Source organism: Nomascus leucogenys, chromosome 16 (assembly GCF_006542625.1).
Source record: "Nomascus leucogenys isolate Asia chromosome 16, Asia_NLE_v1, whole genome shotgun sequence".
In the NCBI taxonomy this organism is placed as follows: Eukaryota; Metazoa; Chordata; class Mammalia; order Primates; family Hylobatidae; genus Nomascus; species Nomascus leucogenys.
The window spans coordinates 84,097,174-84,640,788 of record NC_044396.1 but is presented as its reverse complement, the minus strand read 5'-3'; the positions used below and the strand labels follow the sequence as shown (position 1 = coordinate 84,640,788).

The following is a 543,615-nucleotide window of genomic DNA, read 5'->3' as shown; positions in this document are numbered from 1 at the left end:
GTGGCCATCATAGCCATACGAATTCTGCTTGGCTCTCTTGGGACGCTTGCTCTGGGTGAATCCAGCCACCATGTAAGAAGTTCAACCACTCTGGGACTGCCATGCTGGAAATGCCACACAGGGGCGTTCCAATCACAGCCTCAGCAGTGTTCCTGGCTACCGCATCAACTTCCAGACAGACAAGTCGGCCATCTTTGATATCCAGTCCAGTCAAGCCTTTAGATTACTGCAGTTCTAGCCAACATCTGGCTGCAGCGGCAGGAGAGACCCCAAGTGAAAACTGTCCTGCTGAGCTTTCCCAAAATTGAACCCACAAAATTGTGGGCAAAATACAATGGTTTTAATTTACTAAATTTTAGGGATAATTTTTCTTTTGGTAGCAATAGCAATCAGAACATATTTGGCACCTGGAGATGGGGCTTTACCAAAACAAAAACCTAACACATATGGTTATTGCTGGGGGCCAGGGAGCAGTCAAGCTGGAAGGACCCTGAGGAGGCTGATGCATTTGGATGCTCCAGGAAACAGACACCAAGAAGAAGTTAGAACTGCAAGAGATTTACTGGGGGATAATGCCTAAGGAAGAAGGAGAAAAGGGGGAGCAGAAGTGCAAATGGAAAGCCTGAAGACTTTCAAGCTTAGATGTGACTTCGACACCTGTAAAATGAGGCAGAAGGAAGAGGAAGGAGGATTGGCTAGAAGGATCGTCTTAACTGCAGCTCTGAGAAAATCTCAGCCAATGGGTAGCTCCAGCACAGATTGTCACAGAAGATGGGCATGCTGGGCAGAAATGGCCAAGCCTGGATGCCCATGCCATGTTGAGTTATTGACTGGAAGCTGCCTTGAAGACTGTGGGGGCCTCTGCCCGAATGCTGCAGTGGACCTGGGAGGCACTTGCCGCTGAGGTTTTTGGCTCTTCGCACTCCTTGTGGTAGGTTCTGTCTGGAAGAGATCTGAGCAGTGCATCTCTGTGGCTACACAAGACTATTAAGGAAACTTGATAGGCCCCAGGAGGCTGTCAGTGAGGACGTATAGGAAACTAAGGAACATGCTCTTCCCTGATGGAGGAAAGGAGGTCCTTGTTATGTAATAGAAAAAAGTTTAGTAACTGTTGCCTATGGTAACATGAAAAAAAATTTTAATGTACCTGCTGACTTGATGCATTTAATGAAAGAGATTTCCAAATAGAACACTGAAAGTGTTCACTAGGGTCTTGCAGCTACAAATCACAGGGTACAAATAGTGATAAGCTAAAGAGGACATGTAAAGGAGCTAACCTGGCTAGGTTCAAAACTAAAACTTTCTCATCCCAGTCTCTTTCAGCAGAGTGAAACTGGCCTCACCGTAACTGTGGGCCACTGTGTTGTTTGGTGTCTCCATGGGTAGTGTTTCCTAAAGTTGGGGGTACACAGGCTGGTACGTGACTCATGCCTGAGAAACTTCTAAATGACAGTGGGCTGGGGTCTGATTCTGCAGGCGGAATCAGTCCAGACGGCCAGAGAAGGGCCGTGCTGGGGCAACAGGAGAATGTGGCCCTCTCCTAAAGCTGGCTGAGGTTCCCGGAGCAAAGGATGGCCTGGGTTCATCTAGGGCACTGTTCTTTTGCACTACTGGAGGGGTGAGGAGCCTGAGAGAAGAGGCTGGAGTGTGCCGCAGGATGCCAGCGACTGAGGATGGAATCTCAAAGGAGTGGAAAGAACAAAGGATGTAGGAGAGGGGGGCAAACAGAGAACCTCTGAAGAAGCCAGGAAAGAGTCTCAAGAGGGAGAGAAACTGTCTCCAATTCTCCCCCAACCCCGCAGAGCAGGAAGTCTTACCAAGCCCCTAAGGACAGTCAAGGTCTTGTTTTTCCTAGCCTTTGACTTGAATGACTAAGGGAGGGGGTGGTCACCAGGACCCAGAGAGACAATTGAGTCCAGTAGGCAACTGACAGGAACTGAGACCCCCTTCCAGGGGCAGCCCACCCAGTACCAGCCACAGGGAGACAGCTGGGGGAATAGACATCTTGACCTGACTCCCTTCTTCCCTCCCATCTCTTGCTAAAGCTTCCCAGTGACCAAAACCCACTGGAAGCCAGAGGCGAGGGAGCCTGTTGATGGGGTCCTTCGAGGTCATCTTCCTGGGCACATAGCATGGTGAAGGGCAGGGGAAGGAGCCAGCATTCTCCCTTTTATCTTCCTTCATCCCCCACTCCACCTCTTCCACACTGGAGGAGGCGGCTAGAGATCCAGAGTCCAGTAGACCATGATGTGAGCAGGATGAGAGAAGGGAGAGGAAGAACCACATTGCCGCCACCTTTTCTGTTGCGTTTCTAACCTCAGCATCCTGAGAAGGGGATAGAAGAGAGAGAGGAGACAGAGGATGCAATGCCAGGGTTTTGACCATTATAGGGACAATCTCATCTCTGAATAGAGATGAAGAATATGAGTCCAATGGCTGAAGGGCCAAGAAGAAATGCCACAGGATCTGCCTAAATCTTCATCCAGGGGCAGGGAAGGGCCACCCCAACTGAAGAAAGATGAAGGCATAGTGGAAGACAAATCTGTTGTGTTTGGATCACACTGACAAGGTTAACATTCATGCTTAAAAGTTCATGGATAATAAGAAGTTATTCCAGAAACTGGCTCTCCAGCTGCTCCTTCCAAAGTCCCTCATGCCACCTTCTCATGCTCTGCCACTGATCCTTTTTTACTTCCAGGGGCCTGGTTTGCTTATGGCTCCCAGGTGAGCACCGCCAGTGGCAGGAGAGGCCTTCAGTTCTACTCCCAGTCCTCACGAGGAAGAAACTCCTCAGGTGTGATGCCCAACGCCCTGCATGCCATGCATTTTCATTCTGATTTTATTCTCAGGCTTTTCTTGAGCAGCGTGAACCGGCCCTGTGGTATCAATGCCCATCCTGGTCACCATCCCCCACACAGCTGTTTGTGTCTGCATTCTCCTCCTGGCTGCCATGATGAGCCTGGCAGCTGCATGCCCCTGCATGTGAGTGGCCTGCAAATGTCCAGGGGAGACCACTGACAGTGACCACTGAGGAGATATGAGTCTGGCTCAAGCCCCCCAGGCCTGAGTGGCAGTGTCCTCCTTCCTCGCTCATGGGAAGGCTGCCCTCCAGGTGACAGCTGATTTGCAGCATGTGGTGTGTGTCTGTCACACTTTGCAGCCTGTCACAGCTTTCCTGATGCATTTGGATGGAAAGTGCTACCCCATCTGCAACTGACGCATGTCAGGCCAATGTATCTACCACTCTGTGGCAGACCCAAGCTAAATTAGCGGTTCTCTCCTACATCTGCTCCCTAATTATTGCTCTTGGCATTTGATCTGGTGTTTTCCTTGTATTGGAGATCAGCTGCAGCTTGTCCAGCTGCTAGGGCTCTCCATTCAGCACACATTTACCAAGCACCTAGGAGGCACGAGGAACCATATCAGGTGCCAGGGAAGATTCGCTTCAAAGGTCCCGTGATTCCAGTTCTAATGTTCCTTCCACTGAGGACTCTGCTCCCTCCAGCCATCACATGAAGGCTGGTCACTGAGGGTCGCCTCTCCCCTCCACCCTCTACTCCATGTGCACCTGCTCCCAGGGCCCAGTCTCATGGCTTCTGCCACCAGCCCTGGGTGGATGCCTTTGAAATCTCTATTTTAGGCCTTGAGTTTGTGCCTAAACTTCCTCTCTCTTCTCCTGGATGTCTTATACGTGGTTCCATATAAAGTTCAGTGTCTTCCTCCTCATTTTTTCTGCCACTTCATCTTATTCTGCCTCTTCTGGCTTTTGTTTTATGGATTCATTTTCCAGTCACTCAGATTAGAAAACACTGTCACTGCTTCCTATATTCAGCATTCAATTGGAAACTAACTCCTGTACACTCCACCTCAAAGAAAGCATCTCCAGTCCTCTCCAAACCTTGTCTGCATTTAATCCCCATCATCTGCTGTGCCAACGTGGCCCCAACCTCAGCCCTCCTTGATATAAATGCCCCCTTTGAGTGTTACCCAAGGGCAAGGCTGAACACATTAGATCTGGGCCCCAACCTGCTATGTGCCACACCTCCCTCTACCTCTCCCACGGCACTCACCCTGTCCACAGCACCAAGGTTGTCACCATCCCTGACAGCCAGTGTGACATATCCACTGACCCCCTGCAGGTGGTGTGCCTGGACTGAGGCTGGTGGTGTGCTGGATCTGAGGGGCCCAGGAGAGCTCCTCTCAGGCTTGGCCAGGAGTGAGGAGTGCTGCCAGGGCTCAGGGACAGAGTGAAGGTCCTGCTGGTGGAGGGGAAGGCAAGACAAAGTGCACAAGGCATCTCTTCCTTGACAAGAACATCCGTTGTTGGAGTCATTATAAACCAGTGGAGCCTTTGTGAGAAGGAAATGAAGTATGATATAACGAGCTATCATCTTGCTTCAGCTTCACTGGGTAAGTGAGCCAGTCCTCATGCTATCAAGGTGAGAAATCATGGGCCACCGTGAGCCAGGAGCTTCCTGCAGCAGGACCCGGGGTTACAGAGAACCATATTATTTACTCTGCTCACCTCCAATGACAAAGGAAAAACAATGCTGTCTGGTTACTGTTGCTACCTAACAAACCATTCTGTATTTAGTGACATAAATCAACAATTTTATTGTGCTCAGGGTCTCTGTAGGTCCGAAATGCCAACAGGCACAATGAGGACACCCTGTCTTTTCTCTTATGCCTCAGCTTGGAAGACCCACAAATCAGGGGTGCCTTGGAATCTGGAGGCTGGAATCATCTAGAGATGTCTTTACTTGTGCATTTGGCAGCTGATGCTTTTGACTAGCCTTCAAGTGGTCTGACAGCCAGAATGGCCACACATGTCCATGACAGCTAGTCCAGGCTTCTTCAGGGCAGGGCAGAGTGGTTGGGTTCCAAGAGTGAGCACCCCAAGAGAACAATGAAGGGATGCATGGCTTTCTTTATTTCTTTCTCTTTTACTTTTTTTGTTTGTTTGTTTGACAGTCTTACTGTGTCACCAGGCTGGAGTGCAGTAGCATGATCTTGACTCCCTGCAACCTCCCTCTCTCCAGTTCAAGCAATTCTCCTGCCTCAGCCTCCCGAATAGCTGGAACTACAGGCACGCACCACCAAGCCCAGCTAATTTTTCTATTTTTAGTGGAGACAGGGTTTCATCATGTTGGTCAGGATGGTCTTGATCTCTTGACCTCGTGATCCACCCGTCTCAGCCTACCAAAGTGCTGGGATTACAGGCGTGAGCTATCACATCCGGCCGGATGCATGGCATTTTTAAAACCTAGCCTTGGAAGTTGCATAGTTCATTTCTGCCTAACGATCAGGGATATTACAGAGGCCTGCCCAGGTTCAAAGGGAGAAGAGTCTCCTCCTCTTGCTGGGGAGAGTACAAGGTTCTCAAAGAGCATGTGGGAAAAGAGATATTATTGGGAGATCTTTGGAAAATACAGTCCACCATAACGCCCTTCCTCCTCCATGAAGCTCAAGTTCTCTTAGGTGACATTGCAATGTTCCCTGTGTCAAGAAGAGGAGGTGGTTCCTCACCTGTTGTTGTATAAATAAAAGATGTGCGTGATGGGGGGGTGGGGGAAGATACAGGTTTAATTTTACCCCAAGGCCATTTTTAGAACCTACACCACTGCCTGCCTCTCCTTCCTTTGGAGGGTTCTAGAGATAAAAATATTTACAAATCAATGCAAGGCCAAATAAAGATCCTCAGAGGCAGTTTAGAAGAGTGGTTCAGAATTATGAATTAGATCCTCTTTAGTGTTTCTTAGGTTATGCAGATAAAAATAGAAAAATTTTAATTTCCTCTGGCTGTATTTCTCTGAGAGCCACGCTGAACTGTAATATTGTACTTACCTATTCATTAATTATTTTTCTGGTAGTATCTTTGAATTCTATCTAATATATCTCAAATTTTCCAAGGTGTCAGTATGTGAGTTTATCTGGGATCATTGTCATTGCCTTTATTCAAATTTCCCTGGCTCTAGCCCCATCCGCTGATGAAGGACCTCCAGCTTGTGTGCCCATGTATTCCTGGGGAACCTTTCACAGTGTCAATATTCCTCTACCCAGTTGGACAGCACCTTCTGGGGACATCCTCCTCTCCAGCCTCCAGTCTCTGCTGCTGTTCTTTGGACCGCTACACATGCCCCTGGGCTCTGGCCATGCCAACATGTCCAACAATTGCAGGCAATCCTTTACTATTAATAGAAGAGTTCCCAGTGCACTTCTTTGAGGGCTCTCAGACTTTAGAGAAGAGACTACATTTGCATGAATTGAAAATGTTTTCCCTGCTCTTTGTTCTGTGTGCAAGTGGGGGGTGTTGGGGTAGAAGTGAGAATACTTTCTCCCTCTCCTCTGTCTTCAGCTGTGGTTGGTCAGTGGCCATCACCTAGCCAGTGGTGCATAATGAGAGTCCTGATAGTGGGGATCCCTTGTCATTGTTCTCACCTGTCCTCAATGTAAAAACAGATACTGGATCTCCAAGAAAGCTTTGGGTATTCTTTCCAAAAAGCTCCGATAATTGACCCAACTTTGTACACCACTGGTGAAATAACTGCCGGCCCCTTCACTGTCATTCCAGAAGGAAAACCTCACACTCTAGGACTTGAGTTGATGTCCCAACTGATACTCTTTCCATAATCCATGCCTCCATTCCTCTCTCTTCTCGAGCCCTGTCTTCTTAATCCTCTTCCCCCAACAGGACCCCAGCTGTCCCATTTTCTTGGAAGTACCAGACCTCTCTATAAAAGTGATCAAAACAAAGCCTTCTGCTGTGTCTTAAAAACTTTGTCAATTGCATCATTCTGGAAGCCCCAGAGAGAAAGGCAGGATCTTGTTTTGCTGCAGGCTGACCTTGTGAGGTTTTGGTTTAGGTGGGGCCGTCTGGAATAGTAAGCTCTACCCCTTAGAACAGGGCAGGAGGAGGGGCAGACTCTTCCATTCTGAGATACAAATAAAACCCACCTCATACCATGAACATTATTTTCCAAAAAACCCTGATTTGGACTCCATATGGCAGTCATATATATTCTTTCTGGTAACATAACTTTGCTTGGCCTCATTTCTTGTGAACAGTCGTGGTCTTATTTTGTTTAGAGATTGTTCATGCAATTGCTGCCTTGGGTAACCAACAGAGCTGCAGGACGTTGTCAGACAATGACGCATTCTGTGCCCAATCTCTTCTCCTGAATTCCCAGGATGCTCCACTAAGTTAGGAAGGCAGTGGTATTTTTATTTAAGTAGCTACTCTATGCAAAGCCATATCTCTCCTTAGGACTCAGCCAATTTCCCCAGGTTCTGCTAAAGGCATATTTTGGAATTGTCACCACATTATCCTCTGAACTGCCACTCTTCTTGGGAGGTTAAAGTCTGTTCCTGGGACAGCTCTTGAAGCCAACCCCTACTCTCATCAGGTTGAGTTCTCCCCCAAAAATGAGTTAACAGAGCAGGTCTGAGGCTGCTATCCTTAGAAAGACCTGCAGGCATGGCCGTCATCTGGGAACTTGGACTTGGGGAGGGTGTCCACCATCACCAGAATTGATAAGGGTGGCTCACAGTACCTAAACAGACAATGTGGTATATGTTGAACTCCTGCTTTCCTTTCTGGGAGTCTGGAATTTTGGTATGTGCCCGGTAGAGGCAGACAATAAAAGCCTTGGGCCCTGAGTCTCTAAGAAGTATTCCTGATAGACAGCATTTAACACATGGCACAACTTGTTGCTGGAATAATTGAACATATGCCGTGTGACCCCCATGGGGAAAGGACTCTCGGGAGCTTTCCTCTGGTTTCCTCTGGGCTTTTCCCCATGCACACTCCTTTTGCTGATTCTGCTTTACATTCTTTTGTTGTAATAAATTATTGCCATGAGTATGACTATAGGCTATGTCCTGTGAGTCCTCCGAGAAAATTACCAAACCTGGTGATGGTCTTGGGGGTCTCTAAATACTCCTTCATCCCAGTTTGTTCTCCCACCACTGTGAGTCTTTCCTCAATCACCCTACCATTCCCTGGAGACACCCAGATACACCTGGTGATAGGGTTTGGCTGTGTCCCCACCCAAATCTCATCTGGAATTGTAGCTCCCATAATCCCCACGTGTCATGGGAGGGGCCTGGTGAGAGGTAATTGAATCGTGGGGGAGGGTTTTTCCCATGATGTTCTCATGATAGATAATAAGTCTCACGAAAATCTAGTGGTTTTATAGTTCCACGCACATGCTCTCTTGCCAGCCACCATGTAAGAAGACCCTTTGTTCTTCCTTCATCTTCTGCCATGATTGTGAGGCCTCACCAGCCATGTGAAACTGTGAGTCCATTAAATCTCTTTCCTTTATAAATTATCAGTCTTGGGTATGTCTTTATTAGCATCATGGGAACGAACTAATGCACCTGGACAGCAGTAATGCATCCAGCCGAGGTGGACCCAGCCTGTATGCACACTGAAATCTGCTTTATATTACATTTTCCAATGACCTAATTTTTAATTCACATTTTTCTATATCATTACACTTCATATGCCATTATAATATACCTTGAAATTTTGTGGAATGGAATGATATAAATATATAAATGAAGCCTATTCGATTATATACAATAAAATTAGGAATCAATAAAAGGATAGCTAAAACAATATTTTTGAATCTAAAAAACAGACTACACAGTGATAATTGGGTTAAAAAGAAATAAATGAGTTTAAATGACAATGAAAAGATGATTTGTCAAAATGTGAAAGATGAAGCTCACTGCTTAGAAGAAAACTTAGAGCTTTTGTTAAAAGACACTTTTTTGGATAAAGTTATAACTCTTCTATAAATATAGAATAAATAAATGTGAGAGATTGTATTTAGCTCACTAATGAGTGAACCTGTAGGGTATTACAACCGCTTCAAAGGAGAATTCAAGAGTCATTAGCATATAGCATGCAGGATGCTAAAATGAATTTACAAATAAATACAAAATCAGTGTATCCACAGGGCAATGACCAAATGCAATCTCCTTGACACATTTTTGTCTTATTATCAATTGTCTACAAATTACATGGTTGTTGAAATAGACAATGAAATCTGGAGACAACAAAGAAAAGTGGGCCAGAGAGGTGACCTAGTAATTTAGTTTTGCCCTTTTAAAAGTCCTTCACAACTTTTCTTGAACTTAGAGTATGTTTATTAAAAAATATCAAAGACAAAAACAAACTTAGAATTCAACTCAGGAAGCTAGAAAACAAGCAAACATACATAACTCAAAGATAGAAGAGAAAAACCAATTATGAAGATAAGGCAGAAATCAATGAATTAGAGGACAACAACAAAAAAATAAAGAAACTTGTTTATTTGAAAATACTAATCAGATAAACTCTGGTAAGATGTTTGAAAGAAAGAGGGAGGTAATGCAAATGATGAAATAGAAAGATGATTAACAAAACATAGGATGAAAGCATGAACATGTCTACCTATGTAAAATAAATTTAAATTTCTTAATAAAATATTAAATAAACTATACACCAATACATTTGAAATTTGAGGAAAATTATCTCATGACAAAATTGGCATTAAAAATAGAAAACTTAAATTGACCAATAACTTTTAAAACTTTACAATGTTAAGAAACAAACTTTGATCTACAACCTCCTTCCCCCATCACCAAATTCCTGAGTCCTTGAAAGTTTTATGAGAATTCGAGAAAATGTTCAAAATATAAAATAGTCTATATCATTTAAGGTGGTCTGAAAAAGGAAAAGAGATGAAAAAGCTGCTTAAATATTTATATGATGCTTAAAATGATTTTAATATCTAACTAGATTTTCAAGAAGTATATGGAGCAATTTCATGTATGGACATGAATATAAACTCTTAAATACAATACTAATTGCCCAGGTGCAGTGGCTCATGCCTATAATCCCAGCACTTTGGGAGGCTGAGGCAGGTGGATCACCTGAGGTCAGGAGTTCGAGACCAGCTTGAACAACATGGTGAAACCCCATCCCTACTAAAAATACAAAATCAGCTGGGCATGGTGGCGCATGTCTGTAATCCCAGCTACTTGGGATGCTGAGGCAGGAGAATTGCTTGAACCCGGGAAGCGGCGGTTGCAGTGAGCCAAGATTGCACCACTGCCCTCCAGCCTGGGCAACAAGAGTGAAACTTCATCTCAAAATATATATATATAGAAAGTAACTAATTTAATACCATTGCATTAAAAATCACACATCACTAGCGAGTAACCTTTATCTCAGGAATGCAGAAGTGGTTTAACGTTACAAATTCAATCAATTTAATTTACATTAATCTATAGGAAATGAGAAGCATTGCATCATCATGTCAATGGGTCAGAAGTTTAATAGTTATGATTTTAAGAGGAAAAAATGAACTGTTAGAACAATGGATATTTTTTAAAAAGAACTTTAACTTGGTAAGAATTTTTACTAAAAACATACAGCACACAAAATCCTTAAAGAAGATCAGTTATTTACATGCATTTTATTATGGTCTGCACAAGAAAAGGATGTTTTCTCTGCCTGTTACTGCTCCACGTGCTACTGCAGATTCTGACCCTCCAAAGAGACAAGTACAAAAATAAGAGGTATTAGGATATCCTTACTAGCAGATAATGGGATTATTTTCATAGAAAGCCTATGAGGAAAAAGACAAGTTGTTAGAACAAGTAAGCTTGATAAATTTTCCAGATATGAGATCAGCAGACAAAGTCTCATAGTGTCCCTCTACATCAGTAATCTTGAATTAAAAGTGTAGTAGAATATAAGCTGCCATTTACAAACAAAAATTTGCCATTCAGAAACAAAATTCATAAAGTACCTAAGGATTAACCAAAGACTGCAAAAATATTGAGAAAAATTGATATTCTATTACAGGACATGAAGAAGTCCTTCTAAATGGCTGTACATGCCATTGTGCATGGATAGGGTGATTAAATATTAAAACCTTGTCAAATCTTTAATAATTAATATATAAATTCAATTCATTTCCAATAAAAAACAATAGCATTTGGGAGCTCAGCAAATAGCTAAGACAAATTTTAAAATGAAAACGAAAATGAACTGCAGATTCACTTTACTACATACAAAGGCATTCCCTTAGTCCATTACCATAAATGCATACTAAATAATACAAATGAAGGTTTTGTGATAATGACAAAATAATAAATAAAAAAGGACAGAGATTAAAAATAGACCTGTGGAAATTGTATGATAGATGATAGAAATATCATCATTAGTAAACGGCTGAAAGGTGAATTACTTAGTAAATCATGTTGGGAAAGAGAAAAAATAAGAATCCCTACTTCCCAACTAAGCAAACATAAAGTTCAAATGGATTAAAAATGTAAATTTAAAAGACATGTTTATGAAGCTAATAGAAAAAAAAAAACATATGAATATGTTAAGATCTTGGGGGAAGATATTTTCAGCAAGGCCCCTCATATCAAAACTTATGTGCAAATGTCTAAAACAAGAGGTAAGTGTCAAAAACACCTGAGAGATTCACAGAGATCAGAAAAAGAAGAAAAAAAAAGAGTAGGAAATTGACAAAAGGCAAAATCTAATTGGCTAATTTGTATATTTCACTAGCAATCAGAAAAGACAAAGATAGTCAAACTTATCGTCATTAAGTACTGAGAAGATGTGGACAGACAGGAACACTCATCCTGCTCTCAGAAACTGCAGGTCTTGGTGACCTTAGGTAAGTGCAGGGAGAGTGATGGTCAAAGCACTTAATAATTAGTATCCCATGCAACAACCAATCAGAACAGATGCCTGGCCAATCACAGAGAAGTCACCCTGTAATGCATATGCCAGCACAACTCACACCTAGTTCCAGAAAGCAAGGTGGGTCTGGGTTTTACAACAGTGTTGTCTGTGATAGCAGAGTTAGGGGACACCCATGTCCAGCATTCAGGGAAATGCATGAAGAAAATGACATTTATGCTTCAAATGCCATTCTTTTTGGCGTCAGACATCATGAGTTAGATGTACATACAGAAACATGGCTAGATCTTGAAAAGTAGTAACCAGAAAAAAGACTAAGAAATTAAGTGAAAATTAAAGCACGAATCGATCTTGGTAAATTTTAAAAATCACGTACCCCATGAAACACATGTTTTTAAAGGACATATATATATACCACGATGAATGTATGAAAGATAATTTGAAGGACAGAAACGAAATAAAATGAATTGGATGTCTATGGAAGAGTGGAATGGGTGTGGGGACGTGGGATGACAGAGAAAATAATTAAAATGCATATATCCTTGCATTCATAAATACATAAATAAACCAGGGAGAGGCTCCACATGAAGTAATAAGGGTGATACGTAATGAATGAAAAAATACAATGAACTCTTTTCAGTAAAGCTTAGATCCTAAGCAGGAAGTGAGGGGATAGGAAATCAGTACATTAATATTGCTTTCTAATTTTTTTATTTTATTTATTTATTTTTTTTTTGAGATGGAGTCTCGTTCTGTCGCCCAGGCTGAAGTGCAGTGGCCCAATCTCGGCTCACTGCAAGCTCCGTCTCCCAGGTTCACGCCATTCTCTGCCTCAGCCTCGCGAGTAGCTGGGACTACAGGCGCCCGCCACCACACCCAGCTAATTTTTTGTATTTTTAGTACAGATGGGATTTCACCATGTTAGCCAGGATGGTCTCGATCTCCTGACCTTGTGATCCGTCCGCCTCGGCCTCCCAAAGGCTTTCTTATTTTTATACTGCTCTTAGGGAATGAGAAATAATTCACCTAACAAGAAATAGAGAAGCTCACATTAGTGGTCACTCAAAAAATTTTTAAACAAATTTGAGTGCTTACTATGCAAAAGCATTGTCTAACCCCCCTGGGCTACACAGATAACCAATAAAAATTTGCTTCCTAGGAAAGTTCATGTTTCTGGAAGGAGGAAATAGTAGAATGTCTGAAAAAGACCTGTTGTCCTCCATAGGAGTGTTCCAGGTCTGGCCTTACTAATGAAGAGAGCACCAAGAGGCAGGATAGTCCGTGTCTCCCATTGAAGGACAAGGACAAGGCTGTTGAGATTAGTGTACCTTTGTACCTAATTTTCACAACATTTGAAATGGTGGTCGAAGGAAGGAAACTGAGGAAGAGGAAAGAGGCAGGCAAGGTGTGTGACCTCAGAATGTCTGAGAAGATGCCAGACATCCCAAACTGCATGTGGGGTGCATGACCTGCCAGGGTATTTCCTGCCTTATGAACTCATTTAAAGGGAAAGACATACAATGTACCATCATTAGATCATCACTTCATTTAGTTACACATTTAATAAATTGTCTTTACCCAAAAAACAAAGGATATATGGAACCAAGTAGCAAAGACCACACCAAGGGTGAATACATATGTGATCACATATACATACATATCACATGTATCACACATACATATTAATTTTTTATAAACATATATTTGAAAGTTTATATAAATAAACTTTTTCTCAGACTGTTTTGTGGTCATGATACTGATATTTTCTCCCCAGAGCTTGGGACAGACGGGGCGCCCGCTGCATTTAGCCACTTGAGAGGTCACAGTGATGAGTCCTTTGGGACTCTCTCTGAAGATGAGAGTGAGTACCAATAAGCCACAGGCCAAATCTTCCCACTGACTGGTTTTGTACGGCCTGTGAACTAAGGACTGGTTTTACATTTTTAAATAGTTGGAAAAAATCAAAAGAAGAATCATATTTTATGATAAGTGAAAATTAGAGAAATTCAAATTTCATCGTCCACAAAGTTGAGTTGGAACTCAGTCCCACTGGTGTGCGTTTTGTCCATGGCTGCTTTCTCACTGCAGGAACAGAGTTGAGTAGCTGCAACAGATTTCCCACGGCCCACAAAGACTGAAATATTTACTCTCTGGCCCTTCACAGTTAAGTGGACTGTGGAGAAAAATTTCCCTTTGAGAATTGTTCAAAGAAATGCTGTGAAAACCTGTCATTTCTTTATTGGTTAATGGGTTATAAAAATCACTTCTCAGGTCACCTTGAGAAATCCCTGCCTCAAAGGGCAGCTGTCAGTGTCAACTCCATCCCCAAACCAAAGCCCCAGACACCCTCCAGCCTCTGCGAGTGCAGACATTCATGGCAATATTTTCACAGCACTCAATTTATACTCACTCCACTTTAAAACAATACCTTTAATCACTTGTCATCTCACATGAGGTGCTGCACGCTTTTGCCTTTGTAGGAAACCAGACATTTGTCTGTTTCTTCTTTCTCTTTTCCTTCCCATATCCTCCTTCTAATTTATGTTTGACTTGTTTGCTGAGGAGGCAGGAGATAGAGACTGCTGTGAGCGCAAAGGAATGGGAAGTTTATCCTTCAAGTCCGGCCCACTCATCACTGCGTCTCACCTTCCCCTGACCAGGTTTACAAGTAGGTTCTTGCCTGCTTTCCCTTTGGACCCCACAAGCCCCTGTAATGAGTGTGCATGACTCGGACAGCTGTGTACTCAGGGGTCCTTGGCTACAGCTGCCATGTAAAATATCCCATCCAGTTCTCTTCATAAATTGTTAAAATAACCACATTTCTTAGATTCCAGCACCCAAATCATGTCTTTCAGACTGCTCCTTACACCCAGAAGTGGCACAATAATTCCTGGGAGTATTATTTTTTTTTTCTCTTTTTTTTTTTTTTGAGACGGAGTCTCGCTCTGTCTCCCAAGCTGGAGTTCAGTGGCATGATCTCAGCTCACTGCCAACTTTGCCTCTCAGGTTCAGGTGATTCTTGTGCCTGAGCCTCCAGAGTAGCTGGGATTACAGGCACATGCCACCACATGTGGCTACTTTTTGTATTTTTAGTAGAGACGTGGTTTTACCATGTTGGCCAGGCTGCTCTTGAACTCCTGACCTCAAGTGATCCACCCGCCTCAGCCTCCCAGCAAGCTAGGATTACAGCTTGAGCCACTGTGGCCAGCCTGTTTTTCTATATTTTATTTTGAAAAGTAGGATACCTATAGACTTAACCCTAATAGCCTCAGTATGCGATAATTGCTCTATTCGTCTGTATTACCCTTGATTATATGTCACTTGAAGGCAGGGGCTGGATTGGTCACTTCAGCAGCCCCGACACCTGGCACAGTTGTTGGTTCAGAGGGAACACGTGGGAAAGCTTTGTTGATTGAATTGGAAAAAAAAAAAAAAAAAAACGTTGATCAGACACCCATTTGTCTTGATCTTTCACCTCCCCTCAAAAGCGCATGAGATTTTGCATATCCTGAAGCTGCTGAAGATAGCAACACTGCACTCTGCTCAGCTGTGGATTTAATTTGAGTTCTGTTTTCTGCACTTTTCATGCCCCTGTTTTTTGTCAGTGGACGTTTGCTGAGCACCTTCTCTTTGCCAGAGACTTGGGCAAAAAGGGCAGAGTGATGCAAGAGGCCCTGCAGCCCTTCCACAAGGCCGTCTCCCACCCTGCCCCAGCCCATGCTCACCCCTCTGCCCTCCCGCCTCAGTCCTGGCTGCCTCTGAGTCTGCCTCCCACACCAGATTGACAGCTGCTTGAGAGCAGCGTGGGGTCAAGTTCCTGCATCTGTGACCTCAGTACCTGACACTCATTTAGTCATCTCAATAACTACCTGTCACTTACACCATGTAGCCCTCACTAGAGAGGCCTAGTGGAAACAGGGCTGGGAATGAAGCCAGGTTCTGTGGCCCCAAAGGCCATCCCTTTTTACTCCTGACTACCTGCACATCAATCGTGTAGTCTGGTCTCCGGTCAGGTGGCCTTTGCTCTGGGCTGTGGTTATTTTAGAAGCTAAATATAACTTCATTAACCATGAGAGGTGTCAGGAAAAATATAACTGGCACTCACCACAGGCATTCCTCCCCATCAGGGTAGAGAAAATCAAAGCCCTTGAAATCAGCAAATGAGGCCAAGAGCCTCTGAGCACTAAACCACATGGCAGACCCTGGGCCCACAAAGACATTAAACCCCAGGCCCTGTCCTTGGCTGCTCACGGTTTGAGGAGTCCTCCAGTTGCAACTCATTGTGTGACTACTCATCCCAACTACATGAAGCATTAAGATGGGACCACAGAGGGAAGCAATTAAGTCTGATTAGAAGCACTGAGAAGGAAGGTGGGATTATATGAGGAGAGAGGAAAAGAGGGGAGAAAGCTAAACAGGTGGAAAATGTGTGGGTTTCTCTCCAGATTCAGATTAAGCAATGTTGTACTCATGGACCCGGCACCTGTTAGGATGCAAAACCATGCTAGGTGCTTCCACACTCAGCATCTGCTTGTTCTTCATAACAGCACTAATGAGGTAGAAGTATTTATGTGATCTCTGCTTTACAGAGAATGAGCTGGGGCTCAGAGAGGCCAGGATCCCAGCACAGAGCCACACAGCTCATGTGAGCATGACCAGCAGTTGTATTTAGACTGGACTCCAAGCCCAGGGCACTTTCTTGTGTCCCACAATTGCCTGTCCTTGAGAATGTGAAGACACCCCTGGTCCTCACAGCAGACCTTGCCCTTGGCCCACTCTCCAACTATCCCAGACCAGAGGTATAAGTGTGTGGCCCACTACCCCAGGCTAAGCTTCTAAACCAGTAGCACCAACAGGTGCATCAGTTATTTCAGTTAGGATTTATAAGTTAGGATTAATTTCACTGCATCTAACAGAAAATTAAATACATGGATAAAATAAGAGAAACATTTATTTTTCCCTCATCAAACAACAGTCCAAAGGCAGAAAATATAGGGTGAGTGATATGGTTTGGCTGTGTCCCCATCCAAAGTCTCATCTTGAATTGAATTTTATTCCGCATAATTCCCACGTGTCAAGGGCAGGACCAGGTGGAGGTAATTGAATCACCGGGGCAGCTTCTTCCATGCTGTTCTGGTGATAATGAGTCTCACGAAATCTGACGGTTTAATAAGCAGCCAGCATTTCCCCTGCTTGCACTCACTTTGTCCTGCTGCCCTGTGAAGAAGGTACCTGCTTCTCCTTTGCCTTTTGCTATTATTGTAAGTTTCGTGAGGCCTCCCAAGCCATGCAGAACTGTGAGTCAATTAAACCTCTTCTTTTATAAATTACCCACTCTCAGGTATTTCTTCATGGCAGTGACAGAATGGACTAATACAGTGAGTATGAAGGTTACATGGTGTCATTAGAGAGCAGCCTTCTAACTGCTCCTTCATTCAAGCACACCGTTTCTCTATTGAATGTCACCTCAGGGCCTGATATAGTTGCTGAAGTGCCAACCATCACAGTCATGGTCCAGCCAGACAAAGGAGAAAAGGACATGTTCACAGATGGCTTTAAGGAAATTCCTTGTAGTTCCCACACACTTCTACTTACTTCTCATTGGCCAGGACTTAGATATATGGTGACTCTGTGCTCCAGGATGGGGTGGGAAATGGAGAGTGTGTTTTTGTTCTGCATGACAACTTGCCCAGCTTGGTTTTCCTGTCATAAAACCAAGGCTAGTGATCTCTACCGAATCTGGTAAGTAGTGTGAGTGCATATGAAACCTAATGAACCCAAGACAGGAGAGATTTCTTTAGTTTTTGTTGTTGTTGTTGTTGTTTGAGATAGAGTCTTGCTCTGTCGCCCAGGCTGGAGTGCAGTGGCGTGATCTCGGCTCACTGCAACTCTGCCTCCCTGGTTCAAGCAATTCTCCTGCCTCAGCCTCCAGAGTAGCTGGGATTACAGTTGCCCACCACCACGCCCGGCTAATTTTTGTATTTTTAGTAGAGACAAGGTTTCACCACATTGGCCAGGCTGGTCTCAAACTCCTGACCTCAGGTGACCTACCCTCCTCAGCCTCCCAAAGTGCTAGGATTACACGCATGGGCCACTGTGCCCAGTGGTGGGAGAGATTTTTACACTGCCATGTTCCAGCAGGGTGATGTCAGGCCTGTTACTAACTTCTCTGAACCTTGGTTCCATTGTTTATAGAAAAAGGATAACCATATCTTTTCACACTGGTGTTGTGAGGATAAAATAAGTTAATACCCATAGCAAAGGATCATTCCTTAGACAGCCACATTCTTAGGCAGGGCTACCACATCAGGTTGTACAGGTGTGGTGTGCCCAGCTCCAGGGGTTGACTTTGCATGGACTAGGATGTGGATTTTTTCCCCCTGCTAGGTAGAGTTTATGGCTTCATTTTACAGAGAAGGAAACTGAGTCCTGGGGCTATTAATCAATTTACTCCAGTACGCTGCAGTAAGCAGCAGAGCTGAGACAGAATCATTGTCTTTCTTGTTCTGTCTTATCCCACGCTGCTTCCCTCAAAGACTTGCATCTGCTCGTAGGCTTTACTCCTCCGGGATTCCAGGAAGTTTCAAAGATTCTGTTTTCCTAGTCAGATCATTTTTCAGACTTTGTGTTCTAACCTGTGACTATAACAATTGTTACTGCCTCTATCTCTCCAAGCAGAACACTTGGTCCCCAAGTACAGCCACTCAGTTTTTCAACTCTGCCCCTGTCAGACCCCTGTGTCAGTTAATGGCTTATTATCCTTTCTTTCTCTCTTTCTTTCTTTCTTTCTTTCTTTCTTTCTTTCTTTCTTTCTTTCTTTCTTTCTTTCTTTCTTTCTCTTTTTCTTTCTTCAGAGTCTCACACTGTCGCCTGGGCTGGAGTGCAGCGGTGCGATCCCGGCTCACTGCAACCTCTGCCTCCTGGGTTCAAGCTATTCTCCTGCCTCAGCCTCCCAAGTAGCTGGGACTACAGGCATGTGCCACCATACCCAGCTAATTTTTGTAGTTTTAGTAGAGACAGGGTTTCACAGTGTTGGCCAGGATGGTCTTGATATCTTGACCTTGTGATCCACCCACCTCGGCCTCCCAAACTGCTGGGATTACAGGCGTGAGCCACCTGTGCCTGGCCCTTATTACCTTTTCTTAATCATGTCCTATAAGTTAGACAGCAAAAGTCCATGCCTTCCTTTAGTGTAATGTTAAATTTCAAAATAACACCAATTGGGAATACATTTGGCTGCAAGTGATAGAAAATCCAACACACGATGGTCTAATATATAAGACGTCTAGGTAGTCTAGGGTTGAGCAATCCAGGGCCAGACTACTAATTCAGAAACACTGGCTCTGTCAATCTTCTTATCCCACCATCCTTAGCATACACCTTTCCTCTTCATGGTACAAACTGGCTGCTGCACCTTCAAGCAACGCATCAACATTCTGGACAAGAAGTAGAAGAGCAAGAAACTCCAGAAAAGGGTGAAAGTAAGAGGGGGTACATTTATCACACACAAAGACCTACATTGTGGCTCCCACTGTCTCACTGGCTGCCACTTGCTGCAAGGGAGGCTGGAGCTACAGTATTTTTAACTGGGCACTGTTTTGCACCCAAGAAAAGCTGGGCTGTATTAGAGAGGAAGAAGGACAGAATGTATACTGCATAGACAACCAGAAGAGTCAGCTACAAAAATAAACTGAGCAATGCATCCTAAAATTAATCAAAAACAGTAATAATTTTGGGAAATAAAATTCCATTTTGGCCTTTGAAAAACAGATATTTTTACCTGATCACAAGACAGTGTAGTGATCCTTGAAGCCAATTGCATGCCTTACACAATGTATCATGTTGAACATCAATTAAGATGCAACATTTTATTTTCAAATTACTATCAAGCTTCTTGTTGGAGGGAACATATGTTGCCTACTCCTGATGTTCCTTTCCATGTGGATGAGCATCCATTAAAACCCCCTTGCTTCTTTCTCATTGACTCTGAACTCAGGCAGTAAAAACAGGGGTGTTACTTATGACACTCCCACATATCTTAACACCAAAACTTTTGATAATAGTTCATATCCTCTTTTCATTAAGACTTTCTGGTCTAGGTCTTTACTTCTGTAACATTTACTTGAGGAAATAACCTCTGAATTATTCTGATTCTTTCTCTCCCCAACTTTTCTGAGAACAGGGCATGTATTAACCATGAGTGTTTCCAAGCCTGGCCCCCTAGTAGGCAGTATGTGTGATTTTGCACACTTACCTCATAGTTTCTGTCGTTCATGTCACTGCCCTACTCAAAAACCTTCAAAGGCTGAGCATTCTGGAATCAAAGGCCTGACTTCCTGTGGAATAGCTTTGCTGCCCCTGTACTGAGTGTAGAACACACAAGTGAGCCTGCACTGGGTGGCATCCCTTCAGCTAAACCCAGGAACCCCCTCCACACCAATTTGGCCAATTTTACATACAGGAATACAATGAGGAGGTTTTATGACCAAAGAACTATTGGTGCACAGAATCTACTCCAAGAATGATTTGCAATGTCTGTAAAGTTCTTATATTGGACTCTCATGTATAAAGCATGTTTAAGGAGCCTATTGTGGTCCAACACGATGCTAAGCACATCATATACAGCCACCTCCAATCTCCAAAATGACCCTGCCATGTTGGGAATATTATCCCCATTTTACAGGTGAGACAGTTGGGTTTCATTGAGGTTAAATGAGTGATGTTTCGTTGTTTTAGTAAGAAAAGCCTGGATTAAACTCAGATCTATCTTATTTCAAACCCATATGCTTCCCACTGTATATGTTTCTTTTATACTATACTGATTTATAACAAAAAGCATGAAATTCCATATATGTGCATCAACAAGAGTATAGATTTACTTTCATTGACATATATAGAATCACAAACTCCCTTTTTTCATCAAAATATTTGCAGTTGACTCTTTCGTTTTTATTTCAATGTCTCTTTAAATAAATCCTTTACTCCTTTCTTTTAATTAATTAACCAGGTTGCTAAGCTGGCACAGTGAAGTGTTGTTGAAGTGTCCCCAAATTAATAGTGCCTCGTCAGCACTGGCTGGGCATTAAATTGCCATCTGAAGTGTTACCTGAATCCAGTTAGCACCCCCTGGACTGCTGACTTCAGACAACAATGGGCACTCAGCAGAAATATCAGCAGGTTTGTAGTAGCCATCAGCAGAATCCCAGGGTCAGAGAAGGCAAAGTCCTCCTTACCCGCCAGTCACTGTGTTCTCCTGGGTTACACTATCCCCTGCATCTGCAGCCCCCAAAACTCAGGGTCTAAGTCTTCCAGAGCCTGCTGTTCTGGGCTGGAACTGTTCTGTCCCTGGCTTGCACTTTTACACAGAGCACACGGCATCTCCAAGCACCTAGATAGATCAGCTATGAGGGGTGCCAGTGGGACAAGGGCAAGGCCACTTACTGGCCCTATGGAAACACAACCGCTGTCTTCAATGCTGGGTCTTACCTGCCAGAGACCCCTATGCCAACAAGAAAGGAGCCAGTGGTGTGGCAGGGAAAAGGGGAGCATCCAGGAGGAACTTCCTTCAAGTCAGGCTTCAGACAGCCCAACCTGTGGTTGGCATTGACTGGATTGTGAATTTCCTCCCCAGCATAAACTTCAGTGATGCCCAAAATAGCCAACCTCAGATGTTTAAATATTTCACCAGAGTTAATAACCCCATTGAGGTGAAATTTGCTCACCCAGTTGTTTACCAAATAGAGCAAACCCAAGCCAGCATCTGTCTGTCCCATGGCCTGGAAATCTCCTTCTCTCTATCAAAGATGGGGCACATATTTGATGGGAGGATTATAGCTGAGTGAGACACTAGGATACAGTAGAAAGCCCTGGTGGACTGGGCTCTCACAAACCTGGGCCAGAACCTTGTGTAGCCACTTGCTAGCTACATGATCTTGGGAATGCTACCTACCACCATTGAGCCTCAGTTTTCTCTTCTTCAAAATGAAGTTATAATAATATCAATCTCAGAAGGTTGATGTGAAGACTAAGTGCACATATAACTACTGGCATATAGTAAGCACTCAGTAACTATTAGCTCTCAAGAGGATAATGATAACGATATGATGATGATGATGATGGTGGTGGTGATGGTGGTGGTGGTGGTGATTGTGATGGTGACTACTACTCAGTTATTGTAAAGATAGTGAAGAAAAATGCATGATATATAAAGTAATTTAAACAGTGTGATGTAGGAACTGAATAAAGTTCAGAAACAGAATGACCCAATATGTACACTCAATCTGTAATAAACAAGAGACTAGAAAGCAGTAGGGAAATGATACTTTTTTGGTTTTCATTTTCAGTAGATGGTGCTGAGTCAAGCACATAACTGAATGGGGAAAAATAAAACTTGACTCCTACTGATCCAAAAACCTACACCTAAAAGTTGGCACATAGATCTTAATGTGACAGATCCAATGAGAAACCCCCTAAAACAGTGTCACCTTGCTTGCACCTTACCAAGTGGTTAATCCAATCTGCCTGAGCAAGTCATTCATTGAGATACATTTTAATGGTGAACAAGATAACTATGTCTTAAAAGCATGAATAAGGGTGGCTGCTTCCTCTTTTATTTCACTCAAGCCATGAAGTAAAATTTCCTGCTCTTCTTATTCCCATATGGTAAGTCATCCTGAGCAAAATCTGGGGTGGTTCTGGGTCTGTGCAGCAGACCTAGAGTTGGGTCCACGCATCTGGGTCGGTGAACAGTTCCATCGTCTGTTCTTCACGCCCACTTGTATCCCTCAAGGAACTATCAATATCCATGCCCCAGAGTTTGTTCTTCACGCCCACTTCTATCCCTCAAGGGACTATCAATATCCATGTCCCAAAGTTTAGATTCAGGGCACAGTCCTTTCCCAGATGGGCCTGCTCTGGGAGACAGAGGATTTGCAGAGATAAATGGAGCCCTTTCTTACTTCCCACGGGATAGTGATCATTAGACATGTCTCCACTGGTCAGAACCATGGCAGAGCAAGGACAAGTATGGCATTGAGGTGGCCCAAGTGCCTGTGACCCCCTCTGAGAGGGAAAAGTGACCAATGACCTGAGGGCCAGCTGTGCACTAGGCATAGAGCCAGCAGTATTCAGACCTCACCTTTAACCTGTGAGAAATTCCAAGAGGTCTCAAAGTTCCTCTTTTACAGATAAACAAATTGGGCAGAGAAGTTGAGTCACTGATGTTGGACCACTCACAGCAAATAGGCAGAGGAAGCAGGGTTTAAACTTGGCCCACACACCCGCATAGTGCACAGGCCTCAGCATGCCATCAACTAAAGAGGAGCTCAGCTGCCACAGCAGGTAGGAAGAGTCCCAGGTCCTGCCTGTACCTAAGGAAAGAAATTACACTTCTTAGAAGAGTGAGTGAGCAGGACTCACTTGGCCTGTCATCGCCAGTCTCCCATCCCATCACAGGATTTTGCTAGGAAGACGAGAGAGGAGAGAGGCATAGCTGGGGCTTACTGGTGTCTGCAGAGACACCTTTGTTTTTTCATTCAACCTGATGAAGGACATTCCATGAGCTTTGGGTGTTAAATAAGCAAGAAGGGTCATTTTAATCTATTTACTTTTAAGGGAAGCATTATTTTAAAAAATACGATTTAAAATTTAAAATTTTCACCAACAGTAATTTAATTCAAAATAAATCAGAAAGTTGAGCTCACCAGCACATCCTTTTCATGAAATATGTGGTTCAGTGAGGCTAATGAATACTGTAAAACTCATAATAACTATTACTTATTGAACATCTACAATATACCTTTTGTATTGTTCAAGCAAATATTGATACAGCACTTGCTATGTTCCAGGCTGAGAAAATAGCAATAAACAATAAAGGACAAAGGTCTCTGTTCTTATAGAGTCTACATTCTTTTTTTTTTTTTTTTTTTGAGATAGAATCTTGCTTTGTCACCATGCTGGAGTGCAGTGGCGCAATCTTGGCTCACTGCAGCCTCCGCCTCCTGGGTTCAAGTGATTCTCCGGCCTCAGCCTCCTGAGTAGCTGGGACTACAGGCACGTGCCACCACGCCCTGCTAATTTTTGTATTTTTAGTAGAGACAGGGTTTCACCATGTTGGCCAGGATGGTCTTGACCTCGTGATCTGCCTGCCTTGGCCTCCCAAAGTGCTGTGATTACAGGCATGAGCCACCGCGCCTGGCCATGGAGTCTACATTGTACTCAGGAGATAGGTAGTAAACAAATAAGCAAGCCAACCACATGGGGTATGAGGTATAAAGAAACAACAAGTGAGAGAGAGACAGGGAGTCTCATGAGGGCTGCAATGATAAATGTTGTGGTTAGGGAGGGCTTCTTATAGAAGGAGGCATTTGAGCAGAGCCCTCAGTGAGTTGTCAGAGCCAGAATGGGCTTCTTGGGGAAGGGGATTCCAAGTAGCTTAAGGAATAAGAGCAAAGGCCCTGTGGTGGGCATGAGCCAAGCTCCTCAGAAGTGTAACCAGGTGGCCACATGGCTGGAGATGGGAGGCAAGTTAATTAGGAAGATGTGGTCAGAAAGTTGGTGGAGCCAAATTGTATGGCCTGGCAGAGCATGATCAGCACTTTGCTTTTATTCCCAGTGGAGGTCTATGGGGGAGAACATTGATGCACTAAAGGGTTGGGAGCAATGTGGAAGACTTTGTTTCCAAGGGTCCGCTCTAGCTGCTCTATCAGGGCAAGGGAAAAAGTCAGGGACCTGTTAGAAGCAGTGGCAGCAATCCAGACATGCTGCTGGCTTGGATTGAGGGGTGGCAGAGAAAGTTGGGAGAAGTGATTGGATTCTGGGTACATTTTGAAGAGAGACACATTAGGATTTGCAGATTTGTGATTTTTTTGAGTGAGAGGAAGGAATCAAGGGTGACACTGAAGTGCTTGAGAAACTGCAAGGTGAATCAATGTTTGCAGAGATCTGGAATTGTTGTCTGGGGCAGTAGGAGGTGGGGAGTTCAGTCTTGGGCATGCTAAGTTTTAGTTTCCAAGGAAAGATGTTGTGTAGGCAGACAGAGCCTGGTATTCAGGGCAGAGGATTGGGCAGAAGATACTCTTTCTAATATTTCAGCACACTTAGAGGCAAGTGTTATTAACCTCATTGTACAGTGAGGGAAACTCAGTTACAGAGGTGAAGTTCCATATTCAAGACCATCCAGCTAACAAGTCAGGATTTGAAGCTGGTTTAGAAATCATCTCTGAGTGCTAAATGCATTCCAATTCTATTGCAGAAGGTTTTAGATGTAAAAAGAAAATCCCCAAGTGAATCTCCCATTTAAAAAAAAAATTGTAGTTCAGTTCAAACTTTCCTCTGTCTAAGCTCAGATCTACAGCCAACTGGCTCCCACTCACTTGAAAAAAAGTGCGTAAAATCCCATTTTTAGACAGCCTTTCGTTGGCTTAAAAAGCAGTCACGCTTCACAGTCCACCCAACAGAGAATTGCTTTTGGCAGAGACACCAGGAGATTATGTCATTCTCTGTGGACAGGGAAAACCCCATGTGCCTTTGATTTCCCCTTCAAGATCTATCATATCTGAGCTTCTCAGAACTATTACTGTGATGTAAATGGAACATTTTTGGAAAGAACATTTTTAAGGTATAGCAAGAATTTTAAATATGTTTGTGTTCTATGACCTCAAAGTTCTGAGTCTGATCATACAACCTCAGGAAATAATCAGAATCATGTAAAAATGTCTTTTGCTCAAAGATGTTCATCATATCAAGAGAAACTTCTTTCTTGTCTTTTTTTTTTTTTTGAGACAGAGTCTTGCTCTGTTGCCCAGGCTCAAGTGCAGTGGCGCAATCTTGGCTCACTGCTACCTCTGCCTCCCAAGTTCAAATGACTCTCCTACCTCAGCCTCCTGAGTAGCTGGGATTATAGGTGAACACGACCACATCTAGCTAATTTTTGTATTTTTAGTAGAGACAGGATTTCACCATGTTGGCCAGGCTGGTCTTGAACTCCTGGCCTCAAGTGACCTTCCTGCCTCTGCCTTCCAAAGTATCGAGATTATAGGCGTGAACCACCATGCCCAGCCAGAAACTTATTTCTTAAGGGGGATTCTGCTTGGCCACATTTCCCGGCCTATCCCTGTACTACTGTAGAAAAAACAACCACTAAGGTGGATTCTGTGGTAGGGAAATTGCCAAGCAGAGAGGGGCCTGCTTGAACCCAAGATTCCCAGGACAGACATAAGATAGGTCCTGCATGTACTTGTTTACCTAAAAACTGATCTCAGGGGTCAAGGAGAAGAGGTATAGATTCCACTTCTTAATGGGAGGGCTGTCAAAGGATTTGTGGTCATCTTTACCTCACTCCATCTTCTTATAATAAATTATTTCTTCACATGCAAAATGCAGCCATCCCTTCCCAAGACCCCCAAGATTCCATGCTATTGTAGTTCTAGCTTGAAGTTCAGGATCTCATCATCTAAATTAGTTCTGGGTACAGATGAGATTCATTAGACTCATTGGGTTTGCTTTTTTTTTTTTTTTTTTTTTTTTTTTGTAACAGAGTTTTGCTCTTGCTGCTCAGGCTGGAGTACAGTGGTGTGATCTCAACTCACTACAACCTCCGCCTCCCAGGTTCAAGTGATTCTCCTGCCTCAGCCTCCTGAGTAGCTGGGATTACAGGCATGCACCACCATGCCTGGCTAATTTTGTATTTTTAGTACAGATGGGGTTTCTCCATGTTGGTCATGCTGGTCTTGAACTCCCAATCTCAGGTGATCTGCCTGGCTCGGCCTCCCGAAGTTCTGGGATAACAGGTGTGAGCCACTATGCCCAGCTGGATTTGCTTTTTTAAATATGGTTCTTCTCAAACTGAAAACCCATGAGCAAATTAACTCCCTTCCAACCCCAAGCATACAATGGTGAGATAAGCATACAATGGTGAGATAAGCATAAAATAACTTTAATAGACACTTCAATTCAAAAAGGGCTTTGGGGATGTCAACTGAGTAACCTGGTGGTTCCCCAAGATTTCCCTGGCTGGTTGGAAGTCCTATGTCCCCAGCGTTGTGTGGCCTCCAGAATCTCCAGCTCACAGCTTCTCTGCCATGCTCAGTAGGGTCTCATTCTTTGCATGCACAGATTAGTATTTGTTCAAAGATTTAAGTGGACTGTATGCATATCTCTGGAGATCTTTAGCTGCGTAGCTCCCTCCTATCTCTCTGACATGCTGACCCACAAATTCCAGCCTCTTCAGCACCTCCAAGCTCTGATCTCTGTCTCTTCAGCTCACCAGAACCACTCTGCTCTGTTTGGGCTTCATCTTCCTCTTCCATATTGTAGAAAGTTACCCTAGGTGGAAAAATGGAACAATCATAGGTCTCATCTCATATAATCCCTCTGTATCAGGGAGTATAGTCAAGCAACGCCTATTATTCACTTTGCCTAGTTTTTAAAATACAGTGTAAGTAAATCAATAAAAAAAAAACCAAGCCCACAAGGAGACAAGCTGATATAAATGGAAAACAGAACAGGTAATGGAAGTAGACTCATAGATGATGTGAATAATACAGTTATCAAACTTCAGACTTTAAAATAAATGTACATTATATATTCTGGAAGATAAAAGAAAGGATTGGGAATTTTGGCAGTGAATTCAAAATATCAAAAAATTAAAATTTTAGAGCTCAAAATGAAGTAACTGAAATTTAAAACTCAGTGGATTACTTTAACAGCAGATTAAACCAAGCTGAGAGGAGAATTTTGGAGTTGAAAAATATCTAGAATGAGTTGGGAACAGAGAAAATACAGGTAACAATAGCAGAGAGGGTAATGGAGCCCTATAAAAACAGAAGGTCAATAATAGGGCAGAAGCTATACTTAATGAGATGGTGGTTGGAAATTTTCTAAATCTGACTAAAGACATCAAGCTAAAGATGCAGAAATCTCTACAAATCCTAAACTGAATAAATAAAAAGAAAATTACATTTAAGCAGATCATAATACAACTGCCAAAAACCAACGGGGAAAAAAATCCCTCTTACAAAAAGAGAGAAAGCAACGGAGAGGAAAGAGATTTACTCTGTTGGAGAAAGGGAATCAGGGAAGAATTTGACTTCATCTAGGAGGTGATATTTAAGTTAGATCTTGAAAGATGGGTATGAATTTCCTTGGGAGAAAAGGAGTGAAAGGGCCTTCAAGGTGGACGAAATGACAGATGAAGGCTCAGAGAGTTGAAAGTTCAGGATACATGTTCCCTATGAACATGAACAGAGAACAATTGATCCTAGAGAGATAGCCTGGTGACAGATTGTGAGTGACCTTGAATGCCTTCCCAGGAGTTTGAACTTTCTGCTGAAGGTAGTGGATGAAGAATCATTGACAATTTTGAATCAGGGCATTTACTAATGAAGCCATGTCTTTTTCAAAGCAAGAGTCAGGCATTGGGGAAAAGAAAGCCAGGTCTCGTATACAAAATTTACACAGAGAATGTGAAATTGTTCTCTATTCTGACCTCAAAAAAACAGTATAGAGCTTGACATGGGAAGAGAGACATGAACAATCATTTACTCAGTGCCTACTGTGTTGCCATATAATAATAAAGATGAATGTTTATGAATACACCAGGGTGTTGGCCTTCATCATAATCTCTATGATCTCATATTCATTCGGTCTATCTCTTCTGTCCTTGAAAGCGTTTTTTCTACCTGTATACCTTTCTCGTGGTCTTTGGTCTGAAGCAACCCACTTCCACTTTTTTGGCCTGGCTAACATGTACTCATCCTTCAAGTATCAGTTCAAATGTAAATGTTTCCATAAGTCTTTCCAGGCAAGTTCAGGATTTTTTTTCCCATACACCTACATTATTTTGAAAATATTTCCAATATAGTAATATTTAATTTTATCAGAGTAACCTATGCACCAGCACTAGTAATGTGCTAACATTAATGCCAGTAATTCTGTGCTAGGCCGCGAGCACTTCTGGCTGGAACCATTCTTACCTATCTGTACCCCTAGCACCTAGCAGAACAATCCAGGCAGCGACCACAGTCTCAAACATCATTGGTCATTCTGATGGGAGAAAAAGAAAGTGATGCAAATTTCACCCTGGCTCTTAAAGCTGTAGCCCAGAAATGACATACCTGTTCTGTTTTCTTGGCCAAAGCAAGTCTCATGGCTGCGCCTAAATTCACAGGGACAGGAAGCTATAACATTATTATGTGTCAAGAGAACTGGGACTGTTGGATGAACAATACCAATGACTGGCATAACACACAAGCCTTGAAACAAACTAAGGGGATAATGTCATAAATTGTGAGGATTAAATAATGTATGTGCAAAATGCTTTGAAAACTGAAATGTTACACAGTATTATTTCTAAGTTATCATAGAATTATAATGTTATGGATGTTCAGATAAGAAAAATGCTAAATTCAACATGAGAGATTGGAGGAAGACTTTATGGAGTCAACGGCAATTCTATAATGAGTAGAAGTTGGACATGTGGAAATGAGGGAGCAGGCATTCCAGGTGGAGGGAACTGCAAAGAACTGGAGACTGTACAGTAAAGGACACATTTGAGGAATGGCACGTCTAGCATACCTTGAGAAGAAGGCATCTGCCACAAATATAATCCCCACAGAGAGGAGCTTCCAATGACCAACTGGAAAAGAAAATGCCAGCTGTTCCATTTTTAGAAGCAAAGATGCCCCATATGTAATAACTCAGATGCCATGGATACACAGAAGGAGCCTGACCCCAAGACCACAGTCGTGTTAGCAATCCAATGCACCATCATCTTCTCAAAAGCTCATTATGCAGTCTGGCATATGAGATGTTTCTGCTACTCATGCCTACCCAGACAAAGCTACAGAGATGAGATCATCATCATCTTTTTAAAAAATTACCATTTAAATAGCAGAAATGCTTAGCCTCATGCTGTCAGGAAAGCTGTCACCATGGAAAAGAAAAATAGAAAGTCCCCAAAATTAGTGTTGAATCTCTTCCAAAAACTGTCAATATTTTTGGAAGCCCCTAGAGAACAAATGCTTTCTTCAGCCTGGCAAGATCCGCAGTGTTGAAAAGAGATTGAGTCTAAGCTGATTGACGGTGGCCAGTCAGTGCCATATTCAGTGGGTGACATTGAAGACAGGCAATCAGTTACTTGGAATGAAGAATAAATTGCATCATGTATGAGCTGATGAGAAAACACACACAAAAATCTTCTGGAAAAATCAGAGTGAAATATATATTCCAGACTTGTGCTTTTATATTGGTAATTTACTGGCTTTTGCACTTACCTGACACATGAAGCAGAATCTTAAAATATGCCTCCCCCAAATCATGTATTTATGGGTGTCTCCATAGGTGTATCAGTCTTGGTGGTTATGGTATCAATCAGAGTGAAGGCACTCTCAAATTAAGAAAATGCCCTTTGCCCACCTTTTGATGGCGTTGTTTGTTTTTTTCTTGTAAATTTGTTTGAGATCATTGTAGATCCTGGATATTAGCCCTTTGTCAGATGAGTAGGTTGCAAAAATTTTCTCCCATTCTGTAGGTTGCCTGATCACTCTGATGGTAGTTTCTTTTGCTGTGCAGAAGCTCTTTAGTTTAATTAGATCCCATTTGTCAATTTTGGCTTTTGTTGCCATTGCTTTTGGTGTTTTAGACATGAAGTCCTTGCCCACGCCTATGTCCTGAATGGTATTGCCTAGGTTTTCTTGTAGGATTTTAATGGTTTTAGGTCTAACATTTAAGTCTTTAATCCATCTTGAATTAATTTTTGTATAAGGTGTAAGGAAGGGATCCTTGTAGATCCATGTAGAAAGTTTCTGCTTTCTACATATGGCTAGCCAGTTTTCCCAGCACCATTTATTAAATAGGGAATCCTTTCCCCATTTCTTGTTTTTGTCAGGTTTGTCAAAGATCAGATAGTTGTAGATATGTGGCATTATTTCTGAGGGCTCTGTTCTGTTCCATTGATCTATATCTCTGTTGTGGTACCAGTACCATGCTGTTTTGGTTACTGTAGCCTTGTAGTATAGTTTGAAGTCAGGTAGCGTGATGCCTCCAGCTTTGTTCTTTTGGCTTAGGATTGACTTGGTGATGCGGGCTCTTTTTTGGTTCCATATGAACTTTAAAGTAGTTTTTTCCAATTCTGTGAAGAAAGTCATTGGTAGCTTGATGGGGATGGCATTGAATCTATAAATTACCTTGGGCAGTATGGCCATTTTTACAATATTGATTCTTCCAACCCATGAGCATGGAATGTTCTTCCATTTGTTTGTATCCTCTTTTATTTCATTGAGCAGTGGTTTGTAGTTCTCCTTGAAGAGGTCCTTCACATCCCTTGTAAGTTGGATTCCTAGGTATTTTATTCTCTTTGAAGCAATTGTGAATGGGAGTTCACTCATGATTTGGCTCTCTGTTTGTCTGTGATTGGTGTACAAGAATGCTTGTGATTTTTGTACATTGATTTTGTATCCTGAGACTTTGCTGAAGTTGCTAATCAGCTTAAGGAGATTTTGGGCTGAGACAATGGGATTTTCTAGATATACAATCATGTCATCTGCAAACAGGGACGGTTTGACTTCCTCTTTTCCTAATTGAATACCCTTTATGTCCTTCTCCTGCCTGATTGCTCTGGCCAGAACTTCCAGCACAACCCCATCAAAAGGTGGGCAAAGGACATGAACAGACACTTCTCAAAAGAAGACATTTATGCAGCCAAAAAACACATGAAGAAATGCTCATCATCACTGGCCATCAGAGAAATGCAAATCAAAACCACAGTGAGATACCATCTCACACCAGTTAGAATGGCCATCATTAAAAAAACAGGAAACAACAGGTGCTGGAGAGGATGTGGAGAAATAGGAACACTTTTACACTGTAAACTAGTTCAACCGTTGTGGAAGTCAGTGTGGCAATTCCTCAGGGATCTAGAACTAGAAATACCATTTGACCCAGCCATCCCATTACTGGGTATATACCCAAAGGACTATAAATCATGCTGCTATAAAGACACATGCACACGTATGTTTATTGCGGCACTATTCACAATAGCAAAGAGTTGGAACCAACCCAAATGTCCAACAACGATAGACTGGATTAAGAAAATGTGGCACATATACACCATGGAATACTATGCAGCCATAAAAAATGATGAGTTCGTGTCCTTTGTAGGGACATGGATGAAACTGGAAAACATCATTCTCAGTAAACTATCGCAAGGACAAAAAACCAAACACCGCACGTTCTCACTCATAGGTGGGAATTGAACAATGAGAACTCATGGACACAGGAAGGGGAACATCACATTCCAGGGACTGTTGTGGGGTGGGGGGAGGGGGAGGGACAGCATTAGGAGATATACCTAATGCTAAATGACGAGTTAATGGGTGCAGGAAATCAACATGGCACATGGATACATATGTAACAAACCTGCACATTGTGCACATGTACCCTAAAACCTAAAGTATAATAAAAAAAAAAAGGAAAATGCAATGAGGGTTTAATAAGAGGGACTACTTGCTAAGACAAACAACAAGCAGTAGTAAGGGAGACTAGTAAGGGTGAGATTATTCCCATCCCACTCAATCACTAGCTGCCCTAGGAAAAGCTTCAACCTGAGTGAAGCAACAGAGTCAAACCCTGAAGGAGCACACTACTAGAGGCTGTAGTGTATGCTGACTACACTTACTGCAGCTGGCAGAAAGTTCTTCCTAGGAAGAGGATCTGGGAAGCACACTTACATATATGCCACAGCCCACCCCTTGCTCTACTTGGATCTTCTTCTCCAAATACGTTGGAAGATTCTGCTTTCCATGATTCTGGTGGGCTTCTCTTCCTAAGGGAAACTTAGAAGAGGGAAGTTAGTGTGAAAAACTTCTCATCTTCAGCTACCACTTTGGTGATCATTCATTCTTGATTTCTTCTGCTCATATAATCTGAGTATTACCCATGTTCCCTCTATGTGCTTTGCCTCAAAGGATGCCATATTCTATGAACCATCTCCATAATCCTCTGTTTGTCGGGCCCTCTTGCCTGACAGTTGTGGTAGTTGCAACTTCCAGGTTCTGGCAGTTCAGTACTGCCACCTGACCTTCATTGCTTTAAGATTCTATCATCCCCATTGCTATCTGCAAGCCAAACACTTTAAGAGCCTCTTCTACATCATCCCTGGCCTACCGAGGAGATTCACCAGTTTTTGTGATGCTGGTGCCCTCTCAGCAGAGTATTCCTTATGTTTTTGGTAAAAGAGTTGTCCTCTGACCCTTCCCATGAGTCATCTGATGGGTCTTCCTCAATATGAACATGGTAAGTCAATTCTGGCATGTTCATTTCCATGAGACTTTTCATTCCTTCCTCCATCATCTACCCTAGGAATGCTAGCATTTCAACTTTGCTCAGCATAAGGCTTTGTTTTATCCACACTTCCAGGATTACAAATTCACACCATCTCCTGGAGACCTTGGCAAGATGGTAAAATCTGTATCTCAGAGGAATACATCTGAGTCAATAAACCCTACCTTTCTCCCCACTTGACCAAGCATCTTTACAGTCCTTTCTCCTGTATAATCCCCAAACTTAATAAGGCAATGACAGCTAAGTTTATATTATGTCTTTTTGTCATAAATAAATCATTTGTACCTCATTCAGTTCCCCTAGTTTATTATAGTTAGCCTATTAAAAACACTATAGATATTATTGCTGCTACTAAAATAAATACAATATGGATGAGGCAATATTTTTGTGAACCTTGGAGATTTCTCTCTTCTAAGAGGCAAAGAAGGTCCAAGGGACCCTTATCTAAAGGCATGATCCCAGCAGGGTGATTCAGTGAAGTACCCACAGGACTGAGAAAGAGATAGGGATTGAACCAGGAGAAACTGGAGAAAGGTAGCTCCATGGAGGAGGTGGCCAGTCCCATCAGATAGTCATGTAGATGAGAACTGGACAAGGCTCCGGATGTAATAAGTAGGAGGTTGGTGGATCTGAGCAAGAGCAGGTAGAAGAGCCAGGACAGTAGCAGCAGCCTGAGGCCTTTCTATTTGTTAACCTCTGCCTTTTTCCTGCTGGTTCTATGGAACCAAGGCACAGAGAGGATTAAGTGCAAAGCAGTTCAAAGAAGATTGAGTACAACCGGATGACCCACATGGAAGCAATTGATCTCCTTCTCTGAATTATCATTTTCCATTTTTGTACCTTTCTCAATATGAGATGACTGATATTTGTGTGCAGGTCTTAATCTCTATCCTTCCTTAAATTGTAAATTTTACGAAAGTAAAATCTTTTATTTACTCGTGCATTACTTTAAGGGCCCAGCACAGAGTCTCGTACATATTAGGTGTTCAGTAAACACTTGTGCGATGAATAAATGAAGTGGAGTAAATAAGTGAATGAGAGGTCAATGATGACCCTGTATATGGCAGACTTTTTATTAAATATAACTTACTGAATATATACATTACATCAATGTAAATATTTATGTGGTGAAGAGAAAATTAGTTATTAAATATTAAGGAGAATTATCTTTGAAAAAGATTTTTAAAGGTGTTTTGGAAAAGAAAGCGTAGAAAATGGAAACTTTTTCCACCTGCTATTTCTCATTTATCTATTAATTACCCCAAATTTCTATTTAAATGTTGTTAATGTGTCTACTAAAATTATCTGTTGATTGACATAATAAGGTAACATCTCAGACCTCATGCTTCAAAACCAGCAAGCTAGCTTCTTCCATACTTAACAACTAATTTCAGAGGTGAGACTAAGTATCCAGGTCTGTGAATATTTGGGACTTTAAAAATTATCCCAGATTCTCAGGCAGCACCCACACTGTAGTTTACGTGGAATACACATAATGGTGCAGGCTTGGGTGGAACATCTTGTTTCCATGTTTTGTGTCTTGGTCTGCACAAGCCCTGATGAAATATGAATTTCCCGATGAGACTTTCAGTTGCAGGGGTTAAATCCTTGGCTCAAGGTCATTAACTCTTAGAGATAGAGTCTGAACCTAGTTCTTTCTGATTGCAGAGTGTGTTCCTAACCCTGCCATGACAAGGGTGGGGTGGGAAACTCGGAAGGCATGTTTCCTTAGAGCAGCCCTTCCACTGCTATGGCAAATATCTATGAAATGCTATGGTGTGTAAAGCACTATTTTAGCACCAGGACACACCAAAGATTGCAAGAGAAAGAAATATTATCTGTCTGTCCTCAGGGAGCTTTAAGTGTGGCAAGGTGGAGAGTAGAGACAGATAATAAAGAATATAAGTAATAGGCCAGGTGTGGTGGCTCATGGCTTACACCTGTAATCCCAGCACTTTGGAAAGCCGAGGTAGGCAGATTATTTGACGTCAGGAGTTTGCGACAAGCCTGGCCAACTTGGTGAATCCCTGTCTCTACTAAAAATACAAAAATTAGCTGGGCGTGGTGGTGTATGCCACCATCTAGCTACACAGGAGGCTGAGGCAGGAGAATCGCTTGAACCCCAGAGGCGGAGGTTGCAGTGAGCTGAGATTGCACCACTGCATTCCAACCTGGGCAACAGAGTGAGACTGTCTTAAAAAAAAAAAAAGAATGTAAGACGTAAGTAAACTATGGTATAAATGGAAATGATATAAATGGATATAAATGAAAGCAGAGAAGCAGAAAGTAACAGGAAATTTGCATCTAGATAGGGTTCCCAGAGAAGGCCTTACTAAGAAGATGAGACTGGTAATGACCTGGACGAAGATGTCTGATAAAAAAAAAAAAAAAAGCATGCCAGGTAGAGAGAACGGTGGCGCAGAAACCCTGGGCCAGGAATGCTTGGTATGAAGCGTAGCTGGCCCATACCAATGCTTGGTATGAATGCATGTATGAAGCGTAGCTGGAAGTTCAGGGTGACAGAAGCCAGGTGAGCATGAGGAGGTAGGAAGTGAGGTCAGGAAGGGGGTGGGGTGGGGAGGAGGACTAGGTTGCATAGGAGCGTAGAGGTCTTCATGAAGTTTTGGCTTCTACTCTGAGTTCAATGGGAGACCTATGGAGGGTTAGGCAGAGAAGGGACATGATTTGGCTTACGTTTTATCAGTATCCCTCTGGCTGCTCTGTTGGGAGTAGACTTGTAGGGAGCAGGAGTGGAAGCAGGGAGGCCAGGGAAGAGTGACTACTGTAATCCAGGTGAGAGATGGCCACGTCTTGGATGAGGGGAATAGCAATGGAGGTGTAGGAAGACGTCAGTTATGATTTACTGATAGATCAAATATGGGGTTTGAGAGAGAGGAGCCAAGAATGAGTTCAACAATTTTGGCCTATGGATATAGGGAATAGAACTGCTATTTATTGCAAGGGAGAGACTGTGGGGGGAGTTTGAGTTCAGTTTCAGATATATTAGGTGTGAGATGGGCATTCGTGGAAACGTGACACAGGCAGTTAAATATATGAGTCTGGAGTTTATCAGAGCATTAAGGACTGGAGATATGAACTTGGAATCATCCACACATACATTGTAATTAAAGAAATAAGATGGGCCAAGTCGCTAAAGAGCAAGGGTAGACAGGAAGGAGAACGGGTTGCACCATTCTGACTTTTAGAGGAGCTGTGAAATGGGTTATGTGCACAGGAATAAGAGTTTGAAATTGTGCAGAGATGAAATAGGAGTGAAAAGGAGTTGGAAAGAAGAAGAACAATCCTTGAAAGTTGCCAGGAAAATTTTCTAGCAATTTACCCCTTCAGTCATTATTTCATCATTCAATAAATATTTATTAAAGATCCATTCTAGGCCAGGCACTCCAGGATACAAGGGTAGATATAACGAGGTAGACCCCCACCCACAGGACCCTTACATTCTGCTTCGGTTCAGGTCAGTAAACAGATAAGTGCGTTGGCATTGTATGCAGTGCATATATAATTGATACTAGAAAAAGACAGGTTAGAACTGTGTGGGTCCCTATTTATACAGAATTTCTTCCACCTCTGCCATCTCCCTGAGACAGAGAGACCAATCCTTCCTCTTTCTCATCCTTCTCAGCCTACTCAATGTGAAGATGACAAGGAGGAAGACCTTTATGATGATCCACTTCCACTTAACAAATAGTAAGTATATTTTTCTTCCTTATGATTTTCTTAATAACATTTTCTTTCTTTAGCTTACTTTATTGCAAGAATACAGCATATAATACATATAAGATACAAAAAATATGTTAATTGATTTTATATTATCAGTAATGCTTCAGGCAACAGAAGGCAATCAGTAATTAATTGTGGGGGAGTCCAAAGCTATATGTGAATTTCTTACTGTGTGGTGGGGTGAGGGTTTGGCACCCCTACCCCCTGTATTGTTTAAGGGTCAAATATAGGCTAGAAAACAGAAACAGCTGTAACTATTACAAGAGAATTCAGGTTAGTTACACCAGTGATGAAAGGAATGAGAGGCCCAACAGGGGATTATCACCAGCAGAAAGCACCCAGCACTCCCCAGACAGAGGGAGACAAAAGGAGGGTATGTTATGGAAACTAAGAGCTAGTGTCACACACGGAAAGCTGGAATTAGAGAAGGCCATCATGAGGAGAGAGACACAGGATTGTTGGAGAGGCTGCCTGAGGTGGGAGTGGAAGGAAATAAGAGGGAAGACAGAAATGCCTCGGTTTCTTCCTTCCTCTCACCCTCCAGGCTTCTAGCTGACAAACAGCCTGCAGGGGTCAGCCCTCCTGCCACTTAGAGACTAGCAGAGGAAGAACTGGGAGTGGGTCTGGGAACAAAGAGGCCTGGGACCATTGAAAAACAATCCAGCAGTTGCTCTAAAGGTTAACCATGGCCTTATCATACAACCCAGAATTTCTACTCCTATGTATATATTCAAGAAAATTGAAAACATATGTCCACACAAAAATTTGTACATGAATGTCCAAATACCATTATGCATAAATAGCAAAAAGTGGAAGCAAATCAAATGTCCAACCAACTGATAATAAATAAAAGATGGTATTTCCATGCAATGGTTATTCAGTAATAAAAAAAGAATGAGGTACTGATACCTATTAGAACATGGGCCAACCTTGGAGCCATTACGTTAAGTGAAATAAGTCAGTCATCAAAGACCACATATATTGTGTGATTTCATTTATATAAAATGTCCACAATAGACGAATCTATAAAGACAGAAGGTCAATTAGTGGTTGCTTAGAGTTGACAGTGGGGAGGCGAGTGATTGCTAATGGGTGTGGAATTTTTGGGGGGCGGGAATAATGAAAATGCTTTAAAATTGATCACGGTAATGGTTGCACAACCCTGTGAATATGCTAAAAACTATTGAATTGTGCATTTTAAACAAGTGCATTTCAATGGTATATGAACGATATCTCAATAAAGCTGTTCTATTTTTAAAAGTGGTGGGGAAGCTGGCTCTCACACCTGCAGAGATGCCCCCAGAGCAAGGGCCTCTTAGAGAAAGAATAGCTATGAAGGGTCCACCTCTGGGGGAGGGCAGAACTAGGGACAACCCAGGCTATTTCAAGAGCCCACATTTGGAGCCATAATGCTATATTGCCTCCCAGGAGGTGGCATTTGCAGGTAAATAGGAGTAACCAGGTAAAGGCTGGGGGAAGCATACCTGTTCAGACGCATGTATGAAGGCCCAGCATTAGATCTGGAGAAATAATGGAAGTTCAGAAGCCTGGAGCAGAGAGCTCATGGTAAAATAATGAGCATAAAATGGGCCTGCAGAAGAAATCAGGCCAGTGCTGGCCACGGTAAGAAGCTGAACTTGAAGAGCAGGGAAGGACTGTTAATGAGTTTTCTCAAAGGTGAGGTAGCTGATGATACAGAGCAGGGGCACCTCTTAAGGGCCTGCATGGTCCCCCAGGCATGGAGAAAAAAGAAAATCTTGAGTTCCTTCAAGGGAAATTTCAGGCACCCAGCTAGCCTTGAGAAGTAAATTAGCAACCTAATAAGCAGGAAGCAATAGTAGCTTACAACTACAGCTAAAGATATTAGAGCCACAAAATGCTTGGTTTCCTATAGAAACTGAAGATAAAATCTTAACATACATCCCTGAGTTACTTTTCAGAAACCCAGATCCCTACTAAATGGAAAATATCATCCACTGGCAGGTAGACCTCAGATAAGGGGAAATGGAGAATTGAACGTTGACTAAATTTTTTGTTGTAAATTTCAGTCTTTGTTCTAAATATCTTCCTGGGGGCGTGGAGGAAGTCATACCCAAAGGAATGGGTGAAAGAGACATTCCTTTCTGCTGATCCTAAGTTTTTAGACGAAGTTTAACTAAACACAAATCAAAATCTTTTAATCCACCCATAACCTGCAGGCCCCATCCCCTTTGAGATGTCCCACCTTTTTAGGTAAAAGTAATGGATAGCCTCCATGTATTAATTTATGACTTTGCCTCCCTGCCTTTAAAAACCCTGGCTGGGCGTGGTGGCTCACGCCTGTAATCCAGCACTTTGGGAGGCCAAGGCGGGTGGATCACCTGAGGTCAGGAGTTTGAGACCAGCTCAGCTAATATGGTAAAACCCCGTCTCTACTAAAAATACAAAAATTAGCTGGGTGTGGTGGCATGCACACGTAATTCCAGCTACTTGGGAGGCTGAGGTAGGAGAATCACTTGAACCCGGGAGGTGGAGGTTGCAGGGAGCCGAAATCATGCCACCGCACTCCAGCCTGGGCAATAGAGTGAGACTCCAACTAGAAAAATAAAAAAAATAAAAAAAAAAAATAGAAAAACCCCTTACATGTAAGCCATTGGGTAGTTTGGGTCTTAAGCATGAACTCCCTGATTCTCCTTGCTTGGTGCCCTGCAATAAATGCCTCACTTTCTCTTGCTGCGAATCCCAGTGCCAGCATTTGGCTCTGCTGTACTGGTTGGATGGATGCATGTCCAGTTTGGTGATGCTGGGAGGATAGGACCAGCACAGGCAGGCAATTTACATTCTCTCACGTCAGTTTTCAGCTGACATTCAAGGTAGTTTTGGCCAAACTTATGGAAGTAGAATGTGTGTTCTGTTTAAGCATTTTCTGGGTAGTCAGTGTGCTCATATGTAAGGCTGAAGCCTCCTCCTCTTATTCTCAGAATGAACTTCCTAACTTCTTCTCTGCCCATGGCTTTTTTGCCTCACCAGTGGCCTACTTTGCATGTCCCCCAGGCATTCAGTCTTATTAGGTACATTTTGGCAAACTCTCCACTTGATAGATCAAGCCTTAGGTATGTTTTAAGAAGCAAAACACTGATGTTATTAGAAGTTGTTCTTGAAATTAATGCTTCTTTGAGGGTTTCCTTTCCTTTAAATGCAAATCTCTCTAGGAGAATAAATACTGCAAAGATAAATAAACAGAGCCTCTGTCATCACAGAGATAATAGGGTGGTTGGGGAGGCAAATAAGTAAACTTATCATTCCAGGGAAATGAATAAATTTTATGTAGGTGCTTAGAAATCTAATGAGACTTGAGCATAAACTCCATGCACCTCCTTCTGACCATGAAACACACACACATACACACATATACACACACACAAACACACACACCCCACAAGTGGATGTCTTCTGGTCTTTTCTGAGCCCATATTGAGAGGCTGATTTCTCTCTCTGTCTTTCTCTCTCTCTCCCTAGGGGTCCTTTACGTGATTCTGTCCTCCCCTACTCCACATGCCCCTTGTCTCTCTAAGGCATGCGTGACCACCCCCTTTCATACACACATACATAATGCCACCCCTAGTACTTAATTCTTGTTTAGCCAGGTGTACTTCCCTGCGCCAGAAAGGAGTGTTTCGTAGTGTTTCCAGGAGACAATAAAGGGAGACATCTGTCCCCTCTCCATCAGTGTGCAATTTTACTGACCACAGCATTGTCCTTTGGGACATACCCTGTGCTTCCTGCCATGTCCTAGGACAGGGTCAGGTGACTGGGGGTTGCATTGTGACTTTGCTACCACTTGGCTATGAGACCTTGGGGAAGTCATTTGGCCTTTCTGTGCTCCAAGTGTTTTATCTAAGTTGGAGATAACAGTACCTGCCTTGTGGGGCTTTGGCAAAAGAAATAATAGACAGAAAAGTGCTTTGGAAATATCTAGGCACTGATTCTTATTGGCCACTTATCACCGGGTGAGCCTGGCAGGCTGCTCTGGGTGTCAGTGTCCTCCTGTGTCTAATGAAGGAAACGACATCGGGTCTGTAGAGAGACTCAAGGACAATGTGGCAGACACAGGATAAGCAAGGCAGGTGGCTAGAGTGTAGGGGGCAAAAATGTAGATTCCTGAGGCAGATTGCCAGGGATACATGGACCAAGGGGGCCACTAGGAAATTACTTAATCTTGCTGCACTTCAGCTTCTTCTCCACCCCTTGGAAGCTCTGCTTCTTCATCTGCACCACAGAGAATGATGACACCACCTTCTAGATTTGCTATGAGGAAGAAAGGAAAGATCTCCTGTAAATAATAGGATTGTGCCTGGCAAATAGGCAGCACTTTGTAAATGTCGGCTATGACTGGTTTTGCTTCTGATTCTCTCAATGACCTTGGACTATCTTATACTCACTTTACTGACATGTAAGCAGAGGCTAAGGAGGTCAACTGATTTATCTATGGTCACTGAGTTAGTTGGCAGGGGCTTAGAATTAAACCCTGGTATTATAAGATGCAAGCTCAAGCTCTGTCTACCCTGTCAGGCCACCCTATAAGAGGATGTGAGGATGAAATGTCAAAGATGGGTCTGCACAGCTTGGTGCCTCATTCTTGGAGGAGCTCATTTCTTGAAAACAGGTTCCCAATCCTACCACCCAAATAAAGGGTTTTCATAACAACCCCATGTAACACTCTCCTCTCTCCTGGGGGAAATGACCATAGAACATAGAAGCTGCATAACTTCAAAGGGATGCAAGGGATCATTTGGTCTGTAGTATCCTCCTAGAGAAAACAATCAGATACAGTCACCAGAGATCCGGTTCTTCGTGGTGCTGGAGGAGGGTTGGAAGTGGGGACAAGTGTGTCTCTCTGTCCACTAGCTTAAGAGGGATGGAGTGCTTTGTTAGTGCCCAGCACCAAATGCCATAAAACGGGATTGTTGTTACACCATTGAAGCCTGTATTTTCCACTTAACTTCCCTATCATGAGACATTTCTTCAAGTGTCCTCATCCTGCTCCCGAGACAATGTCTTGGTCTCACACATTCACAGAGGTGCAGAGCTCCATTGTGGGGGGTTGGAGCTTCTTTGTCTTTTTTTTTTCTTTCTTATATTTTGAAACTAGGTTTATGACTTGAAAGTGTGACATTTTCTACTTTTTTAAGAGTGATGTTTTTATAGGCAACTGAGTGTAATATCTCAGTGGAACCTGCCATCTCAGTGATCCTGGTATTTCCAGGGAAGCCAGGGCGATCCCCACAGAGCCTCTTCCACAAGCCACACTCTGAGTTGAGGAGTCTGCAGGAAAACATCATGGACATGGCTGAATTCTGGAGCTGGTGCTTTTAGTGGAGGACGTGGGGATGGCAAAGAAGTCCAAATGCCTCTGTGTGAGACAGGGAGAGAGAAAGAGAGAGAGAGAGAGAGAGAGAGAGAATGAGAATCTGAGGGAGAACATGACTCCTGGAGACTATTCAGAAACAGACTGGGGACAGAGGTGCCTGCCTGGGGGTTCAGTCACATGAGTTACCTGATTTTGTATAAATTGTCTAGCTTCTCTGGGCCTGTAACACAGCCTAGTTATGAGCTCAGGTCTCCAAATCCTTTGATATCTAGATTTGTTGAATAGAGCATAAGCTAAGATGCTCTGAGAAAGAGATAAACAAACTCAGAAACTTTTTTTAAAAGTTAATTTCTCCCTTTCTTACACGCAAAATGCACCGAGGAAGATGGATAGCAGGGGATGAATGGGCAGAGAAGAATGCTCTGCCACGATGGGGAGGAACCCAAACCCTTCTGTTTCGATCCTCCAGCATTCTCCAGGTTGTTGCTTTTGTCCCCCTGGTCGAAGCGACTCACCTACACCAGTTACATTTTGCAGCCTGTGGGACAGAAGCAAAAAGAGTTAATGAAGGCAATGAGCTTCCATCTTAAAGACTTGACTGGAAACTTATGCAGATTTCTTGTGCTTCTATCCCCTTGGCCAGACCAAGGCTTATGGACACATTTAGATTCATGGGAGGATTGAAAATATAACCTCTAGCTGGTTAGCCATGGGTCCAATAAACTCAGGGGAGATGCTAAAAAGAGGCAGAAGACAATAAAGTGTCGGAAGATTAGCAGCAGGATCTCCTCCCATAAGATTGGTTTGATACCCACCCCCATCACAATCACATGGTCCATGGAAATCAGAAACCCGTGCAATAGTTTGAATAGTTTAAATTCTCTTGTTACTGTGATCACTGGGATCCTTACTCTGTCTTGTTCTATACCATGCTGTGTTGATCCTGGGGTGAAACTCAGCCACCTACAAACCCCTCATTCAAAGCTTCAGGGAGTTACAAAGAGGGAGGAAGCATCACTTACTGCATTGCATGGCACCTTAAAACCACGTATTAGCCCTGGGCTAATACACCTGTGTGGTGGCTCATGCCTGTAATCCCAGCACTGAGAGGGAGTGTGGGAGGATAGCTTGAGTCCAGGAGTTCGGGACCAGCCTGACCAACATAGGGAGACCCCATCTCTACAAATAATAAATAAATAAATAAATAAATAAATAAATAAATAAATTAGCTGGGCATAGTGGTGTACATCTGCTGTTCCAGCTACTCAGGGTGCCACTGCAGGAGGATCGCTTGAGCCATGGAGGTCGAGGCTTCGGTGAGTTGTGATCACACCACTGCATTCCAGCCTGGGTGACAGAGCGAGACCCTGTCTCTAAACAAAACAACAAAACCAACCAACCAACCAAACAAAGTGTATTAGGTGTGAAAAGTCTAGCAAAGAACCCATAGATACAGACCATCAAAAATGTACCTGAATCTATCAAAGTTGGCCTTATTAACTTGCTGCAGCAAGGGAAACCACACACCAGAGAAACCTGGGGGCACTTCTTTAGGCTGGAGTGGGAAGTTCTTTTTCTTAGGGTTTGGGCTTGCACTGAAGGATTGTAAGGAGGAATAGAGAGGGATGAAGAAGAAGCAAGGATTGGCTCTGGACTGGGGGCTGCCATTAAACTGGAGCAGTTTGGTAGCTGAGTTTCTCTTTGTTTAGGAGTGAGAGAAATAGAGAGGGCTGGGGAAGTCACTTGCAACAAACTAGCAATCACTCAAAAGAAACGGTTGTTAGTAATTTTGAGCCGCAGTTGACTTTGGGGAAAACATAGTTCTGTGCTGGCTTTGTCCCTGGCTTTATCTGTGTCGCCAGGCACCTTAGCGAGTGTGACATTTTACGAAATTTCTAGAGTCCTTTTGGTCATCCCATCACTGGGGATTACTCTGGTAATGCCACCCTATGCTGTTCCCTATCCTTCACCACTTGCTTGACTCATTCCCCATTCTTCCGTTATTTCTCTTCTCCTTCTCGTGAATAAGTAAGTGCATTTGGCTTACTTTCTATGCAAAATGACTTTATCTCTGTTCTTTGGACATCCAAGTCTTTAGATAACCTTACTAAGGAATATTTCTTCCATTTGAAAAATTCTGGAGAAGCTAGTTAAGATGATATTATTTTTGTCCCATTCAAATAACATGAGGAAAATGATGTCCGCTTGCAGAATGGTTGTGAATACGGAAGGTACTCAAAAAACGTTAGTTCTCTTCTGTCTTTAAAACTGGAAAATTTCTACAGCAGACTTTTTGGTGCTCCACACAGATCCCCTGAGATCCCCTGTCCTGCTTCTATGAGCCCCTACCTGATTTCTGGGTGTGTTGTGCTTTTGCTGCCTTCAGCCAGTACCTGAAGTTCTCTGCCCTAGGCTACTGAAGCCAGCTGCAGTGAGCAGGAAGTACCTCTGAGTTTGATCTCCCTGGGGTGGTCCTAAGCCAAGGACTGACTGATGCAGGAATACAAAAGCCCAGCTTTCTCGCTTGAGTTGGTACAAACTCCAGAGTTTCCTACAGGATTTGGCTGGAGACCTGGCCTGAAATTGCACCCCTACTTGACTGCTTTCCAAGCAGAGCTTCCCCTGCTCCCTTCCCAGGGTTACAATGAGGATTAATGGCATCATTCTCCTCAGTTGCCTACCATAGCACTTTGTATACAGCACATGCTCAGTATATGTTGCTGTTCACACATCCACTGACTCTAGGGCTTCTTTTCATACGCTGACAGTATCAGAAAGGCAGAAGTAATGTTCCACATTGTGTTTATTTACACTGACTCTGACCTAAGTCCATGGTAGATTCTCTGAATTGCAGGACACCAGAATCTCTAGCACACAAACTCGGCCAAATTCACATTTAGAGAAACCTGAGTTCATCCCCCTTGTTTCCCTCTTTGTCTGCTGTACAAGACTATCTCAAACTCCTCCCTGGGAGTCCACCAAGCCTCTGGTTTCCATGTATCCCTTTCATATATGGCTCTTCTCACTATGTTGTGAACAGGAGAAGGGGTCCTGTCAACAAACAACGGGAAGCTTCAGTCTCAACAGGACCCTCCACTTCACATGGGCCAACCCCAAGTCTATTCATGAAAATCATGTGTATTGAGCATTAATGATGTGCCTCCACTCTTGTGGTCACAAGATGATCCCTGCCTTCTGATATTCCTCCGAAGTATCTTAGCAACCTGTTCATAGTACCTGGAACACATTGACTTAGTATATTTCAATTCCAAATCAAATACACTGATTCAAAAATAAGCTAACTCTTCTGATTAGTATTACCGAACATACTACTTAACAAATGCTAACTCTTGTTCTTGTTGTTGTTGCTATTATTGTCATTAAGAGCCCAGACACATTGGGAGAATCAGAATTTAGATTGCCTTAATAATTGTTTAGAAAGATAAAACAATCAAGGTGATGAGAATTCACATTTATTAAGCATCAACAATGTATCAGGCATTGTGCTAAATAGGTAACAGGATGTAGCTTTTAATTCTCAAAATTATTGTGTGAGGTAGTTACTATTGTACTAGTCATGTAGATGAAGAAACTTCAGTTAAACCGCTTGCTTGAGGAATATCAGTCAATGGTATAGGCAAGATTTGAACCCATGAGGCTCTGACTCCAAAGAATGTACTCTTTTTAGTTTTTCTGAAAGAGGCACTAGAGTACAGTACAAAGGAGGAAGCTGGAGCCCAGCAAGGAGATAGTTCATCCAGAAGCCCAGAACTTGTCATGGAAAGGCTGAGCTGAGAACTCCACTGTCCTAACTCACAGGTTCATGCTTATGACCCTGTACAGACATGGAAATCCCAAAGCTGACTGAGACTCAGGAATTATAGGTTTATATGACATGGTTATGATGAAGAATTTATTAACCCAGTAGACAAAGGAGGCTAGAGGTAGGTACAAGAAAATCCTTGGATTAATAACACAACGTAGGAAAACATCTGTCTAAACACCACCATACTCAAAAGAAATCTATTTCTGAGAACCTCCACGTGCAAGCTCCAGATGTTCTTATTCATGTTCTTGCTCGTATGATTCCATTTATATGAGATATCTCACACACACACACACACACACACACACACACACACACACACACACTCAGGAGTGGCTCCCGGTTTCTATCTTACCTTTTTTTTTTTTAGTAATGAAACAAATGACTTTTCAGCTGGCACATGGCTGCACAGAAAAAGACATTTCCCAGCCTGCCTTGCACTAGGTGACTAAATGCTGGTCAATGAGATGTAAGCCGAGAAATTGTATGCTCATCCTTAAAGAAAGAGGAAATGTCCTTTTTCACCCTTCTTTTTCTGTTGGAAGATAGACATAATGGCCAGAGTTTGGGCAGCCATTTTGGACCATGAGGCAGCATACAAAGAATGGTGAGGCAGCAAGACAAAAGAAGTGTGGCTCCCTGGTTATGGATTTGCCACACCAGGCCTGGACAGCTCACCACTGAGCAACTGACTTCCGGACCTCATTTAAATGAGAGAGAATAAACTTTAATCTTGTTTGTTCAGCTATCTTGTCTATCACATGCAGCCAAATACAGCCCTAATTAATTTAATGTGTGCATATTTGTTGCTGTTGGTGTGTGTGTTTTATGAGCATATGCATGAAGAAAATAAGCAGACAGGTATCTTCAGTGGATTTGTAGAGATTTTCAGGTTATATTTTAAAGTGAAAAAAATGAAGTTGCAGAGTAATGGGTATATGATTCTAATTTGCTAAAAAATAAAGACAAAACCTGATTGTATATGCTTTTATATACTTGTGTGAATTATGATAAAGATGTGCTAATAACATTGGTTACTTCAGGGAGATAGGATGAAAATGAGAAACACGGAAGATGATTATCTTTGCCTTTATAAATCTTTGTAATCTATTGTTTCATTTGTTGCAGTGAGTGTATGCACACACACACACACTTCATAATTTAAAAAATACATTTACAAAACTTTTAAAATAAATGATCAGGTGATGAAGACAAGCATAATGATTTAAGTCTTAAATTCTAGTTTAATTAAGTTGCTCTTCACATAACATGACTTTGCTGATTAAATATGGGTTTGGTAAAATATTGGGTGGCTGGATGAAACGAGGGAAAGTTCAGAGAATAGACTACCCTCAGGAAAAGCACATCTAAATAAAATTTGCCCATGGGGTTTTGTAAAGAGACCCTGAAGCAATAAAGAAAAGAAGGTCCACAAAGAGGAAGTCACATGTCACTGCTTTCACTTTATTTTATTTTATTTTATTTTTTTAGAAAAGGCTGAGCCATTTTCCCCATTTTTCTTTATTTACAGAGAAATTTGTGTGGTCATTTTTTTAGGCCAGATTGAAAATTGTGACATTGTCACAATGAGTTTCACTCCTCTTTCACTTTCCCTAACATGTCTGCTGAGATGAATAGCTCCCTGACCTAGACATTGAAATCCTTGAGGAGATGGGCAATGCCTTATTTAGTTTTGCATCTTCAATGATTACGCAATACCTGATAATTAGAAATTTTGAGTCGATAAATGTGTGTTGAATGGTTGAATAATTGGATGAATGAATGAATGAATAGACAATGAAATTCATTATCCCCAAGAAAATTACACAGGGAGAGAGAATCCTTGGAGATAAAGTTAGGAGAATAAAGGCAAGCAGGGCATGGCTTTTGGAACTGCAGTCTGTACTTTATGTGAGAACAATGCTGAGGCAGATGATTTGTTTACCAGGGCTTCAAATACTGCATAAAAAATTAAATTTGCATTGCATATTCATTCTATGGTATGTTTTGCATCCAAGACAACGCTGGCAATATCTTGAAAATTATTATCAACATTAAACTAGAATTTCAGCATATTCTAGCTGGAAAGCAATGGGTCTCTGGGAGATGTTACAAATAATTTCAGAAGGCACTTTTACCAAAGTGAATAACTTCAGAGTTGAAGAAAATTTAAAGACCTTCTGTTCCTTCTTCCTATGTGAAAAAATGAGGAAACTGAGGTCACAAAGGGTCAAGGTCCATGTAATATCATTTAAGTGCTGTCTGACTCAGTTTTGAGACCCTGGCTAAGAGCCTGTCAGTTCCCCTTCCTAAGTTGCTAATTAAGCCAACTCCCCCAATCATCTCCCTCATCGGCCTCTCACAGTGCAGCCACTATACACCCACCCTAATCACCCCGGGGCTAGGTACCAGACAACCAGGGAAAACCTGATGGCCTTAACCCTGCTGAAATTATTCAAATTTTCCAATTCTAAACTGGCTTACCCTGCCTCACCCATTTCCTACCCCCAGAAACCAAATAAAGGTGCTTCCCCACAGTTGCCTCTCTCCCTCTGCATCGTGCCCAACACTGACTTCTCTAGTGGCCCTGTGTGGCATCCTGTGTCTTCCCCAAGGAGCTGTGAGTATAACAAAACTGTGAAACTCTTTTCCATTTTTCTCTTTGGATTTGCATCTGGCCTTGCCATATCTCACCAAAGGTGACATGGTTCAGTCTCATGGCAAACTGAGGCCAAAACTCAAACTCTGATGTAGATTAACTGAACCAGGACATAGATCACCTGTCTTGTGACCCAAGGATGTTTCCACCACCTTAAGATGCAAGTTATATAATTTCTTCCTTAAATATACTCTTTAAAAATCGGCTTCATTGAGCTTATTCTTCTTTCTCTAGGTGCCATTTGACCTCCTAGGTAAGAAGGTAAACATATTCTCTAAAACAAGTTGCACAAAAATGAGGATGAATGCCAATGCCCATATTTTGGAAGGGACTTTAGTCTATCCAGCGAGAGCTGGATTTTCAAATTTGACAACACTTGCTTTCAGAAAGTCCTACTTAGGGGCCAATTTGAATAGCTTCTGATGCAGGATTGAACTGCTCCCTGTTTCATTCAGCTCCTGAGTAGAGTTGAAGAATGACCAACCACCTGTCTCCATAAGGATTTTATTTTCTCTTCCTGAAGACTGCCTGACATGATGCATGATTCACCTTAGTTGACATCTAAAGTTCAGGGCCATGTGACACTTGAGTGGCCTATGCAAATGGATTTTTAAGAAAAAGGTCTTAAATAAATATCAGTGACAGATACGTGGACAACTGAATTACTAAATACAATTTCCTCTTTCTTAATGGGCATGACCCTTATATAATTTGTTAAATAATGCATCTCTTAGTGACAAACTAAATCGCACACACAAATCTTATTGTTGCTAATAGCTTGTTTATGTCTCTTTGTTTTGTGAAATAATGTTATGTTAAAGGTGAATGCTTAGAATCTAAGAACTGGTCTACAAGTATCTTAGCCTGTATGAGCTTCTAACAAAATACTGTATACTGGGTGGCTTATAAATCATAGACATGTATTTCTCACAGCTCTAGGGGGTGGAAAGTCCAAAATCCAGGCAATGGCACATTTTGTGTCTGCTGACTGCCTGTTTTCTGGTTCATAAATGATGTCTCCTCACTGTATCCACACTTGGCAGAAAGGCAAGGCACCTCTCTGGGGCCTCTTTTTTTTAAATTTATTTTTATTTTTTTATTTTTGGAGACGCAGTCTCGCTCTGTTGACCAGGCTGGAGTGCAGTGGCACAAACTCTGCTCACTGCAAGCTCTACCTCCTGGGTTCATGCCATTCTCCTGTATCAGCCTCCCCAGTAGCTGGGAATACAGATGCCCGCCACCACGCCTGGCTAATTTTTGTATTTTTGGTAGAAACGGGGTTTCGCCGTGTTAGCCAGGGTGTTCTCGATCTCCTGACCTTGAGATCCACCCCCCTCGGCCTCCCAAAGTGCTGGGATTATAGGCGTGAGCCACCGCGTCTGGGGCCTCTTTTATAAGGGCACTAAACCTATTCTTGAGGACCCCACACTCACCACCTTATCACCTCCCAAAGGCCCTGCCTCTTAGCACCATCACCTTAGGGGTGAGTTTTCAACATATAAATTTGAGGCGGGACATAAACATTCAAACCACAGCAGGGAAGAATGTAAATGTCATCTGATTTCTCCCACCTTGTGTGAATGAGACTATTTCAAGAATGAGAAGTCACCTTTCAGGGTCAGAAAATTTCACAAATTCCTGCATAACGTTAGTTTGATTTTGAGTATTCATTGATTGAGACATTATGCTACTACAAACTCAGTAATCGTTTTAAGTGAAATTTTATCTTATGAATCACAACAGCATTTATAGTACATTTAACAATATGTATTTGTAAGAAAGGTGGAGGAGGATGAAGTCCATGGATTCAGAGACTCTGCAATTACTCTAACAACACTTCCTTTCTGTTGACACTCCACCTCCAGACTCACACACCCCATGTTGGTGTTCTAAAACATTTCTGCCAGTTCTGATTTCTGCTTGTATACTCCCTGTGTTGGGCAGCTCACTAGTTCATACAGCAGCCCATTATATCTTTGAGTTCTTTTTCCTAATATTGAAATTTCTCCCTATATTGAGCTGGACTCTGTCTCTCTGGAATCTCTAGGTTTTCATCTTATGGGCCCACTGAAGGCAATTATAATCATCTTTCACATGTCAGCCCCTCATAAGGTGGCTCTCATGCTTTCCACCCCCGTTTAAGACCAGAATATAGTGGGCACAGAAGGGGCTTATATGAGAGAAAAAATGAGAGCATAAAAGCACTAGGGGTTGAACAATAGAGGATTTTGCTGTGGATCCATCTTTGGAAGTATCAGACAATTGCTATCACGGGAATGAAGGAACAGAAGCCAGGAGCCCAAGGTAACCATTAAGAAGCAGAAATATGACAACCCCAAAGCTGACCGGGCCCTAGAAATTGCAGGCTGATATGAGATTATTGTAATGAAGAATTTGTTAACCTAGGGGCAAAAGGTGGCTTAAGACAGGTTCAAGTAAATCTCTGAACTATTAGGTGAACATAATGGAAAAAGCAATAACATAAAAATCACCAGGCCTAAAAGAAATCTATTATTGAGGACCTCCTTATGAAATCTCAAAATGTTCTTATTCATATTTTCACTAATGTAATCCCATTTATATAAAATTACACATACGCAGGTGTGGCTAGTACGTGGCTCCCTTAGCTATGAGTGGAAGATCAAAGGGAAGATACTAGCCTGGAAATTTTTGTTTCCTTCCTTCCACTCTTCCTCTGACCTTTTTGTAGCTTCCCCTTTTTGCAGGTCCGTGAAAGTTTTCAGACCACTCAGTAACAGGGTGCTAGAAACAACCTATTATGGGATTCAGATATTTGTTGCAGACTTGGGGGTGGGTCTAAAGAAGCAGAGATTTTCTCTAGGTTGGCTGCTCTCAGAAAGTGGGGTAATTATATTATTGAATGTCTCAGTAAACCTTGTCTATAGGAAGGGCAGACTGGAAAGAATAAAGATGTGACTGATTGATTGATTAAGAAGTAGCAGTCATTCATTTTAGGCAAGAGAGAAGACATGATATTTTGTGGTTGGCAGAGCTACCTTGTTTTTGTCTGTGCTCAGACAAAATTATGAAGTGTTCTTGTTTTGTCTCACTTTCTCATGGTCTCAGAGTAACCTTGTCTGATTCTGGTATTCAGTGAGATTGTTTATGTCCAACAGGGAATGACATGCCTAAATGTGAGTGCCCAGTTGACTTCTAGATGGCAGGGGCTGCTTATTTTTCCTAATACTAGACAATGGAGATTTAACAATAAGTCCTTGCATGAAAGGAGCTCACAGCCTGCAGGGAAGCAAACATTTACAATACCAGGTGAGGATCACAGTAATGGAGATGCTACATCTAGAGAGAGGAGGGCTTATTAGGAGCAGAGGGGAGCATCAGATAAAGCTTCACCAAAAAAGAGTGTATTTGATCTGGGAGAATGATGAGCATGTGAGTGTGTGTGTGTGTGAAAGGAAATCCTTTATGTGCGTGGCAATGTATATGTTCCAAATTAGAAATTCAATTCAAGCCCAAGCAACTTCGCAACTATAGACATTTTCTTCCTTTTCTTTCCTGGAAGAAAATTAGTCTTTCTATTTTCATCATTGAAATCGCCATTTGTCATTCTCAAGGTGCCTCGGTGCCTTTGTCTCTGCTGTCAGCTGGCAGCAACGATGCTAAAAATAGCTGGCAGAGGGAACCGCTACACGCTGAACATTAAAAATAGAAAGGGAAGCACTGGTGTGAATAATGCATGGGAGAGAATCCCGTTCACGTTGGCCTTCATGTCCTCTGGGGGCCTGGCTGCTGGGCACAGCCCTGCAGGACGAGGGAGGATTAAGGCATTTTTGTTACTCACACTGCAATGAAAGGGCAGCCCACAAATTACAGCTTCCCCCTCGGCTTGCAGTGGCCAGGGAGGGATAGGAGGAAATGGAGGCTGGACTAGCGTTCTGCAAGACAAATCAAGAGTCTAATTTGGAGATACAAACTCAAATGTGTTGTCATTGGGAGCCAAGAAAAAGGAGAAAGCAGGCCTGTGACACATCAGGGAGGGCACAGCCTCTCTAAAAGCACTTGGATTCCCTGTCTTTTGTAGTTCACACTCTAGGCAAGCAGAGCTACTCTGCAAGGAGGACTTTACTCATAAATCATCAGAGTATAATCTCTGTAAAATCCAGAGCTGCTCAAAGTTGAGACCCATATTACACTAGCTGGAGCAGAACTCTCCCCACAGCCGTAAACACTGTAGGCTCTTCTTCACTATTGCTGAATAACTGAATTTCCCTTTACATTGATTTATTCCTCATGACCAGATGTGTTATTCCTGCAAGTCCTAGATTGTCAGAGCCGAAGCAACTCAGAGATTGATAGGTAAATTAAAAGGTGCTGAGGTCCAGGGAGGGGAAGGAAATTGTCTGAGTTCGCACAGCACTCCAGCCTCAGAGGCAGGGTTGACTGCCTTGACTTTGCCTTCCCCAGCAGTCTGCTGCTGAGTCACCTCTCCAAATCCTTGGTGGAATAGGGATCTTGTTCCCAAATGCAGACTCCGTCTGCACATCCATGCCTTGAGGCAGGTTGAATTCATCATGTCTGAAATGGGGCACACTTCTGGCTTGGTGTGCAGTCCCTTCTTCACCATGAAGTGTGAAGCCCAAACAGGCCATGGGCTCCTGACACTGCCCCTGGAGTAATGGGTAGGTCTCCACTGCACCTACCTAGGGATGGAGGGTTTGATTTTATCCTAGTACTGCTTCTAGTATCAAATTAAGTGTTCCTAGCTCTCCTGAGAGAAAAATAACTCTGATACTGAAGAAATTGTCCTTTTTCCTCAAGGAAGGTAGGGGTCTCATCCTGAACCCGAGCCTGGCACCTTTGCCTAATGGATGAGAACACAACTTTGAAATCAAGCTTGGCTCAAATCCGGTTCTGTCGTTTACCATCTTTTCAACTTTGGGCAGTATACCTGATATCTCCAGGCTCGTTTCTTGCTTCTAAAGCTGGGCCAATAATACTGATCCACCGGGGCTGCTATAAATATGACACCACTAATAAGAAATGCTGACCACAGTGACCACACACAATGGAAACTCAAAAAACGTGAGTCCCTTCCCCTTTCCAGAAGACCCTTTCTTTCTGTCTGCATGCTCCGGATTTCTCTACTTGGTCTGAATCCCAGGTCTGTTAACACACTTTCTCTGTAGCCTTTAGGAAGCTGAGAACCTCAGGGCATCCACTCGTTTGCCTGCACACGAAGATTATCAAACCTCCCATGCTGGCCGCCTGGAAGGTTAGTGAGATAATGTAGGCATATTCAAGATTAGACAATTATTAAATAAAAATTTCCCCAAACTCACTCTCTGCTGATGAATTTATCATATATTCTATGTGAAAAAAAGCAAGTGCTCAGTTTCAGTCCTACTTTCTCCTTGACTATATAAGCACTCAATCTTCCTCCTGATAATTAAAGCAAGGAAAAAAATGAAGCCGAGGAATGAGCAACATTTTAAATATCTTGAACATGGTTATGATTATAGAACAAAATATGGATTTGCTCACTCAGTAAGATTTTCCTTGCTTGGTAGGCAAGAGGGCACCCCCTTGAAGGTTGAAAGGGGGGAATTTGGAAGGAATACAGACAGTCCTACTGTTTCCGTTAGGATTGTGTTAAGGTGTTAAGCCATGAGTAATAGCTAATCCTACCATAGTGACTTATGCAAAAAGTCCAGCAGTAGGTACAACAACTCAAAGATGTCATCAAGAGACCAGGTTCCTTCCCTCTAGCTGTTCTGCTCTATTTAATATTTACTTAAATATTTAATTTATGTTTTCTTTCTTGTTATCTAGTGTATTATAGACCATTGGCATATCTCACGCTTTAAGGAGCCAGCCCAGCTTTGGTAAAAAGAACAATTTCTATCCAATCCAATGCCCAAAAGATGTTCCTGTCCAGATCCCAGAAGGCTGTGAATATATTAGATTATATGACAAAAAGACCTTGAAGATTTGATTAGGTCAATAATCTTGAGATAAGGATATTATTCTGGATTGCCTAGATGGACCCAATGTAGTCACCAGGTCCTTATAAGAGGATGCCAGGTGGGTCAGAGTCAGAGAGAAGATGTCACAAAGGAAAGAGAGATTGGAGTGAGGTGGGGCCAACAAGCCAAGTAAGGGGGACAGCCTCTAAGAGCTGAAAAAGGCAAAGAAATTGATTTTCACCTTATTTGTTTCTTATGACTTTCGTAACAAAGTATCACAAAGTGCACCGGGTGCCGTGGCTCATGCCTGTAATCCCAGCACTTTGGGAGGTCAAGGCAGGTCAAGAGTTTGAGACCAGCCTGGCCAACATGGGGAGACCCCATCCTACCAAAAATATAAAAATTAGCCACATGTGATGGTGGGCACCCGTAGTCCCAGCTACTCGGGAGGCTGAGGTGAGATAATTGCTTGAACCCAGGAGGCAAAGGCTGCAGTGAACCAAGACCACACCACTGCACTCCAGCCTGGGTGACAGAGCGAGACTCCATCTCAGAAACAAAAACAACAACAACAACAACAAAGTGGTTTAACACTAATTTATTCTCTTCCAATCTGGGAGCCTGGAAGCCCAAAATCAAGGATGTCATTGGGGCAGTGCTCCCTTCAAAGGGTCTGAAGAAGGGTACTTCCTTGCCTCTTCCTAGCTTCTAGTGCTTGGTGGAAATCCCTGGCACTCCTGGGCTTGCAGCTGCATCAGTCCAGTTTCTACCTCCATCTTCTCATAACTATCTTCTCTGTCTGTGTCTCTGTATCTGTTCTCCTTTTATAAGGACATCAGTCATTGGATTTAGGTCCCACTCCAACCCAATATGACTCAATATGACCTCATCTTAATTTAATTGATTATATCTGCAAAGAACTTGTTCCCATATAAGGCCATATATTTTGGCTCTGGACGGACATGCATTTTTTCCCAGGCGGGGGAATGCTACTCAGTCTAGTGCACTCCCCCAGAGCCTCCAGAAGAAATGCAGCCCTGTAGTTTTGGACTTCTGACTTCCAGAACTGTGAGATAATAAATTTGTGTTGTTTTAAGCAACTAAATGTGTAGTAATTTGTTACAGCAGCAAGAGGAAACTGACAACCCAGCCAACTAATAAGAATAGCTGGAGGAGTTCTTGCCAAAACATGGAGTTGATGAATTTGCAAGTGCTTCTACATCAGTGACTGGAGAAAACTGTCAAAGCCCAAGAGTACCTCTTTAAAGGCTTGGAATATGTGCCCTAACCAGGTGGAGCAAGCCACAAAATAGCAGAGAGAGAGAAAACTTCAGATATATTAGTAAAAACGAGCTAGCAACTCAGTGAATCTTTCCACAGTGTGTGTGTTTATGTGTATGGGTGGGTGTGTAGAGGTGTGTATACGCATATGTGCATACATGTGCATCTCAGCTGTTCTCTCCAGTTTTGAAAAATGGAAGACAACTTAACATCCTTTCCTCACTCATACTGTACCTGAAAGGGAAGGTTAACTGGAGTCATATACAGTGAGAGAAGGATCAATAAATCAGCCCCAAGGTATCAGAGCAAATAGAACATCTGCACAGAACTGTTCAGGCAGGAGACAGATGGAAAGAAATGGCACAATGACTAAGCAAATATAGTACAGAAGAAATAAATACACTGGAAAAATGAACACAGCATGCAGAAGTAAGATCCCAACGTATAAGAAAGCATTAGACATAGAGGAAAAGGAAATGTGTCAAAATTGCTAGGATACCTAAACAGGAATATTATTTTAAAATAAAAAAGCCAAACAAGAATTCATAAAACAACAGAATGAGACGAACAAGCAAAATGTAGGTTTAGTGTCCCAGTTGAAACTAGAAAGCACTCAGCTAGGATTTTGAAGAAAATTTAAGGAAGAGTCCATTTACAGAGGCCAGCTGTGGGTGAAGGGTACCACTGAAAGATGTCGAAGAACCCAGTACCATTGACAGTAAGCCTGGTGGTAACCCTTCACCTGTAAGGGCATGAAGAGGAACCAGTGTTAGTGGAATCATGGGGGAAGTGATTTCCAACAGGGACTTAGTCACAGAAGGATGAAACCACTGCTAGAATCACAGCATCAGTCAGGGAGGGAGTGGGAGAAACAATTATTGAACACTCTTTACTCTATTTTCTGATCTCTTCCTAGCGTCTCCCATTGGTTGAATCCAACCAGAAGAGACAGGGAAAAGCAGACAGGGTAAGGCCGTCCTTAGGGCCAGCCTCTAAAGGTACAGACCAGAGTAAAAAAAGGAAATGCATAAATGTGGAAGGGGCAAATGGAAAACAGCTAGCACACAGGTATACTGGCCCTGTTTATGCAACACTTGAGGCCCCCTGGGTCTCTCCAGGAGGCTCCTTGCTCATGGCATCCTTGGTTGTAAATCCCCTGTGGCCACAGTCTCATGTCATAACACTGCCTTCTATCAACTTAGTTTTAACCAGGCCTATCATAGAGGAAACTAAAGCTTCTCCACCACCCTGGCCCAAGCCAACCAGACCCATCCTGATTATGGCTTCCCTAGTGGATGCCTGTGGAAGTCAATAAAAACTAAATGCTTAAGTGTTTTAATACCCCATGGGATGAATTTTGACCAGAAACATGAGATGAGAAGAAGTGAGAGATAAGATGAGAAGAAGTCCGCAAATATATATATATCACTTGTTCTTCTCCCGCTTGATGCAGTAATTCCATACAACCTCCCCAGAGAAATTCCCTCATGACCAAGTCACCAACTGTGTTTTCTTGAGAAGCTAAAGTCAGCTTGCATTTACTTTCTTTTCTTTCCTGCCTCTCTCTTGCTCTCCTCAAATTACACCCATTCAATTAAGCTTGGCCTCAGTCTTTACTTTTAAGGGAACTCATGCTACGATAATTGGTTTAAGAAGCGATATAAGAAAACAGACCTTCCAGATAAAGTATTGGAGGTAAATCTCCCATGAGTCTGAGGGCATGACAAACTCTATTGCTTATGGTAAGTGCAGTAATAACCTTTCACCATAATTACCATTACTAAAGTTTCACTTACATTTAATTGGAATGAAGTGCCAGTGGAATGCAAAACTTGAGAGATCAAATGGCAGCTGCATTTGACCAGTGATATAGTTTGGCTGCATCCTTGCCCAAATCTCATCTTGAATTGTAACTTCCATAACTCCTATGTATTGTGGGATGAACCTAGTGGGAGTATGGAGGTGGTTTCCCCCATACTATTCTCATGGTAGTGAATAAGTCTCATGTGATCCGATGATTTTATAAGGGGGTTCCCCTTTCCCTTGGCTCTCATTCAGTCTTGCCTGCTGCCATGTAAGACATCCCTTTGCTCTTCCTTCATCTTCTGCCATGACTGTGAGACCTCCCTAGTCATGTGGAACTGTAAGTCCATTAAATCTCTTTATAAATTACTCAGTCTTTGGTCCATCTTTATTAGCAGCATGAGAACAGACTAATACAGTAAATTGGTACCAGTAGAGTGGGGTGCTCCTGTAAAGATACCCAAAAATGTGGAAGTGACTTTGGAACTGGGTAACAGGCAGAGATTGGAACAGTTCAGAGGGTTAAGAAGACAGGAAGATGTGGGAAAGTTTGGAACTTCCCAGAAACTTGTTGAATGGCTTTGATCAAAATGCTGATAATGATATGGACAATGAAATCCAGGCTGAGGTGGTCTCAGATGGAGATGAGGAACTTGTTGAGAACTGGAGTAAAGGTGACTCTTGCTATGTTTTAGCAAAGAGACCGGAGGCATTTTGCCCCTGCCCTAGAGATTTGTGGAACTTTGAACTTGAGGGAGATGATTTGGAATATCTGGCAGAAGAAATTTCTAAGCAGCAAAGCATTCAAGAGGTGACTTGGGTGCTATTAAAAGTATTCAGTTTCAAAAGGGAAACAGAGCATAGAAGTTAGGAAAATTTGCAGCATTATGATGCAATAGAAAAGAAAAACCCATTTTCTGAGGGAAATTCAAGCCAGCTGCAGAAATTTGCATAAGTAATGAAGAGCCAAATGTTAGTCACCAAGACAATGGGGAAAATGTCTCCAGGGCACCTCAGAGAACTTTGCTGAAGCTCCTACCATTACATCCCTGGAAGCCTAGGAGGAAAAAGTGGTTTCATTGGCCAGGTCCAGGCCCCCCTTCTGTGTGCAGCCTAGGGACATGGCACCCTGTGTTCCAGCTGTTCTAGCCATGGCTAAAAGGGGCCAAGGAACAACTCTGGCCATGGCTTCAGAGGGTACAAGCCCCAAGCCTTGGCAACTTTCATGTGATATTTAGCATGCAAGTGCACAGAAGTCAAGAATTGAGGTTTGGCAACCTCCACCTAGATTTCAGAGAATGTATGGAAATGCCTGGAAGTCCAGGCAGAGGTCTGCTGCAGGGGCAGAGCCCTCACGGAGAACCTCTGCTAGGGCAGTGCAGAAGGGAAATGTGGGGTTGGAGCCCCCACACAGAGTCCCCACTGGTGCACTGTCTAGTGGAGCTGTGAGAAGAGGGCCACAGTCCTCCAGACCCCAGAATTGTAAATCCACCAACAGCTTGCACCTTGCACCTAGAAAAGCCACAGACACTCAATGCCAGTCTGTGGAAGCAGCCAAGAGGGAGGCTATACCCTGCAATGCCACAGGGGTGGAGCTGCCCAAGACCATGGGAACCCACCTCTTGCATCAGCATGACCTGGATGTGAGACATGGAGTAAAAGGAGATCATTTCGGAGCTTTAAGATTGTACTGCCCTACTAGATTTCGAACTTGCATAGGGCCTGTAGTCCTTTCATTTTTGGCCAATTTCTCCCCTTTGGAATGAGTGTATTTACCCAATGCCTGTACCCCTATTGTATCTAGGAAGTAACCAATTCACTTTTCATTTTACAGGCTCATAGGTGGAAAGGACTTACCTTGTCTTAGATGAGACTTTGGACTATGGACTTTTGAGTTAATGCTGAAATTAGTTAAGACTTTCAGGGAATGTTGGAAAGACATGATTGGTTTTGAAATGTGAGGACATGAGATTTGGGAGGGAATGAGGCTGGAATGATATGGTTTGACTGTGTCCCCACCCAAATCTCATCTTGGATTGTAGCTCCCATAATTCCCACATGTTGTGAGAGGGACCCAGTGGGAGATAATTGAATCTTGGGGGTGGTTTTTCCCATACTGTTCTCATGGTAGTGAATAAGTCTCATGAAATCTGATGATTTTATGAAGGGTTTCCCCTTTTACTTGGTTCTCATTCTCTCTTGCCTGCTGCCATGTAAGATGTGTCTTTTGCCTTCCACTATGATTGTGAGGCCTCCCTAGCCACGTGGTACTGTGAGTCCATTAAATCTCTTTTTCTTCACAAATTACCCAGTCTCAGGTATGTCTTTATCAGCAGCACAAAAATGGACTAATACAACCAGTTTGTTAGTAATGATAATTATGAAGAGTGTGGTATGGAGTGACCACTTTTGATGGCACTTAAGGCTTTAGAAATGAAAAAAAAAGATCAGAGGTGTTAATTGCCAACGTAAAGTTTCTATGAAAGTCAGATTGGTCTCTGATAGTTTGGTTATTTGACGCTCCAAATCTCATGTTGAAATTTGGCACCCAATGTTGGAGGTGGGGCCTGTTGGGAGGTGTTTGAATCATGGGGATGTATCCCTCATGAATGACTTGGTGCCATTCTCCCAGGAGTGAGTGGGTTCTCACTGACTCTTAGTTGTTGCATGAACTGGTGCAGCCTAGCACCTCATCCTCTCTCTTGCCTCTTTGTTATCATGTGATCTCTGTATGGTGGCTCCCCTTCCCCTTCCACCATGAGTAGAAGCAGTATGAAGCCTTCACCAGAAGCTATGCAGATGCTGACACTATGCTTCTTGTACAGCCTGCAGAACCATGAGCCAAATAAGCCTCTTTTCTGTATAAATGACCTAGCCTTAAGTATTTCTTTTTAGCAACATAAATGGACTAAGTCTCCCTAGCAGTTTTAAAGGATAATTTCTTCTCCTGCTGTCACAGGGCAGACTTTGCTGAAAACAAAGCCCAGGAACTGATTGTTTAAAAAGACATAGTTTCAAAGGAAACTATATATAATCTTGACAGGTCTCTTATATTAAAGTCTGGGCCATGATAGGTAAAGAGTGAGACTATGAGACCTAGGATAGGGATATTTGGATAGATGAGCTTGAGAATCTTAAAATCTCAAATTCTCTAAACCCCTCCGGCTGACAAAGAGGCCTCTTTTCCCTTAAAAGAGAAACAGTCTCCTCTTATAAGGACATAGTATTAATATAAAGAAGACCTTACTTGAAGCTCTTGCAAGGGTGCCTCCCAAGATGAGAGTTTTTCTCAAAGTCGGCCTCCTTCATTACCTTCCAGCTAATAAGCAGGGTCAGTGTGATGGTTAACGCTGAGTGTCAACTTGATTGGATTGAAGGATGCAAACTATTATTCCTGGGGTGTCTGTGAGGGTGGTGCCAAAGTAGATTAACGTTTGAGTCAGTGGACTGGGAAAGGCAGACCCACCCTCAATCTGGGTGGGCACAATCTAATCAGCTGCCAGCGCGGCCAGAATAAATGCAGGCCGACTTACACGGAAAGACGAGACTGGCTTGTTCTTCCAGCCTACACCTTTCTTCCAGGCTGGATGCTTCCTGCCCATGAACATCAGACTCCAAGTTCTTCCACTTTGGGATTCTTGGCCTTCTACCACAGACTGAAGGCTGCACCGTCGGCTTCCCTACTTTTGAGGTTTTTGGACTCAGATTGGCTTTGTTGCTCCTCAGCTTGAGGACAGCCTATTGTGGGACCTTGCCTTGTTATCGTGTGAGTCAATACTCCTTAATAAACTCCCCTTTATATATACATCTATCCTATTCTGTCTCTCTAGAGAACCTTGACTAATACAGTCAGTTTTTACCTCGGCCCAAACCAGGAAGTGCAAGCCTTGCTTTGGAAATAAAGAGACTTTGTACTAAAGGAACTGAAGATTTTCCTTGTGTCACGATGAGTCAGGTCTGTCATTAACTTTCCCTGGTTCACTGGTCACCCATTTCTTGCCAACAAAGTTTTCCAGCACTTTTAAGTGAGAGGATACATTATGAACACCCACTCATATTTTGTTTTGGCTTAATTGTAAAGATATGTTAATCCTTTATGACTCAATTTTTAAAATAGGAAACTGAAAGAGTTGTAGTTATAGGAGGCAAACTAGGAAGTTTCATTTTTTTTTTTTTTTTTGGTTGAGATGGAATCTCGCTCTGCCACCCAGGCTGAAGTGTAGTGGCATGATCTCGGCTCACTGCAAGCTCCGCATCCCAGGTTCACGCCCTTCTCCTGCCTCAGCCTCCCAAGTAACTGGGACTACAGGCGCCTGCCACCACACCTAATTTATTTATTTTTTTATATTTTTAGTAGAGATGGGATTTCACCGTTTTAGCCAGGATGGTCTCGATCTCCTTACCTTGTGGTCTGCCCGCCTCAGCCTCCCAAAATGCTGGGATTTGGAAGCTTCATTTTTAAAGCTAGTTAGCAGGAAGGTTTATCTAATTTTCACCAATTAGTCAGTTATACATACACACATTTCTTTATTCAAACAGACAATTGATCATAAATTAGAAGTAAATCAACTATACATAACACCTACAGCAGGAAAACCCCATATAACACTATTTTAAACAGGATAGCTCATTTCTCTCATACATAAAAGATGTCAGGAGGAGGCAATCTGGGCTATAATGGAAGCGTCACACTTTCTTCGGGGAGCCAACTGCTTATCTGATCTGCCATCATCAGTGCATGATTTCCATCCTCAAGATGGGTCATAATAGAAGAAGTCTGTGGAAGTTCAGCATCAAGTCCCCATTTTGAGCAGGCTGCCAAAGCATCTGTAAAAGACAAAGCGGTGCTCCTCCTCACTGGGTCGGCTCCTTGAAACAGCTTTCCCTGTAACCCTTTTACCTACATCTCATTGGCCCAGTGTTAGTCTCCTGGTTTCATCTAGCTCCATGGGAAGCTGAGAAGTGTTGCTTGTTAGCTGGGTGCATTGCCACAGTGAATAAAATTGAGGTTCTGTAGCTGAGAAAAAGGGAAGATGTGCATATTGGGGGGTGATGAACAGTCTCTGCCCCAAGTAAGACAGTCTTAACTCATTCAACAAATGCCAACTACTCTGTAAAGGGTGAGGTAAAAGGTGTTTAGAAAATGAAGACAAGGTCAGGTGCAGTGGCTCATGCCTGTAATCCCAGCACTTTGGGAGGCTGAGGCAGGCAGATCACCTGAGGGCGGGAGTTTAAGACCAGCCTGACCAACATGGAGAAACCCCGTCTCAACTAAAAATACAAAATTAGCCGGGCATGGTGGCACATGCCTGTAATCCCAGCTACTCAGGAGGCTGAGGCAGAAGAATCTCTTGGACCTGGGAGGCAGAGGTTGTGGTGAGTAGAGATCATGCCATTGCACTCCAGCCTGGGCAACAAGAACAAAACTCTCTCAAAAATTTAAAAAAAAAAAAAAAAAAAAGGAAAATGAAGACAAGCAAGACACAGATATTCAGGGACTCACAGTGTGATGGGAGAGCTGGCTATGAAATAAATGAGTTTATGAGAGAATAACTGCTGCCCTCATGACAGTGTTGACAGTGTATGTCAAAGAGGCCCTTGTCAGCTGGGCCCAGGGTTTGGTGGAGACAGGTTTTCCTCAGGCAAACTGGAAAGGTAGTGCAAATGAAAACAGAAGACAAGAGGTGGCACCCATCTCTGCACACTTCTGTTCCTGCAACTCCTGGAGTTTTTGTTCCATGAACCCAGAAATTCCCCTTTTTGCTTAAGCCAGTTGAGGTAGTTTCTGCAATTGCAATAAGAGTTTTGAATGATATAGTCATCATGCAGAACAGTCCTCGTAAAAAAAATAAAAACAATCTATGCATCAGGTAACATCATTAGCAAAAAAAAAGGTAGGGTGATCAACTCTTCTGGTTTGCCCAACTGTCCCATTTTAGCACTGGAAGTCCCTTATCCTAAGAATTCCCTCCATCCCTTGAAAATCCAGATAGTTGGTCACTGGAAAGTAAAGTGTTGTTCATATTTTGTGTGGAAAAGAGAAGACTTGGGGAGAAATAGGGAGTATTTTCAAATAGGTGAAAGTTTCTCAGATGTAAGAAAAAAATAGATGCTCTGTGCAGTTCCAAGGGTTACATAATAACTTAGTAGATGCTGAAGAGGTGAAAGTATTAAAAGGCAGACTGTCTTTATTATAAGGACAATTTTGGAAATATCAGAGCTTCCCAAGGGTGGAATTGGCTTGCCTTGGAAGGGGAATTGTTCAGAGGAGTCATGTGGTCAGAGCTGAACTGGAACCCTGGCTCTAACCCTCGCCAGCTGTGTGGTCTTGGGCAAGTCAGTTAATCTCTCTAAACCTCAGTTTGCCCATCTGTGAAATGGCAATGATAATTACCGGCTTGTGAGGATGAAACGAGGTGAAGCCAAGTAAATCCTCAGTACTTTCTAGTTATAAACAGAGAAAAGTAATGAGCTTTCTTTTCAGTAGTAAAGGCGGAATGACCCCTCGTATGGATGCTTCAGAGGACGTCAAGGATGGATGCCTGCAAATGAGAAGGACTTGGAAGACTTGAAATTTCCTTTCTAGGCAAAGATTCCATTTTGATTTGATTTTGTATAAAAGATGTTGCTGATAGGGCTATTTTAGAGATGGATGCTTGCGATGATTTTTGACAGACTTTCCTTATAAAGCTTTTTAGGGCTTCTTTAAAATACATTTTGCTGAGCTTTAAAATGAGGAGCATCTGTCTGCTTCCAGCTGTCTAGACCTGGGTTATTTCTGCCCTCAGCCACTTTAATGAGGTTGTTAGAGTGACAGGGTGTGCTACTGGCCACAGCTTCGGAGACTCGGGTCAGGGAGACTGTTTTCAGCAGCAGCCCTGTGAGGAAGGGACCAGAGGGGCCATCAGTCTCCCTCACATTCCACTGCACCCAGCTCCAGGGCTTCAAAGTGCTGGCGACAGTTTAGTTACAGCAATGTGACACCATCACTAAGAAGATAAAGCACCATCTTTTGCTGAGAGGATAACACCATTGCTGAAAGGATTAAGTATCATCCATTATTTTTTTTTCAAGTTTGATTTTTAAAAAAATCAAGGTATGACTTTCATAGAGAAAAGTGAACATAGCTTAAGTGTACAACCTGGTAATGTTTTTTGTAGATGTATGGCCCCGTGTGACCACTGCCAAGTCCAAGATGTAGAATATTTTCATCCCTTCAGAAGCTTCCCTGGGGCTCTTTCCCAGTCATCAAACCCACCCACCCACCCAGCAGAGGTAACCACTGTTTGGATCTCCAAGACCATACATTGGTTTTACCCATTTTTGGTTCTCATATAAGTAGAATTATACAGCATGTATTTTTGGTGTGTGTTTAGCTTCTTTTAATCAACATAAGATCTGTGTATTTGTCAAATATACATCTAAATCATAATTTTCCTAAGTTAAAAAGTTGACTCTTATGCAAATATAAATTGACCATGTATCAAAGATTTTATTCAATAGATTCATTAATAAAGGAATCAGTAGAACACTGAAAACAGGTTTCAATAAGAATGTATTTGAATTACTGAGATTTTATTCTCTACCAGACAGAATTTGTTTGCTTTGCTGTGGACAGGATTCCTTTTCATTGCTATGAACAGGAAACATTTGTACTGCTATCAGTTTTCTGTAACTTAAAGTTATTTAGGCAATAGAAAGAAAAGCATACACTCTCTGCACTCAGATAATCTTGAGAGTCCTCTAGACAGTACCTAGTATTGCCAGACAATAAGAGGACATCCAGGGATCTCTGGCCCTTTTCTAAAACCTAGCAATTATTTCTTGATGATACAAACACACCTCAATTTATTTATCCATTTGCTTGTTGATGAGAATTTGGGTTAGTTGCAGTTTGGAGTTATGAATAAAGCTTCCATGAGCATGTTTGTTTACGTCTTTTTGTGGACATGTGCAATCACTTCTCTTCAGTATGTACCTAGGAGTGTACCTAGTTCATAAAAATAATATATTTATTAATAATAATAAATTATTAATATATTACACTTTAGTAGATACTTCTGAACAGTTTTCCAAAGTCATTATATCATTTTAAACTGCCAGATATGTATAATAATTTCAGTTGTCCTACTTCCTTGTCAACATTTGGTGATATCAGTCTTTTTAATTTTAGCCATTTAGTTATTATCACCTACGTTAAAAATTTTAACATTTTAACATGCATACGAATTAGCTGGAATGTTCCGTCTGAAGTTTCGACTTCATCATTCTGAATGGAACTCAGAAGTCTACATTATGAACAAGTACTTTTTTTATTAGGGAATTATTCTGAGAGATGCTGGCTTAAATGCATCTTTACTGTGTAATCTATGAGTTGTTGTGGTCGTCTTCCTTCAAAGTGCATCCTGCCATGAAAGACGGTGAGAACTTCGGTTAGCTCACAGATTTCTGAAAGTAAAATAACAGCAACAACCAACTCTTATCTCAATATTCAGAACAATCCTCCAAACTGATACTTGGTTTTTCCATTTTGTGACTGGGGAAATGAAGGCTCTGAGAGGTAAGGAAATTTGCACAAGAACTCACAGTGTGAGAGCAGGACTTAGGTCCAAGGATTTTTGAAATCCTCTTATCAATCAGGAATTTTTCTAATATGCCAGTGGTTTTGACACTTTTTTTGTTTCTTAGTTCTACTAGCAGAAGCCCTGTTTCTGTCCAAGATGTAGTCTTAAGAAGAATCCAGTATATGAAACGAATCATAATTAAGCTGCTAAGGTGGAATGGAGGTCCATGAGGACATTGGCTTGCTTGTCTGTGTGAACTCTTTGAGCCCCAGCATCCTCCTATTGTCACCTGCTGCAGGCCTAAGACCCTCCCCTGGACTTGCAAACCATGGAGGCACTAGGACCATCCTCATAGGCCCCAAGTACAGATGCATAATTTGTAGCAACACTCTTTTTTATTTATTTAAGAAAATATCCATATCTAAAATTTGGAGACTCTTACTTAAACTCAAATATAACCCAAGAGCAAAATATAGCCTAGGGAGCATAGATAGTGTGCCGCTTAGAAAGGCAGTAGCTTTGTGAGAAAACTGGATGACCCTATGGGCCCCTGTCTCTCTGTGGTGCTTTGAATTGGGAGTCCCAGTGGCAGTGGAATCTCCTGGAGCTTCATTGCTAAAATGCAGGTAGTAAAGGAAAGACATATTTTTCATAAGGAGACTTTCCCCAAAGCTCAAATAAATCAATTGTGCACACTGGTATTCTCTCATCCTCAGATGGCAAGCTGGTCTGATTGAAGTCAGAGATCTCTTAACACTCCTTGCCATCTGGATCTTTGGAAGAGATTTGAGATACCTCTTAACATTCCTCGATTTCACCCTAGAAGCTTAATTATGACCCTTGGAATGTTAGGAGATCACTAACTTCATTCAGACCAGCTTACCATCTAAGAATGAGCATCCCCTCATTGTCCAGCTATGTGACCTTGGACCAGTTATTCCATATCTTTCAGCTTCAGTTGTGTCTGTGCAATTGTGTCAGTGACCACACAGAGGGGAGAAGTGAGGCTTATGTGAGATGCATAGTGCCCATGAGAGTTCCAGGCTGTGGGAGGTGCTCAGTAAAAATGCGTTTTCTCCCCTGGCTCTTCTGTTGAGCAAAACATACATCCTGCAGATCCACCAGCCATTTCAGAAATGTGTCATGGTGACAGTGGTGTGACTTTGCTTTCTGCTTTCCTTCTGGTACTGAGATAAGCCATTCCATGCCTCAGCACAAGGCCAAGGGAGGGAGAGCAAGGATGACATTGGTAGGAGGGACTGAAGAGAAACATATTTGTGCCGTGAATTCTATAAACATGAGAGGATGAGATCATTGCACCAGCTATTCCAGGAGTAGAATCAGCACCCCAGCTAGAAAAGGGGACAGGTCTCTGAAAAGTTGCAATTTTAGCTTACTTGTAATAGCAATAATCCCTAACATTTATTGAGAGCTCTTTATGTGTGCCAAACATTGTGCTAAGCAATTTACATGCATTATCTCATTTATCTTCATATCAATTCTGCTACATAGATGTCATCCTATCTCATCTTAAAGATGAGGGGATTGGCCAGGCGTGGGGGCTCATGCCTGTAATCCAAGCACTTTGGGAGGCCGAGGCTTGTGGATCACCTGAGATCAGGAGTTCAAGACCAGCCTGACCAACATGATGAAACCCCATCTCTACTAAAAATACAAAAATTAGCTGAGCATCGTGGCTGGCGCCTGTAATTCCAAATACTCCAGAGGCTGAGGCAGGAGAATCGCTTGCACCCGGGAGGGGGAAGTTGAAGTGAGCCGAGATCATGCCATTGTACTCCAGCCTGGGTGACAAGAGCAAAGCTCCATCTCAAAAAAAAAACAAAAAAGATGAGGGGATTGAGGCACTGGAATCTTATGTACCTTTCCCAAGTTCACTCAGCCAGCAAGTAGGCAATTACATTCACCTAGGCTCTCACAATAGTACTAGCTGGAGTATCAGTTTGGTGGCTGTAACTAAGGTTCAAATATAGTGGCTTAAACAAATCGGAAGTTACTTGTTTCTCATGTGTCAATCTTGATGTCAACTGTCAGGAACCAGGCTCCTTTGATCTTCTCACTCAGCTGCCATCTCCAGCATGTTCCCCCCTCTGCATGGTCCCTGAAGATTCACCTTCACATCCTCATCCCAGGTGGCAAGAAGGAAAGAAGGGAAAGGAGAGGCTGTTTGCCTCCATTGGCTCTGCCTACATACCATCAGCCAGAACTGGGATTGTGGTCATACCTAGCAGCAAGAGAAGCTTGTGAATCACTCTTTTGAGTTAAAATGTATTATTTTTGTTACTAACATAGTAGTGAAACAGAAATGATTAGTGGACAACAAACACTCTGTGCTGTAACCACTATGCTACCTTATTTGTGTTGAGAGATATTGGGCAGAGTATGACTGGAACTTTGTCATCCAACACAAAACATAATTTTCAGCATAAACAAACATTTTGTAGACACCTGCCACCTACAGAAAAATGAGAAGTCATGCTATAAGATACAGCCGGGCATGGTGGTGGGCGCCTGTGGTCCCAGATACTTGGGAGGCTGAGGCACGAGAGTGCCGCGAACCCAGGAGGCGGAGTTTGCAATGAGCGGAGATCGCGCCACCGCACTCCAGCCTGGGCAACAGAACTAGATTCCGTCTCAAAAAAAAAAAAAAAAAAAAGATACAGCCCTGCAGATGAGGAGATAGCATGAGTTGAGTACCTGCTATGTACATGGAGCTGGCTTAGAGACTTCCCATACAGCATATCATACCATTGTCTCAACAAAACCATTCAGAGATGAAGACGCTAGGGACTCAAGGAGGTGAAATAATTCACCTAAGTTCATGTGTTTAGTAAACGGTCAGGTCAAGATTCAAAATCCCAGAAGTGTGACCCTGGGTAGGTTGCTTAACCTTTCTGTGCCTATGACCTCCTCAGCTCTAAAATGGAGCTAACTACAGGATTGCTGTGGGCTGTGGATGCTTTAATGCAGTTAAAGCCCTGGGGAGCAGCACTTTGGGAGGCCAAGGTGGGTGGATCACAAGGTGAAGAGATCGAGACCATCCTGGCCAACATGGTGAAACCCTGTTTCTACTAAAAATACAAAAATTAGCTGAGTATGGTGGCACGTGACTGTAGTTCCAGCTACTCGGGAGACTGAGGCAGGAGAATCGTTTGAATCCTGAGGCAGAGGTTGCAGTGAGCCGAGATCACACCACTGCACTCCAGTCTGGTGACAGAGAGAAACACCATCAAAAAAAAAAAAAAAAAAAAAAAAAAGCTCTTAGAACAGGACCTGACATGTAGCAAGCACTCAGTGAATGATTAGACCTTGTTAATTATTACTGTTATTGTGCTTATTGTTAATAATAGTACTGATATTATCTTCCACTCTACGCAGCCTGCACTTCATCCTAAGCCTAGTGTGATAAATGTTATATTGGGAATGAAGAAGGCTAGGAATGTCCAGAGAGAAGATAGATTCCTTTTGACTCTAAAACATAAAAAAGCATCGTAAAGAAGCAGCATTGTGTTGGACTTCGAAAGAGGGGTAGGATTTTAATAGGCAGAGGTGGGAGTGAAACTGGACAAAGAAGTTATTCCAGGGAAAGGGATCAGCTTGAAAATAAGCATCTAGAAAGGGAATGGCAAGTGTGTCGTGGGATGGGAAACCGTGTAGGTGAGGACAGTGTGTGGGAGTTAAGGCAGGGAACGGGGTGGGCCAATGCCTGGAGATAATTTAAGGAGGTTGGGCTGTTACCTGAAGGCAGTGGGGAGCCCTGGAAGGTTTTGATCAGCACTGTGCCAGGGGGAGATTGCCATGGCAACAGCTCTGGGGGAGGACAGGAGGGTGGAGAGGCCAGCTCACTAACTAGTGCCACGGGTTAGGTAATAGGTAATGAGGATCCAAATTAGAGCTACAGCTTTGGGAGAGGCTAGGAGGAAACAGAATAAGGACAACGCGTGGAGGGAGAATTAAAGGACCACAGTGGCTCTGTGTGCAGAGGGCGAGGCAGATAGAGTCGTGAAGCTGCAATGCCTAAACCCACTGTCTGAAGCACAGGCTCCAAATAATTTCAGCCTTATAGGATATGATGCTATCTGCCTGTTGTGACAAATGACTCATTTATTTTTTCTAGCTGGTTCTGGTTAGACCTTGGACTGTTTACTCACTCATTCATTTCATTAGCCATGTGTTCAGTGTCTATGTTAAACAAGCTCCATCAGTAAAAAGATCATCTCTGCTTGAGACACCATTTGTATGAGCAAGGTACAGGGTAGGCTGCTTTAAGAAACAGGCCCCAAATGCATTGGTTTAAATCAACTGTCCATTAATTCTTCTTTCTCATGTAAGTTTAGACACAGTTCAGGGATGGTGTGAAGGTTTGATGATGAAGGGAAATTAATCTACTTTTAGTCTGTTCTGCCACTCTCAACTTGTAGCTTCTCTCTCATGATCCAAAAGGGCTGCTCCCGCTCCCACTGTCACAGGTATATTCAGATCAGCAGAAAACGGGAAAAGAAAAGGAAAAAGGAAGGGCTCCCTTCCCCTTTAAGATCAAGACCTAGAAGTTGCACATATCACTTCCACTCACATCCCATTAGCTTGAACTTGTTCATATGGCCACAAAATTGCAAGAGGGGTGCCAAAGGTAACCTTTAATTGGGTGTCAATGTACCCAGATTTAAAAATCTACCACCATGGAATAAAGGGAACTGGACAAACAAGTGCAGTCTCTGCTATCCTACTACGCAGTCTCTGCTGTCTACTCTGCGTGCTACAATGCAGGGAACTTAGTGGCCACTTAAGGAATTTTTATCAAATAAATGAATGGCAGCATCATCATAGGTACTGGGGATACCAAGATGAAATAACATATTTCTTGTTTTCAAGGAGATTTTAGCCTATAAGGGGCAGGGGCTAAGCAAGTAAAGAAGTAAATGCAAAGAAATTTTCCACTGGGTAGGATAGCAGCCTGTGTGGAGCCCTATATAATCAGTTACAAAGGACAAAAGCAGCAAAGGTCATAAAAGGTCTTCATGGAAGAGATGATGATCGGCTGAGTCCGGAAAGATGAGTAGGTGTTTTCCTGGTGAGCCAGGTGAGGAGAGCTGATCAAGGACGAAAGGAGAGGATCATCAAAGACCAGAAGGTTTAGAAACAGCCGGGCATATTTAAGAGCGAACAGGCATGGACCAGGAGGGGAGGGAGGGGAATAGCAAGGGAAACTGGAAGAGGTGCGTGGGGTCAGGTCAGGGGACGTCAATCTTTATTTCATAGAAAATGGTACCCATTGAGCCATTTACAGTGCAGATGTCTCAGGTGGCAGGTGTGTGTGTGTGTGTGTGTGACAGAATGACATTTTCATTTTTAGAAAATTGCTTTGGGTCCAGGCATGGTGGCTCATGCCTGTAATCCCAGCACTTTGGGAGGCTGAGGCGGGTGGATCACAAGGTCAGGAGTTCAAGACCAGCCTGGCCAAGATGGTGAAACCCCATCTCTACTAAAAATACAAAAATTAGCTGGGCATGGTGGCGGGCACCTATAATCCCAGCTACTCGGGAGGCTGAGGCAGAGAATTGCTTGAACCTGGGAATCGGAGGTTACAGTGAGCTGAGGTCACACCACTGCCCTCCAGCCTGGGTGACAAAGTGATACTCCATCTCAAAAAAAAAGAAAAAAAGAAAAAAGAAAAGAAAAGAAAGAAAGAAAAATGAAAAAAGAAAAGAAAATTGCTTTGGGCACACTTTACAGAGAATGGACTAGCAGTGGGGACATGACTAGAAGTGAGAGGCAAAACTTTTGCAGAAGCCTAAGGTTTTCTTCACAGACACTAATATTTTCTGTAAGCATGACTTTCAATGATCTAATGTATCTCATAAAGATAGAAATATTTTATTTGAAATCAGTTAAAGTCATAGTTGATATTTTTAAAGATAAAGGCTAATTGATTTTATTTTTCTGTCATCAGTTTTTCTTCTAGTGGTCATTTTCACTTCCTCTGTTTGCTTCTGCTTCTTCTGCTGAAGTCTATAAACTGCTATTTACAGAACCATTGTGTGCCCTTGGGAAGGTCTTCTGCCTTCTGCACATAAGCCGAATTATGAGTGGGCTGGGAGAGAGGAACTCCACTGCTCTTTGCAGCTGAAAAACTCCCTGCTATAAGGAAGAGCCAATGGCATCCAAACCATGCAAACTCTGAAAAACAAGGAATTATCAACTGTCTCATTTAACCGTGAAAAAGCCGAGCCAAGAGACGTTCAATGGTGTCTCCAAGGTCACCCAGCCAAGCAACAGCAACAAAACCAGGGCCTAGGACACAGGTCCTTCTCAGTTCAGGTCTTTTCCCACTAATAGGATCAAATGTCACAGCTTAAACGAGGAACTCTTCAGCCTTTTAGTCTTCACTGATTTTTTCTTTTGCTCAACTATAGCATGCATTTTGAAACGATGACCTTGAGATTTCTTGCAGTTTTACATTTTCATGATTTATAGAGTTTAACATGAGCGTATTTTGTAGATATTTCTCTACTAACATGAATACACCATGCAGTAAGCACTTACCCAGCCATTTGTTTATTTAATGAGAATTTTCCAGTCTCATTATCATCTTAGTAAGCAGCACTTTGAAGGATGGCCAGCTCCCTGTCATATGGAAGATCTGGGATTGACTGCACCGCTCTCATAAGGCTGGACCCTGTGGTAGCTTCCAGTTTTTGACTTACAAATATGGTAAGGCAATGAAGAACCTCTGAATCTTGGTGAGCACTTCTGACTGTCTCCTTAGGCTGGATTCTAGATGGAGAATACTTCATTAGTCTAATACTCATCTCACGATGCACAAAGTCAAGAAAAAAATCTTAACTGCCCCACCCCTGGCGGCCCATATCACACATACATACACAGCACACTACACTCATTGACACACGACACTACACATACACACACTACTGCACACATACCCCATACTACACACACACACACACAACTCACACACACCACTGCACACACACACCCCACACACATACTACCATACTTCCACACACACTGCACATACACATCCCACTCTACATACAGTGTACACACACAGTTCACTATAAACACACTCCCACACTACACACACACCTCACTGCACACACATCTAATACTGCACACATGCAAAACACATGCGACCAAACTACACAAAAAAATACACACAACACACACACAACACATACACACCACTGCACACACATACCCCACACACATACTACCATACCCCCACACACACTGCACATACACATCCCACACTACACACAGGCCACACACACTACTATACCACAAACACACACACTGCACACACACATCCCACACTACACACACACTTCACTATAAACACACTCCCACACTACACACACACCACACAACACACCACTGCATACACACCTCACACTACATACACACCACACACACTATGCACACACACTGCTACACACACACATCCCACACTATACACATACACACTACACACACATCTCACTGCACACACATCTACTACTACACACACACAAAACACACACAACCAAACTACACACAAAAAAATACACACAACACACACTACACACACCACTGCACACACATATCCCACACTACATACACACCTCACTGCACACACACCCAATACTACGCACACAAAAAACACACATACAACCACACTACACACACATAAAAACACAATACACAGAACACACACAATACACATACAGACCACTGCACACACACACACCAAACTACATACACGTACACCAACACACACACACACACGCAGACTTTCTGCTTCTTCCTTAGTCTTGACTCATATCAGTAAATGACATTATATCATGCCAGGTTACTCAAACCAAAAACCTATGAGTTAACCTCGATTTCCTTCTCTTACTCACCCTCTTGTTCAGCCCATCAGCATGTCTGGTCAATTCTTCCTTCCATGTAAGAACACGTCTGAAAGCTGCAAATTTCTCTTTGTCTCCAGGACCATCACCTTGGTCCAAGCCATCACCCTCTCTCCTAACTCACATCCTGTCCAATCTTGACTTCTTCTATTCCATTTTCTCTACAGCAGCCAGAATAACATAAAAATGTCATTTAGTTCATGTCATACCTTCTCATAAAAGTCTACACTGTTTATCTTATTTTGGAAAAAAAAATCCAAACTGTTTATCCTGGCTTACAAAGGACTCCTGCCACCCTTCTGACTCAATGTCCTACCCCTTCCCGGTGGATTCATTTGTTCCATTATGAAAAGGGTATGGTTACAGGCACTTGTGATGCATCAGTGAAAAAAACAAAGATCCCTGCCCTAATGCAATTTACATTCTAGCAGGGTGAGAGGATAAACAAATAAGTCTAAAGCTTATGTAGAGTATGTTAGAGGTTTTAAGTGCTATTTGAAAAAGAAAAATAGAACAGAATGGCAAGCCAGCGATTATAGAGAGGGTTCTAGGATGCAATTTTAAGTAGAATGGCTAGACAATGTATTTAGTGCTTTTTTGTAAAGGGTGAAAGAGTTGGCCACAAAATATCTGAAGGGAAGGGCTTTCTAGACAGGACGAGTTCATTTTCTATACAATAGCCTGAATAATAGACTATATATATCTTATATTCTAGTTTGGTGAGTTCAGATAATAAGCAAGTAAACAAACAAACAAACAAGCTAGGAAAAGCTCAGATAGTGAGAAGCTGCTTGCACAGACCTCAACAGGATGATGAGAAGTGATTGACCGGGAGCTGCTTTAGATTACTTGTCTCATCTCATCCTTAAACCAGCCTTATAAGGCAGGTCTTATCAGCCGTGTTATACAAATAAGGACAGTAAACACAGAGAGATGCTAAATAATTTTCCCAAATTCACTCAACTAACTTCTCTTTCCATGTGGTTCCATTGTCCCATGTGTATTCACCGCCACCATATTTCTCAAACTGCACATTCATGATTGGGTGTTTGGCCACTTTCCTTTCCTGATTCAAGTGGATAAACTGCATCTATCTCAGTGTGGAACCTCCAGCACCTGGTGCAGTGATAGACTCACCATCAACACACAATGATGCTTGCTAAATAAGAGCACATGCCTGACCCACTGTTAAACTCTTGGTGTGGTTGACTCTAAATATGAAGCCCTTCCCCACGATAATGGGAATTGACCCTAAAGTCATGTGCCAGTTTTAAAATTGACTCACAAATAATTTGAAACTTTTCCATTGAGTCTGTTTTCCATCTTCCTGAATCTCAGTGAGCTTTGACTCCTTTGACCAATGGCATGCATTGTAAGTGACAGGAGGTGACTTTTGAGGCTAGTTCCTCAAAGGCTGTACAGCTTCTGCCTAAATCATTGGATACTTGGCCTCTACATAAGAAGTCCCACTATCTTGACATGACCATAGTGGGGAGGCTACATCATGTAGGCTTTCTGGCTGGCAGTCCCAGCTGGGCCCAGTATCCAACCATTCCCAGTGAAGAAGCTGTGTCGTGTTGGAAGTGGATCCTCTCACCCCTCCTGATCCAGCCCCATCCATTGGAGTCAGTGGCAGTCTTCCCAGCTAAGGCCCAAACATCAAACAGCAGAGACAGATCATTCCTCAGTGCCCTGTCGGAATTGCTAACCCACAGAAGGCTGTTTTACTTTGCACGAGTAAGATTGGGGAGGTTGGTTACATGGCTATAAGTAACTGGAACATCAAGTAAAATCTTTTTTTTTTTTTTTGGCAGAGTCTCACTCTGTCACCCAGGGTGGAGTGAACTGGTGCAATCCTAGCTGCTCACTGCAACCTCCGCCTTCTGGGTTCAAGCAATTCTCCTGCCTCAGCCCCCTGAGTAGCTGGGATTACAGGCATGCATCACCGTACCTGGCTAATTTTTGTATTTTTAGTTGAGACGGGGTTTTGCCATGTAGGCCAGGCTGGTCTCGAACTCCTGACCTCAGGTGATCCACTCGCCTCAGCCTCCCAAAGTGCTGAGATTACAGGTGTGAGCCACCATGCCTGGCCCAAGTAAAATCTTAACCCTATATTTACTTCTCTGTTGTGCTTATTGTTCATCTTCCTTACTTAAATATAAGCTTTCTTTTCTCCCTCTCTCTCTCTTTTTTTGGGGGGTCCTGCTCGGTCACCCAGGGTGGAGTACAGCAGCGCAGTCTTAGCTCAGTGCAGCCTCAAACTCCTGGGCTCAAGTGGTCTTTCCCTCTCGGCCTCCCAAAGTGCTAGGATTACAGGTATTGGCTACTGAGCTCAGCCCTGATTGTAAGCTTTCTAAGTGCAATACTGTTGGCCTATTTTGTTTATTGCTGTATTTCTGGCACCTGGTAGAGTGCCTGGTATATAGCAGTTGTGCAATAACTATTAAATGAATGAATGAATAATAAGAGTTTTAAAACATATATATATATATATGGAAATAGGAAGGCAGGGAATATCAGCCCTTAGCCTTCTGGCCAAAACAAAGAGAAAAAACATGAAGCTCACAAGATTCCCAATGACTACAAGATAAAACATACTGGATGCTTTGGAAAGGCCTAGATGTTTCTGGAATGATTGACTGCTATCACTTTTACTCTCTTCTTATCCTCCGCCCATCATCTTCCTAGATGGTAAGAGATTTTCCATGGTTTAAGTTATGTCTTACCTCATTCCTTGCCAAGCCTGGAAGATCCTAGAAACTACTATGTGCTCCAAAAATATTTAGTGAATGAGATCTCCATGCATCCAAAACCACAGAGCCAAGTTTTACATCCGTGCAAGTAATACAAAACTGAGCTCTTAATTTGGAAAGGAAAGGATCAGCTAATTAATATGCAATGTCAGCAGCCTCATATATTTTATGGTACAAAACAGAACTGCATGTCCCTCAGCCCAGTCAATTTCCTGTTTGTTATCACATTAGACCTATTCCAGGGCAGATGGAAAATTTGAAGGACATTTCCAGCCATTAAGATGGATATAAGTCTTTCAGAATTGCATATAAATACATAATACCCCTCATCAACATTTTTAGAAATTAGGGTTCACACAATTTTTGATTAAGCAGGAGCTCTTTTATCATGTAATTCTGCTTCCTTCAGTTGAGAATTGGACTCCCCAACTCTATAGGCTGTTGATGTTAGTCTGGCTTTTAAGGCAGTTTCTGTTCAAAATTTCATGCAAAGATCCTTGTTGTTCCTCTCTCTGACCTTAACTCTGCCTGACTTTTAAAAAATCATTAATTAATGATTAAAAACAATGGATTTAGTACCTCCATTGTGGCCCCTGTGTTCAGCAGTCCTGGATATTGCCCTGTGGATATTTTCAGACCGGTACTAAGAGGTAGCACTCCTATCTCTGTTTTACATAGAACAGAATGAAGGCACAGGCGCCTTCTAACCTGCTCAAAGTCACAGCTAGAAAGTAGTAGAGCCTTAAACTTTGTGCTGGTTTGACTCTGAAGCAGGAATTCTTCTGACACTGCTGAAAGGGATGGAAGGCAAGCTGGCATTTATAGCACTCCTGCTATGCGCCAGGTACCATATTGGCCACTATACATTTCTTTTGTCATTTTACGGCCACATTATAAAGTACACATTTTTATCCCCATAGTATATATCATAAAACTGAGGTTTGGAGATATTCAGCAATTTGCCCAAGGTTAAACAGTTACTAATTCGTGACGCCAAGATGCAAGTTCGGTCTGTGAGACTCCACACACCGATCTTTTCCTTAAGCATGAGCTCATGTAAGGTTTTCATCTGTGCAGCCTGAGGCCCATTTGCTGTGCAGTACAGTGATGAAGTAACGTGGGAGGCAGAGGTATTCTGGGGCTTGGAGAAAATCTGAAGCCTCTCTAACTCTTGGCATTTCCATCTGTAAAATGGGTTCATAATATTCGCCCTCCCTACTCCACGAGACTTTTAAAACTGAAAAAAGAAACTCTGTGTCCCAAAACCTCACTTCACAGATAAGGACATTGAAGGCTTCTCTAAGTTGCTCAGTCAATGATGACTGAGATTAGTCTAGAATCCTCATATGTTAGCCTCTGCTTCGTAACAAATGCTAACATTTATTTTATAAGTTAAAAACGTACCTCTCATGTGTATGTAAAATGAATACATGTTAAAGATTTTTATCCAACTCATCAAGTAATGAGCAAAGCAGTAGTATGCTAAGACCAATTCAAAGGAGATCTTTGTAGAACAGAAAGGCACATAGACAACTAGCAATGCTGAAATAAATTTGCTAAAAGATACAAAATGGATTAACATTCAAAAGGCTATAACATGTAACATTTGGAGTTATCTTTTCTGCATGGCACAAATCAGTTGCATCTTGACTGGACAAAACTCATTGGCATTGCTATCAGTTTTCTACAAGATAACCTTTATCCTCACAGAGTTGTAAATAGATTCAATAGGAAGACAGTCAAAAGTTCAGATTCCTGTAGAATCAATGATTCGCAGAGGGATCTTGGCCCTTCCCTGAAAGAACTCCAAATAATCTCTTTTGCCAATTTCTGATTTTTCCTTATACAAAAAAAAAACCACAAAAAAATGGTGAAAATTTCAATAGCTTTCCACTATAGGCACTGATTCTGCTCACAGGTCTGTGGGACAGTGAGGTGGCTCTGCTCCCCCTGTCTCATTCTGGGGTCCAGGCTGGAGGGGGCAGCAGTTCTCTGGGGCCTGTTCTTCTCCTAGTGGAGGTCAGGCCTCCCAGAGAAGCAGCATGAGCAGGTGATGCCTCTGAATGCCTGTGATTGGAGGTGGCACATTTTTGCTTCTGTCCGTATTCCACCAGCAAGAGCAAGTTATGGGAACCAGCCATGTCAGTGGGAAGCGTAATCTTCCCATGGTTGCAGGAGAGTGCATATTTGCTGAAGGGTAATCATTCTCCTGATTTTCAGACCACATCAGGTTGTGCTAAGAGATGCAAAAACAAACATACACACACACGCACACACAAAAAAACACATCTGGGCACGGAGGCACCGTGTAAACACACAGGAACAACCTCTGCATACCGATATCCTGTTGGGTCCTTTTACCCCTTTTCTAAAAGTGAAAGAAAATATGGCTGGCCATCCAAAAGTTACATTTGGAAATGAACTCATGTTGATGCTTGGTTTTCTGACATAATCTACCAATAGCATGAAGGTTTTCATGGAGATATTTGACTCTTACCTGCTGTCTTTAATGAGTGTTGGCTACTAAAAGTTGGTGGTGATACATGTTTCTTAAATAGGGCACATCTAGCCCTTTGGGTTTTCAAAACTATGTTTTGGGAGAATAGAAAATGACAGAATATTTATCCTGAGCATTTATTTACTCAAAGAACTTGAGGAAAAAGATGACAGCTGTAGTTTGCACATGCAGAAAATAAATGATAGTGATATTTTAATGGATTGTTTTAATTTATTGTTTTATTTTTACTTTTGCCAAAATTATTCATAGCAAAAACACTTTATGGAATGAGGATTTCCAGTTTAGGTTGAAAACCACTTGAGGTATTGCCCATAAATTTTGAGACCAGGATGAAAAGTCCAAAATCATAGCACAAGGATCTTGGCCTAGAACAGGGGTCTAGATTAAGGGGAACAGTCTGAGGGAGCACTGATTCTCCAGAATTAGGGCCTAAGAGCATCTTCCTCTTTCTCTTAATTCTTTTTGTTCTTCCTCTTCCTCTTTTTCATCATCATGGCAATTATACGTGCTGTTACCATTTATGAATTACTCCCTCTTGTGGTAGATTCTGCACATAGTCCTTTACATAAGTGTGATGACTTAAGTTTCCTGCCTGGTGCCTGCAGACAGGAGGTTTGTAAACTGTGGCTGGGACTTGCATTCATAAAGCCTGTTTGGGGTGGTCTCAGAAAATTTAAAAATTAAAACCTGTTTAAAAGGGAGCCTTAACTGAATATCAAAGAGACTTATCTGTTCTTCCTCTGAGGAAGAAAAGGTATTTTTTTCATTGTTTTTTCTTGATCAATTTGGAGCATCAAAAGAAAAGTCGAGACAATTCTAAATAATGCAATGTCACACATTGATTAAATTATCTCATCTTTCAATAATCTTCTGAGAAAGTCATTATTATGTGGATAATATATAATACAAGGATAATCATCATAATAGGAAATGAAGTTCAGAGAGATTAATAATTGGTTAGGCAGCAATGAGAATATAGCCCAAGGAACCAGCTGGGATGCAGCAATAACCTCAGTAGACTGAGACAGAGACAGAGATTGAGATAGAGACAGGTTGAGATAGAGACCTTTGGGTCTCTACAGTGAGCTTTGAAACTCACCATGAGCACAAGAGGTAGATGTTACTTGTTCCTTCTCCATTTCCAGAGAAGGAAACCAAGTACAAGAAAACTGACATCACTTCCCCAATGCCACTTAGAAAGTGCTTAGGTTGGAATGGAATCCTAGGTCTTCAAATACCAAACCTTTCTGGAATCACAGGCCTCCTATGAAACACCTGAATTTTATCATCTTTTTGATATTCACATTACTTTGGGAAACTTTCATCTCAACATGAAGGACTTTCCAATAATGCAGACATCATCTTTTGGGCTTTGGAGAAAAATCTGAGTTTGAATCTCTGCTCACATATTCTTCTCTGACTCTGAGCAATCCACACACATTTTTTTTTTTTTTTTTTTTTTTTTTTTTTTTTTTTTTTTTTGGAGACAGAGTCTCGCTTTGTCGCCCAGACTGGAGTGCAATGGTGCGATCTTGGCTCACTGCAACTTCCGCCTCCTAGGTTCAAGTGATTCTCCTGCCTCAGCCTCCCAAGAGGCTGGGATTACAGGCAGCCTCTCTCAGCTGGGATTACAGATACATGCCACCATGCCTGGCTAATTTTTTGTATTTTAGTAGAGACGGGCTTTCACCGTGTTTCCCAGGCTGGTCTCGAACTCCTGAGCTCAGGCAATCCACCTGCCTCAGCCTCCCAAAGTGCTGGGATCACAGGTGTGAGCCACTGCACCCGGCCACACATATTCTTGAATGTATACTTGTGTAACACCAACTTCGATGGGCAGTTGTGACAACTAAATGAGGTAAAGAAGATGCTTAGCATGGGTCTGGCCATAGAACATACACTCAGCAATTGGTGAGTATATTGGTTATTCAACAATGGGATTTCTTGGGAGGCAATGAGCCCCCATATAATAGAGATATTCAGGCAGAAACCAAATAGCTTGGCTGAAGATTGAACTGGATTAACATTTTATAGGCCAGATTCATGACCCTCAGTAAAATGTGAAGTCACTGTAATGTGTTCATGTGACGGGCTGATTTCATGTGACGGGCCTCCCAACATTCACACATTGAAGCCCTAACACCCAGGAACTCAGAATGTGGCCATATTTGTAGATAGGGCCTTTACAGAGGCAACAGAGTTAAAATGAGGTCATTAGGGTAGGAACTAATCCCATCTGACTGGTGTCCTCATAAGAAGACATTTGGACACACGAGGAGACACCAGGGGGCATGCACACAGAGGAAACACCGTGTGAGGACGCAGCATGAAGTCGGCCATCTGCAAGCCAAGGAGAGGGGACTCAGGGGAAACCAATCCTACCTGCACCTTGATCTCAGACTTCCAGCCTCCAGAGCCCTGAGAAAGTAAAGTCCTATTGCTTCGGCCACCTGGTCTGTGGGATTTTGTTATGGCAGTGCTGTCAAACAATTATAGCTTGCAGTCAGCATTTTATAACATATAGAATAGAAAATATCATTGCAGTTAGTTCTATGTGTATTCTATCATGTGGACTGGGTTGTGATACAAAATGTGGATCACTGTCACAGAACCTAGAGCAACCTTGGGCTTCATACCTGAAAGTTCTCTTCTCATTTGGATGAAATAGTAAGAATGAATATGGTACCATTCATATTATATCAATGAATATGAAATGAATGCCTCTTCATGCTAAAGTTTGACGGATGTTAACTCCCTTAATCCTGACACATATTTTCAAGGTGATTATTGTTATTCCTGCTTTTCAGGTGAGACTAAGGCTGGTTATCAAACCTGTGCAGGGTCAAACACTTAGCATTTTTCAGGGACAGGATTCCTACCCAGGGGAGGCAGTCTCAAAAGCCTGAACTCTCCCTATTCAGCATCATCTCCTGGCCAGTGGCTTAGCACACAAACATCAGCTTCCCCTCTGCAAAGAATTCTGAGCTAGAGATTAAGAAGGCCTTGGCTTGGCCGGGCGCGGTGGCTCACGCTTGTAATCCCAGCACTTTGGGAGGCCGAGGCGGGCGGATCACGAGGTCAGGAGATCGAGACCACGGTGAAACCCCGTCTCTACTAAAAAATACAAAAAATTAGCCGGGCGTGATGGCGGACGCCTGTAGTCCCAGCTACTCGGAGAGGCTGAGGCAGGAGAATGGCGTGAACCCGGAAGGTGGAGCTTGCAGTGAGCCGAGATTGCGCCACTGCACTCCAGCCTGGGTGACAGAGCGAGACTCCGTCTCAAAAAAAAAAAAAAAAAAAAAAAAAGAAGGCCTTGGCTTTAATAGGATCTGTGCCTGTGCCTCAGGGCACAATGGGCCCTTTATGATTGCAGGAGGAACACAGAGTGCTGCTCCAGTTGGCATGGTGCTTTTCTTCTTGTAACCAAGGTACACTGAGCATCGTGGTGTCTGTGGGGTGGGGTAATGAGGCATAAAGTTCTGCCGTCTAGAGAGTCAGTCCAGCCCTAATAGAGGGAGGTAAGAAAAACGGCCCCAGCCCTTTTTGTCTGAAGGCACTATGAATAGCGTCTGTGCCTGCTGCCTTCAGTCCCTTTGAGCAAGTGGACTCTGGGTCAGACGCTCTTAAACGCAGGCACACGGGCTCATTAGTGGGAAAATGGCAATGGATAATTGGGATATGTAAATGACATGGGCAAACTGGGTGTTTTAACAATCAGGACCCAAAGAGAAGGAGTGTCATTTGGTGAAGAGAAAGGAACAGACTGCCCAGGGAGCCAATTACTGGAGCCAGAAGAGGATGCTCAGCCTAGCAGGGAGCCCACAGTCAGGATGGCAAGAGGCTGCGATGTTGTGGGGAGATTGTTTCTGCCTCTAAAATGCAAAGTGACCCATGACCCAGCCCTGTCTTTTTAGGTAGCAATTCTTGGCAATATTCTTTTCTAAATACCTCTGGCAGCCAGCCCCTCCTCTCCAAGATCGGACTCAACACCTCTCAGCTGGGCTCTGCCTTGTACTTGCTCTGATTGAACTGATTTTTCTCACTTCCAACCTCTCCTCCACAGAGTTGTCAGAAAGCCCTTTGTGGAACCACCTGGGATTAGGTCAGTTTATGCTTAAAGTAACTCATGACCCCAAAGTCCATAAGCCTGGTATATATATGAAAGCCTTCCCCATGTGGCCTCTGCTCCATCCACGCTTGCCTCCAACCATCACAACCACTTTCTCTGGAAACTCCACTCTCTGTCTTGCCTCCAAGCCTTTGCCTACACTGTACCTGCCACCTGGAATAGCGTTCTCAGGAAATAATATATTGTAGTAGTTAAATGTATAGGTTCCAGAGTTAGATCACCTGAGCTTGAATCCTGGGGCTGTCATTTCTTAGTCATGTAAACTTGGGTGCAGTATTTAACCTAAGTATAATTTTCATCATGGTTGATATGAAAAGCAATGGCCATAATGCCTATTTCATAACTTTGTTGTGAGGATTAAATGAGATAATCTATGTATAGCACTCGGCCCAGTGCCAAGTGTAGAGTGAGCACACGATAAATGTTATTATGATAATAAGCATCTATCATGAGCCAGGTCATTGACAGCAACGACCGTAGAAAGATGAGTAAATTGTTTTGCATTTTATTAGCTCATCTTTGCAACTCAATATAGAATTAACTTTTTTCTTCTGTTTCTCATTGATGGAGAGCAACACATAAAACAGGCAATCGGTGAATGCTCACTGGAAGGATGAATGAATGAATTCGTTAAGTAGATAAATTGGATATTTTACCCAACATAATTATTTAAAAGAAAAAGACAAAAGTGACATTAAGAAACATGCAAAATTAATTTAAAGGTTAATGTAAAAATTGCAAATGTGAGGCAGGAAAAGAAACACTTTTCCAACTGAGAACAATCTAAGTTAAGCCCCTTAATCATTGCCATCTGGAGAGAAGGTGCGTGCCATTTGGCTTGGAGCTTATTCATTCCCCATCATGCCTGACTTGAGTGCCTTCCACGATGCTATGTCAGATGCCTTCCAGTAATGTAGTCAATGCGCACAGTACATCACGGGCTGCAAAACCCTACCTCAACGTGGATCCTGGGAGGAATGATACTCAGACCAAGTCTGAGGCAGGGAGGATAAGAAACATTGTCCCATTGAACAGCTGAGGAAGCACGCTAGAAATAAGTCTGGCAACTTGTTTGAGGTCACTAAGTGCAAAGCCACAGAGCCAGGATGATCTAAATGCTGAAATCTATTCTGCCCTCCTCTGCTGAGTGACATGTACAAGGGTGTTCCTTAGCTTCTTCTCGTTCCTTCCCAGGAAAGCTTCTCACCTGTAAGGGAACAAGAGTTCCTCTGTCCTAGTGTACAGTGACATGAAGTCTAGGAAAGGGGAAGGCAAAAAGAAGACCTGGAGGAAGAGAAGAGGGCAGCAAATTTGAGGATTTGCTGAGATTGGGTTTTCAAGAATAAAAAATGCATATAGGGTAGTGATGGGATCCATTGTTCCCAAACATATTTCCTTTTGGCCCGGGTTGTTCCTAGATCCAGAATTAGAGCTGGTCCTGTCTCCTCCAAACAAGCAAAGAGTGCTCTTTTTGGCTACAAAGGCCTGTCTCACTGGCTCCTCTGAGAGGTAGATTTATACCCAGGTCCAGAGTAAGCATTTAGGGGACAAATTATTTCATCAGAAGTAGTTTCATGTGGAATTCTTTGACGGTGAATGAGGCATTACTAAGTGCACGGATGGTGTTGTTGGCAGAATCACTGAGGACTGGAGAGTCAATTCTGTACCCAGGATATGTGTCTATTCCAGTAATGGCACATATCCACCCCCGCCCATGTTTGGAAGGTCCAGTGTAACAACTTGCCACCAGGTGGCTGACTGGTCCCCTAGGGAAGGTGCCCCACTGGGGGCTGAGCATCTCCATTGCTTGCAGGTCAGGCATGCTTCAGTCCTGTTGGCAGTAGTCACGATCAGAATATTCACAGAGGTATTTCTGGGTAACAAGATGATCACTGTTGCCTTCTGGCTGGTTTACATTTCATAATATCCTAACAACTACTTTGCATTTCTTGTGTAACAAATAATAAAAGTAAATTTAAAATTGGCCTAAAGCAATTATTTAATGTGTTTAGGGAACAGAGTGAGAGGGGCAGGCAGGACCACCATTTGCATATGCCTGTGAACCTGAGACTCTGTCCTACTCATTCAATGACAGTCATAATAACCATCACTGGAATATCACCTCATGATGAGATGCTTACAACCCTGGATTTACAGAGGCAGAAATGTAGGCTCAGAGAAAGCCCTTCTGTCTCTCTCTTTACTCATTCCCAGGAAGTGCCTTACCTGCAAGGGAGAGAGGGTTTACCTGGACATCTCGCCTATACATTGAGTTGAAGACCAGCTAAAGAGAAAAGCAAAAATGAAAGCTAAGGCATGGAGGAGGGGAAGCAGGCGGGTGGGTTTTCAATGTTACACTTTGAGCTGGGGCTCAAAGCCAGTAGAGGAATGCCTCATTGTTGTCCTTGTTGATAGTGTGTCGCTAACTCTTTGTTTTGGTGCCATGTTCATCTGGAACCTGAGGCTTTCAGGGACTTTAGGCCTCTGAGAAGTTTCCTTCCAGTGGGATATAGGATGTTTGATTTTCTTTAGCTGAAACCTGTGCTGTGGAGTGCTGTGATTACACAGTTCCTCCAATGACACTCAGTGCACACCCTGCTTTTCATGACATTTCCAAAGCCCCTATTAGAAACCTAAACACTGCTCGCCATTGGATTATAAAACCATCGAAGCAACTCCATTTCCTAGACTCAACTACCTGGCAGTTTCCCTATCATTGAGTTTAGTTGGCTCAGTTATGAATTTGTTATTGACTTAACCTCATCTTTTGTGGGAGGCATGAAAATAGCCCCTGCACCTTATCTTAAATTGTAATACTTGACAGTCTGAAGCTCCCATCAAAATAGGAGTCTCTTCATGTACCTGAGGATCCAAACTGTCATTCTGGGAATCTGAACTTTTGATTAATTGCACAATAATAAATTCTCACATCTTCTTTCCACATTCCTTGACTCGTCTTCTTTTTATATTTATCTAGTGAGCCTTTTTATTTTAAATACTGTCAAAATGTTTTTATCATGCTTCTTAAGTCGCAAGGAGCATAAAGGAGCAGCAAGACTTCCTAAGTATGAAGACTTTCACAATGGTAAAACGAAACCAAACAAAAATCTCACCCACAAACATATATGGAATGCTTGTGTGCCAGGCATCGTGCTGAGAGCTTTACACTCTTCATTCACTTATTCATCATGTATTCATGCTGTCAACACAGATTGAGAGCCTGTGATATGACAGACACACTTCCAGGATTCAAAACTAGGATGCTTAGTCCCTGCTCTTGTTTAGTAAGATAACAGTAAACAAGTAAACAGAATGTAAATGCGATCATTTTTGGCAGTGATAAATGTAATGAATGAACAAAACAGGAAGAGACTGAAGGAGAACAGCAACTTTGGAAAAGGTGCTCAGAGATAAAGGGGAAGATTGTTTCCTGGTTAGTTGGGATGGGAGTAGGACAGGAAGAATACACGTGAGTTTGGTGTGTTGGGCATGGCAGGGTTAACAGGTGGGCAGGAGGAGGCTTTGCAGTGCCCAGCTCCCATTTGGAGATGTTCTAATCCAAGCAATTCCCTTTCCTTGGGCTTTTTCTTCTTTCCAGAGCCTGCTGGACTGGTTACTTACTCCAACTCACTGCTGAGCATTAATCTATTCATAGACGTACAGGGGTCCTACTGTGCACTGTCACGTTTCCATGTGCTATTTCCTATAATCCTCACAAAACCCATCAACCAGTGAGCAGCCTTTTCCCCTGGGGTTCTTGTCATGACTCTTCCCGTTTAATATTAAGTTCCCATACCAGAGTCTGTTTCTGGACAAACAATTCTGTTGCACTGAGAATCTATTTTTGTACCGATCCCACGCTGTTTTAATGATTTCAGTCTTACAGTTTAACTTCCTCTGGAAACTCCTCCCTTCTTGATTTGGAGACCTCTTTTGAGGTTCTCCCCTTTGACAGTCATTCTGTAGGGTGGTGGTTCTCTGACCCTTCCCCTGCCCCAGCCCATACATTCCTACTCCATTCCCTTCCTTCTTCCCTTCTCTGTCTCCTATGCTCTCCTTGACCAATTTCTCCAGGCAAATCCAGAGCTGGTGTTCTTGCAGGTCTGATTCCTCTTTTCTTATACACTAGGGATAGATCCTTGGCCTTGTTCACAGGGTCTCCCTTCACCCCGTGTCTCTCACCCCAGCTGACAGACATGAGGTGAGACAGTGGGAAGGAAAGGAGGCCACAGGTGCCACGGGGCAGCAGGAATGAAGGCTTCTCCGATGGCGGTGGTCATGGAAGAAGTGCGGGATGCTCCTGTCCTTTGTCAGTGTCTTACAAGATCTAGCCTTTGCCTGTGGCCTCACTTTCCTCTACTCTCATTAAGCTCAAGCCACCCTTCCCCTCCACACCTGCTGTTCTGCTGTTTGGAGGGCTCTCTGGACATTTACATAGTTGCTCCCAGCTTGTCATTAGGGTCTCACCTCGAAGCATCACCTCCACAATAAGGCCTTCCACGACCAGCCAGTTTAGAGAGACTCCCCCAGTCACTATAGCGCAGCACTCTACTTTGTTACCACATACTATTTACCAATATTGGAAATTCTGCTGTTAAAATTTGTTTTTTCATTGTCTTCCACCGGCTAGGACGGAGGTCTTAGGAGTGCAGAGACCTCATATCTTCAGGACAGAGATCACTACCCTTCGCCAGGGAAGCTCATGAGGGGTTACAGACTGGTTGATTGAATTGAAATTTGGACCAGAGAGGGAATGACTTGGGTGCAAGTCGGGAGCAAAGCAGGAATCAAAGATTCTGACTGCATTTCTTCAGTCCTTTGCCCACCCAGACAGGTGAAGGTGCTATTCAAAGACTGGGGGAGGAGAGGGCCGCGGCATCCACCATGAACCACGAACTAGAGGGAAGAGGGAAGAAGGAGTCACGAGCTTCCTACCACAGAGCGGGTGCGTTCGCGGTGCGCCCGGCCTTGACCAACCCAACAACTTGGATTTTACCTCTGAAGCCGAGGAGCAGGGGTCGGGGGTGAGGGAAATTCATAAAGCTGCAATCACGGAGCCAATGTTTGGTGGGCGACAACCCCCCAGTCTCTCCTCCCCTCCTCTTCTTCCCCCAACTGCCCCCCGTCACGCCCCATCCAGGGGAAGCCTCAACGCCCACAGGAGCTCCAGGAGCCGGGCTCTGCAGCCGCCTAACGCAGTGCCTGGTTGCAACGGGGGCGGCGGTAGCCCAGGCGATCCGGGATCCCCAGACAATCAGCGGTGGGGGTCGGCGGGAAGAGGCGGGGAGCCGCCGCCCAGGCCTCCCGCCGCGACGGGGCGGGACAATGGGGCCCCACCCCGGTGAAGGAGGGAGGGAGGGACGCGGCGTGCGCTCGGCCCGCGGCGCGCTCGCTGCTGCTGCTGCTGCCAGGCTGAGGCTGGAGCGGGCGGGGAGGGGCGCGGGTGGGAGCGCAGAGGAGGGAGGAGGCGGCGGCGGCGGCGCGTGTGGCTGGCGGGCGGGAGGGCGGCTGGCGCCGGGCTTGTAAATAAACTGCGATGCTCTCTCGGGCTCGCCGGCCTGGGTGCCGCCGCCGCCGCCGCCGCCCCGGAGCGCCGGTTCCAGGCTCCCGCCGCCGCGCGCCCTAGCGCCTCCGCGCCAGCCTCGCGCGCCCTCCCAGCTTCTCCGCAGCCCCCGGCCCGCGACCCTCGGGGTCCTGCGGCTGACCCGCGCGGGATGTGACCCCTTGACCCCTGCCCGGCCTCCCCTGCCCCCCAGGGGGCCCGCCTTTGCCTGCTTTTGGGGGGGGTGGGTGGGGAGGGGCGCGCGGATCATGGCATTGGAGTTCCCGAGCTTGCAGCCGCCGCCGCCGCCTCATTCACGCACCCCGAGCGCCCCTTCTTCCCAGAGCAGCAGCGGAGAAGGCGAAGCGGCCGGCGGGGGCGAGGCAGATGGGGCTCAAGGCGCGCAGGGCGGCGGGGGCGGCTGGCAGCGGCGGCGACGGGGGCGGCGGAGGCGGCGGGGCCGCTAACCCAGCCGGGGGGGACGCGGCGGCGGCCGGCGACGAGGAGCGGAAAGTGGGACTGGCGCCCGGCGACGTGGAGCAAGTCACCTTGGCGCTCGGGGCCGGAGCCGACAAAGACGGGACCCTGCTGCTGGAGGGCGGCGGCCGCGACGAGGGGCAGCGGAGGACCCCGCAGGGCATCGGGCTCCTGGCCAAGACCCCGCTGAGCCGCCCAGTCAAGAGGAACAACGCCAAGTACCGGCGCATCCAAACTTTGATCTACGACGCCCTGGAGAGACCGCGGGGCTGGGCGCTGCTTTACCACGCGCTGGTGTGAGTACCCGGCCGCTCGGGGCGCCCTCGGCGGCGGCGCGCGTGGGGGCTTGGGGTCGGGGCTGGAGCTGAGAAGTCTCTGGGGCTTTAAGACCCATGGATGCTTTCCCGCTGAACGGGAGACCAGCCCGTCCTCAGCGCGCCTTTCTGTGTGTGTGTGTGTGCGTGTGTGTGTGTGTGTGTGTGTGTGTGTGTGTGTGTGCTGCTCTCCGGGTGTTCCACACCGGGGGCTTAAAAAACGAAGCGTGGTTCCCCTGCTGATTTGGGCGGATGTGTGCGCGCGCGGGTGCGCATTTATGACATCTCGGGGTGTTGGTTTGGAAGCTTAAAGGAATTATGTGGGTTTTTCCAATTAATGTGAGAGTTGAAGAGGATAAAGCGGGTCCTCCCATGAGCGCTGTGTTTCTGTTTCGGGTGGATCCCTTGTGTTGGGATCACCACTGAGTTTAGTTGGGGATGGAAGGGGTGCGCACCACCCATAGTGGGGAATGTGTGTGTGTGTGTGTGTGTGTCTGTCTGTCTGTTGCTTGCTTGTGCCACCCTTCTGATCGCTGGGTACTGGTACAGAGAAGAACCTGGTGCTGCTCTGACTGGGAGCTGGGACTGGCCAAAATGCAAGTCCTAGGATTCCTTTTAGGGAAGTGAATGGGAATGTGTGTGTCTAAGCCTACACTGAGGGGCTGGGGCTTCACAGAGCCAGGAGGTGAGGGGGCCGGGGACTCCTTCGGCTGAAACATCTCCTTGATTTAGGATCCGATATTCCCTCAGCCTCAGTCGCTGCCGCTTCTCCTGCTTTGGCTGGGCTAGGGCACCCGGAATGTAAGGGGCTTGGCCTGGAGGTTTGCGCCCAGGCACTGTTCTCCTAGAAAGAATCTCCTTGCTAGTGCGGATGTAAATGCATGGCCAGAAGGAAGAAGGAACTCCCTCTGCACCTGCCACTGGGGATGGAAAATCCACCCGTATTTGGGAGGGGGAGAGAGGATGGTGGGGGTGCTCCTCATTCAAGATTGGAAATCTGTGCTGTCAGCACCCATCTCGGAGCTGGCAGGGCACGTCCAGCCATCAAGCTCTGCCTCCTGGCTCCGGTTTAGTCATCCTGATGGCTGCTTCTAGGAAGCTGTACTGTACCAGGGTTTTGGCAGGGAATTGCCTATGACCTTGGCAACACCCCCCTCCCCCCTCCATCCCCCAAGCGTTTAGCAGTGGATTTTCCTCTCTATTCTCCTCCAATTCGCCCATGACTGATGTGGTCGGAAGGGCTCAGGAGCTTTGGAGTTAGTTACACTACCTGCCAGTTTTCCTTGGTTGGAAACGTTTTTCCAGGTTCGGCCACCAGGTGGGGGCGTCCACACAGGACCTCAGACTTAGCAACAGGTTTCTTCAAGGAGGTTACCAAGCCGGGAGAGGGTGCCTTCCCGGAAACTAAGGAATCAGCAGGAAGGGTGGGGTGGGAGTGGGGCATTTTCCCAGAAACGTGGATGTTGGTATCTGTATGAGTATGTGTGTGTGTGTGTGTGTGTGTGTGTGTGTGTGTGTCTATTTGCAGGTGTTGGTCGGAGTCTGGCTGGAGAGACGGCTTAACAATTGTTGTTCTTTCATTTGCTCTTTTTAGGTGGCAAAAAAAAGCACTAAAATACATTCATCTCTCTGTCTCTAGCAATATGTTTAGTTAAATTGAAGTGAATACTGAAATATGTGATAGTTAAAAAAGGCACAAGAAGTTCATTGAGTGCACACAGTCATACAAGGATTCACGTGTCCTTTCACATGTACATCGCATTCAGCACATACTGACTGAAAAACCTGGGGGTCCTATGGAAGCATGTGGGCTCCCTCTTTCTTCTCTTCCCACCTTTCCCAGCAAGCAAGCACCTCCAGCCCTGCCTTGCCCAGTCTGGGGAAGGGAATAGCTAAAGCCGTTACTGACTGAGCCTCAATTTTATTTTTTTCTAGAATTATTCCATCACCTGGAAGCAGATTTGATAATGCCAAAACCTGGGCCTGTTTCCCAAAAAGGATCCAGGAAAATTTAAGATTTTGTGAGAGGAAAGTCAGTTACCTAGCTAGGAACTATATATGCCAATGCATATATATGCAAATATGCAAATGTACTAATTTTATTTAATTCTCACACAGTACTATTAGATGGAAATTATTATCTCCATTATATAGAGACATGAAAACCTCAAGAGAGAAAATCGCTTGTCCGTGATCACACAGCTAAGGTTCCTGGAGCTCACATTTGAATGCAGTGGGTTCACTCTGTTTCTGAGCCAAGATTCCAGTTGTGATCCTCTGCCAACAATTGTGGGACCCTGGGTATTTTGCTGAGCGTCACTGGGTGCCCCTTTACCCATTGTTAATGCAGGGCTGTGAGTAATTCCTCGGCCTCCCCTTGCTAGCTTTCAGTTGGCAAATTGCTAGAAATGAGAGTGTAGAATCAAGTTGGGGGCTGGTCAGAACTCAGGAAGCCACGGTGTTAGGAAAATTGAGGATGAACTGGGGTGGTGGTGGGATTGCGGATTCTGATAAATTGGGAGCTACACAGGAAAACCTGTGTTGAATTCCCATTGAAGTCCTAATATTGAAGCATACTTACTTAGTACATGCACAGTACATCCTCCCTGCAGCTTAGGAGACAGTCCAGTCAAGTGAACGTAATTGAACCTTTCCTTGATGATTCAGGATTTTGCATTGAAATTTATGTTTTCAAGCATCCATTATTTTGTTCTGGGCTATGGCTAATGGCACAACGGGCCCAGGAAATTGGGCTTACCGTGGGCCTACAATCTAGTGGATGCTTTTTTTTTTTAAATTAAAATGAACCAGGTCCATGAGATGAGATTTTTTTTTTCTCTTTCCTAAAGGTAGAATACAGGAAATAATGGAAATCAATCAAACCCCTACCTTGCTTCTTTTGCCTCAAATGCTGTATTAGTCTGTTTTCACAGTGCTATAAAGAAATACCTGAGACTGGGTAATATATAAAGGAAAGAAGTTTAATTGATTCACAGTTCTGCGTGGCTGGCAGAGGTGGGAGGGGGTGGTCTCCGGAAACTTACAATCATGGAGGAAGGCAAAGGGGAAGAGGAAGCCAGGCACATCTTACATGGTGGCAGGAGAAAGAGAACAAAGAGGAAGAGCCACACACTTTTCAAACAACCAGATCTCCTGAAACTTCTATCAGGAGAAGAGCAAGGGGAAAATATGCCCACATGATTCAGTCACCTCCCACCAGGCCACTCCCACAACATGTGGGTATTACAATTTGAGATGAGAGTTGGGTGGGGACACAGAGCGAAAACATATCATTCTGCCCCTGCTTCCTCCCAAATCTCATGTCCTTTTCATATTTCAAAACCAATCATGCCTTCCCAACAGTGCCCCAAGGTCTTAACTCATTCCAGCATTAACTCAAAAGTCCAAGTCCAAAGTCTCATCTGAGACAAGCAATTTGCTTCCGCCAATGAACCTGTAAAATAAAAAAAAAAACAAGTTAGTTACTTCAAGATACAATGGGAGTATAGGCATTGGGTAAATGTTCCCATTGCAAATGGGAGAAATTGGTCAAAACAAATGGGCCACAGGCCCCATGCAAGTCTGTAACCCAGCAGGGCATTCATTAAAAAAGCTCCAAAATAGTGTCCTTTGATTCCATGTCTCACATCCAGGCCACCCTAATGCAAGGCTTGGGCTTCCATGGCCTTGGGCAGCTCCACCCTTGTGGCTCTACAGGGTTCAATGCCTGTGGCTGTTTCCATGGGCTGGCATTGAGTACCTGTGGCTTTTCCAGGCACACAGTGCAAGCTGTCTGTGGATCTACCATTCTGGGGTCTGGAGGACGGTGGCCCTCTTCTCACAGCCCCACTAGGCAATGTCCCCTTGGGGATTCTGTGTGGGGGTTCCAACCTCACATTTCCTCTTGCACTGCCCTCACAGAGGTTCTCTATGAAAGCTCCACTCCTGCAGCAGACTCCTGCCTGGACATCCAGGTGTTTCCATACCTCCTCTGAAATCTAGGTGGAGGTTCCCAAAGCTTAACTCTTGTCTTCTGTGCACCTACAGGCCCAACACCACACAGAAGCCACCAAGGCTCAGTGCTTGCACACTCTGAAGCAATGGGCTGAACTGTACCTTGTTCCCTTTTAGCCGTGGCTGGAACTGGAGCAGCTGGGACGCAAGGCACCAAGTCCAGCAGCTTCACAGAGCAGTGGGGCCCTGGGCCTGGCCCAGGAAACCATTTTTCCCCCCTAGGCCTCTGGGCCTGTGATGGGAGGGGCTGCCACAAAATTCTCTGACATGCCCTGGAGACATTTTCCCTGTTGTCTTGGCTATTACCATTCAACTCCTCATTACTTATGCATATTTCTGCAGCTGGCTTGAATTCCTCCGCAGAAAATGGGTTTTTCTTTTCTAACACATGGTCAGGCTACAAGTTTTCTAAATCCTATGCTCCGCTTTCCTTATAAATATCAGTTCCAATTTCAAACCATCCCTTTGTGAATGCACATAACTGAATGTTTTCAGAATAAGCCAGGTTAACTCTTGAATGCTTTGCTGCTTAGAAATTTCTTCCACCAGATACCCTAAATCATCCTCTGAAGTTCAAAGTTTCACAGATCTCTAGGGCAGGAGCAAAATGCTACCAGTCTCTGATGAAGCATACCATGAGTGTCCTTTACCCCAGTTCCCAATAAGTTCCTCATCTCCATCTGAGACCACCTCAGCCTGGACTTCATTGTCCATATCACTGTCAGCATTTTGGTCAAAACCATTCAGTAAGTCACTGGGAAGTTCCAGACCTTTCCACAATTTCTGATCTTCTTCTGAGCCCTCCAGACTGTTCCAACCTCTGCCCATTACCCAATTCCAAAGTCTCTTCCATATTTTCAAGTGTCTTTATAGGAGTGCCCCAAACTCCAGGTATCAATTTCCTGTATTAGTCCATTTTCACACTGCTATAAAGAAATACCTGAGACTGGGTAATCTATAAAGGAAAGAGGTTTAATTGACTCACAGTTCTGCATGGCTGGGGAAGTCTCAGGAAACCTACAATCGTGGCAGAAGGGGAAGCAAGAATGTCTTACGTGGTGCCAGGAGAGAGAGCAAGAGTGAAGGGGAAGAGTCACACACTTATCAAACAACTGGATCTTGTGAGAATTCTATCACGAGAAGAGCAAGGGGGAAATCCACCCCTATGATTCAGTCACCTACCACCAGACCACTCTGGAAACATGTGGGGATTACAATTTGAGATGAGTTCTGGATGGGGACACAGAGACAAACCATATCAAATGCTCATCCCCTACTTTCACTTGGTGACTCCCCTTCACCTTGGCCCAGCTTCCCCAGGCATAGAATTTTGTACCTTGCATTTGATTGATCTCTGCTTGTCTGCCTTGTTGAGCTGAGAGCTACTTGAGAGTGGGAGCTGCTTATTCTCCTGTAACCTTACCACTCCCCAGCAGGCTGCAGAGTGCATGGTAGGTACTAAGTAAGCATTTGCTGAATGGATGCATGCGAGAATTCTCTAAGGGTTCTGGTTAATCAAGACTTTGCTGCAATAGCTTTACTACTGTCACAGTAACAGTAAGTAGTCAAAGCCAGCATTACAGGACTTTAATTATAAGAATAGTTCTTAGAAGTCCAAAAGTGGACTATGGGGAGAGAAAACAAGATTGGAGACCATGCTTTAACTTGAGTGAGGGTGATCACTTCTCTGGTTTTATTAACCTTATGGCTGAAAGAGATTCTGATTTTATGAAAAACATGCTAGACTTGGAGTTCACATCTGGACTGCTTTATGTCTCTGTGAATTTACAGGAATCAAGTTGGGGATGACCTATAAATTGAGGATGATTACACTACCCTATCACAGGGTGGTTTTTAGGCTCAAAGAATAGTGTATATGAATGCAATTAGCCCAACACTAGGCATTCAGTATACATTAGTTATTTCTGAATAGGGATCTCCTCAAAAGTCATACATACCTGATACTGTAACTGTCCTGAGGCTGTCCAGGGATTCCCCTTTCCTTGCCTGTTAGTGAAAAGATGCTGGCTTCATCTTGGCATTCATCTCATTTGGCACTGGATAGGCATCCTGCTGCCCTGACCATCTTGCCACAGCCAGCTGTGATCAATCACTCTCCTGTTGACAAAGCAAGGGAAAATGGTCACAAGAAATACCCACTGATTGCATTCTGAGGTATGCTTGCTCCAGGGACATCTGGCAGGCAAGACTGGGTAGTGAGACACATGGAGCCAGCAGCTGCTCTGGAACATAAAGGGCCTGCCTAGTGGACTTAGTATGTTGACAAGAAGATCTATGGTCTTCATAATGGAGGAGACACTGAATGCCCACTTAATGCTGTCAGTAATGCAGAGTCTTCCCAATTTGGAGGTAAGAGAAATTTGGGCCTCCAAACTTGCTTGCTTCTTATAGCAGGTATGGTCTTGGGCAAGTTGCTGTATCTTTGGGCTTCAGTTTCTTCATCTGACAAGTGTTGTCAGTAAGTTATAGGCTCTTGTGAAGCTAAGAGCACTTTACATGGAAGAAACATTCAGTATTATTTGTGTTGTTAACATTAATCAGTTAATAGATATTTTTAATGCCTTCTCTGTACCAGGAACTCTTCTAGATATTAGGGATACAGAAATAAACAAACAAAACAAAAGGAAACAAAACAATCTCTACCTAATGGAACATATACTCTAATGACAACCTTGTTAATCTTAGCAGAAATCTCAGAATTTGGTCATCTGGTCAACCTCCCAGCCAGAGTAGAATGAATCCCTCCAGCAATATCTTAGCCATGCCTATAAACTGCAATTCATTACTGAAGTAACATCAGTTTTTCTCTAGACAATGCTGATTTCAACTATCTTGGCACTTCCATTTCCCTGACTCTATTTAGCTCATTCTCCTTTTCAGCTCCCATGTATTTTATTCTTTCTCATCTACCACCTGATGTTGGTTTTCTTAACCATTCTCAATCAATCCTCACCTTTTATCATCCCACTAATCTCTCTTTGCCTTTCCTTCCTCAGTATTGCCAATTTCCTTCTCATTTTGAGAAGCAAGGATTTTGATAAGTTGTCATTCTTTATTCAGCAGTAAGAGCATGATCTTTGGAGTCAAACATTGGTTGAATTTAACTCTACTGTTTCTTCTGTGTAACCTGGAATAATTTGCTCAACCTTCCTGAATTTCCATTTCTTTATTTCTAATATTAAGATAATAATGCCTACATCCCAAGGCTGTTGTAAAATTTTTTAAATTGATGGATAATATTTGTACGTATTTATGAGGTACATGTGCTATTTCATTGCATGCGTAGACTGTGTAACAATCAAGTCAAGGTGTTTGGGCATCTGTCACCTGGAGTATTTATCATTTCTATATGTTGGGAACATTTCGAGTCCTCTCTCTTAGCTGTTTTGAATTATACAATACATCGTTGTTAACTATAGTCACCCTTCTCTGATATTAAACATTAGAACTTACTCCCTCTGACTGAATGTTTGTACCCATTAACTAACCTCTCTTTATACCCCTACTCCTGCACACTCATCCTTCCCAGCCTCTGGCATCTATCATTTTTTTCTGGACTCCATGAGATCAACATTTTTAGCTCCCACATATGGGTAAGAACACATGATATTTGTCTTTATGTGTGTGGGTTATTTCATTTAACATAATGACTTCCAGTTCCATCCAAGTTGCTGCAAATGACATGATTTCATTTTCTCATGGCTGACTAGTATTCCATTGTGTACATATACCATATTTTCTTTATCTGTACATCCATTGGTAGATCCTTTGGTTGATTCCTTGCTTTGTTATTGGGAATACTGCTACAATATACATGAGAATGCAGGTATTTCTTCAATACATTGATTTCTTTTCCTCTGGATAAATACCCAGTAGTGGGATTGCTGGATGGTATGATATTTCTGTTTTTAGTTTTTTGAGAAATCTCCATATTGCTTTCTGTAGTGGCTGTACTAATTTACATTCCCACCAACAGTATGTAAGAATTCCGTTTCTCGGAATCCCCATCAGCATCTGTTATTTTTTGCCTTTTTAATAATGACCATTCTAACTGGGGTAAGATGATATCTCATTGTGGTTTTGATTTCCATTTTCCTGATAATTAGTGATATTGAACATCTTTTTATGTATCTTTTGACCATATATATGTATTATTTTAAGAAATATCTATTCATATCCTTTGCCCACTTTGTAATGGGATTATTTGTTTTTTAACTGCTGAGTTTCCTGTATAGTCTAGATATTAGTCTCTTGTCGATGAATAGTTTTCAATTTTTTCTCCCATTTAAGGGGTTGTCTCTTCACTCTGTTGATTGTTTCATTTGCTACATAGAAGCTTTGTGGTTTAAAATAGTCCCATTTGCCTATTTTTTGTTTTGTTGCCTGTGCTTTTGAGGTCACGGGCATAAAATATTTGCCTAGACCAGGTTCCTAAGGTGTTTCTTCTATTCTCTTCAAGGATTTTTATAGTTTCAGATCTTACTTTTAAGTCTTTAATCCATCTTGAGTTGATTTTTGTAGATGGCAAGGCATAGAGGTCGTTTCATTATTCTGCATTGTTGTGAAATTTAATTGAAATGATGGATATAAAACACCTAGACATGTCACTATCAGCATTTAGTAAATGCTTTCTCTCTTTTGCTTCTCTTCTTGATCATATCTAATCTGCTGCCTTCTTGCAACCCTCATGAAATCCATGCACACTCCCCTTGGCAGTCATCTCAGGCCATCCATATTGACTTGGAGGGTAAGCAGTGGCTCTCTTTTACAAATGAATAAGAGAAGTTAGGAGATCTGCCCAGGCTCTTAAAGCTACTGAAGTGGCACAGCTGGGGTCACACCTGAATCCTCACTCATGTCTGGTGCTTCTTTCCCCATGTCGTGGTGTACTCAGTAGAAGAGTAACAAAGGGAAACCAGAATTCTTCCCTCCTGGGTCAGGAACTTGATAGCTAGCTGCATTTCTGACAAATTCCCTGGGGAAACCAACGCTGTTACTCTGCTGACCACATTTTGAGTAGCCGGGCCTCTCAAACCTTGGCATGCATGTGAATCACCCAGACAAAAAGGTACCATAAGAGAGAAATCTGGCAGACTCCCACTGAATAAAAGTTATCAAACTTGTGTATAAATGAGACATACTAACCCATCCTTCTGACGTAACTTAGTGGAAATGTACAACATACCTGCAATGGTGCCTAAAATGATCTAAACCTAATCATAAAGAAATAATAGACAAATTCAAATTGTGGGGCATCCTGCTGGATATCTGTAATGGTCTCTTCCAAAGGCTTCATGTCATGGACAAACAAACAAATAAACAAAAGAAGATGAGGGGAACTGTTTCAGTTAATGGAGGCTAAAGAGACATAACAGCCAAATTCAGTGCTTGATTCTTGATTGGTTCCAGTTGAAAAAAATAAATAACAGGGGACATTATATAAGGATAACTAAGAAAAGTTGAACATGGCCTCCATAGTAGATAACATTATTGTATCAAAATTTAATTTATTGAGTCTGATCATTTCATTGTGGTTATGTAAGTGGATGTTCTATATTTTGAAGAGATGCATGCTGCAATAGTTAGTGGAGACAAGTCATGATGTTTGCAACTTACTTTCAAGTGGTTCAGCACACATACAGACAATATGAGTGCATGTGTGTATGCACACACACAATACACACACCCAGAATGAGAAAGAGAAAAAGAAAATGTGGCAAACATATTAACAATTGGTGAATCCAGGTAAAGAGAATATATATGTATGTTATATTATTCCTTTAACTTAAAAAAATCTTTTAGAAATAAAAAAGTTACAAATAGTTTAAAAAGAAGAAGACTCAACGCACACAAACACACGAAGCATACACATGAGTCCAGATCACAGGCATTGCCCTCAGGTGATTCCAACATGAAGCCAGGCTGAGAACTGTTGGCTGAGCTGAATGGGTTTTCTTGGATTCATGGATTCTGTGTATAGACCCTGTTGCCAAACCTTGTGCCAGGCTGTTGAGGGAGATGAGCCATAGTTCTTTCTGTATGGAGAGAGAGACTGGAAATGACTAAATTTAAAGAGTCTAGCAAATGCAGTAATAGAATGCAAATTAGGAACCTCAGGAGAGCAGGAAAAGGAAACATCACTGACCTTCCTGTGTTGTACAAAGGAGACTTCTTCAAGGGAGGTTTAAGCAGCCAGGGATGAGATGAAGGTCCAAGTGATGCCTGGTATCCCTCTCCTGCTTGGAGAACAGAATGCAAATTTTCTTCAATTTAATGCTAAATTATTCTTGCATTATTTGGAAGCTCCCACTTTCAAGTTTGTATTCATTTCTTAAAATTTCATAAATGTTTAAAAGTTTCATAAATCAAGCGTGATCCTATGGTATTTTCCCACCAATCAGGGTCCCTGCTCTGTTTTTCTCTTTGGTCTAGGTCTGGAGGTCTTCACAGAATGCAAACAAGATTTGTTTCATCTTTTGACAAGTGGGACAGTGTCAAGGGAAGCAAGGAAAAGACCTTCAAATGTGGACTGAATAAAAACCCTTTTTAGATGCCGTGCCCTGTAATTCTGGTTTTGGGTAGCCCAAGACAGCTCTGGGTTTGTCAGAGTGCACAGGGTGAGCTTTCAGGAGAGCAGCATTAACTGTGTGATGTGGACACTTCACCTATCATACAGTCTGCAAAATGGGCATTGCAATACCTGCTGCATATAATTGGTGTAAGAGTCACAATGTGTGAGAGAGCGTGAGTGGCAGCATCTTGAGGTAGCATTTTCCTAAAGCTGTAGAAGGATCAGGTGGGCCCCACAATTAGGACCTTGTCTATATTGGGTTCAAGCATCTTCCCATGCACAGATTTGCCACATTTCTGTTTATGTTGCATCACCTGATCATCACTGCTTACTTTTATTGGGCATCTATTAACCGTATACTTCAGCACCTGTGTCTATAGGGATGTTAGCTTCCCCAAGGTGATCACCCTTTGGAAAGACGAAGAGAGTCATAGGTTCGGAGATAAGAAAATTGAAGTCAATGTGAAGTTTTGAGGCCCCCTCTGATTTTGCAGATGTCACAGGATGCACATCAAATCTCATCCACATTGTAGCCTTGTTGGATGGGACTTTTCATTCTGCCACAGAAGGGATAGAAGAGTTGTTTGAAGTGTTTTCTCTAGGGAACAAATTGGGTTACAGCTCAAGAGCAAGACTGCTTCCTGCATGTAGTGTATGACTAAGTAAGAGTGAGAACTTAAGCAGCTGGCTTATGGGATATCCCATACATGGGCTGTGGCTGGCTTGCCCCCAAGGTGGGCTTCTCTCTATACTGAATTCAGACCTCAGGGCTGGGAACCTCCTCTCCTCTCCATGCGTGCCTTTTTAAGAGTCATGTAAAATTATCTGCACTCTGCAAGAGTGTAACAGTTGGGTTGAGCCCTTTAAAACCAGCATATTAGTAATAACTAATGCTTTTACATCATTTCACAGTTTATAATATCACCTCTTGGGCAACACCGCCATCTGTTCAGTGTCAGGGTAACCTGCTTAAACAGCTACAGCAGGTGCCTGCTTGCAAATCACCAAACCTGGTTCTCCTAAGCTGGTGTCCTACCCAAAGGCAGGCAGGCAGAATATGCATAGAACTTCTTTGTCTTTGACCCCTTAGGTTCTTTGTAAACTCATTACAGCAGTTTAAGTTTATTTCTACCTTGATGGTGTCTTATTGGAGAGATGGAGTGAAATCTTATCCAACAAGACTTGAAAGTCCTGGGCTAGGAGAATATACTCATCTAGCCCAGGCCACGTGTCCTAATGGAAAATCACTTAGCCCAATCGGACTATTCATCTCTCTCCTTCTGCCTATCCCTCCAATCCCAGCTTCCGCTTCGTCTCACTTCATATCAGCTGTCTCATGTATCCGCTATGGATGCTTCTCCGAAGCCCTGGTAGTGCCAGTCTGAAAAATGAAACCAGCACTACTTAATAATCAGCAAGTCTAATCACACTAATCAGCAGTTACTTTGCAGCAATTTATGGGATTTATGGTCCCAGCACAGAGAGAGGCACTTGACAGCTTAGAAAAATCAGAGGCTGTTGGAGCTGGAAGGGAAGTTTGAGAAGAGGAAACCGAGACCCGGGGACATTTGAAACTTGCCTAAGGTGGTGCTGCTAAGCGGAGGACCCAAACCAAGTCTTCATGCGAGGCTGGCATCCATTCAGCCACACTGGCCTCCCCACGTGCCTCCAACAGCAGTGTGCCGTCAGAAGAGTCTGGTTTCCTCTGGGTTCACAGTTGCCTTAGGATCTAAGTCCAATCCTGTCCGAAGTGTAGTTTTGCTTGATGGGGTCTTTCACTTTATCTCAGAAAAGCTAGGGATATTTGTTCAGAATGTTTTCTTTCAAGGGCAAGATGAGTTACCACGCAGGGCCACATTTTCTTATTGATCTATGTGAGGTGAGGTGTTTGTTTATAAATGAACAGAAGGAGGAGTTTAAACGCAGGTTGGGCTGAGGGATCAGGCATCCCTACATGGACTCTTGCCAAGGAGGGCTTCTCTTTCTGCTGAAATCCCAGAGCTAAGATCCACCTTTTTTCTGTCCTTCCCCTGCCTCCCATCTAGTTCTCTACCAAGAGTCCTATAAAATAGTCTCTGGACTCCAGTGAGCTCAGCCTTGAGTTGGGGCATTCAAAACCTCCATGTTAATGACAACTAATGTTTTTATCCACTGGGTGGTTCATAAAGTCACCTGTGGAGTAGCACCATTGTTTGTTCCATTCATGGAGACCTGATTTATTTTTATTATTACAGCCACTTACATTTATTTGTAGTGTTATTTCTCTGTGCCATGGGCTAGGCACTCTAGATAGTTCTAAGGTGTGGCTGAGAGCCCAGGGAACACCCGCCCAGCCACCAGGAAACCAAAGCTCTCACCTTGAGTCTTCTGCTGATTTGCTCTCTAGTCTCTGTAACTCATTTTACTTCTAGTGGCCTCAGTTTGCTCATCTGAAATATGGACCTAATTTTCCCTGCCTTCCAGGTTATTTAAAGAGCTAAGTGAAGCAACGGAGGACCGGACCTTGGCCAACAGAGTTTGGGGATGAGTGCTGGCATTCTGTGTTGGTTTGTGTTTCACCAGAAGCTGACACTGAGGCAGGCGGCTCAGGGCACGTGGTTTATTTACCACACAGTTGCTCTATCTTGTTTTCATTATCTCCCCTTTGAGGAGTCTTTAGAGACTTTTTTCCCCAATTGCCCCCACCTATGAAATGTTAATACTACTGATACACTGTGTATTTCTTTGTAAACTGTGTGTTTATATGGGCTTTCTATATAAAGTGTAAAAAGAGTAAGATTTTTTCACTCTATCCTCCCAGAACCAATTTTGCCCCCTGGAATGCAATAGCATCCCTACTGAGAATGCATGATTTAGGAGGTGATTCCAAGAAAAATTGGAGAATTTAGTAAAATTGGGGAAAGTAAGTGAAATAAGACAGGAAAGAAGTAGATTATAAGGATGTGTCATTAAGCAGGTTACCATGAGGGCAATTGAGGCTCAGTCTTCCTAGGGACCCTGGAATGCGATCTAGAACAGCCAGGAATGGTCCTTGAACTCCAGCCATGACTGTCTAAGGGTTGCTCCCAGGGGCAGAGAAACTTCTTAGCCAAACGTGCCACATTGAGGCTACTTTTGGCAGGGGCTGGGAGTGAGTCCTGAGGAGGTATGGGAAGGGTGCCAATGACAACTGGTAGTCGTCCTCTGGTTCATAAGTAAAGACAATACTGTGACTTAAAGCTCACAATATGTGGCTCTGTTTTCTCAGTGATTCTTAAGTAAAGGAAGTCTTGAAGCCTAAGGTTTGTGATGATTCTCTAGTGTTTTTTCCCCTTCATTAATTTTTCAGTTAGGGTTGTCATTCAGGAAAAAAATGAATTAAAAGTATTTGTAAATATGTAAATGCAATGCCTGGTATCTAATGATAGCTGAACTTTCTAAGCTCTTACTGTGTGCTGGAATTAGAGTGTTCTCAGAAGCACCACAAAGCCTGGTCACTGCCTGCATTATCCTTTGGGGAAAGGAGCTTTCTCCTTGTTAATATTATGGTATGGCCACATATTTGCAATTCTCACCAAATAAAACAGACTAGTTCTTTCCTTTTATTTACTTATGTCATTTATTTGTTTTATTTCATGTATTTATTTATTTTTTAGACAGGGTCTCCCTCTGTCTCCCAGGCTGGAGTCCAGTGGTGCAATCATGGCCCACCACAGCCTCAACCTCCTGGGCTCAAAGCAGTCCTCCTGCCTCAGCCTCCCAAGTAGCTGAGACCACAGGCATGTGCCACTATGCCCACTACTTTTTTGTTTGTTTGTTTTTGAGACGGAGTTTCACTCTGTTGCCCAGGCTGGAGTGCAGTGGCGCGATCTCGGCTCACTGCAAGCTCCGCCTCCTGGGTTCATTCGATTCTCCTGCCTCAGCCTGCCGAGTAGCTGGGACTACAGGCGCCCACCACTACACCTGGCTAATTTTTTTTTTTTTTGGTATTTTTAGTAGAGACGGAGTTTCACCATGTTAGCCAGGATGGTCTCGATCTCCTAACCTTATGATCCTCCCGCCTCCGCCTCCCAAAGTGCTGGGATTATAGGCATGAGCCGCCATACCCGGCCTATGCCCGCTATTTTTTTTAAATTTTTTTTTGTAGAGACGGAGTATCACTATGTTACCCAAGCTGATCTAGAACTCCCAAGAGAGTTATTTTAAATAAGCATGGACAACTTCAATCCTGCTGACATAATTCTGAGTGGCTTTTGTGATACTTTCAAAGAATGAAGAATCTTAACTAATTTATAATGTGAGAAACATTAGCATTTTCAAAACAAGATTAAATTAGATTTTCCAATTGCTCTTACAAACACATCTTTTGTAGAGAAAATGGCAGGATCTTGGTTGTAAACGAGGTGCTGTGACTTCCGCCCTATGCTGGAGTTCTGGTTTCCTGGGGAAGTCATTAACATTCCCCTTCACAGTTCTGGAACACGAAAGGAAATGTTGAGATTTCTTTTTTAAATTCCTCTTTTTGTGCCATGACTTGAACATATCTTGTTTGGCTGGGAAAACATTTCTTGGAAAAAATGTAATCCTTTAGGTTTTGTATACATACACTGATCAAACTCAAGACATGCTGATTGATCACTCAAAGGCCATTGATTTCAGGCCTAGCAGATGCCAGACCTTGGACTAGGAATAGGAGAAAGAGGGGTGAATAAATCAGTTTCTGCTCTTGAGGGACTAGTCGTCAAATAGGCGAATAAATAATTGCACAATGGTGTGACACTCACTCTAATATATGCAGATACTGAGTCCACTTGGGGATAGTTGTAAAGTTGTCAACACTGTTTAAATGAATCAGGGAAGATTTCTATCAAGTAGATTTCATCGTCTGTACAGAATGGAGACCACTTCCTCCTTCGTTTTCTAATGTACAGCCTTGACCATGAAGAATGCAAGGTCCGACTTTTTATCACACCGAAGGAAAGTTGCTGAAAGTGATACAAAGGAAAGTGGAATCATAAAACCTGAGCTGGGTGAACCTTGAACTGTGTAAAGCGAATGAAGACTTGCTTTTTAGTGGCACATTCCATACACGCAAGCATCCATTCTCTGCATTCCAGAGCCTGATACAACACATGACACTCTGGATACAAAGTCTTTTTGCATGAATGGACACAATGCCAGCCTCCAAGGAGTGTGTGGCTTCACTGAAAAGCAGACATGGATATAAGTACTGGCTTTGAAGTCTGGCTGTAACATTGTTTAACCAGTAACCTTGAGTAAAACCACTTAACCAGCCTAGACCTGTTTGCTCGTCTGTAACGTGAACATGTCTGTGCACATGGTAAGGATTAAATGAAGTGGCTGTGATACAGTCTTATGGGCTTATAGTAGGTATCAGATAAATGGCCATTCCATCCTTATTCTTTTCCAATTCTGCTAATATAAAACTGATGTCAAGTGATTCTTCTGCCTCAGCCTCCTGAGTAGCTGGGATTACAGGCGCCCGCCACCACACCTGGCTAATTTTTGTATTTTTAGTAGAAACAGGGTTTCATCTTGTTGGCCAGGCTAGTCTTGAACTCCTGACCTCAGGTGGTCCACCCGCCTCAGCCTCCCAAAGTGCTGGAATTACAGGCATGAATCGCTTGAACCCGGGAGGCGGAGGTTGCGGTGAGCCGAGACTGTGCCATTGCACTCCGGCCTGGGCGTCAGAGGAAAACTCCATCTCAAAGAAAAAAAGAAAAAATGATGTCACTGAATAAAAGTAATGCCGAAGTCAATATGGTATCATAATTCCTACCCTAAGGTTATGCCCTAGAGCATGACAAAGTGTGAGTTCTGATGTGCCATTTTTATAAAAGGGAGGAAATTACATTGAAAATAAAAAAGAAGTGTAGAAGAAAAGATTTGCTGCCTGTCCCAAGTCACCTGAGGAAGCAGGTATGCCATGAAAAACACTCGCCTAGACCACACAACCTCCAGGCAGGCCAGGACTGAGTTTTTGCAATCATATTAGACGTCTAAACCCAACCACACACTCTGCTTACTTGAAGAGTAGGGAAAAAGAGATCTAGAGAGTTTTTGGTTCACTTGAGTGAGAAACTAGCGGATTTCTTTCCTGAGTAAATTATGTTTTCATCTTGTAGAAAACGAATTCTGCAGGATGCTTCTGTTTTGTTTGCTTTGGCTGTCAGGGCTGTGAATACCATTTGTGGCTCAACTAGAGTGACAGCCTTGTAGACTTTATGCCTGGGTTCTTTCTTCCTCTAGGTTTTCCCTCTCCTCTTGTGCTCTTGAACTACGCTTCTTATTCCAAATACTTCTTGTTACTTGATTTTATTTTTCTGTCACAAAAGAGCTCAATAAATATTGTAAATGAAGTTGCCAATTGAAGCCACATAGACTAGTCTTTTTAATCCCACTAAATTAGTCTGGGTTCGTTCATAGATGCGAACATGCTGTGGGCCAAATTGTCGTCTTCCGAAACAGGGCTATTTATGAAGTAGAAATCTGATAAAAGCTAAAGGCTGTTATGTTTTGTGTCTTCCCTGAATGCTAACATTGTGTGTGTATGTGTGTCTTGAGTGAGGCATATACTGTATATGTATACGTGTGTGTGTTTGTGTGTAGAAAAAGAGACAGAAAGAGGGAAGGAGGGAAAGGGAAAATGGTAGATGGGGAGAGGGAGAATACTCTTCCATTTTGGGATATCAATGGTAGTAGTAACAATGGTAATCATTCTTTCTATTCCTTATTGACCTGTGTCCAGGGTATCAGGTTAATCATTAAAAACATTGTTGCATTTGCTCCTTGTGATAACACTGCCAGATGTGTATAATTGGCCCCTGTTTTATCAATGGGGACAAAGAGCCTCAGAAAAAAGTATCTGACTTTTTCAGAGTTTTTCAGGGGCAGGGCTAGGATTGGCTTAAGATATTCTGAATGCAGTAGCTGTGATGCGGTGAAAAGTTCATATTCCAGCACTGCCACTCACTGTTGATTTTCTTGTCATTTGTAAAAAATTGAAATATAATTCATATATCATAAAAACTTACCATTTAAAAGTGTACAATTCACAGCTGAGTGCAGTGGCTCACGCCTGTAATTTCAGCACTTTTGGAGGCCAAGGTGGGTAGATCACTTGAGGTCAAGAGTTCAAGACCAGCCTGGCCAACATGGTGAAACCCTCTCTACTGAAAATACAAAAATTAGCCTGGTGTGGTTGTGGGCGCCTGTAATCCCAGCTACTCAAGTGGCTGAGGCACGAGAATCACCTGAACCCAGGAGGCGGAGATCGCAATGAGCCAAGATAGCGCCACTGCACTCCAGCCTGGGCAACAAAGCAAGACTCTGTCTCAAAAAATAAAATAAAATAAAATAAATAAATAAATAAATGTACAATTCAGTGGTTTTAGTATATTTACAAGGTCCTGTAATAACTCGTTGATTTTTATAGTTTACACTTGCTAGTGTTAGTCAAGACTAAAACGGTGCTATAAAAAGCTGTCATTTTGATCCTTGATTTTTCTCATCTGCAAAAGAGTAGTTGTGAAAGTTTAATGGGTAAAAGAAAAGGTTAAGATAATGAGAAGACAAGCCACTGACTGGGAGAAATATTTGCCACACACCTATCTGATAAAGACCTTGTAGCACACGTACAAAGAACTCTCAAAATTCAACAGTAAGGAAAACAATTCAATTAAAAATAGACAAAATATTTGGACAGACATCTCATTAAAGAAGATATATAGATGGCAGAGAAGCAGATGAAGTGATGCTGAATATAATTTCGTTAGGGAATTGTAAATTAAAACAACAATGAGATATCACTACATACCTATTTGAATGGGGGTGGCTAAAATCCAAAGCAAGGACAATGTCAAATGTTCACAAGGATGTAGGGCAACAGGAACTGTGATTCATTGCTGATGGGAATGGAAAAATGGTACAAGCACCCTGGAAGGCAGTGGGTAGTTTCTTTTCTTTTCTTTTTGAGATGGAGTCTTGCTCTTGTCACCCAGGCTGGAGTGCAATGGCATAATCTTGGCTCACTGCAACCTCCACTTCCTGGGTTCAAGTGATTCTCCTGCCTCAGCCTCCTGAGTAGCTAGGATTACAGGTGCCCACCACCACGCCCAGCTAGTTTTTGTATTTTTTAGTGGAGACAGGGTTTCACCATGTTGGCCAGGCTGGTCTCGAACTCCTGACCTCATGTGATCTGCCTGCCTCGGCCTCCCAAAGTGCTGGGATTACAGGTGTGAGCCACTGCTTACAAACCTAAATACAGTGTTACCGATAGTGTCCTGCAGTTGTGCTCTTATTTACCCAACTCATTTGAAATCTTATATCCACACAAAAACCTTCATGCAAATGTTTCTAATAGCTTTATTCATAATTGCCAAGCACAATACAACCAAGATGAATGGATAAACAAACCATCGTACATCCATACAATAAACTATTGTATTAGGTGGTAAAAAGAAATGAGATATTAAGTCATGAAATACATGAGTGAATCTTAAATGCATATTACTAAATGACAAAAGCTACAGTGCTAAGTGAAAAGACTACATACTGTATGATTTCAATTATATGACATTGTAGAGAAAGCAAAACTTTAGAGACAGGAAAAAGATCAGTAGTTGTCAGGGGCTAGAAGATAGGGAAGGAGGGTGGAATAGATGAAGCGCAGGTGATATTTTAGGGTGGTGAAATTATTCTGTGTGATGCCATAATGGTGGATACATGACTTAGTGCATTTGTCAAAACCCACAGAGCTTCATGGCACAAAAAGTGAGCCTTGTGTTTGTAAATTTAAAAAATTATTTAGGAGGTCACGGAATCCCAGGAAGGGATGCAGATGGTGACAAGAGAATCTAGCTATATTACAAATAAATGAAACAACCTCATTGAAGGTGATGGAGGGAGAAGGTGCTGACCTAAGCAACTTTGGCAGTGAGTGGAGTTTCTAAGACTAAAAACAAAAGGCATAGTACATAAGTGCTGTTGTTTCCCATGGGGTATGGGTCAATGATTCTCATATTATTATACTTGTGTGCTGGAATTTAACGGTTAAGCAAAATATGGCAGTGGTGGGAGCTAGGTTTCTCACCACTGAAGTGAGAGTTTACAGAAAAGTAAATGGAGTCTAGAATATCCATGTAGTATGGATTTGAGTTGGAAATATGCATGTAGACTCATGTTTAACTTAATACAAACACAGATGGTTATGAATTGAAATATTTATAAATATGTGTGTATGCATGGGCTATATACACACACATATATATCCTTGTGCTGTCAGCTCATTGAGCCTAGAAAGTCAAATCCTGGTTGCAGTGAGCACACCCGGCATCCAGACCTTGGTTTCTAAAACCATTCTGCACAAAAAGGATACAGGGATCCCTGAATAAATGGCTGATTCTAAGATGGGGCAGGAAATATATACAAGGTGAGCCAAGGGCATCTTATAGTGCCAGAAAGTAAAAAGGTGTTTAAAAAAATCCCATATTGATGGGAGTATGTCAAAGGGGTACAGAAGCCAACTGAAAGAGCACCCCCTGGCCAATGTGGGACAATTTGAGACACAAAATAAAGTAGTACTAGAGTATAACAAAAGTATAAATATCCACAAGCCCATACTGATATATAACAAATAAATGAGTGAATAAATATGAGAAGAAGAGAGGAATCTCCTGTAAGAAGAATTCCAAGTAATTTATGTAGATATTCCACCCTCAAGGAGAGGGAGCCTAGTGAGGGCTGCATAAGTGACTTCCTTCCAAAGGGTATGGAAAAGGAGTTAAAAAAAAAAAGAGAGAAAAAGAAAACTTCATAATGGAGGAAACTGTAAAACGCGACCTCAAACGATAGCCAGGTGTTATAGTTTGGATATTTGTACCCTCAAACTACATGTTGAAATTTGATGCCCAGTGTTGAAAGTAGGGGCCTAATGGGAAGTGCTTGGGTCATGGGGTTAGACCACCTCATGAATAATTAATCCCCTCCCTGTGTGCTGGGGAATAAGTGAGTTCTCATTCTTATTAGTTCCCATGAGAGCTGGTTGTTAAAAAGAGCCTGACACCTTTCCTCTGCCTTGCTTCCTCTCTTATCCTGTGATCCCTGCACATGCCAGCTCCCCTTCCCTTTCTACCATGAGTGGAAGCAACTGGAGGTCCTCACTGGGTGCAGATGCTGACACCATGCCTGCAGAACCATGAGCCAAATAAATCTCTTGTCTTTATAAATTACCCAGCCTTAGGTATTCCTTTATAGCACACTGAATGGACTAAAACACCAGGTGATCCAGGTTCACATCAACCATGATTAATCATGTTGATAGTATGTACCCTTGACATGATGTGATGAAAATGGCATTTTACTGTGGTCTTCCCCCACAAATCCCATAACCCTAGTTTAATCATGGGTGAAAAATCGTACGAATTGCAAGCAAGGAACATTCCACAAAATACCTGACCAGTACTCTTCAAAATTATCAAGGTCATCTGAAACAAGGAAAGACTGAGAAACTCTCACAGCCAAGAGATGCCTATGGAAATGTGAAACTAAATGAAATATGGGATCCCCTAGATGGGATCCTGGGAGAAAAGAGGGTATTAAGTAAAAACTAAGGGAATCTGAATCAAGTATGGACTTCAGTTAATAAAAATGCATTAGGATTGATTTATTAGTTGTCACAAATGTATCATACTAGTGTAAGATGTTAATAATAGGGGAAACCGGCTGCAGGTTATATGGGAATTCTGTACTATAGTATCAGTATTTCTCTAAATTGAAGACTATTCATGGCCAGGCGCAGTGGCTCATGCCTATACTCCCAGCACGTTGGGAGGCTAAGGTGGGAGGATCACTTGAGATCAGGAGTTCGAGACCAGCTTGGGCAACATGGTGAAACCCTGTCTCTACTAAAAATACAGAAATTAGCTGGGTGTTTTGGTGCATGTCTGTAGTCCCAGCTACTTGGGAGGCTAAGGCAGGAGAATCACTTGAACCTGGGAGGCGGAGGTTGCGATGAGCCGTGATTGTGCCACTGCACTCCAGCCTCGGTGTCAGAGTGAGACTCTGTCTCAAAAAGAAAAAAAAGAAAACTATTCTAAAAAGTAAAGTCTATTTTAAAAAGTTGATTGGCGGGTTTTGTGCATGTAGGCATGGCACATGTAGAAGTCCTACGGTTCTGGAAGCTTGGATGCCTTCATGGGCCTGGCCCACTGTGATGCTAAAGCAGCCTGCTGAGCCAGAAAGATATGATGGGAAGGTATTTATTTTGTCTAACTGAAGCTACTGTAGTGAGCTGTTGTTGGTTGTTGGGAGGTAGGAACCTTAGGGAACTTCTCACTGTGTGGCCCTACTCCTGACTCATCATGTACCTTGAGGGAGGCCGTGTTGGGCCAAGGGTGGCTTATAGGATGAAAAGGACCTAGACCGGGTGGCAAGTCCTGGACCAGGAGTCAGGATGCCTGGACTCTGACATGATTTATGGAGGGTTTGCCATAAGGAAGATGTTGATGGAAGTGGCAGGGCTTCTACCTTCAAAGACCTCATCATCAGGACAGGAGGTGGACATGCTCATGACCACGGAGGGAGGCAGGGTGGCCTTGTTACAACAGTCTGCACTCTGCTGTCAGATGTGGGAGCAAATCCCTGTTTTGCCACCTGTGCCACCTCCGGAAAGTTGCTAACCTTCCTAAGCCTCAAATTCTTTGTTGGTAAAATAGGATAATATGTCTTGCCCCACCAGCCCACTGTGACCATAGGATAGCAGAATGGTTGTTAAGCAGCTGGCATAGTGCTGTTGATGGTAAGGGTAATGCTAATAAACCACTCTAGTACAAAGGCAGATTGGTACACAGGCTGAAAGTCAAAATACAGACAGACTGCTGGGAGGGGTTCTGGGATAGAGCTCTGGCTGGCTTTCTGGAGGAGGCAGCCTTTGATCCAGGCATGGAAGGATGGAATGATGTCAGAGTCTGGGTTAGGGGTGAAGGCAGAAGGGAGACACTGACAAAGGCTTGGAGTTGAGAAAATGCAGCAGGTCACTAAGGTGTGATCATTTCCCAGTGGCTGCATCCAGGGACCCTTTATATGGAAGTGGGAGGGGTGGGGTAGCTGAGTGGTGAGAGGATGAAACAAGAGATGAAGCTGGAGGGGTGTGACCTTTCTTAACCGAGGAATTACTGTGTTACCTTAGGCAAGAAACCTCGGTGTCTCTGTATCTTTCTTCCCTGAAAAACTATATGGACACATTTTAGGATTTCTCGGTGGAGAAGCTATTATGGATGGGACTGTTCCTCATGGGGCAGGAACGTCACACACTCTGCAGGATGTTCAGCATCCTGGGCTCCTGCCCACAGCACTGTTAGAGTTCCCCTATTGTGATAAATCAGATCTACTCTTTCCAAAGGGTCTGATTTGGGTGTTGGCACCCTTGTTTGAGGACCACTCCCTTCTGTGGTCTCTAAAACTTCTTGTTCTAAAGGCCGTGACTGCCTAAGTTCTCTGGCTTCAGATTTCCAGCATTCATACAGTTGGTTGAAGCAAAAATACATATGTAGGAGGCTGCAGAATGGATTGCACTTGTGGGGTTAGTGTGCAGTTCACAGCAGTTTTTTATGACTTTAAGAAAGCTGGCCGGGCGCAGTGGCTCACGCCTGTAATCCCAGCACTTTGGGAGGCTGAGGTGGGCAGATCACTGAGGTCAGGAGTTCGAGGCCAGCTTGAACAACGTGATGAAACCCCGTCTCTACTAAAAATACAAAAAAATTAGCCGGGCATAGTGGCGGGCGCCTGTAGTCCCAGCTACTCGGGAGGCTGAGGCAGGAGAATGGCGTGAACCCAGCAGGTGGAGTTTTGCAGTGAGCTGCCGAGATCACACCACTGCACTCCAGCCTGGGCAACAGAGCGAGACTCCGTCTCAAAAAAAAAAAAAAAAAATAGAAAGCTAACAATTCTTTTTGAATTATAAACAGTTTGGCTCAGGTAAAATACCCACATACATCATTTCAAAAGTTGGGGAAAATAAATTAACTAAACAAACTGCACACACACACACACACGCACCCTCAATCCCCGAGCCCTGGTGTTTGGAACATTAATTAGTGTCACTGTATGAAACATATTAAGCTGGGGACCTTGCTGCTTTCATCTGGAAAAAAAAATAGCAGTGGGAAATGCTGACTTTGGAAATAGCAGAAGCAGTGGGCTTGTTCCAGGAATATTGCAGTGACTCAGACCCCAACCTGGGCTGCACAACTTGTTGCTACAGAAGCCTGGCCACTTTGGTTGGATTGGGGGTGGGCAGAGAGAATGTGGATGAAAATGTGACTTGTGTTTCAAGTGACAGAGGCTTTTTGGAGCTGAGAGTTTATAGCCAGACTATGGGGAGTCTGAATCTCAGCGGTGTGACCTCAGGCAAGGGACTTCACTTCTCTGGATCTCAGTTTCCTCATCTATAAAATGGGAATATTAACAGTATCCACCCGCCGGGCGCAGTGGCTCACACCTGCAATCCCTGCACTTTGGGAGGCCGAGGCGGGTGGATCACGAGGTCAGGAGATCGAGACCATCCTGGCTAACACGGTGAAACCCCGTCTCTACTAAAAATACAAAAAAAAATTAGCCAGGCTCCAGACTTGGTAGTGGGTGCCTGTAGCCCCAGCTACTTGGGAGGCTGAGGCAGGAGAATGGTGTGAACCCAGGAGGCGGAGCTTGCGGTGATCTGAGATCATGCCACTGCACTCCAGCCTGGGCAACAGAGGGAGACTCTGTCTCAAGAAAAAAAAAAGTACCCACCTCTAAGAGTTCCAGTGAGGATTACATGAGTTAGTTAGTGCAGATGGAACACATGGACAAGTGCTGGGCACAGATGAGAGTGTAAGTATCTGCTAGGACAGCAATGACGAGGACAGTGGTGATGAATCCAGGCCTCTGGGATTCTAGCTGTAAATAGAGTAGGTACCAAGCTCAAAAAATGCCAACTGAAGAAACGAATAAATCTAAATGGAGGTACAGGGAGTAATACTGGGGCACCCAAGAAGAAGCATAGGCCTCTTATGTCCATATCAATGTTTTTCAATTGTAGTAAAATATATGTATAACATAAACTTTACCATTTTAATGGCCAGGTGCAGTGGCTTATGCTTGTAATCCCAGCACTTTGGGAGGCCGAGATGGGAGAATCATATGAGGTCAGGAGTTTGAGACTAGCCTGGCCAACATGGTGAAACCCCATCTGTACTAAATATACAAATATTAGACAGATGTGGTGGCACACACCTGTAATTCTGTCTACTCGGGAGGCTGAGGCAGGAGAATCACTTGAACCCGAGGGGTGGAGGTTGCAGTGAACTGAGATCACGCCACTGCATTCCAGCCTGGGCAACAGAGTGAGACTCTGTCTTAAAAAAAATTTACCATTTTAACTATTTTTATGTGTATAGTTCAGTGGCATAGAATGTTTTTTTTCATCTTGTAAACTAAAACTTTGTACTCACTACACAGTAACTCCCTACTTCCCCCTCTCCTCAGGCTCTGGCAACCACATTCTACTTTCTATCTCTGTGATTTTAATACCTTTAAGTACCTCTTATGAATGGAATCATAGAGTATTTGTCGTTTTGTGATTGGCTTAGCATAATGTCCTTAAGCTTCATCCCTATTGCATCATGCGTCAAAATTTCCTTCCTTTTAGTGGCGGTGTAATATTACATTGTATGTGTATATGTCATTTGTTCATGAAGGGACACTTGGGTTTCTTCATTTCCACCTTTTGGCTATTATGAGTAATACTTCCAGGACCATGGGTGTACATCACCATATTAATGCATCTAATTATGTCTGAGTTTCTCTGGCTCCTCAAGCCCATTTCATCTGCTGCTCCATGGTGGTCAGTGGGGAGAAAGGATAGTGGGAGTATCAGGCACTGAGATGACCCCTTCCTAGCTGGATTACTTTGGGCAGTTCTTTCATTCCTCTGGGTCTCCATTTCTTCATCTGTAAAGCGGAGGTACTCGTATTTCCTTCCTTATAAAGAATAAAGGAGAATAAAATAAAAAAGAATATAGGAGAATAAAATGAGTTTATTTATGTAAAGCACTTGGTACAGCGTTGACACATAGCAAACCTTGTAGAAATGAAGCCACTGTTATTAATATAACGCTCCGGGCACACTGGACATAATTTTAACGACTATGACCTGTTGTGGACATGAGAGAGTGGAGGAACAGAGAGGCTGGGTGACTTGCCCGGGGACACACAGCTGTTAGGCTGTGAAGCTGGGATGGAACCCACATGAGCCCGAGGACAGGCCCATGCTTTCTCTCCCAGTCCTTTTCTGGGCCCTTCTCCCTGAGCTCCAGTGGAGCTGCCACTCAGATTCATCTCGCATTATTCTCTGCCTTGGCAGGGTCTGCCATGAGCATCCCAACCAGATCGTGGTTCTCTTGCAAGCAAGAGCCACACATGAAATGTTTTCTTTTAATCGACGGTGCCAGGCATGGTGTTAGGCATGAGGTCCGTGTTTAACAAGCACTGTTGACTAATCCCTTTGGCCTTGCAGTGTCCGAGCTGAGTTCCAAACCAAACTCCAGATGCGAACACTGGCATTGGAAGCTGCTCTCGGAAGCCTGAATGCCACTGGCTTCCGTGGGGACTGCACAGACACGCTCCTGGCAGGCACTTGCTTGGCAGCCTGGGGAGAAGCTTTCGTCCTCTAGTTGGGCCAGGTCAGCCCCACTGCTGTTTCCTCACAACCATCCTTGCCATTTAGGATAATTTAGCAGGAGTCTGTTGCGTGTGGATTCTACTCCAGGTTTTAAGTCGGTCAATGTTTGTGCTCAGAGATGATAAAAAAAACAGATCAATGAGAATTGACTGATCATGATCCAGCTCACAGGAAGGGAGTTGGAGGGTTTGGAGGGGAAGAGGAGGGAGCCAGCTGGCCTCTGAGCCTGCACTCAGGGACACCACCCGCCTAGAAGGAGCCTCTAGGTCAGTGCAGGCCCCTCGGTATTAGGCCCCAGGCTCTACTGTAAGAACAGCCGAGGATACACAGAGTCTGTGCCACTGGCCTTGAGGGGCCCCACATAATAATTCCAGGCAGCCCGACCTCTCAGGCCTCATCTCCTGCAATGTCCTGACTTCTCTTCTGTCTTCTGCTCTTACCCATCCATTCTCCAACCGACAGCCAGAGTTGTCTTTTTCCAGAGTGAGCTAGATGATGCCTTCCGTGGCTCAAAGCCCTTCAGGGGCTGTCTGTTGACCTTAGACTAGTACCTGCTGTCTTCACCAAGGCCAACAGGCCCCAGATGATCCAGCCCTTGCCCACCTCTCTTCCCTTGGGTGGACCAGCCATTCCCCAGCATTCTGCTCTCCAGATCACCATGGCCCTTCCTAGACCATCCAAGGTCCTGCCTCCCCTGGGGGCCTTCGCTCTACCCGAGAGACCGCACCCTTAACTCCCATGAAGTGGCTTCTTTCGGTTCCAGGAGGGGCTTCCCTGACCACCTTCACCCTAAGTCAGTCTTCATTTTTATATCCTTCCAAGCACCCTGTCATGAGCTGTAATTATCATAATCTGTAAGTTACATGTTTATTTACTGATTTGTCTCCCTTCATTAAACTGAGAGCTCTAGGCAGGCAAACATCATGTCAAGTTCACTGTGGTGTCCCCAGCTCCCAGCTTGGGGGGCCAGACTGTGGTGTGTGTTTGTTGACTGACTGAATAACCCAGACAGACTCACTGGAATGTGTCTGGAGGAGGATGAGCAAGGTGGCCCCAAAATGACCTGAATCCTGTATCATGCTTGACAGATTGGAGCATGCCCAGCTTGGAGGCAGAGAGTGAAGAGGGCTGTGAGTCTTACCCTCAGATATCCCTGGTCCTGTCCTGTGGGTGAGGAATGGACTCTTCTGTGGTTCCCCTGGCCAGTGGAAGGAGTAATAACAAGATGCTCAGCTGCTGAACCCAAGAATTTGGTGCCAGTCATACTTGACTGCAGGGGGACAGCAGTCTTGGAAAGCGGGTAGTGTCTCATCTTTGCTGGAAGGTTCCAGTGGAGGTGATAAAACAGCATGTGCATTAAATACTGTTCAGCCTTAAAATGAAAGAATTTCTGACACTTGCTACAACATGGATGAACCCTGAGGACATGAGGCTAAGTGAAATAAGCCAGACACAAAAGGAAAAATACTGCATGGCTCCACTTAAAAGAGGCACCTAGAGGAGTTTAATTCATAGAAACAGAGAGTAGGGCGGTGGTTGCCAGGGGCTGGAGGAAGCAGAGAAGGTGGAGCTATTGCTTGATGGAAACAGTGTTCCATTTTGGGGGGATGAAAATGTTTGGGAGGTGGATAGAGGTGATGGTTGCACAACGATGTGAATGTGATTAATGCCCCTGAATTGCATATTTAAAAATGGTTAAAATGATAAAATCTATGTTGCGTATATTTTAGCACAGTAACAAACAAAAGAAAAACCCAACCCTTGGCTGCAGTGTGAGAAACTACATACCACTGTGGGTGTTTGGACCCAGTGACTTTAAAGGTGCCCTCCAACTCCAGGATGTTTAGTTCTGCAAAAAAAAAGAACTTCATTTGAAAATGTCCCATTTTTCTGTTGACCTGTCCCAGTTGAGCCCCCTTGAAACTACAGGCTGACCAAACATCCAAACATCCAAGCTTGTCCTCTCTGCCCACCTTCCCGCTGCTCCTGCCCTATTTTAAGGCCTGGAGACATCAGATCTCATCTCATCAATTAAATGAAGAAAACGTCGTGGTTGAATATTTGCAACATTTATCCACTGATAGATGTACACTGTGACTCTGCAAAACTCATCCTCTGCTGCTCCAGCGTTGGAGTCCTGTGTGAATAGACGCCTTTCTTCCTTCCTGCACCTACATTTCTGTTTATTGCATGACTAAATCTTCTTCCCTGCACTTTGTACATCTACATCCTTAGCCAATTCATTGAACATTTAGTGAGCATCTACTGATTTCCTATTCTGGAAAATGCAAGCTGTGGGGACAGTCACACAAATAGAATGTGCAGTGTGTCCCAGGCCAGTGGGCATAGAGGAGGGACAGGATAATGTCTGCCCGGGGTGGGCAGTACATTAAGAAAGTCTTCCCAAAGGAGATGCTTCTTGAGCCCGATTGTGTTAGTTTGTTCTCACATTGCTAATAAAGACATAGCTGAGACTGGGTAATTTATAAAGGGAAAAGGTTTAATGGACTCACAGTTCCACATGGCTGGGGAGGCCTCACAATCATGGCAGAAGGCAAAGGAGAAGCAAAGTCACATTTTACATGGCAGCAGGCAAGACAGCATGTGCAGGGGAACTCCCCTTTATAAAATTGTCACATCTCATTGAGGCTTATTCACTATCACAAGAATAGCACAGGATAAACCCACCCCCATGATTCAGTTACCTCCCACCGGGTCCCTCACATGAAACATGGGGATTATTACCATTCAGGGTGAGATTTGGGTGGGGACACAGAGCCAAACCATATTACTGATCTTGAGTGATGAGTAAAAGCTCTTCAGAAAGGCTCAGAACAAAGGGCATCGCAGAGATTATTTCTAGACATTCCATCCTTCTCTGGAAAGAGCTTTCTAATCAACCCATCCTTTGATGCCCTTTTCCAGTTCTGCGTTTCTTTTCTCTCACCCCCTTCTCTTGCCCCAGTCGTCCATTGAAGGGCAGAGAAGGGAGGATGGTGACAATGAGGAAAGGAGGGAAAGCTGGAGTGCTGAGGCTGCCCTAGAAGGAGAACAAGCACGTGAGCTCCTCCTTCCTCTTCAGCTCAGGGGGCATTCGCCTGCATTGGGCCTGACTCTGGTGGGCCTGCCTGTGGGAGATGGTGTGATGCCTGCCCCTCAGTGCCCTGTAGCCCTTCGACTTCATCTCCAGAAACTGTTCCTCACATCCTGCTGTGGAACCTGTGGCTGGAACTGCTGATTGCACAATTGATTTAATCATGAAGCTGTTTTCCTGGGGGAGGGGGAAGGTGTTAGCAATATGGAGGTGAGAGGTGAAGCCAGCTGGACTTCCTGGGTGGAGTGGGGACTTGGAGAACTTTTCTGTCTTACAAGAGGATTGTAAAATGCACCAATCAGCACTCTGTGGCTAGCCAGAGGTTTGTAAAATGTGCCAATCAGTGCCCTGGAAAAATGCACCAATCAGCACTCTGTGGCTAGCTAGAGGTCTGTAAAATAGGCCAATCAACACTCTGTAAAATGGACCAATCAGCACTCTGTAAAATGGACCAAGCAGCACTCTGTAAAATGGACCAATCAGCAGGACATGGGTGGAGACAAATAAGGGAATAAAAGCTGGCCACCCCAGCCAGCAGCGGCAACCCTCTTGGGTGCCCTTCCATGCTGTGGAAGCTTTGTGCTTTTGCTCTTCACAATAAATCTTGCTGCTCACTCTTTGGGTCTGTGCCACCTTTAAGAGCTGTAACACTCCCCGCGGAGGTCCACGGCTTCATTCTTGAATTGAGCGAGACCATGAACCCAGTGGAAGGAACCAACTCTGGACACAGTGGGAAGGGGGCTGGAGTTGGGGGCTGGACCCTGGGTGATGGCCTGGCATGAACTGGGGCTTGCTATGGGCCCATCTTGTACCTTAATTTCTAGGTTTGTAAAACTTTAAGGCCTCAGTGGTTCATAACTGTCCCTTGTTCATCCATGGAAACTGGCCTTGATCCTTGATCCTTGCCTCCCACATGTAGCCCCCAGCTCTCCCACCAACCCCATGATTTTACTTTGGGGACTTAATTCCTTCCTGTTCTTCACTTCATTGTTTGGGATCAGCTGGCCTTACCTGACAAAGATGACAGGTACAGGAGTGAGCACGTGACCCAGGCAGGGCCAATGGCATGGGGCGGGGGTGAATCTGAGGGCTCCAGAGGGAATACCATCAGAGACGTGTTTTCCTGTGGGGGTCTAGAGAGGTGGGAAAAGGGAGTGGCTGAGGTGGAGGACCTGAACTGGAAATCAGAACCATGAGAGGCAGAGTAGGAGCATCCTGCTGGGAGGTTGGAGGGCAGGCAGTTGGAGAGGCCGGTGTGGAAGGGGGATGGGAAATTGACCACTGTACAAGGTTCACAGTAGACCACAGTGGTCTACTGTGAACATTGTAATCTGATCTTGTGGCCATTGGGTTTCACAGTAGGGAGTGGCATGATCAGATTTGTGTTTTGCAAAAGTGACTCTGCCATTGGCTGGAGAAGGCATGGGGAGGCAGGCATACACGTGGTCTTTACAAGACACATTTCAAGATGACACCTAAAATTCACAATGAGGCCATTTACTAAGCTCCTGCCTTGTGCTAGGAGTTACACGTGGGGCTCTAACCCACTGAATGGCTTCAAACACTGTTAAACTGAATTTCATTATCCCTACATTGTAGCTGAAGAACATGCTCAGAGAGGTCCAATATTTTGCTCAGGGTCACACAGCCAGATGCAGCCAGAATAGTCTACACCGAAACCAGTGCTCTTCCTGCTGTACCATGGCAACCTCACCACTCTCTAACCCGTGTTGGCCCTTTTTTCTGTCTCAGGAGCCTTCAGGGCCAGGGCTGACATTTGTGTTCAAGATGATTTCCTTCCTGCTCAAATAAATGCCAAACTGAATGATGGAAGTGATTCAGCAAGAAATAGAATTTGAGGGGGAAAAAAGAGCTGTGTGAAAACATTTACAAATGGATTAAAAATTTGAGTCCATCAGCTCATGCCAACATACTTGGAAGTTTGGGAGGTATTTTTAGACCATGAAATCCAAATGGCACAGATCGTGGGTTGGAAAGATAGAAACGCAAAGAATAGTTTGCTAGCTGTGACCAGAGATTGCTTTGCTTAGTTTTTCCGTAGCTATAAAATAGCAACAATCAAAACGCAGAATTCACTGCAAGCGCATCCTTCCTCCTCCTCCTTTTTACTTTTAATTTTTTCTTCTTCCTCTTTTTTTTTTTTTTTCCATATTTCTCCTTCCCCCTTAGAGCTCAGCTGCTTGTTCTGGGAAACACCTGGAGAGACCTATGCCTACATGACATTTGCTTTTGAACTCCCTTGACACTTTCAGAGGCTGGTAGCAGAAACCCATCTTAAACCAGCTGAGGCGTCCCAGGGATCTTGCTTGCTCATAGACCCCAAAGGAGATCAAGAACTGGCCTGAGTGAGGGGTGTGGCTTTACCATGAAGCAAGGAATTGCCTTCCTAAGTTAGGGACCCACTGACTTAGCTTGGTTCAGGTGCCCGCTGCTGAACGCTTATTCCCCACCTGTGTCTTTGGGTGAAAGGATCATAAGATGGCATGACAGCTGCTACAAAACAGGGGGCATAATAGCTCCCAGGAAAAAGAAGGAGTGCTTGTCAAATTCTTTGACAATAGGAAGGAACGTTTATTGAGCATTTGCATTTTCCAGGCACATTTGTAGCTGCCTACCTGTGCTTTCAATCCTCACAACAGCCCCCACAAAGTAAGTGCAGTTAATGGAAAATGAAAAGGGGGTTTGGTTACGCTGCAGTGTGGTTGGGATGACAAATATGAGCTGGTATTTATAAGTTGCTGAGAGTGATGCCCAGCAGGTAGTACTTACTCTGTGTTAACTTCCGTTTCCATCTCTTAAAAATGTTTTCAATTATTTTTATTTCTATCAGAGGAATACATACATATATTCAAGCCCAAAGTCATATAGAAAGGCAGGTTAAAAATGAAAAGCCACAGCCCATTCTCCGGAGGCAGTCTCTTTCTTTCTGTCCTTAGAACTCCTGGTGGTTCTCCTGCATCTCTAAATCATGCGCTCTTGGCGCTGTCTCTTGATGAATCAACTTTAGGCACTTTTATTGATTTTCTGTTTTATCTTGTCTCCCTTATGGTTTACGTCCTCTTTTCTTCTTCTCTCTCTCCCGTAAGCCAGCTCACCCGCTACTCTGCTCCTTTTTCTTTAATCTCCATTACTTTTCTTTCTCCTGTTTTCTTCAGTCTCTTTCCTCACACACAGCCAATCACTGTGTGGCCCACACACAGGTACCCCTCCATCACCTCTTCCCCACCTTCTTCCTTTTCTTCTTTCTTGCAGTGTCTTCTCCATATCTGTGTCCTAGAAACCTTTACTGTCTGCCTGTGGTTTTCTCTGGTACCTTTATCTTGACCCTTGTCTGCCCATTCTGCCCTGCTTTAGGGTTATTTCTAGCTGTGTTACCACCACTTGTTAAAAATCTTGTTCTTGCATTCATTACCTTATGAAGCCTGCAGAACACACCATGATGTAAGTTTTTGGATTCTCATTTTGGGGATATGAACACAGAGCATCCTAAGATGGACTCAAAGTCCCAGGGGAGAGGGAAAGAGCCACATGCATAGCTTATTTGGGGACCAAGTCTGATGTGACTCACCCTGGGTTCCCAGAAGGGGCTCAGGAAATGTTTGTTGTGGGATTGAACAGGGAGCTACCCTAATGGTAATGAGATGGATTGGGCATTCCTCTCTGACTTCTATCGTTTGATTTTCTGAGGCCATTCACATACACACATATACGCTGTCTCACACACCACTCACATGCTTCTGGCTTTAAATTCATCTCCTCCTACATCTTTTTTATTGCTTTCTATTAAGCCTGATTTCTGTTTGGGAGGCAGCCTGCTTGTAACAAGCCTTTGGTAGTTTTGTCCTCCTGTCGCCTGGGGTAATTTATGGGCTTGGAGAAAGGGAACTTGCCTCCTGTGTTGTCAATATTAAATATACATTGCTTCCCTCACAAAATAGCATTCAGAGTTGTAATAAGTCCTCTGGAAATTACCTGGAGTTAACGATGAGTTGGTGAAGTGCCAGTAATTATGCATTGCCTGGGAATTTTTGCTGACACATAGACTCATCCTGGTTGGCTTGCTTGGCTTTAATTGTACCCCGGAGCTGTAGAGTTTTGGACCTGGAAGAGGTCTTCCCAGTCTAGCTCTGCTTTTCAGCTTAAAGGATGAAGAACCTGAACCCAGGGAAGGAAGGAGTTTGCTTAAGGACACACAGATTCCCAGCAGCCAAGGAGAGCAGAGCCTGGGTCTCCCAAGCTCATGTTTTCAGCCCCTTCGATCTGTCCATTTCCAGGCAGGGTGCTCTCAGGTCAAGCTAATGTGTGGCGTGATGCAGTTTGCCATGCTGTTTTGCACAGTCTTTCCAAAATTAGTTATTAATTGGGCGCTAATCTTGTTGGCCACCACGAAAGCACTGTCTTGAGAGGAGCTTAAGGTTGGTGGATCCAGGCTGAGGCATGTTGTGGAAGCCACTGCAGGGCCGTTAGCAATAAACATGTACCAGGAGGTCATCTGGTGCTTTTTCTGCTTGGAGAGGCAAACAGTAACCCAGCTTATCCCTTCTGGACCCCCATCCCATAAAGACCTCAGTCTTTGAATAGACATAGATGACTAAATACAGTTCAGCTCTGCAAATGCCCATGGAGCACACTGCTCTGTGCCCAGCATTGTGCAAAGTATTCCGGGCATATGGGCATGTAAGATGGACTTCTTGCTTGGAAAATTATGAAGTGTTTAATAGGCAGACAGATAGGGATGTAGAGAAACAGCTGAGTTCTGGCCTCAGAAACAGAGACTTGAGATGAAACCAAGCGTTTACCAACCATATGACCTAGCCCAGTTCTGTAACCTTGGTGAGTCTTGATTTTCTCATCTGTAAAATGGGGTAGTTGTGAGATTTGAATAGGATTCTGTATGGGCAATGCCTGACACATGGTAAGAGCTCGATAAATGATATTAATAATAATGATTTTTTTGTGTGTGTTTTTTTAGGGGGGTGGATGGGCGGGGCTAATCACAGAAGAACTAAGGGCGCCCAAAGGAGGGAAAATTAATTTGATTTGGAGGATTGGGGAAGATGTCTTCATGGCCTTACTACTTATTAGAGCCGTTTTCTTATTTCTTCTTGACTTGATCATAGTGCCTCAGTTGAGTAATATCATTCATTCGTTCACCTGATTTCTCTTAAAAATATTTATGTTGGAGATGGGCCAGGTACATGGGGGAAATAAATGCAAGCTAATGTGTCCCTGCCCACAGTGAACGCAGAGTCTGGAGGAGGGAGGCAGGAAAGCCACGTGGCTGTGCTGCCCTGGGCCATGGAGACCTGCCTTGCCTTTCCTCTGCCTCGCCTTTGCTCACAGCTGCCTCTCCTCCTCCTGATCTGGGGCCTGACCCTCTTCCTTTCTGAAAGGCCAGCTCTTTGCTTCCCCATGAAGTGACAGTGACAGGAATGTGACAATGTAATGCCACAATTAAGAGCATTTGGGACTTGGCTCCAAATGTCACTCCACCCCTTCTCATGACACCAGTTGGTGTTTTTGCCTTTCTGAGCCTTAGGTTTTTGTGTCTATAAAACAGGCGTAGAATTGTGAGAATTACAAGGTGATATTGATCGGGTGCAGAGCATGTTACCTGGAAACACCCTGAAGGCTTTAGCCCATATTACTACCCTGAAATCCAACTTTCCTTATACTTTCTCATCAACTAATTTTGTTCTAAGAATAAAGCTCAATGTTTCTAGGTTACTTTGTAATTTACAAAGCACTCTGCTTTGTCGAATCCTCATAATCAGGTGAAGTGAGCAGGAGTTATTATTCTCTTTATTTTATATAAAAGGAACAGGCTTGGAGATGCTGAGTGATGTGACAGAGTCCCATGCCTGATTCAGTCAAAGTCCAGTGCCACCAACTCCCATGCTCTCTGCAATCTGCCATCCTGCAGATCAGCCTGCGGAGCAGCACTGACCTGTGGTCAGCTGTGTCGCACTGTGCATTTGTCTCATACCACATTCCCCGTAGCATTCTGTACAGCTATGCTTATTTTAACATGCTCAGTTTTCACAACTCTATGAAGTAGGCTTGATTATTTATTCCTTTATTTTTACAGGAAGGAAGTGGAAGCATGGAAAAGTTACATGATTTTCCTAAGTTCAGTCCCAGCTGCTGGGCTGCAAAGCACCAGCTCCTGTCCTCCATATCATGCTGCCTTTTTATTACAAGTTTGTGCCTCACTATTTGGAATAAAATCCATGATTCTACCATATTCAGCGTAGACCCTTCACACGGGGCAGGACACATGACCCCAGTTGTAGCACGAAGGCACAGATTCAGAACTCAAAGTGCAGAAACAGAGCTTAATGCCAGGAACCAGTTGGTGGCTGGGTGAGGAGGGCAGGAGGGAGCACACAGGAGACAGGTGCAAAAGTATCAGAGGGGCATGAGCTAAATCACATGGAGATAAATGGGCTCAGCACCCCACCCACATCCTCTGAGCACTCACACCCCCTGGGAAATAGGGGTTGATGGAGTGGTAGCATGCTTTCTGTGTATTGCCAGAGGTGGACCCTGGAGCCAGACTGCTGGGTTCAAATACAAGCTCCATAACTTGCCAGCTGTGTCACTGTGGACAAGTTTCTGAACCTCTCGGTACCTCTTGGGTTTCTGATAAGAAGAAAAGGGGACGATGAACTGTGCTTATCCAAGGGGCTTGGTAAGATGATTAAATCACTTATTATTTGTAAAGTGCTGAGAACAATGCTTGGCCCTTAGCTGTGTGAAAGTAGTTGTTGAGTAAATAAGACAAATAGGTGGGGGAAAGAGTGTCAGAGGGCTGGGTGACCTCACCAGGGTCATAGCGGGTACAGGAATGGGACCTGAACTCAGGGCTCCTGGAACCCACCCCATAGAAATCTATACTGTTTGCCTTATATTTCACTACTGGCTGCAAAATTAAGAAAATGAAAGAAAATGCACCGAAAAACATCTTCCCCAGTAGTTCTCAGTGGTTTGGAGATGAGATGATGCTTTTCGAAATAAGCATCCAAATCAGGCTTGTGTATCTGTGCTGGGGAGGGGTGTGTTTGGAGGAGTGAGGTAGGAGTGTGGGTAGTGGGGGATGATGGATTTTTAACAAAGCCCTTTTCTCCATGTATCTTTTGAGAACTCTGGCTCTCACTCGTCTCTGACACGTGGACATCTCCATCCAGGCCCCTTTTTAAAACCTTTTGATTCTCGTTAATGCTGGTTTTCAATTAAATTATTCTTAGCCCTAGAAACTACCCAATTAAAGAAGCAATTTTCTGTACTTTCCCTGGAAGTGATTGCTTACCTGGTTTGGTGGTGCCTTTGGCGGGGAACAAAGCCAGAGTGAATACTCCTGGGTCACCGGCTCTAATTGGTAGTGCTGGGGGTGGAAGGGATGGGGACGGGGGTGATTCCCATAGGTGGGGGTGGATTTCTACAAAAGCTAACCTGACAAAGAAATTGGCTAGTCAAATGCCAGTCCTCCCCGATCCCCTCCCTACCTTTATTTCCAACGGTTATGCTCAAGCGGGGCCTTAGCAATAGCTCTAATTTGTAATTCTAATTTCCTTGGAAATAGGGCTAAATAGAGCATTTGCCATTTCTTTCCATGTGGATTACCAGCCGCAGATGAGGATTTATGGCCTGAGCTGCTTCAGCCTCAGGAGCCTGTCTCTGGGGCTGAGATAGGGTGTCTGAGCACAGATTCGGGGAGAGGGTGTTGCACAGGGAGAAGGGGTTGGGTGTTCTCAGTTAAAAATATCTCAAACATTTTTTTCTCTAAATCTAGAAGAGAGAAAAAAACATGTATCCTGTTAAAGCTTCAGGTTGCCTGGTTATGAATCAAATAAGAAACAGGAAAATATTCAAAGGGAAATGCTTTCAGCACTGTGGGAGTGGTTTTTCTGCCCTGGATATTTCTTCTGGGAAAGAGAATGCTTTGACTTCATAGGTCGGTTGAAGACCAAGGCGCGGGTAGGAGCTCATGCGGCTCCCCCAGGTAGCTTGTATGGGGAATTAGGAGAAAATCTGGCCCACCTTTTTGGAAGCTAGAGTTTGAGAAATTTGCCATTGGCATTTAGAGTCCATCTTTGCAGCCGTCGGTGCATTCTGAAAATACATTTTAGCCCTTAGTCGTTGCCGGGCTCTGTGCTAGGCACCAGGGAAACCAGTGCGGAACCCACACCAAATGGTTCTGCGGCTCCACGGAGTTTGTAGCCTGGTGGGGGAGACAGACATTGACCAAGGAATTACAAAAATAAATGTCAAATTACCCCTTGCTAAGTTCTCCAGAGGAGAGGTGCCTAATGTATAAAGGGATTTAGCCTCCTGGGGACAGCTCAGAGTGGGCTTCACAGATGCTGAAACTGAGATACATATGGAGGAAGAATCTGGTTTACTTTCTTTTTTTAAACTTTCATTTTAAGTTCAGGGATACAAGCACAAGTTTGTTACCTAGGTAAGCTTGTGTCATGGGGGTTTGTTGTACAGATTATTTCATCAAGCAGATATTAAGCCTAGTACCCATTCCTTATTTTTCCTGATTCTCTCCCTCCTCCCGACCTCCACCCTCTGAAAGACCACAGTGTATGCTGTTCGCCTCTGTGTGTCCATGTGTTCTCAGTCATTTAGCTCTCACTTACAAGTGAGAACATGCAGTATTTGTTTTTCTGTTCCTGTGTTAGTTTGCTGAGGATAATGGCCTCGAGCTCCATCCGTGTCCCTGAAAAGGACATGATCTCATTCTTTTTTATGGCTCCATAGTATTCCATGGTGTATATGCACCACATTTTCTTTATTCAGTCTATCATTGATGGGCATTTAGGTTGATTCCAGAATGACTATTACTAAAAAGTCAAAAAACGACAGATGCTGATGAGATTGCAGAGAAAAAGGAATGCTTATACACTGCTGGTGTGAGTTTAAGTTAGTTTAGCCATTGTGGAAGGCAGGATGGCAATTCCTCAAAGACCTAAAGACAGAAATGCCATTCAACCCAGCAATCCCATTACTGGGTATATACCCAAAGGAAAAAAAAAATATATATATATATATATTTTGTTTGTTTGTTTGTTTGTTTTGTTTTGTTTTGTTTTTTGTTTTTTTGGAGACAGAGTCTTGCTCTGTTGCCCAGGCTGGAGTGCAGTGATGCGATCTCCACTCACTGCAAGCTCTGCCTCCTGGGTTCATGCCATTCTCCTGCCTCAGCCTCTCAAGTAGCTGGGACTACAGGCGCCCGCCACCACACTCAGCTAATTTTTTATATTTTTAGTAGAGTTGGGGTTTCACCATGTTAGCCAGGATGGTCTTGATCTCCTGACCTTGTGATCTGCCCGCCCCAGCCTCCCAAAGCGCTGGGATTACAGGCATGAGCCACCGCACCTGGCCTACCCAAAGGAATATTAATCATTCTATTGTAAAGACACATGCACACATATGTTCATTGCAACACTATTCACAATAGCAGAGACATGGCATCAACCTACTTTTGAGGTCTTCAAGTGTTGGGGGTGGGAAAGAGGGCGCTGGGCCCCACCATTGCTGCCAGTCTTGACTGTGGCATGTGGGGCAGGTAAGTTACTTCTCCTCTTGGAGCCCCAGTTGTCTGGTCTGTAAAATAGGACTAATCAAATCCACTCCACAGTTACTGTGATAAGAATAGAGAGGTAAGTGCAGGTTGGATATCTGGCAGGCCCTAAACCTTAACAGGTGAGAAGCAGAGTTCTAATTTCTTGATGGCAATGCCATACCCCTTTGAGCAGAAGGTCACTCATGATCCCTGATAAATACAGTGTCACCTTTGAATAGGACTTGATAGGGCTAGGCTATATATTTTACAGGGTTTGGCCCACTTTAACATTCTGTGAGTGTGGCAGAGTGGCATCTGTCTGTGTTGCAGGAAGAAGCTGATTTCAAGGGGTTAGTAACCCTCCTCCTGTGTGTGCACAGTTGGTAAGGGGCAGAGGTGGAGTTCGAATCCAGATTGAGGCTGTCCAAAGTTAGTGTACTTTCTCCTCCTGCTTCCTTGTCTTCCTGGCATGGGGAAAGGGTCATGTAACCCCTCCAAGCCTCAGTTTCCCATGACTGACATGGAGAACTGCGCTGCACAATGGGGCGGTGACGAACACATTCATGTGTTCACTCTTCAGGGCACATTACCCTGTGCGGGGCCAGGCTCTGGGCTTGGACACAGAGGGGAGGAAGGACTCAAGGCCGCCTCTCAGGGCTGCATTCTAGTGTGGGAAGACAAACACATGCCTAGAAATGAGGGGACGCCTGATACCGCAGGACCTGGTCAGCACCATGAAGGACAGCAGGGAAAACGATGGAAAGACTGTGCAGGTGCAGGGCAGCACTTCACCTGTGCTGCTGGCAGCTTCTCTCTGTTAACATGACTTTGAGCAGAGACTGGAATGAGTAAAGGAGAGAGCCACAGAGATGACTGTTGCATCCAAGAGTTCAAACCAATGGCAGATGGAAAACATTCAGAAAAATAAAAACGAACAATACAGCAATAAACATGATACAAATTGAAAAGAATTCAGTATAATGACTACTGACATAGCATTTGCATTGTATCAGGTATTATAGTAATCTAGAGATGATTTAAAGTATACGGAAGGATGTTTGCAGGTTCTATGCAAATAGTACACCACTTTGTATTAAGGATTGAGCATCTGGGATTGTGATATCCTCAGGAGGTCCCAGAACCAATCCCCTATGGATACTGAAGGATGACTGTAGTTTCCTACTTCTGTGTAACAAATTACCACAAATTTAGCAGCTTAAAGCAGTGTAAATTTATTATTTTACAGGCCTGAAGGTCAGAAGTCCAAAATAGGTCTCACTGGGGTAAAACAGGGTGTCAGCAGGCTGTGTCCCTTCCGGACTCTGGAGAGAACCTGTTACCCTGCTTTTTCCAGCGTTTCAGGCTACCTGCATTCCTCAGCTCATGGCTCCTTCCACCATCATGAAAGCCAGCAGCACAATCTCTCTCTCACTCTGACTCCTCTCTGCCCCATTCTCTGCTGGAAAATAAACTCGTGACTATGTCGGGCCCACCTAGGTAATCTGGAATCATCTCTTTAGGGTCAGCTGATTACCATAGTTTGTTCCTTCAGCAACCATGACTTCCCTTTGCCATGTAACATAGCATAGCACAGATTCTTGGGGTTAAGACATGAATATCCTTGGCTTTAATGGAGGCACCTTCTTTCTCAGTGAGAAGTCCTGCTGGGGAGTCGGGGGCTTGCCATCAAGTCCCGGTCCTGCTGCCTAACTGCTGGGAGACTTTGTCTCTTCATCTCTCTGAGCCTTCCATCTTTAAAATGGGCACAGAAAGTTAGATTTATAATTGTGCAGTAGACTTCAAAAAGGTTTGCTGGGATGAATTGAATTTCCGGAGTCTAGTTTATCCTGATGAGTTTGCCACTCAGTCCAGAAGTCATGTTACTCAGCAGGGGTAAATCTTGACTTTGCCAGAATGGGTTAGGGATGTGGGAAATCTAAACCCAGATGAAAAAATTGGCTCAGCATAAAGCTTGGTAGGAAGTATGGGGGTATTGGGGAGCTGGCATGAGTGGGACAGGTATTTGCGTCATCCAAGGTTATAGGATTTCTTCATAAAATAAGGTACAAAGAGAAGCTGCTTTTGGCTTCCATCACACTGTGGCTGAAGGCTGCCACTAGATAGCAGAATGTTCAGCCAGGCTGGAAATGGTTAAACAAAATGTTACATCTGGCTGGAATGGATCTCAAGGTCATTTCATAGAAGTCCACATGCAATGTTTGAATCTCTTCTGCAAGAGCCCTGAGAGTTGTAGCCTAGACTGTTCATGAACCTTCTTAGTGATAGGGAACGAGGCAGGGCAGCTATCCTTAGAGAGTCTTACGCTGACCACATTTCCTTTCATTGACTTGAGCTCAGTCTCGCTGTCTCTTTCCCCAGTGTTAGTTTTTCTCCATGAGCGCCACAGAGAATGACCAGACCACCCAAGCCAGGGCTGTCCTAGCAGCTGACCACCATCCATCATCACTCTCAGAGATGCTACTGGTCCATCACCAAGCAGCTGCACCCACACATTGCAAGGGTTCCCTTAGGTAAGGAGCCTGGCCAGGGCCTCTGGGTTCTGAGCACATCTCTTGTTGGTCATCACAGACCACAGAGAAATCTGGCAGGACTCTTCCTCAGGAAAATAATAGAGGGCCCAGTGGAGTCCCTCAGTTCCTCAGATGGAAGAAGGAATGGGCAGGGTGGGATCCGGGCAGAGACCTCAAATCTTGCCACTGTTTTCTACCACATTTGGAAGCAGCCCAGGAGCTCCAAGGATTGAGACAGCTTTGTTCAAATGTCATAAGGAGACTTCAGTGTATCTGAGGACCTGTAAGAGGCAGGAATTCTAGTCTTATATAATACAGACTTGAATAGAAAGCAAATTTTCCTGAATGTATTTCTCATAAGAAGAATCACCTTATAATAGAAAGCAGTTTTTCCTAAATGTATTTCTCACAAGAAGAGTCACCTAATAATTGAGTCCTTACAAAATTTTTATTATGCAGCACCATCTCAGTTGTTTCATTTTGTGACAACAGGTTACAACAGGTTATTTGAGGAAGGGGCACATTTGCCTGTGATATAAACATAGTCAGTTCTAGTTTTAGACACTCGTAGCCGTCACTCAATGGAATTGGCTTCACGCACACACACAAAGCTGCTTAATGGATTAAATCATTTTTCCTGGGGCAGTGTTCTTACAAATGCAAGTTAAACTGCCGTGAACAATTATTTTAAAGATCTATGAAAGAAATACCTCAGTAGAGTTAGTGGTTATAGTGTAAGGATCCTCAAGATGGATGGGTATTTGGGGCCTGGGATAAAGTTTTCAGTGACAGCATCACGGATGGCTTCAAAAGATGTATCTCTCCCAAGCAACCTAGATGTATGAAAATACGGTGCATGAGAATACAGTGTGCTCTGGAAAACTGAGTTGAGGAATTAGAGTGTATAGAGGCATCAGAAACAGTGATATCAAAGAATAAATGGTTTCACGAAATGAGTATGGCAAATCAGAAATATTTCTAAATGAACACATATGCAGAGTATTAAATTTCTATGTGTAAACTAAATACATTAAATGTTAGAAATAGACACTTAGCTTTTCAAAGAACAGGCACATTCAGTATTCCATGTTCATCTGTAAGGGAGGCGGGAGAGGAACCACTGTCCCCATCTTATATGTTGGGAAACTGAGGCACAGAGACCAGCCATGAGTGGATGCCAGAACCAAAACCTAAGGCCTGTCCCCTGCACCACCCCACTCTTAAGAGAAGCAAACTGGCACAAAAGATTAGTCCAACTCCTGAAAAGCCTGTCTTGAAGGACAGCAGGCCAAAGACAAGAGACACCTGGGCTGCCTGGAGTAAGTGGGTGGAAATCTGCGACCCCAAAAGGTCCGTTCCAGCCCTACCTTCTGAGGACCAAGCCCAGGGAGAACTAACCACTACTAAGGGTTTCTGTGTGGCTTCCTGATCCCCCTGGCACAATTTAAAAAATTATTTCAGTTTGGCTATTTTACTTCTTAAGGATTAAAAATGAGTCTTTAAAAGTTTGGAGAAACAAACTCAAAACCTCACGTGAAATACATAACAAAAATGAAATTCCAATAAAATATAAGGACATTGAAACAAAGAAACAAAAATATTTGCCTGGCTTGAAGAAGATTCCTGTACAAATAATCCCCAAACTAGTTAGTGTCTACAGAAGCTATTTTTTCATTCATTGTAAGGTAAGGTATGGTATCATTTGAAGAGAGATTTAAACAAAGTCGAACAACATACTGCTTTCAGTTTTTCTCATAATACACAAGCATTAAAATTCAAAAGAACTTTAGGTATTCCGCATGGATCTAGATACTGCTTAAGAAATATTGAAAATGTTTATTAGTGATGGTGATTTATATGATCAAGTTAAAATATTTTGTAGCATCTTCTGTGATATAACAGGTTATATATGTAACTCTCTTATAGTGTTTCAATGTGGTAATGTGAAAATTAAGGTTCATTTCCAAACCTAAGTGTTTACAATTTTATTGATAATTCCCTTCTCCACATTAAAGTTAATTAAAAACTAAGAAACTACATTAACTCAAAAAAGGTTGTTTTATCTGGCATTATGTCGACAGAGTGCATATTACATGAAAATCTTGATTATAGACCATAATTAATGCTTTTCCTGGAATGAAGGCAAGGAAATTTCATGGAAAAATATATAATCATTATGAGATGTTTTTAAAAAGCCATTTAATAAATTTGGACACTGCCTCTCTTTCAGGGGCCAACCCTGGCAGAGCTGGGGCAGGAGCGTGGAAGCTGGCGGGACAATACAGACTTGGCTGCAATGCTGAATGATGAGGACGAGACTAGGGGGATGAATTAAGGCTGAGAGCCTTCCACCCTGAGGTTCTTGAAAACATGGTGGCTCACACCTGTAATCCCAGCACTTTGGGAGGATTGTTTGAGCTCAGGAGTTTGAGACCAGCCAGGGCAACATAGTGAGACCTCATCTTAATAAAATAAAATAATTAAATAAATATAAATATAAATTTTAATTCGGAAAAGAAGAAAAAAATGGTCTATGCTTGCTGTCTCGCTACTTCCTTGAGCTCCTGTTCACTACTCGGTCTAGGTTTGAATGCAGTTTGATTTTGGGCTAATTACTCTCAACTCCTTTATCAATAAAGCAGAGATAACAAACATATCCCCCAAAGGTGCTTTGAAGATGAAATGCACCAAAGGCAGCCTACAGAGGTCACACAGATGGAGGTTAATATCCTGATTCCCGTGCTTGCTGAGTGATTCCTTAAGCTCTCTGAGCTTTACTTCCTTAGCTGTAAGGAGAGCCCTCCCCGCCTCTGGCTGAACTGGTCAGCTGGCACGGTGGCTCTGAGCTTCAGTTGCTGGAACGACCCCAGACCTGTTCTTATACCATTCCTGTACTCACTGTTATGTTCCACAGAATATTTGAGCATCTATTGTGTCTGTAAATGTGGATACACTGACAAATTAAATAATAAAATAAAATAAAACAAAGAGAATAATGATCAGTGGGAGCATTGGGTCCAGGAGGTCCTGGACATGCTCCTTGAACTTCTCACATCCTTTCTTAACTGTCAGCGTAGGGGCTGCTGTCCCCCACCCAGGCCTGTGGTGGTTCATCTTTGCATGCTCAGCACTGAGGCAGCACCCCGACCTAGGTGGCTGCTCAGTAAATGTGTATAGAATGAATGAATCCTTTCCATGGTAGGCTATAGGCTTAAGAGAGCTGAACTTTGGGGCCAGAAACTGTTCAGACTCAGAAAAATTTACAGAGGTTCAAATTGGTTTCAAGTAATACTGACTCCTACCTAGCCTTTAAGAGGCAACCTCTTCTGGGGTCACCTCCTTTCTGAGGCCTTCTGTTGTTTCCATGGCTCACAAATCCATTTTTCTCTCACCTCTTTAAGCACTTGCCATCCATAGTGGACAACATTTGATACTGACTGCATGATTCTTCCTTGCCCATGTCTAACTATTGCTCTCTAGCGTCCTATAAGCTCCTGGTCTTATCTGAGATGGCTCTGAAGTTTCCTGCATTCACATCATTTTGATTTTGCTTAAAAATTTTGAGTTTGGGGCATCCTCTCCAAAAATAGTTTAACTTCTCTAAGCCTCCATTTTCTCTTTTATATAATGGAGATAAAAATACCTACCTTAGAAGGTTGACCACATGAACTGACTCATTCATTCAGAAAGTATTTTTCCAGCATCTACTACATGCCAGCCCCTGTTCTAGGTGCTTGGAATAGATCTGTGAGCAAAAGAGAAAAAATAACCTCTTCATTCATAGATTGTACATTCTAGTTAGGGGTGGCTGGCAGGTGATAGATTTAAAATGTAAGACAATGTTAATAGTACGTTAAGCAGTGATAAAACCTACAGAGAAAAACAGAGCAGGAGATGGATGATGGAAAGACTGACCACAAATTAGCAACTTAAAAATATCATAGAAATATTCATTTATGGCCGGGCGCGGTGGCTCACGCTTGTAATCCCAGCACTTTGGGAGGCCGAGGCGGGCGGATCACGAGGTCAGGAGATCGAGACCACGGTGAAACCCCGTCTCTACTAAAAATACAAAAAAATTAGCCGGGCGTGGTGGCGGGCGCCTGTAGTCCCAGCTACTTGGAGAGGCTGAGGCAGGAGAATGGCGTGAACCCGGGAGGCGGAGCTTGCAGTGAGCCGAGATCGCGCCACTGCACTCCAGCCTGGGAGACAGAGCAAGACTCCGTCTCAAAAAAAAAAAAAAAAAAAAAGAAATATTCATTTATTATTATTTTTTATTTTATTTATTTACTTAGTTTTGAGACGGAGTCTTGCTCTGTCACTCAGGCTGGAGTGCAGTGGCACGACCTTGGCTCACTGCAACCTCTGCCTCCTGGGTTCAAGTGATTCCCCTGTCTCAGTCTCCTGAGTAGCTGGAATTACAGGCACGCACCACCACATCCAGCTAATTTTGGTACTTTTAATAGAGATGGGTTTTTGCCATGTTGGCCAGGCTGGTCTCGAACTCCTGACTCAGGTGATCCGCCCTCCTTGGCCTCCCAAAATGCTGGGATTACAGGTGTGAGCCACCGTGCCTAGCCTATTAGTTTATTTTTTAAGTCTATACGAACAAAAATAAAGCAATAATCAATTCAGTACACTCTCATAAGCTCCCCTGAACTTCCACAAAGGCAGCGTCCAGCACTCCCACATGTGTTGGCCTTGGCCTTGATTTCTCCATGGCGATTTTCAGAAATGAGAATGCTGTGTCTGCGGTCAGAGATGAACACATTCTTGCTGGATTGAAAAGAAAGCAGATACAAAAGGAAATAGAGAAGCATCTGGCTGTTCCCAGTCCTTCTCTGCTGGGTCAGAACAAACTCACACATCAGTCAGGGGTTGTTTTCCATGAACAGAATGGCTAGTGGTGGATTTTCATTGAATTGGGAACTGGGGGAGGCTAATGATCCAGATGAGTGGGGTTGACTTCTGGTTCATTTCCAATCCAGACACTCACAATAAAGTATGAGATATCATCCTGGAGAATTCAGGAGGCGTCTTCCAATTCTCCTCCAGTACGGTAAGATTCTTTGACCCCAATTTCTTTGGGCATTGAGCAGGTCAATAATTATGATAACTCAGAATGGGGATTCTTCATCTACCATGTAGGAAAGACCATTTGTGATTTTATGTGACCCAGAATTTGGCGTTATGTCATTGTCATATCTGTTTGTGTGTTCTCTTCAAGTGGTGGCAAATTATTCTTAGCATGAACTGGGGCATTTGTTCACCAAATTCTCCTTGAGCTCTTGACCTGTGTCTGGCACAAGAAAGACATCCTACTAATTCTTGCCCTCATGAAGCTTTTAGTCTAGTGAAGAAGACAGGCATTTTTAAGTGAAGGATTGCAATATTGCTTGGTAAGTGCGGTGTGTCCGGAGTGGATGACGGAGATAGGATGTGAGGCGGAAGAAGTAGGCAGGACCTAGATGATTAATGGAGTCCTAAGTCCTGTTAACAGAGTAGGGAATGTTTCAGCAGTGGAGTGAGAGAACTGGCTTTGCACTAGAAGGGTCACTCTGCCTGTAGAGTCGAGTTTGGAATGGAAAGGCCAGCCTCTCAAGGAAGGAGATGAGTTAGGAGGCTAGTGAAGCGATTATACTGGAATACAGAAAATTGTGCATGTCCTTCAACCCAGAGTGTTCAGCTTTAATGTATTTAATACATCTTTGATTGATTTAAACTCTGGACTTGAAAACAATGTCCAATATTTTGACAGATCGTAGTTTTGTTATGTTTCAGGTTTTTGTTTTTTTTTTGCCATATTCATTTTCTGCCTTAGGCCCTAGATGTCTTAGCTGGTCACATCTCTACCACTGGAAAGTTGAGTTGCCATGGATTATTTCCCTGATCCTGATTAATTCGATTCCAATTCACTCTACAAACATGCACTGAGGGCCTGCCAAGTTCCCCATCCCATCCCAGGTGCTGCTGATGTGATGACAAATATGAAGTGGTCCCCTGGGGATGTGAATTTCTGTTTTGGGTCAATGGAGAATTAACAGGAAAACTTTGGACATGGATCAAGTTCAGTTAAATGAAATCAGAAAGTGTTGTACCTGTGGTTCTCAATGATCCCTCATAACAACCTCTGAGGGAGATGTGCTTTAAATTGCTTTGGAGAAGACAATATTGATGCCTAGAGCTATGACGACACTTGCACAAAGCTGCAGTTAGTTTTTATCAGTGAGGTGTGAATCCAGGCCCCTGGACGCAATCAAAGATCATGGATGGAAAGGGCTCAGCAGGTGCCTGGGTGGGGAGCACAGGGCTGGCCTAAGCGTGCTTTCCTCTGGGATCTCCGTGTAAGTTGGGATACTACCCAGGCAGTTGCTTTTCTAGGTCCCAGCAGGAATGATGAAAACAATTTCAATAAGGCCATGACAGTGAAGCATCCCCAGATGTGCCCTGAAAGCACTGTTTATTTCCCTCTTCTCCCAGTCTGGGGGCCCTGGAGCTACCTGGTAAGGACCACACCAACCACAGTTCAACCCATGCATATGTTTATGTGGGGTCCTCTCTCAGGTGAGCCAGGCTCCATGGGTCAGTGAGACAGAAGAGGCTGGCCCTGCCTTTCTGGATAGACTCCCGCTGAGCTCTGAGCTCTGAGAAGAGCTGGCCCAGGAGATGCAGGGACATCACCGACCTCCCTTAGAGACCAGAGCTGGCCAGGGACGCCTGTGTGTCCCCTGACTCTGAGGAGGTGGAATCTGGATGGGCGTTTTACTGAACATTGTAGCAAGAATAAAGCCTGGAACTGAAAGACTCACTCTTACTGTCCCCAGTTCCTCCAGATCCTGTGGGACAATGTGATTGTGAAGTGAGTAGCAGCAGGAGGGAAGGGAGATCCTCTCCCAGGCTAGTGACACATGGGAATGGTCCACATCAGTGACAAGGACAAACTCTTCTAGGGAGAGTAGGGTACATAGGTCCTGATGCCTGGTGTTTGGGGTTTCAAGGGATGCAAGAGGCCTCCAGGAGGCTGGGATGAGCAGGGCTTGGCACTGCTTGGAGAAGGTTCTGGAGCCTAGTGCAATCAAAGGTGGAAGATGAAGAGCTGCTCTCAGGCACAAAGCCAGGAGATTACCAGGAGCTTACCATTGTCCAGCGTATTCTTGGGAGAAGGGGAAATTGGAAGGAGTGAGTGAACCCCCAGATTGGCAGCCAGAGAAGGATATGGACGCTTGAGGAACAGCAATGCTGAGCAGCTCTATTGAGCCCCCTTTTACTGATGTCCCAAAGAGACATCAGGGACAAACATGTTGGAAGGTGTTGAGGAAGGACAAATGGAACCACCACTGAGATGTGTTCATTTATTAGCTTTTGAGAGTTTAAATGGAAATATCTTCCCGTTTCTGTCCTGTAGGGAGAGGTACACTGCGCTGAGCAAACACTTTCTGTTTCCGAAACAGACTCATTGTCTGTCTGCATGGGGAGGAACTCCTGGTGATGACTGATTTCCTCACTGCTGCAGAAGTTCATCTTCAGGAAAGGAGTGGTTTAAAAATGGGTCAGAACTTGCACAGACTCATGGTCTAGGACAGTCGGGAAGGCCCCACTGGTGGATCCATTAGCTCAACACTTGATTTCACACAGGAGAAAATGGAGCCCGGGGGAAGGAAGGGACCTGCTCAACATCATGTGGCAGGTTGGTGGGACACCCAGGGCTGGCAGAGGGACCTTTGGCTCCTTACTCTGTGACCTTTCTCTACCACATTATTGAGACACGACAGAAATGCTTGGTTTGGTGACTCCTGAAGGGCCTGCTTGTGAGAATTGTTTGGGCCCTTTTAAAATTTCTAATGCCCCATTTTTATCTTTTCTTCACCTTAGAGATTATGATTTACTTGGTCTTGGATGGGAATGAGACTAGTCTTTGTTAAACTAACTTCACCTGATGCTTATACAGGAAGATCTGTATCTAAAGCACACACTGAACATAATTTCTGTGAAGAGACAGCTCATGAAAGAACCAAGAGGCCTCTCTGGTTGAGATGGTTTCTGAATGACAGTCAGTTGCTCAGGGAAAGGACAACCCCTAGGCCTCTCTGCCTAGTTCTTGGCCCAGAGTGTGGGAGGGAGTAGGTGTCTGAGAATGAGAAAACACTTGTTGAATGAATGAATGAATGAACTGGAGCACTTGATTCTGGAAATGGTCTAAGGCATGAGCAGAGGAACTCTAGGTAAGGTGATTGGAAAACTGTCATTCTATTTTTTTTTTTTTTTGAGAAGGAGTTTCCCTCTTGTTGCCCAGGCTGGAGTGTAGTGGCACGATCTTGGCTTACTGCAACCTCCGCCTCCTGGGTTCAAGGAATTCTCCTGCCTCAGCCTCCCGAGTAGCTGGGATTACAGCATTTGCCACCATGCCTGGCTAATTTTTTGTATTTTTAGTAGAGACAGGGTTTCACCATGTTGGGCAGGCTGGTCTCAAACTCCTGACCTCAGGTGATCCACCCACCTGTTTCCCTGAATTCCCACTGAATTCCCAAAGTGCTGGGATTACAGGCATGAGCCACTGCACCCAGCCAGAAAACTCTCATTCTTAGGGCTCTTTCTTCTTCTATTTCTTGACATGACAGTGAGGCAAAACTTTCTGATCTAGAAATGCTTAAGAGAATAATGCATGTATTGGATGGACGGAATCTTGGAGTGGATGAATGCTCTTCTGTTTTCAACAGCTTTCCTAATTAGCTAGATGACCGTGGCCGTGGGATTATCTTTTCTGTCTTAGTTTTATCATCTGTCATATAGACCTACTGATGCCTCCAGTTCTGCCTCACCCAGAGATTCATTCAGTGCACATGTTTGGGAGGTCTGCTTGGAACCACCCATGGGCTAGCTGCTGAGCCTGCAATGATAAGGAGACAAGATGCCTGCTCACCCAGAGATGACCAGGTCATCCACTCCTTCATTAGTGGTTGACAAATTTGCATTAGGTGCCTGCAACCTGCCTGGCACTGTGCTTGTGAGGATCAAAACAGATCGATGCTGGGGAAGGTACTTTCAAATAATGTTTTGAAAAATATAAAGCATTAATTCAAAGTTTGGCATTGATGCAAGTGCCAATGTCTTCCCCTGTTTGATGGTCTGGAATGGCTAACCCATCCTTCAGGAACTAAGCTTGGAAGTCATTGTGTCATTCCTGCTTACCTCCCTCAGGTGTCCCTTCTATTACTACCTTTACTATAGTGATGTTCTGTTTGGATGTTCGTTTCCTCCCTCAGTGTTTACATACCTTTAGAGGAAGGATGGTCTCTTTTTTGTATGTCAATATCCCCCAAACAATGGATGTTTAATATCTGCTTACGTAACTGAGTGAATATAATTTTGTGCCAACTGGAAAGGTGCTCTAAACTGCATTTAAGTAGTGCTCCTGGTGAGGCATATGCTAAATAGTTTTATAAAATGTAAATTTACGTATACAGTTTAACATAGGTATAGCTTGCTGTATCTTCTATTTTTAAAACCTAATAAAAGAAATCACAAATTTGGTAGCATTTTAAGTGTTCACCATTTGTAGTGAAGGGTAGAAAGTGCTCTCTCTCTCTGTCTCTCTCTCTCTCTCTCTCTGTGTGTGTGTGTGTATGTGCGTGTGTGTGTGAATTTTCTCCTGGGGTCTGGGGGCAAGGAGAGAATACTGACTAATTTCTATGTGCTGCTTCCAGGGACCAGAGGATGATTGCGGTTTTAAATTGTTTTTGTTAATTATTGTAATAATGTTTTGCAAATAAGTTGCCTTATGCAAAAGTGGTGACAGGGTGTGCTTCCAAGGAATTTTTGTCTGGCTACAGCAGGCATTTCATGTTGGAAAAGACTTCTTTAAGGCAGAAAGAATGAGAATAATGCCTAGACAGCAGGACTTTGTCTAGAGAAAGAGAAAGATCTTAAAGAGGAGGGGGTGGTAGGAGAATGGCACAAAGAGAGAGACAGAGTGTGCCAGATGGAGAAAAAGAGGAGGACAGTTTCAAAGAGGGAGATGGGTATTTAGAGAGCAGAGGTGCAGAGACCAAGAAGTCGAGAGAGAGTTGCAGAGGGACAAGGCCTGAGATGGGGACATATACATAATCAGAATCAGAGACACAGAGACTGATGCACTGGGGAAGACAAGGAGAGACAGCAGGCCTGGGAGCATCTGCAGGCGGAGGCATAAGACTTGGGTATGATTGCTAGATAGATCGTGGCTAGGAAGCATTGCCGATAATTGGTCCATGGGGAATTTTTAATAAAATCTTTAAAGCGATTAAAGACCATTTTATTGAAAAGAGATCTGGGCCTCTTTATGAAGAGACACCAACCTGGGCCATTTTCTCTTCCTGTGCTCAGCTGCTGTTTCAGTTGCTCCTTGGAGAAGAGGTTGTGGCTTTACCCCCTGGTCTTCCTCTTGCCTGTGGCAGAGCTGGGGAGCTCCCCTCACCAGGTAATTCTGGAGAGAGCCCACACAGAGCCCCAGCATAGGCCTTGGTTTCTTTGGTTTTGCTGCCCAGATCCCAGGCCTTGTTGGAACAAAGGCTGTTATTTTTACATCTTAAATTGCTGTTACAGAGAGCAAATGCAGCTTAACAACAATTCCTTTGCTTCTGAGACTTTCTTTGGGGTCAGACCTGGTAGGATTTGAAGTGTTTATCAGGCAGAAAAAAAATACAATTAGCCAAAAGCGTGGTCTGTACGGTTTCTTCTGTCTCCTTCCTGAGGTCAGTGACCCCATCCAGGTCCTTCACCATGATGTGACTCCTTACGTTAAAGGAGACCAGGCAAGAAAGAGGAGGGTAAGATCCCGGAGATCATCAGTTCATTTCTCTCATTTTACAGACAGAGACTGAGGTGCCTAGAAGGAGACTGACTAAAACCCTAGGGCTCTGTGTGCAAGACTGGTACTCTTACTCCCATGGAGGCAGAAGGGCACCTCTGCCATCAGCCTGCTGTCTTGGCCCACACCCCTGCCCATGGCAGACATCACAAATCAATCATAGGCATCACTAATCAATCATGACCTGCTGCTGCTGGACCCTTTTCAAGACAGTGCTTGGGGGGCAGCAACAATCATTTAGATTCTGCATGTGAGATGCATTCTTTTTGCCCTTCCTGCACCAAGCACCACTCTCTCGCTGATGTGTTTGTGTTTCTTATGTAGATAGCTTTATAGTCTTAATCTGTGCCCTACTGTCCACTGGTTAATAATAATAACACATATGATGTTAGAGTTAGAAGGGATCTAGCCTATCCCTTCTTAGGAATGTAAGTGTTGTTTATGCATGAAAGTGAGGAAGTGGGAGGGAATGTATCAACCATCCACTCTCAAGGGTTATTTATCTCCTTGCTTTAATGTTTATTTTGGGGGGCCAGGGAGTACCTGTAGTTAGACCATAGGAATTTGTGTTTTGGTTCTTGGCAAGGAAGTTTTTATTCTTCCTTGGAGAAATTGATAAAACCATTGCTCAGAGAATGGCAAAGTTCATACAGCACACCAGCTGGTGCTTTAATCATTCCACTGGTGAGGGAAGGATTTCACCCTAGGGTTATGGGATATGGGATTGGCTGCACCTATGACACCTGACACTGGACGGGGGAGATCGATAGTTTATTCTTCACATATACTCACAGCCCCAGGGGGAGGACACTGCGTGCCATGCTGGTTCCCATGAGGACTGCATGTGGGATCACAGAGAGCAAACCAGGCTGTGGGAGGCGGGCTTACTGGCGGGGGTGCCCCCTGGTTCCCACAAGAGGATCGGATTGGCTTATTTTAACAACTCTGTTGGAGGGGGAACTGAAATACGCTATTTAGGGATAAGCAGGAACCATGGCTGGTGTCATGATGGGTAGGGTTGTTTGCCTAAGGGCCTTATCTGTGGGAGCGGAGGAGGGAGGGGAACTTTCAGTTAGGCCATATGAAGCCCTGCCAGTTTCACCAGATGTCAAGGCAGCCCGCCATATTGATCCTTAACTTTAGGCCTTACACCACAACTGGGATAGGGAGAGCTGAAATTTGAACCCAGGGCTGTTGGACTCCAAAGCCTGTCATCTTTCCCACCCGCCATGCAGGCTCCTGCCAAAAGCTTGTGGAATCAAATGTGAGCAAATGGTTCTTCTCCGTGTATGTGTGCATTTGTATTTCTTTGCACCTGGGCATTGTTTAACAGTAGAATTCATTTTCTTCAAAATTTCCCTTTGTACTGTCATGTTGTAGTGGTTGGGAGAACCAAAATATTCTAAATTAATTCAGGCTTTGTCTTAGAATCAGAGAATGAGGTAACCAGTCAGTGGGACTGAATACAGCCAAGACTGGAAAACACAGATTCATTGAGCTGACAGGAGTTGTGCCCCACTTAAATAATTAGAACATGACCATGAATACAAATGAGTAGAGTAGATACCTTGGCAGATTCATATTCATGCTGCCGGAGGATCTTAAGCCTTACAGCAGGAGTCCCCCAGGAGTTCCTTGAAACAACAAACTTCCTGCGTGCATGTAAAATAACACTCCAAGTATATAACTACTGTTTACACCCTAAGAAGGTTTTGGGGTCGTGGCTGTTATGAAAGGAGATATAACATTGATTTAAAAAAAACAGATGGTGACACTGAATAAAGAGAGGAGTAATGATGATAATCAGTTCGTACTGTGTGTGTCTGTGTGTACCACTGTGCTAGGCATTTCCCATACATTTTCTTCTTTATCTCACAAGATCCTCTCAATGCAGATAGTATCATTACTCTTTTAAGGTGAGGAAATTGAGGCTTAGAGAATTTACTTGTCCCAAGGCACCCAACTAGTAATTGATGGAGTTTACTTACTACTTACATTGCAGAGTGTCTGTAAGGATGAAAGGCAATGTATATAATGATTTAGCAGCATGCCTGTTACCCACTACGCCTTCTATAAATAGCAGCTCTTCTCTTTATTCAGGCATTCTGTATCCCAGTGACTCTCCTGTGACTATATGTATTGGTGTCCAGTTTGGGGCAGGTCATTGCTGCAGATCCATGAGCTCCACTGTGTGGGCTGATGTAACTTTGACCTGAGGGTCTTTACCCACCATGGTCCTCACAAATTCCTGATTTCCAAAGGCACTGGGAATCCCCAGGAAGAAACTCATTATAGTGGGTTGACTGATGACCAACCAAAACATATTGGTGTCCTAAACACTGGAACCCCTGAATATGAACTTATTTGTTAAAAGGCTCCTTGCAGATATAATTAAGGATAGGAAGATAAGATCATCTTGGATGTACCTGGTGGGCTCTAAATACAGTGACAGTGTCCTTGTCCTTGGTGAGACACATGGAGAGAGGGGGAGAAGCTGATGTGAAGACTGGGCCAGAAATTAGAATTATGTAGCCACAAGCCCAGGAACACTTGAAGTCACCAGAAACTGGAAGAAGCAAGAAAGGGCTCTCCTCTAGAGCCTTCAGAGGGAGTGATACCCTGACGAGTTCTTGATGACAGACTTCTGCCTCCAGAATTGTGACACATAAGTTCCTGCGGTTTGAAGCCACCAAGTCTGTGTTAATTTGTTAAGAGAACCCCAGGAAATGAATACCACCCAAGTGTCCCTAGGACCTTCTCCTGATGAGGCAGGAAGATGACCAGCCTGCGTCCCCAGAGCCCTGGGCTGTTGCCCTGGTCTGCCACCAATGGGCTGTGGGACTTGAGACAATCTATTTTGCCCTCTGGGCCTCAGTTTCCTCATCTGTAAAACGAGAGGGTTGGGGGGATGGGATTACAAAATGGGAACACAGAGTGACCAAAGGTAGAGGTTAGAGTTTTTGGAGCTGTTGAGACTGGAATTGTCAAGTAGTTGTGACATTTGGAGAGCAGTAGGGGCTGGAGGGCAGCGAGACAGAGGGAAGAAGGGGTGGGGTGGGAGGCATGTCAGTTCTGTGGAATGGGCGACAGAGGCAGAACAACTGTATGTCTGCGCCCCTCAGAAGCAGCAGCTGATTCTGTCCCTAGTTCACTTTGCTGTGCTTGGAGAAAGCCAGCTATGTGGGGGGGGTGTGGGCTGCCAGTCGGAACCAGTTCATTCCAGTCAGCCACAGCGATGTGACATGGTGGGGAAGAAGAAGAGTATCAAGCCCTTCATTTGAGATCATTCAGCTGCAAATGATGGGAGAAACATTTAAGATAGTCCTGCAGCTTTTGTTTTTTTTAAATCCCAGAAATAATTTTTTTGACCTAGTTTTGGTTGTGCTCAGGATGTGGTTATACTTAACTGAGCTGAAGTACAATACGCTTTACTCAGTGTCCTGGAACCACCTTCAGAGCTGCTTGTGTGCTGAGGTCTCCATGCTGGATGGTGGGGCTGTCCAGGTGAGGTTCCACTTGAAAGCTGAGCAGGTCGCTGTGGCTCAGAGGTCAGGAGCGTGGGGCTCTGGGATGGGTCTGCACTGGTTCTGCCACTTACAGCTGTGTGACCTCGGCTGAATTACTCACCTCTCTGAACCCCAGTTTACCCAGCTGCACAGTGGGGATAAATGTGCCTTCCTTTGTAGCGATTTGCTCATCGGATCTTCACAACAGCCCTGTGAGATAGAAGCTGTTAGTGACCTCATGCTACAGATGAAGACTTGGCCCCATGGGGAGGTTAAGTAACTGTTTTGTGGCCATCTCTTATGGCCATAGAGTGGCCACACCAGGAGCCTGGCTTGAGTCCATGCTCTTAACCATTGCCCCTTCCTGCCTTTTCAGATGATGGATGTTCAGGAGTAAGTATTGCTATTTTGTGGAGGAAGCTCAACTCTGCCCACTCTGGGGGTCCAGAAGGAAGAGAGGTTGCTAGAATGTAGACCCAACTCAATGCGATTGGGTTAAAGTCCTGGAACACCAATGCCTGTTTGGTGGGCAACTTTATTGTCCTTTCTCAGAAATGGTTCCCTTTGGTCCTTACCGGCAATAGTGACCCGTCCTGGAAGCTGCTGTGTCCTCCAGATGACATACCCACTGTGTTACCCTCCTCTGAACAGGTGGCAGAGGGGTGGTGGGGGGGAGTGGTAATTACATGGTAATACCCATTTTGTCAGACCACATCAAACAATTAATTCTGGCTTCTCCCTGGAGAGGGGATTGGCGTTTTAGCAATGTGTGCATCTTGGGAGGGGGCTCCCAGTCTGGCCATCTGAGGTCTCCTGGTTCCTCTGCCTACATCTCCAACCCCATCTCCTTCCCACCCTCCTTCAGGACCTGCTCCTCTCTGTGTATGCTGTTCCATGGCTGTGCTTTCACTCATGCAATTTCTTGTACCGAAATTCTCTCCCCTCTTTCCCTCCACTGTCTATCCTGAGGATTTCTTCAGGCCTAAGCTTATGGATCCATCATTTCCTCTCCCAGGCAGCTGACTCTCTGGTTGCGGAGGCAGACAGACAAGTAAATGGACAAATAATTATGCATTAGGATTTGGAAATGAAGTGCTCAGTGATATGGAGAGTAGTGGGAGGAGGCGTCCCTGAGATACAGCTGCCGGAAGGGGAGCCAGTCGGGCCCAGTGCTGAGGGCGGGTGCAGCTGGTGGAAGAGAACTTAGTTCTTGGAGGATCACGTGTCCTGAGATCCTGAGGTGGGAAAGCGTGCGTGTTCCAGGAACTAAAGGAAGGCCAGAGGAGCTAGAATGTGATGCACAGTCGGGAGAACAGTAGCAGGTGGGTTTGCAGAGGCACACCTGTAGGATAGAGAGTTTATATTTAAATATAATGCAAAACATGCTTTGAGGCTGTCCCTCTGGCAGCTCTGCTGACTCTTAGTGGGGAACCACATCAGCGATCACTGGAGTGATGCAGTGAGAGGTGGCGGTGACTGGACTTGAGTTCTAGGCATGGAACTGAAGGGAAGACAGAGGTTTCTGGATTTATTCTGGAAGTCAATGTGCAGATAAAGAGAAGGGAAGAGTCAGGGATGGCTCGTGGGTCTCTGATTGGAGCAACTGCATTAGATGGTGGTGTCATTTCCTGAGAAGGGCGATCCTGGAAAGAGCCAGTTTGGAGGTGAAATCCAAGCCAGTTTGGAGGTGAAATCTGGTGTTGGCAGGCAGTCATTGTTGGTGTGGGCTGGTGGAGGCACTGACCAGGCATCTGGGTAGAAAGGCCGTAGCTCTGAGTGGAGGGTATAACCTTTCTCTCTTTCTAACACTGATGGTGCAACCCCAGCACTAGAGGCCTCATGATCCCACCAGAAGAGGAAGGGAGACGGAAAGGCTGTAACATTGGAACTAGTATGAGGATTTGAACCTGGCCCATCCTGGCTCCCTTTGGGAAACGAAGTCTGCGTTTGCCCATCTTCAGGATCCAGACGTCTCTCCCCTTGTCTGTTTTAAAAGATAAATTTCCTGTGTGATTCTGCAGCCAGATCCAGGTGGAGGGTTCATCTAGGCCAGTGTCTCACATCCTGGTAGGATCTTTCATATGTTCCAATTTGTTCCTGCTTACGGAGGTTTGTTCCTCATTTTCCTTTGGAAAATATTGTTTTTGCTGAAGACAGAACCACCGGTTAAGGTTAAAACAAACAAAAAAAGACCATTTTCTCCTGTCATCTGTTACCACCCACCACCTGCCCCAAGTGAATCCCCCATTTTGTTCCCCCCACCCATACACCCTAGATCAGGCAGCATCATTATGGTCATAACCTGTCTTTCCTCTGCTCCTCTGCACTCTTCCTGTAGATTTGAAGAACTTTTAAAAATGTTTCCTGCCTGCACCTTGTGTCTCCTCTTCCTTTTGTCACCTGGTAGTTATCAGGGAGCCTTTCCCATTTCCCAGCGTTGGCTTCTTGAGACTTCTTATCGAACAATTTGTGATGAACTGCTGGAATTTCATTTTCCTAGAGGTTTTCTTGGGCCCAGACTGCTACCGTTTTCCTGAGAGCTTCTATGTGCCCCTCACATGCATGAATATATTTAGTCATCAAATATCTTAAAATATATTATTCATATGTAGAGATAATTGGAACACAAGACTGGGTATTATATCTGCACATACACTTATATCTAATCAGAAAATTTAGAAAACACAGCAAAACCCTCCTAATGTTTACAGGTTGACTGGATGAACCGTTTAAACATTCACCTCTGCCCCACATCCCCTGCTCAAACTCCTCCTGGTGTATGCCAGTCATGCCTTCCTGTTTACCTTTCAAATCATGTTTACTTTGGGGATTAAAATTTAAATGTATTTCATGTCAACCCAAGCAACTTTTTTGTCTTGTTTTGTTTTTTTTTTTTTTGCATTTCTACGTCTCTACTATTTGCTGGTCTGGGAGCTGGAGTGACCCAGGTCAAGGAGAGAAACCCAGGAGCCCTCTGTGCAGTGCTTCCCAGCATCTAGAGCCCCAGTTAGAGACACAGATTCTCCTCACAGACTCCAGGAATGCAAAATACATGGAAAGCACAGAAACATGATGCTTTTGCAACATCGTTTATCAACACATCTCAAGAACACTGGGGTTTGGTACAAATTAGTTATTCACTGAGGCATAAAGCAGTTAAATAAACACTTATGCTTTCCCAGAGGATTCTTCCCTCCATGAGCCTGTTCTGACCACAGTGACCTCCCTTATGTGCAGCCTGGGATCTGGTTCATCTCTATCTTTTGAATAAAGAACACAGCCCACACGCTTCCGGGTGTCAGCCAAGGAGACATCAAGTCCTGGTGCTGGATGTTTCTGGCTCAAGGGAAAAGGGCAAGCTGCAGATGTCGCTGGGCTGATCTTCTGGCTGTGGCAGCCCAGAAGGTGGATGGACCCTCATCATCTGTGTCCATGACACTGCAGCGATGTTTTCTAAGGCACATCAAGACTTACCCACCCAAATATTCATTCCCTTGGGTGGGAAACCTGTTATGGACTGAATGCATCCCTCCAAATTTTATATATTGAAGTCCTAACTCCAAGTGTGATAGTATTAGGAAGTGGGGTTTTGGGGAGGTGATTAGGTCATGGGGGAGAATCTTCATGAATGGGATTAGTGCTGTCTTGTGCAAGAGACCCCAGAGCACTCTCCCACGTTCTGCCCACCATATGAGACCACAAGGAGGTGTCAGTCTGCACCCCAGAAGAGGGCCCTGACTAGAACCCAGCAATGCTGGCACCCTGATCTTGGACTTCCAGTATCCAGAACTGTGAGAAATAAATTTCTGTTGCTTATAAGCTACTCACTCTATGGTAGTTTGTTATAACAGCCCAAACTGACTGAGACAGTACCCATGTATTCCAACGTGGGAGTGCTGTTTGTTTTATCCTTTGAAGAGATGACATGTTGACATGTTTGGAAGAATGCAGGTTTTCTGGTAAGATAGTACTGGGCTCAAATATAGGCCTTTTCAGTTGTTGTTACTGATGCTGTATATCTCTGTTGCCTTGGCAAGTCACTTCGGGATTTTTGAGCCTCAGTTTTCTCATCTCGAAAATCGGCTAATAATATTGACCATCATAGATTTGTTTTGAGGTACAAGACCTGGAATAGCCCCTGTATCTACTGGCTACATGGAAAACAGTCCTCATCTTTCTGATCTACAGAGAGCACTCTCTGAGGACACAGGCAGCTTCAGTGATGGAGATGGGTGTGGCTGTCCATTGCCTTTTCTCTGGCCCCCATAATGGTTTTCTTGGAAAGTATTTTAAGGCTAAGAAAGTCTCTGTCTGGTCTCAGGAATCAGGACTCAGGCACTGGACTTTTTTTGTGTGAATTTTCCATCAGTGTATTAACAATGGTAAGACAGAGGGAGATAATGCTCTTAAAAGCAGTATTAAATGAAAAGTGTTGCATTTATTATTGCATTTTACTAAGGTGGCTCTATCTTCAATGATGCCTGTGACCTGCAAATCCAGAAATCCAGACAAATGGTCTAATAGTTTTCAAGGTTTTTACAGCTGAAAATTGAGAGGATGAGAGGTGCTGTGTTTAAGCCAAGGTGAGAGAACCCTGTTGTTCAGCAGGGAGCCTGGCAGTGGAAGGAATTTCCGCCTTCTTCAAAGAGTGCTGCCATGCCTTAGCTCCCGAAGTATTAGGCTTTTGGACTGGAAGGCATCGTATTGACCTTTTTAGATGGATCCCTTCTCAGTGATGTTGCCTCGCTTTTCTCATGCTTCTCCCATGTGCTGGATATCACTTACATCTTTGTGTATCTTATGGTAGGTGCTGTAATGCCCATTTTACAGATGAGAAAACTGAGGCTTAGAAATTGACTTGCTTGATGTCACATGGCTTTTAAAGATTGAATTAGGACTTGCACGGAAGTCTGACCACAATGCTGCCTGCTGCTTTTCCTCACCTTTCTCTGTGCCCATACCCCAACACCACTTACAACTATCTACTTTTTATTTTTATGTTTTAAAATTTATTTAATTTATTTTTTTGAGATGTAGTCTCTTTCTGTTGCCCAAGCTGGAGTCCAGTGGCATGGTCTCGGCTCACTGCAACCTCTGCTTCTCCGGCTCAAGTGATTCCCTGGCCTCAGCCTCCCAAGTAGCTGGGACTACAGGCATGCACCACTGCACCTGGCTAATTTTTGTATTTTTAGTAGAGGTGATGTTTCATCATGTTGTCCAGGCAGGTCTTGAACTCCTGGTCTCAAGTGATCCACCTGCCTTGGCCTCCCAAAATGCTGGGATTACAGGTGTGAACCACCGTGCCCATCCATCTACTTTTTAAATTTAGCAGTTGAGAAGGGTGAAACCCAAGTGGGGAATAAACGACTTACCTCTAGTCACAGAGCCCGTTAGAGGCAGAGTCGGGTTGAGACCCGGAGCTCCTCCCTCCCTCGCCTGCTTTTTTCTGCTCCTCTGCCAGCCTCCCGTGAGCACGCCTCATTAAAGCCACACAGAGCCGGGGACGTTTCCTCAGCTCTGTCACAGATCCCTTCTTGCTGGCTGCCAGTTAATGCCACTCCTCTTCAGAAAGCCTATGATCTGAGCTTATATTTGTCCTGTCTTCAGGCTTCAAAGTAATTGTTTCCTCCTCGTTTTCGTGTGGGTCACTCAGTGTGGGTAATATGTTCCTATTCAGAAAAAAACCAGCACTGCCTTCTTATTCCCAATCACAGTGCCAGCATGCTAAGTGTCGTGTCCCTGATCCGATCCCGGTGGTCTCAGGAAATCTCCTCTGGAAGAAGAGGCGGGTGTGGCTCGGTAGAGAAATATTCCCCTCAACTAGAGCCAGGAGTGCTTTTGCATCACGGACCTTGGGTGGATTGAAGCCATCCTCACTCTGCTGCCCTCTGGCTGGCTCATGGGTCTCCAGACCTGCATCCTCTCAACTCCAAGGCCAACAGAAAGAGAACATCTCTTTCGTGTTGTTGTCCACAGAGGTTCCAGAACTGGGTTCTGAATGACTGACTTGGCATATATTCTGGGAGTACTCCCGTTGCTTGGACTCCATTAGGAAGGAAGTCTGTTTTGTTCACGGACATATCCTTATTCAGTGCCATGCCTGGAATGAATGAATGAATGGATGGATGGATGGATGGGTTTTGCCCAGGTCTGAGTCAGACGACCATCTTGTTGCTAAGTGGTCGAGTCCCCAGCACATAGAGTGTGTGTGTCACCAGAACAGAGATCATATGCAGATTAGGTTTCCAAAAAAAAAGTAGATGTCTCCCATGGCTGTCCATGTGCTGGGTGTTTTCTGTTTGCCCCTCCAAATCTATTCTCCACCCATGGGAGACTCAACTTGTAAATTTCACCAGTGGCCTCCTTGCCTCTGAGTTCTGATTGGATGCAGACAATAGGAGGAACCAGCAGGAGATGGGTGGGTCAGAGTCAGGAGGAGAGGACTTGGTCCCCTCCCTGTTGGGCTGTTGTGGGCCACAGCTCCTCTAAGAGCCAGCAGTTTTCCTGGTTTCTGACAACTGGTCTCACTCCTGGCCTCCTTAGTTGGAAAGATGGTAACAGTTCTCTGTTATTGCCAGTCCCAGGGGCTTCACTTTCCCTTGTTGATTTCCCTAAACCTTTCCCCACCTTTATAAATAGTCTCTATACGGGATGTTGCCCACTTTCAATGTTTGCATGAGTGTATGGGATCAGACTCGTACAGCCTGTCAGGTTAAACGAGGATTAGATTTGTTCTGCTCAGTTTCTTTGGGCAGAAGGAGGACCCAATAATGGTGGTGGCTACTTGGACATGTTTCTCCCTAGAGAACTGTTAGCTTCTCCACCCTTCAGGCTCCCTCAGACGTGTCCCCTTGCACATGTTAGCCCTTATGTTTAGATTCTCTCTCTATCTGCTCCAACAGGGAACACCTACCCTGCCTTTCAGTTTCAGTTCAGAGGGACTCCCTTCGCAAAGCTTATTGCACTTACCCAGCCTTCCCGTCCGTACCCTGCAGCCTTCCGAGCTCACCTTTTCTCAGAGTGGACCCAGCCCTGGGCACCACCTCCCTCTAGACTGGAAACCTCTTGAGGGCAGGTTTTACATCTAATTCCTCTCTGTGGCTTCAGTGCCCCATGCCTAGTACCTACTCGATGTATACACCTCTTGAGTAAATGTATGATTTTTTTTTTTTTTTTTTTGAGATGGAGTCTCACTCTGTCACCTAGGCTGGAGTGCAGTTGTATGATCTCAGCTCACTGCAGCCTCTGCCTCCCAGGTTCAAATGATTCTCCTGCCTCAGCCTCCTGAGTAGCTGGGATTATGGTTGCCTGCCATCACGCCTGGCTAATTTTTAGTAGAGATGACGTTTCACCATGTTGGCCAGGCTGGTCTCAAACTCCTGAGCTCAGGTGAGCCACCCACCTCAGCCTCCCAAAGTACTAGGATTACAGGTATGAGCCACTGTGCCTGGCTGAATTTATGAATTATTAAGCTCTGGTAAGTTTGGAATTCCAAAGAGAAGATAAGTTTTTGAATTCCAAAGAGGAAGTCCAGTTTGGAATTTTAAAGAGATGGTGTTTAAAGAAATACCATCTTAGCAATGAATATTTATAGAACTTAATTTCATTTTTAGAAAAGGAAAATTATTTTTTGCTTACAAACATCAAAATAAAAAAAACAACAACAAATGTGAGTGCCTCAATACAAACATCTCATTCCCACACATGGAAGGTGTCTTCTGTTAGAACCTCTAGCACCAGGTCTGAGTCCTATTTCAGTGCCACCACTGTGGCCTGGGGTGAGTCATATGACCTCCCTGAACCTCTGGTTATTCTTTGGAGAAATGAAGGCATAGCTGGGAGGTGCCTACCAGTTGGGCTCTCATGCACATGAGTAGTATGGACCAGTGTTTCTCAATATTTTGTTCATGATTATTGCCATGGTGAGCGTTTTTAGACCTTTTCTTCCTAATCCCATGAAATTTTCATGCCACAGATGTACTGCATAAGTACTGTGGCCTGTTGAAGCGCCAAAAATCACTGCAATAGCTAAGATAGCTTTTGCTTCCTAAGTAGCTTTTTTTTTTGGTCCCGTTGAGAATGCACAGTTATGATGATTTATCTCTCTTTGGTGGCCATCAAAAGAACTGTCCAGACCATGGACAGCACCAGAGCCCGGAGCTGCTCTTGAGACATTCGTAGTCAGAGAACAGACAGAAATGGAATCCCATCTGAGCCTGTGGTCTGCAGAGCAGCCTGTGCCCCTGAGCACTGTCACTGCAGAGACATGAGTCACAAGGCTGAATGTCATTGCTGTTTGGTTCAGCAGCTGGGGGCTGGGCCCTGGAAATCCAGAGGTGGGTGACTTGGCTCCTGCAGTCAGAGAGCTCCCAGACTCATGGGGTGGTGGTGGTGGTGACATTCTAAGCACCATGTTAGAGGAATGCCAGGGCAAGAGACACCTCACTGTCCAGCCTGGTGGTGACACTCCTCTGGTGTCATTGCCCTGGAGCTGACTGGAGAAGAGGTTCCTGAATCCATATGCCTGCTACACTCAGGCTGGCAAAGACATCAGGCTGAGGAGCAGACCTGGGAGGAAACGCAGGCTGCGAGAGTGGAAATGAAAGACAAGAGAGAAGTACCCTGGAGTGGAGGTTGAGGCAGTAGGTGGTTCAGAGGGAGGCTGAGAGTCAGCCCAGGAGGCTGCCAGCCATAGTTTTCCACACCTGTGCTAGCTTTGATGGCCTTTAATTTCCCTTGCTTTGGTGAGCTGATGCAATCAGGCCAGAGAACACCTGAGTGACACGATAACTGCCAAGTGTCTCTAACATAGCTGACAGCAGCCCCTCTCCGGGAGGTGGTCTGGGACTTGGAGCCCTAACTCAGCCCACTTTCCATCCCTTACTTCTGCTGGACACACTGTTCCTTGTTCATTATTTATCACTCCTCTGATTTCTTATTTACATATTTCAGTTTTGCTGTTGTGTATTTGATCTTGTAGGTGGCTCCAAATTCCTTGTGAAATGAGGCAGGTCATACGTTTCTAACACACGCAGTGTTTGTTTGCCCCCTCTGTGTATTATTTTGCTATTCTTCCGCTTTTGTTTCTCTTGAAAGGATCATGCCACCTGTCTCTCCACCTTTCCCACTGTCAGTCCCTGGGGTTGAAGATGGATAATTGTATGAAGAGTTAAGCTCCTAAGAGGTCCCCTCATTCCCCTTCCTCCCCAGCTCCCAGCAACTGTTCTAGTATCTATTGTTTAGCCATTGCTGACTGCACATCCATCCTCCAAACTCATGGATTCAGCCATATCAGATGTGACAGGGCTTCTCTGGTAGAATAGCTGCTAGAAATAGCAGCTGCATTTGACATGCCTTGGGCTGGCGAGGGCTCCGAGCAAGTCATCCTGCCTGATCCACATGCTGCTCTGAATGTTAAATCTAGTGGGGGTGAGAGGAGGCCAGGCATCTCTCAGCTCTGCTGGAGGGGATCCCTCCCTGGGCTTCCCTGGGCTTCCCCGCTCCCTCCTGACACTCTGCCCTTCTGCAGGGGCAAGCACATCTTCTGGAGATCAGAGGAATCTGTGGGACCAGAGGCTGGTGACCTTCCCCATCTGTGATGCTGAAAATGGGGATGATGAAACCTCGAGGGGCTGTTGTGAAAATGAAATTAAATAATATAGGTTAAGCTCCCAACAGCGTGTATTGTAGGAAGTCAATACATGGTAGATGTGCCCACTATTATTAACTATTATTTTGTGTCCTGGGGCCTGAGCCCTGCAATTGAGAGGGGTGCTTCTCCAGGCTGCACCCGCTCTGGAAACCTGGGGCGGGCGTCTCCTCAGGATGAATAATTCATCACCAGTCTCCTTTGCTCCCAAAGCAGCTCCTGGCAAACACTGCAGATGAATTCATTTGTCATGGGTGGGCGTGCGGGTGAGAACAGATGGGATTCCCCAGTCACGTGCTCCTGCAGACAGCGTGACACAGACATGCTGAGGAAGCCCTGCTTCTTGGAGAAGACAGGCAGGAACCTCAGCTTCTGAAAATGGATGCGGTGAATCTGCTGCCTGTGCCATATGTGACAAAAGCTTTGCTCTGTTCTGGAAGAAAGGGGGTATTTTCCATCTTGCGGTGTCCTTGACAACGTCTGACAACGTTTTTTAACCATTGCAGCACACAAGTCTCCTGGGAATTATAGGATCCATTTATTTATTCATTTCACAATCATTTCATTCCTCCCGGATTCTGGCCTGTATAGGCATGGGGAATGGAGATAAATGGAGATCTGTATAGAATGGTATGGAAACTCAAAGTGGTGTGTGTGCTACATAGAATAGTATTTAATAACCTTCTGCTGAATTAATAATTAACTGCTGACCGAAAGGTGACTTAACCCAGGCTGAGGCAGTCAGGGAAGGCTTCCTGGAGGAGGTGATGCTTAAACTGAAGTTTGAAGGGTGACTTGAAATAACATAGGTGAAGGAAGATTTTGAGGAACACAAAGAAATAGTGTTTTCAGAAAGCTGCAAATAGATGAAGGAAGTATAGGTAGGAGCTGGGTTGTGGAAGTCCTGACATAGCTGGAGGTTTGCACATGATCCAGTGGGAGCCACTGAAGGTGTTGGGTAGAAGGGGAACTTAAGATCATTTGTGGCGTGGCGAGAACACTTTGGTTGCGTGATATAGATTGGGTTGAAGAAAGGAAACTTGGAAATGGGAGATAAGTTTGTGCATTCATTCATTCACTAATTCATCCATTCATCCTTTGACTTATGCAAGAAATACTTCCTGAGAGCCTAGTGTGTACTCCACTGTGAGGTGTCAGTGGAGAGAGGACGTCACAAAGCCGATGTGCTGGGAGGTGGTGGATGGGACATCGAGGCTGCATCCCCGGTCACTTGCTTTATCACTTAGCTTTAAGTGATCTGGGTCAACAGAACTAAGTGCTAGTTTTGGGACCACAGCAAGATCCTGTTTTGCAGTTGGGGTCCATTCATAGACATTGTATGTGGCCCCAGAAGTGCTGCTGGACAGTGATGACTGTCCCCTTCCTGCTGTCCCAGGGCAGGGGTGGTGGCCGTGCTATCCTGCCTTCATTGCCAGATTCCCCACAGGGCCATCATCACGCCTTTCTCCTGTCTCTGGGAGCTTGCTGGGTTTCTTCCCCGTGACACTACCATTGCTTAGGCTGAGGGCTCATATGTGGGTTGCACAAATATGCACACTTCTTTTTCCTTCAGACAGCTCAGGTGGCCAGTGGCACTTGCAAAAGAATTTCTGTTTCCTGTTTAAAACATTTCCCCCAGAGCCCTGAGGTCCTGGCTGAATCCTGGTTGGAGGTGGCTCAGTATTCCTTTGGAATAGAACAGTACCTTCTGCCTCCTCCCCCTCTAAGAGCCATCCTGAACATCTTTTCCTCAAGAGGTGTGATTTGTGGATCACCTGAGTCAGGATCACCTGGAAGGGGAGATGCAAAGCAGGTTCCTAAGCCCCATAGAGACTTATGAATTAGAATTTCTTGGGGCCAGCGGGTGCGGGGAGCTACAAAGTTTGCATTTTTAATCACTGCCCTTGGTGATTCTCAAGCTCTTTCATGTGGGAGAAGCACCATTTTAAAGCTCAAATCAAATTGTTTTTCCGGAATCGGCAAGGGACTATTGGCTGAGCCCTGCTGCATGCCCTGTGGGGTACCAAGCGCCAGGCAGTGGGCTTGCTTCATTCTCAGTCCTCTCTGGGGGACCATGGAGTGAACCTTCTACATAGCACCATAAGTAAGGGGTGGAGCTAAGGTTCAAATCCCAGTTGCCTAACCCCAGAAAAGGCCAGCTGGTGCTGAATTGGTGCTCAAAAGGGTGGTGGAAGCGGTTCATTGAACAGGAAGGATGCCTGGGGCACCAGCAGCAGCTCCATAGCATCTCCGTGTTGCCCATTTCAACCTATGCTTGGGAGCTGGGCTCCATCCCTCCACGGTCAAAGAAACCTCGGCAGCCCACAGCTTGTCCTTGTGCTTAGAGAATGTACAGTTCCTCAGTTGTCTGAGTCCAGGAATGATCTCACTGTAGGCAGCAACAGGCCCAGACGAGCTTCTAGTTCCTTTGGATGGCAGCATGGAAAAGGAGGGAGGTGGGGACAGGAGGAGGCCTTGTGTGTGTTGTGTGTGTGTGTCCCTGATATGCCAGTTTGTTTTTCTCTAGCCCTAGCAGATACTCAGAGCTGCTGATGCCTCTCATGGGTCTTTCCTGGGTTCCTGGAAGCCTCCCTCACCAATACCTGTCCTGCTTCTGTGTTTCTACCCCTGCAGTGCCTCTCCAGAGCTGCTTCTTAAGCTGCCACACCCAGGGCCACCTCCTTCTTTTTCTTCTGAGAGAGACTTTCCAGCTGGCAGATGCCATATTGCATCTCCAGTCTGACATTCCTACATCCCCGATCCCATGTCGGTGTCCCCTGTAATCAAGCCCACTGCACTACTCGCTGTTGCGACACAGTACACTCTCCAGCTGGTCTCTTAAAGCTCTCCTTACGAGGTCTTAGGCAACAATGCGTGAAGCCCCTCTCACCTCCCTCAGGGGACATTGAATTCACAAGGTGCCAAACAATTTCTCTTAAAATAACAGTCTCATTCTCACCTCCTCAGGTGGAACCTTCATGCATGTTTACAGCTTGGTTCTCACAACGGGTTTTCAACAGCCTGCTCCATGCAGACCTGGTTAGTTGTCCCAGCACCTGCTCCAGGAACTGGCTGCCCCTCTGTGGCAACAGCATCACCTGCAGCTTTATAGAAAGGGGGCTCTTAAGGCCCATCCCAGACTTAACGGTCAGAAAATGCCGGAGCAAGATGCCCAGGTGCTTTGTGTGTACGGCGAGGTCAGAGATGTGCCGGTCTGGCCTCAGGGGACAGGTGGTGGCTGCTGTATGAGGCCCTGGCTGAAACAGAAGCAACAGAGTCCCACTTTACCATCTGTCACACTATCTATAAATTAGCTAAGCGGTCTCCAAAAATCTCTCTCCAGAGTTATCGTGCAATGACTTGACCTTGACATTGGGGGAACTCAGCATATCCCAAATTCCTGTTAGAAAAATATGACTGTTAGTTTCTGCAGAGCTGTAGTGAAAGGTAACGTTAGATGCCCTCCAGTTCTCCTTTTAAAGACCTCTGGGAAAGGGAAAGGTGGCTGCTGCTGCAGCTGCTGCTAACTGGCTGTCACTGGGCGCTTACTGTGTGCCGGGCACTGGGACCCATACTTTGCATGCAATGCATTTTCTCATGGATCTTGCTCATGAGCCACTCATAATTGAGCTCCAAGGACAGGGTTCTCTCCCCAGGTGGACGGGTTTGCTTCTTCCCATCTGGTAGGAACAGAAAAAGTCCAACATCTTTCCCTCTTTGTCCTGGTTTTCAAGGAGCTCAGGGATTATCTTGTTCCAAATTCTTGGCCTATCTTCTTCCTCTTCCCATTAATTTACCTCTCCCTTTAGGAAAATCTTCAGTTTTACTCTCATGTTCTCTAGTTATTTTAGCCTACCTTACATGCTTTACGAATTAGTGGTGTTCTCAAAAAAAATTTTTGAGTCTTCACTTTAAAATAAGGCTCATTATAGTCATTCCTTAAGTAAACAGCAACCCCATCACTTAATTATTTTATCTTTTATTATGTTTTTTGAGACAGGGTCTCACTCTGTCACCCAGGCTACAGTGCAGTGGTGCCATCGCAGCTCACTGCAGCCTCGACCTCCTGGGCTCAAGCGATCCTCTTGCCTCATCCTCCTGAGTAGCTGGGACTACAGGTGCACACCACCGTGCCCGACTAAACCTATCATTTAAAAAATAAGATTTGATGGGCAAAAATTCAATGTATGAGTAATGCTTCTGAAATTGACCTTCCGCATAAGCAAAGGACTCCTATAATCATGACCAAGGATTATTATGCCAAGAAATTTGGTTAATTCTGGGCATCAGGCAAGACCAGTCTTAGAAGGGGGCTGCATATCCAACTGTCTCAGTGTCTCCCGTGATGTATTTGTCCTCCATTTCAATATGCACTGACTCTAAAATAGGGAAATAGGGAGAACCCAGGGCTAGCTGGCAAGGAAATCCAGGGATAAGTTAGGTGAGGTGTTCAGTATTCAACCAGTATTTTCAGAGCATCTTCTACCTGTCAGACATTAGGTTGTGAAGGTAGATGATGAGAGATGTCCCCTGTCCCCAAGGAGGTCACAGTCCAGTGAGATGCACAGACAGTTGAAACGCACAGTGGAACCAAGACATGTTAAGCAGAGTACCATGAAATTTGCTGTGGGAATTCTGAGGACGAACTATTTTTTTTTTTTTTTACAGGAGATCTAGGAAGTTAGGTCAAGGAGGTGGCACTTAGCTGGGTCTTGGGGCATGAGTGGGTAGTGCAAGGTTTGGGAGTGGCATTTTGGTCCAAGGTCAGGGGATCAGTAACTGTATCTGTGTCACCTTGGGTCCTCAGGGTCTAGCACAGTATCAGGCACAGAATAGGAGCTCAACATGAGTTTGTAAATTAAATGAATGCATAGATGGATTAGAGATGAATAGGAAAAACTTTCCGAAGGCAAATTTGGCTCAATTTTGAAAACTACTAAAGCTACGAATTGCTGTAGTCTTGAAAACAATATAGCATAGTAATTACTAACTTGTATTTGTCACCCCTAGGTGTCTATGAGCTTCTTGCGGGAAAGGACTCTTTGAGATTTTACTGCTATGTAGCAAATTACCACAAATTTAGCAAAGTAAAACATGCATTTATTATCTTACAGGTTCTGTAGGTCAGAAGTCCTGACATGGTGTAGCTGTGTTCTCCACTCAGAGTCTCATGTGGCAGAAATCAAGGTGTCAGGCAGGGCTGCATCTCATCTGAGGCTCAGCATCCTCTTCCAAGCTTACTGATTGTTGGCAGAATTCAGTTCCTTGCAGTTGTAGGACCGAGGCCCTGTCATCTTGCTGGCTGTCCTCCTAGCTGCCTAGTGCCCTTTGCTGCCATATAGCCCTCTCGGTTACATGGCAACATGCTCCCCCACGCTTTGACTCTCTGACTTCTTTTATGGCTCACTAGATTTGGTCAGGCCAACTCAGGATAATCTCCTTGATTAACTCAAAGTTGACTGGGAACTTAACTACATTTGCAAAATCCTTTTGGCCACATAAGGTAAAATAGTCGCTGGAATGCCATCCCATCATATTCACAAGTCTTGCTTACTCTCATGGGAGGGCGCTGTACAGGGTATGCACACCAGGGGAGGAGATCTTACAAGTCTGCCTAGTGTAGCAGGGCCCATGTTTAATTCATCCCTGTATCCCCAGGGCACAGCTCCAGGTAGAGTCGAACACTAGCTGGATTGAAGGTCGGGGGGATGCCTAGAAGACCAGAGCGGGCACAGAAGGGACTCTAGTACACCCAGAAGCTCACTCCATGTAGTAGAGGCAGAAGCTTCAAACTCTCCACAGCAGTACTTGGCAAATAGTCTTAAAACATTGCTGGCTTCTTGAAAGTATCTCCAGGGAATATATGCCAAAGCTTTCCAGGGAGAATTTTGGGAAAACGATTCCGTGTTGTACATATAGTCCACAATGATTTTTTTTAAAAAACGATGTTACCCGACATTTATATTCTGCACAATACTTTTTATAGTCATTGGATATGTAGCATAATTAATTAGGTGGTGGGTGGGTGGGTGGCTGACTGAATGAGTCAGTAATAAACTAGTAATAAACTAGATTAATTTATGCACTCACTCATTTCCTGAGCTACCCACCCAACGACTTACCTTCGCCAGTCATCCGGCATCTACTTATTGAAGCCTCCACCCCATCATGTGATGGATGAACCAGACAGAGTCCCTGCCCTCTTCGTTAGCTCAGAGTTCTCCAGGATGTGGTCTGGGGGCTGCTTGAGCGTCAGTGACCTGGAGAGCATGTGAAAGATACAGGCTTCTGCACTCTGCTGCAGACCTGCCGAGCTAGACTCTCGGGAGGCAGCACTAGGAAGATGTATTTTTTACAAACTGTTCAGGTAGTTGAGGACAGTGTACATTTGAGCACCTCTAGCCAAATACTGAAGTGATGGTGAAAGACAAGGGAACAAGCCAACAGCTTCACTCTGTGCCTTGATCGCTGTGAGGGAGGAAGGGTGTCCCAGGGAGAAGGAACAGCACCAAAGGAGGTCAGGGAGGACAGAAAATGGGGACGGCTTGGGACTGAAAATAGTGTGCTGCTTTGATCCTGGGACTGAAGTGAAGCCCGTCTGAAGTACCACCCTGTTCTTAGATGCAGGAAGTGCTACACACATTGATTTGTTCAGAGGCCAGTGTAACCTGGCTAAATCCAGCTTAATCTGGCTGTAAGCCCCTACTTTCCAGGGTGGAGAGAAAAATCAATCGCTTTGTTTTGGGATTCTGCTTTCCTTGTCCACTAGAGATGGTCCCAGAGCCTGAGTTTTTGGAAAGGCCATCTGCTGCCACTGAAAGGCCAAATAAATAAGATCGTGGGTCCATTCGAGGCAGGTGGCTCTGCTGTCTCCACTGGCCTGAAGGAGGGCTCTTTGCTGTGGCTGCTCCTGGGGTGAAACTGGGAAGGGTCCCTGCCCTCTTGCCAAACTCACCACTCTCTCTTTTTCTCTCTCTTCCTCGGCACCACCTGCCTGTCTGTGCAGGGATGTTTTCTGGTAAAGGCATGGGTGCAGAGGCGTTTTCAGTTTGTTTTGACAGCCAGTGTAGGAAGCAAAGGTGCCCAGCCTTGGAGCACAGGGGCTGGCTCGGTTCATAAAAGGGGAAAGAAATGTCACTCCCCCCTCTAATTCTTCACTTTCCCTTTGTCCTTCATATGTCATTAAATGATCTTCCCACCACATGAAATTGTCTTGTCCCCTTTCTCCCATCATACACACCGTTTTAGAACTTTAGGCCCATTAAAGTTGAGAACCCTTGACCTAATTCCTAAAACAGGGTTGACTCTTGAAGTCAGAGTCAATTAAATTGTATATTTAATGTAGTTTCTGCTCTCTCCCTACCACGTCCCCTGACTTATTACTAAACTGATGTTATTTCATATGCTTAATGGTGTCATAGAACTGAGGAAGCATGGTGGTTTAGTATTGCTGCTGTGTGTGTGTGTGTGTTTGTGTCCATGTTTCTCTGTGCATGTGCATCTGTGTGTGAGTGTATGCCTGTGTGTGTGTGTCTGTGTGTGTGCATGTGTGCTGAGTGAGTGGGGCTCAGGAATGGAGTTGTGGAGGAGATGAGACTGACAAAGAAGGCAGAACCAAATCTTCATGTCCATATAAAACTCATCAGCACTTTTCTCCCTGTGGGAGCATTAGGAGCAAGGCTGATATTCAGTAGACAAGTTCAGTGGTTGAAATGTTGAAGTTCTCCACTGTGAGACTGGATGTAGCTGCAGCCCATGCTCCCGAGTCCCCTCCTTCCCACTGTCTAATACTGCTATTCCAAGCCCCGCTCAATCCAGCAAAGAAAGTGTTAACAGTTGGCACTCCCACCACCACCCCACCCAAGCCCAACATCTGTTCTGACTTATCAGTATCCGGGCAATACCTGGGGTTAAATATTTTGAAACGACACCCTTCTTTCTATCAGGTTTAATCCTCACCATGGCCTTATGAAATTGGAAAAGTTGGCATAATTACTCCCAGTTCTCAAAAAAATGAAGCTGTCGCACAGAAAATTTAAGTCACCCACACACACACTGCCACCCACCTGGGACATTTCTGCCTGGTTTGTTGTTCTCTGTGGCTGACTGCTTGGTTCAAGTGTTGCCTTTTCTAACCTGGAGGCTGTTAGGAAGTAGAGTTTTCAGGAGAAGCAGTCACAGTTCAGGACAGGAGCTGTTCATTTCAGGACCACCTCCTCTAGGGTGCCTTTTCAGTCTCCTCCTCCATCTTTGTTGCAATGTCACATTCCTGCTGCATGGTGAAAGCACTCCAACACCAAATCGGCAGTGTTTACTGCATGAAGAAATGTTGATGGAATGAAGAAATGATTGTACTCTACTATAGCACTGATCTTGCCTTGACTCAGTCAGAGTTGTTTTTGAACATAGAGTTAGTCTACACGCTAAGTTATAAACTCCTAGAAGGCGGGGTCCCCCACCATTCACTTTTGCACCCCACCTTTTCCCCAGCACAGCCCCTGATACTGAGTGGGTGCTTTATCAGAGTTCTTTGATGGAGTGGAGTACTCACCCGTCAACCCAGTCTTGAAGTTCACCTTTGAGATATTAAGGAAATGAGCCCTAGCACTTCTCTGACCCTGAAACCAAATACAAGGAGTCTTTTTGGATCAGTCTGTATTGTTCACTGCCACTGGATGGCTGGGTGCTGGAGGAAGAGTGAGCTGAGGACTTTGACTTGGGAAATCCAGGAGCTGTTTTTTGTGGAACAGGCAATTTTATGCCACAGAAAAACTCTGCTTCCCCCATACCCGCCCTTGCAGCACGAGGGCTGATGGCTCATAGTGGGACCTGTCCCCTTCTCAGGCAATCTCATGCATCGTCAAGAGGAGCCAATCTCTCCTCTCTGGCTGCTTCTTGAAATCTTGCCCAGTGGCAGCTCAGTGGCAAACCTTTGAGGAGGAGAAAATGAGCCAAGAGCATGTGTCATCTGCTGCTGTTGTGCTTTCACCCCTTCCTGCACCCTCTCACACTTTGCCCAGACCCTTTGTGCAGGGAAATAAAGGCTTCCTACTCCTGCAAATGTGCACTCAACACAGCAAGACCCTAGCTTTGTCTCTGAATTGTGGTCATAGGTGGGTCACTTGGGAGTCTTCCCTTTCCCTCATCTGAAAAATCAGGACAATGGGGTTATTTTGAAGATTAAGATAAATGCTCATCATATATGAATTGCCTGATCTTTGTATAAAGTGCTTGATGACTATTAAGTCCCCTCCTTGTCTCATCCTCCTGAGTGTCTGCTGGTGGAACTGCAGTGACTACTTAAGAGTTTTAGTTCTTGTATGAGCCAAGGTACCACCAGAGAAGCAGAGCTAGCAGGAGATACATAAAGGGATTTATTGCGAGGAGTTCACTATGTCATTGTGGGGGCTGGCTAGCAAATCTGAAACCCTTAGGGGAAGCTTTCAGGAAGGGAAGACTGGAATTGTCTTCATGGACTGAAGCCACTGTCCAAAGTCAGGATTTCGCCTTTATCAGGGAAGCTTTAGCTTTGCTTTTAGGGCCTTTCAATTGATTGAATTAGACCCACCCTGATTATCTTGGATACTCTCCCATACTTAAAATCATCTGACTAGGGACTTTAATCACCTCTATAAATTAGCCTTACAGGAAATACTTAATGTTTGATTAAGTGACTTGGGGCTGTACCTAGCCTAACTGACATATCAGAAGACCAACCAAGTTCTTAACCCAGGAAAAGAAAGAGGGGTGTCTGAGACATCAGGCAACTTACTCAAATGACAGAAGCCCACCTTCCCTGGAGCTTTTGGTAGGTGACGCTTCTTTCCATCTAGAACCATGACTCTACAGAGCATCCCTTTGTCCCACTTTCTTCTTTCATAATCAAAATGTTTCTGCCCCATTTCTTCCTCCCATTTGCTCTGAGTTTAATGCAAGAGAAGGGGAAGTGGGCAAGTCTGAGACATGTTATTCCAGGCAAGGGCTGGTCTGTGGAGGTGTACAGAACGGGGCTTGGTCCTCAGAAGAGATTCAGGGAGAAGTGATTCAGGATCAGCCCTGGAGAGAGGGCGGTGTTGTGCCCACCCCATGGCTCTGGCCTCTTGGTAAGGCCTTAGTAGCTAAAAACAAGACAGGCTGCAGGAGGTTTCGTGAGGTTTCCCAAGGGTGAATAAAATAAGGTCCCTGTTCTCTGCAGGATCCACCATACTAGCGACGAAGACAGATGGGGAAAGAGTTATCTCCAGTAGGGTGAGCCTGGGTGCCCTGGGAACCCAGCAGGAGCAAACCAGAGGCCTGGGGCTGTGTGTGCCAGAGGAAGCTCCTGGGGAGATGACACTGAACTGAGATTTGAAGGATTCATAGATGATGGCTGGTGGAAGTGGAACTATGATACTTTTCTTCCTTGAAGTTTTCACAGTTCACCATCTTCCCAGTTTGGGGTGTATCACTGGTGTTCCTTATAGGGCGGCATTTCTGAGGCATGGAGAGGAAGCAAGGTTCACACCGGCAACCTGGATCTGCATGCTGTTTAACACCCCGATTGCTAATTAACGAACCCAAAGCCGCTGTTGCTCCTCGAATGTGCCAGACATGGCATTTGGAGTAGCCTGCTCCCTGAAGACTGGGAATGGGCTGCAGGTCTGTGCACAGAAGGCTTGGGCTGCTGAGGGAGTGTCTCTATCCACAGGGGCTGGGGATGGCCCAGAGCAGCCATGGGACCTGCTGGGGTCTTAGGGGCACCCAGGGATCCACAGGAGGTCCCAGAGTCTTGGCTCTCTTTTGAGACAAGTCCTCATTTAGACGTTTTCTTGCCTTGGGATTAAAAAAAATTATTAACAGATTTTTTTGGGTGCATCTTTAGGTTTCCCAGAAAAATTGAGCAGAGAGTACAGAGGGTTTCTGTATGCCTCCTTACCCCCTCCACAGATAATTTCCCTTATTATTAACTTTCTGCATTAGTATGGTACATTTGTTACAATTGATATACCAATATTGATACTTTTTTTTTTTTTTTGAGATGGTGCCTCGCCCTGTTGCCAGGCTGGAGTACAGTGGCGCGATCTTGGCTCACTGAATTTCTGCCTCCTGGGTTCAAGTGATTCCCCTGCCTCAGCTTCCCCAGTAGCTGGGACTGCAGGGGTGCACCACCACACCCCAGCTAATCTTTTGTATTTTAGTAGAGTTGGGGTTTCACCATGTTGGCCAGGACAGCCTCGATCTCCTGACCTCATGACCTGCCCGCCTCGGCCTCTCAAAGTGCCGGGATTACAGGCATGAGCCACCATGCCAGGCCAATACATTATTATATACTAAAGTTCATAGTTTATATTTTAATTCTGTCTTCGCATTGTACAATTCTCTGGGTTTTGCCAAATGAATAATGTCATGTGTCCACCATTATAGTATCCTACAGAATAGTTTTACTGCCTTACAAGTTCCCTGTGCTCCACCTATTAGAAACCATTTAGAAACAGCATGCAAGGCCTTTAAGCGTGCCAAGGAAGGCATTTATAAACAACCTATTTGGTCATTTTAGGCTCTGTCAGGAGATGCACGAAAGACCTTACCCATAATAACAGTTTTTAGTGCTATTCTGAATTAAAATGTGCTGAAGGTTTCTATTTAGCTGCGATTTGTCTTGCATAAGAAAGAGAACTGGGAAAATGAATTAGACTAATTGCTCACCAGAAGCTGAGCAAGTTGTTTGCCACCAGACACAATGCAATGTGGGAAGGGGCTGGGCAGTGGGGGCCAGTTCTCAAGCTGGGCTCCTTCTCATTAAGCCAAGAAGGAAGTTGGCACTCAACAGGCCATAGATAGAGATAAGAGCAAGATGGAAGTGCTGTGGCCCTTCACAGTCCCCACGCACATGGACACGCTCTCTGGGCAAGGGACAGCTCTAGGTAGCATGATATCTCCAGAATTAACATTCCAAAGCCTGTGGCCCCGGACTAATTGTGACACCACAGGCGCATGCACACCCTTGCCCCCAGGCCTGCAAGGAGAAAACCCAGGCACAGCCTCCTTCCCCAGGGATTTGCTTTGGCTCTAGCAACTGCCAGGCCGACTGCACCAGCCCTCTCACTCAGAAGTGTTCAGTGTCCCAATAGTTCTAGACTCTAGCTTCTCCCAGCCCCTTCCTCAGGTTCTATTGGCCAAATCTAGTTAGCCACTGTCCCTCTCCATGTCAGGGCAGTGCTGGTAGAAGCACTGCAGCATTTGGTGTAAACCTCAAGCATTTCGTTTTGCATCAGCACTGACTAGGAGGAGGGTGGGCAGGGCAGAGGTTGGTATGTCAAAGGAGATTCTTTCATAGCTTTTCAGTTGCAGATATATTCTTGCAGTTAAAAGTGTTCTATTTGGCCTAGCGTGGTGGCTCATGCCTGTAATCCCAGCACTTTTGGAGGCTGAGGCAGGTGGATCACGAGGTCAGGAGATCAAGACCATCCTGGCCAACATGGTGAAAACCCGTCTCTACTAAAAATACAAAAATTAGCTGGGCGTGGTGGCACATGCCTGTCATCCCAGCTACTTGGGAGTCTGAGGCAGGAGAATTGCTTGAACCAGGGATTTGGAGGCTGCAGTGAGCCGAGATCGTGCCACTGCACTCCAGCCTGGCGACAGAGCAAGACTCCATCTCAAAAAAAAAAAAAAAAGAAAAGAAAAAGTGTTCTATTCCTCCCAAATATTGGCATTTAGCAGGATCCATATTTGTGGGGATAAAAGGGACATGGGACAGTGGAGTGGAGTGGGTGAAATCCACAGTGGAGTGGATTTCATAAGATTCAACCATCTTATGAAATCAAGCCATCTCTTTGTGTTTTCCTTGAAAGCCTAACAGCTGGGAGGATTCTCCGCTCAGTCTCTATGTGGCTGGCTCCTTGTTCGTGGATGCAGCCCTGGTTTCTAGCAGTTTCTGAGGCAGGGGTTCATATGTAGATTTGCCACCTGGTGGGGATTGCCCAGCTACTGTCCTGAATTTCACCCTAGCCTGGATTTTCCTGCTCTTGTTTTGTGAAACTGAGTGCAGGTTTCCAAACTTGCTTATCCTGAATGTGGGCTATGGCCTCTGCAAAGTCTAGGGGAATTAACAGAATGCTGAGATCATGTCAGGGGCCTGGACAGGCTCCCTCTGGGCAGATGTGCGACCGACAATGCTACCTGCCTTTCAAGGTTGTGGCGAAAGGGCAAGTGAGATAGTGTAAGCAGGAGGGGAGGGGAAGGGATTAGGATTAATGCCATTGTGCCCAGGCATAGCAAGGCCCTGAATATAAACCGCACAGCCCCAGACCACTGGAGGACCTCAGCATTCTCATTCTTTATACGCTGTTTCCCAGTATTCCCTCCCCACTGGGATAAGCCTCTGTGATTGTATTCCTTACAGAAATGACACAGGAGAGAAGATCCTTTCAGAGAGCACATCTGCTGCTTTCCTGTACCCACGTGGGCTTCCTTGGAAGCCCGGCCGGAGCTGGTGCGGGGGTCGTTGTGTGTGTAGGGACCCGCAGTGGCATCACCAGGGCCTGGGAGCTGGCTCCGTGCTCTTGCTGATGAGCCATAGACAAGCCTCGTCCCACAGCTTGGACCACTCACAGCCGTGCTGTTGAGAGTCAGTTATTCAAAGTTGATCAAATATCACTTTCATTTAGGTTATTGTATGAAACGCATACTTGAGCACAAGCATGTGTGAAAAGCCGGCCCTGGGGTTCCACTCAATGCCTGCAAATCAGATCGTGGTTAAATGAGCCATGAACCCAGCTCTGTGTCAGGTAATGTTAGAAGTGGATGGGATTTGAGCTCATTTTTAGCTCAGTCTTCTCATTTCACAAAAGAGGCAGATTCCAGACAAGAGGCACACAGACGCTGAATACATTTGTTAACACATGAATGAAATGGGTGAATAGCACATACGTGTTTGTCTGTTGCCTTGAACATGCAGCTCTTCACCTGACAATTCCAACTCACTGCTCAGATCTGCCTAGGTGTCCTTGTTCCAGGAAGCCTTCCCTGGTGGCCAGGTTGGGTTCTCCTGCACCTACCCCTTCCTTGGCATGGGCACCCGGTAGGTTGTCGTCCAGGATTGGGAGCCAGAAAACCTGATGTAAAGATCATCCAATTAGCTCATTCACAGAGCTGAGTAGACTCAGAAGCCTTTCCTAACTCCTCTGATGCCTGGTCACAGCAGTCCTCCGAGGTACAAGTGCCTAGTGTTTCCATTTTACAGAAGGAGAAACTGAGGCCCAGAGAGTGTTTATCTGAAGCCAAACAGGTGGTAAAGGTGTTGCCACCTGGGACTTTGAGATGGGTAGGATTTCCCTTCTCTTCAAGTATCTCACCATCGAGTAAGAACACAGACATATGTGTGAGCGTGTATTGTGATACTAATTCTAATGGAATTGTTAGAATGATTCATTCTAATGGGAGGTGTCCATGAAGTTCTTCCAATCCAGGAGGAGTGAGTTCTTGGTGCTTGGAATTTTGTACAATGTAAGGAGTTATACAAATCATAGGGTTTATTTTCTTCCAGGGGCGGAGGGCGCTTTTTCCCTCTTCTCCTATCTCTGTGGGCCTCAGATACAGAATGACTCCCAAAGGCCAGGAGGGTCAGGGATGGGATAAGAGGAAGTAGAAGACTGGAAACCAAGAAACACTGGGTGCATGGGAGAAGTGTCTTCCTGAGGGACAGGCAGCTGGTTGCTTGTCGTCTGATATAACTGCTTTCTGTGAGAGCTGCAAAAATGATCGAATGCACTGAAAGGAAAAAATACCCCCAAAAGCTGAGGCTCAGGCTGCTCTCTGGGCTCACAGAGGTGAGAGCTATTTCTGTAACTCATTAAAAGAGTTTTTTATTGCAACATTGTTAATAAGAACCTGCAAAACAAGTTGATTCTACGCCTATGGAGACCTATCTTCTGAATACATTTGTAAATCGTATCTGCATATTCTGTCATTGATGTGCATTCTGGTGTCTCTGTGGATATCTCCCATGGTTGGGATGAAGGTCTGGAGAAGCCTTCCTATTTCATTGGTGGACTTTTACGATGCCTGTCTCAAAGGCACTTGACATATGGCTGCACTGAATTTGTCTTAGGTACATGCAAGCGTGGTGGCTTCACTCGGTCAGAAGTCATGTGATGCCTGGGCTCACCACTGCAGCCTTTAACTTAGGCTGTCTCAGGGAGGCGGTCTGAAGTTCAGCTTCCCTTCCCTTTGGGCAGATGCCAGTATCACCTGGGGTTCTGGGAAAGCCCATTCAATCCATCAACATGCTGCCTAATTTATTTGCTGGCTTCCTTCTCTCCCTTTGCTTCAGGCTCATCTGCCCATTCCCTCTGTTCCTTACTCTCATGCTCCCCTCTCATGTATCCCCCACCTTTGCACTGTAAGCATCATCCAATTTCTGTTTCCAGCCACTTAACCTGTACTGATTTATACTATTTATATATCTCTAGCAAAATTAAAATAGCATTTTAATAGGGGCAAAGGCTTATGCAAGTAACCTTTAATGAAATGTTGAGTTCTTCGGGCACCCCAAATGAGATTTTGACATTTGAGATTTTTATTTGGCAGAAAAAAGTACACAGAGAATTTAGAAAATGTGAATAATAAGCAAATTGTTTAAGAAAATGCCACTTAAAAATAAAAGCCAGTGTAAGTTGGTTTCTTTCTATTCTATGTGATTCTATAAAGCATTTTCAAAAATACGTAAAATATATAAAATGCAAAAGCAAAATCAAGAGGCTCAAAAATTTGAAGAGACTATGTCACACAGAAAAAAGGAAAGTAACAATTAACCACCTAGTTGAAGACAGGGAGAGATCTGAAGCCCATTGCTAATCTTTTGGTTCGGCAGAAACTGCCTGTAGAGAGTGAAGATTAAATTTTAGGAGTTGTGTTTACTTTTGACAAAAAAACAAAAAGGTTTCTCTAAAAACTTGATGATTTAAAAAAATTGCTGTGGATGGAATTTGCTGTTTCTCTAGAGTTGTAATTCTCAGTGTTTGCCTCTGAAACCACTGGTTTCCCTTGCTACCCTTGTGTAACCTCCCGAAGACACAAAGAAACATGTACGCTTTTGCACAGGGAGTTAATATTTTATAAATTAGATATTTTATAGTAGATATACTTTTCCTTAAAACGTTTCCTAGGATTTTATATAGATGGATATACAGACAGATAGATAGATGGATAGATAGTTGGCATTTAGCTGAAGATGAAGAAAACAAATTCCTGAACTTGAATTGAGATAACAACCTTGAATCTTTCTGTGCACTCTTGAACAAGTTCCTTAGCTTCTCTGGGAACTTTTTTTAGTCTTTATTATTATTATTAATGAAGGGAAAAGATTTTTCAAACCAGATAGTCTGTGAGCCACGGAAGTTCCTTAAATCTCCTCTGGTAATCCCTTACTGAGCACAGTCTACTGAAAACCTGTTTAAATTCATAGATGATGGTCTCTGTAAAACATATCCTACTTCCCTGAGGATCACGATCAGAAGAACAGCAATTCATGAGCATCTACTTTGTACCCAGCACTTCCCTATATAAGATTTTACGTGATTCCCATCCCAACCCTATGCAGCGTAGATAGTCTTATTCTGATTCCCTCATCACAGAAGAGGTTCCAGGGAGGCTGAACAACTTGTCTAGGTTACCCTGGCAGGGAGAAGGAGGCCTGAATGGAATCTAGTACTTTGCTCTCATGCCCTGCCATCTTTCCACCCAAATGTAAAGGTAACTATAACCATGTTTCTCAGCTCACTGTAGCTTGAAAGAGGGCACTGAGGCAGGGTCAGATGGGGATGTAGGTCATGTCAGGCAGCAGTCCTCTGGGCACAGTGGGCCTGACTCAGCCACTCAGACTGAGTAATGAAGTTTCCAGTGGTGATTTGGTAAAATGAGATGTTAGCCCATTAAGCCACCACCCAACTAGACCAACTGGATTTGATGTGTGTCTTAAGCAATGGGTGTTTTTTAATGAAAAATGCAGTAATAATAATAAAACACTTGGGGAATAAATGGCACCACCTAGAGAGGCTCTCCCTGACTTTCTTAAATCTCTCTCTCTCTCTCTCTCACACACACACACACACACACACACACACACACACACACACACACACAATTTTTATCCCATCCCCTTTGATTGCTTTTCTTTCAATTCTGGTCACCCCTCTGGCAAGATCCCTCCAACTACTTAGGACCACTTCACTAACTAACACATTTCTCTCTGACTTCTTCTAAGGACATTCTCTGCTCTTAATGAATTCAGGTGATTAGCTCAGGCCCACCCAGATACTCTCTGTATCTGTTGTCAGCTGATTTGGGATCTTAATGACGATAGCAGAATCCCTTCACAGCAGTCCCTGGATTTGTGTTTGATTAACTCACTAGGAGAAAATGGTGTGGGTACGCAGAGGCAGAAATCTTGGGGACTGTCTTATAATCTTACCCGCTACAACTGTCCTCAATTCTGGTATTTTTCCAAGGTTTTGGTATCTAGATTTTTGAACTAACAGGCGGCAAGGCTGGACAAATCTGAGACCAAATTTGAAAGTAAAAGGAAGAAATGTCTTCCTTTTGATAATATAATACATGAAGTTACTGCTGTGTCAGGCTCTGGGTTTTTTTTTTTTTTTCTTTTACCGAGTTCATGGCTCTGAGGAGGTCGGATTTTGTTTTGTTTTTTTCTTTGCAGTATAAGTGGAAGTTTTTCTCTCATGTAAATTCTGCTTCTGCAAAGATCAGTTCTAAGTTGCAGAGTGTCAGTGTACTTAGTGGTTAGAGAATTGATTTCCATGGAAACTGGATGGGAGACCCAAGTGTTTGTTACCTGCTCTGTTCAATGGGGCAAAGAGTGGGCCATTTTGGAGACTAAATGAGAAACATATGTGGAGCATTGAGCCCACTGCCTGGGTCAGAAATGAAGGTTTTGACAAGTGCGTTAAGGGCCTCTCCTGCCCCATCTTTAATCCTCACTACAGTGCTAGGCAGAGAGACTGGCGTTAGCTCCACCTAGTGGATGAGGAAACTGAAATTGGAGTAATAGGTAATAGTAACCCAAATCCTTCCAGATCAGATTGGCAGAGCTGGGACTGAACTCAGGCCTGGCTGTGACCACAGCCTGGGCCTAGCATCTGGAAAACAAGAGTCTCTGCTAAATGCTTTGGGCCAGTTCGTGTTCCCATGGGTTCCGTCCATTCCTCCTCTTTGCTGAGATGCGACATTCCCCTAGGAGATGCCATTGGGTAAGTCCCTTGAGCTCACTGAGCTTCGGCTGCAGCCAAATGGGGATGAGCCCAATGCCTGTAAGGAGGTTTCAAAAGGAATAAATAAGGGAAAACTTAGAAAGCTCCAGGCACATCATTGTAGAAGCTCCAGAATGCTTGGTGAATGAGAAATCTCTTTAGCAGGAGATGCTGGATAAACACAACATGTTGTTACTTTGTGACTGAAAGTCTCATCACTTTCCTAGGGTTTGTTTGTGTTTTGAATTGCTCTGAGCTAAGATGTTTGGTTGAGTTTTAAAAAGGTGATTGTTGGTAGTAACCGGTGTATTAATTCGGGTAGGGTACCACTTTCACTTGAACTGCATTTTGTCAAACCAGACTCTAAGGCATCTCTTTGCTATCGTGTAGGAACTCCTGATACTTCTATTAGAGCATGGTGTGATTGGAGAGTTCTGGGAAAAACAGGAGGAATAAGTTCTAGTGTTCTATACTCCTGTAGGATGACCATAGTTAACAATATGATGTAATTTCAAATTGCTAGAAGGGGGATATTGAATGTTCTCAATACAAAGAAATCATAAATGTTTGAGATGATGCTCATCACCCTGATCTGATTACTATACATTATACGTATCAAACACTATGTACTTCATGAATACATACAATTATTATTTGTCGATTAAAAAAATTAAGTTAAATATTAAATTACATTAAATTTTTAAAAACCAGCAGGGCTGGAAGGGAACAGTAATGAAGCACCTATTAGCACTACACTCCCATCTGGGTGCTCTAAATGCATGAGGCTTGTGCTGACTGATGGAGGCTGGGTTGGTTGTCAGGGAGGCAGGCCCCATTACCAGCAGGCCCAGCTGTTTCCACATCCGATGCAGCTGGAGTTGACCATCGGTCTTGACTTAAGTTGTGTCTCTGGCAGAAGCACAGTTCATCTTCTGAGGATATCCAGGCAGCTCTGGCCAAGGTGCACTCATTGGTCTTTGGCAGCAGACAGAATGCCTACTCAGTGCTGGGTGCTGGTTAAATAAGCAAACGATACAATCTGGGGTCCTGTCTGACTTTAGGCTACTTAACAAACAGGAGCCTAAACATGATCTGGGAAGTCCTTGAACTTCTCCCGTCACTCCCCACCCCATCACACCATTGTCATCATTGATAATAACCAGTGTGTTAAGTAGGGTAGGGTACCACTTTCACTCGTAGATCTCTGAATACCAAAGCTTTCACTCTGAAGTTCTCTCAGGTCCTTCAAGGGTGACCAGGATGATAATATGGCCACACTCTAAGTCCCTACACTGGATCAAGCAATCACTTATTACATGTATATTAGTCCATTTAGTTTTTCAAAAAAAATTTGGGGGGTGGGAGGTCACGCTCTTGTCACTGTTTTCTATGACATGGGGAAACTGAGTCATGTTCCCAGGGTCTGCATAGCTAGTAAGTTCTTGGAATGGGAAGTGGTCCCAGTTCTGATTCCCAGAAACACATGGCTTAACCATGCCCTTTAACTCAGCTTTCCTAAGTCCCAAGGAGGAAATCCCATGCTCTCTCCTCAGAACTCCCCTGACCTTTGCATTTCTGTGGACACCCGTCATTTACTTGCATGGCAAGGAAATACGTTGCATAGTGCTTGGCACATAGAAGGCCCTGAGAGTACTTGCGCTTCTTGCCCTTCCTCCTGAAGGCAGGCCCTGAATCAGAGTCAGGTTTCTAATGCTGGCAGCCTGGTGCCTGGCACGTGGCTGGTATTTGGCTGTTTCCGTAGCTCTGTTGTCTTGTAGAGTCTGAGTCTGACTAGAGCTTTATCACACTGAGCACAGCAAGGGCACACAGTAGGTAGCTGGCAAACCCTGGCTGGCAGATGAGTGAAGGAATCTGTACACAGTGGGTGGTGAAGAATTCTAGTTATCATCTTTAGCATGACTTTGCATTTTCATAGAGCATGCAACAAGACTGGGAGGTACATGTTCTGTAGTGGAATGAGCAGGGGCTGAAAGACCTGAATTTTAATCCTCTCTCATGGTGATAGCCCAGGAAAGTCAGAGACTCCTTTATCCTCTGTCCTTTCACCTCTAAATGAGGAATAACAGTCCTTAGTTTAATAGGTGTTCTATGGATGAAATGACATGATTGGAAGATCACTTGAGCGAGTGCCTGACATGTGGTAAATTGATAAATTTAGTTGTTGAATCATTCAGCCCATTCAGTCAGCTAATATTTATTAAACACTTACTACGCACCAGGCATTTTTCTAGATCAGGAGTTGGCAAACTGTGTCCTATAGGCCAGCTCCGACTCACCACCTGTTTTTGTAAATAAAGTTTTATTTTGGAATCCAGCCATACTCTTTGTTTACATGTTGTCAATGGCAGCTTTTGTGCTCCAAGGGCAGAGCTGAGTAGTTGAAACAAAGACATAAGGGCGTGTGAAGCCAAAAATATTTACTCTCTAGCCTTTTTCTATGAAAGGTTTGCCAACCCCTGTTCTAGATGATTAGGATAGAGCCATGAACACCAACAAAGACAAAACTGTGCTCTGTTTTCATTATATAATGTCAGGTGGTGCTAAGGACTAGGAAGAAAATAAAGTGATGCAGGGGAGTGGGGAGGTAGAGTGGATGGCTATCTAGATAGAGTGGCTTCTCCCTTGAGGTGGCGTTTGAACAGAGCTCTGCCTGTGAAGCCATTGACATCTTCACAACAGAAAGCTTCTGTGGGGGAAGGGTAGGAGAGCAGTAACAATTCAGGAATATTTTTAAAAGTACCTACTGTGTGCTCCATGCTGGGGACCGAGAAGTTGAACAAAACTGGAAAATTGTTAGCATCCTTTGATATTTATTCTAGAGTTTGTGCAAGACCCAGACAATAAATAACTACTGGGAAAAAAAAAAAAGGTTTAAACTTTATCTTAAGATATAAGATGAAAAGTGCTGTGGACTAAAATATGATATGGTAAGAGCTGATAAGGGGGAGAATGTTGCAGTTTTTTGTCTTTTTTTTTTTTTTTTTTGAGACAGGGTCTGCTTTTTCCCCCAGGCTGGAGTGTAGTGGCATAATCATGGCTCACGACAGCCTCTACCCAAGTGATCCTCCCGCCTCAGCCTCCTGAGTAGCTGGGATTACAGATGTGTGCCACCATGCCCGGCTAATTAAAAAAAAATCTGTAGAGGCAGGGTCTTGCTGTGTTGTCCAGGTTAAGAGTGTTGCAGTTTTAAACAGGGAATCAGTGCAGGCATCATGGAAAGGTGATGTTTGAATATAGAGTTGAGAGACATAGAGGAGTGAGCCAGGCAGACATGGGGAATAAGAACATCTAGGTAAGGACCAGTGCAAAGACCCTGGGATGGAAATGGGCATGATCTTTTTGAGGAACAGCAAGGATGCTGGTGTGGCCGGGGAAGACTTAGGAAGAGGGCGCGTGACAGTATTTGAAATCAGAGAGTACTGGGCTGGGGCAGGGCTCGGGATTCTGCATAGCACGTCTGTTTTAAAACACAAATGGTAAATTCTCCTCTGGAAACTTTTAATCCAAGGCAGGAGCAAAAGATGAGTTCCAAAGAGTTTCTATTGGAGAAAAGTCAATAAAATTGACCGCAGAGCTGAAGAACCACTGTCCTCTTTGACAAGAAAGTGACTCAGTGTAGGTCAGAGGAATTACGTCGTAACCAGATATGTTTCTCCAGGGGGGTAGCCGGATGCTGTAGGCATTAAAAGGCACAGACTTGGTACTGCTGGGCAATTGAAGTCCACGATGGCTTATGACAGCAGGATGCGTGCACATATAAATGAGCACACACCCCCACAGGTGTGGCATGCGGACACAGACACCTTGCTTTTCATTTGTCAGTGTCAGAGTGTATATTCGGTGAGGCTTTAGGATGGATTATTATCTTCCCTTCTGTGGCTCAGGAAAACACACCGTGTCCATACCCACCCTCTCCAGTGTAGGAGGCAGTTTCCAAGACAGCAACTGCCCAGGCGCCATGAGCATCTGTATTGCAAGCAGATGCTGCTCCCCATATGGAATGTGGGGCAGAAGGCTGGCTGGCATTTGGTTGAGAATATGTCCTGAGGGGGTTAGAAAGAAGAGAAATGGGGTAGCTATTTTTGAGCGTCCTGCTGTTGGGAGGGAGAAGATGTTTTCTCTCTTCTGATAGCTGTAGACCAATGGAAAAGGATTTTTCCTACTCTCTTTTCCCTCATTGAGCACTGTGTACCCAAGTGTAGCCTTGCAGAGTCGTTTGGTGATGTTTGTTTCAGCTCAACAGGCTCCCAAAATCCAGTTCAGCCTGCAGAATTTGTTTTATCCAGCTACCTGCTCGGTGCAGAGGCATAAAGCATTTGTTAGCTGGACACATATTGTGTGTTAGGAGTTTTTGCATTTCTTGTCTCAGCGTCGCCTCACTAAAACATCTTGAAGAAGTGAGACATCTGTCTTTGTCATCCTCTCCATTTTACAGATGTGAGCATTGAGGCTTTCAGAGGTCATGCCTTGGCCAGAGTCACCCAGCCAGTAAAGGGTGGAATGAATTTTTAAGCTCTGGCCTTTTGATACCATCATCTTCATGGGTAGTTTCTGACCTACCGAACCCATGAGTCTTGGCTCAAAATAGCATTGTGCACATTAGCACTTACAAGGTATGCTCTAGGCACTATCAGCAGAATCAAGAAAAGAAGGACCTGGGCCTTGTCTCTGGAGAATTTACAAAACTAAAAACTAGTGGGGGTATTCCAAGTGGTAGTATCCACTTATTCCGACAGATTTTGAATGTCACTGGACTGTTTTCTGAAACTGCGTTTCTTTCCCAAGCCCAAAGGAGACAGGCTTTCCAGAGCTGAGAGGCATCCTAGTTCACCCTGAGATTGTGGAAACCAAATATTTAATAGTAATAACATTTTGAAAGTGTTTGCTAAATATTTGGAATTGTGTTGACCCCTCCCATCGTCTTATTTAAGAAATGAGATGTATCGCTACTTTATTATTATAAAGATACCAGTCTACTGCTGATTGGGTACTTAAAATGTGCCGGTAAATACTCCAAACCCTTCGTGGTGTTGGCACTTAAATTCTTAGAACCTCATCAGATCAGTACTGTTATTGCACTCATTTAACAGAAGAGGAAATGGAGGCCCAGAGAGAAGTGCTGGAGAGTGCTGGAGACTGGAGAACCTGAGCTTACTCTTATGCAGTGTTCCAAGGCTTCTCAGCCCTGGAGGTACATGAGAATCTCCTTGGGAATGTTTACAAGACACCCATACCACACCCTGCTCTCAAAGATTCTGATTTCACTGGTCTGGAGTGGGGCCCAGGCATTAATGTTTTTGTTGGGTTGCTTTAATATCATTTTTTATGGTGTATTATAACTCAGAAAGCATAACACAATGTACAGCTGAATTACCGTATAGAGAACAACTGTGTCACCACCAGGAGCACGACCATTGCCAGTACTTGGGAGCTGCTGCACTGTCCCTTTCTACTCAAGCCCAGACTCTCCCCCAAAAGCAATCTCTATTCTGACTTTTATGCTCATCACTTTCCTACCTTATTGTATGCTTTCATTCCCTAAGTATTCATTCCTAAATGCTATGCTTTTTCTTTGTTTTTGGTTTTATATAACTGGAACCATATATAGAAGGTGTTACTTTGTGTCTAGCTTTTTCCACTAAGTCTAATGTTTGTGAGTTGTATCCATGTTGTTGCGTGTAGCTCTAGCTCCTTTTCATTGCTGTGTAGAATTCCATTGTATGACCATACTACTAATGGCAGTCGATGGATATTTAGGTAATTTCTTATATTGTATTATTACAAATAATGCTGTTAGGAGTGTTTTTGTATGTGCTTTTTGGAGCATACATGCATGTATGTGCCTAGGTATGCAATTGCTGGTTAAAGGGTACATTAATCTTCAAATACATTACATAATGTCTAGGTGTTTTCCTGAGAGGCTGTAGCATTTTATACTCGTAGCAATAGCATATGAGAGTTCTCTCTACTCCACATCTCAGCCATCTTTCGTGTTGTTAATGGTTTTAATTTTAGCCATTCTGATGGGTATGTGGCAGTGTCCTGTTGTGGCTTTAATTTGCATTTCCCCAGTGGCTTCTGGGGTTGCTCACTTTTCATTTGGTTAAAAGCCATGTGGATATCCTCTTTCATGAAGTGACTACTCTAGTCTCTACATCACTTTCCCATTAGGTTGCCAGTGTTTTCCTTACAGATTCTGGATACGAGCCCTTTGTTAGTTATATGTGCAGCAAATGCTTTTTCTCACTCTGTGGTGTTTCTCTCTATTAATGTTTTTGTTGTTATTGTTTTGTCTTATGAACAAAGGTTTTTGTTTGTTTGTTTGTTTTGAGTCAGAGTCTCGCTCTGTTGGCCAGGATGGAGTGCAATGGTGCAATCTCAGCTCGCTGCAACCTCCTCTCTCGGGCTCAAGTAATTCTCCTGCCTCAGCCTCCCAAGTATCTGGGATTACAGGCATGTGCCACCACGCCCAGCTAATTTTTGTATTTTTAGTAGAGATGGGGTTTCACCATGTTGGCCAGGCTGGCCTCAAACTCCTGACCTCAGATAATCCAACCACCTCAGCCTCCCAAAGTGCTGGGATTACAGGTGTGAACCACCGCACCTGGTCTGAACAAAGTTTCTTAATTTTAATGCAGTGAGATTGATTAGTTATGTCCTTTATGAAAGAATTCATGAAGATTTCTCCATTTTTTTCTTGAAGTTTCATTTTTTTTAAATATTGAAGTCTACTATCAAACTGGAATTGATTTTTGTATATGGTGTGAGGTAGAGGCCAAATGTGTTTGTTTTTTCTTTCCAGTTGATACCAAATTTTTTCAGAATGTTTTTTAAGAATCTGCTTTATCCATGTATGTGTTGGTATTTAAGTTTCCTACTATACTCCAAATTATAGAATGGAATCAGAACCACTGCATGATGATTAAAATCACGATTCATGTAAGACACTTGGGTAGAAGTATAAAATCTCAATGAAAAATGTGAAAACCATTACTAATCCTACCTTCCAGAAATAACTCCATTAATCTATTTTATGAAGAGAAGCATCTTGTCTATTTTATTTGGCAATGCCTGGAACCAGGCCTGATATTTAGTAGATGTTTAATCAATATTTTTGAAATAAATAAGAAATTAATAAATGAATGAAAGTTTAACCCCTCCCATCTTTTTTCTTTTTGTATATATACAAATCTAAGTCATGCTATGCATGCTATTGGCAACATGATTTATTCACTTAAGTATAGCCCTCAACTGTTTTCTAATTTTTTTTTTCTAATTGATGATATTTAATAGTTTTCTTGTATTCCATCAAAGGTAGAAAGTTTTTAATCGGTACCCTATTGTTGAACTTGTACATTATTTTTACTTGGAACTCTCTGTTCTGAAGTTTTCTTGTACTCTTTAATTTAATTCTTCAGAATGTATTCCTAGAAGTGGAGTCAGTTGGTCAAGGTGTGAATATTTATACATATCATTAAACTTATTACCAAATTGCTTTAAAACAAATTTGAGTCCATTTAAAATTTAACAAGCAAACAACAACTATGCCTCTTTTCCAGAATCTTTTGCATGATCATTTTTAAAAATCTGGGCTCATTTGATGGAAAAAAAAGTCATATCACATTTTAATTTTAATTTTTAATTGATTTATTTCCAGTGAATTTGAAAATGTTCCTTGTTTAACACTTTATGTTTCTTCTTCTTCTTCCTCTTCTTCTTCTTCTTCTTCTTCAATTTTAATTTTTAATTGATTTATTTCCAGTGAATTTGAAAATGTTCCTTGTTTAACCCTTTATGTTTCTTCTTCTTCTTCTTCTTCTTCTTCTTCCTCTTCTTCTTCTTCTTCTTCTTCTTCTTCTTCTTCTTCTTCTTCTTCTTCTTCTTCTTCTTCTTCTCCTTCTCCTCCTCCTCCTTCTCCTTCTTCTTCCTCTTCTTCTCCTCCTTCTCCTCCTCCTCGTCCTCCTCCTCCTCCTCCTCCTCCTTCTCCTTCTTCTTCTTCTTCACAGGGTCTTACTCTGTCACCCAGGCTGGAGTGTAGTGAGGAGATCATGGCTCACTGTAGACTCAACCTCCCAGGTTCAAGTGGCTAGTTAAAAAAATTTTTTTTGTATAGATGGGATCTCACTATACTTCCCAGGCTGGTCTCAGACTCCTGGACTCAAGAGATCGTCCTGCCTTGGCCTCCCATAGTGCTGAGTTTGCAGGCCTGATCCACTGTGCCCAGCCTATTTCTTCTTTTATAACTCCCAAGATCTTCTAAGAGGTCTTTATTTACTGAGGACAGTAATCTTTTGATATCAGATATATTGCAAATGGGTTTCCCAAATTGTCACTTTTCTTTGAAGTTCATTGTTTTTTCCTTCTTCAAAAAATTCACATTTTTTATGTATAAAATCTCCTCTATCAGTCATCTATTTTGTGGTTTAGTCTTAGAGTTTCTACTTCTTAAAGCCTTTCCTTTATTGTCTTAGTGAAACTAGCTCTAGGTTTTCACCATTAATTAAGATGTTTCCTATTGGTTTCAAATAATTCTTACCATATTAAGAAAGTATCTTTCTATGCTACTGATTTTTAAAAACTGGGAGCAGACATCAAACTTGATTAATTACCAGTTGGTTATCCATTAAGTTGATTTTATAAATTTTTCCTTTGACTTATTGATGTAATGACTCCCATTGGAAATTTTTCTAATGTTGGGCTATCTTTTTTGTTCCTGGCATAAGCCCTATTTTCAGATGCCTTGAATTATGCTATCCTATTTGGACATGATGATTTTTTTTTTCTTTTAATATGCTCTAAACTCTCCTACCAAGATTTTACTTAGGATTTTGGCTTCTGTGAGTATTTGAGAGAATGTTCTTTCTGGTTTCTCAAATTTTAATTGAGATATAATAATTGTACGTATTTTGTGGGGGAAAGTGTGATGTTTCAATACATATACACATTCTGTAATGATCAAATCAGAGTAACTAGCATATCCATCACCACAAACATTTGTCATTTCTTTGTAGTGAGGATATTCTTTGTTTTTTAAATCATATTTTTGTTAGTTTTCAACATGATGTAATGCTCCCGAAATGGATTTAGAGAATTTCTATTTTTCCTTAGTCAGAGGAATGATTCATAAACCATTCCAGGAAAATAAAAGATAGTGCAACATTAGAAGAGTTTCTAGTAGGAGTCATCACATTAATAAGTGAAAGAAAAAAAATTATATGATCACCTTAATAGAAGACCAGTTGGCAGTTGATCCAGTTTGATATCTGTTTCCAATTTTTTAAATCAATAGCATAGAAATAAACCTCTTTAATATGGTAAGAATTATTTGAAACCAATAGGAAATATCTTACTTAATGGTGATAGTGTAAAAGAATGATTAATTTTGTATGATATCCCTCAAGATTTTTTTTTGAACTCACTTTGGTGATTTATATTTACCTTTAAAACCATCTATTTCACCAACTGCTTCAAGGGTATACACAGAACTAGCTATAATTAATATTTCTGAGATTTAAAAATTGATGTATATCTGTGATTATATATGCTTCCTGAGAAAATTTTATTTGTCTATGTTTAACTGGCTCTGATTTATATTTCAATTTCACTCTTAATTTATATTTTATATTTTTAATTTTATTAAGCTGTTTTTTAAGAGTAAAAAATATTCCATTGAAACCTTACTTTATTCATTTTAATCTAGCCTCCTTTAATATTGACAGCATGCAAGGCTATACATTTTCCTCTAAGGACAGCTTTGGATGCCACCCTTAAATTCTGACATGAAATATCATTTCTTTTCCAATCAGGAGAGTATGCTTTTTTAGGAATGTGTATCAAAATCTCCTAAAGGATTTTTCAAACCACATAAGCAATCCCTGAAATTCTGATCTCTTCCCTGCACCATCGCCCCATCCGAGGGCCCTTTAATTTATTTTTTACGTTTTCTTTGGTACTTTGTTTTAAATGTGTTTCTAGTAGATACAAAATTGTTAAACTTGATTTTTTTTGCCCTGATAGAGTGTTTTAAGAATATTTAAACAAATTTTAACTTATATGCTTGATTATGCATCATCATTACCATCTTGTTTTGTTTTATGCTTCCTATTCATTACACTTCCTTGCTTTTTCCTTGCTCTTATATTTTTTGTTTTTTGCTAGGGGCTCACTGCCACACCTCCTTCTAACTGTAACCTTGTACCCATACACAAATTTGTCCCCATTGCCCCTTCTCCCTCTCCTACGAACTTCTAGCAGCCAAAATTCTGCTCTTCAAGGTGAGGATCTTCTTACTACATCATCCCATGGTGGAAGGAAGAGAGGAAGGGGAAGAGCAGGGGAGGAGAGTGTGAGGGAGCAGAAGGGGCAGAACTCACTTTTATAACAAGCCCACTCTCAAGATGACTAACCCACTCCCTGGATAACATTAGTCCATTCTTGAGGACGCAATCTTCATGACCTAATGGCCTTGTATTGGGCCTCACGTCTCTACACTGCTGCACTGGGGATTGAGTTTCCATCACGTGAACTCTGAGGGACACATTCAGACCACTGCAGTCTCTTTGCTGGCATGTTAGGCTCCCCAGGCAGCACACTGTGAATTGGACAATGGCATGCATGCTATTTGTAAGGAAGTACCTTTAACACTGGCACCTGTAGAAGGGAAGGAAAGGAAGCAGCACTGAGCTGAGGGAAGAGTTGAGCTGTGTTGCAGTCCCTGCAAAGGCCTCAACTGACTTCAGGCAATCTCTGAAGCTGGGATAATCTCTCAGAATTGTTTCAAGGTGGGGCAAGGGGGCTGCCCGATTACTTGTGTGTTGGTGAGTCATTGGCTGTGGACCACATCTGGAAAGAGGCATGATCTTAGGTGAGCAGTTTTATTTCAGCCAACATAGTCCTCTAAGAGCTGGTTGCTGAGGTGTTCTTGTAGAGGACTCTGGCACCCTGGTGAGGGTCATCTTTTGTTCCAGAGGGAAGATCTGTTGGCAGCACAGCATCTACTGCAACCTGCTATGTCCTGGTCACTGGGAAAAGCATTGCATATGGATTATCCTGTTTAATTCTCACAAAATCCTGTGAAATAGGTACTATCAGTGTTTCCGTTTTACAGATGAGAAAGTGGGGCAGCAAGAGATTAAATAACTTAGCACTAGGCATAGAGTAGCAGAATTGATACTGAAATCTAGACTGTCTGACTTTAATATACTGCTTCTATCGATCAGAAAGTTATGAGTCCTGCTCTTACTTTTCCTGGCAGTTACTTTTAAATATTAAAAGATTCCTTGAACCCCTGTTTCTCAAGTGACTATATGCTTATGTCTCCGAGTTGCCATTACACATGAATGACCAGCTGACAGGTGTAGAATTCTTGGGTTGCAACCTTTTCCCATTAAGCCCTTGCTTGGATGTTCAGCTGCCTTCTGAGATTTAATGCACTGTACTGAGAAGTGTTTAGGGCCCTCTGATTCTTTTATCTTCCATTGTACATGACCTCTTTATTTCTGTTTGTGTGCTTGTAGGAGCCTGTCTCTGTCCTGGAATTTGAAAAATCACCATTACATTACTTCAAGATATTTACTTCCTTCCTATCTGCTCTTGTGAAGAAATCACTCATTCATCTTTTGTTTATTCGTCTTTTGAAATATGTTGGTGCTCGGTCCCTACCAGACACAGTACTAGGAGATGTGGACACAGAAATAAGAGCTATAGCATCTCACCGGGACAAGGGAACAGATAAGAGTGCAAAATGCAGTGTTGCGGGGTGGGCATGGCTGGGGAAAGAGACCTAGCAAAGACTCACTGAGTCGGAGGGCATGTCTTAGGGCAGAGAAGCCTTCTTGTAGAAGGTGAACTCTGATTTGGTGTTTGAAGGATGCATAGGAGTTTGTCAGGAAACAAACTGGTGTTCTAACACTGACTCCCATTCTCCTTAGTTAGGCCTGACAAAGTGCATTACAGCAAATTGTAGCTAAGACTTAACTCAGAAACTCTGGATGCTTTTCCTCTATTCACTCATTTAACCCTTATTTTTCAGAGGAGAAACTGAGACCCAGAGAGGTTACCTGCCTTGCCAAAGTTACACAGCCAGGATGTTGTAGAGGCACAGTTTGGTTCCTTGCTCGGCAGTGCTCAGAGGCCGATCTGATCTTTCTTTGGAAACAGGAAAAAAGTCATCTACAGATAGGTTCTTTTTCCATCAGGAAAACCTTCCTACCTCTCGATCCCGATCCGCATCCACGAGGTCTGCATCCTGTGTGTGTGCATGTACCAGGCACTGCTTCAGCTGCTGAGGGCTGTAGAGATGAACAAGCACAGTCTTGTCTGTCCCTCCAGTCTTTAGACCTAGTTGATGTTTTATGGCGCTGGGGCTCAGCCTAGGTCTGTTGAGTATATGAAGGTGGGGACCCCAAACCATCTCAGTGTCAAGTGAATGGACCAGCCTGTAGTTACTGCCTTCTTCTCTTTGCTTCATGGCCCCTTTTGCAGCCTGAGGCTTTCTCTGACCTCTGCTGCCAACCCAGCCTCCCCCGGCCCCAGATCCCTGCAGGCTGGCAGTGCCTCCACCTCCCTGGCTGCCCTGGCCCTGTCACCATGACGATCCTACACTCTGCAAGAAAAACTCACTGCACAAGCCATTTTTCATGAGAAAATGTCTCTGATTTCTCAGGCCCTGCCTGCTGTGTGGCCTCAGGAGCAGCCAGAGGCATTCCTCTGTAACCTGTGCCTTGTGTTCTCCTTATCTTGGGTCTTCATTGGGGTGGGTGAGCACTTGATCTTCAAAGCAAAGTTGCTGGATTCATGGGGGAAGCAGGCAAAGGGATGGTTTGGGTGTGGGGTATTTTCAGCTGTGGACCCTTGGAAGACAAGGGGTTGGAGTTTTTTCTATTTAGAATGAGAGAGTTTTAGGAAGAATTAGGTACTTCTTCTCATGATGATGCTGTGAGCCTGGAGCCAGGTCTGACCCTGTAGAGACTGTCTCACTGAACCCTTCCAACAGCTCCCTGAGGCAGGTACTTGCCTTAGCTCCATTTTACAGATGGAAATGCTGAGGTTCACAGAAGGTCAATAACTTAGCCAAATGAACAGAGTCGAGAAGTGGCAGAACCAGGATCTGGGTGCAGGCTCCTTTGATTCCTTACCTGGATCTTCCATATTATTACCCACCAAGGATGGTATGCCCCTGACACCCTTCTACTATTCCCTTCTCCAATTCACAAGGAGCTCAGAGCCTGAGCCTGCACTGACTCTCTTGAGGCTAAAGGCATCTCTTTCTCCTGGGACCTGGCCTCCTGTCTCCACACTTCACTTCAAAATGCCTGACCCTCCCAGTGAGTTGGTTAAAAATCCTGTAAAATTTTACAATATATGTCTTAGTCTGTTTTGTGTTGCTATAAATGAATACCTAAGACTGGGTAATTGATAAAGACAAGAGGTTTATTTGACTCATGATTCTGCAGGCTGTACAAGCATGGCTCCAGCATCTGCTTGGCTTCTGGCGAAGCCTCAGGAAGCTTTTACTCATGAGGAAGTGGGAGGGGGAACAGGCATGTCACATGGTGAGAGATGGAGCAAGAGAGAAGGAGCAGGACACATGTTATTTTAAACAAGCAGCTCTCACATGAACTGATAGAGTGAGAACTCACTCATTACTATGAAGACAGCACCAAGCCATTCATGAGGGATCTGCCCCCATGACCCAAGTACTTTCTACCAGATCCCACTTCCAACACTGGGGATCACATTTCAACATAAGATTTGGAAGGGAAGGGACCATGTTAGCATGCAAATTATTTTTCAATAAAGGTGTTATTAAAGAAAAAAGAACTGTAAAGACTTAAAACTGTATTATAGTACGCCTTCTGGCCAGGCTGCCCTGGGAGGCAGTCCTGCATTGCTTGCCATTTAATTTGATTTGGACAAGCTCTCTGCCTGGTTAGTTCAGTGGACAGATGCCATGATGAGGCAGGCCTCCAGGCTCCTGGTGAGATGGGATTTGGCTGACCAGCCCAGAAGGGGTCTACCCACATGTTCAAGATGTTTCCTCTTCAATTCTGCCAGGAGGCTCAGTTTGACCTGAGACAAAATCTGCCCAGGCCTTACTGATCCCCTGGTGTACAAGGTTGTGGGAGGGGACTAAGCTAAAGTAAAGGGAAGGTCTCTCTGGGTGCATTTGAGCTGCTGGGCTTTGCAGCTGGGGTTTGAGGGTGTTTTGCTCCTTCTGCATCCATCACTAGAATGTCAGCACCACAAGGTCAGCACTTCTTTTGTTCACTGATTATCTTAAGCACCTAGAACAGTGCCTGGCAATAGTAGGTGCTCAATAAGTATTTGTTGAATAAACGAGCTGTAGCTGTAGGCTGGTAGGAGAGTTACCTTAATGGGGAATTTTTCTCCTGGGAAAGTCTTCTCCTTGTCTTTCCAGCACAACAGTTCTAGAATTCCCGACAGAGGCCCTAGAATTCCCTAGAATCCTAGAAGCCCTAGAATTCCCTACAGCTCTTCTTTGGGAAGGGCTGTCGTTTCTTAGTGGAAATCTCTGCTATTAATGAATCCAAAACCATGAAACTTGGTGAGTGTATGGAGGTGTCTGGCACATTTGTCTGAGTGTGCCATCTCAGCTGTGGAGCTTTCATGAATGCCAAGTCTCACATAGGGAATGAGTATCAGACCAATCTGGGCTTGAATGTTAACACTGCCACTATTCAGCTGTGCAGTCTAAAGCCAGTGGCCTAACCTCTCTGAGATTCAACTTCCCTGTCTAAAATTATGGATAACAGACCAACCTTGTGGTGGATCGAGAATATGTATGCAATGTCCTTAGCACATAGTGACACTCAGTAATTACTTTCAGGTTAATAGATTTCTTGACAGCTCTGACTGCTCATTTTCCCTTTGCTCTATCCTCCCTTCTTTGTTCCTGGAGCCTCTATTCAGATGCACCGTGCCCTTCTCTTCTTCCAAGGTTTTTTTTTTTTTCTGCTTTCATTTCTTTTTCTGCAGACAGAGGGTATTAGTTCCTGCCCAATCTCCCTTGGCCATAGGGTCATGATGAGCTGGGACTTTCTCTGGGGCTGGGAGGTCTGCAGAGCTGTGTTTATCACATCTCTGCATGCACAGTGCCCACCTAATACAAGCAGGCTGTTCCATGAATATTAATTAAATGAACTGATGGTTTTTCTCTGGGCATTTTCTCTCACTCAGCTGTGGGACTGACTCCCTGGGAGGGAGGTAGGGTGGGAAAAAACAGAAGGTAAGTCTGGTGAATGTGGCTCAAATTCCTGCAGCTGCCGGTGTGTGGGTGTGAAGGGTGGGAGATGGGAGATGGAGAGGGAAATCCAGACATGTGCAGGTGGCAACACAGCCCCACCCTTTCTGGAAGTGGGCAGCTTGCGAAGCAGGCAAGGCAGGCTTCTTAGTCTCAGGGGCTGTTTTGCATAAGAATTAGCACCTTCTTCATCTGGCTTCTAATGAATAACTTGATCCAATAAGGTTGGGAAAATCACTTCCTATCTATGCAGGTGACCATATCTATAAAGTAGCCATTGAGATGCTTGCCTTTTTCTCACGTGTAATTAGTGAGGTTGGAAGGGGCTGTGTGCTCTGTGGTAGCCCCACAAGAGCCTACACTTTGGTCTTACACTGGCCTGGGCTCAAAACCCATCTCTTCTGATGCCCATCTGTGTGCCTGATGCAGACAAGTGGTTTCACTTCTGTATCCATCAATTCTCATCAGTAAACATGAGGCTTATAGTCTCTTAAGAAGTTCTTGAACAAAAATGAAGGAATGGGCTAATATTTTCTCATACTCAGGCCAATGCTTAGCACACAATAGGTATTCAATAAAAGCCATTTTTACTGTGTTTCTTCTTTCATTGAATAAAGCGTATGGTTGTATATCTATACATTGTGGTAATTACTATTATCATCACCACTAATAATACAACCCCAGGATTTGTTGGTCTTCATACAATCATAGGTAGGCTAAGCCAAAAAATAAATGTAAATAAAAAAGATGCCAAGATTTCCTCAGGAGCTTCTAGAAGGTAAATCAGGGGTATATATTATAGCCCCAGTAGTAATAGCAACTAGCAGATACTTAATTTGGTGAGATATATTCCATGTCTTTGTCTCCTGAACAATTAGCTAGATGAATAAATAGCTGCCCTCAGAAAGGGAACATAATATGCAATTAAAATTAAGGACGTTCTATTTGAAGGGACCTGTAACATGAAATTACAGCAGAAGGCAATTGGGGAATATTATTGTTTTGCATATTTAGGAATCAGGATAATTAGAAGATGCCAAACACGTAGGACCAACTGGTAAGGGTTTGGGAAAGGAAGAGGTCTACCACAGAGCACACAGCCCCTTCCAACCTCACTAATTACACGTGAGAAAGAGGCAAGCATCTCAATGGCTACTTTATAGATATGGTCACCTGCATAGATAGGAAGTGATTTTCCCAACCTTATTGGATCAAGTTATTCATCAGAAGCCGGATGAAGAAGGTGCTAATTCTTATGCAAAACAGCCCCTGAGACTAAGAAGCCTGCCTTGCCTGCTTCCCTACTGTGGGATGTGGGCATCAGTAGGAGGGTAGCTGTGCATGTTATGTACAGAAAATGGGGTGCTTGGAGCTATTGTAAATGATGAGGGGAGTCCTAAGGGCTGTGGTTGTGGAGAAGAAACTTAGACCCTCAACTGAACAACATGAGTCACATTCCTGCCCCTCCACTTTGTTGTTATATCATTTGCTCTTTCCAAATCTTTGATTTCTTCCTCATCTGAAAAAAAAAAATTAGAGCTAATCATTTTGACTACAGAAATTTGCCACAAGGATTAAAAATGAGACAATCCATGTAATGTGCCTGATAAAGTACTTGCAAATAGAAAGTCTTTCATAGACATTAATTATTATAATTCTGTTCATTGATGTGTAGAGAAGGTAAAAAGTGAACACATAAACCCGGTTATAAATAGTAACTGTATGGTTAGAATGCTTTGGGCTGCAAGTAACCGCCAACCAAAATGCAGGGGACTTCTGTATGAGGGGTGTTTATCATCCTGCAGAATAAGAAGTCTTGGCTTGGTTAACTCAACTGTTCAATAACTTTATGGTTCCCACTGGCTTCTCAGTGATTCTCCTGAAGTCAACTGTGAGTTCCTCTCATATTTAAAAGATGGCTGCTACTCTTCTGAATATCACATCCTTCTGCAATTATGTTTGGAAACAGGAAAAAGTGTTTCTTATTGGAAGTCTCTTTTGCAAACCTAGAAGTGTTTTACTGCCTCCACCTGACTCCCTTGTGTCTTATTGCCCAGAATTGACCACGTGCCTATTCTTCCACTCACAAATCAATCATCAGCAATAAGAATGGAATGAGTGAGACTTCCTCTGGCCTAGTCAAGATCGATATTTTGGGAATAGAAGGGACGTCATTTAAATCACATGGTCCCTCCATTCTGAAAACAAACAAAAATATTCGATTAGTGAACAAACTGGAAGAGAATGGTTTGGAAGTGGCAAGGCAAGAGTATCTGTCTTAGTATATAATATAGTTCCATCATTTAAGGCAATGTATGGAAAAGTGTCCTGGAAAAAAATGACACCAGCATGATAATTGCTATAGCAATATAATTGTTGCCATAGGATTGGAGTATAAATTACATTTACCTCCTTTTTCATGTTTTTAATATTGTCTTTTTTTTTTTTTTTTAAAGACAGAGTCTCGCTCTGTCACCCAGGCTGGAGTGCAGTGGCATGATCTCGGCTCACTGCAACCTCTGCCTCCCAAGTTCAAGTGATTCTCGTGCATCAGCCTTCCAGTAGCTGGGACTACACCCACGCGCACCTTGCTTGGCTAATTTTTGTATTTTTAGTAGAGACGAGGTTTCACCATGTTGGCCAGGCTCATCCCAAACTCCAAACCTCTGATGATCCACCCACCTTGGCCTCCCAAAGTGCTGGGATTTCAGGTGTGAGCCACCATGCCCAGCCATATTGTCTGACTTTTAAAAAATGTGTTTGTATTACTTTTATAATCAGTATCTTCCACTTTTTTTTTGAAAAAAAGTGCCATTTTTCAAATAAAATAATCTGTCCTTGTAGAACCTTCTTCCAAGTCCGTAGAATGTGTTAATTACTCTGTTTCCAAGGATGAGCCCTATTTGTGGCAATGGCATTGGTACTCTATGGGCTGGAGTCTAACGATGCCAGTGTTTCTTGAGTTCCAAATGCTTTTGACAGAGTGAATTCATTTAATTATTGACATAATCTTCTAAGAAAGACCTTGCTATCCCTATTTTATGGATGAGAAAAATGAATCAGAGAGAGAAAAGTTATTGGCCCAATACTACTCTGGCTTCAAGGACTACCATATTTGAAGATAATTCCACTAATATTTATCAAGCACCTACTATTTACCTATCATGTGCTTAGCCCTGGACATGGATGAGAATCATAAACAGGACAGACAAACCATCCCTATAGGTTTTATAGTCTCAGCCAGAGCTTGAAACAAGCAAACCAGCAATTTCAGTAGAGTGTGACAAGTTCTGTGATGGGTTGGGAGGCCTGCAGACTCCCTGACCCAGCCTCATCCTCCTGCCTCTTCCTTACCTCTCGTGTTCCTTTGTTCCTGCTCTTTAACCTTCAGTCCCTGTAGTAGTCAGGGAGAGACAGGACCAAGAAGATATACAGAGATATCTAGAAAGGCATTTATTATGAGGGATTGGCTCATGTGATCCTAGAGGCTGAGAAGTCTCTTGATCTGCTATCTGCAAGCTGGAGACCCAGGGAAGCCAGTGGTTTAGCTCCAGTCCAGCTCTGAAGGCCTGAGAACCAGGAGTGTCCAGAGCCAAAAGCAGAAGAGGGATGCCCTAACCAAAGCAGAGAGAGCAAATTTGCCCTTCCTCTGCCTTTTTGTTCTACTTGGGCCCTCAGTAGATTGGATGGTGCTTACCCATGTTGGTGAGGGATGTCTACTGACTAAAGTGGTAATCTCTTCTGGAAACATCCTCACAGACACACCCAGAAATTATGTTTTACCAGCTTTCTGGGCATCCCTTAGCCCAATCAAGCTGTTGCATGAAATTAACTATTGCAATTCTCTTTTCCTCTCTCTCTCCTTCGCTCTGTCCTTATTTTCATAGCTCAGTCTCTTCCTCATTCTTTCCTTTCACCTGCTCCTTCCAATTATTTGGAGTGGATGGCAGTTGCATGGTAGAGGGAATTAGCACAGGACTAGTGCTCTGCTCTTTGGGGATCCAATTCCTCTTCTGATTTAAGTCAGTGTCACTTATCTCTCTGGGTCTCTAATTTCTTCTCAGTGAAGTGAAGAGAACAATTCCTGCTCCGATTTTCAGATAGGATGGCTGGGTAGATCAAATACGCTAATAGATATCAAAACAACTGGCCAAGTGGCAAAAGATATGCAAATGTAAGTTACAATTTGCAGGTGTCAAAAAACAAAGAGATTGGGATCAACCTCTTAAGTGTCTGGACAGTCATATGCACAAAAGCAATGTATTTTCTAGCTCAAATCGCTTGAGGCTGGATGGCACTTTTCTCTCTCTCTCAGTTCTCAGCATGTAGGCTTCATTGCCTGAAATTCTTCCATTCCTTTCTCCCTGCCAAAAAACTCCCAATTAATGAAACCATTGCTCTGTGTGCCCAGGGCTGGGTGAGTTATTGGGAGAACAATGTGAAGGCTGTACGGAAGCACTTAGTTAAATGCACAATTGTGGATTGCCAGCACCATATTTGGAACAGAGTAATTATACTCGTTATAATGTAAAATGCTGCTGATTGGAAGATAGTCCGTCAATTTAACTACAACTTTTCAAGAAGAGAAATATCAGAAATGTTAAATGTACACATCAATTTAAGACATTCTGATTTTAGAAATATAATAATGTGGGGAGAAAAAAGCATGCCTCCTAGAATTGAAGAATTAGGGTAATGACTGGAAATGGGAATTTGGACAGATGAAGTTAAGTAGAGAGAAAATAAATTTGGCATGCTAGGCAAGTTCAATTAGAGAAAAACATATCCACATGCATGTTCCATGAGGGCCTGACAAGAGATATGCCTGGGCTTCGTGCTATCTCATCACAGTGAATAAGACACGCCCCTGCCCTCAAGGAGCTCAAAGTCAGTAAATGAGACCCACATTTCTAACCTGAATAATTGACTCCAGAGTGGTGAATGCTAGGATGACGAATGACATGTGAAGAGAGCATAAGGTGAGCATAGGTGAGCATTTACCTGGCATGGGGGTGATAGGGGTCAGGGGAGAATTTCTAAGGAAAGCAATACCTGTCGTGAATTTCCAGAGGTGAAAAGGAGTGGGCCAGGAGAAGAGGCTGAGATGGCATTGGAGAGAGAGGGTAACCCGGCAAAGACACATGGGTGCGAATTGTTTCTGTGCATTCTTGCAGGGAGAGCCTAGGAGAGGGAGGCAATGTTCTAGGGAACAGATCAGCAGGGAACAGAACCACTTAAAGCAGCTATTCTTAAAGTGTGGTTTGCCCTTTCTCCATACCCCAAGACCTCTGAGACAGTTTCAGGAAGTCTGAGAAGTCAAACCTATTTTCATAATACTAAGATTTCATGTGCCCTTTTCAGTCGCATTCTCTCAGGGGTGTACAGTGGAGTTTCTCAGCGGCTACAGAATGAGTGAGATCCAGACAGATTGAATGCTGAAGCAGAGATGTGAGCTCAGCTGTCTCCTATTAAACCAGACATTTGAGAGATTTCCCAAAAGGCAAAACAGTGCCATTCTTTTCAGTAGTGATTACCTGTTTTGGAAAATGCAGTGATTTTTTCATAAATATATGTTATTCATGCAAACAGGTAATGGGTTTAATATTTTTATATTTAAATAAATTAAAAATGTGTTTAAAATATCTTAGTTTTAGTTTGTAATGTAGTGAATGTTGGTGAATATGATCCACATAAATGAGAGTTCTTTGGGGTTTCTTATAAAATTTAAGTTTGAAAAAAAACACTCGATTGAAGGTTAGCTTTCTGCTCAAAGAGCCAAAAATGGAACTACCATTTGACCCAGCAATCCCATTACTGGGTATATACCCAGAGGAATAGAAATCATTCTACCACAAAGACACATGCATGTGAATGTTCACTGCAGCCCTATTCACAATGGCAAAGACGTGAGATCAACCTAAATGCCCATCAATGACAGATTAGATAAAGAAAATGTGGTACATATACACGATGGAATACTATGCAGCCATAAAAAGGAATGAGATCATATCTTTTGCAGGAAGATGGATGAAGCTGGAGGCCATCATCCTCAGCAAACTAACCTGGGAACAGAAAACCAGATACCACATTTTCTGAGTTAGAAGTTGGAGCTAAATGATGAGAAAACGTGGATGCACAGAGGGGAACAACAGACACTGGGATCTACTTGAGGGTGGAGGCTGGGAGGAGAGAGAAGAGCAGAAAAAATTAGTATTGGGTACTCAGCTTAGTACCTGGGTGATGAAATAATCTGTACAACAAACTCCCGTAACATGAGTTTACTTATGTAACAAACCTACACATGTACCTATGAACCTGAAATAAAAGATTTTTTTAAAAAGTTAGCTTTCCGGGAGGGGTGTGTGCTGCAAGTGCCAGCAGGCAGCAGTACTGGGCTAAGGCCGCTGCAGCAGGAGGTAGGATAGAAGTGGGTCGGGGAGTGCAGGAGGATAGTGACCTAAGGGGAAGCCTCAGGCAAGACATCCCTCGATGAAGTTTCTCTGCTCTCTGTTCTAGAAGTGAGTCACCATTTCCTGAGGTGCCTGGTGCTGGAGCTGGCATTTGTCCTTTATCTTGTCTTTACAACATCACCATGAGAAAAGGGCTGGTAGGTTTTGCATTTTATAAGGGAGGAAACAGGGTCAGAGAGGTCAAGTGGCTTTCCTGACAACATGGAGCAAGTCGGGTCATGGCCAGTGTTCCAATCCAGGTCTGTCTGACTCCTGGGCCCTTGCAGTTTTCTCCTGTGACAAGTGGCCTCCTTGACAGGAGGGAGTTTAAGGCTCTGGTCCATGAGAGCTGCCTGGGGCTTTCATCCTCCCCACTGGCTGCCCTGTGGGGTGGTCTCTGATGGCACCCAGGAGAACATGCACCCTGGGGGTGGGGGCAGACTCAGACGCTGGTACCCACCTCAGGGAGGGTGGTGGATGCTGATCTGGCAACATGACTCTCCACTGAGGAGGTTGCTGTGGCCTGCAGGGGCTCTGGAAAAAGTGTGCAGGAGTGATGAGCTTATCCTTGGGTGGAACCAACCTGGGGAGCTGGGCAGGGAGGACTCATCTTCAGGGCAGCTGTCTCCTTGTAGTCATTCAGCAGAGCTCACTGGGCACCTGTATCTGTCAAGTGCTAAGCTCTGTCCAGTGGGAGAGAAGAACGAAGACCTGTTAATTTCTTTCAATGCAGTCAGCAAGCAGAGGCAGAATTGACATTGGGTCTTGGGGGCTCTGGACTTCCACTTTGTTCTGACACTGGTTAGCTAGGTTACCTGGGGCATTGAACTTAATCCCTCTGTGCCTCAGTTTCCTCTGAGTCAAATGGAGATAGTATATACAAGTAGCTAAATGTAGGTAGGTGAGAATTAGACAAACAAGTACATGTCAAGCCCTTAGATCTTGGCCTGGCAGAGAGAAAGCACTTGACAAACGTCATTCCTAACATCTTATTATACGATTCTTAGTATGTCATATTAATATCTGTTAGCGTTTTAAGGCTCATCTCCTCATGTAATTTTCACAATGGGTCTGTGTGTTAGGTGTTTTATTATTGCCCAATGATATTAATAAATAAATGGAGTCCCAGAGAGGTTAAGTGACTTACCCCAGGTGTAGGCCTCCAGGGCTGTCTCTCTGGCCTCCCTCTCTGTGTGTTCAGACTGCAGGTGGCTGACTTTTCAATGCCCATGTCTGATGCTGGAGGCCCTAAGTGCTAGTATGACTTGCCTTAAGGGGAGCCCCCCTGGTGAAAAAGGCCTGCATGGGGCCGGGAAAGCGCAGGGAGATGGGATGGGCCTGGTGGTCCATTAGCGAATCAGAATCCCAACCAGGGACTGAGGCCATGGCAATTCTGTGAGATTCTATTATCTCTGGTCATGTTTCTGTTCCTTCTTCGGTTCTTTCCTCTACCTGCTCCTTACTAACCATGCTAACGTTCACAGGGCACTTTCCCCCAGGAGCCGAGCTCTGCAGTTTGCATGCCTTTCTGCCTCTAATATTCACAAGTGGCCCATGAGCTAATGCTAAGGAGAGTGATGGATGCTTACCTGAGGCCTACCCTGCTGGGCTTTGCTCTAAGCGTTTTGTTTTGTTTTGTTTTGTTTTTGAGACAAAATCTCACTCTGTGGCCCAGGCTGAAGTGCAATGGCATAATCTCGGCTCACTGAAACCGCTGCCTCCTGGGTTCAAGCGATTCTCCTGTCTCAGCCTCCTGAGTAGTTGGGATTACAGGTGCATGCCACCACTCCTGGCTAACTTTTTGTATTTTTAGTAGAGATGGGGTTTCACCATGTTGGTCAGCCTGGTCTTGAACTCCTGACCTCAAGTGATCCACCAGCCTCGGCCTCCCAAATTGCTGGGATTACAGGCTTGAGCCATTGCGCCCAGGCTTTAAGCACTTTTATGTCTTCACTCCCATCTCAGAACAGCCGTGGGGGAGTAGTATTAATAAGATGTCCGTTTTACAGATGAGAAGCTAGAGGTTTGGAGAGGTGGAGGAAATTGCCCAAGAACATTTAGCTAGTGAGTATCAGAAGTAAGACAGTGTCAGAGACAGTCTGATTTTGCAGCCACCCATGAAGCTGCAGCCTTGGAAAGAAAAGCCCTTTGGAGCTGACTCGGTGGGGTAAGCAAGAAAGGGAACTCAGAATTTTGGGACAGAACCACTAAGAAATAGAATGGTGATGTTAGAAGCCCAGAGGAAGCCATTAAAGGGCTGCGGATGTTCCCCTGCTGGAGATGGGGCTGCAAGAGGAAGCAAGGAGACAGCACGGGGTAGGATAGGGCTGGGAAAGGAGCTGGCAGCGATGGGCAAGGCCTGAGGCTAAATGGTCCTGAAAGACTGGCTGCTCTTTACTGCAAGGCTTGACCAAGACTTTGTACCTACCCTGTGCAAAACGGTATCTTAAATGGCTACAAATCCCCCCTAGAGTAGCTCTCAAGATTCAATCACAGGCCGCAGCCTAAGGAAGGGTGCTCACCAAAGGGCAGTGGCATAATGTGTTTGCTGTGTGTGGAGGGAGATTGAAGAAACATGAGGCCTCCTCTGCTGATATTTACTTTGGAATTATTGACTGTTCACGTTGGAGCTAGTGCTTGGGAGGATGCAGCCTGTGCTTCTTGAGTCTTAAAGGGATAAAGCTTTACCTTCTTCATGGAGAGTGGTGTTGGTTTTTGCCTGGTTGTCCTAGCTTGGCACAAAGACAAGGACCACCTTCCCTGCCTCTGAAGATACTTGTCCCTACTTATAACAGAGCAAGATCTCAGGGAGGGATTTCTTTCACAAATCCTGCTCTTCTATGGGGACCAGCATATTGAAGGTAGCCATAGGTTATATTTATTTACTTGCCAGTCATTTTCATCTCATCCTTGGTGACTCAGGTCAGACATCTCCTCCTTTGGGAAGTCTTCCCTGACTGCCCATGTATAAAGTTGACAGCTGCAGTAGGCAGACTCTTAGTCCCATTTAGAGCAATTATTAAGTACCTGCTTTCAGTTTCAGTATCATTTCCAGTAGATCATATCGTAATGCCACATGGTGGCTAAAGACTCCAGAGGAGCAAATAGGCCCAGCAAACTACCAGAGCCCCGTGAAACAACCAATCAACAAATGTGCTTAGTAAGTGCCCCATGTCCCACTGAGGGAGAGAAGAAAACCTCAGTTCCTGACCTCAAGGAGAGTCAGATTGAAGATGGAGGAGAGGGTAGATAAGGCAAGGTTGTGAGAAGATTTGTGTCCACACCAATCTTTTTGTGCCTGGGAGTCAACAACGAATGCATCTGGGAGTGATCAGAGAGGGCGTCCAGGAAACGAGGGATGTTCCCAAGGATTTGCAAAATGGGGAGTGCACAGAACCCTAGAGGAGTGGTTTAAGGGCTTAGACTTAGGAGTTCTGGCCCCTGCTTTGCAAATTGCTTGCTCTTGGACAGTGTAACTTTCTTTTTTTTTTTTTTTTTTTTTTGAGACGGAGTCTCGCTCTGTCATCCAGGCTGGAGTGCAGTGGCGCGATCTCGGATCACTGCAAGCTCCGCCTCCCGGGTTCACGCCATTCTTCTGCCTCAGCCTCTCCGAGTAGCTGGGACTACAGGCGCCCGCCACCACGCCTGGCTAATTTTTTGTATTTTTAGTAGAGACGGGGTTTCACCGTGGTCTCGATCTCCTGACCTCGTGATCCGCCCGCCTCGGCCTCCCAAAGTGCTGGGATTACAAGCATGAGCCACTGCGCCCGGCCTGGACAGTGTAACTTTCTATGCCTTAGTTTCCTGATCTGTAAAATGGAGATGACGACTGACTTCACTGGGTACTGGTAAGTAGTAAGCCAGGTTAGGCATGAGAACCACTTTGCACAGAGCCTGGCACATTGTTTAGCATTTGAGAAATACTGCCTCTTGTTATTAACCAATTATTGTTAATATTTTTATTAACAAATTATTATTTCCAATAGTACCAGTAAGAAGGGCATTCCTGGCTATGGGCTCTGCTCTCCAGGGTCTGCTCAGCCTGGAGTGCGTGGTTCCCACCTACACCAACTGTGTAATGAGTTCCCCCATTGCTCTGTAGCTGAATTTGGCTTGAACGTCTTGCTCTCCTCTTCCCGATTGATTGGAGCTGTTTGAGGCCATGAAGAAAATACAGGGCTCTAATGGCACAAACAGAGAGCCTGCCAGAAGGAGCAGGCTGGCAGCTCACAGATGCTGCCCCTCTCCCCACACCAGCTGGCCAGCGGTGCTGAGGACTCACCCGCAGGCAAGCATCAAAGCATCAGGAGGACATGACAGGATACCCTTAATCATACCTGTTCCTGCTATGGGGTCAGCTTTCTGCAAGAAATTTCAATTGCTCATTCATTCATCCATTCATTTAGCAGGCATGCATTGAGCACCTGCTGTTCCTCAAACATTGTGCTGGGCACCAAGGGGATCACAAATGCAAATTCGCTGTTTATTCATGCAAGCATTCAATGGATATTTACTGAGTGCTTCCTGTGTGTGGTCATTGTCTCTGCCCTCTTTAAGCTTGATAAGCTGGAGGTAACAGCCGTTGGAAACCATGAATAGGCAGAGGAAGTGCCTAGATAGAGTGCTGAGAGTCACAGTGGCAGAATCAGCCAGGCTAGGAGACAGCAGAGGTTTCCACCAAGTCTTAAAAGATGAGTGGAATTCCAGCAAGACAGAACAGGTGAAAGGGCATGTGAGCAGAGGGAACACAGCAGCATGGGAAAGACCTGGAGTGAGGAAAGCATGGATAAAGAGCCTCACGTGAGTGGGGAGAGATAGTACTGGTGATAATTTAATAGCAGATATTTATTGCAAGCCTTGTCATACTCCATGTCTTCCTAAACACTCTGAACACATTGTCTCAAGGAGCTTATAATGCCAGGTGTGTGGATGATGCTTATAAGAACTTGTTTCCAGGATCAGAACCTGGCTCTGGTTCTTAAGTCCTGGCTCTACCTCCATTTGCTGAGTGCTCATAGACAAGTTACTGAATCTTGCTGAACCACAGTTCCTCATGATTGGGAACTATTTCTGTTGGCTCCTGTGTCTCTTTGACAACCCCCTATTGTGTGATTGTGTGTGTGTGTTTGGGGGGGTGTTTGAGAACCTCCTTACTTTATAGTACCATGAGATACTCCAGCCTCATTTTTATACTCCCTGACCCAGCCCTAAAATCAGACATTATCCTAAGGAACCCTGGCTTCTTTTATTGGACAATGGGGTGGGTATGCTCATTGCTATTAGGGTATTGTTGCTTCTAGACAAATCTCCAGTGCAGAGGAATTTCTAACAATTTATGGAGAAACTCCCTCTCAAGGAAGAAGAACATAACTCCCCACCCCTTAAGTATGAGCTGCATGTTGTGACTTTCTGCTAGTTAGTACAGTATGTAAAGAAGAAATAATAAAAGCAGCTTTATATAGAGAAACCTAAGAAACAACCTCAGCCAGGTGAACAAAATCAACATCAACAGTGATAGTCACATTAGTAGTATGTACTCTTGATATGATGTAATGAGAATGCCACTTTACCTCCCCAAAACCCATAACCCAGTCTAATCATGAGAAGAAAGAACACTGTACAAACCCAAATTGAGAGACATTCTACAAAATACCTGACTAGTATCTCTCAAAACTGTCAGGGTCATCAAAAACAAGCAAAGTTAAAAAACTGTCGTAGTCTAAAGAAGCCTAATGAACATAACTAAACATCATATGGAATCCTGAATGGGATCCTGGATCAGAAAAAAAGGGCCAGTAAAGGAAAAACTGGTGAAATCTGAAAAAATGTGACTCTAGTTAATATAGCTGTGCAAATGTACCATGGTAATGTAAGATGTCAACAACAGGGAAACTGCTTGTGGATATATGAGCGATCCCTGTACTATCTTCTCAAGCTTTCAGTTACTCTAAAACTAGTGTAAACTAAAACATTTATTGTAAAAAGTAGGTAGTGCTATTTTTTATTTTTTAATATTTCTTTTTAAAATATTTTTCTTTTCTTTTTTTCTTTTTTTGAGACAGGGTCTCTTTCAGTCACTCAGGCTGGAGTGCAGTGGCACAATCACAGCTCAGTGCAGCCTTGACCTCCTGGGCCCAAGTGATCCTCCCACTTCAGCCTCCTGAGTAGCTGGGACTACAAGCATGTGCTACCACACCCAGCTATTTATTTTTATTTTTGTTGAGACAGGGTCTTCCTGTGTTCCCCAGGCTGGTCTCAAACTCCTGAACTCAAGTGATCCTCCTGCCTCAGCTTCCTCAAGTGCTGGGATTACAGAGTGAGCCACTGTGCATGACTATTTATGTTATTAATATCAAATAAGATTGTTGTGAAAAAGACATGAGACATTATGCAGCACACACAGTGTGTATACAGAGGAAGTCCTCAATTCATGTTGATTCTGTCACTCCTATTATAGTAAGTCCTCACTTAACGCCCTCAATAGGTTCTTGGAAAAACAATAGACAGCCGGCCCTCAAAAAATGAATAATGTTGTTTTACTGTGATGTTTATAAGGAAAACGATTTTGTTATACATCATTTCACATAAAGTCTTGGTTTCCAAGAACTGAGAACTTACTGTACTTAGTTCTCACATACCTCCTGTGAAAGGAGGTGCTGTTGCCTTGTGATACCTCCTTGAAGAAGGTGGTATTGTTTCCCTTTCCAGATGGTGCAGTATATTCCTGCACCATGATGGTGCAGGATTTAAGTAGCTGAATGTCAAAATATCTGTCAGTAAGTTTTTAATAATCACCTACTGCGTGCCAAGCCATATTCTCTAATTCTCTGGGAGTTCTGATTCTCAAATATGTCTGGAAGGAGTAGAGATCCTGGGAGCCATGTCATTCTGGATGGGGCACAGTGACTCATGGGCATATCTAATTCTGAGAATTGATCTGGGAGAAAGATATTAGCAGAAAGTACAAGCTGACCCACAGCACTAGGTCTACCAGAAGGACTTGTGAAACTCAGCAAGTGCTGCTGCCTCCAGCTTATGCCAGGAGTGCTTCTTATTGTCTGATTGTATCTTTGAGATTTTGGTGGCCAGCAGTAGAGGTTTAAGAAACATTTGTAGGGAAAACTGCTTTGTATTGAAAAAGCAAAGTCCACCTATTAGCTTAATTTGTCATGCAGATTACAACAGTACTAGTATTATTCTTTTATGCTAGACTCTAAGATCTTGGAAGCAAAGCCCATCTCTTATTTTTCCAGATCTTGCCCTCAGGTTTAAATAATGTTGGAAGAATAAGTGACTGAATGACTTAATGAGTGTGAATGACTTAATTTATTAGTGAGATACCATGGCCTAGCTCTTTATACACCCATGTGCTTCTGGAGTTTAATCCAAGAACTTCTTCTCTGGGATAAACAGAAGGAAAGTCTCATAATCTCGTTGAAGAAGAAAAAAAATACTGATGTGGGAAATCATTGTGGATCAATATGCAAGAGGAAACAATTGTATGCAGCTACCTCCAAGCAGACGTTCGGGGTTGAAGGAGAGGAGAAGGGCTCAGGCCTTGTGTGAAGCAGCCTCAGAATCAGAGTTCTCTGCACATCCTGATGTTTGTTTCTTTCATTTGTGCCCTTAATGTAATGTCTCCGTCTTTTATCCTCCAGCCTCCTCCCCTGGCTAATTCTTGCTCATTTTTTAAGATGTGCAGCTCAGATAGAAAAATAAGAAAAACTTCCAAAGTTTTTTTTATGAAGCAATTATAACATTGATCCCAAAACTCAATGAAGAGGTCCCCAAAATAGAAAACTACAGTCCAATCTCACTTATGAAATTAAGCAAACATTCTAAATAAAATATCAGCAAAGAGAGTCCAGCAATACATTAAAAGAATATTCCATGATCAAATGGAATTTGTTCTGGTATGTAACATTAGGAGATCTATAACATTTTTCACCTCAGTAAATTGATATAAAGAGAACAAGCATATGAGCATCTTGATAGGTGCTGAAAAGGCATTTGGCAAAATTCAGTATATATTTCTTGAAGATTTTCTTAGTTAAATTATAATTGATACTTAATTTTACTTTGTAAAATATATTTACCTTAATTCAAAAGTCAGCATCATGCTTACTGAGAAAACAGTGGAAGAACTCAGAATAAAAAGGAGGGAAATTCAAGTAAAAAAGGAGGTTGAAAGGTAAGAGCATCTACCATCAACACTATTATTTAAAACTGAACTAGAGATACTAGCCAATGTTATTATGCAAGAGAAAGGAATTGGAAGCAAGAAGATTAGGAAAGAAGAGGTAAAATTATTGCTATTTTCAGATAACATAATTAGTGCCTGGAAAACTTAAATCAAGTAAAATGTACTACTAAGAGAGACTTGATAAGGGGGCATGGCAAAAAAGTCATATATAGAAATTGATATACAATTTACCATAGTAATGGTAAAACTGCTTACCATAGTAATATAAAATATAAAATACCTAAGGATAAACTTAACTGAAAATGTGCAAGAGCTATATGAAGAGAACTTAAAAATACTCTGAAGGTAAACAACAAGAGCCCTAAATAAATGGGAGAGACTAACGGGCTCTTAAGAAGCCTCAACAAGATAAAGATGTCAATTCTGTCTGTATTCATCTATATAGTTTATCTCAATATAAATATAGTGGTGCTTTATAGGGTCTGGCTCTGTCGACCAGGCTGGAGTGCAGTGGTGCCATTTTAGCTCACTGCAACCTCCACCTCCTGGGCTCAAACCATCCTCCCTCCTCAGCCTCCTGAGTAGCTGGGACTCACAGGCATGCTCTACCACACCCAGCTAATTTTTGTATTTTTGGTAGAGACAGGGTTTTGCCATGTTGCCTAGGCTAGTCTCAAACTCCTGGCCTCAAGCAATTCTCCTGTCTCAGCCTCCCAAAATGCTAGGATTACAAGTGTGAGCCACTGTGCCCAGCCATAGTGGTACTTTTTAAACTATACAAGTAGAGTCACACATCAAATACTTTGTTCCAGATTCTGTTTACATTTATTATCAGCATTCATTTACTTGACAACAAACTTTGAGGCATGTACAATTATTATCATTACGTCTATTTTACAGCTGAGGAAATGGAGGCACATAGAGGTGAACTAATTTGTCTAAGATTGCACACAGCTGCAAAATGTCAGAGCCAGCCTGAAAACCCAGGGAGTTCACATCCTCAGTCCTCATCCCCTCCAGCCAAGGTGCTACATTGTGAAGCAACTGGAAGCAGATGGTATGATAGAAAAAACATGCATAGGCACCCACACTCATTGTCTTTCCTTATGGGTAAAACGTAGGAAAAATGCCTGGGTTTATTGTAAGACTTAAATTAGTTCACCCACATAAGGCGTCTAACACAACGCCTCTCACACAAGTTGGAGGCATCTAACACAAAGTTGGCACCCAATAAATTTTAGCTCCTTTGCACCTAGCACAGAGCCCAGCATAAAGTATGTTTAACCTTTGTTCATTAATTTGTTCAACATGATTTATTATGCTCTCACTGTGGCTAGTCTTCATGCTTGACTCTGGGTGTAAAAAGGAATGAATAGTAAATGATGTGAAATTGAATAAACAAACAACAGCACAAGCAAAATGTAAAACAAAAACTAGTATCTTGGCTGCTTGAGTGGCCTTTTTCACTTCCCTGTTGCTATTCTATGTCACCAGATGAAGGTGGACAATAGGAGACAACCACCTCCTAGCTCTATGATTCTGATAAAGTTAGCACTCCCTGCTTAGTTTGTCTGTAAAAGGAGAAAGGTAATAATAGTACCTACTTCACAATGTTGTTGAAAGGGTTAAATTATACCCCAAAAATACTTAGGAAATTTATCAATGTTTGTTTTTATATGATTCGTAGTATAAGTAATAGTATTGGCATAAGTACATACTGACTCACCCATCCATCTACCCATCCATCTATCCGTCCATCCATCCATCCATCCATCCATCCATCCATCCATCCATCCATCCGTTTACTAAACCCATTTGTTAAATACTATATAAAATTGCCTACTATATGTTAGGAACTGTCCTAGGTCCTGAGCCTATAATTGTGAGCCAGACACACCTGTATCTTGCCTTCTGGAATGTACAAAAAAGCAGTAGTGACACTCCCTCCAGCCTAGGCTCTCACCATTTTATTTCCTGAACCTTGAGATGATAAACAGAAGTGACCTCCCCTGGCATGATGGGGAACATTTTCTCAGTGAAAGGCAGATTCAATGGAAAAGGCTTAGGCAATTCTGCGTAATGTGGGATCATCAGCCCAGAGCAGTAAGCTATTTGTTATACAGATGTATTGCCAACATTTGGAGCCCTAGATTGGGGTGGTCTCCACTCCCTATCCCCACTGAAAGTAATTCACAGTTTAAATGTTTCAAATTATATCTTCTCCAGTGTTGCCTTTCACAATGCTAACCACATCCTGTGTCCTAATTTGTATTCTATCTGCCCTGAAATATTTTAATTCAATTTTTGCATTATGTTCTATGTGATGAATTAGAGCCAGAAAATCATTGACTAAGTGTCAGGGAAGATGGATTGAGGAGTCGAAACTAATGGCATTTGGGGACAATATTTTCCTGCAAATATCAGGGTCACAAATGAAGAGGTAAATTATGCTGCTGCTAGCCAAGAACAGAACACAAACTTCAATGGTACACATGAACTTTTTTAAAAAAGACAGATAATTGCGTCTGAGTTTAGATTTGTTGAGAGATTGTAGTTTTAAATACAGGGTCAGTTAGGGATACACTAGAACACCTGGCTTGAAATTCGCCAGTTCCTGTCACAAAGCTGACACTCAGAAAGTATGAAAGAGAGAAAGAAAGTAAGACAAGCAGAAGAAGCAGGAGCTGTGGGATGCAGAAGTTCCAATGGAACTTGGTTCATGAAAACAAGAGTGAATGATGTGAGCACGCGGGAGCCACTGTCAGGCTCTAGGCTAAGTCTGTGGGCTAAAAGATGGCATCCAGGGTGGATGGTGACAGCATGCTACAGAATCAGATCACCTCTTGGGCCAGCCAGTGCCTTTGGAGATGTGGACTTGAGGAACACAGGGGCTGCCCGCATGTATGAGCCTTCCCTGATGTGTTTCCTTACAGGTGCTCTTGGATCTTCTTTATGTAAATATATTAATAAATCTGTACGAGACCCACTTTTGACACCCTCTCCCCTTCCCCCTTTACCACACCACCTGGCCCGGTAGCATTTTCCAAAGTGCATTCCAAGGGACCTTAATAAATTATGGAAGTAAGTGTTCAGTGACCAAATAATTTGGGAAACACTTATCCATCTTTTGGATAATTTATTTAACTTATTAGAGGCTCTGAGAAGTACAGCATCATAATCTAGCCTTTTCCAAACTCATTTTCCAAATGACTCCCTTCTGTGTTTTTGCATTTTATCTACCAATATCCTTCTGAACTAGTGTTACATCTTCAGAAATTTGAACTTAGCCATCAGAGATGCTCTACACATCTTGTTAGCTCTCCTGCAAGTGGCTGGTTTGATTGAGTGAACTGCTTGCTTCTGAATCTGGTTTCTTAGCCCCCTTCCCATGACTTTGTCTGTCTTGTTGGTAGTACCCATTGAGTCTACTAGGTGCCAGGCAGGGTCCAGGTTTTGGTAACTCCCCCTTCACTTTTCAAACCTTCACTTGATGGGACTTCCTACCTCTTGTCTCTCCTTCCCTCTAGCCTTAAGAACTCAGATGTATGCTGTGTTGCTCCCTGTTTACAACCCACGCCGCTCCCGCCCCATTACAAGACTTATTCACATGGTCACAAATCCTCTGGCCTCTTGTCATTTCCCAGATCAGTACATCTGCTTTCCTACCAGCTGTGACTCTTCCCTGCCTCTAAAGACCACATGCCCTTCAAGCCTGCTTGTCTTTGCACTCACTTGATTTCTGGTTTCTCATGCTTCCCCCTGTTTGCCTGGTTAATCCTGTGTCCCCTTCATAGCCTGGCTCAAATGTTCCACTTTCTGGTGTCAAAGTACCTTGGTGACTTCCCGTCCAGCAGAGCCTTCTGAGGCTTACTCAGGAGCAAGCACAAAAACCCCTGCTAGAACATTTGTCCCAGCATGTCCTCATTTCTTGTTTGTTTATTTAAGCACCAATTGCCCCCAACTGACCTGAACATCTCAAGGGCACGGTTTTTGTTTATTCCTCTCAGTTTCTGCTGGAACTGGAAGGTTGATGCTCAGTAGATGTTTGCAAATGACTTGGCAATGTGGCACTTTGGCAGGTCCTTAAGGGACGATTTGAATTTGGGTAAATAGTAAGAATTAAAGAATTTCCACAGGTAAAAATGTGACGTTCTTAGAAAATAACGCCCCATGTTTGGAATCTTCTGGTAGATCTAAACTAAGATGTAGAAACGTTACATTTTGAGTGTTTTTTGATTATGTTTATTTTTTCCAGGATGAAATTAATACTGGTCTCTTTTGAAATATTGTAAAATAAATAATAGAAAAAAGATTGCTAAAGAAAATCTTCCAAGCCACATGCAGAATATAAAGCACTATCAACATTTTAGGAGCTCTCTTGCATGTTTTTTTTCTTTGTTCAAGTTACATCCTATAATTCAAAATACTACTCATTTCACAATTACACAAAACATAAGCATTTTACTATTATTATTTAATATTTGCTAACATAATTGTGTTAATGTAATGTTAATGGCTTTATAATATTCTTTCCCCTAGATGTAGATTAAAGAAGTTATTGTCTTCCACTATTACTTCATTATAAATAATACTGAAGGTCTTTGCTTGGCATGTATCTTTGACTTTGTTTTACACATAGGAATGGACAGTTTGAAAGTTAAAAAATATCTTACCTGGATTAATTTCCAAAATACAGTTACTGGCGTATTCTTTCTTAATCAATAATTAAGAATTTTGTTTTTCTGTTCTTTTGATTTTTCTAAATGTATTGGTGAGAAAGGAAGTTTATTTCATTTTCTTTTCTTTGGCTGCTATTAATGTTGACCCTTTTACATATATATTTTGTCAACCGTTTCATTTTATTTTTCTTTTCTTTTTGAGTGTTCTGTTTAGATCCTTTTACGTTATTGGGAAGATTTCTCACAAACAGTAATCTCGCAGCCTGATAAACGAGGTTGCTATTCTAAGGCATAATTAAAACAATGAACCACAAGTCCTCACTCTGAGAAATTCAGATGATAAAAAATATTCTATTAATTTTAAAAGGTCAGTACATAAAGGAACATATTAGACATAAAAGACCTCTGCCTTGGAGCTACCAGGTATGGCCATTGGGGGAGAGTTTTGCTAAGGGAACCTTGGAGTGAGGTGCTGAGGAGGTTCATGCCGCAGAAGCATCGGATGAGTCAGAGTTGTTCTTTGCATGCAGTGTTCTCTGTGCAGCTCCACTTATAAACAAACTACTTGGCTTCAGAGAGGCTGTTGGAAAGTGGTCAGGGGTCTGGACTTTGAAGTCGAGCATACCAGCTTGTTCACTGTTGCCTTAGCTCAGTAACCTCATTGATATGTACCTCAGCCCCCTTATCTGTAAAACAGGCTGGAATTTGGGAAGCTTGCATTGGTTATTAGATGAGAGGATGGAATGGAAACCAGAGAGATAAGAGCACTCAAAAAGTGGCATTCTGGACTGAGGCCATAATCAAGAGCCAAGCAGTAGCCTGGTGGAAGCATGGCCCTGAAGGGCCTGGGCAGTGATGCTGAAGCCAGGTCACAGTCCCTCCCTGTCTTCTTTCCTCCATTTTTATAAATGACTGCTGTGTGCCAAGCACTGTCCTGGACCCCAAGCATCCAAAAGATACCAAGTTTATACCTTCATGACACTTACATTCTGAAGATCAAAACAGACAGGAAAGGAGAAAATCGAGGAATACACAAGGGAGGTATGGACCGTGAACATTACTAAGAAGGAAGTAAATGAGGTGATGTCCAAGGGAGACTGGAGGAAAGAGGAGGGACCAGAGATGTCAGAGGGGCCTGGAGGCACAGCTAGCAGCTCTTGTCGTGAGTCTGAGGTCTCTGCCAGGAGGGGCTTAGATCAAGGGCTGGGCTGGAGGTGGCGCCTCCTTCAAGAGCCTCTGGGAGGTTGAAAGTGCATTCCTTCACTCATTCCACCAGAGGTTCCTGAACCCCTCCTATGTGCCTGGCTCTGTTCCTGTGCTGGGCAATAGCAGGGGAGAAAATGAAGCCTCGGCCCCCATGAGGCTCACATTCTGGTGAGAGGAGATGAGTCATCAACAAACAAGCCAAATCTCTTAGGTCGAGTGCAGATAAGTGCGAGGAAGCAAAATAAAGAGGGATGAGAGATAGGGTGAAGGGGGCATAGAAGAAGGGGCTCTGCAGATATCTAGACAGAGTTGCTTGGCTGACTTCAAGAGCAGCTGAGAAGCCAGCCCAGTGGGACCAACATAAGCAATGGGGAGGACAGACAGGGAGGCCCTGAGGGGCTGGACTGCTAGAGATTTGCAGGCCGTGGCAAGAGTTGTCATTTTGTGGTTGACACCCCAAGCAAGGGAGTTTGGTCATTGACCTAGCTGTGCTGTAGAGTCCTAAAATCTGAGGCCATATTGGATAGTTGTAACTGGGAGAAGCGAGAACCAGAAGTCAAGGGTAGATGGCATCAGGGGAAGTGGGGTGCCCAGGTTCAAGCTTGAGAAACTAAATCTGTATCAGATCCAAGGGGCCCCTTGAGATGCAGATGAAGTCAGAAGCTGAGGAAACACTAGCAGGAAGTAGTGGGTGGGAGCCAGGAGAAAAGTTGGCAGATGTGGCAGTGCATGGGCCTGGGCTTCCTGGGAAAGGGGTCTTATTCACCTGCCAGGCAAGTGCCTTGACCCGGATATGCCTGGAAAACATAATTAATTGAATGAATACAAAGGTGCTTTGTAAACTCCATCAAATTATTTGTTATGCTAATGTCATCATTACTATTTCTGTAATAACCAATGACACAATTAGGAAGCACTAACTGAAGACCTCCTGATATTGCCCATATTTGAATTCCATGTGGATGTCCCCAGCACTTGGTGGGGATCATCCATTCTTTTTGTACAACCCCAGTCATGGTGGCAAGCTTCCTGCCTCCTCACCTTTGGAGAGGTCTAGGATATTATTTTTTTTTCTGAATCACACACATATATTTGTAATGTTCAGCTTCATCAGAGTTTGATGATGATTATAGAATTCTTGAGTTGGAAGGAGCCAAAGTCATGTCTCAGCTAACATTAGCCAATAAGCCTTCTTTGGTAGAATTCTTCCTCTAGATATTCTGTGGCTGAATGGATCTGGGCATTGTTGACTTAAACAGAGACTAAAGGAATTCTCTGTAGAGCCACAGTGACTCCCAGAGCGGGTCTAAGGCATCTCCCAAACCCATTAGGCCTCAGAATATGTTCTTTAGAGGCATCTGGCAGTGCTAGGACTTCTCAGAAAATGCTGCAGGAAACTCTAATTCAGCTCCTCCCCCTTCATTCTAAAGTGGAAGAAGCTGAGGCCTTGAAGGGAGAAGTTTTCTGGAATCATCCGTTCATTTACTCAGCCAACTTTCACTGAATATCTCCTTTATGGATGGCCCTGAAGTTAGATTAGAACTTTATCCCTGACCTTAAAGAAGCTCCTTTTTTGTGAGGACACCAACACTTACACAAATTACAATGCAACTCAGTAAGTATACTCACAAGGGAGCAAATTCCCTGGAAGAAATGTTTCAGCTGGGCTGTCGAGGACGGGATGGAGTTTGATGGATGGGAATGAAACTAAATGGTGTTCCAGACAGAGCTCTTTGCGCCAGAGCACGAAGGCCTTTAGGGGAGGACACGAGTAAGGAATAGCAGGTGACTCATTAGAGTGCAAGGGGAAGGTTCTGATTGGAGGAGGAGCAGCCAAAGTTTGAGATGGACCAGTGGAGTGGGGGGTCCCATGGAGAAGGGTTTTAGACTTGTCTTGTAGTCCTGTGGGTTTTGAGCAAGGTAAACAGTCTTAGGAAGATCACAGAAGCAACAACTCAGAGACTGGCACACAGGGCTGTGACTTTGGAGATCTGGATGACATGGAGTGATGAGTTTAGGACTGCAGCTGCCTGTGGTGCCCATGTCTCCTGCACTCATCCCATATCTCCTTTTGGCTGGGACTGGCTGGGGTAGCTCAGACTTGCAGACTGACCTCAAATGATTGTGTGCAGGCAAACTCATTCCACAAGTGCAATGCAGAGAGCGACCCTGGTGCCAGCACAATCATTGTCTGAGAGGAGACATGGATAAATGTGCCAGTCTTTTGCCTTTCGTGCAGACAATTATGGAAGATTTCTCAGGATCTCATGTGGTCTCAGGAGAATCGAGCCCCTGTTCTCCACCGCACACCCTCACATTGACGCACCTCTCTGCCTGTCTTCCTCTACCGGCTCACTTCTTCACTCTTGCTTCCTTGAATTACCTTCCAAAGGAACCACTCCCAGCCCTTTTCTTGGGTTCTGCTTTTGGGGAAGCCCAAGCTAAGATAGGGGCATTATTTTTGTTTTATGTCAAATGAATCTAATGCCACATGGTCTGACTGGGTGAGTAACGTGGTATTCTCTGGCTCATTTAGAAGGGAATGATCATCTTCAAGATGTTTTTGGTCCTGCCTGGGCAAGTGACTCAACTTCCAGATTTCCAAGGCCTTTAGTTTTTTGTTGTTGTTGTTGTTGTTGATAAAATAGTTTTAGATTTACTATAGTCTCTCCTGAGACACGTGACTGTAAAACCTCAAGTCTGGCACATATTTTAAAAGACATCTAATCCAATTCACAACTCATATTGAAATTGCCTCTGTAGCATTTCTGTCATGTAGTCATCACTCTCTGTTTTTTTATATCTTTGATGGGGATCTCACTACTTTCCAGATAGACCATCCATTCCTGGGCCATCACTCAACAAAATCAACTCAATGAATATTTATTTAGCATCCACTAAGTGCCAGGTGCTGGAGTTTTTGAGAAGGGCATTAATCACAGTCGCTTTCCCTCTGGGTTGTAAAACAATTAAGAAATAGCCCAACAGTTAGATGGGGTCTTGTAGATGCCAGCTTTGTTGCCAATAATTATACATCAGGAAATGGGGCTTCCTTCTGAGCCCAAGAGCTTCCTGATATTCTGTTTCCAAGACTAGAGTGTGTGTCATTCCTGAGGGGAAAGAGGAGTCTGCAGAGTGGACACACATCCAGCCACTCTATGGAGGCTTGAGGTCTACCTGAGAGCTCTCATATCCAGAGGGCCCAGAGCCTCAAAGTGGGAAGATACTTGAATATGTGGTCTTAAAAACATCATTCCTGCTTTGTAGAGTAGTGGGCATCAAAGCTGTCACACTGCTGCCATCTCATCTTTTCAATCAGTCCCTCCTGTCCTGCCCCAGTCCAGCTCTCTTCCCAGCACATTTTTCTTGTAGAAACTTGGCTTCGAATGAACACTTATATTTCTTCTGTGATGGCTGAAGGTGAGCAGCCTGTGAGCAGTGGCGTGTCTTCTGCTACTTTCTGAATAACAAGGAATTCATGGAGCCTCCACTTAGTGCCTGGCTCTGTGCTGAGAGTCTCAGGAGATCCACCAATGGCCCTGCGATTGTCACCATGTTTATAGATGAGAAAACTGAGGCTCAGAGAAGGAGTGTGCTTATCTGATTTATCACCTTCATGAACCGCATCCACACTCAGGTGAGCCTGCCCTCAAAGCCATGTTTGCCTGACTTCTTGGCATCAAGATGATGTTTGCCTTTTGTTATTTGACTCTCCCTGAGTAAAAGGACCATTGGAGAATCCATGCAATCTTTGGAGTTTCTGAAGGCAAATTCAGGATCAGGTAGTTGAGGGACTCTTGTGGGTGAATATATCTCAGAGGTCCAGTAAGCCTAGACTCTGTGGTTGCAAGTGATAAAGTCTGTGTTTTCCCAAGACTAGGCACAAAGGAGACTATATGGGCTCATGTCAGTAGACCATGTGATGGGCAGGTTCAAGAGAAACCAGGGGAACATTCAAATCCCACGAGCATTCCCTTTCTCATCCCTTTTTCTCTTTGCTTGCCAGCTTTATTTTTTCAGACCAGCTTCCCTGAGGGCATGGAAACACGATTGCTACCAGCCTGAAACTCAACTTCTGATTGTTTTGGGCTCTTCTTCTTCAACTCTCATCAATTTCCAGGAAAGGGTCCTGATTGGCAGACTCAGGGTTACATGTCAGTCCCTGGACCAATCACTGTGACAGAGAGTGAACGATTCTGATTGGCTCAGCCTGGGTCAGGGGCCTCTCCCTAGACAGATAACTGGAGGGACAGCTTCTCTTGGACTGGAGAACTCCTTCAGTCATCAGGGTGGCTGTGATGGTGCTGGGGTGGAGGGGAGGCACAGAGGCCCTGGACAGCATCTTAGGGCATCTTAGGCCCTACTGGATGTGTGATCCTTGCTCACCACTGATTAACAAATAGGCTTGAGGTGTTTTTATAGCAGTAATTTATGCACATTGAGCCTACAGCTCTACATTAAGGTAAAGGAAAGCATCCTAAATCCTGATCTCAATCTGGTCTAGAGGTGCTTTGTGACATTTTCATAAATAGATAAGCTCTTAGTCAACTAGCATAAAGAACAAGGAACATTTCTCTCTTTCCCTAGAGGTTTTTTGCGATATGAGGACTGTTATAGAACTGGCCTTGTTGCTGACTGCTTTCTGGGGCTATATCCTTGGGGCAGCCACAGAGACAATGCCAGGGTGATTATCTAGGAAGGCTGCTGGGATGTTGAACCCATGTCCCTCAAACCCATCCCCAGGCCCGGTGGCTGTATACTGAGGACTATAAAGAGCAGAGGCTACCAGGGAGTATTGGGGGTGCCCCACTGACTCCACAAGCCCAGCAGCACAGGAAGTAAGAGACTGGCCAGGAATTCAGCCTCCAGAGGAGGAGATCCAAGATCTATATGGTAGAACGGCTCTCATTCCAGAGCAAGACCAAGCTGTCATCTCACAGAAGGTAGGAACATCTTGGAGGTGATAATTTGCCCATCAGAAGTAGCATTGGCCCACCATGGAAGTATGGATATGGGGAGTCTGAGAAGCAGGCGGGAGGTGTCCTCTGAGCATTGTTCAGGGGAAAGGATGTGCTGACCCCAGAATATGACCTGCCTGGTTTTAATGGCTCTGTATCCTTGAAATGGAGATGGAAATGTCAGGCTGACTAGAAGTTCAGTGCCATGGAACACTCAGATAATATAACTAATGTCCCCTGTTTTGATTCCTTTCTTACCAAGCCAATTTCTAATTACAGGTGATCTGCAGGGATAAACTGGCCAATGGAAGTATTGTCTGATATCGTTGGCCGTTGTTCTCACTATATAGTAATCAGTTAGCATGCTAGTGTATGTATGTATCAGTTTAGTTAATGTGAGTCTACCTGTGGGGGTGGAGACCCTGGAAATAAATGATTCACTGATGGTGAATTCCATCCCATGAGAGCACATGGCAGCCAGCTGCCTCTCCTGCAGATATCTGTCTTAGCTTTTCTTCAAACACATGGGGGTTCTGTGAGTGGTCAGCACAAGGTGGGCACTAGGAGGGAAATCAGACAAGTTCCTACATTTCACAGAAGGTTCACTATTCAAGCTCTCGTTTGGTCAAAGTGCTGAGCCAGGTGCTATATTCCTGCTCTGTGTGTTCCCCACAGTACCTGGCTCAGGGCTTCTTTCCCTTTTTAGTAGACAAGAAGGGAACACACACTGATGACCACAAACAAGGCTCTAGTAACCTTCATCTGCAGCCGTTTTAGAGCTTACAGTGTTCTCTCTTGCCTATGACCTCATCTCGTTGCTACAAAAATCCAAAGTTTTTGTTTGTTTTGAGGCAGAGCCTTGCTCTGTCACCTAGGCTGGAGTGCAGTGGCGTGATCTCGGCTCACTGCAACATCCACCTCACAGGCTCAAGCAATTCTCCTGCCTCAGCATCCCGAGTAGCTGAGATTACAGCTGTGCGCCACCCCGCCCAGCTAATTTTTGTATTTTTAGTAGAGCCAGGGTTTCACTATGTTGGCCAGGCTGGTTTCGAACTCCTGACCTCAGATGGTCCGCCCGCCTCAGCCGCCCAAAGAAAACACCAAAGTTTTTGAAAGTAAGTATTGTTTAATCAAATTACAGATGAGAAAATGAGACCATAAGTGATTAGCAGGTTTGCACAAAGTCCCTCTTCAGTGAAAGAGCCAAAGTTTGAACAGACATTTGTTCAACTTCCCAGTTTTGACCTTTTCCGTGTGCCCAATGGTTGTCCTTAGTTGTCGATCAATATTTTTTTTCTGATGGTCCTTCTGCCTGAAATTCCTCTCCCTTCCCCTTCTTTCCCTTCCTCTCCCTTCTCTTCTTTCCACCCTCTGCCTTCTCCCAGGTCTGCCAGTTAAAATCCTACTTTTTTTGGCAGAGGGCTGTGGGTGGGGGGGTGTGGAGTTTCACTCTTGTTTCCCAGGCTGGAGTACAGTGGCGCGATCTCGGCTCACTGCAACCGCTGCCTCCCAGGTTCGAGCGATTCTCCTGCCTCAGCCTCTGGAGTAGCTAGGATTACAGGCGCCCACCACCATGCCTGGCTCATTTTTTGTATTTTTAGTAGAGACAGTGTTTCACCATGTTGGGCAGGCTGGTCTCAAACTCCTGACCTCATGATCCGCCAGCCTCGACCTCCCAAAGTACTGGGATTAAAATCCTACTTTGTGTGCTTCACTTTCATGCCATCCCTTCCATGAATCCAAACCAGCCTTCCTGGGACATCATGCCTAGTGTGGAACTGGGGTCAGGGCAGCGTGCCGTGAGCACCAACTCCCTTTCCCCATACTGTCCCAAAGACAGAAATAACCCTAACTATAGGAACCACCATCAACTGTCAAAAACTCATGAAATCAGCTATGAAAATCGTGACACGAGTCACTGAGTATTTTTGCCACAACAGTGTTAAAATAGCGTAATCTTCATAAAAAATGAAAAATAAAATCAAAGAAAAAGGATGAGCCCTTTGGCATAACTGTTGTTATCACTTACTTGCGCCACCTTGTGGTCCGATCTGTCACCCCCAGAGCTAAGGAACACCTCCCGGCAAGCATTATGGTGCCAGGGTGCCCACAGGCAACCTCTGACTTAGCCCTCACATGAGCCCCGGGCAGTGAGTTTCCTAAGCGAGTCCTGCTCTGTGTTCCTGAACTCGCCAGAGTTTTCCAGCATTAGCATTGTTGACATTTCTGGCCAGGTGAGTCTTTGTTGTAGGAGTCTTGGTCCTGTGCATTGTAGAATGTTTAGCAGCATCCTTGCCCACTAGACGATCGCAGCACCCCACCCACCTGTGACAACCAAAACTGTTTCCGGGCATTGCTGAATGCTCCTTGGGGGGTCAAGATCATCCCTTTGTCCCCTATTTCTGCTCCTAACACCCTGCGCCTGGTGAGAACCACTGTCTTACAGCACTGCTTGGATGTAAAACCCAGATCAGCTGCTTTCTTCTCTGTAACTTTGGGTAAGTTACATAATCTCTCTGAGCTTCCTCGTCTAAACATGGGTTGAAAACGGTGCCACCCTCACAAATGCATGGGATTTTTTATTAGGATTAATTGAGTTAATTCATAAAACGAGCCCAAACCATGGATTGGCAAATGGTATGTTCTGCACACTTGTGAGCTATAATGCCGACTCTAAGACTACTGACTTCCTTCCGTGCTGAGAGGGGTGCGGTGGGGGTCATTTGAAGTCACCCCAGATGGAACTGAAGAAACTGAGTCTTAGAGAGCAGAAGTGATTTGCCCACTGTCAGCTGGCAGGTCCAGAATTTAAATTCACATCTGTTGGAACCCAAAGTGATTTTCTTATCCCTATAGCCAGTGCCTCTCGGGGAAAGAAGTAAAACTGAGTCAAGGAGCCTGACTCTGGTTCAGTGAGCGGGATGCTTCTCAAGCCACAGCCTAAGGACAGTCACCTGCTTCCAAGTGGTCACAGTGCCACCCATGAGAAGGGCAAAGCTCCCTCACTTGTGCCCTGAGTTGTGCAGCCTGAGCTGTAGCAGATGACCCTCATGGTCATCCATTGGGAGGGCCTACTTCCAGCCCCACAGCCACTATGGAGGAGGGAACACCTACATTTGAAGGATTCTGGGGTCTCTGGTAGTGAGCCCCCTCCATGGGGTTCATTGGGCTCACTAAGGGGTGAGCCCATCAGTCTCTGAGTGAGGTTGACTTTCGTAGAAATTAGAGAGTTGGAGCAGGGGTGGGGGAGATTGCTTTCCATTTGGATTTGTTCACCACAGTATCCCCAGGGATGTAGTTTTTGATTGAGTAAATTTAAGAAACAAAGAAGGAGAATGGTCCTTGGGGTCACACACAAACCAGTTTAGCCCTGGATCTAACACTGGCTAAGCTCTATGATCTCTGGCAATTTATGTCTATGAGTCTCACTTTCCTCATCTGAACAATGGGAATAATCCATCCCAGCCTTGGGGATTGAGGGTTGGACATAAATGGAATCATTTATGTTACTGTAACCTAGAGAATGCTTAGTGCTTGGCAGATATTCAAGTTGTATTAATGGGATCTGTCACTGTGGGGGAAGCAGAAATGTGTGAGAGTGGAGGTGTGGGGAAGGGAAGGGGTGGTGAGGGAGGCCAGGCCCCTAGTTATTAGTGGTGGGGTGTGAGTAGGTCAGGTGGGTGAAGCATCGCTACCTGGAGTCTGAGGCCAACCCCTGAGCTTCCTGTCATTAGCCACACGAATAGATTTGCTTTGTTAAAAAAATTCCTCTCTCTTGAGTTTTCAATTTTAAATTCTAATAAAAAAAATAGGACTTAGAATTCCAGAAGAGAAGGCTGGTAGAATTGCATGGGCACTTGGGGTGAGGGTTTGGTAACATTTCCTCCATGGCCACCTAAACCAATACCAGGTAGTGTTTGTCTAAGACTCACATGCGTGAGGAATGCTGACTGACCACCCTAGATGCCCTAGACTGTTTCTCAGGAAGGGAAGAACAAGGAAAAGGAGATGGAAAACACAGTCCCTTCTTTCCTCTCTGGTGCACTCTGAGGTGCTCCCAGGAAAGAGCCCCACTTGCCTGGTTGGCAGGATCCTTGGTAGGATGTTGTGGTGCCCACCCTTACTGGGATGAGCAGATGCAGTGGCCCCTGCTTTGGAATCAGCGCCATCTGGGTGCTCATTGGCCAGGTGATTACAACAGGTAGCTCGGCCTCAGTGGGCTTCAGGATCTTATCTGTAAACCCATCTGTCCCTGGGATGTTAGGAAGACCAGAACAAAGGGAAGCTGAAACATTTGGCAGGGGCACCAGCTAGGGCGAGTTACAGCAAAGTATAGCAAGCATCGCCAGGGCCGAAGCCCCTGGCCCCTCCCCACCAGGAATTCTGAAACCCTGACATTTTCTCTTGGAAGGAACTTGCTTGCAATGGGGTGATTGGGTCTGTGTGTCAACCTGTGCAGATATTACATGTTCCGAACTCTTCAGTGTCTGTAAGATGTATCCAGACTGCCAACAATGTTTGTATTCACCTCACTAAGTGTGCCATTTGGGAGTTGGGAGGCACCTTACACTTCAGTATCATTTCACAGGTCCGAAGTAATGTTCGCTGCTCCTTTTCACTCTCAAAAGAGGCTCCATTTAAATGATTCATTACATGTTTCCCCATCCATGAAGCATGATCTTGCTTCATGCAGAGTAAGAATTCCAGCTACGCTCTTACTAGTGGTGTAGGCTTCAGCGTGTCATTTCACCTCTGAGTACATCAGTCAGCTGTTGTCACAAAAATGCTGTGTAACAAGCTGTCCCCAGCTGTCAGCAGCTCAAAACAACCTTTTATTCTCCTAGATCTGCAGGTTGGCTTGGGTGGTTCTGCTGATCCTGGCTGGGCTTGCTCACATGCTTTCAGGAAGAATATAACTGCTTAAACAAGGCTGGGCTTGGCTGGATGGTTTTGCTTCCATCTGCAGGTCTGCTCTGCAGGTCTCCTGGGCTGGATCTGTTCCATATGTGGAGTAATTAGGGCATGTTCTTTCAGCGCTTGGTAGAGGTGTAAGAGGGGAAACCCAAATGCGTATGCATATCCCAAGCCCCTGCTTGCATCACATCTGCTAACATCTTATAATATTTTATTAGTCAAAAGCAAGTCACATGACAAGTCCAGATTGAAGGAACAGGGAAGTCCACTTTGTCAGTGATGAGTCACCAAGTACAGCAGACTTCTTTCTCTCTTCTCTTTCTGTTCTTCCCCCCTGTCATCTGTAAAGTAAGGAAAAATACAGTGTATCTCTCATCTATGCTTCTGATTTTGTGGGTTGTTCCATTCCATTTGGAAGTCACTCATTAGATACTAGTTTAATGTAAAGTAAATCTATCTTCACAATCTCCCCATTAAAGTGGAATAGAAACCGGGCAACTTAGCCACATATGCTGCCTGAGTCGCTGACTTGCTGTGTGACCTTGGGTAGGCCACTTCACCTCCCTGAGCATCAGGGACCTGGATGAGTCTCTTCCGGCTCTGACAATCTGCATTACTATGACAAGCTCCCAGGGCGGAAGTGTGGAAGGGCTCTCAGGGACCATCTAGCTCAGCCTCTTGCTTTTACAGGTGAGGAAACCAAGGCTGTTGGAAACAGACTCAGTTCCACTTGGCTTTTCTGAAAGAGTCAGATTATTTTGGTGAATATTAATAGCTTCTCGTAGCTAGTGATAGGTGGGCCCCGAGGGTACAGGTGGGAGACTATCTGTTTCCTTCCCCAGAAACTTGCGTGCACATGGTATGTTACAGTGAAAGCAAGTTTAGGACTAAATTCTGCCAAAATGTGGACATTCACTACCACATATGTGAAAAGCAAGGCAAAGGAATGAACAGTATTGCAAACGATTTAATAGCCTAGAAAGTCAAGAAAGAGCCACTTTCAGGTGAACATGATGATCTTTTGAAGCAGGACTGCCTGGTTAGTGTTCAATCAGATGACAGAGCCCTCTGTGAAGAGGAGAGAAGGTGGATCCGCCAGGCTCTGCACCTATGGAATATGGTAGCCACTAGCCACATGCTGCTGCTTGCATTGAAACTAATTTAAATGGAATACAATTAAAATTTTAGTTTATGCACATTACAAGTGTTCTGCAGCCTGAGGTGGCCAGCGACACCATAGTGGTGCATAGATGTAGCATGCTTCTCCCGTCACAGAAAGTTCTGTTGGACAGTGCCCTACTGGATTTCCCATGCAGCAGAGAAACCCTCAGTTACAAGGCTTGCCAGATTCTAATGTAAATACTGTTTATTTCACCCATGAAAAATTATCTCTAACAGCCCTTATCCAAGTCCAGCAAACCGTCTGTTGCAAATTTACACAGATATTTTAAGGGCTAAGTAACCACCTCTGAAGGTGCTGATTCCAAATTAGGGCGGTTCATATCCTGGCTTACAATCCTGGCAGCATTTTTTTGTTCATTAGCTGCAAATAGTAATTCACTTCTCCTAGGGTGGGACTTAGAGTTAACTTGTAGGAGCAGATCACAGTCTTCATAATGAAGAATTTCGATTATAAATTACAATGTAGGAAATGCAATAGAGACTCAGAGAAGTGTCCAACTCTTCCCTGCCTTGGAGCATCCTCAAGGTCTGTTCCCCTGATCTGGAATAGTGGGTTTTCCTCTTTTTTTTTTTTTAGGTGGAGTCTCGCTCTGTCACCCAGGCTGGAGTGCAGTGGCGTGGTCTCGGCTCACTGCAAGCTCTGCCTCCCAGGTTCACGCCATTCTCCTGCCTCAGCCTCCGGAGTAGCTGGGACTACAGGCGCCCACCACCAAGCCCGGCTAATCGTTTGTATTTTTAGTAGAGACGGGGTTTCACCGTGTTAGCCAGGATGGTCTCGATCTCCTGACCTCGTGATCTGCCCGCCTCGGCCTCCAAAAGTGCTGGGATTACAGGTGTGAGCCACCGCACCTGGCCAGTTTTCCTCTTTTTACCTGGATAACTTTTATCTGATATTTTCTATCTCAGTTTAAAGAGTAGTTATTTAAAACAAGATCTTCTTTGATGAGTTATGTAAGTTAGGTTGCTGCTGCCCTTTGCTCTGAGGGGCCTGTCCTTTCACCTCTTAGCATTTGTCACCATTTGCCATTGTGTATTGCCTTAAGTATTTATATATACCCTTTTTTACTCCCTCCCCCACTAGCAAATAATTCCACAAGGTCAAAGAACACAACCGTGTTTTTCGCTGTTGTATTCCAAGAATAGGAGCATTAGCAAAGAGCAAAGCGAGCAAATGCAGTGTTATAGGCTAATCACCATCATCATCACTGTCACCATCACCATCGCATCATCATGCCTGGAAAGGTAAGAATGGGTACTTTCCAGGCCATTGAAATACTTGATGAGTAAAGATAAGGCCAGGGACTTGGCAGGAATTCTGCTGGCAGAGTCAGGATTAGAATCAATGGCTATTCATTCTTGGGTGGTTTGTTTACCGTAACTTATTTCCGAGAACCACAGACTCCAGGGGCAGAAGGTATCCTTAAAAATATCCAGCCCAGGGGTACAGACTCCGACATCTACAGGGGCCAGGCAGGTATTCCACCTGCGTGAATCAGCCCACACAAGACAATAGAGGGTGATGGCAAAACTACCAGCATCTTCACCTAGAAGGCGTTCCATTCAATGCCGTCAAAACAAGATCAGGGCCCTGGACTGCTGCCCTCCACTTTAGCCTAGTCTGTACCATATTCTCCCTCTCTAGTGTCTCCAGAAGCTTTGCCAGCTTCCCTTCCTCACAAAACAGCCGTTTTGTATTTGGGGCAGCTCTACCATCAGCAAGTCCTCTGAGGAGTGCACACTAGAGGGAACAGCTGTGAGGTGAGACTTCCTGTTCTTCCCTCCCAGACTCTGTCCTGCAGGTTAAACAAGTCTGGTAGGAGACCCTGTGGCTTTGGGGTACCAGTTTACCTTCCAGCCTGGGACTCCTGGGAGATTTGCCCAGGAAAACATGAAGGAGTTTGCTCAGAAGTTCCAGAGTTGAAGCATTAGTTGCAGCTCAAATATAGTAAGCATCTATATTCCCTCATTAGACTTGCAGAAGAGGGCAAAGAAATGGCGAGGCAAGCTTTTAGCTGTGATGGAGAGTGGTGGAGAGGGCTCTAGTATTTACTTGTTCTGACAGCATCACCTCCCTATCACCAGAGGCTTTTCAGAAGACTGCTGAGTCATCCTGACCTTTGGAAATGCTCCCGCCTCCGCCTCTCTAGGCTCCAGCTCACCTCGAAGAGGCTGGCATTTTCTCAGAGTGAAGTGGCACTTTCATGAGCAGAGGCAGAAGAAATGTTGCCAGAGAAAACCAGTGTGGAAATGCCAATCTGCCTTTTTTGGAACCTGACAGCCCAAGCAGGGTACCCACATGTGGCTTCAAGTTCCAGACCCACTTGTAGAGTAGCCCATATGAGGCCTCTGGGAAGAGAAGACAGGGAAAAGTGATGGTCATGCCCTGACATAGCATCACTGCCATCAGCATCCTCAATCACCATCATTGTCACCATACCATTATTATCACCATCGTCATCATCGTCATCTTGTCATCACCATTATGACCATTCCATCATCACCATCACCATCATGATCTTTTCATCATCATCACATCATCATCATTGTCATCATCACCATCCCATCATAATACTCATCACATTATCACCATTCCATCATCATCACCACCACCATCGTCATCATCATGTTATCAGCATTAAGTCATCATCATCATCACCACCATTCCATCCTCCTCACCATCATCACCACTTCATCATTATCATCAACATTATCAGTCATCATCATCATCTCATCATCATTGTTAATGTAGCTGTAGTCTTCTACGTGACATATAAGAACTATTTACTGAGCTCTGTGATAATCATCGTATTCCCCACCACCCTCCAAGATTTGCATTTCAGAGATAGGGGTAATGAGACTGAGAGTGCTTTAAACAATGGGCAGAAAAACATTCCCCAGTTGGAGAGTATCAAGACAGTATTCAAACCAGATGTTGCCTTCCTCCAAAGTATGTGTTCTCACTGTATATGGGATTGTTCTTTCATACTGTTTATTACAACTGTACTCGAGGAATTATTTGTGTGGTGGCTGTCTTCCTGATCTGGTGTTAGTATCATGGTTGAAGCTCATTTTGTTCACTGCATCCCCAGTGCCTCATGCAGGCCTTGCACGGAGTAGGCTCTCACTACCTACTAGTTGCTTGAGTACATTCCTGGACCATCACTCTGCCTCAGTTTTATGTACTCTTTTCAAGGTTCCAAATGTATTTCACCTTCATTGCACTTTTTAAATCCTAAGGCAGATTAAGGAAGGCAGGATGGGTGTGGGTGGTTCCATTTGATAAATGAGAGAAAGTAAGTGATGAATGTAGCTACTCTGTGACTTAACCAGACCACCAATCTTAATTTCTGACCTGTGGATCAATGTTATTCTAAATTTCATCAGGGTCATAAATTCTAGTGTCCTGAGGGCCCCAGAGGAGCAAAGATTCACTTAAAATCCCTCAGCAAGTTAGGGCCACCAATCTGTGCCCCTGGATCAGCCCATTACATGCGAGCATGCTCTAGTGAAACTGTACCATTGATCACATGGACCTGAAAGTTGCTGGCAAGGCTGACCTTGAGAGACTGGTCACTCTATCTCAGCTCTTTGTCCTCTCCTTTGGGTTACTTCACATCCTTTGTCTCTTGACACCTTCTCTCCCCCTTCTCCCAAGCTTCTGGAAACTGCTTGTAAGTTGCCCCACGCAAAGGACCCAGCCCCTTCCTCTCTAGGTAACTCCACCAACTGGTTCCTCTCCAGTCTCTGTTACTCCTTCTGCACTGGCCTCGACCTTACCTGTTGCCTTCATGCAACTGTCCCCACCAGCTTTCTATACCCTGAACCTGTAGCCTATGTTGTGATCTCTCCCAGGAATATAAACAAAGCTACTTGCCATATTTTCTTTGCCTAGGCACTGAAGATACAACTTCTGATTCCACCGTGATGAGTGTGTGACTCTGGCCATATTTCTTTACTCCTCCAGGCCTCAGTTTCCTCATCTGCACAGTGGAGATCATAATTACACCACTTCATAGGTTTTTCTTGAGGAGTCAGAGTTAATACATGGCAAGTGCTCAGAACAGTGCTCAACACTTAGAACAAACTCACTAAATGTCTGTCTTATTCAGGTGTAGTAAGTGGAGGCAAGGGGGAAGGAAGGCATGCAGTTTCCTCAAGTGGCACCTGGTAGATAGCCTCCCAGTAGACACATGCACAGATTTAGATTTGGCAATGTCTTTGAATATGATGCATTTATGAAATTACTGGGAAAGATGTTAAGTGTGTAGTAAATGCAAGGGCTGTTTATACATTTATATTAGTAGAGAATAGGGTACTGACCCTGTAATACTCTGTAAGTTTTGGAGATTTCCTTGCAACCTGGATATAATCAGATGAGATCACAGTGTATTATGGGAGAATCGCTTTTCCTCCTTAGATATCTCCCATAATATGCTTGTGCACTTACTCAGATCATGCCTCCAGAAAAGCCTGGATTTCTCACCAAAGGCACCTGCATGCAAAGGCCAATTATTGCCCAGCAACAAGCTCTATTTAAACAGAAAGAACATGTGCCACTTATCTGAATATCTTTCATCTGTTCAGCCACAGTCTTAAAATTGGAAAAAGGAGTAGTAACTTTGCTTCAAATCTCATTTCATTTCCTGTCTTCTTCATTGAGCAGATTTGGCACAGATAATGCCCTTCATTTCAGGGTGGTAACGAAAATATGGAACTGAAGACTGCACATTATAGAAACTGGGAGAGCCACAAGCAAAGCCACCCAGGACACCAGGTGGAGGTCTGCACAAGCATGCCACCTCCAGCTTGGGAAATCAGGGAGTGAGTATCTCTTGGGTGGTAGGAGTAGCTGGAAAACAAACCTCTCATTGGAAGGTCCCTAAAGAAGCCACCAGCAGCACCTTGATGGTGGCCCTCCTTCTGCCTTGCTGAACTGAACATGATGCCTCAGCCCAGATGGCCTTTGATGAGACAGCTGGAGCCTTGGGGTTGACTCCTGTGAGTTTAGCAAGATTCCATCTTCTCCAGCCTCTGTCAGCTTTGGGTACACACGTCAAACTCAATTTTCATAAGCACTTATGGAGGCTTCCTTGGGTATTTCCCCAGCTTGGTGCTTGGGACACAGAAAGATTAGGCCTGGGCGCTGGTTTCAACCTCTTGTGCAAGATATGAACACAGATAAATATAATACAGGCAGTGCCATGTAGACACCATGGGAAGGGTATAAACAAAGATGTGTCTTCCATGTGCCTGGCACAGGGTCTATAACACAGTGTACTCTCAATAAAACTGTAATAAAGAATGAGTAAGTGACATATTGAGTGCATGGATGAAATGGAGTGAGCAAGCAAATCCATTGAACACTGTGATTCACCATGAGGGTAGCAGATGCTTCAAGAATGAAGAGGTGAGCAGTCCCAGCAGTCCTTACACTGTGTTTGGTGTTAGAGCAGGGTTGGATTGAAGCGCTGTGTGCTGTGGATTCAGTGCACTTGGACAGAGGCTTCAGCTTGCAGGAAAGCTCACAATGCCCAGCACATTAGCCTTGAAGAAGTGGCCCTATACTTTCTTTGACATGCCTGTAAAAACAAAGACCACATGTGTAAGAAAATGTGTTTATAGTGCTGTAGGTGATGGAGGAGAATACAAGCCATATCTCATGATGAAGAACTACACATAATCTATGCCCAATTTATTCGGTGATGTTTAGATGTTTATGACTATACATACTTCAGAACTATAGAAACACATTTATTGTAAAATATTATAAGTTTGAAACTGTAGTCCAGCAGTTACAAACTCAAATGCTTACAGGAATTAGCAAGTATTTCAAATGAAAGGCATGACTAGGGCAGGACAATAGGAAGTAGTGAGGCTTGCAGGAAACTGGCAAACTCTAGTTTCTCTAAAGAGAGCAACCACTGCTTCTGCTAGCTGATGCTGAGTAGGGATGATAATTTATCAGATCTTATTTTTCACAAGCGGGGGAATCTGGATTTTTACGTTAACTTTCTCCGTTTCTATCACACCTTGTCAACCCAACAAAACACATCCATAGGCCAAATTTTGCCCATGGGCTGCCTGTTGGCCACCTTTCCCTTACTTATTGCCCTTTCTACTCTGGCACCGCACCTGAGAAGGCGAGAATTTGGGAAATTTGATGGTGGTTTGGGTAATGGAAATGGGGATGACACTCCTTAAAAAAAAAAAAAAAAGAAATCAATGGATGGGGACAGAGTTGGATTTCAGGGGGAGGGGGAGGTGAAGGCATGGTGCCTTTTAAAGGAGATATGATGGTGAAAGAAAGAGAGAGGGTCATGGTTTGGGTTTGAGCTAGAGGCAATCAAATGAGTTTAGGGAGTGTTAGAGAGACGGTAAGAGATCATCATCCTCCATCCGAATTTACAGAAAACTGACCATGAGCAACAGTGGACATGAGATTGGGAAGGGGACAGGGCAATGATTGAAGGATCAATACCCAGTGGAACTAAGAGGTTACTGCCAAGGACACATGGAGAGAGTTTTGCTCAACAAGCAGAAAGAATGCTACTTCAAGTCTGAAAAGAGGAGGAATAGGAAGAAAGAGCTGTGTGGACAAATGGGGATGTTTCTGTGCATGCAAAATTACCCCCTTTGTTAGAGAAAATACAATGACTCATGAGTTATTTTTGCCGGGTAAAAACTGCATGGATGCCTGAGAGTTTTGTATAGGCAGTTATCAGGTTGATTAGAGGTGGATATGCTCCGAATGTCTCTTTTTTCCACAGGCTTCTAAGATTAGAGAGATAGTAAGCTGGTAGCTGACATAGAACCTTAACCTCTTCAAGTTCACCAGTGATTAGATAGGTTTATGACAGAGAAACCAGGTCTGGATTAAGCCCACAGTGGAGTGGAGAATCGTGCGTGTTTTCATTATTTCTTTGTTTATTCAATTATTCACTTATTTTTCACTGATTCATTCATTCGTTCAGTTATCAAATTGCACTGCTAGGAACCAAGGGACAAGAAGGCACTCACAGATGGAAGGGCCATAAGACCTACATGTATATGATTGTGATGCAAGGTGGAATGTCCATGGGTGTGGCAGGAGTGAGCAAGATGAAGAGTTCAGAAGTGAAGAGAAGGCCCAGAAAGAGGGGACATTTGACTGGAACCTTTTGAGACGGAGAGAACGTGCCTTCAGCTGCATGGATGAAACTGCTTATCTAACTTTAAAGTTGAAACAGATTGAACATGACCGCTCTCTGATAGATACCTCTTCCACTGAGGTTTGTGAATGACTCCTGCCTGCGGGGTAGTCACCCAGTAATGCTGAACTCAAGAGGAGACCTCTTCCTCAGTGTTTGACGCTTTGGCTTCTGGCTGACATAGTTTTCTGTTCCTCTCTTTGCTCCTGTTAAACCAGAACTGTCCAGTAGAACTTTCTTTGATGATGGAAATACTCCATATCTCTACTATCCAATATTGTAGCCACTAACCACATGTGACTATTGAGCGCTTGAAATGTCTTTACTGTGACTGAGGAAGCAAACTTTAAACGTGATTTAGCTGCAATTCATTTGAATTTAGATGAATGATCACATGTAGCTAGTGACAACTATATCAGAGAACTCCTTGAGGGATCCAGCTCAGTTCCTAGCTCTCAGTACGTGCTCAATATAGGTGCAATGAAGGAAACTACTTTTTACTACTTAAAATCTAGGCTGCTCTTTAAGAAGAGTGAATTTCTTTTTTTATTTTATTTTACTTTAAGTTCTGGGATACAGGTGCAGAACCTCCAGGTTTGTTACATAGGTATACATGCGTCTTGGTGGTTTTCTGTACCTATCAACCCGTCATCTAGGTGTTAAGCCCCACTTGCATTAGATATTTGTACTAACACATCCTCCCCTTGCCTCCACCCCCCACAACCCCCCAATAGGCCCTTGTGTGTGATGTTCCCCTCCCTGTGTCCATGTGTTCTCATTGTTCAACTCCCACTTATGAGAGAGAACATGTGGTGTTTGGTTTTCTGTTCTTGTGTTAGTTTGCTGAGAATGATGGCTTCCAGCTTCATCTATGTCCCTGCAAAGGAAATGAACTCATTCTTTTATATGGCTGCATAGTATTCCATGGTGCATATGTGCCACATTTTCTTTATCCATTCTATTATTGATGGGCATTTGGGTTGGTTCCAAGTCTTTGCTATTGTAAATAGTCCTGCAATAAACATATGTGTGCATGCATCCTTATAGTAGAATGATTTATAATCCTTTGGGCATACAACCAGTAATGGGATGGCTGGGTCAAATAGCATTTCTGGTTCTAGATCCTTGAGGAATCGCCACACTGTCTTCCACAATGGTTGAACTAATTTACACTCCTACCAACAGTGTAAAAGCATTCGTATTTCTCAGCAGCCTTGCCAGCATCTGTTGTTTCCTGACTTTTTAATGATTGCCATTCTAACTGGCGTGAGATGGTATCTCATTGTGGTTTTGATTTGCATTTCTGTAATGACCAGTGATGCCTTCAGCTGCATGGATGAAACTCCTTATCTAACTTTTTGATAAGCTTTTTTTGTTTGTTTGTTTGTTGCCCACACTCAGAAGAGTAAATTTCTTTACAGACAAGGCCTTTGTGTTGCTGGATGTCCTCATAGGTTTGGGTTTATATGTCCTCCATCTCTATTCCCAGGGTCTGGGTGTTGCCAGGATTCCAGGCTTTGGGGAACAGGGGAAGCTAATCTTTCTAATACTGTCAGAAAAATGTGGACTTCATAGTGATGGCAAAGCACTGGGAGGCATAAACAGAGTGGAGGCAGGATACAGGGGCTATTTGCTTGTCATATAAGCCCTCTCCAGGCTGGCGTGCAGTGGTGCGATCTCGGCTCACTCCAACCTCTGCCTCCTTGGTTCAAGCAATACTTGTGCCTCAGCTGGGAACAGGCATCTGCCACCATGCCCAGCTAATTTTTAAAATATTTTTAGTAGAGATGGGGTTTCACCCCTGCCCCATCTTAAGGATCCAAACTCATAAAATGTTTAGTGTGAGTGCATTTTTTTTTTTTTTTTAAGAAACCAGTGAAGAAGCTGACCATGGTACCTGGTGGTAAAGAGCAAAACAAAGACTCCGCCCAGAAGGAAGTCTTGGGGATACAGGGGTGTCTGAGCGAACTCATTGCATTCCTAGGCATTTGGAATTGGCAGAGGACAAACTTGTATAATTTAGATTTTTGAAGGGTGAGGGGTCCTCTGGATTGCCCAGTTCGAGTTGGTGGAATGAATGAATAAATGAGTAATGGATTAATGAACAGAAGAAGTTAAAAATGATATACAACATAGATTCTTATTTTTAACAAAACTCATTACTTCTTATCTGGAAGGGCCCTGCTCCTGGCTCTGTTCCAGCCCCCACTTTGTTCAGAGGAGGTGCCTCAGGCCTAGAGAGGGGAATAGACTGACCTGAGGCCACACAGCTGCCTGATTAATGGTAGAACGAGAGCTGGAGCCCAGGACCCTCAATTCCAATTCCCATGCCATCTTATCCCAAGAACTTTTGTAATGCGGGAAGAGGAAGTTTTCAGTATGCATGCAACTTCTTTAATGGTTTTGCCCTGTGATCTCTCTTCATTCTCAACACTGGCTTCTCCTGAGGTTTCATGAGACCAAGCTAGCTAACCACCCTCTCCCCCTGACCCACGTTATACAAGCCCCATTAAGAGAAGGCTCACTGAGGAGGTGATGGAGGTCTTGGAGTTCACATATCCACGAGGTCTCAACATCCCTTCTTTCTGAACCATTGCTTACTGGGAAGACCAGTTTCCTGCCTGACTATTTTCTGCCAGAAGCAGCTCAATTTTTTCTGTGTCAACATTCCCTCAGCAAGAAAGAGCATTTGCTAACAAACAACCGGTGTGTTCCTGAGAGCACAGATGGGAATTCTGGACTGGCGGGCGCCATTTGAGGGTGATGCTACTAACTGTTCTCACACCCTCGGCTTCCCTCTGAATACCACTGTCAAACCACCAGCTTCCAAAGAGCCATGATCAAAACAAGAGTGATGATATTGAAATGAACAGCACATATGTGTCAGGCACTCTTCTAAGTGCTATCATATAGTAATAATTACTTATCCTGTGACCCTCTGAGGTCAGTACCACAATCACCCCCATTTTATTATCCCTCAAAGAGGACATGGAGCTTATCCAAGCTCACACAGGTAGGAAATGGCAAAGCTGGGATTTAAATCCCAATGGTTGGACTCCTGGGTCTGGGATCCCAGCCACTCCCCTGTGCAGGAGGATCACTGGGAAGTCAGACCTGGGTGTTTAATTTCAGTTCTGCCTTTACACACTAATGTGTGACCTTGGGCCATGCCTAAGCCTCCTCATCCCCAGGGTCCTCCTAGGCATGCTAATACTCTCACAGGGTCATTGTGAGAATTAAAATGGGTGATATCTACAGAGTGCTTTCCAGTATACTCTGCCCAGCACACCGAAGGCACTCAATAAATCCGAAAAGAAAGGAAATTATAGAAGCCATTTGTTTCTCCAAACTTTGACCATCTGAGATTTGCCCCTAAATTTTCCCTCTTACCCAGCCCATCCCTATGTATCCCCAAGATGGTTCCTATCTTTGCTATGTTGAATTGATTTGGAAAAATATTTGGATGATAAGAATATCATGTGCATTTATGATGTTCCTCTCTTGGCAAGTGGTTTGCAAAGCTCATTTCTATACTGCCAGACTTCAAAGTTCAGTCTTATGGCACAGAATCAACCCACAAAAGGTTTTTGGGGCAATATGCGTTGAGTATTTATTATATGCCAGGCATGGGCCTAGGTATGTTGATTTTTATCCTCACATTGAGGGAAAATGCATTTTCCTGTAGCAATGGGGTGTGCAAGGTGATTTCCAAACTGCAAGGTCAGCAGATGTGGGGGCTCTGAGTGGTCTTTTATACCTGTGAATGCCATGTCTGTATGAGTCCCAAACAGTTAATCAACGTGTAACCTGTTGCTACCAGTCCTTCATCATTCATATATTCATATGGTGGGTGCTGACTCTAAAGTTTTGTTTGTTTGTTTGTTTGTTTTTGACAGGGTCTTGCTCTGTCGCCCAGGCTGGAGTACAGTGATACGATCACAATCATGGCTTATTGCAACCTCGACCTCCTGGGCTCAAGCAATTCTCCCACCTCAGCCCCCTGAGCAGCTGGGACCACAGGCACACATCACCATGCCTGGCTAACTTTTAAAATTTTTATAGAGAATGGGTTTATTGCTCTCACTTTATTGCTCATGCTGGTATCAAACTTCTGGGCTCAAGCAATGCGATCCTCCTGCCTTGGACTCCCAAAGTGCTGGGATTGCAGGCATGAGCCGCCATGCTCAGCCTTACAGTTCTTGACTTGAGAAACCATTATATCCCAGGATGTTCCATGGACAGGTTTCTGTGGCATCCACTCCTCTGGAATTATATGTAAGTATCATGGCCAACTTTAGGCAATGAGGGACCTTTATACAAATTAGACAAATGTGGCACCCAACACTTTTAGAAGGAAAAAATGCACAAAGGACTTCCTCTCTGGGCAGACCTGTTACCAAAATGGACATCTTCCTCCTGGCTTTCCTCTCTAGGACTCAAGGCTTCTGAATGGAATGTGGGCTGGATTCTAGATTCCTGTAGAGGCCCATTGGCCAGGTACCCTTATGCAGTGCACAACCTGAATAATCCTATAAGAGGGCATGTGAATTATTGCCTGTGCCTATGATCATTTTACAGTGAGGGAGCTGTGTGTTGTGTTGGATGTCTCTGATCCAAAAAGGATTTAATAGGCACTGGGGCATTATAAGATGATGGGTGCCCAACATAGAGAATAATTATGAGGAGGGAGAGGGAGTGAGCACTATAAACTACTGCTGGGAAGAATTATATGACACTGCATGCGGGGGACTTGGCTAGACAGAGAGGAGGTGGTTGGTGCAATGTTTAGACATGTGGATCCCAAAGGCAGGCTTCCTGGCTTCAGATCCCCATTATTCATCTTATGGGCCTTATAACACCGCTGTGCCTTTTTCTGTTTATGGTCACCTACTCTTTGTCTGGAGCTCCATGAATATTATCCTCCAACCCTGCCTCCCCCATCATGCAGGTACTTTCTACAGAAGAGGACACAGAAACCCTAAGAGAGTAGGTCACTACAGTGGGCCTTGTTTTTGGATGTGGGATAGAGCCACCATTTGAAAGTGGATCTCTGACTTGGAAGGTGTTAGGTGGTGTGTGGCCCACTGACCCAGGAGGGTTCCACAGATGTGGAGGTGGAGGCACAGCTGGGGGCCATGCCGATGATGCAGGGGAGGTCCCTGTGACTTGCCTCTGGAAACCCTGTTGGCACTGGTTGGGGTAGGTCCCAAAGTGCCCAGCCCTAGACCCTGCCCTATGAGAATGCACAGTCAGCTGGGAGAGGCAAGAAAACAGGACGGCAGCTCAGGGTGTGGGACTGTGATGGTGAGAACACAGATTACTTTCCCACTGCTGCTGAAGCCAGCTCAGCTCCCTTCTACACTTGAGTTCTGCTGGAGAAGGATCCTCTTCTCTACAAATTAGTCTCTTGGAGCTGCAGAGGGAAGGAAGACAAGGCTCCAGCACAAGGGCCTCCTGGTGTTTATCATGTTAGACATCACAGGGAGGTGCAGGAGTCCTTCAGGTGAGTAAATGGAACCACTAGTGGAGAGGAGGAGAAAGGAACCTACAAAGAAGTGACGCAGAACAAGGAGGAAGTAGATTCTTTTCCCCAACCTTGCTTCTTCCACCCCTTCCCCCGACAGCACACCCCATAGCCTGATACAAGCTTTTCTGAAAATCACTAACTCTTGGATTGTTTCGCAAAACTCTTCGATGGTTTCTCTGATTTTGAATTTGGATTCTCTTTTGAAATTGCCTTTTTTCAGTTGTAAGGAATGAAAGCTTCGAATGAAAATAAAGGAGACCTGACATCCCCAAACTTTGCTGGGCTCTGTCAACCTGTACTGTCACCCTCTAATTCCTCTGTCAGACCAAGAACCCCCAGGGCCAGTAACTAGGAGGTTATCACACTCTTTGGCCTGTCACAAGCACCTAGTGAATACTTATTACAAAGTGAGGGGGTAGAGTTGCAGAGTAGAGAGTGAGACTGGAGAGAAGTTGGGGACCATCATGGAAAGCCTTGGGTGCAAGATAAGGGGCAGTCATTGAAAAATGTCTAAGATGCGCTGGGTGCAGTGGCTCACGCCTGTAATCCCAGCACTTTGGGAGGCTGAGGCAGGCGGATCATGATGACAAGAGATCGAGACCAGCCTGGCCACCATGGTGAAACCCCATCTCTACTAAAAATACAAAAATTAGCTGGGCATGGTGGCATGCACCTGTAGTCCTAGCTACTTGGGAGACTGAGGCAGGAGAATCACTTGAACCCAGGAGGCGGAGGTTGCAGTGAGCTGAGATCACGCCACTGCACTCCAGCCTGGCAACACAGCGAGATGCCATCAAAAAAAGAAGAAAACAGAGAAGAAAAGAAAAGAGAAAAGAAAGGAAGGAAGGATGGAAGGAAGGAAGGAAGGAAGGAAGGAAGGAAGGAAGGAAGGAAAATGTCTAAGATGACTTGGTTTTAGATTTTTGATTTTAGAAAGACCACTTTGGCTGAAAGAGGGGGAATAAAATAAATGGGACAGATAGAAGTCAGAAGTGTGGGGGCTGTTGTATGACCCAAGTCAGAAAGGATGGGGTCTGAAGTCAGGCAGTGGGATTCAAGAGGAGGGGCCATTAAATAGCCTCAGTGTCCAGGGAAGAGGGTCTTGTCTGGGCTGAAGATCAAGGAGGGAAATTTCCCTACAAGAAACGCTCTTGAATGTATCAGTGAGTTTTGGGTGTCACCTGCCTCCTTGCCAGGATCAGTTATCTCTGAGTTATTCTCATCTATAAGCATTATGATATGACCCCCCAGGTGGGGATGGCATGGGAGATAAGCACTCAAATCCCACTGTAGGGAGATCATTTAGGTACAGTCCTTTTAGAAAGCAACTGAAAATAGATATAAAAAGCCATAGAAAGGTTGTCTTCTTTGCCAGTTATTTGTATTTCTGAGGAACTTACTTAAGGAAAGAATTTGAGGTTAGACAAATAAGTTAACTGTGACATTTTTGTTTTTTCTATTTTTGTTTTTTAAGACAGAGTCTTCCTTGGTCCAGGTGATTCTCCTGCCTCAGCCCCCTGAGTAGCTGGGATTACAGGTGTATGCCACCGCACCTAGCTAATTTTTGTATTTTTAGTAGAGACAAGGTTTCACCATGTTGGTCAGGCTGGTCTTGAACTCCTGACCTCAAGTTCTGCCTGCCTCTGCCTCCCAAAGTGCTGAGATTACAGGTGTGAGTCACCACACCTGGCCACAACTTTGACATTTTTCTGATAGTAAGAAAATTGGAAGCAACCTAAATGCCCAACAATATGGGAAGATTTAAATCAACTACACCTGTCTCTGCCACTGTATCATAGAGGCCTTGATGACTTCCAAGGTGGTACATGTCCTGGATGGAATATTATGTAGTCCTGTTAAAACTTGTTTCATGGCTGGGTCTGGTGGCCCACATGCTTTAGGAGGCTGAGGCGGGTGGGTCACTTGAGGTCAAGAGTTCGAGACCAGCCTGGCCAACATGGTGAAACCCTGTCTCTACTAAAGTACAGAAATTAGCTGGGCATGGTGGTGTGCACCTGTAATCCCAGCTAGTCCAAAGCCTGAGGCAGGGGAATCACTTGAACCCGGGAACCAGAGGCTGCAGTGAGCCGAAATCACACCACTGCACTCCCGCCTTGGCGACAGAGCAAGACTCAGTCTCAAAAAAAAAAAAAAAACTTGTTTCATAAAGAGTTCACAGTAACATAAGACAAAGTTTACGTTACTACATTTAGGCAAAAAAAAAAGAAAATCCAGGTGCACAGGAGAATATGTAGTATCATGCAACCACCCCAAATATACAAAATCCATAGGTCAAAAATTTATAAAATACTAAAAATGATTGGTTTTGAGTGATGGGACTTTGAGTAATACATCAATTTTTCTGTCTTCTTTGTATTTCTGTTTTCCACGTTATAGCGAGAAGGTATTATGTTTATAAAGGGAAATCGGCTTGCTTAAAATGCTGACTCCCAGCTTTCCTAAGACCCTTTCCCCTGAGTTTGCATTTATGTGGGACAGCATCTTACTAATGCAATATTTATAAGTCCAGGAAGTATGGAAATGTTTTAAATATTTTAACCTAGACTCATTTTCTCTCTTGTTTTCTCTTCGCTTGCTCTCTCTCTCTCTGAACTTTATTACCACTGAAGTCATGACACTCGTACCTGCAGGACTTAGAGGGGTTGGTAAGGCTTGCTCTGCTTTAGGCCATGATGAATTGTCCAGGCTTTATCTTGAAGGGCACAGAAGCTTCCTTACAAAGTGCACATACCCAGAAGGATGGCACTGAGGATGAATGCCAGTGGAACCCTGTCTACTAAGGAGGATGCCCCTCTCTTCCTTTGTTCATCTTCCATCCATCCATCCATCCATCCATCCATCCATCCATCCATCCAATCCATTCATCCATCCTCTCACTATGAACAAGTGCTGTGGATTCAAAGATGAACCATGGGTCCTTCCCAGCACTGAAGGTGCTCACAGTTACAGGAGCAAACCCACAAACACATCATGATGGCACAGCGATGCAATGAAGAGAGGTGAGTGCAGCAGGAAGGACAAGTTCTGCACCAGGGAGGTGTCCAGCTAGGCTGAGGGGGCAGGCTCCAGAAAGGATTCTTGGAACAGTCGTGGTAAGTTGGGCCAGACAAGAAAGAGGAAGGGAATTCCAGGTGGAGGGCACATCTTGAGCAAAGCTTTGCTAGCCAGAAACAAGACAGCTCAATTGGCTTGACATTATGGGAACATAATTGGGATATTGTGTTGGGTGGAAACACAAGGACAGAGAAGGATTTGAGAACCAGTTAGAAAAGTGTGGCCAGGAGTGAAGAAAACTGAGAATAGGGGAACCCACTGTTAGGTCACCAACTTCCCACACCTGAAAGACTATCATTTGGCAAAGGAATTGATTCATCATCTCTGTGTGTTCCTGGCAGATAGAACTAGTGCTCAGGGGTACAGGTGGCACAGTTTGCATGTCATAACTGTCCTACTGTGCAGTGGGTGCCTTCTGCAGGAGAAGAATGCCTAATGCATTTCTGGCCAGCCTCTGATGGGGCTTATCTGGGTGCCTCTGGCTCAAAGTCTCTTATGTGTTTCTCCCAAGCAATTGCTGGGGCTGTAGTCTCATCTGAGAGCTAGAGTGGGGAGGAATGGTCTGTTTCCAGGATCACTTGTGGTTTTTGGTAGGCTCTGGTCCCTCCCCACAGGCACCTCTCCATGGGCTGCCTCATGACATGGCTGCTGGCTTCCCTGCTGGCTAGTAATCCAAGCAAGAGTGAGAGAGGGCATGCAAGGAGGCCCCCAAGAAGGACATCAAAGTCTTTTTATATCCTAATAAGAAGTGACATCCCATCACTCTGTCCTACTCCATGCATTAGAAGCAAGTCACTAAATCCAGACCACATTCAAGGGGAGGGGATTACACAAGGGTGTGACTATCAGGAGGCAGGCATGATCAGAGCATCTTAGAGACTGCCAACCACTGCCTACCACAGAACTTCTGACCGGCATACCCTGATGACTCAGATCTCTTGAGACTTCTGGAGTGCTTCAGAGTTCTCCAGTCACTCTTCATCTTCAGCCTTTGTGAGACAGCTTCTCAGTGCCATAAACAAAGTAGCCCATCAAGGAAATCTCTTCCTCTCCTGCAGCAGCAATGGGTATAATATTTATTTCATTTTTGCTGTTTACTTATTTATATCCCATTATACTATGCTGTGTCTCCTTACAATGCTAAATTCCCAGTGGACACAGGTCCTTCAGTACAGTGGGTGCTCAATAGATATTTTTTGAGAGAAGAAGGAGCAGGAGGAGGAGGAAGAGGAGAAATCAGAAGAGAAGAGGGGAGGGGACAGGGAGGGGAGGAAGCAGCAGCCACAGCTGCCCAGGCTATGACTTTCCCTAGTCTGTTTGCTACAGTAAGAGGCCAGATGTTAACAACGGGATGCCGTTTCTTCCAAACCAGAGGCCCCACAGGTGGCCATATGAGGGCACCCCTGATTCTCAGCTGGGGCCCCTGCAGGTGAGACTGAGTCACCCCTCAAGGGTGATCCTCCTGGAGGCTGAGACCCTGACTGAGGCTAACTCTGGCTTTCTAAGTTAAGAGCATGAGTTTCGCAAGCAGAGAGCCTGAGGTTGAATCTCAGGGCCTTTACTACGAGCTCTGTGACTTTGGGAAACACTAGACTTTCAAATTCCTCATCTGCAGTGTACAGAGATAGCTGTTACCACAGGGTTGTCCTGAGGTTAGATGGAGTTCTCCTGGTGAAGGGCACAGGACAGTGCCTGGTTCCTAGAAGGTGCTCCATGCTCCATGAGTGTTGGCAATAGTGCTTCTCCTGTTCCTCTGGTGGGCACAGCATCCAGCCACCCAAGGGGACTGGAAGCCAGGAAAAATGAGACAAATGGGAACATTCAGGTTCGTGGCTTATCAGAAGCCACCCCAGTGGACACTGCCTTTGTCATTATGACGTGTTGATCATGGACAAGATGTAGGGCAGGAAAGATGTGTCCATCAGACCCGGCAGCTGCCACTGACTCCCAGGGCTCTCAATTCTGGGACACGGCAACTGACAGACTTCCCAGTGTGGCCTGGGAAAACCACCGGGGCTGAGGTGGCCTGACAGCTGCTGCATCTCCCTCCAGCTGCAAGTGTGTATCACCATCATCTTATATAAGCCTTATAAAGTGTCCACACATGTCTCTGGCTGCAGAAAATCAGGGACTAGGGAACTCTCACTTACTTCCCAGCCCATGATGTTTTGCCTTTGGGGGTCTCAAGATTTTGAAAAAGAACCCCTTGCATTTGGAGGACACGGGTGAGTTTTTGCTGACATGTCCATCTGCCACTTCTGAGACAAGCCCAGGAGTGGAGGGCAAAGTCACAGACTAGAGTCCCCCAAATGGCAAAAGGGGCTGGGTGTCAAGAGGAAGGTGATGTGCCTGAGAGCGCCCAGTGGGAGCACTCAGCACAGCTGCAGGAGGGAGATAGATCCCTGGAGGTTTTCCTCGAGCAAATGGCATTTAAACTAAGACCTGGTGCAGGCATTATTCATTCCCTGAGATGGCCATAACGAAGTACCATAAATCTGGTGTCTGAAAGCAACAGAAATTTATTTTCTCACAGTTCTGGAGGCCAGAAGGCTCAAATCCAGCAGGGTCTTACCCACTCTGGGAGCTCTGTTTGACAATCCATTCCTTCCCTCGTTCGGGTTCTTGTGCCTGTTCCAGCATTCCTGGGCTTGTGGCCAGGTCACTCCAGTCTCCACTCCATCTTCACCTTGCTTTTGCCTCTATGTACCTATGCTCTGGATGTCTCTTACAAGGATGCTTGTCATTGGATTTAGGGCTCACCCAGATAATCCAGATGATCTCTTCATCTGAAGATCCTTAACTTTAATATAGCCGCAAAGACCCTTTTCCAAATAAGATCTCATTCACAGGCTCCAGGGTGTAGACCTATATTTTGGGGGCCACCATTCAGCTAACTACCCAGGTCTGCCATACACAGCTGCACAGTGTGCACTGAACAACTCCAGGGGTCCTAATTCATGAGTTGCGAGGGCACACCTTGCACAACCATGTGGGGTAGTCCTGAGGATGACAGCGGTTCCCTGTCTTCTCAGGCCCAGATAATAAGCTGCTTTGTTTGTCCTCTAGAGTTTGGGGAACACTGTGTCAAAGCTAGAGAGATAACGAGAGCAGATCTGGGAGGGACCGAGTGCCAGCCTCTTGGTAATACAATGCCATGGAAGGTTTTCTCGCAGAGGCTTGGCATGGTTAGAGCTATCTGGGGGTGCCTTGGGATGTGGGAAGGACCAGAGCTACACCGGCCACTGTTGTATGTTGTGGTGGGAGCTGAGAAGGTGTGCATGGCCTCTGAAATCCAGAAAGACATGTGTCACCCTTGATGACAATAAAGGTTTATTTCAAGAGAATCTCAGAATCCAGTATCCTTTTCTACTAGCAGACGTTTTGCTATATATACAGAATTAGAAATCCGTCCAGGACTTGGTTGGAGCTGCAAATTCAGCACTGGAGGATTCTAGGCATTTAAGTGTTTCCTGTTACAGCACCTCATTACCTGGGTTGCAGCCCATGGTGGGGCTGGTGGAGGAGGTGAGTGGGGGCTGAACAGCACATGGGGGTGCCTCAGCCAGGAGGAAGGCGTGCCATTTTCTCATTTACATGGAGACATCTTAGGGCTTGCAAAGGTCCTGCCTGTTGGCCTATTTTCATGCTCTGCAGATCTCCTGGCGTTACCTGCTACTTTCTTGCTTATTTGGGTATTGTCTGCCTCCCTCCCCGAGAAATTCCGTAAAGGCAATGTTCTTGTTTACTGGTGCTCAATCCTCCTTCTCCAGTGTTCAGAGAATGCCTGGGACTTAGTAGGCTCTCAGCGCTTACCTGATACATGCAGCTGCATTAGTTCACTAGGGCTGTCAAAACAAAGTACTACAGACTGGGTGATTTCAACAACGGAAATGTATTTTCCCGCAGTTCTGAAGGCTAGAAGTCCAAGATCAAGGTGTCAACAGGGTGGTTCTTCTGGGACCTCTGTCCTTGCCTTGTAGATGGCTGTCTTCTCCCTGTGTCTTCACATTTTCTTTCCTCTGTTTATGTCTGTGTTCAAATATCTTCTTATAAGGCCACCAGTCATATTAGAGCAGGTCACCCTAATGAACTCATTGTAACTTAATGACGTCTTTAGAAACCCTATCTCCAGATACAGTCACATTCTGAGGTCCTAGGGGTTAGGACTTCAACGTATTAATTTGAGAGAGACACAGTTCAGCCCATGACACCAGCCAGTCATCTCTTTTCTCAGGTGTGGATCAAGGCTCAGAAAATGGAAAGGTGTTGACCAATGCCCCAAGCCTATATTAGACACTGGACAGAACCCAGTTCTCTTGAGCCCCAACACACTTCTCTCTCCTGCATCCCGTGAGTCCAACATTTTATGAAGTCCATCTGCAGCGCTCATGATTAGGTAGTTTTCTTTCCTTTTATTGACTGACTAACTGTCTTTCCCCATCCACACCGCCAGGACCCCAGGACAAGGCTCGAGAAAGCCAGCCTGTCACCATGTGGGCATCAGCTCTGCCCACTCCAGGGCTCCTTCCAAGCTGTGTTGTGTGGCAATCCTAGAAACAGTGGGAATGAGGCCAGGGAACACGCTGCCCTGATTTATTTTTTCTTAAAAAAAAAAAAAAAACTAACTAGGACAGTGAATACAAAATTATTCTGGGTTTTTTCAGGCTGGTGAGCCTCTAACTTTGCTTCACACAAAATTAAATAACAAGTAGAACTCAGTGGAGCTGAGTTGCAGGAAAGCTCAGGAAGGCAGCACATTATGATGGCAACCGCTGGGCTCTGGAGCCAGCAGAGCTGGGTCCTACCTTTGGAGCCATCACTGGCCCACTGGGAGACCCTGGGAGGTCACTATCTGGCCTTATCCTATAAAAATGGGGCTGATCTACTCATTGTCCTTACCCCTCCCCATGCAATGGTTTCAGATAATTATATGTAAATAATTTGGTACATGCTTGGCACATAGTATGTGCTCAACAAATGGTTGCGTAATGGAAAGGGAAATTCTGCTTGGTCATTACCCTTAGTCCTCATATTAAACTGTGTCCACTCCCCTTTTCTTCTAGTTCTTTTTTAGAGACAAGTTACTGGGGTAAAGAAAGGGTGAGAGTGCAGAGAGTTTTCTTAGATGGCAATGTGGGGATAATGACTGTGTCTGCATTCACCCATTTGTTTATTCACACATTTCTTCACTTAATTCAATTAACAAACATCTACTGAGTTTTAGATGTTGTGCTTAGAGATTAGGGATACAGAGGCATATAAATAGGCTCCCTGGTCTCAATAATTCTATAGTTTTGCTGAGAAGAGAGGATCCAAGGAAGGACATTAGAATGAAGTAAAGGCACAAAAACTGAAGCATGTGTAAGCTAAAAGAGGAGAATAGGTGAACTGACCATGCTGATGGGACAGGACATCAGGGAAGGCTTCCTGGGATTGAGTTGACATTTGAACATGGTATTGAATGGCTTGAAGGATATTTCAGATTGAAATTATCCAGAGGGAATTACAGACTGAGGGAACAGCATGAAAAACTAAGATATGGAGGGATGAAACAGTATGATGGCTTCAGAGAAACCATAAGCAGTGTGGAATTTCTGAACCCTACACTGTTGATGTAGAAGTGGCCATGGGAGAGGAGGCTGAAGAGATTGTCAAGGGTCAGACTGGAGGGTCTTGATTGCCAAGGTCAGAACACGTGCTTCCTTTTGTAGGTGATGAAAGCATATTAAGTATCGTAAGGAGGAAATGACAAAATCAGATATGTTTTTTTAAAGACTACTTCTACAGGAGAAGGGCAGTGGAATTGAGGTGTGTGAGGCCAAGACCCACAGTTGTCTTGATGGTTTACCTGAGAATGGGGACAGAACTGAACTCGACAACAGCGGGGGGGTGAAAAAAGGTGACAGATAGTAGAAATACAGATTTCGATACAGAATCAGTTGACACAGTGACTTAATGGAAATGGGAAGTCAGAGAGAGGATGGAAACGAGCAATAAGCCCAATCGTGGTTTTAGCACCTACAGCCATTTTCTAAAACAGGCTAGGAGCAGGTTTTGGGGGAAAGCAATACAATTTGGGACATGTCAAGTCATGTCAAAGGTCAGTAAACTTTTCCTGTAAGTGACCAAAGAATAAGTAAATATTTTGGGCTTTGTGAGCTGCATACAACCTGTATCACAGCTACACAGTGCTGCCGTTGTGGCATGAACTCAGCCACAGAAAATGTGTAAATGAATGGCATGGCCGTCTTCCAGTAAAACTTTACAAATGCAGGTGGCAGGCTGGATTGGTTGGATCTGGCCTGCAAGCCCCTTGGATTGGACCGATGGGGCTAAACTCCTCTATCCTGAGGTCAGGAGATCTCTTCCTCGTCCTCTGCTCATCTTTAAGTGATCATAATCAAGATTTGGCCTTGGAGGAAGAAGACAGAGGACACTGAGCTGTTAATAAAGAGTGTGGGCCTCAGTGCTTAGCATAGAGTCTCCTAAAAATGTGAACTGCCTTCCCTGCTTCCTCGGGGTGGAGGAAGCCTCCCCAATCTGTGATGGGCAGGGAAGCACATCCAGCTGGATCACTGCTGGGAGTACTTTGTATCTTGCAAACATAAGCACTGCTCTCTGAAACAAAAGGCCCAAACTTCTCGACTCGGCACCAATGCAATAACCTTGCAAGTCGTGCACTCGGCACTTTTCTGTGGGCTGCATGGGGAAATGTAATTATTTTGGAGCTCTCTATTCTCAGATGGGTCATCACCAACTGTGTTCAAAGGCCTTCATGACTTGATTGTTTTTCATTGGTTATTTGGAGGCTTAGAAGCCTGTATAGTCTTGAGCCGACATCTGAGGGACAAGGACAAAGCTTTCTGCCCCAAGATTCCCATGCAAACATATTTGAGTTGAGCAAGTGAGTATAGAGGCACGTTTGTCTGCCTGCCTAGTTTTGCCTGTCTGAAAGCCTGGCCTGTGTGGTACTCATGCTCTGGCAGATCAGCCAAGTACCTGTTGGGGTCACTCCATCTTTGAGATTTAAATAAAAGGTAGGGCCTACCTCCCTCTATTCCACATATGCACACATCCTGGGAATACCAGCGGGCTATTTTCAATTCTGCCCATGTCATTACAGCTCAGGAGGTGTGGGGTGGAGAGGATATGGGCTTCTCCATGTCACTGGGCTCTGAGTTTCCTGCCCCAGTAAATTCTGCATCTCAGTTCTGCCTCACCTGCTGTTCCTGTTCATCACTCTGCACTGAGCCAGCAGGGATGTTCTCCAACCCCCTTGCATTGATTTCTTTCCAAATGGCTCTCTCGGGGCATTTGCATATAGAGTCGCCTTTGCTGAGAGTTTAGGGAATTAGCAGAGATGAGAGAAGCAAAGCAAGCACTAAACAGCAAACAATTCAAACTGGTTAATTGGCCTCTCTGTTATTCGGTGAAGACGCCACGAAGAATTGCTAGCTAAAGTCTCTTTGTTAGCACCTTGCCCCCAGTACCCATCATATGACTTAACCTTCTTATCTCTCTCCGCTCCTCTTCTTTCACTTCCCTTCTCAGCCCTCCTTCTCCTGTCACACTTTGTCCTCAGGCCACATCCAAGCCATTGTCAAGAAAATGTGCTTTAAAAAAACACTTATCATGTGGGCATAAAAATAGCACCTCCTCTTCCATTGGGCAGTAGGGAGGACTGAACAGTAATGCTGGAAGAGACTCTGTCCAGGGCCCGGACAGCACAGGTGTGGAAGTGGGCCCTGAGGTGTCAGAGATCTTAAAGAACAAGTCAGATTTCACCAGGTACACTGATGTAGAGGGCATATTTGGTGAAAAGAACAGCCTGGGCCAAAGCACAGGGGTGTGGTAGTGAATGGTGTGTTCTGGAAATGCAACATAGATGAGTTTGGCTAGGGTGTAAATCACATGGAGTAGCCCCAGAAAAATGTGGTTAGGAAACCAGGTGAAAATGTGAAGCGCTTTGCTGAGAAGTTCGCATTTTATCCTCTGTGACTCAGAGTCCAACCAGGAAATGACCCAGTATGCTTGACTACTTCTGAGAAGCATCCTTGTGTGTCTGTGTGGGAAGGGAGAGCACACAGAAACAGGAGGCCCGTGGTGGCACAGGCACGGGGAGTCCAGGACCTCAAGGAGGAAGCAGAGGGAGGAAGTGTGTTTCAGGTATGTATTCTGTGTCAGGTTGGAGGTTGGAGGATAGAATAGTGTTCGTGATAACCAAGGGCTTCTACAATATGGTTGTTCATGGCCTAGTTTTAGCAGGGTGAGATGGCTGTGCCAAGGCTAGGTTTTATGCAGGCAAAATGGAGGGCTTTATCCAGATTTTAGTAGGGTACTAAGAACCTGGCAGGAACTGGGAGGGGGTGAGGGATTGGTTTGGGAAACAACACCCTTATGATTGGGCATCATGAGTTTCTGTGACTGAATCCATCTGAAATGGAATTTCTACAACATGGGATGACTCTATGTTCCAAACCAATCACTACTCAATAACCACAACCTACAGCTGTGGTCTTAGCCTGGGCTGTGCATTCAAATCACCTGGGAGCTTTCAAAAAGCAATGAAGACCAGGTCCTGTCTTAGACCATTTGAATACGAACTCTCTGTGGGTAGTTTTCATGTACCTCTGTGTACTTATGTGTTTTTTAAAGGCATCCAGGTGATTCCAGTGGGCAGCTAGAGCTGAAAATCCCTAAGGACTGTGGGTGAAAAGGAAGTTCTCACTGTTGCACGTGAATAGAGGGCTTCTGCAGGTGTGGACAGAGGTGCTGATAAGTGGCAAGCGTGATCAGGCACCAGCATTCATTTGTTTTCTCTTCTGTTATAAATAACAGCAGCCTTGGTCAAGCCTGCCCTTCCTTCCCTTTTCTGCTTGGTGTTAAATGTAATTTCAGGGGCTCTGGCTCTGAGCAAGTGGGGCTGTCAGTATGTATTAGATTTCCTTCCAGGAGATCAAGTTCCAGCTTCTCCTCTGAGTAGAGTGGGAGCTGTTTATAGCCCTCAGAACTGAATGGGGTAATAGGGTCAGGAAGAATTACCTGAATTACAAAGAATTTGGAAACATTTCAGATTGGAAGTGGCTCTGGATGATGGACTGTGGTGAGCTAGCTGTCCTGGGTTTTGGTGACACTGTGACCTTTGGCAAATAACATAATCCCCCTGAGCTTCAGTTGCTTCATCTGCAAAACAGGCAAGAAAGACCATCTCCATAGAAGGCCAGAATTCAGATAAGGAGGTGAAGATCATGCTGTTTATCTGTGTTAACTCTGTTATTTCTTGTGTCAACCCCATTTCACAGATGGATAAACTGAGGTCTGAGAGTTTAGTAGCTTGTGCAAGGTCACATATCTGGTAAATTATAAGCCTGATATGCTACTCTTCACATTTGGCCTCCAGAGCCCACAGTCTTAATTACCAGTTAAAATACATGAAAATCCTGTAGAAACTGGGAACTGTACAAATCCAACCACATACCAGTTTCCCAAAGAACTACTTTCAAAATTGACAGATGTGTGTACCATTTATTTATTGGAAATGAAATCTATGGGTTTATTGGAATTCATATCTAGCATTTATTCATTTTTTATTTCATTCATTCATTCACCATGTAGTTCAAGAAGGGAGCTAAGTTTGTCCAAGGCTAGCCACCATAGGTGCTGTGGGGATTGGGAGGGGGTTCATCTGGGGAGCTGAGAAGGTTAGATTGAGGTCTGCCATAGTGGACTCTTCATTTTGTTAAAGCTCTTCCATCGTATAGTCCTGAATAGGCTTCAGGCCCCATGTCCCTGTACATGTTGAGATAAATCCACACTGACAGGCCAGACTATTAGAGCGATGGAAAGCCCATTACATCATGCTGCGTCAGTGATCCAAGGATTACAGATGGGCGGGGGAGCATGCAAGAGTCCAGAGGGACTTGTGGCCGCCATCCATCACATCATCTGGCAGTGCTGCTGCTTCGTCGAGGCAGCTCGATGACTCTTTTATTCCCGGGGCCATCAGACCAGGGTCAGCCCAACCTCAGGGTCTGCAGAGTCTTGGGCAGCCTGTCTCAGATAATTGAGAAATCTGCCTTTGGTCTCTGTTCTGATCATAGGCTTGTTCTAAAGGCGCGTGCGTGTTGATTTATTTATTTCACTTCACTTAACAAATAAGTATTGAGCCAGCCAGTGCTGGAAGACAAGAAGAATAAGCCCACAGTCTTTGCCTTCAGAGAGTCCTATAGAGGGTGAAGTGAGCTGTTGACGAACAGGAATCACTGTGGGAATATAAAAAATTAGACAAACCTAGGGTCAAATTCCCATTGGGTCAGATGAGTGATCTGAGCTTAAACAAGCTACTCAATCTCTCTGAGCCTCAGTTTGCCCCCAAAATATTTTATCTGTGCAATTTGATGCACAGAAGTGATTGTTGTTTGCATGTTTCCTAACGCTGGGATCCATGGAGAAATGCGATCACTCCCTTAACATGCCCTCCTTTCCCCCAGACATGCCCTTTCACTCACTTTTCCCAAGCTCTGGATTGCCTTGCTTTATCTCACTTTTTAAATTCTCTGGAGCCCACATTTTTGGGGTCGTAGTTCTACCCTGCTCTAGTCCAGTCTTCCTGAAACTTTCCCCCTTAGTCTTCAGAATTCAGTACTTTTTAAGTCTCCAACCTTTGGCAGCTTCCTGCACTCACATTCCAGTTGGTTTCTAGCCAATTCAAGGTACTTCTCCAAGGTCATGGGATCTAGACATCTTTAGAGATAAAAATTCCTGAGGAAAATGGATTCAGGGTCCACTGATGTTCCCATAGTGCCTAACGCAGTGTTTCCCATAGAGTTGGCACTCAGCAAATTGTTCAGTGAGTGAACACATCACATCCATTCCCTTCCTTTTAGCATTTTGATATGATGATGACTCCTTTTCAGGACCAGCACCCCAAACACACTGAATTACATCCATGAGTGTGCCCCAGAAAATGAGGTACCTCCCAGCATCGCTGGCAAGCAAGCTGCAACACCAAATAGCAAAGACCACACACAAGAAATCCCCTCACCACATGCCAGCTAAAAGAATGAACTAGCAACTGCATGACAAGCCTTTTGCAAACACAGAGCTGGGATGAAGAAGCTGACAAAGACAGGACCAATCCCCATCCCTTTAATCACAAAGTCTTACAAACAGATCCCCTCTGTGAGAGTTTGAATCCCGGCTGTTTCAGAGACAACTCTGAGCTGTGAAATACTAAACTTGGAAGGACCCTAGACATCTTTGAGACTTTCCCAAATGTCAGTTGGTCAGATACCCCATCACCATCTTTGCTTTGTTTAGGCACAACCTGTACTATTAATTACTTTATGTATTAAATCAATTTTCTTTTCCACTTCAATCCAATTATAGCATAAGAGAAGGAGACTTTATATCATGACGTTTAATAGGAAAGCCAGACCCCCTCATATAAACAGGTTACCATACCAATAGATCTACTGGCCCCAGAATGTGACTGAGTTCAAAGCAATTTAATAAATCTCCGTGTACCCCATATTCAAGGGAGGACACTGATCAGCTGAGAGGGAATGAGCCCTGCTTAGATCCCTGGGTGGCTGCTGCTTTACTGGGACTGGCTGTGCAGACTCAGGATGCTTTCACTGCTGTTTCACTGCTTGGTAGCTGCCCGTTGTATTTATTAGCCACTGGTCTGTGTGAATAGCTGTGCAACCTCAGGCCCATCTCCATTTAACATAAAGTTCCCCCAGCTCCCCTTTCCATTGCAGATATCACTCTCTCTGAGCATGAATCTATTGACCATGGCTTCCTAAAGCTCCTCTCACTCCAATCTCCACAAGGAGTGCAGGAGTTCGGGGCACAGCACTTCACGGGGGTCACCAGAGGGAGGACCTGGGAAGGATGACCTACAAGAGGAGAGGTGGGGTGGGCAGCAGAGGAAGAGCCCCATTGCCTGGGCTGGACTTCGACTTCTGTGACTGACCGAGATGATGCTGCCCTCCCTGTAAAATGAGCCATCAAAGAGCACAGATGCTTCTCAACATGGGACTGGGCACAGGTGGCACCACAGGTGACTGGAGGCCTTCACAGCTGAACATCTTAAATATGTTTTAAGTCAAACTTATCACTCTACCCCCTAGAACATTTGGAATCCTAAAAGTAGTATGTGAGCTAGTGGTCTCTGTTTTTAAAAAGAGTTAAAAGTGAATTTGCAAAACTATATCCAAGTAAATTTTGGAATGGATTCCTTGAAAAATTCTACATGGTTTATTAAAGTGATGGCTTTTAGGTATCTTTTAAGAAAAATATAAGTGACCACTGGGAAGTAGCAGAGGTTCACTATAAACAAATGGTGTCAGAGTCACCTTACGACTATTTTTAACACGACAAGCCTGGTAGATTGAAGTGATTTGTTTATTCTGTAAACCTTTATTAAACAGTTACAATGGGTCAGAGAGTTTGCTGGATGCTCCACATAAACCATTTCATATCAATTGCTTTGGTAGGGCATGATAGCAAAAAGATACCACTAAATAATTTGGGAACTGAAAAAAGAGATTGTCCTCTGGTTACTAATTTATTGTAAAAGTAAGCAAACAGAATTGGAGGACAGATGTGTAAATTGTCCTTAAGGAACAGAAAAGTTAACATACTTTCTTTCCAGCAGCCCCCGTCCAGAGTCCTTCTACTTCTCGTTAAAATACCACCAAGGACATGAGAAAAAGCCAAAATTTCCTAGCTCATAAACATGCTGAAAACCAAAAGTGATAAGCCCATTATTGCCAGAATTAGGAAGAAATTTTCACTGACTATATTTGAAGAATTCACATATCTGAAGTGCTTACAACAGTGTCTGGTTCATAGAACTGCCAATTGTTAATTATTATTAACTTAAAGTCAAAGGAACTGAACTGAGGAAAACAACTGGTGACCTCTTCAGAGAGGGGGGATGTTTCGCCCAAATCTGCACAGCTGGTCTGCAGCAGCACTTGATCCTGGGCTCAGTGATCCCTTGCATATGTGCAGATGTGTGCAGAATTTCACAATCACTCTGAGCTAGATGCTGTACTAGTACTTCTCCAGGATCACAAACTGAGCCTCACAGTGGCCAGTGTTAAAGGAACTCCGGTTTTTCCTGCTTCACTAATGAGAAATTAGAACCTTGGGGACCTCAGGATCTTGCCCCAAGTCACAGAACTAAGGAATTGGCAGAGCCAGTGTTCTAACCAGGTCTATCTAGCTTTAGGGACTTTATTCTTCCTAACACCTCACTCTGTGAGGTGGTGAGTAATTTGTGACAGAGTGACTCAGAAGGGGAGAAGACAGGAACTCTTCAGCAGAGAAGAGGCAAGTTGAACATTTAAATGTAATCCTTCAGGACAGAATGATGCCAAGAGAGCTTATGCCACAGTGCACCACTGAGATCTTAGGGTTTGGATAAAAGGGTCCCATTTAATCACGATGGCTTATCTGGGGATAAATGTGGTCTTTTAAAATACCACTAATTCAGGGAAAAAAAATAAGCAAGGAAACAACAGTAACTCACACATTAAAAGCCTACCGCAGATTCCCTTTTCCAGGGTCTTTGTTAGTAAAAATGTTTCTATAAAACTTTCCAAAATTACAGACTTCTCAAAAATATTCATTGCGCTACATTCAGGCTATTTTAAGACAGTTTCCCTACTGCCTCCAAAAGATTGAAAACCATTCCGAAGCATGAATCATAGGGCAATAACTTGTGATACATGAGAGGAACTATGGCTAGTTTATAATTCAATTTCAGCCTGAAATGAAGTTTAATAATACATAGAGTGGCCTCATTTTATTCTTATTAAAGTGAAGGATATGACTTCAGGGATAAGTTAGCTAATTTATTAGAAATATTTCAGACACAAGGAAAATAAAGAATGTGGATTGCCCTTGCAGAAGGAAGAACAAACAGAAACTGAGATGTCACGGGAAATAAGTTATCTTTCAATTTGAAGAAACTACTTATAGAAGAGACCCTATATCTCAACCCAAAAGTTAGGGGGAAGAAAAAAACACTTAAACTTTTCTTTTAAAGTAGTCATTGGAAAAATCAAACCCTGGGAGTATGAGCTTTTATACTCCTCCCTTCCCCAAGCCAAGGTCATAGCTCAGCTCCTTCAGCTACGTGACCCATAAAATGTATCCTAACCATTATCCCTTCTGCTCCCCGAATTCATCTCCAGTAGTGACCCTACTGCCCCCCAGCCAGAAATCAAGACATTCCCCTCCTCTTCACTATCACACTGACCTCTTCTCACAGCTCACCCTCACCTTTTTTCTCACACCCCACTTTTACCAGGTTGCCATTAGTCTACTTCGTTCTACTACCTAAGCAGCTCTCAACTCCATTCTTTCCCCTCGTTTTCCCCACATTCTCCTTGCCCTGTTGCATAATTCCATTATATCAGCCTCCTAAATATATTCAATTTCTCATTTCTCCCACTTCTCTTCCACATTGCCAGCTAACTGATCTTCCTAAAACACTAACCAGAACATGCTACTCATCTGCTTAAAATTATTCAGCGGTTGGTTCTCCATCCCTTGTGAGATAGAATCCAAACTTCATAACTAGGTCCAATTTACCTTTATGGTCTTCTTTCTTGACATTTCCTGTCACACCATCTAACCAATTTCTTGCAAATGTCTGAATATGGTTGTTGTTTTTTTTCTATCACACCATGAGTTGCATATTTTTTTCTGCCTATTGTGAATGTTACCTTGCTAGTTCATCTGATATAATCCTGCTCATATTTTAAGACTTCTCTCAAACATCATAACCTCTATTAGGACTCTTAGTATTTGTTGGTATTTGGATTAGAGAAAATGCTTACTTTTGCTAATTATATTGAAAAACATTTATTGGATCATTCTTATTCCGTCACCCATTAGTGCTGCTACCTTCACCATAAACTAAATTTTATATTCCTAGGACCTATTTCCATGTATTCTATTTTATTGCCTCTACTCAATAATTCCTGTTACATAGATAACAATTTTTGACCTTATTGTTTTTGTTATTAAAGATACTTAATAACTGCCATTTTATTTTAGGGCAAGACCCCTCTTATTACTCTGTTTTTCTGAACTTTTGATATATTCAGTTGTATTTTAGAATCAGTTTCCCCATGTCTCCACCTAAATCTTTGGGTTTTGTTTGGAATTACATGAAGCCTAAAATTAACTGGGACATTCTCAAAATCTTCACAGTGTTTTTTTCTTGAAGCATAGTTTTCCTTTGTCTGTCTTCCTCTAGACCTGACAACTTAATGTCAGGACTTTTATTCCCTCATCATATGGTTGCTGGAATAATTGTTGTTGTTGGTTTGTTAATATAAATTGAATTTTTTAAAATTTTATGTTTCCTAAGTTTTTATATGTAGGAAATGTTTTACATTGGGAGTCTTTATTTTTATATCCAGCCACTTCACAGCCTTGTCTTACTAGTTATAATGCTTGGTTTGGCTTGGTTGAGTTGCTGTTTGTTTTGTTCAATTTTCAGTTGATTTGCTTGGAAGTACCCATTCAGAAATGGATCTTAAAGCCAACGTACCTGACTCTATACTTACTATTGTATTATTCTGAGCAAAATTATCCTCTCTGTTCTTAACTTTCCTTCATTAAATGTTTAATCATAGCACCTATCTCGTAAGGTTACTGTGGAGATTCAGTTGGGAACTTATTAAGTGTTAACCAGTGCATGGGCCTGTTGACGATTCAGTAAATGTTACTTGTGTTACTGGAGGTAGACAGTCATATTATTGAAAACAATGATATATTTTTCTTTGCTTTTGCAAAAGCCAGAACTCTTATTTCTGGTTCTAATTATTCTGACTATATTTTTCAAAAGGATAATATTAAATTACTGTAATGATAATATAGGTCCTTATCTTGTCAATGACATTAATTGGATCCCATCTCATAGCTCACAAGTAAGATATTTCCTCATGTCAACAAAATAACCTTCCATTTTCAGTTTACCAGATTTTTTTCAAGAATAGATAATGACTTTGATCAAATGTCTTATTGATACAAATAATTAAGTGATTTGCTGACTCTAAACCCTTGTAGCATTCCTGAAAAATTTGTGTTTAAGTCATCGTGGGTTAGTCTTCTAAAATATCTTTCCACAATCCATATGTTAACATTAAAAAAAAACTTGCATCCATTTTATAAATGTAGATATTTGCCTTTTATCATACCCAGTTCTCCTTTGCTTGCGAATTGTCTTCATGTAACTCTTTATTTCTGTTCACGGAGACCAGGTTCTCTACCCTGTTGCAAAACAAAAGCCTTTTCTGTTTTTCTAAACTGTTCTTCAGGCTTCTGTAGCACATTCTTTTCATAGGTATTATCTTTAAGACTTCAAAATAATGTTCTGTTCCACTCATACCACAGTATTCTTTATTCTCCTCTTAATTTTTCTGTAAACAGGGAGTGTCTTTCTAGGCCAGCATTTGCCAACAGGCAGGGTTACATGGATTGCTGTTGGCCTTGCTCACTGCCACCTTAATAGACACAGCTTTCTTTCAGATGTCCGGCTGGAAGGTTGGTGTGCACAATGATGAGCTCAGGTCCCAGGGCCTCACAGACAATTGTTTTGTGCAGTTTTGATGAATGGTGGTGGGAGCTTCCATTTCTAAGAAGTCCATTTGTATTAGTCCATTCTCACACTGCTATAAAGAACTGCCTGAGACTAGGTAGTTTACAAAGAAAAGAAGTTTAATTGACTCACAGTTCCACATGGCTGGAGAGACCTCAGGAAACTTACAATCATGGCAGAAGGGGAAGCAGGCACGTCTTACATGGCAGCAGGCGAGAGAGAGCGAGAGTGTGAAGGAGGAACTGTCAAACATTTACAAAACCATCAGATCTCATGAGAACTCACTCACTATCACAAGAACAACATGGGGGAAACTGCCCCATGATCCAATCACCTCCTACCAGGTCTCTCCCTTGACACATGGGAATTATGGGGATTACAATTCTAGATAATACTTGGGTGGGGACACAGAGCCAAATCATATCACCATTCTTCTATTGATCCAGTGGTGGAGCACATGAAAGACCACAACCCCCTGCACATTAAGCCCCCCATATTGTTTCTGTCTTCACCCCCAAGGCAAGGTTCTGCCTGTGGTGGCTGCATCCCCCAGACATAGTCTGTCATTGCTGTTCTCTGTTTTGACTTTTTCCTGGAGCTGAAAAGATTGGAAATGACTGAAAACAGTATCTGCTGATTCATAAAGCAGCACTAAAAAGCAGAAATGTGGCACATTTTACCAGTGAATGCAGACCCTGGTCCTCTGCCAGTGGAGTAGAGGGACAGATACTTCTCCTGAGTCTGCCATAACAAAGCACCACAACCTGAGTGACTTAAAACAACAGAAATTTATTCTCTCACAGCTCTGGAGACAAGAAGTCTGAAATCAAAGTGTCAGCAGAGCCACGCTCCTTCTGAAGGCTCTCGGGAAAAGTCTTCTCCTGACTCTTCCTCGCTGCTGGTGGCTGCCAGCAGTTTTCGACATTCCCTGGTGTGTAGATGCATCACTCCATCTCTGCCCCCATCTTCACATGGACTTCTTCCGGGTTTCTGTGTCTCCTCTCCTCTTCTGTTTATAACGATATCAGTCACTGGCTTTAGTTCCCACCCAACTCCAGTATCGTTCCTCTTTAACTAATTACGTCTAAAAAGACCCTCTTTCCAAATAAGGTCACATTCTGAGGATCTGAGTGGACAAATTTGGGGGACATTATTCAGCTCAACTACATCTGCTCAGCAGCTCTCTGCCTGGTAGGGCCTCTCTTTCATAGGACAGTGTCTGCAAAAGTCACCAATTATTTTCCTCAGTTCAGTTCCTTTGACTTTAAGTTAATAATAATTAACGACTGGCATTTCTATGTGCCAGACACTGCTGTAAGCACTTCACATATGTGAATTCTTCAAATATAGTCAATGAAAATTTCTTCCTAATTCTGGCAATAATTGGCTTATCACTTTTGGTTTTCAGGGGTTTATGAGTTAGGCAATTTTGGCTTCTTCTTGTGTGTGTCCTTGGTGGCATTTTAATGAGAAGTGGGAGGACACGGGATGGGGGCTGCTAAATCATTTTAACCTTTCTATTCCTTAAGGATGGTTTACACATCTGTCCTCCGATTCTGTTTGCTTACTTTTACAATAAATTAGTAAACAGGGGACAATCTCTTTTCTCAGTTTCTAAATGATTTGGTGGTATGTTTTTGCTCTCATGCCCTACCAAAGCAAATGATATGAAATGGCTTATGTGGAGCACCCAACAAACTCTCTGACCTATTGTAGCTGTTCAATAAAGGTTGTCAGAATAAACAAATCACTTTAATCTACCAGGCTTGTCTTGTTAAAAATAGTCATAAGGCGAGGTGGGAGGATCATGAGGTCAGGAGATCGAGACCATCCTGGCCAACATGGTGAAACTCCATCTCTAATAAAAAATTAGCTGGGTGTGGCAGCACTTGCCTATAATCCCAGCTACTGGAGAGGCTGTCACAGGACAGTCGCTTGAACCCAGGAGGCGGAGGTTGCAGTGAGCCGAAATCGTGCCACTAAACTCCAGCCTGGGGACAGAGCTAGACTCCATCTCAAAAAAAAAGAAAAAAAAAAGTTGTAAGGTGACTCTGATACCATTTGTTCATAGTGAACATTTATTGCTTCCCAGTGATCACCTATGTTTTCCCTCAAACCCATCACTTTAATAAACCACGCAGAATTTTTCAAAGAATCCTTTCCAAGATTTATTCGGATATAGTTTGGCAAATTCGCTTTTAACCCTTTTAAAAACAGAGACCACTCAGCTCACATACCACTTTTAGGATTCCAGATGTTCTAGGGGTGGAGTGATGACTTTAACTTAAACATATTTAAGATGTTCAGCTGTGAAGGCCTCCAGTCACCTGTGGTGTCACCTGTGGTGCCCAGTCCCATGTTGAGAAGCACCTGTGCTCTTTGACGGCTCATTTTACAGGGAGGGCGGTATCATCTCAGTCAGTCACAGAAGTGGAAGTGGAAGTCCAGCCCAGGCAGTGGAACTCGTCCTCTGCTGCCCACCCCACCTCTCCTCCTGTAGGTTACCCTTGCCCAGGTCCTCCCGGGGCAGGGGGTGGGGCGCGCTTTGCCCCGCACTCCTGCATTCCTCATGGAGACTGCAGTGAGAGGAGTCTTAAGAAGCCGTGGTCAATAGATTCATGCTCAGAAAGACAGAGAAACCTGCAATGGAAAGAGGACCTGGGGGATCTTTATGTTAAATGGAGATGGACCTGAGGTTGCACAGCTATTCACTCAAACCATTGGCTAATAAATACACCAGGCAGCTACCAAGCAGTAAAACAGCAGTGAAAGCATCCTGGGTCTGCACGACCAGTCTCAGTAAAGCAGCAGCCACCCAGGGATCTGAGCAGGGCTCATTCCCACTCAGCTGGTCAGTGTCCTCCCTTGAATATGCGGTACACGGAGATTTATTAAATTGCTTTGAACTCAGTCACATTCTGAGGCCAGTAGATCTATTCATATGGTAACCTATTTATATGAGAAGGTCTGGCTTTCCTATTAAAGGTCATGATATAAAGTCTCCTTCTCTTACGCTGTAATTGGATTGAAGTGGAAAAGAAAGTTGATTTAAAACAATACCTAAAGAAATTAATAGTATGAGTCATGCCTAAACAAAGCAAAGATGGTGATGGGGTATCTGACCAACTGACATTTGAGAAAGTCTCAAAGATGTCTAGGGTCCTTCCAAGTTTAGTATTTCACAGCTCAGAGTTCTCTGCGAGACAGCTGGGATTCAAACTCTCACAGAGGGGACCAGTTTGTAAGATTGTGTGATTAAAGGGATGGGGATTTGTCCTGTCTTCATCAGCTTCTTCAACCCAGTTCTGTGTTGGTGAAATCCTTGTCATGCAGTTACTAGTTCATTCTTTTAGCTGGCATGTGGTGAGGGGATTTCTTGTGTGTGGTCCTTGCTATTTGGTGTTGCAGCTTGCTTGTCAGCAATGCTGGGAGGTGTCTTATTTTCTGGGGCACACTCATGGATGTAGTCCAGTGTGTTTGAGGTGCTGGTCCTGAAAGAGAGTTGAGCCATTCACTAGCTCACATATATCTTCCAGTGTGCATAATGCTCCATACAGTAGCTGTGCCCCTGGAAATTTGCCTCTAACTCAAATGTCAATAAATCAGCATAATAAGGCACAGAATAGCCCCTGGCATGCAGTAGGTGCTTAATAAATATTTGTGGAATAATGAATTAATGAGCAGCAGGAGACAATAATAGTGTATTACGGTTCTCTAGAGGGACAGAACTAATCGGATAGATGTAAATATAAAGGGGACATTATTAAGGAGTATATATTAAGGAGTATTCACTCACACAAAGCCAGTCCAAGTCCCAAAGCTGAAGAACTTGGCATCTGATGTTCAAGGGCAGGAAGCATCCAGCATGGGAGAACGATACAGGTCAGAAGTCTAAACCAGTCTAGTCTTTCCATGCTCTTCTGCCTGCTTTTATTCTAGCCGAGCTAGCAAATGATTAGATTGTGCCACCCAGATTGAGGGTGGGTCTGCCTTTCCCAGTCCACTGACTCAAATGTTAATCTCCTTTGGCAACACCCTCACAGACACACCCAGGAACAATAATTTTCATCCTTCAATCCAAACAAGCTGACACTCAGTATTAACCATCACAAATAGCAACAATTTAGACTCTGGAGTCAGAATGACCTGGTCTGGAATTCTAGTTCTGCCACTTTCTAGCTGTGGGAGGTCAGGCAGTTTACTTAACCCGTCTGATCCTCAGTATCTCCATTGTTAAAGTGGGGATGATAACATTCTTCTGTCATGGGGTTATTGTGAGAATTACATGAGCAAATAAACCAGGTCAATCACAGTGGCTGCCCCAGTGTCAGCGCTTGACAAATCTTACCCTTTGTGGTATTATTGCTCCCCTTGATGATAATAATAATAATTAGAAAAACAAACGCATGCAGTCATTGAATCACAGTGTCTCATTTCCCTCACGTATGCCCCTCACGTGAAGCATAATAAATAACTTTGAGAACATGGCTTTTCTTTTTGCTGTTCTACTTCCCACTGATATGGCATCTTAGCTCCTCAATGCTTCTATTGCCTCCAGATCCAGGTCCCTTGTCAAGCCTTTCCCCTACAGGCTGAGTTTGTTATCTTCTTCTCTGGGCTCCCCCTGCCGTCCATCCATCCCTCTCTAATGGTACATGTCATTGTAGATTCTGCCTGGCCTCTTTATCTGCTCTCTCTTTCTCACTTGTTCAGGCTTCGGGAGGGCAGGGTTGCAGTTGGAGCTACTGATAGAGAAGAAAGCCAGTGGACTCAGGAGCCCATGGACTCAGGAGCCCATGGAGGAGGAGAGGGACCTAGACTCAAAGTCAGGTGGAACCTCATAGCCCAGCTCTGTTTTTATTCAACCTCAAACCTGGGAAGGCTTCTGCTGTGAGCCCCGTGAGATAGGAGATATTTACTTTTTTGTTCTTTCTCCCTGCCTGCAGCTCCCTGCTGGGCCTGACACTGAAAACTCTCAGAGAAGCCCCAGGAAGCTTTAGTGCCTGTTTCTGAGACAGGAGGCAAGGGTTGCCATCCTCCGGGGACCAGAGGATGAGACAGCTGGCCCAAAAGGAAAAGAAGCTGGTGAACACATTTCTGTCACCAGGGAACATCAAGAGAACCCTATGGAAGTGTGGGGAGCTGTGTGACTCCCCGAGTCATATAACCTTTCTAATCTTCTGATGTGAATGGGATGAACATTTATCATCCATCTTCCATGAACTCAGCACTACTGTGACTCCTTTAGTGACCCATATCCTGGCCCAAATCTGGTTTTTCTTTTGCATTTGCCTCAAGGCTAAGCTTGTTGGGGAGTAGTTCATGCCTGAGATCATTAATCTGATTCAATTAAACAAACACTTATTAGTGAGTACTTTGTGCTGTCCACTGGGCTCTGGGGATACTGCAGTGAACAAAACTTTGTCTCTATTGTTATGGAGCTCATGGTCCTCTGGGAAGTCTTGGATCTAGAAAGGCTCTTTTTAAAGATGAAATGATAAAGCCAAGAGAAATGAAGTGATTCGGCCTAAGTTACAACCCAAGAACCCAGCAAGTTACAGCCCAAGAACTAAGCCCCACATTTCTCAATGTTGTTGTTGTAGCTTACTTCACCTCTACTTTTCCAGCTTATGACTTATCATTGGGGTGACCAGTAGCTCCCTCTTGAATGAGCCACAAACTTAAGGGGCTTATGTAGTGCAAAACAGGAGCCATTCTTGCTTTTAATGCTCCTTTGAAGAAAATTGGAAAGTGTACTTAGTCCACTCTTGTCTCACTGCCACATGGTGTCACTGTTGAACACAGGTCTTGCACAGTTCAGTGGCTGCTTATTTCCCCTGCACTGCAGCTACTTTTGGCCCAGATTCTAACACTTGCTCCCAAGGTACCACAAACTCAGGCTCCAAGTTCTCATCTCTTTGATTTCAGCTTTATATGCTCAGTCATTTATTGGTAAAGAATTCCATGGCTAGGTGGCTGAATCAGCCTCAGCTATAAGTAATGATGGGACCAGCTTTCACCCCCAAACTCTGTGGCCTAGGTATTAAATTAATGTCACTAGCCAAGACTCCCACAACTTCTGAGTCACTTTGTATTCTGTCTTGGTCTGTTCCCATCTAGAATCCCCAAAAACTCCTTACGTGGATTCCTCCACCACCTCTCAACTTAAGATATAAAAAAATGCTGTCAAGAGTCTGCCTTTGTTAAGCTAGGGAATATTCCATTACTTTTCCCCCAGAAATGATTTGTGTGTTTGCATAATTAAGGACTATTACTCAAGAGATTCTCCCCTAAATATTGATCTTTCTAAGTTTCCTGCTGCATCCTTCGAGGAAGATTTTGCTATCCTTTACACTGACTTCCAATTCTTACTGACCCTTGGTAGCTTGCCTGCTTCCTATAGTGTTGTCCCTTTTGTATAAATTTAGATGTGTATATACTGATGCAATTTAGCTGTGCTACACCTATGCACACACTGCTGGGAAGTAGATTTGTGAACTGGATAGGAAGATCAATTTGAGGTTTCCGGGGTGGCACCCCATCCTCCTTAAAAGTCATCATCTGGTCTCTGTGATGCTGGGTTTCAGGACATTGGTATCTTCCAAGGCTAAAGCCAGAGATGGATGATCAGAGATCTGCAAGGACAGCAGATGATTTTTTGGCCAATTTTTTCTTAGAGGGAGTAAAGAAGATACGTTAGTTCCTGAGGGGAAGTTGTAAAAGCTTAATGCAAAGTCAGAATGTTAGCAGGATTGGGAGAGGGAGAAGAAAACAAAAACATAAACACTGAGAACAACCTCCAGGAGCTAACAGAACATTTATTTGAGAGAAGGAGAGAACCACTTTTCCAACACCCACGTTTGAGTTCAGTCCAGAGTAGTAGAAAGCACACAGATATCTGAATTTGAAAGGTCCATGTTGCCACACTAAACATTGATTGACATGGCCTTGGGTGAGTTGCCTAACCTGATGAATTAGGTTTCTGCATCTGTAAATTGGGGTTGAGTGCCTATCATGCATGCGTCTAAGAAGATACCCAGGGAAGGGAGCTTAGCACACTGCTTGACAATAAATAATAAGTTGCACTATCTGTTATTCAGATACTCAATTTGCCTACACATTAGAAAAACAAAACAAAACAAACAAACAAAACAAACAAAAAAACCCCAAAAAACTCCTTAATGAGGGGAAGTTGTGTAGAAAATGGGCAAGGATAAGGGAACAAATGAGGAATATTGAAGCAGCCAGAAGCTAGCAATTTCAAACTCTATTACTGCCCCCAAATTGAAGGGACAAGAGGAGGAAGACATGTTGTTGGAGTTCATAAAAGAGGGGCCCCCAAGCAGGAGCTACAGTTGGGGGTTGGGCAGGTACAGCTACAGCCAGAGTCAGTACTGAAACAGAGTGGAAAGCAATGCCTCGCCCTACTGCCTGCTCTCCTGGCTCATGTGGTTGCCTCCTGTTGAAGCAACCACCACCAGGGAACACTGGTGATCTTACCAAGCTAGATTTATTAAATACGATAAGCAAGGAAGCAAGGAAGAGTAGTCCTGCAATAAAATCTCAAGAATGTCTCAAAAAAGGGGAGTTAGGGAAGGTACTTGTAAGATTGTGGGGCTAAGGTTAGTCATAAGATGGTTTTAATAGGCATTGTCTGGGCAGGGATTGGTCAGAATTTATGAATGAAGCAATTTTCTTGGACAGTCAGTGGTCTTATCTATGGAGCATAAAAGTTCAGAGTTATGGTTACATCAATTTGTAGTATTAGCTGGGAACATGTGGGACTGAATGAGCTGGTATTTAAAAATGTTTTGAGCTAATTTGTGTTACATGTCATGGCTGGATCAGTTTATCCCTTTTGCAGGTCATACTTTATGTTGCAAATTGGTGACTGTTTTATTTCTCACTTCCATTAACCAAACTCTATCAGAAGCCAGCCAGACAGGGAGCTTAGATGAAATGGTCTGCAGAGATCAGCCTCCTAGGCACTGAGCAGAGCAGGAAAGAGAGAAATGGCTCTGGGGAACGTATGCAGAAGAACCAGCACACTTATCAGCCTGCCTGCTTTTCTCCCTTCCTTCCTCCTTTCCTTCAATTACTCCCTCATTGCCTCATTTCCCAATCGATATTAATTCTTCCTTATCTGTGTATCCTTCTTTCCTTCATTCATTTCACACTTTGAGAATTATGATGCTAGGCCTTTACAAATTGTAATTATTATAATTAAAAATAGGTATAATGATGCTATTAAACATTGTTTATATACTAAACAATATGCTAGGTGACTTTTATATCCAAAAGTCTCATCCTCTAAATCAGTACTGTCAAATGGAAGCTTCTGCAATGATGAAAATGTTTTATAAGCTGCACTGTCCAATATGGTCCTACTTGGGACATGTGGCCACTGAACATTTGTACTGTGAATATTGTGAATAAGGAATTGGATCTTAAAATTTTACTTAACTTTAATTAATTTATACTTAAGTAGCCACAAGTGGTTAGGGTTACTCTATTGGACAATGTTCCTCTAAATAACTCCATAGGGCTGCTCTTATTATCTGCATTTCAGACATGAGAAAACTGAGCCCTGGTGAAGTTAAGATGACTGTGGACACCAATTACAATGGTTGTTATTGGTGGAGCCAGAACAAGGACCCGGTTTTCACTGGCCCCAAACGTGCATAGCTTCATTTGTTTTAGGCTATACCACATGTTATTTTATTTCATTTTTAAACATTTCTGTAGATTTGGGGGTACAAGTACAGTTGCATTACATGGATGTATTACATAGTGGTGAATTCTAGACTTTTATGTAACCATCACCCCAATAGTGTACATCGTACCCAATAGGTGATTTCTCATTCTTAATTCCCTTCCACCCTCCCACCTTTTGGAGTCTCCACTCTCTATTATTCCATTCTCTGTGTCCGTGTGTACATGCTTATTTCCCATTTATAAGAGAGAATATGCAGTATTTGACTTTCTGTTTTTAAGTTATTTCACTTAAGATAATGGCCTCCAGTTCCATCCATATTGCTGCAAAAGGCAGTATTTTATTCTTTTTATGGCTGAGTAATATTTTATGGTGTGTGTCTTTATGGCAGCATATTACTCAGCCATAAAAAGAATGTTACATATAATATTATGTAAAATATTATATGTGTGTATATATATACACATATAATATTTTCTGTGTGTACATATGTATATATGTATGTATATCTAAACACATATAATATTTTATGCAATATTTTATGGGAGGCTGATATATACATATATACACATATATATGTGGCATGTACATATATGTCATGTATATATATATGTGTGGTGTGTGTGTATATATATATATATATACACCATAAATATATCTATATATATATAACATTTTCTTTATCTGATCACAAGTGCTCCCTCTGCCTAGACATCCTTCTTCTCAGCCTCTTGGCCAAATTCCTACTCATCCCTCAAAATTCAGCCAAATTCTCCCTTTCTCCATGAAGCCTCCATAATACCCAACCGCAGTTGTGAATGTCATAACATTTGGTAAATATGTAATGGATGCACTTTACACATTGTGTTGTAGTGATTCGTTTAGTTGTATACATTTTTAAATAGATCATGAGGTCTTTGAGGACAGGAACTGAGTCACTGTGGGAGACATAGTAGGTACAAAGAGAAAGGTTTGCAAATGAGTGATTTATCATCGTTTTAATGGGTTCCATAAGCACCTAAATAGTAATGCTGTAGCATGGGCCTGTTGGTGCAAATCTCCTTCATTGCCTTTATAGGTTTAAATTCTATAGATCAGCAAGATCTCTGCTGAGAGAAAATTTGGGCCAGCCTGCCGGCCTCTTGGGCTCCTTCCCTCTCCTGTTCTTGCCTGATCAATAGCTCTGGCTGGGAGTATTTTAAGCCTGCTACCCTTTGACTTGAGTCTTTCTTCTCTCAGCAGTCATGCATTTCCCAGCATGCTCCCCAGGAGGGTGGTGGATCAGAAGTGCCTGAAGATTGTGATACAATTCAATAGGTTCTCCTGAGCAGCTTATAAAACAGCCAGCTGCCTCCTGGACAGATACATACACCTCTAGACATCCAAAGCACCTGTAGGCCAAAGGACCACCATGCTGAGAGGTCTTGGGATGGGTGGATTTCCTAGTAAAATCGGGTAGAGCCATTATGACTCAACACCTAGGATACAGCATTGTTAACAGGGCAGGAAAGAGAGAAAAATCGAGTGTCAGGAAACTGATTTTCAAGACCAGAGAACATAAGATGGCATCGATTCAGGCCTAGCTTGGGGTCAACCCTTTCAGGAGAAGGAACTCAAAAGAAATGACCTTATCCACATGTCTTCATTATGACCATCCTTGCCCTCAGCAGGCCTGTGTTGCCCTTGGAAATAAGTCCAGACTCCTTGGCATTGTCTTCCAGTTCCAGCAGTGGCTCAAACTGCAAATGCCAACAGGGGCAAGGTGAATAATATCAAGAGTAAAGTGTTGTTTTGAGAGTTGTGGCCAATAAGAAAGACCTGACTGTTCAATGGCAGCAGCCACTGCTCTGCCTGACCATTGTCACCATGAAAATGAAAGCTCTGACCCTCCTTTTTCTTTCATAGAAGAAGGAAATCTGGATTTGAGTGTAAAATATCTAGTGTCGTAAACTACTTTGTGTCAGATGTGGTCCAGAGGTCGTTACTGGCAGGTCTTTCATCTGCTCCAGCTTCATTGCCATGGATTCCTTCACGTCCTCTACTCTTCAGCCACTGTGACCCACTTGCCACTTCTGGACTAGCCCATCCTCGTCCCCACTCGGTACATTTGCACATGCTGCTGCTTCATCTGGGCGTGCTCTTTCTACCCATTCACATGTTAAACCTGGACCGGTCTTCCAGCCCCACTCAAGTGCCACCTCCTTTAGAAGCTTCCCAATATCCCCAGGCATTTGTCCTTCCTTTGGGCTCCTTCAGTTGTTTCCACTTTGTAAGATTTACTACTTGCTATTATAATTTCTGGGCTTATTTGTGGGTTTCCTTCAGTAGACAGAGAGCTCTTGAGCTCCAGGACTACAAAGTTCACAGAACCAACTTTCTGTTGGACACCTCTCTCCAAATGCATCACAGCACTCTCAGTCTCAATGTGCTCCGCTTGCGGCTGCCTCACATCCCCATCTCACCAGTCTGATCCCATTTCTGTATCCCCATATCAGTGAGTGGCAGCACCCCACCCAGTTCTCAGGGCAGAATCTGGGGGATCATCTTAGGTTCCTTCATCTTCCTTACCTTCCTGTTCCCATCAGTCACCCAGCAAGACCTTGGTTCAGTATTCCTATTTAGTCACCATCATTCTCAGTTCACCCTTGTCGCCACTTAGTAGATGGTCAGTAAATGCTTCTTTAATTAGTTTTTAAATTATGGACCTGTTATTATTTACAATTTCAGAGTAAAATGCACAGTAAGGACTGCAACAATCAGTTCCATCCATATTGCTGCAAAGGGCAGGATTTTATTCTTTTTATGGCTGAGTAATATTTTATGGTGTGTGTGTTTATGGCAGCATATTACTCAGCCATAAAAAGAATGTTACATTACTCAATCCCATTACCTCATGGAGGTAATGGGATTTTGTGGGACCTTGTTGACTAGGTGGGTGTCTAGGTAAATAAATAACAAAGAAGGTATGACAGGCAGGGAGGGTGGGCATGGTGGCTGGAGTGGACAGGGTTCGTTTCATAGCAACAGGCAAGTGCTGACCTGATAGGAGTGGAATATGATGAGATGGGTGTACAGTCGGATGGGTGAGCCAGAGCGAGGTGTGGAGAATCTGGAAGTGTGGAGAAGTTATTCAGAGTTTATGCATCAGAAATAGAGCACATTCGCTGGTTCTTGAGAAGGAAATCTGTGTTTACCTGCCACAGAACAGAAAATAAAAGGCCTCAGGCAAGCGAAGAGTGATGAATGGTGGGGTATGTTTAAAGAGTGCGTGATGGGCTTGGGATTCAGTGGAAACTAGCCAGCCAGAAGGCACCTGGAAAATGACTAAACTGATGATATTCTTTTTCTTCGTTGGTTGGCTTAATCCCTTGTTATGGCATTAAGTTAATAATAATTATCACTATCTTGATGCTAGTGAACCCTCGTAATTGCTTTCAGCATGACAAACTGCTCATTCATCATCTTCCCTAATTCTCACATCATGCGCAGTGATCGGTGGTACTGATCCACTACAGATGAGCCCACAAGGGGTCATGGAAAGGAATTAACCTGCCAGAGTTGGGGAGGTGGAGTCCCTTTATATGGCCAGGACCTGAGATACAGTTTAAAACATCGTTTATTGGGTTAAAACCCAAAGGTTCTGTTTTAGTGCATGTTGGGTGGGGCTAACTTGCCCAGGTAGTTTTGGAAAACATAGCTGCCATCTCAAAACGCCGAAAGGTTTTTGGGGCACCTCTCAGCAGGTTCTGGTTTTTAAAATGTGCCACATTCTGACAGCCAACGAAAACTGCAATGTACCTTCCTTTAGCAGCCCCTCAGAGTTGAAACAGAAATAGCCCTTCCTACCAGGAATAAAAATAGAAACCATGAAACAAGTTCATGTATTCTCGTCTCTGTGCAGGGCACTCCTGTCATATGGGAGGCCAACACCTCCAACATTCTGCACATGAAACGGCAGCAAAGGGCTTTCCCTAGCAGGAGGGAAAATGCAAAAAAAATGGTGTCACCTCCCATGGCAGAATGATCCATGGTCCATTCTTATCTTGTCTTGTCCTTTCTTTCCCTTAATAGGCACATTCTTTCAATTGACCTGTCATTGCAGTAGGCCTGTTTATTGACTGTGTTTGCTGTGTTGCAGGCATGTTATTGGAGACAAAGATGAATGACACCTAATCCTTGTCCTCTGTCAGGGACTTCCTCTAGTCAGGGAATCAGACACATAAATAGATACTGTCAATCTCCCACCAGAGGTGCTAAAATAGAAAGATGTCCAGGGAGTTCTAAGGGAGCAGAGAAGAGGAGCACATGGCCTCTTTAGAAGCCAACGTGTTTTCTGCCAGCGGGAAACCATTTCTATCATTGCCTGGCATTGAGCACAAGTCTGTGACCTTATAAACAGAATTTAAATTGCTTCATTTTTCAGAAGGGCAGGAAAATACCGCTTGGTTGAGACCTCAGAAAAGTTGCGTATCTGATTATGGAAGAGGCAATGGGATCTACAGGCTGAAGCAGACTGGCACCTCCGTAATTGTGTGATATTTCCCAAAACCAGGGCATGTCATTTAATTTGGGGCAAGATGCCTCCAAAGGATTAAATATTAATCGGGTCCTTCCTTACCCCTTTTCCATTCTTATCACTTTTTGAAATTCATTTTCCCTTCTCTCTCTTTATTTATTTATTCACTTATTCCCTTGGTCTGGTCCATCAGAATTTGCCACGAATGTTGCCAGGCACAGGGGATACACAGATGAAATAGCAAACATCCCCCGTGGGTCTCAGCTCTGGATGTTTGTCAGAATTGCTCAAGGATCCAGCTTTCATATGAATACAAATGCTCTGAAAACACCTCCACATTAGGTTTTTAAGTGAAGAAAGCCAAATGTAGGAGGGTGTGTAATCCAGTAGCATTAGTGTGGGAAACAATTTTTTGGGGGAAAATGTGCATATTTTCTTGTATCTGCTCAGAGTATGTCTGGAAGAATATGTAAGAAACTAAAAACCTTGGTTGTCTATGGGAATGGGAACAGTTATCTAAATAGCAGAATAAGAGACAGACTACTCTAGACCCTGTTAAACTCTGTGTCATATGAATGTATTTCCCCTTGAAAATAATTTTAATTAAATTAAAAGTGAGTAATTTTGTTTGTTTGTTTCTGAGATGGAGTTTCACTCTTGTCACCCAGACTGGAGTGCAATGGCGCCTTCTCGGCTCACTGCAACCTCCACCTCCTGAGTTCAAAGGATACTCCTGCCTCAGCTTTCCGAGTAGCTGGGATTACAGGTGCCCATGACCATGCCCAGCAAATTTTTGTACCTTTTTAGTAGAGATGGGTTTTCACCATGTTGGCCAGGCTGGTCTCAAACTCCTGACCTCAGGTGATCACCTGCCTTGGCCTCCCAAATTGCTGGGATTGCAGGCTGAGCCACTGTGCCCAGCCGAGTACATGTGTAAATCATAAACTTATCTTCCAGACATTCTGAAATCAGTATATTAAGGCTCCCCCACCCCACCTTCAAGTTAAATTCTAGACACCAGGCATAATTAAGCATTCGCAGTTCTCTGAATGAGCCACATTCTCTCTGGCCACCACACATTTGTGTGTGAAGTTCCTTTTGCCTGGTACATACTTCCCCTCCAGCAACCTCCATCCCCACACCCTGATTAAGGACCCCCACCCTACCTTCTCCAGTTAGATGGCCCGTCTCTGTGTTTTCAAAACATCTCTTGCTCCCCATCATAATTCTCTCAAACAGGAGTATAGTGGTCTGTTTATTTGTGTAGGATGCTCATCAAATCTCATAGCCCATGAATACAGAGGGAGTTTGCCCAGGAATTCTACTTCTAACACTCAGAGTCCCACGTTCTGGGAAACTTCTGAGTCCCAGGCAAACTGGGATGGTTGATTTCTTCATGTGTCCCCTACTAGCCAGCATCCCCCTGTAGACAGGAAACATACTGTTTCATCCTCCTCTTCTCTAACACAAAGGCCAGAACACTCTGCACTCTGGGTGCCTGACAAAGCCTCTTAAGGGAACAAAAGCGTCAATATTTGTGATTTTAGAATCTGAACAACCAAAGAAAGATTTCATGGAATTTAAAACACACTTTTAAAAGAAAGTGACACATGCCAAGATAGTGAGTAGCTTGTAGAAGATATCAGTGCTTTTGCCACTTATTTCCTCCCCTTTAAGGTGCACTGTGACTTGCTTTGGCTAATGAATGGGAATGGAACTGATACATGAGTTCTCGTTAGCAGCTTTAGGAGCCTGGGAGTCTGGGTGGCTGCGAAAGGAGAGCTGGCCATGTAGCCTCCTCCAGCAGAGCCCTGCTCAGATCCACAGTGGACTTGTCATGTGAACGAGGCAGAAATGACCTTTCATCACTTGTCATGTGAACAAGGCAGAAATGACCTTTCATCACATTCAGCCACAGAGAGGGTTATGCCTTATTGTAATGTAAACTGTACTATCATTATTGATTCATTCATATTTATATATACATTTAAAATAATTTAGAGTGCATTTATGACACAGAGTTGGTTTTTATTTGTACTGTAGTGGGAAAGGCTCTAAGAAAAGCCACATTAAACCTTCTTGAACAAGGAAAATTATTGATTAGCACACTGTCCATGAAATCAGAGTTGTAGATAGAATAGGTCATGAAATAAAAAGAGGCTTTGGAGTCAGAAAGACCAAAGTTCAAATCCTGGCTTTGCTACCCTCACTTTTTGTCATGCTGGGCAAATGATTTGACATCTCAGCTTTAGTTTCTTCTTCAGTAAAACAGGGTTTACAGGACCTCGTTGAAAAGCCGCCCTACACTATTCACAATAGCAAAGAGTTGGAACCAACCCAAATGTCCAACAACGATAGACTGGATTAAGAAAATGTGGCACATACACACCATGGAATACTATGCAGCCATAAAAAAATGATGAGTTCATGTCCTTTGTAGGGACATGGATGAAACTGGAAAACATCATTCTCAGTAAACTATTGCAAGGACAAACACCAAACACCGCATGTTCTCACTCATAGGTGGGAATTAAACAATGAGAACTCATGGACACAGGAAGGGGAACATCACACTCCGGGGACTGTTGTGGGCTGGGGGGAGGGGGGAGGGACAGCATTAGGAGATATACCTAATGCTAAATGACGAGTTAATGGGTGCAGCAAAACAACATGGCACATGGATACATATGGAACAAACCTGCACATTGTGCACATGTACCCTAAAACCTAAAGTATAATAATAAAAAAGAAAAAAAGAAAAGCCACCCTAAGCCAGCACTGTCCAAGAGAATTTTCTGTGATGATGGAAGTGTTCTGTTCTGCACTGCCCAATATGGTACGCAACGGCCACATGTGGCATTCAAAAATTTAAAATTCACTTCCTCAGATGACTAGCCACATTCCAAGTGCCCAATAACTTTATTATTTTTTAAAATTTAATTTAATTTTATGTTCTGGGATTCATGTGCACAACATGTAGGTTTGATACATAGGTAAATGTGTGCCATGGTGGTTTGCTGCACCTATCATCCCATCACCTAGGTATTAAGCCCCATGTGCATTAGCTATTTATCCTGATGCTCTCCCTTCCCACCCCCCACAACAGGCCCCAGTGTGTGTTGTTCCCCTCCCTGTGTCCATGTGTTTTCACTGTTCAGCTCCCACTTATAAGTGAGAACATGCAGTGTTTGGTTTCTGTTCCTGTGTTAGTTTGCTAAGGATAATGGCTTCCAGCTCCATCCATGTCCCTGCAAAGGACATGATCTCGTTCCTTTTCATGGCTGCATCATATTCCATGGTGTATATGTACCACATTTTCTTTATCCAGTCTGTCATTGCTGGGCATTTGGGGTTATTCCGTGTCTTTGCTATTGTGAATAGTGCTGCAACGAGCATACACATGCATGTATCTTTGTAATAGAATGATTTATATTCCTTTGGGTATATGCCCAGTAATGGGATTGCTGGGTCAAATGGTATTTCTGATTCTAGGTCTTTGAGGAATTGCCACATTGTCTTCCACAGTGGTTGAACTAATTAACATTCCCACCAACATTGTAAAAGCATTTCTATTTCTCCACAGCCTCGCCAGCATCTGTTGTTTCTTGACTTTTTAATCATCACCATTCCGACTGGTGTAATATGGTATCTCACTGTGGTTTGATTTGCATTTCTCTAATGATCAGTGATGTTGAGCATTTTTTCATGTTTCTTGGCCAAATGAATGTCTTCTTTTGGGAAGTGTCTGTTTATGTCCTTTGCCCACTTTTTAATGGGGTTGTTTTATTTTCTCATAAATTTGTGTAAGTTCCTTGTAGATTCCGTATGTTAGACCTTTGTCAGATGGACAGATTGCAAAAATTGTCTCCTATACAGTAGGTTGTCTGTTCACTCTGATGATAGTTTCTTTTGCTGTGCAGAAGCTCTTTAGTTTAGATCCCATTTGTCAATTTTTGCCTTTGTTGCAATTACTTTTGATGTTTTCATCATGAAATCTTTGCCTGTGCCTATGTCCTGAATGGTATTGCCTAGATTTTCTTCTAGGGTTTTTGTAGTTTTGGGTTTTACACTTAAGTCTTTAATCCATCTTGAGTTAATTTTTGTATAAGGTGTAAGGGAGGGGTCCAGTTTCAATGTTCTGCATATGCCAAGTGCCCAATAACTTTTAAGTAGTAGAGAGGATCTCTGTAAAATGCTTGACCTAGGATAGTTGCTCAACATGATAAGTACTCCTTTTTCTAGCAGTTTATCTGATCTGTACTCCTATGGGGTGGACATCACTCTGGGTGAGCAGCTGCCAGTGTGACTAGCTTGATGCAATGTGGTCAGCCTTAAGTCTACACATCTGCAGCTTACAAAATACAGAGTATCTCACCAAACATTCCACAAGAACTTATGAACTTATGAAAGTTGTGTCCCTGGGTGAAGAAAGTAAATCTCAAAATCTCCCAAGTTTAGCCCCAGAATGAGAATTTCCTACTGAAGAGGACCTATAGGACCAAGAAGCCTTGATTCTGTTCTTCCTAACTTTAGCCTCAGATTTTCTTTCTCTCTTTGGTTCTCCTTTTCTCCTTAAGGTGGTCCCAGGGGAAGCCCTACTCCTCATAACAATGTCTGCAACACCCCAAGTCCCCTGCAAGTCCCCTGCCTCTGATTCACTCCAACATCACTGGGGTAAGCACTGTCTTTCAAAAATACCTAGTGGGCCAGGTGAGGTGGCTCACGCCTGTAATCCCAGCACTTTGGGAGGCCAAGGCTGGTGGATCACGAGGTCAAGAGATCAAGACCATCCTGGCTAACAGGGTGAAACCCTATCTCTACTAAAAATACAAAAAAATTAGCCGGGCGTGGTGGTGGGCGCCTGTGGTCCCAGCTACTTGGGAAGCTGAAGCAAGAGAATGGCGTGAACCCGGGAGGCGGAGGTTGCAGTGAGCTGAGATCACACCACTGCACTCTAGCTTGAGTGACAAAGTGAGACTCCATATAAAAAAAAAAACAAAAAAAACACCTTAGTGAACCCTGAGAGAGAACATTAGAGGAGTAATCTCAGAACCTATGAGGAATCTAATTTCAGTAACGTGGTTGATGGAGGACAGTTCTAGTCCTTTTCAGGACTCCCTGGCTCAATCCCAAGATACACGAGCAAGACCCTTGCCTGTGTGATTTGCTTGCTGCCACTTCCAGATAACAACTTATCACCCAGTTTCTGGACACTATTTCACGTGTCATGACTGACTCTTCAGTAATCAAGACCCAAAGAGATACGACACGCCTCCCCACCCAATGCCTTCCCTCTCATCCCCTGCATCTCAATCTGAAGACCTGCCTCCTTTACAGTCTGACAGCACCACATAATAAGAAGCATAGCATGCAGGGACTGATGACTCATTCTCACGTGAAACTGGATTAAAGAACAAGAGTCAGCTTTCAATCATCATTTCTAGTCGTGTAGGGAAAAACTCTCTTAAAGTGTTTCTCCTCTGCTCTGACAGCACAACAATCATTAACACAGCTACTTGGGAAGCTGAAGCAAGAGAATGGCGTGAACCCGGGAGGCGGAGGTTGCAGTGAGCTGAGATCACACCACTGCACTCCAGCCTGGGTGACAAAGTGAGACTCCGTATAAAAACAAACAAACAAACAAAAAAACACCTTAGTGAACCCTGAGAGAGAACATTAGAGGAGTAATCTCAGAACCTATGAGGAATCTAATTTCACTAACGTGGTTGATGGAGGACAGTTCTAGTCCTTTTCAGGACTCCCTGGCTCTGTGACCAAAGGTATGGAGGTTTTTCCCTGTACACCAGGCAGCAGACACCAGCTTGGTGTCCCCCAAATCAATTCTGATACCATCTACCTGGAGATAGTGTCAGGTCCCATAGGTTGGGGGCTCAGTCCTCAAACTGCCTCCCGTCAGACACTAGTCTCAAGTTCAGACCTCTAGAACTTCTGACCAAGCAGTTGCCAGTTGGGGTTCCCATGACCCCCTCTTTGAGTTTGATTAATTTGCTAGAATAGCTCACAGAACTCCGGGAAACACGTTTACAGTTTATTATAAGGATATTACAAAGGATATAGATGAAGAGATGGGTAAGGTGAGGTGTAGGAGAAGGGGTGTGGAGCTTCCATGCCCTCCCTGGATGTACCGCCACCCTCCAGAAATCTTCACATGATCAGCTGTCTGGAAGCTCCCTGAGCACAGTTCTCTTGGGTTTTCTATGGAGGCTTCATTACATAGGCATGATTGACAACCCTGTGGAAATGTGATTGGACCAAAAGCGCATAATCTACACCAGCAAGGCTTGTCTGTTAAACTTTTCTTGGCCTCTCTGTTTAGCATTCCTTCCTCTAGGTATGGGGCAGGACTCTTTCTGGATTAGGGTCTTTTGATCCACAATCAGATTAGAGTCTGGCACTGGGCAGGTGAAAGAAGGACATGAAGAAAGTCAGAGAGAGATTCTGTTTCCTGAGGCCCAAAGTGCCCCAATATTATAACAAGGACTATGGGAGTTAGGAGCCAGGAACCGTGGATGAAAACCAATTATGTATCATAACACCACACGAGTGCCCTTGGAAGTTTGTGTTTTTTACTGAACCTAAGACAGATGAATATCCATGTATCCAACTCTCCATCCACCCATTCATTCCTCTGTTGGTCCATCCTGCTGTCTCTCCATCCATGCATTTATTCAACCATATCTCCACTTATACGCTACTTCCTTCCATATATCCACCCACAAACATTTGTAATGTGCTTAATCTCTGTGGTCAGATTCCATGGGTTTGGATTCTAGCTCTTCAAATTATTACCACGGGACTTCGTCTCTCTGAACCTCTTTTTCCTCATTTGCACAGTGGGGATGAATAATATTTACCTCATACTCCTAAGATTGGATGAGAATTACATAGATGGTGCATATAAATCTTAAGAACACTTCTTGCTGCATAGGTAAGCATTCAACCACTGTTATCAATTATTAATACCCTACTACAGAGAGTGGGGAAATCAAGACACTTGAGGTCCAGCCATCTGCAAGGAGCTCTTCACCCCAGTGAGACTCAAGCTTTTTCTGCCTTTTATATATTTCATTATTTTAGCCTGTATCACTTCAAGTAGTAATAGGTCAGTGAAGCCTATCATTTGGGAATTATAAGTCAATATGTGAAAAAGAGATTCAAACTCTTAAATGTGTGAGCAATGAACAATTTCTGGCATTCAGATAGGATAAGGGTAGGGTGGGCTGTTTTGGAGACAGAAGTTATTAAAAATCTCTTTATGGAGAGCTCCTGCTCTGTGTCAGTCTGCAGGATATTTCCTTTGTTATTTCTCTTCTGTTGTCTGCAACTTATGGAGGCCAAGTAATCTTTTTACATTTTATATTCCAAGACAGGCTTAATGTTGCTGTTTTTAAAGTTATTTTGTCCCATAAGGTTCTCATCTGGTTCCTAATATGCAGTTATAAATGGCATAAATGAATGGATCACCCCAACAATTTGGAGGCCTTGGCTCTGGGGTTTCAAAAGCTTCTCTGCATCTGGTTATATGTGAATAGTAAAAGCCTTTACTTTGTCTAAGTGAAATCTCATGTGGATTTTATCATAAGTAAAATAGATAACATGAATCTTGAGTACAGTAATGGATAAACATTGGGAATATTATTGTCTGAGCTAAGCGTGGTTGCATGTGGTTCAGAAATATGTCCAAAAAGTCTAGCAGAGGCATAAATTAAGCACTTTTAGATATACAATTAATAAATTGTCTTTATGATAATATAGATTTACATGATTTGACATTGGCAATGTCCTGGAGAACAACAACAATAATAAGCAGCCTGGGTATATTTCACATCAGCAGGCTGTATCTTGGTGATAGAAAATCACTTTTATTGGTACTTTTGCAAAGCCATGAAAAGAAACATTTGCGTTCATCTCTGTCAGTATCCAAAAGGGAAAGTCAATTGTTGTTTAAGATGAGGAAGGCAAGGAAATTAACATTTGTTGTTCAGCTACTGGGTGTTACTGTGCTGAGTGCTTTATATGCATTACTGGATGCTGTGAATCCCCAAAACTATTGTCTCAATTTGCTGTCTCCCTTTCCTCCCATTGTAGTCTGGCTTACTGCACAAAAATGATTTTTGCTGAGATCCTCACTTCATGGCATTAAATCCAGTGGACAGTTTCCAGTCGCAATTGTATTTGATACCTCAACAGTATTCAGCACTTCTCAAAATCTCTTCTTCTTTTGGCTTCCATGGCACCGTATCTCCTGGTTTTCTTCCTCTCTAACTGTTGGTCCCCTGTCATCTGAGAGGTGCCTGTCCCTTCCACACTGTGCCTAGGAAATCTCACCCATTTGCAGGACTCCAGTATTCTTCCAGGTACTGATTTCTCCCAGTAGTGTGTCTGCTTCCTGCCTGAATATCCACTTGCCTTATTGTTATTGCTGTTTAAGTAATGACATCTTTCCTCAAAAATCTTATCCTGTTCCAGCGTTTTCTAACTCAGCATGGTGGCACTTCCATCCTTTCCTACCAGAAACTTAAAAACATCCACGAAACCTATTTCTCACCCTCCACATCCGCCAAGCCCTCTTGTCTTTATCTTCAAATATTTCCTGATGTCTTTACTTCTCCATCTCCAATGCCACCCCTTAGTTCAAGCCAACATAATTTTGTGTCAGGATTAGTGCAGTCCCCTCACCAACCATTCTTGCTTCATTCATTTGAAACTCGATGCTGCAACCAAAGTAATCCTTGTGAAAATACAGTTAGGGTCTTGTCTCACCCCTTTCCCTAACCCTCTCTCCAAACCAACGTTCAGTGACTTTCATTGTTCTTGAGATGAAGCACAACATCCTTACCAATACATATAAGCAGCTTCTACCTGGAATGGCCTCCACCTTCTTCTCTTGTCTCATCCCCTCCCATCACCTCCATTGTCTGCTAGATTTTAGTCTTTGGCTAGACCTCAAGGAATATAAGATATGAAGATATTAATTTAACTATTTTAGCTTAGTGACTAATAAAAGTAGTGGGCAGGCTTTCCATGTCAGGAGTATTAATTGTGAATGTTCTGCTCTTTATTAGGATTTCAGATTTGATATGAAAGGACATGAGATAACTTTCATGGATGAGCTTTTGTGTTGGCCTCTACGTTACTGGATATCAGCTAAATGAATTAAAGTCAGCTGTACCCAAAACCATTTTTCTACAGATGTGGAGATTGAAGCTCCTTCTGAAAATGCAGGGAAGAGTCTACAAAAGAGACAGCGAGTAGAATTGTGTCATTAGGACTTAGTTCTATTTGAAGATTTGGGGATTTTTTTCTTCTTGCTACCAAGGATGCAGTCACAGATTGGATAAGAGACTCAGAAGGTCACATTCTGACCTTTGGGAAGTCTGTAATATAAAAAAGAGGCAGAGAAACAATATAAATGCACTATTTATCTTGGAACTTTACAGCAAACTGAGAATATTTTCGTTTATATATTTGTAATAGAATGAATAATCCCCTCTCTTCCCCTCCCTGCCAAACAAAATCCATGTCTTTACCCATGGAACCTGTGAATGATACGCTAGTTAAGGATCTTGAGATGGGAGGATTATCTCAGATTATCCTGGTGGGCTCTAAGTATAATCATATGTATCCTTGTAGGTGAGAGACATTGAGGAATTTGACACACAGATAGAAGAGAAAAAGGCAATGAGAAAACAGTGCAGAGATTGAAATGATACAACCACAAACCAAAGAATGCCAGCAGCTACCAGAAGCTGGAAGAGACAAGGAAGGATGCTCCCCTAGAGCTTCCATAGGGAGCTGGCTCTGCTGGCAACTCTTTTCAGCACAAGGATACTGATTTTAGATCACCAACTTTGGGTAATTTGTTACAGCAGCCATAGGAAACTTCATACTGAAATTATTGATCATATAAATGATGTATGAGAAGTGCTAACCATTAAAATCCATGCATTTTAAATTGGCATGCCATAAAGTGATGCTCAAAGCTTCTTTCTGTCCCTCCAGCCTTTTTGAGGGGTATTCTTTTTGAATGAGGACCCAGCTGTGTACTTTCCACATAACCTTGAATTGAGAACATGTCTTAGTGATGCATTTTTTAATCTACCTCTTATATTCAATGTCTTTGCAGCTCAGTTGACATTTTTGCTTCCAGAATCAGTTTGAAATCCACTTCAATTTCTTGAACACCAACCATAGTTCTGCCACTTGGAACTCCTACCTTTTCACTTGTATCACAAGTAGCATAATCATGTCTCATTGACAAGGCCTTGCCATCTGATAGTATAAATAATATCACTCTTCCTTCACTGTGAATAGCTCTTGAGTATTCAGACCATGTTGCCATGCTGTTGAGATGTCCTGGACGCATCGGTAGATAGATGAGTCCAGTGTAAGAGTGGGTCAGGGACAATGCTAGTAGGGTCAGTTCAGCTTTTAGTTTTGTAAATATTGGTTCTGTATTGAAGGATCTCAAGATCCAGAGAACAAAATAGACACGTAAGAGAAAAAAACACCCATACAATGTGTTGCCCTATGAAAGAGGTAGGGACAAAGGGCTTTGGGAGTAGAGATGTGGAAACAATACGATGCCAGAGAGTCAGAAAGCTATAGAGGAATATGACAGTCTTGGCCTTGATGAATTTGTAGCTCAGAGGAGGGGAAGGAGAAGCATTTTAAACAGCTGGTACAGCATGGGCAAATGTGATGACGGTGACTTACGGAGTTAGTGAAGAACAGGTAGTCCAAAAGCAGCAGAGCATCTCATGTTTATACAGAAGAATTTCCTAAAGGAAGCCAATATTGAGAAATGACTTTTACAAGATCAAAGGCAAAATTATGAGATGCCTCATAGTGTCCTGTACCATACAAACAATTTATAAAGAGTAACATGGGAATGGCTGATGAGAATGAGGTGATTAAGACCTCTCATGTAGTGTTTGTGGGAGGCTACGTTAATCCAATTTTATTAGGGAATCACTTTGCAATATGTATTAAAAACCATAAACATATCCATGTATTTTACACTGAGAATGCTGCCTTCAAGTATCTATCCTAAAGGAATAACACAAAATATGGAAAGATGTCATGCATAAAGATGTTCATTGCAGCCATGTTTATAATGTGGAAAGCAAAAAATAACTTATGTGTACAAGAAGAAGGAAATAGTGAACAAAATCATGGTTTCTAGAGCTCACAAGGTGGCAGCCCACGACCAAAGCCAGAAATATGACTTTGTCAATTTTTTTAAAATGAGGGTTTTTTTAATAACATAAAATTAACCATTTTAAAGTGTACATTTCAGTGGCACTACATGCATAATGTTGTGCAACCATCACCTCTATCTAGTGACAAAATATTTCTGACATCCCAAATAGAAGCCCTGTACCTATTAAGCAGTTATTACCCATATCATTTTTCCCCAATCCCTGGTAATCCCTAATCAACTTTCTGTCTCTATGGATTTATCTATTCCAGATGTTTCACATAGATAAAATCATACATACAAACCAGACATATTTTATGTCTTGCTTGTCACTTAGCATAATGATTTCAAGGTTGATCCACATTGTAGCAAGGAATAAAATATCAGTAGTGCATTCCTTTTCATAGCTGAGTAATATTCCATTATCTGGAGAGACTACATTTTGTATCTCAATTCATCCACTCATGGATATTTGGGTTGTTTTCAACTTTTGGCTATTGCCAATAGTGCTTTCATGAATATTTGTGTACAAACTTTGTTTAAATACCTGTTTTCAATTTGGAGAGTACATATCTATGAGTAAAATTTCTGGATTGTCAAATTTAAAACGAATTGAACTTGAATGTCTTTAGTTGGGCCTCATATTCAGCTTGGCTTCAGTTTTAACCACTCTCTTTGGTTTTATACCCAAACCTTTTATATTCCTACATTTAAATTACACTGCCCCTTGAAGGTGTCTCATTTGTGTATGTGATCACTCTCAGCCAGTCTTTGAACTGCTACATGGCAATGTAAAATAATTCTATAAAATCTTTAATAACATGGTGAAATGTTTCCATTACAAAGTTAGAGGAGAAAGATCAGGTTATTGTATCTAAAGTATTTTTTAATCTAAACATCTGCCTTAGTTGGTTTTTATGCTTCTATAACAGAGTACCTGAGACTGGATAATTTACAAAGAAAAGAGGTTTATTTTGGCTTATAATTCTGGAGTCTGGCAAGTTCAAGATTGGGCTGCTATATCTGACAAGGGCCTAGTGCTACTTCATCAGTTGGTGGAAAAGTGGAAGGATGAGAAAGCTAATGTAAAGTGAGCAAAATGGGAGAGGTAACCTCTCCTCATAACAACCCACTCTCATGCGTGGGATGGGAACTAATCCATTCCTGTGAAAACTAATCCAGTCTTATGAAAAAGACATTAGTCCATCTTAATGACCTAATCACCTCTTAAAAGAATTACCTCCCAACGTTGCCGCAGTGGCAATTAAATTTCAATGTAAGTTTTGACAGTGACAAATTACATCTAAACCATAGCAGTCCTCCCTTGGACCCCCAAAATTCATGTCCTTCTCATGTGCAAAAGTCATCCTTCCCAGTAGCCTCAAAAGTCTTAACTCATTCTACCACCAACTCAAAAGTCTAAAGTCCAAATTCTCATCTGAGACTCAAGGCAAGCTCCTTCCACCTGTGAGCCTGTAAAATTAAAAACAAGTTGTCTACTTCTAAAATACAATGGCAGAACAGGCATAGGGTAAACATTCTCACTCCAAAGGAACAGATAGGGAGGAAGAAATGAGTTACAGCCCAAAGCAAGTCTGAAACACAGAGGGAAGGACATTAAATCTTAAAGGCCTCAAATAATCTTTCACTCTGTGTGTTGCCTCCTGAGCACACTGGAATGGGGCTGGGCTCCCAAGGCCTCAGGTAACTCCTCCCCTACAGCTTTGCTGGGTGCAGTCCATGTGGCTGCTCTCTCTGGGTAGAGTTACATTCTGGTGTCTGTGGCTTTCTTAGGCAGGCATTGCAGGCTGCTAGTGGCTGTATTCTGGGGCCCTGACAGTGGCCCCAACCTTACATTTCCATTGGGTATAACTGGTGGAGGCTCTTTATGGCTCCACCCATGAAGCAAATTTTTGCCTGATTCACAGGATTTCTGTAACATCCCTTGAAATCTAGGTAGAGGAAACCATGCTTCCATAACTCTTACATTCTGCACACCTGCAGAATTAGCACCACATGGGCACTACCAAGGTTTGCAATTTGCATTCCAGAGTGATAGGAAGAGCCACACCTGGGGCCACTGGAACTATGACTGGAGTGACCAAGGGGCCCAGTGCTGGAATTTGAGGAGCAGAGTCCCTAGGTATCCTGGGCAGTCAGCCAGTTGGGAACACCTGGGTCAATCCCAGAAAACCATTCTGCCCTCTTAGGCTTCTGGGCATGTGATGGGAGGGACAACCTTGATCTCTGAAATGCCTTGGGGTCTTTCTCCCATAGTTTTGATGAGTATTACCTAGCTCCCTTCTAACCATGTTAATCTTCTTGGCAAACAGTCTCTGGGCCACACCCTTGATTTCCTCCTGAAGATGCTCTTCATTCTCTACCATGTGGTCAGGCTGTGGATTTTTCAAATCTTTTCACTTTGCTTCTCTGTCTTCTAGCAGCTTGCTGTGAACAGTTATAAGTAACCATACATCAGCCTGAGCACTTTGCTACTTAAAAACTTCTGCCAGATATGCTATTCCATTGCTCCTAAATTTGGCCTTCTACAAAGCCCTAGGGCATGGACACAGTGCATGCAAGTTCTTTATGGCTATACAACAAGTTTCCAGTAAGATATTCCTCATTTTCCATCTGATATCTCATTAAAAATGGCCTTTACTCTCCATATTTCTATCAGCTTTCTAGTCATGACCACTGAACCAACCTCTAAAAAGACCCAGACTTTCTGTAATCTTCTCGTCTTCTGTGCTCTCACCAGAATCACCCTTAATACTCCATTCATGCAACACAGGCTTTTTTCCAGCCTGCTATTCCCAAATTTGTTCAGCCCCAACCCATTACCCAGTTCCAAAGCCACTTCCACATTTTCAGGTGTCATCCCACTCATCGGTACCAACTTTCTGCCTCAGTACATTTTATGTTGCTACCAAAAAATACCTATGACTGAATAATTTATACAGAAACAAGGTTTATTTTGACTCATAGTTCTAGAGGTTGGGAAGACTAAGATGAGGCAGCTGCATCTGGTGAAGCACTTATGCTACTCAATAGTATGGCAGAAAAGTTGAAGAGCAAGCAAGTGCATGCAAAGAGAGCAAAATATGAGAGGCATGCTCACCCTCATGGGACTTAATTCATTTCTGCCAGAACTAATTTAGTCTTATGAGAAAGACATTAATCCATGTTAATGACCTAGTCACCCCTTAACGGCACCAGCTCCTAACATTGTCACACTGGCAATTAAATTTTGACATGAGTTTTGGCGAGGAAAAATCTAAACCACCCTAGGTGTCTAATTTTAAGTGTCTAATCCTAAGGCTAGTAAATATGACCTGAACTTCTTTTCCTTGGAAAGATACTTATAAAATCTCTCTAGAAAATTCTCCATATGCAGGCTGCTGTGTTTCAGACTTGTTTTGGGCTGGTAACCCAAGCAATTGCAGGCTGACCATTGCTCCCCTTTCCTCCTCTCCATGGGACACTCATGTCTAAAGAGTAGGTAAAAAAAAAATCTATGGAGTTTCACAAACAGACAGATCTTAATTTAAATACCACCTTGGCACTTCCTAGCTGTGTTACCTGAGACAGATACTGACACATAGTGGGTTTTAACAAATGGTCATTATTGAATCAAAATTAATCTGGTGTTTTCTTGAGTTTCTTCTTTCTGAGGTATAACTTACAATACAAGGTATATTTACCCCTGGTCACTGGACCAGGAATAACCATTTGCTCCTCTTCATCTGGAATCTGCCTCCTCATGCCCCAGGGTCACTTCCTTAGAAAGACACTCTCAAGCCCTCTTATTTTTTTATTATACTTTAAGTTTTAGGGTACATGTGCACAACGTGCAAGTTAGTTACATATGTATATTATTAACAGCAGAGTGGATCTCCTTGTGGCATCTCGCTTCTTTCCTTCATAGCATGTAACTCAACGTGTACTTCTTTGCTTGCCCTTGTTTGATGTATGGTTCCTCATCTGGCTCTAGACTTCTAAAGACAGGAGTTCCATCTATATACCTAGTGCCAAACACAGAATCTGTCAGACACAAAAGTAGATGCCTGACAAATATTTGTTTGAATTGAATGAATAGAAATAAAAAGATTGAGGTTCCAATCCTGATCTTACTAGGCTTGTAATCCTTGTGACCATGTTTTCTTAGTGCTATCAAGAACCAGTTTATAAAAGATGATGTCAGAAATTCCCAGCTTCTATTTTATAGAACTAAGTGTGTAACAGCAAAAACAATTACCTTCTACATGTGTATACTTCTCCGTATTTTCAGAGCATGTTTGAACCCCACATGATGTGTCATTGATACCTTTTCCCATTGTCTAACTTGGCATAGAGTACCGATGACAAGGGAGATCAGGAATCTACTAAGATGTTCATGGAGGCAGCAGACTGCTGGCCATGCTGACCTCCATTGCTGATGATGCAAATGAGACCAGGAAGAGGACCTTCCACCCAGCACTGGAATCTCTGCCAGCAAAATGCAGAACATATGGAAACAAATACATCACATTTGTTCACTTTAGTATGCTGGTCTTTCCTTTGGGTGTGTTTCCTGTTGAGAGAAATGCAGGAAAATATAATGGTAAAAGGAGAGGATCTGTAGTAATACATGCTGAATCTATTCACGTATTCCTTTTTCATGCAACACTTTGCTGAATAGAGTCTACTTTATGCCCTGATACTGGACTGTATGCTGGAGAACCAAAGATAATTTTTTTTTTTTTTTTGCCTCTCTGAGCCTCCATTTACTCCTTTGGAAAATGGAAACTAATAATAATGCCAGCTCAGGAAAGTCCTGATGAGATATTTAAGACTAATGGAGCAGATACTCAATAAGAATTTCTATAGATATCTTCCACCAAACACACACACACACACACACACACACACACACACACACACACACGGAGAGAGAGAGAGAGATCCTCATGTCCTTTCTGCCTCATTCCCTCTGTATGTTCGTTTCCCATCTGTGATTCCCTCCCAGCCACTATCTTCCTTTCTCCTCTCTGCCCAGGATTCTCTCTGCTCCCTCACTGAGCTCCTTCCTTCACTCTCTCATATCCTGGCTCCCTCCTGCCAGCTTTTTTCTCACCACACTTCGTTGGGACCCTGTGGCCTCTGAGCACCCTAGTGGTCATTGGGCCAGGCTTCTGGCATATAACATGCAGGTTTCCCCATCAGGAGGGCAATCCCGTTAAGTGGAGGTCAGAGCACAATTCTATTTTGGAAGCTTCATGGAAGCAGAGCTCTTGACAACTGGTGCTGAGGAAAAGAGAGGGCTGGTGGCACCTGCCTTGGTGCCTAAGCTGGTCTGGCAGGCATTTTGGGGAGAAGGCAGCTCTATGCCAAGCAGCCCTGGCAAAGCATGAGTCTTAGAAATGGGATCCTTCTCACGGAGGAGCAGGAGATAAAATGCAAACAGAAAAAGATGGTTGCAGGGGGTGGGAGCAGAGCAAGGGGGGATAAGCACTATGGGAAGGAAGAAGAGACAAAGAGGGAGCCTGGGAGATGCCGGAGAGTATATGCGAAAATCAAAATTGTGTTCAGTCCCCCAAAACTTAGCAAAAGGGACAGATGGGACTGGGAACAATATGGTGGCCTACTCTCCCCCTGTGATTCTTTGGCCGAGCAAAGGAAGGTTGGACTGAACTTTCTCACCTGTTAAAATTCAAGAGAAGGACATGGCTCTTTTTAACCTACTTGAGAATAGGATACATGACTAGAAGAGAAACTCTCAGAGGATCATCTCATGCCATACTATTCAGGAAGTCACAGCATAATTCACTTAGGCAGATAGTGTTTTGAACGCTGCTGGAGCCTGGAAGATAAAATCAGTTCTTAATCTCATGATGCTGGTAGAACAGGGATCCCTGTTGAGTCTTACAGGGTGCTTTGGGTATACGATGCTTTGGGGGCATATGTGATGGGTCAGTATGGTTAGCAAAATCATGGTGTAAGTACACTGAAGCCACCACATGAAGGAGGATTTGGAGTGAGATAGATGAAGAATGTGAGGAAGGTGATTTATACAGAGGGAAGAATGTGTGTGAAGACCCATAGAAGAGAGGTCACGTTGAAGTTCCAGAGTTGCAAGACCATCAGTGAGAGCAGTGAGATGAGAGGTAAGAGAGGTGCTCAGGGAGCACCTTGATCTTTGACAGGAGCTGGGGCTCCACCCCATAGGCAGTGGAAAGCCACTGCAGGGTGTTGAGCATCTGAAGGTCAACGTGAACCTCACTTTGTAAAGTTCCTCCAGAATGCAGTAAACATGGTGGCGGCTGGGGTGTGGGGGTGCCAGTGGGCATGCAGTCAGGAGTTGAGTGAATGTGGAGGGGCTAGGTTGGAGGTTGTTATAGTTGTCCATGTGGAAACCTGTACTAGGATGGAGGTGGAGATGGAGATGGAATGAAGTAGGTCCATATTCATTTCACATATATATATATATATATATATATATATATACACACACACACACATATATTCCATATATATGCATATTCCATGTATATATGTATTCCATATATACATACTCTATGTGTATGTGTATTCCAAGTATATATATATAATATATGTGTGTGTGTATTTGTGTGTCTATATAATTTTCTGTGGAGTTCAGTGCTGCCTTCTTGGCGTAAGGTAGCAAAGGAGGAAGGGCAGGTGCTTTTGAGGTGCCAGAGCACCTCTTGGGGAGTGCCACCGCATACCTGAGGTTTGCCTATAAGTTCCCACTTAACCATGTTTTCAGGAGACAGCTTTCCTAAAGGAAGGGCACATGGTATTAGTCGTATAATGCCAAAAAGGTGCTCAGCCTCAATCTCTGTTTCCAAACTCGTCCAAGAGAGTTAATGATATCTTGTCCACAGGGCTGATGCGGACTACTAAATGAAGTCATATCTGCCTGCCACTGAAGACAGGTGGTGCCTAATAAATGAGAGCTCCTCACCCTCAGCTTTCTCTTCCCACCCCAAGCTGAACAATAACCCTGATGATTGTTCTGTTCTGGTCTTCCTGGAATCCAAGCTTTTTCAGAAAATAAAGGAATTGCGTCTCTTCTTTCTCCTGTGTTCAAAACTGTGTGACACTTAACTGTGGAACAAGCCCCAGCATAGCTCTCTATGCTCAGTTCCTACCATGTTCTCTGCCAACTACGTGACAAATGCAACTACATCGCAAACAAAAAGAGGAATGAAATCACATTCGTCCTTGAACATGATTAACTCATTTCCACCTTCTGATTTTTGCACCAGCTGCTCCCTCTGCCTGGAATATGCTTTCTGCATATCTTCTCATGGCTGGCTCCTTTGTCCCTCATCTCTCAGCTTAAATGTCATCTCCACCAAAAGGTCTCCTGTGACCACTGATAGAGTTTGGATGTCCCCTCTAAATCTTCATGCCAAGATGTAATCTTATTGTTGGAGGTGGGGCCTGATGGGAGGTGTTTGGGTCATGGAGGCAGATCCGTCATGGCTTGTTGCTGTTCCCGCTGTAGTGAGTGAGTTCTCAAGAGATCTGATTGTTGTGAAATGAGGCAAATCTCTGCACCCACTCTATCTCTCTCTTTCTCCTGCCATGTGAGATGCCTGCTCCTGCTGCTTCACTTTCTGCCATGAGTAAAAGCTCCCTAAGGCCTCCCCAGAAGCTGAGCAGATGCCAGCACCATGCTTGTACAGCTTGCAGAACCATCAGCTAATTAAACCTCTTTTCTTATAAGTTACCCTACCTTGTATATTTTTTATAGCAGTGCCAGAATGGACTAATATAACCACCCAAGTTAAAGTAGCTGACTCCCCTTCAATCATGGCGGCCTGGAACATCTTCTTTACCGAATTTTTCTCTCTGAAATTATCTTGAGTATTTGCTTATTGTTCATTACATGTCTTTCCCCCCAACAAACTGTAAGTTCCATGGGACCAAATACTTGGTTTTTCTTGTTCACTGCTGTTATCACCAGCACTTGGAAGAGGGTCTGTCATAAGTTGAGTTCTCAGTAAATTATGCTGAATAAACAATTGACTATCCATCAGTACTCATATCCTAATTGCTAATTCTTTGTGGAATTTGTCAAAGCTTCTCAAATCCAGGATCTCCCTTGAGAAGCCCAGAACTATCTCAAATATATACACACACACACACACACACACACGTATATATACACATACACACACATATATGTATGCATATATATGCATATATGTGCACATAAGTACGTGTTGATGTCTGCATATAGATATGCAGATATGATCATAGATGTGTGTTTGTGTTTACATGCATATGTATGTATGCATATATGTAGACATATACAATCACATGTATACATATACACGTGTGTGTGCATGTGTATATGTTGATGTGTATGATCATGTCTTCTAAGAAAAAATATTTACCATTCATAAGTCACCTACTATGTGCCAGGTGCTATGCAGTATGCTTTAACCAGTGATCCTCGACCTGCAAATAGAGTCCACTGCAGAGCTTTAAAAACATTCGAAATCTTGGTCTTTGCGTCCATAGATTCTCACTGAATTCCTGTGAAGTAGGAACCCAGATCTAACTGATCCTAAACTAAGTCTCACCACAGTAGTGTCCACTGACATCTTACCACGTGTTGTTTAGCAGAGCTACACATAACAATGATCCTCCGGCCCAGGGCTTCTCAACCATGCTGCACAGTAAAATCACCTAGGAGACTTTTAGAATCCTGATGCCTAGCTCACACCCCAGATCAAATACTTAATAAATCAGAATCACTGGCAGTTAGGGTCTAAGCATCTGCATTTTTTTTTTTTTTTTTAGATGGAATCTGGCTCTGTCACCCAGGCTGGAGTGCAGTGGCACAATCTTGGCTCACTGCAAACTCTGCCTTCCAGGTTCAAGCAATTCTCCTGCCTCAGCCTCCCGAGTAGCTGGGATTACAGGCATCTGCCACCACGCCCAGCTGATTTTTTTTGTATTTCTAGTAGAGATGGGGATTCACCATGTTGGCCAGCCTGATCTTGAACTCCTGACCTCAAGGGATCTGCCTGCCTCAGCCTCCAAAAGTGCTGGAATTACAGGCGTGAGTCACCGCTCCCAACGGATATGCATTTTTTTTATGAAGCCCCTCTACTGGTACTAATGTGCAGTCAAGGTTAAGGACCAGGGATCTAGCTTTTGGGGAGGCTGGAATTTATATTTTTAGTGAACACCCCAATTCTTAAGGAGGGGCTGATTAGAGCAACTGCCCTAGTGCAGTACTTCTTAAAGATGAATGTGCATAGGAACCTTCTGTTGGTCTCATTAAAATGCAGATTCTCATTCCTAGACCAGGAGGTCTGCAATTCTGCCTGTCTAGCCACACCTCCAGGGATGCTGATGCTTCTGGTCTTCAGGCCACATTTGAGGTAATAAGAAGGTGGATCTTGTGCTTATCACTAACTTAGGTGGGAGCACCCCAGAGTCCTACCTATGGACTTTCAGTCCCATCGAACTGTGTTCGGGAGGTCTGACTCAAGGGTCCCTTTCCACTTACATCAAAAGAAACTGTTGTGGGAAAGTTGAGAGTTGTTCTTACTGCCCAAGGATCACTAGCCCATAGGAAGCTGCCCTTTCAGACAGGAGTACCAGGAAGCATGTGTTGACGCAGCACTGGTAGATGTTTCCTTGAGGACAATACCGATTGTGTGATTAATCTTGTTTCTTTCTTTTCATTTTTCTTCTTTTATTTCCTTTGGCCACAGGAAGCACAGTCCAAATTGCAGCGCAAATTAGAAATGATATTGAGATTTATGCCTCTACTTTTGTATGCTAATTTTGTCTTTGGTGTTACCATCCTATGTGAAACCAATTTACATGACATCTCTGGGTTGTAAATTTCCAGAGTACAAAATGGGGATTCTCTGTTTAGTTAGAGGCAATGTGGTACCGTGGAAATCTCACGGTCCTTGAGGATGGACAGATTTTGGTGTAATTGTGTCCTCCTGACTTGTTTGAATCTGAGCTCTGTAGCCTTGAATTCCTGCCTATCACAGAAGGATGATCCCTTCTGTCCTGTGGGGGTGAAGGTGAGATGCTTGTGGAATGCCAAATGGAATGCAGGGAGAAGCTGAGGAGAGGGAGGTAAGACCAGGAAGCAGAGACAGGGGGATCATTATAAAAAGAAGAAAAAACCTCCAACAACCTGGTTTCTAGAGAGCAAGATTCAGTCTAAGGCCAGAAGCTTGAAGGCTCTCTGAAAGGTATTGAACTCAGCCTGGTGAGGGGCTAGGGCAGGGTGGGGTTTCTGGGCCATCCTTTGGGGACTGCCAGCAGGGACTTTTCCAACTCCAGCATCTGCGAGTCTGCGAACTCATCCATCTGCTCATTTGGGCTTCTTAGCAGGGTGTTCTTGCATGTGTTGACAAAAAAATATCTTTTGACATGTAGAAGGTTAGTAATTTTTAGATTTTGTGAAAAGACGCTCAAAAATCTGTCTCCCCAGCCGGTCTTTCCCATGCCTCCTTGTCTACTGAGGCCTCCTTCAGATTGATTTGGCATCCTCGTAGTTCCTTCTCTAAGGCTTTTTAGGATTTACTCTGCAAACTTGAATGTGTAGCTCCTCCACACTATCTGTGATGCTCAGCATGATCTGTGCCTACTCCAGGGCTGAGCAAACACTGATAATAACCTGGGCTTGGCCAGATGTTAGAGGAAAGAGAAGACTGGGAGTGGAAAGAGGACTGGATTTGGGTCAGGAGTCCTGAGTGTGAATGTGCTACTTAAAAGCTGTGTGACTTTCAGCAGGTTGTTCGACATCTCTGAGTCCCAGTTTTTGTTTTGTTTTGTTTTAATTTGTGAAGTGATGCTGATGGCATCTACCTCGTAGGTTGTAAACTTAGAATAGAAAACACAAAAGTGGTAAGTATATAGTCTAGTACATAATAAGTTTTAATCAAATTTGTTTTTCTTTTTTTTAAAAAAATTATTGTTTATTCTGTTTTTGCCATCTTTAATCCGGTTTTATTGCATGTTTCTTCAATCATAATTTTTGTCACTTTGATGTGGTGGGCTCATTCTGTGCTAAGAAGATGAGAAAGTTGAAGGAGCATTTGTTAATCTGTTTCAGCATTCCATATTCGTTATGACATCTTGGCCTCACAGCATTGCTCTGAAATAGGTGTTATTATTATTGGCATTATCCCATTGTACAGACCAGGACATGACCTCTAAGGGGTCGAATGATTTCCCACAGTTGCCTAGCTCTGGTTGTTGGGGTGGAGACTCAGTTGCTTCTGCCTGGTTCTTCCTGAGGCACATACTCTTCACGGCATTCAGTCTTGGGATGGATGGTGCTGACCATGGAGGATTGTTATGATATTTCAAAACAATGCAGGTGCAGCCGCAGAGCACAGTAGGATAAAAATACATCAGGGAAGTGAGAGGAGACACATTGTGAGTCAACATGAGGAAGTAGTTTTAAATACCCATCGCTGCCTGGAATTAGAATGGGCTGCCTTGTTGGGGGTGGGGGCAGGTAATAAGCTCCCACCACTGAATGTCTAAGCAGAGAGTCTCAGAGCCCATTGCAGGGGCTGGGCAGGGGAAGCCAGCTGACAGCAAGTTCCCTGGTTAGGAACAGAGGCTGCCCTGGATGTTTCTGTGGTTCTGCTGGCAGCTCCCCTGTCACTCATCTTTCTGCAATTCTCCTGCATTACTTACACCTCAGCACCTCCATTTCCTCTTCTGTAAAACCCACAAAGGGTGTCCACCTCCTGGAGTGGGCACGAGCCTTGAGATAAACCACATAAAGTGTCCAGAACCATTTCTAACCTGAGTTGGGGATACAATAAATGTAGCTGCTAGGATTATTTTCATTTTTATAAAAATAAAAATTGAGTTCTTGTACAATTTGGCTCCTTTGCCGAAACAGCAGTCCTAGAATCAAAGGCCTATTCTGTGGTCCCCATCAGTTACTGAGACTATTGTGCAAATCAGATGAGGTGCAAAGACCCAAGGTCCTGGGTGCAAGTGCTTGATGTGTAGCGACCCCTAGTAAGTGGTCAATAAATCATAGTTTGTACTAGGAGTCTTCTAGTTTAATTACTTGGGTTCAGCAGGTGATTCCACAGAGAGCTCCAGGCTGGTAGGAATGAGTGCACATATAGAAGGTTGCACTGGCCAGCACTGTGGCTCATGCCTGTAATCCCAGCACTTTGGGAGGCCGAGGTGGGTGGATCACGAGGTCAGGAGATTGAGACCATCCTGGCTAACGTGGTGAAACCCCGTTTCTACTAAAAATACAAAAAATTAGCCGGGCATGGTGGCAGGTGCCTGTAGTCCCAGCTACTTGGGAGGCCGAGGCAGGAGAATGGTGTGAACCTGGGAGGCGGAGCTTGCAGTGAGCCAAGATCATGCCACTGCACTCCAGCCTGGGCGACAGAGCAAGATTCCGTCTAAAAAAAAAAAAAAAAAAACAGGTTGCACTGGTGCTCATAAAAATCCCATGATCCCATGAGGTGTGTTTTGGGCCTGTAGGGTGGGGCAAATGACCCTCATACTCCTTTCCAGCCTCCAAAGGCTGGGGTTTTGCTGTTGCTAATGATGACTGGATTGTGCTTGGAACCCCTTTCTATGTCATTTTACAGCTTTCTTTTTCTCCTCAAGGGATCATGCAATAAATTCATCGAGTTTGCTTCTATTTGATTTGAAAGGGCATGTAAATAATCTTTAAATAATAGCAATTATTCATTCACATTTATAATGTGTTGTAACTTAGAAAGCATTTTTCCACATTTTTCTATATATCCTTTTTTCTCTTTATTAGTTCCTTCATTTCCTAGATATTTATTGAGTGACTACTATCTGTTGGCCATTGTGCATTCTCTGGGGGGTAAATAAAAGTTAGATACTTACTCTGTCCTCAACAAATGCCATTCCAAAAGGGTCCTATTAAAATGAAAATTATGTCCTGACCTTACTTAAAACCCTCTGGTGACACCTCCCCACGCGCCCCCCCAATTTTTCACTACCAATTAAACCCACCACCTTGCTTTGGTAGATGACCTCCTGCATGGGGTGGGTGACCTCCTGCTCTTCCCTCTCCCCCTTTACCTGAGCTGATTGGACCTCTTTGCTTTCTTTGACCAGTCCTGTGCTCTGTTCTGGGCCTCAGGGCTCCTGTGCAGGAAACCCCTCAGCCTCCCCACACTCCATAAGGTTGGCTCCTTCTCATCCTTCAGATCTCAGCTTGAAGTCACCTCTTAGAGAAATATTAATAGCTGCCCACTTCCCAGCACCCCACTGGGAACTTCGCAATTTTTGCTTATTTATGTGTTGACATATCTCTGCCACTGAAGGTCATGTTCCTTGAAGACAGGTATGTCTAGACCCTAGCCTGGCATGTGTCACATCAGATGCAATCACTGTTTGATGAATGAATGAAATATATCATGGACAAGATAGAAATAAGTTTCAGATATAGTGGAGGCTCAAGGAAGGGAGCACTATATTCTGTAGAAAGGGGTGGCAGGCTAGTTGAACCTTGTTAGAGAGTACATATTCTCATTTAGCATATAAAGAAACTGATATGGTTTGGCCGTGTCCCCACCCAAATCTCATCTTGAATTGTAACTCCCACAATTCCCACATGTCATGTGAGGGACCCAGTGGGAGGTAATTGCATCATGGGGACAGGTCTTTCTCGTGCTGCTCTGTGATAGTGAATAAGTCTCATGAGATCTGAAGGTTTTAAAAAGAGGAGTTCCCCTGCACAAGCTCTCTCTCTTTGCCTGCTGCCATCCATGTAAGATGTGACTTGCTCCTCCTTGCCTTCCACCATGATTGTGAGGCCTCCCCAGCCATGTGGAACTGTAAGTCCATTAAACCTCTTTTTCCTCCTAGTCTCAGATATGTCTTTATTAGCAATGTGAAAATGGGCTAAGACAGTAAATTGATACCAGTAGAGTGGGGTGCTGCTGAAAAGATACCTGAAAATGTGGAAACAACTTTGGAACTGGGTAACAGGAAGAGTTTGGAACAGTTTGGAGGGCTCAGAAGACAGAAAAATGTGGGAAAGTTTGGAACTGCCTAGAGACGTTGAATGGCTTTGACCAAAATGCTGAAAATGATATGGACAATGAAATCCAGGTTGAGGTGGTCTCAGACGGAGATGAGGAATTTGTTGGGAACTGGAGCAAAGGTCATTTTTATTGTTTTAGCAAAGAAACTAGCAGCATTTTACCCCTAGAGATTTGTGGAACTTTAAACTTGAGAGAGATGATTTAGAGTATCTGGCAGAAGAAATTTGTAAGCAGCAAAGCATTCAAAAGGTGAACTGGGTGCTGTTAAAGACACTCAGTTTTATAAGGGAAGCAGAGCATAAAAGTTTGAAAAATTTGCACACTGACAATACATTAGAAAAAAAAATCCCATTTTCTGAGGAGAAATTGAAGCCCACTGTAGAAATTTGCATAAGCAACAAGGAGTCGAATGTTGATCCCCAAGACAATGGGGAAAATGTCTCCAACGCATGTCAGAGGTCTTCACGGCAGCCCCTCCCATCACAGGCCCAGAGGCCTAGGAAGAAAAAACGGTTTCGTGGGCTGGGCCCAGGGTCCCCATGCTGTGTGCAACCTAGGGACTTGGTGCCCTGCATTCCAGCCACTCCAGCCATGACTAAAAGGGGCCAAGGTACAGCTCAGGCCACGGCTTCAGAGGATGCAAGCCCCATGCCTTGGCAGCTTCCACATGATGTTGAGCCTGTGCGTGCACAGAAATCAAGAATTGAGGTTTGTAAATCTCTACTTAGATTTCAGAGGATGTATGGAAATACCTGGATGTCCAGGCAGAAGTTTGCTGCAGGGGTGGGTAACCTCACGGATAACCTCTGCTAGGGCACTCCAGAAGGAAAATATGGGGTCAGAGCCCCCAAACAGAGTTCCTACTAGGGCACCACCTAGTGGAGTTGTGAGAAGAAGGCCACCATCCTCCAGACCCCAGAATGGTAGATCCACCTACAGCTTGTACCGTGGACCTGGAAATTGCTTTTGATTTTACAGGATTATAGGTGGAAGGGACTTGCCTTGCCTCAGATGAGACTTTGGACTGTGGACTTTTGAGTTAATGCTAAAATGAATTAAGACTTTGGGGGACTGTTGGGAAGGCATGATTGGTTTTGAAATGTGAGGACATGAGATTTGGAAGGGGCCGGGGTGGAATATATGGTTTGGCTGTGTCCCCACCCAAATCTCATCTTGAATTTTAACTCCCACAATTCCCACATGTCATGGGAGGGACCCAGTGGAAGGTAATTGAATTATGGGGATGGGTGTTTTTGTGCTGTTCCCTTGATAGTGAATAAGTCTCACGAGATCCGATGGCTTTCAAAAGAGGAGTTCCCCTGCACAAGCTCTCTCTCGTTGCCTGCCCCCATCCATGTAAGATGTGATTTGCTCCTCCTTGCCTTCCACAATGATTGTGAGGCCTCCCCAGCCATGTGGAACTGTAAGTCCATTAAACCTCTTTTTCTTCCCAGTCTCAGGTATGTCTTTATCAGCAGCATGAAAATGGACTAATACAGAAACTGACCTGCCAGAGGGCTCAGTTCCTGGCCTGAACTGAAGCAAAGCCCAGGCATTCCGACTCTTCTAGCTAGACAGTGGCTACAGAAATGGTAGCTTTGTCCATTTGGGCCCATGAACCAATTGTGAGTTAATTGATCACAGCCCAGATTCCAGCCTCACCTCCATAGACAGCCGTGCCCTTGGAGTCCCAGCAGCTCCCAGTGAATACTGCCAATGGCAGGGTAGGGAAGGTCTGAGAACTATCACATTACTGTGAATCCACTTCATCCCAGACACTGCAGTGGGCATTTTGCATGTTATTCTCTCCACTTTACAGGTTTAAAAACTGAGGCTCAGAGAGGTTAAGCATGATGTCCAAAGTAGTTACCCAGACGTAGTAAGAGAGAGGAAGCAAAGTCTACACGTGCAAGGCATGTCTGTAGCCACTTTCTAGGCAGAAGAGTTAAAATGTCTCGGTTCTGCTTCCATTCAGGCCAGGAACTGAGTCCTCTGTCAGGTCAGTTTCTTTAGATACTAAATGAGAAGAACTACCGTCTAACAGGGTACACAAAAGGATCAACCAGGTTAAGATGATAACAAAGACCATGCCCATTCCAATCTCAAGCCTGCTGACAGCAGACATCACAGGGCTGGATTTGCATGTTTTCATCTTTGACTCACTACAGTGCAGTGAATCACTCAGCCTTCTTTCCACATCCAGAAAAGGAAAGGCAATCAGCTTCCTGGGGGTGGAGAGCTATGGAGGTAGAGAGATGGTGGTAGTGTTAATATTTACAGAATACTTTCACTGTCATCACTACAGTACATTTATTATATTCCTTTTCAAGTTTTACTTTCCCAAATAGATTTGAGAAGGCCACAAACTGGTAAAACAACAACATTAATTAGTACAATAATAAAAGGAAGGGTGAAGGGCAGGGAGGTCTCAGTGGACAGTGTAGGTTAAGGGAAGTTACTGTAAGTGAAATGCATGGTAGCTAAGGCTACTATGGAAACAAGGTGGGTTGCAGAGTTCAAGAGGTGTTTTTGAAAATTAAATAAATAAATAAAATATGACAAAGCAGTTCATAGAAGAAGTCCATCTTTTTCTTGGCACTGACCAATGTAATATATGGCAGCTTTCATTTTGGCCTATGGCCATTTAGCCCTCTGGTCAGCCACTTCACAATGATGTGGGTTTCAGGCTGTGGTTAGATAATGTAAGTGACAAAGCCCTTGCCCTTTGCCCTTGCCCACCCTGTGTCAGGCACTGGCCCAAGTCCTGGAGCAATGGCTCTTGCTTGAGGACTTGCGATGCCCAGACTCCCAAGGGGTTCATGGAAATAACATGAGCTCCATGACAGCAGTGGGGTTGTCCAGGTTGTCCCTTCTGTATCTGCAGTGCCTAGAAGAGTTAGCCTTCCACATCATCAAGGCACAATACATGCGTGCTGGAATGTGGAGCCACATCACTCCTCCTTATCTTTTCTTAGTCACTAAGAGGCTCATGAATTGCTGCAACACAATTGACTGGACCGGCACTTCTCAAATGTTAATGTGCAGACTGCAGACAAATCTCCTATGGAACTTCTTAAAGTAAATATCCCTGGGCCCCATCCCAAGTACACAAATTCAGTATAAATGAATAAATTAACGAGTGAACTTTCTTTTAAATTTTTACAATCGAAATGGTGCTGTCCAAGGGTTGGCAAGTTGTTTCTGTAAAGAAATATTCTATAAAAATATTCTTCTGTAACAAAACCATTCTGGCAAATATTTCTGTAAAAATACATATAGTAGATATTTCAGACTTGCTGGGCTTCTCTTGCTACTGCTCAGCTCTGACTTGGTGGAGAACAAAAAACATAGCCATAGATAATACTTAAAGGAATGGGTATGTCTTCCAATAAAATTTTATTTATAAAAGCAAGAAGCACACCAGATTTGGCCCATAGGCTGTAGTTACCAGTCCCTGAATCCAGACTCCTTGTTTTACATATGAAGGTACTGAGGCACAAAGAGGATCAAAGTCCTGTCCAGAGTAAGAGATAAAAGGAGGGAGGTGATGCAAGTTTTGCGTTCTGTTACACACAGCTCTTAGAAGGACAGCCTCAGATGAGCATGTTAGGAAAACAAAAAGTACCCATTTCTGCAATAAAATGCCTGTGACTAGGACTTCCTGCATATGGAGATTCTCTTTCATTTAGTTGGAAACTGGAGAATTCTTAATTTGGTATTTTTAGAAAAACAGCCTTTTCCCCACCACTAGTTTCAATCTGGCGATGTCAATGCCCATTGCCAAAGCTTTAATTGCAGCATCAAGTTAAACTTTTCTTTGATTACTTTGGCAAAGCTGAATAATAAAGTCTGCTTAATTTTTTTTTTTCAGGAAAATCATAAAGCTTAGAAATCCTAGGGAAGCTGCAGGTGTTTAATAAGAAAGCGGGAAGGTTAGAGAAAGCCATTCCCACAGAAAATGGGCCACTTGAAAACTACTCAACAATTAATCACTTTGGAACTGGTGATCAAAATGTAAATTTTCTAGTAATATAGATATGTCTGGATTGGGATCTGCATCCTTTTGCCCTAGCCCCACCCATCTGGCTGTTGGCTGAATGCAAAAAGACAAAAATTGTATTTCAACAAATATTTATGAGCCCCTGTCCTCTACCAGCTCTTGAACAAAGTCTGGTTGTCATAGAAAGAGGGTAGGTCAGGAGGAGGTGAGAAATATATAAGGGCTACTGAGAGACTGGGCCCTTGTCTTTAGAGGCCCACAGTCTAGTGGGGAAGACAAGATTTGTTCCTTAGTTAAGACAGTGCTAGCTGTCGTAGCAGTGGTTTAAACGACACGGTAATTTCTCTCTGATATGAAGTCTAATTGGCAATAGGGGGCTCGGTTGTTTCAATGCTCATGAGTAACAAGAACTTGATATGTAAAAAAACATGTCTTTCGATGTGTGGATCTTTAGACTAAATACACCAAAATCACTGAGAGAGCTAATTAAAAATGCAGATTCTAGAAAAGGCAATACAATGGAGGAAAGATAGTCTTTTCAACAAATGGTGCTGAAACAACCAGAGATTCACATGCAAAAAAAAAAATACATAAATAGAATCTAGACACAGACTTTATGCTCTTCACAAAACTTAACTAAAAATGGATCACAGACCTAAATGTGAAACACAAAACTACAGGAGGAAACATAGGAGAAAATCTAGATGACTTTGGGTATGGTAATGATTTTTTAATGCAACACCAAAGGCATTACCCATGAAAAAGAATTGATAAGCTGGACTTCATTAAAATGAAACATTTCTTCTCTGAGAAAGACACTGTCAAGAGAGAACAAAAAGACAAGCACAGACTGTCTGATTTGCAAAAGACATATTAGATAAAAAGCTGCTGTCCAAATATACAAAGAAAACAAACAATTCATTTAAAAAATGGACCAAACACCTTAATAGACACCACACCAAAGAAGATATACAGGTGTCAAATAAGTATATGAAAAGATGTTCCACATGATAATATATGCATACATTGCATCAGGGAAATCCAAATTAAAACAAAATAAAATGCCACTACACACTTATTAGAATGGCCATAATCCAGAGCACTGACAACGTCAAATGGGCCATGGATGTGGAGCAACAGGAACTCTCATTTCTCACTGGTGGGAATGCAAAATGGTACAGCCACTGTGGAAGACAGTTTGACAGTTTCTTACAAAACGAAACATATTCTTAGCATATGATCCAGCAATTGTGCTCCTTGGTATTTACCCAAGGAAGCTGAATACTGATGTTCACACAAAAACCTGCACATGGATGTTTATAGCAGCTTTATTTATAATAGTTAAAAATTGGAAGCAACCAAGATGTTCTTCAGTAGATGAGGGGATAAATAAACGTTGGCATATTCAGACAATGTACTACTAATTAGCACTAGAAAGAAATGAGCTGGCCGGCGCAGTGGCTCATGCCTGTAATCCCAGCACTTTGGGAGACCGAAGCAAGCAGATTACTTGAGATCAGGAGCTTGAGACCAGCCTGGTCAATATGGTGACACCCCATCTCTACTAAAAATACAAAATCTAGCCGGGTGTGATGACACATGCTCCCAGTTACTCAGGAGGCTGAGGCAGGAGAATCTCTTGAACCTGGGAGGCAGAGGTTGCAGTGAGCCAAGATCGTGCTGCTGGGTGACCAACTGAGTGAGACTCCATCTCAAACAAACAAACAAACAAATAAAAAAGAGCTATCACACCATTAAATGACATGGAGGAAATTTAAATACATATTACTAAGTGAAAGAAGCCAATCTGAAAAAGCTACATACTATATGACTCCAACTATATGACATTCTAGAAGAGATAGAACGTGGAGACACTAAAAAGAGCATCAGTAAGTGGGGAGGGAGCAGGGATGGATGAACAGGCAGAAGACATAGGATTTTTAGATCAATATATCTACTCTAGATGGTACTGTCATGGTGGATCCATGTCATTATGCATTTGCCAAAGCCCGTGGAATGCACAACAGCAGGAGTGAACCCTAATGTGAAGTATAGATTCTGAGTGATAATGATGTGTCACTGTAGGTTCATCAGTTGTAACAACTGTGCCATGCTAGTTGAGGATGTTGAGAATGGGGGAGGCTACGCATGTTTGGGGACAGGGATATATGGAAGATCTCTGTATTTTCTGGTTATTTTTGCTGTTTGTTAAAATGTTCTAGAATATAGTCTATTAAAAATGCAGATTTCTGGGCTATCACCAAATATTTTCCTTTAGGAGATTTGAGTGGTGCCTGGGAATCTGCCTTTCAGCAGCCTTCTAGGGAGTTCTGATATATACGTTAATATTTGTGAGTCACTGATGCAGACTGTAATAAGAGTTTTAAAATTGACAAGTAGTTACGTATGAGATTTTGGAGAGAATTTAAGATCATGCTGAGTAGTTTAGACTTTGCACTGTAGGCCATAAAGAGGCCCTGAGGTTTTGATTAGGAGAGTGACGTGTTCAAAGTGTTGGTTTGAGAAGATTAATCTGCAAGCTGTCAGCAGAAACCATTGCAACACCTCCAGGAAATACATGTTAGGATTAAGTGCCAGGATACGTGCAAAGACCTTAAATAGTGCCTGGCACAGAGGAAGTGGGCAATACCTTTCAGTCACATTGTTTACTCTAGAGTCGAGATAATGGCAATGGGAATCAGGAGGAATAATTATGCCTGAATTCGAATGTTGAAGGTTTAACATAATTAGGGGCCTTGGTTAAATGGGCAATTTTTTTTGCCAGTTTTTCTAGTAATGGATTATAGCCACTTTTTTTATGTTCAGAAATTTGAAAGTGGCACTTGGTATTATGACTGCAGTCAATGGAAATCGTATTGGTGCTTACTGAAGGATTTGAGGTGATGAGGTCTGGATATGAAACCCAGGGTTCCTTCCTTCCCTTCAGAGCCTTTTCTGTAAAGCCACCCATTTTCACATGGAGAAAATGTTTTCTTTAGCCTTCCTTTTCTAGAGTCCTGCTAGCAGTTATAAATAAATAAATCTTGAAATTTCTGATATGTAAGAAAAATTTGTAGATACGAAACTCAGTGGGAGGCTTTACACTGTATGGTGATTCAGGGACCCAGGTACTTTTCATTTTGTGGCTCTGCCATGCCCTAGAACAGAAGTTTTCCAACTGTGCTCCTGGACCAACACCATCACCTAGGAAGCTTGCTAGACAGGAAGATTCTGCAGCTTCACTCCAGACCTGCTGAATCAGAAAGTCTGGAGTGGGTTCCAGAAATCTGGGCTTTCACATGGCCTCCAGAGATTCTGATGCAGCTCCGGTTTGAGAAACCCTACTCTCGGCCTTTGGGACCCTCTGATTTCTGTCTGAAGGGGAAAGAGTGTGGGGAGGTGTGTGTAGCAGGTTTGATGCACTGGATCCAAACAGAACACATTCCCTCTCATCCCTTTGGCCACACCTATGCAAGGCAGGCTGGGATTAGCAGTATGAGTGTCCAAAAAGTATAAAAAAACAGGCTGTGATGAACTTGCTGTCTAGCCTTTTCCCGTTTTCCCGTCTGCAAAACAGAGACTATAATATCTCATTTACAGAGTGACTTGGACATATTACTAGAAAAGATACGCTCTTGGCTTCTAGCTTAGAAGAGATGCTGGTTTTTGTCCCCTACCCACATCTCCCTCAATCCCCTGAGGTGGCCAAGAGACTATTAGTCTTCCATCATTTACGTTGTTTGATAATTTTCTGTTCTGCCTCTGCAAATAACATATCCTGAGAAATCTGTCCACCAATCAAGTCAATCAACAAATGCTTTGACTCTGTAAATAATGATTTTGAGACAGCATTGAATGAGGTCTTACTAACTGAAAGGCGCTTTGCATAAATGGTATCATTCATTCGTAACTACGCTTTCGGAGGTACTACATTTAACTCGCCTTTTACCGGAGAAATCCATGGCTCTGAGAGATGAATTGCCTGGCAGTGGTCCACAGCTGCTATGTGATGGCTGAAGGAGGCTGCCTAAGTCTCTCTGCTCTATCTTGCCTGCCACCAGGGAACTGTAGGAAAGCGAGGGAAGTGAAAGGTGAATTCCCCAAGTTCAAGGAGCTTACCATTTAAATGAAGACAGAGGATGGAGAGAAAAACACACTGACAAATAGCGTGTATATGGGTGTTTCATTCGTCCCTTTGTTCTAGGGAGGAAAAAACGGAGGGGGTATTTAAGACAGATTGACACATGAGGCCATTTAAAACTGGAATGAGCTAAGTTCTATATGAGTGGTAGACACAGGGGCCAGCCTTGGTGTGCTATGACGTCAATTTGAACGATTTACGTGTTTCACTGCTAAAATCTGCCATACTGATGCAGAGTGTGTGACACATAAACCTCTCTGAACAAGAGGTTATTATTGGCTGTCCCTGTGGGAAAACCCCCATCTCCATAGCAACTGTCTCTGTGTCCCAGACATTGTCTAGGGCTTAGGAGGAGCAGCTGGAAACATCAGGAAATAAACCCTGTAGAAGCAGTGGGTTCTGTGAATAATGCCGTGGTTTTTCCTTCCCTTGCAGTTTAGTGTGCTGGGAAAACCAGGAAGTGATGGGTAGACTCTTTGCCAAGGAATTAAAGTTGCACCATTAACACTTCCCGCCTGAAGTTCTAAGCATACTGGTTGATGGTGGATGGCCTTGCCATTACAAGCAAATATGAATTTCCTGTTTGGAAATGCAGAGGACCTATTTCATCTAGGCAAAGAGGATAAATGGTTACTCAAATTTTAAAACCACCAGACCCAGTTGAAATTAGCTAAGCTGCTATTCTAGAATGCCTTAAAAATATTACCTGTGATTTGTTGAGCACCTACTATGTGCTGGGTACTATGCCAGGACCTGTACCTTTATTACCACCAGTCCTTTTAGCAGCCCTGCATGTTAGCTATTCCCATTTTACAGGTGGGACAGTTGTGGCTCAGAGAGGTTAAGTGGCTTGCCCAAAGTCACACAACTCACAGGCCTGTCTAAACCCAAGCCTGGGTTTTTTTTACTATGCCTGCTTTTTCCTTTTGCCATAGTTCTCAACTAACTTATGAAGAATTTTATAGCTAGAGCTAGTAAGTGATTATAACAACTCACCCCCTTACATGCTTACTTAGGGTCAGGTTATTTTCTAAGTTTCTTTAACCCTCACAAAAACCCTGTAAGTTATTATCCTGAAATACAGATGAAGAACCTGAGTACAGATAAGTGAGATAACTTACCCAAGGCTGTTCCGCTAGACAGAGATAGAGCATGAATTTAAAGCCAGACAAATGGGATCTGCTGTCCATTCACTTAAATGCTCTCCTGCCCAGACCTGCATGGCATCTGAATTTCTAGGGTGGGACTCCTGGCACATGTAGTGTTTTATGAAGTCCTACAGAAGATTCTGATATGGATTTCAAGTAGGAACCCCTGCCTGGAGGCCACTGCCTGTCTGAAAGTTCTGTTTCTTCCTGTCGATTCTCCCAATAGGCCCATCTCATGCCTGCCCACTACACTCACTGAACAGGTATTTTCACAACCAGAAATGGCCAGGAGGGTTTGGGGAGTTGACCCCAACACGTGGCCCCTCCAGATAGCTGGGGGCTGGTGAAGTGGGGCTCTGTCTCTATTCTGCACAGCTCAATAGTGAACAATTACCTGGGGCCACTCCAGCCCAGACCTTTGAACAACCTGTGGCCAAGTAACTGTGGGCAGGAACTAAGTGTGTCATGCAGTGGCTGGCCTGGGGGAGATCTGAAGATGGAAATGAAATAGCATGTACTCCCTAATGATCAAAAACATAAGTTTTAGAGGCAGACAAACCTGAATTTGAATCCCAATGTCACCACTTGCTAGCTGGGTCAACTTGAGCAAGTCACTGGACTCAGTGACCAAGGCTGGGATGATTATATTTACCCTGTTGGATCCTAGTGAGGGCTACATTAGCTACTATGAAGGTGCTGGACTTTGTTCTTAACACATTGTAAGCTCTCAGGTTACATAAGGCGAACTGGGTGGAGTAAAGAGGCTGGGATCACAGGGTGAGACAAGAGGTGGCTCAGGGTGACCCGAAGAGCTGGAGATCTTCAGTCAAGTAAGAATGCACTGTGTCCAAGGAGTGAGACAGAGCGAAGGATCAACACTGGGAGCCCAAGATGAAGTCATAGATGTTCCCACAGGCTGGCCAAGCACTGAGGCTGCTGTTCAAACCCGAGCCACTCATGAAGAAGGAGCCTCTACATCCCCACTGCAAAAGTTCTGGGTTGTTTTACTTCTTTTTGATTTTGCTTTCCCCATCATTCTGTGTTTCTGCAGTCACTTATCTCTTTTGACTTTGGTCCACAAGTTTTTCTTTGGACCTTAAGGTGGATTTAAATTTTAGAGTCTGCTTAGGTGGACTTTGGCTTCGTCTGCTTCTGGCTATTTTGAGTAATGGACCAGCTCATCCAGCCCCAGCCTCAGGAGGCAGCCTTAGCTGTAGCCTGATGGACCGGTGTCTTTGGGACAGCACTTGCCCACACTTCAGGGAACTGGACAGTAATGGGGTTGTAGGGTGGAGCCATCAGCATCAGATAAGCCTGTTGAGGGGAATCAGGGCCCCAGGCCCAGAGATGGGATTCAGGCTCCAGGAAGTCAGCCCTTAAGAGGGGGCTCAGAGAAAGCACATAGAGTCTGAGATCACTGCCTAGGAGTGGATAGGTTACCACGCAGGTGCCAGGGACAGAACTATAAGAGCTGGAGCATCCAGGATGAGTGGTCTTCTGCAATCAGACAGGAGGTTACCATCTAAACTACAGTGAGGCCAGCACCAGCCACAGGAAAGAGTGTGTGATGCCAGCTTAATTGCATTCAGTGGGAGACAGTTACAGAGCAGTGGTGGGAGTTTTAGCTACGGGGTCAGATAGACGGAGATTAAATTCCAGATCCACCTCCTAGTAACCATGGAATCTGGGACCGTTGCTCAATTCCTCAGAGCTTCAGGTCCCTTGACTGAAATGAGAACAATGGCTGTACGCACTCACAGACTCATTGATGAGTCAATTCATCTAAAGGATTTAGCAGATCAATGTCACATGGTAAGAACTCAGTAAATGGTGAGTGCTGGTGTTTCAGTTAGACTTAGTTTTCAACATATAAAACAGAAAACCCAACTAACAAAGCAGACAGATGTTTCTTTTTCTCTTATGTCTGTCCAAGACGGGTGTAACAGTGTCATGGTGTCATAGGGGACCCAAAGTGCCTCCTGTTTTTTGATCCCACCATCCTTAGCTCATGTCTCCATCCTCAAGAGTATATCATGGTAAAAAAAAAAAAAAAAAAAAAAAAAAAAAAAGCTGCTGTAAGAAATTCCACCCCTTCACTGTGGCCTACCTCTTCTTGCCTCTTTACCTTTATACACACTATTTCCACTAACTGTGATGCCTTTTCCCTAACCTTGTCATTCTGAACCGCTCAGCTCAGAGGTTTCTTGCTTATTAAAGCCCTCCCTGACACCTTCATCGAGATGTTATTGCATTAAAATATTATTTACCTTGATTGCTGAGATCTTTGGCAGCCCTTTAAATTTGTTTTTTACATCTTTATTGAGATATAATTCACATACCATACAGTTCACGCATTTAAAGTGTACAATTCAATGTTTTTAAAAATTATCTTCACAGAGTTCTTTAACCGTAACTAAAGTCAAATTTAGACATTTTATGACCTCCAAAAGAAACTCCATACCCTTTGGGTATCACTCCTCCATCCCCTGAATTAGTGGCGTCAAAAAGTAACCTCTAATCTACTTTTGGTCTCCGTAGATTTGCCTATCATGGACATTTGCATAGATGCTATCATATCATATGGTACAATATGATGAAATTGTCCATTTTTGTCCCACCTCTTTCACTGACCATAATATTTTCAAGGTTCACCCACATTGTAGCATGTATCAGTACTTTATTCTTTTTAATTGCCAAGTAAGAATTCATCATATGGACATACCACATTTTGTTTATCCATTCATCTGTTTATGGATGTTTGGGTTTTGTCCACTTTGGGGCTGTTATGACTAATGCTGCTATGAGCATTTGTGCACAAGTACCCTCTTAAATTTTGTGCCCAAAATGAGTGTCTCATTTACCTCATTCTAGTTCCAGGCTTGTTACTATACGCAATAATTTTATTCTATAGCCTAGATGCAAACCTGCAGAGAAGCCTCATTCCCAAGCAGGGTGTTGGCATCAGCATCCAGGGTTTGTGCAGGTGAAGGCTGAAAACATGGAGATGCACAGTGTGGGCAGAAAATTCAAAGCCCCCTGTCACAGACTGTCTCTGCTGTTGCTCTTCCTTGTCCTCTCAGTCACGTCTGCTCCTGCCAGCTTGGTCCCCACTGAGCTTGCCACCCACACATTCTGCCACCTGCCTCTTTCCTGCAGCCAGCCGAGGGAAGACTGCATATTGCCTTTCTATTCCAAGCTTCAAAACATTCCCCACCATTTGGGAAGCTCCCCAGAGCTGAGGATGAGGAAGTGAGCTAGTCAGAGAACAAAAGATGCATGAGAGACTCAGGCCACATTGGCACAGTGAGAATGGGACAGCTGAGTGGAATCCTGCAAGCTCATTTAGCAGTGCAGAGCCCCACTGGGTGAGGCAGGCAGCCTTGACTGGGGTAGAGAGGCAGGCACATGTGAAGGCAGCTGCACTAGGAAGCATGACAATGAAAAAACAAAAAGAAGGCAACTCAGTCTTCATAGAGGAAACCAATATATCCAAACAGATCCTGGTTTCAGGATATCCCACACAATGCCCTACGTTTCTCAATGCCAGGTACAGAGCTGAATTGCCTGCATATTCCTAGTCCCAGTTTCTTTTCTTTCTCTGGCCTCCTTAGTAGGGACTTAAATATTAGGGCTGTTGAGCATAGTGAATTTGTATGGGGTTTCTTTCTGCAGTGATGAAAATGCTCTGAAAATACATAGTGGGGATGGTTGCTCAACTTTGTGAACCACTGTATTTTACACTTTAAAAGTGGGAATTTTATTTTATATGAATTATATCTCAATAATAAAAGAATGAGTAAGAGGATGAAATGTGATTGGATGGATGGATGGATGGATGTTTGGATGGATGGTTGGATGGATGTTTGGATGGATGGTTGGATGGATGTTTGGATGGACTGAGGATTGGATGGACTAATAATTAAATGGATGGATAATGGATGGATGGATGGAGTGTTGGATGGATCAAAGCAGAAATTGATAAACAAAAACTGTGGTGGTTCCAAGCAGATAACACTTAATTTTAGCTGCTGTATTCCCAAGGATGGGAGTAGATTGGAGAGCAAGAAAATACCACCATGAACTGCAATTTTCCAGCTAATGCCTACCCCAGCCACCCACTCCCAATGCCTTCACCATCTACCAGACACTCTTCCTCTCTTCCTCTTCTTCTTATCTAGCCTAATTGTTCTCTACAGAACTTATCCCAATATGGCATACTATGTATTTATTATTTTTTTTAATTACCTGTATCCCCACTGGAATGTAAGCTCCTCAAGAAGAAAGATTTATTTTCTACTCTGTTCATGACTGTGTTCCCAGCTTATAGAACAAAGTTTGACACATAGAACCTTGTTTAGTAAATAATTGTTAGGTGAGTGAATACATATTCATATTCCTTGTGGGTAGGAATGACATAGCCCTTCTAGCCCCAAAGCTTAGATAGAAGACAAAATACAGAAAATATTATCATGAATTTTCTACAACCTATTCATTATATTTGAAAGCCATCTGTGTAGTTTGGGCAGAAAACTGAGGATACAAATCGAATTGAAGCCAGTTGATCATGGTTTTCAATTTTTGTAAATTCTACAGCTAGGAATTTGATTATGTTGACTCTATAGATAAATTTGGGAAGTAATTTTATCTTAACAATACTAAATCTTCTAGTCTATGAACACAGGATGTCTTAATATTTATTTAACTTTTTAAAAGTTAATGTCAACAATGTTTTGTAGTTGTCAGGTACAAGCCTTGTACTTCTTTTACTAAATTTATTTCTGTGGGGATGTTTTTGTTACTACTGTACATGTAATTGTATTCTTAATTTAATTTTTTCAGAATGTTTCTTGCTAGCATATAGAGCTATAGTTCATTTTTGAATATTGACCTTGTATCTTGTAACTTTACTAAACTGTTTTATTAGTTCTAATAGTTTTTTAGTAACTTCCTTGAGATTATCTGTATAAAAGATCATGTCAGTTGCAAACAGAAATAGTTTAATTCTTCTTTTGTAGTTCAGATGCCTTTTATTTATTTTTCTTGCCTAATTGTCCTGAGTAGAACTTTCGATTCTAGTCCAAAGTTGAATAGAAATGTGAGAGCAGACATCCTTGCTTTGTTTGTTCTTGATTTTGTGGGGCAAAGCATTCAGTCATTTACCACCAAGTACTGTGTTAGCTGTAGGTTTTTAATAGATATCTTTTATCAGATTGAAGATGTTTCCTTCTATTTCTAATTTGTTGAGTATTTTTCTCATGAAAAGTGGTATGTTTTGTCAGTGCTTTTTCTACTTATTGAAATACTCAAGAGGAGGTTTTATGTTTCTTATTCTATTAACATGTGATGCATTCCATTGACTGATTTCATAGAATCAACTTTGCATTACCGGGATAAATCTCACTTGGTCATGTCGTATAAAGTTTTTTATTTGTTATTGAATTAGTTTGCTAGTATTTTATTAAGGCATTTTGCATCTATATTCATAATGGATATTGTTCTGTAGTTTTATTTTGATATTTTTATCTGATTTTGTTATTAGAGTAATACTAGCCTCATAAAATGTGTTGGGAAATATTCTTTTTCCTGGTGTGGAGAATAATTTTTGAAGTATTAGTATTGATTCTTCTTTTAATGTTTGGTAGAAATCACTAGTGAAGGCATTTGATCATACTCTTTTTCATGGAGCAAGGATGTTTTATTGTCACTAATTCAATAGCTTTATTTGCTAAAGTCTAGTCAAATTTTCTGTTTCTTTTTAACTCAGTTTTAATACTTTGTATCTTCCTAGAAACTTGTCCATTTCATCTAGGTTATCTAAGTTTTTGACATATGATTATTCATACCATCTTCTTATAATTCTCTTTATTTCTTTAAGATCACTAGTAATGTTCTCTATTTCATTCCAAATTTTAGTAACTTGAGTCATCTCCTCTTTTTTCCTTGTCACTCTAGCTAAGGGCTTGTGAATTTTGTTGATATTTTCAAAGAATAAATTTATGGTTTTATTGATTTCTCTGTTGTTTTTCTGTTCTCTATTTCATTTATTTCTGCTCTAGTCATTATTGTTTTCTTTCTTCTGCCTACTTTACAGTTCATTTGCTATTCTTTTTCCAGTTTCTTAAGGTGGAAGTTTGGGTAATTTATTTGAGATACTTCTTCTTTGTGTATATAGACATTTACAACCATAAATTTTTCTCTAAGCGCTTGTTCTGCTGTATCTCATAAATTTTGATATGGTGTGTTTTTGTTTTCATTCATGTCTAAGTATTTTCTAATTTCCCTTGTGGTTTTTATTTCTTGATGATTTAGGAGTGTATTATTATTTTCATATATTTATGAATTGCTCAAATTTCTAATTTTGGTTGCTAATTTTATTACATTGTGATTAGAGAACATATATTGTATTATTTCAATTATTTTAAATTTTTGAAATCTGTTTTATTATCCAACATATGGTATATTCTGGGAAATGTTTCATGTGTACTTGAGAAGAATGTGCATTCTGCTGTTGTTGGGTGTAATGTTCTATAGTTGTCTGTTATGTCTAGTCTAGTCTAACTATACTGTTGTATAAGTCTTTTCTTTCATTATCGATTTCTGCCTAGTAATTCTATTCATTATGAAATATGAGATATTGAAACCTCCAGTGATTCTTTTTAAATTGTGTATTTCTCTCTTGAATTGGATTCTTTTTACTTCGTATATTTTGGGGCTCTGTTATCACTTGCATACATGTTTATAATTGTTATGCCTTTCTAATGGATTGACTCTTACCATTATAAAATGCCCTTTGATGTAACAATTTGTGTATTTAAGTCTATTTTGTTTGATATTATTATGGCCACTCCAGCTCTCTATTGGTTACCATTTGGATGGTACATGTTTTTCTATAGTTTATATTTAGTCTTTTCATGTTTTTAAATCTAAATTGTCTCTCTCTCTGTTTTTTATTTTTTGTTTTTGTTTTTTTTTTGAGACAGAGTCTCACTCTATCGCAAGGCTGGAGGGCAGTGGCATGCTCTCGGCTCACTGCAACCTCCACCTCCCGGGTTCAAGCGATTCTCCTGTCTCAGCCTCCCGAGTAGCTGGGACTACAGGCGCGTGCCACCATACCCAGCTAATTTTTGTATTTTTTTTAGTAGCGACGGGGTTTCACCATGTTGAACAGGATGGTCTCGATCTCCTGACTTCGTGATCTGCCTGCCTCAGCCTCCCAAAGTACTGGGATTACAGACACGAGCCACCGCGCCCAGCTTAAACTGTGTCTCTTATTTTTCTAAATTCTTCTTTTTGATTGGAGTGTTTAATCAATTTAGATTTAATTTAATAACTGATATTATAAAACTGACATCTGTCTTTTTGCTATTTGTTTTCTATATGTCTAATGTCTTTGTTGGTCCTCCATTCTTTCATTACTGTCTAGTTTTGTATTAAATAGATTGTCTAGTGCACTGCTTTAATTCTCCTTTCTTTAAACTACTTTTTGAAGTTATTTTCTGGGGATTAAAATTAATTCTTTTAATTTATCATAATCTAGTTCAGATTAATATCAATTTCATTTTAATGGTTTACAAAAAAATTTTGTTCCTATATAGCTCCATTCCCTCTTCTCTTCTTTGTGCTACTATTATCATAAAAAGTGTATTTTTATACATTGCATGCTCACAAATATTTATAATTATTTCTTCATGGGTTGTCTTTTAAATCAGATAGAAAAAAAAGCTACAAACAAAAAATACATTTCTAATGTCTTGTATCTGTAAACTATGTAGTTACCTTCACGGATGTCATTATTTCCTTATGTGGATTTGATTTACTGTCTAATTTCCTTTCCTTTCATCCTAAAAGACTCCTTTCAATATTTCTTGTAGTGAAGGTCTGCAAGCAGCAATTTTTTTGTTTGTTTGTTTCATTTTTAAATCTGGAAATGCCCTAATTTCTCTTTCAATTTTGAAGAATAGTTTTCCTAAATGCAGAATTCTTGGTTTACAATATTTTTCTTTCAGCACTTTAAATATGTCATCCTACACTCTTCTGGCCTCCTTGGTTTCTGATAAGTAATCAACTGTTAATCTTATTGAGGACCACTTATATATGATTAGTTGTTTCTCTCTTGCTGCTTTCAAAATTCCCAGTTTCTGCCTATTGAGAGTTTTATTATGTGGTATCTAGCTCTGATTGAGTAAGTTTATCTACTTGGATTTAGTTAACATTCTTGGGTGTTTAGATGAATATTTTTCATCAAATTTTGGAAGTTTTCAGCCATATTTCTTCAAATACTTTTGACTCCTCCTCTAACTCCTCTCCCCTCTGGAACTTCCATGTGCATATGTTGCTACACTGATGGTGTCTCTCAGGTCTTTAGGGCTCTATTCATTTTTCTTTATTCTTTTTTCCTTTTTATTCCTCAATTTGAATAATCTCAATTGATTTATCTTCAAGTTGGCTTATTTTTATTCTTCCAGCTCAAGCATAATGTTGACTTCTCATGAATTTTTCATTTCACTTTATTTATTTATTTTTTTACATATAGATTCTATCTTTGTCAATATAACCTATTTGGTAAGACATTGTTTTCATATTTTCTTTAGTTCTTGTATGTGGTTTCCTTTAGTGTTTTGTACATATGTAAGATAGTAGGCATAAAATCTTTGTCTAGAAAGTTCTACATCTGGGCTTCCTCACAGACAATTTTTTTTTGACAATTTTCTATTGACTGTTTTTTTGGTTTGTTTGTTTGTTTTCTTTTTCTTGGGTATAGGTAATACATTTTGTTCTTTGCATGGCTTATTGTTTTTGAAACTGGACATTTTAAATAAAATGTGTCAACTTTAGAAATTAGATCCCCCAGGGTTCGTTGATGTAATTTTTAAATGAATTTTCTGAATTAATACTGTAAGGTCTGTATTCCTTTTCATGTGTGCCCACTTAAGTCTCTGTTCAGTTAGTTTAATGGTCAGCTAATTATTGGACAGGAATTGTCTTAAATTCCTGGGACCAATAAGTCTTTTGGTCATTGATAAAGGTCTCTGTGTGCATGACAGGGCACAACTTTCATGCTCAGGCAGCTAGTTTATAACTCATCTGTGTCTTCACATCTTACTTAGAGTCTTAAAATCACCAAAAGGTGAGAGCTTAGGGCTCTCTCAGGTCTTTATTGGGTATGCACTTATCTCTAGGCATGTGCCCAGCCCTAGATAAGATGTGCACTTGGTCTTCTAGGTTCCCAGGAATATGTAGGAAAATCCCTGTAGCACAGATTTTCCTTTTAAGTTTTTTGCTTAACTTCTTATTTTCCCCAACTCATATTGCTAGCTCAGGCACCTGCAGTGTTTAACAATTGCCACTGCTTGTTTTCAACAAACTTCTCTGAGGGAAAAGGCTACCCTCTTTGGGAAAGTTCTGAGTTAGGTCAAATATCGACAAGTCCTGCAAGTGAAATTTTTTTAGGGAATCACCAGACAGACCAACTGATGACAGCTACCTGGGAAGTGGGCTTTGAAGGAGCTCCATTCTGTCTCCTCCAGAGACTTAGAGGCTGCTTATTTTCACTGTGATTTTTGGAGCCATTGGTTTTTAAGGCTATCATGAGGTTGGTGGGGAGGCGGCATTGGAGGAATAGGATTAAGTAAATTAAAATGCAACAAAGCTCATTGTTCTTACCAATTCAGCCAATTTAAAAAAAAAAACAGCTTGTTCCAAATTGTGGTTAATTTTTAGAGACCTGAAAAAGTTTATTATGCTTTCTGTTGCTATTATGGAAGAGAGGACTTTAGGAAGTCCTTACTTCACCATTGCTGAACCAGTCTTTTTTATTAATTATTATTATTTTGAGACAGTCTCATTGTCACCCAGGCTGGAGCGCAATGGTGCAATCTCTGCCCATTGCAACCTCTGTCTCCACAGTTCAAGTGATTCCCCTGCCTCGGCCTCCTGAATAGCTGAGACTACATGCACATGCCACCATGCCCAGCTAATTTTTGTATTTTTAGTAGAGATGGGGTTTCACTATGTTGGCCAGGCTGGTCTCAAACTCCTGACCTCAAGTGATCCTGCCTTGGCCTCTCAAAGTACCGAGATTACAGGCATGAGCCACCATACATGGCCTCATTCATTATTAAAACATGTATTATCAGCCTTATAGGAATGCAAAGAGAAATAATATACACTCTTTTACCTCAAGGAGATCCATAATCTTGAAGAGACAAACATATATAAACAAAATATCATATGACAAACACATTAATATATCCAATAGTTTCATGATCATGGTAGTAGCATCCTCAGGGTGCAGGTTGATATACTTCAGTTTATGCATTGCCTGTGCTTTTAATTTGTCTGTGCAAGCAGTATTTTTAAATTGTTAATGTTTCTTAAAGTCCCCTGTAATTTCTGTACTATTTACTCACCAATCACTCATTTGTGTAAAGTTGAGCACATCTACTCTCTACCCCCAGTTTATAGGGAGAACATGCACTTTCCTGCTCATTTCACACATCCTCCTACCTCTTCCTAAAGCAGCAGTGCTCACACTTCCATGGGCACATGAGTCAGTTTTAGATGCAGATTCCAAATCAGTTGGTCTAGGGTAAGTCCTGAGAGTCTGAATTTTTAACAAGTTCCCAGGTGATGTTGATCACTGAGTCACACTTAGTAGCAGAGTCCTAAAGATTCAGGTGCTTTGGCCTTCCCAAACCCACTTCCTACATCTTCTTAATAGATAATAGCTCCCATCTGCTTTCTCCACCTGGGCTATTTATGCACTTGAACTTTAGAATGTGGGTAACAAATGAAGCCTATGGGATTTTCCAGGGGCTTTCAGAGTAGAGGAGAAGCTTATCTTCTACAGTAAATTTTTGTGAGGTTCTGTCCCAGGGCCAGGAATAGGTGGAGGAAATTTCCAGGTCACTGTAAAATCGATCATGGTTGGGTTCTCTGAGTGCTATGTGCTATTAGTACTGGTGAAGACGAATCCAAGAGAAAACTGAATGGTTAGAAACATGCAATGTGTCTTTCATAGACCTTTTCTCTAAGCACACTGAGGAGAGGAGAGGGGAAGAGAATCAATGTATAAAGCAGAGGAAAACGAAGCAGAGGGAAAATGCAAACACATGTGCTTGAGGGCCACTGTGTTCCAGGAGCTGCAGGAAAGCAGATTATTTCTGGAGTCACATAGCCTAAGTGCAAATCCTGGAGCTCACATTTATTGGTGTCGTGACTTTGGGCCTGTCTCCTCTGTGCCTTGGTTTCTTCTTTTGTAATATTGGGAAAACATCAGTACCTACCTGCCAGTACTTGGTGCATAGTAGGTGACTAGTAATGTTAGTTTATCTTAACTCAGAGAAGGAATCATTATTACCCTCATTTTATAGACTCAGTCACTGAAGCCAAGAAACTGTGACCTGTCTACAGTTGATAGCTAGACGTAGAGCCAGGAGCAGTGCCCACATCTAATCTCCAAGTCTTTCTGTCCTTGCCTTTTGGAAATGAACCTCATTTTCTGCTGTAAGTCAAACTCCTGGGGAGTAAGTGGGGTTTTTAATCTCCCTTTCACAGTTCCTGACACACAGAAAACCTTCCATAAATATATGCCCATGTTTGAATGGATAGGTAGGTAGATTTTGAAAAGGGATGCAGAAGTGCCTTTGTAAAATCCTCTCTGAAGAAGTGGAAAGGTGCTTTTCCAGAAATGGTGGAAATGTTCTACTGATGAGTGTGGTGAAATGGATTGGCTGACCTCTTAACAGCTAGGGATGAAGGCAAAAGTGAGAAGGAGGGCAGTGTTTTACCCAGAGTAGTGTCACTCTCTGAATGTCTATATGCTATGATGGATAGAGGACTACTACGTCTGAGAGGTGAAGCCAGCTGGACTTCCTGGGTCGAGTGGGGACTTGGAGAATTTTTCTGTCTAGCTAAAGGATTGTAAAGGCACCAGTCAGCGCTCTGTGTCTAGTTAAAGGATTGTAAACACACCAATCAGCACTCTGTAAAAATGCACCAATCAGCACTTTGTCTAGCTAAAGGACTGTAAACACACCAATCAGCACTCTGTAAAAACGCACCAATCAGCACTCTGTGTCTAGCTAAAGGATTGTAAATGGACCAATCAGCACTCTGTAAAATGGACCAATCAGCAGGGTGTGGGTGGGGCCAAATAAGGGAATCAAAGCTGGCCACCTAAGCCAGTAGCGGCAACTGGCTCAGGTCCCCTTCCGCGCTGTGGAAGCTTTGTTCTTTTGCTTTTCACAATAAATCTTGCTGCTGCTCACTCTTTGGGTCCTCAGTACCTTTATGAGCTACAACACTCATTGCAAGGGTCTGCAGCTTCACTCCTGAAGTTAGCGAGACTATGACCCCACTGGGAGGAACAAACAACTCCAGACGTGCCACCTTTCAGAGCTGTAACACTCACTGCAAAGGTCTGTGGCTTCACTCCTGAAGTCAGCGAGACCATGAACCCACTGGAAGGAAGAAACTCTAGACACATCTGAACATCTGAAGGAACAAACTCTGGACACACCATCTTTAAGAACTGTAACACTCACCATGAGGGTTTGCAGCTTCATTCTTGAAGTCAGCAAGACCAAGAACCCACCGGAAGGAACCAATTCCGGACACAGGCCTGTCCAATAAGAGTGTACTAAAGGGCATCCCCAGAGGCTTCATGATGGAAACAGCAGATGATGCCAACTGAGATCATACATAGTGGGCATGATCCTCCCCATCAGGAGAAAAACAAAGGGCAAGTTCACTCTGAGATCCACACCAACACAAAGATTCTACAGAATTCTCTAAGAAAGATCCAGAAGATGAGAAAGGACTAATGGACTTCTTAAGAGAAGGATACTTTCATCTGTCCTTCCCACTTGTATTAGATATAGTGATGATAACCCTTCAAATCATAGTGGGGCATATAAAGGTCCAGATAGAAATAAAATTCTCCAAGAGGGCTGTTTGCTTGTCACTGGCCCACAGGGCCCAGCTGTCTCTCTATAACTATGTTTTTAAGCATTCTCTTACTGAGCTGTTTTATAGGAGGCCCTGTTCCAGAAAGGACTTGAGTAGCCCATAGTGATACATAACATTAATGGTGGGAGCCAAGCCCGAAAGGAAAACTAAAATGGAAACTTAAATGGAGCAGGAGTGAGCCTCCCATGACCGACACACTTTCTCCGCAGGTGGCTCAGACAAGCTCTCTGCCTAAGCTGGCAACACAACAACAGGAACACATCAGAAACACAAAGTATCATGTTTGGAAGAGACCACAAAAACAAAGCATCCCATTGCTCAGTAAAACCATCACCATTCAGAAGTTTTCCCAGGAGTTCTCTTTTAAAATGATATCAGGAGGAGTAGTATCTTCCACAGCATCTTCAAAAGGGTGATCCTCACAGTGAATGGATCTTTTTGCAGCTTTTCCTGATCCAGACCTTCATTGTATGCTGCTCCCCTTCTTGCAGTTCAATGAAGGCAGCTTTTTTGGAGGGCAATACAAAAGCATGCCTTTTTTTTTCTTCAGAGTCTCACTCTGTCATCCAGATTGGAGTGCAGTGGTGCACTCATGGCTCACTGCCCCCTCCACCTCCCAGGCTCAAGTAATCCTCCCATCTCAACCTACTGAGTAGCTGGGACCACATATGCGCACCACTACGCCAGCTAATTTTTTGTATTTTTGGTAGAGACAGGGTTTCGCCATGTTGCCCAGGCTGGTATCAAACTCTTGAGCTCAGATGATCCATCTGCCTGCCCACCTCGACCTCCCAAAGTACTACAGTATTACAGGCATGAGCCATGGTGCCCAGCCACAAATGCATGTCTTTCTAATGATCTTATCTGGTTTAGGAGGTCCATCTTTGACTACCGGGGAGAGTTGATGAACTGCACTTCACAAAATCCTTCCTCAATAAAGTTTCCTTCTGTCAAAATTTTGGTAGATAGTGGGTAGGGGAGAGCTTGAGATCACCCTCTTTGAGTACCTTAAGGGCAGCCATTACGTTTTGCCAGGTTGGAGCCAGCCCATGACAGAGTGCCCAATGAGCTGGGGAAGGAGCCCATGCATCCTGTGAGACACCAATGTCTCAACCCGAGGTCCACCCAATCCACTTGGAAATAGAGAAATGGTCCATAGATGAGCCAAAAGTCTCCTGAGAGATTGTTTTTATAATCTGTTCATCTGCTGTACAACTAGGCCACTGAGCCCCACAAAATTCGACTCTGTATTTTAAGGTAACTTTAGCTTTGTTTTAGCCTGACCCAGAAAATTAAGACTATGAAATATTTTAAATACATTATGCCCCCACAGTATAAAATAATAACCACACACTATTTCCTAGTTCATTAACTTAGGGCTAAATACATGTCCCATTTATAGAAGATATTCCATGGGGTTGGCCTTTCTATTTTTCTTCATTAAAGAATTGCTGAAGACCCTTCCAGCCAGATTGAGTCCAAAGGCTCAAGTGATGTTGTCAGGAATCTGTTTGTCTCCTTGTCCCTTGGCTCTGCTTTTCTCCATGTAGGCTCCATTCTCTGTCAGACTCTCTTCCCCTGGAGGCAAGACTGCTACCAGTGAGAGGTGACAATGTGCTGGTGACCCTCACTCGCTCCTAGTGCCTCCTCGGCCTCGGCGTCCACTCTGACCATGCTTGAGGAACCCTTCAGCCTGCCACTGCACTGTGGGAGCCCCTCTCTGGGCTGGCTGAGGCTGGAGCTGGCTCCCTCTGCTTGCAGGGAGGTGTGGAGGGAGAGGCGTGGGTGGGAACTGGGGCTGTGCACTGCGCTCATGGGCCAGCGCAAGTTCCAGGTGGGCATGGGCTCGGCAGGTCCTGCACTTGGAGTGGCCGGCTGGTGCCACTGGCCCTGGGCAGGGAGGGGCTTAGTACTTAGGAGCTGTAGAGGGTGCACTGGGTCCCCCAGCAGTGCCGGCCCACCAGCGTTATGCTCGAATTCTTGCTGGGCCTCAGCTTCCTCCTCGCGGGGCAGGGCTCAGGACCTGCAGCCCACCATGCCCGAGCCTCCCCCCCAGCTGTGGGCTCCTGCATAGCCCGAGCCTCCCCGACGAGCACCGCCCCCTGCTCTGCGGCACCCAGTCCCATCGACCGCCCAATGGCTGAAGTGTGCAGGTGTACGGTGCGGGACTGGCGGGCAGCTCAGCCTGCAGCCCCAGTGCGGGATCCACTAGGTGAAGCCAGCTGGGCTCCTGAGTCTAGTGGGGACTTGGAGAACCTTTATGTCTAGCTAAGGGATTGTAAATACACCAATCAGCACTCTGTATCTAGCTCAAGGTTTGTCAATGCACCAATCAGCACTCTGTATCTAGCTAATCTAGTGGGGACTTGGAGAAACTTTATGTCTAGCTAAAGGATTGTAAATACACCAATCAGCACTCTGTGTCTAGCTCAAAGTTTGTAAACACACCAATCAGCACCCTGTGTCTAGCTCAAGGTTTGTAAATGCACCAATCAGTGCTCTGTGTCTAGCTAATCTAGTGGGGATTTAGAGAACTTTTGTGTCCAGCTCAGGGATTGTAAACGCACCAATCAGCACCCTGTCAAAATGGACCAATCAGCTCTCTGTAAAATGGACCCATCAGCAGGATGTGGGTGGGGCCAGATAAGGGAATAAAAGCAGGCTGCCCCAGCCAACAGTGGCAACCTGCTTGGGTCCCCTTCCACACTGTGGAAGCTTTGTTCTTTCGCTCTTTGCAACAAATCTTGCTGCTGCCCACTCTTTGGGTCCACACTGCCTTTATGAGCTGTAACACTCACCACGAAGGTCTGCAGCTTCACTCCTGAGGCCAGCGAGACCACAAACCCACTGGAAGGAATGAACAACTCTGGACGGGAGGAACGAACAACTCCAGACGCACTGCCTTAAGAGCTGTAACACTCACCGTGAAGGTCTGAAGCTTCACTCCTGAAGCCAGCAAGACCATGAACCCACCAGAAGGAAGAAACTCCGAACATGTCCGAACATCAGAAGGAACAAACTCTGGACACACCATCTTTCAGAACTGTAACACTCACCGTGAGGGTCCGCGGCTTCATTCTTGAAGTCAGTGAGACCAAGAACCCACCAATTCCGGACACACCAGCACACCTGGGATTATGGCCTAGCCATAAGCCATTCCAGTGAAGACAAATACCTCTTTCCCAACAGTCCCAGCAAACATCTGTCTCTTTATTGCCTCTAAACAAAGTAATTCGGCTGGGTCTTGTTCTTCAGCCAATCACTGTGGCAGGGAGTAGAAGTAATCTGCTGATTGGCTGGGGCGGGGGCCTGTGCCCAATTCTGGTGGGACTGGAAGAGGTGCAGCCCCAGGTGAACCACAGGGACTGAGCATATGGTAGTGGAAAGACAAGTAAAGGATATTGGAATGCTGCTATTAAATGAAATAGCCTAACAAATCTGGTTAGAATTTGAGCTCTCACTTTATTTTGCTCATTGTGTTAAATTGGGAAATTCAGAGTGGGCCAGAGAGAGTCTTGAGCTTTCCCTAGAAGCTAACACAAAGGAGGCAGAGCTCTAGTCACTTTTCATTTTCAATTGGAGATGTGGTGGTGATGAACTAACTTTAATAGGATATTTATATGCTTATTCCTATACTTACTTGGAAAGAGAATACTATCTGATATATATATAGAAACTTATAGACTAAAGAAGGTCCATGGATCAGCTTTTGGAAGCCGCTAATGTGGATTCTGGGTTGTTTTCTGATGAAAAGAAGAAAAGTATCTAATGACTAAAATTTCATCAATACCCTTTCCCAGAATAGTAGCTGTAATTCTCAGAAACCCAAGAGAGAGCTAGGAAGTGTTTCTCTTACATGCAGATACATATTTTTGATATGTACATTTCATGGAGTTGTAATGTTAATGGCAGTTAATAGAACGGGCTGTGGAACCAGACACCTGGGTTTGAATCCTAGCTCTGCCACTTCCTGGCAGTGTAAACTTTGGTAAAGTGTTTAGTGTCTCTGTTTCCACCTCTATACTATAGGGATAATAATAGTGCTCACTCCTGGGGCTTTGATTAGGATTAAATGAGCTAACATTTGTCAAGTGCTTAAAACAGTGCTTGGCACCTGGTAAGTGATACGTAAGTGTTTGTTACTGCTAACCTCATTTCTCCCTTTTCGTTCCGATCAGGCTAAATGAAATATTCTTTTTTTTTTTTTTTTTTTAGAGGGAGTTTTGCACTTATTGCCCAGGCTGGAGTGCAGTGGCACAATCTCAGCTCACTGCATCCTCTGCCTCCCGGGTTCAAGTGATTCTCCTGCCTCAGCCTCCCAAGTAGCTGGGATTACAGGCTCCCGCCGCCACGCCCAGCTATTTTTTTAAATATTTTTAGTAGAGGCGGGGTTTCACCATCTTGGCCAGCTGGCCAGGCTGGTCTCAAACTCCTGACCTCAGGTGATCCACCCACCTCGACCTCTCAAAGTGCTGAGATTACAGGCATGAGCCACTGCACCCGGCCATATTCTCAGTCTTTAATAGGGTTTTCTCTTGCCCTTTTAGCAAACAAGGAGTTAAGATGGCCAGTGTGTTAAGGGATAATAACAAGGTTATTTTGTGGTGTAGAGAGATTCAGTCAGGACTTGGACTTCATCAAACCTGGGGGACCCTGATGAAGTCACTCTGCCTCTTTGAACTTCATTTTCTCTTGCATCTAAAGAAAGTTGAAAAGTTACCCAGCTTAATCTCTAGCTTCATTGTGCAGATAAAATAAAATAGAGAAGAGAAAATGCATAGACATTACTAAAGGTCAGAATTTTGTTGGAGTTCGTGGAGATAGTAGGCTCTCCGGAAGAGCACAGGTAGGGGGGAAATGCAGGTATGTAGATGACAAGAAGGCAATATAATAAAAGTCACAATGAGGCAGTCACTCATTGTGACTTTTATTATATTGGGTATAATAATACCCAATGATGCTGTGGGTATAGAGACAAGAGACCCCAGCTTGTCTTTGATAGAGAGAATATCAGGTGATGAAAAATATAATAACAATTATTATTACTATGACTGTAATTTCTTGGGCAGTGGCTATTGGCAAGTACTTTATAAACATCTAATCTTTACATGAACTTTATGATGGGGCTGCCAGTATTCTCCCTATTTTATGAATTCCAAAAGTGAGACTCAGAGTCTTGTGTAGCTGACAGTCTCACACATGCAGTGCATGGTGCTGATAGCCCATACAATATACTGCTCCATGGTGCTGAGGACTTTCTGGAGGACGTAATGCTGGGCTGAGAGCTGAGAAATCAGTAGAGCTAGTTAGGAAAGACAGAGTTGAAGAGAGAGCACAAATAAAGGCAGGAAGTGCTGTCTCAACCCTGAAATGGAACCCTCCATTAAATAATCTGATGTAACGGTGTGCCATGGTAAATGCACAGACTGTAACAATCTATCAAATATTTCTTCTTGGAGAGAGAGAACAAATGAACAAGGGACATTATCATGGCAGCAATCAGGCTTGTCTAAGCAAATAAATTGCTCCTCTCTTGCTAAATAATTATTTAAAGTGTTGTTTATGTTTCCAACTTCATGACTGCCTCATAAAAGAAAACTCCAGCAATACCCTGAAGATGGGATGCTAAAGCAGCATATTTCTCTGCAAACCTCCTATTTCTGTTAACTTTATAGCTTCTCCATAAATTTGCTGCTTTGGGCATTTTTCCCCTCATGTTCCTTCTCTCATGTAGAGAAATGGTTTATTGGAAATATCTCATTTGGCTATTTCGAAGCAATTATTTATTTATTTCCTAGGTTTATTTAAATCCCCTTTGCCTGTGCCTAAGGGCTCTGGGCACTTGCATAAGAATTGGTAAACGGGACAGGCAGTCTGTTTACTGTAAGCAGCTGTACTCTTCTAAAATAACTGAGGGCCCCTGGCCATGCCCCATGTGGAAAACTAACCATGCACCGAATCTTCAAGGTCAATGTTTTGAGAAGAAAGATCAGGAAAGCCTTCTCGTTTCTGTGTCTAGATTCTGGAGGAGTCCCTTGATTTTCTCCTTATTCATTTAATAAGTTGGCAGATATTTATTCACCAACTACTTATTGGGCATTTTGTGTGTAACAGGCACTCTGCTAAATTAAAGGACTGCTTAGATAAATAAGATGTAGATCCTATCCCCAAAGGACTCACAGTCTAACTAGTGGGTAAGCAAACAAATGAAAATTGCCTAGGAAGGCATGTACAAGGATGTAGCAGCATATATGTTGAGAAGTAGCTAAATAAATTATGACAAGCAGTAGTTAGAAATAGATTATATGTTCTAATATGCTTAGGTTTCTGAGACATATACTGAATGGGACAATGATATGTTGAGTGTGACACAGTTGTGTGAGAGACATTATAAATCTGCGTCAACTTGGTGGTTAACTTGGAAGATGAGTAGTGGAAACAACTAAGTTATTTTCTTAGTGGGTATGGAGAAGGGTGGTTAAAACTTTCAGAAGTTTTAACTTCATCTGTAATTTTTTAACCAATAAATATATGTGTATCACATTTGTGTATTTAGAGTCCGTGTACTGAACACATTAGATGCATGGATAAGCTTCAGGCATAATATAGGAGAGCATTTCAGGAAGAAGGGAAGGTTTCCTGTAAGAGAGCACATCTGAATAGGGCTTTGACAAGTAGATAGGAGTTTTGCAGACTGATGACACCGAACAACAGGCCTACAAATAGGAAGAAACTGCAGGGGATGATGTGCAAAAGGTGTGTACAAGTCAGATCCTTCCAAGTATTTCACATATACCCTCTCTGAGAACCCTTACAACTGCCCGGGGAGCAAGTATGATAGTATTTCTCATGTTTTGCAAATGAAGGAACTGAGGGACAGACAGGAAGGTAATCACAGAGGAAACTCAGTTCTTTCCCAAGGCTTTTGCTATGAACAGGCACAAATTATATCAGGAGATTGGACAAGACCATTCAAGATGCTAAAAAAAGGTATGTATATTGTGGTTGCACTTATGTAAATAAATGCATGAAAGAAATGCTGACTGAAAATATACCAATGAACCAGAGCAGTGGAATCGTGGGTAGCTTTTTCATCTTTTTTTTTTTGGTCAAATGAGGTGCCATGGTTATGTTACTTTTATAATAAGAACTGTGCTTCTATAAATAATGAAAAGACTTCTATCTCAAAGCTCCAAAGCTGCCAATAAATAATTATGGGATGACACAGGCAGAAATGAGAGAAGTATCCCTTAAGCTTCTGTGCTCACTTGGAAAGGGAGCAGAGAGGGCATCAGCTCATTTCTGTGCAGCTGGACTTGAACTGGAGATCCTCAGACCTGACCTCAGTCTCCCATGTACAAATTGTGGGTCTGGTTCTGCATTTTCTGAAACATAGATTTTGTTCATGAGACGTTTTTAGAAAATAAATGGAGAAACAGGACACTGTATAACACTGAATCACACAGTATGAAGATTTTTGCCTTTTCATTCTTTTGATCTTTCTGGTTAAAAACAGAAAGTCTTATTTTAGGGATAGAATACTTTTTAACACCTCTCTATCATCTACTAGTTGCCTGTACTCCCTCCTCCTTTCCATTTTCCTTCCTTCCTTCTTTTCTCTTTCCTTCTCTTCCTCCCTTCCTTTCTCTCTCTGGCTCTCTTTTTCTTTCTCAAAAAAGAGCAAGACCTAGGCTCTTTTTATTCTCTTTTTTTCATTGTACTAATTTTTATAATTTCCTTCTATTTATAGCAAGTGGTATAAAGTTTTCTTTTAAAAAAATACAAAAATATTTTATGTCAAACTATAATTCAAGTTCATGAAACATAGTCATTGTTGGCTCAGTTGGTGAATAAATATGGAGGATAAATCATCATAAAGTTTCAGAACTCTGAACTATCTGGTCTCTGACCCTGACCAGTTCTGAGATTCCAGGGGGTGTAGGAGGACCAGGAGCCTCAGTCCTTCGTCAGTGGTTGAATCTGCACGATGACATCTAGGACACCCAACTTCTGTGCTAAGCACTAGCTTTCCTGAGCACCTGGCATCTGAAGGCTCAGTGAATGCTTGTTGCCATTGATCTTCCTCTGATTTTCGGTAAAGGATGGGCACACATGCACAGTCCAAGAATGATAATACCTAGAGCATGAAGTCAATATATTATTTTAAAAGCTTAGAATCTGTATGCAAGGGTAATTGCTAGGCATTCCTACCCTCATGTCCATCAGTGAAAGGAAGGGATAAAGGGAAATGAACAATTGTTGAGTACTTACTGTGTACATCAAGCCATTAGATACTTTACCTTGCTACAAAACTGAGGTTGAGGAGATTAAGTCATTTATCCAAAGACACACTGCTGTAAAGTTGGGAATCAGGATCTGAGGTCAAGTCTCTAACACCAAAGCCATTGCTCTTTCCATGAGGCATTCTTGTCTTACATGGTGAAGATTCCAATATAATCTTCATACAGGGGTAAGAAAAGGATTAACTTTTAATTTTCTATTTTTTACTCTGCTCCCATCAGACTGAAGCCCCTCTGGGCCCTACATATGCTTCCTTTTTTGACCACAAACCTTGGCAGTTTCTCTGTCTAGAATTCCCTCCTTGTCAAACCTTCTCTGCTTTCCAAACCAGAGTCCGCTGTCACCTCCTCCAGGAAGCACTGGGCATAATTCCACCTCACATTTTCTTTCCCTTTTTGATAGTGTCAGTAGTGAGACTAGAGACTCATCAGATCTCACCTGTGGGAATCCAAATCCTGACTCTGCCACTTCCTAGTTTTGTAAGTTTGGGCAAATTATGGAACCTTTGTAAGCCTCCAGTTCCTCATCTGTAGAATGGGCTCAACATTATTAGAGCTAAATCTCATAGTCACTTACCAGAAATGAGCTGGGATATTAATCAGATAGTTCTCTTTCTCCTATCTACTGTCTTCCCATCCTGAAGCCTTTTGTCCACTGCTGCTAGGGTTCCTTCTGCAATGTGGATTTTATCGTCTTATTCCTCCTCAAAAACATTTGAAGATTGCCACTGTTTCTTTGGGTAAAATATCATGGTAGAACAGAAGTGAACAGAGGTAGCCTCTCTGTCTAAAATTCATTTAACCCAGAGCTACCTCCTTATTCTCTCAGAGATTTATGTGCTTATCTATAAAACTAGGAAAACGAAGTCTACTCCACAGGATTTAGGCAAAGTGCCTGTAAATGAACATAAACATCGTTCTGTTCCTCAGAAATGCAATGTCAGGTATCATGATAAGCTCTGGGGACTCAGATTAAAAAATAATTCAATTCATTCATTCAATAAATGTTCATTTGGTACCTACTATGTGCCTGGCACTGTCCTAGGTACTGGAGATACAGCAGTGAATGAAATAGTAACGAAATTTATATTTTTAGTGTATCTATGAATTTAGGTTCCTATCACTTACATAGTCTGGAAAGAGGATATAGATTATTATAAAACTAAATGATAGAAGTGGTGTAGTACAGATGTTGAACTTAAGCTCCGGAATCAGAGAGCTCTAGGTTCCAATTGCAACTCTGCTGCTTACCAGTTGTGTGACCCTGGACAGGTCCTTTGACACCTGTAAGCATAAATATTGTCAATCTTTTGAAGCTGTTTTAATGATCAGATGAGGCAAGGTATGAAGGTTGCCAGCACATCACAAGTGGTCCATGGATGAGCACCCCTCCAATTCCTACGCAGGGTTGCCTTCTACCCACCCCACCTCCATAATTCCCTGCACAGTGTCCTATGGACAGTAGGTGTTCAATATGTGTCTGTTGATTGAATAGTAAAAAGCTATTAGATACCAGCAAGCAGATGCATTAACCACCTCACAGGTCAGCAACTCTCACTTACCCACATATGAGGTACTTGCCATTCGACATGACTCAAATAGATATTACTTTCCCACTAATGCAACCCAAAAGAATGAGCTGAATTTACTTCCTGCCTGAGAAGAAAATTTCGTGGCTGTTAAGTGGTTGTGCAGAGAGGAATAAGTTCCTAAGCAAATTAAAATATCCTTGATCTACCCAGATGCCCTTGACGGTATAATGCTTGATACAGTCTTCAGTAAGTTAGTCCAATTCCACTTCCAGTTTCACTTCTGAAAAAAATAAGAATAATCCTTTACTATTCTACCACTCAGTGTTTTTGTTTGTTTGTTTGTTTTGTTTTGTTCTTTAATTTAGACAGAGTCTCGCTCTTGTCACCCAGGCTAGAGTGCAGTGGCACCAACTCAGCTCACTGCAACCTCCGTCTCCCCGGTTCAAGCAATTCTCCTGCTTCAGCCTCCTGAGTAGCTGGGATTACAGGTGGTCGCCAGCACGCCCAGCTAATTTTTGTACTTTTAGTGGAGACGGGGTTTCACCATGTTGACTAGGCTGGTGTTGAACTCCTGACCTCAGGTGATCCGCCTGCCTCGGCCTCCCAAAGTGCTGGGATTACAGGCATAAGCCACCGCGCCCAGCCCACTGAATGTTTTCTTAAGGACAAAAGGAGGCAATAGATAATAATAACTGTAGGAGAACCCAGGAGACAGAAGTTACAGTGAGCCAAGATCGCATCATTGCACTCCAGCCTGGGCAACAAGAGTGAAATTCCGTCTCAAAATAAATAATAATAACTATAGCAAAATTATTTTAAATAATTCCATTGAGTAACACCTTTATAAGGTATCAAGAATTTTACATTGTACTCAAAAACCTGAAAACAATGGAAGGAGCTCTGACAATTTTTCAGCTATGTGACCTTGGGCAACTTATTTAACATCTCTAAGACTGTTTTCTCATCTGTAAAATGGTTATAAGAATTGTAGCTAGCTAGCTAGGCTGGGCACGGTGGCTCACACCTGTAATCCCAGCACTTTGGGAGGCCGAGGCGGGCAGATCACCTGGGGTCAGGAGTTTGAGACCAGCCTGGTCAACATGGTGAAACCCCATCTCTACTAAAAATACAAAAATTAGCCAGGCGTGGTGGCGTGTGCCTGTAATCCCAGCTACCCAGGAGGCTGAGGCAGGAGAATCACTGGAACCCGGGAGGCAGAGGCTGCAGTGAGCCGAGTTCAAGCCACTGCACTCCAGCCTGGGTGAGAGAACAAGACTCTGTCTCAAAAAGAAAAAAAAAAAATTGTAGCTAGCTCATTGGGTTGTTGTGAGAATTAAAGGAGTTAACATATATAAAATCCCTAATACAATGCCAGGTGCATAATAGACTCTCATTGACTAGTTCACTTATTCTTTCATTTGTTCAATAAATATTTACTGAGAGCCAACTAGGTGCCAGGCACAAAGTTAGGTGCTTGGGATACAACAGTGAACAAAAGTGACAAATATCTCTCTCCTCATGGGGAGGTGGTGCCAGGTTCACTCTGACTTATCAAAGCCCCACTGGCTTCTTGTGATGTCTTTGGCATCAAGATAGGTATTGGTTGCCTTCCAGGAGTAAATTCTGCTTTATTTTCTAGGATAATTACACAGGGGAGGTGAGCATGGCAGAGGATAGAGGTAGCCGGAATTAAGAATCATGGCATGGGCTGGGCGCGGTGGCTCATGCCTGTAATCCCAGCACTTTGGGAGACCGAGGCAGGGGGTGGATAACCTGAGGTCAGGAGTTCCAGACCACCCTGACCAACATGGAGAAATCCAGTCTCTACTAAAAATACAAAGTTAGCTGGGCATGGTGGCGCATGCCTGTAATCCCAGCTACTCGGGAGGCTGAGGCAGGAGACGCACTTGAACCCTGGAGACAGAGGTTGCAGTGAGCCGAGATCATGCCATTGCACTCCAACCTGGGCAACAAGGGCAAAACTCCATCTCAATAAAAAAAAAAAAGAATCATGGCATGGGCCTATGGATGTGCCATCCTCCCAAGCTGTGTGTCAAAATTTAGTGGCATGAGGAGTTGGTAGTGAAGACAGCATTCCTGCAGTGTTTCCCAACCCATCTGGAAATCATGCATTAGACACACGCTGCAAAGTTTCCTTTAGACCTAGAGCATTTCCAGGGTAATAAAATAGGTAGCAGAATCAATATTTAAATACTGTCTGAGTGCCTCAAAGGCCATGATTGGAAGTGAAATGGAAGATAGCAAAGCTGACATACATTTGATTATCTACTTTGTGTCAAAGGTTGTCATCAGACCTTTAAATATCCACAACTACTCAGGAATTTTTCTCCCAACATAGAAACTGGGGCTCAGAGAGCTGAAATGACTTGTGCAAGATCACTCAACTATCATGGGATAGAGCTAAGAATCAAATCCAGGAATTGCTGTGCTATCTTTAACTGAGGGTTTTCTACAATCTGTCTAAAATTGGTCATATATGGGGTCTGGTTCCATCAAGCAAGTGTGTCTTAAATGTCACATTTCAGTGGATATCATTGCAAGGGTTACACGTAGCGTTAGCAAATTGCAGCATGGGTGTGATCTTCCAGGTTTTGCGGTCTGTTGGTTTCAACGTTAATATACAAGGCTTCCTGGAGTACTAACAATCTTCTTCCCATCTCCTCCCTTCTCAAATTACTTTGAGTTTCATTTTGTCTTCCTCTACATCACCACCTTCCTAAATCAGTGGCTCTCATGAAATGCACTTTAATTCTCCAAGCAATAACCTTAGTGGTACTTACAGAGGTGTTAAATTTCCTCAGTCTCTCACTCAGCTTTTATTTATTCATGTGTTAGAACGTGGTTGACTACATCTTCTTGGATTTAGTAATTTGCCAAAGAGGAGCAGGATGTATTTGCAGGAGGTATCAGCCCATCGAATCAAATTAAACAGGAGGGAGGGCTGGAGTAGGGCATGTGTTGGAATTTGCAGCTTTGGTTCCTCCAGCATTTCCAAAGCCTATCTTCATTTCAGAGTTGGACTTAATTATGGAGGAGTGTCTGATCCTACAAATTGTATGAATTAAGGGGCCCAGGAATTTCTTGGTAATATGTCAATGTCCGAATAAGATTCTGCTAAGACTTTGGGTCCATCAATTATTAAGTAAACCAGCCCATAAAGTATTAAGTAAACCAGCCCATAAAGTATTTCATGACCTTGCCTCTGTCTTTACCTCCAGAGCCTTCTCTTGCTCTATGTCACGGTTGTTTACACTTACAGGGTAGCCTTCTCATTGTCCTTCTATTAAAACTTTTTTCTTCTCTCCTTCATTAATATGGTTGCAGTCTGAGTGTCTAGGTTAGGACCATATGACTACATGTACACAGCATTGGGCTGGGGATGGACTCCTAACCCAAGCTGGGAAAACAGACTCTTTCACTGAGAATTTGCTTTTGAGCCTCAGAGATTCCATCATTCATCATGCTTAGAGTATGACATATTTGGGAAGTTATTGGCAATAATGTTCCCCAAAGAAGCCAGGCGACAAGGAGAGAAGTAGGATAGGGAGAGAGAAAAATAGAAATGAGAGAAGAATGAGAATGTTGCACAGGAAGGAGCAAAAAGAAGAGAGATAGTGTTTTTGTAAGAGTTGAAGAAGGAAGAAAGAAACACAAAAAGCAGATCTACAGTCAAAGACAGGTTTATTTTAAAGAGTAAACCTGAGAGAGGCTTCTGGGCAAGTTAGGTCAAGAACCTGCTCTCTTACAGACTAAGGGTATTTAAGGGTTCTGGGGCTTATGAGGAGGGGATGCCTTACCCTCCTAGGGCCCAATGGTTCAGTTAGGATCAGGTGTGCTATCTGTATAGAGCAGAGTTTTTATCAGCTCTCACCCCATTTCAAGACCACATAGGCCAACTTTTAGTCTTTGTCTCTTTGCCTTGCTTATCTAGGAGGGCGATTTTTTGTGTCTGTCCCCATACATCTTCCTGCAGCTGCAAGCATACCCGCCGCCCCCCCACCCCCCACCCCACCCCCACCCCCCCCACCCCCCCGCCCCCCCGCCACTGAGTCTTTTCCTAGCTTCCCTATCTTAGTGCAATGAGAGGGGGAAGGAATGCACTTATTGGGACCCACTGTTTTGCTGGGGCCCATTGTACAAGTGTGAAGTTTGGTGGTTACCCAAGAGACTTTCCCCCTCCTTCTGTGCCAGAGCTGTCTTATCTGTGTTTTACTGTCTGCTCTTTCTGGCTGCTTGTTGTTAGAAGAGAGGTGATTTCCTTGAAATGTGTGAGGTTAGAAAAGGAGCTGGATCTTCATGTAGTGGTGTTCGTCTGAGATGATGGTGCTCCTGCTCTTTCCATTTAAACCTGGTTCTAGAAATACCTTAGACTCAGCTCAGTAATACCATGAGATGCCCTAGTTTTGTTCTTGTTTTTATTTTAATGACAAATTTCTTTTATATTTTAGGTGATTTTACTTTGAGTTTCTATAATTTGCAATCAAGAAATACTATTAAAGCGCAAATTCCAACAAATCACCCAGCTTTCAATTTCCCACACCTTTCATCCAGCCTTAAGCTTCCTGGCCTCTGTTTACACTGCCACAATATCCTGGACTGCCCTTGTAGGTGCTGCTAGCCTGAGTTTCTTCCTTTTCTGTGAAGCCCTTGCCTGTTGCCAAGCCTGGGCCAGCACCAAGTGGGTGCTGTGCACTGGCTAAGAGCAAAAAACTAAGGCCAGATGGACTCTGAGTTAGAATCTTGGCTATGCTGTAACCTTGGGCCAGTGACATAATTAAGGTGTCTGTTCCTAAATATCTTCAGCTGCAAATAAAGATGAAAATACTAGTTCCTGTCTTGTAAATGTTGGTATGAGAATCAACTGATATACTATATGCACAGCACTGAAAACAATGCCTGGAACACAGAGAGTAGATGTCAGTTGTACCATCATCATCATCATCATGATTATCATCATCATCATAGCTACCATTATCATCATCATTACTCTTATCCAGTCTCCATGTGTCATCAGACTGAATTTACTTTGTAAGGTTATTATGGTTGAATTAGTTTTCCATTGCAATAACTAATTACCATAAACTTAGTGGCTTAAAAGAGATGCATTTGTTAGCTCATGCTCTATAGGTCAAAAATCTGGGGATAACATTGCTAGATTCTCTGTGCAGGGTCCTACAAGTCTGTAATCAAGGTGTTAGCTAGGCTGCGTTCTCACCTCGATCTCGGCATCCTCTTCCAAGTTCATTCAGGTTGTTGGCAGAATTCAGTTCTTTGTGGTTGTAGGACTGAGGTCTCTGTTTCCTTGCTGGCTGTCAGCTAGGGGCCATTCTCAGCTGTTAGAGGCTACCCACATGCCCTGACCGATGGTCCCATTCATCTTCATAGCTAGCAATGGACAGCTTCACTTGTGTCAAATCTTTTATTTTAAATTTCATACTTCTCTGTCTCTGACCTCTACACTCAGATTTAAAGGATTCTTGTGATAAAGTCAGACCCACCCAGTTAATCTTCTTATTCAAAGTCAACTGTGCCATCTAAGGAAACACAGTCACTGGAGTGAAATCCATCATAACCACACTGCTTGGAATTATGCAGGGACAGAGAATCTTGGGGTCCACCTTAGAATTCTGCCTGCCACCATGGGTTTATAAAGAGATAACTTAGGTGAACTTCCAAGCATGAGACTTGGCACATGGCAGACATTCGTTGACAGTGTCCATATATATTTTATTGTTTTAATTATTAGCATTAATCTCAGTCATTCTCAATTAGGCCTCTGTCTTTTCATTGCCAACACTACCTCCTTTGCCTTCTGTTTTAACTTACAAAAGAAGACATTTGAATCCCTGCAAGCTTCAAAGACTTGTTGTTTGCTTTGTGTGTTTGGATAGAATAACCTGATGGAGGTCACGCTTACTGCAATTGTTGGAAAACAGTTGTCCCTAGGAAAGGGTTTTTAAAATGTTCACTCCCTGGAAGATTTAAATATTTTCCAAATGAAAAAGGTTGCCCTTTGCAATTTGGGTCCCATAACTGGGCTCAGAAAACTCTTTCCAGTAGTGGTGGAGTTAACAACAGTGGAATAGATAGCTCTCCACTCTTTCTAGTTTTGCGCAGTCCCACTGCCATGCTGGTATAGGTGACCGTGTAGAGGAGAAGCAGGTTTTTATGACGGATTTATCCAGAAAAGAAGCCCATTCATCAACTGTTTTCCTGCCAGGGCATGTGCTGAGTCTTAGAGACTGAGCTGTGAAGAAGCCCAGCATGGAGCCCCCTCCCGCCAAGAGCACATGACAAGTCATGTGTCAGATGATTTCAGACAGGGTTAAGTGCTAGCAAAAAATGGACTTGGTGATGTTACTGAAAGCCACTTAGAAAGGTGCTAACTTATTCTAATTGGTCAGGGAAGGCCTTTCTAAGAAAATGATATTTTGGCTGAGATTTAAATGATGAAAAGGAGTCAGCCCTACAGAAGTGAGCAGAGTATTTCAGACACAGTGTGGAGTAAAGGCAGACATCCCAACCTGGGAGGTTATATGGTGTGTTCAGGGAATGACTGGCACAGACTGAGAAAAGGAGAGAAAGCTAGTCAAGGAGGCAGGTAACTGGCTTTAGTAAATTTCCTGGATTAATTCTGTAATGTCTGTATTGTTTTTCATGTGTGGCCATGTAAGTCTCTCCAGTTAGCTTGGTGGTCAGCTAGTGGCCGGACAGGAAGTTCCTTTTTTTTTTTTTTTTTTTTGAGACAGTGTCTCACTCTGTCGCCCAGGCTAGAGTGCAGTGGTATGATCTCAGCTCACTGCAAACTCCCTCCCAGGTTCAAGTGATTCTCCTGCCTCAGCCTCCTAAGTAGTTGGGATTACAGGCACCTGCCACCACGCCCAGCTAATTTTTGTATTTTTAGTAGAGACGGGGTTTCACCATGTTGGTCAGGCTGGTCCCGAACTCCTGACCCCAGGTGATCCACCCGCCTTGGCCTCCCAAAGTGCTGGGATTACAAGCGTGAGCCACCGCACCCAGCCAGGAAGTTTCTTAAATTGCTTATGGCTTCCTAGGACACCCAGAAGGCTATGGGTTTCTCCAGATGCACTGTGATGTGAAGACACCAGAGAGGGTTAAGGAGAATAGTGGGATCTGACTCACATTTTAAAAACTTTTATGATTTGTTATTGTGTTGGCTGCCAAGCATCTTTTTATTTTTTACATATAATTCACATACCACAAAATTCACCATTTTAATGTATATAAATCAATGATTTTGAATATATTCACAAGGTTGGGCAACCATCACCACTGAATGTGATTTACACTCTGGACTGTAGGAGGCAAGGCAATGAAGACCCTGCAGCAGCCCAGGGAATATTGGATGGGGGCTGGGCCAGAGCAGCCGTGGTGGTGGAGAGGAGTGCATAGTCCAGAAACTCACAGTTATCCAAGTCAGACAACCTGATATGGTGACATGCGCACAAGCTGTGGGGCTGGACAACTTCCCTTTGTGTCTACCACTTACTAGCTGCCTAACCAGAGTCAAATCACTTAATTGGTCTGAGCCTTAGTTTCTCAATCTGAAAAATGGGACTGTGAATACTTACCTCGTGTGTTTGTTGTGAAAATCAAGTAAGATAGAATACATAGATGTCTACCACAGTGTCCAGTATATAGTGCATGTTTCATAAGCTTTGTTTTTCTTCTGTTTTGAGATTTTTCAGGTTGAATCTTCTTTCCTCTCTGCCCCCTGCCTCCACCCAGCTGCAGAAGGTAGCCCCATCAGAGGACTGGCTCTCCAGAACTCTGTGCAGGCAGGCTTTCCCTAAGCCAATTTCCCAAATTTGGAAAGAATCCTTTGGAAGAACTGCTTGGCCTTTCACCTGCCAAAAAAAAAAATACTTTTCATGGACAGAATATGCACAGTTTTTGGTCTTCCTTACCAAAAGAGGATCTGAACACCCACCTTACAGAGCAAAGACTAAATGAGACCTGATATGAGGCTCCATAAGAAACACAAGGGGCTGTACAAAGGCAGAGGGGCGTTTGTGTGATTTCCTATCTGTAAATACAGAGCAGAGTCATTTCTTCTTTGCACTGTTGAGCTATGTAGGCTCGGTTGGGAAAAAACTACAGACATAACCCTTTATTTACAGGATGGCCACATGTCCCAGTTTGTTCTGGTATGTTCTAGTTTATGCCTACTGCCCCAGCATAATTATTAATAGCTCCTCCTTTCACTGTTCAAAGTGGTCTGGTTTGGACAATAAATTACGTGTTCACTTGATTTATTTACTTTGTCATTTTCCCCACAGGTCAAATTAGACCTTTTCCTTTATTGCTTCAGCTGAAATATCCAAAGAGCTTTGAATATTTTTTTTTTTTTTGCCCGCTTCTCCACCTTCAGAATTTAAAGTTAACATTAAGATGTGATTGATTCCATTATATAAGGTTTCTGTAAAATATTAATGAAAACAAACTTTTTTTCTATGTCCTCTAACTGAAACAAAGTGAAATGAGAGACCCATTTACGCTGATGTCTGTCTTAAGCAGTGAAGAAAATTGATGTATTTGTGTGTGAGATGAATGGAAGAAAGCAGGATGTAGGTCTCTGCTTTTTTTTCTCATCGGCATTGAAAGTCTAAGGAGGAAACCAAACTTCCGTTGATGACTTTAGGGTAGGCTGTCCCGATGATGTATTAGCCATGAGTCAAATGTTAAGGCTGCAGCTCAAAGATAACCCAAAATGCATCCTAAAAGCCCTAGGCTTCCCACACACCCTGGTGGAATATCAAGGTTAAGGTGGCAACTATTAAGTCAACTTGGGATTTAGCATTTTTCATACCAGCACTTGAGTTGAAATAATTTTATGAAATGGACCTATAGAATTTGGATTAGATAGCAAGGGAAAATAAAAACAGAAAAGAAGATTTGCTTCTAACAGAATCTGGATCAAGTCATGGAATATGCTTCTGATTGGTGTTTGGCTGGAATTAATTTTGAAAACATGTTTTTCATGCCTAACATAGTTTTGCTTCCAACTTTTGACTCGACTACTCTTACCTCAGCTGGTGTCATGACAGAAATGTCCTAATTAGGAAGGATTACTATTGGTTAAAATCACTTTGAGCTGCGTGTATAGGTCACCAATAAGATTGGCTAAAGGAAAGTATTTTATTTTTCTCACATAGCAAGATATTTGAAGCAGGCAGCTACTGATATTTGTTCAGCAGCTTAGCAATGCCAGAGACAATATCTAAATGATTATCTTAGCTTTCCTCTCACCTTAGTTGCCTCATGATCACAAAAACACTGCACCTATGTGCATTAATCCATCTGTATACAAGAAAGAAGAAGAAAGATATAGAGAGGAAAAAACAAAAGACTTCCTAGCACATTTCATTGGCCAAAACAAAGTCACACGACCACCCCAATCCACAAGGGAAGCTGGGGAGTGAGTATTTGGGGCTGCTTTTTAATGAAATTGGTCTTCATTAGTAAAGGAGAAAAGGGAGAATGAGTCATAGTGGTTGACTAAGAATATCTATCACAGGACACATCTCAATCTGATTTTGTTATTTGAATGCTCTGTTTTAGATGTTGAGGATGTACAGTCATGTTGACCAGGTGCTTACTATGTGCCCACTGTGTTAGTTGTTCAAATAAAAAATAGTCAAAATAACAGCCAATGCTTTTAAGGAATTTAAAATTAAGTTCTTAATTATTCTTTGTGTCCACATTACTTAGCACAGAGCTAGGAGCATAGTAGATTCTGAATGTGTGTGATAAAGAATTCATCCACATGACAATTAGAAAAGAAAGCATAAAATTATCAACCATTGAGTCCTGTGTGTAAATCCTCACCACTCAAGGAATGGTCCAACAACCTACAGCATCAGCACCACTGGGAGCTTATCAGGCACCTCCCTCTAGACCTACTTAATCGGAGTCCGCCATTTAACAAGACCCCTTGTCATCTATGTGCACATTAAAGATTAAGAAGCTCTGGTGCTACAGTAATGCTTCAAGTACCTTGATCATATTTGCAGAACCAAGACTATAAACTTGGACAAGAGCAAGAGTAGATGCTCCTGTGATATAAGGGAATGAGCATATTCAGAGGAATCATTTGTCTAGGACTTAAATCCAGGTGTCTCCATTTCCTTGGTGGGTGACCAGTTACTTAGTTTCTGATGCTCCGTTAACTCTCCTGGAAATTACTGGGATGGTAGTCGCTATTCCAGTAGGGAGGTATAAGGAACAGAATATCTAAAGTGTTAAGCACAATGCCTGGAATGTTGTGGGGGCTCAATCAATGCACATTTCTAAGAATACTCAAAATTAGAACTGTTGTACAACTATTAGGGTCTGAAGTCACTCTTGCCAAGGGTTCGAGGAAAGACCTAATGAGCATTGTGACTTAAAGCCATCATGCAAAGCATAAATGTGGCTTAGAACATGGCAGAGGATTGGCATGTGTATCAGTTAGTTTTGGCTACCATAACAAAATATCATAGGCTGGGTGGCTTAAACAACAGAAATTGATTTTCTCATAGTCTGGAAATCAAAATACACATTTGATTTTTGATGAGGACTCTCTTCCTGGTTTGTAAATGGCCACCTTCTTGCTATATTCTCATATACCCTTTCTTCTGTGTGTAGAGACAAAGCAATCTCTGGTGTTTCTTTCTCTCTTTTTTTTTTTTTTTTTTTTCAGATGGAGTCTCGCTCTGTTGCCCAGGCTGGAGTGCAGTGGCGCAATCTCGGCTACTGCAAGCTCCACCTCCTGGGTTCACACCATTCTCCTGCCTCAGCCTCTCCGAGTAGCTGGGACTACAGGTGCCCGCCACCACGCCCGGCTAATTTTTTGTGTTTTTAGTAGAGACGGGGTTTCACCGTGGTCTCGATCTCCTGACCTCGTGATCCGCCCACCTCGGCCTCCCAAAGTGCTGGGATTACGTGAGCCACCGTGCCCGGCTTCTTTCTCTTTTTATAAGAATACTAATCTTATTGGATTAGAGGATCACCTTTATGTCTTTATTTAACCCTAATAACTGCCCCCAAATCCCTAAATTTAAATACAGTCACATTGAGGATTCAGGCTTCAATATATAAATTTTTGGGCAAATACAATTCAGTCCTTAACAGAGAAAACATCAGAAATCAAAGGAAAAGCTAGAAAGGCATCTGTGAAGAAACCCACCTGTATGAGTGTATTCTTTTCTCAGGGCTGCTATAACAACTTACCACAAACTGAGTGGCTTAAAACAGCAGACAGTTATTATATCACAGCCCTGGAAGCCAGAAGTCTGAAATCAAGGTATTGACAGGGTCATGCTTTCTCTGACTGTGCTAGGAGAGAATCCTTCCTTGGCCCTTCCCAGTTTCTGCTGTTTTCTGGCGATCCTCAGCATTGCTTGGCTTGTGGATGCATCATTCTGGTCACATGGCCATCTTCTCTGAGTGTCTTCATATAATCTTCCTCTCTGTGCATGTCTGCCTCTGTGTCCAAATGTTCCCTTTTTATAAAGACACCAGTCATATCAGATTTGGGCCCATCATAACCTCATTTTGACTCAATTACTTCTGGTAAGACCCCGTTTCCAAACAAGGTCACATTCTGAGGTACTGTGGATTAGGACTTCAACATATATTTTTTTGAGGGGGACACAATTGAGCCTATAACACTAAGTAAGGGTTGTTGGTAAGAAGTGGATGTAATTCTAGAGGGCAGAAGGGATTGACACTATGGGAGACAACCTAATGTTCTGGAGATGGCCACAGCAAAGTGTTATACACACACACAAAATCAGTTTGGAAACAACCAGTGAAATATAGTGCTTTCTTTTCAAAAACTATTGTGGGCAAGAGTTTCAGGAATTATGTCTTTACATTGCTTAGTTGAGTGAGGTTTGGGATAACACTCTTGTTTTTCTGCTGTCTGTAAAATCTTTCAGAACTATGTCATAGGGACCTTCCTGAGTAAATGACAGGAAGACACATTGCAAGAAAATTTCTGTGACTTAATATGGTAAGAGGTTAAAGGATTTTCTCTCTCTCTCTCCCTCTCTCTCTCTCTCTCTCTCTCTCTCTCTCTCTCTGCCTGTGGTGGCAGCAGCAGCTGTCTCTTTCTCAGCAGTGACAGGCTGGGAAAATGGAAAATGAATGTCGGCTGGGTGTGGGTGTGATTTCTCTTTGCTCTAGTGGGTGGGGGAGGCTTTATCTTGGAAGGTAAAGAGCCTTTTTCATCTTGGCCTAGGAAACTGAAAAAGTGACTGTCAGTTTGCAAATGAGGACTTTGCAGCTTCCAGGGTCACTTCCTACTAGGAGACGTGGAAAGGAGCCAGTTTGGATGCTGATTACATCCAAATTGGAGGCAGCCTTTGAGAGAAGCTGGGAGGGTTGTTTGGTGCTGTCATCTGAAAACTGTTGAGGTAGATCCAACATGGCCCTGAGGCAGAGAAAAACAGTTATTGACAAAGCTGGCTTCCCAGACAGAAGATCCTAAGAGTAGACTTGAAAAAGTGAGTGATCAGACCCCCATCCTGCCCTCCTTCCGAAAGCCAGCAGCTCTTCTGCACCAGAAGTGTGCTGTAAAAGATGCCAATTATGTGAGTAGATATATTTGCCAGCTCCCTTCCACCAAGTCTCCTGATAGGAGATTGTGGCATGTCATTAGAATCCTAATGCATTCAGCCTAGGGCTTCTCTCCACCTGTTATGTTTGACCCTTGGTGGGGATGCTGTAGTTGCTCCCTTGCTTAGTGTATTTATTGACAAGAACATGCCTCTTGGAAGTTGGACACCCCTGGGGTGTCCCATCACCACCCTCTGCTTGTCTCCAGTCCCCTGCTTGGCTTCTGTGGTTTAATTGCCCTGCTTTTGGCTTATGACTCCAAATTTCTAGCCCCAGGTAATAGTCTTTTAGGAGTTCCAGCCTGTGTTTGTTGATTAGACATCACCACCTAGAAGCCTCCCCACAGACACCTTGAACACAAACTTCAAAATGAATTTCATCAACTTTCTTCCAAACCTGCTCATGTACCAAAACTCAGAGAAGGGCACCAGCTAGCCATGCCATCCTCTGACTCTCCCTTCTCCTTACTGGAGTTGTGAAGTCAAGTTGACTTGAAGTCCTCAGTATATTTTGAGTCACCCACAGCCTCTTGCTGTCCATTGCCACTGGCTTGGTTGAGTCATCAACATTCTCCTGGGAAAAACGGCACTGGTAGCACCTTTCATGGCTTTCTTTACCTCATATCCAGAGTTTTTTTTTTTTTTTTTTGAGATGGAGTCTCGCTCTGTCACCAGGCTGGAGTGCAGTGGCACGATCTCACCATCTTAGCTCACTGCAACCTCCGCCTCCTGGGTTCAAGTGATTCTCCTGCCTCAGCCTCTCAAGTAGCTGGGACTCCAAGCACGTGCCACCACACCCAGCTAATTTCTGTATTTTTAGTAAAGACGGGGTTTCACCATGTTGGCCAGGATGGTCTCAATCTCTTGACCTCATGATCTACCTGCCTTGGCCTCCCAAAGTGCTGGGATTACAGGTGTGAGCCACAGCGCCCAGCCTCCAGAAAGATTTTTATGATACACAAATGTGATCCTGATTGTTCCCTCTGTCCCTATGTCAAACCTTTCAATGGTTCCCTCTTATCTGCAAGATAAATGCTCAACTCCTTAACACAATGCATGAAGCTCTTTAAGCTCTGGCCTTCATCTTCCTGGTTCTGTCTCATAGAACTCCTTCTCCTTTTCTTTGCTTGCCTCTTTTTTTTTTTTTTTCAAGAGTCAGCTGAGAGGCTACTGCTGGAGGAAGAGTTTCAGGCATCCCCAGACTGGGATGGAACTTCTTCCCGGCACCCTCCCCCAGGAACATACTGAACCCTTACTACGGGGGACTGAAAACATGTTTTCTTGTCTGATTATATATCAGATAGCAATAAAAATTAAAACTATATTTTTTGAGTGTTCACTATGTTCTGGGCATTTTTCTAAGTATTTCCATGTAGTAATTAATCTAAAACTCTCAAGAATTCTCTGAGGTAGGTACCAAATTTTGAGCTCCTGGGAAGCAGGGACTGTGGATTGTTTCTTTTGCAATTATGTATTGCCAGTGCCTAATTCTAAACCAGACACATAGAAGGGACACACATTCTCTCTCTCTCTTAATAGCTCAGTGAATAGATAGACGGATGGATGAGTCAGTGAGTTATTCGATGTATTACAGTGCCTTTCTGTCCATACTGCTTAATAAAATTATTCATCTGTCTGATGCCTGAATATTTTGGATTCTTGAAAAAAAAGGCCCACTATTTGAGAAATCATATGGACTTAATTCTGTAAATCAAGAAAGTTTACCCAGAGGCAAAACTGTTTGGGTCTTAAATCTATGACAAATTAATATGAGCACCATCTGACTAATTGCAGCAGCTTTTTTTTATTAAGATCATTTTGCATGAGCAAAGGACTTTTCATCAAAAGCAAGTTATTTACTGTTGAAGGAAATAACACAATCATGTTGGATTTATTGTTTTTTTTTAACTTCTGTTTGAACTTAAGTGTGTTTCTTCACTTCTTTGAGCCTGAGCATTATCTGAAAAAATTGGTACAACAGCCCCAACTTCACAGAACTCAGGTATGAAGACATTCTAGCACACAATAGATGCTCTGCATGGAAGACTACCTCTTCCCATTGATCGTGGCTCTAATTGCCATTTGGTTCCTTCTCTGCAATCATACTGAACTTGTATAACTGGTGTGACTACTGGAAGTGCAAGAACAGAACAAATGAGGGTCTGAGATGAACTATGGATTTTTCCTTGGAGCCCCAGGAGAGTGTCGTTTGCCCCTGGCACCGCCAATGTAGTCACCTTCAATCAGGTTTCCACAAAGGGCCAAAGAGGCCCTCTGTATTAGTTTGCTAGGGCTGTCATAACAAAATAACACAAACTGAGTGGCTTAAACTGCAGAAATTTATTTTCCACAATTCTGGGGGCTGGAAGTCCATGATCAGTGTGTCAGCAAGGTGTTGGGTTCCCAGAGGCCTTCCTTTTAGACTTGCTGACATCCGGCTTTTCACTGTGTCTTCATGCCCTTTCCTCTCTGCACACACACCCCAGTGCCTCTTTGTGTCTCCAAATTTCCTCTTATAAAGACACCAGTGGGGCCAGGTGTGGTGGCTCACACCTGTAATCCCAGTACTTTGGGAGGCTGAGGTGGGAAGATGATGAGATCGGGAGATTGAGACAATCCTGGCCAACATGGTGAAACCCCGTCTCTACTAAAAGTACAAAAATTAGCTGGGCGTTGGGGCACATGCCTGTAGTCCCAGCTACTTGGGAGGCTGAGCCAGGAGAATCACTTGAACCAGGGAGTCAGAGGTTGCAGTGAGCCGAGATCGCGCCATAGCACTCCAGCATGGCAACACAGCAAGACTCTCTCTCTAAAAAAAAAGAAAAAATGAATGAGATATGTTTTAAGTACTTAATTATATATTGTCTTGTGTGTACCACTTCCTTCTCTGTGACTATGACAAGTGACTTAAGCTCTCTGAGATCCAGTTTTGCCTTCTGAAAAATGAAGTCAATGATATTTTTCTCCAAAAATGCTGGGATGATGCAACAGGATAGTGGATGTGAAATTTCTAAACCTTTATATGAGTGTCATTTCTTATGTTTATCCCTTAGAGAGTATCGCCAAAATGTGGACACAGTGATATCCTCCCCAGCCAGGCCATGTTCATTGATTTCGTTTTGGCAGGATCCACAAGAAGACCCATTTTCTTCTGCTCAGTCACAGACTTCAGCTCCAGGAGCTCATTGACACTTGATACCCTGCTGTCTTCCTGGGGTATGCCAGCCCCAACCTGCCTTTCTTTATACTTCTGCAAAATAGCATGGTCCTTAATAGCTACAACTCAGGTTTATTTTTTAAGAACACCATGCCTGGTGTGTAATATTATGTCATTCTGGCTCTGTATCTCTTGGAAATTATTACAATTTGGACTTTGGCTACTTGTCAATTTCTTAGTTTATTTTAGATATACCACAAAACCTTGAATCCCTTTACCTGCCTCCATTCCCCTACACACGCGCACATGCACACACACACACACACACACGCATACACATACATATACACCTTTTTCCATCAGCAGGGGATAGAAACATTATACAGTGTGGTATTTAATTCTCATGTGTATGTTATCACCATGAGATGATCTTAAAATCCTCCATAATTTTTTTTGTTGTTGTTTTTGAGATAGTGTCTGGCTCTGTCGCCCAGGCTGGAGTGCAGTGGCGCAATCTCGGCTCACTGCGAGCTCCGCCTTCTGGGTTCACGCCATTCTCCTGCCTCAGCCTTCCGAGTAGCTGGGATTACAGGCATCTGCCACCACGCCCAGCTGATTTTTTTTGTATTTCTAGTAGAGATGGGGTTTCACCGTGTTAGCCAGGATGGTCTCTATCTCCTGACCTCGTGATCCAGCCGCCTCGGCCTCCCAAAGTGCTGGGATTACAGGCTTGAGCCACCACACCTGGCCAAAATCCTCCATTAATATTTTTAGAATAAGAATGCAGAATCTCAAAGTAAGGAGTAGGCTTCAAGCTCATTTGTTCCATGACCCTCTCTGACGCTTGAATCTCCTTGCTTATATCAGTTGAGGAGAAATGCGTTATTTCCAAGGCAACCAGTGCTACCTGGGTACAGATCCAGTTCTAAATTTCTGGTTGCATGCAGGTACTGGAGGCTGTTAGCCTGGACTTTATAAGTAGTGACCTGCTGGTAAACATTGTATAACTTCTCTTAAAGCAAAGTCCTGATTCATAGCATTTGCCACTTTCTGTGGTGTAAATACTCCCATGATAACCCATTTCAAGCTGCCCATGTGAAGTGACTGAAACTGGATTTGGAAGAGGTGCCCACGATTGGCTTTTGCAAGATGGTATTAGCAGGCTGCAGCCCATCACTGTCACCCTCTTGGTAGCATATATAAGTAGTATAAAGATCTTTCATATTGTCCCAATTCTTGGTTCTGAATCCCATGTACTCACCCATCCTGTCTTCTGATGTATCTGAATTTGCATTTGATCCCAGTTGCTTTCTATGAGTTTTTAGAAGAACTTCAAGCTCTATACTGCCTCCCAGCCACAATCTCCTTCCCACTCCCTAAAAATGATTCCAGTGATCTTTCCAGGTGGGCTACCTGATTTTCCCTTGGATACTTTCAACTCTGGCTAAGAACTCAGTGCCCTCTACCTTTGAGCAGGAACTCAACCCTAGCTACTTTTGTACTGGTCTTATCACATCCGTATTAGAATTGTGAAGCTGTTTTTTAAAAGCCGTTTTCATTTGGGCACAATATTCTTTACTGTTGCTTCTGCCAACAGAGTGTAGTTTTTCCTACTGGGACAAGTCCTGCTGGAAATCACTTCCAGATTTCTTCCTGATTTGCAAACAGGGGACAAACTGGTGGGTCTATTTTGTCTCATTCTTTACTATGAATGATTGATTAATGTAGCATCATTCTGTAAATTGTAAGCACAGGGAAGGAAGGGGCTATGTCTGCTCTGTTAATCATTCTACTGGTGCCTAGTATAATGCTTGGGACACAGTATACACTAAGTAACAAGACCCAACCCTTTCCCTGCCTCCTCTCCCATTTTCCCTTCTTCTTCCAATTAGTTGAATAACCATTATGTAGCTGATGCTAGTACAACAGATTCCAATGAGCAGAATGGAAAGTTAGGATAGAGCATTGCTGAGAACTCAAAAAAAATTATCAAAATCAAGGTATTTGAGTTGAATATGGACTAGAAAATTTGGCTTATTTTTCAGCTGCTTAGAAAGAGAATTTTCCTGTTCCCTTTAACTTAATGAGCCATAATCTAGTTTTAAGGCTTTTCAGGAATAGAGAGTATTGCAAAATGTGAAAGCATGCCTTGGGTTTGGTTCTTGAGAGTACGTTATGTTCCTGCTGATGGATAAGCTTGTGAGTCAGATCTCACCAGTGGAGACCCATCAGTAGGGTGACCAGTGAGAATTAGGGAGTAACAAGGAAGAAAGTTCTTAAGGACAGTTCCTTACTTTCAAGTACATATAGACATTCAGTGCCTCCACCACCAAGAGGCACCCATCAGAAGGAACCTGAGTTAATCAATTAATAAAATTAAATTTTAAAAAGCAATTAATCCTGTTTATATTTTTAATTACAGGCTAACTCCATCACTTTCTGGAAGGATGCAAGTATAAATTTTAAATCATAAATTAAATTTATTTGAAAACAAAATATTGACCAGGTGCAGAGGCTCACATCTAGAATTCCCAACACTTTGGGAGGCTGAGGTGGGAGAATCACTTGAGGTCAGGAGTTCAAGAGCAGCCCTGACAATATAGCAACACTCCATCTCTCCAAAAGCAAAAAAAAAAAAAAAAAGTAGCCTGGCATGATGGTGTGTGTCTGTAGTCTCAGCTACTTGAGAGGCTGAGGCAGGAGGATTGCTTGAGGCTATGAGTTTGAGGTTGCAGTGAGCTATGATCACACCACTGCACTATAGCCTGGGCAAAAGAGTGAAATTCTGTCTCAAAAATATGATTCTGGTGGTTAGATTTGTTATTGGATTTTTAATAATTTATTTGTTCATGTTTACCAAACATTTTTTTCAATACTTCCCATATGCCAGGTATTGTGCCCCCAACTAAGGAATCCAAAGTCAATAAGATCCGTGACCTCTCTAATTTAGTCTCTTTATCAGTACCTGTCTACAGCATCAGAATCTCCCAGAGTTTATAAAAATTTCAGATTAATCCAACCATACTCCACGCATACTATATGACCCTGTAAGGGAGTGTCTCAAAATGCATGTTTTTAAGTAAGTGTTACTGATCATCTCATGCAGTTTAATGCCATTCATTGCAGTAAACAATAGTAATAGCTTGCACTCGTGCTTTCCCAATAGTGCCATATTTTAGGATCCATGCACTGTAACTCCTTAAAAATCTTAATTATAACTAATACAAATTGATAGCCCCACCTGGCAAAATGTGCTAAACTCAAATACCAGCACCTCTCCCAAGCTACCCCTGCTCTGACTGGCTCCCACAAGTTTTTGTACTTTGTGCACATTTTTATACCTGCGCCTCCTCTCACATGGGATTACAGTGATTTGCTCAGCTGTCTGCTTCCCTGCTGGACAGCAAGCCCCTTGAGGAGAGGACTGTGCTTCATTCCTGTCTGAGTCCCCAGACCTAGCACATTATTAGATTCTTAGTAGGTCCTTAAAAATCCTCCCTCTCACCCTCTCTTATCTTTTCCATCCTTCCTTCCTTCCTTTCTTCCATCCTTTCTTCCCTCCTTCCTTCCTTTCATGAGAAGTTAGTCATTGTTCTCTGTATTATCTCACTTCATTAGTTTTGCTGAATGTATGAAATTACACATTTGAAAATGAAAGAATAAATAAAAAAGCACTTCCACCCACAGTGTAGCCTTTTCTGGGACAACCAGTAATGATTATGGATACATTATAGCTTTATTTGTTTGTTAATTGTTAATTTCCAGTCATTTGTTTGTTAATTTCCAGTCATTCTTGCTCCCCTGGATTTTGTCACATCCAAGCTGGCATTGATTTAATATTTTTCTCATCAAGTAAGCAATGCTATCTGTGAAGTCATGTATCTGATGTGTGAAGTTATGCTTTCTTCAAATCCACATTAAGCACATAACTATGTAAGCACTACTAAATGTGCCCTTGCATCCCACCCACGTGTGTGTCCCACACTATGAAACTGACTGTCCTTCATCTTCCTGTGACTGACTGCACTAGATGATGGAATGTTCAGTTCTGATTTTAAGCTCCTCTACATCTGGTTCTTGGCTTTCTCTTCCAGCCTGATGTCCTCTTTAGTGTACCCAGAACAAATAGTCACATCTCCCTGCCTCCGAATTGGCTCCTCTTAGAATCTCCATGGAATGTTATCTTTTCCACCAACCCAAAGTCCACTTAGAATACCTTCCCTTGCCTTAGGCCTCCCCTAAACTCACTCTTCTCAGAATCTAACTAAACCTTTCAACTTAGCAAGGAATTATATACCAAGTATTCATTATTTTCTCTGAGAACAGTGGGCTTCTTACTATATATGCACTCACTCAAGGAATATTTATTAACCTACTGTGAATATGTTTTCTAACCACTGTCCTGAATGGTTTTCAGATCAATGGGTGGATGTGAGAAACCAAGTATCATTGTTTGCTCACATGAGTTTGATAAAGAGAAGCTTTTTTTTCATTTGATTTTCTGATTTAGGGACGGATTCACCTCATCATAGAATGAAGATGAGTTCTTTGTAGATTTTGGATATTAGCCTTTTGTCAGATGGATAGATTGCAAAATTTTCTCCAATTCTGTAGGTTGTCTGGTCACTCTGATGATAGTTTCTTTTGCTGTGCAGAAGCTCTTTAGTTTAATTAGATCCCATTTGTCTATTTTGGCTTTTGTTGCCATTGCTTTTGGTGTTTTAGACATGAAGTCCTTGCCCATGCCTGTGTCCTGAATGGTATTGCCTAGGTTTCCTTCTAGGGTTTTTGTGGTTTTAGGTCTAACATTTAAGTCTTTAATTTTTGTATAAGGCATAAGGAAGGGATCCAGTTTCAGCTTTCTACATATGGCTAGCCAGTTTTCCCAGCACCATTTATTAAATAGGGGATCCTTTCCCCATTTCTTGTTTTTGTCAGGTTTGTCAAAGATCAGATGGTTGTAGATGTGTGGTGTTATTTCTGAGGCCTCTGTTCTGTTTCATTGATCTATATATCTGTTTTGGTACCACTACAAGAACTTAAACACTTTTGCAAGAAAAAAACAAACAACCCCACCAAAAAGTGGGTAGAGGATATAAACAGACACTTCTCCAAAGAAGACATTTATGCAGCCAACAGACACATGAAAAAATGCTCATCATCACTGGCCATCAGAGAAATGCAAATCGAAACCACAATGAGATACCATCTCACACCAGTTAGAATGGCGATCATTAAAAAGTCAGGAAACAACAGATGCTGGAGAGGATGTGGAGAAATAGGAACACTTTTACACTGTTGGTGGGACTGTAAACTAGTTCAACCATTGTGGAAGACAGTGTGGCGGTTCCTCAAGGATCTAGAACTAGAAATACCATTTGACCCAATGCTCTCTTTACTGGGTATATACCCAAAGGATTATAAATCATGCTACTATAAAGACACATGCACACGTATGTTTATTGTGGCACTATTCACAATAGAAAGACTTGGAACCAACCAAAATGTCCAACAATGATAGACTTGATTAAGAAAATGTGGCACATAGGCCGGGTGCGGTGGCTCATGCTTGTAATCCCAGCACTTTGGGAGGCCGAGGCGGGCGGATCACGAGGTCAGGAGATCGAGACCACGGTGAAACCCCGTCTCTACTAAAAATACAAAAAAATTAGCCGGGCATGGTGGTGGGCGCCTGTAGTCCCAGATACTCGGAGAGGCTGAGGCAGGAGAATGGCGTGAACCCGGGAGGCGGAGCTTGCAGTGAGCCGAGATTGCACCACTGCACTCCAGCCTGGGTGACAGAGTGAGACTCCGTCTCAAAAAAAAAAAAAAAAAAAAAAAAAAAAAAAAAAAAAAAGTGGCACATATACGCCATGGAATACTATGCAGTCATAAAAAAGGATGAGTTTATGTCCTTTGCAGGGACATGGATGCAGCTGTATACCATCATTCTGAGCAAACTATCACAAGGACAGAAAACCAAACACTGCATGTTCTCACTCATGGGTGGGAATTGAACAATGAGAACACTTAGACACAGGGCGGGAAGCATCACACCCCAGGGCCTATCATGGGGTGGAGAGCAGGGGGAGGGATAGCATTAGGAGAAATACCTAGTGTAAATGATGATTTAATGGGTGCAGCAAACCAACATGGCACATGTATACCTATGTAACAAACCTGCACGTTGTGCACATGTACCCTAGAACTTAAAGTATAATAAAAAAAGTAAAAAAAAAAAAGAGTTTCATGCCATTGATATTTTTATTTTAATTTTTTAATTTTTTATTTGATTTATGTATTTATGTATATATTTATTTATCTTTCTCTGTCACTCAGGCTGGAAAGCAGTCATGCCATCTTGACTCACTGCAACCTCTGCCTCCTTAGCTCAAACAATTCTCCTGCCTCAGCCTCCTGAGTAGCTGGAATTACAGGCATCACCATGCCCAGCTAATTTTTGTATTTTTAGTAGAGATAGGATTTCACTATGTTGGCCAGGCTGGCCTTGAACTCCTGATCTCAGGCGATCCACCTGCCTTGGCCTCCCAAAGTGCTGGGATTACGGACATGAGCTACCACACCTGGCCATATTTTAAAAAAGAATAATTATTTGGGAAAAAGTTCATCAGCTCAAGGCTCAATATACTAATTTTGATCAGCTTCTGCATTCATTTTATCATGTCTGGAGAACCAGCTTAAGTTGGCCATGATGCCTTAATGAGTATTCCTTCAGTTTTGAGAGGGGCAGAGGTGGCTGTGGTCAGTTTTTCTTATTTATCCCTAATTGCCCCCACACGTAGGATCTCATGGCCAAGTAGTCAGTCTAATCTGCTGCAGACTGCTTGTAAGAACTCACCCAGTCTGCATGCCTTTCTTTATTCTTGGAATTGCAGGGGGTAGGTTTGGAGGGGGCATGCAGACATGAGCACTTTGCTGTCTACCAATAAATGAACTCACCTAATGGAACGTAGGGAAGATGTAGATGAAAAAAATAGAAAGAATGTTGTTTATGAGAAGCATGGGGCAATGGAAAGATAACCAGAATTAAAAAAATATATCATCAGAGTTTTTGAGATTCATGCTCACTCCACAGTTATCTTTCTGGGGGACCTCAAGAATGAGGTATGACCTCTCTGGGACTCATTTTCCTCATCTGTAAAATGGAAGAAATGGAGTATATTGATCAGATGGATTCTTACTTTTCTTTAGTAGCAAAATCTTTTATTTTCTTTTAAAGCTTGTGTTGCACCACAATATCCACAGCAGATAAAAACAAACAAACAACATAAGCTCTGCTTAAAGAGGATTTGAGGCAGGACAAGAGGATTAGTGGCTTGTCCTTTCTTGAAGGAGTGTAAGAACTAGAGTGACATCATTACATTTATATTTAAATAGTTCAAAGTGATTATTTTGTGAAAAAAAAAAGATTCAAGAAGGCAGGATTGCAGGTGCAAAGACCATTTTTAGGTATTATTGTTTAAGCTAGACTGAGAGAGAACAGCAGGGAAGTTTGGGGGCCCCAGGGTAAACAGTATGATGTCCCAGGGACAGACAGCGGGTAGAGAAGAAGGTAGCTAGCCAGGGTCCAGTGGGGATAGTGAGGGTCTACCTGGGTTTACCAAGTCACCAGTGTAGTTGGTTAGCTGGACCTTCATCAAAGTAGGAAGAACTGAAAACTGGCTCTACACAAGGAGATGAGTTAAGAGTTGCTTATAGCTCACTGGGCATGAATAAGGCAGCGTGTGCAGGGACTTGCTCATCAAGGGTGGTCTGAGACTCACAGCCTTGGCATCACCCAGGTGCTTGCCAGGCCCCACCCGAGACCGCTGAATCAAAATCTGCACTCATCAAGGTCCCCAAGGATTCCAATGCACGTTGGAGTTCCAGAAAACTGTTAGTGGAAAAACAATTTAGAAACAGATAAACCAGATTCTGAGATGCTCCATTTGCCGGTATTGACCTTAGCCAAATCACTTTCCTTTTCTGAATTTTCTCATCCACACCACAGAGGTCACAGTGTTCACCTTACAGAGAGTTTTCTGGGACAGAGATGCTGTGAGTAGAGTTTAGCTCTGAGCCTAGCCAAAGGTCAGTGTTGTAGAACATAGTGAAAAACAGTAACAAAGCATGCACAGTCATCCCTCCATTCCTCTGTGGCCGAGCAGAGAAGGGAAGTGAGGAAGGGAGGCTGGGCCTCCATGTGTTTCTGCTATGAATTTTTTGTTTTCAATTTTCTATCTTCCACAGTAATAGAAATTTATCATGGCTTTTTTGGAAGCAGAGAAAAGATTTTTCCTTTTAAATTGACTATTTCCAGGAATATTTGCTACCATTACATAGTACCAGGTATGAGCATGGATTTTGAACCCAAACACACCAGATTTTGACCTCCTTCTGCACTTCCTATCTGTGCAAATGTTGAGTGGACTGCTTACTTCTAGTTTTTCTCACCTGTAAAATGGGGATAATAAAACTTTCCAGATATTTGTGAGGGTTAAATGAGATGTGATATAAAAAAAGCCTTATTCTCTTTATAAATCTCCATCTCTCCCTTCTTTTATTCTATGATTGTTTCTGTCTATTGTTATTAGAAGATCCTTTTTGGTCAAAACTGTGGTTAGAATTATAGCGTAGGAGCATTCACTCATTCATTTATTCATTCAACCAAAATGTACTGTGTGCCCACATGTGCCAGATGCCATTCTGGGTGCTTGGGATGTAGCATGACTTTGTCCATTTATGTTTCTGTTTTATGCCCCATCCATCCTGTGGGCTACACCTGTGCTAGGTAGTGTCCCAGGTGCTAGGGGTGCAGCACATGTGGGATTTATTATTTTTCTACTTTATGTCCTCCCCTGTGGGTTGCACCTATGCCAGGGCTACCTGACATGAATGGAGCAGAGCTTTTTTTTCTCCGTAGGGTACAGGCAAGGACCGTGGTCATTTGTATAGAATTCACAGAGCCTCCTTCATTTATGTTTCAGGGATAAAGCTCATTTTGCAAGGTTTTTCCATCCTCTATTAAAAATACGCCCACAACCACACACTTGGCTAAGCAAATTAATAACATAAACAAGACTGAAAATATTTAACCTCCTTAGGAGAACCAACTGTTTTTCAAGGAGCCTGGCAGGGCCATTTGCATGCAAACACTTAATGGGCTGCTTTTAAATGATCCTTATCTATTTGTTGAAGTAGGCCTGGCCAGACCTCTCTTTGGCAGCTGTTTGTTAGCTATTAGTTGGAGCTGCTGCACATGAGCTGGAAAGTCATCAAAATGCACTTATTGAAAGATACTCAATAGTTCAGACTCCCAGTGTTTTTTTTTTTTGTTTTTTTTTTTTGAGACAGAGCCTCACTCTGTCACCGAGGCTGGAGTGCAGTGGCGCAATCTTGGCTCACTGCAAGCTCTGCCTCCCAGGTTCACACCATTCTCCTGCCTCAGCCTCCCAAGTAGCTGGGACTACAGGCACCCGCCACCACGCCTGGCTAATTTTTTTGAATTTTTAGTAGAGACAGGGTTTCAACATGTTAGCCAGGATGGTCTCGATCTCCTGACCTCATGATCCTCCCACCTCGGCCTCCCAAAGTGCTGGGATGACAGGCGTGAGCCACCGCGTCCCGCCAACTCTCAGTGTTTTATATGGGCCTTTACCTCAATGAGGTAGAGATTCCGTGAATCAGCTTTGAAGGCTAGCCATGAAGAAATGGTGACTAAATGTAAATTGCACATAGTAAGTAATGAATAAAATGTTGAATGAATGAGTGAATGAAGTAGTTTGATTTTCTTCCTTTGCCATCTGTTTGGACTCTTCTCCCGTGGTGTGCTGATGAATGTTTAACAATCACCTGTCATGTTTGCCGGCTTCTCTGGTATAAATACTCCCACCGTGGTAAATTTCAACCTGCCAATCTGACCTCACTTACCACAGAGTTGGGCAGAGAGGTGCGCCATTGTATAGTAATTCCAAGATACAGATTCAAAAGATAAAATTTTAAGGTCATAGATAATAATGAAATGAAAAATCATTAGGTGTTGATGAGTTTTGAGCATTTATTGCCTTTGTTTTTAACATAATTTATTTTATTGTAAATATATATAATCTGTTCTTTAATTAACAGTTTACCAGCCTTGCAAAATTCCAGAGACTCTTAAGAGACTCCTTAGGAATTGGCTCCAGCACACCACTTCTTCTTGCCCATTGAACATATGCAAGCTCTGAGTAACATGACTCTAACAGGTGCCCACTCTGCCCTCTCTGTGTTGTCAGAGAGGACTATGAGCTAATAAGTGCTTCCTAACATGCAAATAACTAAATGATAGTGTGTGCAACCTCCCTCTGTGCAGCCCCTCCAACTCTCTGCACCCCTTTTTTGTGGCATTTTTCACTTTTCCTATGCGTGTTAAGAATGATTTGTGTACTTGTCTCCTAGGCTGGAGTCTATGCAATCAAAATTTCGAAACCCAGATGTCAATTGAAGTTCTCTGCCTTTGGGATCCAAGTGGAATTGGTTCCAACGCCACTGGTGGGAGGCCGCGTCCCTCCCATCCATTCTGCCCAAAGACAGGGCTGGGGAGGGATCATGTTTGCCTGCTGTCCCCTGACTATGAAACCCTGCAGGTGACTCCTTCCTATCCTGGAAAGGGGTCATCAGTATGTCCTTGTTAGTGCCTGTGGCATCCAGCCCTGGTGCACAGCACTTTCTCTCTGATGTCCCTCAGAATATCATGCACTCAAAACACTTGCGCATGTAGCACATTTCACTGAGGTTTGGGCTACTTCAGAGTTGTGTTTTGTTGCTGTTGTTGTTGTCATAGTTGCTGTTGCTGTTGTCATCATTGTTGTTTTACATTCCCATGTGGTTTGGCCCTTTATTCTCTGTAAAGCCTTCCATCTTTTCTTTCTCTAGGCCCCTATTCTGCGGCTCTTCCAAGTACTGCATAATACAGCTCCTGATACATTATGAGAGGAGATTATTATGCAGAGAAATGTAGCTCTTTTTACTTTTCTGCATATTCTCAGACTCATTTATATTTACTGATAATCATAGACTCTCAGGTTCAAGTCCCCTTTATCTTAAACGTTGAGTTCCCAAAAACTGGACCATAAGATGAGGTGTCCTGAACAAGAGGGAGCAGAGAAGAGAAGGAGAGAGGCACAGTCAAAGGGACAACTTTAGCAAAGTCCCACCCCATGGAAGGGAGCTTCAGCCTCTGCCCACAGGGGAACTCTGGAATGTGAGTTACCCACCCAGGGCAGGGAAGCCGGGCCTTCACCAGCACCCCCACCTATCAGTCATGGGCTAAGCCCAACCCTCACCTGGCAGGCACATCTGCCCTCTGCTGGTGACCACAGAGAAAGCAGTTCCAGTAACTTACGGGCTACTTCCTTCAACAAACCGCAGCGGGTACAGGCTCCTCAGAGGCAGGAGCCTGGGAAACAGTAAAAGATCCTTGAGAGGAGAAATGGGGCAGAGCATGGACAGCACCTGCTACAGTCTTTCAGGGCAAAACAGAACTGCCCAAGGCTTTCGAACACATTTCTTTCTCTTTTTCTCCTTAATCCTCTTTATGGAGAGAAGAAAACAGACTAGAGATGCATCTTCTACTGTGAATTATGGCACTGCCCTTACATATTATGTTGCTGTTGTCCCTGTGGTTGTTAACTGCAGCATAAATAGCTATAGTTAATTTTGACTTTAAATATTTTTCTCTCTTCCATACACTTAGAATTAACTCCATATTTCTTTCCCATACATAATCTCAGGGAACCCACGCAAACATTGTATGAGATAAATATTGTTATTAATCCCATTTTTGAGGTGATGGAATTAAGGTTCAGAAAGATTAAGTGACTGGCCTAAGGTCCCACAGCTATGGATTGGCTGAATTGAGACTCAGGTGTAGGTGATGGTGCTGCAGTTACAAGCTGCCCGAGTGCATGGCTGCATCTGCCTTCTCCAGCCAGGGGGAAGGACAGGTGCACTCCACTTCATGGAAGCCTGACTGACAATCCAAATTTACAAGGTGACATTTGGAAGTGATCACATGTCCCAGAAAGGAGTCCAGCATCTGTGGATGGGCAGAAGTCAGAGTGTTTGGAGCCCCAACACTGGCAGGAGTTGACTGAGGAAGGTCTAAAACTCTACCATTCATTCAAAAACTATTCCTGGAGCACCTACTGAATCCCAGGCAATGCCCCAGATGCCAAACACAGCAGCGATCAAAACGGATACATCCCACCTCTAATCGGTCTAAGTCTCCTCACCTGTGGCATGGGGTTGATTACCCAGCCTGGCAGATTTGTAGAGGAGAGTTAATGAAGGAATGACATAAACATGCTTTGCCATGTGGCAATGTCATTTTTGCTTTCTCAGGTAGTGTGTTCATCAAGATGAAGACGCTTTGAAAAAGGAATTCTCCTAAATCTGTGCTTTGCAAATGGTACCAATTGTATGTGTGCATATGGAAAAGGGAGAGGAGAGGGGAGGGGAGGGAGGAGAGGATGTCAATGGTGAACAAACAGGCAGGGTTGCCCCTCACCACCGCACCCCATAACGCCACCAACCTTTTTTCTATTATACGACAGTTATTGGACTTGTACCTAAGATTTATTTTGAATAAAGAATTCTGCTCCTAACAGAAGGAAGGAAAGAAGGGAAGGAAGTTGAAAAGGAAGGAAGGAAAGAAAGGAGAGAGAGGGAGAAATATTGGCTTGGTTCATTTAAAATCATCTTCAGTTGCAGGAGGAAATATGTACCTGCTTGTTTTCAGGAGCGCATCTATTGCATAAATTGTGGTCTGTATCTCAAAATCAGAACTAGAAAAGACCTATGGAAATTATTCAGCTACCAGGAGGGAACTGTAGCTCAGAGAGGTAAAGCGTCTTGTCCTACAGCACCGAGGTGATTTGGGGGCACAGCCAGGACTAGAACCCAGGTCTCCTAACCCAAGTCTTAGGTCTTTTTACTGCCTCCTTGCTCTAGAACTTATTTATCTTTATTGTGAAGATGAACATAGGTACCTACAATGCCTTAGCTAGGTACGTTCTGAGTCATTCTGTGTATTTTCCATGGTTTTTTCTTGTCCTCATTTCAAGGAGAAAACTTAGTGTCCACACCTCTACAGAGAGAAAAAAACATCCCATTTGAAATGCTGCACTCATGACAAATTTCTCATGCCGTTTCATAACTTGGCCTTGAGAAGCATTGATTTACTCAGTCCCCATTAGAGCCCCGTGAGATCAAGGGGACCTTGATAAGTGGACTTGGGGTCTTGGTTACTGTGACTGCGATGGTTTTCAAACCAGAGCTTGCAATACCTTACTAAAGTGATGGCTGGCCTTTAGATGGGCCCACTCAGAAAGCTGTCTCTCTCCTCATCTTCTAAGCCTGCGGCCTTTGAGCAAGGGAGGGACAGAACAAGGGTGAGCTCTGCCACCAGCTCAGCGTGAGAGGGGTGACATGCACTCTGCAGTAGCTGAGGGTAACTGGGATTGGATTGGGTCTTGCGTCCTGACCCTGGGAAGTTGTCAGCAGCCACTCTCGGACACAGAAAAATGAAATAGCCTCTCCTACCAAACTGGGAAAGCTCCTTCAAGGAAACCAACTCTGGGGCAGAGGGAGTAGGAAGTCTAAGCCAGAATCCTTTTTGCCCCCAGGCAGTTTGGGAAGTAAAGAAAAGGGAAGCAATTAGAAATTGCAGAAGGAGAGTGGCACCTTGGTCAGTGAAATGGAGCCCCTGGTGCCACTGGTGGGACCATCAAACTGTCAGATGACAAAGCTGGAAGGGACAGTTAAGCTCTGATGGCAGAACTGAGTTTCCAAAATAATTGCAGTGGCTGGCGTTATGGGCTGGGTCTAAGAAGAAGAAATTGAATGAAGATCAATGTGAAGACCTGTGCTTAGGTCCAGGAAGAAGTCCATTAGACACCATTGATACATGATCCATGGTTTCAAAATAATGTTTAAAAAAGAAAAAGGAGTCTTGGTTTTAGTTTTCCATAAGTTCACTTTGAAAAGTCAACAGTGTCATGCAGGTGTCCTGAACTCTAGTGAATACAGAGGCTGCACACGTAGGCTCCTGGTGGGACTGGAAGAAGTGCACCTGCTCTGTGGGTAGTGTCAGGAAGTGCAGCGGCACCTGCCTACAGGTCTGTGTTTGCAGAAGGGCATCGCAGGGATGGCTCAGGCCTGGAGGGAGTCATCCCAAGTAATTAATGCCTATATGGGAAAAGGCCAAAGTCACAGGCTAGGGGGATGGTGACAGCAGTGGAGGTGAAGCAGAGTGAGACGAGGAGGATGTAGTCTGTGGGAGGAAGCACATAGTCGACAGCTGAATGACTGAAGCATGGCGGGGTGCCTGAGTCTTCAGCCAGGATTCCCCTTCTTAAATGAACCTGGCTGAACACATGGATGGGGAAGGCCTTCTACTTGACATGGACCTGATGAGCCTTTGAGTAGATTTAAAGATCACTTATTCAATAAACAGGGAGAGTGGGACATGTCCCGAAGAGAATGATTGGGATGGTAAAGATGCTTGAAAGTTGGTCCTAGAAGACCAGGTTTAAGGAACATGATTCTGAAAAAGAATAGAGAGAAATTAAAGAACTGCCTCCCAATGCTTGAAGAGCTTTTCATGGAAGAAAGGTGGTATTGCATATGTTTCCAGAGGAGAGAAAAGGATAATTGAGGGGAATTTATGGGAAGACAGGCGCCCGCTCCTTTAAGGGAAGGATTTGTAGAGGTTTTTGGTGCTGAAGCCAGTGGTGAGGGCCTTTTGTCTGAAGCCATAGGAATTGCAGGAATTAGGTAAATTCTTGAGTTGAAAAAGTGAGTGTGTGAGCCTATGTTCTGTGTGTGATGAATCAAATATAATCAGGGTCAGCTGAGCAAAGATGCAAATAATGCATCAGTGGGTACCTGCTCTGTGTTTAGCACTACAGCAAGTAGTAAAAAATGTGAATCCTGATGTAGCTAAGCCCAGGGGGTCAGGGTTGAGAGGTGAGAGGTGAAGGCCAGCTCTACTAATTATTAGCCGTGGCTTGGGAAATATACGTAACCTTGTTAAAAGGTTTTTTTGTTTGTTTTGTTTTGAGATGGAGTCTAGCACTGTCTCTCAGGCTGGAGTGCAGTGGCATGATCTCAGCTCATTGCCACCCCTGCCTCTCAGGTTCAAGCAGTTCTCCTGCCTCAGCCTCCCAAGTTGCTGGGATTACAGGTGTCCGCCACCATGCCTGGCTAATTTTTTTGTATTTTTAGTAGAGATGGGGTGTCACTATGTTGGTCAGGCTGGTCTCAAATGCCTGACCTTGTGGTCCACCCGCCTTGGGCTCCCAAAGTGCTGGGATTACAGGCGTGAGCCACCATGCCCGTCCAAAAGATATTTTTTAAATAAAAAAATAGACTTATGACTCTCATATGTATATAAAATGAATGCATATTAAAGATTTTCTTTAACTCATCAGTCAGTGAGGGAACCAGGCAGATCTTATAAAGGACTCAAAAGGTTATCTGAAAAAGCGACACATTTATAGATCAGAGTATTGAACTAAACAGGCAAATGGAGGCAATTCTGATTCTACACAGGAGGAGGGGGGAAGGCCAATTGAAACTTTACTAGACAGGACAGAATTCACACGTCTAAAGGCAAGAATTATTTTTGCATTGCTATCAGTTGTTTATAATTTACAGAGTTGTAAAATAGCTCAAAGATAATAAAAAACTTGAGTCAGGTCACCTGGAAGGGTGTAATCTAACCAATGTCCAGTTTTCTACTGAAGCACAATTTTTTCTCACATGTATTAGAGTCTATTTTTGTCCATCTTGGAAATGGCATTAATTGTATATCAATAGTTTGCTGTGAGGATTACAAAAAATGATGCATGACTTGCATTTTGATCAAATCTTTGATCAAAGCTGGCCACATGGCAAGATTTCAGTGAGGGCCCAGTAGGCTCAAGGAGTACATGGAAGATACACTGTGATAAAAGACAAGGCAGGCCTGTGCAGAGTGCTATGGGGGCCCAGAGGGAGACCCAATGCTCTCTGCTATGGGAAGGTATGCAAAAGTGGCTTCTGTGCAGGACTTTACTAATAACATCCATTGAGTGATTATGTGCCAACCCATTTTAATACACTGTCTTGTTGAATTTTTACAACCACCCCATGATGTAGATACTAACTTTCCAGATGAGAATACTGAGGTGGACAGACTTTAAGGTGGCCTCCATGATCTCTCTTGATATAACATCAAAGTATAGCACCATCTTGCTAGAGTTTTTCTCCCTCCTTTTCTGGCTTTGAAGAAGCAAGCTGCCATGCATCTCTACAGTCATAGGAAGTAAAATGAAATCTGCCAACAACCGAGTGAACTTCGAAGTAGGTTCTTCCCCAGTCAAACCTCTGATGAGAACCCAGTCCTGGCCAACACTCTGTGGCCTTACATGGGAGATCTAGATAAGCTGCGGCAGTCAGTTGACCCATAGATACTGTGAGATGATAACTGTGTGTTGTTTTAACTGCCATGTTTGAGGTAATTTTTTACACAGTGTAAAAATGTCAAGAAAATAGCAAGTATATAGCTATCAAGTAACTTGCCCACCACTCCTCACTCAAAGTATCAGAACCGTGATTCAAACCCCATTCTTTCTGACTGCAGGGACACAGCCTTGCCCATGGCAGGCACTCACTGCAGGCTCATGTGTTTCTTTGACAGGTGACCAGTGAGAGACATGGCTCACATCCACACAGTCAGACTCCAGAGCCCACGATGTGAGCTGGTGATTTCTTCCTTCTGGAGAGTGACTTTTAACCCTGACTGCAGATGACTATCACATGAGGAAGTTTAAAAACCAGACCAGCATGGGCCCCACCCAGAGCTAGTACATTAGAAGATGTGTGGGTTAAAGACAGACATTGGTGTTTGAGTTCTTAAGGTGCACAGGTGATTTTAATTCACAGCTAGCTTTGCAGACCGGGATTCCAGGACATTGTGATGCCCAGGAAATCTAGGTCATCATTACATCCTGGAAGAATATCCTTGTTAAAATAAAATTTTCTAGAAAAGATACAGTCATGACTCTTATACAGATAGAAGACAATTTACACACACACACACATATACACACATGCACACACATACACAGAGGCTCATTTAATTATGACAGGGTGATGTCCCAGTAAACCCATCATAAATTGAAAATATTGTAAGTCGGGGATGCATTTAATACACCTAAACTACTGAACATCATAGCTTAGCCTAGACTACCTTAAACATGCTCAGAACACTTCCATCAGCCTACAGATGGGTAAAATCTGTAGTAATTTATTACTTTGTAATAAAATGGTGAATATTTTATGCAACGTATTGAATACTGTACTGAATGGCTTCTACTGAATGCATATCACTTTCACATAATTATAACGTAAAAAAATTCAAAGTCAAACTATTGTAAGTAGGGGACCATCAGTACGTGTGTGTGTGTATGTGGTGTGAATTACATACATTATACAAAAAAATGGCTTCATGACAATGAACAGGCCTAGAACCTGATAACCCGGAGCAGGCACAATTTTCCATTGAAACACAAACCTTTTTTTCCACATCCAGCTCTTTTTGCCTAAGGAGGGCAAGACACCATTCAGTCTCTGTTTAGCTGGCACCAACCATCTTCCCCAAGTGCTCTGACAAGTCTGCTAGAGAGAAACAAAGGAAAGGCACAGAGGAGGAGCACAGATTTAGAGAATGAGGAGGGCCCCTTTCAGGGAGGGTGGAGACTTACTGATGGAGGAGACAGGCAGAGGCCAATGAATGGGAAGTCTGACCACCCATTATCCTCAGAGAAAATGGGCCCTGTTAGAATTGCTCCCAGTGTGTCTAGAAGCCCAAATACCCACAAGTAACCTGTCTCTCTTCCCATGCAGATAAACAGTCTGTGAGAAAGGGCCTGTCTGCCTCCTGTTCATCACTATTCCCAGATAATTGAACCCCTGGGGCCTGTGCTGAGCCATTCTAGCTTGTCTGCCTCCTTTGCAATAGCCCAAAGGCCAAAATGCTCCCTGCTGCCCCCTCCCAGACCCTGATGCAAATACAAGTTACAAACCTGCTCTAGATCCAGGAGGTGTTTTAGGAGGGAGAGGTATGGAATGAGCCTGAGCTGAAGGCCTCCTATGTGCCAGGTATGGTACTAGAATTTTCTGTGTGTGCGCTTACTTGTTTCTCCCACCCAACATCTTACAATTGCTCTAAGAAGTCTTTTGATTAGACCCATTAGAAGTCTATTGATTAGACCCATTTTGCAGGGGAGAAAATTGAGGCTCAGAGTCAACCTAGTCCAATATCTCCCAGGATGTTGGTGGCAAAAACTTAAAATCATATTTTCTGACCCTGATATTCCTTTCCCTTACTACCCCTCTTTTTCTACATATCAAAACATATGCAGCCTGTCCTTACTTTCTCAGGGCTCTCCTAGATTAATATTGTGCCTCATTTCATAAAGTTTGATGCTGGTCCTAGGAGTTGGGAATAGTAGGGCCAACAAAACTGAAGCAGATGTGGCTTATAACACCAGCAGCTAGTGAATAACCTTTTTGCATTTTTTTCCCCTAAGTTAAGTGACTAGCCTTAACTTAGGGGTCTCAAAGCCACAAAATGCTCTGTGGTTTTTTTTAATTGCAGCCAATAGCTGGTCACCACCAAGAGCTTAGTAGGATACTGTTGACCGCCCTTTGTCCCAGCAGAGTAGCATGTGCCATGCCTACTTTAAGGCTGATTAAAGTAATTAGTGTAATTGATTTCCTTATAAGGCCATGCATATCTTAGGGGCAGAATTGATTCTCAGGTCACCTCCATACCTTGACACAGGGTTTTGTACAGAGTAATTGCTCAGTAAACATGTGTTGAACAAAGGACTGTGTAAGTAAATATAAAATTCAGGAGCATTTAGAGATGAACGCGGAGCCCAGGGAGGGAAAGAAATTGCTACAACAATCAGCCATCATGCCTATTGTCTCTAGAAGCACAGCTGGGCAAGCAGAAGCTGTCTCTGCCATGCTAATGCTGGTGTGATGTACTTTTTTTTTTTAATCTCTCTCATTTTGGAAACTTGAAGCCACTAAATGTTTCCATTCTAATGAGATTTCCAAAAGGAAAAGAAAAATATCTAGAATAATCCATGTTTGTGTCCTGCTGGGGGGAAACATAACAGGACTCAGATCTGACTTTGTGTCTATGTGTTTGGCTCTCAAAAGAAACAGTAGGGCCATTTGTAGAAAGGTGCTAATGGGATAAAAAAAAAAAAAGGCTGAGATGTTTACACTTTTCAGTTTGAGTCTGAGAGGACCAATTTTTATATCCGAGTGAAAAAAGTCTCCAGGGCATGGTAAGAAATGTAAGTAATATGCCAATTACTCATTGGTAATTTCCCCACTGCCTTTGGCCTGGAAGTGGTTGAACAGGCTGGAGTCTGATTTGGCTGCTGTGTAGGTGGAGAAGGTAAATGCCTACTTGAGGTAATTTTGGAGCTGCTGAGAATTCTAGCTTCCATTTTTCCTAGAATCTCTCTTCCTCAGCTGGGGATCTTATAAGAAGTGGCTTAGTCCTTTGGCACAACGCTTTATTCCCTATTAAAATGCAAATTCCAGGTGCCATTTTATACCTATTAAAGTAGCAATACAGCTAGCAAATAGTAATCGCCAGTGCTGGTGAAATTAGGATGAAAATAGGTCCTCATACCTTACCCTAGAGATCGTGTAAAATCATGTCACTCTTTAGTCAAGCCATCTGGCGGAATGGAGAAAAAATCCATACAGATGTTCAAAGCCCAGAAATTCCAAAGACTTACTATAAAGAGCTGGTCTTAAAGAAAAACTGTATGCACAATGGTATTTCTCATAGTATTATTTATAGTAACATACAATTGAAAGACTCTAAACCCAAATATCTAGCAGTAAGACAATGGCTATACATATTTTAGAGCACTGATGTCATAGAATGTTGCTCTTTCATTAAACATGATTGTTTTGAATATTTTATAACTAAGTGGAAGACTGTTTATGCTTCAATAATAAAGAGTCTAAGAATGCATCTTAAAGAATTAGAAAAGCAAGAGCAAACCAAGCCCAAAATTAGTAGAAGAAAAGAAATAATAAGAACAGAGCAGAAATAAATGAAATTGAAATGAAAAAAATAATACAAAAGATCGATGAAAGAAAAAGTTGGTTTTTTGAAAAGTTAAACAAAATGAAAAACCTTAACCAGACTAGGAAAAAGAGAGAGAAGATTCAGATAAATAAAATCAGAAATGAAAAAGAGACATAACAACTGATACTGCAGAAATTCAAAGGATCATTAGTGGTTACTATGAGCAACTATATGCCAATAAATTTAAACTCTAGAAGAAATGGACAAACTTCTAGATATGCTTTAATAATATAAAATGTGGACTACTACACTGTGACAGTGCAATTTTGTAAACCTTGTATATGACTGCGTCCTTGGTCTGGAAAGGGGACAGATGAAAATAGTTGATTTATTAGGTTTTGAGTTCAATATAAAGATTCTTTTATTTTGATTTCCACTGTTTGCTTTAAATTGTCTTTTGTGAATTGAGTCTTTTAAACCCAGAGGACTAGAAATGCACAGGGCCAAGGTGTCTGTCAGTGGACGTGCAACGTGACCAGGAACCAATCAGAAATTGGAACAGTTTGGACTTGCAGTGGGAAACGCTGAAGAAAAGCCTGCCAGGGCAGAATTAGAGGGCTGGGAGGCTGTGGAAATCCAGGTGATATAGGGTGGAAGGACAGGGATGACCCAGAGCAGGTGCTCTAGATCCTAGGCTCTGGACTAGAAGCCCCAAGCCATTTTGAGATATCCTTATGGCTGGAAACACATGGGGCAGGACTGACGAGAAAATGCTGGCATCTACTGTGAGCCTATTATAGATATGTCCTCTTCTTCTGGAAAGTGTGAGAGGTTGAGGGGAGTCATGCAACCTGTTCTCCATTCCTCATACCACCTTCTCACCTTCCACCCTCACATACCAAAGTCTTCTCTCCCTGGGCCCAGGGAAGAGCAGCTGAAGGATTTCTGCCAGAGAGAGAGGTGATGCTCTGCCTTGCACATCTATTAGTACAGCTGCTCTAGATATTTCCTGCCCTGGCCTTCCTAGAAGCAGGTTGCTGTGCCCAATACCTGCAGTCACAGCAAGACTGTCATTGAACCCACCTATTGAATATTTCTGCCTACCAGAGGATCTTCCAGGGACTTTGCATCCTTTATCACCAGTTTCTACTATAGTCTCACAAAGTGGACACTGCTGTCACCAACTTACAAATAAGGAGGCTAGGGCTAAGATAATTTACCTTATTAAATTAAATACCTTAGCCTGAGTCACAAAAGCTTGAGGATAAGAGGCTGGGATCAAAGATAGCATCTGGTTCTGAAGCTCACGCTCTTTCCCCAAGTCTGCACTGCTTTTAGTTTAGTGCCTTGTACACAGACAGTGCTTTATAAATGCCGATAGTAGGTGCTCTTTAAGTGTTTGTTAAATTAAACATCCTCCTGACATTTGGCATCATTTTCATGGCAAAGTGGGTGTCGGTGGAAGGATGAATTCAGACCTCAACAAATACGATCCATAGTGCAGGCAAATAATGTTTTGTTTACAAAGCTGAATGGACTTTGGTTTGAGGTTTATGGATTTTTAATAACACCTTTGTTTCTCCCATCTTAGAAGATCATGCAGATTCCTACAACGAAGAGAAGTAAGCTTCTCTCTTGGTGCTTCTCTCTTCTGATTGTTCAAGGTTTTCCTTCTTATCTTTTTGGAGGGTGAGTACCACACAACCCCATCCAGCTCTTAGATACAATGTGTCCTATGACAAGCTCTTGAAGAAATTAGGAAGAAGTCAATAAAAATGATCCTGATGAGAGTGAGCCAACTGGAAACGAAGCTCAGGCATTTTTGTATATTGTCCAAGCTTCCAGGATCAGCTTTCCTGGATGGGCATTAGAGAAGGGCTGTGCTGTGCATGTAGGATGCTCTGTAGGAGAACATAATCTTATCACCGTGGTGAAAATTAAGGAAGAAAACAGAGAGGGGGTGATCTGCATTTCAAGCATGGAGGATGATGAGAAAGGGTCTGAATTTACCAACTTTTACTGATGCTGGCTTTTCATTTGCACTTGAATAGCAGTGCTCTGGTATGTAAATATCTACAATGTCATTTTATTAACTTCATTTAATAAATAAAGTCTGCAGTTTCCAGAGATGAGGCAATGTGACCAAGTGCACGTGGATAGAAATGTGATTCAGAAGTTAAACCTAGATCTACCTGACTCCTAAGAAGACCCTTCACTTTCTAATAAATCAAGTTGCCCAAATGCCAAGTGGCTCTGTGTGTATGAAGGGTGGAGGATGAGGAGATGGTGGGTTAGGAGAAGAGAGAGGAGACAGGGAGCAGAACAATTGCCCTGATGCCCAGCCAAGGCCACGAGTTAAGCAGAGGATGGGGGACCAGAATGAGGCTGGAGAAAGATGAGTCTTTTCCAGTGTTAGTCACAGAGGCAGAGAGAGCTGGACCAGATGTGAGATGTTATTTCAAAGGAAAAATGGACACCATTTGCTAGTGGATCAGGTGTGCCAGAGGCTAGGCAGGGATAGTGCACAGCTGTGGTGTGGGAAGGGGAAGAATATGAAAAAATAGAAAGGCTTAGGCCAAATAAACCCTGCCTTCATGCACCTGCCATTGCTGGTGTTGGAGACGTAGGATCTGCCTCCAGCACGGCTCACACATACCCAGTGTCACTTCTTAACACTGCCCTGTTTAAAGGGTTTGTCCTCAAGGACTTGATTATAAAGAACATTTACCTACTTCAGTTTCATCAGTTCTAAGCTCCACATTTTTCCCACTTTGATGTCTCTAAAATGAGGATGTGAGACACAATCAATGGCTGTCATAAGGTAATTGTCAGTTTTCCTTTCTTAGTAGTTTGTACAATTATTGTGTGTGTTACAATTGATTGGTATCTGAAAGACAATGAAATATAGTGTCTCTTGGTAGAGGTCCCCAAAGGTATATGTTTGATGAAATCCAAATGTATTGTAATAGTGACAGTTGCTTTCAGTTATTAAGAATTTACAAATTCCCCAGGCACCACATTATGTGATAATAAAAATAACAATCATTAATAATAATAATCCATGAAATCTATCAAGCACTAGACTAAACATTTTATTATCCCTATTTTACAGATGGAGAAATGGAGGCATATTTAGTTCTCACAGCAACTCTTTGAGTTTGAATGATTATCCCCATAATAAACACAAGGGATTGGAGAACCAGAGAGGTTAAGTTACTTACTCAAAGTCACACAGCAATAAATAATGCAGTCAAAATTTAAACTCATTCCCTGTCTGACTCCCAAATTTATGTTTCAAGTGATAAATAATTTGCAAGGGAGCATGCCTTTGTCAGCAAATTGGAGAGGAAGTACTATTTACTGAGTCACTACTGCCTGCCAGTAAAGATTTTATATCCATTATTTTATTGAATCCTCTTATGAGGTAGACCCTTTATTCTCACTTTAGAGTTGAGGAACCAGAAGTCCTGTACTGAGACTGGGTTTGAAACCCTGTTGTGTCCAGTTCAGGGACCCAGGGTCTTCCTTGACAGGAGTTCCTCATGATGCTTGGTCAGGTCACAGGGAAGTTTGCCTCAAAACCTAAAGTAACACACAGTTCATATCATGCTATGGTTTAAATGTGTCTCCTAAAGTGCATGTGATGGAAACTTACTCCCCAATGCAACAGTGTTGAGAAATGGAACCTTCAAGAGGCAGAGCCCTCATGAATGGATTAATGCTCTTATCTCAGGCGGGGTTTATTCTCATGAGAGCGGGTTTGTTATAAAAGTGAGTTTGGCCCTCTCTTGCTCTCTCTCTCTCTCTCCCTCTCACCTTGGGATGGGATGATCCAGCAAAAAGACCCTCACAGGAGGCCAGCACCTTGGTATTGGACTTCCCAGCCTCCAGAACTCTGAGAAACCATTTTTTAAAATAAATTGCCCAGTCTATGGTATTCTGTTATGACAAAACAAAACAAAGACAGAAAATTAGTACTGAGAGGTGGGGCTGTTGCTATAGCAAATACCTGAAAATGTGGAAGCAGCTTTGCAACTAGGTAATGGGCAGAGGCTGCAACAATTTGGAAGAGCAGGCTAGAAAAATCCTGTATCCAGAGAATTGCTTGAACCCGGGAGGCGGAGGTTGCAGTGAGCCGAGATTGTAATACAAGTGGTAAAAGCCATTTGGATGAGGTCTTACATGAAAATGAGGAACAAGGTATTGGCAACTAGAGTAAAGGCAGTCCTTGTTATAAAGCGACAAAGAACTTGGCTAAATTGTGTTCGTGCCCTAGGACTTTAGGGAAGGCAGAACCTAAGAGCCATGAACTAGGATATCTGGCAGAAGAAATAGCTAAGCAGCAAAGCACTGAAGGTGCTGCGTGGCTTCTTTTGGCCTTCTTGCAATAAAATGAGAGAAAAAAGAAATGAGTTAAATTATAAAGGAATTTATAATTAAAAGAGAAGTAGAATTGAAAGATGTGGGAAGCTCCCAGTCTGGCCATGTAAAGAACAAAAAGGCATGTTCAGGAGAGAATACCAAAGGTGTGATCAAGCCACAGTTTGATAAAGATATTAATATAGATAGAAGGAAGCCTAGTTCTATTCATCAAAACCATGGGAAAATGAATTGAAAGACATTTCAGATCTTCAAAATCTAGGACTTTGAGAGCAAAGTTTCAAGAGAGGTGCCTGGGTGCCTCTCTTTTCCAGAGAGGCTTCCAGAGAAGTGCCTCAGCATTTGCTATTCCCTGCCTTAGGTCTCTGCTCCCCAAATTCCAGCACAGCACCCCTCAGCCACCCCAGCCATGACCCAATTGGGTCAACAAGTTGTGGCTGAACCCACTGCTCCAGAATGTGCAAGCCCTGGACCTTGGCAGTATTAATGAAGAAATACATGATAACGTACCATGAAACTAAAACATGGAGCTAATTCTGCAGACATAAAGAATGCAAGAGCTGTGGGGGCATAGGGACCTCCACCTAGATTTCAAAGGATATTGCAAATAGCCTGGGGGCCCAGGCAGAGACTTGTCACAGGTGCAGAGTTACAGAGACCTCGCTGGGGCAGTGCCCAGTGAAGCCACGAGAGTAGGCAGCCCCTGAGACCCCAGGACTATAGGACCACCCGCATGCAACTCTAGCAGGCATGAGGCTCTAACCTGGGAGAGCTGCTGGATGGATTGAGTGCAGCAAAGACATAGGGGCCACGGCCTGGAGGGTCTGTCCTCAACTCCAGTGTGTCCAGGAGGTGGCATATGGAGGGAAGGATTATTCCGGAGTCTTATCTTAATGTTTAATGTCTGTGCTGTTGAGTTTTGGACTTCTTTGAGGCCTTTAATTTTTTTCTTCTTGCCTATTTTTTCTTTTCGGAATGGGAGTATGTATCTTGTGCCTGTCCCCGCATTGCATTTTGGGAACAGATAACTAGTTTGATTCCAGACTCACAGCTGGAGAGGTATATGCCTCAGGATGAATTGTGCTGTGAGTCTCACTCACCCATGTCTGATTTAAATGAGACTCCAGACTTTGGATTTTTGAGTTGATACTGGAAAGAGTTAAAGACTTTGAAGGCTATTGGGATAGAACGAATGTAATTTGCATGTGAAAAGGACATGAATTTGGCAAGTAAAGGGTGGCACAATATGAAGTGAATGTGTCCCCTGAAGTTCTTGTTTTGGAAATGTAATCCCCAATGCAACAGTGTTGAGAAATGTGGGACCTTTATGAGGCGATGAGGTCAGGGCGGCTCTGCCTTCATAAATATGTCAATGCCACTATCTTAGGGGTGTGTGTTTGTTATTGCAAGAGTGGGTTTCTTATAAATGTGAGTTTGGCCCCCTCTTACTGTCTTGCTCACCTGCTCTCTAGCTATGTGATACCTTCTGCCATGTTATGACATGACAAGAAGGCTCTCACCAAATGCTCACACCACACTCATGGGCTTCTTAGATAAAATTCTGTTGTTTATAAAATAATCTCAGTCTCTGATACTCTGTTATAGCAACCGAAAAAGGATTAAGACACACTATCCATAAACATGCACCTGGGGCAGCAACCGTGAGTTCAAACAACGTTGTTGACTTAGTTAAAAACCACTAAGGAGACGATGAGGCGGTCAGGAAGAAACGCATGATAACGTATCATGAAACTTAAATAGATGTTTCCAGAGGCAGATTTATCACAGTACTAAAGAAGCTTAAACTGCAGGCCCTAAGCTAATTTTATTCGTAATTTATATTAATTTCTTTAAAGAGACCTCCATAAAACCTGTGTATTCCCCTATTTTATTCCTCTAATCATTTTAAATGCTCCAGTATCTAACGCAACAGGGGTGTTTTTTTAGATTAGGTCCCCTGTATTTAAGTTTAAAATTTTTTTTTCTGTACAATATTAGACACGTAACATGTCTTCAGGTGGTGCTGAGTGAATTAAATTGCCCTTGGCTCATAGTTTAGATCAGGAGTTGGCAAACTTGTTCTTAATAAGCAAGGTAGTAAATATTACAAGCTTTATAGGCCAGACCATCTCTGTTGCAACTACTCAGGTCTTCTGCTCCATCACAAAAGCAACCATGGACAATAATTAAACAAATGCAGTGGCATAATAAAAATTTATTTACAAAAATGAGCAGAATGCCATAGTTTGCTAACACCTGGGTTAGGTGGTTAAAACCTACCTCTATCTTATACATTTGTGGATTTGTAGATGGATAGGGATATGATATCGATATAAACATATATATATGGATCTAGAAATAGATATAGATTTGTCTGTGTTATTTATAGGTATGATTTTCTTTCCCCATTTCCAGAATATGGAAGTTTTTAAAGACAGTTTATTTTTGTTCCTACATGTATTGAGTCAATTTTGGAGTATTTTCTATGATTATATGATAAGAAGGAACAAGGTAAAAAACTAGCATTTGATAAGTGCCCACAATGTACTATTTTTAGGCACTTTTACACATTTACACTTTTTTTTTTTTTTTGGAGACTGAGTCTTGCTCTGTCACCCAGGCTGGAGTTCAGTGGCACGATCTCGGCTCACTCCAACCTCAGCTTCCCAGGTTCAAGTGATTCTCCTACCTCAGCCTCCCGAGTAGCTGAGATTACAGGTGCCTGCCATCACACCTGGCTAATTTTTGTATTTTTAGTAGAGACAGTGTTTCAGCATGTTGGCCAGGCTGATGTCGAACTCCTGACCTCAGGTCATCAACTCACACAGGCTTCCCAAAGTGCTGGGATTACAGGCATGAGCCACCGCACCTCACCCACATTTACACTTTAAATGATATTCTTTTAATCCATTTGATTATCCCACGAGGTAGATTTAGAGGAAACCTTTTATTCCACAGTTAATAGGAATCAATAAAAACCTACTTAAGAGGAGCCTATTGAAAACGAGAACCAATACTTCATACCAAAGGGGGAAGACAAAAAATTCATATTAGTACTTTGTCTTTAAAAAACTATTAAAACACAAAAATGTGTTTATTGTATCTCACACTTAACAAAAATTTAGGTTATAATTGCAACTGTGCTCTAATTTTTAGAATGAACAACTTACTCAGGTATTAATTGGGGGATATGTTCTTTTTTTTTTTTTTTTTGAGACGGAGTCTCGCTCTGTCGCCCAGGCTGGAGTGCAGTGGCGTGATCTCGGCTCACTGCAAGCTCCGTCTCCTGGGTTCACACCATTCTCCTGCCTCAGCCTCCCAAGTAGCTGGGACTACAGGTGCCCACCATCACGCCCATCTAAGTTTCACTGTGTTAGCCATGGTGAAATGCCCGGGGTTTCACCATGTTAGCCAGGATGGTCTCGATCTCCTGACCTTGTGATCCACCCGCCTCGGCCTCCCAAAGTGCTGGGATTACAGGCATGAGCCACCACGCCTGGCCCAAGGGGATATGTTCTTAATGTCAAATTATTTAATACAATATGACTGTACATTTTATTTTCCCAACGTTTAGGGGTAGGATTGGTTGAAGTTTTTAATCCTTTAAAGTATCAATTAGTTGTTTTTTTTTTTCTTGCAAGATCGTCACTTGTCAATGGCCTTGCTGTATTTAAAACAGCTTTCCATCATCATTTCTATCAACTTTGTGAAATCCTGCATCTTTTGTAAACTTTGCCTTTTTGCTTTGCAAGTGGTTCATATTGTACTACTGAATGGTGTATCTGATGGTGAGGCAGAGACTGACCTGCAAAGCCATGACGTACCCAGGGTATAGGTTGCTGTGATATTGTCAAGGATGTTTGCATGGAGACTTCATTAGGGTAGTGCCTTTGGTTATAAATGTTTTTGCTGTCCTGTGCAATCTCTTAACTAAGAAGACTGAAATAAGGAATATTAAGATAACAGAGATGCCTTAATTCGTTACTCCTGTTTTTCTGGTTTTTGTTTTTTGAGATGAAGTCCAGTTTTGTTGCTCAGGCTGGAGTGCAGTGGCATGATCTTGGCTCACTGCAACCTCTGCCTCCCGGGTTCAAGCTATTCTCCTGCCTCAGCCTCCCAAGTAGCTGGGATTGCAGGCACCCGCCACCATGCCCAGCTAATTTTTGTATTTTTAGTAGAGATGAGGTTTCATTGTGTTGGCCAGGGTGGTCTCGAACTCCTGACCTTGTGATCCACCCACCTCAGCTCCCAAAGTGTTGGGATTACAGGCATGAGCCACTGTACTCGGCTGTTACTCCTGTTTTATAGATAGGAAATTGAACTTTGGAAAAATAAACCTGCCAAAGATCGTCATGTTGCTAAATGGTGAGCTAAGATTCAGATCCTGGCAAACTAGTATTAGTTATCTATTCCTGCATAACAAACTGCCACAAAACTTAGCTAAACACAACACACATTTATTATCTCCCACTTTCTGTGGATCAGGAGTCCAATCATAGCTTACCTGGGTCTTCTGTTCAGGGTCCCTCACAAAGGCTACAATTAGTGTTGGCCAGTGCTGGGGGCTCATCTGAAGGCTCAACTGAGGAAGGATTCTCTTCCAAGCTTTCTTCTGTGGTTGTTGGCCAGGGGCCACATTTGGTTCTATACCACATGGGCTTCTCTAGCACAGCAGCTTCAAAGCCAGCAAGAGAGACAGTCTACTTGTAAGACAGAAGTTGAAATTTTTTGTAACCTAATCACAGAATTGACACCCTTTACTGTAGTCTATTGACTGGAAACAAGGCACACGTCCCAGCCAACTTTAAGCAGAGGGAATTACCTAAGAATGTGATGAGCAGAAGGCAAAGATCACTGAGAGCCATTTTAGGGTGTACTTGCCACAACTGGACTCTGAAATATTTACTCTTTTCCTTTTTGGTACCAGTTTATGAGGGAAACATGGCAGGTACTTGCAACATGAAGATGCTTAAAGTGAAACCTCACATCACTTTGTAGTACCTATTACCCTGGCATGAAACTTTTGGATGTTAAATAAAATGCTTTGTTAGTGATGAGACCTCAGTCCACAAGAGAAGGCAAATACTTCAGTCCCTAGCATGCCTGATACATAGAAAGCATGCCACAAATGACAAATTAAATGTGACCAGATTGACCTTAGCATCCCAGGATATATCAGAGACATGGTTTGTCCTGGAGAAAAAAGGGAAAACATCTGGAGATGGACTCTTTCTCTCTTCTTGCTTGGCTCAGATTCCCACTGTGCCTGCCCACTCAGTGTGGCCAGAGGATCATGTGGACCTGGAAGTTCCTAGCTAATGGCTTGTCTCTAGCCTGCAGGGAGAAAGGAATGTGACTTGCCAGAGCTTGACTAGCATTGCTTTTATATGCAAGTGTCAAAGGAGAACAGGGATAGAGAGAAGGTGTTGGAGGCAGTGTTAATGGGGCTGTTGTATATTTTAGCTGATGACAGTGTTAGTGTGGAGGAGGACATAGGCATGGCACAGAGCTGCTTGGCCTGGTGAAGGCTGAGAAACCTATCCTAGGCAGAAGCCTCCACCACAACCATCACCCACCCAAATATGGCATGCGTAGAGCAGGTTGGATGAATCTGGGAATACTGACAAAAAGGAGGTCTTCAGAAATAGACAAATGGTTACTCAGACTGGAATCGAGGGGGAAAGAGACAGTGTGTGAGGGAACTGGAATATCATCTTGCTAAGGGTTCTACCAATTTTTAGTTGATTTGCTCATTCTAAATAAAGGAATCCCAGGTCTCATAAAATGGCAAAAAAAAAAAAAAAAATTCATGAGCCATGGTGGGACACAGTCACTGGCCTCACCCATCTGAACTAAAATTCACTCTTGCAGTAGTTAAGACATATCAGCCCTGTGTGCTGTGCCAAGCACAGCACTGTGTAGTCTGTGAGCATTTATTTTCACAACATCCCTGAATTAGGAGCTATTTTCATCCCTGTTTACAGATGAGGAAACAATCCCTTAGGTGCTAAGTGGCAAAGCTGAGGTCTGAAATCAAGTCTATTTATCTTTGAAAGCCTTTCCAGACCCTCCCACCAGAGTTATTGGCTGAAAGGATGGACCCATGACAACAGCCCTGACAGGCCTTGGGTACCATCTGCTTTAATTCCTTCATTTAGGCACTGAAATCTGAGGAGAGGAAAGAACTTCCCCAAGCTCCTACAGTGAGTAAATGGCAGAACTGGAAATAGATCTGAGATGTGTAGTTTCTTCAGCCAATCCTTTGGGTTGGGCACTGTGATCCCAAGAGGAAAATTGTAGCATCTCTGCTTCTCCAGATTGGCCTACAAGAGAACACAGAGGCACGGGATGCAAGCACAAAGTGATGTGCTCTGTTCATCATTGAATGCCCAGGGTCTAGAATGGTAAGTGCATGTCAAGGAATGGGTGGATTCTATGAGGAGATAAGAACAAAATCCTACACGAATGCACAAAAGGATTTTTCTAATGTTGACTGGTGAACAAGAGAAGATGAACAATTAGCTCCTAGGGGACAATGGAATGTCTGTTCCTAACTCTTGGCATATAATGAATGATCAGTAAATATTTTATTGAATAAATGAATTAATAGAGGAGGTGACATTTGAGCTGAGCCTTAAAGAGTAGAAAGGAGGAGTCATTTGGATGAGGGAGAGAAAACATGATGGAAAAGAACCGAATTTTGAAAGGCCTGCTACATTTTGATGAAATTGTGAGTTTGATGTGACTGGAGGGAGAAAGAATGAAGAAGTAAGCTTAGGAAAGAAAACTAATATATTTTGGAGATCTATTAGGTATCTGGAGATCTATTAGGTGCATATTAGGTATGCATATGTTTATAATTATAATGTCTTCTTAATGGATTGACCCTTTCATCAACAGATAATGTACTCTTTTGTGTCTTGTAACAATTTTTGTCTTGAAGTCCATTTTAAAGTCTAATATTACTATAGCCACCCCAGCTCTATTTTGGCTCCTGTTTGCGAGGAATAGCATTTTCTATCTTTTCACTGTCAGCCTCTTTGTATCTTTGGATCTAAAGTGAGTCTCTTGTAGACAGCATACAGGTGAGTCATGTTATTTATCCTTTCTTTCATGACGTGATCTGATTTGGGGGAACCTGGTTTACCTTTCTAAAGAGTTGGAACTTTTCCCTGTAATGGATATGAGGAGCCCACAGCTGTTTTTAGACAGGGGTTTGGCATAATCAGTATCCTTGCTTAGAAAAATGGTACTGGAAAGCATGTACCGATGACTACATGGTGAAGGGCACACTCTTCCAGTACCCTCTCCTGTGCTTTCTTCTGCTCACCGACAGCTCTTGCTGCCTCTTTCCAGCTCAGATGGCTGAGTAGCACTGAAGGCCCCCTAAGGGGACATGAGGATATCTGCCATGGCCTGGCTCAACTGCGTCAAGTTGCTGACCCTGAAATGCAGCCTCACAACACAGGGTGTTTATCTGCCTCCCGTGCTCTTCTATTAAATAGTTGGGAGTTTTGCAACTTTTAAGATAGTATTAAGAGATGGAATTATTTTGAATGTTTTCAAAATTATTCCTTGTACTTTTTTATGTGTTTTATAAAAGTCTGACATTTGCCAACATGGTTTATAGTGCCTAACACCTCATCGGTAAGTAAGCACATGGCATATTTGGAGAGAGAAAAAGTATAAATGTTAAATGAAGAAAAACAGTGGTCAACTCTCAAAAGAGAAGATGAATACATCAGTTTTGTTTTAATTCCCTGAATGACCCTGGTATATGGTATTTAGCCTTTTGCCCTGCTGTTGGTGGGGTTCGGCAGAAGTGGACAGGTTGTAATCAGGTAAAAGAATAGCACAAATGTCCATAAAGATTCACTCTTTGATTTACCAGAGATAAAGTAGAAAGTGGCACAGTGGAGGATGCAGCAGGCTGGGAGTTGAGAGACCAGAATCCTCTTTCTAGCTCTGCAGGGAGTTATTTTGTAGCCATAAGCAAATCACTCAGAACTCTGATGTACAAATTTCCTTTCTGTTAGATGAAAGAATAATAGGTCCTTCTTAAGGTTTCCTGAAATTTCCAGCTAATCAAATTTTTGAAAGAGCTTGGCACGAGTCAAATCAGGAAGAGGAAGATTTAGAAAAACGATATTCTGACTTATGTTCTCATGTCTGGGTTCCAAGGGAATGGCAAATGGTTGGTCTTTTCCTGCACCTGTGACAGACATCACGAATCAATAATGGCATTTCCCCCCAGTTAACTTGGCTGCAATCTGGACTCTTTTCAAAACCGCATTCCTGGCAGCCTTAACCAATCCATACTAGTGGGTTTTCAAGATAAAAATGATTTGTCAACCCTGTTCTTAGTAGATGGAACAGTTCTCATTAGGAGATGACTCAAACATCCTTTTTGGGGCTGACTCATAGAAAATAAAGAAACCCCTGGTGCACAGTGAGTGCTTTACATCTGAGGCTTTTCAATTGAGGGTCAGCAGGATCCTCACGCAGTTTGAGGTCTGTCACTGCCTTTTAAGGTTATGTCTCCTTCTTAAGATCGAAGATCAGTAATGGTGGCCAAGGGTTAGGACAGGTGCAGCTAACTATGACGTAGCAATGCCTGTCTTTTAGACGATTCAATTCTGCCTTCACCTAGCTAGGAAAAATGTTTCTGTGCATTGCTATTCAATGGCAGACAGACAAGGATTCTAAGAAAGAGAGTCTAGTGCTACCTTCTAGGACATCTTGAGGGCTACAGATGCTCTGAAAGCTGTCCATTGACAGCTGTAATTAGAGCAGGAGCCAGCAGGGGTATCTGGGAGATATCTGGAATGTTACTGAGATTTTCTCTGCCAAATGTCAGACTCCAGAGGAAGAGAAGGGAAGACATTTACTTCTCCCAGCTGAACTGAGAGCAGCAGGCCAGGCTGCCTTCCCCGCTCGCCCTCTGGCTCTGACCACACCTCATTCTCTGCAGATTCTCTTCCAAGGCCCCAGTGCTCTCAGCACAGTGTCTGACTTCTCACTCCCTTTGTGTCCCTCCTGCCTGAGCTTGGAGGCTGAGTTCCCCATCTGTAAAATGGGGATACAAATAAAATGATAGTCCCCTTCCTTGCAGTGTTGCTCTCAGGAGTAAAAGAGAAAATGATATACGAAAAAATTCCTGCATCAATGTTTTCACCGTGTTTGTCTCACTGTGAATGAAGCCTGTGAGGGGATGTTTGGCTGGAAAACTTGCCTCTTACTTCCAGCAGGCTCAGCTTTGGAGTCTGTAAATGGATGCCATACATGGATGAGAAGAGGCGTCAGGGTTTTCCTGGTACCACTGTGGTCATCCCTCACATCTGCATCTGCAAAAGCCTTCCTTGCCTGCTGCCTGACAGAGGTTAGGTATCCAGTGGGCCTGGACAGCTCACACTGGTTCCTGTCCTGAGGCCCGTGCATCTGACACTTTAGAGCCACGTGCAGCTACAAAGCAGACTTCCTTGTGTCAGTTCCCTTTTGCCCTCCCCAACCTGGGCTTGGATGGAAGATGGCCGAAGGTGAGGAAAGAATACTGAGGGTGGAAGCATGGAGGCGATGGAGACTGATTTAAGGGCATATTCGTGACTGTTGACCTTGACTGGAATTGTTTGCAAAGACAGCCTGGATGCTGCAGACAGAAGGCTGCTATTGGCTCTCCACAAGACTCCTGACCGCAAACCCTCGCTCACTCCTGCGGAGTGTAGAAGAGAGGGAGAAGTGGTGGGCAAGGCACAGAGGAAGGAGGAACAAGAGAGGAGAGGAGCAGTGGAGGAAAGGATGCAGGAGAAGGAGAGGAAAAGGACCCAGGAATGTCAGGGCAGTAAGAGAAGAGCAGAGGAAAGGAAACAGTCAAGACTATGGAGAAAGACCTGGTGCTGTGGCTCACACCTGTAATCCCAGCACCTTCCAAGGCCAAGTCAGGTGGACCACCTGTTGTCAGGAGTTCAAGACCAGCCTGACCAAAATAGTGAAATCTCGTCTTAAAAATACAAAAAATTATCCAGGCATCATGGTGCATGCCTGTAATCCCAGCTCTTTGGGAGACTGAGGCAGAAGAATTGCTTGAACCCGGAAGGCAGAGGTTGCAGTGAGCGGAGATTGCATCACTGCACTCCAGCCTGGGTGACACAGCGAGATTCTGTCTCAAAAACAAAAAAACAAAAAGCAAACAAACAAACAAACAAAAAACACCAGACTATAGAGAAAGACACTGAAGTGACTAAGGACAGAAGAAAAGGAAGAACAGGGATAATTGGTGAGAATGGAGAGAGAGGAAACCAAAACAGGAAGAGAAGCAGAAAACCAGGAAGAAAGCAGCTGGGGGCGGCTCTCACGTCAAGACCCCCAGGAGAATCTCTAGCCCCACGTTCAGCGCCACATCCTTGTCCGTCAGTGGGGCTGATAATGTGGTCTCCGTCTGAAATCAAGTTCATATGTTAAGGGTAAATTGAAATATGCAAGAAACTAAGGAGCATTTCCTCTTCTCAGGTTAAGGAGGGTTTCCTTGATTATTTTAGCTGTATAAATTAATGATTGTTCTCCTGTCTTAGAAAGTGGGTTCCTGCGGTTGCTGGTGAGGCGTGAGAAGCGCGGGGCTACGCCGGGCCTCTGCTGCCCCCTCCTGGCCAAAGCTGGGCTCTGCAGACTCCCTGCGGATGGGAACTCAGCGGAAACTGCATTTTGGTGATTGGTCAAGGCGGAATTATCCCTTCTCCTGGCTCTAAAATCAGACAACGGGAGCTGAAAGAGAGTTAGCTATTCAGCCCCGACCTTTGTCCTAAGGCTTAAATTTAGATTTCAGTCAGCCGGATGGAAATTTCCACTTGGACCAGTACAGCAGGTCCGCAAGTAGCTTCTTATCTTCGCGGTCCTGCTGGCCGCACTGCACAGCTTCTTGATGTCTGCGAACAGCACATTGTCCACTTTCTTCCCACCCCAAGACCCTCCGAGTGCTCCTCTTGCTCGATCTTTATATTCCATTAGTCACAACTCCTGCCAGGACCACACAGGAGGATGCTGTCTCATGGGACCCTTGTCATCTATCCAGCGCACCCTCCTCCTCTCTGGTCAGCTCATGATAACGTCGTCTTGACTGCTGTCCTGGCAGAGACCTGTCTTTGGATAGAGATTACTGATAGAGACAGAGATATGGAGATATACACACACACATACACACACATGCACACACATATCCATCTTTCTATTATATCCATCTATATATCCATCCATATATTTTGTATATATATATATATATATATATATATAGAGAGAGAGAGAGAGAGAGAGAGAGATACATATATATGTATGTGTGTGGGTAGATAGGTAGATAGATCTTCTAGGCTGGGCACAAAAGCTCATGTCTCTGATCTCCATACTTTGAGAGGCTAAAGAAGGAGGATCTTTTGAGTCTAGGCATTCAAGACCAGCCTGGGCAACATAACAAGACCCCATCTCTATAGAAACAAAATTAACCATGGGTGGTGGTGCACACCTGTAGTCCCAGCTACTTGGGAGGCTGAGATGGGAGGATCACTTGAGCCCAGGAGTTAAGAGGTTACAGTGAGCTATGATCACACCACTGCCTTCCCACCCGGGTGACAGAGTGAGACCATGTATCTTAAAAAAAAAAAAAAAAAACTTCTGCAGAATAAAGCTCAAACTCTTCATTTGATCTACAACATCTTTCATACCGTGCTCCCAGCCTGTCTCTCCAAGTTCACCTTATATCCCTTAGCTTTACTTTCAACAACAAGGCCATTGCTAATCGCTGAAATTGTTTGTGTTCATTCTCTAATCATATATTGGTTCTTATTAAGTGCCAGGTTTGAGCTATTCACTGAGATACGGAGAGGAACAAGACATAGTCTCTGCCCTCCAGGAGTAGAGTCTAATAGAGCAAATGCACACATGCAGCCCAGACCTCCCTTGGGTTACCCTGCTCTGTAAAAGTGAGATGCACTCGGTGCAGATTCCCATTCCACATGGTATTAGTTTTCTATTGCTGCATAACAAGTTGCCTCTAACTTAGTGGCTTATGACAACATACAATTTTTTAATCTCAGTTTTCATGAAGAGTCTGAGCATGGCTTAACTGGGTTCTCTGCTGAGCATCTCGCGAAGCAGCAGTCATGGAGTTGGCTGGGATGTGTTCCTCTCTGGACCTTGTGGGAGGACTCCCCAATATCCCGTGATTGTTGATCCTTGCACTTCCAGAACAGGTCCCACTTTCATGCTGGTCATCAGCCAGGGGCTGCTCTCAAGTCCAAGGATCCCACAGTTCCTTGCCACATAGCTCTCACAGGCCTTTCAAAACAGCAGCTCACATCAAGACCAGCAGGAGAATCTCTAGCTCCAGAACGTAATGGCAGAGTCTCATATAATGTAACAATCACAGGCGTGACTATCCAGTTGCCTTTGCTGTATTAAAAAAAAAAAAATACACAGAGTAGTAACATCTTATCTCTTTGGGCATATTCTACTGTTAGAAGCAAGTCACAGGTTCTGCTTGCACTCAGAAAAGACAATTATGCAACTGCCTGACTCATTGGAGATTACCTTAGGGCATGCCCACCGTACACACAACTTGAATCTTTCATATATACATATCCGAAGTACAGGGAGCTGTGTAAAATCTCAGAGTCCAGCTAAGGACTCCTTTTCCTGCCAAATTAGTTCAGCTGTGGGACATCAACCTGTCTCCTTTCCCCATGCACTGATCCAGCCACGGGTTCCAGCACCAGGATCGATGCCAACTAAAAACAAAGTCACTTATGAGGCTGTGGTTGATGACTTGCATTGTTGGACCAAGAACTTAAGATTTTAAATAATCTTGTTCTTAAAAATCCTTCAGCATGTGGCTAGACCATATCCTATTCTCTCTCTCTCTTTTTTTTTTTTTGTCATTTTTAGCCCTCAACACCAATCCCCATCTCTAATTTTTGGATAATTTTTTTTTGAGATGGAATTTTTGCTCTTGTTGCCCAGGTTGGAGTGCAGTGGCATGATCTCGGCTCACCGCAACCTCCGCCTCCCGGGTTCAAGTGATTCTCCTGCCTCAGCCTCCCGAGTAGCTGGGATTACAGGCATGCACCACCATGCCTGGCTAATTTTGTATTTTTTGTAGAGATGGGGTTTCTCCACATTGGTCAGGCTGGTCTTGAACTCCCGACCTCAGGTGATCCGCCTGCTTCAGCCTCCCAAAGTGCTGGGATTACAGGCATGAGCCACTGTGCCCAGCCATTTTTGGTTAATTTTTATTGCTAAGTAGTTTAGCAGTCTCATGTTTTTAGGGTTGCAACTTTTACCTCAATTGGATCAATAAATTATGTCTCCAGGCGAAGGCAGTTCCTTCCCTTAAGGGAGTCCTATTTTCAGGTGTCAGGACATTATGTTTTATTTAGCACATGATGTACGCAAACAATTACAAGATGATAACGGGTTGTGGTCCATGCTGGAGTAGAAGTGAATCAGGGTGCTCTGGGATCCCAGGGACGAGATCACACAAGGGAGCCTGCAGAGAACAGCTGGGATCAGGGAAGGCTCTGGAGGCAAGGCATGACTGGTGCTGCCAAGACATTAGCAGATTAATGATGGGGACGTGACAAAAGTGGGCAGGGAAGAGGACCATCAAGACAGAAGGCACATGGGCTCAGAGAATTTGAGGAAGTTCTGTCATTCCTATGACCAGCCTGGGTGTGGGGAAGCAGCGGGAGATGACAAGGCTGTGAGGAGGGCAAGGCTAGATCATAAAAGGCCTACATCCCTTGTTAAGAAAAATCAAACCTGGTTCTTTGTCCACGAACTTTTGCACCTGCTGCACGTGTACATGTTGTTGATGAGGCCTAGGGGTCCAGACTCCAGGTCAACACATAAAATGGGGAATGTCCTGGATAAACTTGGACATATGGTCAACTGTAGCATAGCTTTGAATTTCCTTCCAACCTCTTGGCTACAGCCCCTTCTGGATGCTCCCAAAGCATGTGAACACTTGGGTCATAACCTCAACCACATTCTCCAGTAATTATTTGTCCTGTTTTCTACATTGAACTAAGGAGTCCTTGCATAATGAGGAATAGGTTTTATTCATGTTTGTATCCTTAAAACCAGTACTATGTCTGGGACAAAAGAGGCACCAATAAATTGATATTAAATTGCAATAAAATTATAGTTAACTCTTACTGAAGGCTAGCTTTTCCAGGCACCTGACATGGATTACATCACTGAATAATGGAGGATATGGACATTTAACTGGATTCATTTTACACAGAAGGAAACCATGATGCAGAAATGTTTTGTATTTTGTCAAAGAACACACAGGTCATAAGAGAGAGAAAATGATTCAAAGCAAAGTCTTCTCTACAGAGCCTATGAATGAATAAAATAAGGTCTTGAGAGAATCATAATGTGGACTTGCAGAATCTTCTGAGAGTGATTAAGTTTCCTGCATGTTGCCAAGGGCTTGACTGGCCAATGATGAGCATGTTTCTATGAGAGCACCATGATCCTCAACAATTGACTCAACAATATCCCTCATCAATTATTTCCTGAAGTCCTCAGAATCATGGTGGTGAGCTCTAGGCAGATTCATTATTCTCATTCCTCAGATGAGATGACCGGGATCTGCCAAGTCAATGAGCTGCTCAAAATCACATAAAAAGCACCAGAGCTTCCTTTTAAGCTTGGACTCCAAGCTTTGTGGTCATTTTACTGACAACATAGTTACCCTGATGGTAGTGATTCTTTTTGATGAATGTCTTCATCTCTAAAATGGGAATGGTCATATCTAACTTTGGAGGTTGTAGTAACAGTTACTGATGTTGTTACCATCATCAGCACCACCACCAGCAACATCATCACCACCACCAGCACCACTATCATCACAACCATCATCACCACCATCACCATCATCACCATCACCACCACCACCATCATCACCATCATCACCATCATCATCACCATCACCACCACCATCACCATCATCACCGTCACCACCACCACCACCATCATCACCATCACCACCACCATCATCACCATCACCACCACCATCACCATCATCACCACCACCACCATCACCATCATCACCATCACCACCACCATCATCATCATCACCACCACCACCACCATCATCACCATCACCACCACCATCACCATCATCACCACCACCACCATCATCATCACCACCACCACCATCACCATCATCATCACCACCACCACCATCATCATCACCATCACCACCACCATCACCAACATCACCACCACCACCATCATCATCACCACCACCACCATCACCATCATCATCACCACCACCACCATCATCACCATTACCACCACCATCACCATCATCACCATCACCACCACCATCATCACCATCACCACCACCATCATCACCATCACCGCCACCACCACCATCACCACCACCTCCACCATCATCAGCACCACCACCAGCAACATCATCACCACCACCACCACCACCACTATCATCACAACCATCATCACCACCATCACCATCATCACCATCACCACCACCACCATCATCACCATCATCACCATCATCACCATCACCACCACCATCACCATCATCACCATCACCACCACCACCACCATCATCACCATCACCACCACCATCATCATCATCACCATCACCACCACCATCATCATCATCACCACCACCGCCATCGTCACCATCACCACCACCATCACCATCATCACCATCACCACCACCATCATCATCATCACCACCACCACCATCATCATCACCACCACCACCATCATCATCATCACCACCACCACCATCATCATCACCACCATCATCATCATCACCACCACCACCACCATCGTCACCATCACCACCACCATCACCATCATCACCATCACCACCACCATCATCATCACCATCACCACCATCATCATCACCACCACCATCACCACCATCATCATCATCACCACCACCACCATCATCACCATCACCACCACCATCATCATCATCACCACCACCACCATCATCACCACCACCACTATCATCATCACCACCACCACCACCACCATCACCACCACCACCACCACCATCATCATCACCATCACCACCACCATCATCACCATCACCACCACCATCATCATCATCACCACCACCACCACCTCCACCATCATCATCATCAACTGAGAAGATATGGGGCTTAGGGGAGGCAGATATCAAACATGGGTCACAGTCAAATTTCACATAAAATGGCCAAACACAAGAAGGAGTTGGGGATCTTGTTTAGGTTCCTGGGCATGATTGGAGACACAAAGATTCAGGTCTGAAGAACAGCAGGTTTATAGATCAGAAAATGTGATCAGGATCACTAAGGGTCAGAGGCAGGACTTTGTCCCAGCCACGGACAGAAGGAGACATTTCCATCCTCCTTACATCATGGTCCTTATGGTCACACCATGAGACAACTTTCTGTTTATCTGGACTGTGAGCTCCTGAGGACAGATCCAGCTTATTCATCTTTGAATTCCAGCTCTGTATGCTCAGCGTCTGCCATTTAAATATTGAATGAATGAATGAGCAAAAGCCAAAAAAGCATGGGTAGAATCTAAGTAGAGTAGAAAACCAGAGTACCTGGAGTAGGAGAGCTTAGAGTATGTACTACCAAGCTTCACCCATAAACCCTAGCTTAGAAATTCCCTCTTGGACACCCAGGGAACCTGGTACTGACAACTAAGCCAAAGAATCTCCACCAAGAGGGAGAACCATTTTCCTTGGTGAAACAATGAAACATGGACTGTCTCTCACTTTCACTCTCTCTCTCTCTCTCTCTCACACACACACACACACACACAAACACACACATGCACCTCACAGTTTATAAAGATAACAATCTTAAAGAATTGTTTGTAGTTCACTCCTGCCTGAGCCTGGTCATGAACCGGGTGACCTCTCCGTGAATTTTAAAGGACCAGCATTCTGAATCCTTCAGTGTGGTAGTTCCTCTTCTTTCTAGCATTTCAAAAACAATTCCAAAGATCCCCGATTGAAAGAGTTTCCATTGACTGTAAAAATGAACAATATTCATACTTGGTAACAGAAGCCTTTGCTGAATTTTTCAATCTTTAGAATAAATTTGTGTTTTCTTCATTCTAAGAAAACATTTTCATATATTTTTAAATCAGTCCTATGTGTGTAGAACACATTATTAATTAATTCATATTTTTATTGACTTGTGAAAAGTTGTCTTGACTTTTGGACTTTCAGCAATGTCCTCGAGGTTGGAACCAGATGATCTAGTTTAAATTCTAACTAGCTGATTCTACTAAGTAGCTGGTTAAGTAAAATTATGCACATTGGTCAACTTCTCTCACATTGTTTTGTTTAACTGGGATGATCGTTTCCGCCTGCCTTGCGGGTTTGTCATGAAGATTGAATGGGATAGCATATAAAGCACATGTCAATGTCCAGCGGAAGTTGCAACCTCATCCTGGAAGACACCTTTCCCCATCTTAGCCTCAAAGCAAGCCATGACTCAAAGGTTCCTTAGTCTATTTCTTTCTTCCCCTCTAGGTTCCTGATTGTCCTGGGGTGCTTGATTCTGGCTGTCCTGACCACATTCAAGGAGTATGAGACTGTCTCGGGAGACTGGCTTCTGTTACTGGTAAGATTGCATTCTGGGGTAAATGCTTCTGGTTGGGCTTCCACAGTGATGAAAAGGAAGTTGCCCTTGGGTACACTCCTCCCTGACTGGTTGCAGCTTCCTGTAGTCTCCAGTCAAGTCCAGGCCCAAGGAAAAGCAAAGCCCCCATTACTTGGTGTGGCCCGCCATGGGCACATGTAGGGTGAAGAATGGCATTCCTGGTAAAGATTTGCTATTCCACATTAGAGAGAAGGGGAAATAAAGTCAAAGCAAAAACCAATGCATGTTATTAAATTATAAAATACAGCTTCCCAATCCTCTAAAAGTTACACAAAGGCATGTTTCATTCTAAAACCTGTCTCTGCTTTTTCTTCCTGGTATCCTACAATCTAAACTCCAGGAATCTCTCATTCTCTCCAAGGCCAGGTACAGAATTCCATTTATACATGAAACCTCTAAATCTCCCCTCCTGGAACCTGCATTTGTTTTCACTCTCTGTCCTCCATCAGGTGGTGTGATGGAAACAGAGCAGGGTTAGAATTCTTGGGCAAGTCAGCTCATGTACCCCTGACTCTGTTTGCTCAAGTCCTTGCCTAAAAAAATGTAAGGACAGGTGAGCAGCAAATGCAGACATGGGCTGGGCCCAGTCTCAGTGCCTGGTTGAGAGGAGGCTGTAGCAAGGGCTTGCTCCTTCTGTAGCCACAGGACAGCAATGGTCAACTGGCCCCTTGAATGACCATACCCTTGCACGATTAGGAGTCAGCCCTGCATCTTCAGGGCAATGCCGACTGCATGGGGTGAGGCCCCATCCTGCACACAGGGCAGTGGTGTGGCCCCCTACTTAGGGGTCTTAAAATAGTGGAGGCTTCTTCTCACACTGGGCAAGCCATCGAGGCACCAGAGTCAGCACTTCCTTCTGAGAGCAGGGGTTTGCAACGGCATGACCCAGAGCTGAGACCTCGGTGTGGAACTCCCTGGAAACCACCCAACTCCAGGAACTAGGCTCAGGGGATTGGGGATTGTCGTGGAGCAGCAATGACTCAGGGGGCCCAGGGAGGTTACAAAAGAGAGAGAGGCAGAGGTGTTGGTGTCTGATCAAGGGAGTTGCAGGAGGAAAGGGGGACCCTGTGTCCTGGAGAGTGCTTAAGCTCCTGGGCTCTGCAGCCTAGTTACTTGAGCCTGAGATCCCTTCTTCTCCACTTCATAGCCTTGAAAAACTTGTTTAACTACTCTGTGCCTTAGTTTCTCAAAATGTAAGACGAGAATAATATTATCAAACCCTTTGAGGGCTGCCTGGCCCAGGAGCCAGGCTTAATAACCATTAGCCACAATTAGCAAAGCCAAGGTACAGGCACTGGGTGGAATTAATAGATTGTGTTTCACTGATATCTCTCTTTTCAACCCTACTGCACTTCTTAGGGGCTTTTCTTTCATTAAAGGGACTTTTAAAGCTGACCTATTGGAAGAAAAACATAGAAAAAAGAACAGGTAATCACTGTGCCAGGTTTAACAGCATTAAGGACAGTTAGCACATCAGAATGAAGACAGGAGGCCTCCAAACTGAATGGCGGTGATGGACCTGTTCTCCCAGTTCCCCTTCCCCGCCCCCACGCCCAGCCATCCCTGCCAACCAGACAACCAGCAACAACACAAAATGGAGTTCTTCAGAACTTCCGAATAGACATCACCAGCTCCCGACAAGTGGGTCTCGGTTAATCAGTGCCTCTCCATATGCTCTTCCATGCAGGAGACATTTGCTATTTTCATCTTTGGAGCCGAGTTTGCTTTGAGGATCTGGGCTGCTGGGTGTTGCTGCCGATACAAAGGCTGGCGGGGCCGACTGAAGTTTGCCAGGAAGCCCTTGTGCATGTTGGGTAAGTCCTGACCCTGAGCCTCCCAGCCTCCTCAGTTCCCTTCTTTTGGGGCATTGTTTCTATGAGAAAAGTTTAAGCAGCTATTCTGGGAAATCACGCGGCACTGTGGAGGCCAGCTCAGCCCCTGATGCTGCCTCGATGAGAAGGGACAGTGTTAACCTTCTGGGTCCTCAAATACCTCCTTCTGTGACTGGTCGTCATAAGGACTGCACAGGGCAGGGATTCTTATTTGGTGGGGGAGGGTGTCACTCTTGGCAATTGGGTTGTGGAGCAGCAAGCAGGTTGCAGGGTATTGAGCATCCCCAGTCCCTGGACTAGTAGCACCCCCAGTCACTGACAATCAAAGTTACCCATACATTTCCAGGCGGGTTTGGACGGAAGCTGTAGGCGTGACACCGTTGCTGGCTGAGAATCTACTTCTACAGCATCACGTTATGTCCATTGTACATAAATAGAAACAGAGGATCACAGATCTGAGTCATTTTTCAGTCATGCAGGAAACAGCGGATTCTGTCCTAACACCCAGGTGTGGTCTTGCTTCTTAGTCCAATGGTTGCTTTGAGAGGTGTCACTGGAATCCTTCCATTTGTGTGCAGGCAGTTTGATAGTAGAGGAGGTGGAAACTCTCACCAACCTGTTGTTCCCATGTGGACTAAAATCCATGGAGTCACAGGACAAAATCTCCTTGAGTGACGGGTAGGAGTCTTGGAGCTTCAAATCCATGGGAAGGTTGGAATTACAGGATCATAGAGTGTCAGGGCTGGAAGGACCTCCAAAGGCATTTAGTCCAACTTACTGTCGTGTCTGATGCTCCAGTCCCCAGCAGCAGCCATTAAGTGGTCACCTGGCTCTGCTTACATGCCCCTAGTCACAAGGTGCTCACCACTCATCCAGGCATTTATCTCATTTTAACTCTTCTGACACTCTTCAAGTATTTGAGTCTAGACATTTTATTCCCCCTCTCCACTCCAGAAAAGTCTTCTTTTACCAAGAAACAACGTTATCAGTGGCTTTGACTTACCTTACATCATGCATTCTCAGCATCATACTCCCTCTCCTCTGAGCATGCTACTCATTCTTCACTTTACTTTTGAAAAGTCATTCCCAGGACTGAACTCAGTCCTTCAGGGATGGACAGCCAGCTCAGAGAAGAGCTGGACCATGTCCTTTGTCCCAGGTGCCAGGCTTCTCTCTGTGCAGCCTGGAGTTGCATTGTCTTGCCCAATCCCAGCTGAAATCTCTGCCCTATTCCCACCTGCTGCTAAGGTTGGACTTCTGAGGTTTTGGGGTTTTTCTAAGAATTTTGAATGTACAGAAGGTATGTGAGTGTGTGACTGTGTGTGTGTGTGTGTGTGCAATATTGGAGGACATTTTTAATGATTTTTTCATATTTCTTTCTTCTCTCTTCCTTTGCCCTCTTTCGGTATCTAATCCCCACTTTTCTTTCTTTCCTCTCTCTTTTTCTTCCTTCCAAGTTTTTTGCAAGTGCAGTACAATTAAGCAGACTCATTTTTCTTCTTTGGCGTGACCTATCCAAGGCTGACCAGAAGTTCTGAGTGTGTGGGTGGTAGCTTTATGATGGATTGTGCCCACATTCAAAGAGACTCCTTCCCAGTTTGAGAACATCCTGACAGATGAAGCCCAGACCCCTGCTGGACAGGTGCATCCCCCATGGGGCAGTATCCACTATTTTAAGATCAGCTGCGGTCACAGAGCTCCAGGTCCCCCTCTACCCTCCCTGGGGAGATGAGGCTGGGCCTCAGCATCACACAGTCCTTACTTAGTGTTGCCGTGTTTTCCACCGTACTCGTATCCAATTCTTCCACAATGTGGCCCTATGGGAAAGAGGATGGTTATCACGCCCATGAACATGATGGCTTTCATATTCAAGGCAGCCTCAGACCCTGCCATTTTGAGTGAAGATGGGTCTGAACTGCCTCATGGAGCATCTTAGACCATAGTGTTTACTACACATCTTGGTGTTCTTTTGTTTTCTCTACAAACGTTATAGATAGATAGGTTTGCACAGATAATCTGAGAAGCCTGGCAAATGATGCAGATGTATCAGTATTCAGAGGTTTGACCCCCAGGTTTTTCCAAAGGCCAGGTACACCTGGAGGACACTTTAATAAGGTAGGAAAGGCATCCGCTTTTTTTTTTTTTTTTTTTTTTTTTTTTTTTTTTTTTTTTTGAGACGGAGTCTCGCTCTGTCGCCCAGGCTGGAGTGCAGTGGCATGATCTCGGCTCACTGCAAGCTCCACTTCCTGGGTTCACGCCATTCTCCTGCCTCAGCCTCCCAAGTAGCTGGGACCACAGGCACCCGCCACCGCGCCCGGCTAATTTTTTTTTTTTTTTTGTATTTTTAGTAGAGACAGGGTTTCACCATGTTATCCAGGATAGTCTCGATCTCCTGACCTCGTGATTCACCTGCCTCGGCCTCCCAAAGTGCTGGGATTACAGGCATGAGACACTGTGCCCGGCCGGCATCAGCTTTTTTGGCAAATGTGCCTTGATATGAGTTGAGGAGGTTATTCCAAGCTGAGAGGCCAGAACACACAAAGATATGGAGATGTGTGCTCAATGAACTACACAGGCTTCTGGCAGATTCCCAGGTGCCAGAACACAGAGGGCTTTGCAGAGCTTGGACTTTTCCCAGTGGACAAATATTTCCTTAAGTGTGTTCCTTGGAACCGTTGGAGCCCTTGCAAACAAACAGTTCTGTGGTCAAAATATTTTGGGAAAGACTATACTTCACTTGTATAATTAAGAACCACAGTGTTTATCTGCAGATTAAAGACTCTGGGAAGCCCTGCAAACCCCATTAATATGTACAATTATTATGTTTCAATAAAAAAATTAGTGACACCAAAAGTAAATAACACTAATAATTTTTAAAACCCATTTAATGGAGTTTTTCCCCAAAGTTACTTGGCCATATGGTCTTTTTTACTTGGTAACTCTCTGCAGGAAAGTGGGGTGATAATTGATATGGAAATTGACTACAACAAGGAAGTAGAAAAGAGATCAGTTCCTCCCCCTTCCATACTAGATGATTTGATGTCAAGAGCCTGCTTAACCGTGTCAGAAGTTTCTCGTCCCCTTGTTCCATCTCTGAAATGTCTGTAGTGGACATTTTCATGACATCTCCTGACACCAGCATCCCACACCATGGGTGGGCCTATCTTCTTTCCACAATCTACCCCAAGGCCTTCTCTCAAGCTTAGGGAGATCACTAGGCCAGTGTAGCTCAGATGTATTGGGGTGTTGACAATGCTACGGATGACCTTCAACCAGCAGGAGGCAAGAAACAGGTGTCCCAGCCTCCCATTTTTCAGATGGATAATCTTCGGAAGTCTGTCTGCAGCTCAAAGGACTCAACAGTGGCCTTGATAACACCCCCTTACATTGTCTTTTTTTTACACTCTCTCTCTCCTTCTGTCATCACTTCTGCTTTCTAAGATCATCTTCCAATAAATTACTTGAACCCAAGTTCCTACCTCAGGTGATGCTTTTAGGAGAAACACATATGAAAACAGTGTCTGAATGTCAGGCTTTACCTCCATAGGCTGAGCAGCTGCATATCTCCTCTGGGCCCCAGAGTGAATCTCAAGGACCATACTGTGGGGGCCTTGGTAAACTGCTGCTCTGGAGCCAGCATTAAAGTGTAGTAGGCCTATGTCCAATCCCAACCCAACTACTTCTGGCCAGGTGGCCTTGGAAAGGCACTCAGGCTCAGAGCTTCAGTTTCCTCATCAGTCATGGGAGAATAATCCCACTTACCATGTGTGGTTGGTGGCAAGATTCAACAGCAATGCTCAGATTGTCTCACTGCCTGGCACATGCTGATCTGCCAGCAAACAGCACCTATGATGATGCCATTGCTTTCGCATGACCTTCCTTTCCCTCTTCCCCCCCACTCTGTCTGTCCTCTCTCCCAGACATCTTTGTGCTGATTGCCTCTGTGCCAGTGGTTGCTGTGGGAAACCAAGGCAATGTTCTGGCCACCTCCCTGCGAAGCCTGCGCTTCCTGCAGATCCTGCGCATGCTGCGGATGGACCGGAGAGGCGGCACCTGGAAGCTTCTGGGCTCGGCCATCTGTGCCCACAGCAAAGTAAGTGTGGTGGAGAAGCTACAAGACCACATGGATTTCCCAGCCACCTGTGCCCTTCCATGACATCCCTTCCTTTACAGTGTCCCCAGAAGGCAGTCGTTCTGCCACCCTTGATGATAACGACAAAGAGGAAGAGGAGGAGGAGGAACAGGAAGTGGCGGGGCTGGGGTGGGGGCAGGAGCAGGTGTGGTGCAGGGAGCAGGAACAGGTGGAACTGAGCTTAGATATTGGCTCCACCATATGCAAATGACTTTGGCCAAGTTGCTCAGCCCTCTTTGGCCCTCAGTTTTCTCACTTTTAAAATAGGAATGATAATGCCTATTCCTTCAGATTTTTGAGAGGATGGAATGAGCTCATTCAAGGCCACATGCAGTGGGAGAAGAAGACTTGGGAGTCACACAGGCTGGTTTGAATCTGAACTCTGCCTCTGTGACATTGGGAATTTTTTGTGTCTTGGTTTCTGCGTTTATAAAATTAGAATAATAATGCACTGACCTCACAGGGTTAGATGAAGATGAAATGAATTGATATGTGAAGAGCACTTAGAAGGTACCCAGCTCATAGAGATTGTTCAGTTGCAATTATTACGTAAAGCCCAAAGCACAGTACCTACGACTTAGTGCTTGACAAGGACTAGCTCACCCCGCGAATCAGGCACTATTGCCACTCCATTACACTGATAAGAAAGAAAACACAGAAAGAGGAAGTACCTGCTCAAGGTCATGCAGTGGGATACAAACCCTAGCATTCCAGTTCTAGGGTCTGTGTCCAGTGGTTTGCTGCTGTCTATGGTGGTGCTCACCTCCCCGAGGTAGATCAGAATCCAGGAGGGGTGGAATTCAGTCCATCCCTTTTCCAGAGTCCCATGTGCCTGAGCAGGTATGGAACCCCAGCAGCCAGAATCCAGTTCATTTGGATTCATGGTACTGCCTGTGTTTCTTTCCTATTCCTAACCCAGGTCTTAGGTAGCACTTTGTTTTAATCTAGCTGCTTTAGCTGGATTCTGGAGGAATGAAGGAAAACCCCTGTGTCTCAGCTCAGGCAGAAAAAAAATCCTGAGAGGAGAAATCAGGAGAAATCCCTGGGATGGATGTTCTTTGGGGGTACAAAGCCAAGCTTACCTTGCTTCCCAAGAGAGTATCTTTTTGCATCCACCCTGGTAGGCATAATAGATGCTGTTGTTGTACCACCTAGGTCTCTTTTAATAGGAACCCTATGACCATTTCCTCAATAATTACATGGAAATATGTCACATACACTGAAATCCCTTTCTCGGATTCTGTTTCTGGGGAGCTGGACCTGAGACAGTGAGCCCTGGGCAATTTGACATTAAGGAGCTTAGAGTTTTCCTTATGCATGTTAACATGACCATGCCACCTGTAGCTGGACAGCTCCAGAATATACCTACACAACCCCTGGTTCTCTATCTCAAGGATGCACCTAGATACGTTGAAGGGGTAGTGGTTTCCTATGAGATTTCATCTCAGAGTAGAATATGAGCTTGAGAGTCAGACAGCAACTTGGCTCAAAATTCAGCTCTGCCACCTTCCAGCCAGAAGGCCTTAAAGATGTCATTCTATTTTAATGAGCCTCCTCAATGGTAAAAATGTGAATCCTCCTGGGTGCTCATGTGAGAAAAGGTGCATTTAAGTGCCTGGTAAGTCATTGGTGCTCATTAATAGTAATGTTTATTATTCTGAATATGCTGTTCCTCACACACCATACACATAAGTATAGACATAAAGTGGAATGAAAGCATAAAATACCTGGGAATCTTTCAGCTTAGAATGCAATTTCTTGCCATCTGTGTTTTGTTTTTTGTCTGTGCTACTTCTGGCTGCAGAATCAGTGAGATCAGCGCATCCTTTACAGGCCCCTTTCTTCCTCCTGACGTTCTATTTTATCTTTTATCAAAGGACACGTTAATAAAACCCCTATGGGTTCAGCCATAACCTGTATCCATGGAGCTGAGTTGATTCACAGTTCTGGTCAACACTGGTGCTAAAAATTGCTAGTTTAGGCCCTTGTCCTGTGTTCCTCTAGATTATAATAGATCCCCAGTGCCTGCTGGCTTTTGCCATGTAATTACCAGAGACCATTGGAAGTTTGTTATATAATTCCTCAGTATATATGGATTTGCACTACAGCAAGACCCCAGTGAGGCAGAGACTGTCTCCCAGGGGTGGGAATAGGCTCTGGAGCAGAGCTCTCTGCACACAGACTTAGATTTACGGGCTCTTGTTAGACTCCAAAGTACATGTTGTGAGTCCTCCTGAAAGCCTGTACTACCAGAGCTGGGAGGAAGCTCTTCCCCAAGGGAATCACAAAGAGTACTGGCAAATGGACATTTATCAATTCATTTCTTCATTCAGTTATTCATTGTACTCCGGGCCGGGTTCTATGGCTAACTCTTCTGGGCACTCAAAGATGAAGTGTGGGAGGCTCTGTTGCACAGGGTTAAACTTTCAAAGTTAATGCTTTCACTAGTTAGGATAGGTCAGGTTCTCCTCCCAAAATAAATGAGCCCTAGAGCTCCCTCCACCCAGCACAAAAACCTAGACATCTTCTGGCTCACACTGTATCTCATGTGTGCTGGGTGGGCCCCTTTCATCTTGAATTATGAGGACTCGAGTCACCAAGGCAGGGGAAAGGAACCTGGAGAATCCTGCAGAATGGATTTAAAGGACAAAGAGGGATTCACTCCCATCACTTTTCCATATTGGCTGGACTCCAGTCCCTTATCCTCAACTCGACTGCAGGGGAGCCTCAGCAGGTAGAGGAGCTACCTCTTGGGGAACAGTGACAGGTTCTGCCACAGAGCTGCTGGCAAAAATTGTATAAAGTCAGAATTATTTGGAATAACTGCAAAGTAAATGACTGCAAAGTACAGAATTAGGACCCATTTTCACTCCTTATTGGTGACTGTTATACTATCTCTTATTAATCCAGAACAGTCAATTTTTATGTGCACACAGAAACAGACAACTATTTCTTTGGTTACATGCCAGATGAAACTTCTGACTTGCATTTGGGGGCCAGAGAGTATGAAAAAACATATAAGCACTAGGACCACACTCCACAGGCAAGAGGCTTACGCTCAGGCAATCACTGGGGAAGGACCAGCCCATGTACCTTTCCGTCCTCAAATTCCCTGCAGCACAGAACCTCACTCACTAAAGGGAATGGCTGGCTGGGTTGCCTGTATTATCTAAGCGAACCCCTCTGCTATAGACCAAACTCACACCAGTACAATGTGTATGTGATGCTGTGGGCAAGGCCACAGCATAATAGCAAATGAGCATAATAAAATGTTGGAGGCTTGGAGAAGTATGTTTAGAAAATGGGGAGGGAATAAAGGAACCACAGCCGAACTCTATCTTTCACTGGGGGAGCAAACATCTAGAAAAACTTCATGGTGGAGGTGACATGAGTCTGAAGATGACTCCGTGCTCTTTGGTTGGTCCCATTGTGGAAGGGCTATTCAGACTGCAGGACCCAAGTGAGCCAAGTCCTGCAGGGAGGCAGGAAGCAGCCCTGTCAGGAAGATTCTATTGGCCCAGAAGGGCCAGCTGACTGGCCACAGATGGTCAGATACAGGAAGGATATCAACGTGAACACCTTTGTTCTCTGAGATGACTCAGCAAGAATGACAGACAGTTTTAAATCTCCAGATTGTGTTCACCAATAACCTTGCCTTTCTTCCTGCCCAACCTACTATGATAAACCTTGAAACTGAAATAGAACGAGAGAAAGAGAGAAAGTTGGAGCTGGAAGCAGCATTAGGTCTTGTCTCCATTAGGGGTTTTGAAACTTCAGTGAAGTTTCCATCCATACCATCCTGACTATTACTTAACATTTTTCATTAAATCACCTTACTCTTGTTTACTTAGTCATATGTCCTAGTCTATTATGTGATAATATCCGTGAAATTACAGGTTTGATGCCTTCTTTTGCATAGGCTCTAAATCAATATTTACTGTAAAGCTGCATTTCACCAGTGGTACACATGACGATTTCCGGAAGACTCTGTCCCTTCATTTAAAAAATGAGGATACTAAGATTTGGGAGAAGAGGAGAATTTGCCCATGGCCACACCATAAACTGGTGTCAAGGCTGGGTCTCTGTCCACAGCCCTGTCCACTATGCAGTGCTGCCTCTGGCTTGCTGCTGCTTTCCTGGTTGTACTGAGCTTTCTCCCTGCTCTACACAGTCCTGCAGCCTTGTATCAGAAAGAGTAGCCACTTCCTCCTGTCTTCTTGCCTTCCTCTGAAGCCTCTTGAGCTGTAATATTGAAGTGGCCCTAAGCTAGAAATCTTCGTTTCCTCCTGGAGCCATACACTTGTTCTGTTAATTAATGATGAAATAACTACCGTGTTAATGATCCCATTTTACAGTTATGGAAGATGAAGATCAGAGAAGGTGAGTGATTTGGCCACAGTCACAGCTGGTAAACTTGGACTCCAACTCCAGTGTGTCTGGCTTCAGCATCCAGTCAATGACTCCCCATTGACCACTTTTCATGTCCACTGCTCATTCTTTCAGGAACTCATCACGGCCTGGTACATCGGTTTCCTGACACTCATCCTTTCTTCATTTCTTGTCTACCTGGTTGAGAAAGATGTCCCAGAGGTGGATGCACAAGGAGAGGAGATGAAAGAGGAGTTTGAGACCTATGCAGATGCCCTGTGGTGGGGCCTGGTGAGTCACTACCTTGGAGAACAACTCTGTGGGATTGACTGTCAAGAGTCAGAGAGAGGGGGAGGGAATCACATGAGCATGCTCAGCCAGGCAGCTGCATTCTGCAGTCAGAGGTAAGAGCTAGACCTCCTTCAGCTCGGAACCTGCTGACAGGAGATGCTCCTTCAGGGTGGGCACTTGGAATTGACTTTTCTCTAGCGTTAAAAAGAAGCTGGGGCTTGGAACAGCCTGGTTGCTTGGTAGTTTATTGACTTAGCCTTATTAGTCATAGGCTATTTTCAGCCAAGCCATGCATGTGCAAACTAACCCAGTGACAGATACACATGTGTGCTCACACAGACCTGTGTGTGCACAACCCTACACCCACAAGGACACACAGTACTAAAGCTGGCATTCACTGAAGGCTTTCTTTGCTCCAGAGCATCTCTCTGGGTGCTTTACTTTCACTAACCTACTTTAAACTCAAATAACTTCTATCATTAGCTCTTTTTCAAAACAGGGAAACTGAAGCATGAAGAAGTTAAATAACTTGAAGATCTTTCAGCCAGTAAGTGGCTAACTTGGGATTTGAAGTCAGACAGTTAGGCTCCAGAGGCCACACTGTCAACTGCTCTGATAATCCTGCCTTTCACATGCAGATACACATGCATAAGTACACGTATACTGATAACATAAACATGTAAACACACACAGGAATATACTGAACACACCAGAACAGACACATGCACAGACATTAGACATGCACACACATATATATACAATACATACAAATATACTCTCAAGCACACATATATTCACAAACATGGCTATAAATAAAATCACAAATTCACAAATATACACACACATGAATGTTCGTGTACATACACATCTGCAATTATTGAAATATTTGTTGACTGATTGACTAAGGTAGGAAACCCTTAACTTATCAACAAGTCTCAAGGCATCCATATAAGTTACTAGGTACTTGGTGTCTTTTCTCCTAAGGGAACCTTGTTATGAATGGGAGCATTGCCCAAGCTGATGGAGAGGCTTACAGGTAGAGCTCAGTTGACATGTTCCTGATATTCTGCTCCATGGGGTACTCCATGTCTGAACTCTTCTCTCTTCAGATCACACTGGCCACCATTGGCTATGGAGACAAGACACCCAAAACATGGGAAGGCCGTCTGATTGCTGCCACCTTTTCCTTAATTGGCGTCTCCTTTTTTGCCCTTCCAGCGGTAAGTACCTTTGATATATGACATCCCCAATGTGATGTGCAGGGCCCCTTACCACCTGGCGCCAGCTCAACTTTCCAGTCTCATCTTCTATCCTCTTATACCCTACCAACTCCCTAGCCATTCCCTTAAGCATGATGATCCTGCCTTTCTGCCACGGGCCCTGCTGCTTTCCTTTGCCAAAGATTTCTTCACACATCAACTCCTCTTTCAATGCTGCCTTCTTTAGGCTGAGTTAGTCGCTCTGGGCATAACTCTGGGAAAAATTCTGTAAAGGAGTTTCTTGCCCTATGCTAGGATTACACATTTCCAGATCTGCCTCCCCCAGAGGACTATGAACTCCTTGAGTTCTGGGATTATATTTTTCATTCATGCATTCCCAGTGCCTTGCACAGAGCAGATCCTTCATTTATGTGAGCTCCCTTCTCTTGTCCTGTTACTTACTGGCTTATGTAAAAAATACATTTCTCTCAAGAATAAGCCTTGACGTATGATAGAGTAACTTCCTCAAAGCCCGGTGTCCAGATATGTAATAATAATAAAAGCAGATTGCATTTGTTGAACTCACTGTGTGCCTGAATCATGCCAAATGCTTTACCCACATCATTTCATTTAATCTTCATGGCAACATTATGGGTTGGGTGCTGTTTTTATCTCAATTTTTCAAATGCGAAACCAGAGAATTAATTGGGTTAGTAAATTTTCTACAGCCACAAGGCTACTGGGTTGTAGAGCCAGGAATCCCAAGTCCACTGGTTCTAAAACCTGGCTCTTAATCATGAAGCTTGAAAAAAACTTTTAAGTAACAATCTCCCTGCCACCCACTTCATCTTCCACTCTTTCATTGGTGATGTTCTTTCTCTATTTGCAGCCCTACCTTGTCTGTTTTTTTCCTAAGCTATTTGACCTTGAGCAAATGACCTTCTTGAATCTCAGTTTTCTCACCGATGAGTCAGGGCCATAGGAATGTTACAAGATCTTCAAGTTCTCTTTCAGCTTGAAAAGTGTGTGTTTCTGGCCACTTAATCCACTGGCAAGTCTGACCTGAAAATCAAAACATATCCCAATTCTGGGAAGTTCTGGCTATAGTCAAAGTATCAAGTGACAGTTCAAGCAGCTAAAATATTTTTAAAACTCAGTTAACATTACTGGGCATCTATTTTGTGCAGTACCCCTTACTGGCAGTTTGTAAAGATTATCTCACTTTTTTCTTAACAAAATCATGCATTAGGTATTATTATCCCACCTCCTTATAGAAAAAACCAAGATGCAACAGGGCTAAGGGGCTTGCCCAGGCCCTCACACCTGGAAAGTGGCAGTGTCAGAATTGGAACCCAGGTCTTCCTGACTTCAAGGCTCATTTCACTTAACCAAGCTCCCTACTCTCTTCAAGAGAAGGAAGGGCTCTTCCCCCCTCCCGTTCTTTGTACAATGTTGTCACTGCAGGGACTTGGAGTGCAATTGAGCCATACAGTCCCCATTACCCTGGCAATGGAGCGGGAATGCTGGGAGAGTCTAGCTGGGGGCTGACTGCCTGCCTGCCTCTCCCTCCAGGGCATCTTGGGGTCCGGGCTGGCCCTCAAGGTGCAGGAGCAACACCGTCAGAAGCACTTTGAGAAAAGGAGGAAGCCAGCTGCTGAGCTCATTCAGGTCTGTCTGCCTGGGAATGAACTGGAATGGGATTAAGATACATGCATATGCACATACGTGTGTGTGTGTGTGTGTGCACATGTGGAGGGGACATACTCATGAACTGGGACAGTACCCAGGATTCCATGTGTGTCTGTGTGTCTTGTGTGTCTGTGTGTGTGTGTGTGTGTGTGTGTATTAATGTGCCCAGGCAGGAGCAGGCCTGCTTGCACAAGCTTACTCGTGGATGGCTATGGGACTTTCCATGGGTATCTATTTCACCTGTTCTTCTGTGTACTGAAGGTGACAATCCTGTCACTCTCTCATTCAGTTTCTAAGCCAAGCAAGAAATAGACACAGAACTCAAGGATCAACCTATCAGCTTTTTTTTGATATGGTGGTTTTCTTAGCTTTTTGAGACTCTCTTGTTCAGGCTGGAGTGTAGTGGTGTGATCATAACTCACTGCAGCCTCCATCTCCCAGGCTCAAGCAATCCTCCCACCTCAGCTTCCTGAGTCATTGGGACTACAGACATGCAACACCACGTGCACTACCATGTACACCACTAGGCCTGGTTAATTTTTTAAATTTATTTTTTGTAGAGATGAGGTCTTACTGTGTTGCCTAGGCTGGTCTCAAACTCCTGTACTCAAGCCATCCTCCTGCTTCGGCCTCCCAGAGTTCTGGGATTATAGGCATGAGTTGTGGCACCTGGCCTCAGCTTTTCTACTGATGGTGTGTTGCAGATGAGAATCTGGCTTGGACCTGGGGCTGTACTAGGCTTTCTTCTCCTTCTACCTCCCCTCAGATTTGACCTCGGGACCCATAGGGAAGAGTCAGCCTAAAGTCCAGGTACTTAGCCAATCAGCTACAAGGAGAACAGTCTCTGTCACATCTGCCAAGCAGAGAGTCCATAAGCCAAGAGAGAAAGAGATGCCTTACATGTGCAAAATATTAAACACTTTTCCCATTTGTGCTGCCCAGTAGACAACCATGGACCAGGGGATGTTGAACATGCACCTGCCAGCCTTCTGTCTCCATCACTAGCTTCACATGGGCTGGGGGTTGCGGGGAGCAGTGAGAGGTGATGACAGAGGCAGAAGTGTTCCCTCTTATATTTCAGAGGGAGCTCCTGCTTTGTTTTAATGCGTTATTGGATGATGAGGGCACAGTGAATAGGAAAGCAGAATGTCCTATCTATAGCTGCTTGGGTGCGAGGGCATGGCCACCCACTAGTGAGCTTTCTCCAGTTGTAGTGAGTGTCTCTGTGGGTCTCTGTGCCTGACTCTAGATGGTGCATGATGTCATCCTGCGTATTGTGGTTCCTAGGCCTGTCCTAGTTTCCAAGAGCCTGTCCCATTAACTCCCCACACCCCAAACCATCAGCGAATCCTAGAGATACTAGGATATTTCAGTCAAAACCTCATCTCCTAGGCTCTCTCTTGCACCCAGAAATGGCACAAAAGACTGTTCTCCTATCTATTTGACTGAGAAGTCTCAGGGAACCTTCTGGAAAGAGTGGTAATTGTTTCTCTTTATTTTTAAATATTTTATTGTTTACTTTTTTTTGAGACAGGGTCTTTTACTCTACACCCCAGGTTGGAGTGCAGTGGTGTGATCACAGCTCACTGCAGCCTCGACCTCCTGGGTTCAATTTATCCTCCCACCTCAGCCTCCCAGGTAACTGGAGCTGCAGGCACGTGCCACCATGCCCAGCTTTGTCCTTTTTTTTTTTTTTTTTTTTGTAGAGATGAAGTTTCATTATGTTGCCCAGGCTAGTCTCCAGCTCTTGGCCTCAAGTGATACTTCCCACCTTGGTCTCCCAAACTGCTGGGATTACAGGCATGAGCCATAGCACTGGCCTTTAGTACTTGTTCCCTTCAGGGATTTTATGCCTACCACTCTCTTCTCTCCCTCCGCTTCAGTTCATCTCTCCATTCCCCCACTCACCACAGCACCAATTATAGCTCCAAGATGGTCAAGTAAGTTTTTCTTCCCAAAGTAGCTTCAAAAAGCCAAGAATCTCAGTTTTTCTGAATGTTGGCTCAATGCACATTCAAATTCTTAGGAGTCCAGGGCTTAAACATTGTTTTGATGGTGTGGGATTCTGTGCGAAAGTTTCAGGTGGTGCCCACTCATTGTTGCCCCTCTTTTCTGCCCCTCAGGCTGCCTGGAGGTATTATGCTACCAACCCCAACAGGATTGACCTGGTGGCGACATGGAGATTTTATGAATCAGTCGTCTCTTTTCCTTTCTTCAGGCAAGTGGGGACTCACCTGAATGCTCAGAGCGTAACCAGCCATCTCTCCTGTGGTCTGTATTCGTGTCTGTGGCCTCATGGGTCCCTGGAGAACACCCTTCAGGGTAATGGTCCCCAGTTTGGACTGCACACTAGAATTACCTGGTAACTTAAACAGTTCTGGCTGGGTGCGGTGGCTCACGCCCATAATCCCAGCACTTTGGGAGGCCGAGGTGGGTGGATCACCTGAGGTCAGGAGTTCGATACCAGCCTGGCCAACATGGTGAAATCCTGTTTCTACTAAAAATGCAAAAATTAGCCGGGCGTGGTGGTGCGTGCCTGTAATCCCAGCTACTCAGGAGGCTGAAGCAGGAGAATTGCTTGAACCCAGGAGATGGAGGTTTCTGTGACCAGAGATTGTGCCACAGCACTCCAGCCTGGGCGACACAGTAAGAGTGAGACCCTTTATCAAAAAAAAAAAAGAAAGAAAGAAAAGAAAAGAAAATCTGATGCCTAGGCCACACCTCAAGCTAATTAAGTCAGAATCCCCAGGGCTGGGGCCCCAGCATCAGTATATTTGATGCTCCCCAGGTGATTCCTCTGTGCAGCCAGGGCTTCCCAGTTAGCCAGCACGGAGTGGCTGATAAGGAAAGCTCTGATCAATGTGTGAGCAGGATCAATGGGTTGAGGAATTGGGCAGTCCACACAATCAGCCACCCTGAAATCTTGGATGCTCCTCCAACCCCGGCATGGCCTACACCCACAGACTACTGTGGACTCCAGGAAAGGAAATGAGGAAGAGGACAGCGGGAAGAGGCCTCTGGCCACCCAGAGATGCTGTTTCGTGTTCTCAGAGGTGGGAGATTGAACTGAAGATCTCAGAGAAAAATAAGAACCTTTTTCCATGGTTATGGAAAAGGGAAGGGGAAATTAATATGCATTGGATGTCCACTATGCTCTAGGCATTCGAGTTCATATTTCATTTAATCCCCACCAGTACCCTATAAGATAAGTCAGAAGATTTGAGGTGCATCAGACTCAATGGAGGTATTGTGCAAAGGTAGATCTGGCCTCCACTTTCAGCAATTCTGATGGAAGTGTGATGGTAAATGCATCCTGAACAGGAGCCCCTGGGGTGGGGCTGAGCCAGTGGCCCAGAGTCCACACCTGGAGCCAGGCTGAATGGTTTGTACTCCCAGGCTACTTTCAGAGAAGCTAGCAGAGTCAGGCTCTGACACTTTGAACCAATGTCAGCTACATCTGGAGGCCTTCGAAGCCCATGGTCTTTTCACTACTTGAGCTTCTAGAACAGACTGCTTTTTTTTGTTTTTGATACCAGGGGCCTGAGCTCAGATTGTTAAGTGTATGGGTAGTGTGCTGAACTCCTAGAACCCTTGACTTGGAAAGAAACATAGATGGACAGTTAGCCTCATAGTTGGGGCTGGAACCTGCCTCAAAGCAAGTTTCTGTCATTGTGTCTGCAGGTTCAGTGGACCCTCATATAACCCAATACTACTAGATAGGGCGCTCCCTCTGTGCCCAGCCACAACTCCTCTGTAAACACACACACACACACACACACACACACACACATTCATTATCCTCAATTTCTCTTTCTACTCCCATCTCCAGATTATGGAAATAGAAGAGAATTGCACTCATTTTCCAGCATAAAACCTTCCAGTCGGTGACCATGACAAAGTAAAGAAAGTCCAAAACCTGACCATGACTTCCAGGACCCTGAAAGATTGGACCCCTGACCACCACCCCTACACACCTCCTATTTTGCTTTCACTCCTCAAAAGGTTCTGGTGGCAGGTGCCACTTTCTGTTCGGGGCACTCAGGGCACTCTGTCCGCTAATATTTTTGATCCCCTTGTATGTGTTAATCACTGGGACAACCATGGAAGGTCACGGGTGACTTGCGGAGGAATCTAACTTTGATCCTGAAGGCAATGAGAAGCTAGATGAGCCAGAGAATGACATCAGCAGATCCACTTTTCAGGAATATGATAGCAAAGAGTGTGGAGGATGGATCTATGGACTCAAGTCAAAGCAAGGAGATCAGCTAGCAAACTTTGCAGGGTTCACAGTAAGAGGAAATGAGGGCCTAGACCAAGGTAGAAGCAGTTAGAAGGGAGAGTAGAAGGAGGACCTGAAAGAGAACAGGCAAAAGGGACCCATGACTGGTGGGAGAGTTAGAGGGGTCAGAGGAAGCAAGTCTTCAATAAAGGAATGGGAAAGTTTGGTTATACTTACTTGTAACTAGACTTTCTTGCTCAGAACTTGACTTACAGGTTTCTATTTGATTCTAAAATGCTATCCCTGTTATAATCATTGAGGATTTGGGATAGCATAAAGCAGAGTCTTCTTAGAATGGGCAGATTACTTCCCCTTAAGAGACCACAGTGACCTTGAACTCAAACAAGAACACTTTGGATGCAGAACCAAGACAATTTCCATTTGGTATGCATCCCAAGGTGTTGGCAATGGGCCCATTCTTTTGGGTTGATGTATTATAAATAAGGCATTGTCCTAGCTGTCAGAGACTTGGAGGAATACATTGTGCTGCAGACAGCTGCTGTGATATGAGAATGGTTTTTAAACTAAGAGAATACATTTCTTTCTTTCTTTTTTCAAGGACGAAAGTATAATGTTCCTAGAGAAATTCATTTAGCAACCATTCTGAAGCAAGGCAGTCCCTTGGGAAAAGAATGTCCTGGAATTCCAACCCACTCTGTTTGTTAATGGCAAAGAAGTAGCTGACAACACACTGGTGTTTTCTTACCTACCTCCTAAAGGTTTTCTTGTCTTTTGTTTATGCTTGTTTTAATAACAACTTTCTTGAGATACATTTCAAAACTCACAAGAGGATTTTACATACCATAAAAGGTACCCTTTTAAAGTGAGCAGTTCAGTGGTTTTGAGTATATTCACAAAGTGTGGTATCAATCACCACTATCTAATTCTAGAACAATTTTATTATCCCAGGAAGAAATTCTGTCCCAATGAGCAGATACTCCTCATTCTCTCTTCTCCTCAGCCCCTGCAATCACTATCTACTTTCTGTCTTTATTTCACCTATCCTGAACATTTCATAGTATAATGAAATCATATAATATATTGTCTTTCTTTTATGCATGGTTTATTTCACTTTGCATGTTTTCACATTTCATTTGTGTTGTAGCGCCGCCTATCAGAACCTTTTTCCTTTTTATAGCCAAATAATATTTGATTATATATACCACATTGTGTTTAATGATTCATCAGGTGTTGGAAATTTGGGTTGTTTCCACTTTTTGGCTTTTGTGAATAATGCTACTATGAACATTCACATACACATTCTGTGGACATATGTTTTCAACTGTCTTGGGTATACGCCTAGGAGTAGGATTGGTAAGTCTATATTTAACTTCCTGAGGAACTGCCAGACTGTTTTCCATAGTGGCTGCACCATTTTAGATTCCTGCCAAAGGTTTGGAAGGATGAAGTTGCGTAGCCCATCTGCAACATGATGCCATATCACAATTTTCAGCTTAGTGTAGTTCTTTGTTAATTTGCAAGTATCTGTGTTTTGGGGGCTAGCAGTGATGGATGACGGTGGTCTGTTCTTATTTTTTTTATTACAAATTATAATTATAAACTAATTGTTTTGGAATTGCAAAGAACTTCAAAGAGTTTCAAGTCCAAACCCAATATTTTATGAGAAAAACCTGAGAGCCCCCAGAAGTTCAGGAACCCCCAAGAGGTTCAGGCCACATACCATGTTGGGCATAACTGAGGGCAAACCCAGGTCTTCCGATCTGCTGACCAGTGGAGACTGAATGGACTTAGTACAAGTTGGTCATAAGAGTCCGAGGGGGTACAGGAAGATGCTGGGTAGGAGTGATGGCAGATTATACATTCTTATATACAAGCAGGGATGAGGGAAGCTGTTAAAAAATCAGACATTGCTTTTTATCAACAGAGCATGTGCATTGTTTTATTCCCGGTAGGGAGAGTGGAATTATGTCTGACTTTTCATTTTCTATAGCTGCACCGTTCAATATGGTAGCCACTAGCCTCGTGTGGCTAGTGAGAATTTGACTGTTTGCAGTGCAATTGAGGAACAGATTTTTTAATTTTAAAGTAAATAACATTCTGTGACTAGTGACTACTCTATTGGACAGCACAGCTCTGGAATTGTTAGCTATGAGAACTGAAATGGAGATGAGAAGACTTCTTCGCCCACGATGTAGAAAATACTTGACCAAGAACAGGTAGTTCATTGTGTAACAAGGACTTGTTCCTTTTATGACCAGGGTCAAGATTATTGGAGTGCTTAGAAATGGAGAAAGGGGACTATATGCACTAGTCATTTCCTATGGCCAAATAACATTGGATCTGCTTTCATACATACTATCTTATTTAAGCTTTAGGATGTCCTGGAAGGTAAGTAGAAGGGATCACTCCATTTTTCATAACCCCATTTTTATAGGTAAAGAATAAGAGAGTCAATGAGATTAATTAGCTTGCTTAATATCACTCAGCTGATAAATGATGGAACAAAGATTGGAACCCAGGTCTTGTGCCAAAACCTATGTTTTTATTTTGCATTGTATCTCTGGGAAGAAAACATTATTTAGGGAGAAAGCTGGCTAAAAGTAAGATGACACAAGGGTCGTTTGGATAATAAGACCCATTTTTGAAGATTGTTGTTTGGATGGTCAAACTGAGTAAAATGTGTGAGAGTAGTTGTCTTAGTCCCTAGCTCATAGCAAGTGTTCAGTCTGGGCTGACTGAATCTGGGCTGCAAGGGAGTATTGATGCTGAAGGGGAAAAGAAGCCCCCAAATTACTGCCCTGGGAAACCACTGTTAGCAACCATGATCTAGAACACTCTGGAATGTTGTTAAAACCTTTTTATTCATTTAGTCCATTCATTTAGCATATATTTATTGATCATCCCTTATGTGCACTCTATTTGGTATTGGGGATCTAACAGTTAACTGGACAGGTCAACTGCACTGGTCCTATCCTATCATAAGGGTAGTGAAGATAAGATAGGGATGTGCTCATGGGATGTTGTGACTTGGAGTTTGCTGGGGCTTTGGCTGGAGCAATCTCAGTGGAGCACTGGACACAGAAGCCAGATGACATGAACTAAAGGGTGATGAGGAAATGAGCAAGTGGGTTCAGTAAGTGTAGGTGACAGCTGGAGTGGATGTGAGGCCAAGAATTTTTTTCTTTGATGGAAAGGGTCTAGTAGAGAAGGATAAGTGTGCATATGGGAGAAGGGGAAAGACTAGAGGAGAGAGAAGCAGAGATGGCCTGGTCTGTAGAGTATGGGCCTTCATTAAGAGCATGGGCCCTTCATCCATTGGCACAAAACAGAAGTCCAGTGGGTGGAGCCAGATGGTGAGACCATGGGTAGATCTCAGTGAGAGGGGAGTCGAGGTCATCAGCTGGGAGGAAGGTGGAGAAGTGAGAGAAGTCTGATGGTAGAGGAGGAAGCATGAAATACTCATCGTGGAGAGTGAAAAAGGAATGGACAGTGCTAATCCTTTAAACTTTCTCCCTACCATGCCTTCTCTTCCAATATGCCCTTCAGCTGCCCCCTTGCCCTTTCCTTCCCCTTACTACCTTTCCTACTTCTCCTGGCCTCAGAGACCCAGAAAACATCCTAGAGAGTCACAGCTTTCTGTGTCCACCTGCTTTGTGATCAACTAACTCATCGCTTTATTATGCTCGTGGGGAAATGGGCCCAGAGAATGTATGGCCAGCCCAAGACCACACTGTAACTAAATGCTGAGCTGACCCTCAAAGCATAAATTCCTAACTCTTTTACTTCTCTGCCATGATTCCCTTGTTCTGTCTCCATCCCTCCCACCCATGGATCCCCATGTTAGGCCAGTCATTCTTTCAACATTTAGTGAGCACTCTCATGTGCTGGGTGCCAGAGTGCTCATATTTTAGACAAGGAAAAAAAAAACCAGACTACATGTAATTCTACTACGATGTGATCCACGTGATAATGACAGAGTACCATTCCACTTTTGAGGGGATTTGCTCAGTCTAGACCTTGGGCAATTGAATAAGAACCCCTAGGAGGGCCCCTCCAGGTGGACATAAAGGATGAGTAGGACTGTTCCAGGCAGGGAAAAGAAGAAGGGAGTTCCAGGCAGAAGGAGAGCCTGAGAAAAGGCTTGGAGTCCTGAATATGAGTAAAGCACGGCTGGTGCACCTCCCAGTTAGGAGTGAGGGCTCCAGAGCCAGATGACCTGGGTTTGAATTCTAACTTTGCTGCCTCCTAACTGTGAGCCCTTGAGCAATTCATTTAATCCCTCTGTGCCTCAATTTCTCCTCAGGGAAATGGGATGATAATAGTAATTCATAGGGTTGTTATGAGGATTAATTGAGTTAAGACAATGTTCGCTATGATGGCAATGGTAGTGACAAAGTTATGGGGGTATGTGACTGCTACATTATGACATTCCTGGTTTCCTGGTCTGTCTCCACCACCAAATAAATTTCCCGAGCTCAACATGAGAGCTGGGGCAGAGTAAGTGCTCGGCAACCATTTTCTGGATGAATAAATGAATGAATGAGTGGCTGAAAAGAGCCCTGAAAACCTCAGAGCCGATGGGAGTAGCATGGGCTGGGGTCTGGCTGCATAAACCCACCTCCTTTGTTGGTTCCCTCCACACTGACCATCCTGTCCTAGAGCTCAATTCTGTGCCATCATCTTCAGAGGGAAGCTTTGCAGCAATCTTTCGAGGAAGAATACAGCTGTTTCACATAATTTATGCCTCATTTTTTTCTCCCTCTTCTCTTTCTAGGAAAGAACAGCTAGAGGCAGCATCCAGGTAAGTTTCTGATTATGAATTCCCTTCTTCCCATATCTGTGTCAAGACAGAGCATCCTGCTCTGTATGGTGTAGGGCCCCATGGGTGGTCATGCTGGTCCCAAGATAGAGTCTTTGGGGTCACATTGTTGCTGACCACCGTAGTCCTCTGCCTGGCTTCCTTTTGGTTGATCTGAAGGCAACTTAATAGGAATCATGGCAGCAACCTCTTATTGAGGGTCTGGGTTCTGTGTCAGGAGTTCTGCACATGTTATCTCATTTGGTCTTCATAACCACAGTGTAAGATAGGCCCTAATATCGTCCTTTGTGGATGAGGAGATTGTGGCTCAGAGAGGATGGGTTGAGATTGAGAGGCAAGACCAAAATTCAAAGTCAGGTCCGAATATTAAGACCATGTCATTTTCATGATATATCACTTCGTCTGCTTCTTGGGCTCACAGATGGTAAGTTGAATCAAGACTTTAATTCATTATCCTCATGACTGTGGAGGTTTCCCAGTAAACCACATTTATCTATATACCTATATGACATGTAGAAACCATTTTTAAACTATTATTATTGACAAATCACTTGTGAGTCCTCACAATCAATCTCCTGGACACTAAGTCCAAATGCTCTCCTTCTAGTGCTGACAGAATTTGGGCAGAGGAGGTGAGAGGACCCTGGACTACCTTATAGGGGAGCCACTTGAAAACAATGGCCTTTGGGAAGCCAAGTCAAATCCTCCCAAGTGTTTGCATGAAACCCCATCCACACAAAATCCCACTTGGAAGAGACAATTACTGACAGTGTCAGTTCTGTTTCCTTTGGGTGTGTTTTCAAATGGACCACGTGGTTCTTGCCTGGACCCACTTTGGACTGTAAGGGCCTTTGAGGAGATTGTAAAGGAGGGTTAGGTGAATGAAAGTAATGGTGTCGGGACATTCACTAAAGAATCTGCAGCAGCTCATGGCTCCCAGAGGCAGAGTGAAAGGACATCACAGAGATCTCTCCAGATATTTCTATGGAAACCAAGGTCCCTGGAGAGGACAGGCTCATCTCACATCACACACCCCATAAGCACCAAGAGTAGATGATCAAGGTCTCAAGACTCCCAACAGGGTGCTCTTTGCTCGTCTTCTTTCATGACCAACAGGGTTTTAAATCGTGCAGATTTTGACACTGCAAGTGAATTATTAAATCTACCTTTAGAGACTTTTCTATGTAGACATGAACAAAATTCATTGAAATATGCATTCAAATATCACTGTGCCCTGGATTCAGCACTTCCGGTTTAATTAGGGCTCAGATAGATGCATTTTGAGGCTTTCCTGGGGATGCCTCTCTAGAAAAGGGGCTTCTGATATCTTGTCATCAACTTGCTCATGTCCCTTTCAAGAACCCCCCACTCTGCCAAGAGCACAGAGGGAAAATCTATCCCATTATTTCTCAGGGTCAGAGTTGCTGGGTGTTTTGTGGCTCACCCTCCTCAGAGAAGAAGAGCAAAATCATTATGTAAGTCACTCAGTCTCTTTCATCCCGGGTTGGGACAGAGTCAGATTGGCTGATGCATTAGCAGGTGAGATGCCAGGTGTGATTATAGCTGCACAGCCTAGAGGTGGAAATGAGATCTGGAGATGGGATGCAAGAATTGTCAACAGTGGAATCAATTCCTTTACACAGGAGGCAGGGAACCAGGTGACTACAGAATGTCAGGAATGTACATGTGCATTAGAGTCACACTTGCTGGTATGCATTTTCCACCTTACAATAGCTTCTTCAACAAGCTGACAGCCACCTGGTGTTCCAGCCTTCCTTTATTCATATTTCTTTTTTTTTCTCTTGAGGTGAAGTCTTTTAGTAGAGACAGGGTTTCACCATGTTGGCCAAGCTAGTCTCAAACTCCTGACCTCAGGTGATCCGCCCATCTTGGCCTCCCATAGTGCTGGGATTACAGGCATGAGCCACTGGGCCCAGCCCGTTTATTCATATTTCTAAATAGAGTCAGATTTGGAGTTTATCTTATCACCTCCTTCCAGCATAGGTAGCCCATACACTTGTTTATTTGTCAGCCTGATGGAAGAATTGTATTCTCTGTAACTTAACATGCTGGTGCTATACTGGGGATAAGTAAAATGACTTTCCAGTCAGGTTATTGGAAAGAGCTCAAGTCCATATTTAGTTATAAAGCTATGGCTTTATAAGGGCTGTCTTGAATGTTTTGATTTACGTGGACTTGTTTGTGGAACATAAGCCCAGCTGAATTCTTACAATGACTGGGAGGTTGGCTTTGATAATTTTATGCAAAGCATTTTACATATGTCATCTTATTTGATTCTCATGAAAGTGAAGACAGCTGACACCCTCCCATCCCTTCTCACCTAGTTTAGATGCCCAACTCATGGTGCCCTGAGGTGGGACTCAGAACTTCCCTAATAAAGCATATATGCTTCATAACGCTCGGCCCCTAGTAAGCCCACAGTAGAAGTTGGCTCTCTTCTGATTAACCTTAGAATCAGAGATCCTGAGAAGGAAGCATAAATTATCAAAGCCAACCTTCCACTCATTGTAAGAATTCAACTGAGCTTTTATTCCTCAAACAAATCCTCATAAATCAAAACAGTCAAGACAGCCCTCATAAGCAACAGCTTTATAACCAACTATGGGCTTGAGTTCTTTTCAATAAACTGATTTAAATGTTATTATATATCTATACAAATATAATAAAGTTCTTGTTTATATACCACATAAATATGATACATATTTATATATATACCTGTTAAATCATCTCTTCCTCTGTAGACCATGAGCTCCACAAGGCTAATACTCTGCCTGAAATGTAAGATGTACCCCACATGTATTTGCTGAGTGACTATAAAAAATGACCTAATTCAAGGATGAGTTGTACCTCTGTTTTACTTATGAGGAAATTGATCTCAAGCATTTACATAACTTACACCCAAGTCAAACACTGAAGATGGGCCTTGCAGATGCATAGGGAGTCCATGAGCCTTCCTCCGCATCAACTGGCCTCTGCCTGCAGCACAGGTGGCTGTCATGCCCTTGTTATCCATGTGTGCAGGATGAGCTCGGCTAATACAATGGATGCATGATCTCAGCCCTTGTCTTCCCTCACCCAGAAGGTCTTATCTCACATCTTATATAGCCCTCTCCTTCACTTCATTTGGGAGCCTGCCTAACGTCACCTCCGAAGAGAGATTTTTCCTGACCCTCTGCCCATGCCCCTGTCTCTGTCCCCATGATCCTATGATGATATATATATATATATATTAAGTCAGTTGCCTCCAAGGGGCTAAGCTGTCTGTTTTATTCACTGCATTATCTCCTACACCTGACACAGTGCCTGGAACAGAGCCTGACACATGGTTGGCTTTCAGTAGATATTAACTTTGCGAGACAGTGGATGAATGAATGGATAGATGGATGGATGGATGAATGGATGGATGGATGGATGGATGGACTCATTATTCTACAAGTGTCATAGTGTTCCACCCAACTTAAACTGAGGGAGGTGTACTGGTTCACATAGCCACTCATCAGAGAGGGTGGGAACCCCTAAGAAACATGGAATGGGACCCCAGGATTTTCTCTCTTTATCTCTTATCTCTGTTTCTCTTTTTGTGATAATTTTACTCTCTTAGCCAACTTTCTCCATATCAGTGAAGCAGTAGATACTAACAGCTCCAAAATCACATATATTTCCTCTGTCTTCTGTCCATCTACACTTCACCCAACACCAGTTTTTAAAATCCCAGAGAAGCACTCAGATTGACCCAGTTTGGGTCACATATTCACACCCTGGACAATCTCTACCCCTTGAAGAGTAAAAGCTGCTACTGTCTAAGCTCTGGACCAGATTTCCACCTGTTAGAGTGGGTGGGTGCAGTGTAAGAGACTATGCTTGGCAGCCCCCATTAGAGTCACATGATCGAAGTGGGATACTCACTTCTTGAAAAGAATAGGGCGCTTTTTTCCTCAAAGAATGAGGGATGAAACATCAAGTAGACAAAACACGATAATTGTTCATTATAGGCATAAATTTTACCTGTAAGTTTTCAAATTCCTAATAATAGTATTGCATTAAAGAACGTGAACAGTTAACCATATTAAGACTGGCATTTTGTGTTAGGTCCATCATTTTGAACAGCAATAATAACTATTCACTAGACATGCACAGTGCTGATAATTATGGACATCTTTTTGATAGAAACTAGCATTTTTTAAATTCTCAAAATAGATAACTGTGTTGACAGGAGTTGCTTGCCTGAGCCCAGTGGTTCATTCTGTATTTTCTACCAATTCAATCTGAACAGCAGCCTTCAGGAATCTTCTCCTCTGTATTCATATTTGGAGAGGGAAAAAAATCTGTCCCAGGTACCATCTTTATCTCCTATGTGATGATTATGTCTTTCCCATTACAGAGTGGTCAAATTTAGTAGAGAATCATTCTTTGGATCAAAGAATCCAACAGTAACTTACAAAGAATGCTGACTGCTTCCCTGGCATAGTTGTAAGCACATCTCATCTTCATAACCACCCTAAGAGATAGGTACTATTTTTAATCACCATTTTATAGATGAGAAATTGAGGTCAGATAGATAAGTGACTTGCAGAAGGTCACAAAGCTAGAAAGTAGCAAGAGCAAGACTTGGATCCAGTTTGTCTAGCTCTGTAGTTCATGGTTCCTACCATTATGCTCCTCCTTCCAGCTGTTGGTAACAGTTACCTAGTCAGTCACGGCAGGTGTCCCTTTTGCTCGTTTTGTTTTCTTCTACCCTTTCTTGGCCCACCTAGCTGAAGTCCCTGCTATAGGGACAGGAGGAGGCTATAGAGGCAAGAAAAGGCACAGAGCCAAGGTCGTCTGTGGTGTGAAAGAACATTTGGTCAGACGCTATAATTCACACTTTGCCTTCTCCCTGTGACATCAGCCACATGAAATTTATCTCACAGAGTCATGAACAATGTTGGCAATCAAACACCTTCCATGCTTCAGAATCAATGACTGCTAAAGGTAAACATGAATTTAGAGCTCAATCAATCCAATCCCCTAATTTTACTGATGAGGAAATTGTTAACCAGAGCAAAACAAAAGGCTTCAACACAACCCCGTAGCTATTAGTATTTTCTCCTGCTATCCAGACCCTGCAACATTATCCAGGCTGCAGAGTAACCGAGATGCAGAGGTGATATTTGGACCGATTTTATTTAACCTCAGAGGGACGCCAGATATGTCCTGAAGGCTTAGTCTCAGTATTCCTCTTGGGATAATGCGGTGTGGGGGGCTATGTATAATACCCCTTCCCCTCTGAATTATGAACCCATTAAGAAATATACCTAGAAGTCAAAGGATTAAAACACAGGTTGTCAAACACTGCATGTTCTCACTCATAAGTTGGAGTTGAACAATGAGAAAACATGGACACAGGGAGGGGAACATCACACACCGGGGCCTGTCAGTGGATGGGGGGCAAGAGGCAGGAGAGCATTAGGACAAATATTTAATGCATGTGGGGCTTAAAACATAGATGATGGGTTGATAGGTGCAGCAGACTACCGTGGCACATGTATACCTATGGAACAAACCTGCACGTTCTGCACATGTATCCCAGAACTTAAAGTGAAATAAATAAAAATAAAAATAAAATAAAACACAGGTTACAATTTCTGGATAAAGCAAGGTTGGCTCTGGGGGCAACAATTCTCACCAAGTGTGTCCTTGGAAACAGCACAGGGACAGAGCAAACACTCTCCCAGTCAGCCACTGAGCACTGAGAGCTAGAGAGAGAAAGACCGTATCTGAACACTGACATTTAATACAGAACTCTCCCAATCAAAGAACATGGGTGAATGGCTATTGCACACACCATAACCCAGTTGGATAATTCACCTCCTTCCATCGAGAGAAGCTAGTAGAGCTATCAGCTTCTTCCCAATTCTTCTTAACGTATAGACATTGCATTTTTTATGACTTCAAAAATAGGGAAAAGATGGTCCTCCGTATGGTTCATGTGGCCTCTTTCTACCTGTGAGCATGGTATCCCTTAGCACACAATAATGTATCTCGGCTCCCTGACTTGGCTTCATCAGTCTGAAAACAGAACTTTTCACTGAGTACATTCACCAAGCCCTCATTTGCTATTAGATTTCTACAACAGCCATAACAAATTGCCACAAAATTGGTTAACTTAGAACAACAGAAATTTATTCTCTCACAGTTCTGGAAGCTAGAAGTCTGGAATCAAAATGTTGCCTGCCCATGCTCCCTCCAAAGGCTCTAGACCAGAGTCCTTTCTTGCCTCTTCCTAGCTTCAGGTAGTTCATGCTGATCCTTGGGCTTTTCGACTCATTCCTCCAATCTCTGCTTCCCACTTTACATGGCTTTCTTCCCTCTCAGTGTGTCTGTGTCCCAAATCTCCCTCTCATTTCTCTTATAAAGGCAACAGTCATTGGATTAAAGACCCACCCTAATTCAGGATGCCCTCATCTTTACTTGATTCCATCAGAAAAGACCCTATTTCCAAATAAAGTCACGTTCCCAAGTATTGGGTTAGCGATACTACATGTTTGTGTGGGGCAACACAATTTAACCCTCTATGTTTGCCAAAAACAAGTGTGGTAGGTTGCATATGGTGGGAACCTGTCTCAGCAGATCCAGGATACATGACTTTGAGATAGAAATTTATGAAAGATTTAGATTTTATTATCCCCCTACACCAATGGGGACACTAGGGATTAGCAAGGTGAAACAACTAACACAGGGGCTGGGATTTGAACCTGTGTCTGCCTGGATCCCTCCAGATCTGTGGTCATTTCTTCTCTTTAACCAGGGAATAAAAATAACTAGGTAGTATAGAATTAGGAGGTAGTCATAGCCATAGGGACTGAGGACAGAGTCCACAGTCAGACTACTAGACTTCAAAACCTGGCTTCCCTTGTAATTAGCTGTGTGCTCTTGGCAACTTATGCAACCTTTTTGTGTCTCCATGTTCTTGTCTGTGGAAATCACAATAATGCTGACCACAGGGGCTGGCTGGAATCATACCTATTGTGCCTTGAAGAGAGCTCAGCCTGTAGTAAATGCTCACTAGAGATCAGTGCTGATCAACTGGTGTATTATTCAGACAAGAAACTTGGGTAAATGGAGAAAACATTTCTTACGAGGCCAGAAGAAAATAATATGTTGCTCTCCACATTCACATCAGTGTCATTGGAGTATCCGCTGCAAATGTCCTGGAATCATCCTCATAGATCCTCAGACTCACTGGATTAGAGGGAACCAAACAGGCCTTTGAGTTCAGCAGAACTAATTTTGCAAACCTGTTCAACTGAGAGAACCCAATTAACACATCAGAGTTATTTCAAAATAATGATGCTGTTCCTTCCAATCCAGTGGTCAGTCCAATCACAATCCTGCTTCCTCCTTTCTTTATCTGTCCTTCCCCTTCCCCAGAATAGCCAGCCCTTTGGGAATCACCTGCCACCTGGGCCCAAGGTCCCTTATCTCTAGAAGGCAGAGATTGAGCTAGGTGATTTCCAAGCCACTTCAGGTCCTTTGTGCTACAAGTTTCCTGCCACAATAGTAGGCTGAGGCACTAGAATCGCTTGAACCTGGGAGGCAGAGGTTGCAGTGAGCCAAGAGCCAGCCTGGGTGACACAGCAAGACTCTGTCTCCAAAAAAAAAAAAAAAAAAAAAAAAAAATTACCATCATCTTCTTCAATGTTTATACCATTTAAGGAAGGCCCGTCAAGTTCCAGGCCCCTTTTCTTTTGGCCACTTCACATTCATTGTCATGTCATCTCCAGTGAGCATTTCTCATTTTATTTTAAAGAATAAAATATCTTAAGAAATAAGTACAGACAGCAACTTTCATTTATAGTCTTTTCTTAGAGAGAAAAATAGGACACCAAAGCCTCAAAAGTTTGGCATGTGGAAGGTGACAGGTGTTTATTACCTGTCTGCTTTCTCTGTCTCTCTCAGGGTAGACCATGGTGCTAGGAAGCCTTCTAAAAGTGCTCTTAAAGGGGACTGCAGATCTTTTGTTAGTCCCCACCCTTTCCACATGAAAAGATGAAAGGATGAAAGAATAAAGGAGAGAAGGCCTTGACTCCTATAAGTGGGATTGGCTGTTCTGTGCTGGGCACTCGGTCTGCACCATTGTACTGAGCACTCATATCAAAATGGCACAAGACAGATTAACCCTTTCTTTGAAATACTCTCTTTTTTGGCTCTAGTGACACTGCTTCCATTCATCCATCATCCATATATCCATCATCCATCCATCTATCATCCATGCACCCATCTTCATCCATCCATTCATCTCTCTATCATCCATTCACTTATCCATCCATTCATCCACCATTCAATGAATATTTATTAAGACACTCCTGTGTACCAGAAACCATTATGGAGTCTGGGAATATAGCAATGAATAAAAAAGACACAGTCCCCAACTTCTTACTCGACACGATGCCTCTCAGTCTTCGTAAAAGTAACATATCCCAAACTCCACTTTTGATTTTTTCTCCACACTTGCTTGTTCCAAGTCTTGCCCAACTCCAAAAATAATAGCTTATAATGATGGTTATAATAAGGGTATCTATGTGATTGCACAACTTATCTGTGCAATGAGAAACGAGGGGTGGTTATTTATCAGTCTTCTTCCTCACAGCCCATCTAGAACCCATCAGGGAATATTGGTGTACTGGTCGAAAATCGATGTCAAAGTTCTAGTCTTCTTACTCTACCCACTGCAATCACCCTGCTCACGGCAGTAGCATCTTTTGCCTGGATATCTTCAGCAGCTTCCTTTTCAGTCTCTCTTTTTTGTTTTTGTTTGCCATGGATCCATTCTCCACCAAAAAGCCCACTGTGTTCTTTTTAAAATGTTTTTAAATTGTAGTCAGATACACATAACATAAAATGTTGCTATCTTAACCATTTTTAAGAGTACAGATCTCGGCCAGGGACAGCAGCTCACGCCTCTAATCCCAGCACTTTGGGAGGCTGAGGCGACGTATCACCTGAGCTCAAGAGTTCAAAACTAATCTGGCCAACGTGGCAAAACCCTGTTTCTACTAAAAATACAAAAATTAACCAGGCGTGTTTGAAACTAATCTGGCCAACATGGCAAAACGCTGTTTCTACTAAAAATACAAAAATTAGCCAGGCATGGTGGCGAGCACCTGCAATTCCAGTAACTCGGGAGGCTGAGGCAGGAGAATCACTTGAACCCAGGAGGCAGAGGTTGCAGTGGGCCAAGATGACACCATTGCATTCCAGCCTGGATGACAGAGTGTAGACCCTGTTTAAAAAAAACAAAGTACAGGTCTATAGTATTTGGTCTATTCACATTGTTATGAAACCAATCTTCAGAACATTTTACTTTGCAGAACTAAAACTTCATTTCTATTAAACAATGCTCCCCTGTTCCATGCCCCCAGGCCCTGGAAACCACCATTCTACTTTCTGTTTGTATGAGCTTGACCACACTTGATATCGCATATAAGTGGAATCATATAGTATTTGTCTTTTTATGAAGGGTTTATTTCACTTAGCATAATGTCCTCAAGGTTTATTCATGTTGCAACATGTATCAGGATTTCTTTCCATTTTAATACCAAATGGTATCTCGCTGTATGTCCATTCATTTTTTTAATCTACTTATCCACTGATGGACAACATTTGGGTTGCTTCCACCTTTTGGCTGTTGTGAATAATGCTGCAATGAACAGGTATGTGTTTTTTAAAATGCAAACTTCAAATACTTTCTCCTCAAAAATCTTTGTGGGCCCCAGGTACACTTAGAATACAATTGAAACTCCTATTTTCTATTTCTGTTTAAATAGTATTTCGTTTCTAAAGTCTCTGACTTATCTGGACTCTGACCTCATCTGGTGCCACTCTGCCTCTCACTTAGAATGTTTTGGCCACATGCCCTCCCTTTGGTGCCACAGTCCAGTCCTCATGCCCCTTGCACCCACATGCAGTTCTTCTGCCTGGAGAGCTCTTGCCTCCTTTCTTTGAAATCCAGCTTGTCGCCCTTCAGATCTCAGCTTCTGTCTCTGGACCACCATCATCTTAATCCTTGATTACTGAAATTGGTTTCCTAATTCATCTTCCCATCCACTCAAGATGCCTTCCCAAGCCACCCTACCTGTCAACCTCCTGTTGTTCTTCATTACTGCATTCTCTTGGTCTCCTTGTCAGATTTCTAGCAATGAATGTGTCTGTTTACTTATTATATGTCTTCCTGACTTTATCATAAGCTCACTAGAGACAGGAAACCACATTGATTTTAATCACCAATGTATGTTCAACAAGTTACCTTGAGCCTGGGATTTACAAGGTGTGGAACACATTTTTGTTGAATGAATAAATATTAGCTTCGTTTTACAGATGAAATTGAATCTGTTAATGACTTTCCTAAGTGAAATATAAACTACAGAGCAGAGATTTGAACTCAATTCTCTTACTTCAAAGTCCACACTCTTTCCACTATACAGCAGTCCCTCTCTCAGCTGAGGTTAGATGCATTTTGTTAATCAGAAGATTGAATGTTTTATTACTTCCTTCCTTCTTTCAACATTGTAATAATACTTTTAGTGCTTGCAACATTGCAGACACCGTGCTAGATCCTGCATATACAAGTTGAACATGGTAGTTTCGGGCCCAAAAGCTTACCACTCAGTTTTTCAACCTCAGCACTATTGATATTTGTGACAGATAATTCTTTGTTGGGAATTTCCTGTGCATTGCAGGATGTTTAACAGCATCTCTGGCTTCTCCCCACTAGATGGCAATAGTGCTCCCCATTATTATATCAGCAGTAGTTGTGACAACCAAATGTCTCCAGGCATGGCCAAATGTCCCCTGGCTGGGGGGTCAAAATCACCCCCAGTTGAGAACCACTGATTTAGTAAGGGAGTCCCTATTAAGTCAAATATTTCCCTGTAGTGGCCGAGTGCCATGGATGAGAAAAGCCTGAAGTGGACAAGGGGCACAGAGAATGGATGTCTAATGGATCTCAGTAGCCACTACATTGAACGTCCAGATGTGGGGCTGATGCTTGGACCGTGTTTTAGACAAAAGAAAGAGTCACTTACATGAAAAAAAGGGATGAAGGTTTTCCCAGGTCGAGTTCACAGCACATGCAAAACACTGAATGTGAAGAAACTACACGGAATTGAACATGGCTGAAGTTCCCCGTGCTGATAACTGAAGGAGGAGACCATGACAAGAGCCGCATTTTCCAGGATAGAACAACCTTGATTTTACTTTTCCATGCCCAGTCCACCTATTTGCAGTTTTTACAATTCATATTTGGAAGTTGTTTGCCTGCACTTAACATGCCAACAGCCCTAGCTTTCGAAGAAAATCTGACGTCAGCTCTGGGGAAGGCTTTTCTTGCAAGATCTGCAGTGCCCCCCAGAACAACACCTTAATTGTGCACTGGAAATCCATACAGCGTGGAACAGAGTTGGGTTTTGAGTTTCAGCAGTGAACTTTGCCTTGCATTTGATTATCCTTTGGGGTCTTGGATTTCAGGCAACACAATTAAGAAGTAAGCTGATCATCCACTTCACTGGAGGAAGAATTCCATAAGCCTCTTAGGTGCAATGGCTGTGAGCGATTCTGAGCCGAGACTTCTGACTTTGTTCTATGCATCTGGATTCCTAACACCATCTAAACTGCCATCTGTGACCAATGGGGTTTTAGGTTAACATGGCCAAAGCAATCCAGACTGTTTGAGGTTGCAGTGAAGCATTTAAATGCCTAACAAGCAAATCCTAAATCCCAGCACAGATAGAACCTAGAGAGTCCTCTCACTATCTTCCTTATATTCAACAATTCTACTGAAACTTCAATTCAGGAAAAAGTGGCTGCTATTAATTTTGTCTTGCTTAGTTTATCTGGAATTAAGTTCCTCATATACTTATCTCCTACGGAAGTGGAATGCAATGACAATGTTGAACTTTTTAGACTAGCATTAAGAAGTACTGTAAAATAATATATAAATCTCTCAAACTCATCTCAGTTCATTTAAACAACAACAACCAAAGAAAAAAAAAAAACCTTTATTTGTGGCCCAGGGAATTGTATCCATCCTTTTCACACACATCGTCAGCCTTCTACTGCTTCTGTGGGAAAAGGATTACTTACTGAGTTAATAATGATAGCCAGCATCTATTGAGCGCTTCCTGAATCTCAGCTGGCTGAGCACAGGACATGCATTACCTCATTTAACCCTTAAACATCTATGAAAAGCATGGGCTTATGGTCAGCATTCTGCCCATGAGGAAACTGGAGACCAGAAAGCATAAATGATGTGTCTTAGGTCACATGGTTTGTCAGGATGCCTCCACCAGGCTGGTTTTGCCCATGATCTTAGTTGCTGTACCGAACATTCAGATGTTCTGGGCAGGGAAATGTGCTGTGTTCAAAGATAGCCAGGCAGAGTCTTTGCCTCACTAGCGCTACCTAGTCCAGTGGGGCGGGCAGGCATGGAAATGTACTGTCTCCATGCAGCACAGTGCCAGAAAGACTTCAATGTGCGTTCAGCTCAGTTCCTGCTTCATTCGCTATTTTTGGCCCATGGGCTCTGATATATTCTCTGTCCTATTAGTCATTTATCTAGTAGCAGCCAGGAAAGCAATTCCAAAAATGTTGACTTCAGTTCAAGGAAGATGGAGCTGGCTGAGCACTGGCGTTTTTCTAAATTTATCCTGGGCTGGTTATTAATGGAGTTCCTCAATCAAACTGCTGGAACAGTGCTGGGTGAGAGAGAACAGATCCAGAGGAAGTCAGAAATAACAACTGCTCACTGCTCATTCATATACTCATTCATTCATTCACTCGTTTGTTTTTTCAAAGGTTTCTTAATGCCTTCTGTATGCTGGACTGTAGGCAAGAAATGTTACAGAAATTATCACGTGTAATACTCCCGAACCCTCTATGAAGCAGATGTTGTTAGGCCGCCATGACAGACGAAGACCTGGTGTTCAGAAAGCACGGGGTGACTGTGTGGCTGGAGGGGTGTTCACTCCTCTTCCAGCAGCCACAGCACCGTGACCTCCACACTGCACCCAGCTTCAAAGGTAGCAGCAGCTTCTGGCAGGGGCACATGACTAGCCTAACCAGACATGCTCTTCAGAAAACAAAATTATCGCAAACCCATGCAGGGCTGATTTGATCACCCATATTCATTCACTGTCTCATTTATTTCACAAGTGCATAAGTGAGTGCCTCCTGTGTGCCAAGCTCTGTGTGGGGTAAGGGAGCAGAAGCTGCTGCATTGAGTATACCACTGGGCGAAAACATGCAATGTGGTGCTCTCTGGAAAGTACCACAGAAAAGGACTTTATCCTTTGTGCTCACTAGGGTAAGGGGGCAAAAGCCAAGAAATGGAAGGAATTAACATGTATAGAGCACCTGCTGTGTGTCACGCTCTATGCCAAATCCTGGACAAACATCATCTCATAGCAACCAGATAAAGCAGGGAATGCTTATCCCTACTTTACAGACAAGGTAACTGAGGCTCAAAAACATCATAGATTTGCCCAAGGTCAGCCAGATGGGAAGAGCGGACTTGGGCTTAAGTCAAGGTGCAACTGGCTTTTTGCACCAGGGCAACTTTATATTGGCATTATTAACCATTTTCTTTGTACCAAGAACTCTTCTAGAAGTATCGTGAAGCCCATGGACCCCTTCTTAGAATAATTTTGAATCTATAAACAAAATACAGTATATAAAAGAAGCTGATTATATGGAAACAGCATTATCAAAGTCTTTAAAATTTTGAGATGTAGTCATATATGTGCATTTTTGTGATGAACCTCGTGGCAGATTGAATACCACCATAATTTTGAAGCCATCATGAGCATAAACAATACCTTGAAATAACAGTATATAAAATTATCTGTGATTTCTGTTGTGGCAAGTCACAGGCATTTAGGATATTACTGGAGTTTGTTGCCCACATTCATAATGGAAAGAGATGCTAAATTTTAGTTAGAAGTTAGTAAATTAAAAATGTATTTTTCCCCATCTAAACTCACAGACTGCCAAATTGTATCCATGAGGGTCTGTTTGTGGACACCAAATAAGAGTGCTGCTTTATGTCATTTGTGTTGTCAGGTCCTTTTCAAGGAGGAATCCTTTGATAAGGATTTGTCTGTGTAAATCACTATCTGGGCACCATGGGATGATACACAGGAAAGGCAGGAAGTTATTGATGCAGGAAATGGGCATGGGGAAAGACGAATCTCTGCAGCATACTAGGATGAGCTAGGCAATTTATAGCGGGCATCTCATGTAAGCGGCATTTAAGGGAATGAGAAAATTGACATTCAGAGAAGTTAAAAAAAAAAACTTGCCCAGGATGTAAGAGCTAGCAAGCTGTGGAGCTAGGATTTGAACCACGCCCTGTCCGATTCCAAGCTGCTGAGTCAGATTCAGCACTGTGAAATTCACGGTCCCCATTCCTCCTTGGAGGAGCGTGTGTGAGTCTTTATGGAGGGATGGGAAATTTGAAGAGCCTGCACTGAAGGAGGAAAATTGTTCACTTTTGCTTATTTTGTAGCCAAAAGCTGGGTCTCTTGGATCGGGTTCGCCTTTCTAATCCTCGTGGTAGCAATACTAAAGGAAAGCTATTTACCCCTCTGAATGTAGATGCCATAGAAGAAAGTCCTTCTAAAGAACCAAAGCCTGTTGGCTTAAACAATAAAGAGCGTTTCCGCACGGCCTTCCGCATGAAAGCCTACGCTTTCTGGCAGAGTTCTGAAGGTAATGCCTTTTTATCTCCCTCCCTGGCTCCTCCACTTCTTCCTACCCCAAGCCCACTTCCTTCCTCACCTCTCCCTCTCCCCACTTAAGAGCCTTTGAGTCCACAAGGTGACTCTCTCACTTCCCTCACCAAGCCAACTTCTTGCTTCCCTAACTCCTCCTGTCCCTTGGGCTGAGGCATTGTGATGTATTCCCAGGAGTCTACAGCTGCAGGCTCCCAAGTTGGGAGGCTGGAAACCTGTCACCTTGGTTTCTAAGGGTCCCTCCCACCCCCCGCCCCGTGATTGAATTGTTATGGAGGTCAACTTGAAGGATGGGGCGGTGCCAGGTGCAAAGCGATGTGGAGACCAGGGCATGGGAAGAGTGGCAGAAAAGCGCCCTCTGGAGGCTGTAGGAGCCATGGCCTCCTGTGCCTCTTTTATGCAAAGGGAGGACATGCAGAAAGGCCTGTGTCCTCAGTGTCTGAGCCCACCCAGGCCGTCAATCCTCATTGTATCATTCAGTTCTCTCCAAGACCTCTGAGGTGTGTGCGGCTCAGAAAGTGACCTCCCCAAGGTCACCAGGATAGAGACTGACAGAGCCAAGTCCCAGCTGAGGCCTGTCTGGCTCCAAGGCCTGCACAGTGTGTGTTGTTTGCTGGCTTCTGTGTCCTTTGCTGGCTTCTGGCTCTGGGGGCCACTCTGGAACTGCGGAGCTCACTTCTCCTCCCTGCTAGCCTTTTCCCCCACTACCAGTCATGGGCTGCGCACACTTTTGACTTGGACTTCTGGATAATAGAATGAGGGTGCCAAGAAAGGCTGAACAGCATCACAACTTGAGAATACTGTGTGGTCTTGCAACGTGGAAATAAAGACTGGGGATTGACACATGCAGAGGCGTGGAAGGCTTTGACTGAACAGTGGGATCCCCAAGCCTTTTCCAGGGTTGTGGCCTGCCATTGACATGCGTGTCTCCCTCCCAGATGCCGGGACAGGCGACCCCATGGCGGAAGACAGGGGCTATGGGAATGACTTCCCGGTCGAAGACATGATCCCCACCCTGAAGGCCGCCATCCGAGCCGTCAGGTAATGCCCCCGCGGTCCCACCTGTGCCTGTGTGCCTCCCCAGCTCCAGCTCAACTCCCACAGGAAGGGGCTTATAAAATTCTCTTGCACTTTTGGAAGGGGGTAGAGAAGCCCCTCCACTAACCCTGAGTTAGGTCCCAGGAGTATATAGATACTGTATGCTGCCGCAGGAAAAGTGATCCAGACATTAGCAAGTCATGATGGGTGACTCTTAGGTGCCTGCCTTGTTATAAACATGCCCCACAGCCCTCCTGACAGTATTTCCACCTGCTCTGTTCTACTCTGGCTGTAACCACCATGTATTTTAAAGGGCGTCAGAGTGGACGGTTTTCTTCCTGTAGAGGCTTCTTGCTCAAAATGGTTTTCCTTCTGCCTAACTTCATCCATATAGTTCGTTTTAATTAGTTCCCATTTTTAACAAGATAATAAATTATAGTTTTTTTTGTCTGTATCAGCAGAGACCATAATCCATTCTAGCTATTTCTGTTTTGCTTTAGAGTTCTGCAAGAAAATGAAAAAAGTATGCTACTACTTAAACTTTATCAGCATGTAAGCACTTCATAAAGGTAGCAGTGAATTCTAGAAACTAAGGTGAATTCTCCAACCGATCATGGTATTTTCAGCAAGATTCCCAGTCCAATAGATAGGGAAGCACAGTAGTGTTACAATGTGTAGACCTCAGCAAAGCCTTGGACGTGGATTTTCCTGACACCTTTATGTAGGATATGACAGAAATGTGGTTGTATGAAAACACAGCTATCTGGATTCCTCACTGGCTGAAAGCCCTTATTCAGAGAAAATCAATTAATGAACCTGTGTTGACCTGGAGGGCGATCTCTGCTGGGACACTGCATAGTCTAGTCTCTGCCCTCTTCTTCTCTTCTTTTAGCATTTTCGTTGATGTCTTAATTCAGAGGTCATCGAACTTTTCTGGAAAGGGTCGGGTAGTAAATGTTTTAGACTTCGTGGTCCATAGGTCTCTGCTACAAGTGTTCAGCTCTGTCATTGTAGCATAAAATCAACCATAGACAGTGCCTAAAGGAATGGGTGTGGCTGAGTTCCAGTCAAACCTTACTATCAAAATCAGGCAGTGAGCCAGAGTTGGCCTGTGAGCCTTAGTTTATATATTCTCACCTGTATGGAACTATGTAAAGAGAAGACTTATAAAATGGCACAAAGATGGGAAGGATGGCAAGCAGATTAGGTAGTACCATAATCAATATACCAAAAATAATGTTTAGAGGCTGAAGCCACGAGCAGTGACAAACAAAATGAACTTTGAATGCGCTATTAAAATGACTTACACAAGTACCAGATGGCAGGGCCTGGGAAGGGCTGTGACCTCCTGACACTGACCTGTGATTAGGGGTTTGAATAAACTCTGTGCTCAACAGAAGTTAACTTTATGATGAGGCTCCCAAGGAACACTACCCATCAGGGGTGACTTGGTTGATTTCCAGGGAGGAACCAATGAAGGATGGAGGTGAGGCTTCGATTTCATCTACCAGTTCTGGGTGCCCCACTTTATAAGGAACCTGAGAAAACTCAGGGAACAGAAACCAGTTTTTCTTTTCAAGGAGCTCCCAAGCAAAATAATTAAAGAGGCTCTTGAGGATGAGATATATCAGCTGTCCTCAAATAGAAAGCAGTGTGACAGTGATTAAGAGCACCAGCCTTGTCAGCACCCCATCTGGGTTTGAGGACCAGCTCAACCCTTATTAGCTATATGGCCCTGGGATGATGCTGAAGGTCTGAATCACAATCACATCATCTATAAATGGAACTGTTATCAGGATTGTTCATAAAGCATTAAGCTAATGGTCTGGCATACAGTGAATGCTCAATACATGTTAGCTCTTATTAATACTATGATTTGCTTATTATTCAAATGATTGAAGGGAGTAATCCTGATAGAGATGTACTAACTCTATGTGTCAAGGAGTAAAACCAGAACCAAACGTTGGAAGTTCTTCTAGCAAGCTCTTTTATCTTTGGTTCTTTTCTCTCCCTGCCCCGGAGTTTGCTAGCCTTCTGTTATAGCTCCCTGCACTCTCCACCCGTGATGCACAGATGCCTCTACTTTGCCTTGCAGAATTCTACAATTCCGTCTCTATAAAAAAAAATTCAAGGAGACTTTGAGGCCTTACGACGTGAAGGATGTGATTGAGCAGTATTCTGCCGGGCATCTCGACATGCTTTCCAGGATAAAGTACCTTCAGACAAGGTAAGACAGTCACATCTGGAGGGACTGCGCTCCCCTCAAAGCCATATGACCGTTAGAGTTTAAGGTGAGAGGTATTCAGAAACAATTCAAAATGCAGGGAGAGATTTTAAGAAGAAAAATATCCACGAAGCCTTGTGGATGTCTAGGCCAACAAAGCACCAGGTCAGACAGACTGTGAAAAAGCTGTACGACATTGCCATGGCCAAGGTCAGCACCCTGATCAGGCCCGTCAGAGAGGAGAACGCACGTGTTTAAACGGCTTCTGACTGTGATGCTTTCGATGTTGCCAACAAAACAGGATCATCTAAACCGAATCCAGCTGCCTAATTCTAAATACAATTCTTTACCATATTTAAAAGTGTTCATCAGGTATTACTTATAATAGTGAAAGATATGGAAATAGCATCAATGCCCAACTAATAATTGCCATCATTTTTATTGAACTCCCGAGTACTCCACCTACAAGTTTATACTCCCTTATGAAATCACAAGACATTGCTTTAGAGTGCCATTTCTCCAATGAAGAAACTGAAGCTGAAAGGACAGAGGACCTAACCCAGCTAGCAGGGAGCAGAGCTGGGAATCAAACCAGCTCCAACTGGTTAGAAAGTCTCTATTCTCTCTAACACACCATATTTCCTTAATTATAAAACAATGGGTAAGGAAAGAATGGTACCTGCTCTCACTAAAATGTTATGCAGTCATTGGTTGGGCACGGTGGCTCATGCCTATAACCCCAGCACTTTGGGAGGCCGACGCAGGCGGATCAGTTGAGGTTAGGAGTTCCAGACCAGCCTGACCAACATGCGGAAACCCCCTCTCTACTAAAATTACAAAAAAAAATCCGGGCATGGTGGCACACGCCTGTAATCTCAGCTACTTGGGAGGCTGAGACAGAAGAATCACTTGAACCTGGGAGGCAGCGGTTGCAGTGAGCCAAGATTGCACCACTGCACTTCAGCCTGGGCGACAGAGTGAGACTGCATCTCAAAAAAAAAAAAAGTTCTGCAGCCATAAAATAATATTTAGAAAAAGTATATAATGAGATTTTTTTAATTATATGATTTGTGGATATATATGCATGATATAATTACCAATAATACATGCGGACATGTGTGTACACATATATATGCATATGTACATATCTATAGCTGCATATGTATGTTTATATGTCATATATAATATGTCACAGAATAAATATACTCTGCCTAGACCTTGTGATAATGTTAACTAATATATAGGTATGATATGATTCTAAATACTTGCACACATATGCTTATTCAGAAATACACAGGACATGCACACACTTTCCCGTATCAGGGCCTGGAGAAAAGGAGGAGAACTTCCCCTGAGAGACAGCAGTGGCTGTACTGAGATGATGACCTCATATGTGACTTTTTTTTTTTCTACTTTTAAAATGTATCAAATCTTTAATAAGCTGTGAAAATGCCCTTTTGAAAAGCATTTTTTAAAAACGGGCAGTTATGATGTCAATAGTTATGGAATAACAGTCAGGAAACCAAAATCGTATTGCAGTTCACTCTCTGACATGTGTGAGATTTCCAACAGACACGCGTCCTCTCTGGGCCTCAGCTTCCCTGTCTGAGTGATGTTGTCCCACTGGAGTGTCCTGCTAGAGAACAGGAACATCACACTGACTGGGTTGGAAGTTAATGATGCTGGCTGTCAGGTCAGAGGTGTAATTCTCCATGGCCTTTCTTTTTCTTTTCTTTTTTTTTTTTTAATTGAGATGGAGTCTCACTCTGTCACCCAGGCTGGAGTGCAGTGGTGTGATCTCGGCTCACTGCAACCTCTGCCTCCCAGGTTCAAGTGATTCTCCTGCCTCAGCTTCTCAAGTAGCTGGGACTAGAAGCATGTGCCACCATACCCGGCTAATTTTTTATTTTTAGTAGAGATGGGGTTTCACCGTGCTGGCCAGGCTGGTCTCGATCTCCTGCCCTCAGGTGATTCAGCCTCCCAAAGTGCTGGTATTACAGGCCTGAGCCACTGCACCTAGCAGGCCTTTCTTGATCTCTAACTGGAATACCAACTTTGACTTCCTAGTATAGTGGCAGGCACAGAGTCAGTGCTCACTGCCTGCCGAATGAATAGACGTGTGAACAAGTTTTGAGCCTAACATGCTGTTATTTATGCAAGTATGGCTCTCTGAGAGACAAGGATGAAGCATGATGTCTAAGGCATGCCGGACTCCAAAAATACCAGCCAATTTTAATAAGTATAGAGTGGACTATGACGGTGTCATAGTTTTTGCTACTTATTAAGCAAATGTGTTTCTAGCATTTGTGGCTGGAGGGTGAACATCTGGACCTCTGATTGCATATCCTCAGCCATGCTGACCTTGCGGGACAAGAGAGAAAGGAAGTGCTGCCAGTGGAGGAGCAGCTGGGTTTCCAGGGAGGAGATGGAAGGAGTTATGGCTATTTCAGGGTGCATAGTCTTAATGGTCCTGGACCTGTGATAAGCCTTCAAGCCTGCTTTCCCTCCCACCCCTGTCCCAACCTACAGCATGATAGGCAACATTTATTTCCTATTGGTCCAGGCATAGAGCAGGAACCGATGACTCACAGAATAGTATGCAGCCATCAAAAAGAACAAGATCATGTCTTTTGCGGGAACATGGTTGGAGCTGGAAGCTATTATCCTTAGCAAACTAACGAAGGAAGAGAAAACCATATACCGCGTGTTCTCACTTACAGGTGGTAGCTAAATGATAAGAATGTATGAACACAAAGAAGGAAACAACAGATTCTGGGGTCTTCTTGAGGGGGTAGGGTGGTAGGAGGGAGAGTAGCAGAAAAGATAACCCCCATGACACGTTTACCTATGTAACAAACCTTCACCTGTATCCTCAAACCTAAAATAAAAGTTATTTAAAAAGGAGCTGGTGCCTCATGCAGAAATAGAAGCAGGAATGGAAGTTGGTGTCGGACCTATCTTTCTACTGGCCAGAGATGGCCACAGAGCAGCAGCGATGTGTGCAGCTGAGTATGTAGCCTAGGATTTGTCTGTAAAACTCCGTAACTAGATGTTTTTGGAAGGGATAAAAGAACTGGAAGACAAGACAGGTTTGCAGTCCACCTATGACATTTCCTATTAAAAAAAAATAACAAGATGCAGCCCTCACCTCTCTCAGTGGTTTGTCTGCCTCCCTCTCCCCTGGGATAGAAAGTTACTTTTAGTATCACCAGATCAAAAACAAGCAGAAGAATATACCGAGGTTATAGGTTCTCTCTGGCTTTTTCTTTCTCTCTGTAGCTAGTATGCACTCTCTCTTTCCTCTCCTCTCCTCTCCTCTCCTCTCCTCTCCTCTCCTCTCCTCTCCTCTTATATAGTCCAAAGCCATATCTCATTCCAGAGAGAATAGAATGATTTGTTTTCCTGTCAAAACAAAGCTCTATGTAATTTAATCCCTGCTCTGTTTATTTCTTTCAGAATAGATATGATTTTCACCCCTGGACCTCCCTCCACGCCAAAACACAAGAAGTCTCAGAAAGGGTCAGCATTCACCTTCCCATCCCAGCAATCTCCCAGGTGGGGCCAGTGGACATGGACTGATGGGCCAGGGGTGCAAAGTTTGTAGAGCATCCCCACCCCCAAACCTCAGCTGGGGTCCTTTATGTGGGTGAAGTTGTCACTCTCCTAAGTAAAATGAAGAAAGCGTTTGAAGCTTGTTTCAGTTGGTGGCCATTTGAAAGGTTTCTGTACAAAAATCTTCTCACTCCTCTTCCCAGACCATGTGAATGATATTTCTTCCTATAACTTTTGAAAATGAAAATAGCCCCACCTGTTTCCCTGTTACAAAACAAGAGGAGACTTATGAGCTTTATTGAAACAGGAAGAAAACTTCACATCAGCAGAACCCAGAGCATTCTCCATCCCGCATAATTACCTTTGAGTTGATTGATACTCCTCCCAGGACAAAGCCAGAGAAGACACTCAGATATCAGCCCCCTGACAACATTGTAACACAGAGAGCTTTGTCCCTTAACAGAGCAGCTCTCCTCCTTCCAAAGCTTCAAAATTTTGAATAAGATGTTCTTTAGAAAATCCACTGCCTAAATTTACATCTGTTTATTCCCAAATGTCTTCAAGGCAGGTAACACAATGAGTGAGGGAGTTAGGCTTAAGAAATATTATGAACCTTCCACTTATAAAAGAATCAAGAGGCCGGGCATGGTGGCTTATGCCTGTAATCCCAGCACTTCAGGAGGCCGAGGTGGGTGGATCACGAGGTCAGGAGCTCAAGACCAGCCTGGCCAATATAGTGAAACCCCGTCTCTACTAAAAATACAAAAATTAGCTGGGCATGGTGGTGCGTGCCTGTAATCCCAGCTACTTGGGAGGCTGAGGCAGGAGAATCGCTTGAACCAGGGAGTCAGAGGTTGCAGTGAGCCGAGATCATGCCACTGCATTCCAGCCTGGGTGACACAGTGAGACTCTGTCTCAAAAATAATAAAAATAAAATAAAAAGAATCAAGAGCATTAACATGATGATAGAAAGCAATTTAATATTTTAATATTTAACCTCAGCCCTAGGGATAGAATAGGGAGTGATGGGACCGTGGGCACCTGGAGAACACATGCCCCATCTAAAAGAGGTAGGAATCAAGGCCCTACCTTCTTTTAGGAATGAGGGCCCTACCTTCTTTTAGGAATGAAGGCCCTACCTTCTTTTAGGAATGAGGGCCCTACCTTCTTTTAGGGATGTGGATCCTCTATTTCCAGAAAACAGAATATCCAGCTTTTACATGAAATCCTCAATTTTTGAGATGGCTTATATGTTTTAAAACCCCGTGCAGGCCAAAGAAAACACTAACTGGCTGGATTTAGCACATGGGCCACCAGTTTTTGACATCTTTTTAAAAGTTAAGGCTTCTCAGCCAAAGACTATCCTACTAAGCAGGATTCAGTAGCCTATGAGAGAGAAATCAACCGTTGAGAAAGTGCCCAGCATGAAAGGTTTCTAGCAAATAGCTAGATTCCCTGCAAGTTCTGATCTGCAAAAAACAAAAATGTTGAAACTAACCAGAATTAAGCATATATTAACTGTGGATAACCAAAAATCAAATTGAGCCCACATTTCAATTCCATTCCTCACCAGTGTCATCTTTGGCATCATGTTCAAGATTTGGGATTCTTCATTCTTATTAAAATTGGCCAGATGAAATATTTATACCCACTGTAAGTAATTTCAGACATTAGATGACTCCTTCTCCACCGGCACACACACGCTCAGAGTAAAAGTCTCAGATCTCAAATCTAAGAGTGAAAGGCTAAGGAATTTAATTTAAAGGAACTAGATACTCTAGGTACTGTTAGGTGCTTTATAATATTTAACACAAAGCAAAGCCTCCTTAATAGCAGCTTGATATTTGGCTTCAAATTTTCCTACAGTGGAGGTAAACATGAGATACCAGTGTTGAATGCAGAAAAGCTCTGACTTTTCCTGACTCACATATGCCTCCAGAGTTGAATGGTGCTCTTTTATGCCACACAAGTGTGAGGGTGAGAACGATGGCTCTGTTGGCCATGGCTTGCCTAGCTGAAATTACCTTGCATAGCAAAAATAGATATAATGATCTTATGGAAGTGTTCGCTTCTCCTTAGGAATGAACCATATGTAGCCAGACCATCCACATCAGAAATCGAAGACCAAAGCATGATGGGGAAGTTTGTAAAAGTTGAAAGACAGGTAAGTCTTTTCTTCCTCTCACCAAAAACCAGATCTATAAAATTTATTTTCAAATGCCATTTCTTTTTTTCTTTTTCTTTCTTTCTTTTTTTTTTTTTTTTTTTTTTTTAAAGACGAAGTTTCACTCTGTTGCCCGGGCTGGAGTGCAATAGCGCGATCTCAACTCACTGCAACCTCCGCCTCCTGGGTTCAAGTGATTCTCCTGCCTCAGCCTCCTGAGGAGCTGAGATTACAGGTGCCTGCCACCATGCCCAGCTAATTTTTGTATTTTTAGTAGAGATGGGGTTTCACCATGTTGGCCAGGCTGGTGTTGAACTCCTGACCTCAGGTGATCTGCCCAACTTGGCCTACCAAAGTGCTGGGATTACAGGCATGAGCCACTGTGCCTGGTCCCCACCATTGTTTTTCAAAGGGAGATAAGATACTCGAGTACTACTACCTACCATTCAAAAAAGATATGGAAATCAAATCACTGATTCAGCATTTACTGAGTGATCACATGCAAGTTAATTAATTGTTCTGAGCCTCAGTTTTCCTCATCTGTAGTATGGGGATTATAATACCCTATTAGGTTGCTGTGAGGACTGAGTTGATACATGAAAATTACCCATAATATCAGTGGGCACACAGTGAACACTTGATAGTAGCTACAATTATCATGCATTTCATGTTGACCCCTTAGGAAATGTTAGTGACCTGCCACTGCATGTTGTGTGTCCTCCTTTTCTCAATGTCCAGGGAGTGGGTGGCCTGTGTGAAGAGGCTGGGAGGAGGGCAGGCTGCAGGTGAGATCCATTCAAGGTGGAAGGAGAAACCCGCTCACTCACAGCACCATGCAGCCCACTCTTGCTTTCATAACAAAGAGCTCATAATCTAGCATCATCTGTCTAACTCTACATTAGGCAGATAATGGTAGTTTCTCTACCTTTATCTACCTTTAACTCTAGATACCTTTAACTCTAGATAAATGGTACTGCCAGTTTTTCAAGGATCATATTAATCCTTTCGTTTTATTTAAAACCCTAAATGGGACCCGTGCAGGAGAGGTAGAAGCAAATCTGAATTATTCCTGTTTGTTATATCAAGAATTTTGTTTTCATTTTAAATTTTAATTTATAATTTCCACTCTTTATTTCTCAGTGTCTGTTCTCTTGCCTGTGAAATAGAGATAATAATGGTATCCATCTTGGGGGATTGTTGTAAAATTCACATAAGTCAATAAAGTGCCTAAGACAGAGTCAGATTGTAACTTTTCTAAAAGGGTCAGTTATTATTGAGGCTCAGATGCCATCCTGGCATCTGCTGATCATGGTGCTCATATCCTCACCTGTAAATGGGATGATACACCTGACGACAGTGTTTCCTGGTGAGTCGTGAATTGTCAAAGCGAGAACATCACATCCGTCTGCACACACACTCGTGTATATTCATTCACAAAGGTTCAGGTAAGGTACCAATTTAGGCAGGCAAGAGCAAGCTGCTAGGTAGGGTCTTCAGTTCTGAGAAGCTCAGTTCTTGCCAACCACTGCCCTTGTATTTTTAGGGCTTAAATCACCATGTAGAAGAAACTTAAACTAACAGTCCACGTGCTTCTGTCTAAGGAAATGTTCCTAAATTGAGAACTCTTGCTCCTTGACCCAGACAACATTAGCAAGGCCACTTCCTCCTCTAGGGGACACAGCAGGCCTGTAACACTTCAAAGCATCTCTCTGCTTTCCACCTTTGCTTCCTAGAAGACCTTGCCTAGGTTTTCTCTAGATTAACACTACTACCTGGTGTGCAAGGCTTGCAAGTAGGAGGCACAAAATAAATTATTAGCAGTGGATCACGAGGGCAGTTCAAGACCAGCCTGGCCAAGATGGTGAAACCCCGTCTCTACTAATAGTACAAACATTAGCCTGGCATGGTGGCAGGTGCCTGTAATCCCAGCTACTTGGGAGGCTGAGGCAGAGAACTGCTTGAACCCGGGAGGCGGAAGTTGCAGTGAGCCCAGATTGCGCTACTGCACTCCAGCCTGGGCGACAGACTGAGACACTCCATCTCAAAAAAAAAAAAAAAAAAAAAAAACAATATTTCCTCCCAACCAATAGCAATGATCCCCACTCTCAGAGAAAGTGGTAATTCACAGCTCCTTTGATTTTCCAGGTTCAGGACATGGGGAAGAAGCTGGACTTCCTCGTGGATATGCACATGCAACACATGGAACGGTTGCAGGTGCAGGTCACGGAGTATTACCCAACCAAGGGCACCTCCTCTCCAGCTGAAGCAGAGAAGAAGGAGGACAACAGGTATTCCGATTTGAAAACCATCATCTGCAACTATTCTGAGACAGGCCCCCCAGAACCACCCTACAGCTTCCACCAGGTGCCCATTGACAAAGTCAGCCCCTATGGGTTTTTTGCACATGACCCTGTGAACCTGCCCCGAGGGGGACCCAGTTCTGGAAAGGTTCAGGCAACTCCTCCTTCCTCGGCAACAACGTATGTGGAGAGGCCCACGGTCCTGCCTATCTTGACTCTTCTCGACTCCCGAGTGAGCTGCCACTCCCAGGCTGACCTGCAGGGCCCCTACTCGGACCGAATCTCCCCCCGGCAGAGACGTAGCGTCACGCGAGACAGCGACACACCTCTGTCCCTGATGTCGGTCAACCACGAGGAGCTGGAGAGGTCTCCAAGTGGCTTCAGCATCTCCCAGGACAGAGATGATTATGTGTTTGGCCCCAATGGGGGGTCAAGCTGGATGAGGGAGAAGCGGTACCTCGCCGAGGGTGAGACGGACACAGACACGGACCCCTTCACGCCCAGCGGCTCCATGCCTCTGTCGTCCACAGGGGATGGGATTTCTGATTCAGTATGGACCCCTTCCAACAAGCCCATTTAAAAGAGGTCACTGGCTGACCCCTCCTTGTAATGTAGACAGACTTTGTATAGTTCACTTACTCTCACACCCGACGCTTACCAGCGGGGACACCAATGGCTGCATCAAATGCATGCGTGTGCGTGGTGGCCCCACCCAGGCAGAGGCTTCCCACAGCCTCTTCCTCCCCATGTCACCACAACAAAGTGCTTCCTTTTCAGCATGGTTTGCATGACTTTACACTATATAAATGGTTCCGCTAATCTCTTCTAGGATACACATTTATCTGCTGTTCTTACTTTTAATCACGATTGGACCAGTACAGGGAGAAATTACTGATGAGCCATGCTATTTGTCTGTTTGGTTGGCTGGTTTGGGTTTTGGTTTGGTAAGCAGAGAAAGTAGTTTAAGTTATTTCTAGGATCACTGCCCTCTTGTGTAAAACACTCCAGCGATTAACTGTTTTTGAAAGCAAGGAAATAATTTTCTCAACAAAACCACATTGTGTATCAGTGGGGCTGCCTACTGAGCTAACATTAGGAAAGGAATGAGATAGTCATTGTGTCTCTAAAACAAAGAATTTAAACAAATATTTAAGGCAAAACCTTTTAAAAGCTCTCCAAAAGACCTCACTTGGCCTGATGTTATTTAGTATCATGCCTCAGTTTCCTTATCTGTAAAAAGTGGTGGTAATCCCAAGTGTAGCATTTCTGATGAGTTATGAATTGTCAGGGAGAAAACATGCACACACACACACACGCACAAAGTTAAAATAGTTTCCAATTTATGTAGCCAAGGACAGTGGAATTTATCAGAAGTGAAGTGCCCCTCTGGGCAGGAGCTAAGTTCAGTGCCTTTAAAATGAAGTTCCAACTCCCATTTCTTCCCATGATACTGAAGGACAAAATATCCATCTAAAATAGAAATTAAAGTCAAGAAGGCACACAGAAATTATCTAGTCCAAGGACTTCCTTTTATAAATGAAGAATCTTAGGCTTAGGTAAAGTGACACACCCAGAGTCACTCAGTTGTCCCATGGAGAACCAGGACTCAAAAGTCAGGTCTGCTCACTCTCCCTGCCCTTGTTTCCCCTCACCACACCACTCTTCCATTTATATAATGCATCCTAGAGATTGTGTCAAGATATATGACTTTGTGTCGCGTGGAAAGCACTCAATTTATCCAGCAAGAGAGGGATTTCCACTTTTATTGCAAAACATGCTTGCTTGATGCAATGCATTTTAGATCTGGAAAAAAATAATACAAGCAAACTACATTTACGGATGTGTAAACAGGCAAGATTTCCAGAACCATCCAATTTTACTTTTCCAAATTTATGGAACCAACCCAGATTTTTAAAATGAAAATACTAAAACCATATGTAACCGTAGGACAAGCTAAAATGTAAGCAGAGAGCCTGGGAAGCACTGCCCTACTGTACAGGTGTGATATTAAGCACAAGCCATCCTCTGGCCTCTTATGAGATGGTGTTATGCTCTGAAAAACTTTGATGGAAAAGGTTTCTGTTAGGCTTAGACTGAATTAGCTAAATGACCACACCACAGTATTATTGTATCACTCTTCTCACACACCTAGGCACTGATTGTGGATAGTTGCCATAGTGACAATCAAGATAATCCAGATGACCTAAACAAATGTCTGTATGCAGCTGACACCGCTATTCTCCCTCACAGTCTTGTCAAGAGCCACAGTAGCTATGGCAGACGTTTGGTTGATGGCTTCATCATTTCCTAATACAAGAGTTTGGCACTATGTTGGAGACAGGAATCACTTCCTCAGAGATAGGTTCCTTTCAACTCACATGTCAACGGTTACTGTACGAAAAGCTCAGAATACAGTAATGATTAGAGCTTGACCCCTGACTTTAGGAACTTAGAACCAAAGCCCGAAGTCCCAGGCCAAGGGCAGACATTGTGAGTGGCAGAAGGGTGTTTTTTGTGGAGAGCCCTACAAATGGATGGGTGTAGACCTTGAAGTCTGAGATAGGAAATACACCAGAGTGCTCAATGCATCAGACATGAAGCCCATCCCCTATGGGTTTCCATTTGACGTGCTGGCAATCTGAAGGATAAAGGGCATGGGTTATTTGGGCCTCTTCCCCACTCCTTCAATATGGCTGAAAGTGCCACTGGGGATTACAACCTAAGAAACCCTATGCCCCTTCCTGAGGGCTTGATTATTGAATCCTGATCTTCCTGGAATCTTTCACTTGAGATGATCACCTGCTTAACATCCAACATGTTACTATGCTCTTCTTTATGTACACGAGTTACTGGAAACCGACAATAAAGGAGAGTGAGTCATACTCTCCACATATGCACCAATTAATTTTTTTAACTTATTAATATTCTTGAAGAGCTTACTATCTTAAGTATTTTACAAATAGATGCATTTTCCAGCAACTCAATGGAGTTCTAGCTTAAAGTATTTACCATTGATCCAAAATTGGAGGAACTACCTTAGGTTCTTTTAATAACCTAGAAAGGATTGGGGCTTGTATTATTTCCTAAACCATAGGCAGGCAGTCTAGCTTCCCTGCTGGATCATAAGACCAGGACAGCAGAGATTGGGTTTGTATTGATAGTAGTAGGGAAGTATTGATCGTCTAACATCTAGTAAGTTGTCTTTATCAGTATAGACATAGACAAAATAAATGTTTTATGAATGAATAAATAATAAGAACCTTAAGAGCTGTTTTTTTCCCATTTAAGAAAACAGAAAGGAAAAGAGAAAAATGATCTTCTGGAATAACTCTGCTTTGATATTCTCCTTTTGTTCCCCAAAAACTATATTCCAGAAATGCAAACCAAACCTGCTCAAGTTGCCTACGCATAGACAATCTCAACAACATGGCTCACAGTGAGCAAGCAGAAATTTAGGGTCTGGAATTGAATGTGAGTTATGAGAAGAAACAGTGTGTGCTTTCACAAAGATCCTTTTGTCAGACAAAGGAACAGCATGATAATCCAATGGAAATGGTTAACAGCGTGACCCAAGATGATATGACCACAGATATACTAGTCGTTCTGAAACTTGCCCAAGAAATTGCAGTTGTTTCAGCAGGACTCCATGAAATATCGACAAATTAATTCCATCATCAAACTAGGAATGATATTATCAGGTAAAACTATGATCTCATGTATGTATTTGGTCTTTCTGGGTCACAATGTGACATGAAAAATTTTAAAGGTCATATTTTAGCAAGATCAAAATGAATGAGATAAATCAACTTCACAAATGTTAGCTGAAACATGATCCTATTGAGCTGAGAAAGAAGTACTTGAGATCAAGTTTGAGTTTTGACTATCAAATGTCAGCACAAAAGCAAATATCAAAAGCTTAAGAGAAAAATTATTTCAGGAAAAGAAAAACACATCAAATCGAGAAAGTGCTATTGAATAACTTTGTTTTTAGAACTGGGAATTTAGGCTTATTAGACATGGCATTGTTATTACAAAGCCCTAGTTTTCATGAAAACATAACTAGATAACCCCAAGGTGTATAGGTTAAAAATGAACTAATTAATCAACAATTATGCATCCTGTGTCTATTTTGTGCAAGGTAATTCCTAGACACTGCAGTTTAAAAGAATAATTTCCTGTAGAAAAACCTAATATAAAAGGACCTACTCATAATTTGGCAAAATCATTCTCATAATTCCATGCTGCTGAAATGGGGGTGTAATAAAGAAAAAGTCATTTGTTTATTCATTTAACAAGGTTTACTAACCACCAATATACGCCCAGAACTGTGCAGTGCACTGGAAATTCAGAGATAAGAAAACCAGTTTCTGCCATCAAAATGCTGGGAATCTAGAGGTCTCAAATATCAGAGGTCCTTTCAAACTATGTCTACCAGTAAAATAAAATACCTGATTTCATCCCTGCAAACAACTCCATACAGACAGAAATGCTTCCTAGCTTGGAAACTATAGAAAATTGAACATGAAAACGAGAGCAAAGATTCTACATCAAAATGGCAATGATCCAATCAGCCCAGTCAAGTTTGAGTGGGTTGAATGGGGACTTCGAGTTTGGATTCAATGCTCTGAACTTCATAGCTCCAGAGAAGCTGTGCAAAAAAAGGGGATTCTAGGGAATCTGAGGAAGATTGTTGGAGAAACCAGCTTTCTTCTTGTCTCCTAATCCCTACTAAGATTGATACCGGTCAAGGAGCTGAGCTGCTTTCATTTCATCATGTTGACCAAGAGAAGCTTATGATACAGACTATGACACAGCACCTATTTCAAGAGAAAGATGTTACTCTACTTATGGGAACCTGTAGATCAAATTCTCCTGGGGCAAGAGAAGAAATTTGTTCAGCAGCCTAAGAAGTCAACTGTACTTTGGACAGTGCTGCCAAACACACCCCAGGATTCTCCCACCCCTGTCCTTCCCCAGAAGATGCCACATAGCTGGTATTTGGTTTTCATGAATAACCAAAGATTCTTCTTTGCTTCCTGAACCCCAGGCATCCTTAGGAATTTGCTTCATGTCCTCACTTGTCCTTGAAGGCTTGTTTTTCAGGATGAACTTTTTAAGTCTAAGTTGTTTATATTCAAATCAACCCAACGCTATTATTGCTGATATTATACCATTCCAAACTGAGCCAACTGGCCCCTAAACAAGCCAGCAGGCAGCCCCTCACTAATGCCCAGTTTAGAACATGTTAGGACCAGGCTATCTGCTAGCTTTAGTGGTTTCAGAAGCCAGTAATGGCAGTGTAAAAGAGACAGGAAGCATATAGAGATGACCTGGAAGAAAATTTGAGTTTCAGCACATTCAAAAGCATTTGACTCTTCTGCCATGTTTTGATTTTCAAGTGAGACAATCAATGTACACACAAAGCCCCTAGTACAATGACTGACGCATACTAGGGACTGTTATTTATGTTATTTTTATGGTATGCATGGACTTCATTGTCTCAATCTTTGATGTTGCTTATGAACTCTAAATTTACACCAAAATTTTTTTTTCAGAAAAAAGAATGGTGGAGATATAATCCTAATTATTAAATCAAATACTTTCACAATTGCTTTTTAAATAAGTACATCTCTGCAAATAAAAATGCTTACTGTTGTCTATAATAAAGAAGAGAAGGAATATTGGAATGAAGAGAAGCAGGAATGTTGGATCTCAGTGGCTGAGTTGTGGCAATTCCATTGGACGTATAGTACCAGATGTTGTGCCATCTGGATGAGGTGTAGGAGATAAAGCCAAATAGCAAGAATAAAGGACTCAGGATTTCCCAAGGGAAGTCAACTGTGCGTGGTGGCTATCAGAAAACACCCTAGCAATGAATGGGGGAACTTGCAGAAGAAAGAGTTAATGCTTGCTTAAACCTTCCCTGGGGAGATTTGTTCCCAGGCTTTCATGGCTTTAACCTCAGCGACCCTGTAAGAAAATTGTGATTCGTATTTTGATTTGTTATCATAGATGCAAGGAGACATAATTTCATGGATTCTAAGATACACAGAGCAAGAAGAGATTTTGATCACCCAGAACAATCACCTGTCTTTTTAGATCAACAAGCAGAAGCTCAGAGCAAAGAACATCACACCACATCCCTCAATGATTGAAGAAGTGATTGAGTCACATATGGAACTCAGGTCTTCTGATCCTTGCTTCAGATGTTAGAGACAAAACTAAAAGTAATATAGCAAGTGAAATCTAAGCATCACTGTTGAGCCCAGAACATTAATAAGAACTTCCTGGCCCACTTGAGAAACTGTTAAACCAGACATACCTTTGGGGACTTCTTCCCTTCTCTAGAATAAGATTGATGTTTCCATGCTGTGAAAGATGATGATGCTCCCTCTCCCAGATTCCCGCTGTCTTCAAAAGGCCTACTAAAAACCACTGCTGCTGGGTGCAGTTGAGAAAGGGAATGAAGAAGAACAATCCCATGGCCATGCAGGGACTCCTCCCCTCCACCTCTCTGCCCTCCCCCGCTTTGCCCTCTCCTACCTTGTACCTTCTTGGTCCTGCCATGTTTGGACTGATTCACATTTTTGGCCCATCACTTGGACTCATTCAGCTCCAGAGTCATGCCTTAGGCTGCATCCTCATCTACAGGCCAATTAAACAGGATTTCTCCTTGATAAATCTCTATGGTTTTGATTTTAGGAAGTCAGGCATGATTTCTTTTGGGATCTATAAGACCCAAAGTGGCCAGTTTTACCAAAGGTGTCCCTTTGCACTGGGATCTCTGGGTCTTATTTGAGCACAGCTTGGGTCCTCTTGCCTTGTCCCAGAGAATCCCCATGTTGTCAGGCCATAAGCAGATACTCTAGGGCCTTCACCAAAAGCTACAAAGAAGCAAACAGGACTCGACTTAGGACATCTTATGGTTATGTAACTAGGAGATTATTTTAGGAAGTAAACAGGCCTCTGTTGGCTCAAAAGGACATCTTCATTGTTAGTTTCCACTTACATTGTTCTCGGGATAAATCTGCCAGAATTTGGTAGGGCTCCCCAGCAGTCCTTGTGAATCCCTGTGATAGGATGTTTCAGTTCTCCTGAGTCAGGCTGAAGTGAAAGCTCCTAAGAGATATTCAGAAAGAAGGATGGTCAAGTTCTAGAACAACAATAGTTGGCCCAGTAATTTTAAAGATTGTCATTCTACCTAAGCCTTCATCCTCCAGATAGCACTGTTATGGGCTTAAAATAAGCTTCAACGGAAATAATGAATTTCCTTGACACAGCCAAAAATGGGCTGCATATAAGAATAACTTGAGAATGGCTTACAATTAGGTAGTCAAAAGCCCAGCTCAGTGCTCAGGAATGTATTTGTAATTCCTCTTAGACTTGTCGAATGGACTGCAATTTGATATCTAAGAGTAATACAAAATGAGAGCATATTTTATTTTAATGTTCCCTTCTCTTCCTCTGCCCACAAAAGCAAGGTCAGGGAAGGGGAGAGAAACTTATCCTAAGCGCTCCTTATGAGTTGCCTGTGACATGATAGCTCTCTCTAAAGTTCATGCAATCCTCATCACAACCCCATGAGGGAGATGTTATTGTCTCCATCTTATAGATGAGGAAACTGAAGACAAAGCCTTGTCAAAGGTCACACATTGTAAGAAGTAGAGCTGCATATTTAACCAAATCCCGTGTACCTGGAAAGCTCATTCTCCCTCCACCTTCTTCCTCTCAAATCAGGCCCTAGCTCCTCCACAATGCTTCGGCCTTCTACGTTCACTCAGCTTTACAGTAAAATGATCACAGACCCATGAGTTCCCTGGAGAGTAGAGTGATGCCTGGGTCAGCTGTTCCTCTTGTCTGTTCAGCAGGCCCTTTGAGTGGCTTCACAATCCAGCTGTCAGTGGCAGAAAATAATGCCTCATAAATTATTCACCTGGTTCACATTGGAATCCATTAGCTCTCGGGGCTTGGTGTGGCTGCAGATCATCCACAAGTGCCCCTTGTTATCTGCCCCCAAGGAGCTCCTGTCATTGTTTTTAACCAAACAAGTTCAAATATCTCCACGTCTCTGCTGACTCTGGTCTTTTGTCTCTAGACTGTACCTTTATTTCTGAGCTCTGAAATTCTGCAGCAACAGGTGAGTCTATAAAAACATTCTGTGGGAGGCCGAAAGCTCAGAACAGTTGTGTCTCTCTTTCTCAGTATTAAAAGATCAAGGTTTCCCATGGAAGCCAACCTGATCTGGTAATTGGGCCCTTCTATACCCCTCTGAATACTTTTCCAAGGAGGGGGCAGTTCCCACCCCCATAGTTCCCCTGAGGTTTAAGAGTCCAGGTGGTGGCCAAGTTGCAAGATTTGGGGCAGCCATTTTGCCAAGAATCTGAGATTCGCTGTTGGAGAGGTGAAGTCAGCTGTGTCCCATCCTGAAAAATCAACTTAGAAAGACAGGTGGACTTCATCAGATTTGTCAGTCCTTCCTTGTTTTAAAGAGAAAAATGATCTCTGCCTCGCTTCAGATAGGATATGGCTATTTTTTTTCCTTCTTTTTCTAATGTAGCAGTGATGGAAAACACCAGTCTTTGAATAACAAATGGAGGTTCCCAGCGACATGAATCCATTATATTTGATTTTGGATTGTATTTTTTAACCCCTTTTTATGGCATAGAATTCTGGTGCCTTGCTCCCTGGGTTTGTCTTTGTGCTACGAGTAGGCTTTCTTCACGTTCTGGCTTACAGGGGAACACAACTATTCCACAAGTGGCCTTTAGTGCTCTTTATAATATGATTTCCTGTAATTTTTAAACTGTATGTGTAATTTATATTCTGGCTCTGTCCAATATTTGAACAACTTTAATAGGTTGATTTCCATATATATTATGCAAATAATTCTTACCTGATTTTTTATGTTCTATCTTAAATAAATACTGCACCACTTATTAATAAATAGACATTTCAGTGATTATGTGGAGGAATGTTATTTGCTTCAAAACAACTTTTATGAGATTGTATTATTTGTCATAAATAACACTGACTGTTGCTAATGGAAAAGCTCTAAATATCAATGGCCTAATGCAACAAAGATTTATTTCTTGCTCAAATCACAGTCCAGTGGAGATGGTCTGAGTTTCAAAGAGTGATGCAAAGATTTGGGCTACTGAAGAGCTGGAGTCCTTCACTTCTAGCCACATTGCCAGGAGGAGAGGATCTAGAAAAGCCATACCCACCTCTTCCTGCCTTGGACTCAAAGTGACTCATCATTCCCACTCACTAACTCATTGCTTAAACTCAGTCACATGGTATGGGGCAATCTGCAAGGGAGGCTGGGAAATGTAGTCTTCATGAATGCCCAGCATGAAGAAATGTGTTGAATATATAACTTTGCTCACCACAAGAATGCTATGATTGATCCTATAGATTTCCTTGTTAGTACTGAGTGATGACTACGTCTAACCCAAGTGTAGTTGTTGCACAGGGAATAAAATAAGGGAACCAGAAAGTTCCCTGGGAGTCATTGGAGTTACAAATACATATGTGGCAGCAGTTTAATAGCATAAAGTGTTGGCAAGAGTTATCTACTAGTGGTACACATTTCAAATGCAGCAAACAAGAACATGTCCTAAATATTTCTCTATTATCAATTGGACCATTGGTGAATATAATCCCTTCATAGGCCAGTTTGCCAACTCTGTCTCCTTAAATATTTGGGTATTGATTAGAATTCTTGTTTTTTTTCTTCTATTCAGTTCACTTCAAGAAACATGTATTTAAGAAATATTAATTGGATATCTACCATATACCAAGCATCGGAGATGCAGTATTTTACAATTTACTGTGGTATTGGCCTTAAGATCATTTCAGTTCTGTGAGAACCATGATGAATGAAATAATCAAGGGTTCCATGGAAACACAAAGCATGGTACTGGCTCATATTAGAGGTATAGAAAACGCTTCATGCAGAGCATGAGGTATGAATGGAATATTTAAGGATGACTTCACAAAGCCAAAAATGAAGAAGAAAGTAGAGAAGACAGGCCTGCCAGACACTGGGAAGAGGATGTGCAAAGAGGCATGAAACAGGCTTAGTTTAGAAGTTCTGTTCAAAGCAAAGTTGCATTTTTACATTCTTGTTCTTATGGTCTCCATTGCCTCTGGCAAGCAACTCAGTGGGATTTATGCCCTGGGTAAACAGGGAGCATTCCAGGTGTAGTAAGAAGCCAGTGTGCTTGGAATGCAGAAAGCGAGGAGACTGATCCAGGAAGATGAGGCCTTGAAGGTATATTAGGGCTCTTTGGAACTTTCCGTCCTTAAGGAGATCACTCTGCAGTGAGGAAATCTCTTCCCAGATCCACAGTCTGAAACTGCACCCTCCCTTCTGACTTCTGCCTCCCATCCTGATCACAGTTCTCAGAATTCAATTTTGAAGTTTTCCTGTCAAAGAAACTATTTCTCTCATATCCAGAAACTGACAAGCTTCTCCCAGCTGCCTGGTCTCAGTTCCTCTCATTAGGAGAAAGAATGATACTGTCTTTTTTATTGGTAACTAATGCCATCGCCACAAGGACTCATGTCCTACCCTCCTGCTTCCACTCCCTACAATTCCACTCCCTCCCATGGTCCCATTTCAGGGACTTGCAGCACCGGCCAACATAGCCCTCTAAGCCACTGGCTTCAGCATCAACCTTGACTCCCCACCTTCTTCACCTGCACATCCCATGGTTTCTACCTTGTGACTCTCTCCAAGGAGGGTCCTCTTTTTGCCACACTTGCTCCCTTCCTGGTCTATAATGGTCTGTTTGACTCTGGTCTCTTTCCTTCCACTTCATCCTCTACAGTGTTTGTGACACAGTGGTCTTGAAGAAACAGAAATCCAATCATGTCCTTTTACTGTTTATACATTTCAGGGCTCTTCAACATCACCTAACATTTAACTTAAAAAAATTTTTTCTTTAGTACACACAGTCCTCAACAATCAGCCACTTGCCACGCTCACTCTTACCTGTCCAGCTCAGTGTCGTATTCTTCACCTACTCACCAGTGCGCCCTCCACGATACATATGCTCTGTGTTCTACTCCATAAAGGAAGGACTGCAACTCCCCAGACACACCCAGTTTTATAATAATGCTATATCTCGGTCATGTCGTTTCTTTTGCCAATGAAACACTCACTCACAAGACTAGATAAGACATCATTTCCTCACCAAAGTCTTTCCTGAATCTTTCATCCTCCAGGTAGAACAAACCATTCTTCCCTTTTTCCTTGATGTATCCTAAACAGACATCTACTATAGTATTTGTATTTTCATGATTTTGTCAGTGGTTTCAGTGTCTATCTTCATCACTTCCGTGACTACCACCACTATTCTGTGAGTTGTCTGAGGATAGACACTGAGTCTTACTAATTTTTGTCCTCAGAAACTATCATGGTGACTGTAAGTGCTAAAGAATGAAACAATGAGTAGATGTGCTACATTTTAGGTGTGTTATCTATTGCTACACAAATATTGCCACAAACTTAGTGGTTAAAAACAATACAAGTTTATTATCTCATAGTTTCTGCTGACCAGGAATCCAAGAACAGCTTAACTAGGTCCTGTGCTTTAGGGTCTTACAAGATTCAATCAAGGTGTTGGCTGGAGCTGTGGTCTTATCTGAGGCTCAGCTGGGGAAGAATCCCAGTCTAGTCTTCTAGTTTCACGTCAGGAACAATTCAGTTCTTTGAGGGATGTTAGACTGAGGACATCAGTTTTTTGCTGGCTGTTGGGCAGAGATTGCTCTCAGTTCCTTGTCACATAGCCTTCTCCATAGGTCAGCTCACAACATAGCAGCTTGCTTCACCAAAATGAGCAAGGGAGAGTCTGCTGGCAAGATGAAAGTTGCAATCTTGTGTAACATATCATAAAACTGACAATCCATTACCTTTGCCATATTTTATTGATTAACAGCAATTCACAGATTTTGCCTATGCTCAAGGGGAGGGTATTACTACACAAGATATAATTGAGACCATCTTAAAACCTGTCTGCCACACTAGGTAACTAGGGCATTCTGAAAGTTAGCATGAACTTCGTATTGTCTTTAGGGACTAATGAAGCAAATATTAGAGCTCAGAAACCTCCCTCCAGCTAATAAGGGTGATTGCTTAATCTCTGGACCTAGCCTTTATCAGCCTCTCCCAAGCTCAATTCTGTGAGACATAAGAATAATAGCTAATATTTACTGAGCACTTACATGTGCCAGACATTTTACTTAGTATTCTCTGTGAATCATCTCATTTACTCTTCACAATAAATCTTGGCACTCAGAACTATTATGATCTCTGCTTTATAGATAGGAACACTGAACTATAGAGAATTTAGTCATTTGTCCAGGGTCACATAGGTAGTAAATGGCACAGCCAGGATTCAGAGCAGGAAGTCTGACTCCAGAGCATTTATTCTTAGCTACTAATCCATTAGAATCTTTTATTTTGAATAAAAGTCCTTGCTAGCTAAGCAGGGGATAAATATGTTTATATTCATTTAATTTACCTAAGTTTTCTCACTCAAGTTCCTTTCCTGCATGCTTCTCCAGGGGTTATATAATGTGTGGTTGTCTCAGTTAAGATCCTGATGGAAAAATAAGAAAGTCATACACATACTAGGTAAGTGAAGGAGATTTTAATAAAGGGTTTGCTTACAAAGATTTCGTCATAGTTTAGTTAAATCAAGTTGGCAAGGTACAGTCCTGCAAAGCTAGCAACAGCCCTGTAAGGGCCAGAATCCAGATGGAGCTTTATGGAGAGGGCCATGTGATAGGGACTATGACCTTGGGCATTGGACACAGCAATCTGGTAGTGAGCCAGCAGGGAGGGAGCTAAGGGAATGAAGACTGCAACCTCACTCTCTTTCCCTCTTCTGATCCTCTACTGGTACCTACTGTTGTCTGAACCCAACAGAAAGCCAGGGAGGAAGAAAGACTGCTACATAGCTTTAGGAAACAGAAAAGTAACTAGGATGAAATCATGGCACGAGTGAGCTCACCACCCAAGGGGCTCTGTGATAAAAAAGGAAAGCTTGGAAAAGCATGAACTTTGGGGAAGATCTGCCTTGAAAGGTATGCAGAGGAAGAGGAAAATGTAAGAAGCGTTCAAGAAACATGATCAATGTAGATAGAAATGAAGAGAGGGTCATGGAATTAAAAGGGGGAGAAATGAGAGGGGGTGGCCATCATATAGAGTAATACCAAGATGTTGAGGTAACACAGGATATGGATGGGAAAGAGCCCACTGAATTTGTGTAATATAGGTAAAGTTGAGGAACTCTTTTAAAAGAAAGGCAAAGAGCTGCAGGAAAAATGAAGGTCCAAGTGTTGATGAAATCAATGACAAGTAAAGAGAGTTTGTTATCGGTTACAGGAGGGAATGATAGGGGAGGCTTGAGTATATTTATAAAATGTGAGAAAAGAAGTGTTGAGAGGGAAAGAATAAAGACAAAAGAAAGAAAATAGGTAATCGATGGCATAAAGACCCAGGGGAAGAAAATAATCTAATAGAAAATAAAACCCATAGCCGCAAAGACAACACAATGGGAATTGAACACCTCCTTGGTACCAGCCACTACACAGGTTTAAGTGTTTTAAAATGTTATCTTATTTTATTTTATTTTAGAGACAGAGTTTCACTCTGTCACCCAGGCTGGAGTGCAGTGGTGCAATCTTGGCTCACTGCAACCTCCACCTCCCAGGTTCAAGCAATTCTCCTGCCTCAGCCTCCCAAGTAGCTGGGATTACAGGTGCACACCACCACACCAGGCTAGTTTTTGTATTTTTAGTAGAGACGGGGTCTCACCATGTTGGCCAGGCTGGTCTCAAAGTGATCCACCTGCCTCGGCATCCCAAAGTGCTGGGATTACAGGCATGAGCCACCATGCCCAGCCTAATTAAAGTGTTATTCAATCACTACAATTTTAAGTCATTGTAATTCCCATTTTATACATGGGGAAATTGAGGCTCTGAAACATAAGTAAATCTGCTCAAGGTCAGACACTAATAAGGGAAAGAGTCACAATTTGAACTTAACCAGGACCACCTACCCCTGAGTCTCAGGTTACTTCCTTTGGAGAAACTTCACTTCCCAGACCATGTGGGCTGAAGAAAGAATAGGTGAATCAAAAACACTGTGAGTTGATGGGAGAGGAAATTAGTAAAGCTTATATAAATTTGCCTCTCTGTACTGTCAGTACAGTGGGAAGGAATGTTTTTTCATGTGAGAGAGAAGAACCTTGAGAGGGTTACTTAACCCTTTTACGGTAAGCATCCATAAAATGGGGAGAATTATACCCATCTTGAAAGGTCGTTATCTGGAATGATGTCAGTAGAGTACTTAGCAAAGGATCTAGGACACAGAAAATGTTCAGTGAGTGATAGCTTTTGACTCCATCCCATGCCCACACACCAAGTTGTCTTAATTTGGGCGTCCACAAAAATAGAGATGAGATGTTGAGTGTAGGTGGTTTATTCAGAAAGCATTCCCAGAAAACACAACTTAGAGAGTGGAGAGATGAAACAGGGGGAGAAAAGTCTCAGATAGAGAAACAGAAGCACTGCCAATGAAGGTGGAGAGCTGCCAGCATGCTGAGAATTATCTATGAACTGCAGGTGAACTCAGAAGTAGGGAGGAAGGACACAGGGCAGGATACCATCAGCATCTGGCACATAAGCCTACTTGAAAACCAGACATACAAAAAATAAACAAAAACCCATCCTGGTTGCCACAATTTACTCTGTAAATCAAAGGACAAAGATGGCTAACACTGGGCAAGCTGGAAATGGTACTCACGGACACAATTCATTGTGGAAACATGGCCTATAGCCTCTGAGAACCAGGGTAGACTGCTCTTCTAGAACACAACCATCTGGCTGCAAAGTCCATGTCTAGCATCACAAAGGCCTATGGACAACTTTGCGGTTATGGTAAGTGAACCCACTCTGCAACCACATATTTCTGTCCAAATAAAACTTACCCACTTCAAGCCTCAGGTGACTGTATGACAGAGAAAAAGCCTAAAAATTTCTTTCATCTGCACAAATGCAGCAAAAGCCCATTCATAGCCTTACATCCCAGATACTCTGGGAACTTGTTCTTGTTTCTGATAATTTCAGCTTCCAACAATGAGCGTGGACATCCAGTTGACCAAGGTCCCAGTGACTTCTCCTCACTGAAGACATGTAAGGTGTTTCCCGAGAAAAGTCCAATTGTCCCATGTCCTGTCCCCACATCAGATACGAAAATATTCCCAGCAGTTTATCTTCTGGTTCTGGGCAGGTCTGCCTCAGGCCAGTGCAGGGCAAGGGAGTTAGCAGAAGGAAGAGCAATGACAGAGGAGATTTGAGAAGTATCAGGGGTCAGGCCACGAAGGCCCTCATGGGCCATTATGAGATTATTTGTTTTTACTTTGAATCAAGAGGGAAGTCATTGCAAGGCTTTGAGTAGAGAGATAGCAAGATCTGATTTACGTTAAAAAGAGTTTCTCTGGCTGCTGTATTGAGAATACACTGAAGGAGGCAAGAGCAGAGAACAAGAGATTAGTTAGGAGCAATACTGAATTTGCAGTAATTGGTTCAATGAGAGTCAAGAGAGGCTTGGACCCAAGTGAGAGCAGCGGAGGAAGTGAGAAATGTTAGAAATCTGGATACATTTTAAGAGCAGAGATGACAAAATTTACTGATGGAGTAAATGTGAGATATGAGAGGAGAAGAAGAATAGGATTATTGCAAAGTGTTTTGAGTACCATAATGAGGGAGGGTATCCTGGAGACAGGGTAGATTGGGGAAGAGTCAGGTTTTGCAAGCAGAACATGAGTTTCGTTTTTATGTGTTAAATTTCAAATGCATATGAAATATTTGGCGGAAATATCCAGCAGGTATTTAAGTATGGACTTAAGGAGACGGTTCAGGGCTGAAGATATCTCTGTCTATATCTATATCCATACCCAAATTTATGCAGTCATGCACCACATAATGATGTATCAGTCAACAAGGGACCGCATATAGGACAATGGCCCCCTAAGATTATACTGAAGCTGAAAAATTCCTATCACCTAGTGATATTGTAGCCATCCCAGTGTCACAGTACAATGCATTACTCATCTATTTATGGTGATTCCGGCATAAACAAACCTACTGCACTACCAGTTGGATACAAACATAGCACATACAATTATGTACAGTACATAATAATTGATAATGATAATAAATGACTATGCTACTGGTTTATGTATTTATTATACAATACTTATTTTAGAGTGTACTCCTTCTACTTATAAAAAAAATTTACTGGCCGGGTACGGTGGCTCATGCCTGTAATCCCAGCACTTTGGGAAGACGAGGCAGTTGGATCACCTGAGGTCAGGAGTTCGAGACCAGCCTGACCAACAAGGTGAAACCCTGTCTCTACTAAAAATACAAAAAAATAAGCAGGCATGGTGGCAGGTGCCTGTAGTCCCAGCTACTTGGGAGGCTGAGACAGGAGAATTGCTTGAACCTGGGACGCAGAAGTTGCAGTGAGCCAAGATCACGCCACTGCACTCCAGCCTGGGTGATGGAGCGAGACTCTGTCTCAAAAAAAAAAAAAAAAAAAATTACTATAAAGTCTCAGATCGGTCTTTCAGGAGGTATTCTAGACAAAGGCATTGTTTTCCTAGGAGACAACGGCTCCGTGTGTGATTGTCCCTGAAGAACTTTCAGCAAGACAAGGTGGGGAGGTGAAAGACAGTGATAGGGATGATACTGAACTTGCATAAACCTAGGCTAATGTGTTTGTTTGTGTCCTAGTTTTTAACAGAAAAGTTTAAAAGAAGAAAAGAAAAATAAAAAGTAAAAAAGAAAAATTAAAAACAGGAAAAAGTTTTTAAAATACGGATATAAAGAAAATTTTTGTACAGCCGTACAATATGTTTTTGTTTTAAGCTAAGTTATTACAAAAGAGTCAAAAGGTTTAAAAAAAATTTGTTTATAAAGGAAAAAAACCTACCGTAAGCTAAGGTTACTACTTATAGTAAGGTTAATATTTTCAATAAATTTAGCATAGCCTAAGTGTACAGTGTTTATAAAGTCTTCAGTCCCGTGCAGTAATTTCGAGGCCTTCACATTCACTCACCACTCACTCACTGACACACAGAGCAACTTCTGGTCCTGTAAGTTCCTTTCATGATGAAGTGTTCTTCTGCATAGGTGTACCATTTTTTAGTCTTTTATACTGTATTTTTATTGTACCTTTTCTATGTTTAGATACACAAATGCTTACCATTGCATTACAGTTGCGTACAGTATTGAGTATAGTAATGTCTGTACAGGTTTGTAGCCTAGCAGCAATCAGCTACACCGTATAGCCTAGGCGTGTAGTAGGCTATACCATCTAGGTTTGTGTAAGCATACTCTATTGATGTTTGCATGACAAAATTGCCTAATGACACATTTCTCAGAAAGTATCTCCACCATTAAGCAATGATTGACTCTGTATCTATCTATTCAACAACTTGTAGGTAACATTTAAAACCACGAGACAGAATGAGATCCCCAAGTGAACAAGTATAGAGAGAAAAGAGAAGACAATCAAAGAATAAGCCCTACAACATCAAGAGGCCAAGGAAATGAGAAGGAATGAGCAAAGGAGGCTGAGCAGGAGCAGCCAATGAAATAGGAGGGAAAATAGGAGACTGTGGTGTGGGGAAGCCACATGCTGAGAGGGTCTCAAGGAGGGAGTGATTGGCTAATGGCATCAAGTGCTGCTGTGCCCAGTGAGAAGTGGAGTTAGCCATGTAGGAATCAGCATGGCCTTGACAAGAGATGCACTGGAGGGATGCTGGTGTCATGCCTGATGGGAGTGGGCTTGAGAGAGAGGAGATGGAGATGCTCTGGGGCATCAAGTAGAGACAACTCATTGAGTTTTGCCATGAAAGGAAAGAGAGAAATGAAGGAGGAGCTGTAGGGGATGTAAGGTCAAGAGGACTTTGATTTTGTTTAAATAGAAAGAATAACTGAAGAGTAGGAAGGAGCCAGTCATTGAGAAGCCTGGGGAAGAGCCTTCCAATGAGGAGCAGCTAGTGCAAAGTCACTGTGGCTGTGAACAAGGGAAAAGTCTGCACGTGATATGGCTAGAGACTTAGGAAGAGGGCAACTGCAAGAGTCTTTGTGGCCAGGGTAAAGAATTGGGATATTATTCTAGGTGCTGACGAAAGCTATGGAAGGATTTTAGGCAACGTAGTGACATGATCTTGATTCATGTTTTAAAAATATTTCTCTGACTATATATTGCATGATTTCAGTGACAGGAAATGTTCAGAAAATAAAAGCATACAGAGATTGAAAGTAGATTAGTGGTTTCCTTGGCCTGGTGTGGGTAGAGGGAATGGGGATTAACTGTACATGGGCAGGAAGAATCTTTCTGGGGTAATAGAAATGTTTTCAAATTAGAATGCAGTGATGGTTGCACTAAATTGACATTGAATTTTACACTTAAAAACGGGGAATTATACCTTAATAAGGTTTTTTTAAAGATTACTATGGCTGATATAATGGAGACTTATTTAAGGAAGCAAGAGTAGTAGCAAGGTGACAAGCGAATTGCAACTCCAGTTGTCTAGATAGAAACCATCAGTGTTGAACGTGGGCCCTAGGAGCAGAAGGGGCCAAGTTCTTCTAGGCTGGGAGTTGGCAAACATTTTCTATAAAGGGCCAGATAGTAACAAATATTCTAGCTTTGTGGGCCACATGGTCTCTGTCACAACTACACAGTTCTGCTATTGTAGCCCAAATACAGCCACAGACAATACATAAATGAATGAGTGTGGCAATGTTCCAATAACGTTTTATTTGTGGACACTGAAATTTGAATTTCATACAATTTTTACATGTCATGAAATATCATTCTTCTTTAATTTTTTTCAATCATTTAAAAAATATATAACCATTCTGAGGTTGCAGGCTGTATAAAAACAAGTACCCCACTGTAGGCACCTGCTGAAATCAACTACAGCCCCCAGCCCTTTCTTCAGAAGACTCCTGCGGGCCTGCATGCCAGGTGATGCTTGGCCCACAAACCTTTGCAACAGGAAGAGAGAACTCATCACCTAGGGACTCCTGTTCTGCTCCTTCAATACACGTAATTACTGTCAGAAAGGTTTTCCCATCCCATGCTGAATCAGTGCATTGTCATTCTGCTCACGGATGCTATTCAGCTCATTGCACAGGCATTTTTCTGCCTTGGAGTTGATCTTCTTTCACCACCCTGAGTTTTTGGTAGGATTATTATTCCATTTTTTTCCCAAGGGGATTTAAAGCAATGTTATCAAGACTTTCCCCACCCCCACCCACTGTATCTTTCACTAAGAACTCATATAAACCCCATGGCTCTGACCTAGCTGTTAATCTTTCTAGCTGTTTAAGTCCTTTGAAGTCAATTTATCCTGCTCAGAAGATAGGTAAGTAGTATATGGTAGGTATTTTAAAACTCTTTTTTGTTCCTCCTCCTCTTCAAAGCATGAAGCCAGCTAAAGAATTCATCTGCTATAATCCTGAGCTCTGGGCTCCTGGATACTGAAAGATATGAGAGCAGTTTCTATCATCCAATATCTACATTGCATTTAGCTAAGACTCCATCCCTTGATCGCTTGATCACAGTCTATTTCTTGTCGTTGTTCATTTTAAGCTATTGATTAGAATCTTAAGGCAGTCACCAGCTGGGAGGATGGTTTGTCCTCACATCTATGATAAAAGAAACATAATCTTTAATCCAAAGCATTGGAATGAGGATAAAAGAGTGCGCTAAAAAAGGCTGGCAGTGAGGCAACAGCTAAAAAGTTATATTTCCTTACTCAGTGTTCAACCAGCAATGGATTTTGGCAGCAAACAGACTGGACTTCCAATCCTGGTTCTCCCAGATGCATTCCCCTGGGCCTTATGTTTGTCTGAGGCTTGGTTTCCTGAAGGTATAAAATAAGAATTACAACAACCCTTTAGTAGGGTTGCTTGAAGGACCAATGGGTTACTATGTGTAAAACTCCTAGCACATCAGATGGTCAACAAATATTAGAATCTTCAATTCTTTTCTGTCATTAGGTGTTTTTTAAAAGCTAGCCCCTCACCTTTTGCTGTTCTCTCACAGCCCATGAAACCAGACTACCTAAGTTTGAAGTCCAGGACTGCCCCTGCCAGCTTAATGACCTTGGGCAAACTGTCGAGAATCCCCAGGCTTCTGGTTTCTCTTCAAGGCGGGGGAGCTGATATCTACATGGAAGGTTACTGGCTGAATGGACCATCGTAATGCCTCAGAACACGTGTCACTCACTGTGGCTAGCCCACACCCGTTGACACTCCAGTGTGTATTTCCACCTCTCCACAGCACACCATAATTATGCTATATATATGATCTGACACCTTTGGCTGCAGAGTTCAGTGAGAAAGGCAGGTTTGCTCATCAAACTGAACTAACCTTGGTTGATTTGGGACCCTTGTTGATTGGAGGTAACACACTGTTTAATTAAGACTCTGGAGCATTTGCCTTCACCATCCACACTCCCGGCTCCAGGGCTGCTATGATAAAACACACAGACATATTGCAAATTAATTTCACAAGACTCTTGGGTGAATTCTTGGCCCATCAGTCATAGCAACACTTCTCAGCCCTTCTCCCGGGAGTGTGACTGGATTTCTAACCCTCCCACCTCCCAAAATGCTTTGAAATGGCCATTCTGTTTGTGTTCAATATCAGGCTTTTTACTGGCACTCCAAGATGGTATTTTGAAAGCAGGTGAGTAAAACAGAACACTGTGGAAAAGGGACTTTAGTATCTGAGAGACCATGGTTCAAATTCCAGTTCTCCTGCTTAGAAATCATGTAATTGGGAGCCGGGGGCTGCACGTCGGAACCCTGGGCCTTTATATTCTGTAACTCAAAGCTCAATGCCTGTTCCATGGGATGCTTGAGAAGCTGAAACAACAGACTGTGCTCAAAATGGGAGGATCAATACATTGTACTCTAGGGGACGAAACCCATGTTTCCTCTACTCTCTTAGGTTCAGTTTCTGAGTTCCTGCAAATTAAACTAACAAAAGATAGATTACAGGAGAAAAATGTTTTTTTCATATGCTTATGGGAGTCCTCACAAAAATGAAATAAAAACCCTAAAGGGAGCCGGGCACAGTGGCTCACGCCTGCAAACCAAGCACTTTGGGAGACTGAGGCCGGTAGATCATGAGGTCAGGAGTTCAAGACCAGCCTGGCCAAGATGGTGAAACCCCGCCTCTACTAAAAATACAAAAATTAGCCTGGCATGGTGGTGGGCACCTGTAATCCCAGCTACTTGGAAGGCTGAGGCAGAGAGTTGCTTGAACCCAGGAGGCGGAGGTGGCAGTGTTGCCGAGATTGTGCCACTGCACTCCAGCCTGGGCGACAGAGCGCAAGACTTCGTCTCAAAACAAACAAACAAAAATACACTAAAAGAGTCATCAGACTTGGGGACTTATATATCACTTTAACAAAAAGGTGAGAAATTTGTGGAGAAGTGACAAGACAAAGGAAAAGAGTTTTGAGCTTCTAGAGGTGGTATAATGTGGGAAGGAAATACATGGGGAAACCAATGGACGCTAAGGCTTATTCTTGTGAGGTTTGTGTGCCCACTCAGCACCCACGTTCCATCTTCTTCATGGCCATAAAACTCTCCCAGGGAGAGAGAATTTCTCAGAAGTGTCTGCACATAGTGAGGTAGGAGAAGCTCCAAGAAGGCTTCTTCCTGCATCTGTTGATTCTCAATGGCCTTCCACTCGAAATAATCCATGCGCCCAAAGTCGCTTATTAGGGGATAGTATATTTTGGCTGGCATATTTTGATCCCCTTCAATATATAATTATTGTTGTCCTGTCATCACATGACTTGCTCTTCTGCAAGTGTCACGGAAGAAACAAAGATTTATAAATAATTATCCAATAATAGTCATGAGAAATGTAGTGAAATAATGACAGCTTAATTTTATGATAAAGTTTTGGATATCTAATTCAGTCTTTTAAAGATATAATTTTGAGGACTCACTCTATCATATGAAGAACATTGTCTGTCTTGCTTACTATTGGAGTACCAACATCTTTTCTTATTTTTTTTATTATCACTATATTGTTGGTGCAGAAGTAATTGAGGTTTTTGCCATTACTTTAATTCTATCATTTATTTGTTATACATTTATATAGCACTTGCTCCGTGCCAGACACTGTCCACTACAGTCTACAAATGTATCATATTTTAATCTTCAGGACAGTCTTGGGTGAGGCACAGAGAGGTTTAGTAAGTTGCACAGCAGAGCCAGGAAGTAAACCTAGGCAGTCCTCCAACTCCAGGGTCTGTGCTTATTACTCCACAAATGCTTTTTGACTGAGTGAAGGTTGAGTAAGTTAGCCCAGATCACAATGGCCAACTCAAGATTCAAGTAACATCTGTCTGACCTTAAACCCAGGCTGTCTCCCTGTCCTAGACTGTCCCAGAGTGGCCCAGACTTGCAAAGGGGAGTGTAAGGCCAGATAGTCTCAGTTTTACTGTCAGGTGAAGTCTAGCCAGTCTGAAGTGCTGCTTTATAAAACACTCCAACTCTCCAAACTATGGATGTTCCAAATATTGCATGAGATACACTAAGATATTATTCACTGTTATCTCAAATTCAAATTTAACTGGGTGTCCTGTGTTTTTTACTTGTTAAATCTGACAACCTTAATCCACACATATAGTTGACTTGGCCAATGACAAAGAATTAAAAAACCAGGGAGAAGTAAAAATGCATTTTTCTCTAAGAACAGTATCAGTAGGAATTGTAGTCTTCGAGTAATAAATCTTAGCAGGTTGGCCGGGCGCGGTGGCTCATGCCTGTAATCCCAGCAATTTGGGAGGCTGAGGCGGGCAGGTCATCTGAGGTTGGGAGTTCGAGACCAGCCTGACCAACATGGAGAAACCCTGTCTCTACTAATAATACAAAAATTAACTGGGCATGGTGGTGCATGCCTGTAATCCCAGCTGCTCAGGAGGCTAAGGCACGAGAACCGTTTGAACCTGGGAGGCGGAGGTTGCAGTGAGCCGACGTCGCACCATTGCACTCCAGCCTGGGCAACAACAGCGAAACTCTGTCTCAAAAAAATAAAAATAAAAATAAATAAATCTTAGAATGTTTACTCTTAGTAAATGGAAGAGGATGGTTAACATAATGAAGCAAGAGTCAAAAAGAGAAATTTGTAGCTATTATATAAATGTAAATAATTGTTTTTCTACTATAAGTTTTTATCTTTTAATTCCATATTTCTCTGGTATGATGCTGAGTTCTGAAATAGATACAGAAGAAGAAGGGGGAAAGAGGAGAAAAGAGAGAAAGATAAGAGAATGAGAAAGAAATTAAGATTCCTAATATCTACAATATTCTGGAGATTGTACTAAGCACCATATTTCATTGTCTCATTTAATCTTCACAAAAATAACTTCAAAGTAGCTATGACTCTGTCCATTCTACACACGAGGCTCAGAAAGGGGAGATAATGTTTGCACAGCGGTTGAGGTGCCAAAGGAAAGAATCCTCACTCAGCAGGAATTGCCTGCCCACTTCCACCCCGAGTCACACTTTGCTAGAGAGAACGCTAAGTCCTGGCTTCACCAGGTGCTCGCTCTCTCTCTCCCTGTCTCTCTCTCTCTCAGTGGAGAATTTAGCACAGCCGGCCTTGAGTGTGAATTAGTTGGGCACGTGTCTACATCTTCTAAGTTACTAAACAGCTCACGGGAAGTGGCAGTGTCTACTCTGTCCGTGTGTCTCCAGCCTGAGCTTGATGCCTGGTATGTACTGTGAGCATAACGATGTGCCAGGCACTGGGTTAAATGCTCTGGATTCATTATTTTAAATCCTCACAAAGACCCTGTGAGAGTTCTCTTAACTGTTTTGCAGATGAGGAAAATTGATATTCAGAGAGTAACCAGACTTATGAGAATAGGCGAATTCCAAGAAAGCCCCAGCTTCTTGCTTCCTTGTAACACCTGTCTCTGTGTGGGGTGGCATCTAGAACAAATGCCAGTCACATATCTATCAATAATTAAAAAGCTATTTAAATGTTTCTGGGATCTTTTAAGAAAATTCCACAGGGGCTTCCTATTCCTGAAGGACAGCAGCACTTCTCAAAATGCAATTTGCCCTGAGGATGCTCCCTTCCTGCAACATTTTTCTCCAATCCAAGCACACATTCCCTTGAGTTTTCTTCCCGCCCAATTCACCTTCCAGATAAATCCAATTCTCTACCAATTGTAAATTTCTCCTCTTTTCAAATCGTATCTGTGCAGCCTGTATTTAAATTGTCATTACATTTATACCTACACAGAAAGACTGTGCAGTTATCAAGTATGCATCAGACAGTGTTCTGTGTAGCATCTGGCACACAGAAAGTGCTCAATAAATGTTAGCCATTATTCAATTTAGTCTCAGCTTTGCAACTGTAAATATCATGGTGATTTTGCATGGCAAATGCAAAATGAGAATGGCAGGCACAGAGTGCTGCAGAAAAGGAAAAAGACTGTGAACACACATACTCCTATGATAATATATTTTCCTGTTTATCAGAGTAAGTGATGCTGTATTTGAGGGATATTTCCCATCTCAACAGCCAGGAAACCCATGGAAGAAACATAAATGCTCCCTGAATATGTATGCGTCCCCCTCTACATTCCAAGATTTCCTGCAGTCATGCAGGGTCATGTAAGTAATTTTGGTATGGGCTGCAAGCAAAAGCAAATGTGTCGCTTCCCGCCAAAGCACTGAAGAGTTGGTGCATAATCCCACAGCTCTCTCCCTTCCAGTGTCCCAGTGAATCAAAGTCTAAGGAGGCTACAGTTGCCACACGGAGAACTACAGGATAGTGGAGCTCCATTAACTGGAGTCCCTGAGAGACTGTGTGGAACAGAGTTCCCCAGCAAAATGCAGTGAATACATACTGCAAACAAGAAATCAACTTTTTTTGTTAAGCCAATTAAATTGTGGAGTTAATTTTTTACCTTAGCTTCCTAACCTCTACTAACCTAGTACAACGCCTTTTTCAATTGTGATTTTAATGATTCCTTATGCACTGTTCTCAAAGGTCTGCATCAGTGTGCTTAGTTTCCTAAATGTTTGCTTGCTTCATTCCAGGTGGGCCAGAGTATCACAAGCATGCTGGGCTTCCTGTCACGTGGTCCTCCAGTGAGGCTGTGCATGGGCCTGGCGTGTGTCTTGTCCCTTTGGAACACAGGTGGGTCTGGTTGGAGTTCGGGAAGTGTCTGTTCTGTATAATAAGTTGGAGTATTCACTGTGCTTTAGAGAACCTCAGTAGCCAATATTTCTGCCCAGAATCCAAATGAATTTGTTCAAAATGACAAGAATAACTTCCCTACTTGTGTTGTTCCCTTGACTTTTTGCATTTAAGTCCCATCTATGCAAAAGAATTCTCTTCACCTCCACTGTTACCACCTTTGTCCAAAACATTATTTTCCTTTTCCCGGACCATGAGACAGCTTTCCAAACCAGCTTCTCCTCTTGTCTCTCCATGACCCATTCACCACCAATCAGCCTGAGTGATCTTTTCATAAATCTTGTTATGTCATCTTCCAAGTTCCTTCCTCTTTTTTCTCCCTCTGCCCCAAATTATTCGCGGACTTCCTACTTCTCTCTGTGTAGTGTACCAGGTCCTTTTCAGGCTCTGCGTGACCCTGCCTCCCTCACCATCCCTGCTTCCTACCACCTCCACCTCCTTCATTCTTTATGCCCCCATCACTGTTGGCCTTCTTTCAATTCTTTAAAGTAATACTCATGCCTACCTCGGACACTGGGCTTGTGCTGTTCTCTATACATCAAATATTCCCCCAATTAGTTAAATCCTTCTCAAATGCTATTCATTCTTCAGAGCTCAGCTCAACGTCCCCTCTCAGGGAAGGCTTCCAGATTCCTGAGACTAGATCAGCCCCCTGTTACACACCCTTACCATTCCCTTCGAGGTATTCAATGTTGTTTTCCTATGTGTCTGCCTTTCCAGCACATACAATGCCTTGCAAACACTCAGCACTCAATAGCACCATCCATTATTAGTAGTTGGTCAACAAATATTTGATGACTAAATGATTAAATGAATGAACAAACTAGATGTGGGACTAAATGTCACTTCACAACCCCAGATCATAATTCTCTCATCTGTAAAATGGGTATGTTGAATCAAATTATCTCTGGTATTATGTCTTGGTTATAATTTCTCTGATTAAACCTTTTTTACTTTAGTATCTGGCATCAAAGGAGAAGCCAAGAAAGAGAAGGGAATGACCTTTTTACCTACAACAAGTAAGTGGGTGATAAGGGCTCGTTTAGCTCGCTGTTCTTGGGCAAATTCCTTGACTTCCCCAAGCCTTACTTTCTCTACTGATAAGACAGCGATTATATCCACATCTAACACTCTTAATAGTCACAACAATGATTCCTGTGAGCTGCTCATTTCTTTATGGTTCATTGAATCCTTGTGATCTTAATAAATCCACAAAGACTGTGACATTCCATTGATGATAGAAGATTTTATAATGGGAGGTACTGTTACTTGCCATCATCGCGTTTGTAATAATTTCATCTTTCTTTGCCTTTCTTTTTGATGCTATGAAACTGATTTTGCAGTACAATGGTAAATACATTGCAATAGAAAGGACAAGAGGAACCAGGGAACAGGTTTCTGTTTCTAAATTTTGGTGAACAAGGACAATTTTTTGGTTTGGTTTTGGTTTTAGTTTTGATGGAAATTGTGTTACTTTTTATTTTTATTCATTTATTTATTTTTTTGAGATGGGGTCTTACTCTGTCACCCAGATGGGAGTCAGGTGGCACAATCTCAACTCACTGCAACCTCCACCCCCCAGGCTCAGGAGATTCTCCCACCTCAGCCCCCTGATAGCTAGGACCACAGGCATGTACCACCACACCTGGATAATATTTTGTACTTTTGTTAAAAACAGGGTTTCACCATGTTGCCCAGGCAGGTTTGAACTCCTGAGCTCAAGGGATCCACGCGCTTGAGCCTTCCAAACTGCTAGCATTACAGGCGTGAGCCACCAGACCTGGACTATTTTTATATTCTTATTTATTTTAAATTAGTACATTCACATAGTTCAGATAGCAAAAGGTACAAAAGTGTATGAAGTTAAAATGCTCCCCCAGCCAACAGCTTCCCTTTCCTGAAAGCACCAATTGTGCCAATTTATTGTGTGTAAGTAGGATAACTTTCCATAAATATTTTTCTTATTAGAGCTTCCAATTTTCTTCTCCTTAAATGGGAACAACTATTCCTGCCCCACAGGTAATCATGAAGGATAAAAAGTGATAAAATACTAAGCATTAAGAAGTACAAAAAATGCCAGGAAACTTCTATTTTAAAGATATTATTATGGTGGTCTTTTCATCCAAAAATAGAAAGATATCTTTTTGTAATCTGTCAGGGAATTTATTTGAAAAATGCTCTGTATTACATCCTGTTCAAAAATCTGTGCACTGGTGTTTACTTCAGACTTCAAATATTGTTATCAAAATCAACCCAAAGATTTGTAATTTAAAAAAAGGAGTGGTAGAAATACTCTTTCCTTGGTGAAAGGAATGGTGCAAAAAAAAAAAAAAAATGGTGCTCAGTGAAGAAGACGACACAGGGCCCACCATTCTGGCTGGAAAGGTATAGGAATCCTGCCAGCCTGGTAGCCTGGGGCATCCCTGCTGCCTGGAGACCCCGAACTGACATAACCTTGGTCTCTCACCTGCATGGAGGACTCTGTTGCCTTGGCAGGTCACAAGCAAGGTTGATTGGTGCCTCCGGCAGATCTTATAGCAGCTGGTGCAGAGTAGACTGCGCAGGTAAAGTGCCACGCGGGTGCCTGAGGGGGTGGAGTGGCCTCACCCAAGCTAGAGAGCTGGCTAGTTGGCAGCATTTGACCTGCTTAATTACATCTGTCTCAGACTTCCTTTTGTTGCGACATAAGCCCCTTGCCTCCAGTAGCCCTGTTATGGCGAAGGGGAGTTAGAGTCCCCACCTACTTCTAACCCCAGAAGCTCTGATATTTAACCAAAAAGCTTGGCAATTGGTAAAACGCCAAATTGGTTTAAGCAGGCAACAGCTGACTTGACTCAGTTTCGACGTAGTATCCGAAAAGCAGAAGATAGCAACCTAAATGTCCATTGATGGATAAACAGAAAAAGGAAATGCAGTATATACATACAATGCAATATTATTCGGTCTTAAATAAGAAAACGCTGCCATATGAGATAACATGAGTGAACCTGGAGGATAGTAAGCTAAGTGAAATGAATCAGTCACAGAAGTCATACTGCATGATACCACTTTCATGAGGTTTCTAAAATAGTCAAACTCACAGAAGCCAAGAGTAGAAAGGTGGTCATCAGGGGCTTAGGAGACAGAAATGGGAAGTTTGTTGTTCAATGAGAATGAAATTTCAGTTACGCAAGATGAGTAGGTTCTAAAGATCTGCACAGCCTAGTAACGATCAGTAACAATACTATATTGTGCACTTAAAAATCTGTTAATTGGGCTGGGCGTGGTGGCTCATGCCTGTAATCCCAGCACTTTGGGAGGCTGAGGTGGGTGGATCATGAGGTCAGGAGTTTGAGACCTGCCTGACCAACATGGTGAAGCCCCAGCTCTACTAAAAATACAAATATTAGCCAGGCGTGGTGGCATGTACCTGTAATCCCAGCTACTCAGGAGGCTGAGGCAGGAGAATCGCTTGACCCCAGGAGGCAGAGGTTGCAGTGAGATTGCACCACTGCACTCCAGCCTGGGTGACAGAGCAAGACTCCACCTCAAAAAAAAAAAAAAAAAAAAAAAAAAAAAAAAAAAAAATGAATAGGGTAGATTTCATGTTAAGTGTTTTTCAATAAAATTAAAAATTAATTTAAATTAAATTTGAAAGTAAAATAAAAAGAAGTGAGGGAGAAGAACATGGACAAAGAGTTGAGATTGCTCTTTTCTGATTTTATCTTAGACACTAGCCCAATATGGGATTTAGGTACATCAAATCAAGTTTGGGATTTCAGTTTATCCATTCTTCAAAGTGTTGGACAAGATGATTTCTAAGGATGTTATGAATTGCTTGAGGCTGTACTTTCAGGTTACTATTTTATTCATGAAAACTTTTATTTCAGTGTCTGGAAATAAAGATGTTAAGAAGGAAAAAGATGGGACATTCCTAGGCAGCCCTAAATCCTGACTTATTCTGTAATGCAGGGCACATTTTTCAGACTCTGTGGCTTGTTGTTTTCCATTTGCAAAATGAAAACGTAAAATACAGCACCTTCTCCATCCTACTGGTACTTATTGTTGCAGTGGTCATTTTTCATGTTACATGTGATACTAGCTTTTTTTGTACCAGCTTCTTTCCTGAACCTCTCTGTGACCCCGACAAGATACGTTGCTTCTGTCTCATTTAATTTAATAAAGTAAAATGTAAAATAATGCACCTTCTCCACCCAGGTATAACATGAAAAATGACCACGCCAACAGTTGTAGTGACAAGTGCAGGGTGATTCTATAGCATGTGATCCAAAATAACTGATCCTTCTGGTCTCTGCTTAACGTCACTTCCACAAGAAGGCCTTCTCCATCCCCTGACACCAGGCTAGTGCCCTGGTACTCCCACATCGTGTTGACACTCCTCTCTGGTCACAACCTGTGAGTCTTCTCCTCCCTGACCAAATCACACACAGGAAGCCCCATGGAGCTGGAGACCGGGTTCATTCCCCTTTACCACTTCATATTGCCTAGCATATTGCTTGGCCCTTAGTGAATATTTGTTGAATGAACCAATGAAGAATGAATGAATGCCTTTGAAATTTCAAATTTTTCTCTGACATTTTCTCCTTTGGTCGCATGAAATTTGCTAAGTAGGCAAGAGGCCTAATTTTTTGGCCATGCTCTACAGTTCTAGAGTTCTAGCCCTTTATCACCACTGCTCAGTTGTGCAAATTTAAGCAAGGTTTTTCTCCTCTCTGGGCCTCAGTTTCCCTACTCGGTTAAGGAGTGGGGTAAATTAGACCCCCTGTATCAGAATCACCAAGCTTATTTATTAAAATATGTATTTCTAGGCCACACCCACCCCACAGAGATTAGAATCTGTATCAGTGCCATGCAGAAGAGTCTGGGATCTGCCTTTCCTCAGTGTCCGCCAGTGACTCTCACACGGAGAGCAGATGCCAAAGAGGCTTCCAAGGCTTCTTCCATTCCTGGGGGTAGGAACTGGACCTCCTGCATTTTTCTCATGAAAACTGTTTCCTTCCCAGTGTCTGGCCTTAGAGAAGAAGAGAGGAAGGAGAAGGGGGTGGCATTTCTTGCTACGACGGGTGAGTGCCGCTCCCCCAAATCCCTTGGGTTGTCTGGGCTGCAGAGCAATTCCTCTACTTCTCTGGACCTCTGTTCTTTCCCACAGTGGAGAGAACGTCATCTCTCTAATCATTATCTGATCATTAAGTAAAAGTTGAAGAAGACAACGTTTGAATAAAGAGGAGCATCAAGAACTATTTCCGTCTTGTCAACTGTTTCCAAATTTTTTTTTTTTTTTAGATGGAGTTTCACCCTTGTTGCCCAGGCTGGAGTGCAATAGCACGATCTTGGCTCACTGCAACCTCCGCCTCCCAGGCTCAAGCAATTCTCCTGCCTCAGCCTTCCAAGTAGCTGGGATTACAGGCACCGGCCACCACACCCAGCTAATTTTTATATTTTTAGTAGATACAGGGTTTCACCATGTTGGCCAGGCTGGTCCCAAACTCCTGATCACACGTGATCCACCCACCTTGGCCTCCCAAAGTGCTGGGATTACAGGCGTGAGCCACCGCGCCTTGTCAGTTTCCAAATCATTAAGGAATAGCCTGAGGAAGCGGGAATTTTAACTCCACTCACTGCAAGCTGCCACTCCTGCTACACCTGGGAGATTTCTCCCTCCATCCTGGGTCACATCCTCGACCTATTAACTATGAATTTCTGAGGATGAAGCCCAGGTACTGGAATCGTGTAATTAAAAAATATATATATATTTCCAGGTGATGTCAATGCTCAGCCAGGGTGTGTGGACCCCACTTTTACACGGGGTACTTATTTTCAAACACAGAGCTGCTAAGAACTCCTGCAATGCCCTTGGGCTTCCCATTATGCTTGAGACACATTTTGTTTTTTTTTTGTTTTTTTTTTTTCGAGACGGAGTCTCACTTTGTGGCCCAGGCTGGGGTCCAGTGGCGCTATCTCGGCTCACTGCAAGCTCTGCTTCCCGGGTTCACGCCATTCTCCTGCCTCAGTCTCCCGAGTAGCTGGGACTACAGGTGCCTGCCACCACGCCCGGCTAATTTTTTTGTATTTTTAGTAGAGACGGGGTTACACCATGTTAGCCAGGATGGTCTCGATCTCCTGACCTCGTGATCTGCCCACCTCTGCCCGAGTCTCTCCAAATGCAGAGATGCAATTGTCACTAAAAGTTTGTTTTCTGTGCTTCATTGGGATTTCTCTTATTTATATTTGTCACTCTGTTGACTGTCACCTCCTGAGGTCAGGACCCTCATCTTGACTTGGAATCCCTTGTGCCTGGCACTTGGTTCGTGTTCTGCACATGTGCACACAAGTTGAATATCTGCCTGAAGTTTGGAAATGAGGAACTTTTTCTCTTGCTGAGAAAAGCCTGCCAGTGACATTATCTCTGAATCTCTTTCAGAGCTGCCTGCAAGGTCAATCGATCTGTCCGCACTTAACCTGACAGAGCTTGTGAACGGGATGCTGAGTAGAGTGTTAAAAGGTAATCATTTTTTAAAAGCACAATCCAGGTCCATTTTTTTTCTTGTACCAGTGTCTTTTCTGAACCTTTCTGTTGCCTCAACAAGACACTTCACTTCTGTGTCTCAGTTTCTCGGTGTTCAGAGTGGAGAATAGGCTGAGCTTAGTGGCTCACACCTGTAATCCCAGCACTTTGGGAAGCTGCCTGCGCTCAGGAGTTTGAGACCAGCCTAGGCAACACGGCAAAACCCCGCCTGTACAAAAAATAGAAAAATTAGCTGCATGCAGTTGTGCATGCCTGTGGTCCCAGATACCAGGGAGGCTGAGGTGGAAGGATTGCTGGAGCCCAGAAGGTCGAGGCTGCAGTGAGCTGTGATCACGCCACTGCATTCCAGCCTGAGAGAAAGAGTGAGACTTTGTCTCAAAAAACAAAAACAAAAACAGAATGCAGAATTCATTGTCCTAACTAACTCAAAATGACGTAGAAGAAGGTTTACAAGAATTTTGAGAGCAAATTGCATTCCAGACACGGTATGTTTGTAATTTTAACTCTGTTGCCATAAACTAACAATAATTACTCATTGATTAAGTTAATATGATTCTGGATTTCTTTTTTAAGACAATACTATGATTACAATATTATTGTAATCTTCTTCCTGTGTTCTTTAGCATCTAGCAAAATGATTTGATGTAACACATACTTAGTGAATGACAGCAAAGCCTGAACGATCCCTAGTGTACATTCCTCACTGCCTTCACTATTTATTCTCACTTTCTTCAATCAATATTCATAGAACACCTATCACAGGCCAGGCACTATTCTAAGTATTGGAGGATAAGGCAGTAAACAAAAACCAAAAATCTCTGGACTGGGGGAGCTTCCATTCTAGTGGGTGAAGGGGTAACCAAAAACAAACAATAAACATAATAAATAGGTAAAGATACATGTTATTTAGAATAAGGGGGATGGAGAATGCCAATTCAGCACTGAGGTCTATGCAAATGGCATTCCCTAGGATTATGCAATACACACTCTGCACATCTGTGCTTGGTGGCTCTACACTTGTTCACTTAGACATTTACCCATCAACATTATTATCCATCCCTATCCCAATGCCTGTTGCTGTAAATCACAGAGATACAGCTCCTGCCTCCAATTTGCTCTCATGAGAGTTGCCGTGGATAGGGCTGCCTTGGGAGGTGCAGGATAAGAAGGCAGTGATCTGCGTGTAGATGGTGCTGTGGACAGACTGAATCATCAGACGGAGGGATGGGCTTCAAAACATTTAGCCCTTCCAGCCCTGAACTGTTACTCCTGTCCTCTCCTCTGCAAGGCCCTGCACTGGGCTCTGTGAAATTTTGCAAAGACTCAAATGTCATAACTCATACCTTCGAGGAGCTCAAAACTCTTCCAATGACTAATTTAATCTTTGTATAACCTCCATGCAGTGGTACTCTCACTCCCATTTTCTAGATGCAGACTTTGAGGCATGCCCATTGCCATATAGAATTGGAATTCAGAACTGTTTAATCCAAGTTTGTGATCTAGCCCAAAGTTTCCCAAACTTGTTGCACAATAAGAAGGACCTGACATACTTCTTAAATATTCATCTCCCCAGGTTCCTGCTCCAGAGATTCTGATCCAGTTGATTTTGGAAGGGGCCCAAAGTGCTACATTTTTAACAAGTGCTACTTGTGATTCTTATCATCAAAAAAACTGAGTACTGGAGTATTCACATTTTGGCATATACCCTATTCTTCTAAGGAGCTTATTAAATACGGAGTCTGGTTCCCACCCAGTGTACTGCATTAGGGTCTTCAGAGGGCAATCGCCAGAGAGCCGAGGGGGAATGGGTACCACTGGTGATTGGCGTGCGCCCAAGTTTAATGATTCTGCCATTCCATCTACCATCACAGTGGGTCACAAATTTATATGAATAAAAATCACCTGAAGCCAGGCACAGTGGCTCATGCCTATAATCCCAGCACTTTGGGAGGCTGAGGTGGAAGGATCACTGGAGCCTGAGAGGTCAAGGCTGCAGTGAGCTGTGATTGCATGATTGCATTCCAGCCTGAATGACAGAGCAAGACCCTGTCTAAAAAAAAAAAAAATTCACCTGAAAACTTTGTTAAAATTCAGAACCCTGGGCATACCCACCTTTCCCCTTTCTTCACCATCTGATTTAGTAGACCTGGGGTCACATCCAGGAATGTGCTCTTTTAATAGGTGCACCAGGTGAGTTGATGCAGGTGGGTGATTCTCAGACCATAGTTTGGAAAGACCTCCCTCTACTGCACTGTCTTCCAGATATAAACCAAGAACAGGCACTGATGGAGAGTAGATAAGATGCTCGTGCATGTATTCCTAAACCTGATTGTCTATGTTAGTATTCCTGGTTAAAAAAAAAATTCCCTTTCTTTGTGTAGTAGACTGAAAATGGCCAAAGATATCCACTTTGTAATTACCACAATCTGTGAATACTACTTTATATGTCAAAAGAGTGAATATCATCTGATATGATAACAGATTGATTGAGTTAAAGATTTTGAGATGAGGCCATTGTCCAGGATTATCTGTGTTGTGCCAGATGCCACCACAAGGGTCCTTACAAGAAAGAGGCAAAGGAGACACACACAGAAGAAAAGACCATGTGACGATAGAACAGAGAGAGATGTGGCCACAAGCCAAGGGACACAGGCAGCCACCAGAGCTGAGAGAGGCAAGAACAGATTCTCCTTTAGAGCCCTTGAAGGGAGGGTGTCCTACTGAGTTTCAGACTTCTAGCCCCCAAAACTGTGAGAGAACAAATTTCTGCTGTTTTGGGCCACCAAGTTTGTGATAAGTTGTTACAGCAGCCTCAGGAGTCTAATACGCCTTGGGATCTTTCTTAGAGAGTTGCCACAGCTTAAGGATGGATCAGGAAATATAGACAAATACATACTCTTCAGTTTTTTTGGTTTAGTTTTACTTTGTTTATTATTTTTTATTTGTATTACTTTTTTGTTTGTTTCTTTATTTTCATCATTGGTTTCTTTATTTGCATTGTTAATTTCTAGGGACTGTTTACTTATTTGTATTATTGTTATGTTAGTAGGCATCTGTCTGTCTCTTTATCTGGTATGTTTTGGCAGATAGCAAGAAGTTCTTCTCCTTGCTGAGTGTCACTTCCTACAGTTCCTTCGCCTTCCACAAGTTTTCTGTAGCTGTTTACAACAGTGAGTGCTGGCTGGCTCTTCTTGATGGTGGTGGCGGTAGGGATGTGTTGCAGGGTCGGTCTGTGTGTCAGGATCTCTGTTGAATCCTTTCTCTTCACAGTTTCTAACCTGAAGACGGTGGACCCCGCCAAATTCCCCACAAGGTATTGCTACTGTTTAAACAATCGGACCAATGACTTATCAGGTGGGTACAGCTAACCATGAGGCTTGCAGCTTTTCCAATTTTGCTTGTGTCCTTTCAGATAAGTTTTTGCTTTTCCTCAATGTAAGATAGGAAAATATGGTCCTATCCACTACCCTTAACCATGTGCTCATTCGTTATCCCAGTGAAAAACAGTTGTGTGTGCAAAAGCAACAAGAGGAAAATGCTCATGAAGCATTGTTTTAATTGCAAAACTGAGGAACAACCTAAATATCCATCGTGAGGGAAAATGGTTAAGTAGTCTTCCATATAATTAAACTTTCAAAAACAGCCACAGATAATACATAAATGAGTGAGTGTGCTCAAATTTGGCCTGTACATGGAAAAACTTCCAAGAGATTTTTAATTAGAAAAAGAAAGTTACACAAAAATACAAACAGAACAATGTTATAGATAAGAACACATATGTGGGCACCAGATAGGTGATTCCCTTTGAAAAGAAGATTAGAGTATGTGTTTTGGAGTGGAAGAATGTTGGTTAAAAGAACCTTAGATTATCTGAACCTTTTTTTTCCCAAAGAGAGTATGTTCATATGCTAGTTTTATAAATAAAACTTTAAAGTATTACGTGTTCCTTATTTTACAGAATACTGAAAAATAAAAGTGGCAATTTTTGCACCTCTAATTCACCCATTCAGTAATTCTGTTTGAGCATGCACTATGACCCATGCACTCTTCTAGGTGTGGGGAAAGCACACAGAGCAAAGTGAACACACCTTCTGCTCCCGTGGGACATAGATTCCTAGCGGGGAGCAGAGAGTAAATAAATGTACTGCAAGTACATGGTGTGTGGGCTGACAGCCTGACCATGGGAACCATGAAGCATGGGAAAGCTGGAGGGAAAAGTCACGGTGGGGGATATTGCTGTGTGTAGGGTGGTCAGGAAAGTCTTCTCCAAATGACGTGAGGGTTGAGGGGTGACCTTCAGGATGTGACGGGCCAGCCCTGTGGTTGTTCCTGGGGACAGTGGTCCAGACAAAGGCCTAAGCAGCAGCATGAGGACCAGAGAAGCAAGCATAGCTGGAGCAGGTTAGCCAGGACAGAGTTGTAGGAAATTAGCTCTGATTGGTGAGGGCAAAGTGGGGAGGGTGTTGCAGATCATATAGAAGTTTAAGGTCTACTGTGAGGATTCTAATTTTCACCCGAAATAAGAAGGAAGCCATTGTGATTGTCTGCACAGGGAAGGGACATGATCTGACATTTTAAAAGGATCCTTCTGGCTGCTTGTTAAATACGAGATTGTAAGGGAAGCAAGCACTAAAGGCAACCAAAGCCTCTTGTACTTTTCACCACTTAGTCTGATATTAATACTTTTCACCATATTACAAACTCTTCATAAACATTTGTAATGGCTATGTAACCAGTGAATGCAAGCATTCTCTTAGCCACTGTGCTGTTCTTAGACTTTTGAGTGGATCTAGGTTTTTCTTAATATAAATAAATTTTGCCTTGGACATCTTTGTGCATAAACTCTTCCCTGTTTCAGATTATTTCCCCCACAGAGTAGAATTTCTAAAACAAATATTGTGAAAATATTAAAGGAAGGAATTACTAATATTTAACGAGTACTATATGCAAGACGTTACAATGAGTACTTAATGTCTATTATCTTATGTAATTTACCCTGTGAATCTTATCAACAAATACATTTGCGAGGAAAAAATTCTTCATAATCAATCCTTTCTCACCATTTCATTAACCCCTGTTGAGGATAGAAGTCTGTGCTGGGTGAGTCCCTATCCTGATTGTGTGAAAGATAAAAATAAGATTTAAAAAGTTACATCTGCCTGGAGAAAGTTTATAATTTTATTTCATGAGTCAAATCATATTTCCACACACTTGCAACAATTATATGAAAAGAATGATCCATGGATCATTATCTACTGAAAAAATTGCATGCTGTTCCTCTGGTAGGTCATAGCAACTTTCGCCAGCTTTGACAAGAAGTCACAGCACCACCATGAGAGGCTGTACACGTAGGCCTTTAGGGAAGGTGTCTTTGTGGATGATCTTTAGATCTGGATCATTTTCTTTTTAATGTTTTCAACTCTGACCTATAGCCCTCCTTTGAGGGTATATTTGCATATTTTCCTTTTTTTCTTCCTAAATGAAACCGGCTTAAATTTTCTTGATTTTAAAAATAATGTACTATGATGTCAAGATGCTATGCGACATGGACAGGAAAACTAAGAAACCAGAAATAGCTGATATCCCACCATCCACTGGTAGTCACTATTAATATGCTGATAAATGCTATCCAAGGCTGTCTATACTACCTATATAACCCACTTATCTATCCAACCTGTCATCTAAGCTACTTATCTAACCTGCCTGTCTACTTACGTACCCCAGCTAATATCTACCCATCAGTGTAGACATCCTGCTCTACATATAGGAACCCATTCTCTGTATTATTTAGAATACAGGGTGGGCTACTATGACAAATGACTCCAAAATAGTCTAGTTTAAAGAAGGTAGAAGTTAATTGCTTTCATGTGTGATAATCTGGGCATGCAGACATGCCAGGGCTTCTCTAATGGTTTGATGGTTTGGGGACCCAGGCTCCTTTTAGCTTGTTGCTTTGCCTTTCATAAGGATCTGTGTTCTCACAGCCTAAGGTAGGTTGCCAGCACATGCACACTTCAGCTACAACGAAGGGGAGAAAGGATTTGGAAGGTGTGTTAGTCCATTCTCACATTGCTATAAAGAAATACCTGAAACTGGGTAATTTACAAAGAGAAGAGGTCTAATCAGCTCATGGTTCTGCAGGCTGTACAGGAAGCATGACTGCTTCTGCTCAGCTTCTGGGGAGGCCTCAGGAAACTTACAATCATGGCAGAGGGGAAGTAGAAGCAGGCAGATCTTACATGACTAGAGCAGGGGCAAGGGAGAACAAGGGGAAAGGTGTTTTAAACAACCAGATCTCACAATAACTCACTCATTATCATGAGAACAGCACCAAAGGCATGGTGCTAACCCATTCATGAGAAGTCTGCCCCCATGATCCAATCACCTCTTACCATGCCTCACCTCCAACATTGTGGATTACAATTTGACATGAGATTTGGGCAAGGACACAGATCCAAACCATCCCAGAAGGCATGCACATTCACTATGAACTCACAGCCTGGAAACCATTCACATTTCTCCCTCTTACATCCTATTTCCGAGAATTTAACCTCATGGCTACACTCACCCACAAAGCAAGCTTGAAATTATAGTCGTTGCTTTAAACCACCATGTTCCCAACTAAAATTTGATACTGTCTTACTAAAGGAAGGTGGGAGAATCGATATTGAAAGACAACCATCGGTATCTTTCATTTTTTTCACGCAATTTTATAATCCACTCTCAAACTAACCCATATGTCTTAAAAAAACCATTTCATTCCAGTGAATGCAAGTATGCCTCATCCTTCACATGAATTCTTAGTATTCATTGAAAGAATGTACCATGATTTATTTAATTTGTCTCCTCTTGTTGGAAACTTGGCTAATTCCTCGTATTTTTGCAATTATAAACAATGCTGTGATGAACACCTGTGTAAAATCACTTAGAGTACTTGCCCAATTACCTCTGCAGAATAAAGCCCTCAAAATAGAATTGTTGGCTGACAGGGAAACAATATTATAATGATTTGAATTGCTAAAATGTCTTCTAAAAGTCTTGCATACGTTTACAGTCTTACCAACAATGTTTGAATGCCTATGTTTTTCCACTCACATTTGCCAACACTGAGTGTTAAGAGACAGTCTTAAATCATTACCAAATGGATAGGTAAAAAGGATTTTGTAATTCTACCTTCTATTTATGTATGAAGGTAGTCATGCATCATTCATTTTGATCATTGCTAGTAAATTAGATAATTCAAACGTTCATAAATGCAAAGAATACCCTTGAGTTAATAATAACTGGCATTCTTCCAAGCCTAAAAAGCAGATTGTGAAAACAGTTCTAAAGGGAGAATTGACAAAATGCATTGAGCAACAGGTTTCATGAGTGGTGGTAAGAATACTGGGAATGGTGGAAGCTTCAGCCCAAGGCAGACCTCAGCTGAAATCCAAGCTCTGCCGCATACTCTGGAACTTTGGACAAGTTACATCATCGTTCTGAGCCTTGGGAAAAACCTGGACTCCATGTTTTGTGTGTGGCTTCAAAGCCATGCTCATAGCTTCTGTGCAAGATTAATAACAACTTCCAAATTGCATTTTATTGGTCTGTTTATGAATCTTGCTTCCCCACTAACCTCAGCTTCTGTATGTCTTACACAACTCTCCAGTACCTAGTAAGCGTATGGCACACTGCAAATGCTCAATGGATGTTTATTAGATAAATGGATTAATAAACAAACAAGAATTTTTAGAAGCAGAAAGAAAATATATGGAATAACTAAGAGATAATACCCTTCCTCAGTTTCCACAAATGACTAAGAACAGACTGGTCTAAAGGGACAGAGAAGGAGGCCAAGGCGGGTGGAGCACAAGGTCAGTAGATTGAGACCATCCTGGCTAACACGGTGAAACACTGTCTCTACTAAAAATACAAAAAAATTAGCTGGGTGTGTTGGCAGGTGCCTTAGTCCCAGCTACTTGGGAGGCTGAGGTAGGAGAATGGCATGAACCTGGGAGGCGGAACTTGCAGTGAGCCGAGATTGCACCACTGCACTCCAGCCTGCGCGACAGAGTGAGACTCTGTCTCAAAAAAAAAAAAAAAAAAAGAGAGAGAGAAAGGGTGCCCATGTTTGCCTACCTTCTGCATATACAGGTGTCTATACCTGCATAGGTATACTACATACTGCATAGGTGTTCTCCCTCCAGGAGGTTAAAATGTGCCTGTGCAGATGTAGTAAGAGCACCTCGTGGCTTTGGTTCTTACATAGTAGTGCCCATCATCTGTTGGTCTTGGCTACACATTCCACTAATTGTCACATAACATTTTCCTACCTCTCTTGGTTCTGTATTTTCAAGTTAGCTTGCTCCTGCCCAAACTCCTGATGCCATTAATGAGTGAAAGGAGCATTTACACAGCATGATGGGAAATCATCCACTGGACCCACGAAGCTTCCTCTCTAGAAAATGACTGGGGCTCCTCAAACACATTCGCCTTGTTTAGAAGTCAAGAATTTGCTGGATCATGGAAAGCCATAAATGAACAAAGAAGGAGATGACAGCTGTTTGACTAGAAGAATATTAGGAATTTTCACAGTCAATGGTGCCCACTATGTCAGGCAATGGCCCTGTTTAAACCCAGCTGAGAAAGAAAGTTCACAATGGTTCTATAACGTGAAATGCTGAAAAAGTTATCTCAGACACCACTCCTCACCGCCACCACCATCAGTTCCCTTAAAAAGGGGGCAGAAGGAAAGGTTGCTGGTGGTAATTTTATAAAGTGTCTTGTCTTGTCTCTATTCTTTGTAGTTTATAACTTACCACTAAATTCCACATTGCATTTTCGTTTTCCAACCCCCAAGTCTAAATTTACATTACATGTCTGTGGGGCTGCTTCTTATCAGATGGAGTTGGTATTCTAAAAACAATTACATGAAACAATGGGGAGGGAATCCACCAGAAAGACCATTATTCAACAATGTGGCCTTTCACAGCTCTTAGATGTTAGCAGAGAAGGGGTTGGGAGAGAGGATGGTAGAAGAAGAAAGAGGATTTTAACAGTGGATCCAAAGTTTCCTTCTGGCCTGAAATCAAGACTTCTTGTTTTTTAGAATTAGTAGTATTTATCTGTATCATTGTTGATATTCCTCAATACACTAAACTAAATCAAACTTGTAAAATCTACTCTGAAAAATCCAAATACAGTATACTTTTCTCCTTTTGTCTCTGAAGCAGAAATTTAAACCTCCTAAATTTGTCTTGCAGATTTTACAGCTCTACTGGTAGATATCATTGGCAATTCTACCAGCTACCTCACAGAGATTTTTAAGTCAACCTCCATCCTCTCAGGTGTGTTCATCTTGAAAACGCTTTGGCAACTTTGAGGTTTAGCATCTGTTGTGGTAGATAATCAAGCATATTATGTTCCTCACCCCAACCCCTGCCATAGGCCAGGCTGCCAGAAACCTTCATGTAATCTTTATTTAGATAATCAGTGTGGTCCAGTTTCCACACCAGTAAATACACCAATATTTAAGTCTTCATATTTCTGGGATCCAGAAAGTTAGAGGAAGAATCCAAAGCTCAAAAGTTAAAGGAACGTAGGCAGACTCAAGAAAACATCTTCTGATGGGTAGATATGCCCCCATTTTAAGGAGGACAAAACTGAGATCCAGAGAGGTTGAATATTTTGCTTAAGTTTGGTACCAGAATTCAGGTTTAAATCTATATGGAGCCTAAGCCCATGTTTGGAGTACAGTTAAGAATGATGCACCTCATTTATAAGGTGGTTTCATGTAACCCCCAGGAAAATCACATTTCCTTAGGGACCCACTTTGAAAAGCAAGGATCTATTCGACAGTCCAACAATTGGTCTCAGCAGAAAGATGGTGTGCTGCACTGTGGAGCAGCTACTGTTTTAAAAGCAGGAGGGAAGGAGAAAGAGAAATAGTAATAGCTATCATTAGGTGTCAGATAATCTTGTAAGGGCTTTCCATGTATTCTCTCATTGGATCCTCACTACAACCTTTTGGGGCAGCTACTATATTTATCCCTACTTGACAGGTGAGGAAACTATCACAGAGGGGTTAAGTAAATTGCTCAAAATCACTCTGCAGAAGCAGAATTCTAAACCAGGTGATCTGGCTCTTAGCTTGTGCTCTTATGTCACTATCCTAATATATATAATAATAGTAATACATTACTAATAACAATAATGATTACTCTAGCTACTGTGCTCTTCTATCGGCTGGGCACCATACCTAGCACATCACTCCCATTATCTCTTTGGATTTTCCTGTAATCCTATGAGAGACATGCAACCGCATGTCCACAGTTCTTTAGGCAGCATCGTCAGGGAAAAGTATGTTTAGGAATTCAGAAGTTTTCAGGCTTTGAAGATCTAATAGCGTGTGCACATCATACCTGAGGTAACTTCTCCAACAGCATCCAGAGAAGCCCAGTGTAATCAAACACGTTAATAGGAATTTGGCAAAATGTTCAGCTCTTTACACTAACTAGGATAGATAAAGACTATCATAGCCTCACATTTTTCAAATTTGGGTACCAAGCTCACACAAAACATGTTGTCTTACAGATATTTGGGGATTTGGGAATTACAAATAAGGGATTGTAGGATTTGAATTTTCACCATTTTATAAAGGGGCAAACTGAGTCCTGAAGAGGTCAAGCAGTTCATTCATGTTTGCATAGCTAGTAAGTGGCAGAGCTGATGTTGTAACCATGGAAGCTGACCTCAGAGACTCTGCCTTAGCCACTACACCATCCCCCAAACCCAGCCAAATAAAATAAAGAAGGTGGAAAATGAGGACTGCCGTAAGAGTAAAGAGTCAGGCTTATTTTCCTATGTTATCCTAAGTTAGGTACTTTCAACTGAATTTTCATTTCAATCAAAGACTTACAGCTTCAGACCCATGGCTAAGTCTTATTGTGTACTGGTTTGTCTTACAGTGAGTCAAAGCAATGAATCAGATTGCATCTTCATCTGTGTGATGACAGGAAAGTCAGGTAAACCACTGGACATTCTTTGACAAGCTCTCTGGGCTGAGAAATAGACACAACTGTCCAGCAGATGAAACCCAAGATCTGATACTGTTGGTGTGATTTTTGCAGGAAGGAATCTTTCTGACATCTGGGAGATGGAGGAAAAATATCCCGTTATCAATTACACATTTACCAGCAGCATGTCTGGTGTTCTGGGTGAGTACCAACCTCCCAAACTCCTCCCATAGACTCCCCAGACCAGGGTCCCATGTGGCACACTAACGACTGAAAGCTGCCCTAAGGTGTTGTGTTTAGCTATAATGTGTTAAAAATCACAGAACTTTGCCATTTTAAAGAAATGAATTTCTGGATTATCTTGCAAAAGGTCTGGCAATTCTAGATCTTCCCCCCAACACATGGCAATAAACAACTGGAGCTGAGTAGCTGCCACTCTCATTACCCCGCTAGGAAGAGCACCTTTTCCCTCTTTTCCGTAGTCCTCTCCGCCCCCTATTGCCTTCCACTTTTTTTCTCATATTAACTACTTGGGTTTTGTAGATATTTGAATTTGTGACCCTATGCTGGAGACCTGGCCACTCTGTAATACCCAGTCCCTACCTAACCATGCCCCACCTTCGTGCCCCTCTGTGCCAAATGGGTCGTGCTGTTGTCTCCATCTGGAACTCCTTCCCTACTTTTCCATATTTCAGAACCCTATTTGCCTGTCAATTGCCATCTTAGACACTACCTCCTCTTTTTTAAATATCCCCCAATCTAAGTCAGTCTTTGTCTTCTATGGTACCATAACACAGCACTTGTATGTCATTTGGACTTTACATTACTCCAGGTTGCAACACAGTTGACACTTCTATGTGTGTCTCCTCAATGAAAGGAACTGGAAGGTAGAATAAGTAGTTTCCTTCAGCCTCACAGCCTGCCTTCCCCTTGGTGCCTTGCACATAGTAGGCTCTTCATCACTTTCTCTTGAAGTGCAATGAAGGATACAATAAATCTGCAACTCCACTTCAGGAGTTACTTTGCTTTATATTTATTGTAGGGCATCTTTTGATTATGCTGTAGAAGGAATCTCAATCGTGTGGGACAAGGCTACTTGATAAGAAGATGAAATGGGCAGTTGTAGATTGCCTTCACCTGCCCACTTCTCAGGACAGATCTTAGGGTTGAGTCAATCTCATTTATTTGGAGAGTCTTTCCATGACATTCCCACCCCACCTCCCCCCGACCCCAACACACACACCGGTCTCAATTAATTCTCCCACTTTGTGCTCCTTCAACAAGAAAAAATGCTTAGGAAGAGAGGACATATTTACAAGCTGATGCTAAAGTTGATGTGCCTGAAAGCAAGTACCCTGACTGAGTGATAGTTTGGTTGGATGTACTTAGCCCCATGTCTGGTTGATCTGGGAGCAAGGCTCAGGCTGGTGTTGCACACAGGGTGTTATTGGGCCCAGAAATAGGGCAGAGAGAGGAAATGAGGCTGCAAGGCCACTCCTGCAATTAGACAGTTCGCATTCTACGTGCATTCAGGGGAGGTGGGGGCCAAAATCCAACACAAGCTCTGCCCACCAGAATATAGGCCAGTCTTTGTCTTCCCAGAGGAAGGGACTCTATGGGCTAATAGGAGCCTGTCATCCTCATATCCACTGCTGCCATCACTTGAGCCTTCCCTAGGGAAGATATAGGTGAAATTAATACCTGAGCCCTCTTCTTTCTTTTCTTCAGGGAGCAACCAAGGATGCTGGGTAGATTTCCCTCTGAATTAAGCCCTCCGGCTAACTCTATGGGAGCCTATTTTTCAAGCTGTTTCTGTCTGGAAGCTTCTGATTCCCCCAAATTTCACTTTTGTTTTTTAGTTGTATCCATAAGGCACGTGGAGGAGACTAATTCCTCTTCCAAGGACATGTACCAGAGTACTGGAGTGGCTGAGGGCTGGAGGTGGAAGAAAGGCTCCGACAGGGGTCCGGCTCTGTTCAGGACACATAGCAAATGCCTGATACTTTTAAGCCTGAGAGCTTTACATTCTGTTCAGTGTGATTCATCACAGAGTTTTTTGCAAACTGTTATTTTATCTTAATTTGAATTCAAGGAGAAATACTTCTTTTTGGTTTTATTTGATGCTGTTTAGAGAAAGGTTTGAATCTCCACATTCAGTATATTTGCTGTCCAGTGACCTTTCAGTTTTTTTTATGCCCAAAGTGTCAAGCATGTTAAAGTTACCATTGACTGCCTCCCTGAAGGTGCAGCTACGAGGGGAACTGCCAGGACTTCAAAGCCCACCATCAAAAGCCAGAAAACACTACCAAGTACAAGCCGCCAAAGCTGGACCCAGAGCACACCCTGGGCATCTTCTCTGAGAACCTCTCCCTGGACAGAGACAGCTGCTCTTTCAGAAACAGAGGAAACCCTGAACACAGGCAGGCCTCCTGAGCTTCCTGTCAGGGCCACGGCCACATGGGTCAGTGCCTCCCACACTCTCCCAGCCTTGGGTAAGATGCATTCTCACCCTTTCCTCCCCTTTACTGTGCCTCACTCCTGTTCCCTCTAGGCTCACATATGTAAGCAAAATCCTTACCTTAATCCCTTCTCCACCAACTGAAGTTACACATCGGCTTACTTAAATAATAGATCTATATGAGCCAGTATGGGTTCTACAAGATCAGGCAAAGGCAGAAAATGCCATTGACATAATGTATTTCTAATATGTATTTTGATGACTTTTTATTCTGAAATAGTTTAAGACTCACAAAGAGTTGCAAAAATAATATAGAGAGTTCCCGGTACCCTTCACCCAGCCTCCTTCAATGCTAATGTCTTATATAATCACAGTATTTTGTGGCAAAAGTATTTATATTTCAGCAAAGCATTTAGCGACATCGCTCCCGAAATTCACATGAAGTGGTGAAATGAAGTCAATATTTTACGGCATGGTTAGGTTAGTCTGTAGCTGGTTTGATAATGATGCCAAGAATATGTTAATGACTTGACACCAGTGGGAAAGCTGCCACCAATGGCCTGCAGGAGGCTCCTGCCTCTCCAGCATCTTGTATACATGATCAGCAGTGTCATCACTGAAGACACAAAAGGCATGCTTACCTTATTTTTCGTATTTGGAAATAATATAAAATAGAGGTAGCTCATTAAGAGTCGATGTTTTCTCAGTGGGTTCTTACAATGGACCCACTGAGACAAAATTGTCATCAGAATTCATTCATTTATTTACTCATCAAAACATATTTCCTTCCAGACACTAGGCTAGCTGTTAAAAACACAGCTCTATAAATGTTCCCTCTTCTTCCTGAGCTCTCAGACCTAGGAGAGAGCCCAGGCAAGTAAACCAAAAGTTATGATCCAGCCTACAAAGAACTATTGTACACAGAGAGCAGAGAGAGGGCTCCTACCCCAGCATAGAGGAGACACAGGCTTCCCCAAGAGATAATAATTGATAGGTGTCAGCAGGCAAGGAAACAAGGGTGACTGGGTGGTGTAGAGGAAAACAAATCAACTCCATTAAATAGAAAAACACATTTACTGCAGAAAATTAGCACAATAGCTGGCATCATGGCAATTATACAAAATCAGAAAACTTTCCAGGGTAATATGACACAAAGTTGTGATTTCTAATCACAAGAAAAAAATCATAAAATGCCTACCTGTAATCCTACAAGGAGAAGTGCTGGTTTTATACCAAGAAAACTACAGAATTTTAGTGAGAGTAATAAAGGAATATTTAAATAAATGAAGAAATACACCATGTTCCGGTTGAGAAATCTGAGTATTTTAAAGAGAGCAACTGTCCTCAACTTAAGTTAAAAACGTAAAATCCTTCAATAGAGTTTATTTTTGTAAAACTTGAAAAAACTGACTTTAATTTCTACTATGGTAATAAACAGGTGAGAACATCCAACAATTTTTTAAAAGGCCAATGAGGGAAGATCCTTCCTTCCTTCCTTCCTTCCTTCCTTCCTTCCTTCCTTCCTTCCTTCTTTCTATCTTTTGAGATAGAGTCTTGCTCTGTTGCCCAGGCTGGAGTGCAGTAGCTCAATCTCTGCTCACTGCAACCTCTGCTATCCAGGTTCAAGAGATTCTGCTGCCTCAGCCTCCCAAGTAGCTGGGATTACAGGCACCTGCCACCATGCCCGGTTAAATTTTGTATTTTTAGCAGAGCTGGGGTTTCACCATGTTTGCCAGGCTGGTCTCGAACTCCTAACCTCAAATGATCTGCCTGCTTCCGCCTCCCAAACTGCTGAAATTCCAGGCATGAGCCAAGGATTTGTCTTAACTAATAACAATCCTGTGATGTTGGAGGGCAGATGTTATTATTAATACTGGTATCCTCATTTTCATGAGGAAACTAAAAGGAGTTAAGCAATTCGCCCCAAAGTTCACACCATATAGGAGACAGAGGCACGGCTAATCTGTTTAGATGTCCTCACCTCAGACCCTGCAATCTTTTCACTATGTCACATGATTAGAAATGTATTAAATAAATTGGAGAGACAGCTAACTGACCCCCAAAAACACATGGCTGGAGGCCCTAGAGATTTAGAGGGGTGTGTGTGTGTGTGTGTGTGTGTTTGTGTGTGTGTGTGTGTGTGTGTGTGTTTATTGGTGCTTAGGGAAACGATGCTTACTTTGGTCCATTTATTTCCGTTCAGAGTAAAGTTTAAGCCCCTGGATTATCTATATTACATGTGCACATTACATTTGCCCTTTGATAGTGTTTCAATGTCTCGGCAATTTCATATCTGAATCGAAGTGGTCAAGCATGTCAGTACCCTGTTACTATCACTTTGAATGTGCAGCTACCAGGAGGGTGGCCAGAACTCAGTGGGTGGCAGCTAACAGACAGACATGGGCTTCCATATCGTCCACGCCCTGGGCTCAGACCATCGGTGAGAAAAAACCCGGAGGGTCTTCCTGGGAAACTCATTCTTCGCCACCGACTACTGCAGGGGCCGAGGAAGCCATGAACACTACAAGCCTTTTGGCGCCTGCTGCTGGGATAATGGCCACACCTGGCAGCCCATCCCAGGCCAGCCCTACCTCGGGTAAGACAGGGTGCTCACTTCTACCTCTCCTGTTTTAAATTAAACTTAGCATTGTCTGTTTTGATAACCTTTCTAAATTTTTGGAATATAACACATACAGAGAAAACTAAGAAAACATAAGCAATATAATTAATGATCATGAAGCAAACTCTTCCTTCTCCTTTCCTTTGCCCTACCTCTTTCTTCCCATCTGTAGATGAATGAAAACTCCTTCTTTCATTCCCCAGTTCCTCTCTCTTTTATGTAATCCCACTCCCCAGTTTCTTCTCTTTTTCCCTGTTTCATTGTCCATTAACAAGCAATATGACAACTGCGATGGATGGACCCGGGCCTGAAATTCCAGGCATGAGCCCTGCCTGCTGCTCAGCCTCAACTCGCCCCTCTACCTTCCTCCTCTAGACTCCAGCCACAGCACACTGCTTACTGCCCACATCTCCTGATCTTTATATATGCACTTTGCTGTGCCTGCAAAGCCCACTCTCCTCCAGAACTGCTGTGCTGCTTGACTTAGAGTAGGTGTCACCTGACCCAGCTGAACTGGGTGTCCATCGCCTGTGCCTTGGCTGTTTCTCAGCCTCACTTCTTTCCTTCCACTTATCCATATGAGGGAACTTGCCTGCTTGAGCTTCTCTGTCACTCATCTCCTACAAGGAGACTGTATTGCTGGTTTTGCCAGAGGCCAGAATCTTAACGGCAAGGATCAAGTCCTGAAGTGACCCTTAAACTAAGGCTTCATGAACATGATACAAAAATTGTTGAACTGAGCCCATACTCTCTCATGAATATGACAGGCAATTTATCGGGGGTGGGATGGATCAAGGTGTACACTAAGACTCAGATGAATGAGAAGCAACTCATTTTTTCTTTGCCCAGGAGCACCCACATTGGACACTTTCTGTACAACACCATTGCTCTCCTGTGCAGGGTCACCATAACTTACCGATGTTAGCTGGTTTCCAATGGCACCCATCACACTGTATCACAGTCATGATGGGATTTTCCCATTTCCTTTTTCACACTCCATTGTGGGTTTTATTTCTTACTTGTCTCTACTTCTTAAAGCCCTGCCTGGTACCTGGCTTAACCAACATTGGTTGGATAGGGCAGGATTGGTGGCCCTGGTCCTCTTCTCCCTCAGGGCCCCCTAGAAGAGATGCAGGCTCATCTCTCTCTCATCTCCTCCCAGGAGCATTCACCCATGGCACACAGACTCCAATTCCAACCAAGGCAACAGCCCCCAGAGATCCACAAACAGGTGAGAAACTCAGTACAGAAGTGTGGGTTTGGGGGTGGGGGATGGGAGGGGTGGCAAGCTTGGGGACAAGGGCGTGGTGGGATGGGGTACCAGTAAGCAATCTAAGCAGGTTACTCTGCTTTATTGTTTCCTGCAGGAAAAGAGTCAGGAAAACTGGTTTATAAGCCTTGCCATGCTGCTAAATTGCCGTGTGGTCTTGCATAAATCACTTCCCCTTTTTTGGCTATCATTTCCCTATAGATTTCAAGAATGATTTATCTTTAAGATGTTATAAATTTCTTGCTGTGTGTATCACCCAAGGTAATTCCATTCTGACTTCTGGAAGGTCATTCTTGCCCTTTGCAGGTGATCTCTCTGCAGAGTGGCCATTCACCCCTGGGGAACAGCCAGTCCTGGTCCCAAGACCCCATCAAGTTTCAAGTAAGCACCAGTGCCCAGTCATTACTATTGCTTGTGTTTATTTTGAACAAGGTTGTGTAGTAGAATAAAAGAGGTTTGTTTGGTAAATTTAGAGTCAGACTCCTGGGATTCAAATCTTAGCTCAGCCATTTACTGGTGAGGTGGCCTCCAGTACTCAACTTCCAGGATTCAGTTCCCTCAACTGTAAAGCAAGAATAATTGCAATTTTTGTGGGCACTAAAAATGCCTTTTTTTTTCTTTCCCACAAGGTTTTGTATTAAGTAAGATAATGTTTGTGGAAGTGGTTTGGAAGTATAGAGCTCTGTAGAACTTAATTCAATCAACTTTTATCGAGTGAATGTCTATTGGGTAGCATGCTGGGCACTTTGCAAACAGAGGCTGCTCTTGCAATGAGCAGAGTTGATAGCAGTGAAGGAGGAAGGAATAAAAAAGATAACTCCAAAATGCAACCTCATTTGCTGGGTGTGATGTCCTGTTGTTCTGTGTTAAGGGATACCCTACCCTTTCCATCCCTGCAGTTAATTCTCATGGATCTAGAAAAAGACCATTTCCTGAGTCTCTAATTCTGTTTTCAGAACTCCTGACAGAGGCTGAAGACTTGGGTTGTTGTGGTTTTTGCTGCATTTTTCCAGCTTTTGGACACTCACTCTCCTCTTTTCTGTTGAGCCAGATTCCATAAGAAAGAAATGGATACAAAGTGAGTGCTTCAAAGCTGCTTGAATCCTCAGGCTCCTCCTACTCCTGAATACCTTTGTACACCAGCTCCTGGACCATCCAGTCATATGTCAACAGGGCATTATTAAACTGCTGGACCCTGCCCCGTCCCCTTTTTCATGTCACCTGAGATCTTCCCCAGCCTTACTCTCAGCCTGCAATGAATAGTGAATGAACCTTTCAGACACAAAGATGTGATTATGCTACTAAGGAAATTATACCCCTTTTCTCCCAGGAGTTCTAAAGAAACACAGTGGTGCAGATGGAGGCTGTTGTGAGATCGAGTTTTAGAAAACAGGTTGACTATATCTATATCTATGTCTATATTGGTGTCTGTATCCATATCTATATCTGTATCTGTATCTATATCCATGTATCTATAGCTATCTGTATAGCTATATCTATCTGTCTCTCTTGTTAGCTCTATCTACTTATCTAATAGGTATTTACCACATCTATCTATCTATTAATCTACCCACTCATCTGTCATCTATCTAACAGATATTTATCCAAGCCATCTATCCATCCATCCTTTAATTAACCCACCTATCCATCCATACTTATTTATCTTTCTATCTGGTTATCTTTATTTCTTAACTTCCATATCATAGATATTTGCCTATCCATCTGTCATCTACCTATCTACCTATGTAATGAAAAATATAATTGTAAATTAAAGGGGTTCTGGCAATTCTCAGTAACTTATTCTGCTCATCCAAAAAAAATCATGCCACAAAGTATTTGGCATCCACTCATTCATCTATTTAATAAATATTTATTGAGCTCCTACTGTACTGCCAGGTACCATGCTAGGCCTATTTTTACTTTCTCTTCACAATAATTCTGCAGGATAGGTAATATCTCATTAATGAATTATGGTGAGTTCTACATATAAAAGGAGACTGCATTTTGACCCCAGATCTAATTTCAAACTTGTGCTTATTCCACACTTCTGTGTCACCTTTCCCAAGATATGCCATATGTGAAAAAAAAAAGCTGCAATTGAAAAAAAAAGTGGCTAGATTCTTAAGAGAAGCAGAAACTGCTATGTATATCCAGAGAGGAAGAGATTACCCTTAGGTGAGGGGATGGTTCAAGAGTTTATTGATTGAAAATACGGCATCTGAACAAGGTGCATTCTAAGCAAAGGCATAGCTTAAGCAAAGGCACTATACCTTAAAAGGACTGATGTTGAAGGTGCTGAAGGTGAGAGTAGTGTGGAATGAGGCTAGAGAGGTAGCCAAGAGTGAGATTAACAGGACTTTGTCACCATGTCAAGGAGTGTAGACTTCTGAGACAAGTGGGAGTAATGTGATCAGATTTATGTTGCAGAAAGTTTTCTCTGACTGCAGAATGGGGAGGAATGGGAGAAGCTGGAAGCAGGGAAACTTGCGAGGTGACTGTTGTGCTAATGATGGCCAGTGGTGATGGTGACTGGAAAGTGGAGGTGACTGTGTGGATAGGGAGACTTGGGTGATATTTAAGAGATAGAACCAAGAGGATGTGGTGATGGTGGAGTGAGCACAGGAGGGAACCAAAAATCATGCCCAAGTTTGAGCAACTAAGTGAATATCCCAAATGTCATTTCCTGAGTTAGAGAAGGATGGATGAGGTGGGTTGGGGCAAGGGACATGGAAATCAAGCCTTGGGAATGTTAATTATGTTCAAGTAGTGAAGTGTGATGGTTATGAGCACGGGCTTCAGAGTCAGATCTTGCTGGAGTTACTCCCTGTTGCATAACTGATACAACTGCAGAATTACTCAGACCCTCTGTGTCCTCTTTTGTATACTTCTGATGTCTACTTCACAAGATTTATGAGAATTAGATAAAATAATGTATGCAAAGATCTTAGGAGAGTGCCTGATACATAGCAACTGCTCAATAACTGATAGAGAAAAAGTCGTGGCACATTGATGGAAATTGGTCAATGTTCTGGAGGGTTTATGTTTCAGTTAACTCAGAATAAAGTATTTTCTTTCTACCTTCTTAAAAAGTCTTCTGCTAACATTATGAGCCCCTTCTCCACTTAAATAAATATATTACTGTCCAGATGTGGTGGCTTACACCTGTAATTCCAGCACTTTGGGAGGCTGAGGTGGGAGAATTACTTGGGCCCAGGAGTTTCAGACCAGCCTGGGCAACACAGCAAGTCCCCATCTCTACAAGAAATAAAAAATAAAAATAAGTAATTACTGCTAAATTATAATTGTGAAAAATGTTCAAACACGACAGAATAATATTAAATGAACACATGTCAACATATCAAAGATATTACTGAACTCATTAAGTAATGAGGAAACCAGAAAGATGTGAAGATTACTTTAATGGGGGAATTTGAGGGAAAAAGATTTATGTAGTCAGTCAAAGGAATTCTCAAATGAATTGATATCCCACAGCAATAAACTCTTTTTTTTACTAGACAAAAATCAATTGCACCTCTGCCAGACAAAATTCATTCACATTGCTATGGACAGAAATAATTAGCATTGCTCTTAGACAAGAATTATTTATATTGCTATCAGTTAACATCTACCCCTTGATAGTTGTAAAATCACCCATTCAATAGAAAGTCAGTTAATGGTGCACAATTCTTTTTACCCAGACAGGCCCCAGAGAGTCTGCTAGACAATAACCAAAACTGCATTAAAAGGGTATTCAGTAATCCTTTTTGTTTATTTCCAGGTTTTAGATAATTTTTCCCGATAGTGATTAGTGAACCTTTGTTGGAAGATTATTAGTAATATTGTAACGTAACCTTCTGGTCCCTACAAAGTAAGCTCTATGAGAGGAAGGCCCTTTTTGTTCTTATTCATTTTGTAGCTCTAGTGGCTGTCACCAGTGCCTAGCATGTAGTGGAGCTGAATAAATTTTTAATAAATAAATAATAATAATAATTGCTATTATTTATTGTTTCATGTGAACAACTTTGCAATATGCAATATACTTTATATAAATTGTCTCATTTATGACAATGAGACAATTCCAGTCATCCTATATGATAGGGATGGGTCTCCCTATTTTCCATATGAAGAAATGTAGGTGTAGCCATAGGAAGCTTTCTGAGTCTCGGCAGATCCCAACGAGTTGGAATTTTTATTAAAAATAATTTGTTCTCTCCTTCTTTTATCTTTAGCCTTCCTCCTCCTAAAAACTAAAAATTAAACAACACTGAAAATCTGGTTCACGGAAACATAGTTAACTTTCACTTGATGGAAACACAGAACTCACAAACTCAGAGCCTGACTCTCCAGTGACCCAGCATGCCAGTCTCATCTTTCAACCTGCCCTTCTTTCTCTCCTTTTTGCACTCACATACACATGCATGTGCATACACATACTCACACACAGGCAAACACATATCCATATGCTCTCACATGCATGCACATACATATACATACACATGCACACACATGTATCCTGCACACACACATGCATATACATACCTCATACCCCGTACTCAAATTTTTCTTAAATCCCCCTCAGCAACTCACCCCCTTACATCATGCAGAGTCATTGTATGCTCTGTCCCTTACACCAGAAATGCCCTCCACCTGATGCATTCCTGTTCAACATCTTAGATCTCTGTTTAATATTTGCTTCTCAGTGAAACTATCTCTGTTTTCCTCCATGAACTTGATCACCACCTTCTTTCCACCTGTCTCTTAAAACTATCACAGTAGCTTTATTGGGTTATGGTGAAGAATGCTATGTTTACCTGTCTGTCTCAGAGCTACCTGAGATCAGGACAAGACTATATTCACCTGATGCAAGGCTTAGCAAAGAGAAGATTCTTGCTAAACTCTTACTGATTTGATTGGTCTGGGATTGCATCTTCTAGGGTGTCCTCAGCCACTCTTCAAGGTGGGAGCTATGGCAGCTGCTCCTCTCACCCTGGCTATTCAGAGGCTCAACCCATGCCTGATGGAGCTGTGCCAATTCTTCCAGCAATGCCTCTGCATGAGCCAGAGGAGTCCCAGGACAGAGGACATGAGGTAACTTGGCCCAGTGGCTTCTTTTCACATCGAATATTTATAGTTTTTTAATTCTGTGTGGCTTTTCTTCAGGCCACAAGGCAGTCAGGCAATAAGCAATCCACAGACAGGTGGCAGGGGGTACCTCAAGGTAAGGGACTCTCCATTGAGTCCTTTACTAGACAGTCACATCCTTGAGATTCATGATGGAATCTCATTCATAGCTGGTCCCCAGAACCAAGTGCAGTGCCTGACACAGTAAGTATAATTGAGTTGAGTTGAATTGAAGTTGAGTTGAGTTGAGTTGAATTGGAGTTGTGTTGAGTTGAGATGAGTTGAGTTGTGATGAGATGAGTTGAGTTGTGTTGAGTTGAGATGACTTAAGCTGTGATGAGTTGAGATGACTGGAGTTGTGATGAGTTGAGATGAATTGAGCTGTGATGAGACGAATTGTGTTGAGATGAGTTGAGTTGTAATGAGTTGAGATGAGTTGAGTTGTGTTGAGTTGGGATGTCTTGAGTTGTATTAAGTTGAGCTGACTTGAGTTGTGATGAGTTGAGCTGTGATGAGATGAGTTGAGTTGTAGTGAGTTGAGATGAGTTGAGTTGTGTTGAGTTGAGATGTGTTCGGTTGAGATGAGGTGAGTTGTGTTGAGTTGCGATGAGTTGAGTTGAGTTGGGATGAGTTTAGCTGTGATGAGATGAGTTGAGCTGAGTTGTAATGAGTTGAGGTGAGTTGAGCTGTGTTGATTTGAGATGAGTTTAGTTGAGCTGAGATAAGTTGTGTTGAGTTTAGATTAATTAAGCTATATTGAGTTATGTTGTGTTGAGTTAAGTTAACTTGTGTCATGTTAAGTGGAATTATGGCAGAGGATCATGGCAGAGGATATTGAGTGGTTCTTTAATCCAAATGCCCTCAGCCTGGAGAGATTTGCTAGGAGAGAGTATTAGAAGATATGTCTATCTAAATTCCAGTTCTTTCATAAATCCCTACCAATCATCCACCAGCAAAATAAGCTGGAAAACTTAAATTAAAAAGCAGACCCTGTTTTATATTAAGAAGGTCTAGGCATGGACGTTTTCTGTCCTACAATGCTGACATACTGTTATTTCTTCTGAGATTTATTCTTCACTGTAAACCCAGAACTAAATTACATAGATGAATACTCCTGCTCCAGTGGCCTGGATACCAATCTCTCCTGTATTTAATGTTATTTTCAAAGACTACTCTCAAGATCCATTAGCTTTTAAAATTTCTGCCTCTGAGTCTGAATCCCAGGTGGACAGCCATCTTCCATCACCCCTTTCCAGCTGTAATCTTTGATCCCCCTAGTCAGTACGAACATTTCCTCCATTCACAGAGGGCAATACACAAGACCTATAGACCCAAAGCACAGGTTTATTCTAAAGAAAACTTTCACGACAATGCTTTCTGTATTGTCTAGGTTAAGCCCACTTTAGGAGATGATTTACTCATTAACTTAACCAACAACGTGTATTGAGTCTCTGCTGTATATCTGTAATGCTCTGTCCCAAGCCATGGGGATCTAGAGATGAATCAGAAATAGCCTCGGAAACTGAGGGTTTCATAGTTGAAGGAAGAAATGGTCATAAACACAAATCAAAATATAGTATTACAGATAATAGAACCAAGTCACATAACCAGGCAAAAACCTGTTAATCATATCCTGTTGGAAAACATCACATTTGAAAACATTCATATTGCAAATAATAGCTGAATGAATAAATGAAAAAGGCATACATTTTCAGAGAGAAGTTCGAGTTTAAATTTAGAGCAATGAAGCACCTGTTTGCTTGGGCTTGTCCCTTCTTTTCTGTGTATTTTCACTGAATAGTAAATTTTTCCATAAACTCATACACTGAATATAGGCCAAACATACTAGAGTAGGGGAGGTGGCATTACTCAGTATGTTTGTTGAGCATAGCCTCTGTGATAAAAAAGAAAAAAAAAAACACTGGTGGGAAAGTTGGCAATGTAAAAAGACAAATTTCAAAGCAGCTGACAAGTGCTGTAGCAGACCTGAATAACATGCTATGGGATCCCAGGAGAAATAACTAATAGGGTTTATGGAGGAGTAGGAGTTTTCCAGGCAAAAGAAATAGCATCTGCAAAGATGGAGTGACGGGTAGCCTGGAGCATCTAAGGACAACTGAGATGTTCAATGTAGCTGCAGCAACGATGGGAGACCAAGTCTCTGGCATGTCCTTATTCAGGACTACCTTGCCTTTTAAGCACCTGGGTCACTTATTATATGCTCTCTTTGACTTTCACTCTAGAGCTCCATCTGTCCCTTCTCCAAGCTTTCTACTCCCTCCTTGTTCAGAATAAATAAAACATACAGAATTATTGAAGTCCAGCCCTCTAAATCCTGTCCATTTTTAAACTGAGATACTCTAAACTCCAGTTCTCTTCATATCATCTCCCTCCCAGGGTCATCTCGAAATCTTTCTTATTTAGGGCCCCAGAACCATTCTTGGGGCACACTCCTTGCAGGATAATGAAGCCACAGTCCCTGGTGACTTACAAATTTTGCTACCTCAGGCCCCAGTCAAGTGTCCACGGCACCTTGTCTATTCAGGCTGCTGCTGACTCCACAGTGCATGCAGCAGCTTTGGTCTGCTAGGAATTTAGATAGACATACCTACAAGGGGCTGGTGCAATCACGGGTGCTTCAACACTAGTTTCAGCTCATCTTAGCCATGGCATTGCAGCTTATGTCTGCCCTGAAGAACTGAAGACAAACAAAATAGGGCACCTTAACAACTGATTTTCTTCTAAGACCATCTAGCCTTTTCTACAAGGAAATGCCTCCTCCAGTCCACGTAAGGAATACATATTCTTGTTATGAACAGGACTTTGACTCCATTCCCTACAAAGTAATAACCATGGGCATTTATCTATTGTTCATTTATCACTTGTAGGGGATGCCTCTGCCAGAAAGCTTGGAGATGGGACATGTCGTGTTTAAATAGTTTCTCTCCTGATCACAGAGGCAAGATTCCCATTCATCCTGAGAGCCGTGTACCCTCTCAAAGTGAATTCAGGCACAGAATGGCAGCTTTTTGGCTCATGAAGGTGTGGGTCATGTTTCTGTGGTTGCTGCAACTTAAATCCTGGCCTCACACTTGGCAGTTTCACAGAGCACCTTAGTTTAGATGATGTTGTCCATCTAGCAATATGAACTTCTAAAGCAGATCATGCCCCAAAGTTGCTTGATATCCTCTATCACAGAAGCTTTCTGAGAAGTTTTGTTGCTGTTGTTAGAAAGTATGACTTGCAGATTGTTACACTGGCTAAGAAGAAATGGGATTAGACCATACAGCCAAGGCCTCCAAAGCTAGTAGATAGCTTAGTGTGCTATAGAGAGGGCAGGGCTTGAAGCCAGGCAGGCCTGGGTTTAAATTTAGTCTCTACCACTTACAAGCTATGTGGTCTTGAGCTAGTCATTCAATCTCTGAACCTCAGTTTGTTCATCTACAAAGTGGGTATAGTACTGTCTACATTCTAGGCCACATGTTGCACAACTCCAGGAAAACATATACAACTCATATAAAAGCGTAGCAGCATTCTTATATTGACAGTGTTGTGAAAACAAAATGAAATGAAATGAAATGAAATAATATATCTAATTGTTCCTCCATGGTACCTGGAACGCTGAGCTCTGTGGTTGCTGATTAAGACACTGTTGTGGCTGCTCTCTTGTCCACTCCCACAGTCAAGTGGGAATCCCATTGCTAGCACACTTGACATATTGTAGCTGTGCTAACCAGATATCTAGTGGCCATGTGAGCTGTTGAGTTGGCCAACTTTGACATCCTATCTCTGGAACTTTTGAGAGGTCTCCCTAAGAGTACAGGTTCATAGGCTCACAAAAAGCGTCCTGGATGTGTTCATCACTTGCTTCTTCACACTTGGTTCCATTTCCTGCCCGTTCTCTAGTAGACCCTTTAATGAAAGGGGCTGACTTGTGCAAACTACCTTTCCCAGAACACGTTGCCAACCAGATTCCTGTGAGTTCATCCCGTAGAAGATACTGAGAGGAGATTGGAGGGCAGTAGAGGGGAGAAGCCAGGGAATTTCTCCCCCTCCCTTTCTGCCTTGGACAATTTATTTCCAGGAGCGGCTCTATTTCCTCTGTGGTTCCAGTTTCCACAAGGAATCCTCATAATAGCTTCAGCTGTGCCGTCCCAGCTGCCACCGAGGCCACTGCCCTCTGTGCTTTGGCCACAATACTTTCTCCGTCTGTCCCTCCAGGCCCAGCAACTCCCTGTGGCTGCTAATGCGGGGTTACCACACCTTCCCCTGTTGGTTCTTTCAGCCCCTTATCACTGATTCACGTATTAAAGTCCGTCTATAGAACCACCAAGTCCTGTTTTCCTGGCAGGGTCCTGATTCAAATACTGATATTATTGCCTACCAGAATGACAGTGTGCTCTGGCATAAAGTGGGTTACCTGGTTTAAAATCCAGTACTACCACCAGAAATCCTTTGGGGAAGTCATTTAATCTCTGTGCCTCAGTTTCCTCAGCTTTGCACTTTCCTATAAATTGGGGGTGATAGCCCTTGGAAAATCTCTACCACAGCTTGACTTGAGCAATTAGTTGCACACTCTCTAGGGTATACTAGAATCACAGAATGTTAGAGGTGGAAGAGAAATTACAGAATGTTTAGCCCAACCTCCTCAAATACCAGGTGAGAGATTGAAAGAGAAGTGAATTCCCAGAGTCATACAATGAGCTAGTTGACACAGCCTGCACTGAAAACTCTTCTTCCTATTAATTGGGTGAGTGATCTTTTCACCACAGCCCTTTGATGCAGCTCCTGCCGCCCCTGACCAAGAACAGAATGTTATTTTGCAAAGTGTTTGCTGCATTGGTAACGATAGCAGCACTCCACTCTCTCTCTCTTCATCTCCCACTAAAATAAATAAGTAAATAAACAGAAAAATGTCACCATTTGTATTGAGCACCTCTTGTATTCCTGGGTACTGTTCAGGAACTTTACATATGTTATCTTATCCTTATATAACATGCGAGTATAGGTTCCATTATTGCCTTTCATTTATATATGAGAAAACTAAAGTCCAGACAATTAAGTTATCACCCTGAAGTCATGCATCCTAGTACATAGTGGGGCTAGGGATAAGAATAAATCTTGCTGGCCCCAAAGTCTGAACTTCTTCCTACTCAGCCTTCTTTCCTATCTCTTCTCTGACACCCTTTAAAGATGGGCAGAGGGTTCCTTGCTGTGAATAATTGGCCGTATAGTTCATGTTTATGTGCTTACCTTTAAAACTCTGGCTGTCTTCTAATAGCCATCACAGGATAGTTATTGCTCCCTGCTCTGATTTAAATCTTTAGATACTGTCTTGAATACTATTCCTGGTTTCTGAAGAATGCAACATATATCTGTCAGAGGGTGAAAAGGGTGTCCCACTCGCACAGTAAGTACACAGCTTGACTATGTTGTAACTTTGCAGTGAATGCATTACACAAAAGGGTCCTGTAACTCTGAGTGATTCCCAGACGTCCTCGGAATGCTGTAGGTCATCTAGTCCTCATTAATTTGGAACAAAGAGCATCTAGGATTTTTCTTATTCCCTTTCAGCTAACAGCTTGATGTCTGCAATAAGGTCAAGGGAAAAACACAGCAGGAGTCAGCCTGACCAAGCATTGTTGCTCTCTGCGTGAACTCAGGCAAATCTCTTAGCCGCAGAGCTCCTATGTAAGCTAAAAAGACAAATAAAAGGCTGGGCACAGTGGCTCACGCCTGTAATCCCAGCACTTTGGGAGGCCGAGGCAGGCGGATCACGAAGTCAGGAGATTGAGACCATCCTGGCTAACACAGTGAAACCCGTCTCTACTAAAAATAGAAAAAAATTAGCCAGGCGTGGTGGTGGATGCCTGTAGTCCCAGCTACTCAGGAGGCTGAGGCAGGAGAATGGTGTGAACCTAGGAGGCAGAGCTTGCAGTAAGCCGAGATTGCGCCACTGCACTCCAGCCTGGGCCACAGAGCAAGACTCTCTCTCAAAAAAAAAAAAAAGACAAATAAAAATAAAACAAAGGACAACCCCCACAAATACTGAAATTCTTGACCAAAGGAAAAATGTATACAAATAATTCATGCAAAAGAAGGCACCGTGAAGTACTAGAATTTATGTTTCATTATGGTACCTCTCTCCTTGTCCTGGTAGCTTCAAAACATTTATTTCCAGATATTCCAGGTATCAGCTTTGTTTTATCTCTCACTTCTGCAAAAAATGTCCCAAAACCAATAGTTTGGCCATTTTATCATGCCATCTACCTGAACTACCTCAAGGGACTCTGGTCTTCTAAATATCATGGAATTACATTAAACTGTATAGAAAACCCCTTCTTACTATAACCCAAATATCACATAGGGCTCAGTCTTGGCAATGTTTTACGTTTGAACAAACAAAACAGTGTAATAAACCAATCTTTCCATTTGGATCCTGAAGGATACCAGCTGCGATCCCTGGAATCCATGTCGACACTCCTTAGAAACTCTTCTCATTCTTTCTGCCCTCCACTGTTTCTCACTTCTCACAAGCCATCATCTTAAAACTTCTCTATATTTCAGTTTTCAACTTATCACTCAGTAGCTCTCCTAAAATCAAGCTCTCTGGCTCTTCTCTGTGTTTCCATTTACCTCTTCTGCTTACTTTGCTTTCCTTCTGCCTCCATTATTTTTTTCTTTCCCAAACACAGGGTCCTTATTTCTTATGCAAGTCCACCATCCCACTTTTCCTGTCTTCTCTTCCTATCATCACCTTCATCCTGCATTAAATGACCAAAAAATTACAGGCATTAGGAGTGGGGGTGGGGTGGTCAGAAATCAAAGATAGAAATCCCTTTATCTGGTATGAGGAGAGGAAACAGGAAATCTTGCAAACACATAATTGAATAGTTCTTTCGTCCTTGTCACATTACAATCTCTATGCACACAACATATTACGTTTACTGAACAACTTATTAATGAGTTTAAATTAGCCTCGTGCAAGCTGTAGAGATGCTTTAGATACAGCTGGGTATTGGAAAAGAGCATTGGGCAGTGAGTGGAGAAACAGGGGCTGCTCCTCACTAGACTTTGCTGCTAACTAGCAATGGGGTCTTGCACGAGTCTTTTCCACCTTCTGAGGCTCACCTCTAGTGACTCCTGTGCAGTGCAGTGCCCCACACTTGCTCTCCGGAAGAGCCTAGACCCTTGTTGGCGCCATCAGGGTTTAATTTATGTCTCTACAGTGTTTATGTCTCAGTACCTTGAGTTCCTTCTTCTTCTGCTTTTTTTTTTTCAGCCTTAAAGCAAAAATGCCTTGAGAATATCTGCAAGTCTGTGTGAGGCCTTGAAAATAACACTAGGGCATAACAATGACTTCAGGGGATACACCATCCACCCTGGCTCTTGTCCCAAGTGGGCTACATTTGAAGAATTCACCCAGGCTCCAGCTAGATCATCAATTAATTGAAAGTGGTTATTCTTGGAAGTAGCATTTTTTTCCCTCTCCTGTGAATCTGTGCAAAACATTGAAGGTAGAAGTTTTCTTGTTAGAGGCCTCACAATTAATACAGTAACGCCAGACTCCTTGCCTGCTTCAAAGTCATGGAAATCTAGTGTTCATGCTCAAGAAACTCCTACAATGCTTGAGGCAATCCTGACAATTTAAAAACTGGGGATGCATGGGCACACTAGCCTGCACAAACCAGTTCAGCCACGGAGACTCTGACACAATACCTGAGATGACTTAAACTTGAGACTTTTGAAAGACAACAAAAGCATAAATTAAGATTGAATTCATACTCTAGAGAGATTCACATATACTGTTTCTATACAGTTAAGTAAAACGTGTACAACCAATCAGACTTGCCATGGTATGGGATCTATATAATCTTCCAACTTTATCATTAGGAGGAGGTTTGGAGAGTTGTTTTCGTGGACATCTGTCTTGATTCCTCTTCTGTGTGACCCACTGGATTCAGAGGTCCCCATGAGCACCCTCAGGTTCCATGATTCATGAGTAGAACTCAGAGGTCGGGAAAACTGTTATATGCACATTTAGCATTTATTACAACAAAAGGATGCAGATGAAAACCAGCAAAGGTGAAAGGCACCTCTAGAGAGAGTCCAAGAGAGCCCAGGCACAAGCTTCCAGTGGGGTTGCACAGTCAGCATCTAATCCTCCCAGCAACAATGTTTAACAACATGTGGAGTATTGTCAGCCAGGAAAGCTCATCCAAGTTTTGGTGTCCAGGGGATATTTGAGGGTATGGAGTAGGTATGGTGTGTCTTCATGGCCTGCATGGCTAAACTTAGTTATTCAGTCTCCAGTCCCTCTAGAGGTCAAGCTGATACTGCATGACCTAAGGCCCCATCATAAATCACATTGTTAACATAAACTATCTGTCATGGCACAAAGCCCCAGGTACAAGAGACACTTATCAGGCAGGATATTCCAAGGATTTACAGGGGATTCCCCAGGAGCTGGTCAAGGACCAGACGTTCCTCTGAAGGTGCAGGATTTGAGCTCATCTGTGGAGTACATCTGTGGAGTCAACTTTCTTCTGCATCCCCACATACTGAGGTGCCACCTTCATTGTATCAGGTTCCTTTTTCGCTACATTCAAGTTTGCGGTTGCTCCAGTATCCCTATCTATGCCAAGTCTCCATGTAGAGCATGTGTGCTCTCTCCAGTGGCCCTGCACGGACCCCTTATTCCTCATTACCAGGGACAGCTTTTCTCCTGATGTGCCTGGTGCTCCTTCTCCACTCTCTTGCCTTAGGACTCTGCTGGGCCATGAGTTTTTTTTTACCCTTTTGTGATCTATGGCTGCCCTTAGGTGAGGAAAGTCACTTTCTGTTCATCATCTAAGTAGAAAACAGTTTCCCCCATTGGAAGACCCCTGAGTGCCCTGGCACTCCTGTGAACCACAAGGTGCCTGGGGAGGTAGAACTTGGACATTGGAGAGAGGAGCGGCCAGACATTTCTCTTTCTAATCATATGCAGAAATATTTCTTTTTATTCTCCAGAACACTTGAAAGACTCTCCAAGGTATGCAAATGTCAAGCTCATAAATATATGTTGTCATGACTTTTGCAAAGAGGAAGAGGATACAACAAATTTTCTGGGAGGCAAAGGGACTTCTACCTGGATAGGAACAAAGCAAACTCATTAAGTATGGGTTAATTTGATTCAACCCTTGCATGGATATTAATTAAGGACCTTTGACAGGGAAGGGTCCTCAAGGTTCCCCAAAGAGTAACTTATCATCAAGGAAGGTGAAGAATGGATGGATGGCTTGGGCCCAAGACTGGGGCTATTCACTTGTGGGGAAACCCATGTGGACCCAGTTACCCCATGCTTTGGGAATAATGACTGAGCATGACTATAATCTTTAAGAAGCTCAAATGCAGAATACCTCTGAGGCTTATGCAGGGATCTGGCCTAGCAGCAAGGACAAAGGCTCAGAGGACTCCTTGGGGCCAGTTTTCCACAGTCACACCATCAGCCACAACAGCAGCAATGGCAGAAGGAAAACAGGGCCCAGGAGTGGCTGACGACTGCCTGGAGTCCAACTGGTCTCCTGGAGTTCATAAGAGGTTTGACCCCTTCTGAGCTGAATGTGTCCTGATTTAGGGGATAGCTAGGGCAGTAACAAAGCCTCAGGGGGTGCTACTGATCTGGAACTACTAGTAATTAGTGCGTATGTGGCCACCAGTGGTTAGCAGATGAGGTGAAAGAGATGGGACAGTGACTGTATCTGCTCTGATGAAGGAGATTGTGCAGTTACATGCATAACATCATTAAACTGCATTCTTCCAGGTAGCAAAGGTGCAGGCGCATTTCTGTCTGTTTCATTCATGCCCAGAAGACCAGCTAAGTTGTCAAGAGAAAGAAAGAGAGGGACAGAGAGAAGGAGGAAGGGAGAGGGAGAAGATGAGGGAGAGGGAAAGGAAGGAGGGGAAGGGAAAGAGGAGAGGAAATGCGGGAGGAGGAGGGAGAGAAAGGAGAAAGATTGTGTTTGTTTTTTGGCCCCAGTGCATGGCTGTAAATGTGTGTGTGTGTGTGTGGCTCCCTATTTCTGCACAGGTGCACTAGTGCTGTGGGTTTGTGTGAACGAGACATTTAAGTGCTATCATAATGAAATCTAAACTTTTAAACTCTCATTTAGAACACACTTTTTCCTCTTATGTCTGGGTTCTTATGAAAACTTCACTCTCACCTTATTCCACCAACATAATGGTAAAAGGCCAAGGTTCCAGGGATATTGAAGGCCAGTGGTTTTCAATCAGGGGTGATTTGGCCCCCAGGGGACACTTGGCAATGTTTGGAGACATTTTTGGTTGTCACAACAAGGTAGGGAGTGCTACTGGCATCAGTTGAGTAGAGACCTGTGATATTGCAATGCTCGGGACAACTCCTACAAAAAAAGAATAATTTGGCCCAAATGTCAACAGTGCTAAGATTAAGATACTCTGTTGTAAGCTATGGGGAAAAAATGATCCTTCTCAAAACCCCATGAAATGTCTCGAACAAGGTACCTATACAGATGGTTATGCCTTTGTATTGCTCAGGCATAATAACAATCTCAGCTATGCTCTTGAGATGCTGAAAAGATAGATTTTGCTACACTGAGCCATAGATGCCCATGGGCTTAGTCATTTTAGAGATGGTGGGTCTTTGGTGCTAATGAGAAAATATTACAGACAATGCATCTTCCTTCCTCAAATCACATGAGATGCTGAACAATAGTTAATGATCTATAAACACAAGCCTCAATGCATGAGAGTAATTACTTATTTGAAGAAGCCCTTCAATGGGTTCTTCCATAGGGGCTCAACTGTGTCCTGATTTAATCGTTTGAGGAGTCCTGCTTCTGCAGGAGGTGGCCATAGAGTGAGCAACTCAGAGGGTTCACAGCCAGGCTAACCTGCATTCCAGAATGTTTCCATCACACGTGAGCTTCTACAATGCCTGAACCTCAATGACACCATTTTTTCTCGTCTGTAAAGTGGAGCTAATTCATCCTTGCTCCTAGGATTATGAAAGCAGCAATGGAAGGGCTGCTGCAGGGACGATGAGGGCAAAATCCTATAAAACACTTGTGGTACATTACACATAATAAATGCCAGTTCTCCTTTCAAAATCAGGAAAGAAAACCCTTCACAAGGGGATATGAAGAAATGACAAAAAGAACTAGGACTTAATGAGCCCCCATACCACACACTGTACATGGCTTTCTTCAGCCTCTCAATCCTAGTAGGATTAAGCCCATTTAACAGATGTGGAAGCTAAAGCTGAGCAGTGACAAACTCAAGGTCACACTGCTACTCAGTAGCAGGGCTGGCAGAGGAATCTTGGGTGTCTGATTATAAAGCCCCACCTCACCCTACCCCACAGCTTGGACAGAAAAGCCCTAAAGGAAAGAGGCATCAAATTTCGAGGTCTGAGGCCAAGAACATATAAGAAGAATCACGCTAGAAATCCTCTTGCTAAAGAATGAACTAGACCAGACAAAGCCAGCCCTTTATCTTGCAGGAGAGCCCACATGACTTTCATCAGTCTTTCATCCCCTGAGAGCTCCCATGAAGACCCTGAGACATAATCCATGGGCCTCCTAGCCTTTGAGGTGAGGTGGGGTAGAACAGGGAACCCATTGTTCTCTAATTAGAGCCTGGGTCTCCTCTGAGGCTCAAGATGGGGCCTCTTAATATGGAGCTTTCACCTGTTCCAAGCTATAGTATTATGATGCCTCCTCCCTTCAGAGGCAGCCCACCTGCCAACATTCATGAAAGGCTTCCTTCTTGATGTGAGGAGTGGAGAGAGGCGTCACATGGCTAAGGGTCTTTCCGTGGGGTATAAAGGACTCAGTCTGCACCTGTTCAAACCCTAGCGTCATTCATCCAGCTGCACTCCAGTGGAGCCTTCACGGTAGGCACCTGTTATTCCTGATTGCTGGGGAGACAGAGAGCAGGGGAGGGAGGGAGGGAGGGAGGAAGACAGCAAGTAAAGGAGGGAAATGAATGGGAGAAGAGAAGGAGGGAGGGGGAAAGAGAAGGAGGGGGAGAGGGAGGGATGGAGGAAAAGAGGGAGGGAGGGAGGGAAATGGGTGGGAGATGGAAGGAGGCAGAAAGGGTAGGAGGAAGGAGGGGAGGGAAGAAAAGTGGGGGAAATTGATGAAGGAAGAAAAGGAAGGACAAAGAGAGGGTAGAAGGGAGGGAGGGAGAGAGGGAAAGAGGGAGGAAGGGAGAGAAGAATGGTGGGGAAATTAGGAGATAAATTAATGGAGGATAAGGTGGTAGGGGATGCTCTCAGGGCTGTCTGAGACCTGGATGTTGCTCCAGGATATAGCTGAAAACCCAAATTGCTCTGAGTCTATCTGTGAAAAGATGCAATGCCAGACAGACAGCACCTGGCGAATTTACCTGGGGGAAAAATCCACCACTTCACATTAGTGAGGATCCTACAAGCCTGTGTGGGGCAATGACCCCACCCAGGGCACCTGGTGTGGAAACACAATCAGCATTAATTATGGGCAGTCCTCACTGAGCACTTAGCAAGTGCCGGAGATGGCTTTCTACCTTTATAAGACTCATCACATTTAACCCTCATGATTCCCTGATGAGAAAACACCATTATATGCATTTCGCTGCCCAGGAAAATGAGTTCTAGGCATCTTCAGTGCCTGGCTCAGGGCACTTGACAAGCAAAAGGCAGAGCCTGAACTCCCTGACCCCAGCCCAGATCTGTCCGACCAGGAAGGCCTTGGGCTCAGACACTGGCTATGTGGCCATGAGACCAGCCATTGGGAGACAGCTTGGGGAGCCGGGACTCCAAACCTGGCATGCAGACCAACGCGAGGCTTCGGGAGCCTTCTCAGGCCCACAAGGACAGCGCTGACCCATGAGTACACAACAGCCCCAGAGGGTTCCTTGGGCAAATTAGGAGAAGGAGGTCTTTCCTCCAGGTAGACACAGCCCCACAGCCAAGGGCACCTGACTTGGCCAACAGGAGGATACTGGATTTCAGAGGCAGCCCTGTGCCACCCCACCCACATACCCTAATGTGCACGTACCCTGGATTCGGGTCATCCTCACTGTTGCCCAGGGCTGACCATGTGCTTCTAACTGGCACCTTCTGGCTGGCACTGACTTTCCTTCTTGGCACTCAGCGAGGGAGCTGTCACCTGCTGTGTTTCACCACACCCTAGGAAGAAGCTGGCCACCCTAAGGGTCCTCCCAAGCAAGTACTACCGATAATTGTGACAGTTATGCTGTGAATCATCACTGGGATGCTTAGTTTGTCTCAAAGGACCGGCCTAGCAGTTTAGGATGTTGGAGCCAGAACAAGTCAGCTGGCCCACCTGGGTCTGGTCATTGCCAGAGCGCCCCCTTCTGGGCAAGGGCCACCCTGGCAAGTGACTCACCCTCTGAGCCCAGTTTCCTGGTCTAGAAAGTGAGGCGTCTTGATAGCCAAAGTCTTGGAGGGTTGTCACCAGACAGCAAGTGGGGCATACTCAGTGAAACACCTGACACAAAGAATGACCCAATCCATGAAATTTTGTGTTTAAAGGAATAAGGTCATGAAGTTTATTACTTACTTTTTAAAAAGTTGTCGTAAAATATACATAAGGTAATATTGACCATGTTAGCCACTTTTAAGTGTACAGTTGAGAGCATTAAGTGCATTCACATTGATGTGCAATCATGCCACTGTCCACTTCCAGGACTTTTTCATCTTCCCCTACTGAAACTCTGCCCATTATCTAAGAACACCCAATCATACCTCCTTATAACTTATTGCAAAAATAAATTAGAGCAGAGTCAAAATTATGTCTCTAATAAAGTCATTTTGGCTCATTTGCATTCAAGCAACATATTTCAAGGAGGTAATGGAACGTGACCCTCAGGCCATCTTATCTGAGCTGCAGAACGACCCAGGGGAATGCACCCCTGAAACACATGTCACAAAATAAAAACAGAGATCCACTATGTGAAACTGATCACTCTTCTTCATTCACCAGACAGGGCCTTCCACTCTTACAGGGGATTAGGGAACAGCACAAAGGCCTTCACTGTAACAGCTGCTACTTATTGAGTCTTTAACCTCAAGCCAGATGCCATCATTGTAATTCTTAATGCTTTTGAGCAACTTCTCTACGTCAGGCGCTGTTGTAAGTGCCTCACAAAGATGAACTCATTTCAGTCTTCACAACAACCTCACAGATAGGTACTGTTATTATGATGACACTGGACTTGGAGTCAGGAGACCTGGGAAGTCGGACATTCTTGCCATGATTTGCCAGGCTCTAAGCCTCAATGATCTCATCTGTAAAACAGGAGCTTGGACTGGAAGATCCCAGTGCCACTCCAAGTTCAGACATGCTGGCAACCTGTCACGGTGTGATGGTCACAATAAAATACCTGACATACTGAGTGGCAGAAAGTAACTACATTGTCCAAGTTCATGTTGGCCCCATTCGTGTGGGTATCATTTCAGTGAGGTCTCTGGGCTCCTCTGAAGTGCCTTCTGCTAACCCACAAGAGTTTCCAGGGCATACCACTTTCCATTTGGAGACCTCTCTTGTCTCCCCCTTAATTTTCAGTCTTGTTTCATGGCCTGAGAAGGAATCATTCAGAACTGAATTTCCACCAAACAGTGAGGGAGACTGTCTAACCTTGAAGATTAACCAGCTTTAGGAATTTGTGTGGCTAAAAAAGGCTCTAAGCAGAGCGTTGTACCAATGTGATGGTAACCAGATTACTAGAGAATTCTTGAGCTGAGTGAGAATCTCAAAGAACTCACACTCTACTCTTTTTAAAAAAATTCATTCAACAAACATTTATTTTGCAGCCACCAGAGCTTGTGCTAGACCCTGGGATAGGTCCATAGCGTAGTGATTGTACAACCTACAATGTCTTCTCCTCTGGGACACCTTCCCTAATACCAAGCCTTGCTCACAGGCAGAGTGACCTGCCACGGCCCTGGGTACATATGCAGAACCACCAGAATACGGGGCAGGCGTGGTCTCTGGGAGAACAAATTTTACAAAGTGCTCCTTCCTTCGGGTTGATGCAACACTGCAGAGGACAAGCTTCAGAGTCAAGCACTGGCTTTTTCAGCATCTAGTTGATCCCCTGACCAAGAGCTTTTGTGCAGTGCACAACATGTACAACCCTATCCAGCAGCCCCGTGTGTGCCACTAGGGTGGTATGGATCAAGATGTATTATCATTCATACTTTGTCCCAAAAACATGTTCTTTTTTTTTTTTTTTGAGACGGAGTCTTGCTCTGTCGCCCAGGCTGGAGTGCAGTGGCGCAATCTCGGCTCACTGCAAGCTCCGCCTCCCGAGTTCACGCCATTCTCCTGCCTCAGCCTCTCCGAGTAGCTGGGACTACAGGCGCCCGCCACCACGCCCGGCTAATTTTTTTTTTTGTATTTTTAGTAGAGATGGGGTTTCACCGTGGTCTCGATCTCCTGACCTCGTGATCCGCCCGCCTCGGCCTCCCAAAGTGCTGGGATTACAGGCTTGAGCCACCGCGCCCGGCCCCAAAAACATGTTCTAAAAGCAGAATATGCACAAGTCAACCAACCGTATTTACATTATTTATGGAGTTATATTCTAAGGGGGCAAAAATTATTTTAAAATCACTCTGGTCTTTTCCCTGCCCCTCCAACCCTGCCCCACTATTAAATATATAATGGACTGGCTAGAGTCCGTTAAGGGCTTATTGAAGTTAAATATTTGCTGATCTCAGCAGACGGCAGCTACAAGTTAAAAGCAATAGGGTTGCTGGACTCTGCCCACTTGGCCCCTTTGCCCCCAAAGCATCCTCTGAGGCGTATCTATTGAACTCTCAGGACCGCAACAAAGTATTCAAAACTCTCAAAAGCCAAGGAAGGGAAGGAAGAGGGAGATGCTGCAGGAAAAGCTTTGTTTCCTAGCATGCAGCGCCACCATGTGGTTGTCGGATTTATTTATATGTCAAGTGATGGTTGAAAGGTTCAAAACCTACATGCCAAAGTGTGCATTGGGAATGCTGGGTATAACATAAAGTACGGGCTATTTAAAATTCAATCAGCAAAAGCCAAACTACAGCACTTGTTACCTTGCCTCCCTTCCGCATTAGTCTATGAGCAACTCGGAGGTAAGGAGTGTGTTTTCCTCACTTTGCACTCCTGGATCCTCAATCCTTTGATGCCTGACACAAGGCAGACCTGGAATAAATGACCACGGAATCAATCAGTAAATACAGAAGACCACGGCTGTGTCTTCAGAGAGCTCATGGCTACATTTCCATTTTACAGATGGGTAAACTGAGTCTCAAGGAGGGGACATAATCTTCTTAGAGGCACACTGTCAGTTAGTGGCAAAACTGGAACCTACACTCTTTCAGGGTTTTCTCCTTTTACCACATGCCTTGTGGGACCAAGAAAGGACATGGGGGTCCCATGGGTTCTTTCATGAGAATTCTGAAAACGCATCCATCCTATTCTGCTGGCTTCTCTCCCAGGAGTCTGTTCCAGTTGCTGCCTGAGCCCCATCCTTTGTTCTCCTGCTATGATTGCGTTTCTCCTCACAAGTGTGCTGATGATCCCCCGTGCCGGTGAGTAATGGTACTTTACACCATAGTTCCAGCTTAGCATATAATTACTTCATATGAATACTGTCCCTTCAACATGCCCACCCCCACCATCTTTCCTACGTGTCTTTTAAATGTCCTTATTTTTCTATAAAATTGAGATGGTTAAACATATTCCTCTCTGTCGTCTTGCTTTATTTCTTCCCTCTTTTATTAGTTTGCAACTACCTTGTGGTGACAAAAATGACAATTATATGCTCTACGATTATAAATGTTTAGAAACATTTTGGTACCTCCCAAGAGATTTTATTTTCAAATGTTAACACCTACCTTTCAAAAAATTACAGTCATAGAAAGTTTACATGCAATCGTATCCACTTATGTGTGAATTGAACATGCTCGACCTGCAGCCCCCAGTTTTTCAGGAGTCAGTGTGTGACCACCACTGAGATAAGACTGCTTGCCCAACAAATTCACCAATTCTTGGCCCAGACACTGTAGCAGGGAAGGTCTGTCACGGAGGCTTCTGACTCAAAGATGTGGGAGTGGTGTCTGAATCTGGGTCTTCTGAGAAACAGAAGCCCAAACTAGATCAAGTGTGCAGATTTCAGCAGAGGAAACACCTGTGAGGAAAAACATGGAGTGGCAACTGTGAAAGGCAGAGAGCTTCAGAAAGTTCTGCGTGTGAAGGAGACGGGCAGAGGGGAAGTGAATGTGCCCTAGACTTCAGCTGGATGTAAGCTGGCAAGGTCATCCAAGAGGAGCCAGAGGAGTCCTGTGTGCCCCAGGAGCCTTGCCCACTGTGGTATACCTACCTGCCCTGGGACATTGGCTGGGAGCAGGCATGAGGGGGATGAGGCCTCTATGCAAACCCTGCCTTGGACTTCCAAGCATAGCCGTAGGCCCTTGGTCAGTTATGTTTCCTGTAGTTGGAGCCCCGCAAGGTCCCTTCTCATGGCTTCCCCAGTGGCAATCTGAGTCAGACACAAGACAATGCTTTGTGAGTGTTGACCATGGGGAGGGTCTCTGTGCATGGTGAGGTCTCTCCAGGGGTCTCTGTCCCTGCAGCAGGACGGGCAGCAGCTTCCATGTTGGCTCCCTCAACACAGCCAGAGTGACTGCTGTGCTTCCTCTACTCTCACTCGGAGCTGCCTTGTGACTTCCAAGGACAGGCGTCAGCCAGTGGGATGGTGGCCACATTTGTGTTAGGAGAGGGAAATCCCTTGGCCCTCCCCCCTAAGCACATGCTGTCTTTGTCGGGGAGCTCTGCACCGAAGCTTATGCTGCAGCCCCCACATCACACCACCATGTGCTGGCTCCCACTTCCCCCTTGTCCTCTGAGGCGGGATCTGAGGAAAAAGGTGGGTTTTGTGCAATCCTGCTTGACCTTTTTGGTAGAATACATAATACCATGAAATCCCATTCTAAAGCACCAATAGACATTATCATTCCACTATCTAAAGAAGTTATATTCTAAGTTTGCTTCAAGTATGTGAGACTATGATTTTCTGATTCTAGCAGGCCATCACTCACTGGCCATTTGATGGTGTGGTTCAACTATTGCATGTTCTGTCCTTCATTAAACAGTTATCAGTTGAACTTGTGGTTTCTGTTATATATGTATAATGTAAGTATATACATATATCAATATATTACATACATCACAGTGCTTACCTTCAAGTCCCTAGTTTAGTGGGGGAAATGGTTACATAAACAGATCATTGCAACATGGGGTGACAGGTGCAATGAGAGAAGGATGTCTGCAACATTATGCTAGCACAGGGGCAGCATCCCTGACCCAGGCCAGGTTGGGGGTCAGGCAGGGCTCCTTGAACTTTGAATGGAATCATAAAATGTCAGTGAGAGTCAGTAACGCGAGGTGAACAGACAAGGGGAAGGCATCCCAGGCCCCAGGGTACAGTACAAGCAAAGGCAGGATGGCAAGTAGTAGTTTGCTGTCCAGAAAACCTAAGCTTTTCAGCATCTTTGGAGCATGAAGTTCAAGGTAGGAGATGATTCAGCAGAGGCAGCAGGGGCCAGATCAAGGAAAGCCATACATACCGGGTGAGAAAAAGCTTTATAGCTTCATCCAAGACTCTTGGTTTCATTGTCTATAAAATGGAAATGACAGAATGTGCCTCGCAATACTGAGGAGAAGATCAGACAAGGTGATGCCTGCAAAACGCAGTGTCCTGCTCCTGGAACAGGACAGATGCTCATCACCTTCTGCGTGTAACAAGCTAACTGAATCAGAATCAATGTCATTCTGGTGAGTTTTGTCCTTACATTGCCTCTGACCATGTATCTCCCTAAACTGCACTGTTGGACTTTGTGAGTGAACTAATTTAGTCCTCAGGGATAAAGAGTTTCACATCCAGGGTGACTATTTTAATTGCTAATAATAACATGTGGGCATCTATATCCTGAAAGTAAGCGTGAGTGTGGGCAAGAAAGCACACCTTATTAACATCTATAGGTAATAAGATTATCTCCCACCCTCCAGAAGAGGAACTTATCAGTTGCACAAAGGAATAGAGTGCGGTAATAGTAATCGCCAAGGAACAGGCGAGATTTTACTATTGCTGCTGAAGTGGGTCACAGATATTCTTAGCTGCTGGTTATTATGCTGATTAATTTCCAAGGCAATTATGCCCAGTGAAAAATGTGCCAGAGCAATTACATGGGCTTTGTGACAAGGGCTCAAATGGAACTGAAGTCAGGAGTCTCCCTCCCTGCCTGAAAGTCTACATTTTACGGGTCACAGTCCCCTCAAATCCTGTAGTTCTCAGGCAGGAGGGAATTCCCTGTTCATGGGAACCATTCCGAGAACCTGGCAAAGGGAATACATGGCTGGCACTGGAACCTGAGAAATGCATGGTTAGCTCCCATCCCTGCCCCTAGATGGAGCACCGGCCGTCCCACGCAGCCTCACAAACACCCAAACAAAGCACCTTCCTTTCACCTTCTAAAGGAAATCGGCCTGTTTGGTTTAGTCCGCAAAATATTTTATTTTAAATTTGAGCCAAGAGTTTAAAATTGGAAGATTTTACCAAAAAATTAAGATTTCAAAAAAAATTTTTGAAAAATAAAAATGGTGAGACTCCTTTCTCAAGCCCTGGTGCTGAGTCACAACTGCCTGTCTTGCTGTAACTTGGGTCTCTCTGGTTCTCCACATTCCCCACCATTCCCTATTGCTTCCCAGCATTGGACTGCTACTTGTTTACATTATCTGCCCATCCCTGCAAAGATTTGGGTCTGCAGTCCTCAGTCTTAAGTGGGACCCCATTTCCCACATGTTACCGCCAGGAGTCCACGTGTCATTTCATGTTATCTCTTGGTAAGATTTCATGTAATCTCACAATGTCCTGTGATATAAATGTACAAATATTTAACCCCATTCTACAGATGAGAAGCCTGGAGTCAGAGAGATATAGAACTTTGCTCCTGGTCGCAAAACCAAGAAGTTACTGAGCTGGAATGTGGATTCACATTTGTTGTGCTTTAAAACCCATGCTTTTTCTTCTGTGCCATGACACACATAAATGCCAAAGCTTCATAAAAGGAAGGTCTCATTAGCCTAGGAATAATTGTAGAAGGTGTCCTTGAGCTTGGCTAAAGAGAAGGCAGGAATTGGATAGGAGTTAGATAGGTGAGTGAAGGATGCTTCAAAAAAGAACAGAGAAAATAAAGTTGGATGTAGGGACAAGTGTGAGGGCTGCAGGGAACAGCATAGCCAGAAGAGGGATAGCAGTGAGAGTACTTGGCTGGGGGTCAGGAATCCCACTCTGCTTTCAAGTTCTATCTAACAGTTTTCTCATCTCTAGAGTGGGGACTGAATAGGATCATCTTTAGATCTCCTTAAACCCTGTTGTTTTTCCTTTCTTCAGTGTGAAAAACAAATGCAGTCTGTTGAGATCTTCCATGAGCCTGGAATTATGCAGTTATATTATTATTATTATTATTATTATTATTATTTGAGACAGAGTTTCACTCTTGTTGCCCAGGTTGGAGTACAATGACATGATCTCGGCTCACCGCAAACCCCACCTCCCGGGCTCAAGCAAGTCTCCTGCCTCAGCCTCCTGAGTAGCTGGGATTACAGGCATGTGCCACAACACCCAGCTAATTTTGTATTTTTAGTAGAGATGGGGTTTTTCCATGTTGGTCAGGCTGGTCTTGAACTCCCGACCTCAGGTGATCTGCCTGCCTCGGCCTCCCAAAGTGCTGGGATTACAGTTGTGAGCACCGTGCCCGTCCTATGCAGTTATATTATATACATTGAGTCATTTTGTGTTTGGAAGCATCTTGCCGGGCAGATACAATTGTCTCATTTTACAGAGGATCAAACTGAGGCTCAACGAGGAAAGAATATATGCCCGAAGTCTCACAGCCGGCATGTAGGAAAGTGAAGCCTCTAACCTCGTCTCCTGATATATTCAGTGTCTATTTCCATCCCCTGCAGCCTCTCAGAATCCTTAAGGCAGAGGTGGCTTCAGTGAGTTTCATGAACATCCCTGGGATCTTACTTAGAGGTAGGACATGTCCTGTGTCCCAGGAAGAGGCTTATGTTACTGAGAACATGAGTGACAGATTCCAAAGTTACCCACCCCTAGTGAGCAAGTCTTCCTGGATCGTGCATTCCTATGACTCCACCATCACTGTGCCTACTTAGAACCTTCCACAGCTTACCCCCTGAGGCCTTCAGGGTCCACAGCATTGATATCCTCCTCCCTCTGCAGTCTTCTTTCTTGCCAGTCTGCCCTCCCCACAGCCAACTGCTTCCAGACCCTTCGGCTTTTGCTCATGTTGACCCCTTTACCTAGAAAGCCTCTGTAATGATCCAGTGAGGTAAGGCTTATTACTTCCATTCTATCCAACAGAAAAATGAGGCTTTGAGAGTTAAGTGACTTGTTAGGGTGACACAATGGTAGAGATAAGGTTTTAAGTCAGGCCTGTTGGACAAAAAACCCTTATAATGCAGTCATATTTTATGTGAATTTGAATCATGTAGAGGTGAGATGGTGCAACAGAAAATGCTAATGACACATTAATTTATACAAATAGTTCCAAATAATGGATATTGGCACACGTCTTAGCAGTCCAAAGATGGCAGCTGAAGAAGTTATCCTCTGTGATACATTGCAACCATGTCACGGGGCCATGGCAACACGTAATTGTTCATTAAGTGGTTTGGCTTGAGGTCATGCTAAGAAATGCAACCTCAAACCAATAACTTGGGAACGGAAGGTGTAAAGAAGGATATATAGCTAAAAAATCTATGGAAAGGGCTGTCCTTCCTCAGGTATGTCAGGCTATTAATTGAGAGCATTTTACAAAATACTATCAATGTTCTGAGAGAAGAAAAAGCTGCTTTAAAGCAGGCACACTTTTACATCTTCAGAGAATGAAAGGGTGGGAGATATCATGGCTGTAAGATCAACACTCCTTCCTGCTCCCTAATATCCTTCTAAACAATAACCATTATGCATTCATACACCCTGACCTGGAGCCCTTTACTCTGCACTTATTCACTGCGAAAACATAAAGATGCAAGTTTTGAATTGCGTGAGATCCTCAGGCAGGTAGCTGGTTGGACTGGATCTTCTTCCAGCCATGATCACTAGGCTGCGCTGCTTCCCCAAGAGCCTTGATTACTCATTAAGAAGCTGGAGATCTTAGAGAATCACAGAAGGTTTGGAGGACTGGAGTGGTAGGAGACAAACTTAGGTCTGCAAAACTTGATAACATTGACACGAAAAAGTGTTGTGAAGGTAGAAGGAAATAACATCAGAAGGCATGCTACAGGGGCTTAAAGGTTAAGCCAGTTATTTGTTACTATTATCATTAACAACTTCTTATGTTCACTGTTCTCTTTCCCCTCTTCATTAACACATCGGTTGCATTGTTGGACGTTACCTTCATCGTCAACCTCATCATTTCACCATGGAATTATCTTGGGGGGAAAACTCATTATGGAATTTTCTCTGGGGACGCAGACACATTTAGCATGTGGAAGAGCAGGCTCCCAACCCACACACCCTGTGGGTGCCTCAGCCTCAGGCCCCCTGCAGGCAGGCCCTTTGGTGAGATGGGCCATGGGGGGTTGCAGCTGCCCTCCTGTAGACCGTGCCCCAGCCATCCCTTGTGACGAAGTTGGCCAAACACTGATCCTTATTCCCTTTCCTGGTGTGCTCTGTGGCCGTGGCAGGTGCCACCTCTCTAAACCTCTGATATTTTGCCTGTAAAACAGGGGGGAGTGGAGACAAAAGAGTCACCTTGAGACTTTCCAGATCAAAGGACGAGGACCCCAGTCATTCTGTCCATTCCCTTGATGACAGTTATTGATGCTGATAGAAAGACAGCTAAGGTGCAGAGTGTGACTAAGGGTGTAGGGGGTTTTGGTAGAAGTTGCATAGGGTCATTAGAGGACAAAGGTTTTTCAGTCAGGAAAGGTAGGAAAGAGGCAAAAGCAAGGACTTAATACCGTGAAAATGTGCGGTGTATTTGGGGGACCACAGTGGGTTAGTGCAGCTGGGACCATGACTGCCTTAGTCTCCATACTCCAACCATCCCAAATTGCTCTCAGTTCCTTCTGTGTATCCTGGGTCCTGGGCCTTCAAAATGGTTTTCCATTTATGAATAAAAGCTTGCTTTAAAAGACAAATATATTTACCCTTTTTAAAGTGAGGTGGCTTATTTAAAACAATTTTTCCCACTGACATATTTGAAAGTTTTTCTTTTCAATTCTGTCAAATTTAGCTTAGTCTGTCCATGCTGTTATAACAAAATCCCACAGACTGGGTAATTTATAAAGAACAGAATTTCACTTCTAACAGTTTTGGAGGCAGGAAAGTCTCAGATCGAGGCACCAGATGATTCAGTGTCTGGTGAGGGCCTTCTCGTTTTATCTTCACATGGCAGAAGGGATGAGTGCTATGTCCTCATATGAAAGAAGTGCACAAGGGCAAATGGACCTAGCTATTTCCCTCAAGTCTTTTTAGAAGGATACTGATCTCATGTATGAATGCAAAGCCTCAAGATCTAATCACCTCCCAAAGATCCTGATTTCTAATAACATCACCTTGAGGTTTAAGTACTAAGATATAAATTTTGGAGGAACACACACATTCAAACCATAGCAGGGTACACTGATGATAGTGGATAATGCATAGATGACCATTTTATAATCCTAATTTTTAAATGTTTACTGTTTTACAATTTTTATAACTTATTTTTGTTCATTCTAGTCAGCACTTTACCATAGTTTCCCATTTACAAATGAAAGTTTCCTTTAGAAGTAAAAATACTTACCTTTTTAGAAGCAATGTGGCTTATTTTTTTTTAAATCTCCCACTGACAGATTTAAAATAGTCTTTTCAATTATGTCAAATTTAGCTTTATATATTTTGGATCATGCTATTATGTGCATACAAACTTAGGGTCACTGGAACTCCCAGGTGAAACAAACTTTTTATAATTGGACAGTAAATAAAATTACCCTGTAATAAAACAAAAAAAAAGTGAGTTGACTTAAAATGTTGCATTAAGAAATGTTATTATGTGCATACAAATTTAAAGTCACTGTAACTCCCAGATGAAACAAACTTTTTTATAATTGAAAAGTAAATCAAATTTTCCTTTAATAAAAAAAAAGCGAGCTGACTTAAAAATATGCATTAAGAAGTAATAGTAGAGGCAATATGCTAGTGACTGAAGTTTGAGGAACCTTGTGGGATGGTATATTGGTAGTGCCAGTCCTGGTACTGGTGGCAAGGACAAGCACCCACTGTTGTTATTCCTCTCACCAGTGGTGGTTTTGTCTCCACTAGGAAGGACTTGGCGAGCCTCAGTGACTCTCTCAGTTACGTGTTGTGGAAACTCCAAGGGAATGAGTTTTATCAGAAGAAAGTGTGTATGGAAGGGTTTCCTGCTGGTATCTGTGGCTAGAGGCCAGGGATCTTGCTAAATACACAACATAGAATGATCTTGCTAAATATCAATGCACAGGACAATCCCTAGCAACAGAAAATTTCACAACCCAAAATGTCAACAATGTGAAGCTGAGAAACCTGCTCTAAGCCAAGCAAGGCCAACTCAGACACCACCTGGGGGCATCTTCCTGAACAGATGTAGTCTAACATGCTTCTGTGAGAGATGGCCCTTTGTGACTTTCAGATTGATAGGGCTTCTACACAGTGTCAGACGGACAGTGCTGACTCCATAACTCTCCACTTGACGAAGAAAGACAAAACTCTTTTGACCATTTCCAACTACTTACAAGCTTTATATTGCTGGAGAAAGAAAAATATGAGCAGGAAGAACTCTATAAGCTCTCCGAGCTTTTAGGGAGCAAATCTGTGTTGAACCTGGGATTCCAACTCCCATATATTTGTCCCATTGGCCCAGGCTGCATCTTCACATCCCCAGCATGAGGAAGTCTTGGCTGAAGGTGGTGGGTGTATTTGGGTACTGGTAGTACTGGGACACTATTGTTATTATACCGTTAAGCAACATTCCTCAAGGTGAGGTTTCGAAACCATCAGCTTCAAAACTAGTTGGGGAGCTTGCTAAAATTTCTTCTTTCTGAGTCCCAGTCCAGACTGGCTGAATCAAACTTGAGTGAGAGCATTAGGAGTCAGAATGTTTACGGAGTCTGCATCCCAGGTGATTCTGATGCTGATAGTCTGGGGAAAACCCTTATCCTCTATTATTATATAAACTCCTCTTTCCACCAATGCTTTATGTCAAGAAAGTCCAAAACAAAACTGCAATCTAAATAAAACAGGATGCTTCATACACAAAGACAGCTTCAAGATAAGTCTCCAAACCTCTCCATCCCCAACCAGAATGCCACTGTTAAGGCTTATGAATATAAGACATCAGGGCTACCCCACCCATCCCCTTATTTCCTTCAGGAACTACCTCCCAAATCTGGTGCATAGCAGGCTCTAGGAAATATGCATGGAATTGAATTTATGTGAATTCCCATTGTTCGTCTGGCTGTCGCCTTCTGGACTCAGTCCAGCAAGTGAATGGTATCAGTGTTTGTGCTTACCCTACTTTCTCTTCCTTATTTATAGGGGGCCATCCTCTGGACACCCCACATTTTCCACAGGAGCTGCCTCCAGGACTCCCAAACAATATCAGTAAGGATTCTTAGAACTTTTCTTAGGAGCAGAGTAGACAGTTGTCTAGGATATTGGCAGAGAAAATGACCCCTTCTGAATACACCCTAGAGCCACACACTGCTGTGGCATTTGTAAGTAAAGGGATTGAAGTGGGACTCAAAAGCATCTCCCCAACAATCTCCCCTGGTGTCTGGCCCAACCTTTGTCTCTCAACTGAGACAAAGTCTAAAAATTTATGTCAAAGACAAAGGTCAGCTGAAAAGGGAAACCAGGAGAAGGCAGGAAATGGGCTGACGTGAAGGTTATATATTAATTGTATCTTACTTCAGATTGAGCTCTGAGCTTCCAAGAAGGCAAGACCAAAAGCGATAAATTATATATTGCTTGCTCTGGTTGTAAAAAAGGAGGATCCATATTTGTTTCCCGGGAAAGCGAAAATTTTCTCAGCCATAGTTTATAAACACTTCTCAGGTGAGTCCCTGAAGGTGGGCATGGCTGAAGACCATAATGCATAGTGAATTCACTGGTGATGTCAGCCCTGAATCAAGCGTTCATTTCCAACCTTTCAGAGAAGTGAGTTGGGTCAACCAAATTATTCATGCGTGAGTCCATACATGCAAAGTAATCAGTCCCATTCAGATGCAAATGACAAGTGGCCTCTCTCCAAATGGCATAACTTCTAGAGGAAGTGCAATGCCCACCAGGAGGCCTTCTTTAATTAGACATTAAGACTCATAGGCCACACTTGGCATTCAGAAGAATCAAAGCTAAGGAACACAGCATGCCAGCAGGCCACACGGCAGCCACTCCTCTTCAGCAAGAGTAGTCCTCATGGCAATCTACACAGCATTCCTGGGGATCCCAGATAACAAACAGCTCAGGTACAAGAGAATGAGACTTATGTGGAGCAGATGTATGACCAGCCCCAGCTTAGAAGCTTCATTCTCCATAGGAATCAGTATCTCTAGTAATGACCTCATGGGTATAATTTCTAGGACACCCAGTAGGATGACCGTTTATAAGAGTCATCACACTGAATGAGACCCAAGATGATGATTTCCTACCAGGTATTTATAGTTCACCCATAATTCCTGCCAGTCCGGATATACCTTACCACTCAGGGGTCATTTGTACCATTGTGCAATGCTGCCCAGTAATGGAATTCACATTTCATCTCTGTCAGGTTTCCATGGTAACCTGTGTTAGTAGAAAGCTAGCTTAGCCCAAGGTCAATTTTGTCTTTGGAGAATGAAGAAAGGTTTTATGTACACTTTACCTAGAGGGTGGACAGGGAGGTGAAAAAAAAAAGAAAAACCAAGATATTCATTCGTTTTCTTTCTTACACTTAGATATCACATTCTTCAGTGCGATGTTTAAAAATGTGGAAAGCGTGGCTGAAATTTTTGGTAAGTTAAGTCTAAAATTGCTTTTATCCACCAGAGGTCAGGGCATGTGTGGAAAAATCTAAGGAAATTGCAAGGGCCTTGGTCTCAACCCTCGGAGCTCCCATGGCCTCCACAGCTACCACCAAACAAGGAGACCCAAGTTCCAATGAGAGTAGTGGTGTCTTTTATTGCAGGGTGAGCCACTGAGCTACCATGTGCCTTCCTATTCCTTGCTTCATTAGTCCTGACTCACAACTCTCCAGGAAGGGAATGGTATCCCCATTTTATAGAAAAGGAAACTCAGCCTAAGGGAGTTGAGTGACTTGCCCAAGACCACCCAGCTAGAAGGGAGGAGCTCTTCTTGGAGTCTTGAGCTTAGTCTTGTACACAAAAGTAGTTTTATTTTTCTTCCCTGACTAGTAAATATAAAGTTTAAGAATGTCAAAGTGTGTCAAGAATCCCATTTATCAACTGAAAATCTATTATGTGACTATCAGGACACTATGATGGTTCCTATCATCAGCTACTAAAAGTACCAAAAAAATAAGTCTATAATATGATTGACATGAACAAAGACACTCAGAATTACTTTTGGGTTGGGCCATGCTGGGCATAAGGCTGCACTTAAACTGTTTGTATAACTAAGTGCAGGTGCCTTGTAAGTTTCTGAATGAAAATGCATATTTATATAAATACACACATGCATAAAGCTTAGTGTTGCTTTTTCAATCAGCATAGAATTCTGTCTTTATTTTTCTCATTAGGCCTTGTGGGTACAAAACATGGGAAAGGAAGTTTGAATGAGGTGAATAGTAAGAGGTGGAACTGGTCCTCACAAACTACTCCTGATCCCCTTAAGCTCTGTCTTGTGACCCTGTACATGTTAAATCAGTAGTGAGGGGTAACCCATGCAGCACTCAAGGATCCTCTAGTCAGAAAGGTAGAGAATGCGGAGGAGAATGTGAGATTTAGAGTCGGAAACAGTTGATATATGGTTTTCTTGCCAATTTTGTTTGCTGTATACTTTAGGGCAAATCATTATCCCTGGATGATGCCTTGGGCATGTCTTTGGCCTTCAGTTTATTTACTGTGAAATGTAAAGCAAGTTTATTTACTATGAATTGGCAATGAAAGAAAACATCTGCCTTGCAGGGTTAACAGTAGGCCCCTGGGACAACAGACAAAGCAAATGCTTTCCAATGCATTACGCACTCCGCCAGGCTGAACTATTGTGCTAGTGAAAGCACCTAGTGCAGTTTCTGACACCTAATGGGTGCTCAAAAGTTGTGAATGTCTGTACGACATTTCTTCCCATACTGGCTTATAGTTTTATAGTGTCATCACCGTATCATTTGGGATCCATTCAGCGAACTAATAGTGACTCAAATAATAAAGACATTTGTACCACATTTTCTTTATCCAATCCACTGTTGATGAGAACCTAGGTTGATTCCATGTCTTTGCTATTGTGAATGGTGCTGCAACGAACATACAGATACATGTGTCTTTTTGACAGAATGAATTATTTTCCTTTGGGTATATACCCAGTAGCGGAATTCCTGGGTCAAATAGTAGTTCTATTTTAGGTTACTTGAGAAATCTCCAAATTGCTTTTCACAGTAGCTGAACTAGTTTGCATTCCCACAAACCAGTGTAAAAGCAATCCCTTTTCTTTGCAGCCTCGCTGTCTGTTGTTTCTTGATTTTTTAATAATCACCATTTTGACTGGTGTGAGATGGTGTCTCATTACGGTTTGGATTTGCATTTAGCATGGAGGGAGTTTGAGGCCATTATCCTAAGTGACTTAATGCAAGAACAGAAATACAAATACCACATATTTTCACTTATACATGGGAGCTAAGCATTAAATACACGTGAACGTAAAAACGGGAACAATGGATGCTGGGGACCACTAGTCAGGGAGGGAGGAAGGCCATCAAAGGCTGAAAAAAACCCCGGTTGGGTACTGTGCTTGCTGCGTGGGTGAGGGGATCATTGGGAGCCCAAGCCTCGGTATCAATCTACCCATGTGACAAACCTTCCTGTGTACCCTTTAATCTGTAATAAAAGTTGATTTTTTAAAAAAAATAACAACAAGAATAAAGACATTTCATTATCTCAAGTGGTGTGAAGGCACCAGGATGCGTGTAGTAGCTCAACACAGGTGTCAAAGAGCCAGCAGACTCCGTCTATCTTGCTCCACTGCTATCCTGAGCATATTGGTTTTTCTACTTCAGACTTGGGGCCTCCTGATAATAATGTGGTTGCTGCAGCTCCAGCTAGCACATCCTCATCCACATTCAAGGTAGAAAAAAGGTGTAGATCAAAGGGATCTTCTCACATGCCTTTTTTCTTTGTTAGAAAAGAAATATTCCTCAGAAGACACTTAAAGACTTTCCCTTAAGGAAAGTCTTTTGGCCAAATCTGGGTCACATGCACAGCCATAGACCAATCAGTTGGTAACATTGGATTACCATGACCATCTGAGAATGATTATGAAATACCCTCAGGAACTTAGGGAGAAGGCTCACCTTCCTTAAGAACTTTCTAGGTTTGTTAGTAAGGAAGAAGGTTTAAGTGGTTGTTAGGCAGAAAACCAGCAGGGATGACAGTCTTATTACACAGTAGGTGCTTACTAGGTTGATAAGGCACCATCAGCCTGAGGTATAGGAAGTCCAGGGGACAGGGACTCCCTCCTAGTCCTAGTTCCCAGTGTTCATCAGGCCCTGCCCCCCACCCCCACAGATTGCCTGGGCCCCCACTTCACCTGGCTGCAGGCTGTCTTCACCAATTTCCCTGTGCTGATCCAGTTTGTCAATGGTATGAAGTGTGTGGCTGGTCTCTGCCCCCGAGACTTTGAAGACTATGGTTGCGCCTGCAGGTTTGAGATGGAAGGGTTGCCTGTGGACGAATCTGACAGGTAAGCGAGTTCCACAGGTGAGCAAGACCAAAAAAGGTGAGCTCATGGGAGGCCTGGTTGATACCTTGGCAAGAGCACAAATACGGAAAAGCTCCTGGACTTGGGACTCAGGACAGGGTTTAATTCCACTACCTACTAGTTGGGTGACTCATCTTTACATGGCAATGTCATCTGTGATCAGCTCTCACTCTAAAAAGTTATTAAGATCCTATGTTATGTCTGTTATGCAAAACTTCATTTTAGTGCACTGAATATTTAAAACAGATCACTGCCAGGATCCATCCAGAGACACAGAAAGATCATGAGCTGCCTACTCTCCCTCACTCTAACCCACACCCTCACCCTGCCTCCTCCCGTCCTTCCTGCAGCTGCTGCTTCCAGCACCGCAGGTGCTATGAGGAGGCCGCTGAGATGGACTGTCTCCAAGACCCTGCCAAGCTTAGCACAGAGGTCGATTGTGTAGGCAAGAAGATCATATGTGGTAAGCATCTCCAGGTGTCCCAGGGGCCTAGGCCCAGAAATGACAGTCCAGGGACCCCAAGCCTGGACCAGGCTGACAGCATTGTGATCCTCTCACATCATTGTCACCATTGGCAGCATCATTGGCAGCACTTAGAGCCCCACGAGGGCTGGATCAATGGCATCTGTATCTTTCACAGAGTAGATGCACAATAAATGTTTTTGAGTTGAAATAGCTGATCAGCAAGTTATCTGAGTTACAATTTCATACTTGTACAACCCTGAGACCTTGGGAAGGGCAAATTGTTTGCTACTTACACATTGTGTAACATTGCAGAATTATTTAACTCCTCTGACCCTCAAAAAGGGGAGGAGAAACCTACTTCAGAGATTAGTTGTGAAAATCAAATTACACAATGCTTGTGAAATGGTTAGCACAGGGACGGACATATGTTAAGAACTCAGAGATGGACGTGGAGGTGGAAGTAGTGATAGGTGAATAAGGCTTGTGGTGGTGGTTGCCAGTAAGAATCAGAAACACATAGGTTCAAATCTCAGCTCCCACCTTATTTGCTATGTGACTCCAGGAATTTTATTTCATGTCTCTAGGCAACCCTGGCAGAGGTAGAATATGCAAAGGCATGGAGGGAAGACAGAACACAGCATGTAGGGGGTCCTATATTAGAGCCATACTTTATGTGTGTTTATTATGTGCTGTAGGCTCATACACAGAAACTCTGATCTTCCTTACAACTCTATTTAGAAAGGGGCCATTGTTTGCAGCTTAAATAACTTGCCCAAAGCCACACAGCTGCAAAGGGGCAAAGCCAGGGTTTGAACCCTGATCTGACTAACACTCAAGTCTGTATAGCACGGACTGGCTGGAGTATGGAGCATCAAGGAGGAATTGAGGGGAGGAGGTGGGTGTGAACCACTAGGTGGGAGGCACAGTGAACCCAGAAAACATGATTCATTCATCCACCCAACATATATGTATTGTGTACCTACACCAATGCAAGACAGTCTTCTGTGTTGGGGATAGCCTGACCTTCTGGAATGTCCTCACCATTGTCAGACACTGAAGCTATCCAAAACAAATTGTATAGTATGTTAGAGAGGGACAAGAGCTGTGGAGGAAAATGAATCAGGGGAAAGGCCTGTGGAGGGAAAGGGGGGGTTTTCTTTAAATGGGAAGGTCAAGAAAAGCCTCCCTGAGATGATGAGAGTTGAGGATGACTTAAAGAATGGGCAGGAAGCCGTCCTTGCAGATATATGGGAGAGAAGCAAAGCAGACAGAGGAACAGCTCATGGACTGGCCCTGAGGCTTGAGATGCCTGTTGTGGTTGAGAAATAAGGGAGCAGTGAGACACAAATGGGTTGATGAGGAGGGAGTGGAAGAGGATGTGGCCTGAGAAGGAATAGGAGCCATGGGTGGGGGGAGCAATCATGTGACGTTTCCTAGGTGACAGTGAGACTTGTAGGTTGAGGTGAGAAGACGCTGGGAAGTTCCGAACATAATAAAGGCATGGTTGGACCTGAGTTTCTGAAGGATTGTTCTGACTCCTGGATGAGGGTAGATTGAGCAGCAGGGTAGAAGCAGGGGGCATAGTTAGGAGGCCACTACCATGACCAGGCACGAGACAACAGGGCCTCAGCCCAGTGTGGTAGAGTGGAGGTGCGGAGATGTGGTCAGACTCCATGTTGACAGTGGAGCCAATAGTGCTGCCCTGGGTGCAAGTGTGAGAGAAGAGGAGTGGGTATGGACCTCGTTTGGGTCTACACCCCAAAGAGATAAGAGCTGACATGAATGAGATGGAGATTGCAAGGGGAGTGGGTTTTTGGCAGGGGAGATGGGGAACTCAGTCTTGGAGCTTGCATTACCTCTTGGGATTCCAGCTGAGATCTTTCCAACTGGCTATGTTCTTGCGGTGTGCAGAGTCCAAGGACAATTGTGAGCACCTGCTGTGTACCTGTGATAAGGCTGCCATAGAGTGCTTGGCTCGGTCCAACCTCAACTCTTCCCTGAACTTTCTGGACACCTCCTTCTGCCTGGCTCAGACTCCAGGTAGGTAGAACTTGGCTGCATCAGCCGTGGGGCTGAGGATCTGGACAGCAGCTGGTTTGGGATCAATCATTGCTGCATGTCTCTAGATGCCAAGTCCAGCATCTTTAAAACTTCCCTCAAACCCACTGCTCTCAACAGACTTTCCAATGTATTTTCTTTTCAGAGACAACCATCAAGGAAGAGTTGACAACACTTCTGCCCAGAGGTAAGGCCTCCCAGGGATGCTGTCTCTTGAACCACAAGGGCCCAGATGCTGATGGGAGCCAGTGAATATACCTCCTCCACCAGACCTGCCTCACTAGAGCTGGAGTGACTATGACACTGGAAGTGGTCCTGCCTTCCCTGGCTAGGAGATGTGTTACTTCTGATAAACCCAATTCAAATGCCCAACATCAAATGGCCCTAGTGCAAACTCGGCCTCATGCTGTGTGGACAGGTGTGAATTTAATCTAGTGCGGATGTAGACCCCAAGTTCATTCTCTACCCTTTCTCACTCTAGTCAGAGCCCTGGTATGTCATGTGACTGGGACAGGACGTAGTGCTCAGGTGGAGTCAGGTCCCTCCTAGCTAAGTAAGCTCCTGGCTGCCACAGCCTCCCAGGGGCAGACCCGCTACCTCCTCCTCTCCCTTCCTCCCCTTTCTCCACGCACTCTCCAGAGCCTGCAGCAAAAGGGGCAGCCTGCGTCCAACAGAGGCTTTTTGATGGGGAGGCTGCTTTTCACATGTCTCTTTTCAGAACAGGGTAGGCTCTTAATAACTGTTCACTGAACTAAGCAAGTGATGATTCCTAATCTAAAATATGGATCTTGCCAAAAATGGGAACACTCCTTGTTCACCAGTTTCCATGATCTCTCGGTCCCAACACCTTTAGGCATCTGGGGATGAGAAGTCCAAGGTACACCTTGGCAGAGCATCCCTCTCCTGGAGTTGGAGTCTCTCTCCCAGAACTAGTCATGCAGTGTTTGGTGTTTGTAAAGAGAAAGCAGGTGTGTGTGTGTGCATGCATGAGTGTGTATGGATGTGTGCATGTGCATGTATGGGGTATGCATGTGTGTATGTGAGTGTGAGTGTGAGTGCATGTGTATGGCTGTGTATGGGTGTGTGCATATGTGCATGTCATATCTCTAAGTATCTTCTGAGTCCAGCACTCTTTATCCTCAACCCCCCTGCCTCCCTTTGGAACAGAGGTCTCCTCAAGTTGGGATATCTTTGGAGTTTTCAGTTCTTTTGTTGCCTTCAGCCAGGATCTGAACCTGAACCCAGCCGTGGCTGTGCTCCCTCCTGAGCTGGGATCTTGCAGGGCACCCCGTGCTCTCGGAGGAGTAACAGGGGCAAGCAACTCCTAAGACAGGATGAACAGCTCTTCTTAGCAACCCCTTTCTCAGCCCCTTTCCTCCCTTGGGCCAGCAACCAGCCTGTTCTCCTTTGAGACCCTGTGCTTGGTTTTGACGCTGTGTTGCATGAGTCACTGCTATTGGGAACTCTCTTTTTCCAGTGGTTCCTGTGGGGCCCACAGACACCAGCCTGACAGCCCTTTCAGGAGAAGGTGAGCCAAAAGGGGCTAGTGTGGAACCCAAAGATACACAATGAAAGTGGGGAGGTGCTATACACTTTTAAACAACCAGGTCTCACAAGAACTCACTATCATGAGAACAGCACCAAACGGATGGTGTTAAACTATTCATGAGAAATCCACCCCCATGATCCAATCACCTCCCACCAGGCCCCACCTCCAACATTGGGGATTACATTTCAACATGAGATTTGGGTGGGGACACATATCCAAACTATCTCAGTTAATATTTTAGGCTTTGTGAGCCACAGGGTCTATCACAATTGCTCAGCTCTGCTACTGTAGCACAAAACAGGCACGGACAACCCCTAAATTAATGAAAGTGGCTGTGTTCCAATAAAACTTTATTTACAAAACTGGCTGAGAGCTGGTCTGTCATTCACTCATCCCTGAAAGGGGATGATTACACCTGTCCTTTAGCGTGGCATAAGAACTAAATGAGAGTGAGCATGGGGAGATTCTAGATCAGTATCTTCTCCCAGGTGTGGCTATAAAAAACAGCACACACTATCAAATCATAGGCTGGATACTGGGCAGCTTGCTTAAAATACATAATCTAATTTAATGCTTATACACCCCTATGGAATAATTGCTACAGCCTCCATTTTAAGACAGGTGATTGAGATTCAGAGATGAATTGTCTAAGACACAGAGCTGAGTGGCAAAGCTGCGATTAGAGACTTTTTCCTTCTAAACTCTCTTAAGCTGCCTTCCCACAGGGACCTGTTCCAAACCTCAGGGAAATAATGGCCCTTCACCCCTGAAGATGGCATTTGCTGGTATTTGTGCCTAAACACAGGCCTAGCTGTAGTCTGGCCCCTTTCCTACTGAAATGAGACCTTGCTGAACACTACTGGGCAGACATATGCCCTGATCAGATTACCCTAAGCTTCCTCTCTTCCATCCTTAGCCCCCAAATCGGTTTCCTCTGTTTGGCTTTGGCAACTAGCTGAACCGATCGTTAAAGTTGGGTGACTTCTTTTCACAGTGGCTGCAGAGACTAAGGCTGACAGACTGACCACCATCTCAAAGACACGTAAGCAGAGGGGAATTTGGAAAAGGACAGCCTGGAATCCAGTGGAGAAATATTTCAAATATCTAAATATCTGTGCTCAGTCCTGTGACCACTTCTTAATGGAACCTGAAATAAATATTATTACACCCATTTTACAGAATATGTAGGAAACTGAGGCTCAGGAAGAATAAAAGTTGCGAGTCACTCAGCAAGTAACTTTTTGGGCTGTTCTCCAAGCCCAGACTTTAGGCTGTAAGACTGTTTCCTTTCTTTTATACAATAGTGGCTCATAGAGAACACTGTCTTTCCTAAAAATATCTAGGCCAAAATTTCATCAGCAGAGTTAACCTAACCATTTACTCTGCTTGTGTAAATAACTATGGATCCTTTATTAATAAGCATAAATCAATGATAATTATTTGCCAGTTACTTAGAATGAACAAGTAAGTCAATGGGTTCTTTGGTTAACGAGCAGTGATCTTGTTGAGGGCCTCCGATGTGCCAGCATATCATTCCCAAGCCCCTTACAAACATCCTCTGAATTAGTCTTCCCTGGTCCTTGGAGGCCTATCCTCATTTTACAGACAAGAAGCTCTGAGAAGTACAGTCATTTGCCCAGGGTAGTTCAGCTTGGTAGTCCTTTCGTTCTGAGTCTATAGGTTTTGCTTTTGAATAGAACAGTCTGCCCCAGTTTAGAATGGTCCAGAATCTCCCTCTTTCATGGAGCATTTGTGTCCATATCAGTCAACTTCAAAGCCTGGTTTTCATAGAACACTAGCATAGTCTTGATTTCTGAACACATTAAACCTAAGGTAGTTTCTGTCTTTCCAAAGAACTTTTTAGCCACCATCTCTAACATTTTTTCATGTGGCACAGCCAGAAGTGAAATAGTCTTCCTAGTGGTTAAGCATACCAACTTCAACCAGGCTGCCTGGGTTTACAGCCGCCTCCTAGCTCTGTGACTTTGGAAAAGGGACCTAACTTTTCTGTGTGTCTCCTTTCTCATCTCTGAATGAGGGTGAGCATAGAACCAACTCAAGGGGTTGTGGTAAGTTAATACAAGAAGCCCTCGCTGCCATACCTAGCATGTAGTAGGAGCTTAATAACTGTCAAATAACAATAACAACAAATTTGGTTTACAGAGAAACTGAGGCTCAGTGGTTTTCCTGGAGTCACATAGCAAACAACTTCACACAATTCTGCTGTCTCTGTACTGCAATGCTCCTCTGTTCCAAAATGTACTTTTCTTTTAATTTTTCTCCAAATTCTAAAGAAGCTTTCATTCCCAAAGTATTTGCACAAACTCACTTGCTTCCAGCCTGACAAGCTGTGGCTGCATTTGCCAGCAAGCCTGTATCTGGGGGTTCCCTTTGGCTCAGCAGCAGTCCTGGTCTCACCAGCTCTCCTAGGAAATCTCATGGTGGGAAGTGGGCGAGGGGCAGAGTGAAGAGCACATGGCTGCCTGTGTGCAGTGGGTGAGAAGAGCCTCTGGAAACCAAGGTGGGACAGGCTGGGGTGGATGCTCATGCTGTCTCTCTTCTTTGGGGAACAGAAGCAGCCCAAGATCAGGAAGGAGTGGGAGCTGCTAGGGCTACGTCTCCTCCAGGTAAGCATACTGGGCTCCCCCTGCCTATGTTCATGACACATTTATGTCCTTTGTCCTTGACACATTTATGACATCAACTGGGTTCCAAATGAAATGCACTGTGACCTTGTCAGCATGGGAGGTGACAGGGGCAAGAATCGGAGGCATTTATTCCCCAAATGGGGCAGCTGGCCCAGGCAGGGTGATTAACACCAAACACCCTGATCTAAAGAGAGTGAGGGGATCTCAGATTAGCTTAGCACCAATAATCGAGAAAGTTCTTCCTCAGGAGGTGAGGGCTACTGGCCTGGCTATTCAGACTCAGCAGAGAGCAGACACTGGGCTCTGGGACCTCCTTTGGCTTGTAGAATGTTCTAGCTGGAGAGTCTTAGTCCCGGATTAGATGTATGGCTATTTTTTCACTCACTGAGCAGTTCTGATAGCTACTACTGACTATTTCCTAATTGCTAGGCATTTAGCTAGAAGGATTATTCAAACACCCAAAGAGGTATTATTAATATAATTTTACAAATGGAGAAATTAAGATTTAGAGAGGTGAAGTGATTTGCCCAGGGTTATACATCTAGTACATAGCTAAGCTAAAACTCAAACTCAGATTTCCTTAACACTAACTCATGAACTCTTTCTACTCTACTACACTGACTAGGTGAGTTTCCAGCAGTGGAGAGCATGATAGAAAGAAATTAGATAACTTGCTTCTATTTGTGGGATTGGAGAACTGGGCAGGATGCTAAACCTAGGAGACTGAGATTACAACAGGGCTTTAGTCTCATAGGAACTGGAGTTGAGTAAGGGGAAGTAGATGACCAGATGCATGAAGCAAACCAATATGGTGGATTTGGGGAAAGACCACAATCCAGCAGGCACAAATATGCCAGACCTTACCCAATACTCCAGGAACTGAGCCTGGGTGAGCAGATTGGTGGGGCTGAGCCTGCTGCTGTTCTCTTTCCCTGTACTGGGAAGGCTGGAGATTTGGCCTGTGCATGGGAGACTTTGCTGCCTCCAGCTAAGAGGGCAGGTGAGACTGACACATCAGAGCAAAGGGAGATCCAGAGAGAGTGTCAGGCAGGCCGTAAGAGATGTGATGGCGAGGAAGGTAGGGCCAGGTCACAGGCAATCCTTGCAGACCACAGGAAGGAACTTGCACTGGATTCTGTAAATAATGAGAAGCTGTTACTGCACTTGAAAAAGGAAATAAGGGCTTCCAGCAGTTGTTTTGCTTGTGTACCTTGTTGTGTACCATGAGTCGCCTTAATTTCTCCACCAGTTTCTTTACCTCTTCACTCGCTGTGAGCGCCATAATGCCCCTTCACTGGGCAGGCATGTGATATTCAACATGACACAAACACAAGCCTGGGAGCCTTTGCAGTCCTCATCCCTGGGATGTCATCCAGGTGGTCTAGCACAGGCTCCAGACACTGTTAAGGTTATCATAGAAAATATGGAAATTCTCAGGTAGAATTCATGGATCCCTAAGAATCTGCCTGGATATCTGCAAACCCAGTTTGAGGAACATTCTCCTAACACTATGTTGTTCTATCTGTTTGCATTTGGCTTTCATGTGTCCATCTGCAAATCTTTCCTTGAGCCACTTTTTGAATCCGAATCATGAAGTTTTTCATTTTCAGGATCTGCAGAGATAGTTGTAACAAGGGTTACAGCTGAAGTTGTAACCCTTGTCCCTGCTGGCATTAAATCTCTGGGGCTGGCAGTGTCATCTGTTGAAAATGGTCCTGAGGAGACAACTGAAAAAGGTGAGCAGAAGCAGTGTCTGTCCTCTCCACTGCTGGGATCTTTTGGTGAGGCTGTGAACAATCACTGTAGGCCACCTTTTCACACTGTGACCTTCTCATGGGAGTGTATCTAGAAGACAACATCCCCCTGACTGAATGAGCACCTTGAGGCTCAGAGGAGATGTAAGCTGCCTGTAGCCACTCAGCCACTGGGAGGCTGAGCCTGGGGGGAGGAGCCACAGTCTTCTGAGCCCCTGACCTTGTGCTGCCACCACTTACTGGCCCAGAGCGAAAGAGCTTGGCATCATCCACACCATGCTTTATTGGAAAGAATGAAGCACTTGGGTTTTGATCACCTTCCTCCTTTGTCTCTCCTCCCTCTGATGCCTTAAAAGAGCCCCTGCACCTGCAAGGAGGCCACGGCCTGCTGGGCATACAGAGGAGGGGCTTTGTTAGTATCTGGGTGTGCCTTCCATGGTGTCCAAAGTGGAGCTATGGAGAAAGCTGCATTTGAGATTTGTGGACAGAGGATGAAGGATAGAAGGAAGAGAAATAGAGACAGAGAGGGGAGTGGGGAGATGGAGAGGCAGAGGAGAGAAAGGCAAGCCCAGCCAGGTGTGCTAACGTGATGCCACCAGAAAGCATAAGAGTTCAGCTGGGATGCTCCCAGGATGCCAGGTCTACTCAGTAATAAGACGTGGCCCCAAACAGCATCTTGGGTCCTGACAAGTCTCCATCCCTTAGGGGGATTTAATAAAGAGTCTTATAGAGCATTAGAAGCCTAGGGAGAAAAGACTTGCCCTCTGAAAGACAATGCATCCCAAGCAGGGGATGAGCCATAACAGCTTTCCCAGAAGAATGGCGAGCCAAGGAGTAGGACATGGGGTTCCTTCGCATGCCTAGAGTTGTCCACATACAACCCAGAAGCTCACATGGCCTTCCTCTTGCGATGGCTGCCCCGACAGTCCTTGCTCTCCTGACAATTCCTGTTCCTTTCAGCCTGTGACAGATTCACTTTCCTGCACCCGGGAAGTGGGGACAACATGAAGGTGATGCCACAGCTTGGAGAGATGCTCTTTTGTCTGACATCCCGGTGCCCGGAGGAATTTGAGTCTTATGGCTGTTACTGTGGACAAGAAGGAAGAGGCGAGCCAAGGGATGACCTGGACAGGTATGGAGAGCCAGCGGTGACAGCTCTGGTGTAGTAGTGCTGATGCTGTCTGAACCAGAGGGTGGTGACAGCCCTCCTGAACACCAGGCTGCACCTTGGGCCTCACTAAAAGCTTGGTGCACACAGTAGCTCACTCAGGTGGCTCTTCAGCATTATAGGCCCATTTTCCTGGTGAGCAGCTGAGGCTCAGGGACTGACTTGTTTGAGGTCATTCACCTTGGAAAAGGCAGAGCCAGAAAGATCCATGTCTTTTGATCTGAGGGCCTAGAGCCCTTTCAGTACTTTGACGAATACTGCCCAGCTACCCTAAGAGGGCCAATCTGCAAATACCCTTCAAATGACCCCAAGTCCACCTATTTTGCAATAACCAACAAGTAGAATTGAGGTCTCCACTTGGTTTTTCCTGCAGAAGGCCACATTAAAATTAGCCTTTTATTTTGATGAGTTCGTGTCCTTTGTAGGGACATGGATGAAACTGGAAAACATCATTCTCAGTAAACTATCGCAAGGACAAAAAACCAAACACCGCATGTTCTCACTCTTAGGTGGGAATTGAACAATGAGAACTCATGGACACAGGAAGGGGAACATCACATTCCAGGGACTGTTGTGGGGTGGGGGGAGGGGGGAGGGACAGCATTAGGAGATATACCTAATGCTAAATGACGAGTTAATGGGTGCAGGAAATCAACATGGCACATGGATACACATGTAACAAACCTGCACATTGTGCACATGTACCCTAAAACCTAAAGTATAATAAAAAAAAAGAACAAAAAAAAAATTAAAATCTAATAACTGAAAAAAAAAAATTAAAATCTAATAACTGAAAAAAAAATTAAAATCTAATAACTGAAAAAAAAAATTAGCCTTTTAAGTATAACTTTTCTTAACACCTTTTAAATATAACTGCTAATTTTCATATGTACCACTCTTGAAAGAATTTTCATTGACCGCATGCACTCATTAATGTATTCATTCATTTAAATATGCATCCAACCCATACCGCTTGAGCTTTTGCTCTGTGCCAGCCACTATGTTAGGTGGTAGAGATACAACAATGATTCAAACTTCACAAAGCAACATAAAACAAACACTTTTGCCCAAAAGAAGCTTATTTGGTGAAAGAGATGGACAATTAAACAAAAGTACTACCCAATATAATAAATACAGTAGGGTAAACAGAGGAAACCATGGAGGACTCAACCTGAGTTTGAGGAATTTTCTCAAAGTAGCATTGATCAAGTTTAAAGATTGCATGTGGGGACAGCCCCTGACCACGGCCAATGGAGAGACCTGCATTCAAAAGGCACATGTCCTTCTCAGATGGTATGGTTGCCAAAGCAAAATCAGCAACTATCGATGAATTTTAGAAACACAAAAAGACAAAGCTTGTCATAGCTAACACAAAGAACACAGTAATGGAAGGAATATGGAGCATGTCAACTGCAGATTGGATGTGTGGTTGGCTGTGTTTTTTACCCATCCACTTTCTTTCCCCTGCCTCTACCTCTCAGCCATCCCAGCTTCATTATCTACCTCTGAGATTTTCAGTGAAGGAAATCCAGGCTCTGCTGCACAGACAACCTTCAAAACTTACCTCCCACCAGGGGACCCTAAAGAAGTTTTTACTCTAGCAAAGGTGATGTCACACTGTGGAGTCATAAGCATGTTTACATTGTGAGGTTCAACCGTATGCCCGCTGCTCTCCATGACAGAGGACAATTTAAATAGTGTCAAGGTTTTTGAGTACATAGCCCTCAAGGAGACAAGGCAACAGACAGAAACAGCCAGTAGCAGTTTCTGTATTCTTTTGAACCCCTTGGGAAAAAGTGGGGATGATTTTGAAGGTGTTTCCTGATAACTGACCATATTTCACAAAAATATAAAATTTGACCGGTTGGGCAGGTAAGTTATGATATGGCTACTTCATGTCTGTAGAAAGAAATTGAAAAACTCGAGGCCAACAAGAGGAAACCCTTGACTAAGGAAAAGTTAGTCAAACTGATATAATTTTTTATAAGAATGTATTTTTAAGACCACATATACTGTACATGATGGACAAGTTCAGTGATTTTGTATTTTGATTTATATATGATTTCTGATTCACTCACTGACTTTAGATTTTAACTATTATATCAAGTATCCACCCCCACCCATCCCTGCCAAATACACACACAAGATTGTGTGGCTCTTTTGTGCTAATAGCTGGAGGAAGCAGACGCTGAACTCTAGCCAGTGGCTATGTGAGCATACGAGGGGGATTGTTCCTCTGATTGCTAGCAATGTGGAAAAGTTAATAAGCAGATAATTGGTTGAGAAGAGGCGCAATAAAAAAGCCACAAGAGTCTACGACTTATCCCTGCTGGAGCTGTGGCCTCCCAGACAGAGTGAGAGTTATTAAAAGAAAGGGAAGAGTTGAAAAGGGAGTATTTGGGGAGCAACTGTAGCTCCCTATTGGCTGAAGTCATCACAAGTTTCTTAAGGATGTCCACCTGGCAAGGGGAGACACTGGCTATTGTGAGGCCGTATCAGCCAAGATGGGTGGATATACAAAGAAGACATTGGTTCATTTTCATGTATTTACGAGATCCTGATCTATGCTGGGCACTTTTCTAGATGCAGTTCTTTATGCTCAGCATGGTTACTCTGCTCTTTTTTAAGGCTAGGGACAAATGACAGTGCACTGTGGATGTGAGATTAACTCCTCTGTGTCAAAGATTGGAGGGAGTAAGGTTACTGCTAGCCCATATGGTACCTTTGCATAAATTTAAAAAGGTACCCCTTCCTTAAGACTCCATTTCCATCTGTTAGAAAATCATTTAAATAAATATGTAGATAACCTATCTTTCCCATGAAGTTACAATAAAAATCAAAAATAATGTTTTATAATAATAAGATGCATACAGTATAAGTGATGCCGCCTTAGACGTGGCCTTTGTGTAGTATACAACCCGAATAACCATACACGATGGCCCTTGGTGTGTATATGAGTCAGCCTTGTGTGCACCGGAAAGGAGGCACTGGCTTCCCTCACTACTATAGGGCATGTGCGAGAAGCAGGCTATGCTTGAGAGGGTTCCTAGGGAAGCCAAGAGCTCTGAGAAGTAAAGGGTTTTCCTTGGTCTTAGGTGCTGCTTCTCCCATCACTGCTGCCTAGAGCAAGTGAGAAGGCTGGGCTGCCTGCTCGAGAGGCTTCCTCGGTCACCGGTGGTGTGTGTGGATCATACGCCCAAGTGTAAGTGCTGTTGGTTGCACAGTGAGTTGTTATTTCATTGGGGTCAGCATCGTGACTGTAGTTCAGACTTGTGGATGTTCCCACGCACTTAACTGTGACTTAATACTCTTTTCTTCTTCCTTCCTTCCTTCCTTCCTTCTTTCCTTCCTTCCCTCCCTCCCTCCTTCCCTCTCTCTTTCTCTCCTTCCTTCCTTCCTTCCTTCCTTCCTTCCTTCCTTCCTTCCTTCCTTCCTTCCTTCTTTCTCTTTCCTTCCTTCTTTCTCCTTCCTTCTTCCTTCCTTCCTTCCTTCCTTCCTGCCTGCCTGCCTGCCTGCCTGCTTCTTTCTTTCTTTCTTTCTTTCTTTCTTTCTTTCTTTCTTTCTTTCTTTTTCTTTTTTTTCTTTTCTTTTCTTTTTCTTTCATGGCATTTCACTCGGCCACCAGGCTGGAGTACAGTGGTACAATCTAGGCTCACTGCAACCTCTAACTCCCTGATTCTAGTGATTCTCCTCCCTCAGCCTCCCGAGTAGCTGGGATTGCAGGCACGTGACACCATGTCCAGCTAATTTTTGCATTTTTAGTAGAGATGGGGTTTCACTGTGTTGGCCAGGATGGTCTCTATCTCCTGACCTTGTGATCTGCCCACCTCGGCCTCCCAAAGTGCTGTGATTACAGGCATGAGCCACCGTGCCCGACCAATAACCTTCTTAATGTTGAGGCACATATTATCACACCTCTTCCACTGATGAGGAGATTCACTGTCAAGGGGGTGAGCTGTCTAAGTCACAGAGCCGGTGACGAGCAGGCTGGGACTAATGTAAATAGCCCAAGCTTACTGATTCTCAGCTCTTAATGTGTGTTAACAGAATTAATCCTCAAGACAATACAACGAGGTAGCACTATTATTCTTCCCATTTAGCAGATAAGGAAACTGAGGCCCAAGATCACACAGATAGAAATAAGTGGGAGAATTGAGATTTGAATTGTAAAACCATATCACTTCAGAACTAAAGCTGATTCTTCACCATACCAGTGAGTTTCTAAGTAACTTTTTTTCTTTTTCTAAGAAGCAGAGTCCTTTTCCCAAGGGAGATTTGAGGAATACTATTTTAAAATGGGGGACTGGCCCTGGCTGAAGAGCAAGGCTTTCCTGCAGCTCCACTCCTCCCTATGGTGGAAGCCAGAGGCTCCTCTGTATCCCTTCAGGGCCTCAGGCGGGGACCACTCTGAAAACTGCAATCCCCATGAGCAGGCCCCTGACAGCAAATGGAGACTTGCTGTAGAATTGACTTTATCTGCATTCTCCAGCTCCATTTCCTCATTCATATCAGTGGATGCATTTCCCTTATGCTTTGCAGTTTAAAAGGAAACACTTGCCCTAGAATTTCACAGGGGACCTATAAGAGTTTGTTCTCATTTTCCTTTTCGTTTGGGGAAGCCCAATGGCTGGACCTTCCATCCCTCCTTCTTCCTCCACACGACCTTAGCAAAGTACATGGAATGCCATATTATCTTGCCTTGTACGATCAGATATGTCTGTCACATCCCAGGAGCTTTGTGTTTACATATCACTCTCTCATTCATTCACTCATTCATTCGTTCATTCTATTATCCGCTTAACCAACAAATCTTCACCAGGAACCAGGAAAACAATGAACTTTCATGATCCTTGCCTCAAATTGCTCACAGCTTGGAGGGAAGAGACGTAGGCAAGCAATTATTCTAATCTCACATAGTATGTGCTAACAGGTAGCATAGGGGCCCTGGGAATGCGGGTAAAGGTATTTGAGTCTATAGTATTATAGTGAGAGCAGGATAATTTGGGAAAATTCAGGAGAGGTGTGAGGTGAGATTTACCACATTCCCAGATGGCCATACTGGGCATGGATATTCCAAGCAAAGGGAAAAAGGAAAAATGGTGGTGTTTGGGGACAGAAAGTGGAAGTGGGAGGCCCGGTTGTAGCGCAAGGTAAGGTTGGGGAGACAGACAGGTGCCAGATCATGAGCCCAAGAAACCCATTTGCAAGACTGAAGCATTTCCATTTTTTCCTATAGAGGATGAGGAGCCAGGGGAGGGTTTAGAGCCCATGAATTGTCACATGATGCAATCATGCCAGGAGGTCTCACCTGCTGGGCTGAAGCCTTGCTCTCCCTTCCTCCAATATCACAGAATCCAGGAACACTGCATCTGAAGATTGAACTGATTCACAGCTTCAGTAAACCAGTTCTGACCCTCTGTGAGATTTAAGGATAGCCTCCTGTACCAGATGCCAGGTATTAGTTGATGAGAAATGAGGGCGTCTCAAATCCTGGCCTGTGCTGTCATGGGCACAAGCTTCTCTGTCCAGCAGTGTTACCGGCAGCAAGTCTGGCAGGTTCTGCAGTCCTTGATCCTTCTCTTCTTGGGAGAAAGAATTCAGCCAAGAGACAGAAGTACATCTAAGGCAGAAACAAGAGTTTACTGAAGCAAAGTAAAGTACACTTGGAAGGGGCCAAGTAGGCAACTTGAAAGATTTGAGTGTCCTGCCTGATGGTTGGCTGAGGACTCTTATAGATTTACTATTTCCTGTCTTTTTCCCTCAATCTCTTCCTCTCGTCCCTCCCCCTGGGCAGGCTGTTAGCTAATCACTGCATGCACAATGACTTGCCAGTATCTAGGAAAGGTCACAGGCACCCTTTGCTGGTTGAAGTTTTGTGCATACTCTCTTAGGGCAATTTCTCCTTACTGGTCTAGCACCCTCAGAAGAAGGCCATAGATGGGTCAAATGCTGCCACTTTTCCCCTTACTGTGCATGCCTGGACATGTCCCCAGAGGAGGGGAACTTAAAACTTGCCATTTTAAGTTTTTATTGGGAAGTTGCCTGCAAGCTCAAGGTATCTCCTGTTTGTTAGGAAATTTTCTCATCCCTGTTGCCAGCTGCCTTACAATTGCCTGACAGTCACCTGACAGTTGCCTGATACTCTTTGGGGCCCTATCCTGCCCTGCTCATATCTACCTATCTACCTACTCTAACACCAGGAGTAAAAAATGGATACATAAACAGACAATGACTATACAATGTGATTAACACATAACCTGCAGTGATAGAAAAAAACACGAAGTGGGATTCCATGGGAGCCCGCAAGAAAGACACTTCCCTTAGCCTGGCAGCTCAGGAAAACTTTCTGGAGGAGGGGAAGCCAGCCTAGTGTTGACAGACACCAGTTGAGAGCACTGACAACATTCCTGGCAGAGGGATCATTCCCAGCATGAGGAGAAAGTTGGAAAGTTACCAGCCATATAAGGTGGACACCCTGAGGGTGTGTGGAAGATGGGGAGGAAGGAGAAGGGCTGAGGTGTGGCCAGAGCTGTTGGGGCCTCCCAGTGCCATCCTCAGAGGTCTCATGTTTCCTACTCTGCTCTTTCCTTCTAAGGTGGGGGCCAAAGCCTGTGTGAGAAGTTGCTCTGTGCCTGTGACCAGACAGCAGCTGAGTGCATGGCCTCTGCCTCCTTTAACCAAAGCCTCAAGTCCCCAAGCAGACTCGGGTGCCCTGGGCAGCCAGCAGCCTGTGAAGACAGCCTGCACCCTGTGCCCGCAGCCCCCACCCTGGGCTCCAGCTCTGAGGAGGACAGCGAGGAGGACCCTCCACAGGAGGACCTCGGCAGAGCCAAGAGGTTTCTGCTGAAGTCACTGAGTCCCTTGGGGATCGGGCCCCTTCATGGAAGATAGACGCCCAGAGAAAATGGCGAACACTCTCAGTAGCGCAGCTCCTACTTCACCTTCAGCTCTTTATCTCTCAGCCTCCTCTGTCCCTTGGAGCCTTCTTCCTTTCCTTTAACCCAGAGGCCAGGAGGGAACAGAGGCCGTGAGCCCTGCCCATGCATCATCAGCTGTGGTCACCTCACAAGCCAATGTACATTTGGAGAAGGCAGACCATGGTACCTCCATGCTCCTTTAGTGCACTGTGGAAGCTCAATAAATACTCCAATCAACATGCTCTGATTGTTTTACTTTTAAGACATGTTTAGATACTGTCTCATGAGTAGATTATAAAAGTGAGATGGAGACAATGGAGGAAAAAATATCTCAACTTCCTAATCACTGAAAGCTACTTCTCCTTTTCTTAAAAAAGAAATAGAAGAGAGCATATTTTATCAATCTTATGAGATTGCCCGTGGGCCACCAATAACCCACCAATGCCGAGGACTGAGATGGCAGCTTTTCTGGTGTGTGCCCTAAAAAATACACTTGGCACCCTAAGAGAGTGACCCTGTGTCACAGCCACCACCATGAGAAATCGCTGATCACCCTGTCCTGGGTCCTAGACTTCATTTTTTTGAAAATAGGGTTTATCTCAGTGGTTAGAAGTTCCAGGGATGCAGGTGCCCATTCTGACATAGGCAGTTTCATATTATGGTGATTAAAAAAAAACTTAAATGCCATTCATCCATCCATGTATCCACTCACCCACCCAATAGTTATTGAGCTTGTATGGTGTACCTGGCAAAAGGCAACGTCCTACCAGAACTGCCCTTAATATTCTATGAGGACACAAACTCTTTGGTTCCTATCACATCTGTGGTTCTCAACCCCCATACATCAGGTGTCCTGTAGTGAGAGGATATTTCCTTTTCTCCCTCTCCTCTGACAGGAAAGCAGAACTTCTAAAGAGCTCAGTGTTTGCTGACTTTCATGGCATGAAAATATCCCAAGGTTGGCAACACCTTAAGTAATCAAAAGGTCATGGTGCCAAACCAACAGTTGATATCCTTCCCTACCTTCTAGGGAAACCATGTGATAATAATTTTTTTTGATGAATACAACACACTGATATCTTTTCAACAACATGACCTTAACTACTAGCCTAAGTTTGGGTTGTCCCAGAAGTAGACCGTTAGACGAGGACGTGAGGGCAGGTAGTTTATTTGGAAACTGAAGAAAACACTGTGAGGAGAGTGAAGAAGTAAGAAAGGAAAGGAAAGGCAGCCAATGAATGTGCTTTCTCAAGCCAAATACCACTGTGGGGGCCTAGACCACTTCCCATTAGAAGTGCCATCCAAGACTTTGGGAGCCAGGATAGGATGCACATTTCAAAGTCATCTCATCCAAGGGAAAAAAGTGGAATACACACACACACACACACACACACACACACACACACACACAGGCACACACAGAGAGAGAGAGAGAGAGAGAGAGAGACAAGCAGAGACAGTGAGAGAGAGGGATGGAGGGAGACAAACTTCCATCAGTCATTGCTCCTGAGGAGGCTGCTATTTCCTCCTGGCCTGCTGCACAGTTGGGGGCAAAGTGGGCTCCCGTGGCCAGAGAAGTCTTTAGGCAAAGAAATGCAGGTGTCAGCAGCTGGCAATCAGCCAGCATGCACTAAGATGGCAAGGATGGAGGCATGCCCCCATGGCATTTGCTGCAAGTAATAAATTGCTTGTTGGCTGGCTCCTTCTTCCCTCCCTTTAATCCAGGAGGAATTGATTAAGGGTCTACTCACTATGGCTATCACTGTGTTAGGTCACCCACAGTATGATGACCATCTGCCTTCTCCACATCTTCACTAGAGGCAGCTGAATGTGACTGGAGGAAAAAAATGAAACTGAGCTGAGCCATTTCACTTCAAGTTAAGGACCATGAAACCTCAAATGGATGCTCAGCCTTTTCCTAATCAGTTGACTCTTCTGCTCTCCAGGACAACTGTTTGGTATCTTCTCTTCTGCCCTCAAACTCCCCTTGCCTCCCCCTCACTCTCAACTGATGACTCAAGAATTGAAATTTTACCTTACTTACAACCTTACAAATTTGTGTTTCATGGATGCTGGCAAAAGACCTGAGATGCTTGGGTCAGAGACAAGACTTTCTTACCGCAATGACAGTAACCTGAGTCCCAGCATTTATGTTGCTTTCCTGAAACCTGAAGCAGTGTAGAGAGAGCCAGGGGACACCTACACATGCAGTGCTTTTAATTACACAGGAGAATTCTGAATTTAGAGAACCTGGATGTTTTAAAATGGGCTTTAAGACTGCCTGTCTTATATCCCAGAAGGAGACATTGTCTTTATAATACAGGAAAATAAGTATGTCTGCCTATGGAGCCAAAGGGAAACATTATCCCTATCTTCCCAGTCTGTTTGCTATACCACATCCTTGAAAAGTTAGTCCAGAATAAAGGTAGTTAATGTCTCAGCTCACAAGACATGCAGAAATGCAAGAGACACATGGAGAATTGTTCAGTACAATTCTCATCTAATATTCATCTAATTAGATCTCATCTAATACTCTATTGAGATAATTGAAACTTTCCAGTGGGAATACCTTCATCTTCCTGCCATCAAAACTACAAAATTCCCCACATAGTCTTTCTCTTCCTTCTTGTTACAATGAAGTAAGTGTTCCTTTTCCTTATCAAAAGTCAAATTCTCCACCTATCATCTAGTACAATGCCCTCTTGCCTTCTCTAGGGTTTGATTACTGCAAGTATCTCCTTTGTTCTATATCAATTTCTCTCTCTCTTCCGTATCACTCTAATCTGTGTAAAAACACAGCCTAAAGTCTCCCATCTATAAAAATCCCTCCCTTGACTCTACATTCTGCTCCAGATATCACCCCCCATTTATTTATTTGTTCTCATAAGACAACTTCTCAAAAAATGTTTACATTCCCCATCATCTTTTCAATCAGGCACATAACATCATTCAACAGAAACTGTTCCTGTCAAAGTCACAAATGACCTCCATATTGCTGCTTGAACCATTGGACATACCTCTGTTCTCATCTTAATCTTCCAGCATAATTCCACACTGACCACTGCTTCCTTCTTCAACATTTTCCTCTTATCAGTAATGACTACACATTCTACTAGTTTTCATTCTACCTTTTTGGTTACTTTCCCTCAGTCTTCTTTGCTTATTCCTCTTTCTTCAGCAACCCTCTAAATGTTAGTGTACTTTAGGGCTCAGTCCTAGGCATTATAAAAGAAAAATTTTGCACTAGACACTTGTTAAAATGGCAAGGCATATTTTATTCAGTACTACTGCGGTAGAGGAGAGACCTCTGTGCAACCTGAGCTCAACTCAGCCAAAACAGAAGGTGAGAGGCCTTTTTTCAGGTATACAATATTGTAAATTATTGTCCCCATGCTGTACATTAGATCTCTAGAACTTATGTTGCACAATTGAGACTTTGTATCCTTTGAACCAACATCACACCATTCTTTCCTCCCTTAAGTCCCTCTTCTCTGCTTCTACAGGTTTGAGAATTTTAGATTTTACATATAAGTGAGATTGTGCAGAATTTTTCTGTGTCTGGCCTAATTTACTCAGCGTAATGACTTCTAGCTCCATCCATGCTGTCACAAATGGCAGGATTTTCTTTTTGTGGATGTAGCTGAATATTTCATTGTGCATATATACACCACATTTTCTTTAATCATTCATCCGACAAAAAATATTTAGGTTGTTTCCATATGTTGACTATTGTGAATAATGCTGCAATGAACACAGGAGTGCAGATACCTCTTTGAAGCCTATTTTTAATGCTTTTGGATATCTATTATCTATCTATATCTATAGAGAGGAGTGGGATTGCTGGATCATATAGCAGTTCTATTTTTAATATTTTGAGGAATCCCTATACTGTTTTCCATAATGGCTGTGCCAATTTAAATTCTCACCAAAAGTATAAAAGAGTTCACTTTTCTACACACATCACCAACACTTTTTTGTATATTTGATACTAACCACCATAACAGATTTGAGGTGATATTTCATTGTGGTTTTGATTTGCATTTCCCTGATGATTACGAATGTTGCACACTGTTTTATATGCTTTGTTGGCCATATGAATGTCTTCTTTTGAGAACTGTCTATTTAGGTCCTTAGCCCATTTTTAAACTAGATTATTTGTATTTTTAGTGTTGAGTTACATGAATTCCTTATATATTTTGGATACAAACCAAAATATCTAAGAATATATTTTTTCTCATACTTTGTAGGTTGTCTTTTTACTCTGTTGTTTACTTTGGTAGGCAGAAGAGTTTTCATTTGATGTAGTCCACTTGATTATTTCTGCTTTTGTTGCCTTTGTTTTTTGGGTCATCTCCAAAAAAATTATTGCCAAGATCAATGTCAAGAAGGTTTTTCATATATTTTCTTCTAGGATAGTGTCAAGTTTTATGTCTAAGTCTTTAACTCATTTTGGGTTGATTTTTGTGTATGGTGTGAGACATGGCTCTAATTTCTTTATTTTTTCAATGTGTATATCCAGTTTTCCAAACACCATTTGTTTCCTTTCCCCACTGCATGTTCTTAGTACTCTTGTATAAGATCAGCTGACCATTAGTTTGTGCATTTATTTCTGCGCTTTCTATTCTGTTCCATTGGTTTGTGTCTGTTTTTATGCCAACACCATACTTGTTTATTATAGCTTTGTAATATACTTTGTAGCCAGGAAGTGTGATGCCTCCAACTTTGTTCTTCTCAAGATTGCTTTGGCTATCCAGGATCTTTTGTGGTTCCATATGAATTTTAGGATTGTTTTTTCTATCTCTGTTAAAAAAAAAAAATGCCATAAGGATTTGCATAGGGATTGCATTGAATCTGTAGATCACTTTGTGTATTACGGACATCTTAATAATATTAATTATTTCAATTCTTGAAGAATGTTTCTCCATTTATTTGATTCTTTTTTAGTTTCCTTCATCAAGGTCTCATAATTTTTATTAAATAGGTCTTTTACATCTCTGGTTAATTCCTAAGTATTTTATTTTCTGTTACAGATGTAAATCCGATTGTTTTCTTAATTTCCCCTTAGCATAGTTTGTTGGCTGGGGTGTGCTAAAGGAAATGTACTGAAGGATATAAGGGGGACTGGTCTACGTGATTAGCCATCTGTGTTTGTTAATTGCTGGTTATCTGAAGGCAAAACAAATTTCTCATATGTTAAGGACAGGAGGCAGTTTTGCAAATGAGAGCAAGGTGGGAGATAGCTCTTTTGTAAACTGGAGCAACGTTGAGGGAGCTAGCTCTGCTGTCTCAGCTCCTGAGCCTACCCACCCTCAGGAACTGAGACAGGAGAGCTCGCTCCCTCAACGTTGGCCTATCAGAGATGGCTCCTAGGTCTGTGAGGAGACATTTCTGAGTGGTAGAAGATTTATATCTCAAAGGGCCAGGGAAAAGATTTACAGTTGCTAGTTCTGTAAAGTAAATGCTCTAAGAAAATGGAGGTTGGGGCCTAAACTCAGGTTTTCGCTGGCATGAAGAGTAAATTATTTTGTCAGCATTGACCTTTCTCAGACAACGACTTAAGTGGGGCTGGGGTCCTTATCCTAAGGGTGTGGCCTTGAGCTATTAGGAGCTATACTGGTGTTTGCTCAAGCCTCCTAGTGTGGGGAGTGGACAAAATTGTTTGTGGTGAGAGTGGAAGTTCTCAAAGGCCTAGTCTGAGGCCTACTTGAGAAGAGGGCTCAGAGCAGCCTGACTTGATCTCCTTGGTCAAGGAGAGTCTTTGTCAGTACTCTCTTCTTCTCTCTTCATGCAACCTACTGATGATTTCCATATTTACAGCTCAAATGCTGGCCTTTTCCATGACTCCAAACTCGCTTATTTGAATAGTCACTTGGATTTTTGCTTGATAGTCTGTAGCATCTGAAACTTAACTTGGCCAAAACAAACCCGTTGATTCCTAGCCTGATGCATCCTCTCCCACCATGAACTTGCTCTTGCCCCACTCTTCCTGCCTTAGTGAATGACACAGCCAATCATCAAACTTAATCTGGACTAAAACCTTGGAAACTTTTCCTGTATCTTCCCAATTCAACCCATCAGTACACTCTCCTGGCTCTACCTCCCTTGGTCTACATCTCACCAGCAACAACCAGCTGCTTAGGTACTGAGAATGAAGTAGGTCTAGATTCCTGAAAAGCCCTGCCAGGGAGAGCGGTATTTGGACTAGAAAGCCTTTATGGAGAGCTTTCTTTTTTTTTTTTTTGAGACGGAGTCTCGCTCTTTCGCCCAGGCCGGAGTGCAGTGGCGTGATCTCGGCTCACTGCAAGCTCTGCCTCCTGGGTTCAGGCCATTCTGCTGCCTCAGCCTTCTGAGGAGCTGGGACTACAGGCACCCACCACCGCGCTCGGCGAATTTTTTGTATTTTTAGTAGAGACGGGGTTTCACCATGTTAGCCAGGATGGTCTTGATCTCCTGACCTCGTGATCTGCCCGCCTCGGCCTCCACCACCACGCCCGGCTAATTTTTTGTATTTTTAGTAGAGACGGGGTTTCACCATGTTAGCCAGGATGGTCTTGATCTCCTGACCTAGTGATCTGCCTGCCTCGGCCTCCCAATATGGAGAGCTTTTTACAGGGATGTCTTGCAGTGTCTGTCAGGTACAGCTTAAAGTGGTAGTTTGCTTTCTATTTACAGTAGTCCCACACTTATCTGCAGTTTTGCTTTTTGTGGTTTTAGTTACCTGTGGACAATTCAGGTCTGAAAATATTAAATGGAAAACTCTAGAAATAAACAATTCAGAGTTTTTAAACTGTGCACTCTTCTAAGTAGTGTGACAAAATCTCTCACCACCAAATTCATCCCACCTAGGATGTGAATCACCCCTTTGCCTAGCCTATCTGTGCTGTAGACACTATATGCCCATTAGTCACTTAGAAACTATCTGTTATCAGATTGACTGTTGCAGTATGGCAGTGCTTGTGTTAAAGTCACCCTTATTTTATGTCTATAGAAGTATATTGTTATAATTTTTCCATGAGCTTATTGTTGTTAGTCTCTTACTGTGCCTAACTTATAAATTAAACTTTATCATAGGTATGTATGATAGGAAAAAACATAGTGGTATATAGAGTTTGGTAGCATCCACGGTCTCAGGCATCCACTGGGGGTCTTGGAATATATCACCTGCAGATAATGGGGGAATAAAGTACATTTGTTTTATCTTAACAGCTTATCAAGAATTTCACCTTGGTTGGCTGACTGGTAAAGGCAGGATTCAGGCATCCCAGATCCCTGGTAAAAATACCATCTTATAAAAAATTCTGGGTTTATGCTTAACAATCTGCAGGGTAGGTTTAGATTGTGAAGGGCCTTGAGTGTCTGGCTAAGAAGTGAGCATATTGGTTCTTTTAAAACACATCAAGTTCACTACTTCTGCTTAACAATCTTTAATGGTTCTCCCTATAAATACTGTTAAGCAGAAGTAGTGAACTTATGTTTTAAGAGATGATTCTGACAGTGCTCAACTGAACTAGAACTTAAAAGTCCCGCCATGTCCCATTCCCCGCTGTGTGTCTTGGAGTAAGCACCAACTTCTATCCTGTTTAGTTTCCTAAATCACTTTTCCTTTCATGTCTTTTCCCTTGGGCCCATCTTGCTGGCTGCATAGCGGAGGGAGGGGACAGTCCCATTCTGCTCCAGAAGGCCAGAGTGAAGGCATTAGATTTGATGACTTCTAAGGATTATTCCAGGTCTGACAGTGAAAATAGTCTTCATAGCACTACACTGTAGACTGAATTACAAAAAGCTAGAGCTGAAAGGGAATTTAAAGGTGATACTTTCCCTGAGATTATAGAATTCTGATGGTAACTTCTCCCCCCGCAGTATAAATCAATAATGGGTGGACAGAAAGACTTTTTACCCCACTTTGAGTTTATATGGTTTCTAGGCTATTTTTAGATTTCAAATCCTAATAGTTTGAACAAGGGAACAGGCAAACACATGAACAAGCAGCTCTTCTAACTTCTTGGTATCTTTCTCTTGGTCTCTTTTGCAGCCCCTCTTTCTAAAGCTATGTGTCCCCAGGTGTCTATGTGGGGCCAGCAGCTTTTCACAAGTCACAAACCCTCTCTTCCTTGGGACACGCTCATTCATTTTCAGTTTTAATTATTGTCAATATGCTTTTGACTTCTGAATCACTACCAAATCTCTGAATTCCAGGCCTGAATATTCAACCTCATGCTAGTATATGTTACTTGGATGCTCCCCAGGCACCTTAAACGTAACACATCCAAAACAGGACTCATGTTACAGTCACGTCCTCAGGAAGCAGAAAGGCTGTTATAACGATGATGGAAGCCCTATAATGTTGGGCAAGGAAATTTGGGTCCTATTGTGTATAGGAAAGTCTGAGAAGTATTTTAAGTAGTGCTTCCTACACTTCAGAAAGATGTATCTGGCAGCAAAATAAAAAATTGGAAAGAGTGCAGACTAGGCACAAGAGGCTACAGCCATAAAAAGACAACCCCATAAAAAATAAAGATTCAGAATATGTATTTCTCCAAAGAAGATACACAAATGGCCAGTGAGCACATGGAAAGATGTTCAATATCATTAGTCTCTAGAGAAATGCAGTTGCCAAGGCCTGGCGGGGAAGGGGAAATGAGTGACTGGTAAGGAGTATGTGGTTTCTTGGGTGATTTAAGTGTTCTGGGATTAGATAGTGGTGATCAGTGCTTCACTTGGTGAATATATTAAAAGCCACTGAACTGTACACTTTAAAATGTGAATTTTATGGTATGTGAATTATATTTCAGTAAAGCATTTTTTTTAAAGGAGCCTACTGTGCACTGAGTTGAATGCCCTGGATCCCTAATTTCTTTATTCATTTAGATGACTTATAATTATCATATTTGAGATGATTACTTTTTACATTTTCTTGCTATATTAGGGAATGGAATGGTATTTCTATTTTCAGATATACTAAAGTTGATGTCACAATCAGAAGTTTACTAGTTTAAAGTTAGTTGGTGAATGACTACTGTCAGCTTTAAGTCTGAATTTCAATGTTCTCATCTGTAAAACATAAGCTTTGAATGAACCTGACTCTAAGATTCTTTCAGCCCTTACGTCTCTTGAATCAGGAATTCTACAAGTGTACAGCTTTAACCTTTATGCAGGTGAAGTAGGATAAGAAAAGCAAAGGGTCAGCAAATACAATGGTGCAAGAGGTATTATGGCCAAAACCAGTGAGCAAGATGGGGGAACATATGAAATTATAAACCAAATGCTCCCAGATTTAGTCTTGTTCTTAAATACCAGACTAGATGGTGCTATCTTGGACATCTTTTGCTCGACTTCCCATCCTCTAATCCTCACATATCCCTTCAGACCCTGCTGTGATAACAATTTCCACATGGACTCTGACTGCCTCATGGAAGTGGAATGGCAATGCCCGCCTGCTTGCTGTACTGCTGTACTTCCTGCCTTCTGGCACAGGACTTCCCTGAGAATGAGGTATGGGAAGCTTGGGGTAACAGCTCAGCACTCAAGCACAAACAGTCCAAAAATGTGAGGGAGTTAATAAGCACAGGGCCACCTTCAACCATGAACAGAAGCCAAATAATAAATGCTTTCCTAATTTTTCATCCCCTGGGAAGTTTTGAGATTATTTTTATGAGACTCCTTAGAATGTCCAGTGGAATGGTTATCCAGGCACCTCAAGTGATAGACAATCAAGAAATCCTCTTAATCAGCTTTTTCTGCTTCCATGTTAGATCAATTCCCAAAGTAGTACCTCCACATACACCTTGTCTCAGGCTCTGCCTTAGAGAAACCTAGGCTAAGATAGTGCCTTTGTAAGAGTCTGCCTCTGATTCAACGTACAGGTAAAAGGCTGAATACAGCAAAACTAAGAGGCAGAGATTGATGTTCCACCTTGCCTCTGCTTTTTCATTCATTTGAACTTGGCACTTGAGATCAATAATTTTATCAGATGAGAGAACAGGTAACAGGATCACAGCAAGTTAAGAGTTGGAAGGAAAGTATATGGGATAGCACAGCAAACACAGTGCTCATTTTATACCCATGCAAACAGGTTCAGAAATGTGGAATGGCTGGCCTAAGACTGCAGGGCTGAGGGCTACCCAGTTGCTTACGTCCCAGTGTAGTGAACTCAAAGATGATTATTAATCATTTATTGAATGCTTACTCTGTGTCACGTAGATGTGGCACAGGGAACCTCTTCTAAGTGGTTCACTTACTTCTCACAGCTAACCTCGGAGGGCAGAACTTACCATACTCACTTTTTTTTTTTTTTTTTTTTTTTTTTTTTTTTTTTTTTTTATTATACTTTAGGGTTTTAGGGTACATGTGCACAATGTGCAGGTTTGTTACATATGTATCCATGTGCCATGTTGATTTCCTGCACCCATTAACTCGTCATTTAGCATTAGGTGTATCTCCTAATGCTGTCCCTCCCCCCTCCCCCCACCCCACAACAGTCCCCGGAGTGTGATGTTCCCCTTCCTGTGTCCATGAGTTCTCATTGTTCAATTCCCACCTATGAGTGAGAACATGCGGTGTTTGGTTTTTTTGTCCTTGCGATAGTTTACTGAGAATGATGTTTTCCAGTTTCATCCATGTCCCTACAAAGGACACGAACTCATCATTTTTTATGGCTGCATAGTATTCCATGGTGTATATGTGCCACATTTTCTTAATCCAGTCTATCGTTGTTGGACATTTGGGTTGGTTCCAACTCTTTGCTATTGTGAATAGTGCCGCAATAAACATACGTGTGCATGTGTCTTTATAGCAGCATGATTTATAGTCCTTTGGGTATATACCCAGTAATGGGATGGCTGGGTCAAATGGTATTTCTAGTTCGAGATCCCTGAGGAATCGCCACACTGACTTCCACAATGGTTGAACTAGTTTACAGTCCCACCAACAGTGTAAAAGTGTTCCTATTTCTCCACATCCTCTCCAGCACCTGTTGTTTCCTGATTTTTTAATGATGGCCATTCTAACTGGTGTGAGATGGTATCTCACTGTGGTTTTGATTTGCATTTCTCTGATGGCCAGTGATGATGAGCATTTCTTCATGTGTTTTCTGGCTGCATAAATGTCTTCTTTTGAGAAGTGTCTGTTCATGTCCTCTGCCCACTTTTTGATGGGGTTGTTTGTTTTTTTCTTGTAAATTTGTTTGAGTTCATTATAGATTCTGGATATTAGCCCTTTGTCAGATGAGTAGGTTGCAAAAATTTTCTCCCATTCTGTAGGTTGCCTGTTAATTCTGATGATAGTTTCTTTTGCTGTGCAGAAGCTCTTTAGTTTAATGAGATCCCATTTGTCGATTTTGGCTTTTGTTGCCATTGCTTTTGGTGTTTTAGACATGAAGTCCTTGCCCACGCCTATGTCCTGAATGGTATTGCCTAGGTTTTCTTGTAGGATTTTAATGGTTTTAGGTCTAACATTTAAGTCTTTAATCCATCTTGAATTAATTTTTGTATAAGGTGTAAGGAAGGGATCCAGTTTCAGCTTTCTACATATGGCTAGCCAGTTTTCCCAGCACCATTTATTAAATAGGGAATCCTTTCCCCATTTCTTGTTTTTGTCAGGTTTGTCAAAGATCAGATAGTTGTAGCTATGCGGCATCATTTCTGAGGGCTCTGTTCTGTTCCATTGATCTATGTCTCTGTTGTGGTACCAGTACCATGCTGTTTTGGTTACTGTAGCCTTGTAGTATAGTTTAAAGTCAGGTAGCGTGATGCCTCCAGCTTTGTTCTTTTGGCTTAGGATTGACTTGGCGATGCGGGCTCTTTTTTGGTTCCATATGAACTTTAAAGTAGTTTTTTCCAATTCTGTGAAGAAAGTCATTGGTAGCTTGATGGGGATGGCATTGAATCTATAAATTACCTTGGGCAGTATGGCCATTTTCACGATATTGATTCTTCCAACCCATGAGCATGGAATGTTCTTCCATTTGTTTGTATCCTCTTTTATTTCATTGAGCAGTGGTTTGTAGTTCTCCTTGAAGAGGTCCTTCACATCCCTTGTAAGTTGGATTCCTAGGTATTTTATTCTCTTTGAAGCAATTGTGAATGGGAGTTCACTCATGATTTGGCTCTCTGTTTGTCTGTTATTGGTGTACAAGAATGCTTGTGATTTTTGTACATTAATTTTGTATCCTGAGACTTCGCTGAAGCTGCTAATCAGCTTAAGGAGATTTTGGGCTGAGACAGTGGGGTTTTCTAGATATACAATCATATCATCTGCAAACAGGGACAATTTGACTTCCTCTTTTCCTAATTGAATACCTTTTATTTCCTTCTCCTGCCTGATTGCTCTGGCCAGAACTTCCAGCACTATGTTGAACAGGAGCGGCGAGAGAGGGCATCCCTGTCTTGTGCCAGTTTTCAGAGGGAATGCTTCCAGTTTTTGCCCATTCAGTATGATATTGGCTGTGGGTTTGTCGTAGATAGCTCTTATTATTTTGAGATACGTCCCATCAATACCTAATTTATTGAGAGTTTTTAGC

General features: G+C 43.4%; 3 protein-coding genes and 1 long non-coding RNA gene across 4 annotated transcripts; all 4 read left to right on the top strand.

The window, feature by feature from the left end:
- Window positions 1-88,904: 88,904 nt before the first annotated feature.
- Window positions 88,905-439,157, top strand: KCNQ3 (potassium voltage-gated channel subfamily Q member 3). The gene is made up of 15 exons (XM_003256215.2): window positions 88,905-89,855; window positions 381,432-381,522; window positions 383,249-383,375; window positions 387,314-387,486; window positions 392,029-392,184; window positions 393,294-393,404; window positions 394,956-395,051; window positions 397,196-397,290; window positions 404,087-404,113; window positions 418,692-418,894; window positions 419,856-419,958; window positions 422,051-422,182; window positions 425,636-425,734; window positions 427,811-427,895; window positions 430,041-439,157. Exons 1-15 carry the CDS (start codon window positions 89,470-89,472, stop codon window positions 430,773-430,775), a joined length of 2,619 nt encoding a protein of 872 aa, XP_003256263.1. The 5' UTR covers window positions 88,905-89,469; the 3' UTR covers window positions 430,776-439,157.
- Window positions 101,907-119,709, top strand: LOC115830658. Its single transcript, XR_004026198.1, has 3 exons — window positions 101,907-101,918; window positions 109,093-109,102; window positions 119,570-119,709. It is a non-coding gene; the product is annotated as an uncharacterized LOC115830658 (long non-coding RNA).
- A 16,232-nt stretch (window positions 439,158-455,389) lies between the features above and the next one.
- Window positions 455,390-491,846, top strand: HHLA1 (HERV-H LTR-associating 1). Its single transcript, XM_030795496.1, has 16 exons — window positions 455,390-455,468; window positions 456,488-456,547; window positions 460,532-460,591; window positions 461,950-462,030; window positions 465,141-465,224; window positions 465,325-465,408; window positions 471,300-471,383; window positions 473,004-473,060; window positions 473,166-473,252; window positions 475,295-475,543; window positions 477,860-478,105; window positions 479,292-479,360; window positions 479,706-479,780; window positions 484,334-484,487; window positions 489,848-489,930; window positions 491,803-491,846. Exons 1-16 carry the CDS (start codon window positions 455,390-455,392, stop codon window positions 491,844-491,846), a joined length of 1,596 nt encoding a protein of 531 aa, XP_030651356.1.
- Window positions 491,847-496,398: 4,552 nt separating this feature from the next.
- On the top strand, window positions 496,399-531,337 carry OC90 (otoconin 90). The gene is made up of 14 exons (XM_003256214.2): window positions 496,399-496,434; window positions 501,019-501,111; window positions 510,168-510,233; window positions 511,565-511,621; window positions 514,346-514,520; window positions 514,889-515,001; window positions 516,916-517,044; window positions 517,208-517,249; window positions 518,540-518,590; window positions 521,185-521,238; window positions 522,870-522,995; window positions 523,974-524,145; window positions 527,277-527,383; window positions 530,777-531,337. The coding sequence occupies exons 2-14, from the start codon at window positions 501,066-501,068 to the stop codon at window positions 531,070-531,072; spliced, it is 1,434 nt and encodes a 477-aa protein (XP_003256262.1). The 5' UTR covers window positions 496,399-496,434; window positions 501,019-501,065; the 3' UTR covers window positions 531,073-531,337.
- The last annotated feature ends 12,278 nt before the right edge of the window (window positions 531,338-543,615 follow it).

Excerpts from the sequence above, each read along its gene's own strand:
- KCNQ3 (XM_003256215.2), top strand. The coding sequence starts at position 89,470 with ATGGGGCTCAAGGCGCGCAGGGCGGCGGGGGCGGCTGGCAGCGGCGGC. Across the intron at positions 89,856-381,431 it reads CTGCTTTACCACGCGCTGGT|GTTCCTGATTGTCCTGGGGT; the intron begins GTGAGTACCCGG and ends CTTCCCCTCTAG. Across the intron at positions 383,376-387,313 it reads GAAGCCCTTGTGCATGTTGG|ACATCTTTGTGCTGATTGCC; the intron begins GTAAGTCCTGAC and ends CCTCTCTCCCAG.
- HHLA1 (XM_030795496.1), top strand. The coding sequence starts at position 455,390 with ATGCTGGGCTTCCTGTCACGTGGTCCTCCAGTGAGGCTGTGCATGGGC. Across the intron at positions 465,409-471,299 it reads TCGGACCAATGACTTATCAG|ATTTTACAGCTCTACTGGTA; the intron begins GTGGGTACAGCT and ends TTTGTCTTGCAG. Across the intron at positions 479,361-479,705 it reads CCCCAGAGATCCACAAACAG|GTGATCTCTCTGCAGAGTGG; the intron begins GTGAGAAACTCA and ends TGCCCTTTGCAG.
- OC90 (XM_003256214.2), top strand. The coding sequence starts at position 501,066 with ATGATTGCGTTTCTCCTCACAAGTGTGCTGATGATCCCCCGTGCCG. Across the intron at positions 517,045-517,207 it reads CTGCCTGGCTCAGACTCCAG|AGACAACCATCAAGGAAGAG; the intron begins GTAGGTAGAACT and ends TTTTCTTTTCAG. Across the intron at positions 527,384-530,776 it reads TGTGGATCATACGCCCAAGT|GTGGGGGCCAAAGCCTGTGT; the intron begins GTAAGTGCTGTT and ends TTTCCTTCTAAG.